We start from the raw sequence: 574,797 nt of genomic DNA, 5'->3' as shown, positions 1-574,797 counted from the left end.
GGCAATAGCGAAACCTTGTGTAATAAAATAGCTCTGAAAAACAGTTTTTGCTACTTTTGCAGATGTTTTATGATGTCGTACATTAAGTTTTATTTGCCAATTTTTATTTATTTTTTTCACACAGGCAGCGCCATCCATGTAATGCATTTGATAGAGAATAGAGATGCAGGGATTGTGAAAATCAGGGCCAATTGCTGCCGGCGTATATCTGCGATAAAGTTGGACAATACCGATAGTCACTGGATTGGCTAATATCGGCCGATATTATCGGCTGGACGATTTATCGGTCAGGCTCTTCCCATAATGTTTGACGATGTAAACAAGTCAGAGTTGATCCAACAGGTGACTTCTTCTGCCCAATAAAAACCCTCATCTCTGAGTCAGTAATTAGACGTCAAGATGTCAGCATTAAATTGATTTGGCACAACAAATAAACATCGTCTACTGTCACATTATTTTGCCAATGTGCCGATGTCTGTCAGCAGGGCTAATATCGGCCAAAATCGATTTTGAAACGATGTGTCGGTGCATCCCTAAATATAAAACACAATACTGGGGTGGTTTTCATCCCCTTGCTGCAACATTCATCACTTTTTCCTGGGAAGAAACCAGCAAGAAGTCATTTTACATACTTGAAGTTACAAACAAAATAGAAAAAACACAAACCAAGCAATGAGACTAATAGATGATGCTCTCTTGTCAATTTCCAGGTTGGAGAGAAAACTCCAGACCACAAAGCATTTAACCAAAGTGACACCTAAGAAAAAAATCAATGGCTAATTTAAGAGCCCACTTTCTCATGCAGGTGAATTGTTTCTGTCCTTTTGTTACGAGACTGGCAGTAATGAAAAAAAAAAAAAAACCCAAACAGGAACACTCCCTTAAAAGTTATTATTTCCTTCTGTAAAGTGTCACTACTGCTGAAAATCAATGACTAATTTAAAGCAGCATTGTTTAATTGGTTCCACTGATGGGAAAAATGAAAACGGATGTGTAAGTAATGAAAAAACACCACTTGCCTTAATTTGTCAGAGCAGGTTACAAGCCAACCCCATTACCGTCCCCACGCGTACGTTTTTTTTATTGATTGTCTGTAGAGGAGGGAATTGCCCTTAACTTTAAACACCTGATTGCTTCCCTGAGGAGATTCAACAACATCTAATCCGACATGTACAGACCAGAAAACAGCACTGAGGCTTTTAATATGACGAATGAGACTTTCTTACTTACATACCGTAAAACTTCAAATAAAAGCTTATTCATATTTAAGCTCTGGCCTGGTGTTTCTGCACGTTATGATGATAAAGGCGGCTCTTTATTAAGAGGACTCGATGCATTTAATGGTGAAATAGTTTGTGGAGAAAAAGCAGCACAGCACAAAAACAAACAAAGATGAACAACATCTGTCCAAGAGAGACAGATGTAAAAGTTAAAAATCTCCAGCCAGCAAACAGAATAAATATTTATTTTTACAGTAAATTAAAGCGTCCAACAGTGTATAATATAGACTGAATTAGCTTCAATAGACAAGGCTGTAGTGCAGAATTTATAGTTAAATGTTTGTAAAGTAAATGGTAAATGGACTTGAGCTTGTTTAATTCTTTTCTATTCTTCTGACCTCTCAAAGCTCTTTTTACACCGCAGGTCACACCTACACATTCACACGCTGATGGTAGAGGCTGCTGTGTCAAGAGTCCATCAGAAGTAACTAATCCATTCACACACATTCATACGCCAACAATGAAGCAGCGGGAGCAACTTTGGGTTAAATGTTGCTCTGGAAATTTGTGTTAATTACAACACAGAGCCAATAGTCATCTTTCTGAGAGTTTAATTCAGGCCTTTTTGAACAAATCTCCGTTCTCTCCAGCATGAAATGACGGAAAAGAAAGAGGGGCAGAATAGAGGATATGTCGGAATAAATACAGTGCGTTATCTTGACCTAGTTACACTTTGTCTCTCCTGAGACAGAAAGATCAGTGGTTTGATAACACATAGTGGTGATACGTCGTAGGCACAGTCAAATGTGAAATGAGAGACAGTGTGACTTATGATATGATTAAAGGGGGAGAAAAGATGTCGAGGGAGAATTCCCATCATAGGACACAGCAGACTTGTGGCAGCAGGAGCCGGGGATCAAACCCGCGAACTTCCAGTTGAAAGGCAACCAACTCTACCAACTGAGCCACAACCGCCCAGGACAGCACAGCAAAATCTTATAGTTCCACTTTTTATTGCCGCAGACGCTTTGGTCAATGCCCTTTTTCAGCGGCTTCAGACGAACACACTCAGACTGACGGGTCACTCGCAGGTGACACGTATTAGTCGGCTGATAAGAGTCTAGGCTGCTACAGCACATTAAGAATTCATAAATCAATACTTATTGTAGAATTTTAAAACGGTTGAAAGGCCTGGGGACATTTTTCCAGCACAGAGGATGCTTCTGCAGGTCTTAAAAAGGATTAAATTAAATTCTGTATGCAGAACTTTCAGTTAAAATTTGTATTTCAGCATTACTTTTAAAGCTCTTAATGTTAGTCCTAACTGTGCTCTCCTGTGGTTGGTCTGTTCTGTTTTTATTCCAAAGGGTTAATAGCTAATTGGGGGGGGGTTGAGTTCTCTGCCTCCAAAGTCCCGGTCACAAACCAGTTCAGTCCTCAGAGTCTGCCTGTGGTTGGACTTTTGCAGTTCAAATGATCTTCACGGTTACCAAGCAGACACAAATGACTCTGGTTTTATTCAAACTCCCATCATTGAAATCTCATGCAAACGCCTCACTGCTTTAAATATGTGGTGAGCTCTTCATGTCAGCGGTGAGCTGCTGCAGAGTTTTACACCTTGTTTGTGTCACAGAGTCTTAAGGTAGGATTGGATGTGGATTGCGCTGCGCTCACTGCGGGGTAGGCCACAGAGCGGGGGGGGGGAGTCGTTAGGTGACTGAAAAGATAGTCAGGAAAATAGCTTCTGCCCCAGCAGTGTCCACTTTTAAGAAGAGAGTCCCGAGACGAGACGAGACGAGACGAGCAGCAGAAGAAGAAGAGGGTGTGTGTTCATGAGATCCTCAGGGCCCTAACCCTAACCCTTAGCTTCGTCCAGGAGCTGCAGGTCTCTAATGACCGCTCCACATGCACGACACACATTTCTGCTTCTGTTTTAAACTCACCTGGTACTCAAACTGTGGGACATTTGTGGGTCTTTACAAACCAGATCTCTCTATGCGATGTCCCGATCGATCTGTAATCTAGAGTTCAGGAAAGTGGTAAACCATTTGTCTGGATCTGATCTGATTCTCCTATCTCCTATTGGACGCACGAGGTGACAGATATGCTCTTGTGCGGAGCAACACATAGACAATGAACAGGCTTGACAGCGGCGACTGCATACTATTTGAAAGGCCCTATAAGTCGTTTAAACAGAATTCACTCCGGAGAATTCCTAGAAACTTCCAGCACATTGTTCACACAAGCACGTCACAGCTGGAGGCAATCGCTGTCGACAGGTAGGGGGAGTTGATCTCATGAGGAAGGACATGACATCAGTAACAGCGTCCAACGCTGTTATGACAATTGTTGCCTTTATATCAGTGCTACTGATACAACAGCGTCTGTCGGTAGCATCATTTAAACATCTTCATCAGCCCCTCCCCCTCACCTGTTGTGAATTTTCCTGAATATTTCCAGCTTCATTCCTTCGTTCATGTAATATTTAGTAGGGGGTTGGCAGGAAAAAGTCGAAGTTAAAAATACGGCTGTTTCCGATCACAGAATGGGCTCTTAAAAACTTCAAGAAGATTTCAGGAATTTTGTGCGAAAGTGTGAAAGCACAACTAAGGTCAAGTTGACATTTTGTGACTCGTCAGAGGAGGAAAGTATACAAGTATCTTGTATACATGTATCTTCCCGAATCTCTGTACATTTTAACACAAACATCTGCACTTTTTCCAAACCGACTGCTCTCCGTGCATTGATTGGGATTATGGGGAATTGTGCGTGCTGCCTTCCATTCACAATGAGCAATCTCACCCCGAATGGATTGGAAAATAACCACTTAGGTAAATAATGTGTGTCCCTCTGCCACCTCTGTTTGTCTTGCACCTTTTTGAAGACGCTGTGTCACTGAGGCTGAAAAAGTCACTGTGTAAATCCTGTTATCTGACCGCCCGTTCAGAGGATCAGGGCCTCGGCTATCAGCATATTCACCACTTATGCACATATGCTTTACATCCTGTGCTGCCGGCCAAATCCTCCCCTCCTCCTCTGCAGCACTGCCGGCTAATAATCGGACTATCTGAACTGTGATTCTGCTCCTCCCCCACTGTAACAAACAGATGGCCGCTTGATTCTTGAGTCATCACAAACCCATTACGGGAGTGACTTGTCCTCAGCCCGGCCGCCTCGAGTCCATGTGCGATGGCTCTCGCCGCTGTTTGCTCAGGCTCTTAAGTCATCGTCGTGCTCGGTGGCACGCCGTGTTTGCTCAGGTTAAATGGCTCGTGTTGCTCGCGGAGTCCCCCCTGATTGGCTGTGACACGGAGGTGTTTGACGAGCGAAATGACACCCAGCAGCCCCCCCTCTCCCTCCTCCTCCCCCCAACACACACCTCCATGTTTGGCTGTTTGAAACAAGTTGGCCTCTAATACACCGTGTGTTTACACACCAAAAAGCACTAAGTGTGTTTCTATCTGTGTTGCCAGGGTCTATCAGGGGCCGGACCAGTGAGCATAAATCATTCAGGGGTAATTCAGAGGAACAACAGAGGCTCTAAGAGGAAGAAACCGGGAAATTATAAAGCTTCTATAATGGAGGAACCTATTACAGCTGCTTGTCCAGTTTAAGACCCCCGTATAAATGGTTTTATTATCCGGGAGGCGCTATTTTCACCGGCCAACCAGTGCTACATTTTCCCCCACAAAGCACAAAGTGAACTCTATTTTTCTTCACACCTCAACCCAATTCTGAGCTGTGATTGAAAACTTCCAAAAACATCCCAATTTTCCGTAGAAGTTATGGCTCCCAAATCACTTTTTTGTTTTTCACCTTTAATGTGCTGGGACACGCACACACACACACATACACACGTACCTTACTAAGAGGGGACTGTCAGTCTACACTACTAAAGTGTGGCCTTGTTTTTCTGGTCATTTTAAAAATACAAAAAAGTAGTGCCACATTTACTTGTGATGTCTGTAATCATAATATTACTTAAAAAGTGTTTCTTCTTCTGTTTTTTTAGAGAAGTACACACACACACACACACACACACACACACACACACACACACACACACACACACACACACACACACACACACACACACACACACACACACACACAGTCCAGGTTGCAGCAGATGTCACTCCTGCATGTTGATCAAAGGTCCTGCAGAAGCTGATGACTGCGTCCTCGTTGTATTCTCATTTAACGGGCCTGCTCCGGGTTTTAGCCAGTTTCGGGCAACGCCACTGGTTCCCCACCCGTTACACACTTCTTACTCTCTTGCTGATCATCTTCCTGCAGATGAAACACAAACGTCCCCCCCACCCCAACTCCCTCCAAAACAAACCCAAAGGCCCGATGACAGTAATAAATAGCCCTGTCTGATGGATGCAGGTTTAGAAAGCTGTGAAATTGGATATTGAGATGCTCTCCGGAGCTGCGGGTCGGGAGTAGTTTCAGACTAGACTGTGGGAATCGCTTAATCCGATCATCTGGAATGTAAGACAGGGTCAATCGCTAACGGGGCCCCGAGCTTTCGTGCCCATGGGGGATGGTAGTAATGACTCATCACATGTTTCTTTTCACAGACATTTTTGTGTTTGTCTTAGTGAAAATAATGACACATCAGATTTCTGTGTTTATTTTAGGACATCCGGTGTAAAGTTTAGGATGGCTTTGTGATTTAAAAAAAAAAAACTCTTCTGACGCAGTCAAGAGACAAAGGTTAATAAAAATTCCTTGATGTAAGGACAATTACGCTTAAGTTGTTTGTACTTCCATCTCTTGTAATTCTAACAATTATTAGAACAATGCTCGTGTTAGGCTGGAAACTCACAGGAAGATTAAAGGCCGACATTCAGGGGGCGTGGCCTGCTTTGAGGATTGGCGCAACCGATTATGTAATTAATACGATTATTTTACCATCCATATCATGTCAGGGCCTCCTTGATCTCGATGGCTGCCTCAATCTACTGTCAGGCTGCCTCTGATGGAATATCCACAATAGCCAATAAGAGCGAGCAGAACGGGATGCCTGTGACTGTCCTTACGTCTGCGGTCTCTCACGTTTTTTTTAAATGGTTAAAATTGAAAAACAATCCAGAGTGTAGTCTTAAACTCTACCACAGGATACAGACTGTAAGCTAACGCACCTCCCTGCAGACAAACTTACCTCAAGCAACTGAGTTTGACTTTGTATGCACAAATAAGGCGACGAAGAAAAAAACTCTCAGACATTTTAAGTGAAACAGCACGAGGTGTTCTCATTTCTGTGACTCTATGCTTCATTTTGTTTGTGCAAACAGCTGGGATTGGAGCGTGATGAAACCTGATGGAAGCCGTTTGCGTTAATGTCCAGTCTTAATAACAGTCTCAGAAATGAGAACACAGCGTGCGGACACTTCACTTTAATGACAAACTGAATATTGGCTACTCGCAGTGCTTGCTGACGTTCACTGCTGATGTGATTCAGGCTTCTTACTCTCCGTGCAAACAGCAGCATGAGCATGACCTGTTGCATCACCAGTCAGCTTGATTTATTTTATATTCTGACTTTAGTTCATCACACATTCACAGGTGATATCTTCCTGGGCAGCCTTTAAATGATTTTCAGAGGCCCTCAACATGCCATCAACAATGGGATAAGATGCAGGAAGGATTTCTTCTTTGTATTCCATGCGTTCCTGTTGTCCACAGGTGAGCTGGAGGTCGGAACAGGTGATGACACAGAAATGGCTTGACAGGTCAGAGAAGCTGCTGCTCTCTTACACAACATTTATTCAATGTAGAAGAAATATATATACATGTTTAGTTTTATCAGGTTTAATTGCGTTGTAGGTACAGCGTTAGTGGCTCATGACGCCCTCTGTGCTGTTTCTGAGGCGCTCAGGTCAAAAAACAAAAAGACAGCGTGTGATTTTTTTATTTCAGTTTTGGTCGGATATTCCAGATGTTTAACTCAACATCAGCCAGTTTGGTCTAATAATGTCCAAAATCGGCATCTTCCTCGCCTTCAGCCATCACCCTGTCTCTCCCGATCCGCCCCTGGCACGCCACCCGTCTCCTCACCTTCCACAATGTCGTTTGAGCTCTGCGTTCGCTGTCAACGCGGCGGATCAGCCTCACGACAGACCTTGTAGCCACAGCCACCCAGAGAGGTGGCCAACCATCTGTCACCGGGGCCCGGAGACCTTGGGCGGCAAAGGGCCCAACAAATCCTCCTCTCCCTCCCTCCCTCGCTTCTACCCCACCCTCGCCCCCCTCCCAGCGCCCATTAGCTCTCCCTAATGCAGCCACGGTGGCTCCGAGAGGCTCCCTAACAGGCACAAAATGGACTGCTATTTATCCTCCTTAATTCCCAAATGAGTTCTCTTTAGCGTATACATAATTCATTTTCTTTGAGTCACTTACGGCGCCTCTCACCCGTTTAGCAAATACAAATCTCAGGTTTTTTTTCTTTATTTGATCTCGTCACACTTTCAGGTGTGTAAATCTGATTGCTGTAAACTTACAGAGAGATTAATCTCGTGTGGGAAGGGAAAAAAAGCAGACGAGTGCGGAGTTCGGAGTCATGCAATGTGATTAAAAATAGCCTGGAAAGAGCCGGGAAAAGTACACTAATGTAGTCAGATGAAGATAGATACTACAGGGGGTAAAATTAGACCACCTCACATTCATAATACCTCACGCCCTTTAAATAGGGCTTAAGAGGACGACTCGAAATAGGCTCGGATAATTCATTATTTTCACTAGATTTCCTCTTCTTCTTCTTCTTCTTGCTTTCTTTTCCACGGGCGTGTTAATTCTTTCTCTGCAAATACGAGGCAGCGATGTCAAATCTACTGAATAATGCACCTGTTAACGATACAGCTTAATTTATTGGAATTCAAAAAGGACTGCACAGTTTTTTTTTAAAGTGATGCAGAAGAGGCAATGATTGAGTCATATTTTTTTAATTTGGAGTCACTCTGCGTTTCTTTCGATTGTCGATCTGAATATGTGCAGAAAGTCGAAATATTAAATGTGCACGCAGGCCGTTCACCTGACTTTGAAAACAAAAAGGTTCAAAGGAAAGATTAGACTTCCTTCTTTATAAAGTCGCTCTCTGCAAATATTTGATTTCATAGATCGGGCCTTTGACGTTAAATAAAGACCAATTACATTTTTTTAAAGGGAACATATGAAAAATCCACTTTCACAGTGTTTTTGAACATATATTTGGGTAACCTGAGTGTCTACCGACCCACAAAATGTGAAATAAACCCATCCAGTCCTTTGTTTGTGGTCTACATAAGTCTTACAACACAGAGAAAAATGCTCTGTTTCAAATGTGCTCTCCTTGTGATGTCACAGTGGGATTCTGGTAAAAAAGAAACTCACTTCCCCTCCCCTGGTATCTCCACCCATGGACTCCACCCCCGGCCTAGAGCAAAACTTTTGCGCAGGTCGTCCATTTTTATTCTCGCTACAGAGGAGTGATGTCTACTGGGAAAACTCAGGAAGGGGGCTCATTGTATTTAAAGAGAAACACACACCAAAACGGAGCGTTCTGAGAGAGCTGGTTTATACAGGCTCACAAACCTCCTCTGGTGCTTGATTCATGTTATATTTTGACCAAAGCACAGCACAGATGTTTCATTTAGATCACAGGGGACTGTTTGAAAAGGTGGAGAAGGGGGATAATAATAATAATTTCCTCTTTAAAACAAAGGTTGTGCAGTTTGGACCTAAGATGGGGCAAAACAAACAGGTTAATAAAGCCCTTTATAGGTTCTTTGACACAATTATTTTTTCCAGAGAAACACATTTGTGACCCACTGAAAACAGCTCTCCGACCAACTTTTGGGTTCCAACCCACCAGTTGAGAACCAATACTTTAAAATATAGTTAATCAGTCTCTTTTTAAACAGTCAACACACAGTAAAGAGTGGTGACCAGAGGATATCTGTGACTTTCATAAGAGATGATAGGCTTTGAGAAACTTGTAAAAAAAATAAAAATAAAGACATATTAACAGTTTCCCTGCTTATTATTGCAGGTGGTGAAGTGAAAACACAAACTTTAAGTATCACATGTCTGCTCTAAATTAGATTTCATGTCAGTAAATACATACAAACAAAAATAAGCAAACTATTGTCAACAAACAGAAGGATTTGAGCGATTAAAAAAAGCCAGAAAAAACAAACAAACTGTGGCTGTGGCAAACGTTCAAATTTAGAGTCTATCTCATAACAAGTGTCAGAAATAGGAGCGACAAAGATATCTCTGGCTATCACGAAAAACCTGCAAAACACCCAGAACAAGGGCGCCTTTCTGCTCGTACGTCTCCCGGGAGACAAAAGGCGTAGTGTGATAGCACAAATGGAACAGATCCAGCAAGTCTCTCCGCAAGCCGCACGATGAAGAGCAGAGTAAATACATTACACTACAGGACCCCACACACACACACACACACACACACACACACACACACACACACACACACACACACACACACACACACACACACACACACACACACACACACACACACACACACACACACACACACACACACACACAAAGAGTGCAGGCCGAGGTGGCGAGCTGACCGGTACCAAAGCGCTCATGTGAGGAGAGATTCGGCTCCGAACCCCCCCACCCCACCCCACCCCACCCCACCCGTCGTCTTGTTTTGGCAACAGAGGGGCCGGGGGAGCGAGCGCTGAGCCAGGACAATATGTTTTTTCAAATGCCCCTCGGCCAATATTTATTTAGCTACAAGCTGGCACGTCTGAGGAGCATGCTGCAGCCAAGACCGGCGCACAACCGTGATTTTCAAGATGTTACACACATCAGGCTTCAGTATGAGTCTGACCCTGCTAATGTCCATAAATTACAAATGACTTCTGCGTGGAAATAACTGCAGCAATGCCTGTTTTTTGATGACGCATTATGAGCTGGCCGTGGGGGCGAGGAACAAATTGGCAATTTAAAGATTCAAAGGGAAAATAAAATTGAATAAAACAAATAAGAAATTGGTTGGTTTCTTGTGTTTCATGGTGGCAGAGATTCAATAAAGTCACAGCAGTAATTGTGGTCGCCGGCTGGAGATTGCAATAAAGAGTATAAGGTGCAGGATAATAGCAGAGCTCTGCAGACTAACGTGGGGGAGAGAGGAAGCACGAGAGGGCTCTTTATTTATTTCTTTTTTCTCTTTTAAAACAGATGGTTCCTTATGTGCCGAGCGGAAGTGTCTGTTAACTCAGTTGGCTCACTATCGGTGGCTGCCGGCCAATGACAACAACGGGATCGGGGAGTGTGAGCAACAGTGCAGTTTGCTTTTCTTCAGATGCTCCGCGAACAGAAGGATGGCAGCCTGCAGATACTGTTGCACGGCCACCCGAGCCTGGCGGTGCCAGAGCCCGGCACCCATCGCACCTCGCTACAGTGGCACCCGCTCCTCCGCCGTCACTGCTGCAAGCGTGGGTAACAGGACACACAGAGGCCGAGAGCTCGCACAGTTCAAGTTGTGAATATTAAAATGTTTCTAACAGGGCGTGGATCTGAAAGGACGCCTTTTTCTTTTTTTTGGCACCAGTTTAGAATTTAATTTCCAGTTAATTTCATAAAGTCAAGCGCTGTTTTATTTTACTGCTTCATTTGGCCCCAACTTTTAAACCCCAAACCTGAGCATGTAGAGATCTTTGATTCTCTCTACATTTCCTGTCCTCATTAATGCTAACTTTTTCCATTTAGCAAGATGTGCTCGTAAAAGAAAAGTGTGTTTTTAATAACAATTTAAGACATACATCTGACATATCAGCTCTTATCTTATCTGCTGAAGTTTTCTGTCCACTTCCCAGCAGGAAACAGCTCCCTGAGTTTGACTCAACTTAGTGGAAAGATGTGATTTAGGTCCAGGAAGAACCCATTTTCATCTGACAAGAGTAGGGCTTTTTGTGGCTGGAGGAGAGAGAGAGTGAGAGAGTGGAGAACGATACGTTGGAAAGCAGCCACAGGCCGGACTCAAACCTGGGTCGCTCGCTTCGAGGACTATAGCCTCCGTATATGGCGGCATGCACCAACCACCAGGCCACCGGCACCCCTCTATAGAAAATCTTAGTTTAGTTAGTATTTGTACGAGATGACATTGCATTCTTTAGGTTTCAAAACAAGTCTGAACTGGGGAAAAGGCGTTTAGGTTTGCTGCTCCCTTTACTTGGAACACATCTGGCTGTAGATGTTCTCTCTGATGTATTCGTGGATGATATTGACATTTGCTGTTCAGATTTGTTATTTGTGTCTTTTAATGTCTAATGATGTATTTTGTATTTGCGTGTGTGGCTGCTTGTTGTTTATGTGAAACTCTGTTCATTTTGCTGCTGCCTGTCTTGGCCAGGACGCTCTTGAGATATTTTTAATGTCAATGAGTTTCTTTTACTGGTTAAATAAAATTAACATTTAAAAAAATGAATAGTTTTAATGAGTTGAAGAATGCTGATGATGTTGTTTCCCATTGGGACAGTTTGCCTGGGGGCGCCGGTAGCATAGTGGTTAGTGTGTGTGCCCCATGTACAGAGGCTGTGTTCCTTCAAGAGGAAGGCCCAGGTTTGAATCCGACCTGTGGCTCCTTTTCTGCATGTCATTCCCCACTCCCTCTCTCTCGCTGATGTCCGACTCTATCCACTGTCCTATCTCTAAAATAAAGGCACAAATGTTTATTTTAATTCTCTAAAGGAACTACAAGATGTTTCTGTAAACACTAGAAAAGATGAGATGGATATCTGACGAGAGAAAGTCTGGTGTCAGGTCGCTCCATAAACTCAAGCTCGCCGATGTCTCTCACTCGCCAAAGTGCCTTTGTGTTGGATAGTTACACAAAGAGAGATTCTTACATTTCCTCATCTGACTGTCAGAATAATTACATTACTGATGCACTCTATATGTCTTCACACCTGGAGGTCCGGGAGGCGTAATCAGCCTATAGGAAATGTGTTTAATTAAGCAGCTGATTAATCAGTATGCTAATTAAACAATATAGAAACAATTCTCGCAGGTTTGGGGCCTGGCGAGGGATGAGATCAAATCAGAGCAGTGGGACAGTTGCCGTGCTAAAAAGATGCATCGAATGTCTGGCAATATGCTCGTCCACACCACCAGCAGGGGTAAAAAAAAAAAAAAACACACAGAAACACGTCTCCGTCTATCCATATGGTCGTGTTTGTGGTGCATCTGGCTCAGCACGCCGTATACTGTAACCAACCTACATTTTCCAGTTGCGTTTGCACCTCGAGAAGAAGTGCACAAAGTGAAAATTAAGGGCAGAAGGCTCGTGTTACGGGAATAATTAAACAGAGGCCAAGTGAAGTCACACTCCTCGTGGCAAACACACTCCAACCCTCAATTACTCACAGTGAACAAAGCAATTAAAAGGTCTGTCCTATGGAGCTACCTGAGACTGGATTGTGAGCCGTCTGCGGTGAAACCCCCGAGGGGCCAAAGGAGCTCTGCTGGGCCGGTCCACAGGTAGATAATTACTATTGATCAGCCGGCATTAGAGCATGTCAAGAGACATTGTTATTTTAGCCCGAGCTATATTTAAGGTGTCCTCTTCCACGGCAAGCCTGTCTGGTGGCTGAGAGAGAGAGAGAGAGAGAGAGAGAGAGAGAGAGAGAGAGAGAGAGAGATAGATACATTAGAACGTGTAGTAATACAAATGCTATCCATTCATTTGAAATGGGAGTAATTTATGGCAAATACATAGACTGAATGAGCATTTCTAGTAGATATATTTAATTGCAATTCATCTATTTTTAAAGTAGTTAATTTAACAGCAGTTAGCATTTGTAGTTTTGATGGCTAGCATTAGCATTTGAGCTAATATTATTTTTGACTTTATTTAACCTTTTTTTAACCAGGAAAAATCTCATTGAGATTAAGAATCTCTTTTACAAGAGTGTCTTAGCCAAGACAGACAGCAGCACAGTTTTCAGGGTTTCAGACATAAAACACAATAAATGAACCATTCATCAAAAAGGACTATACGAGTCAGTCAAAACATCTACAGTCAGATGTTTCTGCCTCCATGACATTAAGAAGACCTTTGAAAACATCCAAGGAAACCAGCTCCCCAAGATTTAGGGCATCTCGCAACCAATTCCAAGAAGAGGGAGCAGCATACTTGAACGTCCTTTTTCCTAATTCGTAATATTTGGTAAATAGACGAGTAGTATCCGCATGTGTAATGTGAACGGCCAACAGGGAATCCCGTGCACAGCCTATACGATTTCAAGTACGTACGGTTGCAGGAACAAACCATGAAAAATGAATCAATACACTGAAAATAACTTTACTGGATTTTATTGTGATGGAATAACGTGTTTCCCCTGTAGCTTCCTCGGGTTCGCCCACGTGTATTAGGCAGGAATTTAGTTGATGTATAGCACTAGAAGGCATGACCATTCGTATCGTAGCATATTGTATAAATAGCAGCAGAATTTGTGGATTAGTGCCTTTAGTTGATCTTCTAGTTTTTTCACCTTTGCAACTCTGACCTCTGTAGAGTTTATGCAGCTAAAACACTTGATTAATGCAAAGAGAACATACAACCAAACATCCAGGGGCGTGTCCACAGGGGTGGTATGAACCCCCCTTCATATCTTAATGGCCACTCCAAAAACCTTCGACTATTATTGGCTATTTCCCTCGCCAGATGTGGGACTTATGTTAAAATCCACTCTTCAGGTTGTGTTGCAACAGGCAGCTCGTAGTTTCCAGCGTACAGATGTTTGTTAGCCATTTTTTAAATACTTTAAATTGTGACTTTGGACGTCCATATTGTTTTTTTGGTCCTTGAAGAATTAAGATTGTAGATCTGTATATGTTGCCATTATCTTGTATTACTTAAAAGTCGATGTGACTAGTGGAGACAGGCGGGGTAAATAAATGCTCTTCACACAGACTTCAGGCCACCACTTCACAAGTCAGCGCCCCAGTTGAGCCACCCCAGTCCAAAAAAGTCTGGACACGCCCCTGCACTTTGTTACATAAAGGATACACCACTTCCTGTATTCTCGCTGAATGCTGGAATTGGACATAAATCTTGAGGCGCAATATCATCCTATAGTGATGATGTCATTCCTCGGGATAAAGGACTAGATGCACGACTCAAACCCAGGAGTAAAGTGAAAGCTTCTTCTTCCTCTTCTGATAAGCAGCTGTCCATTGTTCTGCCATTAGAGTCCACCATCCCAACACCACCTCTCACAGCGTTATGTATGCTGCTGTTATTCAGTTCCCTCATTGACTGTTTCTGCATCCTCCTGCCACTAACAATGCCCTCTTATTAACCCTGCAGCACGCCATTTTCAATAATCTCATTCACTCTCAGACTTCGAACAGTGGGCTTTTGGGACACGGTACGTCCCGTCACCGCCATGTCGTCCACCCACGCCTGTCCACACACACACACACACACACTATATCCTCTCAGACATTTGATTGATTTAGATTGATTGCCCAGTGTCGTGTTTAGTCCAGAGTCGGACCGAGTCTCCGCCCGGATCGCTCAGATGATGTTTACTCCGTTTGACTCGCTGACAGAGCCATTGTCTCATTCACACTCCCTCCTGAGTTATTTATTTTTTTTACACTGTCGCCCACTTCCTCTCTTTTCTCCCCTCTCTCTCTCGCTCTCTCTCTCTCTCTCTCATGTTGCCTCTCTTCACTGCGCCCCCCCCCCCCCCCCCCCCCCTTCTCCTGCAGCTATTCTTAGCTGGGAGCTGTGTGCAGTCACTGTCTCTACCTCACAAACAAAAAACCCTGAGGGAAGAGTGATTAGAATACAGGTTCATACCTCAAAGCGCTGATATTTTTTTCAGGGTTTTTTTCAGAGACTCTAGAAGTCCGTCCACAAAGCGTCTGTTCTCCGGGTCCTTGGAGGCCTTTCAAAGTTTAATGTGCTGTAATTGAGACTCCAACAGAGGCTCCAAAGAGTCTTCCAAGAAACGATCCTGCAGCATCAAACGCACCGCCGTTTCAAGCCTGACTTAACAAGATATTTACCTCACATGTTGCCTTTTTTGTTATTCACCAAAAGCTCACTGTAAGGTTTCCTGTTTGTGTTTTTATCTCAAAATTATCAAAAGCTAAATTTCTTGTTTTTCAAAAGACTCCAATATGTCCAGGAAATACTTTAAAAATTTGGAAAAGTAAGCACATAAACATTTTCTTTTTGTCTGTTTCCAAGGTCAAGAATGGACTTCGAAACGCAACTTTTAAGCTCAACATACACAAACGGTTCTATAAGATACTTCGTGATGTTTTTTATTACTTATCTTTAGCTCTGTGAGGGTTATTGTTTTAAGGTGCAGGTGGTGGTCAAGAAGAACTACATGCTTAAGCCCTTTTTTTTCTGATTGCTCCGCCTATTTTTTTGTGCAGCCGCTCCGAGCACTTCTTGTTGAAAATCTCTCAACTTTTTCAAAAAGATGCCGTTGATGTCACCACCACTCTTCTCAAAATCTACACTATTACCCTTATTTTTGTCTCCTCCAGATCGTGTCCTGCACCCACACCCTCCTCGCTCAGTGTCCAGACAAAAGTAGGAGGCCGATCATCCTTCTTGTGATGCTCATAGTGAAGGATAAAAAAAAATCTCAAATATAAAACGCACAGCCAGCGCATTCTTTCCATTAAATTTAAAGAACGCCCTTAGGACACAGTGCCTTATTCAGCTCGGGTTCTAGACTCAAAACTAGCTTTAAAAAAAAGTTGTCGCACACAGAGTGGATACTGATAACAGTTTTTAGGCTTACTGGCTATCCAGCTTCTTTTTATTCAAGGTTGATTACTTACCTACAGAGATGCAGGGTAGTGAGGCCAAGTTCCCTTCATGCATTACATCGTGAAACATGAAGGCCCTGATGACATTACCCCTTACACTCAGTTTGGATGCTGAATGCTTTTCATCGTATACAATATTTGTATAGCACCAATTCGAGATGCTTTATAAAAAGAGCATATGCGATAATATGCAGGAAGGATTTCTACTGTGTATTCCTGGCGTTCCTGTTGTCCACACTTCCTTGCCACGGAGGTGGAGGTCGGAGCAGGCTGTGCAATGTTTGTGCTTATTAGAAACATGCAGAGGCTTTTTAGGTCGGGTACAATCACTTCTATCTGAACCAGTTCACTTGCCCGCTTCCATCGCTGCAACACCTGTTGGTTTGACCTGATAACTGCTCTCATATCTGGTAAACCGAGGGGCGTCCAAAACGGCCACGTGGGGGTGCCTTAAAACCGCCTACCTTCTCTGGTCCAAACAAATCCAGAGCATTCAGGACCAGAATCTAAAGTTAGAAGGAGGACATACTGGCTGCTGCTCTGCTGTTGTCAGAGAAGCCAGCACTTCAACATAGCATGTTTCCTTAATGTCTGATCGTATAGTAAGCTCACTTTATCATTTCATTCGCTACATATCGTACATGTTGATCCACTGAAATTAATTCCTTAGATATGAAACATATTGTACACCAGAATACCAGAGCTACAAAACATTTAGCTTGGCGTCTTTCCTGTTCAGCGTCAGCACATCAATCAGAGAACAGAAATTAATTTATTGGATATCAGATTGAGTCAGAAACAGCTCGGCATCTGTTCTGTTGCTTCTGTGTGTGTGTGTGTGTGTATGTGAGGACACGGCTAACGAAATCAAGTGTTCACAGGGAAGAAGGGGAAGAAAAAAAAAAAAACAGGCTCGACTTCAACAATCCTGGTCTCAATTCTCATTGAAGCCCCAAATTGACATGTCTCCCTTGTGATCTTGACGTATTATTAAGATTTAATGGTGAAATTATGATCATTAAAACAACATGACTGATACAGGGGCCAGATGATGAGCTATTCATTTAACCTACTCTTCCTGTAATAATATTGAAACAGACAGTCTGCCAGTTATTAGATCATAATTAGCCGGTGCAATCTGTACAGAATCTGAGGAAATGACGCCAAGTTAGCGGCACGGCGGAGCACAGCCGGAGAGAGACGTGCAGACATCGGCAGCCTTTTTCAGCCCGTCTCACCAAGCAAACTGTTCAGAGGGGGGGTGGGGGGGGGGGGTCGGTGTTATACGGAGGAATATAATGAAACAGATGGTTGCTAACGAAAATAACTGGCAGCGTCGCTGAAACATCAGGCGTTGTTTTCGTGTGTTTGTGTTTTCCACTCTGCCTTTTTGTCCTCTGTCCTTTTAAATGTCTTCCTTCAAAACAATAAACACGAGAAGCTCTGTGCCTTTTTATGCATGGCTGACTAACACACTCTGGCTCTCGGATTTCCATAAAACGTGTGTGTGTGTGTGAGAGTGTGTGTGTGCACCTACATCAACTGTGCCAGTTTAGCGGTGAAAAATCTGCACCCTCAGCTGTTTCTGTCCTGTGCACAGAAGAGAGAGAGAGAGAGAGAAAGTGTGGCACCCCGTAGGCGTCCCTCTGCCCTCACAGCGCCCCCCCTCCGGCATTTCTCCAGGTAGCGTTCACCAAAGTCGTCCCTATTAATAAGCAACATATTTGACTTTTCACTGTGAAACGCGTCGTCTCAGGCCCCTCCCCCCAAAAAAACACAGAGATGAGAGACGTATGGTCGGGGCAGAATTATTCAGAGGAGCTCGGTGAGCGTGGGAGACCAACATGCTTCGGGTGGGTGAGGACGTGGATCTGAGATGCTCGGACGCCCCAGGCAAGCGGAGAGAGAGAGAGAGAGAGAGAGCACTAGAATATGCTTTAAGATTATAATCTCTCTGTGACAACATGAAGTGTTTACATCATGCGACACACAGACGATCACACTCTAGCATCCGAAGAACGTGTCGGTCCAATCACGGTTTTCATAATACCAGATCTTTACATTTTAAAGGTGCAACAAGTAAGGTATCTACTGGATTCAATCATATACAGACCTTCATACATCATTGGCCGTTTTAGACGCCCCTCGGTTTGCCAGGCAAACAGTTGCAGTGATGGAAGCGGGCAAGAGAACTGGTTCAGATAGAAGTGATTGTGCCCGACCTTGTTAATTTTTATATTGTGTTACTAAAGATCAGGTAAAAGGTAAGTACAATACAAGCAAGGATCCAGAGAGGAGGAGACGACGTCAGGAAGTGCAAACAGCTTTAAGTCTGATCGGACACACAGATGCTGACAGGAAGTGTCCAGAGGTGCTGACAGGAAGTGACCAGAGGCAAAGCACAACATAGACAGCTGGTCCTGAGAGTTCTAATCAGCATCAAAAACATCCTTAAATATCTTCATCATGGGTATCATTAAGGTCATAGTCGTTCATAAAGAGCTGTGTCTTTAGCTTTTTCTTAAAGTTGCAAAGGGACTCTGCAGATCGAATTAAGTTTGGGAGTTCGTTCCACCACCGGGGGTCGACAGAAAAGACCTTAATCTGTGTTATATTATCTACAAAGACCCAACAATAATCAAACATGAGCTCTAAGCAACATTTAGCAAAGTTGCAGTGGAGAGGAAAAACATGTTTTTAAGAGGCAGACACCTCGAGCAGAACCAGACTCATATGTTGAGCAGATATCTTCTGAAACTGGTTTGGTCTTAGAAAAGTTGGATACAGGAAGAAGGAGAAGGGTGAGGACAAACAGAGCAACCAAACAACAATGAATTACATGTGGCCATCAGTTAAAAGAAGAAGCCTTATGAGGTGTGTGACCTTTTTAATTGATTTGTATGTGTTTTGTATATATGTATTTTCTTAATAATGACTCATAATAATCTCTTTCCTTCATATTTTTGGTTTTCTCTTGTTGCCAGGTGTTGCTGATGAGCCTGATTGTGATTACCTGTGTGATCTCCTTCACACCTGTCACTGCCCCTCCGGTATAAAGGTGTGTGACTTTCAACTGGCTCAGTTTGACACGAAAACCTGAGACGTGGACGTTAGTCGACTTTTGCACTTTTTGGGGTCATTACATCTTGAGCACTGCTTTTAGAGTCGGCAAAAGTACAATTTAACAGTATTTAATCTGTCTGTAGATGTACTAAGTGAACTGAACCTCACATATTTGCACTGTGCTGCTCATGGCTGCACTCATGTTCCAGAAAAGGACCCATCGGGGGGGAAGGGCGGGCACAGTCCGACGGAGCATAACTGTGGTGCTGACGGACCGCGGCGCACATGGAGTATGTGGTAAACGGGAATGAGTTGTCCTCTAGTCTGTAAAGGGTTAAGTCTCACTCCAACAAGACGGCTGTGGAACTCTCCAGTGGAAGCACAGAGGATGTGGAGACTCTAACGGGAGCACAACTCGCACATTTCAGAGACTATTTTCCGACAAAAACCTCGACAAGAGAGACGGCCGCCTGCTGCTCTGCCCGTTGCTGCCCTCTGTCAGGGAGTGGCGAGCGGCGTTGACTGCGTCCTGTGCTGATTACAGCGCTGATGGGCCTCCGTTTGTCACTGCTCTTGCTAGCTCCAGCGCCTGAGCAGCAGGGTTCCCTGATTACTTAATTGCTTGTAAGAGCTCATTAAAGCTTCCTATCCATCATAAGTCGTATGGCGAGTATCAATTTCAGAGTGAGAGAGAGAGAGAGAGAGAGAGAGAGACGGGAAGAACTCTGATGAGCAATTAGTGACGTGAAACGCCTTTTGAATTGTTGTGGTTTCGTTTCTTTGGAAAATATGTGAAATTCATCACATGGATGGATGCTGCTGTGTTACCAAGTGATAAACACATCGATAATTTGTCTCTTACACCTCCTGAAAGTTTTGGAGCGAGGAAAAGAAAACTGGGTCTTGTTTTCAGACATTAAAGGAACATGTTGAGGGAGGGGGAAACAAAGATATTTTCATCAGATTTGGACAGAAGCTCTTTTTATTTCCTGTCTGGCAGATTTATTCTTGAACTTGGATCGTATTTGTCGCATCAGGTTTTTTTTTTCCTCTGAAAAGCTCCTCGAGCTAAATGCTCCTTTCACGAGACCTCTCCAGTTAAACCATCATTTTTAGAATTTCCACTCATGTCGCTCTCGATGGGTTGTGGACTTTAGCCATCGTTTCTTTCTGTCATGATCCCAAGATGGAGTGTGGGGGGGGGGATGGAAATCCAGTAATTTGGATCCATAGCTTTAGAAGAGCTTTACAAGACACTCACAATCTTACCAGGTGCAAAATTAGAATTGGATGCTGTTCGTATTAATTGGTGATCATTTGCAAAGCGGGTGGAAAAAAACGTCTTTTGCCAAGAGCAAGTCTTACAAGCCCCCAGCTGGGGTTGTCAGGGGCAGGCTTGTTGGCATTGTGGCAGCATATGTTTGGTGCCAAGAACACCATTGATTTGCATTTCTTTTATATGAATTTTACAAAGCAGAAATGCTCTTTTGTGTAGAAGTGATCCCAAAAGTGAGTGTTGCAATTAATCACAAGTGAAATTTATCGGCTGATGAAAAGCCATAATTCTACTTGCAATCTTTCTTTTTTTTTTTTTCTTTTTTTTTTTTTAAAGAAAAAAGTGGCAGCATCTGCAGCGCGCTCGCACTCGCTTTTTGATGAATGTGCCTTTAAAGCTGTGCAGTTTGGCTCCATTTAAAAACTGGCTTGAAGGAAGAAAAACAGCAGTGCGATCTTTGAGATACTGCAAACGCCATAAGTCATGAAAATAGTTCTTCTGTCTGCAAAAACAAGCGGTGCATAATGTCATCGAGTGACGCAAACTTGAAAAAAAAGTGCTCGCATGATTGAAGTGAGATTGGGACACGAGCTAATGGATGTTAAGTAAGATCTCAAACTTGTCTTGAATTGTCTCGATTTTCATTTCACAGAGACGCAAATACTCCTCAGCATTCAGGAAACCTGCACACAACAACCGCACAGTGCTGTCAAATATTGATTCATAATTATTTGATGCACCTACCGCACGTCGTCAAAACCTATTGGGACATCTAATTGATCCAATTAAGCAATTAATTCTTTTGGTAGGATTAGAGACGATCAGCCTCGTATGTGCAGAGACAAGACTGGCCCTGCCAAGAGATGGACAAGCTCCAGGTTTTTCACTTCATCTCTAAGATGGCTCCAGATGGGTTGGGGGGCTCGAGACTCATCGGTGGCCAACTGGTCCAAACCTCACACTGAGACTCGCCTACAGTATCACAGAGCCTCGGTCCCCGAACAACGCTGTGCAACATATTCCTGCTTCTTGTTGTCAATATTGGCAAATCATGATTAAATGATGCATTCGCCCGCTGAAGTCTCTGCTCTGCATTTTAAAGGTACCCTATGGAGCTTTTTGATGTAAACAAGCCGTCAGTGATTCACATCAAAACACATCATATGTGTCCTCCAGGAATTAATACATGTCCCTCTTTATTAAACATTTGCAAAAACACATTATGAATGGTTTTTTTTTTAAATAGTCAAGGTTCAGTTAAAGCTCCTGTGAGGTGTTTTTAGCTGGTTATAAAAGAGACTCTAATTGATACCAATATCTCCTGATAAGCTACAAAAGCAAACAAGAACATCAGAATTCAGACTGACTTTTCAGGAGGCTTACAACCCGCCTCAGCTCCAGCTGTCAGCCTGTCGTTAGGTTGACTGAAAGTTAGGCTGAGACAGGCTTTCTGAAGGTGACCGCCACCAACGGGCTTCCAAAGCCCCCTGCAGGAACAGATGGGTGACATCACTCAGGCCTCATCCATTAGCCTATAGGTTACACTCTGCGTTTAAACTCATGCACGTTACAAAGTCACATCGCCTACGACTGACCTGGCACTTATATAACAGTGTTTTTGGTTTTTTTTGCAGGGCAGATGTTGAAATTACCATCGTCAGAAATAAAAAAAATTGGCTCTTTTGTTTTACTCTCCCTCACCGTCCCTTCTATATCTTTTTTTATTTTTTTATTTTATTTTCATTCACGTGCATACATACAGTCACACAAAAAAAGGGGATACAAACAAGAGGGGAACTGTGGTACGGTACAGTTTTGCAAGCAGACTTAAACAAACAAACAAAACAAAATAAAAGGGAAAAGGTAAGTAAATAAAATGAGTGAATTAGAAAGCGGGACAAAACAAATAAACGAGCAAATAGAATAAAGAGTACACAGTACAGCAACAAAATTATGTAAAATAAAACTGGTGGGTTAGGTTGTACACAAAAACAAATAACATCAAAAACCATGTTTGTGTTTTTCCCTTTTTATGGGTGCAAACATGATAACCAAAGACCTTCCATATCTTTAAAGACAGCTTGAGGTTAGATCACTTTAAGAGACACTTTATTGGATAAAAAATAAAATTATTGACGAAAAACATGACAGAACAATGTGAACCTGACGACGTACGACACACACACTGCAGGACGGATGAGCGACAGCCGATCTTCTTCAAATGGCACGACTGACTGAAAAAAGTCTTCCTGTTTGTAAAGTGTTGGTCCAACAAAGTTTCTCTGAGCTCGCTCCGTGTCCTCATAGAGATCCCCAGCGATCAATATTCAAGAGGGGAAGGACAGAGCTCCACCAAGGGCTCCGTAGAGTCGACTTCACCCCCCCCTCCCCCCCCCCCCCCCCCCCCCCCCCACTGGAGCATCTCTATGAAAGCCTTGAGTTATATTCCTGTAATTAGCTAAGTATCCACACCGGCTCCCTCTCACACACACACACACACACACAGAGTCTCTGTCAGCTCTGTACGCTCATCCCTGTAGATACAAGATGCAATCAGAAAAACAGCAACGAGGGAGGCGAAGGTAGGGGGGGGGAGGGGGGGGGGGGTGTCGGAGGAGGAGAAGAAACAACGCATCAAAAAACAAACTTTAAACAACGACCCGACTTCTCCTGGGTAACTTTTTTTCCCCTTACACCTTGTGTTTCTCTTCTTCTGTCACGAGTGTAAAGGGGCCAGAGCGATGCGTCCTCTTTTTTTTCCCCTCTTCTAAGGATAATGATTTACAAAATGCCTCTCATCAAAGAATTCATTAACAACCAACGTTAATTAAAAAATAAATGAGTAAACATCAATATCAAATCTCAGCACTGTGGAAGGGAATACATTATGCAGAGTAATGATGTTTGAAAGGGGCTTTAGCACCTCTGTGGGACTCTTTTAAACCCCTTACCTCTTAGGCAGTTGCTTATTTTGCAACCCTTTGTTGTTTAACAACAAAGAGAATGGGCTCTCATAATGTTATATTAATCAGCGGATTAATATTTCAATTTGATTTGCTTTATAGTTGAGGTGCTGTTGGCATTTCCATTTTCCCTCCATATGTGCAGCGATGTTAAGTGGTATCATTACCATTTTCTACCTGGGGGTTCGGGGAGATAACAGGCACCAGTGATAGCTCTATTCTGCGCAGGGGAGAGAGGGGAGGTTTTCAGGGGGGGGGCGGGCGCTCATGCATTTTTAACGGCCGTGTTTGGTGTGCCTTCACATCCATTATTCTCCAATGTTGCATGCAAACAGCTGAGTCACAGCCTTTCTGGACGCCACGGGACAGCATGAGACAAAAACAAGGGCCTGAATTCAGCATGAGAGCGTCCCGTGTGAAGGCGTCTGCTGAGGTGCGGCCACGGAGGGTTTATTTATTCTGAACGAGGTTTGACAACTTATTGCCCCCGCAGGCGACTCAGATAACGTGTTTGTGACTGAAAAGGAAGCAGAGAGGCGACCTGAGTGCATCACAAACTTCTGAGGCCTTCTGTAGATCAAGTGGCTTTTATTAACTCTGTGTGTTTCAGGTAAGAGGAAAGTGATTATTTATGATCATTAAAAACAACAAATGGTTCTGAAAAAATCAGAGTTCAAATCCTCTGCAGAGTAAACTGTACCTGCTACACACACACACAGAAAAACACAAGACTGGAGATTTAATTAAACCTTTAAAACAAAACTTCAACATTGGTTCATGTTTCATATAAAATATGTGTTTCTTAATTTTACACATGTTCCCATCCTTCAGTTTAACCAGCGTGCTTCACGGGAGTATTTTGTTTGTAATGTAAGATATTTGTTTTATTTTTTTTTTTCTTTCTACACTTTAAAGCAGTGGTTCTTATCTGGTGGGTCAAGCTGTTTTCAGTGGGTCACGACTAAGTGCTTAAAAAAAAAAAAATGCTGTCAAACAGTCCATAAAGTGCATTTTAAACATGTTTTCTTGTTCTGTATGTTTGTTCTGTCACGTGGTGCAAACTGGGTCGTGGCTTTCATGGAGGAGTTGGTGGTGGGTCCTGAGGCTACACCGGTTTAGAATGACTGCTTTAAAGTGTACATAGTGTATCTTTCTTCTTATATTTAATTACTGTAAATATGTTTGTTTTTAACTTTTTGCCATTTCTGTAGACTCTATTCCTGTTGGTGTTGTAACAACTAGATGTCCCCCAATGTGGGATCTATAAAGTATTATTTTCTGATCTTAATTTGAGAGTTTTTCTCTGTGCTGTCTTGTGGACTGTCTTTTTATTTATTTTGGGATGGCAGCAGCTGTTAAAAAAAAACAAAAAAAAACCCAATTCAGTTCAGCATTTTTAGGCATGGACGGATTATCTTGACCGAAGGCTCTGGACACAAACACCCACAGCGTGTGTGTCCTCTACGGTGGCTGGGAAGTGCAAAACAAAATTACAAAGTGTGAGACAAATTTACATCAGGAAAAACATTTTAAAAATGTAATAAAACAAAATATGTTGTTTTTTTATGTTTATTTTTGTTTTGGACAAAAGGCCATATTATTGTTATATGGTAATAACATGCTTATGCATAGCTAGTTGTAGGCCATTTATTTTTCTTATCTTGTGTATTTAATGTATTGTGTAATTTCAATTTGAATAAACATTGGATTAAAAAAGAATTACAAAAACAAAACACTTTTGTGAAACACTTTTACAAGCGCTGAAATTTTTAAATTTGCAAACAGCAGAATCTTGACAAAAAGGGAAGTGACCCTTCAATGTGAATGTAGCAGAGGCGTAATGGGGGGGGGGACAAAGTGATCCCCCCTCTGTACCTTTTTCAGAGGTAGTAACAGAGGCGTTCAGAGACATGGTGGTTTCAGCGGGGGCCGCAGCGCTGGGTAAAAGCGTCCACAGGTGACCTGTAAAAATCTAATTATTGACTTCTGAGTAATGGAAGTGAATGAAAAGTTAAAGCACAGGATATGTGGCAACACATAAATTGCTCCTGATACTTAAGACAATCAATAAAGGTGGCCCAGTGCTGCTGAACATAACTTGTATGATCAGACTTTTACTCTCAGTCTCCAGCTAATCACATCCTATCAGCAGCACACGACTTAAGAAAAACAGACAAGCAATTAGGACACGAGTTATTTGTCATACACACCATTCACTGCCATGCAAATGCAACATAATTGCCCAGCAGACCTTGAGTGACAAGTCATTAGATGATTGTTCACGACGGTTGATTACGATATGACAGGCGTGTCTCACTCCGTACTTAAGTGAAGTAAAGTGTTGACATCTTTTAAGGCCTCTGCTCGTCACTGACAAACCTTCAGTAAACAGTGAGGTTAGCGCCCGCACAAACATTTCCTGCTTTGTTTTATTAGTTTGGTGACGTTTATGTGAAGCGGTGTGTTGTTTTCAGTTTGATTTAAAGGGGACATATTCTGAGAAATTCACTTCAACAGTGTTTTTGAACATATATTTGGGTAATCTGAGTGTCTACCAACCCACAGAATGTGAAATAAATCCATCCAGTGCTTTGTTTGTGGTCTGCATAAGTCTAACAACACAGAGAGAAATGCTTTGTTTCAAATGTGCTCTCCTTGTGATGTCACAGTGGGATTCTGGTGAAAAAAAAAATCCCCTCCCCTCCCCTGGTATCTCCACCCATGGACTCCACCCCCAGCCTAGAACAAAACTTTTGTGCAGGTCTGCCATTTTTATTCTCGCTACAGTGGAGTGATGTCTACGGGGAAAACTCAGGGGGGGCTCATTGCATTTAAAGAGACACACACACCAAAACGGAGCATTCTGAGAGAGCTGGTTTATACAGGCTCACAAACCTCCTCTGGTGCTTGATTCATGTGATATTTTGACCAAAGCACAGCACAGATGTTTCATTTAGACCACAGGGCACTGTTTGAAAAGGTGGAGAAGGGGGATAATATGTCCTCTTTAAGAACCTGATCATAATGGTCAAAGTCTGTAACATGAACTTTATGCATCTGGACATACATTTGATTTGACTGTACACTTAAAGGCAGACACTCTTGACTATTAAGTGCTGATACGGCTGCAGAAGGAGAGCATGGCGGCGATGCACACATAGAGACAGATTTAACAGTTGATGAATGTTATGTTCTATGCTTTAATGCTCTGCTCTGTACTGTAAACAGGATAAGCATCTGTTCAGGGGTAGTGGTGGCCGAGTGGTTAGTATGAGCGCCCCGTATGTCGTCCTTGAAGCCGGCAGCCCAGGTTCAAATCCGACCTGTGGCTCCTTTCCTTCATTCCCCTTTGTCTTTCTCTTCCAGATTTCCAACTGTTTCCTCTGTCCTGTCTCAACAATAAACTCACAAACCCCAGACTAACACACCTAAATAAAGCGGGGTAATACGGGGTCCCGGGGCTGTTGCATTAACTTGGAAGTGGAACGGCATAAATGTGTAGATCACAAAAAAGCTGAGAAGACAAAGGTGTCATCATGGTGAGTGCTGGAGCGAGAACAACACATTTATTTCACATGCAGCTTTCTGCAGTTTTACTTTGTTGTGCATGTAAACAGTTTGCGTTTTCTTTCTTTATTCTGAAAGTCAAAGTTTGTCTGAACTGACACAAAGTGTCTGTAAATTGTCGCTCATCACTTGACATAGTTTTTCTTGTCGAGTTTTAAGTGTACTTTAAAAGGCCCCTCGGGGTCACCATACATCATTCTTCCTTAGTATCATGGTGACCTTTGTGTCTTCATCTTTGCACGTGTGTGTCTGCATGTTTACACGCCTGTTTACGTGTGTGTGTGTGTGTGTGTGTGTGTGTGTGTGTGTGTGTCCATGAGCACGTGCATTGCTGCCCTTCATAATCAGGGGTCTGAAAGAGCCTGCACTCTGCCAGTGAATTGCTCACAGCTGCGGGCCCCTTGTCGCGCTGGCAGCCTCGGCCCTGTCATCGCGCGTCCGCCTATCTGACCTGCTAATTTGGAGCATATGTAAGTGCTCTTAAAGTGGCGGGCCTTTTGACATGCCACAAACAGCAGCTGTGGCAGCTGCCCCGAAGGAAAGCTTTATTTAATTCAATTACATCTTTTGGAGATATGTAAACGAGGAGCTGAGGGGGCTGGGAGAGAAGAGGAGGAGGAGGGGGAGGGAAAGGTGGGTGACAGGAGGGTGGTCTGTCCTCCCCTCCTCTCGTCGACTACCTATCCTCTTTAAAGCCCTCCAGCTTTCCCTTCTCCTACCCCCAAAAGACCCTCCTCAGCAGCAGCGCCTCCTTTCCAACTCCAAACCCCCAAAGTGTCGAGGCCCAGGTGGCTCGATAGGCAAATGATTGGGTGAGTAACTGTTGCAAAAACCCTTCACCTCCCCTCCTCCCCTCCTCCCCTCCTTCTCAGACCCCCTTCGCCCCCCCCCTGCTGCTCCCTGTCTCTCCGGTGGGGGGAGTCTGAGGGGGGATAATCAGGGTCAGGTTCCTCTGCCACACTGATCAGTACGTCTCAACCCCCGGGCAGCCCTGCAATTAATGCGCCGTTGAAAGGGAGCGAAAATATTCACCATCTGGCAATTAGGGCTCATAGGCTCCCTCTTTCTGAGTCTCCTCCTCTCCTCTCCCTCTCTGGGCTTTAAATGCAATTGTGATCTTATTCTTGTTCCAGCTCCAGCGCCTCGCACTGGCCCAAGGCCCATTTTGCCGCTCCGAGAGCCTATGCAGGAATGAACGAGCGCAGGATCGCAATCCAGGGCAATTCAGAAACCCCTCTCAGTCCCAAAATGGAGACATAATAACGACTCTTCTTGTCATTTTTTCTCTCCCCTCCTGCCCCCCCCCCCCCCCCCCCTCCTCCTCCTCACTCTGCTGGAGGATTCATCCCATCCCATGCTCTTCCAGCTCCAGCTGCTTCTGGCCTGAAAAGGGGGCTCTAAAGAGACTGGTGTCATCATGATCAAATTAACTCTTTCTCTCTGGATGGGAGCAAAGGTTGTCAATGGTTCTGTCGGCTGTAGTCGAACACATCAATGATGTTATGATTAGTCATTTTGCTGCCGACAATGGCCGCCAAATGCGCGTGAATGCCCTTTCCCGTCAAAGAGGAGCGGAGGGGCTGGTGAAAGACATTGATTTTGAGAGAAGTCAGACATCTTTCCCTTTTTTTTTCCTCCCCCCCCCCCCCCCCTCCATCCTCCTCTTCTCCACACACTCATTGTGAAATTCAAATCTAGGGGATGACAAACAGAGTGATTACATCTACCATTGATGTGGCTAGTTTTTGAGTTGCAAATGTGCCACCTCCACATTTGGCTAGTGCGAGGCAAGGTCTCAGGGACAATGGAGAAAGCAAATTTGAGGAAGTAGTCGGTTTACCACACACACATGGAGAGAGAGAGAGTGAGCTGTGAATGCCAAAACAGGCCAAAAGGGTTTCCCTTTAATCCAGAAACACGTTTTTTTTGTAACATCAAATAGTTCGGATGTTGGAAATGTTCAAAAGAACTAAAAACCTTGTTGCTCTTTGTGCTTCATGTTTTTCCCAAAACGACACCTGTAAGGTCAGCGACTTTCCTCCGCACGCTGACCTCAATCACTTTTTTAATTGCTACACCACCATCCCTACAGCACGCCGCCGCCGTCGCCGCTGCAGCCATTGTGCTTTCCTGTAAAGCGATAATTACACATATTGAATTATTAAGAGTCATTATCAAAGCTTGTGCTTAACTTGTTTTGTTGTAGTGTGAGGTTCCTGTGATCTCGGGCAGTCATTACTTATTCACAGACTGGATACTTTTACCCCCAGTTGCTGCATGTCGACGCATGGCGTTAATGACGCACTCTTCCTGTTTGCCCCCGCGTTCCAGCTCCGAGTCAACGGCAGATATAATATTGGGGTTACTCAGATGGAAGGCGGGGGGGGGGAGAAGGTTGCAAAAATGACTATTTATTGTGCCCAGATGAAATCATTATCATAAAGGGAAATTAATTAAACTAGTATTTAGAATAAACTGTTTACATAGCAAAGGAGTGGTTTTTATACGGGCCTGGGTGAGATTTAATGGCGCCATTTCTTCGGGGAGAAGCTGGATTTAAGCGAGACGGAGTGACGCCGTACTGAACTGTCAGAACTGCTGGGATTAGACTGAGGCGTATTGGACAGATTCACAATCGGCATGAAGAAGAAACCTATAAAAAAAATAAAAAAATAAAAAAAATCACATTTTGAAAGAGCTGGACTTCCTGTTTAAAATTCTGAAGAAAGTCAGAGCAGAAAGATGACCACGAGCTCTTACTTTATTTACGTTTCACCGTCAAAAACAGACTTGTAAAAGTAGTAAAAATACACTTTAATGTGATTACACATAAAACCTCACATCCAAACCCGGAGACTGACGCTGCATGTCAAATTGAGAACATGTGAAATGGACGAAAACAGACAACCACAAAATAGGCCGTGAAGCTTTGCCTAAATGAAGCCTCTCAGGTGAACGTTTACCAACAGGTACGACTTAAATACCCAGACTGACCTTCAAAAACCAACCACCTGCGTCTAAATCCAGCTCCGCCCGAGTGGAGTCAGAGTATGGAAATAGAAAGACAAACACTGAGGGCAGAGACCGTGACAGAAAACTGTGACCCGCCTGACATTTTCTGACTCCTCCCCTGCGCCGAGATATCTCCTGGAAATAACCCGAAAGGAGCAGGTATTACATGTCAAAACAGCACCCGGGCTCCGAGAGGAGGGCCGAGGGCGAGGGCGAGGGGCTTTCATGAGCACTTAAACAAATCGCAGACTGCTCCGACCACACACGCTGGATGGAGGTGGGGAGGGGAACGCCGCAGCACTTCAACACATGCAGGGCTTTTTTGCACATGCAAATGTGGCGCTGGTGTGAGAGGCACGGCAAGCTGCAGCCAGACAGAGAGACAGACAGAGAGAGAGAGAGAGAGAGAGAGAGAGAGAGAGAAGGGGAGAGAGAGAGAGAGGCAGGACTAACCCTCACCTGCAGGATCTCCACCACACAACCAAACCACAAGCAACACACATCCACTTCTTTTATTCTCCTTTCCGCTCTTTTGTTGCTCAGTATTTGGTTAACAGCTTTTAAAGGGAGGGACGATGTAAACAAGCATTTCCCCTGAAGAACAGTTGAGATGTTTTATGTTAAAAGTATAAAAAGGCAAGGTAAGAAAATCTATAAATCCTATATTTAGATTTCTATTTGACGCCTGAATTATTGGTATCATCTCGCTACTATGGAAGGCAAAGATCCTCGGTTGCACAGTTCAGATCTGGTCTTCTTCCTCACACTGTAAAAAAAATTTTTTTTAGTTGCACAACCGCAACAAGACTAAAGAGAGACAGGCCTTGAGCTGAAACGCATCCGTTGTTGTCTGCATGCTGCTATTTTACCCAGAAAAAACAACCTTTAGAGGACATTTAGCGGGCTGACTTTTCTGTCTCTGTGTACATCCTGTTTAAATCTCAAGAAAAATATTTGACTAAAAAAACAAATTGTATTTAGTTGGTAAAGCTTGGATGGTTGTTTAGGTTTGAGGCGTTGAAGCCAATTTTGTCTTAAAAGCCTGGAGAGGCAGCACTGCACTCCATGAGCGTCCTGTTTGAATCTCACTAAAAAGATCGAACCCCTGACCTTACAGGACGACTGACTCTACCACTGAGCCACATCCGCCCTGAAAGAGCTGATGTTATAATCTCTCTCCAGGAAATGTGGATAATTATTTGTGTACTCTGATACTGATGAAGACTCTTGTTTATTTACTTTAACATAATGTTCACCTGTTGTTTATTTTAAAGCTTTAAATGCGTCTGATGTGTCCTGAAGTGAAAGAATAAAGAAGCATACAGGATTCAAATATACGGGATGTTTATCACAAGAATTTTAAACCATGTTTTCATCACAAACTTTTCTTTAAATTCTCTTTTGTTTCTTTTTTTGTCCAATCACCGCACTTTCATTATCATACTCAGATATCTTCCTCTCTTCTTCTTCTTCTCTCTCTCTGTTGTTTCATGTCCGATCTTTTCTCTTCTTTCTCTTCTTTTTTCCTCGTCTCCTCCGTACCTTCCTTCTCCATCACCGTGTTTACTGATCAGCCGTCTCTCTCTCTCTCTCTCTCTCCTCTCTCTGCTCTCGTTTGCCTGCGTCGAACAAATGGGTAATAAGAGCCACTTTGTACCTCTCTCCTCGTTCAGATCCAGAGTGAAGAGTTTGATTAAATAATCATTGGAGGAGCGTTGTGCGTGCGGCTTTCCCCCTGCTCCTCACCTTGGGGACATATTGTCCCCTGTCACTGAAACCTCGGGGACAGAAGGCTCCGCCGTGGGGAGGATCAGCGGGGGAGCGAGGGGCTGATGAAACGAAGATCGGGTAATGAAGGCATGGCCCATGGCTTCCACGGCTCCGCCATATGTTTCACCAAATGCAAATTGCCCCCAATTCAAACAACTTTTTCATCTTGATATATGCAAATGTGTTTATAAATACTGGCTTATAAATATAGCATTACAGTTTTTAAGGAGGGCGCTTTGAATCGCTCTGCCGCTGATGTTTGTTCCCTACGACACAGACGCCGCAGCGTGGCGGGCTTTAACAAACAGGCTCGGACCTGGCAGGGCCCTAATGGAGTCCTGGGGGACAGGAAGTGAGGGGGTCACAGGGAGGGGAGCCTCGAGTGGCCTGACAACCAATGAGAGCGGCCCCGATGAATGCCTCGTCCAATCACAATGAGGCCAGTTGTCACACGAGCCCAAAGAGGGCACGTTTAGAAAGGAGTGCAAGAGGTCAGGGCGGACACGTTTGAACTTTTGACTTCTTGACATTTAGATTAAATCAACCTCAAACCAGCGGAGAAAAAATCCTCTTTATTCTCTTAATAATCCAAAATCAGTTATCTGTAAATATCACATGAACAGTTTATTGTGTTGACATGGGAATGAATCCTGTGAGGCACACTTCAAGCTCAGATCGAGTTTGTGTGTGTGTGTGTGTGTGTGTGTGTGTGTGTGTGTGTGTGTGTGTGTGTGTGTGTGTGTGTGTGTGTGTGTATGTGTGTCATGCTCCAAGCGATGAACCCAAAACATCAACATCAAAGAGGCAAAATGTTAAATAATGATAAAGCCTTGATTGCAGTCTAATTAACTTGATTGAGCTACCCGAGAGCTAAACTGCGTCTTTACTTCTGTTCTGACCTGGAAAAACTTTGTGACACATCTTCATCATCATCATCATCATCTTCACGTGGTTGTTGGAAGAAAATAAAAAACATGAAGTCGTCATCATTTGGTCAGGGGCTCAAAGCTTCGAGGTCTGACTCTTGTGTTCCTCCAGCGTCACTGGTGGATGCTCGTCGTCTTGCAGGTTGTTTTGATGTGAAGGTGGTTATCAGGTGTCATCGGGAGAATAAAGGCGTTCTGGGGGCTCAGGCCCTAACCCCGTTAGGGTTGGATAAAACATGGTCATCCTAAACTTAAGCAATCAGCAAGAAAAACAACTTGACTCATAAATACTCACCATTACTTATCAACACAACAAAGAAATATCTTTTATTAGCTGTCCCCACTTTTTAAAACGGTAAGAACCCTTTTTTTTTAGAGACATGTAAGTTGTGGGCGAGCCGAATGATATTAACTGTTAGGCCAGAAATATAAAAGGAGGGGGGGGGGGGGGGGGGGTGCAGTCAGGTGTCAGTCGCCGCAGTGATGATCAGATTGTCACAGTCCCGCTGGTTCCCTTGGAGACGGCACCTGAGTCGATGCCCGTGCCAACATCTTCATCATCACCCGCGGCAACAGCAGCTGGCGGCTCTGGACCGAACCAGCCAGGCCGACGCGGGCCAAGTGGGTCAGACCTCACCGAGAGGAGGGGAGGGAGTCGACTGTGAGGCCTGACGCTGTTGTTGTTTATGTAGTGAGGCGTGTCGCATTATGGGTGAAATGTATTCTAAACTCTCTGGGCTGAGATTGGAGAAAATGTTTGCCTTGATTTTATACAGAAATCTGTTTTCTGTCACAGACATTTTAACACCTGCTTCAAATATGGCAATCATTGTTAACTTAATAACTGAACATATTGACAAGTACAAATTTAAAGCTCTTTTAGGAGTTTTATCTGCTTATGACACAGCCTGAAATAATCATATTTTATCTATGTGACCGACAGAAGCCATCAAGACCATCTGCGACATTATTTATCATTTCCATTTTTGGGATCTGCTGTTATGTTTTGGAAAGTATTCAAACATGACTCGATCACAGTGTCATCTAATACCTAAGACAGTGCACAAGTCATGACATTTGAAGCCTGTCATGTCCAGGTTCAAAACTCAAGGTCAGACTGAGAAACTAATCTCACCCCAAGTTTTGTTTAGTGCCCGCTGTGGAGCTTTAATCATGTTTCTAAAGCTGATGTTTTTCAAAACGACGACTAAACAGAGCCTGGCGTCAGACTGCTCCTCAGACAGAGAAATTAACTTTGAACCTCAAGGCAAAGATCATTTTCATTTCCTTTGACCAGGATGACTGACCGACAACGTATACCACATGTGAATTTGGGAAAACCTTCAACAAAGTTGTGAAATGGAAACAGCTTGTTCTGATTCAGCCTCCAAATCAACTTGTAAGGCCGAGTCGAACATTCAGAGAAACATGAGAGTTAGTAGAAATGGCTGGTATTTGAGTAGGGTCCATAAAAAAGGTACTTGGAAGGAAAAGCCAGACGGGACAGAAGCAAGGGGCATTGAAGATCAAATGCAGGAGTGAAACTCTTGTTCCTGGAACTTTCCTGGATCCTTGTGCGCCGCTGTCTGTCCACACCACGCGGCCTGGAGCTGATCACGGCCTCTGGTGTTTCCACTGCTCATCGCTCCATCTCCGTTAGTGCCAGAACATCACTCTGCTCTCTGGCTTATTTTTAACAGAGCTCACTTCAAGCTCAAGCTGAACAAAGCAGATCAACCCAGACAGGAAGTCAGACAAGGGAACGCACAGAGCAAATCCGGTCAATTTCAGAATAAAACACTACAGTTCATACAGACTCCACACATTGTATACCTCATCGCTTTATCAACATGTAGTGAAAACAGGAACTAAATGAACAGCGAGTCAGCGTCGGAAAGACAAAGCCGCCTGTTGTTTGCACGTTGTTCTCTTTGTTTCCCCGTGTGATCTTGTTGTTCTCTTGTGAACTGCTGAGTCCTGCTGGTCATGGCTCAAAACCAGGCGAGAAGTGGAACCCTGCGCTCGTGGATCCTGTGGAAATCACCGGGTGACGACGCTGGCTGCAAAACCCCTGGAAGTCCCGTTCTAAAAACACAGCAGCAGAAAAAAATATGTAGGTTTTCACATTCGTTGTCCGGCTGATCTGAGGCCCATGTGAGTCCAGCGGTCCTCAGGTCCTGACAGATGAGTTGTGCTGGTTAGAGTAACCTCCAGGTTCACAGTCAGCTCATTAGCCCGAGTGCTCTGCTGCTAATTCAGGGGGGCTACACACTGATGCTAATTAATCACAGACAGGGACGACCTGGCATGTGAGTGCAGACAAAGCGGCGGTGGTGAACGCCGCTGCTGCTGCTGTGTAGGAGTTTGACTCACAGGGTTTTGTTTGTGAACACGAAACAACAAGGGATAGAGAGTGCGTGCGGAGGAAAAGACTGATAAGAAAGTAAACAGAGACGAGAGAACAACGACTGTGTGATCACAGGGAGCTTATAGGCAAGCTGCTTAAAAAAGGGTGTGATTGAAGCCTTTTAATTAGCCGACATGTGAAAAGAAAAGTTGTGAAAAAAAGATCCACTGATGGAGGAAAAAAATCCACATTTTGTCACATTTGCTGGCAGATCTTTGTCTTGTTAATCTGATCCTTCAAACATGTACCCGTTACACTTAAAGAAAACCTCTTAATTGCAGCGACGCGAACGTGAACGCTAAAGCTGCAGAGGAGTGTAAACTATGTTGAACACTGATTTCCACATGTGTGAAAAACTTTAATGAATACTAAATTTACCCCCAGCTCGGCTTAGTGCACAAATCTAAACGTGTTTCATGACTCCTGATTAAACGGACTTAAATAACAGAACATTTTAATGTAATAAGGGAAGATGAATTCTTCCAAAAGCCTGCAGCATAAAGGTTTTCTAAATGCTTCAGGTTGCTGGATTTTATATTATTGTATTTGTAGGATAAGCTGCAGGAAGGATTTCTCCTTTGTATTCCTCTCGTTCCTGTTGTCCACACTTCCTCTCTGCTGAGGTGGAGGTCAGAGCAGGCCATGCATGAATGAGGACGGCGGTAGTAGTGGGGACGACACAGTCTGATGGTGGTTGCTGGTCATCAGGGACGTCGGGTGGTAGTACTGTCAGATCACCTCGCTGAAGGTTATGGGTGCTCTGTCTACTCGAGAGACCTGGCCTTCCACCAAAACAAACAAAATGACCGGGTCACTTCCTGCATTTGGTACGTTCCCTTTCCGCCAAGATTCTGTCGTTTCTAAATTTGTTTAGGGACTGGTCAAAGTGTTTTGGTTTTGTAATTTTATTCAATAAAATGTAAAAATGTTTTTCAAAATGTAAATTTGTCTGAAATTTTGTAAAAGTGTAATTTTTCCCAGCTAGCGTATGAAGGTCCTGTGTCCACTAACACCGTTTATTTTATTTTTTGCGCTGAAGATAACCCTTCATCTATACGAGCAGAATATGAGCAGTGATCTACGATGCTCCATGAAGAGCAAGTTCTCTCACATGATATCACAACGAGTCTTACTTAGGGATGCTCGATGTGAATTTTATCGAGCCGATAATTACCTCGGTGACATTCCTGATATATTGTTACATGATTGCATTTTAAAAAGGAGTTCATAAAATGTAGTTTCTGCACATCTGGGGGGAGAAAGGTTCTAAATGCAGTCAGGAAAGATGTTCATAGAGGCCTACACTAACCATCTACACTCACTGACATCACCAAGGTCAACTGCAGGAAACAAAACACAGTTATGGCTTTTTAATTGTTTTATTTTATTTTATTTTACTTTAACTATGTAGGAAAAAAACGTTTTTTGAGACACAACAGATAGGATAAGCATGACGTTGACTAACCTGCAACATGTTTGTGTTTCTGAGTCTACCTGAAGCTCAGATGAAAAATGAAACATCTCATTTAATTTTTACAAAAAACACAAGAACACAGATTCTGAGTTAGCCTACTTCTTACCCAGACGGAAAGTCTGAGGAGTTCAGCATGAATCCATTTTACTGTTCGACACCGCAGCTTTTGAAAGCATCATCCAATACAGGATAAGAGCCTGACGTGGTCACTCGTCTGTGCAGATGAAATCTCAGATACCTTCAGAGAATAGCGTCTGACCCGACCCACAGACTTCACTCTGGGTCTCTCAGACCGGGCTGAACCGCTGTAAACGCTCATATGGGATGATGTCCTTTAATCTTCTGAGTAAGAGGTTAATGTAAGATGATGTGTCAAAGCGTTGTGCAACATGTCACAACTGCAGGAAGGTGGAGTTGTTATATGTAGTATGATCTATGTACTTTTTAATTCCCTTGTATCTGCAGGACAGAGTCCAGGACTAATTTCACTTTGGGGACAATAAAGTACATCTTATCTTATCTTATCTTATAAGGAAAGAAAGTACACTTTGGTAAAAAGGTTGAAGAGAAGACGAGGAGGAGCTGACAGAGGGAGAGGAGCTGTTTGTGTTCATCAGAGAGACGATGGCTCCCTCTGCTGGCTTTGACGAGAGGAGACAAGAGATAACTAATCTCTGTAATTCTTACTGTTAAGCTTCAAGATGTGAGTTGGCCTTGCAGTTATAGTGTGCCCCATGTACAGAGGCTAAGGTCCTTGTGAGGGGTCATATCAGGGTTTGAATCCGACCTGTGGCTCCTTTCCTGCATGTCATTCCCCGCTCTCTCTCTCTCTCTCTCTCTCTCTCTCTCTCGCTCTGTCTCTGTCTCCCCAGTTTCTGACTATCCACTGATCTATCTGTAAATAAAGGCATAAAAATCCCTCATCTGGATAACTGAAACATTGCTTATAATACCTCATTTATGGCGACGTTCCATTATCGGGAAGGGGAAAAGTCCAATCTGATTAACCGGGCACTTGATTCTGACAGTAGTAAAGTAATTTACTCACCACAATAAAATGTCGGTAAACAACAGTTTATTTATTTTTCCATCATATGATCCTGCAACCGACCGTAACCGAGGAAAAAAGTACAGAAGGTGGGCATTGCACGGGGGAACCATCAGCTGTTATGTTTATTACATTAATACATTGATTGAGTTCTTATTTTTACCTGCGTCTGTAAGGCGACCTTGAGTGATGTGAAAGGTGCCCATAAAATAAAATGCATTATTATTATTATTATTAAGAAGGAAAGCATGTTTCTAATATTTTTAATGCACAAGATAAAGTTGTGTACAGTCACTACTGGGAGAATTGTGTGTTGAGATTTTTGTTTCACATCAAATCTATATCGACATTATTCTGTGCCGTCAGAAGGTGAAAGTCATGAACAGAGGAGATCCTCACTTTGACCACCAGATGGCAGCAACGTCACGCTAAGTCAGCGCTCTTACACTGAAAGCTTCTGCAGTTCATCACAGCTGGATACAAAATCATCACATCACCAATGAGCGCTGTCTTCTCCTTCTTTAATCTGCTCACTACTACAGCTAACACAAGATGAGACTACAGAGCAGATAGACACACATGCACCTCAAAAACTGAAATCTAAGCAAGTGGTTTTGTCTCATTTCTAGTCAAAATGATCTCATCACAGTTAATTTAGCTGCATTCACCTGACAAGTCCAGATAAACATCTTATTTCTAGATTTAAAAAGGAAACAAATCAGATTCAGATTCAGACGAGGTTAGGACGGAGGGAAGAAGGGATGAAGGTAAGGATCTAGGGATGAGGGATGAAGGATAAAGGTTAGGATGGAGGGAAGAAGGGATGATGGTAAGGATCTAGGGATGTAGGATGAAGGATAAAGAAAAATAGGGGTGATGACAAGGAGAGATGTTGGATAAAGGGATGAAGGTTAGGACAGAGGGAAGAAGGGATGTATGTAAGGATCTAGGGCTGTGGGATGAAGGTTAGGATGGAGGAAAGAAGGGATGATGGTAAGGATCTAGGGATTTGGGATGAAGGATGAAGGATAGGATGGAGGAAAGAAGGGATGATGGTAACGATCTATGTATTTGGGATGAAGGATGAAGGTTAGGGTCGAGGAAAGAAGGGATGATGGTAAGGATCTAGGGATGTATGATGAAGGGATGAAGGAAAGAAGGAGTGATGGTAGGGATCTAGGGATGTTGGATGAAGGATGAAGGTAAGGCTGGAGGAAAGAAGGGGTGATGGTAAATATCTAGGGATGTTGGATGAAGGATAAAGGAAAATGGGGTGATGGTAAGGAGAGATGTAGGATAAAGGGATGAAGGTTAGGATGGAGGGAAGAAGGGATGATGGTAAGGATCTAGGGGTGGAGGGATGGAGGTAGGTGAGGTAAGTAGCAGAGGAATAGGAGTGATTAAGTTGTCCTTAAATACGCATGAAACGGAAATGGGTTGTGTTTTAGGTGTGGTCTATATGCCTGAACCGAGTTTCAAAAACTTTATTTATTTCAAAAGCCAGAGCAAGCAAATCTAGAAAAATCCTGAATACAATGCAGAAATGTTTTAAATAAAAAGGTAGATAAATGAATGTCCCTTACAGGTTATTTTAGTGCATAGTAGAAGTCCAATGAGGTGGAGTGGAGGTAAAAAGTACCATCAAATTTCATGCTTTCCAGATAGTTTGCAGAGGGTTAATTGAAGCTCTTTTTGCAGAATCAGCCGTCTCCTGCTGGTTCATGAGAGCAGTGAGACTGAACTACATCGATATCATGCTGCAAAACAAAAACAATGAGCTAAAAGACACTCAAAGCTAAAGAGGAGCTGCAGAGAATACTCTAACCAGGTTTCATACTGCACAAAATAAATCAGCCGTTCTGTATTTAAAGCTTGCTTAGAGATGGATATATTTCTTGTATCGATAATCCCCACAGATGCCTCCACTCTCTCCCAGGGCCGATTCTGCATAAATTAGCAGTCAGCTATCCCACTGTGCTCAGAGGACAACAGCACTGAGACTCAGCGGAACATGTGAGGTTAGCAGCAGCTCTCTGCTCTGGCGTTCACCAAAACAAATGTCTTGACTATCAGCATCCCCCGAGTGATCGAACGCACACACGCACACACACATTCATGAAAACAAACTCAAGAGAGAGACGTGCAGCCTCTCATTGCTCACATTATGAGAATTCCCCGCAGACACTCGTGTATTAAACAGTCGGGGACTTGAATGTATGCGTGCACGGGCCGTAATTGGCGGATTATAAATTCCCACACACTGCAGCTCTGTTGACTTAGCCATCTCTGATTCCCCAGTGTGTTCATTTCAAAGGCCTCTATTTGTAGCCCTTTTGGTGAAAAAAAACCACAGTTTAATGCGAGTCCTGCAGCCCTCAGTGTGGTGAAAATACACACGCGGTATAATTGGGTCCTTTTAACGCGTCCATAAATTATGCATGAACGTAATGGTCGGGGTTTTGTGGCCCCTGCTGATATGGAAACTGCAAGGGATTGAAAAAGTCTGCAGGGAATCAGACGAGAAAATCCAACATAATCATCTGTATTAATACACTTAAGGTGTGTGTACTCATTTAAAAAACACTTGTGGTTACTTTTAAATGTCCTTTATGTGGAGGGGAAAAAAAGGAGAGTGACATTTTCTTTTTTGCACTTTCATGTGTCAGATTGTGCTTCAAAGTTGAGGCGTTCACATTTTCCGCACATGGCAACAGAAGTCCTGCTGGTTCAGATTAGAGCCGAGTATCTTTTTCTTTCTCATTCGTTAAGATAAGAAGAAAACCTGCAGCTTTCTCCAGCCAGCCAGACAGACAAGACGTAAAGAGTGAGCAGCTGTAAGACCATTAAAGCGATCTTAAGTCTCAAAGATCTGGAGGCAAACAAAGGTTTAAGGCATGCAGACACGTGCATGTTTGCCATCGCAGGCAGGTCGGGAGAATAAAACCACAACCTAAATACTTAAAAGTTAAACATCAGCTGGGACAAGGTTTTCTACTTTGGCAGCCAACTTGGCGGGAAACCAACGATAATTGGAAGTCCTGCTCGGCTGTAGAAATGCAAAAGCTGGCTGTTAAAAGTGGTGCCGCAGAATAACATAATGACTCGTGGAGGATGATGAGAGGAAAAGCTGCTCTCCTGCTCGCTCTTTAAAGGCGTTCATTGCATCGCTTTTAGAAACATTTGCAACCAGTGTTTGAAAGTTCACTGTGCGCTGACGTTTCAGGTGTGGTGGGAGGCACCCGGAGTGTTCTAGTTTTGGTAAGAGCAGAACAAACTGAGCCAGGTCCTGATATTATTAATGGTGAGGAGGAAGTCAGCAGTTATGGTGTCTTCATTTAGAAAAACCATCATCACAGGAGAACTGCAAGATCAGGCGGGAATAAAGAGAAAAAACGTGCAAACAACTTGTTTCTTTGTCTTTCTGAGGATGATTTGTTGTCTGTTTTGATGTAATGTTGAAAGTGATGGAAAAATTTGGTCATGAGTCTGAATATTGTGTTTTATTTTGAATTTGACCGGACGCAGTGGTGTTTCCTGGTCTGACTTCCTGACCAGGAAACACACCTGTTGTGTCCAGGAGATGGACTAGAGTGGCAGCGAACGGCAGCGTAGTTTGCGGCACGGACGGACCGCGACGCTTTGGTCATTGGAAATTACGAGTAGCCGGTCTAAAACTTCACCAGGAACGCCCCCCTGAAGTCGGAATTCCAACTTGGGAACTCAGAAATCCTTCAGTAGCTGTACAGCTGTTACTTTTGTGTTTATTAGCAGCGTACTCATCTTTGTTTTTCTTTTTTCTTACCACTGTAACTTTTGCTGCTTTGCTAAAGTGCTCATGATGGATAGGCCGGATCTTTGTAACATAGCAATAAGTAAGGTCTTTTACCTGCTTTTTGTAAAATAACAATGAGTAAGGTCTTTTTTACCTGCTCTTTTGTAATGTTAACAGACAAAGAGTAAGGTATTTTACCTGCTTTTTGTAAAGTGTCTTGAGATAACACTTGTTATGAGTTGACGCTATACAAATAAATTCAATTGAATTGAATTTAGTGTCACTACATCATCACACCGATAGTATCGTGCAAGTTGTCTTTGCGGACATGTTGTTGTGTTATTTTCTCACATAAATGATCACTTGGTGTGTTGTAATCGTCTGGTATTAGCCAACAAAACAAAGGTACTCCTGGAGGCGTCCATGTTGCTTGTCCGACTTTTTGCCAACTCTCAACTGGAACGCTGTTAAATTGGGTGTGACGTCATTCCAAGCACATAGATCCAGAGTAAAATGGAGCACACCAATATGCCCAGCCACTAAGGCTACTGGCGTCGCCTTCAAGTTGTTTTTTAAGCAACAACATATAATGCTAACATTGCTCCATGTCTGCTGTCCATGCCCATAAACCGTTAACCTCATAAGATTAAAAGTGATGAGAGGAGGTTAGCTAGCTGTCAGACGACGGAACAACCACACTCAGTTTTCTCACTTATGGTCCGGTCACACTGCTGTGTGGCTGTGGTTTATCTCTTTCTAACTATAACCTTCAAGTGTGTTTCATGGGCCCGAGGATAAACATGAAGATGTACTGTAGGCCTGAAGTTTGAGTTTGCCTGTCGTATTTTGGAAATGACATATTTGTGATTATTGTGGTCACAGAATGAACCTGAGATGATGTGTTGAGAGTTGATCAGGTCGTGGATCAGTTTCACTTTTCCCTCAGCGAAAGAGAAACTACATCTTTAAGGCTGTTCCAGCTTCAGCAGTGGATTCAAATAAAGGTCAGAGTTCTCTCAGTACTCCTTTAGCTTGTAGCTTCTTGTACTTTCGGTCCCACCTGTACTGTACCAGACACCGTGTGTTACCGTCCACACTCCCCCTCCTCTTTCTGTCTTTCCTTCTTCCCTCTCAGTGAGAGTGGGGGATGAACTCGCCTCACCGCTCCGCTCTGGGATTTATAGTTAAGCCAATTACTCAGGAGGTCATGAGAGGTCCTCACGTTCGACTGGTCACAAGCTAACCAGACTCTTCTCAGGCAAAGAGCGCCCGAGTCACACGGAGAGAACGAGGAAGTTACTTTGAAGTAAAGTCAGCTGATGAAAAAAAAAGATAAAATCCTGCAGCCATCCTTCGTTTGTTTAAGGTCATACGAGAGGCAAACGACAAAGCTGCTACACTGAAATATAAAAATATGTGCAGATGAAATCAGCTGCACTGGAGTCTTTTTAAAGTTAAAAACAGGTTTATTGTACAAACAGTATTCTTATATAAATGTTGCTCACAAAGCATGCAGAAATAAAGAAAAATACTGTAGCTCAACTCATAAGCTTCTACACTTTACTGGTTTGGAAAAATATGCTGCACTTCTCAGAAGAGTTCCGTCATCTGTATAATGTATTTATTGTTGTGGAAAGAGTCCCCATATCACAGCTTTCATTTCTCATCAGGAGCTATCGACTGCACCTGTGATGTTCTCCCTCAGCTGACGGCTGATGACAATCAGCTGTCTCCAGATAGTTGACACCATAAGGTCGGCTTTCTCTGTTTTCTTTTGAATGGAAATCTCAGTTCAGTCACACAACTCACATTTGCATGTTTAAAATATTTATTGCAGCAGTTGAACATAGATTGAGTTTGGCGTCTAGTCCCCGACCTCATCACTCCTCGTAGATGTATTTTAAAGGTCACATGTTAACCTCCTTTTTCAACCAGTTTAAGTCTCAGAGCTCCTCAAAACATGTCTGTGAAGTTTCTTGTTCTAAATCTACTCTGATCCTGTATTTGATCATGCCTATAAACCCCTCTATTTCAGCCCTGCTCAGAACAGGCTGTTTCTGTGTCTGTACCTTTAAATGTAAATGAGCTGTGTCTGACCACGCCCCCTCTCTGGAAGGGCTTGGGTGTCTCTGGCTTTCTCGCTCCATGTCCTAGTGTTTACGGTGAGAAGGCAGACTCAGAGGGCAGAACAAACACCTAGCTGTGGGAGTGTCACCCACCTGGGGGAGGGGTTACTGCCCTTTGTGATGTCATGAAGGGAAAATCTCCAAACGGCCTGTTTGAGCACACATTTTCTGAAAAGTGGAGCAGGCAAAAGACGGAGAAGATGGACTTTTCTCATCATTGGGGGGTTTGTATGCGGACACATATTAGAGTTAAAGAAACATGGTGAAGTGGATTTTTAATAATATGTGACCTTTAAATGCAGAAATTGAGGAGTGATGACAAATATAAATGAAAATCTGAACGTGTGTGTGTGTGTGTGTGTGTCTAATCTGAAGATTATTGATGCTTAGGGGGATGCAAACAGTTTCATGTGATCATAACATTCATTCTTTGAATCATCAGGGACTTTTTTTGGGGGCAAAAAATTTACTTTGATATTTAAAGTAAAAATTGGTTGAATCAACATCAAGTTTGAGCTTGAATCTGTGACTCAGAATCAGCATGAGCAGTTCAAGTTTATCATCCCAAAGAGTGGCTTATAATGGAGCCAAGAAAACCTTTAATGACCCGTGGTTAACCTGCTAAACACCTCTGATGTCTGTGTCACAGGATGTTGTTCTAGAGTCAGCAAACCTCACAGGTTGGAGGTCAAAGGGGAAGGCTGAATCAACTGACTTTGTGTCAGTGTTTACTGAACTGGAAACTATGCAGACATATTTACATGACCCCTAACCGCAAGCGCTTCCAGATCAATTTGGAGTCAACGTTGCGATCGTGTCTCACGTGATCATGAAGTTGCATGTGCATTGTTGTGGCATAAAAACAACAAAATAAAGTGGAAACTGGGCTAGATAAAATGCAGACAAACAGCATTTTGTACACCTGCGTTTTATGTCCTTGCTGCTGGTTGGGCATGTCGGTCCTTGATACACAAAAACCTTCAGAAAAGTATTCAATGTCCGAGACCGGTGGCCCGTGGACCACATCTGGCCCCCCAAAGCGTTACATCAAATATAACGTTAAGGAGCCCAGACCTGTTATTAAACAATAACCATAAAACTATCAGGTTGAAATAATCACATTTGTTTAATGGGAAAAGTTACATTACACCCTCTGACTCCATCTTCTTCACACCGGGCATGACAGCTGTCAGGATTATGTGCAAGCGTATTTTAAAGTCTGTCCACGACATTACTGCAAATTAAAATAACTGCGTGGTTCAAAAGGTTTGTATGCCTCGAGTATTTCTTTAGAATAGAAGCTGGGTTTCTCCCAAGTGGCAAACCTCCGGTCTTGAAAAATGAAGCCGATGTAGAAGTGTAAAAACCCCGCAGTTAGGGTCCACTAGAGGCTGGCTCCAGGAAAACAGGAAGTTACATACACACCCATTGAAAAAAGCAAGGTTTTTACAGCATAAAAAAACATTTTTACAGCCTGGTACATAAAACAAAATAGGTCTGATTAGTTATTGTCATCACTGGCACACACTGTACTGTGTGAATTTCTTTTTAACAGCTCCGTTTTGATTTTATGAATGATACGTGTTATCCATAGTGAGACCAGCAGCTGACATGATTGACAGGTGGGCGCGATGTGACAGTTTGTCAGGAGGCTTAAAACCCACCTCAGCTCCAGCTCTCAGTCTGTTGTTAGGTTAACTGAAAGTTAGGCTGAGACTGGATTTCCAGCATGGCGGCTGCTGCTGATGAGCCTCCAGAGCCCCCTGCAGGAACAGATGGCTGACGTCTCTCAGGCTCGGTGCATTAATAATTTCAGTTCTCCCTTCTTCACCCCATTGCTAACGGTTAGCTTGTTACTGTTTCATAAACACTCAGTTTCACCCTTGTATCTGCGGTGACCTTATTTTCACTTCTGCTCTGTCTCCTGTGGTAAAGTAAAACACAGTGAACATACATAATACATGTTGTCATCTCTTGACAGGCCAGCAGACAAACAGAGTGCTAATGCTTGTTGTTGCTTGACTTCACAGGCCATAATTTCAGGTTTAGAGTTACACTTTTTGTTCCCCGCAGATTGAGCTCACTGCACCTGCTTGGAGAGCATCAACAAACCGTGGAGCAGGAAGTTCTTTATTATTAGCCGGCTGGCTTTTGTTACTGTGTTTGTTCAGTGACATCATGGTATGTTATCCAGTGAGTAATGGAGGTTTGTTTGCTGAGAGGGTGGACCGAGCACGTCAGCACAAAGAGACGAGGTTAGGCTTTAACGCATTGTTGTTGTTTCTTTTTCCTGTTGTGTCCAGAATGAAATATCTCAAAGACTTATGGGTGCACGTTACGAAACTTACTGAGGAAATTCTTGATCCTCAGAAGATGAAGCAAAACAGCTTTTGATACCCCTGACTCTTTTTTTTTTTTTTGCACTGGTTTTTAATTATATTTCGGTTAAACATTTCAACTTTTTCTGGTTTCTCTAAAGGACAGCCTTGCTCGTAGTCTAGACCTTAATAGTAAGGAACAAAAACTTCAAGTTTCCACGGAAAAAAACAAAACATTTGAAGTCAGTGAAGGCCCTATTCTTTAAAAGATGTCTATTTTTAGTGTTTTACTTCTCCTAGATAGTTCCCCATTACTCTTTAGTGATATATTCAGTTGATCCTAAATGACTGTCAAACGGTCTGATTGACCAGGAAATGAACACAGTCCAACCTGCCGTACTGTGCTTGAATAATTCAGGCTTTCATTTGGAGAGACCACTCGCAATCAATCAGTAAAAAGGAGGGGCGGGACATCCCTATTATGAAATGCAAATTCCTGTGAACTTCATTTGATTTGGTGCGTGTGTGTGTGTGCGTGTGCGTGTGCATGTGTGTGTACGCTAGCAGGCTTACTGAAAGTAGTAAACCATAAACACAGATTCCCATCCTTATCACAACCAGGATCCCAGGAATAATTGTGCAACCCATTGTGTTTCCTGGTCAGCGAGCATGCTAACAGAGAGAGGAGGGAGAGAGGTTTTCCCTCCACTCTCGCCTCATTAGGATGCAAGTGGGGCTGAGCTCTCTGATGGATGTGAAGGCCTTTGTTTGTGTCTGCGTTGAAGTAGGACCCATTTGTCCCGCTGTCTCTACAGGGACACGGGACTTTCATAGCTGGAGGTTGACCTAGTTGCCTCGTCTAGCAGAGATAGTCTCTCAGAGCGACTGTGAGTGAAAGAGAAAATTGGGGGTAGAGTAGAGAGGGAGAAAAGAAAAAAGGGAGGAACTAGGGTATGGCTCCCCTCCCCTGCTGAGTGATGGGACAGCTGAGGGCATCTGTGTGGTAGTAAAACAAACCCGCATATTCTCACTGCGCCCGCTGCAGAAATAGAACAGCAGCATCCAGGAAGGCGCTTGCAGCAACTGGAGCTAACAGGCGAGATGCTGCTGCAATTCTTCTCACTTTACAGGCAATCACAATTTCAAAAAAAAAAGTCACACCAACAACTTGCAGGTAAAAAATAACTTGTTGAAATGCTGCATGAGCTTTAAAAGAGGTAATGGTGACTTCAGGGAGGGGACAATTTCTCAAAGATGGACTTATATGAACAGTGAGATTAGCCATAAACGAGCTAACACAATTAGCATCTCGATCAGTGTAATTCAAATTTAGGCTGGCTAGAGACTAGACGATTTCAAGCCCAATTTTGGGCCCAATTGACCGAGCGAATGTGGGTGGCCCGATTTGAGGCTTGACATAACTGATTATTTGTCCAAATGAGTGTGTGGTTTTAGCACAATTAGTTAATGCTCGCAGTCGATTTGTAGCCTCCCTCAAACATATTTCAGCGAAGAGTAATATTGAAAGACCAGCGTGTGGAATTATGGCACCAACATGAGTGCCTTTATAATGTCCCATGCAAGACAAAGGCGCAAGTGTCTGTGAGATCTCGTGTCTGTTGAATCGCAACTCTAAAATCTTTTATACAAGGAGTGTGATCTCGCGGTCTGACCGAATCATCTAGTGTGTGCATTCGGAGGATTAAGGTGTTTAAAATCAGTGTAAACTGTCCTTATATCTGTGGTCTTCTGCATTTTTTAAACTGGTTAAGAACTGAAAATCGTCTAGTGTGCCAGCCAGCCTTCAGAAACAAACTAATTGACTTAATGTGAAGAAGCATAGATTTTCTTTTCAAAGGTTGGAGATGCTAAGTTAGCATCTCTGCAGTCTCAAACGCTAAAGGTGCCTCACGGGTCAAAAACTTTAAACACAGAGACATTTACAGGACTTGATTTCTCATGTATTTATGTGGAACATGTCGCACATTCTTCCTGTAAGTGGCCAAAAAATCTATAAATGCAGCGTTAGGAATTACCTCTTTATTAAGTATCTGTAAACGTGCAAAGCTGTAGACAAAGATCTTATGAGCTGTACCTTGTTAGTTATTGAGTGTCTTTATTTCACTGTAACCACAAGGAAGTGATACATTCAAACCCTGAGGACATTTATGGACCTTATACTGCCGTGTAACTCGTATTCCTTCTTTCTGTTCTGCTAGTAGTGACTGAATTTCCTCCTGAGGCTCCATTTAGTTCCTCTTATCAGGTTATCATGTCACTCGGGGTCCTCAGGGTGTTTTTTTTTTTTTTTTTTGTTTTTTTTAGCAAAATGTGCCTGCTCTCAAACGTGGATGTAAAAATAAAAAAGCTTTACTCTGAATTTTAAAATAGCCTTATCAGCTCCACCATTCATAGAAACGCCAACGCGCTGCGAGACAAAGTGAATCAAAACAGAGGAGATATTCTGTCAGCATTCCCAGATTGGCTTTTAAAGTGCTTCAGGATTACCGAGAAAGCCCTGAAAATGTCACATTACGTGTCATGCTAAGACATGTTGTGTGAAATTCTCTCGGCAGCATTTAAGAGAAGAAAAAAAAAACAGAAACACTGAGATGCAGATGTTGACAATAGCTGATGAGGGATTGTTCCCTGCAAGGTTTTCCTTCCCAGAATCCTGCAGCCCACGTGTTTGTGTGTCGGAGAGCGTGAAGGGCCTGCAGCACACACTTCCTGCAGCTCGAGGATACACCTGCTCACGCTGAACAGGTCTTCAACAAGCAAAACGCGTCACTGCTGCTCCCTGTGGGCGGAGCCTATTGTGCTGAAAGCTGCAGAACTTGTAGAACACTGTTCAGTCGTCAAGAAAACACGGTCACATGCAGCTCTGTGTTGATGCAATGTTTTACCTTCTGTGTTTGTATGAAAGTTATGAGCAGGGCACGACCACAAGTGACGTTGGACTTTTTTTATATGTTGTTTCTCAATTGGATGAGACTCAGAAAGTCTCGATGGGAAACGTGTTCAGGGCAGACGACCATCTTTTTCCCTCTGTTTCTATTTATGTATCTGAAATCCTGATGAATCTGCATGTATTTCCTGCAATCAATTTCTCCTTCAATTCATATTTCATGTGAAAAAGGTTCAATATGTATTAACTTAACATGTTATTCTGACCTTTTGAGGAACCACCCATTGGTAAATGAATCCTCAATAATCTTGGATAAAATCCCAATTTCACTCAGAGCTGTTCATTTGTGTTCAGCTGACTTTGGCTGTATGTTAATGCCGGCTGAGTAACAACATCTGTCCTGTCAACGTCGGACATTTTCGCTGTCAGACTAGAGGGGTGATGAGGGTCTGAGGAGGAAGAACATTACTTTATAAGTACGCTGCGAGAGTCACAGAGTAATGTTAAAAACGTGCATGATGGAAGCCAAAGCAACACAGAGGTGGGTTAATTGTTGACAGTCTTGTTACTACCTCAAATATGCAGATCAGGGAGCGACTTCAACCACCATGCGCTACACTTGGCATGACAGGGGAGTAAGTATCCTGCCTTCAACCTGCAATAAAAGGCCAAATGTTTAAACACTGATCAGAGACATTCGCTGATTTAAGAATTGTTATTTCTACAAGTAGTCAAGCTCTTACAGCTGCATCCTTTCAACAGGGTCCTTGTTCTTAGTCCAAACTACAGCACCGTCATTTGGTTCACTGTTTAGTCTGGAGGAGGAGCAACAATACAAACACCAGAACTTTTGCAGCACTGAACAGCTGAGGTTTATCTCGAGCTGGTGATACTGTGAAAAACAACATAAACAGTATGTCTGTGTAGGTTCAGGTCAGGGTAAATTTGTAGCTTGATCCAAAGGAAACTTGAAGACTCAGCTAACGACTCGGAAGTGAGTCATCCTTAAATCATTAGCATGCTAATGTTCCACTGAGGCTTAAATTTCTAGCTCCGTCCACCAGATAGTTTAGAAGTGAAAAAGACTTTTGGAGGGGGAGAGGTGAAATGTCTTCCACATCTTCTACCAGGGGGGGCGCTGGTAGCGCAGTGGTTAGTGTGTGCGCCCCACGTATGGACGCTGTAGTCCTTCAAGCGGGCACTCTTTCAGCTCTATCCACTGTCCTATCTCTCCTAGAAAGGCACAAAAAGCCCCCCAAAAATAAAAATAATTTAAAAAAGCCCCAAAAAAGATCTTCAACCAGTCCAGTTCCCTTTGGATCAAGCTTCGAAACAGAAACTGTATTTCTGGGGTCCTTATAAAAATAACTAAATCTACAGTACTGTTCCTTTTTCACTTAACACTCTCCTCTCCTCTGTTTCCTCCTTTCTACCTCCTGTTTCTGTTTCATTCACTCTTCCTTCCATTCAAGTTTTTCCAAAGTCAACACAAATGACATTCGCTGACACCACAGCTGGAGGAAAGAAAAACTTCCCCTGAAATCCCCACGCTCAACTTCCTGCGACAAACTCGACTAGCTGATAAAAAGTTTGGGCTCAGGCCAGTTATTGCATCAAATTATTATTTTTTTTAAATGCAGTGGCTTCAGACGTCGGGGGTTAGCACTGATTTGGGGCGCCAATGACACTGATTGCTCCCCGTGCAGAACAAGGCCTCGTCTGTGTCTCTCGTGGTCTCAGATGCAGGTGGAGGTGGACACTGGCTACTTTTGAAGTCTCTGCTTTCAGTCCTCGCTGTGTCTCCGAGCTCAGGGGCCCCGCTGCAGCATATCAAACGCCGCCCAAAGACAAAGCTACTTTGTGTTTTCTTCTTTTCTTTTTTTTCATGGCCTCAAAGATAGATTGCTAATGAGGCTCCGGTCTCAGAGCTCAGATCTGACTTTGGGACTCTTGTCTCGTGTTTCAGCTCACACTGCAGAAAAAAAAGAGACTTTATCAGTCTGCTCTCGTTTGTGCAACTCGAGTGCAGCTCAAAGGGATTTTTAAACCTCTTTGTGGCTTCTCAGAATATATTTAAAGAGAAAAAAATACATCAGTGCTGAATTTAATCTCCCCAAAACAGCTGCCTTTGTTCTGAGCATTGCAATGAAAAAAACCTGTTAACTTAAAATCTCTGTAAAAAAAAATATACATATGTTTATATTTGTCATGATGTTTCTTTTTTGTGAGTCAGATTGGAGCGCTGAGGAGGCGTTGCAAAGGCAGGTCTTTGTCATTCATGTGTTAAAGATGGATGCATGTCTTAGTTCAGCTCTGTAATTGTGTATTTAAATGTGTTAGCAGGAAATATTTAAACACGGAAAGAAGAAAAGAAAGAGACCGGAGCAACCTGTTCTTAACAAAGGGCTAAAATTTCTATCTCCGTCCACCAGATAGTTTAGAAGTGAAAAAGACTTTCGGAGGTGGAGAGGTGAAATGTCTTCCATATCTTCTACCAGGGGGCGCTGGTAGCGCAGTGGTTAGTGCGCGCGCCCCATGTATGGAGGCTGTAGTCCTCCAAGCGGGCACTCTTTCAGCTCTATCCACTGTCCTATCTCTCTTATAAAGGCACAAAAAGCCCCCAAAAAATAAATGTTTGCAATTTCAGACACATTACCTCCCGGATTAAACCTTTTTGTTTGGTGTCTCTTACAAACAGAGACGACAAACAGGTTTCCATTGTTGTTTGAACGTGATCCTTTTCTCTTTAACAAATACTTTCTTTGACAACACGGCCCGTGTGCATTACAAGAGGTGAATCCGATCATGTGAATACCTGAGCATTAAAACACAAACACTGCAGAAATGTCCAACTCTGTCATGTAAAGTCAGAATGTGTGGAATAAACGCTGTGGTAATTTTATATCTGATGTTTTAAAGAAATGCATCATATATGGAGTAGGGGCGCTGTTGGCCGATTGGTTAGGGTGCACAACCCATGTACAGAGGCTGTAGTCCTCAAAGCGGGCGGGTTCAAATCTGACCTGTGGCTCCTTTCCCTCATGTCGATCCCCACTCTTTCTCTGTCCCTTATTCCCGTCTCTATTCACTGTCCTGTGTTTGTAATAAAGGTCCAAAAAGCCCCAAAATAAATCTTTAATAAAAATAGAAAAGAATGGACAGAGCAACACTTCGCTTCAAGTGAAGCCAAAATCTTTAGAGCTCCACCTACTGACTTGCTGCAGTGTAGTTCATAAGCCCCACCTCCTCCATGTCAACAAATGGGACACGGGTCAAACTAGGAAAATCAAAATACTCATCATGAGTTTTATTCCCAAACCCAAGTTCTGGCGAGTGATCTCATTCTTGTTGAATTTCTTTTTTTTGGTGATGCATGAGCAAAGTGGGCAAGTGTCCAGGGCCCAGCAAGTGCATGGGTAGTGTTGTTGTAGACCTATCTGTACTGGTCACTTTGGTTTCTTGGCACCGTTGATTGTGATAGGGTGCGTGTAGGTCTTCATTCAGTTTCTTTGCCTTCTTGCTTTTCGTACAGAGAGAGAGAGAGAGAGAGAGAGAGAGCTTGAGCAAGAGAGCTGCAAGCCACAAAAAGCTGGAACTACAAACTGTTAAACGTAAAGGAAGGGTTATCATTTTTTGCTTTGTAATTAGGGGTCCAAGGCGAGTTTGTGTCCAGGGCCCATGGTCATGATAATGCATCCGTGCCTACACCAGTTCATAGTCATAGCGCTGAAACTGGGGAGCTTGCTCAGAATGCCTTAGCCAGTTTGGGTCCGATCGAAGTTCATAGACACAAGAGTAAATCGAGCCCCAACTGCATCATCCAGATGTGTTAGTTCTTCTCTGAGAAGCTCAACTTTAGTATGTTTGCAGTATTATTTCCATAGAAACTAGTGATATTTATCAGCCAAACAAAAACTTCCTCTTTAAATGTGTCACCAGATGTTTATTTTCATCATAAGTGGGCTCATTAGAGCAATCACACACTTGAGCCTCGTTACAGTCGGTGGCCGTGTGGGTCCCTCAGTTGTGTGAAGGACAGAGCTAATTACATATGAAGGATAGAAGATTACGCTGGTTTAACTGGGCTGTCAGCTTTTTTCTAAGAAGATCACATGAATTTACAAGAAAAATCCTCCAGCTAAGCCACAGTAACTCACCGAGCGCTCCCAAGTTGACGCTGGAATGCACAAATATGAGTTTTTAGGTTCTTAATTTCAGCTAAAAAAAAACAAACTACAATAATCAGAGATTTTTTAAATATGGACTGGTGATGTGAGATTAAGATATTTGTAGACTGTACTCTCTAACTCTGATAAAGATAAATGTAGTATTCCCTTCAAACAGGGCAGTTTATCAGAACATCTTACATGGGAGCTTTAACTGAGAGAGAAAGAAACGGGAACAAAAGAGCACTGTGGGAGAGAAAGTGATAAGAGGCTTAACTTGGCTCGGTGAAAGCGGAGGCTGCGTACAGTGAATTTACTGCCATAAGGAACGGAGAAGAAAAAGAAAAGGGGGATGGAGGTAGTGGCCGGGCGGGGGGGGAGGGGGTTCTTCCTGTAATTTAAACCGATAACCTTCAGTTGTTGTAAAGTATGAAAATGTACTGTTACTGCAGGTAGTTGTTCTTCTACCCCATTTGTTCCCAACTTGGGGGTCTGGGCAAAGATCTCAAGGAGGGCAGGAGGCTTTGTCCGACAAATATAGACATATGAAATCAAATCATGGTAACACACTTACTGGGTAGCTTCATGTACATGTCAGGATCCGCTTTTGCTTGGTACAGGGTCTGAGTAAATGGCTTGGTCCTATTTTTGTCCCAGTACAACTTAATGGACTCCAAACACGAGGGAATGGAGGGCGTATGGAGTAGTTAAACCTTTAGATGATTTAACCTTAACTTACCTGGCATGCTTTATAATTAGAAGTGTCATTGCGTGCTACAGCTAATAGAGGCATATACTAAAATGTGCAACCACTAAGAATAAATGATGAACAAAATGACTTGATATATACCGTCAAATTGTCCAAATAGGGCTTTAGATACAAGAAGGGGCAACAGAGGAGAAGAGTCTAGTCAGAGTCTTAGGACCCTGTTGTGAAGGTTGGATCAGACGCCTTTCATTGGCAGAGCGTAGTAGGTGGGAGGGAGTGTAGACCTGGATGAGATAGTTAAAGTAAGGAGGAGCCGTTTTTGTCGCTGTTTTGTAAGCGAGCAGCAGAGTTTTAAATTTGATGCGAGCAGTAACTGGGAGCCAGTGTAAGGAGATGAACAGCAGAGTGACATGTGCTCTTTTAGGAAGGATACATACCAACGATGTTGTTAAAAAATACGGCCAAAAACTGAACTTTCACAATGCATGCTAACACAACCGAACAACACAGCTCCCACGCAGAGCTTTGACCTGGAAGCATAATTTTTGGGCAAACAAGGAGACATATGTATAACATTTTCATGGCTGTAATATTTTCCATAATTCACTGTTGGACATAAGACCAGTTAGCTGCTTGCTAACTTGTTTGATGTTTGGTTTGTGACGGTAAAGGTCAACTGGAAGAAGGTCCAGTTGCAATTAGCTGAAGAGGAAAATGTCCCCATTGTGACCTCCATAAAGGTTTATCTTATCTTCTCTTCTCTGACTAGTTAAATCATTCCTCAGGTTGTGATGGCATTTACTACATCACCAGTTTAAAAGTAGGATGAACTAGTGGGAGCTAATTCAAACACAAACCTAGTTGTTCTTTTATGAATAGCTGCTGCAACCCAGTCCTGGTTCATTGAAGTCTTGTTACTGAGGGCACCATATGTGCTGAGGGAGCCTGACTTTAATTTATTTTGATTTATGGCTCTGAGGGCCAGGGGACGTAACCCAGCCCAGTCCTGCACCCCTCCCCCTCCTGCTGGGGCTTCACACTGTGCAGGAGTTGGGACTCTGGTTCTTATTAAAAAAAACCCTGATTGTTCCAGCCACTGATACAGCAGCAGGGAGACAGCTGATAAGATTACTCCTGCACTCAAATGTTGACTTTTGTTTTCTAATCTCGGTCACGAGTTTTGACTTTTCGCTGACGAGACAAAGTGTAGCGCCTCCGTCTTCAGATTTGAGACCGGTACCTTGAAGCATCCCGGAGACGGAGATCCAGATAAGAAGACAGACGGACCAGAAACCCAAAATCAATCCTCTGTTATCTACAATTTCTGCTCAGCTGGGGGGCAGACGGGCCACAAACCCACCACCATTCAACATATCTCTAATCAGTGTAACCAGGCAGAAAACTTCAGCTGTAAAAATGTGAGGAACTCCTGCGGTGAAGGGCCAGATCTGATTGCCATGGAAATCGAGGCAGATTTAGAAGCTCTGGTCTGGCGAGTCGGGAGTGTTAATCATTGAGGAACATCAATATAACACCCCCCACCCCCCCGCCCCTTCCTCGCCCCTGCTAAAAAAGGCCTGAGTTCATTATTCAGCCTAGCCTTTCTTTGCAGTTAATGAACTCCTAGTTGGGACTCCTCTTGTTGTGGCTGTTTAAATACCTCGCCGACGTGCTTCATTACACAAGGAGAGAGCAGCAACAACACGCTAGTTGAGACGTCAACCACTCTCATTTAGAGGTGGAATGAAATGGTGTTTCCCTGCAGATTAGATTACAGTCCAATGTGATTCCAATAGCAACAATTAGATTAGGAGGTAAAGTGGTGTTAGTCGCTGTGAGCAGGCGAGCGAGCGAGCGGCTATATTTGGCGTCCTGAAGGGCTGCAGAAGAGAGGACTACAAATCGTATCAACATTAGACCAACTGAGTCTCACAAGTTTAAACTTAGTTTTAAAAAATCTCCTTATGGGAGATGTACACCTCACTAACTTAAAACCTCTGCTGGTTTAACTGCTGTTTGGGCGGCAGTAGCTCAGTCTGTAGGGACTTGGGTTGGGAACCGGAGGATCGCCGGTTTAAGTCTCGGTGCGGACCAAATATGGAAGTTGACTTTCAGAGTGTAAAAATTTAATTTCTGTTGCGGGGATCAATGAAAATAAATCTTAATTAATGGCATTAGCTACCGGCGTTAGCATAGACGGTTTATGAGATATTGGGCACTTGGACTCTACACTTGCACTGCACTTTGGACCCCTGCTATTGACATCAATTACTGAGCCCTTCGACTATGCAACATTTAAAAGTAAAAGTGATTTCACACAGGAGCTCTGGCTTTGGGGCCCGTGCGATAATCCACCCTTGGGCGTTAGCCAAACAACCGTTAGCCTAATTTAACAAACTTCCGTTAGCTTGATAGTTACCATGTTTACATGTGGAATTTGGCTGCAACTTAATCAAAAGAGTGTGTTTAAATAATGATGGGGAATCATTCAAATAGCACTGAACATAAAAACGCCGATAATTATAATCTTAATGCTGATAGCAATTTCGTTAGCATAAAAGGACATTTCCCGCTCATTCCCAACTGCATGAAGCTTTTAAATCTTACACACATATGCCACACAAAGTAATGTGTATATGATAATAGACTTTATTTGGCATGGACATCACATATACATTGGATGAACCAGATGCATTGTTTAAGTGTTTTAGCAAGCATGCTAGTTCTCAACACCTGTCCACAGGAGGCTTTTGAAAATGTGTATACAAACAATACTTTCATACTCACAGATGATCACCAGTATATTTAAATAATGGTCACTGTGTTGATACAGGGGCTTACAGTCATTGCTTTTTAGATATACTCTCACACACTCGTTTCAACTTTGGGCTTGTTGTTCTTAGCTCTGTGTTTACAGCATAGACTGTAAATATTAATGGATGAAGCCTGAGTGACATCACAAATATGTTCCTGCAGGGGGCTCTGGAGGCTCATCAGCAGCAGCCGCCATATTGGAAATTCTGTCTCAGCGTAACTTTCAGTTTACCTAACGACAGGTTGAGAGCTGGAGTTGAGGCGGGTTTTAAGCCTCTTGACAAACTGTTACACTGAGCCCACCTGTCAATCAGGTCAGCTACATGGAGGTTGCCGGCATTAAATAGTGCACTCAGAAGTAAATGTGGAAACTAGTACGTTGTTTGTACTTCACACAGAAACTGATTAAAAATAAGTTCAGCGTGTGCATCCCAATGACTCAGCAGGCTCTCGGGCTCATGTTAAATTTATATGTACGACCTCGGCTGCATTTCATCTCTCCCCCTCTTCCAGACCGCGCTCTATCTCATGAAGCAGAAATGCAATTAAAATATCTTTCCAGAGAGGAGACACATGTATGACCTCTGTGTGAACCTCTGAAGCGTCCTCATTCTTCCGCCTGGGAATTCATTTCAGGCCTGACATCACTAAGAGGCGTTTAGGTGAATCACAGACGGTCTGATTTGAATTTCAATTATCACACAGAGGGCAGAGTGTCTAGACTAAACAACTGTCCCTACGTCTTTATCCACTGAAAGGCTCCTGACAAGTGTACCAACCTGCAGCAGATGGATTCAATAATTTAGGAGACGTTTGGGACATTTAAACTTCAAATCTTGACCTGCACTTTATTTAAAAATGTGATTATAAACATGCATGAAGAGAATATGTTTACCGACGAGCTAACTTATTCAAGTATAATTTACATGGATGGGGCACTGGTGGCGCAGTGGTTAGTGCGTGCGCTCCATGTATGGAGGCTATGGTCCTCCAAGCAGGCGGCCCAGGTTTGAATCCCACCTGTGTCTCCTTTCCTGCATGTCATTCCCTACTCTCTCTCTCTTTCCATCTCTATCCACTGTTCTATCTCTCCATTAAAGGCCCAAAAAGCCCAAAAATATATCTTAAAAAAAAAAAATGACTTGGATGTTTTTATCACAGCAGCACATACAGCAACAGTACGGCAGCTTTCAATAGCAGCTCCCACTTCCTTATCTTTGACCTAGCATCTGGTGTTTCCATGGTAACGACAAACATCACCATGACAAGATACTTCTCATTACAACTATAAAGTTATGGATTTCTCTGGCTTTGATCATTTGGAAATATTTGAGTAAATGTTAGTACCCAACAACAAAAAATAGAACATGGGTTAAGTCCATTTTGTATTATTTTAGATATTTTTGTGTAAAACTTTTAATGTTTTTGATTATTTCTGGGTATGGTTTTCCTATTTAGATTAGGTTTGTAGTTGGAAATGTGTCTCTGATTTCTCTTCATTCTTTTTGGGAGAGTTTTTAATAAGATGCTGAACAAAAAGCCACATAACACATGCTGGGTCCTCTCATCTGTCGAATGATGAAACTCTTCCAAACCAGTCTGAGTCAACCCTCTCGCCGTGAATTTCCCCCACAGTCAGAGCTTTTTGGGGGGAGCGCCGCCTAAACCCAGCGTAATCCCTCATGCCCAAACAAGACCACAGACAGATTTCACAGGCTTGTGCCTCACAATGCCCAGACTGGAGGGGACGTGGCCCTTTGTGGACTCGATTTGTGTCCGCGTTATGGATGTCGAGTGGGTGGAACTGCGTCGCACAAAGTTCAAGGTCAAAATGGTCGAGAGAATGAAAAAGTCATTTTGACCATCTTCTTGTGCACGCTCCCACACACACACACACACACATTTCTCCAGTTCTCGTTCCAGCTGCTCACAGTCACGCTCTCTCAGATAGAGCGAGAGGTGAAAGAGCAATCATCACCTCCACAATGAGGCTTTCACACGGGCTGAGCAGAGGAATGTCACTGCATGAACACTCTGACCATCCACAGAGAAAACAAGAACACTGTTGCAGCTCGCAAATGTTGCCCAGTAGTGTCCTACTGTTCATTTATCTGTCCCAGTGACTGCATACTTTTGTAGATTTTGGTGCATGCTACATATTTAAATCCCCAAAAATCTACAGTGTTGCTCATTTTGTCCTTGATAGAATATTTCCTTTTGTCACATTGACAGTTTGTCAAAGAGGCCAAAACTATCTGAAAAGTTGAAAGTCTCAGTGCTGCCATTTGCTACTTTAATCCTTGAGATTTTGAACCAATCCTTGGCACCGTTGATAAAACACTAAGCACGATAGAGCTACTGTGAGCCCATTTAAGGCTGGCTACACCAAAGGGGATTTTCAAGTCTTAACGGATTTTGTGTGTGGGAGACCTCAGACAATAGGACAGTTTCTTCTGATTTCTAACATTATAATCCTCCGCACACTCACCCTACGACGATTCAGCCGGACCTCGAGTAACCATTTCACAGACGCGAGATCTCACAGAAACTCGCATGATCAAACATGACTTCAGACTTCAAAACAAATATGGAGGATGATCGGTGTCGTTAGCTGGCTGTGTGGTTTGTTTTTCACGAGACGTTATAAAGACACTCGTGTTGTTGCCATAACTCCTAAAGCTATACTCTTCTTCTTCAATATTCCTCTCGGCTCGGGTTCAGTTGTGTTTAAAATCGGCTATTACGAGTATTCTATAGATTCCAGATCGGGTACTGACTTTTGTGCACTATAAGGATATCATATTGCTAATGTGGAAGACACCTGGATCCCCATTTGAACATTTTTTTCATCATCCCACCCAGTGGCGATTCTAGAGTCAGTTGGGGGAGCTAAGCAGCATTTCATTTGGGGGCCCCTCCAACCAGCGTTCTTCTCTGCTAGTGTCCCGACTCGTCTTCCTCTTCCTCTTTTCACTCACACTCAGGTAATTCCTCTTCATTTTTCTCTGCCAACTTTGACAAACTTTTGGTTTTCACAGCAAAAATGCATGTGATGCTTAGCAGAGCATGGCGAGGGAGCGCTGTAAGAAAGGGCCACCTTGGGGAGGTTTCCCACTGTCATTGCAAAATGTGCACATTTTGAGCCACTGCTGCGGTTTAAAGTTTGTCAGCCCCTGGGGGGCCCCAAGCAGGCAGCGCCTCTGATCCCACCTTTGAGTGTAGCCATTGAGAGCCTTCAGATGTGGTTGTGGGAAGCTCTTTTGAAGTACACTTGCACCTTGATGGGGCACAGGTGCTTCACACAGGATGTCATTGTCAAGCGTCTTTGAGTTTTCAGAAGAGCGCTATATAAAACCAATGTATTATTATTGTGTTGTAGTCATTAAAACATTTTTGTTCTGAAAGTTACAAATACTGCTGGAGAAAGCATCTCAAAGCAGGTGAAGACAGGGGGATTCAGGTGTTTAACATTTGAACAAACACTTGATTTAAATCATACCATCAATTGAAATAAAGCAGAAATTACATTTGATGCTTTGATGTTTATGAGGGCATTTCAGTCGTATAAAAGTGCATTTTTGTGTGCGCTAAGGTTTTTCATTTTCATATGAACTTTGTTTGTCTGTGTTCCAAGAATCAACAATAAGAGAAACATTTCATAAAGAGGACATATTACACCACTAACAACAGTGTAAAAACACTGTACAAGTGGATTTTTCACAATATGTCCCCTTTAACAGAAATCACAGCTCTCCCATTGCAAATTGTTTTTCAGGTGATAAAAACAAAACATCTGCCTGTTGTGCTTGTTTTCATTTTGCCCCCCCCCCCCCCCCCCTGTCTCCATGGATCCTGAGGATTAATGAAACCAGCTTCTCTTCTCCGCACCAAAGAAAGCAGGAGTGCACTTCTCTAGCTCCTCAAACAGCGTCTCTTCCCCCCCCTCCTCCTCCTCCTCCTCCTCCTCCTCCCCTCTTCTCCCCTTGCAGGTGGCCCCGTTCGCTACTTTGAGCGAGGCTTCAGGGCTACGGGAGGAATTCACATGTAAATAGGCCACTCGCTCTCAATAGGCTGGGGGAAGAAAAATGAATCCCGTCATGATAACCTTGCATAATAAGCAGGCTGGGAGCATGCATACATTGCAATGTCGCCTTTTTAAAGTACACAATGGGGACGAATCTCAAAACTCAGCAGAATAAGAGAAGCCTCTGGGGGTTGATTTATGGGAAACTTAACATAAATGTGTCAAGGCCATGCAGGAAAAGGCTTTATGATATACATTTGTTGTATGTATCTCCTCTACCAGAGCTGTTTATCCTTATTTTATATTCAACATTAGATTAAAAAGAACCCTCTCTGTGTGTCCGGGTGTTAATGTGCAGTGCAGCCATGGGAGTCTTAATGGCGTCATAAAAGTTCAAGGTCAAAAAAGGCCACATACCCACCATCTCAAAGGCACACAAACCTGCATGTGTGCTCTTATTTACCGCTTACACACTTTGTTTCACCTTGTTTCAGAGCGAGGATTATTGCAATGTCTCTTAAATGAATCTCACAGGGAGCAGACGTCCTACCACTCTGCCAGAATAGCCTCAAAATCTTCTATTTTTTTTACCCCCATAAGAGGAGCAATGAAAATACTTTAAAGCGTTCAACAACCATCAGCCTAGCGTGTGTTACCTCTGTGGATAAGACTCAAAGGAGTTCTTGTTTTTCTTTATTTTTTTTAAGTTATTTTTTGGGCATTTTTGTCTTCATTGGACAGGACAGCCGAAGAGAGACAGGAAACGCCGGGAGGAGAGAACGGGGGGGCGACTCGCAGCAAAGGGCTGAGGCGGGATCCGAACCCACAGCCGCCGCGACTACGACCCCAGCCCCTGCACACGGGGCGTGCAACACAACCGCAAGGCCATCAGTAACAGCCAGTACAATGTAGATACTCATCTATCTTTAAATATGGAAATGCACAATCCACTTTTCTTTTGTTCAAATCTGATTCCGATACATACAGATACTGATTTAGATGTTTTTTTTCTCATAATATTGTTTTTAATGTTTTTGGTATTATGTGTAAGGCTACACACAGCTGTAGTAAACCCAACATTACATTTCTTACTGAAAGTAAAAGTGAAATAATAAAAATAAATTATTTCCAAAGAAATGTATCTGAATGTTGTGCTGGCTTCACAAACAAACAGGAAGCAGCAACAGCCGTCAGGTTTTCCAAATAAAATATTTGAAACTGAAGTGTAAGAGTTGAACTTTTGACCGTATAGAAGGAGCTGCGCCATCTCGTCTGAACGTCGTCATGGAGACGATCTGTGGACACGTCTTACCGTTCAGTCTGAATTTCTTACATGCCTAACGATCTCTCTTGATCTGTGATGGGGATCGGCGCTGTCAGTCTGATGTCTACGGTGGCCTGTGGGTGTCAAAGGCTCGGCAACCGCTGAAACCCGCTCTCAGCTGTCTCATCCCTGATTTGAAAATCCAGGGCCGGACTCGCTTTAACCTCTGTGTTTCGTTAATATTCATGTTATTATTGATAACCTTCAGTGCTGGTCTCTCTTAGGCCCCGTGTCCACCTAGTCTTTTTTTTTTAAGCGCCAGCACCTTTCTGTAAAAGTTTAAAGCTTTTCAACTTGAGTGCTCGGAGCAGCCGCACAAAAAAGGCCGAGCGCTCTGAAAAAAAGACGCTGGGCACTGTGATTTTTCTTCCAGGAGGCCACCTGCTGCTTCGAACGCTCTCTACTCATTGTAAACAACTGAAAAAAGACGCTGCTGCTCAGAAAAAAAAGGCTGGGTGTACACAGGGCTTTATATATTATGTTTTATTTATGAAATGACTTATACAGGGCAAAATAAAAGACAAAGTAACGTGCAGCGCCGAGGCTGAATTTACAACGACACAGGGTTCTGAATTTGATTCTGATACTGGCTTTTATGGAAACAGTGGCCGAGGCTCATTGGGATTGTTGTATGGAAACCATTTGCCAAAAAGTAGAAAATCTTCAGAAGGATAAACACAACATGAAATTAAATTATGCATGAGACTCCTTGATGACTTGCGTTCCCATGTCGGGTGTTTCACGGGCGTGTCTGTTGAGGAACTCTGAGGATATCATTAAAAGAAAACTCTGTCATGGGAATTTATAGTGCGCAGAAATCCTCTTCTGAAACTCCTCCCCACTTGGAGCTCTGTCATATGATGTAATAATAATAATCTCACATGTTCACACAGCGGGACACTTTGTACAGTATTCAGCTGCCAGCCACCCAACCTGGAAAATAACTGACAAACTGGATCCTGCCTCAGGCGAGAGCAGCTCCGGTACAGTAGGAAAGCATTAATGGCTGGGAACGATTGTATGGATGAGCTGCTCCAAACAAGACACGATGCACGAAGGAGGGTGCTCTTCATTTTGTGTGGGTTTGAGTGTTTTCTTGCCAAGCACACCATGTGAGGTTAATGGGTTAATGGACGGCCTTGAGAGATTTATTCACCGTAATCCAACTTTCACTGAAGACGTCACAGGAGCAGGAGAAAAGTGACCAAATAAAGCGATTATGGTTGGTTTTAAGTCCCTCCGTGTGGTTTTGAACATATTAATCCGAGTCATTCAAAGTGAAGCACAAGACAGGTAATACGATTTTTTTGAATTGAACTCCCTTGCAGGTGCTTTTGGCAGATCAAACGAAATGGTCTGAAGTGAGGAAGGGAAGCAGAACGGGACATTTGAATTGATTTACACACTGAAAGCTGACCTGGCTTGCAGAGAGAAGGGAATCAGGAAAAGTGTGAATATACCTTTGCCCTTTTTCAGTTTCCTTCCCTGTCAAACAAGTAAGGAAGAGGCACCTGGGGTTTCCCAAACACAAAAACATAATTCGTCAACATGTGACAAAACTAGGGCATTACTGAGAAGCTGCCAACCAACACTTGATGTTTAGATCAAACTTGGACTCTTGGGATTCATTCCTCCTCTCTCACTCGCCTCCCCTCTGCTTTTAAGTCTAAAAAAGCCTAAAAGAGGGGGTTTAAATTTAAAGTCGGCTGCATTTTGCTGAAGCCCTGACTCTTATAAATGTGTGAAAACCAGTGCAAAGGACACGTCGTTTCTATTTTTAAATGCAATCCCCCCCTGAGACACAGCACCAAAATCCCCTCAGCTAAGGTCGTAATTATCACATTTTAACTGGAACAGATATTTATGTGGCGGGGATGTTTGGCGATTCAGCCTGTGAGCAATGCAAACTAACCAATCTGCAGTTTATTTTGGACGGCCAGCTGCCACACATGGGGCCCGTCGGGCTCTCAGTCATTGATTGTTTCAAAGGAATGGGAGAGCAAATGGTGTTAAAGCACGAGGCTGACACACACACACATACACATACACACGCCCTGCACAGTCCTAAAATACTCTGCAACACCCCTGGCTGCAGAGCCTCCTGCCCAAGCCTGTTGTACTGGGTCCTGCCTCCAGACTGGACTGACAACATTTCGAGTCTTAAGGACGGCATGTGTGCTCTCGCATCAGTGCATCTGAAACCCCTCAACACAGCTCCAGCAGCTAATAGAGGGGAGACAGTTCATATTTTAGACTTTGATTGTTGTTCAGATGTTCATATAATCATAACATGCACTGATAGGTTTTGTTTTTTAATGTGAGATATTAGATAAGCAAAAATATTACCCGACTATGTAAACAGTCGTCTCTTTACACTTTATGCAAATTCTGCTAACCAGAAATGAAATTTGCTCCCGCCCCCTGCTTAACACATTTCTGCTGTGGCAGGTAACAATTCAGGTCACCTGTCAACATGACAGATTTAGAGTTTCTTACTTTATCAGTAAATCCTTTTTTTTTTTTTTTTTTTACAGATTCTTACATGAAGAATATTCAAGGTTAAAGATCCTGCGATGAACTTTTGACTGTGTCAATTTTGGCGCTCTCTGTGGACAAATCAGTACCTGTCATCTTCTTTGCTGATTTTATCCTTTACATGTGTAGTAAGAAGTTAACAAAACAAAAAAAAATGTTTCTTGCTTTTTTTGTTTTACATGCAGTCAAATGAATCACTCATTCCGCAGCGTGCTGTTCACCACTTTGACTGACACCTACCCTACAACGGCTGTTACAGGCATTAAAAATAACGTTATAGAAATAGTCAGTCCTCTCGCTGGTGGTCTTGTTTGCTTTTTTAGGTCATAAAAGGTCATCAATATTAATTTCAGTTTGTTTCATAAACAGCTAATCACTCCTCACAGGAGCTTTAAGGTTCTGTACCTGCAGTGAGTCTTTTCATTGGTTTCACATATATTCCTCCCCGGGGTTGTCACAAAAACATTTTAAACCCTAGTTAAAAGGAAACTGTATTAATACCATGGCAACAAAAATAGAATCCATATTCACTGCACATCTGTATGAGTACGTGACAAATCAAAGTCTTGAATATTAATATCGATAGTTTTTCATTAGGAAAATTTCACAAAACGTTATGTTGCCATTGTTTTTGAGTGGTTTGGACAGCGCTCTCTACGTTTCCCTGGCTGTAGGATCTGGTTAAAACGAATGATCTGTCGTTTTTTTAATAGCTTTGGTACTTTTCGAAAAACTTCAATTGTGGAATTGAAAAGTGTCAAAGTATCACAACCTCATTCCAGACTCTACACAATCAATGTACAAGTTTTTTAAAAAAAGGAAAAAATGCTTAGAGGCATCACGTACTTGGCCAATGTTTTGTTTATTCAGGAACATCACATTCTCGTGGTTGAAGAACAAGTACTGTAATGTCAGCTTTTCAGGAGCTACACGCCGAGAATTTATGGTTTAATGGCTCATTAAAGGGAACACTGACAGATCGTTTCACATCATGTTTGTTTTAATAACACTCCCTACTTACTCAAATGTGCTCGAGTACACTATCACCCCGAATGAGGGCTGCAATCCTGAACATGTTTAAAGCTCCTGTGAGTTTTCTGGCTGGTAATGAAACAATCTGAATATTAAAAACATTCAAAACCGCCTTTAAACACTTTACCACACCAAAGAGTCGTTGTGAGTTACATCCTAGACATTTAAAATAAAGAAGGGAGGCTTTTTTGTTACAGAGCACCACTTTACAATGCACAGGACAAAATCAAAGAGATATGTCCTCTCTTTTGTAGACAGGTGTCATCAAAATCGATAACACCTTCAACATACAACATGTAGAATTTTATGAGTGTTTACATTAAAATATCTAATTTGATTCAAAATTGACGAAACCTATATTCTATTTTTTTTGTTGAGTACTTAGATTACCTCAAATATTTCCAAAAGTTATCAAAGCTAAAGAAATCCGTAATTTTATAGTTGTGACATGTCTTGTCATGGCACCCGCCGTCACAGAGCCGCCATGATAGGCAGAATGTTTATCGTTGCCGTGGAAACACCGGATGTTAAAAACATCATGTAAACTGTACTTGGATACATCTTAAGTAAACATATTCTCATCCTCATGTCGGTTTTGCCCGTTTGTCGTCTTGACTCCGGTCAACGCAGTTTGGTTTCCCCTGGGGGATGGGGGTGGAGTAGCAGAGAGAACTCCCATGATTCCACGCCTCCCTCAACATCACCTTTTGTTATTGTAGTATTGATTGTGAGCTCCTTGACGGCAGAATCTACATACTGTATCTTTAAACTTCCACACAGCACCTTTACTACAACTACATGACTTTTAGATGAAATCTCTCTAGAAACATTGTGTTCATAATGATTCCCTCAAGCGTCAACATTGCTGTAAATATGTTTTATTAAGCAAAACATAAAGCGGTCACCACGGACCAACTACAGTAACATTTGTTGTTCCCCCCCCCCCATCATTTCAGTGAAAATCCAACACATATGCTCTATTTAAAACTTATAAACTTCATACGAAATAATAATCTAAAGTGCTCATAAAAAAAAACAGAGATGTAAGCCAGCAAACAAATTGATAATGATGATGCATGATAATACTTTTCTTAAACGTAGAAAGTCCAGTGTAAAAAAACCTAATTATAATAACATATTCAACAGTGAAATAAAACTGATATTTAATTGACTCCCTGGTGTAACAACCTTCAATCATTTACCAATTTACCCTTCAACTGGTGAGAAATTATCTTAAATATTTTTGGTAAAACGTGTTTGGAAAAGCCGTTCATGAAACATACAGCGTCCTTAACTTCTGTCACCCTTCCATTCCCCAAACCCTCAGTGCTTTGGATCGTCAGAAAAACTTCTTTATAAACCTATCCACACATGTCTGAACCTTTCTCATCTTCATACTGTATTCCTTTTCTATGTGTCACTTCCTGATCAACAGCATCGTCACTAGACCAAGGCCGGGAATCCTACATCTCAAATTACTGGACTGATAAAACTCAGCGTGATGAATCTGGACCTGCAACCCGCAGAGAATCCTTTGTTTCCTTCACATAAAAACAGCAGTCACAAAGTCTTTTTTCTAGTGACAACTTCATCTCTTTTTCTTCTGCTGCCGGAGCACCTTCCTCCTTTTCAGGATCATGTCGTGGAGTTTCTCCAGGCCCTCCCTGAGTCCGTCACCTATGATAGCGCAGGATGGCTGCAGGTGCCAGGGGGTCGCCGGGCTCAGTTCTTTCAGCGCCAACAATTTTTCAATTTCAGCGAGTCCTAAAGAGTGCCTCAAGTCCTGTTTGTTGGCTACCACCAGCAGAGGCACCCCCTGGTTCTCAGACGTCTTAGCGATTTTATGGAGCTCCGTCTTAGCCTCCTCCATGCGTTCTGCGTCCACAGAGTCCACCACGAATATAATACCGTCTGTGCATCGCGTGTACGACTTCCACAGGGGGCGAAGCTTCTCCTGACCGCCTACGTCCCAGAAGTGGAACGTGCCGCTCCTGTGGCCGCCCAGAGACAGTTTAACCTTCTCGGCGTTGAAACCTTTGGTGGGCACCGTGTTGACAAACTCATTGAACTGAAGTCTGTACAGCACGGTGGTCTTTCCTGCCGAGTCCAGCCCGAGGATGGCGATGTGGAACGACTGGAAGAAGGGGATGTTTGAGAGGAGGCTGGGTTGCTCTGACAATCCGTTCCCCATCTTTCCTCATGAGGAAGGATTGATGATGTAGGAGATTTGATCCAGTTGTCTGGCAGTAATCCTCAGAGCTGACAATATTCCAGAATGACAGCAGCAATGACCTATAAACATATTGCATGTTATTTTTGGGTGAAACACAGATTTACAGAAGCATCTGCACTTAGACGAGGCCTGCATGATAAGAGAAAAGATTTGCAATAACATTTTGATAAGCCATTTTGAATAACCATATAGAGTGCATATTAGCTGTATCTCAGTTTCTATGTCCATTTGCTGTTCTTCATGTTTTACAGAACACCAGTGTTTGCAACATGTCCCTTCTTAATCCAGAACCAATCCAATTTTTTTTTTCCCCCACTAGATTGGCGCCAACTAATCCAAGAGTAGCCGATTGTTTGCTTTAGCTTCATCTGACCGCTTCAAAATAGTTTGAAAGCATGAACATTAGACTCAGGTCTCTGTACAACTAAAATGTAAACATGCTGAGAGAGAAAGCAATGCTTAACTACTTTAAAAAATGTTTTTTTATTTATTGCGATGAATTCAGATTTTCCTGATGTCTCTATTGAAGAGCCCGACCAATATTAGCATATCCAGTGACTATTGTATCGGCTAACTTTAATCACAGATGTGCGTCAATATTGCTCGATTTAATCACCAGTCAAATAGCATTTAATTTGAGCATCATTGTATTACTATATCATTTCTCTTTCTGGCTGTCACCAGCGGAGGGCGCTATATGGATTACAACAGGCATTATCACTCTCCAGAGTGTCAAGCGGTGATTCATGTACATGCAGTTACTTTCCAGTTGAGTGACCATCTTGTCTTCATTATTTCTATTTTTCACAACTTTTTGGCTACTGCATTTGAGGGATCAATGAAATAAATGTGCATACCTATATCTATCCCTACAGAACATAGAACTAAGAAATTTATCGGCTGATATATCGGCATCTGATTTTTTCCCCCTCCTCATTATCGCTATCGGCCCCAAAAATCTCATATCGGTCGAGCCCTAGTTTATCGAGATTAATTGCCCAGCTTTAACTAAACAGCTACTAAAGCCACAACCGTCAACAACAGAATGATGTCACATCAAAATATCCAAAGATAATCCTCTCTGTTGCTTCAAGAAATCATCGTTAGTTAACCGGTTTGTCTTCAAATGTTACGTAAAAGCAACACAGGCAGAGAAAAGTCAACAAAATGAGCAACTATAACTTGCATAACAAAATCGATCAAATGTTTGACAACTTAAGCCACCTGAAGCTACTCGACATACCAGACCAACCCGACACAACACGCCACTGAGTGTACCGATTACAACAATGGGGCATTTTATGGCTTATAAATCTTCAACTTTTTATTTGTTAAGGGAAGATTATCAGAGTATCAAAGGGACACTTTAAGGCTGCATTTTTCCCCATTAAAAACTTTGGATGATATCACTATGTGTAATGTACTGTAGCGGATGTTTCAAATAAGTCTGACTGAAAATGTGGCGTTGTTTTATGGTTGTTTTTGCAGCTAACAAATGTCTTTGAAATGGGTATTATTGTGACTGATGTTTCAACAGAAGTGTCTATAGGGCTATTGAGTCAAAGTCCACAGCAGTACATCATTTACAACCAAACAACCTTCATGACCAGCAAAAGAGCAATAAACTATTTCCTGGTCTACATCAAAAAGAATGAGCTAATAACCCTGATGTGGAGCATTTAACCATTTTACAAACATTTGACAAAAAAATAACTTGATTATCTTTACATCATAAGTCAAGTCAATATAGAGTTTAGTGTGAGTCCAATATATCCTGCTTGTATCTAACATTATTCACTAAGTTGAATCCATTCATCTTATATGATGCAATTGTAACACTCTTATAGGGGCCTCCCAGCTTGTTGTGTTTCAATTCCTGTAAAATCTTCAATTGATCTGTGTTAGAAATACAGACAGTTTTCTAGTATTTTAACGGAATGAGATATAATTTATAGATGACTGACAAGCAGGTGAACAGATGCGTCTTTATGTCCTCTATGAAATAGGTTACCTACCAGGCAGTCTGAGAGAAAAAAGGGCAGAGAAAACATTCAATGTACTCCTCTGTGAACACAAACGCAGTCCTCTCCAGCGTCTAAACAGCATGCAATTCAACTCACTTTTGTATTTCCACCTCGTCTGAAAAGGCAAGGCGACGGAAAAATCCTTCCCCAGAAACAGAAACACTCCCTGCTCTGTCCTCTCTGCACCCGTGTGTGGCTCCACTGCTGATGGCACTGCTGTCAGTTTGGCTACACGCCCATTCGAACACTGCGGACGCGTGCGATTGGTGCGTTGTCGCCGTTCGCTGCCAGCTGATTGGCTAAAAGGGCTGTCAATCAAGTATCTGCCCGGGAACCAGGATCACCTGTTGCTCCGTCTGTCTGTCACACCATTTTTTTTTTTACTTTCTACATTAATAATTTATCACTTTCGAGCCGTAAACATATAATTGCGGCATGACTGAAGTAGATTCAAATTCTCCAAGGGAAAAAAAAACGGCAGGAGAGGCGAGAAAGGTACGCCTCATTTTAACTTAAATATGTTTTAAACTGTCCAGAAATGTCACTTTTCTTCGCGTTCAGATACGAGACACTCGGAAGGAATATAGCCAAATATGACTCTATAAAATCCATTAAAGTAAGTCCAGTCCACAACCTGGAGGCTTCATAGTCAGCGGTTGTGTTTAGTAGCTCATGTTAAACCGTTAACGGACTCTCATAGAGCGATAAACTCTCCGAAAATGTCACAGATAAGCAAATGTTAGCTTGCAGCAGCGCCAGAGTAAATGTTAGTAACCTTGGTAACCATTAAAAGTAACATTCGAACTTACATTGATTCAGCGCGTGAAGGTAGCGTGTTCCCCCATCTTCTCTCGTGTGTGTGTGTGTGTGTGTGTGTGTGTGTGTGTGTGTGTGTGTGTGTGTGTGTGGGGGGGGGGGGGGTCCTCTGCAGCAACAGCACCGCCCCTCGTGTTTTTGTTTGAAATGATTGGTCGAGGGGGGGCAGGGGGCAGTAAAAGCACCACGCTGACTACATCAGCCCCTCATGCGTGAAGGATAACAAACAGTAAAAAAAAAGCGTTTTCACATGGTGTCTCTGTTTCTCAATCACTGGTTTGACTTTTAATCATTTTACACAGAGACGGGAATATACCAGAAAAAACGTGTGTGTAGTGAGTACAATTAAAAGTAAGGCCTGCTATTACAATAGATACACAGTAGTAACCTGTTTCTTCATGGTTAAAAACACATTCAGAAAATGAGCTTAGACTGCAGTGAAGTAACACAAGAGGATAGTTTATACTGCTACTCTCATGTGTTGGCCTAATTGTAGGACTCGTTTGTTTTTTGTATTTACTCTTGATATTTAAGTATTGTTACCGTTAAAATGTCAATTATTACTAGTATTAATGAACTCAGAGATAAGATTAAAAAATGAAGTACCAATACATCGATAAAATGAACGCTAAAATGACAAACTTACAGTATATTTCAGACAGTGGTCCCGACCTTTTTTGGCTCATGACCGCACTTTGCCAAGTCTCTGGTACCCTTATTTTGGGGTTTGTGAGCTGAATAATTTGGGAACCCGTAGTTTAATACACACCCCAACAAATATTGCATCAATAATAATGTTATTATCCTTATTATGCAGCCCTTGAAAACATTACTATTCCTTCTTATTTCCTGGATTGCAAAAACAGATTTTCTAAAAACTGTAAAAGATCCAAACACACGTCTGGTGGTTTGCTGCTCGGCATCCTGGGGGGCTTGGTGATATAACGCAGTAACTATTTGTTTTTATATTTAGCACATGAGTTATGCACAGACTCACAGATGACTCATTAAACACATGTGCAGCTATTTCAGATATGCCTTTAATATGTGCAGGCTTCACATGTTTATCATAGTCGGGGTACTGAATGAACAGCTGTTAATGGACCAGAGGGTGAGCTCATAATGTTGTACGATGACCTTTATGATACCGGAGTCGCTGCAACTTAAAGCTCTAAGACTGCTTTATGTCTTTACTTCGGATAAGTAAGACATATTAAAGTACTCCATTAGAGGTGACATTCATACATTTACTATCTTACCCAATTTGAAAAAACGTTGGTCATGAGATGGATGTTGGAGTACAAGAGGAAAACAAACAATTTTCTTGTACATTTAATTAATGAGACTTTCCACTGATCTTTGCGCTCTTATGAAATATCAAAGGATTTCACCTCTCTTCCCAACCATTAGTGATAGAGGAAAAAGATTCCGTAGCACAGTCTGCTAACATCTCGTAATAATCATCTCCGACTTTAAGCATTGAAAATAAAACTACAGGTTTTGGACCTGCGTGGTTCTGGGTTGGAGCTTGGTTAGTTTAACAGAGTCTTGCACATTATTAACTTATAATATATATATTTTGATGCACGTTGTCCATATATACCCAATAATTCACATTTTTTGTCTACATCTGTAAATTTTGTAATTACTGTACATAGCACAGATTCTTGCACTTTCTGATTATTTGCACTTCTGGTGAGATGCCAAACCTCATTTCGTTACTCTATACTTGTATATGTGTAATGACAATAAAGTTGAATCTCATCTCATCTCATCTCATAAGTACGGTTTAACTAGCATGTTCCACAACTCAGCAATACTTAATAAAAAAAAATCAAAGGTAATTCTGAAGAGTGTCATGATTTATTTTTCCAGGATCTTGAAAGTTTGTCCTCCACGCGGTCCAAGAAAGCACTGTACGCTCCTCGTCTTCGTCGGTGTCTCTGTGAAGCAGACATGTAAACTGATGAATTATAAACATTTCCTGTAACATACTGAAGACAACTAAAGTTAAACGCACAGTATGGAAAATCCGCCCAATCAAAACAATAACAAAAGATGACGTTGAGGCTAACGGAATCCTGGGAGTTCTCTCTCCTGAAATTCTCCAGAAGTTTTCAGGAGTGCATGTGTGAACACGGCTATAGAAAAGGTTCATTATGTAAGAGTAAAACTGAGACACCACTGACAGTGTAGGAAGCCGATTTTGGAGGGTAGGGCGTCTGAGGCAGTACGAGCCTTGCATCCCATTTGGGCTCTGGAGGCTTAAAGGTGTCCATCTTTGTCTTGTTGCCTCTTATACAGCAGCCTGACTCAGATCTGATGGTCCGAACTGGAAAATAAAAAACATCAATCCATTCAATCAATAGGAACAACATTGTTTAAAATGTCAGGAAGCTTCTGACTGATTCAGACGTTTTCTTGTGACGCAGTTTAGATAATTCATTTTAAACATTCACATCATTTTGTAAGAAGAAGCTTAATCCTAAATGTACTCATTCAGTGATGTAAAGCTCCAGAGATAATGTAATTCCACTTACTAATGTCCAGGTGCCGTAACTTTAAGTTCAGGTTACCAGGGTCTCTCTGAAATGTTGTCACAATGTCAGGAAGGTCCTCATCCAGCTGAAGGCGGTGGTGAAAAGAAAAAGGTTGGACATTTTTTAGTGTTGTGTTGGTCGCCATCTTGGGGCAAAATAAAATATTACAACCAAAAGTGGTGGCCGTAGTTCTACTCGAGTGAGCATATGCAAACTTATGTACTGAACCAAACTGAACCAAACCGGACCGCTTGGTGGAAAAAGGAATTGAAACATCTGCTTCCTTCGTACCCTCTCACCTCCATGAGTCAGCAGAGAACAGGGACTTAAAATCCTCGCTCTCAGGACCTTTTCTTACTTCCTGTTCCAAAAGTCAGAACTGAGCTGGAGAAAAAGGTGTTTCAGTTTGCTGCTCCCTTTACTTTGAACTTATTACAAAAAGAGCTGAAACTTAACAAACTCCTCTCTGATTGAATGCTTTTAAGAGGATGTTGAAAGACCTGGAGGCGGACGCATCTAGCTGTAGATATTCTTCCTGATGTGTTTGTGGAAGATTTTAATGAACATTTGCTGTTTAAATTGGTTATTTGTGTCTTTTAATGTCTAACAATGTATTTTTTGTATTTGTATGTGTGGCTGCTTGTTGTTTGTGTGAAACTCTGTAAATTGTGCGGCTGCTGCCTGTCTTGGCCAGGACGCTCTTGAAAACAGAAGTTTTTAATATTAACCAGATCTTGAATGAAGGTTAAATAAAATAGAAATAAAATAAAATACTGCAGTACTGAAAGTAAAAGTCATTTATTTAATTCAAACTATATTTGTACTTTTAGTTACATTTCCTTCAAGTTTTAAAGTAGAAACACTCCTAGGGAAAAAAGGACTCATCTCATGTACAGTTTTCATGTTTATGTCTTTTTTTTGTTTTTAAGACAACCTACCATATTTTCATGTGTGCAGGTACACTCACCGGTCTGAAGTCATGTGGTTTGGGGTTCTTGTACGGCCCAGAAGGATACTTCCCCGTCCTGACAAACATCAGCTCAGATTCCAGAGCATCAGGAGGCCTGTGTGATGTGATGAACTCCAGAGGCTCGTCTTTCCTCTGGTAACTCTGATTTAATAATGTTGGTAAAAGTACCCCGATTCTCCTTTTTGTTACACCAAGCGGAGGTACAGCTGGACTTGAATCTTCTTTTCTTTCTTTCTTTTGAGGGACTGTCAGAGATCTGTACAGTTTCACAGAGAAATCCGGTGGCTTGGTGCTCCACACGTCGCCTTCGCTCTCAGTCTCTGGGGAAGCAAACCATTTGCTTCTTGAAAAAGAGAGATGCTGACTCGCAGAGAAATGGACCTTATCTTCAAAGCGGATTGAGGTCAGTGGAGGCAACAAACTATACGGAGCCATTTTGACAAGAAAATGTCCGCTTACCTTCCCGGAGCTCTCCCCTTGTCCTGACACTAAACTACGAGTTTGGATCTGTAGTTGGAGGTTGAGCTTGTCGTACTGTTTGTGAGGAACATGGGGGTGACTCCAGGGGAAAGTGGCAGACTGATGCACAAGAGCTGCTCACAGACACAACACATAAAAGGCACTGCTTGGTAACGGGCGCCTTTTGTCTTTTGAGCAAAACAGAATTAAGTTAAGTGGGCCGAGCTCAGTAAGGCATCCAACAAAAGCAGGTACTTAGCAACTGTGCAAACAAATTCCCCTGTAAATACGAGAATGCCCGAGATCCTCTTACTGTAGCAATCCATTTAAATACCCAACATGAAGAACGTAAACCTTAAGAGCAAATGTTTTTCCATGTGCACTGAGAAACAGGAAGCATCAAAAACTGTGTTACAATTATACATATTAATGCTTTAAAAGAGTATAGACAATATCCTGCTAAGATACATGGAAGGATATAAGATGTGAATAATACATTCAGAGGGTTCACTCCTTTAATCATTTGACATAAAACCTCTTCTTATAAACTGCTTCTGTGTAGGATGAATATGTCGGGACATGAGCTAATTAGGGGGGTGTAAAGACAAACAATGTTCTGATATTCATTTTTCTTTCTTCACACTTACCGCCCTTTAGAAAAATAAAGTTATACTGTCCTCTACTGTCCTTAAAGAGGGTTGTTAGTGAAATCATCTGGGTTTAGAGGTTCCTTCTCTCCCTTTGGGGTGAATGTATCAGATCTCATGAACATCTGAAACATTTCTAGAAAAAAAAGACTGAAACCACTTGTTTAAATGGCAAACCATTGTCTGAATCTGTGTATTTCAAAGTAGGGGTACTGACCTCCGGGGGGGGGGTCATTAAGGGGTGCTCTGCCTGCAGCCTGGAGACCTCTCGTTTCATGCCCTTTCAGATCATAATATTCTGTATTACCTGTTCCTCATATTTTTTAAGTGTTCTCTTGGTGATTATTCAAAAGTATGATTGCTATTACCCCGTAGTACAAAAACAACAAAGTAGGAACGAGACACAGCGGCTCGAACGCAAGCTGTTATTTTGATAATCAAAAGCTCAGAAAGCTCCAGGGGGCGTGGCTTCAGGACACTGGGCGAGAGGGCATCAGACAAATGGGCATGAGATGAGAGGCTCTAGGAAAAGTACAACACAATAACAATAAAAATATCTCAAGTGAAGTAAAAGTCCATATGTCAGGTACTGTAGAACAGAAAGCCTGGACAGTAATATCCCTTAAAGTGACAGAAACAAGTGTACACATGTTGTAATGTCATGATTCTTCCATCAGAGGGCAGCACATCATTCATGTGACAGCAATCAGAGAAAACACATCCCACTGATGATTTTAAGGGAAACTTTAACTCCTTCAACAGAAGCAGAAAGTTCACCTCCCCTCCGTAACTTTCTGTTTTTAATACACAAACCCACGAAGAGGAGACTGAGCCTCAAAGTTTGAAACTACCGTGTGAATTAAACTCAGCAGCATCCTGAATGATAACCATAACCTCCAGAGGCAGACCATCCAGAGATGATGCTTCTTCCAGATTTAATGCTGACGAGAGAGCTGTTTAATGTCTGCCAGTACTACAAAAGACGTTTAAACTAGTCGTGAAATGACCATGAGGCGTTCAGGGAAAAAGTCTCTACAGGGGCAAAAGAAAAAAGAAGCCAAGAAGCAAGTTCTTTATAAATCAGAATCTGACATCAAATATCAATATGCATTATTTTTTAACTCAATAATAGAATGTAGCGTTAGTTTAACTTCTTCTTCTTTAAGTCCACGATGGTAAAAACCTTTCTGTGTTTGATTAATGTTGTTAGGCATCGTCTAGACTCTGTGGATAAAGTTATTACACATCAAGATTTCTAACAGACAATCCCATCTCTCTTTATTTAAATGCTGTCTTTTATTTTCTTTTATGATCAGAGTCTTACCTTGTTGTGCATGATAACTACGACGCCTAGCTGTCACAAAACAGCAGAACAAATGATTCATGTTGGTGGTGAACATAATGCAGCATCGAGCAGAACGACACTTTCTCAAAGAGCCAATAGAAAGTGAATATCTGACGTATGTGGAGAGAGAAACAAACCTTAGTTATTGCTAGTTCTGTTCCTCCTGAATTTGAAAGTAAACCTTGAAAATCTACTCAACTTCAACTTCATTTGTTCCCGAAGGGCGATTAGTTTTACGTCAAGGCATAACAGGACAGAAGAAAGACAAAATGCATTTGTAAGCGAACATGGTAAAATGTAAGAGGTACTGAATTTAGCATCCTTGGAGAAACAATAAGAAAACACAAGCCAAAACATGACCTGCCGTCAGTCGCAGCACGAGCATGCGTCCAGTAAATGACTCTCATAAGAACTTTTTAGTATATCAGTGTGTAAGTGTTGTTTTTACAGCATGATCCACTACCGCTAAGTGTCCAAAATTGATAAATAGAGCTAAAAATCAGATGTCACAAAAATAAACAACCGGATAAAGAATTTACACTGTGGAGAAATAAAGCTGCAGAATAGGATTAGTTTGCTACGGAAACCTGAAGAGGACATAAATCAATACATTTTATCCCTCTCTGTTTCCCCGTCATGAGTCATGACATATACATTTTCATTTGCTTACTCGAGATACTAATTAGTTATCATCAGAAAATCAGCGAGGTTATCTCGAGATATAATAATATAAATGAGAAATTACTCTTCATCACTTTCCGGACTAATCGGGCCATGTCAAGCTTTGTTCCCACATCCATCAGGCTCATGAATGACCGATCTATTTCTTATTTATTTTTAACACCACTCTTTTAACTGCTCATAACAATTACTTATGACCTGTTTATCATGCTTTGAATACAGCCACTTGTAATTGTGTGTTTTGGTTGTTTTTGTGTCGAGCTGTGTCCGTACTGATGCTCCTTTACACAGGAGTAATCAGAGTAAAACAAAACATGTGGATGTATATTAGGTTTTTCATAGTTAGAAACATACGAGGAATAGCTGCAAAAAAACAGCAGCAAATGCACCAAGAATGAGGAAAATTATGAAGTTGTATTTATAATTTCCCTCCACATCTCGTTTTCCTTCTGAATAGATCAAAACAAGTGATCACAGTTAAAAGAATTCTTAAACTTTGTGAGCCTCAGTCACAGTTTTAGACCGTGTTATGAAAGGTATTCAGAGTAAAAAAAAAAACAGGCTCGTCACGGCCACACGGCCAGCAGAGGAGCTCCCCTTATGTAAACACAGATCTGTATGCAGCAGGGTTTTCAAGACAGTTGTTGTGGTGCTCACTTTGTTCTTACTGGCTCTAACAGCTGACACAAGGGGGCAAAGGCAACGGGAAACCTGAGCTGGGACCAAACAGCGCCCGTGGAGGAGCCGACCTCGCTGCCCCTGTTAAACCAGGAGCTGCCACTTTCAGAGGCTCCTGTCCACCTCCGGCCCCTCAGCTCGCTGTCTGAAAAGACTCAGACTATTGTGTCCGGCGCTTACATTTACAGCCGCGGTGCAATCAGGGGCTCTGCTGAAGCGATTACAGGAGCTTTTTGTAAGACGTGACAGCCCGAGATGCCGAAGTTGACCCTTTCCTTTTCCGAGTCTTGACATGAGGGAGCCTAATTACATTGTTGTCTGAACACTAAAAGATAAAGTACCACAGATAAATCAAGCTGGAACACACAGAAGCTTGTAAATCTAGGCTACATAACTGCTCAGGGAAACAGAAAACCAAATGAAACAGAGGATCCAAGACCAGGCTGAGGAAACTACTGGCCTCATTTTTTGGACTTTCTTATATTTCTGTCCAATTTCTGACTGCGTGTCAGGACCCTCCATCTGTTTTTACTGTTGTTTCAGTGAAAGCTCCGAGGACAGAGTGGATTTCAAGATGATCAGGCTCTTCCTTCCCTTTGCTTTCATTTTCGGGTCAGACTGAGGAGGGCATTGGTCGTAAATCAATAAAGTGACAAACCTTTGAGTTTCAAAGATATGGATAAATCACACCCGCTTACATTTCTTTTTACTTTTATTGTTTTGATTGAAAGACAAACTTTTACTTTCAAAACCACGTCCAACTCAGCCTCTGGAGGTCTTTCCATAATCCCAGGCAGTCCCCTAAACTGTGAAATAGCCCCCCACAAAACATACTCGCCGGCTCACCTTTAACCTTAAAACTGCTGTTACCGTCTTCACGTTTGTTTGACTGTCAGGATTCAGGGGGGATTCTGTTTGTTTCTGGGTCAGACACTGCACACACATCGTTTGCATTGTTTGTCGGTGAGAAGTGTTGACTGGTCAGTCTGGGTCAGGGTTTGTGATAGGAGGCTGGATGTCGGGGGTGGAGGCAGGAATAGCTTGAGTCATGACCCAGCTGCTCTGAGGTCACATGTCTACAGTAACTAAACACAAAGCTGTTTCCTTCTATAGCACAGACCGATTACAAAACAAACACACACCCAGTTTGGTGCAGCTTCTCTCCAGATTTGGTTAAAGATACTCAAGTCCATTTACAACGATTTCACTGAAATACCAGCTGTGATTATAAGTATTCATCTTCAGGGGTTTATGAAAGCTTTCCCTCTTTGTGCTACATTTCTGAGGGGAATAATCCCAAAATCTGAAATATCTTGCATGACCAGAAACAATAAAAAAAAAGATAGATCATTTCCCAGGGGATGAATCTGAACATCTCTGATGCCTCCTCGAGTTATCTTAGGCCTTTCTGTTAAAGATCAGCGCTTACATCAAACACTGCACAAGGCCGTGCTTCATTTTGAGGGAGAGAAAGCTAAAAAGTCTTATAGACGTAAATGCTATTTGGTAGTTGTTTGCACCACTGTGCTTACATGACTGCTAATACTGTCTTTGCATGTTTTTTATTTTGATCTTTTCTGATATTTGTCTTCAACTGTTCTGGAATGAGGACAAACTGGGGATGTTGTTGTTTAATATGCTGGCGCAGAACCACTCAACCCCGCTTCAGAAAATGTCCTGAATTGTTCGGCGTGTGCTGTACGTGTGAACACAAACGGCTGAATTTTTCCTACCAGCTTCTATTAACCTTTCTGTGTGAGTAGGAAGACGTTCGGGATAAATTCAGTGCGGCGGAGTGGGTGATGATGTTTATATCCTGTGACCAGCGTGTGACTAGTGCGATCTCTGTGCACTAAATTAAACTTCTTCATGATGTTTTCTGTTCACCAGGATGCTCTTCTCCGCTCTCTTATTGACACAAACAATATGTCGAACTACATGTAGCAGGGCGAACATTTCCATCATAGAGTCGGACTCTGTAACTTCATCGGCTGTTTCTGTTTCATCCTTTTTTCATCGTGTCCTGCCTCCCGAGCCCCCCTGCAAGTCCGACAAGGGTAGTCTCCCACTGCGAGGTGAAAGTGTGAACAGGCAAGTCAGGAAGTTTCAGGGGCAGTCTGCCTCATTTTTTCACACCTGAAAACTGAAAATATTTCACCTTTGTTTTACCCACAAGTTTGTTTTTGACTGATAATATTTGTGTTCTTACCTGAGTAAGAGCGGGCACACTTTATTTAAGTCAGAATGATTTTTGTTCAACCTTTTTTATTTGAACACCTCAGTAGTTGTGAAACATCTTTGATATTTTGAGCACCTCTTCAGTCACTATTGTCTTAAACATTACACATGTTAGCCAAGACGTAACCTGACAAATGAGTGCATGTTGCTGCTCAAATATTCTTCATAAAGTTTAAGAAAGTTTTTTAGGAAGGCGCCATCATTTGGATGTTTTTGATCCAGAAACTTGTACATTTGCTGAGTGATTAACTTGGAAGTTTTTTGTGATTTTTCCTGCAGGTCGTGGAGGGGGAAACGACAGCAACGACGACAACGAGAAAAACACTACTAAAAAAACAAATGTGTTAACACGCTGACATGGTCTGAAGGAGGTGAGGACTGGTTTATCTGTGTTTAAATAATCAGCCTTTTCTTCACAGACCTGCTGGCTGGTGTCCCCACACAGTCGGTCTTTTAAGTTGTTTAGTTTCCCTGTAAGTAGTGGAAACTCAGGTCATTATATAACGTTTGCTCACCCTGCATCATTTAGCAGATATCAAATCTCCTAAGGGAAATGTAAGCGCTGATATTTCTCCCACATCTTCAAAGATGATTTTAATGACAGAAAATTGCACAAAATGAGCTCATGTCTAGAGATTTAAGTATCCAATGAGGCAGTTCTCCTTATTTGTTTACCACTCCTTTGCTCCCTGGATGCTACTTGAAGGCTTTAAGTTAAACATGCTCTGTGCAGATATTTTCACTTGACATAGATTCATGTTTTTCCACCCAGGAGGCAGATTTAGATTTAATTGTTGGTTGTGTAAGAGAAGGCATGAGAACAGGAAGAAAGTGGGCTTTTACCTGATGGCTATTCCAGGCTCTTTGCAGGTTGATGGTCCAGGAGATTTACGAGGGAGGGGTTGTGTCCCTCCTCCTCCTCTGCCCGGGAGTCAAACAGACGAGCGTCTCAACAAGAAGGTCAGGCACCTCCCAGTTGCACGGGGAGAAGATGGGAGGAGCAAATCCACGACCTCCACAGCTGTCACGTTTCTATTGGCTCCATCAGACCGGGAAGAAACACATTTTTAATCATCGCTAATCACAAAACAAAGTCCTGCTGACTTTATAGAAACTTCACAGGCATCATCGGGGTGACTAATAACTCTCCACTCTCACTTCTCAGCAGCTCAAAATTTGCTCTTTGGTGGGAAAACGATTAAACTAATCTGCAACTTTTAAATAAATGATGCATCACTTGAATTTCTTTTAAAGCTGGACTGCACAGTTTGTCATTGCACTCTGACCCTGACGAGGGCCGTATCCGCACTGACATGGGAGACTTGATGACCTCAGTAAAAGGTTATTTTTTAAACTGTGGTGATCACGTTTGTAACAACAACAACAACAACAACAGAGAATCAGACTGACCCCTCAAGACCTGTAGACCTGAATAGTTATATCATACAATACATTTAAAAATAAAGCTGTACCTGTAGCTTTCCCATTAGCATCCAAAATCAGAGTCCCTTTGTACCTGTAAGGAAAAGCTAAAGACCCAGCTCTTTATGAACACCTACGACCTTCATGATAATGATTTTAGGATGTTTTTGATGCTGATCAGAACTCTTAAGAACAGCTGTTGATGTTGTCCTCTGCCTCTGGTCACTTTCTGTCAGCACCTGTGTGTCCAATCAGACTTTAAGCTGTATGTTTGCTTCTATTCCTGACATTGTTTCCTCCTCTCTAGATCCTCTCATGTCTCTGATGTTCATCGCTTTGGATAAAAAAAACGCCTGCTAAATGAATTGTAGAATTGAGGCATTAGTTTTCTCATCTTGTAACTGGACAGTAAGACACCTTTTATCTCCTGCTCCTTCTTCTTCTCTTAATCAAACAAAGTAGCTGTAGCCACTGCAAACCATATCTAATCTGAGATAGGCCTACTATAAAGGTGTCACTTCCTCTGTTTCTGCTTCAGGGCTTTACAGAACAATCGGCTGCAGCTCCTCTGCTCCCGACAGCGAAACTTGATATCCGTGTAGCACGGCTGCAGTTTAAAAAAAAAGTAAAAAAGAAAGTAAAAGGAGCGGTTTTGGAAAAGGCTGTGAATGTGAGATTAGCTTCTCCAGAATCCCACTCTTTGGCTGACACAGTTTCCCTGAAAAATGCAACATGTGGTCCGTCTGTTTTAGTGGTTTGGAGAGGTGACTAATGAAATATCAGAGGCTGGCCAGAAGTGAACCTCCATGATTAAACCATCAGTCCTAGCCCCCCGAAGTAACTAATCCATTCATACACATTCATATGCCGCAGCGGGAGCAACTTGGGGTTCAGTGTCTTACTCAAGGACACATCGTCATGTAACTGCAGGAGCTGGGGATCGAAGCCCCGACCTTCTGGTTGAGAGACGACTCACTCTACCAACTGAGCCACAGCTCTTATAAACATATTTCTAAGTGGAAATGAATCGTTCTCAGGTTAAAAGTAAACATTGTGTTGTAAATAGTACAATATTGAGTCCAGAAATAAGGTGAGTAAGTTGTAGAAAAATGGACTTAAATCTCCTGTGAGGAACTTTCAGGTTCTGTTGATTCTGGCGCCCCCTGTGGATGAAGTGGGACACTGTAAATCTTTGCTTGTTTTGTCCTTTACATTTTATTTATTTATTTAACTTTTATTTTACCAGGTAGTTAACCCATTTTTTTTCCCCAAGGGTGACCAAGCCAAGAAGGCAACAGCATCACACGTTATCATAAATATAAGAAACAGTTTACAAACTATGATTTAAGAGCAGACAACAATTGCAATGTGCTAATCGGTTTGCGGAGTCGTGATCACAGATTACAATTCAAAAACACATCAGGCACTGTCCAGTGGTCACACGTTCTTTGTCTTTTAAGATGCAGGAGAGAAATGAGATCTGTCAGTTTCAAGTAATTTTGAAGAAAGCTCTAATGAAACTAAATGTGTAAGTAGTGACTCATTCGTCTTTATTTTCAATGTCTAACATGCAACTCACTGCTGTGTGCAATGACCTCCTTGTCTGACCTCTGGCAGGGGACTCAGGCACACTAGGCTAATCTTACAGAAATAATCTCCTGTCTCTCTGATGCTCTTTTATTCTGATTTTGTAGACTGTAAAGAGGCATCTGTTATATTCTTACTGTTGTTAATGTTTTTCTGTGTTTAGTTTGCTTTGTTCTTGCTGTTTGTCAAAGCACTTTGTAAACCTGTGTTTTTAAAAGGTGCTATATAAATAAAGTTATTATTATTATTATTATTATTATTATCAGTATTCATTTCAGTCAGTTGCATATCCTCAAAGGAGCTTTAACTGCCACATTTTTTATGAATGCAATTAATGTCCCACTACTGCTTGTGTCCAAATGTGATGTAAGGATGGGAATGTCTTAAACTTGTATCTCATGTTCAGAGATCAAACAACTGAAGTCAGAAAATCAGTAACTAAATCAAACTATATGTAAATGTAAACTATTGTATTGATAGATGATAGAGCATAAGGATGTCAGAGTAAGAGCTGCGTCTTCACACTAACTCTCCTGGAGCACAGAAGGCAGATGTGTGCAGAGGTGCTGGAGGTGTACCGCCGATGCCCCTCCTAACACACTGTGATGCTGCAGCCTGCAGCAGTCTGTGGTCAGCCGACAGCCTCCGCGCGTCCTCACATCAGAGGCGACTCAAACTAACTCGGAGTAGCCTACTCTCTGCAACGATTGAAGCGCGCGTCACTTGTCTTGGTTCGGTAAACGGACTCGAGAACTGCGCTCCCGTGTTTTTGCCCTTCTCACTTCTTATCAGCAAAACGGTCCCTTGTGCTCGCGCTCAGTGCTCGCACTTTTGGGTTTGAAGTCGCGTGCCTGCCTGTGTAGGACGATGAAACTTGGAACAGTTTTAAAACTTCTTCAGTGCGTGCTGTTTTTTCTTCCAATCGCGATGCATGCGCAAACAGGTAAGAACCACTTTGTTATTTTGAAATGACTAACTTTGGCTGTTCATGCATAACAGGAGTGGTGATCACACTGTTGTCTAACTGTTCTCAGCTCATTGTGTTGGCTAGCGTTGTCTTCAGTAAGGAAAATCACAGTTTAAAGACCAAACATGGATGGATAAATCAAATGTAATCATGATAGGAGCTTTAAGTCCCTGGTAGATGTTTGGTGTTATGCCATCATGAAGCTAACATCTTGTCATCCATCATGTAGACTGACTGTCACTCATGGTTGACATGCCTCAAAGTCTCATGGTCAAAGGGAAGATGCATGCAGCACAGGGGACATTGGGAGCTCCTGTCCAGCTCATGAAGATTAAAGTGACCAGGTGCTGAGGAATAAAGGTGGATGTCTATATGCAGCTCTGACAGCTCCTGTCGTCACCGCTGTGGCAGTCTAAGTCAGGCTATCACCTTTCACTTGACCTATGAGGTCAGGGCCAGAAAACATGGACGCGGTGCACAGAAGCAGAAGTTGGGGCCTCATGGTTACAGCTGAGGTTCTTTTCTTTTGCCCTGATGTCACCTCTGTGGCCACACGCTGCTCCGCTTTTAACTTCTGAACTTCCTCAACTCCCTCGTGTCTTTTGGCCTCCTCACTCACCTGTCTTCACTTCTTAAAGTCAGTGATAGCTTTCTTCCCTTGTGGTCATTCGGTCTGTTGATAGCATGAGAACAGAATAAGTTATTTGAGTTGATGAGATGTGAGCAGGCAAAAAGCCTTATTTTCTCTGCCTTTGTTTATCTTATAACAATAATAGCTGTTGTGTAAACTTGTCTGTTTTGATTAAATGAATGATACGTGTCATACAGTACATAGTTAGCAATGTAACGGTTTATCAGGAGGCTTAAAACCCGCCTCAGCTCTCAGTCTGTCGACCCAAAGTTAGGTTGAGACAGCCTTTCCAGCATGGCAACCGCCGCCAATCTCCAAAGCCCCCTGCAGTAACAGATCGGTGATGTCACTCGTGCTTATTCCATTAATATTTACAATCTATGGTTGTGCATTGTGATTTAAGGTTCAGGGGCCTAATGCCGTGTGTGACGACACTGGCATCATGGCTTACGATTGCATCTCACTAGAACAATGTAATTTTTATATCTGGCCTTCAATCATGAGTCAAAATCACAAGTTGACAGTCTCAAGTTATAGTGGACTTTGACTTTTTGTGCTTAAAAATAAAATGTTTCAGATCCTGCATACGGATTCATCTCTTGTGGAGGTACTGGAAAAGGCCGCTCGGGGTCTTGTTCACCATTTAGGGTAAGATGGACCGTGAGGTTCGGGCAACATCGGAAGTTAACATTGGTGTTAAGCTGGATCATCTTGGTGAAGAGGGAGCTGAGACTAAAGGCAAAAGCTCTCGATTTACCAGCCACCCTCACCAATGGTCATGAGCTTCCGGTACTGACCGAGAGAATGAGATCATGGCAGCAAGCAGCTGAAACAAGTTTCCTCTGGAGGGTGTCTGGGCTCAGCCTTTAGAGATAGGGTGAGGAGCTGGAACATCCTGAGGGAGCTTGGAGTAGAGCCGCTGCTCCTTCACATTGACAAGAGCCAGTTGAGGTGGTTTGGGCATCTGATTAGGATCCTCCTGTTCACCTGCCTTTGGAAGTCTTCTGCTCACACCCAACTGGGAGGACACCCGGGGTACACCCAGAATACGCTGGAGAGATTATATAACCTTTCAGGCCTGGGGACTCCCCAGGAGGAGCTAACAAACATCACGGGGAAGAGGAATGTCTGGGGCAACTTGCTTAGACTGCGTCCACCCTGACCCAAGTGGAAAATAAAGAATGGATGGAATGAACTGTTGACTTAATTTATGATCCCCTCATCTTTCTTTCTTATGTTGTGTTTTGAGCAGGATCTATCTGAGCACATTGCATGGTATCGTATCCCATTGTGTCTTCTTGTATCGCATCAGACAAAGTTGAAGATTCATCAGTCTGGAGTCAGACTAGGGACCCGACAGGTTGATTCAGTCCCCTTTGAAACACTTTGTCTCATAGTCTCAAAATGCTAAATATGATGAAACATATTACACGTCTAGTTAATTTTGGTAGTTCATTCGGTGAGTGTTTTGTACATAGATATATGATAACCTTGTAATTTATTGGAGCTCTAATGATCCAGAAGCACTCACACTGGGTGTTTAAGAGTCCCCCTTTAACCTTTGACCTGTTGACCTTTCCTCTCTCTCTTTGTAGCAGTTTTAGGACTTCCTTCCACTCTGCAGTTGGTTCCAAGAGGATGTCTTGGACATTTTTCTTTGTTCAAAGATACTCAGGATTCCTTGAGAATGATCTAAATACACAGTATATTGATTGGGCCTGTGAGGTATTGTGTCTGATTCAATTAAATCACCTAAGTCAGTCAAACTCAAGATAAATTAATAATAGTAAAAACTGAAAGTGTGAAACCGCAATTAGCTGCTTTACTTCACACAGTGAAGGTGGCGTCTGTGGCTCAGTTGGTAGAGTCGTCGTTTCTCAACTGGAAGGTCAAGGGTTCAACTCCCAGCTCCTGCAGCAATGTGTGCGATGTGACACTTAACCCAGAATTGCTCCCACTACTTTGTTGGCGGCATATGAATGGGATTAGTGACTTCTAAGGTCTCAGTGGAAATAACAGCCTCTACCATCAGTGTGTGAATCTGCAGGTGTGACCATTGTTAAAGCGCTTTGAGTAGTCAGAAGACTGCATTAAGTCATGTTCTTCATTGCCCTCATGTACAAACGATTTGAAATTTGTTGCATATTTTTTTTATTTCTGGCTCAGTCTTGTCATCCAAACATTTGCTGATGACGTAGTTTACTTGAGTTATGCTTTGCTCTTCTCAATACATCATGTTTGTTTTTCTGCTATTTAAATTAATCTCATTGGCTCAGGTAATTGTGATGGAATTTCTGTCTCTCTGTTAATATACAGACATCATTTAGCTTATTCCCTGCGCCTGACTACAGTCAGAGCTCACAGGGTTAGCAGTGACTAGGCCAACCAAGGACACTCCCCTCAGATCTTTGGTTGACTTATTGTCTGCTCCCAATTGTCTTGTCTTGTCTTAACATCACATGCATCAAGTTTTAGGTAGAGTATGTACACTAATATTTCCCTGACTTTAGCATCATCTTGTGAATAAATACCGAACCTGTGGGACGGTCTGACAGAAAAGGCTTGGTAAGACACTTTATTACTGTGTGCTGTCCTCCAGAGTCATCTGAGTCTCCTGAATCGTTCTTGTGTGAAGTCAAGTTTTTACAAATTTTCCCAACAGTAACCTCCTCCTAAACCTGAATGATTAAATCAAGCTCTATTTTTTTACTAATGCCAGTGCATTTCATGGTCTGGGTGCAAACACCAGCACTGAGCAGCATGACATCTTTTAACTGAAAGTCTTAAAAGTCGATGCACAGTATTCAGTATTTCCCTGCAGTGATCTTTATAAATGTTTCATCATTGGTACTGACAGTTTTTTTTTCATCTCTTATAACTATGTCGTTACTTTTCTGTTGCTTGCAGTGCTCCCTCCAGAGTGCGCACCGGGCGGCCACTCCATCCTCCAGAACCCCTACCGCAGCACCACCTTCAGCTCCAGCTGGCTGCAGCAGTCGGCCCTGCAGGAATTCATCTGCGACCACTCCCTCGCTCCGGGATGGTACCAGTTTCAGATTTTTGACAAGCCGGCAAGCATGCCCACCCAGTGTGTGGAGGTAAACGATCTCTTCTTCTTCTCTTGAACATCTTACAAAGACTGGAGGAACAAACGGAGTAATCTGAATATGTGCGTTAATTATCTTTGACAGTACGTTTATGATTTTGGATAATGGTTGAAGGAAGTAGGAAGTTGGAGTGCCACGTTGCTCAAACAATATACGACATCAAGAAAGTTGCCTTGTTGTTTTTATTGCATGTAACTGCAGCTAGAGGGTAGGTCTCAGACAGGACAAATTACAGCATGCTGAACAAGTGACTTTTTTACATTTTCCAAACATGTTTGCAGTGAGAGATCTTCCACATGCACTGGATAAGATCCGCAAAAGAGAAAACCAAAGAGGGGGCAACTCACTTATGAAGCAACAAATGCTTGAGTTGAGGGAATTTTTATTTTACTGTTCAATTCTTCCAAGCGTTTCCTACACCGGCTGGCTGTGACCTTAGTTTAAGGTCGTTAAATTCTCATGACCCTGACCCACGTTTAGGGAGATTTATGTTATCACCTCAATAACTTTCAACTGTTGTCTCCTCTTTTTGGGAGCCTGGGGTGCGGTCCAAATTCCTGATATTAAAAATGTAGATTTGAATTGTTAGAAATGTAAATACATCTGTTTTGAAAACCTCCTGAGGCCACATGTGTGATCTCATGCGGAGTGACTCTGAGGTGGTCTCTCTCTCCTCACCTGAGGGAGAAGATATGTGCAAACATGAACACATTTTGGACACACACAGTTATCAGTGTGTGTGTTGTGCTCATGATGAAGAAGAGAGCAAGGAGAGCTGGAATGTGTCTCATATCCTGCGGCGGCCTGCTGTGAGGAGCCTGCAGGATCCATCTCAAAGTGTCAGCCTCGCTCTGCCTTCCCAGGGCTCTGCTGCTCTCCCTGGGTGATGGATCTCAACGGGAGTGGGCGGAGAAAGGAAGCGAGCATCGCTGTGAGCATGTGTTACATGATAAGGGGATGTCTTTATGATGATGGCGGATAAATGGTTAGATCTGTTAGGCCTGCAGGACTTTTTCAAAAGAAAACATTGCACTTTCTCACAAACAAATGTAAGCGAAAACTCACTGGAATCATTAAAACATGCAGCTAAAATCACCGGCAACACCCAAATCCAACTGTCAGGACTTCACACGCTGCAGAAAGGAAAGCAGTCTGCATCACAGAGGACTCTTCACATCCCTTTCACCTCTCGTTTCAGCTTCAAATAAAACTTACAGAAACTATTTTATTCCCACTGCCATACACATTTTAATCAAGGCTCAATAAACACTTTAACATGCTTTTACCGATTTATGGAACTTCTGCTTTGATTTGATGTGAGTCTAATGAGTGTTCATGTTTTATGTTACTCAAGCCTCTAACCAAAGGTGATTTTCTGTCACTGTGTGATAGAGATAGTTTTTTTGAATCTTGAAGATTATTCACATTTTTACTTCAATATTTTGATGACATCTTTGGTTCTTTTATTGTTTCTTCAACCCCTTTGTGACATTTGGGTTTCTGAGAGTGTTTATGTTCATTGTATTAAAGGCAGGGTTGGTCATTTTCGAAAACTAGCATGATTTTGAAGGGAGCAGGGAGACAGGGAGGCGTGTTATTGGTTCATCAGATTGGTACCTCGTTGCAGACATTGGTTGAAGTTTTTCAGGCTTACAACTGCTACAGGTGACAGATTTTCTTAGTTCCTTTTTTCAGAGCACATGAGTTATTCATTTCTGTCAGGACCTAAAGACAATTTCAATCAAAATCTTAAAAAAGTGGATCTGGAGGAAATTACCAACCCTGCCTTTACGCTGGTTTTAAGTTGTGATCAGTGCACTTACATTAACAGTATTTCTTTGTTCACTCCAGTCATCATGACAGTATTTTTCAATTTGTAGCTACTGTATATAACTTTCTGAACTCAGGGAGATTTGCTTTGGGGAAAGAAACAATAAAAGGAGAAGGGAATAGGAAGATGGAAAGAAAGTAAAGTCTTCACTTTCACCAATCTGTATGAATCGCTCCTTGTAAACATGCAGGTGAATCACTGTGGGACCCAGGCTCCTGTGTGGCTGTCCCTGGCTGAGGGGGAATCCCTGCCGGGTCCTCTGGAGTTGAGGCAGCTGACGGCCTGCGCTACCTGGCAGCTCTTTCCGGGCAACGGTAAAGACTGCTGCATGTTCCGCATCCCGGTCACAGTCCGCAGCTGTGGAGACTTCTATGTGTACCTGCTCCAGCCGACACAGGGATGCATGGGATACTGTGCACAGGGTATGTAGGAACAGAAGGATGTGTATTTGTAATTATCTGCATGAATTATATCACACGAAAGAGACGAGTAGTCGAGGATGGAGGTCAGTGCCATGGCAATGTTTGGAAGCACCTGTCCTAGCTTCTACCCAAATATTCATTTATCACCTCAAACTTCCTGTCACAACTTTATTCAATGTTTCCTCTGCTAAAACATTGTGCAAATAATCTGAGCAGCAACCTGTCTATTGCACCAGTTAAAGGATTACAGAGTGCATATACGTGATGTCAGTATTTTTTGTATTCTATTTTATTCTGCTCAGTAGTTTGCATTTTGTTTGCTATCACTTGAGTACTCCTGTCTTTGACTTGGTGCTGCTGTAAAAACTACATTTCCCCCAATATGGGACCAATGCGGTATATGTTATGAGTAAAATAAGAATATATTCAGTTATCATATATGTTCTAAGAGTTAGTTAAAGTCAGTGCAGGTAAAATGTCCATTTGTCATTTACCCTAATAACCAGTTCAAAGTGTTAAGATTGCTTGCCAACATCTTTGAGATGGTTTACATCTGCTTTATGTAAATATGAAGTAATATTACAATCATGCAACAGAGATATCAAAGTAGCCGGAGAGATGAAGGGATGCAAATACATCCTGATGCACTCAATATGACAAAAGAAAGATCCTCACTGTAACACTGCAATGAAGTAACAAGGTGTTTGGCATCAGACTGAAATGTTGTATAACCTGTTGTTTTAATCAATGTGGATTCATAACTAAGTTCTTTACTCTCCTTTCCACCTCACAGAGATGTCAGACACAACAGCCTCGACGTCACCGCCCTGTGGCCCCGACGAGCTTGACGTGGATGGAACATGTCAAAGTGAGGATCCTGCTGCCGTGTTTATGGCCTGCGCTTGTCTCCTCGTGTTAGGTCAAACACCAAAACAATCAGGAGGTCAGGGAGTTGCCATGCGGTCAGGAATGCACCGCCGGCCCCCTCACCGCTCCTCTTAATGAGCTGAGCATGTGTCCCCGGCGTCCGCTGGGCCACGTCTCCATGGCAATGGCCCTCAGCAAGGTTGTGAATTACGCCAAGGCAGGTTTCAGGAGGTGGGGAAGGAGTGGAAACAAAAAGATTGAGGAGGGAGGTTTAATTAGAGGTAGATGAAATATTATGGAACATGTTCATTAATGTGGTCCAAAAAAGAATCCAGGTTGGTGTGAGTCCAAGTCCACTTTTCATCTTTTGAATTCAGAGAGCAGACCTCGTTGAAATATCTTCTGGCTCATACAGTGTGTATGAATTATTTTCATTCCTTTGCATAACCATTTTATGCATTTTTCAGTTATGCCTACTTCTGATTAGAGGATTATATCTTCACATTAAATTAACCAGGCCACAGTACCTTGCCAACATGTTAATAGATCTTAATTATCATCGCTACAAACACAAAAAAAAGACGGTGAAGCAGCTCTTCATCAGTGGAGGTACAGATAAAACACAGAAACATAAGTTAAAGGCAGGGTTGGTAATTTCCTCCAGATCCACTTTTTAAGATCTTTGTTGAAGTTGTCTTTAGGTCCTGACAGAAATTAATAACTCATGTTCTCTGAAAAAGGAACAAAGAAAATCTGTCATCTGTATCAGTGGTAAGCCTGAAAAAACTTGTCTGCCATGAGGTACCAATCTGATGAACCAATCAGACGCCTCCCTGTCTCCCTGCTCGCTCTCTACCTCTTGCGTGCTCTAGCCGACACTCAAAGCGCGTCACCGATGACGGAGTTTATACTGTGAGTTTACTTACCGCTGAATGAGACATGAGACGACGTAGTTTCTACACAATGTGAGCGATGAGCTGAGGTCCACTTCTGGAGCAACAGTGCTCGTGCATGTAAGTGAGGGGGCGTGGCTTTAGAGGGAGCACAGAGCGCAGACGGAGCATTGAGGGAATGCTACTTTCAAAATCATGCTAGTTTTTGAAGATTACCAACCCTGCCTTTAAACAACATAAAAAACACACCCAGATAGTAATGTCATGAGAATGAATGTCGTCTAGAGGATGCTCCCTCTCTAACATAGTAATACAAACACAAAGGCTGGTGGTGTAGGGTGTGGGCTTACCTCCCGGTCAGCAGTCCGCTTACCTCCCGGTCAGCAGTCCCGTCTCTTTCTCAAGTTTTGTTAAGTTGGTCAAACTAAAAGGAACAAAAAACGGGACCCAGTGGATGTCCATCTTCACTGTTGCTTCAATGTCGGGTCACACGAGGATATTCACAATGGCTCAGAACGTCCTGTTATTTCACACACTTAACACCGCTGGCTGGGCCACTGTGTTCATTGATAAGCCCCGCCCACTACCAGCCTGCCAGACTCAGAAGAGGAGGTCATGCTTACTTAAGACCCTGTTGAAGCTAACAACATGAACACGACTTAGTAATTTCCTTCTTCTTCTCTCCTGTCAGCAAAGCAGCCTCCGACTCCCTCTGTTCCTGTGATCGTCTCCGAGGTGACGGGAAACACGGTCTACCTGAAGTGCAGCTTCGAGAGCAGCTCCAACAGCTCCCTGGGTCACGTGGTGGCCTGGTCCCGCCTCTCACCTGAGGGCAGGAAGGAGGAGCTCAAACAGGAGACCACCATCCAGACCTCCGCCTTTATCGAGCTGGACGGCTTCAACCTCCGTCTGGGTGACAAGGTCTGATGGAGGGGCGGCTTAAAGGAGTCTTAGTCCAATCTGGTTCACTTTGCAGATGTACAACGATATCGTTTAGAATCCTGGCATGTTGATTTATTATTCAAAACGTTGTTTTACTGTTTCCTGGTCATGTGTGTGACCTGACCTTTTATACATCCAGGATTCTTCTGCCTTTTATTTTATCTCTTTCTTGACAACACTTGAGATGTGTTTTAAGAAAGACTAAATGTCTCTCTCATCCTCCTGCAGATTTACTGCTCCTGCTCCAGCTTCCTTTTGGACTCGCCTGACATCCACGGCGCTGCGGTGGACAGTCATGAGTTCTTCGCTGGGATAACGGTACATCACTGTAAACTGAAGTTGTACATCAATGTTAAACTCTTAAAGGAGCAAAGCAAGTGTATCCATAGCTTTTAAGTCACATGACCAGCGTTGAGGCCTGGAGGGCAAATAGAGTTTAATAAAGTAGCGTCCACCATTGAACACTGGAGCTGCAGCACGGGCTGTTTAACTTTCCATCTCATCAAACCGAAGCATGTGTACATCACCTGACAACCACTAACAAACAGATATACTGTATGAAGATAAATTGCAAGTTTGGGGCACTTCTTGCGAACTTCATACAGCACACAGGACACTATTTCAATCCCTAAAAACGGCAAAATCTTTCAAGTCAGTGAGGTATAATCGTATTTAGCGGAGAACCCTTCCCCTTACAAAACCACAGGATGAAAGACTACAAAAGTACATTGGCGCTGTTTGTCAACAGGCATGGCAGGCAACTGCTTGGGGCCCCCGAGTGCTTACAAACTTAAACCAGAGCAGCGGCTCAAAATGTGCAAATTTTGCAATGACAGTAGAAAACCTCCCCGAAGGGGGCCCCACCTGACAGCAGTCACTGTCGTTGCCCTGCTAAGCATTGCATGCATTATTGCTGTGAAAACCAAAGTGTGGGAAAAAATGAAGAGGAATAATCTGTCTATAGGAGAGAAAATGAAACGGGGGAGGAGTAAGCATTTGGACACTGTCAGAAAAAATGAAGATGATTATCTGGTTAGAGGTTATTTTTAGCTTATGCCCAATTATCTTATGCCCAGGGCTCCAGCAGACTCTAGAATGGCCACTGCAAATGTACAAAGAGCGACGTGTCTTGGTCAACAATGAGGCCGTTTGGGAAGTGAAGGACAAGAAATTCATCATCAAAGCACAAGGGAAAGCTAATTAGCTAACATGAGCTAGTTAAAGTTTCCCTAATGAGAGTATCAGGATGACTGTCAGCTGTTACTTTCAGATTAAACAATTGAAAATTAAAAAAAACATCTGGGTGGACAAGGAGACGGATAACTTCTCCGCAGAGTACAGCAGTATGAAGGCTTCCTTGCCGGCCAGCTGGGCGACTCCATTTGTTGTGTTTTTTTCTTTGTGCAGCTGAGACCGGAGGTGATCAGTGTGTCTGAAGATGGGCGGCTGTATGAGTTGGTTGTTGAGAGCTCAGTTCCTGTCCCGTGTCTGGAGGATTCCCCCTCCTCGACGGAGCAGTGCAGCCTGTCTCTGAAGCTCAGTACCAGCAGTAAAGGTGAGGACAATGTTGTTACCAATAACTGGATGTTACAAAAATGTCAGTATTACTATAAATGTCCACATTTCTTTTTTGTTATTTCATTTTACAAACATGCAATCAAAACTAAAACATCCCTCACTTTTCTTTCAGATGAGGCGTTTCTGGGAGTAGATCTGTCCCTGTCCTCCTGCATGGTGGATCTGCCCCGGCGCCCCTGCAGGGACGGGATCTGCAGCCGAGCGGTGATCCACTTCAGCCCCGTCACAGACTTTGTCAAAGATGACAACAGGACGACTCGGATATCGGTTGAATCCATTATCACACAGAACTTTCTCTGGAACGGATACTCACCAGAACCAGTGGAGGTAAACAGATTCAACTGTCTCACATTTACTCAGTGATGCTTTGTTATCATATTTCAGATACTTCCAACCGTTATTTATCTCTCTCTGTAAACAAGCTGTTAGTTTGTTCTTTGATTTGTTCATTTTTATTAACATTTGCTTTTTTCAAACTATCTTTAGGATGTGTTTTTATAGATATGCAGTGAAGAGGAAACTCTAAATGTCTCTCTGTGTTCGTTTATTTTCCTTTTTATTTGTCGCCTTTATTATACAGGACAGCTAAAGAGAGACAGGAAATGTTATGAGGAGAGAATAGGGGATTTTAATTAATCCCTGAGGGAAATTCTGCTTTACACTCTGTTTAGGAGAAACATGCTTCTCACACACATAGACCAGACACCACATCACCCCCATCCTTCATAACCTCCACTGGCTCCCCATCCCCCAGCGTATCCACTTCCTCATCCTCACCTACAAAGCCCTTCACAACCTGGCTCCCCCCTACCTGTCTGAACACCTCCACTGGCACACTCCCACCCACACTCTCAGGTCTGCGGATGCCCCCCCCCCCCCCCCTGCAGGACAAACTATCGGTCCCAGGGCCTTCTCCATTGCCGCTCCCACCCTCTGGAACTCACTCCTAAAAGAAACACACTCACCTCCTTCATGAAATCCCAAAAAACGCACCTCTTCATCACTGCCTACCACCACTAACTCCCATCCTCCCCCCTTACATTTCTTCTTTGTTGCACTGTCCTCATTGTTTTTGTTTTGTTTTGTTTTTTGGGTTGATGTTTTTTTTCAAAGCGTCTTTGAGTATTTAGAAAAGCACTATATAAAACTAATGTATTATTATTATTATTATTATTATTATTATTATTATTATTGTTATAGGCTTGAATTAAACACAGAGCTGTTGGGAGTCTGATGCCTTGCTCAAGGGCACCCGCCAGCCACCAGACCGTTTATTCATAATGTAGTCGGCACTGTGACTTGAACTCGTGACCCTCTGGTTCATAAAAACAGACTCCAGAGCTCCTGCCACATACAGCAAAGGGCCAAGGCTGGACTGCTAGGCTATCCGGCGCCCCAGAAATGTTATTTTAAGAAGAAATGTAATTGATGTCTCTTTTCAGATAACAGTGAAAGACATCCCTCCGGCCTACTGCTACTCCTTTACTGATCCTCACATCATCACATTTGATGGCAGGTACTTCAGTCTTACTGAGTGAACTGTTTTAATCTCTTTCTTTGGTTGAATTTAGTTTGCCGCACTAATACTTCATGATTATAAACAAGCATTCTTTAAAAGTGTTTTTCCACATGTTTTTATAGGCACTATGAGAACTACCAGATCGGCACGTTTGTCCTCTATAAGAGCGGCTTCCGGCCGTTCGAGGTCCATGTTCGTCAGTGGGAGTGCGGCAGCGTCGTGCACGCCGCCTCCTGTGTGTGCGGCTTCGTGGTGAGGGATGGCGGCGATGTCGTCGCCTTTGACATGTGCAGCGGAGAAATGGGAGAAACCAAACCTCACCTGTCCGTGAAGAACAGAGACCTGAGCAAGAGCGGCGTCCGCATCACAGAGTCCTACCAGGGGCGCAAAGTCACGGTGAGTGAGGGACAAATCAGAGGCACAGAATACTTCAACAACGCGGCCGGTTTTAATCTATGTTTATCTTTTAATACGTCTTTTATATTTGTATAAATCATAACATTTAGCAGAGTCACTTCATCATATCATAAAATGCTTCATCACCCATTTCAAAATGTCGCCAGCTGCTTGTTGATGACGTCATCATGATCGCTGCCTTCACCTGATTGTCTTCCTCTGTAAATGTTCCACAGATGACCTTCTCCTCTGGAGCCTTTGTCCGAGCCGATGTGTCTAACTGGGGGATGAGTCTGACGCTGAGAGCGCCCGGTTCAGACCGCAGCCACACTGAGGGTCTGTGCGGGACATATGATGGACGGTCAGACAACGACTTCCAAACAGCAGGAGGCGCTATACTAGAGGACCTGCACGCTTTTATCTCTGCATGGAGGTCAGTGTTGTTTAAATGGAAATAAACATCATTTTTAGGGGCATATGCTCAAAGCAAAATGTAACACATATATAAAACATGGACGTAGTCTCAATGACGTCACCCATTGATTTCTGAAGGGGAGTCATATTTAAATCCTGTTTCAACCAAACCTTCGGTCGCCCTAGTAACAGGTACATAGGTGGAGCCGATGCGGGCCTCTAACAAGCCACTTATGCATGAAGTGTCAAAAACTGGACTCCTCCATTAGGGGCCAAAAATATTCAGTATGTGTCACATTTTTGCATATCTTTGCATTGCTAATCAACCTATCAAGAAACAGGAGGCAAGGATTCTGCTAGGTAGCTACTTCCCTTTAGAAATCCTCCTGTCAACCCCTGTTGCCTGCTCGCTGACGTCTTCTCCTCTTCTCTCTCAGACTCCCTCCAGGCAGCAGCCTGTTTGACACCCTGCCATCCTACCTGAGTCCCCCGAGCACCCGCAGGTTCTGTAACTGTCAGGCAGAGCCCCGTCCCCCATCCCCCAGAGCCCGAGCTCAACGAGTCACCTCCTCTGACTCCACCTGCTCTCATCGTGGCAACGTGCATCTCTCCGGCGTCATCCCCACTCTTGATGTCACCGCTGAGTACATCAGCTCGGTGGAGCTACTCAGAGGGGACGGCAATGACAGACAGCCGCTGCCTCAAGGTCACTCCAGCCAAAACTCCCAGGGTGGAGGTAGTGATGCTCGGCAGCTTGAGAGAAGCTTCCCGTCCAGGGAGAGAGCCTCTGGGTCCGCTCACCATCAGCCACAGAGAGGCAGGCGGCAGACCCACCGTTTTGTTTCTAACTCTCCGCATCAAAGCCTCAGCCAGTCTGATCTGGAAGGCTTCACCTACTTTTTCCCAGAGGATCACGAAGCTCCAGTTCAACCAGACTCTTCCCTCACCTGGCCCACACCATCTGGCCTGACCCAGCAGCAGGCCAGGTCCCAGTGCCGACAGGCTGTGGCAAACTCAAGCATAGCGTCCGGCTGCAGGCGCCTGTTAGAGGAGTCGATAATAAGCAGTGCCGTGGGCATGTGTGTCGCCGACCTGCAGCTGAAGAACGAGCTGTCATGGCTGAATGCAACACTACCTCTGCTGGAGAACGAGTGTGAGAGGAGGCTGACGGAGAAGAGGAGAAGAGAGGACGAGTACCAGGAGGTTCTGTTTGTCCTCAAGTGTCCAAACCTCTGCAACTGGAACGGCCAGTGCTCGGATTGGGGATGTGTTTGCTTCCCAGGGTTCGGCTCTTATGACTGCAGTGTGCTGGCTGGTAATATATGAAGCATACACTCACACAGACACACAAGACCCATTTCCAGACCCATTTTAACCTGCTGCGTTCACACAGCTCACCTTGACATTTTATTAGGGGGCGGGTATGATAAAGGCGAGATAAGGCTGGGTTATAAATAATGTTGTTTATGTTCACACATGCAGCTCCCATGCCAAGATTGGCAATTTTTAACATGAATGTTTGTTGTTTTGACTGATTTGCCAGCTGGCTGAGCTCTAGACAACTACACTAGCATCTAGCTGTTTCTTGAAGGTGATTGGCCAGACAGAAGATACAGCTGCTCATGGTACATTTACAAAGTAAAAACAAGTCAAACAATTTACATGTTATTATATGGCTCTATTCCCACACAATACATCCATGATACAGTTAGCAGTCATTTGCACACATCTGTTTTTTTCACATGTCTTTGTCTATGATGACAGATACATTCTGAAGTCTAACGCTTCATGCCCGTGTCCTCTTGTTCATTGTTGTTGATGTTGTGAAGACCAGATCCCAGAGATCACCGAGCTGGAGAAGGAGGGTCTGTGTGACGTCCGGCAGGGCGACTGCTCCACCACCCAGGTCTACGGTCAAGGCTTCAAGGACTCCTACGAGCTCAAGTGTGAGTTTGTTAGAGAAAAGGTACTTCATTTTTTTTTCTGCTTTCGCTTCTCTTACTTCTCCGTCTTGTTCAGCTTATCGCTTTTTCGGTGCATCCATCTCTTCTCGTACTGAAAAAGGAGTCATGTTATCATGTTCCTGCATGTCATTCCCTACTCTCTCTCTCTCTCTCTCTCTCTCTCTCTCTCTCTCTCTCTCTCTCTCTCTCTCTCTCTCTATCTCTCTCTCTCTCTCCCTGATATCTGACTCTATCCTCTGTCTTCTCTCTTAATGAAGGGAAAATAAGCCAAAAACTAAACCTCACAAAAAGAAACGTTCGCTTACTCAATGCACTTTCCTGGTCTGATAAAGCTGATCAGATTACGACTGAAACAGGCTGATGCATATTCCTTATGTTACATTCATCTCAGTCTTCCTTTGTTTTGCCTCTTTACCTCGCGGTGTCCCTTTTTCCTTCTCCCTCCCTTATCTCTGACATCTCTGTTGTACTCCTCCTTACTCTTTGGCCCTCCTCCTCCCTCTGTGTCTCTTGTCAAGTTTGCTGACGGGGATTGGGTTCTGGACGAGCCCCAGTTCGTCCGAGCCGTCTTTCTGGATGTGACTGCTCTGGAGTGCCAGCTCCCCCTGCAGGACAGCCGCGCTCCTGCAGACTTGGACCTGGAAGCTGTGAGAAACAGACCCCTGGCTCGCTGGCAGATCAAAGTTAGTCATTACTCAAACTCTTTCTGCATTTCAGGATAAAATAAAACCAATTAATGTATGTCCTTCCTTATTGTTACTACTCTCTTTCTCTCATGTTTCAGTCCATCTCTTCGCCTTTACTCTCTTTTTCTGCTTGTTCTCAAATCAAGGGAACAACTTCTCTTCTTTCTTTGTAAGATATTTAATTAATTTCAGTCTCACAGTACCAGACGAGGCAGTGAATTTACACTGAAGTGATGAAAATCAAACAGATGTGAAGGTTGTTTTCATTGGCTGGCTGCAGATGTGGAAAGAGTTCACAGCTGGTGTGAAACAGTGGAAACTAAATCCTTTGTGCCAAGAATCATTTTACAGCCGTTAGATCGGGTTATTCTCGACTTGTGCAATGCACTAATGATTGAATAGTTAAAACTGTAAACGACTATAGTTCAGTTGACTCGTTTGATGCCTTTTCCCAACACTCAACAGTAATCACGCTTCTGCTGATGGCAGGTTTCCAACGATGGCTACAGCTACAGCAACGCCAAGATTCTCACTCTGTATGATGGAGCCTGCCAGATCTGCACCCTCGACACGGAGGTGCTCTGTACCCTCAGGGTGAGACATCTTTCATGATACAGAAATGAACTTTGAAATATCTTGTTAGATACGTGTTCCTCTCAGCAGGCATCTTTCTTCCCATCTTGTATAAACTGTCACATCTTCATCCTCTCTGTCGGCCGCAGAGCTCCACGTCTCTCTGTGCTCAGTGAAATGATGTTTAAAACTAAAAAAAGTGGATCTGTTGCAAAGCTCATGACCACCTCCTGATGTAGTTTATGTGACACTTGAGAACAGACCTGACAATAAGAGACTGGAGATGAAACTTTTCTGGTCCACCTTTTTCCCCTTTTTTTTCTGGGCAGAAAAGCACTGGCTGTGCGCTCAGGAGCGTTTGCATGACGTGTTTGTGCTCTGAGAATAAAAGCGCTGCAAGTCCGTCCTGTCGCTATGACAACAGTCTGTTGACAACAGGCCGCTGTATGACTGACACTGCTCCGTTACTTCGGTACAAGAAATATCATACATTTGGAAAACAACGGCAGTGACGTCAACAGCGCCTTTCTGAAAAGCTGAAAGGGTTTGAACATGAGCGCTCAGCGCAGCCGCACAAGAAAGACGCTGGGCGCTGCGCTTCTTCTCCAGGCGGCCGCTTTCTGCTGCGAATTCTCCTTATTGAAAACAATTGAAAAAAGATGCATGGCTCTCAGAAAAAAAAATGTAGGTGGATTCGTGAATTCAGTTATTTATTCCTGAACAGCAGCTGACAGTATGTTTGAGGTAAGGATACTACAGACACGCACACACACACACACACACACACACACACACACACACACACATGGATTCATGTGAAAAGGCAGGGTAATCAAACCTCTTCTGAAAAAATAATGACGGAGGAAAGTTCCTGAGTCGGTGTGCAAACATGACTGACTCGACATGAAATCATATTTCTTTGCAAATGTACATCAAAAACAGACTCAGTGTGCAAAGACCTTTACTGTGATGTGTGTCTTTAAGCGCAGGACACAGAATGTTTGTTTTTAACTGTTTTACATAAATCTGCAGCTCAGCGTTCTGCTCATCAGTCTGGGTTGTATTTTCTGCAAAAGGCATGTTTCCAGTTATTAAAGGCAGCTTGTTTTAAAGAGCAAACACATATTTCCTCGTTGTTTATTGTCTTTGTCTTCTCAGGAGAAAACCTGCAACATCGACGGCCTGTGTTACAGTGAGGGGGAGTCCAATCCCAGCAGCCCTTGCCTCACATGCCGCTCAGACTCGTCCAAACACACGTGGTCCATCGCAGAGAGTATGTACACGGACACCTCATTGTGTTTCAACTGGTTCGTCTCACAGCGTCTTCATGATATCATAAACAGAAGAAGTCCAGACTGAACTTTTGCACAAAGTCAGAGTGAAAAAGTTTTCCATTTGTCATCCACATCCTCCTTACAGCTGAGGCAGGAAAGCCTTCACTGAGGCTCCTTTTTTCTCGCTCTGGGCTGTTGTGATAATTTGTCAGCAGCGGTTCTGTGCAGATTGAAGTCATTGAAGTTGTTCAATCCTCGGGCACTGATATGAGGACAGCTCACCTCATTGTCACACTTTCAGACCAACTTTGCTGCTTCAACTTAAAGTAGGTCAAACGGCTCACTTTGGAGGAAGTGACAGAAAATGTCTCGTTGGCTTTACTGCGGTTAAACCGCTGATCTCGATGATAACGACGGGATGAGAGGTGGATTATTGATTACTCACAGATCAAGAACCATGTTCATGCATGAAGTTCATGAATTATTCATCCATAAATGTAAGGCTGGAGACGGAGTGGTGCACATTTTGTGGTTTTTAAAAATCTGATTTCTTACATAAAAACAGCGTAATGAAAGTGTATGTGCATTCCTCAAGTCTATCCATCCATCCATTATCGATACTGCTTCCCCTGTTTGGGCGCCGATGCCAGCTGTCATTGGGCGAGAGGTGCCGTTACACTCTGGACTGAAAGCCAGTCAATCACAGGGCTGACATATAGAGACAGACAACCAGAAAAAGATTGTAAACTTTGTGTGAATGTAAACTCGCTCGATAACTCACCTGTTAATTTGTTCCCTCCCTTACTTCTTGAGCGTCTCCGTGTCTCCCATCAGAGAACGAGCCCCCGGCGCTCCAGTCTTTGCCATTCCGTCTCCACTCCTTCCAGGGGGAAAATTTCATCTACCAGCTCCAAGCTCGGGACCCTGAGGGCTCCGCGGTGCTCTTCACCCTGGACTCAGGTCCTGAAGGTGCATCTCTGTCCCCGGCCGGCCTGCTGATGTGGACGGCCACAGCTGAAGCTACAGACTCACACACTTTCCAGTTTACTGTGACGGACGACTGCAACGCTGAAACCAGGGCTTCAGTGCAGGTAACACTCGGTTTGTTGTTTTTGAATGTGCCCAACATTAAAGTTTCATACACACTCAGTACAAAGTAAATGGAGGAGGTTATTTTTGGGAAGAAGTAGATTCATAGGAAGCCAAAAACTTCCTCACAGAGACTATCGCAGCTTTGGCTCTCCTATGGAAATGTGTTCCTGTGTCCTCCCACTAGAGGGCGCTGATAGTATGTAGTTATGTGCTCATGGCCTGCTCGGTGTAGCAGAGTCCTCTGAAGAGGTTCAGTGTGTTGGCTGAAAAAGGAAACAAAAGACAGAATACTTGAGGATGAATAATGGATCTATTTGTTATTGTTTTTTGTTTTTTTTAGTGCAAGATGTGTTTTAGTCTATATTTTTTAATCCTGCTTCCTTTCCTTTCTTCACGTGTTTCAATGTACCTCTTCAATGGGTGACTTTAGAATAAAGAAAGTCCAAAGATTGAATTAAATGTCCAAGCATAGTTTTTTTAAATTACAAACTTGTGTTCCCGTAATTCAGGTGGTGACTCAGACTAAAGCTGAACGAATGAAGCAGCCTTTTCCCCCTCTTCCTGTCAGGTGTCAGTGCGCTCCTGTGACTGTCTGAACGGAGCTTCCTGTGTGACCAACGTCCACCTCCCTGCTGGCAGCGGGGAGTACCGGTGTGTGTGTCTGGAGGGGTTTAAAGGTGAAAGGTGCGAGGTGGACATCGATGACTGTAAACCAAACCCCTGCAGACTGGGCCTCTGTATCGACGGAGCCAACGCCTTCTCCTGTATCTGCCCGCCTGGAATGACAGGTAGGGATCAACCTGCAGATCAAAATGAGGTCCAATTCCCCCCTTCTGACCAAAGTCATGAAAGGCCCGATTATCTGATGGTTCCAAAGATTATCTTGCCACCTGTTGTATGAGGAGTGTTAAGAGAGAGATTTCTTTTTCTTTGTCTCGCCCTGAGTTGGTCTTGGTCTTGTCCCGTTCTCGGGGCACTCCGGGTCTCGATATGTCTTGGTCCCTGTTAGTGTGGTCTTGACTACAACACTACTAAAGGACTCTTCAGCTTTAGGGGTGGATCCTTTTCTTCGGGGCTACACTTTGAAGGAACAGTGAAGTGACCAGATAGCTACAAAAATCTGATTTCCTCTGCAGAACTTAACGACACATTAAAGTTGTTTTTAGAGGATTTCATTGAACTACTCAGGTTGTGACCATCACTCATGTTACTTTTATTTCAGTCAACATCAACGTTTTATTTTGTTTTTGTGCAGTTTGTAAATGTTCCTTCATTGGACCTCTCATGAAAAATAGAAGAACCTTCTACTTCTACTACGGCCGACATCCTGTATGTGCAAAGGTGAGCAGTGCTTCTAAAGTCTTTGACGGCTGATTCTTTTGCTCCCAGGCCGCACATGCAGAGAAGACGTAGACGAGTGCGTCTCTGAGCCGTGCTCTCCGGGAGTGATCTGTAACAACACGCTGGGCTCCTTCATCTGTGGACTCTGCCCGCAAGGATTCAGCGGGGACGGGAGAACCTGCACACGTGAGTCTCCTCAACATCAAGAGTTTATTCAAAATATTTCATTTTCATTCAGCTGTAATTCTTTAAGAATAATTTTATTTTGTGTCTCCAAGGTGACAAAGACTCTCCGGTCAGAGCGGCGACCACACCGGTAAGAGTTCCACAGAGACCCAGACCGTCAGCCCCGTCAGCGTGCTCCAAGCGGCCGTGTCACCCGGGGGTTCAGTGTTTTGAGAGCACCCATGTCTCGGCGGGGTTTGTCTGTGGACCCTGTCCTCCTGGTCTCCATGGAAACGGGCGGATATGCTCGTCAGCTGGTGAGAGTGAAGCGATTCTATTGGCTGCCTGCTTGTCTGCCTGTCTATATCTCTCTATCTAACTGATCGACATGAAATCAAATACACAATCATTTTAAACTACTGAAAGGAGTATCCGTTATGTGAAGGCAAGTGTTCATCGATGATTTTTATGATTCACCAAAAAAAAAGATGTTTCTGTTAGTTTTTAAGTCTCCTCTAACTTTCAGTATTTTACAGGTCAGGTCAACAATGGAGCAAATGGTCAAATTCACATCCTAAAATCCAATTCCAGCAGAGAAACCACTCCCACCTCCTCTTCATCATCTCCCATATCACCCAGACGACCCCCTGACAGGAGGACCAGACCTGAAACCACCAGCTCCAGTATCAGGAGGACGCCACACAATCAAACTACCAGCAGAGTGTTGACGCCCACCGTCCACAGAAGTCAGCCCAGCGTGGAGATAGACCCTGACCTCACCACAGGGGTCAGGTGGGGGTCTAAGTACGTGACCTGTGCTGACTCCCCCTGCTTCCCTGGTGTTCCCTGTGAGCCCATTGTCACGGGTTCCTTCAGGTGTGGACGCTGCCCGTACGGGTTCACTGGAGATGGAGTCATATGTAAAGGTACGTCGAGACCCTACTCAGATCACTGATAAATAGATCAACGGTATCAGAGGCTGTTTATTTACTCGGTTGCAGGATTGAAGTTGTTTTCTTTCTCACCCAGTGAAGGAGGACATTTTGAAAAGAGTTGTACTTCATTTCTGCATCTGCTCATCGGTCACATTACATTTAGGCTACGAGAGTAGATTGGTGTCACTAGCTGGAAAGAATATCAGTCAAACAACATTCTGCATCCCTTAAAGCGACGATATGTAACTTTTCCACCTTTAAATACTGGTTTCAAAGTCGATCTAATAGTTCACTAACTTGGAGGAAAACACGAGGAATGGCGTCGCTCTCGTGTTAACTGATCGCTCCAGTCGCCTGCTTGTAGTATGATGTAAGTTTGGCAGCCGGCTGCGGAAACTTGAGAAACTCGCCAACCTGTAAATCTCAATAGACCATCACTTCTCTTCCTGCTGCTTTCGTGAGCTTTGGACAAATATTACTGAATAACTGTAGTTATTTGGAAGCTTAGGTACTTTTCTTGATCAATGAAAAAATAGGGCTAGGAATCTTTGGGTGTCTCATCATTTGATTTGATTTCCATTCTTGGGGTCAGGATTCGATTGAGAATCTATTTTCGATTCAAAACGATTCTGGATTCATGATTCAAAGTCTATTTTACAAATTAGTAGATACTTCAGGTCCTCTTTGAGAATTTCCTGCTGCTCCATTTGGCATTCTACTGAGTTAAAGAATTAGCCTTAGCACTTTGTAGAGAGTGACTGATTAGCCACACATTTTTTTCATCTCTTTAATCTCAGAAGATAAGAATCTCGATTTATACAAAGATACCTTTTTTGTCCACCTTACTCTGCGTTTGTGTTGCTGCAGCCTTGACTTAGCCTGGTATGACCTCACACAGATTGTGGCTGACGTGAATATCAGCAAGTTTTAGATCAACATTGCTGAATAATTAGTACAAGATACTCATGGGCCTGTGCTACAGTTAGACTCTGTATCAACACTTTCTGATATTTGTTAGCTGTTGCCGCTGTTTAGCAAAAGTTACATGTAGCGCTGCTATGAAAGAATTAAAAGACAAGGATCCTTTAAGTTCCCCGGCCAAAAAGCTGTCCCTAAAAGCTGCATAATTTAATATGACCAACAGTTAAAATTACCTCAAAATACTAAATGTTTCTCATATTATTTTGATTGCATGGTTAATTGCTGAAAGAAGTTACAGATGGTTTCAGTTACAACTTCTTCCTCACATAAAGTTGTGATTCTTTGCGTGAACTCATGATTTGATTTCAGCTGTGTGCAGGTATCAGTGTGCGAGGAACATGGAGTGCTCTCTGCCCAACACCTGCACCTGCAAGGAAGGCTACACCGGATACAACTGTCACATTGGTGAGAAGGAGAGAAGTTTATTTAATGACATCCTATTCTTTGTTTTTGTCTGGATTTGTTTGGACCAGAGAAGGTAGGCTGTTTAATGCACACCCCCACACTGCCGTTTTGGACGCCCCTTGGTTTGCCAGATATGAGACCAGTTATCAGGTCAAACCAACAGGTGTTGCAGCGATGGAAGCAGGCAAGAGAACTGGTTCAGATAGAAGTGATTGTACCCGACCTAAAAAGCCTCTGCATGTTTCTAATAAGCTCCACGAGCAGAAACGTGCTCAAACTAGGATCAATATTGGAGATGCTTTTGAAAAATGGAGAGAGGTTAGAACGCAGAAAGGTTTACAGACCGATGCAGAGCTGGCTAAACACTGAAGCTTCAGTGTCCAACACATGGCAACCTGTGTGAGCATCAACTCTAGAGAGGAGGGGGCGGGGGGAGACAGCTCTCTCTGTTTTGAATGTGAACTGCAGTACCTAGTTTAAACACTAGGTGTCAGAGTTACATACTGCTCCTTTAACCACCTCTGAAGATATGTCACATTTCTGACTTTTCCTCCTTCCAGCTGTGTGTCGACCTGACTGTAAGAACCAGGGGAAGTGTGTGAAACCGAACGTGTGTGACTGCCCTGTGGGCTACAGCGGGCCCACCTGTGAGGAAGGTAACTAGGAGTCATAATCACATCATTCATCAACATGCCAACACTCAATCACACACATTGCACGGTTAATGCTGATTGAGGTTTTTTTTGTTTATTTCTAGCTAGCTGTGAGCCTCCCTGTCAACATGGAGGCACCTGTCTGAGCAGAAACCTGTGTACCTGCCCCTACGGCTACGTGGGACCCAGATGTGAAATCAGTAAGAACTTCAAATGTTTTAAAATATGCGTTTTCAATTCGTCATAAAGAAGCCTTCTGTCTGTAGGTAGAAATATGGAGTCATATTTTTGGTGTAAGAAGAATAGAGTTTTGGCCTGTGTCCACCTGGCTTTTTTTTCTCCTTTTTTTGTGGGACTGCTCTGAGTCTTTCTAGTTGAAAAACTTTCACCTTATCCGAAGAGTAATGTTGACGTCACCAGTTCTCTTTTTAACCAGCCAATCATATACCCCGTGTTTCTGTCTCCTATGGACCTCGTACCCTCATCCTCCTTGATCCATGTTCCATTGAGCCATGTTAGGGCGTTCCTCATTATTATTAAGCTCATCATCCACACAAAGTATATGCTCGTCGTGAAGGAATAAAGACGATCTCGAATATAAAACATAAATGAAAAGCAACAGAGCAGTGTCGGTCATACCGCAGACGTTACCAAGAGACTGTTGTCATAGAGACAGGATGCATGCTTTTTTTTTTTTTTTTTTTTCTAATTTTATTTATTTATTTGTATTTTATTGTGATAAGATGAACAAGTACAAGACAAAAATGTGCACATAGACATGACAATTAAAGCAATGGCAAATAAACAAAAACAAGATACAAGAGACAAAATCAAAATATGCAAAACATTTAGCAAAGACAAATACATTACAGTAGATATACAACATCACCATCAATGGAAAGAAGAAAATTTTACATATATTTATATATCAAAAAATATGGATGCAGCGCTTTTATTCTCAGCACACAGGTGCCTTATCCCGCTCTGCTGTGCCAGGTATACACTGGTTGTGATGCACTCCTGTATTTTTTTTTTAAATCTCCACCATGACTTATTCACATTGAGAGACAGAAATCTCAGAGTCCTGGCCGAGACCAAAAAGTTTCACACTAAGAACGAACAAACTCGCCCCTGTAACACCTCTGTTACTACCTCTAAAGACGGTACAGAGGGGGGATCGGTTGTCTCCCCACTTCACCTCCAAGATGGTCATATTGAAGTCAAACGGCAGTCTGAATATGGCTACATTCTGTTAAAGAAGTTTGAATCACATTTTTATGAGTGATATGTATCTGTCTGTCTCAGTGGTGTGTAACAGGCACTGTGAAAATGGAGGTGAATGTGTCTCTCCTGACGTCTGCAAATGCAAACCAGGCTGGTACGGACCGACGTGCAACTCAGGTACAACGACGCACCTTAAAACAAGAATTCACACTGCAGCTGCAACATGTCTCCGCTGAAATGTTCTCCTCACATGTAGCACGCATCTGATAAGTCATAGATGGCATTACCAGTTAGAGTTGCAATTAAGCCCTCATATTGTCCCAGTTTCCATGGAAACACATTCAATCTGACTTCTTAAAACGGCTTTTTCTCTGCATAGAGTCTAAAGGAAGCTTAAAATGAAACATGTTTTCGACCTTAATGCGTCTCCTCGTGTCTCCGCAGCTCTCTGTAACCCGTTCTGTGTGAACGGAGGAACCTGCATCAGGCCCAACATCTGCTCCTGCCCCACTGGTTTCTACGGCTCCCAGTGTCAGATTGGTAAAACTGTCATGAATACTTGTTATGTGCGGTGAAACAGAAGAGCTGTACAGGAACATGAAATGCTTTTTTTTCCATTGAAGCAGCTAGAAGATGCAAAAGAAGGCTGACTGAAGGGGTGTCGACAAAATTATACTCAGGTTTAAAGAGGGATTTTTTATCCTGATAGGACTTTAAAAAGCTCAGATTTTTGTGGCGCCGGTGGCCAAGTGGTTAGTGTGCTCACCCCATGTGTGGAGGCTGTAGTCCTCCAATTGGGCGGCCCAGGTTCAAATCCAACCTGTAGCTACTTTCCAGCATGTAATTCCCCACTCTCTCGCTCTCTCTCTCACTTCCAACAGTTTATAATATAGACGACATAAATGGGTCAGCGTTCATGAGTCTTATTTACATTTCTGTCCTCCATGTGCAAAATACCTCCAGATATCGTCACAGTTAAATGTCGATGTGTTCCTCAGCTGTATGCAATCCTCCCTGTAAGAACGGAGGTCAGTGTATGAGGAACAACGTGTGCTCCTGTCCCGAAGGCTACACAGGAAAACGCTGTCAGAAGAGTAAGTACAGACAGCCGCTGCTTACTCGAGCACAGTCTCATTTTGAGGTGTTTGGCGGAGTAAACGTGGTAATCCTTCTGTGTGAATGAATGTGTTTCAGGTGTATGTGAGCCAACGTGCATGAACAAAGGGAAGTGTGTGGGACCCAACACGTGCTCCTGTGCATCGGGATGGAGAGGGAGGAGGTGTAACATACGTGAGTGACTCCATGTTTTACTTCTTTACCCCGATGACACCACAACAGACGATGACACACATAATGCAGCGGTATGCTTTCACGTCATGGAGCTTTTTGTTAGTTTCTTACACATGACACTCGAACGCAGTCGAGCTGCAACAGAAAATGATTCTACTCATAACAAATGTCCCACTCTAAAACAGTGTGGATATTTGTTGCTGCCAGAAATCCACTACACATGAGAAATGCCACAGCACAATAATATGGAGACTGTTACCATAGTATACACATATTATGTATTAAGGATTCTCTTAATTCTCTTAAATAAAGAGAAATATTAGGCACATATGGCTGTTAAAACCAAGTTAACGGTCAAGTCCAAAAGAAGCAGAAGTTAACTGGGGCTCAGTCGGTAGAGTGGCTAGAGTCGGTCGTCTTCTAACCTGGGGCAAGACACTGAACCCCCAAGTTGCTTCATCGGCGGCGTATGAATGTACACAGCAGCCTCTGCCATCAGTGTGTGAATGTGTAGGTGTGACCTGCGGTGTAAAAGCACTTTGAGTAGTCAGAAGACGAGAAAAGAAATATCCAAGCTCAAGTCCATTTACCATTTAACCTTTGTAACCTAGCAACAATGAGCGCTGTTGAGAAGTGCTCTGGAACTTGGGTTGTAGGCGCTGCCAGTGCAAAAAGCACAGAGGCCACTTAAAGTCCAGTTTGTCCACAGAGATCTTCACAGAAGCTAAAACATGTAAACTTACTGAACCATCAATAAAGTACGGCACTGACAGGTAAAAGTCCTGGTGGTCATTTCAGTGCGTGTTACAGGAGACATCAGTCCAGCGCCCGCTCTGTGAAGGCAGTTACATTTCTTTAAAGATATCTCTTCCCTGACATCAGCAGGTGAGCTCTGCAGTGGTGATGTTTTTCTTGTTGTAGCCGCTAAAAAGAAACGTTCAAGTTCTGCTGCACATTTTTTGGTTCAAAGAATTGTATTTTTCTGTCTGTATTTGTGTTTCCAGGTCAAAAACGCAATCTGTGCTGAAATAAATTAATCCTCCAAGCTGTTCATGCCTCCCTCTCTGTTCTCCCCGTAGCCGTCTGCCTGCAGAAGTGTAAAAATGGCGGCGAGTGTTTGGGACCAAACACCTGCCACTGTCCCAGCGGCTGGGAAGGTCTCCAGTGTCAAACAGGTGAGTTCATTTTATTAGAAAACTACGCAGTTATGTTGTTTGAAAACTTTTTTTTTTTTTACCATCCTTCAGTTTGTTTTCCTGATGAACAGACGAGGACATGCATGCAAGATTTATTTATAACGTAGTCATGTTTTAAATAAAGTCCTGTAACGTGGATCCTCTCCTCAGCGGTGTGTAAACAGAGGTGTCTGAACGGGGGGAGGTGTGTCCTCCCTGATTACTGCCACTGCCGGAGAGGCTACAAGGGACTCACCTGTGCAGCGAAGGTCAGCCTCACCTCATATAACGTAAAGGCAGCAGTCTGAATAAGACTAGAGGTAATCGACCGATTGAGATGTGTTGAAGGACGTGTGCAATCTCATCATGGATTTATGTTTGCGTCTTTTCAGGCTTCACAGGTATGACAGAGGACTCTGAATGGGATGAAAGAAGAAGCTACAAAATGCACAAGACGAGAAGAGAGCACCATGCATTGTTGTGTGTGTGTGTGTGTGTGTGTGTGTGTGTGTGTGTGTGTGTGTGTGTGTGTGTGTGTGTGTGTGTGTGTGTGTGTGTGTGTGTGTGTGTGTGTGTGTGTGTGTGTGTTGAGTGGCTCCGTGCACATTTGAAGGCCAACAGAGGGACATGATGTATTGCACTTGTCTGTTCGTCCCTGTAAATCACTACCTCAATGCTGAGAGAGACACACACATCTGGGGAAAGCATCTGCAGCGCGCACAGAGTTACCGCACGGCGTCGTTCAGAGAGAAGTACAAGACAAACGAATCAGTGATGAGTTTCACACAATTACCAAAGTATTATAACCTAGTTTAACTTTTATGAAACGGATGCGCACTGCTAGTTTATTAGTTGAGATAAAATGTAAGTTTGATTAACTCACTGCGCTTTATTTAGATGGTACACATCAATTAGTTTGACTGAAAACATTAATATAAATATGTTGCAATTTGTTTGTACTTTTTAATTTGCTTTCCTTAATATATTGTTTGATTTGGCCCCTTTAAAGGCAGGGTTGACCATTGTAAAAAAAATTAGCATGATTTTGAAAGTAGTATTCCCTCAGTGCTCCGTCTACACCCACCCCCTCCCCTCTGTGCTCCCTCAAAAGCCACACCCCCTCACTTACATGCACGAGCGCCGTTGGTCCAGAAGTGGACTTCAGCTCATCTCTTGCATTGTGTAGAAACTACGTCGTCTCATGTCTCAATCAGCGATAAGTAAACTCAGTATGAACTCTGTCATCAGTGACGCTTTGAGTGTGAGCTAGTGAACACAAGAGGTAGAGAGCGAGCAGGGAGACAGGGAGCCGTCTGATTGGTTCATCAGATTGGTACCTCGTGGCAGACATTGGTTGAAGTTTTTTCAGGCTTACAAACTGCTACAGATGACGGATTTTCTTCGTTCCTTTTTCAGAGAACATGAGTTATTCATTTCTGTCAGGACCCAAAGACAACTTAAACCAGAATCTGAAAAAGTGGATCTGGAGGAAATTACCAACCCAAACTTTAAGTTATAGACTGTTGCACATTAACACAAATAACTTGTTTTAAAGGAAGAATGTGCGACATGTTTCACATAAATATATCATAAATCCAGTCTATCCTGTGTAAATGTCTCTCTGAGTCATGACTGTCTACAATGAGAGAGAAGCTCGAGTCCCGCTGGCTGTGTTGTTGTCAGAGCCGTGTTTACATGGACGGGACGGCCTGTTTTAGTCAAGGACTAGAGAGAAGAAGAAGAAGAACATACTCACTGATTATTTGGATGTTAGTAAGAGTTTTTAGATCACGGTCATTCTGTTTCAATTTACATGCAACGTGAAGCTACGAGCTAACTGAAGAGCGCTAACATTAGCATGCTAACACAACAAAGCAGGACACAGGTGACTGCAGTTTGAGTAAAGGACAATTTTTTCTGCCGCTTGTACTTAATGGTGTTTAATTACGGTGAATTTTCATTGATAACGGCTCTGTGCGAACCCTAGTAGAGAGGGGGTGGAGGTGTGTCGCTGGAGGAGAGCGGAGGCTTCAGTATGGAGGAGGCGTGGCCAAACAGCAGTTTGTTTTGGTTTCATGCTGGTGCTCAAGGGCGACATCTACTGGATCAAAAAGTCACAAATGTTCTTCCTTTAAAGCAGTGGTTCTCAACTGGTCTGGCCTCAGGACCCACCACCAACTTCTTCATGAAAAATGTGTGACCCACATTTCTGATATTTATCATCTAATCTGATTTATTTCATGAGAGATTGTGCAGTTTGGACTTCAGATGGTAAGAAACTTAAAAGAACAGAGAAGCAAACACGTTTAAAAATCGCTTAATAGACTTTTTGACACAAGTTTTTTCCAGGCGCACATTTGCGAGTCTCTTAAAACAGATCTGTGACCCCCTTTTGGGTCCTGGCCATAGACTGTAAATATTTATTGACGAGGCCTGAGTAACATCACCCGTCTGTTCCTGCAGGGGGCGCTGGAGTCCCATCGATGGCGGTCTCCATGTTGGAAATGCTGTCTCAGCCTAACTCTCAGTCAACCTAACGACAGGCCGAGAGCTGGAGCTGAGGCGGGTTTTAAGCCTCCTGACAAACCTTTACACCGCGCCCGCCTGTCAATCAAGTCAGATACACGCCTTATTGTGAATAACTCTTATCCTTCATCAAATCAAAACTGATGAGTCATCAAAACAATCACAGTGTACAGTGTGTGCCGATCAAGACATGAACTAATCAGACCTGTTTGGTTTTTTGAACCAGGCTGTAAACATGTTAATCTCTGCTGTAAAAACAGGCTTTTTAGAATGGGTGTGTATGTGACTTCCTGTGCTTCTGCAGCCAGCCTCTAGTGGACACTCGAGGAACTGCAGGATTTTTCCTTTTTGCATCAGCTTCATTTTTCAATACCTGATGTTGCGGCTCGGTCCTGACCCATCAGTTGAGAACCGCTGGTTTAAAGTAATGACATCCTTTTAATGTTATAGATTTCATTTTTTTGATCTATGTTTTATACAACATTAATATTGTGACATCGCCCCATCTGACAAAATAAAGAAACATGTACGATTTTTATGATTTTGTTTTTGTGAGATGAGCTTTGAAAATGCACGCAGTTCACTTTTTTATTCTCTCAATGTCAAAAATACAGTACACACTTTTACACAGTCAAATGAGAACATGAGACAGGTTCAATGTTTTGAATCATACAGTAAAAAATGTTTAATAAAAAACTACCATTGTAATTGTATCTCATTGACTTTTGACTCCAGCACTAGTGGGACTTTGTCCTCTCTTCACAGCGAGCGCCGGAGAAAGGGGGGCGACAGCGGCATTTGTCTGGAGAAATGCACTTCCCTCCATTGAGGCAGGGCTTCGAGCACACAGCTACAGCCGAGACAAAAACAGACAAAAGACACAACAGAAACAGAAAAGTTGTAAATCTTTTGTGAAACCTGAGAAACGAGTGATTGAGGGCGAGAGCTTGTAAATCCTAACACCCCAAATCCATCAACTGTTGTTTTGTGTTTCCATGTCTGGGTTTCTGTCACATCTGGATAAACTCTGAGGCGTGGAAAACTTTATTTAGCAGACAAAAATACACAACTTATTACTTTCTTGGCTGATTTGCAAACTGATATCTGCAATGTAATACTTTTTTAAGACATAGCGGTGCACACAAAAGCTAAACAGTAAAATGCTGAGCGACCAGGAGAGTAAGAAAGGAGACAAAAGAGTTGGTGCTTGTAAAGTGCGTTGATGCATGTGTGAAGTGTTCAGTCTGAACTCACCAGTATGGCAGGCGCCACCCAGCCATCCCTCCGGACAGCTGCAGATTCCTGGAGCCACACAGAGTCCCCCGTTCCTGCAGCCTTGAGGACAGATTGCTGCACACAGAAGGAATACAAAAAAATGTCATGCAAAGCAGCAGTTTAACAGCTATACCGTAGATAAATGTACTGAGCTGCTCTTAAAACAAAATTTGACTCAATTTGGATTAGTTGAAGGGATTGTCAACATTTTGGAAAAATTATTTAAAAATATTACACATCCTGATTTAATTCACATGAAACAGAAAAGCATTAAAATGTCAAAAGGTGCTTTTTTGAAAGGGGCTGTTATGTTTCACCACGCTTACTAGCTCAACATTTATTTAACAGACATGATGAATAAGACAAATTTATATTATTCATCTGCATGATTTTAAGGGTTTTAGAAGCTTAAATTAAATCCTGAGAGCTCAACAAAATTAATCTGTACAACATCTGTTTGAGGAACTACAAGAAGGTGGTGAAAACGTTGCCCCTTTAGCTTCTCCACTTAACTGAAGGTTTAACTCTGCAGTAACATTTCCAAGCTCAACCTGCAATTTAACAGCACGACTGTGTCGCCATCATCAATCACAGGCTGCCCTACAAAGGCAAAAGACCTTAACTCCAGAGTGTAGAACTGAGAAAAATGACTTTAAAGTCTTTTTGTTGTCCAGCCAAATGAGTTGCAGGCAGAATATTGGAAATGTGGCAATTCTTTGTCTTTTTAATGAGTTTATTAATGTACATAAAAATCTTTAGCTCAAACATGACCTTTGACCCTTATTTGGAAGTTAAGGTATTGCCTTTGCATTGCCTGTACAATAATAACGGGTCATGCCAAGGCAAAAAGGCATTAACTTCCATTTGATGCTGTATTTCACTTGGTTGCATGGTTAAAATAACACAACCAACACTATTTCTTCGCTACACTTTAGTCAAGCTACTGTGTGTGTCAGAAGTGCTTGATGACAGATATTAAAACAAAGGCATAACACTTTAACTCCACTGCAGTGAAACAGTAACTTCACTTTGATCCGCACAGAACAAAACAAAGACAGAAGACCTTAACTCAGTTTGAGGCGAAGACCCAAAGTGAAGTTACTGGACTCTGCCTTGGTTTCTCGAGGGCTTTTGGAAGTTAAGGCAAATACAACCTACTATTTACTCAAAAAAACAACACAATTGACTGAAGTTATCTGTCTGCATAATAAAGCACATCTGTAATGTTCCAAAAATGACCAAAACTCATTTTTGAAAAAATTGAAGATACTGCCTTTTGCCTTTGTAGGGCAGTGTTAACATAAACGTCATCCAAAACCCAAATGCTGCAGAGGAAGACCGAACATTACTTCCTGTCCTGGCAGCAACTTGAAACTGGAAAAGCATTTAAAACTGGTATTTGAAAGTGTTCTCTGCTGATGAATAGCTGCAGCTGAGAGAGAGGAGGTCGCTCTATTTGGTGACTTTGACCCGTGGTGTTAACGGCGTAATTAGATTCGGCTTAAAAAAAACCCCAAAAAAAACAGACCCTCTTGGCATTTGGAGCCGCTCCAGCTTGAGGGGCAGATGCACTTGGCCACTCCGTTCACAGCGGAGCATTCTCCTCCGTTCCAACATCCGCCGTCACACGTCACTGCCGACAGATTCACACAAATCAGGAGTGGTGTCAATGACTTTACCTGTCCTGTCTGTCATTGTAAATCACTGCAAAAACATCCAGACTCTTTCATCCAGAAAAAAGTGTTTGATCTAAGTTTAATCTTCTGTAAATGCAATCAACCTAAACTTCCGGACCCTCGCCTGAAAATATTCCTGCAATTATCTTTGGGCCCATCAGTCACATTTTCAGTGTATGAGCCTCTAATTTGTGTTGCATGATAATCTCAGTATTCCAATAGTATCACTACCGTATGTCTGTATTTCTTTAAGTCTTGTGCTTCTGTTTTAATCCCAAGAGACGAGCCAATGTCCAGATTTATAAAATAATTTTCCCCATGTTGGACTTCGCTTTTGGGGATCTGTCTCTCCTGCCTGAGGGTAGAAGCTCAAACTCACATTTGTGAAGGACTCTGTAAGATGTCTCGCTCCTCTTACTGAAGGTGAGAGACAGATCTGCTAATTTGATCCCGATGGTCTTACTTTGCAAACTTGAATGATTTGTTGCAAACTATTCACAGTATGTCTCATATCAAGAGAAGTGATAAAGCCAAAGGTAAGGATTGACTCCACTGTGGAGGTACGGAAAAGTGTCATTAGTTTAATGCACACACTAATTGTGACAATAAATAAAGTTATACAAGTATGTTTCCATACTATAGGAACATTTGGTGGATAAACATCAAATACTGTCATTTTATTTTGAAAAGCATTACATTTATTCTCTAGCCTATATAATTATCCAATAACGTTAAAATCATTTTCTAAAACCAATCATGTTAAATATAACTGTTGTTTTATAACATAAGACATGTCCCTCCTCTGATCCTTCACTGATTTTCTTACATTTACCTTAAAACACGTAAAGGTTGAACCGCTGGAGAAATGCAACATCTGGAAATGTCTTATTAAAGAGGACAGCTTTGTGTTGGAGTGTTTGGGTATATTTCCACCATATCAGATTGGAAAAAAAGTCTTACTAAGACAAGCCTGCTCACCTTTGTGACAGTATCTTCCTCCATATCCTGGAGGACATCTGCATTTTCCAGGACGAAGACAAACCCCACCGTTTTTGCATTTTGGATAACAGTTGGCTGCATACAGGGAAACACAAACATGTTGTATTACAATTAAAAAATAGTACGGTTTAAAGTTTGTTAGTATTTATTTATGTTGTATTAAGTAAGGCATGTAATTAAAGATTTTGTGTCTTGAAATTAATTCCCTCAAGTCAAAAAGACATTTGTGCGTCGGCAGAACTAAACTTCGCTTCCCTTTCCTTTTGCACTGACAAGTCGAAGCTTAACATCTCGTACTTTCCATTCAAAGACATATTCAACTAACTTCATAACTTAAGCAAAAATCAAATATAAACGTAGAAAAGGTCTGTGACATCACCATACTGGCAGGTCTCTCCTTCGTAGCCTTTGGAGCAGAAACAAGTGTTGTTTCGGATGCAGATTCCTGCGTGTTCGCACGGCGGTTCGCACGTCGCTTTGGGGTCAAAAACGAACCCGAGCGCGACTCCGCGAGGCGCGTCCGAACCCGCGGAGCAAACGCCGAGAAGAGTCGTCATGGAAACAAGAAGCACCGCTGAACCGAGACCCACAAAACCCATATTTTGATCCTCTGGTTTTATCTCTCAACTAGGGAGAGGAAGAGGGACAGACACACAGGCGGTGGGATGGACGGAGATGCAGCTGAAAGTCCCCCAACGGGCGCGGAGATCTCCCCACCCCCCGACCCCCCTCCCCCCCTGCCGGAGACGGGGACACTACACCCAGGTTAAAGAACCGGGAGGGAGGGAGCAGAGATTCCAGCCGCTGGGACTTACTAATTTAGGAGGTTTAACTGTGAAGTAAATTCTGAAAGCGGCCACAGGTGAATAAACATTAAGTTGGGAACAATTTATTACAAATATCAGTCAAATAATTGTTATCAAAAAAAGAGACTTTCTGCTGTAATATACCTTATTAAACAACTAAATATGTTTTTATCTCATTGTTGGTCAATACATAATAAATAAGGCTGATAAGAACTATCTGCTCAGCTACATAGAGTAAAGTAGGAACATGGACATTTGTTTTAAAAGGTTGAATTCATTGAGTGTATTAATCTGGACAACATGTCACTTTCTCTTTCCACTGTACAAAAGTGAAGCCAAAATGCCCCCTGCGACGGACGATCACACATTGCGCTGGAGACTTCATTCGGAGCTGAGGCAGAATGGCGCTCGCTGGGGGAAGGTCACAGATCTCTCAGGTGGGTGAAGTCCACAGAACGGGTTTGAAATGACATCATGACCAATGACCTTGTTTGGGACAGGCATCCATACGTGACGGGGCCTTTAATGAAGTTTAAACAAACATCAGATGTTGGGAAAGACTCTAAAATGATACATTTACAACAGAAGGAATATTTAACAGTGCATTTAGATATCGATAAACAAATGAAGTTACCGATCAAGAATCAGATTTTGCTTTTTAATACAGTATGCTAACCTGCTGCACGGCTGGAACACACAAGCGCGTCATTCTTTCTGTTGTTTCATTATGTGAACATCAACAGACTGAAATGTTCGACTTTGTTGTGAGAGGAAACGGCAGCCAGTCGATTCGGCACAGACATCAAAACAGTTTCAGTTTGGAGCCAACTGGTTTCATGTTTCCAGAAAAGCCAGACCTGCTTTAAGGCTGTGAGTTCATGTAGTACACATGAGGAAAAGTCATTTCCTTTTACCTGGTGAGGGGAAGTGCTGAGCCCTTTATGAACTATGGGGTGAGAGGAAGGTCTGCGCTAATAGCAAAAACACAACCCAGTCAGCTCTGGATGTTTCTGTCTCTTCTGCTGGGCCTCTGAACGCTGACATCTGACGACTAATAGGAAAAAAGGAAAACACCGTCCATGGGATGCTTAAACCCTTAGGCCACCTGTCCACAGAAGAAAAGCGCTGCACGTCCCCGTCCTGTCACTATGACAACAGTCAACAGTTGTATGACCGACGCTGCTCTGTTGGGCCTAACTCTATTGTGAGTTAGAGATGACAATGGGCAGTTAAAGATAACAAAAAGAAGCGTATTTGGAAATAATTCACTCCAACTATTGTTGCTTCATATTTGTCACACATACTGTACTTTCATTTTCTTCTGTAACTTTGCCAACATCCTCAATACTTTACAGAAAATGCGTTCTCTGCGTTGAGCCGACAGAGACTGACAGAAGGAAATCTGATCATGCTTACCCGTGTGTGTGTGTGTATGTGCGTGTATCCCTGTGTTGCTCTGGTCCAAAACCGCTGACCTGGAGCTCAGACAGGAAGTGAAGTGGTGTTTAAATGAGTGCAACAGATGTGAACATACCACGATACACTGGAGACAACTTGGGCCCCCGCTGTAAGGTCTATATGAGAGACTGGACTGCTTCACATGCTGAATGAATGTTGATCACGGGCAGAACACTAGACAGACTCTCACAGATAAAGCTTTATGTATTAGTCGATGGAATTGGTTGGTCTCTCCTGAACCCATATGAGTGGATCGTGAAAGGTGCCAGTCTGTCAAAACGTCTGTTTGTTATCTGTTCCCAAAGTGTGTCTTGAAATGAGGAAAAGGAGTTTCAGGTACGCTGCTCCTGCTGCCTTGGAGTCTCCTGCAGGACGATCTGTGTCTGGGGGAGTTTTCAATCTTTTAAAAAGTTTATTGAAGGCGTTGGATGAAGATGCTTTGAATAATGACGTTTCTACTCTGTGATTCAGGACATGTTGATCTGTGTTTGTGATTACTCTCTCGTCCAGGACACTTTTTTTTTTTAACTTGAGCTCATGTAAGGAACATTTGCATTGTGTAGGTTTTGGCGCCCCCTGTTGATAAAACTAAACAAATGATCTATTTGCAGATCCTGCCCTGTACATGTGGAGTACTGTTTCATTCTGACAAGTCTTGTCTTAAAATTTTAAATGTATAACATGGGTGTGCCGGTGGCCGAGTGGTCAGTGCACACGTACAGAGGCTGTAGTCCTTGAAACAGGCCGTCCTGATTCACATCCCACATCTGGCTCCTTCCTGGCCTGTCACTCCCCACTCCCTCTCGGTCTCTGATTTCTGACTCTATCCACCTTCCTATCTTTACAGTAAAGGCATACAACATAATCTTAAAAATAAATGTCTAACATACAACTCATGATGAATCTCTGCCAGGGAGAATTTAATTGAAGTCTGTTTTGGCAGCCTGCTGTTAATCCCCCCTCTGACACTTGCCCTGCAGCAGGGGTGAATAGAGAAATAATCGACCATCTCTCTGATTGGCTGGTGTGTTTATGCCGCTGATACAGAGGCATCAGTCTCAGTCTGTCTCATAACAAGTTAAAAACTCCTCACAGGACCTTTAAGTGAAGAACAAGTACTCAGGATTTGTTTCTAATAAAGGCAGCTTGGTTATGCAGGCCTCTCAGCACCCCCTAGTGTCTACAGAGCGTATTGCAGGCACACCCAAGAACAGGCAAACGCACTATTAAAATAAGTATTGACTTTATTTTTCATCTTCATGCATCAGAAACACAATGATCGCAGAGAGGTTGTTACAAAGAGACAAATCACACACTGTGCTGCCTGTAAGCAAATATCAAGAAAGGTTGGCTCCACAGTTCTCTGTAAGTACCGTAAAACTTCAAAGTGATAGCCCGGGCTTTTATTTACTTCAGGGTATAAAAGGAGCCTGCCTTCTTTTGGGACAGGCGTGAATTACTTTTAGACACAACTCGTGCACAGCAAAGATAGGAAGTCTTTAAACCTTATCAATGTACAGCAGAAAGAATATTTAACTGAGTACAAATACAAAATGAGTATATTGATTACTTTTTTTAAATTACAAGTCACTAATTTGATCAAGCTTTTGAAGAGAGTTGGTTGGTCCATTCTTGGACGTTGAAGTTCATCTTTGTGTGTCGTGCTGCTTTTCCTCCTTATCTTTGATCTGCAAACTTCTTCAACACTAAATGCATCGAGGCCTCTGACTGTCAAAACGTGCAGCAACACCAGGCCAGTAAAAGGGACTGGGCTTTAAATTAGGATGGGCCTTTATTTGAAGTTTTACAGTACATGAGAATGATTCACATTTCTTGCATGTTGTATTGCGGGTGTCAGGTTCTGTATTTTTCATGATTTTTTAAAAAACATTTCCAAGTATCTGAACATGTTTTATTTTCCACTTCTGTCAATTATCAGCCAATTTAAAATGATACCACACAAGAAAGTAAAACAGGAATCATGATCAGTAAAAAAAAAAAAAAAAGATGAAGTCAACTCGTGTTAAAGATGCAGGCGAAATGAATAAAATACAGCAATTACCCTGTTGTGAATGCATGACACCACAGCCCACAAAAATAGGACAATCTAATAAAAGAAAAAGACAGCTTCTCTCACAGCAGAAATATTTGAGATTAAACACGTTTAACGGCAAGCCGGAAGGACAAATTCAAATGTTACACGAACATGTACACATTTTACAGCCTCCTGAAGCCCTGAGTATACTTGCTTTTAACTACACGAACGCACGACATCGGCCTTGTGTATCCTGCAGTGGTTTGGAGCGCTGGTTGTGCACGACCTCAGAAATAAACGCCATTGCCTAACCCAATATGCACATAACCACTAGGAGCAGTGTAGAGATGTATGGTGATGAGAGCGGAAATGACAAGATCGGAGACACCAGAGAGCCGATACAACAATGTTGGAAAGTTTAAAGAAAAGTTATTAGATCAAGTCCACAACTACTCGCACTATGAGGTGTCATTGCCGTTGCATGGTAACAAACATGCATCTCTACTTCAGTGTTTTACGTCGTCTGATTTATGTGGCGCTCCCTGCTCCCTCTAGAGGAATCATCCAGTATCACACATCGTACATCAGTATGTAAACCTTTACATTCACAACTCAGCCGGTTGCCTAAGCATTCACGTGGTTCAAAAGCAAGTATATTTAACCCTTAAGGCTCCCACATTGCCCCTAGAATTAAAAATATGATCCCTTTTACAAAGTTATTCTGTATATTCATTGCACTATGTTAAAGTCTTCACAGTAGTCACGTTTGCTTATTTATCACTCAGGTAAATGTTGCAGGAAGAAGACTTAGACTACCTTTACTCAAGCAGGAAACAAAAACTAATCTGAGCCCAAAGAAGAGGACTTAAAATAACCCTTATCTATGTCAAATCACCTAACATTAATCCTAATCAAAAGAGAGGCTGCTGTTGGAAGAAATGAAATAATGGTAAAAATAAAGAAAATCACTCAGTGGTTTCACTTTCTAAAAAAGCTCCCCGCCCCTCAGGTTTGTGGTTTTCAAAGTGGTAGTGAACAAAAGAGGGTGTTTAAGCCGCAGTTTTCCTCTGGTACTTCCTCAGCGTGTATCTTTAGGTAAGGGGTTAAAGTGCATCATATCTGAGTCGACTGCTTCCAGCTGTTTATTTAGTTGTTGAGGAGTGACGGGTGTAAACGTGATGGGAATGTCGACCTGAATATTAAAACCATATCTGTTTATTATGTTGGCACCAGGGTGGAAACAGGATTTCAAACCTCGAGGCAAATCCTGCAAGCTGAGAAATCCCGGCTCTGTCAGGTAAGATTTGACTTCTCTACCAGCACATACCTTTTTCTAACATCACATCTGACGCGCCAAAGGAAGAGAGTGGTTGGGAAATAAAGAGGAGGTGAGCCGTGTGACTTATTTAAGAGAAGGTTACAACCCCTGTCCATGTTTCCATCGTTAATGAGCCGAGATTCCCGACGTGGAGGTCAGCCAAGTCATCTCTGCAAGAGTCACAGCACACCTGTCTGCGCTCTCCTTTCTCGCCTTATTTGTAGACCTGCACATGCCCATGCAAGGAGGTGGTGTTCCCCCCGCAGTCCACGTACTGGTACATCTCCTGGGAGACCTGCTCAGCGTGGCCGAAGTACGACGTTGTCACCGTGACCCTGGAAAAAAAAAAAAAAAAAAACACAAAGTCAACAGCTGCACGTCTGATGTGAAGGTGAGACACACGCTGTTCTTCGCTGTTCTGTGATATCTGGATGGAAATCGCTCTTCTTCTGAAATGTGATTGGATGTTAATGTGACTGAACTACAAGAGAAGGTTTTCTGTTAACGGCTGCTTCTTTCCTTTACTGGGATTCATTCTCCTGTTTCTCTGTTGGAAATCTTTATTAAGAACTTGACCTCAAGAGATTTAATAAACTAACAATGATTTCTGCTTCAGAGAAACGTTTGCTTTGCGCTGAGAGTCTGTTTAAATGTCAGCGTTGACGGGAAAGTGAGCACCCAAATCCCCAAATGTGTGTCCCCTGCTGGTCCGAGCGGGGCGCTTCACAACAGAGGGTGCGCGTTGTTTCTGGGCAGCCGTGCAGCACGTGTGTGGGTGGAAGTATGCGAGTGCGGAGGAGGCCGTTCACAGGATTCATGTTGGTGTATGAGAATATAATCACTCTGTCAAGAATGACATCGAGTAAAGAAAAACATCAGAGCAGTGTCTATAAATGAAAACTGTAAATGAAGCCGTACTTACTGCATCATGACCACTATGTTGTGAACTTTGATGGTCGGCAAGGTGCAGTAGTCGCTAAAGGAGAAGAAGAGATTTGTGGTTTTAAAAGGATTGGCGTGTAAACAAAAACACTTTGAAGACTTTTTGCAAAAATACTTACAACATGTAACTCATCTCATCGGCTATGGTGGTGGGAACGGTGTAGTCGATCTGAAATAAGCACATTTTTAAGACTTATTAAATATTACAACATAAGACACCGTTTCCACATGGTGCTGGCTGTGTGCTCAGGAGAGAAGCATGCTGTCTCTATGACAACAACAGTGTGTTGACAACGGCCGCTGTATGACCGACACTGCTCCGTTTTTATGGCTGCAGGATTTATATTTGAGATAGTTTATTTATTTTTTTTTATTTCTTGCTCTTTGTCCGGGCGGCTGCCTGCTGCTGCAAACACTTCCAACCTCAGAACAGAGCAGACTTTTGGTTAAGTTATGAATCATGTTGGATCATGTTGTCACAAGACCTTAAGACAATGAGGCTTAAATGGTGCTTAGACATTAGTTTCAAGTGTTGCAGAAACAAAACTGATATTAATACCATCACGAGAAGTCTGAGAGTAAAGATGAAAAGAGGGCCCTTGGTTTCTTTTGTTCTGTTTCTATGGCTGTAACAATGAGCTTTTGTTCAGGCTGTGTGAGTCGTAGTTATAACTACATGTATAGTCCCCCCAGAACTGCAGAACATCTTTGAACCTCTTCTAGTCTGTGTGATACTAAACACATTTTTATTCTACCAGCCATGACTTTATAACGTCGTAGTAACAACATCATACAACAGATGTAAAAGCCGTCCGCGTCCATTAACGCCGTTTTGTTCAATCAATCATTATTTGTAGAGTGCCAATTTATAACAAGTGTTATCTCGAGACGCTTTACAAAAGAGCAGGTAAAAGACCTTTCTCATCGTTCTGCTGGCAGCGAGCCTTTTCAACACAAAACCACTGCACACCACCTTCTTCAGCGCTCTGCACCCTAAGTGCAAAAACGCAGTGACAGCTGTTTGTTTTTAGCAGAGCAATCACAACGCTCTCAGTCTAAAACAGTTCATCTTTTGGCACACCGCCACACTAGTCCATGTCACGTCTCCCTACCCTGAATCAAGCAGGAGATGGACTTACAATACCCCCTTTGTCTACAAAAACTAATCTGACTCGTCTCTTAGAGGGAACAATTTCCAGGGTCTAGAGCTGCTGCTGCCTTGTTTTGAGAATAAAAAGCTGCTGACGACGATATTAAAGATGGTTTTGATGCTGATTAGAACTCTCAAGAACAGCTGTTGATGTCGTGCTCTGCCTCTGGTCACTTCCTGTCAGCACCTGTGAGTCCGATCAGACTCAAAGCTGTTTGTTTGCACTTCCTGATGTTGTCTCCTCCGCTCTATATCCTCGCTCGTGTTGTACTTCTTCTCTGATGTACAGCACGTCACTTTGCATAAAAGTGTCTGATAAATGAATAGTAGAAAAGCAAACATTAAGCATCTGGAGAAATCTAAAACAGACCTCGCGGTGACTGCAGAGGGAAGCAGAAGTGCCACTAGCCAACCTTTGTAACCTAGCAGCAATAAACACGGGTGAGAAGCGCTCTGAAACTGACGTTGTGGGTGCTGCTAGCGCAAAAAGGCCATCAATGGACACCAACTATTACTATCTGTATGTTTGAATTCATCATGAAGCGAGTTCCTTCATAATGTGTTCAGTATAACATTTTGTCACCTACCTGCCGCTCATCCAGCGGGATGATCACGGAGCTGTTGTTGAACTTGGTCTTTCCGATCACCGTCTTGGAGAACTGCACTTGTGCCGTGATGTTGGTCACCGACACGGCGTAGTAGTTGTTGTTGGTGATGTTCAGAGTGCTCTGCAGGGACCAACATTAAGATGTGAGAATCACTCTTTGACAAGGTAACGCATGCTAAACCTGAAGACGCTGATATTCTGGCCACTTGGGGGGCGATGAAAGTAGCTCTGCACACAATACACCGGCATGTTGTTTTCACAATCTGGAGCATATTTGAAAATATTTAGTCGCCTGTTAGCATCAGAACAAGATAACAAGTGACATACTGTAAAACCTGATGTACAAGATTCACTTTTAAGACCTATTTTTTCCTCAAAAATTTAGCTGCGTCTTATACACCGCTGTGACCAATATACATGTATAAAATGCTAGATTTTGAAATTGAGGATGCACCACCGTCTTTTAAATCGGAGGTGTGGAAGCATTTTGGCTTCCCCAAGACAGAAAAATGAAAGAGGAGCGGTGATAACAGACAAGACAAAAACTGTGTGCAAATATTGAAACACAGAGAACTACACAAATAACACAACCAACATGATGCAGCATTTAATCCACACCACAACGAGAAGCTCCGATCACCTCCCCTTGTTGAGAGAAAAAAAAACATTAAAAGGCCAAACCACACTGACAAGCGGGTAAGCAGCCCTAAAGGAATCTTTTTCAGTCATCATTTGTCTGCAGTCTCATTTTGTAAAATAAATCTGGAGAGAATCGTATCGTTAGTTCAGTGAATCGTTACATCCCTACCTAGCAGCTTTAAGTCTCTGGAGGGGAAACACTCACTCTCTAAATGCTTCACACTATTCACCAGCTAGTTGCAAACTTTGTCAGTCGGGAGGAGGAGCACATAGGGGAGGTTTTAAATAGCTCTCTGCTGCAGATTGAAACAGCACTGATGAAAGCCATGAGCGTTGTGAGCCAGAAAAACGAGCCGTGGGACAAAATGTGTTGAACTGAAGAGTCAAGTGACTGTGAACTTTTCCTCACTTCAAGCAAACCCCTTTTGCAGGTCATGCAGCCTAAATGTACGAGTGTTGATTATCATCATCAACCTTTATTTAAGTTCTCAGAGATCATTGAGGACGACCCTCATTTACAATGATGCAGAGAAAACATACATAAATGATAAACAACGAGAAATGAGATAAAGCTACCGCAGAAAATAAAATCAATAAAAGAGCAATAAGAACAATAAAATATATACACTAAAATAATTTAAAAGCTTGAAATTACTACAATGATAAGTCAGTAATTAAAATCAAATAAAACAGTTACAGTCAGGTGTTGGGCGGTTAAAAATAATATTTCTAGGGTGTCCATGAGGGATAAAAGTGCTGAAATTCAGGTCCTGTCCTGACATGAGGAACCTGGAGAACCAGCCTCTCTCTCTCTCGAGCGGGTTAAAAATTAAAGCTGCTTTAAGGGTTTGGCCCGGCAGATAAAGATGAACATGCATCATTTTGAAATCACTCTACAAGGTATTACAGTCTCATTTTAATTGAGTGGAATGCGGCTACACGCTCTTACAGTGATGTTGAGATAGACGATTCGTTTGTCCAGGTCATAGGAGACGTAGGCAGTCTTCACTCCCACGTAGGAGACATCGATAGAGCGAGGGAACAGAAAGAAAACGGCCAGGCAAGACAGCAGCAGGCACAGAGCCACTGATATCGTGACATACAGCTTTCTGCAGGAGAGAGAAAGGAGAAGTGAGACCCTGAAAACCTGCTGATAACAAAGTCTATCCTGCCTTTTGTCCGCCTGTGCATTGAATTTCATCACACGGAGAGCTCACACGGTTAATGTTTAAACCCTGCGCATACTCACGTCCTGCTCGGCCTCAGTCTTTGGTCGCTGTATGGAATCAGGGCCACCAGTTGATTCTCCTGTCCTGTTGAATAATTCAAAGAAAGTTACAGGACCGTTTCACTGCTAGACTGAGTGTGCTGCATTATTCAACACTGCTGTGCATATGTAAAAGAAATCTTCTGATCACTGGTATGATAACCAATCAAGACAAACGACAGAAAAAGTCTCTGCATTGATTATTCAGTGTCTTGTCTATGATTAGATCTGTTTAGGAAACCTGCTTGGTGACACTGATCGAGCAACACATTTGATTTAGGAAAAATAACGAACAGAAGAAAACCTGAAATATCATCTGACAAAATAATAAATGAATATGGAAAGGGATGTTTACTTGTGCTGCCTTTCAGTACGCTAACGTTGTCTCTCTCTCTTTACCTGAAGTGGCTCTGGAATAGATTGCAACAGGTCCTGTTTTGCATACATAGTTGACCTTATTGCCTCGTGGACATCCTCGCTGAAGGCATGCACGCATGCTCAACAACAACAACAACTTGCTTGAAATAGAAACTGTCCTGAGCTTTAGGGCGACACTCGTGGCGATGATCACCTAAATGTAGAATGTTTTACCTCGGGGGATTCTGCCGGTGCCCTGACAGGTGGGGCACGTGACGCTGTCTCGCCCCGTGAACTCAACGTAAGGAAACTGAGAAACGTCTCCGTTCTTTCCATCCTCCTCCGTTTGACTGTCGGCCGTCAGTGCGTCCTGACTCTCATCTTTGTGCTTGGCCAAGTGTGACTGGGACTTGCCCATAGCTGCAGCTGTCTGTACATAACGCAAAAAAAGAAAACAACAGGAAAAATAGCATGAGGAGGAGAGAGGAACTGCCATCAACCGCTGGTGCAGCAGGATGTGCTTACTAACCACACATGCCATGCGAGCGTTTGAATGTGAAATTGGTTCTGGACACATTCCAGAGAACATTTCCCAGCAGAGCAAGCTGCAACTGGTGCACCGACCCGTTGACAAATCCCTCGTGAAACTTCAGAAATGTTTGTTGTTGTGACTTTTGTTTTGTCTGCACTCATTTAGGACATGCAACAATAACCTTTTAGATTCAGATCTGACTATAAGGAGGCTTTATTTAGTGACATTCTCTTAATACAGCTTTTGTGAAACATTTTAAAGCTATGCATATTCAGAACAGCTGTTGACAACGTTTGTCTTGGTTGGCTGAAGACTGAACACAGGAATTCTTTAATGTCTGGTGGTGTAGCTTATAAAGTAGTGAAATCCTGAAACAGATCTCTGATGTCAGTGGTGTCGTCATCACAAGGTGCACAATACTTTTTCAACACAACACAAAAACAAAAGGGGAAACCAAGCACTCCAAGCATGAAAACAATGTAATAATGAGGAAAGACTTACTTAAGAAGAGAAAACTAGTGTGTGCACACTCAAGCAAAAATGCAAACAGGTGCAGGACCAAAAAAATGTATTAATTGCAGAAAACAATTTAAAGGTCTGCACACTGTTCAGCTCCTTTATTTTGAACAGGGCAACTTTCTGCCCATAAGTTGCCCATATGTGGAAAACATTTCATTGTTTGATGTTATGTTCTGGCCACAAGAGTTCATCACCACTAACTCAAAAACATACAGCAGTTCATTTAAATATGTACCAAATAAAATATAGCAAAAATAGATATTATGTTATAATATGTACACACAAGATATTTATTTTTTTACTTTTTGGGACTTCAGGGGCTCCGTACTTCTTGTGGGTACATAAACCATATTGACTTTGCCCAGCTGCTGTAGGGTGGCTCCATGCTAAATTGTCCCTGTTCATGTCAGTGTGAATAATTAGTTACCAACTATTCCTTTGAACACACGGACTGTTGTCAAAAATCGCTTACGTTACACCGTGTAAAGAAACCATGACTGAAAGACCAACACCATGAGTTTAATGTAGAGATATATAACCACCAAAACCCGCAGGATGCCCTCTTCTGTGTCCACATTAATAACAATCAGCTCATCGCGGCCGCCATGCTGCTGAGCTGAGCCTCAGCCTGGAACACAACGTACCGGCAAGGAAAACACCGTAATAACGCCGGGAAAAATCGATATTTAGCAGTCATTTAGTTATTCTAACACAGTAAGCTAAATATAATGTCATGTCTTCATGTTTTTCGGACATTTAATAAAGAAGTCCGAATGGAACGCACGCTCTGCAGAACGTTCAGCGCTGCTCGCGACACATACGTCACCAATTAAAACACTCAACATCCGGGGAAAAAAAAAAAAAAGTCTCGGTATTTCTGCCCCGTTAATTCATGTCTTACCTATATGTAATGTGTTTTATTCTGACTTCTCCGCCATTCGTTGTGTCGTCGCTGGTCGCTGTTGTGGTCACTGCAGCAGTGTGAAGAAAGAAGCCGACGGTCACGCCCCCTCCTCTCCTGATTGGACGGAGTCATGATGAAGGAGAGATCGGTTTCCACCATGCAGACCGAACCAAAACAACACATAACATAGTCTCATGAAGTCATGTTTTCAGATGTAATAAACACTGAACATTTTAAATAACATAAACAAGACCAATTTCTTTGAAAATGTAGAGAGAAAAACTTTAGGTAATTGGCAGTGTTGACATTTTTATTCACATTTCATCAAACTAGTTTGTAATACAATCCCGTTACATAACTGTCCCCAAAACACCAAAAACAAACAAAAAATAATTGTATTTCTGAAAATGAATACATATCATATTTAGCTTACATAAAACTCTTCAGATAATTTTTTTCACATGAATAATTTTATTTATTTGACCTTTTTCTCTCATTACTGCAACAAGACCTGCAACCTGTTTTTTTTAGGAATTACAGGAATTATTATAATTTATGCATTATCATTTCATCAGTTTAAATATTGTAGTTAGACTGTGTACTGTTATATTGTTTGGTAGTTAAATGCAAGTTACCTTTTGGACGTTTTATCCTTTGTTCTGTATGTTAAATCTCTGTCTGCTCACTAAAGAGTGTTTAGCAGCAGAGTAAAATCAGGATACTCACCTCTTGTATGCATTATGTATTAGTTAATCAGGAAGTGAAGTTTATTTGTTTAGCACCTTTCAAGAGCAGACGTCAGTAGGTGCTTCAGGATAAAATATTAGAAAAAGCAGAGACATGTTAGACAGACAGTTTTAAAATCAAACACAGACAGAGCAAACAAAGACAATTTTAAACAGATCAGGGTCTTTAACTGCTTTTTAAGAATGTCCACAGAGTTCACCGCTCTCAGATCTGGAGGAAGACAGTTACAAAGTTTAGGTGCCGCAGCTTCAAAGGCGAGTCTCCTTTTTGTTTTTAGTCTTGTGGGAAGAACAACCAGCAGACCGTGATCAGAGGACCTCAGGGTCCTGCTGGTGCTCTACGTCTTCAGGAGATCAGTGATGTAAGCCGGAGCTCGACCACGCATGGCTCTAAACACAATAACAATTTTCTGAAACTCATGCCAAACCAATGTAAAGACACGAGGATACATGTGACATGTGACCTTCTATGATTTCATCAACAGATTCGGCTCAATGGATTTTAAGGAATCAGTCTTGTCAGCATTATTGTGTCATCTCGACATCTTTTATAACTCAGGGAAACTTGTACATAATGTTCTAATAGCTGTTTATTGTTCTGTGTCTTTCTTCTCTCTTATGAAATGTGTGTGTGAGTGTGTGTGTGTGTGTGTGCATGACTGGTTGATCTGTATTTTACTGTTTCCATCATCTGCCCAGTGAGAGCAGATCAAAATAAGCTAGTTAGCTAAATCTGGTACAAAGCATATTTTATCTTCCGAGATTAATGTTTTTTTTTTGTGTACACTGTCCTTGATTCAAATCACCTAATAAACTAAACTAAACTTAAAGAAAAGAACTAAACAAGATCAAATCCATTTACCATTTAACCCTTCCTTCAGGCTATCTAAACACACGTGTCACGGTGGAAACTGTATCTCAGAAGATTGACAGATAGCGTGAGGTTTGACAATCATTAGCAACTTTCCAGACTTTATTCTATAATTAACCCAAGATATGCACCGCCTATTAAAGGGATAGGCACGTTAAATATCCTAAGATGATTATAAGAATTAACGTCAGGCAGTTGAACCACATAAAGTTGTTGATATGCAAACAATGAAATAAATGAAGTTGAAATTGTATTTTAACATTTTTATGCCACATATATAAGCTTTGAAATGTTAAAATCTCACTAAAGTAACTATCAATGAAGAGGTTCTTCAACGTCTCAAAATGTAAACCCTTTCTTTCTTCTAGTGAGGTAACAGTGAGTGTTGTTTTCTGATCGACCAGAGGATGGCAGTGTGCTGCCATGTGTGAATGTATGACTCAGCAGCAGCAAGGAGATGAATCCTCATGTTAGCAATAAAAACACTTTGATGTCTCTGACTTAACATCAAGTCATTGTCATTACACGTTTAATCTTTTTGACTTCAGAGGAACCTCTCTGAATAATACATATCCTGGCATGCTGGTGGAGAAGCACACATGGAAAATGGCTAACAAAAATAATAATAATTCAATTAATCATTAGTTATATAGCGCCAATTCATAACAAGTGTTATCTTGAGATGCTTTACAAAACAGCATATGGGATAAGATGGTTTCCTCTCGTTCCTGTTGTCCACACTTCCTTGCTGCTGAGGTGGAGGTCGGTGCAGGTCGTGCATGAATGAGGACGGTTGTGGTTTTGGGGACGACACCGTCCGATGGTGGTGGCTGGGCGTTAGGCGGTGGTTGAGAGACGACACAGTCTGATGGTGGTGGCTGGGCTTCGGGCGGTGGTTGAGAGACGACACAGTCCGATGGTGGTGGCTGGGCTTCAGGAGGTGGTTGAGGGACGACACAGTCCGATGGTGGTTGCTTGGCGTCGGGTGGTGGTTGAGGGACGACACAATCTGATGGTGGTTGCTGGGCTTCAGGAGGTGGTTGAGGGACGACACAGTCCGATGGTGGTGGCTGGGCGTCGGGCGGTGGTCGAGGGACGACACAGTCCAATGGTGGTGGCTGGGCGTCGGGTGGTGGTTGAGGGACGACACAATCTGATGGTGGAGGCTGGGCGTCGGGTGGTGGTTGAGGGACGACACAATCTGATGGTGGAGGCTGGGCGCCGGGTGGTGGTTGAGGGACGACACAATCTGATGGTGGTGGCTGGGCGTCGGGCGGTGGTCGAGGGACGACACAGTCCGATGGTGGAGGCTGGGCGTCTGGTGATGGTTGTGGGGATGACACAGTCTGATGGTGGTGGCTGGGCGTCGGGGCTGTGGTCGAGGGACGACACAGTCCGATGGTGGTGGCTGGGCGTCGGGCTGTGGTTGAGGGACGACACAGTCCGATGGTGGTGGCTGGGCGTCGGGCTGTGGTTGTGAGAACAACGAAGTCTGATGGTGGGTGCTCGGTGTCAGGGATGTCAGGTGTTAGTCGTTACCTTGCTGAAGTTTGGTAGAGTTCTGTCTACTTGAGAGCCTTGCTTTATAAACTTTAATGCTTTAACACTGGGCTGCACACTGACCTGGGTCAAGTTAATTAATGCAAACATCAAATAGTCCTGAATACCTGATGGATTAAAGGAATTAGGGCACTACAGCCTTTTATTTTCCCCCCCAAATTTCTAACTCTGTGACACGACACCCATTAGTCATTTTACAGTGCTGTATGCTGGAAGCATCTGGTATTAACTCTGAAAATGTGCTCAAAATAGAAATGCTGTTTGACACAGGTTGGCTTTGATAATGACCTACTTGGCATCGTCAACAGGTTTGTCGGAAAGCCGGCGCTAAATGACTGAAATCAGCATCAACTGCGGCCCTGAATATCCCCTTAAGTACGGATTTGCTTCTGTAGAGGAAATGTGTTTTTGCGTATTTCCAGTTTTTAAAAAAAGGTATTATGAAGTAACCACACTGAGAGTTAAACGGTGATCGACCAGCGAGAAACAACATCAGCTCGGAGTTGAAGTTGTAGAACAGAAACAGTATCCTGCAAAAGGATTTCTTACTCAGAGCTCCTGCTGCTGATACAAGCGTTCAGGATCAGAATACTTCCTCATTAACTGGGTTGAAATTACCACCTGCTATGTATCAGTAGGTGGTGCTGGGTTTGTCAACTCACAAGGCACTTTGGCAGGCAACCAGGCATTGTTCAGAGCTCCAGTTACATCTAAAGGAGGCCATCGCTTGCAGATTGTTTCCACTGATCTCAACCGTTGTGGGAAGCTTTCTGGTTTGTGATCCTTCATCCCAGCAGGTTACTGATTGTGAAATTTTGATTCGCATTCCCTGATGTCAAAGCCAAGATTGTCCTCCTACTTTCTCTGATGCTCATTCCAGTGAAGAGCTAGTTTAAAGCCTCTGTGCTTTTTCAATCATTTCATTTGCTGCTTTCCAAGCAAATAAAGCCTTTCGGTGAGGGCATCGTGGTTGTTTCTTGCAGTGAGTTTACATCACATAGTATACTGAGTTCATCATGGCTTATACAGTGCTTTAGTGTTCTTACAGGACACCACAATGACATTTTCTCTCTTCTTCTCCTTTCTCTTATTCCATTGTATCCTGGTTAAACATTTGACATTGGGGGTGTTGGTGGTGCTGTGGTCCTCCAAGCGGTCGGCCCAGGTTTGAATCCGACCTGTGGCTCCTTTCCCGCATGTCATTCCCTACTCTCTCTCTCCCTGATTTCTGACTCTGTCCACTGTCCTACAGTATCCACTGTCCTGCTCAGTGGCACAAAATGCTCAAAAATAAGTCTTTAAACATTTGACATTGGGCTACAATTGACTTTGATAACAAGGTGACCGCTTCCTCCCTTTTGACGTCATTCACAGGGTGTGGAGGTAAATCGCTGTCATACGGCTGAATTCCAGTTTTTAGCAAAAAAAATGAACTACAGCAAAACTCATATACAGCAACTGAAGAGACGATGAAAACAGGACATACTCATAACCAGTATGATATTGGTACACAGCTCCAAATGTTGGCGTTCAAACAATTCTTATCTGACATTACTGTTGGACAGGACTTCATCTCTTCATCATTACTAATGGTCTGCTGGGCTCGACATTATAACAGGCTCGTTGGCCTGGCTGCATGATCGACAGAGGCCGGATTTGCACGTTCCGTTTGCACGGAATCAGCAGATTGCACGTTCCACTGGTCCACTTGGGCCAGTTAAAATATTGCCTTTAAAGAAAATAACATATTTGGCAACAACAATTTGAATGTTATATCATGAGAGTCAGGCTGTATTGGTGTAGTTTGAATTTGTTTCACCCCTAGTTAAGAGTACACCTGCTGGGTACTCGTAGATTTGTCCTTATTTTAAAAAACAGACGTATAAACTCAGAATAGAGACTGCAAAAGTACAAAGAAATGCAAACTAATATAACATGTATAACTCCAAACAAAAAGATTTGTTTGTTGAGGTATCAAGGTCTAAAATCTAGCCTCCGTAGAAAATGTGCTGTCAACATGCTTGTTATAAGCATAATGCTTTCAAATTCTTCAGTGGCCTGAGAGTCCTTCCCTAATCTCAGAATCCTCTCCTGTCGCTGCCTATCACAGTGCCAGTACAGTCGTGTAGTACACAGAGGAGGCTAATTCGTTCTGAATCACCGTGAGGCATATGAAAAACGCCTCAGCAACAGCAGTCTGTGGAGGCTGGGTAAAAGCGTCAGCGCTGGTCCGGTCTGCTGTGTGAGGAAGCAGCCTGTGTGTCCCCGATAAGAGCGAGTGAGTGGTGAGGACACGTCAGCCTACTTCAGGTGTCAGCACTTCAAACCAGAAGCACGGCTTCAGAGTGAATGTGTTAAAAAACTCCACATTGCAGAGGTGAAGTGGAGGATATTTCCTGTTTGTAGTTTTTGATGTCTGCTGCTAACTTGTTCTTAACCTGAAAATATGTCCTCAAAGTGCCGATGCTTTGGATATCTGCACAGGAAAGCTGTCTGAACTGTTTTATTTTTATGAAACAAACATTTAATCGACAAACCTGTTGTGGTTTTATTCAAGTCATTTAGAGCAGTGGTTCTCAACTAGTCTAGTCTCAGGACACACCACTCATAAATGATAAATCGTGACTCAAATTTCTGATATTTTTCAACCAATTAGATTTATTTAATAAAGAAAAATGTTGAGATTTGGACCATGACGGACGGAATTAAAAAAGAATAAAAATAGCATGTTTCAAAAGCTCTCCATAAACATTTTGACTCAAATGTTTTACAGGCACACAATTGGCAACCCAGTGAAAACAGCTTCGCGACCCTCTTATGGGTCCCGACCCACCAATTGAGTACCACCGATTTAGAGCATCGCAGTGCAAGGCCACTTTTGTTGATGCAAACATATGAAGACATATATCCCACGCCTGTTTGATTTAGTGAACAAAAGGTTACAAAAGGATTAACCTTGTGCAAATGAAAACAAACAACAACGTCTAATTCAAAACACATGAAAAGAGTGAAATGAACCACTAAATTCAGTGCAGAGCATGTAGCGTCTGTGTGCACCTGTGCTGTTTCGGCGTATTTAAATGAGCGAGTCCGCGTTAGTTTTGAGCAGAACTGGCCACTTTCTCTGGGAATAAACCTCGTTGTAAAAACTGTCTCATTCACGGTGCAGTTAGAGGAAAAAACACTGTCTATCGAGAGTTAGTGTTAACTGCGCCACTGAATTTATAACGGATGTCATGCACAACCTTCAACTTTAACTTTAACTTGGGTATTCTTCCAGCCTAGGTCTACTTCATTTATACCTTCTGACCTTCATCACTCAGGGACTTATAATCTTCGATCCCAGGACCTTTTCTTACTGTCTGTTCCAAAAAAATCAGAACTGAACAAGTTGCAAAAAGAGTGAAAACTTTTCGAGCGGCTCTCATTGGATGCTTTTAAGAGGATGTTAAATGACTGGGAGGCGGACACATCTGGCTGTAGATGTTCTCCCCGCTCACAGACCAATTTCCAGATTTTGTACGCATCAGGACTTGAACCAGAAACCGTCCACTTCCCATCTCAAGTCACTACAGACTGAGCTACTGTCGCCCCATTTGAGTGAAGTAACACCTGATCTCATTAAAAAATAATAGATGAAATAAATGACTAATATTTGCTGTGCTCATGAAAGTATCAGCATTGTTATTGTTCATGGGGTTTTTCTTGGTAGCCAGAGTTGAATCACCCCCATAATGATCTTAAAGCTTTGCTGTTTTGGAGCGGATTCTCTGTGGGAAAGCGGTGCATCCAATAGAGACCAAACAAAAAAAATCTGCAGCATGGAAAAATAGCACATTGAAGGAAATGTAACAGAGATTCATCATGGTTTGACCTGGCAGCAGAAGGATTTATCCTGCACTGAAACTCAGCAGACGTTTTACACAGCAGGCGGAAGAAGTGAGCGTTGAGAAAAGGATAAAGAAAAATCAACCATGCAGACTGAACATCATGTTTGATTTCACTTAATCTGTTGAACAAATTGAATCCCCAAATTGCAGAATGAGTGATGTGTGCTGGATACACCAGATTCATGATGACATCCAGACACAAACATCGACTGTTTACTTGCTAAAGAAATTGTTGTGAGACTAATTTAAAAACTTGAAAGTACTTTTTTTCTCTGAGTCTACATTTAACAAGACATATGCTGCTATCAATTTGCTCCAGTACAGCACTGCTGAAGCTTCCACTTATGTTGTTTTTCAATTATGTGTCATCTAACGGAAGAACGCTTTTTCTTTGGACACACAAAAATCATTAACGCGCAGTTGTGTGGATAAGAAGAGCCTGAACAACAACATGCATTATTTTTATCCCACTGATTCTATTCTTGATCATGACAACTGGAAGGTGTGAAAACACATTGTGTGGCAGCAGCTTTAGTAAAAAAGAATCAGAGAGATGGGAGCCAGCAGGGCTACTGTATGCTTCCAGGCACTTAACCAACACCCGTAACTGGCAGTGCTGTGACACTTCTGGGACCGGAAAGACCCCAGCAGGGAGCCTGTGAAATAATTCCAAGCAGATCTTTCATGCTCGAGTAAATCAGAGTATCCTGTAGCTGTTGTCATCTCGTGTAGCTGACCTGTGATTCAACTCTGCTCCGCTCGGCCAGCGGCGTTCACATCTGTCTGACCCTGGCAAATATTGCATAAATTCAAAGGGAAAGACCCCGCTGGGTTTGGCAATGACTGCAGATTTCTTGACTACTAATGCAGTTACCCACTTTCCCTGTTTAAGATTTTTTTTTTTTTTTTGGGACTCCAAAATTGCTTGGAGTTATAGATGGGCTCCTGCCAGAGTTGCTGGTTGTAGCAGGGACGAGTTTCAGTCACATTTTGCCAGCGTTTTATCTGGAGCCTGACGGTTATTTTCCACCCTGCTTATGAAGCATGTCATCCTCAAATGCCCATGAAACATCTCTGATTACCTCCTGCTGGAATCCAATCTGATGCTCCATTTTTTAAAAGGAGAACACTTTTGGTTTGAAAGCAGCAAAAAATAATTATCAGAGGGATTTACAAGGAGGGTTAGATAAGAGATAAGGAAGGGGAAGAAGGATGAAGAATGGGAGTATCGTCTCATGTCTGCAAGATGATGCTCTAGTTAGGGTGTACTGTTCAAATCATAATGGATACAGAGGTGTTTATTTACTGGGTTGGTTTCTTAAAGTTTGTGGTGGGTTCACACAACAACATTTGATTGGACTTTTCTGCCTTTACTTTCTCAGTACATTTGGAAACTCACTCTCCAGTCTTCTGAGGCTCTCAGTCTGGTGGTGTGCAGACTGGTGGTCTAATTGGGTTCCCACGCGGGTCAAGGTCAATTACCTCTGCAATCATCCAGAGTACATCGCATTAATCCTGGTTCGGGGCATCGGAAACCACACTTAGCACAGGAAGACTGATGAGGGGAGGTCTCACTCTACACTCGAAAAACTTACCTCTTCTCCTCAAATGGTGGTCGAGGAGAAAATCCTAATGAGCACCCAGAGTTTGAGGCATGTTACGAAACTTCTCAGAGAACTAATACCTGTAGGAGTTGAGAGGTAATAGGGTGCCAAAGTTAGCCCAAACATTGGCGACATTACTGTAATAGATGTAGAAGATACCTTTGCAAACTTCATCCAAAACAAGAGATTAGAGTGGAAATCATTTTGAAAGATTTCTTGTACCAGTAATCAACTATAAACTTGGGTTGCTACAGTACTAGATTTTGAAACTTCATTATGATCCTATTGAAAATGAAATTATACCGATATCTGTTTCGTAACCATGGCAACAATGGCTTGTTTTTGGTAAATTACCAACCCTGCCTTTAAAAATAGTCCTGCAGGTTGTAGCTTTAAAACTTGCAGAAATACCACATTGCTTACAGAAGTTATAACATCATGGTGTGCAGTGTTCAGGAAGCAAAATAAAAATGAATAAATGGTGTGCAGTGTTTAGATGTGCAGAATAGAAGAGCCTTGGATCAAGCATTAGGACGTTCTGATCTTAAAATACAGTTGTTGACAGTCACTGCAGTCACTAGTAACACTCAATAAAAGGCCCTCTATTCTGTCTGCCAGGCTATTTTGGTGGCATCTCTGATGTGACAGTAAGCACTTTCTCTAATCTCCTTGATCACCTTTTAATTTACCAAATGGCAGCTTGATGAGGGAGCGAGAGAGGGCAGGACGTGGCATAGATGCAGAGGTGGCTCGGAGGTCAGAAGGGGATCAACTCTTCCGAATATGGTCGTCATAAGTCAGATTTTAAACCATGACCTAACATTTAAAATCTTTTTTTTAATAATCAGTCCAGAGGCCTTGAAGAGAGTGATGTAATGGCTGTTTCTGATCCCAAAAAAAGGATATTGGCTTTACTAAAAGGTCTATCTGCATAGGGGTCCTTCTCATAATGTTGTCAAACACTTGAACTAAAATCAAACACTGTCACTGGACCTACTCTGATTGGGTGCTTAGTTTGGCCAAAGGGATTACTTTGCATCCATTACAGCCCAATCTGTGGAAGCTGCCAGCTAAAGCAATTGAGTCGAGCAAATTGAGGCTTTATAGGTCAAATAGAACCCCAAATATGTACAAATACATAAATAAAAAAATCTGGAAATCCCCTTCGCTCTAGTTTGAGATACTTTTTTAGCAAGTTTTCAAACCGATATTTATTACTTTCTTGAACAATCCCTAAAGGCGAAGAAATTCCACCTGACCATCGCTCTGTAAAGGACTGTTCTTCACTTTTGGAAGTATAAAGCTTTTTTCTGTTGAACATCTTGTTTCAGATAAGATAAAGGGTTAAATGTAAAATTTTACATTCTGGTATTGAGAAATTCTACACACACATGCGGGCTGAAATAAACACACATGCACTAGCGGAGGGATGTCAGGGTGAATGGGCTGCCCATGTCCTCCTGGGCTGGTGGGAGGAGGGTTTGGTGCCTTGTTCAGGAGGTGAACTGGGACTGAGCTACTGCCGCCCCAATCTGATACTTATCCGTCGTACATGAAAATGTCCTAACCTGAAATGACAAGTTGTATTCCTCGAAAGCGGGGATGAACTTCCGTGTCACACATGCACAAACCGTACAGCCTTCTTGGTGAGTCCCGGGGACTAATGGCTGTTTCCACTCCCAATTTTGTTTGAGTCCCAGCTAAGAAGCATAGCTATGGCACATTGAGGAGTTAATGAGCTTTAAATACAAACACACACACACACACACACACACACACACACACACACACACACACACACACACACACACATACACACACACACACACACACTGCAGCTGTGAACATGCACACACACACACAAAAAAAGTATATACTCTCAATAAGAGAAACACACCCACCCACTCACACACATGCACATTCTTGCCTGTCAAATCATATTAACATCAGGTCAGGCTGCTTTTTTTTTTAGAGCTTGTTGCTATGGCAGCGGTGGGAGAAAAAATGGCTGTCTATGGGTCGTTCCTACAGGCGCCTCCAACACCAGGGCTGCAGCAGTGAGATTGTTGTAGCTGTCAGAAATTGCACCCTGCTGCCGTGTTTAATGTAATGTAAGAGTGTGAGTGTGATATGCATGAAGGGCTCTTAATATACCTGAAATGACTTCAATTTATCATCGTTTAAAGGGGTCGAAACCTCTGAGGGTCTGCACATCTTTTCATGAATGGAACCACTGAAAGCCTCAGAGTAGAGTTTATTTATCAGATGCAGGTTATCCAGCTGATCTCAATCGTTCATGTTAAGGCACCTTAAATGAAAAGTGAACAAACTGGTATCAATCAAATGATTTTTATTGATGTTTTTATGTTTTCTTGAGACAGTCAGAAATGGTAATAACACAAAAAAATCTGACTTTTATTACAGACCAAATGTACCTTTTCAAAACACATTTTTAAGCAGTATACATAAAGAATTGGTTCTTCTCTTCATCCCATTTCATTTTTCTATGTCCGATTGTTTTAATATGAATTATATATTTATTTAGGGCTCGGTTGGTGGAGTCGGTTGTCTCTCAATCTGAAGATTCGGGGTTTGATCCCCAGCTCCTGCAAGTTTGTAACTCGTCTTTCAAGGAAATATAATTTAATGCTCAAAATTAAACCTTTCGTTTAGTTAACGGTTAATTGGAGAGAAAAAAGGATTGACAACTGCACAAGGGGCCACATTCACAAACATTTTCTTAAGATAAAACTTAAAAAGATTCTTAATAAAAAAGTTATGAAGTACTTAGGAATGTTTGTAATTTACTGATAGTGTTAGCGTAATGCTGGGGTAAAAGCAAATTAGATGAAAATGAACTGTCATTTGCTAACATATTTTCAGGAGTATAGACAAAATGATACTTACACCAAAAACAATCGTGGCAAAAATTAACAACACATGTGAGACAAATTTACTAAAACTTCAAAATGAATTGTCTAAAATGTGTTTAAAAGAATGAATTAAGATGGCTTACCTTTTCACTCTTACAATTTTAGGACAAGTGTAGATGTGTGACCTTAAAGTTAAAGAAAATGAGGAAGAAATTGAAGAACTTTTCTTTAAAGAATCTCGTTTGTTCTTAAGTTTTTTCTTAGTAAGAAACACAAGGAGAAAGTTAAGAAAAGAAGTACGCACTTTATTCATAAATATCAAATCCTATTCACTTTTGTATTGAGATTGAAGTTTAGAAGCAAGCACTTAATTTATTTTATTTTTTTCTTTGGAAGGTTTTGTGAATCCCGCCCCACGTTACACAACTTTCCCTCCATCTCACTCAAACAAACCCCCCTCTAGGCTTGATTTCCTGTACTCAGGGTGGAACCTACAAATCTATTCAATGATCTATTAGGATAAAACATGAATTGTATTTTCTACATAATTAAAAAGCCTCTCTTTTAACTCTCTTTATCCCGATAGTTTCTCAATATAACTCATAAAAAAATAAAACAAGAGAAACTCTGAATGACCTCAAATTACTTTAATCAGGGACTTAATCTAACAGTCTCCCACCTGTCTGCCTGTCTGTCTCCCACCTGTCTGCCTGTTGTCTGCCTGTCTGTCTCCTACCTGTCTGCCTGTTGTCTGCCTGTCTGTCGGCCTGTTGTCTGCCTGTCTGTCTCCCACCTGTCTGCCTGTCTGTCTCCCACCTGTCTGCCTGTTGTCTGCCTGTCTGTCTCCCACCTGTCTGCCTGTCTGTCTCCTACCTGTCTGCCTGTTGTCTGCCTGTCTGTCTCCCACCTGTCTGCCTGTCTGTCTCCTACCTGTCTGCCTGTCTGTCTCCTACCTGTCTGCCTGTTGTCTGCCTGTCTGTCTCCCACCTGTCTGCCTGTCTGTCTCCCACCTGTCTGCCTCTCTGTCTCCTACCCGTCTGTCTCCCACCTGTCTGCCTCCCTGTCTCCTACCTGTCTGTCTCCCACCTGTCTGTCTCCTACCTGTCTGTCTCCCACCTGTCTGCCTGTCTGTCTCCTACCTGTCTGTCTCCCACCTGTCTGCCTCTTTGTCTCCTACCTGTCTGCCTCTTTGTCTCCCACCTGTCTGCCTGTCTGTCTCCCACCTGTCTGCCTCTCTGTCTCCTACCTGTCTGTCTCCCACCTGTCTGCCTCTCTGTCTCCTACCTGTCTGTCTCCCACCTGTCTGCCTCTTTGTCTCCTACCTGTCTGCCTCTCTGGGTCTCACTGCCTCAGTGAACGCAGCAAATACTTTTTTTATCTCGGTCCTATATGTATATATATATATTATGTCCTGCAAAGTGAGACGACTCATCGTAGGTCAAACTTTTTAATCACAGGCCGAGGCTTTATCGTTTATGTGACCAAAGAATATCATGTAGCATGCACCCACAGCCCCGAGAGAGAGAGAGAGAGAGAGAGAGAGAGAGAGAGAGAGAGAGAGAGAGAGAGAGAACTTGCAGCCTATGAGTGTTAATATGAGATACATTTTTCCCCATACCAGCTGAGCAAGCTGAAAATCATTCGCTTTCATTCTTTAGGCGGTACATTGATAAACATCTGATCAACCGTTTGCTCATAGTTTGGTTGATATTGGGCAGCTGTGGCTAAGTTGGTAGAGTCTGTTGTCTTTTAACCGGAAGGTCGGGGGTTAGATCCCCAGCTCCTGCAGCCACATGTCCGATGTGTCTTTGGGCAAGACACTTAACCTCATGCTCCCGCTGCTTTGTCACTTTACATAGCAGCCTCCAACATCTGTGTGTGAATGTGTAGGTGTGACATGCGGTGTAAAGGTGCTTTGAGTCGTCAGAAGACGAGAAAAGAATGATACAAGCTCAAGTCCATTCACCACGTGTGGCTGTTGCAGATTACTGTATTTGTGTACAATATGTTACGATATGCACTGTCAATAAAAATGTTTTACAGAACATAGATTAAAAAAAGAGATTTGAGAATGCATTATGACTTTAGTTTATACTACATACGTTCAACACTTGAAAACAATGCTAAATGTTATTTTTTAACCTCATTTATGAAGACCTCTGCACGGTTAAATCAGAGCGATATGTATAAACAACAAAATATTCAAATGATTATTTTCATTGTAGCTCAAAAGTAATCAGTATATTTATCCTTCCTTCCTTTCTCAAATCTATATTAGAACGGGACTCAAGCATCCTATGTTTGTAGGGCTCTTTCAGATGAAGTTGTCATCTTCTTTTAGTTTCGGCACAAATCAAACCTGAAGTAGTGCGGAGTGTTAACTTTCTGATGCCAAACAGATATTCTGATATCTTAATACCCCAAGGATGCCTGAAGTCTGAATGCATTAGTTTAATTCTGAAGATGTAAAAATGCCAACCACTTATCTAAGTCGGCGTTTGCCAACAACATTGTAAACAAAATCAAAATGCCAAGTTTTTTTTTTGTGTGTGTGTCTACATTGTGCCAAGATCTCTTTGTCATACCCTGGAAGCACAAGTTGTTTACAACAAAGTGAGCTTGAGGAGTCGAAAATATAAAGTCCTATAAATCGAGATCAATGAAACACAGGAACTGCGCACTTCCTGTGAGCAGGATCCTGTAAACAATGTGAGGGAGATGAGAGGTTTTAGTACTGACCTTTAGCCCACTGACATCCAACCCCTCCTCCAAGGTTGTCGCTCTGTTTTGCACATTCACAATGTGTGTAATCCTGACTCCACTGTGAGAGCTCTTCTATCAGTGCACTGGCATGATGTGGAGGCAGAGATTTGGCATGTGGGTCGAGTGTGTGCGTCCCCCTCCTCGTGTTTGCAGCGGCTTGGCAGAGTGGCCACTAAAAAAGCGTCCCTATCTGACCTGGTTCTGCTTCAGCCCCTTTATGGCAGCTTCTGATGATGACACTGACCCATATTTGCTGTGGCTATTCATGGATTGTTTGGTTTTTTGACGTAAACTGGTTTGTGTGACGTCGGAAAAACCTGCACACCTGTATTCTTAAATTTTCCCATCATCAAAAATCCCTTATTATTATTATTCTGATCAGCATTTCATGTTTTTTTAAATGATATGACATCCTTCTCATTCTGATTAATGATTTGAATCTAGTGTTAAAATCAATGATGCATTTAAGGTTTTAAAAGAGCAGTATGTAACTCTGACACCTAGTGTTTAAAATGGGTACTGCAGTGCAAATTCTAAACATCATAGAGAGCTGTCTCCCCCCGCCCCCTCTGCTTCAGTGTTTAGCCAGCTCTGCATCGGTCTGTAAACCTTTCTGTGTTCTAACCTCTCTCCATTTTTCAAAAACATCTCCAATATTGATCCTAGTTTGAGCACGTTTCTGCTCGTGGAGCTTATTAGAAACATGCAGAGGCTTTTTAGGTCGGGTACAATCACTTCTATCTGAGCCACTTCTCTTGTTCACTTCCATCGCTACAACACCTGTTGGTTTGACCTGATAACTGCTCTCATATCTGGCAAACCGAGGGGTGTCCAAAACGGCCGTGTGGGGGTGTCTTAAAACCGCCTACCTTCTCTGGTCCAAACAAATCCAGAGCATTCAGGACCAGAATCTAAAGTTAGAAGGAGGACATACTGGCTGCTGCATTGTTGTCAGAGAAGCCAGCACTTCAACATATCATGTTTCCTTAATGTCTGATCATATTCATTTAATTCAGTAGAGATCTGACATATTGGTCCTTTAACAATAAATACTTTTTGATGTGTGGCGAAATCAAATTTCACAAATGAATTCAAAGATCAGGGCTGATATTGGCTGATACCTTGTTAAAGCAAAAGTAGCAGATTGATCTTGTTAAAGCTTGTTAGGTTAGCAGAAATTAAAAACAAGCAAACTCAAGCCAAACTCGTGCAAATCAAGTGACTAAAAGAGAAGGGGCCAGAAGTAAACAGTGTCATTCTGAAAAGGCAGCTAGCTGTTTGAATAGCTTCGCTGTGCTTTGTGACTGTTTGAAACGTATCAGTGTGCTCACTGACCGTACACGTTGCTTTATTGTACACCTACATGAAGCAGTTTTTGGGTGCCTGAAAATCAAACGTACTGCATTAGCCGTCCATAATAAACCTGAAATAAACCATCGCTAAATGTCATCAGATTATTGCAGTATATATGGCTCACGTACATTTTTAATTCAGCCGGCCTCTGGAGAAAGAAGTCTGTATTTGGTTTACTGAGGAGAAGCTCAGGTTCATTGATTTTTGTAGGATAAACATCAACATCAGCTCACACAGCGCCTTTTCACGACTTCCTGCTAAACACCATGTTTTCTATTACTCACAGACATGCACAGAAATATAAACAAACATATATCTCATTAATCAATAACCTTGTTGTTGACTCTGTGCAGCACAGCCATGGTTCTCGCCTGATTGCTGCATGTGTTCGTCCTCCATTTACTTATTTCTCTTTCTTCATACTTGATCTTTTACAAGCTGCCTTTTGCATCACACACCACATTATTTAAAAAGTATAACAAGAGTCAACAGTTTCACATTTCACACAGATTGAAGGTTCCCGACCGATACGGGATTGTTACGGGTCGATATCGCTATCATGGAAAGAAAATACTCAGATAATGATATATGAGCCTATATGTTGTTGAGATCTGTCTTCCATAATTTAGATATATCGTAAATGAAGATGTACGCATACATTTATTGCATTGTTCCACTAAATGCAGTTTTCAAACACTTGTGAAAAATATATATTTAAAGAACAAAAGCCTTTATTTTCTAGATTAGAATAACAAAAGCGCACTGAAATCAAGAAATTAACAATTGTAAAAATAACAAAAAATATAAAACAATAAATCATATCAGCACATATAGAAGATCAAATTAGCCGATGCCAGTAGCCACGTGATATATCAGCCAATATTGTCTGTCGGGCTCGACAAAGTCCAACATTTTGTCAGTAGACTTTCTTCATATTGGATCATAACTTAGGCCCGTTTCCACCTGGTGTTTTTTTCCTGGCAGTAAAGCGCTGGCTGTCTGTTGAGAATAAAAAGCGTTGCAACAGTCTGTTGACAACGCTGTATGACCAACAGTTTTCTTGTTTTTGATTTGAGATCTTTTTGACCCAAGCAGACGCGGAGGAAAGAGGATCTGTAGGCGTGGGGAATGGGGAATAAAACATACATTTGGAAAAGAGCGCCGGTGACGTCAACAGCGCCTTTCTGAAAACTTGAATGATTTTTAAAACAAAAAAGGCCTTCATAACCGTCACCATGTGGGAAACAATGGATTTAAACTGCAACTTTGCCTGTTGGTGGATGGATGCTACAACATCATGCAGAAATATGATTACATATCAACAAGCTGCACAATCTAGTTTACCTTAAGAGGGTAGTTCTGTGTTTCAAATACAAATACCTGCCTTTAATAATGGACACAATGTATACAAATCCATGAGTCTCCCACAGAACAGCTCGGCCTTTGGGTTTCTGGAAAACAAAGGCATCATGGGGTCGGCCTTGAGTCAGGTGTGCACATACTCACCTGACTGACTGGCAGAGAAAGAAAATGCTTAATGGTGTATATAAGGAAGTGAGGGCCTCGTTCTTGGGGAATAACGTGTAATTAACAGATTAAACGGCTTCATCCTGACCTCCTCATGTGTTTTTAACACTCTGAATCCATACAGATTAATTTGTTTGTTTTACAAAAGAAGGGGTTTCTCAAAGTCGACACTTTGGATTAATGATCGTATTAATACCCAGAGAGGCTTTAATACATTTTTTAAACATTTTAATCAAGGAGTTCATCAATTGATTAAACTGCTGAATCCCATCATGGAGGATGAAAGTCACGTCTGAGTCGAGCACTACAATCAATCAGTGGTGAACTAAATAAGGCCAAGAAGAAACCCAGCGATGCTAATGGACAGTGTTCCTGTGTGTTATCAGACTAATTGGATTTGGCGACTGACCGCCTGATGAGGTCGAATCGGAGTGGTCAAGAAGAAGGAGAAAAAGCTTTATGGATTTTTTGCCTTTACTATGTCCCAATTTAACAGAAATCTATGAAATAAGACTTCGACTGCCAATTTGAAAATGTCACTAAAAGCTTGTGAAACCTTTTGCCAAGTATTCTCGTCTTCAAACCTTCTTTTTCTTTGTTGTTCCCATTTATGATTTATGATCCCGTTTTTACAGTCACACAGTCAACACCTGTTAGAAATGCTGTAATATGGACGCGGCTCTGAACTTCTGTGTGTGTTCATGAAACCCATTACAGCTCTTCAGATGTTTCCATGAAACATTTTAAAATGAAAAACATACATGCATGAAAGGTATTTGTCTGGTCTCAAATTCATCAAAGAAATCAGAACCAAATCAACTTTGGGCTGCATTTGAGAATGGAGCTCAGTGGTGCACACGGCTTCACTCAGTCAGAACTCTGAGGGGTGGGGGGTTGGCGCGGAGTCAGATTGGTGCTGAGACAGTGTTGCTGTGGTCTGAGAGACTGGTGCTAAAGTGTGATATCTACAGGATCGAAAAGTCCCATAACATACCTTTGATATTTTCCTGTAAAGAGAGAAAAAAACAAATGGCAAACATGGTTTCCCATATCTGCTGATTGACATATTTGGAACTAAACAGCTTCCCATTATTACTGTAAACCGATACAGATTGTTAAAAATGTATTAAGATACATAGAGAGTACGATTAATTTAATTTCATGTTGGGCAGGTCCTGATTCTATTCTCTCAAATGGAAGGATTGAATGTCGCAAATGTCTGAAAATGGACCTTAAACATTTTTAAGCCTGCCAGCCCGTAGAATCCCTCTGATGTACAAGGCGTTTCAGGTGTGAACACGGCACTCACACCAGTGGCCACTGACAGGTGAAGTGAATAACATTGATTATCTTGTTACAATGGCACCTGTCAGTGGGTTGGATATGTAAGGCAGCAAGTGAACATTTTGTCCTCACAGTTGACGTGTTGGAAGCAGGAAAAAACGGCAAGGGCTAAGAATGTGAGCAACTTTGACAAGGGCCGAATTATGATGGCAAGAGGACTCGGTCAGAGCATCTCAAATACTGTTCCTCGCTGCAGTGGGAAACTGATGAACCTGCAACATGGTCATTGGTGGATGAGCCTTATTGATGTGTGTGGGGAACGAAGGCTGGCCTGTGCAGGTGGATCCAATAGAAGAGCTACTGGAGCTCGAATTGCTCAAAGAGTCTTTGCTGGTATGGATAATTACTGACCCCGATCCCAACCTGTGTGCCACATGTAATACAGTGCAGGTCTAAAAAAAATACAAGGACGTGATTGTCCAGAAAATGTCTTGAGTTGATATGTGAAAACGCCTCAGACTGTTGTCTGTGATTTTGCTGAACTACAGATAAAAAGAGAAAGGTCAGACACACACAGACACTGGGCTGGGATTTTCAACTTAAGTAAGATCAGAGTGATGTGTGTGTGTGTGTGTGTGTGTGTGTGTGTGTGTGTGTGTGTGTGTGTGTGTGTGTGTGTGTGTGTGTGTGTGTGTGTGTGTGTGTGTGTGTGTGTGTGTGTGTGTGTGTGTGTGTGTGTGTGTGTGTGTGTGAGTGCGTGTGCGTGTGTGTGTGTGTGTGTGTGTGTGTGTGTGAGAGAATGTGTATGTGTGAGTGCGTGTGTGTGTGTGTGTGTGTGTGTGTGTGTGTGTGTGTGAGTGTGTGTGAGTGTGAGAGAGAATGTGTGTGTGTGTGTGTGTGTGTGTGTGTGTGTGTGTGTGTGAGTGTGAGAGAGAATGTGTGTGTGTGTGTGTGTGTGTGTGTGTGTGTGTGTGTGCGCGTGTGTGTGTGCGAGATGTAGGATGGATAGGAATGAGCTGCTCTAGCATGCAAACATTTTTCAGTCAGAGAGCGTGAGGGAATAGGTTTTCACATCATCTACTTTGCTGTTCATGCTTATTCTAACAGATTTTTCTGTACATCCGTTTGAACTTTTTGAGTAAATATTTATCTAACTGTATGGCTTTTAGTCAACACTTTAGATCAATGTCTGCAGTCTCTTCTCCCGGTTGGCATGCCGAGACCCCTCTGATCCGTGTTGCAGAAGACTTGTAAAGACTTATAAGTACTCTGACCTCACAGCTGATCTCATAAAGCCATTACCTGCCTCGCCCTTCACTGACGATTCTTCACAATGGATTACAGGCCCCATACCCAGAGATTGGATTACTTTGATGAAGCCCTGCAGAGAGACGGTTTGTCATCCAAATATTTGTTCATCACATTTCAGAATAAATGCCTCAAACGTTGATACATTTGTGGTTTAAGTAGTTTCTTTTTTTTTTTTGGCAGTTTGAAATAAACACAAGACGCAGGTCAAGTAGAGCAAGCAAGCATTGCAAACACGGCCAGACGGGGGGGCTTAAAGGCCCACTATGTAAACTTTCAATCAATACTACAATAACAAAAGATGATGTTGAGGGCTGGCGGGGAATCATGGGAGTTCTCCTCTGCAACTTCCCTCCACTTGATGACAATGAACTCTGCGTTGACTGTAGTGAAGAGGAACGGGCAAAACCGACCTGAGGAAGAGAATATGTTTACAGTCGAGCTAATGTATCAGAGTATCATTTACATGACGTTTTTAACACAGCATCACAAACAGCAACAGTACGGCAGCTTTCAGTTGCAGCTCACGCCTCCTTATGCGGCGGTCTTTGACGTAACACACGGTGTTTCCATGGCAACAAAAAACATGTTGTTTCTGTCATGGCGGCTCTGTCATGGCGGCCGCAACAACAAGACAACTCGATCCATTAGTCTTTAATTATGAAGGATTTCTCTGGCTTTGATAACTGTTGGAAATATCTAAGGTAATGTAAGTTCTATCTCTTGGTTTTGTAACCTTACTCATCTTATCTAATGTCCTTGTAGATTAAAAAAAATAGAGAAGCAACCATTTAATATTTCTCACAGAATATCCTCATACTCTTTCCTTTATCCTCAGCGGCAAATCCTCTATCTGTGTTCCCTGCAGCGCACGAAACGATGCTTTTATTGTGTGCAAATATCACTCAGCAGAGCTCTGCTGAATCATCCCAGTCTCATTGGATGACACAGCAGTTTCTGCTAATCTTAATGTGGGATACTGTACTGTTGAAATGTCCCCGGTGACTTTGCTGCGTCCTTTCACCGCAGGCAATCACTACAGCTGCTTTGTGTGAGGGGAGGCGTAAAGGGACCATTTCCTAGAATGCAGCATTTAATCAAATCCATAACTGTGTGGTCATTGAATGAATCCAGCAGCTTTACTCCATCGTCTGGCTGCAGGAGGAGCATCGCACCTCTCCATCCATTTGGTGTTTGAATCTCTCTGGGTCCAAGTTTATTTTCTGTCGCTGGAAGAGACTAAAACATATTCTCCTCCTTTTCAACAACATAAAATAAGTCTCAGAGCTCCCCAAAACATGTGTGTGAAGTTTCTTGTTCTAAATCCACTCTGATCCTGTATTTGCTCATGCCTATAAACCCCTCTATTTCAGCCCTGCTCAGAACAGACTGTTTCTGTGTCTGTACCTTTAAATGTAAATGAGCTGGTTCTGACCACGCCCCCTCTCTGGAAGGGCTCGGGTGGCTCGGGTTTTCTCGTTCCATGTCCTATTGTTTACGGTGAGAAGGCAGACTCAGAGGGCAGAACAAACACCTAGCTGTGGGAGTGTCACCCACCTGGGGGAGGGGTTACTGCCCTTTGTGATGTCATGAAGGGAAAATCTCCAAACGGCCTGTTTGAGCACACATTTTCTGGAGCTGGAAAAAGATGGAGAGGATGGACTTTTCTCCTCATTGGCGGGTTTATAGACAGACTAGGGAGACATGTTTGAGTTAGAGAAACATGGTGAAGAGGATTTTATGTGACCTTTAATACTGTATCTTTAAAATATATATAATGTTAACTCTGTAAAACACTCACGTTTGTTTAGACTTACACTGTTAAGTGCAAAAAACTGACCTCCAGGGTTCATTTTAATTTACTAACTCACTTTATAGATTTGTAAAACATGAGGCTGTATATATCCAGTGTAGCATTATTCATCCATCTATTCATATTCCTGCTGCTTATAGAGGTCAGGATCATGTTGGCAATACTTGCAGGCTGAATGATTTACAAGTGATTTTGTGAAGTACTCACTCGAAACAATCCTTCAATTTATTCTGTGTTGTTGTTTCTGAATTTAATTGTTGTCACTGTGCTCAGCTGATGTTTTACAGCCAGTGTGATTTGAATCTTAAATAAGAAACAAACTTTTGTCTAAATATCGTGGCTGGAGTTGAAGAGTCTTGTGGTGGGAGGATGCCTCTGAAGACAGCATTTAGTTATCGCTTCTCACTCGCAACCATGAAAACCTTCAGGAGGCATGTGTCCCTTTTACTGAGAGAGGTGAAGGAGAAGTCCAATGTTATGTCCAGAGTCTCTGTAATCAACAGTCCCACTTCTTTCCAAAAAGGTTTGAGACATGGACGAGAACATAAAAAGTGAACACAGACTGCAGAAACTGCTCCACACTCCCTCCAGCAGGAATCTTGCAAACACTTTCATTTAGACTTCCGATTTGGTTTCATTAAAAAATCAAACAAGATTTTTCCAGCAAAAATCTCGCCAGACGAGAATTTGTGGAAGTGGATTGAATTTTCCAAATATGAAGCCATGTTTCTTGTCTCCCAAAATGTGGATGCTTACCTCATGGATTGAGTCCAACCTTGCATCTGATCCTCTCTTTGATGAAGGACTTCTCTTCAGTCCTGAGCAATGAATGTGACTTCAGATGTGATTAGAAGACACGTAACTCTCCAGCTGCATGTCACAAATGGAAAGGGATATTTTCATCCAGTGGCGATTCTAAAGTCTTTGGGGGCCCTCAGTAAAAATCCACTGGGGGCCCTCTAACCATCGTTCATCATCATCATGTCTGCTAGTGTCCCAACACTGACTCCTCTGCCTCTTTTTTCCTGTTTCTTTTTCCTTTCCTGTAGATGGATAATTCAATTTATTTTCCTTTGTTGACTCATTGACAAACTTTGGATTTCACAGGAATAAATCATGCAACTTGTAGCAGAGCAGCACCTCCCACCTAGGGAGGTTTCCTGTCATCCCAAAATTTGCACATTTTGGGCCACTGTTTTGGTTTAAGTTTGTGAGCCTTCAGGGGCCCCGTACTGGTCTGGGGCCTTAAGCAGTTGCCCTTCACGGCTGTTGACAAGCAGCACATCTGTTTTAAATGCAACAGGCAGCGTGGTTACGTCTCTACCGGGGACAAGACTGTAAATCTGCACACTGACTTCTTCTCTTAAACCCCAGACAACCTCAGATTAGGAGAGAGATCATCAGTTATAAAAACAGTCCTTTGCATTCTTTGCTTTCTAAAGACAAAAAAATGAAATCGTATAAATATTGAATTTATGCACTAAAACTAAAACCAGCAGATGTATAAGTCCTTTAAATCTCATGTAAACAAAGCAAAGACGCTTTTTATTGCATCTGCCATAAAATGTATTAGTTTAAACTTTCCAAGAGACACAAGCACATTCAGCTTTTAATCATTTCGGAGAAAACAGTGATAGTGTAGGCTCTATCAGAGGTGGATTATTATATATCTATTGTTTTTCTTATTGTCTTCCAATATTATATTTGTATGGGTTCAAATCAGTGTTTCATCACGGTGCAGGGTACATCAGGTAAAAAACAAACAAAGTTAAAAATAGTCCTGGGGAATCTGAATCCTAAAGCTCTGCTCTCCGTTATACAAGGCTGAAGCGAGATGTTCTCATTGTGTCACAAAAGGTGCATTCGCGGTCACCAAAGTGGGTGAGGCGCGGTTATGACGGTGTGTTTTGACTTGAGGAACACAGGGATGCAGCATCGCTTGTCCCCTCGCAACATGAGTCGTCCTCTTGAGAGCTTTTTTTCAAGGGAGGTCTGGGATTCAGTTTGAGTAAGGCATCGATATCATTGTTGTTCTCCTTTTACTTTTAAGTCTCTGTTACTCCGAGGAAAGAAACCAAAACCCTGGAATACATGATAATAATATGATAACATTAAGATGCTATATTATCCCACGTTTCAACTTTCAAGCACCAGAGGAGGTTTTTGACCCTGTATAAACCAGCTCTCTCAGAACGCTCCGTTTTGGTGTGTGTGTCTCTTTAAATGCAATGAGCCCCCCCTGAGTCAGTGTTAATTTTGACAGCAAATTCTGATTTAGTCTTAGTCTTAGTCTTTTGAATAACACACCATTTAGTTTTAGTCATATTTTAGTCATCTGAAATCTTTTAGTCTTAGTCTAGTTTTAGTTGACTAAATATTAGCAGATTTTAGTTGACTAAATCTACAGTGGACTTAGTCGACTAAATGTTTCTTTCTTTATGGAATGGTGTCAAGGTTTGAATATGCAATACAGACAAAGATTTAACGGTTGTAATACAAAACGTATTTTATTTTATTCTTAATGTCAATAACATGACCGTGGCTTTTTCACAAAAGATAATCTCACATAAAATAAGCATAAGGCCTGAATATACATGCTCCCTGAAAAAGATATGCATTCTCCCTGAATGATATGCAATGCATATGACATTCTTTCAAGATGAAGTACAATATTATTGAAATAGATAACCACCTAACTCTGAACTTACTGTCTTCTACTGTCTGTGCAAAATCAAAAACATTAAGAAAAATAAAGTGCAATTCTCGAAAATAAAAATAAAATTATTGGTTGTAATACCATTGCACAAGGTATCTAAATATGTGTACAGGTTTACTTTGTTCAACACAAAAATAGCATGCGCTTATAGCAAGGAATGAGGCTGTCAGTCCTAGTTCTTTCATGTTCATACTGTGTTTCAGTCAAATTGCTCATTTTAGTTTTCTTTGGAACTGTTAGTCTCCTATCTACTATCTCCATCATTAGCACAAAGTCCTCGTCTTCAATTGTTGTGAGTGGTAAACCTGTGCGTCCAATCCATCTAGCTATGGCCTGCTCCTTGGTCTGTTGTTCCTTCGATTCAGTTTTGTACTTTGCTTTGAAGAACTTAGGAAAGCTGTAGAGATGGCCTCAGATCTCTCCCTCTGTCTCACTCACACAGGACATTGAATATTTATACTCATATTAATTCAGCAAGACAATCTTCTAATCAATACAGTTCAGAGGTGGTTTCAACTCATATCTGACCCGGTAGACATCACTCCTCCGCTCGCGAGAATAAAAATGGCGGACCTGCGCACAAGTTTGTTCTAGGCTGGGGGTGGAATCCATGGGTGGAGATACCAGGGGAGGGGAGGGGATTTTCTTCCAGAATCCCACTGTGACATCACAAGAAGAGCATATTTAAAACAGAGCATTTTTCTCTGTGTTGTAAGACTTATGCAGACCACAAACAAAGCACTGGATGGGTTTATTTAACATGTTGTGGGTCAGTAGACATTCAGGTTACCTGAATAAATGTTCAAAAACACTGTAGAAGTGGATTTTTCATAATATGTCCCCTTTAAATCTCCAGTCGTCCTCTTATGAGATCAATAGAACTTAATAAAGTAACATGTAGAGCACAAGAGATAGAAACTCCAATACAATGTCAACTACAGTGGACAAGAATGAATTGCTTGGTCTCAGGAGTATGTAAGTGTAGTCTAGTCTAGTAGATCATGTTAGATGGGTAGAGAGAACATTACTTCTCTTTAATGTGGAGTAGAAAACAAAAAGCATCAAATGAAAATACTACAGTACAAGTACTTGAAAACAGTAAATACACGTTGTTACAATCCAGCACTGGAGGTCTGCTATTTGTCATCTTGTCACATTTCAACCTTCACAGCACCTCGTGTTTGTTGTGTGAAGAACAACTTGTACAGTTTTCCTTCCAAACAAAATGATTATGGTCAGTTTACCTTGAAATGGTGTTTGGCCGTGTGTGAGATTAGTGTGATGACTTGGTTCTGCGGCTCTTAATCAGTAGAGCAGAGTATATGGCGGTCTCACCTGGCAGAGGGCCTGACAGCCGCTCGCTCTCATTTGGTCTCTCTGATACTGGGATACAGCAGCAGGGACTTCAAACATGTGGCTCTGATTCAGGCACTTCATTAACTCTGTGACAGAGCAATTAGGGCTCATATTGGCTCTGTGAAATGGCACACATGAGCATGACAGGTTTGTTATGTGTGCAAAACAGCCCCGGTGCATTGTGGGTTATACTTTGACTTTTACAGTCAGAATTAAGGGAATCACAATAACTTTATTTTTAATCATGTTACAGTAAAAATCAAATGATATCAATGTCTTTTTCAATAACATAGCAAAAATGTGTTGCCAATGTGTTTGTGCAATTTAGCCAGTGCTTTCTTTTTTGTTTGTGGCTTAGTGCACGCTACATGTACAGAGGCTGTCGTCCTCCAAGTTGGCGGACCGGGTTAGAAATCCGACCTGTGGCTCCTTTCCCTCATGTCATACCCCACTCTCGCTCTCTAATTTCTGACTCTATCCACAGTATCTGAATAAAAGCATAAAAGCCCAAAAATAATCAAATAAGTTGAACAGTTATTGAAAATAACCAAGTTGGCGTGTTAAAATGCCTAACTTTATTTCAACACCGGTCCACAACTAAAAGAAGTTGATAGGTTTGTCACGACATCAGAATCTTAACCTTTGATACAATACTGGTTAAAATCAAATGATAACAATATCATGTTCAATACGTCAGCAAACAAAACCAACTCCTGAGCAAAAAGTCTTTTTCAATGTTTTTGTGCAATGTAGATCTCTTTACTAATGATTATTAAAAATTGAGAGATTGTTTCACTTCAATTGAAACATGTGGTATCAATCTGTTCTTAACCTTCCCCTCCCTGTGCTCAACATGTTATTTATCAGCCTGCTCCTTCCCTGCTATGCTGTGATTGGCTAGTTTCACTGGTACCACTGTGGTACTATCTATTTCATTATTAGTAGAAATGAAACCTCAGCGAGTAACTTGCAATGTATCATCCTCATCCATAATTTAAGATGGAATTTTAAGATTTTATTTCAAGCTACAAAATGAAGCCAGCAAAGCAAGCGGTCTGAGTAGAAGGATGAAAACCACTGCAGCTTCTTCTTGTCACATTATTACAGACCTGCAGCTGTGGTTCAGTGATAGAGGGTTGGTCGTCTCTCAAACCAAAAGGTCAGTGGATAGTTCCTCCTCAAAAAGTGCCCAGAACTTTTTGTGTCCGTTAACACCTATTAATACATTTATGGAAACCTTTTATGGCAAAGAAAAACAGAAGAATAAAAGAAATAACTGAGAAACTGGTTTTTCTCAGTTATTGTCTGAGAGACTCTTTGCGTGAATCAAAAGCAGAAAGACACATTTGCATAACCCAAACAACAGTAGCCAGTGTGTGTGCGTGTAAACACACCTACATTCAGAATAATAATATCATGCTGTCAATCATTTGCACACCTGCAGAGTCAGTGTGATAAAAGCAGTAACCTTCAGTCACTCCAGCTGGAGTTTCTGCTTTAATCATCAGATCAAGGATGTTTTCTTATGATGGAAACTAATCACAAGCTGATATTAATAAATCTGCTATCAACGCTGAAATTTTGTCGTTCAGTGTCTCCAGGAAAACAAGGCCTCCATCTTTAGAAGTCTTACAGTCCTGACAGCAGAGTGTTTCCTTTCACCCTGCTGTTACTTTAAAAATACCAACGTTTGTTTGTCGTTTCTTTCCATCAATCATTATGAAGGTGTGACAGTGTCACATTTATCAAATGGATGATTTAAGACAAACACAATCAGAAGAGACTGTGATGGTTACAAATGTGTTCCTTGTAATGATAATCAACAACTGCTTTGATTTCAGAGTTATTCTGTCTTTTCTGTTGATTTTTTTCTTCTCTTCTTCAAAATAGATAATATAATAGATCATACCTTTCAGATTTGGTCTGATGTTGAAATATGTTTCACTGTTATAATTATAGAAAACCCCATCTTCAGCATTTTCAGTGTTTCATCAAACGGTAGCATTTTAATTTTAAAGGAGCAATATGTAACTGAGTGTAACCTAGTGTTTAAAATGGGTACTGCAGTCTAAATTCAAAACATTATAGAGCGCTGTCTCCCCCTGCCCCCTCCTCCCTAGAGTCCATTGTCACGCAGGTTGCAATGTGTTGGACACTGAAGCTTCAGTGTTTAGCCAGCTCTGCATCAGTCTGTAAACCTTTCTGTGTTCTAACCTCTCTCCATTTTTCAAAAACATCTCCAATATTGATCCTAGTTTGAGCACGTTTCTGCTCGTGGAGCTTATTAGAAACATGCAGAGGCTTTTTAGGGTACAATCACTTCTATCTGAACCAGTTCTCTTGCCCGCTTCCATCGCTGCAACACCTGTTGGTTTGACCTGATAACTGCTCTCATATCTGGCAAACCGAGGGGCATCCAAAACGGCCGTGTGGGGGTGCCTTAAAACCGCCTACCGTCTCTAGTCCAAACAAATCCAGAGCATTCAGGACCAGAATCTAAAGTTAGAAGGAGGACATACTGGCTGCTGCATTGTTGTCGGAGAAGCCAGCACTTCAACATAGCATGTTTCCTTAATGTCTGATCGTATAGTAAGGTCTTTGTAAGCAGTGAGGGTGATTTTAAAAGTTGAATGGTTCACTATTCTTGTTTGAAGTAGGATTTCCGTTGTTCAACACTTCAGGGTCTCCTTTGTCCTATTATCTTTAGTTGATGCACACGGCAGAAGAGCAGGTTTGGCAGCTTGGGAAGAGTTCAGCTTTTCAAATATTTAGAAAGTGAGTTGATAGAATTATTATCGTTGTCATAACAGCTGCAATCAAATTTAATTAATTTGAACATTTATCCAGTAACACCTATCATGAAACAATTTAACATGAAATAAGACTTGCATTAATGTTTTTAAAACAATAAAAGTATTTATTTATAGTATTAAAAGCACAAAGGCCTCTGTGAGTTGCCTCTGTGCTTCACGCCTGCTGGTAGATTATCCCGCTCTTTCTTAATCATGAGTCATCAAAACCTGAAGTCACTGATAAGGAACCGTCAGAAGAAAGAAAGCATCAGAGGGCAACAACTTAGAATAATTAAATATGACCTCTACCAAACGAAGGGTTAATGATGAACTTACAACACTTGAAATTAGGTGAATGAACGATACTTGAGGAGAAAGTAGTTTATTACAGCGAAAAGAAAGCCTCATCATTAACATGAACGCCATGTAACCAGGTGAACCACACTCTTGTGCAGAGTTTCAATTATTTACGTGTATGGATTTCAAGTAATTGTTCCACATAACCCTCTCTTCTCAGTCTCACAGGAGCGCACATGCTCAGGCTAAAACCTCATTAGAAAGAGGAGATAATCAAATTGACCAATGCACCAATTAAAAACACAAACATCAACCAAAACACGAGGCGCAGAAGAGCATGCAGGATACATGACATCAACGATTACTGTACCAATGGGGGCAGCCGATGTATGAATGTACACCAAATGACAAGATGTGAAAATGTGCATCTATATGTAAAGACCAACAGATGGTCATAGATATGCACAGAAGTCACTGTGGTGTGAGGGTGTGCATTATAAAAATATGCCTGACACTAATTCATGCACAGTGAATCTGCAGAATAATCAAAACTGCATGCATTGTATTAACAAAGACCAAAAGCTTTACTTTACCATCAGCAAAGACATTTTGTTTCAGAACTACTTAGGCACCACATAAGTGTTCTTCAAAAACTTTAAAAAACCCAAGCTATCCTCTTTAAGCCTACTTAGGCCCCGTGTCCACCTAGCGTTTTTTCCGGGCAGAAAAGCGCTGGCTGTGCACTCGGGTGAGCTTGCATGAAGAGTTCGTGCACTCAGAAGAAAATCGCTTATTTCCCGATCACGCGAGGAGGATGTGCGTACAAGACACGATCCATAGGCGGTAAAACTACAGGGAAAGCGCACCGGTAACGTTGACAGCGCCTTTCTGAAAAGTTGAAAGATTTTCAACTTGAGTGGCTCGGAGTGGCTGCACATAAAAGACAAAGAAGCTGAGCGCTGTGCTTTTTCTCCGGGTGTGAACGCTCTCTACTCATTGAAATAGGACGCTGGCGCTCAGAAAAAAACGCAAATCGGACGCGGGGACTTATCGTGTTGAACTCATAGAATTCACTTTTGTGCTGTATCAGTTAACTTTAAAATACATATTACAAAATGAGAGCTGTAACTTCATGACACTAAGTGGCTCATTCCGCCCGTCAACATTTTTCTTCCTCTTTGAATTAAATCTCTGGGGTAATATTCCTGCAGGAAACAAACACTAATTGACGTCTTATCGCCTGTAGTTACTCCTGATTGCAAAGCGGAGCATATCATGATGAACTGGGGAGACACACAAGGTGTTTTTTTTTTTTTTCAATGAAAGTCAATCATTTGAAAAAAAAAACTGACACACAGTGTGGCAGAAAGGGGAGCTTCCCCTGGCTTCACTTCAAGTTGACAGCCAGATAATGGACTAACATTTTATTCAAATTTCAGTCAACATCCGTTCTTGTCAGATCAGTGATGCCAAGTGTTGATTGTGTTTTGAAACAGATAAGAGCAAAGTGTTGTTGCAGTGTCAGGCTGCTGTCTTCACTCTGTGGGGGATTCCTCTCTGACGGAGTCCGTTCTAGATAGAAGCTGTGTCTTTCACTATTTTTAAATTAGATATTTGGATTGAAAGATTTTCAGTTTGTTATTATTAACTGCTACACTGACTCATTTGTCATCTTCTGGTAAAGATTAGCCTTGTCAGTATTCTGGTTGTTCCTGGTTTTGACTTTCCATCGTGCCATTTCCGCCCACATCTGCCCCATCTAATCTATTTTTCAGCTCCAGTCTGTCAGAGTGAATCCAGTGCTTGTCTCACAGTTGACATTTAATAGCAAAGGCAGTGACATCCAGACACTCAGTCATTAGCAGACACTTTAACACCATTGTTACGCTGTGAAGTTCATACCATCTGACAGAAACATGGAGAACTTTCCAGGTCTTTATGAATAAATTGGGTACATGAAGAGTCACTGCACTCTACGCTGCAAACACGATCACTTAGCATGCAGTTTAGAAATGGGTAGATGTTGACTTGGTCAGTCTGAGTTTCCTAACTTCCTTCCTCTGACTTTTTAACTGGTTGTGAAACATACTGATGTTTCTTTGTGAGCTACAACAGCAAACAAGACAATCAGTGTGTTCCCCTTCTTTAGGCATTTTAAAGACCAGGCTGAAGGTCACGTTTTCCACCAGGGGTTTCAGTGTCCTTAAGATCCCCTATCATTCCACACCTTAGTTTCCTGTGGTCCTAAAGGTCAAACGTGTATGTTTCTTTATCCGATTTTTGCTATTACCATAATGTGCTTATTTTGTCTCTGTATGTTATCTTCTTGTTCAGCACTTTGGTTGACTCTGGCAGTGTCAGCAGTAATGCAGGCGTTGTGCCGGACCGTTGTGGTGAAGAGAGAGCTGAGCCTGAAGGCAAAGCTCTCGATTTACCGGTTGAGCTTTGTTCTAACCCTCACCTGTGGTCATGAGCTATGGGTAGTAAATGAAAGAATAATATCGCGGGTACAAGTGGCCGACAAGCGGAGTAGAGCCGCTACTCCTTCACATCGTATGGAGCTAGTTGAGGTGGTTTTGGCATCTGATAAGGATGTCTCCTGGACACCTACCTTTGGAGGTTTTCTGGGCACGCCCAACTGGGAGGAGACCCAGGGGTAGATCCAGAATACGCTGGAGGGAATATATATCCCGTCTAGCCTGGGAACGCCTCGGAATCCCCCAGGAGGAGCTGGAAAACGTTGCTGTAGAGAGGGAAGTTTGGGTTGACTTATTATTTCTGTTTCTTGCTACATCTTTTGGCTTCACTCCCAGGCAGCTGTTGCTCTGTCCACCTTTATATACTGTCTATGCTTCCAACTATAAATATTCCTGAATAAGACCCATTAAACACTACGGTTAAAGAGTTCTCCCATTGGCTCCCAAGTGTGCAAACTATTCAAAATGAATTATTGGTTACAAAATATTGAACTGTCCTGCAGACTCATTTGTTCAAGTAACTTGAGGTTAAAGTTTGCTCCAGCGTTGGTCTGAACACATCCTTAGCCGTTTTGTGATACCAAATGTTTGCATATTTTGGGACAGCTTTGGATCTTCTGAGTCAACAGGTAAGAGAAAACTACTTTTAATTCTTGAAGAGCATCCAATGGATTCCAAGCTTCTTCTGGACGTCTGACAGTCTTTACATTTTTCATCTAATGACAGATTCTGCACCAATCAATCTGTAAATACTGTGATCCATCTTTGACTCACTTTTGACAAGAAGCTGGGATACTTGTAATCCTTCACCCGGAGCAGCGGCTCCCTCTCCATCAAACCAAGACAGCTGCTCACCATTTCCCAGCAACCTACCACATCCCCAGTTTCAGAGTCTGGCATTTATCTCAACCAACAGCCCGAGTGAGCTCCGGAGGTCATCATGAATCCCAACCCCCCCCCAAAAAATACTTTAAATGCAAGGGCATTGACACACTTTCCAACGTCCAGGAATGCACCTGATGCAGAGCTATGATGACAGTTCTTGTCTTCATATCGATGCTACATGCAGTTCGACATATTGACTGTATCAACAAAAGAGCGGAGAAGAACATACTGGCAAACAAAACATAATGAAGCAGTTTCAATACTAACACGGTTATCACGACTGTTGCATATTAAAAAAACATAATCTCTCTCTCAAGATCACTTGTGGGGAACTTTCTTGAATATTTCCTGCTGTGTTCTCTCATCAGTTTACCCCGGCAGAACATTTTCTTGAACACTGGTGGAATAAAATCTGGGTAAAGTCGGCTTACCCCAAAATTTTCAGGAGCTTTATGTTTGAAATCTCTTAATGTCACTATGCTAGAGTGCTTTTCCAGGACTATCCCCATCGTTCCTTATTGTGCAAATGTCAGGGGTTCATCCGTTTTGTTATATTTCGGCATAACTTTTTACCCAAAGACAACAAACAACATTTGCAAGTATTTTTTTAATCGCTTTTTAACCGTACTTTTTAACAGGAATAATCTACAATTACGTCAGCTCAGTTCCATTATCTTTTGTTTACACTTGTTTTTGTTTAATCTGCCGTACCATTTACTAACAACTAAGCAGAGAAATGATGCATACATTTTATTAACTGAGAATAATAACTTTAAGGGACATTGGCTCATAATTATGTCTTGCTCTAAGCCACTTGCTTAATGTTTTTTTGTTTGTTCCAATTCATTACTGCTTTTTTCTTTTTCCTTGGAAAAGAGACATTTCAGATAACTAACACAAGAGTTTGCTACCTTCAGTCTTTTGTAGGACTGGCACCAACCAGTCCTGTCCATCACTTCACATGCACTGTCCAAGTAAGGCTGTGCAAAGCCTCAGTATGACAGGCTGACTCCGCCAAACTCAAAGCCTGCCATTCAGATGTCCTGACACAACCTTAGCCTGGTGACACTGTCATGAGTGCAGGCAGGACCGTTGAGACAGCACAGGAGCATTAAACTCAGGGAAATGAATTCTACCTGCACCACCAACCCCCCAACCCCCCCCCCCCCACACCCACCCTGATCCAACTCTCTAATCTGGCTGTCTCTTTGATTGACAGTTGTGTGCTGGCTATGCACGAGATTTAAAGACAATCCCATTCTCATCCTGTGCCATTTGGCGTCACTCTCAGTTTGCTTCTGATATGTGGGCTCCTTACTGTCACCCACTAAATTGTTGTAATCTCCCTTATGTTGTGTTGCGTTACACCCAAAAGACTCACCTACGAGCTCAAACAAGGATTCAGTTCATTGAAAAATACTGCATGGGATTTTAAAAAAACAAACAAGTTAGATTTTAAGCTAGACAAATACTCCAGACTGTTAGCAAGGACACAAATAGATCTGTCAGTGTGAGGTAAAATAAATACACCTGTTATTACCACTTACTGCCATTAGTGCTGCTAAAGAGTACAAACCCTTTTAAGGATAAAGCTGTATTTTTCAGAATGCTCAGCAAGCCATGAGAAGACCAAACAAAGAGGCATGTCCTACTTTTATTCATCCGTGCCATATTTGAATCAATCCTACAATTTGCCAAATTTGTGTTTGCACACAGCAGAAAGTAGTCCACAAAAGATGCACTGAATAATACTGCAAAAAACAAACCCTGAACGAAATTAATCCATTTAAAAAAAATGTATATGTGATTTAGTTTTAACGGTTTGTACTTTCAGTAGGATAAAATGTGAAGAGGGTTGAGAGCAGTGAAAGCAGCGTAATGAAGTCCAGAAGTTATGATGGTGGTCTTATCTTTTCAATCAGCAATTCCCACTCAGCAGTTCAATGAAACCTCTGGCAGAGCGCCGATTGACTCAACATATTGAAGAGTCTCCGAGGGAAACACAAAGCTCCAAACTTTGATTGCAATTGTAAGACATTTGTGAGTGAAAATATTTATTGTCTTGAATGTCTTGGAGGCGCTAGTTTCTAGTAAAGGCACCACAGACTGTATAAAACATGGACATCGTCTCAGTGATGTCACCCTTTGGTTTCTTACAGGAGCCATGTGTAACTATGACACCTAGTGTTTAAAATGGGTACTGCAGTCTGAATTTAAAACATTGTAGAGCGCTGTCTCCTCCCTGCCCCTTCTTCTCTAGAGTCCATGCTCACGCAGGTTGTCATGTTGAGGACACTGAAGCTTCAGTGTTTAGCCAGCTCTGCATCGGTCCATTTTTCAAAAGCATCTCAAAGTTTATAAGAAAAATGCTGATGCTTTTAAGGTAAATATTCATGAGACTTCTGGGGCTTTTGGAGCCAGCCATCAAGTGGACACTTGATGAAATGCCGTTTTTTTTGTACTTTCACATTGGCTTTAATTTTCAACACCTGAGGTTTCCTCCTCGGTGGCACTTTTATGTTCAGTATTCAGCCATGGTAGTTACCTCTGTTCAATTTAAAATACCCTGACCTTTTATTTCTCTATTTTCTCTCTCTGTTTAAATATAAAATGCCTTACCATGTACACACCACAGATTGAAAAATAAATATTTCACTGTTTTTCAAGGATTTTTGATTTAATAATAGGCATATTAGCTGTTCACATGCCGTAACGCCAATTGGCACCCAACATCTTGATACAGTATCCTCTGTAATTTAAATCTACATAAACCCACTACATGATAATGCAGTTTCATGGGTTTCTATGTGTAAAAAATATATATGACTATAAGTCCTTATAGTAACTTCTTCTACTCCATCTTTGCACTTTCACACCCTTTTTCTCACAAGGATAAACACCCTGCTACCACATCTTCTTTTGTACTCTCTCCCTCTCTGCCTCTCTGTTTTGCTCCTCCTTGATTTCCTCTTAAACTCCCCTCCCTCCCTCCCTTCACTTTCCCTCGCTCTGCATTAAGCCCCCGCTTGTTTCTCTGCCTCTCTGATCCTGGGAGCAGTGCTTATGGGTGCTTCTGAGACCAGTGTGAGCACTGCTGGTCTCCAGTCGCCTTCCCAGCACTTCCAAGTGGAAGACGAGTGGAGCAGAGGGGGAGGAGGGGGGGCTGGGGGGCAGAGAGAGGAAAGCTGAAGAGGGAAAGGAGAAATAGAGATAAAGAAAGTGAGTAGGAGCATGCTGGAAAAGCAGAGAGAGTGGTAAAAAAAGGACAAAATTAGAGAAACAAGAGAAGATGAGGGCTGGAGAGAAAAATAGACAAAAGCCAGGAATGGAGGACGAGAGAGGGAGAGCTGGGTGGCACAGGGAGAAGAGCAAATGAGTGAGCGAATAGGAGACACACAGAGAGAGAGAGAGAGAGAGAGAGAGAGAGAGAGAGAGAGAGAGAGCAAACGAGAGGGAGGGAAGCGAACAACACTGCAGACACTCGCCCACTGTCACTGCTCCACCGCCAGAGGACAGAGGCAGCAACGGCAGCAGAGGGAGCAGATACGATGGAGGAGGAAGACCGTACCGTCCGTCTGCGGATCAGTCCCTGTCACTGACAGCCTCCCTCTGGGACCAGCCTGCCAAGTGTGGAGTATAAGGCAGAAAATAAATCTCTCTGTCCTTTACAAGACCAAGAACTGGACCTCAAACTCCTGCAGGACTGATAACACACACCACACACACATACTCTGTATTTTCCCTCCTTACACTCACTTACTCACACCCTCACTCTCTCAAACTGAACTTCTTCTTGTTGCCTTTTGGACTAGTTTTTTCTTTTTTTTTTTTTCTCTTTGCTGCCTACGCTGCTGACTTCCCAGGCTGAGTGGATTTACTTTTATCCTGTGGCGGACCATGGGGCTAGGGTGGAGGGGTGCTGCAGGGACCCTCCGAATAAGGACAGAGGGGAGCTGGCACCTTTTGGTGACATTGCTGCTGTTGTGCGGTTTCTGGAAGGCTAACTCGCAGACAGACGATGGGAAGTCTATGTACTTCTGGGAAACAGGTACTGCTTAACCACTAATTACAGCTTATTTTTGAGCCCTTGTTTTGCATATGGAGTGTTTATGATTATAGGAGGATGAATTAGTGTGGCTCTGTGTTATGTGACCTCCCACACTCAGGCAATTTGTGGAAAAAGCCGCCTGAATGATATCATAACTTTCATATTTGGGGGGGATTATCTAAAATCAGTGCATCCGACTGAGTTGCCTTTCCTTTGGGAGGATAAAAGATTCTTGGATCTCGCACAGATTCAGACGTTCTCTCATGCTTCATTAACTCTCACAGGTCTACAGTGCTTCCAGGTGACACAGTTTGCTCTTCTAATAAATGCGTTTTTTTGAGGTATCGACTCCACGCTGCAAAAACTTCAAAGATGCATACACTTGAAAGATGACCCAGAAATCTACAGTAGAGCTTTTCTCCTCCCACTGAATAGCATGTGGCAACGCAGAACGACGGTGATCCATTTTTGAATGGATTACTTTCATCTCCCCGAGTCTCAGGTGATGCACCATTATTGAAATGTTGCTGCTGCTGCTGCTGCTGTGTGTTACAGCGGGCAAATGATTGATAGGTATTGCTGCACAATAGTGTTTGGTGAGGGAAGTGGAGTGGAATGGTTTTTGATGGTATTGATAGAGCACATGTGTTAAAAGAGCGGGGGTTTAGTGTGTGTGTGTGTGTGTGTGTGTGTGTGTGTGTGTGTGTGTGTGTGTGTGTGTGTGTGTGTGTGTGTGTGTGTGTGTGTGTGTGTGTGTTGGATTGTCATGCATGTGGTAGAGCGATAGAGTATTTTTTATCCACACACATGCTCGGCCGTGTTAATCTGCATCAGGGGAAGTGTCGTATGAAGTCAATTGAGTGTCACAGCGGGAGCCAATCAATTATGTTATCACTGTTGAATGCATTGGAAGCCCACTACCGAACATGCAGTCTGAGCCCCTATTTAAGGTTCTAGAGCTGCAGATGTTGCAGTGATTATTACAGTGAGGATTTCCAGTGGTCACTGAGAAAATGACTCTGCAGCCCATTCAAATCATTTGGGAAGTCCTTAAATGCATAAATCAAATGACCAGCTCGTTTTAATCCTCAAACAGGAAAGCTGAGGAGATTAATGCACGCTCTTCCTTTACACAAAACATTCTTAACAACAAACTCTACCTTTTTTCATTCTATCTCTACCTCCAACACCCCAACCCCCCCCCCCCCCCCCCCCCCAAACCTCAACTCGTACCACCACCCCCGCCCAGGCACCAGTCCCCAGTTGACATATCCGACGTCCCTCCTGTGGCTCTGCATCTTTAAAGAGGATGTAGCTGAGTAAGGAGATTAAAGAAGCAGGGATTTAACAACCCAGGAAAGACGGCCCGGGGAAGAGACTTGAGAAAGAGAAAGGCAGAGCGAGCATTGCTGGGAGGGAGAGAGGGACTAACTTAACCTACATCTACCCTACTGTAGGTCATTGTGATTACGCCCCTCTCCCACGCTACAGCACCTTTCTCCCACACTATGCATGCTCCCGGACTGGAAAAGCTCTAGGCTCTTGGCTTTGAAATGTAATCCAGTGCTTGGAGTTACTTCAATTCTTCCCAAATAAAAAAAAAGGTAGAGCATTGATTTCAGCCCTGGAGTCTTCTTTTTGCTTCGCTTCTTTGGTTTTGACAGTTGCCTGCAGAGTATTAAAATCACACAGGGCAATTTAGGGCTTTGAATCCCAGTGCTTTTCATCAAAACGTGATCATGTTTGCACACGATTTGCATACTTTTTTCTTCCCAATCGAAGCTTGTTTGAAAGAAGAAAAAAAAAAACTTTAAAATGTGTGTGCACATTTGCAGAGTGTGCAGTGGAGGGAATATTCTTGTGGCAAGCAATGCTCTGATGTTTTGCATATTGATGAGTCGAGCTGAAATACAGCCCCTGTCTTCCAAACTGTGGGGAATTGGGCTTGCATTGCTTTTTATTGCCTCCTCTGAAAATATGATGTATCTGTTTTGGAAGGTGAGACAGTTCAGTGCTATTTTTTGGGGTTGAGAATTCTATTCAAATGAGGCCGATAGAGACAACAGCCCCTGCCAGGAAAGTGCAAGTGATATCTCTGAAGGTGGTGGTGAGGATAACTGGAGAAGAAAAACAAGAGTGATTATATAGCCACCATTAAAACGTGGTATGATGATAATGATGATGATGGTGGTGGTGATAATAGCTTGCCACAGCTTTTCTCAAGCCTTTGAGAGATTGTAGGGAGTTTGTGTGTGATGATATTTTCACACCATTTCTCTTCTTGTTGCTTCCTCTCAGTTGAGCACTCCCGATGCTCCTCTTCCTATGCTTCTCTGTTGTTTTTCCGTCTGGCACTTTATTATGCTGTTTTCTTTAAGAACAGCCTTTTTCAGTCAATGTAACCAGACTTAGATTTGAACCATGGCCCGATGGCCCACGACTAAAAGAAGTTTCTCTCTGGCCATGAAGTGCGAAATATAAGTGGCCCTCTCTTCAACAAACATTATATCCCCTATCCACCATCTCCTTTCTTTCCCTCAAAGGAATCTTTATTGTTCCAAAAATATCCAGAGTCCAGTGAAACGGCTCCTGCAGCTAAAGACTTAGTGTAGCCCACTGCAGAAACCAAATCTAAGCGTGTGTCTAAGTGTGTTTGTCATATTTCTAGGGTTACGATTACACATTTTTTAGGGCACATTCACCAAGGCCCAGATACAATTATTTCAACATTTAAAGGAACGGTTGGTAATTTTCCAAAACTAGCATGATTTTGAAAGTAGCATTCCCTCAGTGCTCCGTCTGCACCCACCCCCTCCCCTCTGTGCTCCCTCAAAAGCCACGCCCCTTAATTAAATGCACGAGCACCGTTGGTCCAGAAGCGGTCCTCAGCTCATGCTTTGAGTGTGGGCTCGTGCACGCAAGGGGTAGAGAGCGAGCAGGGAGACAGGGAGGCGCCTGATTGGTTCATCAGATTGGTACCTTGTGGCAGACATTGGTCGAAGTTTTTACAGGCTTACAAACTGCTACAGATGACGGATTTTCTTGGTTCCTTTTTCAGAGCACATGATTAATTTTTATTAATTCTTAAAAATAATTCTTATGTCGATTTAAACATCTAAAAAAGTGAATTTGGAGAAAATGACCAACCCTGCCTTTAAATCTTGAAATCATGCATTATAAAGAATTAGTAAGGCTTTGTAAAGCTTATGAAAAGTTCAAATCTTTGCCAATTGGGCAATTGAGTTGAGGGGATTGAAACAAGATGTCTTGATAAACATCTCATTTCAAGAAACTCAACCATTAAATTTAGCTTTTGGCATTGGCAGATATATTTACATATTACAAGCAGGAACAGCTAAATATGATACTAGAATGATGTCTAATAGTTAAAAAAACAAATTCAATGTCTCATGTTTCATGTAAAAGATGCCAGGCTTAAAGAGAGTTAGCTAACTAAACGAGGTGCCATGTGGTCACAGTTTTTATTTAAGTTAGGGTCAGCAACATGACTATTAGGCAAAGGTCATAAAACGTCATCAGGACGTGTTCCAATGTCGCATCAAGAGAGAGAACATTTAGGTTTTAGTGAGAGACTTGAGCTAATACTGCTGTTTGGAGGAGAGATGTGTTTGTTTCATAGCAATATAATCTAGACCTGGTATCCTCCCTCCGGCCATTGAAGTCGGTCGATTCAAAAATATTCTAGAAGAAAATAGACTTTGCGAGATATGTGAGTTGGACGAAGTGGAAAGTCTCATTTTATTTTGCATTGTACAAAATGTAAACAAATGTAACAGTCGCCATCCCTTCTCATAATTAGTTCAATGTTTAAAACAAATGTCATTTTGTATTTGTTTATGCATGTTGTACATTGTTTATGCATGTTGTACATGTTAATCTTTAGACACCCTATTTGGAGCCTTGAAGATTCGTATTTTCTCACCATCCCTGGTAATTGTAAAATAAACTTAAATCACCGGCAACTTCATGTGTTGCTCACAAACGCACTCGTGTAAACACACACAGCGGTGCTTATTCCCATTCTAGTACAGTGTGTGAGCTTCATTAGATTCTGCTGTTTAAGCGACAGGGTTGCCAGGTTTGAGCTGTCAAGACTCACATGCCTGCCTGAGGACAAAGCAATTACAGGTGGTGGAGCGGGTGAAGCTGTATTCAAACAAACACATACTGTAACATGCGGAGATCTTGGTGCTCTATATGTGCCTCACTCTAAGAGCTCCCTGTGCATTGTGCTGACTATACATGTGAAATATTTCAATGGATCTTCTGGACATATTATCCCCCTTTCCCACCTTTTCAAACAGTCCCCTGTGGTCTAAATGAAACATCTGTGCTGTGCTTTGATCAAAATATAACATGAATCAAGCACCAGAGGAGGTTGGTGAGCCTGTATAAACCAGCTCTATCAGAACGCTCCGTTTCGGTGTGTGTGTCTCTTTAAATGTAATGAGCTCACCCTCACCCCTCCCCTCTTTTCTGCGGGGTGAGCAAACCGGTGCCGTGTTGTGTTGTGTTGTAAGACTCATTCAGACCACAAACAAAGGACTGGATGGGTTTATTTCACTATTTGTGGGTCAGTAAACACTCAGGTTACTGCACAAGTGGATTTTTCATAATAAAATAATGTCCCCTTTAACAGAAATAAGACCATAGATAAAGAAATTCTCATCGTCTTTTTAATATGAGATGACTTGCTGCAACAGGTGCCAATGATCTATCAGCCTGGTTCTTTTCATTGCTAAATAATGGGACTGTAATCTGTACTGGGACACAGATTATCCATCATTCAGATTACGCAGGAGTCCCTAATGTCCACTGATAATGCCAATCCCATTTCACTTACTGTCACACCCTTACAGGGTTGAGTAACGTCCCAGCACGTGTTTCACTGCCGCAGGCCTCCTGAGTCACCTGAGCTACCCGAGTCGTGAACTGGCACGACCAATTACTTCAATTGATCAATTTGCTTGCCACGCATGTGGAGGTTATTCTACACATGTGTCTGTCGTCAATGGAAAACTAATCAAACATTCTTCAACAAGCACACATTTTTTGAGTGTGTGATGGCTGACCGTTGGGGATGTTTGGTCAGAATCAAAATGTCCAATCCTTGCTTGTATGTTTTAAACAGACCTTTAACCCTACAATGCCTTACAGCTTCAAACCTGTCGTCAGTTGCTTCTCTAAATGCAGACCTATGATAAGTATTTCCAGGAATTTTTTTCTTCAACCTTGGTGACAGCCTGCAGTTGTGCCTAGAGGCACCAAGAGAGAAGATCAAAACACCAGACCTGTCTTCATTTCCAGCTACTCCAGTCTGCTAAATTTGAAATTATGATTGGAAAGATAACCCCTTGAGATGCACCAACTCGTTTTTAAGGGGGTCCCCTTACACAAAGGAAAAGACAAAAAGGAACATTACATAGAAAAAATTACAAGACACTCACACATACACAGAGCTCTCCCTCACCCACCTAGAGATGCAAATAACCATGCAATAATTATAATGAGATACACAGGCCCACATTCATATAGATACATAATGTAAACAGTTTACATACATTTTATGAAGAGCTTATCAATCCACTTATCAGCAACACCAGAAACAGGAGCAAGATGTTTCAAGGTTAGAGAGGAGAGCTGTGTTGAAGAGGTGAAAAGAAGAAATGGAGTGAATCGGGCAGATTGTTCCAGTCTGAGGGAGCTTCAAACTGAAAAGCAGATCGTCCGGTTTCTTTATGAATTCTGTGTGTCGCAAATGATACTGTGATCTGTATGGAATTAAGTATTGTTTTAAATAAGGAGGGTAATTAAATAAAATACATTTGAAAATGAAAAGCAGCTAGTGGAAATGTCTTCTGAACTTATGTGTTAGCCAAATTAGAGAATCAAACATAAAACAGTGATGGGTTCTATGTGGACATCTTCAAATAAATCGACATTGATAAGATGGAGATTGGTGTTCTGATAAATAATGTCGGCATAATCCATTATTGGTAGAATTATCTGTGTAGCTGTGAGAAAATAACATCTCACTCCAGATTTTCTTTGGTTATTTTGGGGGGTTTTAGAAATATTGCTACTCGTAAACACAATAGGACACAGACTATCTTAAATAGCTTGAAAGCTTGAAACAACTTTTTGACTTGTTCAGTTTGTTCAACTTTTTGTGTAGTTGGTAAGCTGTGTGCAGAAAGACACAATGAAACATGCAAAGTCACCTGCCAACATTTGAAGGATTCCTGTTGTTGGGAAATGTTTGATTGGTGTGCCATGAGCTTAACACCACCGGGCCTGATTCCAGACCTTTGAACCGTTCACTGCATCGAGTTGACTGATCCGTCTGGCGTGATTAGCTCACTGATCCAATGAGCCGAGAAAGGGGTTAGCCAATCAGCAGGCACAGGCGGGGCTAACACTGTTGTCAAGCAGCTGTCAAGATGTGTGCCACAACCTTGGAGGAGAAATAACAACAGTGGCAGCTCCCATTGGAAAGAGCGCTCGATTTGCATGGACATACATTCCTGTCACTCACCACAGTTTGTTTTTTGGATGTCATAACTGTGCAGTTATGATATCAGACCATAACCTCCCGAGAGCAAGGAAAAGTCACTTGTAACTCATTGCAGATAATAAGAATATTTTTTGTTAAGTCATTTTTGATTTGAGCTAGTTCTAGGTTATAATTACATTCACATTAATTCAGAGTGTGCATTGGTCTATATAAGTTCTTTTGTCCGTCTGTGAGCCTGTGAGTCTCTAATGACCTGTCACTCTGCTCTTGGTAACAATAGAGTTTTAGTCCTTAACAGTGTCATACAATGAGTGCCACTGCAGCTTTCTATGCTCCAAACGCAATGCCGTGTGTCACCAAGTCACACTGATGTCACCTTTCAACTTGCGGGGGACGGGGACGGCTAGCGCTGACAGCCCATTGTAAGCCGAACACATTCCTCTCTTGCCGAGAAGCTCTTGTCAGTGAAAGATGTCACCCTCGCCGAGCATTGTTAGTGGCTCTCTTGCAATCACCTGCTATTACGGCGGACCCGCTGAAGAGGCCATCGAAGGAAATTGAGGAAGAGGAGATGTGATGGGTTCACAAGTTCAATACAGGAAGCCAAGGTCATTAATATGGTGAAATGTCTTTCAGCCAAACTGATCGTTGTAGAGACGAGAACCTTGAGGAAGACACAAACTAAAGTGCGGTATTGATTTCCTGCAGGTGCCTCAGACGTTTAAAGCATCAGGTTACTCTGTTGCCTTATTATCAGTTTAGGAACAACAGGAAGACTCTGAAGATTGTTTGTTTCGCCCCATGATCTAATTTTATGTGTAATTACCTTGGAGAAATATTCTCATTAACACTCACTCATGCTATTAAAAGATCTGCAAACTTGATTGATTCATGTCCTCGTCTAACCTCGTTGCCTCAGGTGAAAATTAGAATCTTCCGACCGACTGAACACTCTGAGAATCGTCGCCACTAAAAAGAGCCACGTCTTAATACCTGCGAAACCTGCATTATGTCCGACGGTCGTCTTAAACTGAGCAAGAGACAAACTCAGAAACACTAAGTGACTGTAGCTGGGATGCTGTCAGGATTGTGACTGGCGTCGTCCCAAATGAGAACATCCCTCGGAGATTCCTGCCTCACTTTAGTGACAATGTTACAATGTTGACCCACCGTGACCCTAATTAGCATAACACCTGAGGGCAAACAAGACTCCGGTAGGTAATTGGCCCGGCACTGCTCAAATTCCTTAGCAACAGGCAACAAATTTAGGCCATGCATATAAATGAAGAGAATTTCCTTGGGATTTTGTATTTTTCATTACACAGTAATGCCAGAAGGTTTTATTTTAATTCAGTATGCCTGTGTTTTTTTGTTTAGACTTTTTTTTAATTTGGTTGGAGTGGAAATGGGGGCTAATTGCCTCTGTTGTGTTTGTGTCTGTCTGGCCCTGCAACCATCTGAAAATGAACACTCAGCAGCTCGCGATGTCTTTTCTCTACCAGCAGGAACCATGTGGCCTTAGTGTCTCTCTGTCTACAAGAGGAAGGAAGCTATTTTTCAAAGTTTCTCTTTCTCTTGCTGGAAAGAGAAGGATTGTGATTCCAGAGGTCTGAGGTTCAGCGTTGCCCCGGCAGAATTGATTCAGAGCTGGCCGACAGCACACCATGACATCGCACTTGATTTTAAAAGCATTTGCGGCACAATGCGTCACAATTGACCCAGATTGATCTGTTTTGTGGCTTTAGAAATATTACCCCACCGCTCTCTGCTCATGGCTGCTGCGGTTGTTAAAAATAGCCAATCCATCCAGTGGAGAAAGATGCCAAAGAGATGCTGGAGTTTGTTTAATCTGAATGGCAGAGCTTACATTTAGATCTGGCTCCTACTGATACAGGAGAGGCGGAAGGATTACAGATCATATTGCATCCAAAAAAACTCTTATTTCACTATTTAGAGTGAGATAAGAGGATTTTCACTGCCTTATTTCACCATGTTTAGATGGTTTAGAGGCAATGGTAAATAAAATATAAGCCTGATGTGTTCAAATGTAACGTTAAGAAAAATAAAAATGTAGGTTTTGGCGGTGAACTTGAATAACTAAAGCTGTTCTGGATGGTAAATTTGTTTAAAACCTATTTTTGTTTCATCTTTCCGCCAACAAATTAAACATATTGATTAGTATGGATAAGGATTTGATTAGTTAAAGGCAGGGCTGGTAGTTTTCAAAAACTAGCATGATTTTGAAAGTAGCGTTCCCTCAGTGATCCGTCTACACCCACCCCCTCCTCTCTGCGCTCCCTCTAAAGCCACGCCCCCTCATTTACATACACGAGCAAGGTCTGTCCAGAAGTGGACCTCAGCTCATCTCTTGTATTGTGTAGAAACTACATCGTTTCATTCAGCGGTAAGTAAACTCACAGTATAAACTCCATCATCAGTGACGCGCTTTGAGTGTGGGCTAGTGCACACAAGGAGGTAGAGAACGAGCAGGGAGAGAGGGAGGCGTCTGATTGGTTCATCAGATTGATACCTCATGGCAGACATTGGTTGAAGTTTTTACAGGCTCACAATTGCTACAGGTGACGGATTTTCTTTGTTTCCTTTTTCAGAGCACATGAGTTATTAATTTCTGTCAGGACCCAAAGACAATTTCAACCTGATTCTTAAAAAGTGTATTTGGAGGAAATTACCAACCCTGCCTTTAAGTAGTGTCAATAATTATATCAAAATTCCCATCCCTTATTACGAGTCTTTTTTTACTAAGGATTTGAATCTTCAATTTTATGGGAAATACTGCTGCATCCAGTCTACTTCAACGAGCCACAAGTTAAACGTGAGATGCCTTACTCAAGGACACCTTGAGGGTAGTTGCAACTTTCCTTTTCCCTCGACTCCACCTTCAGAACATCTTCACCTCAAATTCCCTTGATTTGACTACTTTTTTTGTCTGGAGTCGCCTCCGAATTAAAAAGAGATGGCTTTTGTTTTTTAGTTTTTCACACCAGTCATGTCCCCACTTTCTCTCCGCACTCCTCTCTCCTCAATCTGCATTCAGCCTCGAGATGAAACACAAACAAATCATGCGCCAATATCGGGGGGGAAACCGAGCCCTTTCGTGGTCAGGGAGTGGCATTCAAAACAGACCCTTTACTCCCACGAGAGGAAACGAGGCGGCTGCAGCGGGCTGAGAGGAATTGAGGCGTCATCGAAGAAAGCAGTGACATTTAGTGGCAGCGCTGCCTCCTCCGATGCTTCTCTGATAAAGCCGTAGAGATGGAGGAGGCTGAGGAGTAAATATCCTCCCTTCCATCCAGCAGCCAGTCCTCATTAATCCTTCATCTTTTCCACCGCCATCAATCGCCTAGTTGTGGGGTTGTCAAAGTCATATTTCTTCCTGTCTTTATTTGAACAAAAAGCTTCTTGTTTCACAGTAGTTTGCCTGTTTGTCTGTCTTCAGGATGAGCAGATGAACAGTAGAACTGGAAAAGAGCTCATTGTTGTGGTGCAGAAAATGAATTTATCCTTATGTATCATCCGATAAAAAGTAAAAACAGACTTGTGCTATCTTCTGTGTTTAGGTTTCATAATTATTTTCTGAATATAGGATACGATATCTTTATTGTCACTGTACACAAGTACAACAAAATACTGTTGGAGCAAACCTGTAGAACCAATAGAAGTGTCTGATGGGAGATACTTTGCGGGCCGCCATCTTGAAATGTGTCTCATGATCATGACAGAATTCTGTCTGGATATTGAGCTGCTGACTTTCCCTTTATGTAGGCAACATGGTAGTTTTAACCCCATCATTGATAATGTCTGCTTGGTGCAGTTATTCCTAATACTGACATATAATCAACTGTGACTGGACAGTAGATTAAGGTAATCCTTCATGTCAGTGTTTTGACCAAATTGCAACCTCCTGTCTTGAAAAATTGAAGCAAATGCTGGAGTGCAAAATCCTGCAGTTCGACGAGTGTCCACTTGAGGCAGGCTCCAGGAACACAGGAAGTCACATTCACATGACACATGCAAACAAAGCCGTTGAGATGGACTCGTTATGTTGAACGGCTCTTTGAAAGGAATGGAGCAACAAGATCTGGCTCCCTTCAAAGAGCCGTAAACACTAGAAGGCAGTTAGGGGTTCTGGGCACTGACACTAGACACCATCGCTTTCAGGAGTAGTACCATTTACGACAGGATACGATACACTTTATTGTCCCCCTGGGAAAATTTGTCCTGGATTCAAAGTGCTGCCGAACATTCAGCTGCTTCCACTCGAATCAGTAAATAAAAACAATAGAATAACCACATCCACACAAAGATCAACATGTAAGCCTGGATCAGATGGTGGACATGCCATCAATAGATCTCGATGCTAGCAGTGCAGTACCATTAACATATAATATAATACTCTTTGGTGAATGCTTCTAACACAAAGTGCTTCCATAGTGAATACTTTCACAGGAGAAACCTTTCCTTACAGGCTCTGTTGTACCTCTTTAAAGAGCTGTATAAAGAGCTAATCTTCACACTTCCAGGAAATAATTATTACGGACAAAGTCGAACAGAAAGATTTCAAATTGATATCAAAAGTCAAGTTGGTAGTTAATGTAGTGATTGTAGCCCTGACTGACGATACCGACCTCCTTTGCATTGAAGCTTTTTCAGGTTCTGCTTTACTCTTGAAGCGGCTGCTGAGCTCCACCTAAGCTCAGCATGTCGACTGAAAGTGGAAAAGGTGGGCTAATTTGTGGGCTTAGCAAATGCAAAGAAAAGAAGAAAAGTGTGAGAAAGAACTCTTCAATTTAATCCCTATCATCAGCATAATACGGCTGAAATATATAATGAAGGAGGAAGAGAGAGATAACGAGGGGAAGTGTAGAGGATTTGTAGCCTCCAAAAATCCATACAAAGGAGTTTAGGCAGAAATAGTACACCGCACCGAGCTATAACACTAGTATCAACATCATAAAGCAGATATATAAAACTGTAGAGGGAGAGAGGGAGTGAAAGAATAGCCGGCTAATCAGCAGTGACAAGCCCCTGGATTAGAGGGAGGGCAGCAGATGGCCCCGGGCCGGGCCGGGCTGACCGTATATGAATATCCCAGTAGGGCTGAAGCGGCTCACTGACTCCTCATGCCTACAGCAGAAAAGCAGTGTGTGTGGAGAATATAAGTCAGTGTATTGGTGGTCAGTGCCCGCCCATATATTTATGGATCTGATCCTAGCTGTCATTGGGCGAGAGGCGGGGTAGCTCTTGGAGTGGTCGCCAGTCAATCACAGGGCTGACATATAGAGACAGACAACCAGCCACACTCACATTCACACTTACAGGCAATTTAGAGTCACCAGTTAACCTAACGAGCATGTCTTTGGACTGTGGGAGGAAGCCGGAGTACCCGGAGAGAACCCACATACACGGGGAGAACATGCAATCTCCACACAGAGAGGCTCCTGTCAGATGGGGATTCAAACCAGGAACCTTCTCGATGTGAGGCAACAGCGCTAACCACTGCACCACCTCTACCGTCAGTGTGTGAATGTGTAGATGTGACATGCTGTTAAAGCGCTTTGAGTAGTCAAAAGACTAGAAAAGCACTGTGTAAGCTCAAGTCCATTTCGCATTAACAAGTAACAGCAAGTTGTTCTTGAGCTTGATCTTGTCTCTTGTATCTTCTCATGTCTTTGGGACTTCTTGGGCCACTAAGAACACTTACACTTTACTGTAAATGTGAAAGTACAAACTCTGGGTTTCTTGACCTTCCAGCAAAACGAGGTCACAATCCCCTCTGTCTGCAAACCCAGAGGTCAGGGGGACATGTCCAATGGTGAAGACTGTTACAGCACGTAGGGTGAAAATAAATAGAATCCTTTCCAAATCTTTGGCTTTAACAACACTCTCCAGTTGTTTCCCCCTCAAAGGTACAATTAAAATCCTACTTTTAATCCCCAGTATTAAAGTTTTATTTACCTTACGTTTACACTAATGCTTAACCATTCATTTCATATCTACTGCTTTGCTTTTTAACGGTTGCACAGCTACAATCTTGAACGCCATCCAACTCTTCATCCATCCATTGACTCAAATGTCTTTATTCATCTGCTCGTCCATTAGCTTTTTACTCTCACTGCTCATTGTGCTGTGGGTGTATAGCGTGGGCCTGCACTCATGGGTCTCACTTAGCACACTCAGTCTCTGGCACACACACACACACACACACACACACACACACACACACACACACACACACACACACACACACACACACACACACACACACACACATGCACAGAGTAAATCCCAATAAAACCACACTTGTAGTCCATAGAGAGAAGTTGGCATTCTCCTCTAACACAACGCCAATACACAGGCAGCTTTTGACGCGTTTTAGCGGTTACAGTCAGTGGAGAGGATCTTTTAGCGGTCACACCTCCAGTGACATGTTCTCGCTGTTGCCATGTGACTGATTGTGAGGTTGTTTTTCATCCGCTCTTTTTTCATGCGAGCCTGTGGTTGGATATTGCCACCAGGTGGGGCGTGGTGTATTTCATAGTGCTTATTGCTGAATTTGTGATTTCTGATTTTGGACATCATCAAAAACAGTGTTATGGAATCACAATCATATGAATAAGCTTCACCTGCCTAACAGGGTGTCCTAACAGCATGTGGGGTGGGCAACATTAGCTTGATGCCATTGTGTCCTGCTGGAGTGTCTTAACAGCCCATAGGTGATGCATCCCGAAACAGCGCAATGCGACATGATGTTTCTACCCTAATGCTACATTTCGACTTTCCTTCTGTCGCTCCGTAGACATGGACAAGGAAGAAGGGAGCTCGACAAGGCGCTGGGAGTGTCCTACAGAAACATGTGCTTGATTTTGTTGTTGGCTTGTTGGCTTGTTTTACAAAGTCGAGATGGTGGTGCGTAAACATCTGTATACCGGTGTCTAAATTGTTGTGTTATGACTTTGGTTAACCAAGTGGCAAAACGTTATTCTGCTAACCACCACCAAAAGGCTTGTCAATACAAAGCACCCCACTTCTGTGTCTGCACCTTCAAAATAAAAGCGCTAGATGTTAAACTGTTTACAAAGGGAAACTGGAATTCACAGAGCAGAGTAGTAAATATTTATCAGATGGAGGGTGGACAGCGAGCGTTGATGCTGGGCGATATGTAATGCTCACTTGATGTGAGGACACTCTCTTAATGAGAACATTAAGTGTCGACAGTGAAGAGTTCCCTATCATAACTGTTAGAAAAGATGCATTTCTGGCCAATAATGCATTAGGTCTAATCAAAGGAACTGTTTACATCAGTGATAATTAGACCCATTCTGATCAAAGGTCAGTAATAGAGGGAGAACACAAGCATTGTGCAGCTTCAGTTGAAGTCAGTAGTAGTTTAATGAGAATATCTTCTAAGGAGTAGAGAAGGCAGAAACCAGTTCTACAAATCTCTTCTTATTAGTTTTAATGAGGAAAAGCAAAAGTTTGACTCTTGCACCAACAAACAGTCTGCAGCCAGCAGGGACACCCTAAAAGTAGTGTTTCTGGAGGGGCATGGATGAAGCAGAGCATACCCTGCAGGCTCCGTGGCTGTCAAAGAGAAACTGTTTCTCTCATCCAACAGCCTGTTTTTTTCACCCTTTAAAACCAAATCTAATGTTGATGTACTGTTTTAGCTCAATCCATGATCTTTCCCTAAAAGCCAAGCGAGAAGTGTTGTTGCCTAAACCTAACCAAACAGTGTGCGCTTCACATCTAAACCCCAAGGCTGAGATATTAAATAAATAAATATATATAATATAATAAATGGACTTGAGCTTGTATCGTTTTTTTCTAGTCTTCTAAATAGTAAAAGTGCTTATACACCGCAGGTCACACAAACACATTCACACCCTGTTGGCAGAGGTTGCCGACGTGTCTGCAGGAGCTAGGGATCGAACCCCTGACCTTCCGGTTGAGAGATGAGGTTAGGATTATGAAGGTTGAAGATGGGGCATCGTCTGCAGCACTGAAAGTCCTGTAGTATGAGTATAGTATGAGACACATTCCCTGAATGCTTGCACAGCACTTCATTCAGCTGAAGACATTTCTACATCTTGACACTCATTCAACCTCTTTACATCATGCAAAACAAATATTTATAAAGTGAGAATGGTATTTGATCTAGCATACCCAAAGTCGACACAGATGTTAGGATGTGTGCCAGAATGGTGCGTAAGCCAACCAGGTTGAGAAAGCAATCAGAGCAGTGAAAGGTTTCTGACTGGCTTGGCGTGTGAAAGCACAAACCCATCCTTGGATGTTATGTCCAGCTCTTGGCACGCCATCATGTCTTTTTACCTCCTCATTCTCCTCTTTTTCTTCCACTTAAAATAGCCAAGAGCCAAGCCTCTAGAAAGGTGGATCTTAATATGAGAATACATCATCATCATCATCATCTTTATTGCCAGACTCAGGAGTCCATTAGAAAACATAAAAAGCAAGCAAAATAAAAACACAGGGTAAAAAGACATACAGACAGACAAAACATCACCAATAGTATAAAAGACAACCGTACCAGTGTCGCCACAAGGCTGACTGGTATCGCACAGAACTATGACTGGGATTTATCAACAGCATAATGATGGAATTCTGAGAATCCTTCAATTGGCAGATACATTTGTACAGACTCCATTATCAGTAATGTGTTTGTGGTTGGATGCCATTCAGTTTGTTTAAATGTTGTGTTAAAGATGAAGGCCAAAATATTAAAGTTACTGTTTTGCAAGCTCAATGAAGAATAAGTGACAAGACGACCCGACAGACGCTAAGAGGAAGGTGCATCAAACACACAACATTTATTTTAATTGTATTTTTTTTAAGATTTATTTTTGGGCTTTTTGTGCCTTTAATTGAGAGATAGGACAATGGACAGAGTCAGAAATCAGGGAGAGAGAGAGAGAGGGGAATGACATGCGGGAAAGGAGCCACAGGCTGGATTTGAACCCGGGCCGCCCGCTTGGAAGACAAAAAAAAAAAAAAAAAAGCTTGAATCCAAACAGATGGTGAAAACGTGAGAGAAACCGCTCACCGCACATTAACAGATCCCATTCCCCAACAACTAGAGTCCCGACTCTCAAATCTGAAATGTGGAACACGTCACATGGAATGACGTCAGAGGAAACAAACATTAGAGACAACAGGAGGGTAGAATTGGCAGTAGTTTTTTTTTTACTAGTTTATGGATGACATTGAGACAAAGTGAACATGGGCCATACGTTTAGCCCTCTATGAAAGTTAATCTGCTGGGGTTGTTGTGCTTCCTTCTTCAGTTAGCTCACATCCTAATTGGCTTTCTTCTAGTTAACACGTCTGTCCTCTGGGTTCCCCACACACAACAATCAGATTAGTTGTATTTAACATGATTAATTTACGATTTGAAATTGGTGCGGTCACTCCCTTTTTCCAATCAGATCGGATCGCTTTTCACATACCTCACAACTCAGAACATTTTGGAAAGATTTTCTTTAGAACCATTAAAGAATCAAGACTTTGTTTACTTTTGTTGGAAGAAGAGTCCCTGTGATTTTAAAGATGTATTATTTGGGGAGCTTTTTGTGTCTTTATTGTGGCGATAGGACAGTGGATAGTGTCGGAAGTCAGTGAGGAATGATACAGATCAGATTCAAACCTGGGCTGCCCGCTTGGAGAACTATAGACTCTGTGCATTGGGCGCTGGCACTAACCACTACCGGTGCCTCAAGTCTTAAACTGTGTGAATTAACAAAAAGACAGAACCAGTTTTACATTATTTCACACGCTGATTCAAGACCAAAGATGCTGAACAAGCCATCAAGATTAGACGGAGAATGAATTTGGCCTGGTCAGATTCAGGTCACTGGTCGGATCCTGATTGGACCTCCACTTCCTGGTTGTATTTATGTTTACACACTGTGTGTAGCTGAGTGATCGACTGGTGCTCCACAAGTCAACACGTTATTTCAACAGTGTTTATTGTGGTCAAGTTGGTGGGTGGAGGATAAACGTGTGGGCAGAGTTATTTTGCACTAATGTATAAAACATTTATGCAAATGTTGCAGTGTGACAGCTTTATTGTACCTCTATGTTCAGCCAAGCCTTTTGAATTCAACAGATATGCAGCTTTACAGCATTTAACTGTAATGTTCATTGTTACTTACCAGTATTTATTAAGTGCAGTGTGGTAATTCACTCGTCTTGAGTTAGGTCCCTGAATCATAATCATCGAGTCTTGTGGTTAAAGTCAAGTCTTTGACAAACCGTTTAATATGTGTGCGTCAGTTACTTCCCACTCCTCGGCGCTTTGATCAAATTAGAGTGCGACCCTAAAGTATGTAAATTAGCTCCATCAGTTAAAGATTAGGCGAGAGCTGTAGTCAAATATGAGAGCACACTATTAGATCCCAAACAAGCAGCCACACGGCAGACACAGTGTAAAGAGCAGATGAGAATTGATGCAGCGTTGATGTGTCCTTTTGTGTTGTCGCAGCGCACTCCCCTAAGAGGACTCATTAATGAACGAGCAGCTGAGACACAAGCCCAGATACTGTAATTCATCATGGCACGTGTGACCTCTCCTCAGCGCCACTGGCTGTTCTCACTGTGTCCTTCTCCATTCTCTATAGACACAGGAATGAGACGCACAGGAATGTCACACCAGTCGTTTTGCGATAGGATATTTAAGGCTTTAAATGTCCGATTGCACCGTCATGATCATAAACAGTTCCTGTTATTTCCATATGTTAGCTGTATCGTCTCCCTGACTTAAAACTGTTCTTTTATTTGACAGTTTTTAACATCACATTAACTTCACATATATTCCCCTTTTTTTCCATACATCACCCCTGACCCAGTGCTGGAAGCAAACCAGTCTCGGTCATGATGACGTCATTGGATGTCAGGAGGTATATGGTGTAATCAAATGTGGCGTGTTTACATTGACCCCTGCCTTTACTGCGGACGCTGTATCTCTCAGGGGTTGTCCTGCAGTGTTTGCATGACTCCGTCTCGCATGTTCACTTTAACAGTTGACATTTGCTAAAATAACATAACCTTTGCAACGTTTACACCTTAACCCTTTACCGCAACTTTGGGACACGCTGCCCGCCAACTTTCTGGAAGACACTGACAAATTTGGGGGGGGGGCTCATTGCATTTAAAGAGACACACACACCAAAACGGAGCGTTCAGAGAGAGCTGGTTTATACAGGGTCACAAACCTCCTCTGGTGCTTGATTCATGTTATATTTTGAACAAAGCACAGCACAGATGTTTCATTTAGACCACAGGGGGACTGTTTGAAAAGGTGGATAATATTTCCTTTTTAATTTTCTACACCCCAATCATGTGACCTGTTTAGAGGAAGGAAACAAACGCCATGACTTGCAGTGTCTTTAATCTTTGCCAGCTGTCTTACATACGGTGGTGTTTATGCAGAACATGTAGGCTGTGAGGTGAGACATGTTGTCTTGAAATGTCAAAACCTCCTCCTAATTTGAACCTGAGTCCTGTTGTTTCTGTCTCATAAATGAAGCTTATTCTACATTTCCCTCTTATAATACAAACCTGTCATATGGGTTCAAAACAGCATCTTCATTTCAACATGGTTTTTTAACACTTTGATCTTTGTGAGCGTGTGAGCTGCATAAATCATTACCGGAGACTCTATATTTGTTTTTTTTCTTCTTTTTACCTGCTCATAGTTCAACTAAACTAATCCGGAAGCTCCGCAGCATGAAGTCTTTGTCATCAAAGAGAAACCCGTCTGAATGCCCCGGAGCTCTTGAACCACAACTAATTGCAAGACAATGCCTCTGTAAATGTCATCCATCATCCATCACCTCCATGTTTACATCCTCCCGCTTCATTTTCCTTTTTCTGAAGGGGGCTTTTATTGAAAACCTAGTGGTCACACGGAGGAGAGGAGAAGAAAAGGGTCGCCTCCTCCTGCACATGGTGAGAAATTGCCCGTTTTCTGCTCACATTCAGACATTCTCTGGCACGCTCTCTCTCGCACTCAGGATGAGAACTAAGTTTTGTGGAATTACAGCCAAGCCAGAAGTTTCTCGAAAGGGCATGTGGCTCCGCGCTCCAGATTGCCTTTCTTTTAAATGAGAAACTCAACCTTTGATGATCTCACTGCTCTTTGGTATCATCAATCTGTGGAGGTTTTGTCTTTGTTTGTGATTGAGCGCCGTAATTCACTTCTCTGGGTCTCTCCTTCTTTTTTTTTTGGTTTTCTGCTCCCTCAGTCTGTGAGCTCCAACGACCCCCAGAGGACGAGGTTATTTCCTGTGTATTTGAGTTGGAGTGAAATGATAACACAGAACAAGTTTTTAGAGTTGCTAAAAGTCTGACTGACACCCAAGATGCTGTGCGGCTGCATTTTTTCTGCGGTGTGCAGAGGCCTCCATCGGCGGATCAATCGGTATCATTGTGTCTTTGATCGGTAGGAAAATAAATCTGTGGAGAAAACAATTTGACTTACATTTCTAATATATTAGCAGACCTGCCCGTGTGCTTTCATTTGAGTCTATTCTCCAGTTATCTGTTATTAAAAATGACGAGGTAAAAACCCTGCCCTCTATTTATTGGATTCATTTCCTCTAACCTGCAGGAAGGAAAAAGATAACGCTAAGAGTGAGTGAGCAAACACACCCTGTGGGACTGTGAGAGCTTATATTTTATATCCCAGGGATATTATTTGCGTCCTCCGTCACTAATGGAGTTTGAATTTAGTGCGCTGTCACTTTCTGGCTGTCCATTGGACCGTGCATTAGACATTTATTGTGCTTTTGTCTTCTTCATCGGCACCAGTGAAGAAAAAAAAAAAAAAGGAAGAAATAACACGAGCAATGCCCCGCGGTGCGAGGACCCTCAGCTCTGTGGTAGAGTGTGTCATTTGGAGTTTTCATCAGCTGTCAGCCGCTGACCCCGCCCTCCTTTATAGCCGCACACACCTGCCTCAGCAAATACTGTGTGTGTGTGTGCGTGTGTGTGTATTTCTCTGAGAGCACAACCAACACGATTATATAGCTGTCACAGCCGTCAATCACAATACAAACGGCCACCTCCGCACCTTTTCTCCCCTCCGCCAACCCCCCCCCCCCCCAACCCCCCGTCATCTGTGAGCCCCTGACAGCTGTCGTCATAGCAACAGAGATAATTTGATGAACGTGTGTATGTGAAAGCCTCTGCCGTGCCACCTGTGACTGTACCTGTCACACACACTTGATATCTGCTTAATGAGAATATGTAAGACCAACATGCAGTTAAGAGTTGGGTTTGTTCCCAAAGTCGTTTGTGTTCAGTGAAACTGGTTTTCTGTAAAAACTAACCTGCTTGACGATTAATCAGCGGAGGGACTAAATATTGATACGGCAATTTATTGTGGTCCTTATTTGCCTGACATAATTATCAGATCGCTGGTGCCAAAGAAAGATATTTTAATACGAAACAAACACGGCGCTCTGACCAGATTTCTCGGCCAATTTGACTCACTGGGTCAAGACTCCATCAATAAAGAAGTTGGGATAAAAGATAATGTTCAGCAGGGCATTTCATATTCTGCCACCAATCAGATATCCTGATGTTACATTATAAGATTATTGTACAATATATCAATTATTGTAGAATCACTGTATTAGGAAATTAATGTTATCATGGGCCAGTTATCTTACCGCATCTCGAGTTACCCTGTGATTCAATGGTGCAAAAAGAAAAGAGTTTAAATGTTTATACCAGCAACATAGATGCAACCATATCCTCTGAAGTTAAAGCAGAAGTACCAGATTGGAGGGAAATACTAAACTCAGCTTCTATTATTGTAAATGAACCCTAGAATTACAACAATATCAAAAAATGAGTTGATCCCTCACGTTTGACTTCTATAGCCAAGCATTATCTGAAATATTACTCTGTGTCATTTTGTTCCTGTAGCATTGTGACAACCACAATACCAATCACTTTCCCACACAGATGGCTTTGCCTTCAGGAGCCACTCCGGGTTCAGTGTCTTCCCCGAGGACACTCAGACGTGTACAGGAGCTTAGCAACATACCGCCAACTTTGCAACTGAGTGTCTGCCCACTGAGCCACGGAGCGAAAGCTGCCCTAAGCAAAGCAATTAGGCATGCTGCCCGATGGTTAGCATGTATACTTATTACTATAAACACCTTGCAGAGGACCAGTAAATGGTTAATGGTGAATGGACTTCAGCTTGTATCGTTCTTTTCTAGTCTTCTGACTACTCAAAGTGCTTTTACACCACAGGTCACACTTACACATTCACACACTGCTGCTGTGAAAAGTGACTATTAAAATTAACTAATTCCATTCATACACATTCACACGCCGACAAAAAAGCAGCAGGAGCAACTTGGGGTTAAGTGTCTTGCCCAAGGACACACCGGACATGTGGCTGCAGAAGCTGGGGATCGAACCCCTGACCTTTTTGTGAGATTTATAATAATAACTTGGGGTTTTAAGATTCACAGAATAGGAAGGCATTATTGATTTGGTCAGTCCCAACCACAATGTACCAAAACACAGATAAATATGTAGATCCACCTTTTTGACGTCAGACAGTAACTTGAAACACAGTTCCACCCTGTCCACGAGTGCCAACAGGTCTTTGTGGTCATCCATTTTTAAAGATTTCCTCATGAAGGGATTCTCGTGTTTTCAGGTCAGATGAAGGCTAACATGTTCAGTCACATTTTCCACTCTACTTTCCCTCCAAAAGATATCTGAAATCCTTTATCCTGTAAAGTTGACCTCCTTCTTCTGCTACCTGATATTTTGTCCGGCTACAGCGAGCTGCTCTCGTGTTCGACATTTAATCGTTATCTGCATCAAAGCATCAAAATACCACAGCTGTCAAATAAATGATAACATACTACATTGTTTGCAATAAAGATGGAGTAAATAGTCCTTCAAATTCTAGTCTTTGGACTTTTACCTTCTCTGCAGAGGAAAATATTTCTTCTGAATGCGGTGCCTTAATCTGTCTTCATCGCACCATTAGTGCTGCATGTGTAAAAGTGTGTATCCCAGTATTCCCAGTTTAAGTCAAAGTGAACTTGGTCACTCTGCTGTGAGTTGAAATCCCTGAATCTCCTCTTACTCTGGTCGTCAGATTAGAGTCAAAGCATCCAGTGCCCATGCAGATGTTTTTTTTCTCACACATTTCCTCTCTGACAAGAATAAGACTCACTGTTGTGTGTGTGTGTGTGTCTCTGTGTTTTGGGTGTGTGTGTGTGTCCCTGTGTTTTGGGTGTGTGTGTGTCTCTGTTTTTTGGGTGTGTGTGTGTGTGTGTGTGTGTGTGTGTGTGTGTGTGTGTGTGTGTGTGTGTGTGTGTGTGTGTGTGTGTGTGTGTGTGTGTGTGTGTCTCTGTGTTTTGTGTGTGTGTGTGTGTGTGTGTGTCTCTGTGTTTTGGGTGTGTGTGTGTGTGTGTGTGTGTGTGTGTGTGTGTGTGTGCGTGTGTGCGTGTGTGTGTGTGTGTGTGTGTGTATGAAATGTAGGTCAGTCCTGCTGTTGTAGCCTGCTGGTGAACCCTGCAGTCAGACTGTGGACAATCTAAACTGGCATGCGTGCACCCGTACATGGGCACACAGTTTTTGGGTGGACCGATCCCTTCCGTTGATCCCCCCCAACATCTGTTTTGTTTTTACGTCTCACTGTACGTCAGGGAGAGACAAACTACTGCAACACACCAACAAGAAGACATCTAAATCACACGCGTCCCCAGCAGCTCTCCTCGTTTCTGATGCAATCCCTTCTCAGTCCACTGTTCATTTGCAAAGGATTAAAATCATTAAAGCTCACTTGTCCATGCTCACGGCCTTCCTCGCTGGCTGTCTGGTCCCCAGTGAGTTAAACTGCTGCCTGAAGACCCTGCAGCGCTTTGCTGTGTACGTGATTGCAGACTGCAGATGAGGAAGCGGTGGGAGGATGATTACTAATTAGTTTTTCTGATATCTTCCACACTTATCATATATGTACCATTACAGATGCAAATGTCTCGTTGCTGCTGCACTCTGACTCCATCAACAACTCTCCAGCTTTCTGCTCTCGTCTTGTTGCTAACGAGGGCGGCCTTATCTTCCCCAAGCATTGGTTCTTTATGTTTAATTTAAGCAACTTTCATTACTTGTTGCAGGAATTATTCAGATTTTTTAAGTTTTATTATTAAGGAGAAGGCTGGCATGTTTCTGATTTGAATTACTCTCAACCAATCCCATGAGTTAGCCCAACTCTCAGGAAGAAGAAGATGAAGAAATACCTTTTACAATCAGTTAGCTACACACGTATAGGCCAGGATTACACACACACATATGGGCCTACATATTCTGCACAAACAGGAACCTATGAACATACACTAGAGGAGAGATGTCAGAGTGAGAGTGCCTGAGAATTTCTGGGGTTTGGTGCCTTGCTCAAGGGCTTTGCTCTCCAGCATCCAAACCCAGTTCCATACTTTGGCCTGACAGGTCCCCCTTTGGTTTCCAGCCCGTGTCCCTATGGATTGAGCTACAGCCGTCCCTAATATGAGTTTCTGTTGTCTTCAGCTCAAAGCCCACTGGTTCCCTCCTTATTTTAAAAAAACAAGTTACCCTCTTTTTTATATGAAGCTGTTGATAAAATAGAAGTGTAATTATGAGCAAACTAAAACTAAAAAGGGAGTACATAAAGGGTCATTTTGGGACTACTTCCTGCTGTGCATTTATACCAATTTGATGCATTAATTAGTATAAACTGCAGGACTATTATCTGATACCATCAACTGGGATTGGTTGTGGTTAATGAGAGTGCCCATGTTTGTAGTTATTAAGGAACCAGCCAGTGAAACAGGTTCAGCTCTTTGTCTGAATTCTTGTTGTTAAAGAATTATTCAGTTAGTACTTTATTTGGGAAAGCATGGAGTTTGATTGCACTGGGTAACTCAATGTAGCTCAGACTTTGGGTTTTTCTGAGGTAAGAAATCCATAGAAAGTCATCACTCCAATGATCCCATGTATACGTTTCCATCAAACTCAGCCTGAAATCATCGCCTGCTAGAGCAGCTAGTCTGTGAGAGATGAGAACATCTTCTTTCTGTGTCAAAGCCACATCTTCAATGATGCTTCAGCAGTCTGAATCAAGCGGGGAATTTTCTAAAGTGAGAATCTTTACGGTTCAGAATTAGAACAAAATTCTATCGTGTTACTATCCCTCAGTGAACCTAAACAAGGAAATAGTCCTGGGACGTGCAACTTCAACTAACTTTGGCTGAACTTTTCACACCGTGGATTAGCCCTCCTTCTCTTTACAGCCAGTATGGAGAGGAGGAGTGATTACAGCAACGATATAACCACACAAGAGGATTTGTATAAAGAGCGACTTAAACAAATTTGAACCTGTTATTTCAGGCCACAGTCGCTGAAAATGTGACACAAGGAGAAGAACTGAGGCCCCCTTCATCTCGTCACACCCACCACCCTGACCTCCACATCTTTTATGTTTCACTGCACTCTGTTTATATGTCACACTGCTTCTTGCATTGACGCTGAAGGTTTGAGCGAGGTCACTTTGCAGGGTGTCTCCTGCCTGTGATTCTGTACCGCCGGGCTTTTATTGCTCAGAGTAATGTGGAGGACAGAATTGTAAGTGGCTCTAACACGGGGATGATATGGGCAGACATATTCAGCGGTGACTGTTATTATTTATGATGTAATGCACAATACTCTAGGTCAGGGGTGTCATGAAACCACACATTTAAACTTTGATACGATATTAGTAAAAATAAAATGAATATCTGAGTGGATACGGGACGGGATGCATTTATGCAATGTAGACAGTGTTCTCTGCATTGTCTGTTTGTAAGAGACTTAAAGACAGGACAGTGGATAGAAACTGGAGAGAGAGAGAGAGAGAGAGAGGGTGGGGAATGACATGCGGGAAAGGAGCCACAGGTCGGATTTGAACCCAGGCCGCCTCCTCTCGAGGGAGGACTTTAGCCTCTGTTGATGGGGGCCATGCACTAGCTATGAGGCTACTTTTTGTGTTTTAATGAGAACACAAAAGGAATTAAGAAATGTCAGTTTTTACCGACCTGTGAAAGAACGGACCACTGCTGCTTTCTCTCTCTCTCCCTCGCGACAGATTTTTGCGCAAAACTATGACCCAAGTTTTGTAGTTTTTTTTTTTTAAAGCTTCGATGCTTTTGGATACTTTCCATTATTAAAAAGACACAGATTGTGACAAATGGTACATGGAGTTGAGCTTGTGTAGCGCTCTTCTAGTCTTCTTCTACTCAAAGCTCTTTTACTCTGCAGGTCACACCTTCACATTCACACACTGATGGCACAGGACGCTATATAAAGTGACCATCAGTATTTACTAATCGATTCATTCACATTCAGAAACCGCTGATAAAGCAACGGGAGCAACTTCGGGTTAAGTGTCTCAACCGAAAGGCCCTGACCTTTCGGTTGAGTGACGAGTGACTCTACCTACTGAGGTAATGTTTCCAAACATGTGATATCAAAGAGAATGAAATTGGAATAACTTACTATACTGAACTAAAGTTTAACTTAAACATGTTTGTTTTATGAAAGCTAATCTTACTGATCTTTCCTAAAGTTTAGTTTATCAGTTATACAAACTTAAGGGTCAGTTAAAGCAACATTTCACCATAAATTAAGAAGTATTTCTTAGATTAGCTTGAGGCTGAAAGTAATTTGTGTTTATTTCTATGTTGGGTTCAACTTCAGTGAACTTTGAAATGCAATTTTTACACTGCTGACCATTCAAACTGACCTGATGGTCGGAGAGATGCAGAGATCTAAATGCAATATCCATATGTAGCTGAACAACACGTTATGGTCCATGAACTTTCATTTAACCTCCTCTGTCCGAGTGAAAACTGTTTTTCAAATGGTTTGGAACGAGTCAGGAGAGAGAAGAAAAAATCCACCTTTTAAATCAACTTTTGTTCTGTTAGCAACCGTGTACACAAGTCTGCCCAGCGAGCGGGATTCTTTTGAAGAGAAGTTTGAAACAGTCTCAGAGATGAGCTTTTTTTTCTGTCTCCAACTACAGACGATGATTCGAGGTCTCTGTGTGTTTAGACCTGATTTCACCAGAAAAATCCGCTTCTGACACAACATTAATCACACATCCACACTCAGCCATTTTCAACATCCATCTCAAATTTACAATTTTAGCAGCTCAAATAGAAATACAAGAACACATGACATAGAAGTCAGTAAACCACCTCAAAGAAAAAACATCTAAGAAATAAAAGGACACGGAAAGACCGAGAACACACGCTGAGTTAAAAGCCAAAGTATAAATATAAGTTTTCAGATGCAGTTTTAGGGGTGTAGGGTTGGGGACAGTCTTAATCCTGGAGGTAGTTCCTTCCAAGGTTTTGGGGCCGCTGCAGAAAAGGCTGGATCAACTCTTGGTGTCCAGTCCTCTGGTGTCCAGTCCCCTGGTGTTCAGTCCTCTGGTCTTCAGTCCTCTGGTGTTCAGTCCTCTGGTCTTCAGTCCCCTGGTGTTCAGTCCTCTGGTCTTCAGTCCTCTGGTGTCCAGTCCTCTGGTCTTCAGTCCTCTGGTGTTCAGTCCTCTGGTCTTCAAGCCCCTGGTGTCCAGTCCTCTGGTGTCCAGTCCTCTGGTCTTCAGGCCCCTGGTGTTCAGTCCTCTGGTGTTCAGTCCTCTGGTCTTCAGTCCTCTGGTGTTCAGTCCTCTGGTGTTCAGTCCTCTGGTCTTCAGTCCCCTGGTGTTCAATCCTCTGGTGTTCAGTCCTCTGGTGTTCAGTCCTCTGGTCTTCAGTCCCCTGGTGTTCAATCCTCTGGTGTTCAGTCCTCTGGTGTTCAGTCCTCTGGTCTTCAGTCCTCTGGTCTTCAGTCATCTGGTCTTCAGTCCCCTGGTCTTCAGTTCTCTGGTCTTCAGTCCTTTGGTCTTCAGTCCTCTGGTCTTCAGTCCACTGGTGTTCAGTCCTCTGGTCTTCAGTCCCCTGGTCTTCAGTCCTCTGGTGTTCAGTCCTCTGTTGTTCAGTCCTCTGGTCTTCAGTCCTCTGGTGTTCAGTCCTCTGTTGTTCAGTCCTCTGGTCTTCAGTCCTCTGGTCTTCAGTCCTCTGGTGTTCAGTCCTCTGGTGTTCAGTCCTCTGGTCTTCAGTCCTCTGGTCTTCAGTCCTCTGGTGTTCAGTCCTCTGGTCTTCAGTCCTCTGGTGTTCAGTCCTCTGGTCTTCAGTCCTCTGGTCTTCAGTCCTCTGGTGTTCAGTCCTCTGGTGTTCAGTCCTCTGGTCTTCAGTCCTCTGGTCTTTGGGACAAGAATAAGAAGCTGCTCCTTAATTCTCATCATGAGACTAAAATACGAGGGAGGAGTAAACTTTTTGTAAACAAACAGAAAGAGTTGACTATTGGAGCGGCTGTGGCTCAACTGGTAGAGTCAATGTGCTTGCTTGAGTATAAATGTTAGACGAATGATTGGACCTGATAAATAACCTTACTGGAAAATAACCTCACTACAACACAGCATCTGCTCTTTATTTCTCCACAAGCTGACACAAAAATAAACAGAAAAAATAAACAGAGGTTGCTCTTAATTAATTGGAACATTTAACTAAGGCAGAGTTGTCAGATTAAAAGTTTTTAAATTGACAGTTTTCATCCTTCAGGAAACTCTGTTTTTTTAGCCGGTGTACCATGACCTCGTTATCTTGAGGCGTTTTTTTTTTCTTTCTTTGTCAACATCCAGAGAAAAATGATTTTTCTCGGTTTGTCTTTCACGTCATTGCAGGATGAATCTTTATGTTTTGTTTTTTCACTCCTGTTCTCTCTGCTCTGTCTCTGTCCTTGCTTTGGCTTGACTGACATGAGTAAAAAAACAAAAATGAAGGTAGAAAAAAAGTCACGGCAGGTCGAGTCACTTTTTTTTTTATAGGGTCTGTTCCACAAATTTGTCTCAAGGGGCTCGACAAACTGAAGAGCATGAGACACACGCGCTCCTTTAACCTCCTGAAAAGAAACTTTGAAAGGATAAAACAAAGAAAGATAACAGACATGACGCATAGTGAAAAGATCAACATAATAATATCAACTATACAGCCATCTTTAGAGCCATACATCTTATTTACACATGATAACAAGTTATCCACAGTCGTTGACTTCTTGATCTTAGCGAGCTTTCGTTATCTCCAGATTAAAGGGTTAATGGTATTTGTATGCATCCTGAAGTGTCATGGTTCAGACGCATTCATACCGAAAAGGTCTAAGTGGAGAGAAAAGGCAGTCACATATGGAAGTACATGTACGGCTAGGCAATTAAATGCAATTTTAATCATTACTGCGATATGATAATTCCTAATAAACACATCGCAGAAGTCTGAATTTATCACAGCATTTACTTATTTTTTCTAAATCGCTAAGCTAAGCTTCACACTCAGCATGGATACATTTGAACTGGATGGAAACCTGGGCATAATGTTCATGCTTTCACACCATTTTGATGCAGTCAGACGAAGCTAAAGCTAGCTAACAGATGCAATCAGATCAATAAGTGCCAATTTAGCAGTGAGACAAACACAGAGGTGCTGTGTGTCAGCAGGCAAGGCAGGCGATTTCTTGGGGCCCCAGGCCAGTCAGGGGAAGTCTGAAAATAAAACGAGCGTAAACTTTGGAAAATATTTGTGAACGGAGTGCGCAACATAACCGCTAGGCTATCCGGCGCTACTAGGTGTCAGATTATTTAAAACATAATGGTGATGATGCAGTCTGGAGACGTCTCTTGTGATTTTTGCCTTGGGCCCTAACAAGCTGTAGATGGCCAACGCGTCCTTAAGTGGTGATTGAGCCCAAGTTGTTGGCTGAACCCAAGAACATGCGGGCCGCCAGTGAAGTTTAAAATTCTGATTTGGTGACATCTCTAAATAATATCCGGGCAGACTTTATAAAATCTGCAAATTTGAAGTTGTTGCTGCTGATTTACATCCTCAGTGAAATCTCAGTACGGCCAGCTAGCATGATAAAATAAATGAACTCCTCTCCTCCACAGAGACCAGAGAGAGAGAGAGAGTAGACTACATAAACACACAAGACGGGAGAATACAAAGTATGAAAAAAAAGAATAAGAAGGCGAGAGATTGCATTTTTTCAAAACTGGTTAAAAATGGCTCAAGGGACGTGCAGCACCACGGAGAACAGAACTTTATCATGCCTCCCAACGTGAGTCACACTGCCTCCACTTTTGTGTTATTTCAGCACCCTAATTAGTTATTTTCACGTTTTCTCACAGTGCTCTCTATCATGGCTCTTTGCCCCTTATAACTGCATGAAACCGCAGTTAATAACTCCCCGCCATGAAAAGAAAAAAAAGCAGAGAAAAAAAATGGAGGAAATGAAAAAAGCACAGGGATGACGAGGATGAAAACAGAGAGCATGATTCAGATTAGACATGCAACTCTTGTGGCATCCGTTCCTCCACACAACACGACCCAAACCATTTCTCTGAAAAGGCTGCAACATTTAGGCTGTATAGTCTTTAGCATGGGAATTGACAGTATTAACCTTTATTGGTGCTTTACAGTGCAAGAGCAGACTTGTTAATGCCTCTCACGTATGCACTGACCCCAATGGGACACTGTTATTTATAAAGGGAAAGTGGAAGAAGTACTATAGAAGAAGAGAGAGAGAGAGAGAGAGAGAGAGAGAAAGAGAGAGAGAGAGAGAGAGAGGGGGCCTAAGAGAATAGAGATGATTGAATGGGTGTGAAAGAGGAAGAGAGCGGCAGAGACAACAGAGACCCACTGTGAAAATGAATGCATCCTCTCAGGAAGGAGCAGCATTACTCGGGGGAGAGAAATAATAAGGCTTCCCTTCGGTGTACTCTGCAGCCAAACGCTATGATTGATCAAGTCAGAGCTCCTCTCTTTATTAACGCTGATCATACAGCGCCAGCAGCGGGGTCTTCCTACGCGGCTTTCAGGATGAGAGGGAAGAGCACTCTTCAATTTCATTGGAAATTTTATTTCCATCTGTCAGGTTCGATTTATCCGCTATATCGCCAGAATACGCTGATACGTCTGTCAGGGTGAGCTCGTCAAATGAAACGAGCTGACTTTTTAAGCTGCCACCATCAAACATCCTTCAAAGACACCATGTTGGCCTTTGAGCGATCCTGTTTCATACCAGTCGGGGTTTGATCGTCTCTCTGTCAATTCAGTCTGGGATATTTTAAAACTGGAATCTTTATTCCCGCTGTAGATATCAAGACGAGTAAATGCAGTGGCATCAGCTGGAGAAGAGGAAGAGCAGTAGTAGTTCAAAGTGATGTTTTTTTTTTTTTTACCCTTATCTTTACAGGAGAAATAGCTTTACTTTATGTTCTGTCCAAATCCTGTATCAAAGACCCTCACATCACCTAACCGTGCTTTCAGATTCCTGCACTCGATCTCATTGCTGAGTAAACAGGATGTATTGCGTTGCAGTTTTTGATTCCTCACAAACCAGTGTTTTATGAAGACGGTCCAGGGGCAGCTATCGAGGAGCTTTGATCCTGCGCCGACTGGGGAGCCTTTGAAAGCGACTCTTTAGAGAGGAGCTCATCCTGTCAAGGGTCTCGTCTACAAAAAAAAAAAATGCTCAAACGCTGAGGGCTCTTCTTGAAGCAATGCACACTGGACACCCAACAGAAACTCCGCTTTCATATTAAATTTAGTTTTTTTTTTTTTTTTTTTCACTTTCTCAGATACGGAGGATTTCAAGCGTCAGAAAAGCTTTCATACCCAAAAGCCAAGTTTCAGGTGAAAGATGCTTTAAGGCTCCGCAAACACTCTCGATCAAGATTTCTGTCTCTGATAGATTTTTATCAACAGCTGAAGAATGATAGTTTTATAGGGTCATGTTTCGGGTTAGCCTCATGGTGCAAAGTGCAACAACAGCAACGACAACAAAGAAACAAACAAAGTTGATGCAACTTCTAAGGAGAGGCCGATATCATGGAAGTAGAGAAGAAGATGATGAGGAAGATTTTAAAGGCATGGGAGCTCTTTAAAATAAAAGATTCATTTTAATCTCGACTCTTCCACTTCGTCCTCGACTTTTAAACATATGATTAACTTTTTTATTTTTTATTCACAGTTTAACTTTGTTCCTGACTTTTGAATTCCAAAAAAGCACCAATATCAAAAATGTGACTTTATTCCCGACCTCTTGACTCACAGTGATCTGACCTCCTAGATGTATTTTTTCCTTTAGCCTCGGCCCTAGAGCCTTTCATATATTTTGTTTTTAATCTGGCAAAGACGTTGAATGTGACTCGATGTTTGCAGCAATGATTAGCATCACCAACTAGCTATGCATTGGCTAACCCAGTATGTGCAGTAACGCAGTAACTCTTTTTCCAACCTGACGATAATGAAGGTCTTGATGGAAAAGGAAAGTGATTCTGAAACTGCTCTGCTATCTTTCAGGATTTTATTTTTATTTTCTGCAATGTTTGATGTACGACAAACCAAGATTATTTTGTGGGGGCTTTCTTTTTAATGTCTTTATTAGTTAAGGACAGCTTTAAAGAGACATTAAACATGGAGAGAGATAGTGGGGGATGAAATGCACCAAATAGCATCAGGATCCAAATGCTGACTCAAACACTAGTCCTGTGTTGTTGATAGAACTCACTCATTAAATAGTCAGTGTGAAAACATGCAGCCATGGTGTAGCCATTCCCTCTCCAGTAGCATCTGCATAGCGTCCAACATGTGAGTGCTTCACATCTGGTGTGCAGCATCATTAGCCCACATTTATTCCCAGATGTGTTGTCACAGCCAATGCCCTCCGTGGGCAACATGTACAGCCACAAACAAACAAATCCCCAACACCCTCTGCTTCCTGCTGCTATCAGCTCACAGATGCTGCATTCAGCCCCATTCCCCAGCTCCTTCACTCCCTGGGTTTCTCTTTAACAGATGGAGCCATAAGTTAGCATGTAGCCTTCTTAATGCTAACACTGAGCCTGCATGTTAAGGCCACTGCTGCCACACCCCCATCTTACTCCTTTCCTCTGTTTACCTCTTGTTGTGTGACCCAAGCTCACCCTTCTGGCTTCACTCCAGCACCACTTTGCCCTCCTGTCCCATTCTCCGGCGATTACCACGATAATCCATTTTTAATGGGTTCTGCACACTCTCTACCCCTGTTCTGATGCTTACCCCTGATTAAACCTACAGTGTGTTACAATCCAGATGTCGTGACTGGATCGAGGAAGAGGAGAAAGGTGTTTCGATGAGTCGAAGCGCAAGAGTTTTTCCGGTTCGAGTCGAGAGAATTGATTGGCTCCCCCGGGGCGGCTTGTTCAATCACAGCTACAGAGAAGCTATTATCTTGTGTGTGTTTAATCCGATTGTGTTGTCGTCCTTTATGAGGAGTCTGAAGACAAGTGTTTGATAGCTCCTCCGTTGCCGACTGAGGGTCGACGAGGGACAGGGAGGGAGATTTATGTGTTTATTGGTGATGACAGTTTGTCAATCTGTAAATACAGAACAGCTTTAGGTGTTCTGCTGCATTGTTTTCACAAGATTTGGATCCATGTAAGAAAATAAGAAAATATCAGAGGAGCTCAGCCGGGAGAAAAAAGTGTGAGCATACAAGTGCAAGTGGAAAAGCTCAAATCTTCCATCTCCCTTCTGTCCTCGTCTGTGTGTGTGTGTGTGTGTGTGTGTTTGTGTGTGTGTGTGTATGTGTTTGTGTGTGTGTGTGTGTGTGTGTGTGTGTGTGTGTGTGTAGGCGATCACATGCTCAGTGGCCCCATATCGTCTCTCTTTCCTCTCATGTTTACCTGGAGCGGCGCAGCAGTGAAATCAAAGGGCAGAAACAGAGAGTTGTGTGCTCATTTATCTCAGCGCCTTCACATGGAGGGTGGCATTTTTCACAGCGCTCACACCCCTCCCCCCCCCCCCCCCGCTGCGATCATAGCGCTCCGATTGTGTGTGGTGCGTGTGAATGCGTGCTCGCCTCACCTTGGACCTCCTGCTCTACCTGATCTGTCCGACGTTGCTATCCATCCCACCGCTCTCTCTGAGCAGTCCATTAGCTCCTCTCACATGGCAGTGTAGCAGAAGAGGATTTTACTATAGTGGTGCTGGGCCTTGACAGCTTTGTTCTTTTTCGCCTGCTAATTTATGGAGGAAACTGAGGCTGTGGGTGTCTCATTTATACATAATGATATTCCTTGTGATGTCACTTCTTGTTATCTTATTCCTCACAGAGAGGACAGGGTATGCATGAGGATCAGATGATGAAATGCGTGTACTGTACAGGTAGAGCAATTCCCAGAGCAATTCTAGGAATATGACAGAAGGCGCTTTTGAATCAGATCTGGTTGAACTACAACTTCCCCTTCAACATCTGGATTGTCATGCAATTATATTCAGGTGTCAGATTAGGGATGTTCCTTGTGATTTATTTCTTTGTTGAGAGCAGAGTGAATGCGCCAATCATGCATTCAGCCTGTTGCAGTTACTCCTGTTCTTTTTCTTATGTTTCTTTTTATTGATGTTTGGTGAACATCTTGACATATTGTATCTCATTCACTTATTAAACATACACCAAGTTTCCACCAAGCGGCCCGGTTTGGTTCAGCACAGTTTGGTATTCCTTGTGTTTCCACAGCCAACCGTACCATTACTTGGTAGGTGGGGTGTAAGCCATGTCAGTAATAGCTAGACATAACAGTGCAACACATTGTAGCCCGCTCATGAATTCAACGAAGAAGAATACCGCCCCCTCCTCTCTAGAGTCAACGCTCACGCAGGTTGCAGTGTGTTGGACACTGAAGCTTCAGTGTTTAGCCAGCTCTGCATGGGTCTGTAAACCTTTCTGCGTTCTAACCTCTCTCCATTTTTTCAAAAACATCTCCAATATTGATTCTAGTTTGAGCACGTTTCTGCTCGTGGAGCTTATTAGAAACATGCAGAGGCTTTTTAGGTCGGGTACAATCACTTCTATCTGAACCAGTTCTCTTGCCCGCTTCCATCGCTGCAACACCTGTTGGTTTGACCTGATAACTGCTCTCACATCTGGCAAATCGAGGGGCGTCCAAAACGGCCGTGTGGGCGTGCCTTAAAACCGCCTACCTTCTCTGGTCCAAACAAATCCAGAGCATTCAGGACCAGAATCTAAAGTTAGAAGGAGGACATACTGGCTGCTGCATTGTTGTCAGAGAAGCCAGCACTTCAACATAGCATGTTTCCTTAATGTCTGATCATATAGTAAGGTCACTTTATCGTTTCAGTAAGTAGACATCTGACAGATTGGACTTTTAAAAGTCATTAAAAAATGTTGTTTGGACATTTCCCATTTTCTATATCCATACACTGGTTGGTGTATGGGGTTTAAAAAGCTGGGATTGAATAAATGCAAATTAATATTGTCATGAATTTTGCTTTAGATGATGCTGTACACATGTGTTGGTGTGTGAAGCACTTTAGAAAAAGGCTTGGAGGTGTGCGTCACCAGCTGGTCGCCAGTATTTCTATTGGCACACCTGAGTCTTTTTGATTCCCCCTTACCTGATCAAAAGCCCATTTTGGCTCCAGACATTGTGCCTCTTGTTTGATAAAGATACAATTTGAAAGGAGCAGATGGAAGTGTGGCGAGTGCTTTCAGAGAAATCATAAACACAGACGAGTTAGATACACGTGTCTGCTCTGAAAACAGCTTGTTTGCTTTTCTGTGATGTGAAGATCCAAAGTGTTCAGAATTGAATAAATCAATGAACATGAAAAAATAGTCACATGTTGGGTCCAGAAACATCGCCATTGCATTTGTTCAATTTAGACTTCTGCTCTCTCTTTATCTGAAGTTCAAGTCAAAACAATGCTCTCTTTAGACACACCTCCTTCATCCCTCAGCTCCCCCCTCTCTCCTTCTGTCTCCACACTTTCCCTACTCCTCCGTCCTGCTTCACTAACAGGGTTCTGCAAGGCAGAGACACCAGCAGACGAGTGCGAACAAACATCTAAACTGCAAGATTCTGTGATCAATTTCAACTGATGATAGAGATCCAAAGTTGATTTCTGTTGTTATTTGTTTGTCTTTTTAGACCGCTGAAAGTCTTTTCGTCGGTTCTCTTCTTCAGTTGTACTCTTGACTCGACAGGCTTCCTTGAGTGGGTCTGGCCATCACTCTTCCCCCACATGATAGCAGAGCTAATGGTTGGAAATGGAGGGGTTCACTTAGGGGGGAAAAAAACCAAACATATGAAACACGTTTGAGCCTCTGAGCGAAACACAGAAAAGCTGAAGGAAGCGCCATCCTGTCCATGTGAACACAGAGCTAAGAACAACAAATTCAGAGGGAGTTTGACATTTTGAGTTTTGCTGTATTCATATTCAGAAAGTCCAGATTATGCTTTTAAAGCTTTTGGACTTTTTGATACCAGCAATCATTTAAAAAATAAGGACTGTATCGTATTAAAACACTTGGTAAAGTTAAAGCATTGCATTATGAAAAATGTAACAACCATACTAGCTAGTATGCACCTGTTAGCAAAAGCATCAGCCATGCTAAAGAAGCTAGCTACCTGCTGCTGTAAACAATGACACTGAAAGGAAAACATTTTCTCTCTTTCTTGAGGCTCATTCTAAAGACGTAGCTAGCTAACTCACTCAGTGGGGTTGTTAGCTCTGTTTGTTTCTCAGCATCAAAGTGATGAGACTGTTAGCAGCAGCAGCTAGCTTGTAAATTCAGAGTAACCTTGACAGTATTTGATTCTAAAAATGTTTTGTAAAAAAGAATCGAAAAAAGAACAATTTTCAGAGTAGTTGCTCGAGCAGCTTGCTAACAATGCTTTCCCAGCAGATCATTAATTGTCCTTTCATTAAAAAAATCAACACGGTTTATGGTTTAAGGAGTTGACTGGGGGCTTCCTGCTGTGAGGTCAGGTTGTTTTTAAAAAGGTATAAAAATCTAAGTATTCCCTTACCTTTTTTTAAAGATTGGATGTACAGTAATTACACCATAAAATATATCAACATCATCCGGTACAGATACACAGAAATTCATAAAACATAACCAGGCAAAATACAGCAAAGTAAAAATAACCTCCTCCATTCTCCTGAGAATGAAAAGTCTTGCTGGAAGCTTGTTCTTTGCACCGTCCTCCAGCATCGAACTGTTTGCTGCCTGAGCAGGAAAACAGCTTGAAACTCACATTTTTGATGAAAACTTGCCCTAAAACAGAGAATAGACTGAAGACTGAGTTTTCAAAAGTTGAAACTGTAGAAGAAGAGAATCCTGCTGCAACCCTTATATATACAGTATGTATAAATATTATATATCGCACTCCTGAGAATGTCTTGATGTTGTGTGGCTGTGCTGCATGTGTGTATGTAAACAGCTGAATCTGTCCACCCCATAGACTGTATAAAAAGGTGGGCAACGTACCTGAAAGTAATCCTTGTGTACAAAGATGAAGCCAAAATAAATAGTTGCAGTCAAGACCACACTAGCTAAAACCAAAAACCTACCAAAGGCCAGAGTGCTCAGGGACAGAGACAAGACCAAGACCATAAATATCAATGAATAATCATCATCTTGTGTTTGAGGGGTGTGTCGTGCAGATTTAGACTTGGAAATTGTTCCCTCAAGAAGACGAGTCAGACTGTGCGTCTCCTCCACCATTGTGGTTGACATAGCTGATGTTAGAAGTCCCACCCTTTCTTGATTTTGATTGGTTGGTATGGGAGAAGTGACATTGACAAGCAGTTCAGAAGTTTAACTATTTTCCACTCAGACCTTTGTGAGCACAGCGACAAAATACAGCTGTTTAGGCGCTCAGGACAGTAAATGCTGGAAACGCCGGACCTCAATGGTTTTGTATTTAAAACTGGCACTGACAACACAACACATATAGTTTTTATTCCTTGCCTTGGGTGTCATTAGATTGTTTTTCATTGTCGTATTTGTATTTGGAAATGTCAATATACATGCAGTTGTGATATATAAACACAAACACTGTTACTACATGACACATGACACAGCTGCCACTCCGTACCTGAACCAAACAGGATATGTTGTGTTGTGGGAGCTCGTCCAACACGGATGATCTCCCACTGTGAGCTGCATGTGTGAGAGGGCGAGTGTCACAAAGTACCAGTGCCCGAGTGTCCTGAAATTACCAAGAAATGTCAGTTCATGTGTGAAAGGGGGCTTATGCAAGTCTGTAGTAGAACTGATCAGATCCTAAATATCTCGTTAGTATCAACTGGAGATGTGTTTGTTTCAGTTTAATGTTTTTAAGGAGATTCAAGCTGCACAAAATACAACACATAAATTATGGAGGGAACAAATTAAGGCCTTAGGACAAGCTTTTATCCTTAAAGTTGCTGCATATTTGCATGAACTGTGTAAACTTTAAAGCATCCTCTATTTTTTGTTGATTAATGTATTTTAGATCCCCTCACTGTTTGTTTGACCTTCCACTCATTGGCACGGCTTCTTTATTCATGCTTACAGTAAACATTAGCAGAACAAATTCACAGCCAATCCACTCTGATCCAGCTTACAGTTAGCATATGTGTCCAAGCACATGGCTGCAGTGGCCATATGGGAGCGATGGCAGCCTCCCCACCGCTCATGCAGTTGAGTGGCTCAGGAGGCACACTAAAACCTGCCGCGGCTGTGTGACTCTGTGTTGGCACTTCATGTTGTTGGACAGAGATTTATGCCTGTGCGGAAGTGTACAAACAGTCACTGGCTGATATTGATTTGCCCTCCGGTCAATCTGTTAGCAGGAGTGAATTGCGTCTTCAGGGAGCTTTAGAGGGGGAAAAAATGATAATTCACGGTGCATAGGCAACATGTTGTTCAGAGTTTAACATTAATTATAGACGCTGGTTTATCACATTTCTGCAAATTCAGGTGTTGTGCCTGTAAAAAGAGGATTCCAGTGGTGACTGGAAGCTGTCCATTTTCAGCCTGTTTGGTTGTCATCATGCCACAGTGTGAACAGTGACACCGACACTAAAGGGACTGCCTCACACACACACACACACACACACACACACACACACACACACACACACACACGCACACACACATAGACCAACATGTCGGCGGTGCAGATGTGCCCATTATCACAAGGCACAAAAAACATTGACATACAGGAAGTTTCCCTGGCACTTTTTTGTTTCATCTCTGCGCTGTCTACACGTCTGTCCCTCTCTCTCTCTCTCCCTCTCTCTACTCTCTCTCTCTCTCTCTCTCTCTCTCTCTGTCGCTCCTCAGGGCTGGCAGGGCCCTGCACCTTTAAATACAATTATAATAACATCCACGTAACATCCCTTGGGTGCAGTGAGACACTTTGATGATAAAACCTTAGCCTGTGATTTTCAAGTTTGACCTGCTGTAAGGCTGTATCACCAGGGGCGCAGACAGCAACTTTGGCCCCAATGAAAAGATATCTGATTGGGCCCCGCCACCACAGCTCAAACAACACTGAGGCAGTCTGAATGTTACTTTTTTGCCAAAGAAAAAAACAAGTAAATACAATGAAAGTTATTGTTATGAGCACATTGGGAAGGAACGCTTCTCTTATGGCCATAAGTTTATAATTTCATATAAAATTAACTCATGCTGCTATATTTTTTAGGGCCCCAGTCAGTCACGGGCCCTTAGAATTGTCCTTACTTTTCTCCCCCTTATGGCGCCCCTTCGTATAACTGCAGGAAATGTATTGATGGTTGACAGATGTAAAACAAGATAAAAATCCTTTGTAGCTGCGAATACTGTTCGCTGATGCACACAGGTAAGAGACTGCACACAATAGCATCAACAATTGTAGTCATTTGTTGGGTAATTCATATTTCCTTCAGGAGTCTGGGAGAGTGCAGCCGAAGAGAGTGAAGCAGGTTTTACTAAGCATGGCAATGAGAGATTTTTAACAGTTAACCTAAATGCCAGTCAGGGTTTAGCTGTGAACCTGAAATTGAATTTACAATCTGTGAATCTCTACCGATTAAAGAGCAAATTAGTGTGAGTAATGGTTCAGCTTTTGAGTTCTCTGACATTTCAACGTGTTATTTAAAAACTTGTAGACAACTCGATAAATTCAAAGCTGTTGGCAGACAAAATAGGAAAAAAAATAATCTATGTCCTTCAGAAAATCGAATGAGAGACCTTTTCACCAAAGAGAGGCAAAAAAATGTCCAGAGCTGCGTCCGTCCTGAGCCTGCCATCGATATCCTAGCAACCGTCTCCCAGGGGCTCTATAATCTCCCCCATCTAGCCAATTAACAAGTGGGTTTGGTGTGAGAGGGGGGGTCAGAGGAGTGGTGACCTGGATCTAGGCTGCATACTGGAGATCACAGCGTCATCACTTACTGGGACAGTGAGACTATTTCTGTGGCGCCCAGGTGGCACCTTTCTCCTCGTGTTAATTTCTGCCTCTTGATTTGATTAGGTGAAACTCAGCACCAGTCAGTCTGGTGTCGTGTGGTAAGGATCGCCCCTGAGCTCTGACCACCTGTCTGCTTCATAATCTGTGTCAGTCTTAGCGGCAGAAAGAAACACCCTCTCCCCGCAAGGTTAACGACTTCACACGCCTGAAATGCAGAGAGCAAGGACACCGCTCGAGTTTCCTTAAATGGACCAAATTGAATTCCCCCAAGAGCGGGCTTCCTGCTAATGTTCACACAGTCGGGTGGTTGGATCCGCCTTCATCTGGCACAATCGCTCAGGTACTCCTCGGATCAAATTCAGCCCCATCTCGGAGAAGGCCTTCATCTGCCTCCACAGTTTGACAGTTGTTCCCCGCTTCTGTGGAAGGCAGACAATAATGTCAGTGCTCGATATCCTGTGCTTCTTTTATCTCACGGGAGACGCCAGGGTGGGAGTACCGCTCCTATTCCTCGGCACATATGGATGCTCGCAGTATCTCCCATGAATTATTCAACAGTTTTCATCTTAGTTGACATTGAGCTTGTTGTGTGTCAATTTCCTTATCTCTGGGATCCCCCATGGAGAGAGCACTACTGTATTCTTTAAGATAGAAGGTGAAGATGAACTTGTGTATGCAAAACTGAGCATCAGATCAAAGGCTTCTTCACTGTACCTCACATGTTGCAGAGATGCACACATTCTGCATAGTAAACAAGGGAGCGTTTGAGCAGCAGTTGCACCAGAAACCTATTCTTTTTCACTCAATTGAGGCAAGCCCACTGAATCTGACAAGTGTGTCCAAACCTCTCTGGTATTATACGCTCACACCTCCACATGCGTAGGCATTGGCACAAATTAGCGCAAGCGAGAGAGGCTGGTGTCCTTCGGGAGAGGCAGCTGTCAGTCTTCAGATCTATTCTTGGCTCTGGGAGGCTTCACATAACTGGGGGAGTGAGGTAACCTGACAGGTTCTGTAGTAATCAATCATTTGTCCCACGGCTGTTACACAATTTGATATGAGCGACGACACAGAGAAATGAAAGGAAGCTATTATTCCAAGGTATCAAAGGGAAGGCAGGTTATGTTCGCCTCTTCAAACGATTTAATAGAAATAACTGTCCATGCCATGAGGAAAAACATGTCACATGCATTCAAAATAGATACCAGAAATATTAGCAACCTAGCCACAAAATGCTAAAATGCATCCCTTCTGCCCTTCCTCTTAAAAGTCCCCACTGCCAACATGTTGTGCAATTATAGCAACAAGGCTAACAAGGCCTCCCAGTGGACCACCAGTCAGCGACGCTGTCAATTTCATATCTGAGATGGCTGGAAATGTCTCATTACTCTCCTGATAAGCAGCAGTAAAACTCACACAATGAAGCGAGGTTTGCTCTCTGTGAGCTGTCCTGTCTTAAAAAAAAAGTAATTAGAAAAGCCAAACCCCCCCGGGATTAGCAGCTACCTCTACCTCACCTTCGTCTCCCAGATGAATAAATCACACTTTCTGCAGAAAGAATAGGTGAGTAGGGTCGCATAAGGTTCACTCTTGTCGGTGCACATGCAAAGGCATCTGTCGTCTGGTGTGGTCTGTAAGCTGTGAAAAAGTGCAGGTGTGCAGGGTTTGTCAGATTACAGATTTGAGTAATCCTTGACTTCATCTGTCTGCTGGATCTGACCCATTTTGCTAGTCAGGAATTTAAGTCGAGAGCAGTTAAATGTATTCATGAAAAGGAACTTTTTTTTTTGCAAAGTGAATGGCAGACAAAGACAAAAGCAAAAAAAAAAAAAGATGAAACAGAACAGAATGTTTCTGATTGCAAATGGGGGGCATGGTTATTCGGCCTGATTTCACCCTCTCATTCTCTGTTTTCATCATACGCCGACATGAAATAAAGGCAGGCATGAAAAGAGCTAACAGAAGGCGGTGGGTCGATGTGGTGGGACGATCACAGTCTGTCTGCTTGGGCCTGCTGTGTGCATGTGTATGTGTGTGCATGCATGCATATGTGTGTGTGCTTTGAATCATGAATGCTTGGCTCTAAAACCCATGCGCCCTGTCCAACACCTCCCACCTCCATACTGCTGCTGAGTCAGAGTCCAAGAAGGATCCCCCTCAGGCCCTGAAAAGTGGGGCTGCACCTCCAAAAAGTTTAACAGCAACTGGCCAAGAAGAGCTTCCTTCTTCTTCCCTCCAGTATGCTGATTGGTAAAACACGTAAAAAGCCTGCTGTTTCTGAATTAACGACCTGACAGGCGGTAATTTTCCATCACTGTTGCATCACAAGGGCTTTAATTAACTGAAACAAAAGAATGCTGCAGACTCTGTTTCTTGAATTTTAATACATGAACTTTCAAAGACTTACTGTTGCAAACAGCTTTGTCCATTTATGTAAATGAAGTATAAATGCATCAAGAAACTCCTAAAATGTTACACCTTCCCACTCCTTCGCCTCCATAGTTTGGAAAAACAATAGACTACAAACAAATGTTGTGTAGGATTCTCACATAATGGCGCTTTCATGTATAAATGTGGCAGAGCTGTGACGCTTAAGAATGAAGGAAAAACAGCAGAATAATACAAGCAGCTAGTTGTGAACTTGGAAACTTTATCTGAAGCGTTTCTGTACTGATGTTTATGAAATAAACATCTATCGCTCATGGAGTGCATTCATTACTTTCTTTTGAGGGAAGAAATATCTACAGAATTTCATGGATGCAAATCAAGTGGCAACCTCCGGTCTTGAAAAATGAAGCCAATGAGGAAGTGCAAAATCCTGCAGTCCGTTGAGTGTCTGCTTGAGGCTGGCGGCAGGAACACAGGAAGTCACATAGATACAAGATGTGAAAAAGCTTATTTTACAGCATAAATAAACATGTTTACAGCCTGTTACTAAAAACAAAATAGGTCTGATTAGTTATTGTCATCACTGGCGACGTGAGGCCCCGTGCCCACCTTGCCTTTTTGTCTTGGCAGCAGCACCTTGTGTCCAGCATATTTTTTTTTTTTCCGGGCGCTCCGCCTTTTTTGTGCGGCTGCTCCATACACTTTGAGTTGAATTTTTTAATACTTTTCAGAAAGGCGCTGTTGACGTCACTGGCACTCTTCAAAATATAAGACATTCCACTGAGTTTAGCTTCCTACTGATCGTGTCTTGTACCCTCATCCTCCTCGCTCCGTGTCTGATCGGGGAAATAACCGATCTCAAATTGAAAACATGCAGTAAAAAGCAACGGAGCAGTGTCGGTCATACAGCGGCCGATGTCAACAGGCTGTTGTCATCGAGACAAGACGGACATGCCAAAATGCTTCATGCAAGCTCTCCTGAGTGCACATCCAACGCTTTTCTGCCAGGGAAAAAACTCTAGGTGGACACAGGCCTAAGGTTAGACTTTCCTCTCCGCCTCCTTCAAACAGCGGCTGTTGTCAACAGACCGTTGTCATGGAGACATATCCTGTTCTTTAGTTCAGGGATGGCACCGTGAGAAACATACATTCTTGCAGGAGCTATCTTTTTGTATTTTTTTCACTTTTGTCGTTTCCATTTCCTCCTTCAGTGGTACCATGAGTGATTGTTACCGGATTACGGGCCGATTGTAATTGTTTTGTCCTTTAATTCCAAGCTTTGTTGAAGCAGAAAAATGGAAGCCTTCCCGTTCGAACACACGGCTTGATATGAACCGTCTGTCTGGGGATTGTGGAACCTCGTCGTACTTTTAGCGTCACACTGAAATAATGAAAGTGCTCAAAGACTCTTAGTTTGAAAGCAGCTAAAATGAGCTTCTCTTCATAATAATTACCACTGATGTCATGTTCCACTGCAGATCCCATGTGGGCTTATTCCTACTGCCAACTTTCATTACTTTCTCATCTTGTTGCTTTATTCCACCACAGTGTTTTTTTTATGTTTTATTAACACAGAGCTGAGGCTGATACATTTTTAAATCAATCCAAATCAAAGCATGAAGGCAATAACAACTGTCTGCAACTTTAATTTAACGTGTATTCCTGTCATTTGAGGGCATGACACTTCATTTCAACTTGAGGCACATCATTGATTAAGGATTTTTTTATCAGCTGATCACTGTAAAGATTTGTTACAATGATCCTTAGTGTTGTTGTGATTTACCGCTCATCCCCTGAGCTCCTTTTTAAAACCTCTCCTCCCAGCCTGCAGAGCATCCGAATTCAAGTATTTATTTACTCTCCTTTTGGATCGTAATGTAAAGCGTGATGCATTGTGGGAGGTGGTAATCTAATCCCTGATGCTGGCACTCCGGAGGGTGGGAGATCTCGCCATTTGATTGGAAACTTTATCTCAATCAAGTGACAGCTACATCATCAACCCCGCCCCCCCCCCATCCCCCCAAACCCCTCAAAGCATCACCTGAGCTGAATACGTATGCAGATACACAATGACATACATGCACAGAAAATAAAACCTGAAACATGCGATTCATAACATCCAACGGGAGTAATTTAGTAATGTTAAAGCCTGCAGCCGTGTTTCCCTCTCCCCCCCTCGTGTAAATTCATTCACAGATTGTCGCTCTGTTTTCATCCCCCCATCAAGAAAATCCACGCAGCAGGAGCCTAATCCACCGAATACAAAAGATTATCCAACTACTGCATGCACGTATTGGATATTACTGTCAAAAGGGGATTTGTAAGAGCAGATGAGAACATGTAGATACACATTATATGGAGACTTAAATACTCTGCCTGGACACAATAACACCGACGCCTGGCAGAGTGATATACAGTAACCCTGCATCCGAATTAAAAAAACAAACGAGATTTATTTCCATTCATCCGGATACTTCAATGCTTTTATTTAACGAGATTCTTCCACATATCCGTCCGTGATTTCTTTCTTTCGTCACAGCAGCAGGAAGCAGAGGTGCGGTGCTTTTTTGACAGTACCGAGCAGTTTCATTTAAAAAATTCAACAATGCCTCTTTCCAGAGAGTGTGTGTCCCTGTTTCTCTGCCGGCAGTTTTTTTCACAGAGACTCAGAAAAGTACTTCCGCAGTGAAATCTGTTGACAGTAACGTTTGTGGATTATGTCTTGGAAGAACGCATTTGTGTTGAATTTTTAAAATGTAATTTTTTAAGCGTAAAAAAAAAAAGGAAACTTCTTCCAACTCCACAGTCTTGGGATGAAAGCAAAAAGTTGCAGATTCACTTTGAATATGTGTAGATACAGAGGAAGTGAGAGACACAATGAGTATGTTCAATTGTTGATGGATTGCCTCAGAAGTGTGATTGTTATTATTCCACCCCGCTGGTTGTCTGTTGCAGGTACACTAAAACACTTTAACACAGAACTTCATCTACATTCTGATCAAATTAAAAAGATACGATATATAATCAACTCTATAGTAACAGGAGGAGGAGGAGGTGGGGAGGAGAGGGAGGGGAAGAGAGGAGGGGGAGGAGGAAGAGGACGTGTTATTTAAAGAGCCAATCATTGGGGTGCTACGGCTCAGCAGTGTAGAGCTCAACAGTGACCGCCCGATGTTTCAGCCGCTCTATTTCAGAAAATATATCGCCATGCAAGTCCGCCGTTGACATTTCAGAAAATCCTTGTATCAATATTTTTAATCCAGGAACCAAGACGACCAGCTACCCCAATACTCATATCTAAAAAAAACATTTGATTTGTTGCAAACAAAGATTGAAAAATGGAGAGAAAGAGAAACGTACAAGACTGAGTACATTATTTTTTCTGGCATGTGAAGGAACGACGTATCCCATGATCCATTGTGATTCCAACGAGACAGAAGAAATGATAGTTAAGCACATTTCTTGGGAAACCGACACAGCCATTCTTTGTACGTAAATATTTACTATAATAATGTTGTCATATATTGTGCAGGTCTCATAATCATCTCACTGTGAATAATTATCTTCTACTATTTAATCTATTCATCCATATTATGTCCATATTAGTTTGCACGAGTCTTTAAAGTAACAACAGGAGTGCTAACACTGTTCTGCTAAATCAATCAATCAATTGATTGTCTTCTTCTTTCACCTTTAATAATCCAGAGGTTGTAGCAGCTACAGATGCATTAGGGGTAAATTGAAAGCTCAAACAGAGCTGCAGTAATAAGCTGAGTACAAGAGCGTAGGAGTCATGCTAAATTTAAAACTCTGATTTTCTGTTTGATGCTACAGAAGTTCTGACAGATTTCTGCTTTGACCTTTTTCTATTATTGATGTTGTGTTTTCATGCGTATCTTGTGCAATTGTTTTTGGTTTTTCATCTGTATGTGCTTCTCTGTTCTTATAATAATAACTTTATTGATATAGCACCTTTAAAAACAGATGTTAACATTTGCTTGTGAAACAAGTGCTTCGACAGACACAGCGACAGACTCATTTACATATTTAAAGCTACAGACACAGAAACAGCCTGTTCTGAGCAGGGCTGAAATAGAGGGGTTTATAGACATGATCAAATACAGGATCAGAGTGGATTTAGAACTAGAAACTTCACAGAAATGTTTTGAGGAGCTCTGAGATGTATCTACACTTTTTGAAAAGGAGGAGAATATGTGACCTTTGATTGAAGAGGTCACTTTTTGTCCGTCTTGCTACGACCCTTGGCAACAACAATGTGACTTGGCCTCAGGTTAGAGACAAATACACTCGAGGCTTGTGGCTCTGTTCAGTTGAATCTCTCTATACTGTGAAAACAGCTCCATATACACAACATCGTAACACCTTTAAGGTGAAAATTCAGCCCCACATCTCTAACAAAAGCCTGAAAAATGACCACATATTTGAACGGATGCCTCTTCCACTCAGCCTCACACAACCTCATACATCACAACTTCACAGAGGTAATATTATTTCCCGAGATATTTGTTTTGGCTTCCATTATACGGCACAGACTTTCATGATAGTGTGTCCTCCCCCTGCACACCAGGGGGGGTGGACAAGATATCATAAACTGCAGAAAAATAGACGTTAGATTGAAAGTCTAGGTTAAAAGAAGGCTGACTGGCTGCCATGGCGATGCCACAGCATGTCATCATGCCTTTTGTTGTCGTGTCTGTCCTCAAATAGCTGCAACCAGTCGCATTCATATTGTATGTTTGTGCGGCTAAGATGGAGATGAAACACCACACCGTGACTAGAAGAAAAACCATCCACTGGGACAACATATCATCCCCGCTGTGTGTTCCTCTCTTTCTTCTTCTGGTTTTTCTTTCTTACAGTGAAACGCCTTGAACAGGCTGTGTCACCGCTGCTCTTGTAAAAACCTGCCAATGCGACGCCTCACAGGCCGGAGGCTTTCATCCACAGGGGCAGAGTCACTGAGCCTCAGACTGCCTTTGTGTGGCACTGAGACTCCCTACACCCCTACACCTCTTCTCTCCCCCCCTCCCCCCTCTGCACCAATACCCTTTGCCTATCACACCCCTTTAGGGAACATGCACGGGCCTGTCAGCTCAGATCCGAGTCAACACATCAACAAAAGCAGACATGTGAGGCTAGTGTTTGAGGACTCAGGTTGTGTCCTAACATGTGCTGCAGAACAAAACATTAATTTCTTGAAAGAACAGTTCAATGTAGTCAATGCACACACATATTTATTTCTTCCTCGACAGTCTAAAGTTCAGCCACTTCTGTCTACGTTTCTTTGTACCTTGAACCCTTATGTTCAGCTTCTCTTATTTTAACCCACACTGAGATGACATGAAGGCAAACATCACGGTCTAATCAAGATCTCGTCTCGTATTCTAAAGCGATGTTTAAATATCATGAAAAAGATTTAAAAAAAAAAAAAAATGCACATATTTAATCCAAAACAGATCAAGATAACTGATGCCAGTGATGCTCTCTGTTTTGTCTTGTGTGAAGCACTTTGAATTGCCTTGTTGTTGAAATGTGCTATATAAATAAACTTGCCTTGCCTGTCATATCATAATCATGTTTTCTACATTTAAATCACCAAGAAGAACCTCCCTCATTAGTGTGACTGCTTTCTACTGTGCGTAGAAACAAACAGCAGGATAATTTTCTTAGCGTGGCATGGAGAGAACAGCAGCACAGCATGTGAAGCGCCTTTAATTTACAGAAGCCATGTTTATTTTCTCTTCCTGTTAGACTCTACATTGGAGGTGGGTCAGCTTCTTTGTCTCCTTTCAGTCAATAACCTTACAGAAGACAGAAACAGGCAAAGACACAAGCCATCTTAAAACATTGATTAAATGAATGAAAGAAACGACTAAAGGCTTCATATACAAATGCAACAAATCTTTTCTTTTTTTTTACGTACAGCACACCAAGCACAAGGTATGCAATAAATGGAAAACATTTAGCAACAGATGCAGTGAAATCAATTGATGCATGCAACAAGGTATAGTATCATCGTTTGAGGATTTTAGGTCTTTGCCGACTTGTGTCCAGCATGTGTTCTCTTAAAGCCAGGGTTGGTAATTTTCTAAAAACTAGCATGATTTTGAAAGTAGCATTCCCTCAGTGCTCCGTCTTCCCCCACCCCCTCCCCTCTGTGCTCCCTCAAAAGCCACGCCCCCTCACTTACATGAACTAGCGCCGTTGCTCCAGAAGTGGACCTCAGCTCACCTCTTGCATTGTGTAGAAACGACGTCGTCTCATGTCTCATTCAGCGGTAAGTAAACTCACAGTATAAACTCTGTCATCTGTGACGCGCTTTGAGTGTGGGCTAGTGCACACAAGAGGTAGAGAGCGAGCAGGGAGACAGGGAGGCGTGTGATTGGTTCATCAGAGTGGTGCCTCGTGGCAGACATTGGTCGAAGTTTTTAATTTCTGTCAGGACCTAAAGACAATTTCAACCAACATCTTAAAAGGTGTATCTGGAGGAAATGACCAACCCTGCCTTTAATACAGGCTGCTGCATTCAAACTAAGATTTGACACCTTCCTACAAGATATTTAAGAAGTGAGAGCTTTTTATTTGTGCTCAGGAAGAGAACATTTCTTGATTAATTCTCTCTAAATCTGCTCCCTCTCTTCGTTGACTCTCTGGATTCCTCTGCTCACAAACATTCTGAGAACATTCCCAGAGAAATCCCAACGCAGCTTATAAAACTCCGGACTCAACGAGACGTAGCTAAGGAGTGATTTAGGAACTTTCACAGCTAGCAGCTCTGAGCGAGGAAGGGACAAAAACGTTTATCTTAGTGAAGAGGCGTGGTTAAACCCTGTAAGAAGGTGTGACACATTCTCAGAGAAGCTGTGATTGGTTGAGTTTTGGGCGTATTTCAGTGGTAATCTAGTCTCTCGTTAATCAAAGTGAATTAGTGTTCAGAATCTAAACTTATTTTATCCCCGCCCCGGAGGAGGAGCTCGGCGCTCCCTGTGGAAACAGGAGTTTTGAATAGAGTGGCAACGAACGACTCAGTAGTGCGCGGCGCTGACTGACCATGGCGTGCAGGAAGTATGTGGAAATTGACAGTCAGGAATGTCAAGGTCATACAGTCGTATTTGGAAGTGTTCTTTACTGAAGTATATTCAGGATGTGCGTTCACTGCTGCTTTTGATCTTGGATTGCATTTAGAAATAACAGTTCTGTGTTAATCATTTACAAGGTTACATTCACGTCTAAATCAGTGGGACTTTATTGATTTGTTGCTGATATGTTCAGCGTCGACGGACCCTTACACACATCGCTGCTTTCAGCCTGTGTGAGTCCATGTTAGACATCGACAATTTAAACTGTGAAGGAAGAGAGGCTCACTTGAAATCAGACTCTCCTGCTGTATAAAAAAAGCCAAACCATGGTGTGCTGGTGTCACACAGAGGAGCGGTATTACAAGCAGCAGGTATTCCCCTCCCTGCCTGGTCGTGACCCTGTGACTCCAAGAATTTAAATGTCTTTCATGTTGCCAACAGCGATATTCTGACTACTGAGCATGTGGGTGTTGTTGGGATTGGATTGCATTCTCCTTAATTTATCTTGTCTCTCCTCCATCCTCTGGGGGTGTTTACGAGCTGACAGGAAGAAAAAAAAAACCACAGCCTATCAGTAAACAACAGAAGAAAAAAAAACACCTAGCTTGTCTTCCACTTTCTGTTGCTCACTCTTGGCTTCTTCCTCTGCTTGTCATGTCTTTCTGCTTCAACCTGAGCTCCAACAGCTTAGACACATAATGATGCTGCTTACCCTCACTTGAATATCAATGTTGCACTAAAATTAGTGTCACTGCTGAAGATTTCCACTTAATTTGATGGCAACGCTTCACATTTGTTTCGGTGAAACTTTGGAATGCATCCTGAGACAGAAATGTTTACGAGTGTTTACGAGGACTCGAGTGTCCCGGTCATGAGCCTTATCCTGGATTTGATCTGATCCGATTATGGCATTTACATACACACAGAGAAACCTGGTTATCCACACCCCTGTGTACATGATATATACTAGCCTCCTGGGTTCTGATTACTGCATCTTGTTTGCTCAGGATCTGGGGTCTGTGATGTTTACTTTCTACCACACAAACCGCAGAAATTCAAAATCTGAGAAAACTGAGACCACTGTGGAGAATTGCCGGCTTAGCACTTCTCAATGTCAACATCGCATTGCTCCTCCCCTTGTGTATAAAAGCTGTTTTAGTCAAGGACTAGAGAGAAGAAGAAGAACATACTCACTGATTATTGGATGTCACGTTAGAGTTTTTAGATCATTCTGTGTCAATTTACTGTGAAGCTACGAGCTAACTAAAGGGCGCTAACATTAGCATGCTAACACAGCAATGCAAGACACGGGCAATTTCAGTTCAAGCGCTTAATGGTGCTTAATTGCGGTGCGTTCTAATTGATAACTCCTTTGTCTGAATTTGAGTGGAGGGGGGTTGGAGGTGTGTCTCTGTTGGAGAGCTTCAGTATGGAGGAGGTGTGGCCAAACAGCAGTTTGTTTTGTTTTGTTTTTCATGCTGGTGCTCAAGGGCGACATCTACTGGATCAAAAAGTCCAAATTCAAGGGCTTTTTTGTGTTTGCATTTGTGGTTTTTCAGTCAATTTCATGACAAATCAGTTGGAAAGGGGACTTTCAGAAGATGTTGTGTAGGTTTCTAAAGATGGCTGCTGTGATTTTATCCAATTAAAAAAAAAAACAATTATGCAAATTGCAACAATCGAAATTCAATTAAAAGAATCCACACACCTTAAAAAAATCAAAACCACTTTATTCAGTTATAAAGTCATTGCCATTTGTGGCATTGAAAATACTGTTTTGCATGCAGAAAGGAGCAGAAGGATAAAATTGGGGAGGTCTATTTAACATCATGCAACTTGTTGAAACGTCTGCCCGGCTGTTGAGTGCCGGACGTGATGAATAAAGACTCATCAAAGGGGCTCCTTCAAGCCATGCGAGGACAATTGTGGTATTACAGCTAATGTAATTTAGATCAAGTGTGAGCGGGGAGCCTTAGTCAATGTGGCTTAGCGCTGTGCAGCCCAGGGCAATGATCACACTGAATGCAGGCCGAGGTTAACAATCAGCCATGAATGCTAAGCTGCTCAAAGTATTCCTTCAGATGTTAAGTATGAGCCTCTAGTCCTTTTCTTCTTTCCTCAACTTGTGCTCTTTTCTGCACTCCCCCTTGGTGCACACTGTGGCCCGTTAAGAGCAAAAAGGCTAATGTCCATATGGTGCTGTATTGTGAGCTTTTCCTCTTAAAGGAAAACATGATGTAAAAGGCGACTGTGTCCGTCTGGGGACGTATTTAACGCTGGCTTTGCTCCCTATCACACAAAAACAACTCACAGTTGGCTCTTTGGTCATTCACACAGGATTTGTTTTGCCGCTCTTGGCAAACCAATTCACCGCTGAGCTTAATGTGACTCAACATGGCAAGTTCAATGTGGTAATGCAGAGTTCTCCCAAAGGCTATGCAAACATACAATCATCTTGTTGGAGTACAAAACATTAATTCGGTCTAAACGTTGAAGCTACATGGATTGTTAAATTCTCAGAGACTCAATGTGAAGTTCCTCTTTTCATCGGCTCAAACAACAGGGACAGAGCAGAATAACAATTGGTTTTTAAAAGCGCTAAAATGTTACTCAGAGTCAAACTGCCACGCCCCATGTATGGAGGCTAAACTCCTCATTGCGGCGGCTGTGGGTTTGAATCTGACCTCGGCCCTTTGCTGCATGTCATCCCCCACCCTCACTCTTCTCAAGATTTCCTGTCTCTCTTTAGCTTTCCTATCCAATGAGGTCAAAAAGACCCAATAAACAATACTTGTGTTTTTTTATTTTGCTGTGACCTCCTGCTCAGGGTGGGAAGCTCAGAATGTGTTTTTTAGTTTTATTTTTGGACATTTTGTGCCTTTATTGTAGAGATAGGACTGTGGATAGAGTTGGAAATCAGGGAGAGAGAGAGTAGGGAATGACATGCGGGAAAGGAGCCACAGGTCGGATTCAAACCCGGGCCGCCAGCTTGGAGGACTACAGAATGTGTTTTTATATGTTCCAGGTTTAAGTCAAGCTAAGGTCACAATTCTCACCAACTACTTTTAATTTTCCTTACTGACCAAATACTACACAAAAAATGAATACTGAAGTAAAATATAACTTATGCAAATGTGATGCCGCTTAATCCTCCCTTCTGGTCCTGCATACATGTGTGGTGATGACTTTGTCTGCAGAGACCCTGTCCTCTGACTGGAGTCTTGATGTTTTGGGATGTTTTGGTTGACTTCTTGGGCAGGGAGCTGGTGTGTTTTCTCCAGCCAATGACAGCGCAGCAGGTGAGTTTAGGAGTGGATACAATTCAGGGATTGGACGAGATTCAAACCGGTGAATATGACGGACGCAGACGTAGTGGCAAAGAAGAGAAACTATAATCACAGTGAGGTGAAACACCAAGCGGATAAAGCTTGTTTTAAAACCAGGGTGAACCTTGTGTTGGGTTTTACCCGGGGACGTGGAGTTGGTCTGCTTCCTGTTGGACAGGCAGGTGACAAACACCGGCGGTTAGCTTGTGCTAGCGTGTCTTAGCTTGCATTGTAGGTAATAACAGTAAACGTACACACTACGTCCTGCAGTGAGCCCAGGAGGAGGGGCCATGTTTGAATGTTGTGTTTACAAGCTGCACAAACAATGCTGCAGACTCCGTCTTTAATATTTGGGCTTCCCACCCTGAGCTTGACGTCACGGCGTCCAGGTTGCCGCGGGAATTATGGTCTTTATCAGGCCCAATTAGCTTTGGATTTAAAACCCCATTCATGTTCTGTTGACCGTGAGAAAAGCTTCACAAAATCATTTTGATGACTATTTCAGGCTTTGACTACACCTTCAAATATGATCAAGACATTACAAGATGGTTTGTTTGTGAGTGCTCTGCATAAAATATATATAGCCATCCGTAAAATCAATCCTGTGTAAAATCATCTCTCGGAGCTTTGATTTAATCTGACAAGTCCACCGAACTCATTCTCTTTCGCTGGAACTGTGTGGGAGAACAAATCCACGGAGACCTGAGGCTTACACAATATATACATTAGCTCACGTTTGTCTGTCAGCCTGCTGCTTCTTATCACTCCAGAGCATTTATCAAGTACATGTACAGTCTGACAAAATGCTGCAGGAGTTTAGACTCTGTACAGTTGTGGCTACATTTCCTTTATGTTGGTATAAACTTTTCTGAACAGTTCACAGACCCTGCTGTGTTCTGCAAAACTTAAATGTTTACTGATTGAGCCAGCTTGTACTTCAGCCGACCTTTTCCACATAAATGGAAGCCAGACTCTCTGAATTTGGAGAGGCGGTATGATCGAATATACGAGCCGATTGCAAGCCAGACAGACGAGATGATCTCTGACCTAGACGAGAAAAAAAAAGTCCCATCATCGAGTGCGAGAGCGAGACGCGGCTGATTTGACAAATAACAAACGAGGGGAGAGAGTGCGACACAGTGACCCATTCATTAGTGAAGCTGACCCCGAAGGGACAAGGACGCTGTTCATTAAACAGACACTCGAGGCCCAGTCAGAGATCAGACTCTCACCCCGACAGTGAGGATATCGCACTCCACATTTATTGTTCAAAGCAAAGGGAGGGGGTGCTGAAGGGGCCCGAGGACCTCCCAGGAGACCTGTTAAAGGGGTCCCAGGATAAACCGATAATTGCTATTTTTAATGTTAGTAAGTTGGCCGAAGTTTTCTTCTCATTTAAGCAACCTTTATGTTCTTTAATCATCATTATTCCCTGCTTTTGCATTCATTTTGGGAATTTCCTTATGATGTCTAGACAAGAAATGACCCAATAATGGGTTCCTAGGAGGACTTCTGTTGTTGCTGCACGTAACAACCCTAAAGAGGACTGCAAAGAAGTCAAAGTATGAGTCAGAATATGATCCCTATATGAGCACTTTGCTGCTCCTCTCATTCTGCTCTGGTGACAGCAAATACAGCACCAACACAAGCTCGTTGACAGGATGCCGCTCCAGACATGCATGCATTTTTAATTTGCATTTTCAGAGAAAATATTCCGACTGGAGAATGGTTCCAGCTTGCAAAGATTTACAGTCTTCAGTGATCCAGATTCCCACTTTTAAGTGGATTATCTGATGATCCGTCAGAGGACTCAGACTATTCCTCTAATGATAAGGATTTGTCCCGTTACACCTACATATCAGAAATTGTGATTGCAGGAGTGGTAATTCCCACACAGGTGAGAAAATCATGTTGATAATGAGGACATACAGCGTGTCTTAAAGGGAGAAATAATTGGAGGTTTGCTGCTTTTCTCTGTCTGACATTTTAAGATGAATGTCTCTTGGTTTTGGAACGACAAATCAAGACTGTTATTGACTCCCACGTAGATTTTACAGAAACTGAGATGGACAATTTCCAGTATTAAAAATAAGTTTATACACATTTAGTTGGTCAATCTTGGAAATGATTAATTACATTATAATTAATTATTGGTGATTAAAATGATCTTTTTCAGTTAGTCATGCTCTGAGGTCTTTGATTCACACCTTTCAAAAGAGGTTACTCTTTAAGCAACATGATGTAGATATTCAACCTTTAAACAGTCGTGCAATCAGTTAAATAGTGCAATGACTTTCAACAGCAAGGAGAATGCCATCTCTCTCCACATGTCCACTGCGCGGCACAATCGCCTGTTTACTGCAGTATGTAACTTTGGCAGCAGGTCATCCAGCGAAAAGTGCATGAGGCTTCTCAGCACTAGTTCACACAGCAGCCTCCAGTTATAAAAAGCAGCCAGTTAGCCGTCTCTATACTGTTTGATACAACCGCTGAGGATAAGAGGAAGAGGACGGTGATGGAGGAAGAACGTTAGGCTGTATCGTTATCAGTGTCATTGTTGTCTCACTTGTGCGAAATCCGGTGATATTACTGTATCTTGTCAGTCGACATGTTTGTTTTGCTTCACATGTTTTTGCCAGCTTCGCACTCTCTGCTTATCAACTCATTTGATGGGCGCCAAAGTGCACCAGACTAAATTCCTACATATTGTTCCTTTAAATCATCCTGATCTATTTCCTGTCTTAACCTTCAGCTGTTTTTAATGAACATGTTCAAACCCGTCAGGTTGTCAGTGTGTAAAGGAATGCTGCATATCTCAAATATTACATTTTCATAAAAACACATATTTCACAGCATAATGCAAACTTTATGCCCAATTTGCATAACGTCTAACATGAATGCAAAGTTTCTGCTTATCAGTAAATAAACTACCCTTAATAATAATGAACAGATACAAGAAAAAAGATGATTTTATTTTTAGCTGAATGATGAAACTGAATTTACATTTAGATTGCAAAGGCCAGAGCTTTGTGCCTGCATTCTTCTTCTTCAATGCATCTGCAATGATTTTATGGAATAATCTGTGTTTGTTTATCTTATAGACCATGATGAGGTACCATAAAATAAGAGGTGAATGCAGCAATCAAAACAGAGACTTAATGGTGGGAAGAATGAAACAGAATTATCAACAAAGGCAGTGTGTCATCTCAGAATATGAAAATATCATTATGTAAGATTTTTCATAAACCTGGGGTCCTATTGCATAAAAATCCTGACTCGCAGATTTTGTCTTTACTGGTCGTGGTGATCTTCCGAGTGACTAATTTCCTTGTTGATGTTTACATTCAGATGAGTTGACTATTAAAGGTAAGAATTTAAAATGTCTGTTCTCATTGGTACACACTGTAAGGGGTTCAAACTTTTTAGCACTAATTTGTTTGTATTATATTAGAGGAAGAATGTGCAACATATTACACATAAAAGTTTGAGTCCCGCTGACTGTGTTGTTGTCAGGCCGTGTTTACGGGACGGCCGGCTCCTCCCCTTGTGTATAAAAGCTGTTTTAGTCAAGGACTAGAGTGAAGAATAAGAACATACTCACTAGGGGTGTAAAGGTATAAATACTCGGACCGGACAGTTTCGGTACAGGGCTTTTGGTCGCATGCGGACCAATCCGAGTACGAGTGGAACAGAAGTGCTTTAATCTGTGTTCCCACACGGACCGCAAAGTGGAAGCACACCTCAGGGTGGAGGAAGGCCGCTGGTATGGGACACAACTTTTAGTTAGTAACTTGTAAAAAAGTTCAAACATAAACTCTGCAGATTACTAGTTCCTCGAGCCCTGTGGGTTTGGACAGTTGCATATAACTGAGATGGAGTTCTTTTTACGGACTTACTCTTAAGTTTCGTTTTCATTTTCAGCGATGATCCCGCTCCAACAGCGCTGCGGCGCAAAAGGGGAGGGGGAGACACGTCTGTGTGGGAGCCTAACCTGCAGTATGATAGAACGAACACCCTCCCTCCCCAACAGACAGACTTTTGCTAGTTATTCTGAACGGGCCAAAGCCATAACAAATGCCATTGAAGTTCTTATATCGACAGTGGCAAATATTAATAGTTCTACGGTGAAACTATACTGTCCCAGATGTGATTTGGTTTATTATGTGCTATGTTCTGTTTTAACTTTTTGATAAAGCTTCAGTGACACATGATAAACCCATGCTCCCAACCTTGAGTCCCTTTTTATAAATGGGATGAATTTGCAGAACAGGGCTTACCATGTTCTACTAAGGGGTGACGTGAAGGGCAGTCACTATGCAAGTAGCTCTCAGAGCAGAGTCTGGAAGAACATCATGATGTAGTCATCAAGTGTGACAATATTGTTAAATATCTTCTATCATAAAATATGTAACATTATCAATATATTAACCTGATGTTTTGCTCCTGCTGATTGTCATTAAGTTTATTTTCCCTCTGGCCTTATAACATGTGTTGACCAGCTGTCACTTTAATGTTGCCTGAGCTAATAATGAACCAGAAATCTGTATGAAGTTACCTTCAAGCTAGCACACATTTCTCTCAACATCTTTACCTACGGCTACCAAACAGTAAATATGATCAGACAGGATGTTTAACAGAAAGGCTGGCTTGCTAGCCAGACTTCGAATCTTCCCACAGTGTTTTCACGGAAAGATAACGTTATGTAAATTAGCCATGTGCTGCACTTTGCGACTCATTCAATCAGGTTTCATGCTTCTTGCGGTCTGCGCGGCGATATTGCGCAATCATGGTCGGCGCAACAATGGGCGCGGAGGGTCTGAGCGCCCAGCCGCGCACCTCCGAGATTTTTGTAACAACGCGGACAGGTTCGTGCCGACGGCGTTGCAATGATTGGCTGCAGGGCCCGGAAGTACTTTCTTCAGGACGTGTTGAGCAATCAGAAACGACTTAACGTTCGCGGGACCTGCTCGCCGGCAGCAAGAAGCATGACAGGTCGCGTCACAGATTTTTTGTTCTAATGTTCACAAAACGTGTTCCCAACACCTCTTCCTCATCACCAGGTTAAAAGGGAAAAGTTTGATTGAGCGTTTTCAAACCTGAGATAAGATAGGATTCCCACAATAAGTAAGGATTCGCCTCAGTAATACCAAATTGGTGACGACTCCTATCTTAATGCAAGGTGTAAGATAAGCAGTTTCTGTAATAGGGTCCCCTGATGCACAGCAGCTTGACAGTCATTGATAACTCTGATTACTTTCTGCTAAACATGTGATACATGGAGGTGAAACACAGTTTGTTTACACAATATCAAATGATCCTGTCAGGCTTCATGCAATATTGAAAGGCTAGCTGTAGGCTACCAGGCCTGTGCATTGATTTACATTTGGAGAAGAAAGACATGTAAACAGCCCTGCTAAGATCTGACACAACAAAACTGTAACATAGGACATAGGACATCGGACGGAGAATAGGATGAATTGTAAATGTAGATACAGATCACAGCAGACTCTTCCTGTGCAAACCCAGACAGGTTATATACGGCCAGGCTTTGTGATCTTTATTTGTAGAGAGCGTTATGTTTTATTCCACATCCACATCCTGAGCTGGAGGAGTTTGATTGTGAGAGCTGAGCCGGAGAACTGTCTTTGAGAGCTTCTATCAGAAAGGATTAGATTAGGGAGGAAGGTGTTTTATTTCAGTAGCGGAGAATCTGATTCTACCTCGTTTTTAGGTCTTGGATGAAAAATCCTCCCTACTGCACTTCCTTTCTCCACCTGAATATTCTCTATCAGCTCTCCAGATAACATGCACTGACTCTATCAGTTTGTATTATGAAGGCAGAACTTCTGAGTCTTCTTTTTTCTTTCACTGGATTAAAAATAAACGGCACATAAATCTTAAGGACTCAGGAAAACTGAGAGGATTGAATATACCAGTGTCTAATGGACAGTTGCATTAACCATAGATAGCTCAGAAAACCCTGATATCATTTGATGATTTGGAAATTGACCAAGTGCATTGATAGGTTAAGGATTAAATCTAATAGAAAACTCTTTGAGGCTCCTAAACGCAGCATTCTGTCGTCCAAAAATAGATCCTGTCAGTTTTATCAACAGCCCAGATCAGAGACATGGCAACAAGTGGCCTCATCAGGAGCAATCATTCCCGTAAATCTGTTCCTAATTTCCTGCCTGGCATGATTTTGGACTCGGCAAGGACGTGGGTCAACATCAGCCACCCTCCTACCGACCGCCCGTTGCCCGCAAATGGTCCAATCAGTCTTTGGCCACACACTGTACAATCAATTACCTCGGAGGTTAATTTGAGGTGAGAAGTGAAGCTGCCCAATTATTTTGATTTCTCCTCCCATGTAGTATCAATAGCCTTTGGATAACTCAGTCTGAGCTCAGACACCCGGTGGTAATGAATGTTTTTTTGGTTAGCTTGCTGAGAGCACCGGCTGACTCGGTGAAGACAGTTTCATGGTGTCAAGTTGTCTTTGTTAAGGAATACAGAATTAGACTCCACACAAGCTTCAGCCTTAAACTGAAGAGTCATGGAGGAGAAACCCAGAAGGAATGTGACCATGAGCTTCATCCTGATAAAAAAGTGTTTGCAGATCCCAAAGTGTGGAAGCTGTCGTTGTATCTGTTTCTGTTTCTGAATGTTCTAGTGAGTAATATCCCAAAGGTCCACATAAAGCAAGTATAAATAAACATGAAACAAACACAATACAATACAATAAACCTGCTTAGCTTTGCTAGAGTTAGTGATAAATATAACAATAGAGGATGTTGGGACTCTGCTGTAAACATACCACCACCATCTCAAATGAATTCCCAGATTGAGAGGGACACACTTTGACTGAAAGTGCCTTTGAGGAACTTTCAGGTGTCTGCTTCGGCGCCCTCTGTGGAGACAATGGTACCTCTTTTCTCTTTGCTGAATTAGTCCTGTACAAGTGTAACTGCCATCAGCATGGTTCGCTGCCACTTTAGCCAGTGCTCCTGTTTCTACAGCATCTGGAGTGTGCCAGCAGCGCTACTCCGCTCAGCTCCGTTTCAAATATGTTGGAAAGTTTTGTTCGACTGAGCTTGCTGCTAGCACGTGTCAAGCTGGACAGAATGGATCGAGCCGGACAGGAAGTCAGATAACGAAACGCACGGACTGTCTGTTCAATTTCACAATAAAACACAATTTACAGACTCACGATCGGATTTTGTCTTGTCTAACTCTCTCTGACACATCAGGTACCCGTGTTCTTCACAACTAACCTATAAGGATCTCCTTTCACACTGCAGTCAATTAGTGTGAACCGTACTGCTTTAACTTTGTCAAGTGCAACTGAATAGCCGGACTTGCTACAGGAAAAATACGAGGAGTCTGGCAGGAGAAACTCTGGGTGAAGTCAGAGCTAAAAATTCAGCTGTTTACATTCACATATATACAGCTCGTCCTGGAAATATCCAGAGTTTTTACGGAGATTTCTGCAAGTGTGAAAGCCCTATATGTCATCTTTTCCCTCTTTGTATTCTTGCACCTGTTTTGTCTTTATGTCACTTGCTATGTTGCACCACCTTATAAATAAATGAATACATATTTGTACAGTTGTGCATGTTTACAGCTGCAATCGTGTGGGATTAATTTACAAGATACTACAATGCTCATATTCATCGCAGTGAAAGAAACATGCCACTCAGGTCAACACTGGGGTCCATTGTTGTGGTGTAAATAGTCTTAAGGAACAGAACGGAGCTCTATGGCCCATAGAAACTAGTTACGTCAAGCTTTTGGCAACAAAGACAATACAGTACTCAGATAGTGGGATGGATCCATTGTTGGCTCTGATGACGGACAGCACAGACAAAAAAATACATTGAATACCCCAAGCTATATCCTTTAAGTCTGCTCTAATAATCTGCGCTCCAGCCAAGTATTGATATTTTTCAGTTCTAATTAGAACAAATGTTTGGTTATGTATAATGATGGACAATTATATGAGTCTACTTAGTCGTGTTGGAGGACTGTTTGTTGGATCTCTACTGCAATTAGCTTGAGAGGATAAGAGCGAGCTTTGCCAGCGACTTGTGTCCTGACAAATGTGTTTTATTGATGTTTGTGGCGATTCCTGCAGCCTGCCAATAGAGTTTGATAAATGCCACAGATTACTGTAAATTGGCTTTCAGACACTATTTTGATCACTTTGTGTTTGTTTCGCCTCTTTATCCCTCCCTACCCCTGTGGCACTCAAGACATTTGTTTTTTTTTCCACCCTGCACTGAGAGTTGTGTCTGACTCCCAAGTGCAGCACCAAACAAGGCGACAGGTTATTTTTATTGAATATGACGCATTTTCTGCACTCACACATCATCTGCTATGGGTTGCCAACAGCTTTTCAACACATTTTACATCAAGGACAACATTAGAGGAGGCTGTGAATCGACTCTGTCATCCTTGAAGAAGCATTATATGCTTTTCCTCACTTTGCAACAACAGCTACAGTAAACTCTCCAGTTTTCTTTAGCATTAGTTGGTCTGAAGTGTTTGAATAATAGATGCTTGTGTAGTATGTGTTTCTCTTTCAGAGGCAAGGCAGTGTTCTTACATTGAAGCGTTCATCCAAGATGTTTGTCAATTCTGTACAGTAAATCAAAGCAGCTTGGCTTCAAAGGGGATATAATATGAAAAATCCACTTGTACAGTGTTTTTGAACATATATCTGGGTAACCTGAGTGTATACTGATCCACAAAATGTGAAAATAAACCCATCCAGTGCTTTGTTTTTGGTCTGCATAAGTCTTACAACACAGAGAAAAATGCTCTGTTTCAAATTTGCTCTCCTTGTGATGTCACAGTGGGATTCTGGTAAAAAGAAAATCCCCTCCCCTCCCCTGGTATCTCCACCCATGGACTCCACCCCAAGCCTAGAACAAAACTTTTGCTCAGGTCCGTCATTTTTATTCTCGCTACAGAGGAGTGATGTCTATCAGGAAAACTAAGGGGTGGCTCATTGTATTTAAAGAGACACACACACCAAAACGGAGCGTTCTGAGAGAGCTGGTTTATACAGGGTCACAAACCTCCTCTGGTGCTTGATTCATGTTATATTTTGACCAAAGCACAGCACAGATGTTTCATTTAGACCACAGGGGACTGTTTGAAAAGGTGGGAAATGGGGATAATACTTCGTCTTTAACTTACACCTTAATTTATTAAATCAGATTTATGATCAGATAAGAACACAAACATATTACACCACACTGTCTAGCATCTAAAGCTTAAAGGTACAGTATGTTTTGTCATATTGTAATTTTGTGCATGTTCATCCATTGCAGGTCCATGGGGACGGTGCATGGGCAGTGACTGTGGCCCAGGTGGCAGCCAAAGCCGGGCAGTCTGGTGTGCCCATGTGGACGGCTGGACGACACTTCACACCAACTGTGACCAGGGCCAGCGTCCCTCCAACCAGAGGAACTGTTTCCGTGTGTGCGACTGGCACAAGGACCTTTATGACTGGAAACTGGGTGCTTGGAACGAGTGTATGCCAGTTTCAGGAAGGACCTTTGGTGCCCTACGGCCTTTCACATGCAGCGGAGGCGAAGAGGGCATTCAGACCCGGGAGGTGGGCTGCGTGCTCAACTCAGATGGGTCTCCAGCAGAGGATGCCATCTGCGAGTACTTTGAGCCCAAGCCTCGCCTGGAGCAGGCATGTTTGATCCCGTGCCCTCAGGATTGTGTGGTGTCCGAGTATTCACCATGGACCTCCTGCTCAAAAACGTGCGGAACAGGCCTCAGGAACAGGGTCCGGAGCGTCCTTGTTCCTCCACTATTCGGAGGTTTAGTTTGTCCAAACCTCACTGAGTTCCAGTCTTGTAAACTGGGGCCTTGTACAGGTCCGGAGGGCATGTACAGTCTCAGGGTTGGACCGTGGGACCCTTGTGCTCTCCCACAGACTCGGACAGAACGCCAAGTTAAGCGCAGGAGAGGCAAAGGCCAGGGGCTCAGGGAGAGAACGGGAGTCAAAGACCCAGAAACCAGAGAGCTTATCCAGAAGAAACGGACCAGGAATCGCCTCAACCGGCAGGAGAGTCCCTTCTGGGACATCCAGGTGGGATACCAGACCAGGGAGGTGATCTGCATACACAGGAACGGGAGCGCTGTGGTTCGCAAGTGAGTAACAATATTTTTATGACAATGTGAAGTCCTTCCCTCTTCACTATTTCATATCCCTTTCATTTTCTTGCCAACTGTGAAAGATGCGTCAGGATCGTAGCTTAATTAAAATATGTTGCCTAATTTTAATTTTATTAAGTGAACCAATTTTATTAAGTGAACCATACTTCACATTACTGGTCCTTTTCAGAGAAACATTGATGTCTGTATTTGTGTGAATTGACAGCTCCCAATATGTCGTCCATGACGATAAGGGGTTCTGATTTGGGCTGTGCATTTTAAAAAGCTTAACACGCTGCCACATTTGTCCTCCTGGAAGTTTTTCCTCGCCCTGTCAGGAGGTGACACTCCGGGGAGGATGTTCATCTTGCTGTGTCTTTGTCACTGTCGAGCTGTCAGAGCGATGAGGCACAACCACCACAGTGTATTTGATGTCAACTTCCAGAGAAGCAGCAAAGCAGCCGAATTTATGACACACTAGTTCAGTCGCAGCCATAACCATTTTCCATCCCTCTCCTTGGATACACTGAAACTCACTTACTCAAAAGCTCTCAACAGAAACATACAAAAAATGGCCTGATTATTGAAAGAGTACAAACAAAGTGTCATGCAAAATGTCAGCAGTAAAATGATAAATTTGCCAAGCTCATAGTAATCGGAAGGTCTTTTGTGTGTTCTTAAAGAATGAAGCTAAGAAGATTTCTATGTTCCCATTCTGATGATACGTGGAGATAGAAAGGTTTTACAAGCCCTGCTTATCAACAGGCAAGGCAGGCAACTGTATTGGGCCCCAGACCAGAAGATGGCCCCTGAGGGCTGACGAACTTAAACCAAAGCAGCGGTCCAAAATGTGTTGGAGTAAAGTCCACACTAACCACGACCAAGACATACCCGAGACCGGAATGCTCCGAGACCGAGAAAAAACCAAGACATGTAGGGATCGAGACAGAGACAAGACCAAAACCAAGGCAGGGCAACCGAGACAAGACCAAGACCATAAATATCTCTGAAAAATCATCATCTTTTGTGCGATTGGTGTTTCACTCACTTAGACCATAACACCAGGAAGGTTGCTGCTTTAACCGGGGGATAAAAATCGAATTATTGACTGAATTGAAGTTATTCTTCTATAAAGAGGCGTTTTTCTTCTTGCAGAAATGGAGTGGTGTCATTGGTGGTCACAACCGGTCTTGATTTAAAATCCGGAGTTCACCGAGTCTGAGACCGAGATAAGACTGAGAGTAAAAATGCTTTCCGTCTCGAGACGAGGCAGAGACCTTCAAAAAGTGGTCTCAAGACCAAGACGGATCAAGTACTACAAGACTAGTGATCAGATTCAGGTTCCGTTTACTTTGTTTGCCACTGTAGGTAAATTTGGTTGCAGGGAAAGTCACATGTTCTTAATAAAACAAAGATAATACATTAAACATACAGTGGGAAATGCATGGTACATCGGTAAAAGGGCATGAAGTGCAAAGTTTCCAATTGTACAAATGACAGACGAGTTAGTCTGTAAACGTTACAGAACAGTAAAATAAAAATAAATAAACCAATAAGAAGCATGACATCAGCTATCTCTGTCCTTCCATACAAGACCTTCATGAAACTTCCAACAACCTCATCAAGCAGCAAAGAGGAAACAGAAGAAGAGAAAATTACACTTTGATACTGATCTCACATGACAGAAAGATAATCAGCGATTCGTCTAACGATCTGTCTCTTTGCATATTTCTCTAACTGACACTAACCCAAGATGAGAAAGTTTGGTCTCTGATCTCCAGGAAAGAATCTGAGACATGTGAGAGGAGCATGCCTCCAATCACAGCACACATATGTGTGCCACATGCCAGAGTATTCATGGATGGGATCCATTATGTACTAAATCTGTTCATTACTGCTTTGTTGGCGCTCAGCTCGCTGCAGTAACTGGGATCAAATATTTCAAAGGAACCGTGAAAACAACTCACACGCCCTTAGGAGCATAAATATTAATCCTTGACTTGTTTATTTCTTCTCCTGAAATATTTATAGTTGTTTTTGCCACTTTTGGAAAAGTGGAACAAACTTCCTATTGAAGAGATAACCCAGTCACATCCCAGCCAGACGCTCGCTGCTCGTAGTGCTCCCTTCATTTCTCATTTTGTTTGATGAACATCTGTCATTGAGCCTCCATACTCCTGCATGCTTCCCAAAGAGGCTGGATAATTCAGTCTCCTGCTCCTGTCCCACTGATGAGGCTGGAAACATGAGCTCTAAGAATTTTGGCTGTGTCACTCGCGCAATGCATCAGAATTACATCATTGAATTGCATAAGATTTTTTCAGTTGGCAAACATCCAACTGTACTGAAGTATGATGGATTAGATATCTGTGGGGAATATGGTTGTGTACCATTTTGATTTTATCATCTCAAATTTCCCTTATCGTATCTTTTATTAGGATATATAGTATTATTTATTGACGGAAGAAAAACAAATATTTCTAAAACCAAAATTAGCTTACCTTCAATGTTGTCACATTAATCCTCTTAACTGTCACAAGGCACAAGTTTGGTAAAAAAAAAAAAATGAAAGACCGGTCTGGTATAGAGGCCTCATCCCAAAAAAAGGAAGGGTCATTTCATAGACTGAAGTGAAAAGAAGCCCAGGCGTTTCATAGAAGTTTTACTGTACATTTCTATTTGTGTAAAATGATCAGATCAGGCAGTTTTTCCACTAAAGTTCAGAGTCTTCCTTCACAGTGACGAAATGTTTGAGTCCCCTTCCAGTGATAGTGTAACGTCTGTCCTGTCAATGAGGTCGTTTTGACCATTTTAAAAAGAGAAACGAGAAATGTCCCTTATCCTAGCCCCAGCTTCACTGTCTTTCAGTGGATGTAAAGTGAAACTCGACTGGTGGGCGGCAGCATGCCTGTTGTCATTAAAAGAAAAAAGTCTCCAGGGCTTGAAAGTTGGAATAAGGCTTTTTTTTAATCATTCGACCCACATAGAATTATTTTTTTATACCATTTCAGCTGCAAACTGTTGTGATGGATGCAGCCGGAGTAATGAGCTTACAACTGTTGAAATATGGAGACTTCCTGCCTGCTTGTATTTCGTCTAAAAACCCTTGGAGTCCATTGTTGCAAGTTTCTGTGTAAAGCCCACAGTCTTAAAAAATGAACACTTTCCAGACATCATCTTACTTATTTAAATACAGAATGATTGTGTCCTCATTCTGTCTGGATGACTGAGAAGAAGAAATAATGACTTCTTTTCACAACTTTGAAATCTCTGCAAAAAAAAAAAAAGGCTCGGGCATGCATACAACAAACGGTAGAAGATTCAAAGGATCCGGTTGAGTAGAAAATGGGTCATTGGCTGCATTAAGGGCTTTTTTTTTAAAAACACACCAACTTCCATTTGAGACGGTGAAATCAAGCCATCACCCCGTCACGCTCACTCTCTAAATTCCTCTTTGTTTTGCTCCCGTGCACAACGAGCCGGCACACCAAACATGTTAAAATGGAGATTTTTCACAGTGTCACTTCAGTATCACTTCAAAGACTGCAGAGGTGTTTTTATCTGAACAACACAGGAGTTAAAAGAAAGGAAGAGGGGGAAAAAAAAAACACTGCTCGCTCTCAGCTCGTACATTTCCTCACTTATACCAGAACTCTAAGTTGCTGGAGGTGAAGTGTGGTGGCAGCGTCTAAATGAGAGGTTTCTAAATGAAGCAGAGCTGTAATTAGCACTAATAGCTCGTCAGCTGCAACGCCCCAAGGGGAAAGACTTCCAGACTGAGGAGCAGAAAGCAGCCGGCTTTCGTTAGAACCGGCTCCTAATGATTCGGTAGGGACCAAACAAGGACTTGTTAGTCATTACATCTAAATGCCATTTAGACGATCAAAAGATGTGTGTTAGTGATTGATCAGCGGTTGTTTTGATAGTCTTAACACTTGAGACTCAAGGAAACACAAACCATGCCACAGAGCTCCTGTTCCACTCCCATCCCATTCACTGATTATGCTGAGTATGCTAATGAGACGAGCTAGTGGCACAACGTGGCAGCAGTCAAGGGCAAAAAAGGTTTAAAGTGAAACTCTCTGCACCAACTTGAGTGTCATGTATATGTTGATCTGATATGTTCAAAGAGCATAAACTGTGCCTTTAGGGCGCGCTGACATGTTGACTTTAAAATGGCAGTAAAAGACGTCTGTAAGCTGCACGCTGCATTACTCTGTTTACCATAAATACACACTGAGACCGTCTGATGCTAGAGCAAAGCAGACGCATTACTTACTTCAACTTGGAGATTGTTTCACTTTTTAAAGGAAGTCTATTATCCTCACTTTCACCTTTAATGATGTCACTCTGGGGCACTTATTGGGTAGCGCTGTGAGATGTGTACCTCATAAATCTCATTATTTATCTGATACTGGCGTCAGTAAAATCCCTCATGTCAGCCTCGGACTGAAACGCTTCATTTCAGCTGCTGTCTCTTTAAATCCCTCCCCTCCCTGATGTGCCCACTCTCCTCCGATTGGCCAGCTCTGTTTGCAGTCACAGGGACATTTCAGTGAGCTGCTGGGTGGGCCTGTCCTACATCTTTGCTCCATGCTTTGCTCTGATACGTCAGGTTCTGGCCAAGTCTTGCAGAGAATTCTCACAATGTCTCGTTCAGAGCGGCAGGAAACCACGTCCAGGGATTACGTCAACAAGTGTGTATCTTGTTTAACAAAGCCTGTTTTCACAGTAGCCTACCCAGGAGTCTCATTAACACTCATGCATACTAGGACAACGAGCAAGAAGAGAGAGGAATTAATAAATTTAAAAAGTTAATGAAGAAAAAACCATTAGAAAAAAATACATATACATACAAAAAAACTAAATATATAAATAAACAAAACAGACACAAAACAAAGTGAAGCATTCCCAGGGTAAGACAACATAAATTAGGTTTTTATTTTGGGGGTGGGGGACACATTTGTTTTTGAAATGCCCGAGCACCCAAAAAACCAAAACTTTCCCTGCTCCATAGTTTATTTTTTCAAGATCCACCAGGTTAAAGGTGCACTGTGGAGTTTTGGTAGGGAAATATGAAAATTGGAGAAGTGTACAGATCCTGTGGTATTTGTTCATAACTCTCTACACAAACTGTCCTCAGAGGAAAGTCTGGTGCCTGAAACACTGTTTGAAGATCAAATGATATGCGAGAACTTGTGGTGGTGGGCCCGCAATAAGTGAAACCATAACTCTCCTGGTAGCTTTTTAGCTCCAAACAGTGTCCAGTTTGTCAAACTTCAGACTAACGTGTTTTGAAAGTCCAGGACTGTCAGACCAAGTCAACACGTTTTAACACCATGTAAACGTACTGACTGACTGATCACTCGTCTAGAAAACTGCCACTCTTTTTCTAACCCTGGTTTTGACTCCTTGCTGTCAGTAGTTTCTGCTTCTCTTGTTTGAGATTTGACTTCCTAACTTTTACTTGCTGCAAACAAACATTATCTCCCAGGAGGACAGCGTTTGTTTGGGTTGGTAAATTGTCAAAACACTACAGGAAGGAGGATGAACTCCTTTTTAACTCTAACTCAAAATATATTGATATATTTGGAAATATTCTCTTTCTCCCCAAGAGTTAAAAGCAAGCAAAGTTCAATAAACCCACCTATATTTGTGTGTTGTAATGCTACAGCCAGTAGCTATTTAGCTAAGCTTGACATTAATGCTGGAATAAGCAGTTTCTTGTTTATTTCATCTGTGCAATAATTCTGTTTAAAAGCTTAAAATCTTCTGTGATTGGAGAGGTTAGGTCCAAGACTGTGGCTTGGCCCGTAGGAGTGACTCCCTGGAATCTATCACTGACTGTAAGGTTGTCAAAATGGTCTATACTTATTGATACCGCATGTTTTATAATGATGCAATATCTGTGTTTTTAATGATCGACAGTTTTGGAAAGTACCAGTGCTTGAAAGAAATCATATCCTCTGTCCTGCTTGAGCTGCCTGAACGAGAGAGAGCGAAAGAGAGAGAGAGAGAGAGAGAGAGAGAGAGAGCGCGCGCGAGAGAGAGAGAGAGAGCGGAGCAGAGGTGGTTTATTCAGATTCACAGGTCGGCAAATACAGAGGTTTCTCCAGTCCTGTTGGCATCTCATTAAGATGCAAAACTAACATGCAAACTGTCTGTTAACAACCAAACAGAGAGCAGAGGAGGTGACACAGTCTAAATTGCACCAACATATTGGAAACGTTTCAGTGACGAAACGTTGCCAATTTATTTGTGCCTGAGTTTTCTTGCCATTTTTGGTGCATAAAAACAAGAAATTTCTCCATATTGGGTGTCTGTGAATTTTATTTTTATATCCATGGCATGCCAACAGATATATCAAATCATCATCATCATAATGTCTCCAACAAGTATCACACATTCTCCATTTGTACTTTTTTGGGTGCTAGAGGTTTCCTCCGCTAATTAATACACTTCAACTGTTCTCCTGTCTGAGCCTCACCTTCTTCTTTGCCTCAGCCTGTGCACACCGAGGGACCTGCCGCTGACCATCCAGTCCTGCGTCCTCCCCAAAGACTGCCAGTTTACCGACTGGACCGATTGGGGCCCCTGCTCCAAAACATGTGCGGACCCCAGGTCTCCCAGAGGAAATCGCAGCAGGATCCGACAGGTGCTCCAGTTCCCCGTGGGCGAGGGGGCGGAGTGCCCGCCGCTGGAGGAGTCGGAGTGGTGCGAACCTCAGGGTGATGGAGTGCCGCCCTGCTCCAGGTGAGTACCTCCTGATGACGGGAGGGAGGGAAGCGGGGAGCACACAGCGGGGGGTGAAAGTGTAGATGTGTTTGTCAGCATGGCATAGCATTCAACACCTTCCCCTGTTATTCAATTACATGTTAGGTTGGCATGATACCCTCCTCATTGCTCATAGCCATGTACTGTTTGTGTGTGTGTGTGTGTGTGTGTGTGTGTGTGTGTGTGTGTGTGTGTGTGTGTGTGTGTGTGACAGGTACGAAGCTCACTCCAGGAATTCTGTCTGTATCCTGTTAAAACTCAGGCAAAAATACAGTGCAATCAAAGTGTTTGGTATTCACCCGGCTCAGGCTGCACAAGCTTCCTGTTGACTTCCCTTCACTCTTATCACTAAGCTAATTTGTTCTCCTGGGTGGCCCTAGGTGTGTGTGTGTGTGTGTGTGTGTGTGTGTGTGTGTGTGTGTGTGTGTGTGTGTGTGTGTGTTTGGAGGAGAGAGAGCATACGAAGACAGATCCGTAGAAGTGCTTGGGCTGGTGCCAGACACACAAGTACACACAAATGGAAGGAGACTGCACACACACAAACACACACACACACACACACACACACACACACACACACACACACACACACACACACACACACACACACACACAGATACAAAACTCTGGCTCACAGATGGCTTTAATCCCCCAGTTTCATCCTATATCACCTCCAAACAGATGTCTCCAAAATACTCATCACACTAGTAAATGGTAAATGGACTCGAGCTCGTATATTTCTTTTCTCGTCTTCTGACTACTCAAAGCGCTCGCAGGTCACACCTACACATTCACACACTGATGTCAGAGGCTGCTGTGTAAAGTGACCATCAGAATTAATAAATCCCATTCACACACCACTGACGGAGCAGCCGGAGCTGGGGTCAAGTGTCTTGCAGCACGAGGACACAGCGGACATGTGGCTGAGGGGATCGAATCCCCGAACATTCGAGGAAGAAGAATGACTCTACTCTCTTGAAAGGAAATCCCTGGTACTCATCACTCAGACTGATCAAGCAGTGAAGAGATGATTTCTTTTTGCATTTTACAACCCTACAACTGTTTTGTGAATTAGATGGTATCTGTTTGACTCATTTGGACAGGTTTCACAGATTCAAAAGCTTTTGCAATCCTTTAATGAATCAGACCCAGAATGTGATTACTTTCAATACATTGAAACCCCGTGTTTGATTAAGAAGCTAAAAGACAAAACATCAAAAGGTGAAACTGAGAAAAACTCCATCGTTTTTGGAGAAGCATACGCCAAAATTTGAGGCGTGTGATTGGTTCATCAGATTGGTACCTCGTGGCAGACATTGGTTAAAGTTTTTACACGCTTACAAACTGCTACAGATGACAGATTTTCTTCGTCCCTTTTTCAGAGAACATGAGTTATTAAGTTCTGTCAGGACCTAAAGACAATTTCAAACAAAATCTGGATCTGGAGGAAATGACCAACCCTGCCCTTAATTTAGGATTTCAGCTGTTCAATAGTTCGGAGTCATCTTTGTCACGTTTTATGTTTCATAATGCTCCAAACAACAGAGTGATGAATCTGACCCGGTCCCCCAACATCTTTCTGGCATCAAATTCAAAATGTTATCTTATTCACCAAAACAGCAGAAAAAGCACACTGACTCAACTGTAACAAAAAAAATGTTCAGATACACGACTGCAAAAAGGCATTAATGAGTCAGAAAAGTCAGCACACTAAATGTCCTTCATCGTCTGAATGCTGACGGAGGCCTCGGGATGGAACACATCCGTTGTTGCTCTGCTCTACCTGGAAAAATTAAGGCTTTGAAGGACATTTAGTGTGCTGACTTTTCTCTCTCATTATATAATTTAACAAAAACAATGACGTTTCTCAGTTTCTCCATTTGATATATTTTCTCTCTGCCCTTTGCAGTGACTTTTCAAATCATCACTTCCTGTTTTGATTTACGTTTTACTCCACTACATAGTTTGATGAAAAAGGGTTTGTATTATTTCACTTTTTTCACTTTTTTTTTTCTTTCTCAGATAATTATTCACTGAATTTAAAGAGTTAATCTCGATTAATCGCATTGGGTGAAATTCCATTATCGTGTATTTCCAAACAGCTTTTTAAAATGTTATTTCTTTCGTCTTTTCGGCGCACAGCAGAAGAGTGTCGTATGTTTTAAACAAAAATCAACAACGCAAATAAAAGCTTAAACTTGTGGTCAGATTTAAATTCAAGCTTGGCGCTACACCGGGGCTAGGGGGGCGCTATAGCCCCATCATAAATCTGTCTCGCTCACGTAATTTGGTTGTTTTGATTTATTTTTAAATAAACTGTAAAAATAGAACACCAACATTTTAGTCATCTCCCTCTCAGCACCGGGAGAAAAGAAATCCTGGCGCCGTCCCTCCTTAAACTGAACTCTTCACATCAATGTACACATAGCACACTGTTTCTAACGTTTGCAATAAAACAGAAAGCTAAAATGTGTGTTGCTATGCAACGCTTCTTTTTGTGTTGAAGGTCTTTAGTGTTGTAAATGTGCTTTGACACATTAGACCCACACAGACCTCTGCCTCCCTCGTCTCCATATGCTCTTTTTTTCTCTGTAGTTACACCTGGAGAACCACAGAGTGGAGCGACTGCCGGGTCGACCCTTTGTTAAGCCAACAGGACCGTCGTCGTGGCAACCTGACGGGGCTCTGTGGAGGAGGCCTGCAGACCAGGGAAGTGTACTGCGTCCAGGCCAACGCCGAGCTTCTCAAATACCTCAAAGACCTCAGAGAAAAAGATAAAAATGGTAAGAAAAAAGTAACTAAATATTACACCTGATGCTGTGTGATATTTAACCCTTCATATGTTCCTGGTTTATTTCCCCGTTTTCTCACATTGTGATGACGAACATAAAACTGCAAACCCTTTGGATGACATCTGTTTCATTTCTTAAAGATAAAAACCTGGATCTAACGAGTCTCCTCTAGTTTGAACCTATAAACCTGTGGTGATGTCAGACCTTTAAACGTTTCCTTATTAGAATAGAGCGGGCGATGCAACAAGCACCGATCATTAACTTTTCATGTAGAACCAGAATCGGCTGTTAAAACGCATTAAGGAAAATGTCATTATAAAATTAATTTATCCAGGCCGGGCCAGTTTTAGTGCGCTCCTGATACCTCAGATAGATGATCCTACGGCGTCTAATCAGTGAGGCGTGCTGTTATAAATAGGACGAGAAGGGAGCTCTGGTGATTTATGATAAGGAGAGAAAAAGTCAGATTGATCAATTCCTAAATCAAACATTTCCCTTATCATCTTCTTCTTCTAAAAAAAAAGTCCACTTTTGGGGTGCCGGTGGGGTAGTGGTTTGTTTCTGCACCTCATGTACGGAGGCTGTAGTCCTGGTTCATATCCCACCTGTCGTTCCCCACTCTCTCTCTCTCTCTCTCTCTCTCTCTCTCTCCCTGATTTCCAACTCTATCCACTCTCCTATCTCTACTATAGAGGCGCAAAAAGCCCCAAAATAAATCTTAAAAAAAGAAGGGTTGTCGATTTCTTAAAGGGTCAAAACACATGATAAAAGGTAAAGATTGGATTCAAACCCACAGCCGCTGTGAAGAGGACAAAATTAAGTTGAAGAAGTGAACCCCTTCCTCCTCTAGCTCATCATCTTTATGTGGACTTTATGTGCTCCGTCTGCATGAGAGCTCATCTCAGAGTAAAGATGACGACGGCTTTTCTCCACATTCAGACGCAAAACTAGAGCAAGCTGCACGGAACAGGACAACCTTTTTTTTTGGCCGTGTGTGCGTCTGATCATCATCAGCGCTGTATGCTTTCTGAATTAGACCTTGAGACAAAGCAAACAGAGGGAGCAAACGATGTGCAATTTTTGGAGCTATTAGCCGCGGCAGTCTTTTCTTAGTGATCCGCAGGCCCAGAGTGTCTCATCACAAAACGAGCCTCTGACGGTTTCTACGTTCGTCCTTATTATCACAATGTCTCAGATTAATCAACCAAAACAGCTCAATATTTGTCTTCATGTTCAACTTCAAATCGAGGTGAGGAAGAACACATCTACACCTCAATTCACTTCCTCCGGAGCAAATTAGCATCTGTTCCTCGCCCACTCGCTACTTTCCGTTGACTTAATAAGCAATCACACTGCATAAAAAAAAATATGCCTTGAACACACATTTACAGCGAGCATTAATCTGCACCATATGGACCCGGAGCACGGCACTAAAGCCCCTGAAAACTTGGCTTTGGATCTAAAGTATTTCTACATATCGCTCATGGTAAGAGGCAGATTTTCAGGGCCTTATTGAATATATTTTAACTCACATGTTTTATTTATGTTTGAGGAGGCAGCATCAGGCAGCAGCTGCTTGTTGCTGCAGGCTAAAGATTTTATACATAAGGTTGCGAATTGTTCTTAAGGAAAGTCGATCTTTAAATCAGAAAACATCATGTATAGAGGGACACAGGGTCAGATTCCTTGCTTGAAAATGCTGCTCCTCAGGTTGGCATAACTCTCAAAATATCTCATAGGCAGCTGTTTAAATTGAATTCCCTCTTTCCTCTGCTGCTCTCGCCTTATAACCCACCATCCTCTCTAATTGTTAGATTATTAGTTTGCCAACGAAATCCCCTTTTCTGTCGTTTACACATTTTAATTGTTTGGCTCTCAGGGGGCTTTCTCGACCGTCCTCAATCAACGCTGTAAACAAAGTCACAACAACACCCACAGCTGCGAACATCAAAATCCTACAACTGCACTCAGCGCAGCCTGAAACAAATCAGCTGAACTCTCAAGTGTAACTCCAATAAATTTGATCAAGCACGCTTACATGACAACTTACATCCTCCGCTCCCCCCCCCACATGCTGCATGAGAGGAGCAGTCCCCAGGTGGAGTGTCGCAGATAATTACATATCAAATGCTTGAAATATAAATAAACCCTCGTGTTGACTTAACTCATGTCCACTTTTAGCGACATTATTCAATATTAAATTTGCATTAGTAAACACTGTAGCAGCTTTTATTGTCTTTTCTTTACAAATACCCCACTGAGGCTACACTGTCAGCGTCTTTTCCAACATTTTCACAGCCTGTTGCCGTCTGCAGTGTTCTTCTTTAAGACGGACTCAGGAGTCATTTAAAACAGGGATTTGTCTGCTGGTGTGCCAAGCCGTGACTTGTGTTCACAAGTGCAAAGGTGACACTTGTCAGGCCAGCTCAGAGTCAAAGCTGCCCTCTTAAAGAGGGTGTTAAAGACTTTGGGGTGAAGGCTAAGCTCGTGGAGACCCACGCTCCTGATCGCGTGGGGGAGAAGGTTAAAAAGGCTACGAGGAGGTGAGGATGCTCCACTCACGCTAACTTAGAGCTCACAGTGCAGGATGAACATTCAGCTGGTGCTTACAGTGAGGTGGAGGATAATGGAAATATAAGCTGCTGGGAACAGGCTTAAAGTCAGACTTAATTACTAATTAAAGGCTATTTTGTTAAGTATGTATTAGTCATTTTCAGATGCCTAAACTCGGTGTGCTTTGCAGTAAAACAAGAAGTAGGGATGCACTGATGTTGAACATGGGCCTATAACGACTCTGTAGACAGACAGGTCCATCAGGCTTGTGGCTCTGCTCTCACTGTGCGAGTGTGTGCAGTCATACCAGAAAATCCTCCTCCCTGTTAGGATCATCAGATCGAGCCGTGATCAGCCATCTTGCCCCTACAGTACAGTATGTACACTGCACGGCAAACGACGTGCAAATGAGCTGAAATTCAGCCCCACATCAAAATCAAATGTGCGACTCAGAATCAGCCTTAGATCGTTCGGTGTTTCCCCAGGTTTGGATACTCCAGATGATTGAAATACCATTTAGCCACCTGTACAATAAACACAAACGTTAATGTAGTCTTATGAGCTCCTATCTCATAAGGCCCACACATCATCATCACCAACCAAAAAAATCTTTATTTCAAATCTAACTTCAAGGCTCTGATGATAATCTTAAACTTTCTGTGATGCTGAATGAATTCTGGATGAATCACTCAAAGAGGAAAAGCTGGCCGTGGGTTCGCTTTGCTTAAGAAATGTTTCTCAGAGTTGAATTGATCTTCCGTTGTCTCTGTTTCTGCACTAATTAAAGAATAATGAGCCGAGTAGCCAAGATGAAATACATCGACAGACACAGTTTAGACAAAACGCATTGTCTGATATAAGAAAGCATGTTTAATGCACACCTTCCTCCTCCCTTCCAGCACATCATATCTGGCTGCAATCAAACTGGAGCCATCATCACATGTTGGCGTCTAAAGCCTCTTTTAAAATGCAGTTAAAGATTCATGTGTGCAAACATGTTGTTGAGAGTGGTGTTGCCTGTGCATGACCTGTGTGTGTAAGTGTTGCACAAACACACAGACGCTTGCACATAGTTCTTATCTTCTAGGCGCAGGATTTCTTTCCCCTCCGCTGGGGGGTAATCTCCCAGCATACCACTGAGATGTAGAGGCAGAAAAGTGGTTCAGTGAAGTTTGCTGCAGCCAGCGCTCTCTCTCTCTCTCTCATGCATAAATATCACCATGCAAAAGGGCGGACGACACCCTCAGGCCAAGATCTGGAATCAGCTTACTACCTCCTAAATCTGAACCTTAATCTCTCCGGCGGAAGAAGCTCCGAACTGACCCCAGATCAGTATCATTGCCTAAGTAACATCATCCGGCACTTTCTCAGCTAAAGCCGGGTAGCTGTAGGTTCGGCTCCACTCAGAAGCTGCAGCATGCAGATCCCCTAAGCACCTCTCACAGCCTGGTGGGGGTTGACATTTTGGTCACCTCTCCTACAACTTGAGGAGACAATTGACTTAAAGGTACTAAAGAGGTGCATTGACACTGAGACTATCAGGAGAACCTTGAACTCTTTTAGCTCATGCTGCCTGTGTTAGTCTGAACGATGCCTTTTGACTGAATGTGTCACCCGTATTCATAGTCACTTGGAGAGATGCTGAAGAGACAGACGACGGTTCAGAAAAAAGTCTTAGTACTTAGTACTAAACAAAAAAGTTGTAAAGTAAACTCGTTTTGCTGTGAGAGCTCAGAAATCAATCGCAGTCTTGTGTCTGTAAAGAGCAAGAGTGAGAGCATTGTTAGCCTAGCTTAGCATAAGTAGAATGGTTCATGGTTGTTAAGAAACTGAACAACTGAAACATGTTTAAAAAGAGCTTCACAGACTATTTTACACAAGTTTTTTTTCTAGACAAACATTCACGGCCCACTGAAAATGGCTCCGCGACCCACCTCTGGGTCCCGACCCAACAGTTGAGAACCACTGATAAAGTCTGTATATTAAGACGGACGGAAAAACAGCCACCTGAGAGTGAAGAAAAAACTATTTAGAGTGCCCCCCTGCTGACTGGCTGCAGTATAGGCCATAAACCCTGCCTCCTCCATGTTACCAGATGGGACATGGATCAACCATAAAGTGAAAAATACTCATCAGATAAATCATTGTTAAACCCCAGATTCTGTCGTTATAGTTGTTTAGTATCATGCTGATTTTATGTGTTAATTTATCTTAATGTCTTTGTTTTAATAAGTTATTTAATGCAACAAAAAAATGAGCCGCTGAGAATAAAGAGTACTCTGTTTAGGAGTACTGCTTCACAGGTTCACAGCCAGGAGAAAGTGTGCATGATTGGATGTGAGCTTCACAGAGAAAGGAGAAACAAAGGAGTCCAATATTTCCTCTAGTCCGGCTTCTCGCTCGGTCACTCTCTCTTGTTCTCTTCTTAGCTTCATCTGTCACCGTCCTCTTCAGTCTTTCAGCCTCAGCCTTGGTATTAAACAGTAACGAGGCTGGCTAACTGGTGTCTTTTTAACTGAAGGCTGCTGTGCGACCGGGGCTCTCTGTGGAAATTGTATGGATGTAATTCTCTCTGTTGAAAGTCATTGTACCGTTAGATCGACTTTGAATCTACTATTTGAAGATTGACTATTTACATAAAGTTGCTTTAAATGTTGAACTACTCCTTTAAATGCCTGGAAAGCCTAAAAACGGCTGAGCACAATCTGGTCTGACACTTGCACTCAGCCGAGTTAATTAGCTGTTATTAACGGCAACAAGTTCAGTGATGCCAAAGGGCTCCGTTAAGTCTGCTGTTCGGATTTCAAAAAGGTCTGTAATCACATTTTCTTTTGATCCCTAACACTGAAATGTCCAACCACAAGATCACATGGTCACCAAAAGTCCAGTCTGATTGTTACCCACGGCTCTGATCCAGCCATTTCAAGATATTGAGCCAAAAAGGAGACTTATCTGCCACAGAGAATCCAAAACAGATGTTGATAAGGCGTGTAATTGTGGTTCTCTGTGGCCTCTTCCTGCTCTCAGTGCTGCATTAGCTTCAGAGTGTCTCTGGTGTGCTGTTTCCCATCACCCTGTGTTTGTTTGATAGTGCCTCTGTGTCCCCGCTGTGTGCGTAGCTAATAGCGCTATCTTCCCCCCCTGTAATTGCAGCGGGTCAGACCCAAAGACAGCAGAAGCCTAGTGTCCCCCCTCTCCTCTCCGTCACCTTCCAGATCACAGGTAGGTCATTTTAGTCTTGCTGATAACGAAGCCCCAGACGCCCCCTTTGCTTCGCCAACCGGGTCTCCTTTTTTACCCCCTATACCCTCACTCTACCTCTTCCCTCCTCTCCTCATCTCCTCTCCTCTCCTCTCCTCTCCTCTCCTCTCCTCTCCTCTCCTCTCCTCTCCTCTCCTCTCCTCTCCTCTACTCTCCTCTACTCTACTTTCCTCTCATTTATCAGCGACCATGTCCTCCTTTCTTCTTCTCCCATCCCCTCTACTCTGTTCCACCTCTAACTTTACCTCTTCCTTACTCCCTTTCCCCCTCTCCTCTCCTCTCCTCTCCTCTCCTCTCCTCTCCTCTACTCTACTCAGTCCTACCCTCCTTTTCACCAATCATATCATACATTCTTCTTCTCCCTTCCCCCTCCTCTAACTCTACCTCTTCCCTCCTCTCCTCATCTCCTCTCCTCTCCTCTCGTACCTCTCCTCTCCTTTCCTCTGCTCTATCAGCGACCATGTCCTCCTTTCTTCTTCTCTCATCCCCTCTACTCTGTTCCACCTCTAACTTTACCTCTTCCTTACTCCCTTTCCCCCTCTCCTCTCCTCTCCTCTCCTCTCCTCTCCTCTCCTCTCCCAACACAATCTAATACTACTAATAATTTCAATATTGATTTCAATAAAGTCAATAATGATGCCTCAGATAATAAAAGGTTGGTATACACACCATGCACACACTGTTCCTCTTTATCCACACTGTTGAGCCTTGCAGCCAAATCCAACAGAAGGACAAGTAGTATTACAACAAAGTTCTGTATTCTTCCTTAAAAATCCAGGCAGAGGACTTGAAGCTTTGAAGGGTCTGAAAGAAAACTTTATGTCTTTACAAAGAGAATAAGGATAGTGAGACATGAGAAGTTTCCCACCGCTGCAGACAGTAAGCCACACTCGTATGAGGGATTTCTCCCGCTCCGTTGTCAGTTCAGCACAATGAGAAAAAGGAGCTCATGGGAGAGCACACTTTAAAACGGACTAAGACAGCCTTCTTTTTTCCTGTATCGCACGGAGACCAAAACTCTCTGTTGGTCCTCAGTCTTGTATTCCCAAATGGATTGATGTTGAAAGATTGAAGTCTGTGTAGTTCCCCAATAAGATGAGGATTAACAGCGGCTCAGCAAACGGAGTATTTGACTCTCGGTGTATTTGTAAGAGGAATTAACCATTTTGCATTTCAAAAGCCCCACTTGCCTTCCCCTGTACAGTTGTAAGGGAATTATGATTCAGCTCTCCAGACTATTTGAGACTTTAAGCTCTCTGATGTCTTGTAGGAACTGTTGGAATACAGGAAGTAAAGTGCCTCGGGTCGAACATGTGAAGAGACTTCTGTTGTGAATCACTAAATACCTGCATTTGAAGTTCCTCATTCGATACTTGTGAAAGTTGAAATCAATCCGTCCTCGCGTTTTTGTAGAGAAGAATTCTGTTAGGTTTTGAACTTTCACACCACGGCTCATGTCTTAAAACCGAGCATCAGTTTGAACAAATCGTTGATTCCCTTGATTTGAGGGGGGGGGGGAAATGTTGTAATATCGGAAAACAGAAAACGACAACAGATGGTGCAGATTCAGTTTTCCACAAAGTCTGCTCACACTGACAGCTGCTGATGGAGCACCGAGTTGTCATGAGCTGATTGATGAAGACATAAACGACATGAGACGCCAACCCCCGAGAGATGGAGATGTTTCTGAAAATGTACCTGATATTACACAACACAACATGAACACAAACAGCTTCGTTCATTACAGTTTTTCCCTCACATAGACTACACCTGGGAAGCCCCATAAGTATATTTAATGACCATATTATCATTTTCCTTTTTTTTTTAAATCAATATACGAGCACCATGGGGACAGCCTAGACTGGCTTTATACCCAATGCCCGTATATGCTCTGTAGTTAGAGGGAAAGAGAGAATCTGCAGTTCCTCCTTAAATGCATTGATTGTGATGCAACGTCTCATTTTATGGGTCACATATTATTCAAAATATCCACTTCACCATGTTTCTGTGTCTCTAGTCTGTCTACAAACCCCCCAATGATGAGAAAAGTCCTTCCTCTCTGTCTTTTACCTGCTCCACTTTTCAGAAAATGTGTGCTCAAACAGGCCGTTTGGAGATTTTCCCTTCATGACATCACAAAGGGCAGTAACCCCTCCCCCAGGTGGGTGACACTCCCACAGCTAGGTGTTTGTTCTGCCCTCTGAGTCTGCCTTCTTACCGTAAACAATAGGACATGGCCAAAGCCCAATAGCCTTTCCAGAGAGGGGGCGTGGTCAGACACAGCTCATTTACATTTAAAGGTACAGACACAGAAACAGCCTGTTCTGAGCAGGGCTGAAATAGAGGGGTTTATAGGCATGATCAAATACAGGATCAGAGTGGATTCAGAACAAGAAACTTCACACATGTTTTGGGGAGCTCTGAGACTCTAACTAGACTCTTCTCCTCTGTTGCTCCTCGGTGGTGGAACAAACTTCCAAAAACTCCATTCAATCTGCAGAGTCCCTCTGCACTTTTAAGAAAAAGCTAAAGACCCAGCTCTTTCATGAATACCTACCCACTGATAGAGATGATTTTAGGACGATTTTGATGCTGATAAGAACTCTCAAGAACAGCCGTCCATGTCTTGCTCTGGCTCTGGTCACTTCCTGTCAGCACCTGTGAGTCCAATCAGACTTAAAGCTGTTCGTTTGCACTTCCTGATGTTGTCTCCTCCTCTCTAGATCCTTGCTAGTGTTGTTCTTACTCTCTGATGTTCGTCGCTTTGGAAAAAAAGCGTTTGATAAATGAATTGTAGAATTGTATATAAACTTGTTGAGAAGGAGGATAATATTTGACCTTTAAATATGAGCATTAATGTTTTCATGCAGCTTGTTGCTCCTTGCCTGAAAGATAGCAGTGAAACAACACTCACACCAACATGCATACCTTATCTACATACATAAATGCAGAACCCGTGTGGCCTCATGATTCTCTACAAATTAGAGTATTTTCCTTGATACGGTTATGCAGACATGTAGAGATGTGTTCTGCACAGAGCTGAGCGTTGCATGGCAATAACGTCTTCCTTTTTTATTTCCTCAAAGCTCCTCACTGGGAGTTCAGACAGGCAAACATTTACCTGTTGCATCATATTTCCTTAAATCCAACATGGCAGGACCAGGGGAAGAAATTACACCTCATGGAATAAACATGAGCCAAGATATTGTCTCTGTTCTCTTAAACCTTCACTGTTGTGTTGTTGCGTTGTCTCATCTCCTGAGCGCCGGTGGGCAGGACTCCACTATGTTTTATGTTGCTAGCAAGGCACTCCTTGAGATAATCATTGCTAATTCATCATCCTGACATGCTAACAGGGAGCCGATAAACAAAACAAAGGGATAATAGTGTCTGCTTCACAGGCTTGTTTTGTTTTTTTTAACACTGTTGTTCTCATCTGCTCTCTACTGGGACTCTAACACCAGGAATAAAAGTAAACAAGCATTTGTGTGTCCCTCGTTCCTGTTGATTGCAACAATGATACAACATTCCTCACATCAAGAAAAAACCAGAATAGCATCAAAGTGCAGCAGGTCCGTTTTATCTGCTGCTCATTTTGGATTCCTTTCTTCTCATCCCCGCAGCGTCCCGCCCAGTGGAGAACAAACTGTGCGAGGGTCCCATCCCCAACAGGTCTCAGCTGTGCCAAATACCCTGTCCCATCGACTGTGTGGTGTCACCGTGGGGGGCATGGGGACCCTGCACCTTCGAGAACTGTGATGACCAGGCCGCAAAGAAAGGTACGAGTACCAGATTTTGGTGATCTTCCAGAGGGAAAACATTTTCAATCACTTCAGGTCGATTGTGACACTGATATGTTTTGGACGCCCCTCGGTTTCCCAGATATGAGACCAGTTATCAGGTCAAACCAACAGGTGTTGCAGCGATGGAAGCGGGCAAGAGAAGTGGTTCAGATAGAAGTGATTGTACCCTTCTTTAGTTTCAGAAAGGAGGAGCCCTCTGCAGATAATGTAGCGTGTAAAACCTTTTCAATGACAAACACTGAAGGATCATTTTGAGATGGTTCTGCACTCCATGCACAGTGTAGCAGTTACAGCTATAAGATAAGAAAAAGGCAGACATTAGATTGACGTCATGTAAGCCAACTTTATGTGTCCTTTTAGTTGCAGCCACATAAATATGTTTGATGGTTGTCTGCATTAAACTGTTTATCTTCCCCCCCTTTGCATTAATTGTATCATAAAGATCTTTTTCATTTTACATTCAGTCATTCAGCCACCTGGTGCTGAGGTAAACACAGACAGGTTTATCCTGTGAGGAAACACTTATAACTTTTCCTTCATTCATGTTTCCACAGCCTGACTGATAATTAAAATATTAAAGTAAACGTGGAGATAAACTGAAACCCTGTCATTAACATAATCAAGAGGTTATTTAGTGCTTCAGTTTTTACAGTGCACTAAATGTTTCCTCTCCTCCAACACTCAATAAAATAACTCTTTAAAGATTACAGAACTACTGAACCGCATGAATATTTATGAACAATCTTAATTAAAGTTTAACATGATATTAGTATCATTTTTACACCAGCTGTAAATGCACAGCGAAGCTTCAGAGCAGTGCGCTCAATAGTTAATGATGACCTGCTCCAGTAGTAGCAGGACAGCGTTTTAAAAATACATCAGTTACTACGAGAGCTGGAGATGCTGCAGCTACGTTATTATTATTCCATCGTCAGGGGTCAAATGTACCAAAGGAAGCAGCGGGTGGAGCTCTGAAGTCAAAATATGCAGAATTCAACAGTTAATTCTTCTTTATAGAGCAATCAAGAGAGCCGCGCTGAGTTCACTGAAGCTCATTAAATATGACACAGGCTGATTTCTGCATGACTTCACGTGTACATTATTCTGTATTAAACAACAGACTTCATACGGCAGGAGGATGTGCAGTAAGAGTTAGATTTCTGCTCCATGTGGGGACAGTGTAAAGTGTTTCAGTCAGTATTAATGAGCTGTCTCTGCCGCTCGGCCTTCAGACAGTAATAAGCTGAACAAGGACGTCGAACATATGAGAGGGAATCTGTACTCAGGTCCTTCTTTCTGACTCTGTCTACTGTCCTGTCTCTTGATAGGGACATGAAAAGCCCAAAATCTTTAAAAAAAAAAAACGGAATATTAACATCCCTTCAATCTAATTGGTGCAGAGGCGTAATGGGTGGTCAAAGTGATCCCCCCCCCCCCATACCATCTTCGGACATGTTAACAGAGACGCTGCAGAAGCGAGGCAGGATCAGCTGTACCAGCGGGGGAGCGCAGTGCTGCGTGTGTGCATGTCTGATTGTGTGTGTATAGGAAGCTTCCACAGCACCTAAACCCAACGTGCATATACACCAATATTGTGCCGTCGCAGAATCAATAAGAACGTACAAAGACATGATGGCGGCTGAGCTTAGTTCCGTTTTGGTTTTTGAATACACTCTCTGTTCTGCAGGTTTCAAACTGAGAAGACGACGAATCACCAACGAGCCAACAGGAGGGCCCGAGAACTGCCCCCACCTGGTGGAGGCGGTGCCGTGCGATGAGCCCAGTTGTCACGATTGGCAGCTGGTCGGTTTGGATCAGTGTATCCCAGACGAGGAGAAGCCGTGCGGCCCCGGGTCTCAGCTCGCACAGGTCATGTGTGTCAACAGTAACGGTAAGAGAGGCGATGCATTGACCTTACATGTGGCGCTGCAGTCATGGATGCTATTGGTTATGATCTGGAGTAATCTCTACAAACAGGAGTATGAATGCAGATTAAGCATCCATACTGGCATCTCAAATTGCAGGTTTGTTTGGGTGCAGCAGTAGCTCAGTCCTTAGGGACTTAGATTGGGAACTGGGTTGCCAGTTCAAGTCCCGGTGCGGATCAAATCTGGAAGTTGGTCCCCCCCCACCGCCAGCTGTGGGCAGCTCCCTCACTCTGACATCTCTCCTTTGGTGCATGTCCATAGGATCCTGTTTTTACATTACAGACAACGGACATCTCTTTCCCGCTATCCAAATATCCACTTTTTTTTTTTTCACTGATTCACCTGCCAAGTGTGAAGTTGATCAACACTTCTCATGACATGCAGAGGACTCAGAGGCTGAACTCTTTCCTGCAGAGACAGCATTGATGATTGAACTTATGAAGCTTTTTTCCACAAAATTTATTGGTTTTGACGACGCTTCAGTTGCAGTGAAATCGAGCAGCTTTGACCTCGTTTGACAGAAATCCAACGTCCTTCAAAGTCACCTCTTCACTGACCCTCCAACTCTCCCTGTGGAGCTCGGTGTGTGTGTGTGTGTGTGTGTGTGTGTGTGTGTGTGTGTGCGTGCGTGCGTGCGTGCGTGCGTGCGTGCGTGCACCAACTTTGCGCTGAGTTCTCCCCAGACTCCCCTCCCTCCTGTGCTCCTTCCTCCCCTCCCCTCCTACTGTTCTACTTCTACTTTAACGCTTGCTTGATTCAGCGTGGCCACCTCTCTCTCCTCTCTCCCGCTGTCTCTCTCATTACAGTCTTCCTCTCTGCACGCACAATTAAACCTTCCTCGCACTAAATCAAATCAATCCTCCGCGGTCCTGGGTCCTGGACTATCTCGTGCCCTTTTGCTGCTCCTGATTTTTTACTGCTACATTTTATTACTGTAAATCTTTAATACTAGAGGAGGTGTTGCAGACGTTCTTCTGCCTTCAGGTTGTGGATGAAATGCACATACAACCCATTATTGATTTTTATTCAGTTATATTTTTAGACAAATTACATGCTGTGTTTCTTTAAACCGAGTGTAAAGTCAGAGGGAGGTGCAGCTCTAGAAAAGAAAACTCATTCCCTTCCAAATGTACTCAGTAGATCTTCAGTCTCTGCTCCTCTGCGGCAACTTTCTTCATGTTTCCCCCCAATTGAGAACTTATTAGACCTCCGAACGCCTCGCACAAATCACACTTCATACATCAACTGCAGGTATTCAGTGAAGTTTTTCCCATCGCGCACTCCGTTGCAAAGTCCCTGCACTGTTCTTTCTCACCTGACTTCGGCTGATTGATCCTCCCCCACCACCACCTTCCCTCCCTCATCTGATGAAAATTGATTTGTTCTGTTTGGATTTTCACTCCGCTTCTCGCCTCAGTGGTTTTTCACTGCGTCGTCAGCTGTATATTTTCTCTCGATGTGTGTCCGAGCCATAAAAGAGAAAAAGGCCACACAGCCGGAGCGCCCAGACATCAGAACGGAGGTCGATACAAATGTTATTGAAGCTGGCTATCGATGTTCCCCATGCTGACTGCCTGCTTACTTAGGCGGAGAGCGGCTCCTTTTCCTGCACACTGAGCAGCGGCGGTTTAGCTCTCATAGTGGGCGTTCTGTTCATTCATGTTTTCTCTCCGAGAAGCCTGAAAAGTGCTGGGGTCCCTTGTCACTTCTTATTTTCCTGCCGTGTCTGCTCAGTCATCACTGCTTCACTGCGTATCTGTCAAAGTGACATCTTAATGCAAAGTCAAGCCAGCTCCGGCAATTCTCCTCCTGCTTGAAATTCCCATTCAGCCCATTGACAGGTTTACATTTTCCCAGGCGTATGCATCACTAACAGGAGGGGGAGGGGAGGGGAGGGTATTCTCTGCTTTGGAGAGCAGCACATGAAGCAACACAGGCGAGTATGTGGGTTAATATAATCCACTTATGGCTGATGCAAGAAGCTCATTAATAAAACATCGAACCATAGTGTAAAAATGTGGGGACCCCATGTGAGTTTGCTCCTTTTATGTTCAGTGCCACTTCATTATGGAGATAGCAGGAGTCGAGAGTGCATCTGGATGAATATTCTGCCAATAATCCATGAAAGTGGTACTAATCAACTGTCAAGTCAATATGGGAAACACATGAGTGACGTGTTGACTTATTCCATAGGACAAAACCCATTTCACTGGGTCCAATTCCTGTTTTTACCGCCTGTTTGTTGGGCTTATTTTTTAAATGTTTTAAAGGTTTATTAAGGAAGTCTGGGCTCAAAATGATTGGCTATAAGGCCCCGTGTCCATCTGTCGCCGGCGTCAATTTTCTATTGTTTTCAATGAGAGAGCGTATGCAGCAGAGAAAAGGAGTCTTTTTTTTCCCCAAGTGCTCTGACTTTTTTGTGCGGCCGCTCCGAGCGCTCAAGTCGAAAGTCGTTTTCAGAATGGCGCTGTCGGCAGCGTCACCAGTGGGCGCTCTTTTTTTCCCCCGTAGATTTGCCGCATACAGATCGTGTCTTGTATCCACATCCTCCTCGCTCCGTGTCTGATCGGCTAGAAAACAATGTAAAATAAAAAACATGCAGTAAAAATTAACGGAGCAGCGTCGGTCATACAGAGGATGTTGTCATAGGGACAGGACGGATGTGCAGCGCTTTTCCTCTCAGCTCACAAACACGTCACGTAAGAACAGCGAGAACTTTTTCTGCCTGGAAATAACGGCAGGTGGACATGTGCCTATGGCTTTACTTATAATTTATTAAATTACACTGATGTCTCGCGCATGAATCTTTAAACGAGATGTCGGTTAGCTCCACCTCCATCCACAGGAAGTCCATCATGGTGTTTGCAAACGTGCCCTGATTCCAGATCTCTTCGTATCACAGGATGTCAAATGAACAGAAGAAGAAATAAAAGATAAAAACTTCTTCTCTTCTCTTGTTTGCGTTAAGTATCCATGAAATCCTCACTTGGTGTTAGTAGATTTCCTCCTTCTGGTTTCTGCAGCAGCCTCAGGATTCTGTCAAATGATGCCAGGTTGGTACTGACGCCAGTGTGGAGAAAATCTTTCCCAAAGTTGTCTCAGTGAAAAACAGACGTCTTAGGAAAAACAAGCACGTCCCGACAATCTGAGATGGTCTGTGGGCTTGACATCGAGCCACCAATTAAAACGCCCAGCTGTTCCTTTTCCCAGCTACTCCATTCGTCTCCATACTGAAGAAGTGCAGTTAAGAGGCAGTGAATCTATGAGGCTTTAAGTGTATTCTCATTACCCCGGTTAACACCCAGGCAATCCTCGATTGTAAACGGAAAGCAACGTGTTTCAATCAGCGCTTCATCAGGCTCATTTTCTTTTCCCCTTAAATTATTAAGCACTTTTTTTATGTTCTCTCTTTAAGTGTTGTTTTTCGGTGTGAGGAGGACGACAAAATGCACAAAAACACAGCATGAACTTTTAGTATAATAAACTTTTACATTTTAAGTAGAAAAACTAACAAAAAAGGATGTTTGTTTACGCTGCAGCTCTGGCTTTGTAACACAAACAGAGTGCTGAAGAGGAAACCGCTGTTGTTCATTTAAATAGGTTAAACAAATGAGGATGTCTTGGTTGCATTAAGCCGGGTGTTCACTGTGTGAATCAAGGCCGTTTGGTTCGTTTGAGCAGCACGACTGATGTTGAAGTCGGGCCGGTTTCGGCTCCATTGCACATTGTTTGCTCTGCAGTGTTCTGCAGGACATGAGGGACGCTCACGGCCCAATCAGCTGCTCCAGTCGGATGAATGTCGGCCATGTCCGAAATGTTGTTATGAGACAGCATACTTACACAGTGGACTCAGGGCCATGTCCAGAGGGTGCCCAAAATCCCTTAACTATGATTGGCTATTTGCCTTGCCAGAGGTGGGACTTAAGCTGAAATCCACTCTTCAGGCAGCTCATAGTTTTCTGTGTGCAAATGTTTGTTTGTAACTTTTTAAAATACTTTAAAGTGTTACTTTGGACACACATCATTTTTGATGCCATTGAAGAATGAAGTTAAGAAGATCTTTATGTTGCCCTTATCTCGTGTTACTTAAACTAGGATGTGATTAGTGCAGACAAAAGGGGTCAATACATTTTTGCGAGCATACAAACTTCAAGCCACCCCTGGGCAGGTCAGCGCCCCAGTTGATTGTACAAAGCGGCTCAGCGTCTGAAAGCACCATGGCAACACGTTATGTGATGAGGTCAGAAAATAGGGAAGCAGGATGCTCGAGCTGTGGCATGTCTGTTCAATGTTTTTAGAGTTGTAGCGACCGTCTTTCTGCTCGCGATCAAAACAGCAACCACTTCTTTGATTTTGAGTTCCTTCTAAGGGAGTTTTCAAACAAAACTTCATGCTTTATCCTGATTTGACTCATACAGTGAGAACATCATTTGCAGGTTTTGATATAGTGCTATAGTCTATATTTCACCACAACATTTACAATGGAACAGTTTGTCCCCAGCCTTTAAATATTTAAGATGTATTTTGGGGATTTTTATGCGTTGTTTTAGAGACAGGGCAGAGGACAGAGTCAGAGACCAGGGAAACTGAGAGGTCGGATTTGAACCCGGGGCTGACCGCTCTTGAGGATTTCAGCCTGCGTACATGGGATGCGCACACAAACCAATAGGCTACAGGCATCCCGCCTTAATGATATTTAAGGTTTATATGAGGTCCAGTTATAATTTCACTGATACAAATGCAAACATAGAAACCCAGAAAGTGACACTTTATTTTCCCTAGTTTCAAAAACATTCCTTTATTTTGCTTTTCTGTAAAAGCATCACAGTTGTTGATTAACTTCCCTCACAGATGGTACTTTCTGACAAACAACATTTACCTGGAAACACAGATGGAAAACTGGAAGTAATATATTGATAAATCCAATTCAGAAGAAAGCGGCTGCTTTGGCTTTCAGCATTCACTCTTGACATCTTGGGCTGTTTTATTTTAAATGTAACACCAGGGCCTGGAGTCGTTTCCAGGAAACTCGGATGTTAGTTTAAATGAAATTAAAGTAAATCAAGGTTGGAAAACATCAAATCTAAGGCCCCGATCCAAGGCCCAAAGTCACTTCCAGGAATCACAGACGATGGTTTCTATGTGATGAATGAATCTCTGAATATCTAACTCAACATTTGCTCCTTAATTCCTCCATTTCAGCGAGTTCTGAGGCCTGTCGAGCTCTCCCTCCACCTGAAGTCTGATCATGTTGTTTTCTCCTCTTCCCTCAGGAGAAGAAGTGGACAGAGGTCTCTGCTCGTCCACTCCGGTTCCAGAGCCCGTGCCGTGCAAGGTGCCTTGCTCCAGGGACTGTGTGCTCAGCGATTGGACGCCCTGGTCCACCTGCTCACAGACGTGCTCGAGTAAAACCATCGAGGGGAAGCAGCTGAGGACGCGCTCCATTCTCGCCTACAACGCCGGGGAAGGTGAGCCTCCACCTGCCAGACAGCCTTGTGCGCCATCGTGTATGCAAATGTATGCAGATGAGGCTTGGATATTGGCTTAGTCATGGCCTTTCAAGTTCGTCCTTTGCTGTCGCTCACTGAATGTGTGGATTTCACACTTGTCTGCATGTGCATTTGTCCTTATCTCAAACAGTCTGCTTATCTGTCCTGGTGATTATTTCAGTCGGTCTGTCTCCTCGCCTGACACTCACTTTTTATCTGCTTCTCACATCAGTTCTCTGCATATGCTCATTCTCTCTGGTTCCAATCCCTGTGTGTGTGTGTGTGTGTGTGTGTGTGTGTGTGTGTGTGTCTGTCTGTCTCTCCCTTTGTGTCATGTCTCTGTGTCTTATTGGAGTGTGTTTTCCTCACAGTCACTGCGATGGTTGTGGCCTGGATCACGGTGATGGAGGGTAACATTTGTAATTAAAGCTGGTATCTGTTTCAAACCTCTAGCTATGTGTCTACAAGTAGAAAAAAAAAGGAAGTGTACGCTTGTTTTGACTTTTAAAAAAAACAGCATTATCATAACAGCTTCAGGCTGACTTTTAATTGATTCTGAACATATTCAGCCTGTTGTAGTGGAGTCAGGCCTCGTTGGCCATGTGTGAAGTAGCGTGATTGTGCTAGCTGCTTGTAGCTGTTCGACGTTACAACTAGCTCATGCTCTGCTTATCTCACCTGTCACATTAACATATTCTATATCTTTATTTTTTGAAGGTCTTTCTCGGGTGCCAAAGTTTCCTGAACTTTTCGGTAAATCTTTGACTTTGGTCTAGAAATGTAGCAGCTGTACTTGTCGTAGCTTTAGGAAACAATATCAAACTTTTGTCTGCCGTCTGTTCAGACACGTTTGTTTTCTGAACACACACACACACACACACACACACACACATACACTAAAGAACACTGTCTGATAGCAGCTTTGTATCCTCGCCACAGGTTCCCCCAGCAGAGCAGATTATCTGATTAGATTTTGAGCTCCTTGGCAGGTTTTTCCGGCTCCTGTCTTGCATATTAATAAAGTGAAGAAAAAAAATCAATTGTTGAAACTGAAGCAACCTCTCAAAGCTTTGAGATAAAGGGATCAAAATAATAAGCAATCACCAATATGTCTGCAGAGAATAAAGTGCTAATGAACGCATTAATAAGCTCAATCAATAACCTTTATATCAAACTGCTCACATTTAGTTTGTAGGTGATTGTCGTGGGACTGAGTGTCGCTCACTAACAGCCATCAGTCAAGTAATATTTAAGATGCATAGTTTGAAGGTTGGATAGCAATCACTGAAAGTACCAACTTAAACTTAAAGAGTTTATACCAAGCGGCAACCTCCGGTTTTGAAATTAAGCCAATGCAGAAGTGCAAAATCCTGCAGTTCATCGAGTGTCCACTAGAGGCTGGCTACAGGAAGACGTTTTTACAGCATAAATAAACATGTTTACAGCCTGGTACAAAAAACTAAATAGGTCTGATTAGTTATTGTCATCATGGGCACACACTGTACGGGGTGTGATTTTTTCTTTTTTTAAAACGGCTCTGTTTTGATCTAAGAACGATTCCTGTTATCCCTAGTTAGGTGGATAAGCTGACATGATTGACAGGTGGGTGCGATGTAACGGAGACTTAAATCCCGCCTCAGCTCCAGCTCTCAGCCTGTCGTTAGGTTGACTGAAAGTTAGGCTTTTATGAAATACCTTATCTGTTATGTATCTATTTCAAGAGGAGAATTGTTAAAACTTACCAAGGACACACTTTGCTGTTTTCGATGATTTGCTTGCTGATAAATTGCATTTCTTCATATGAAAACTTGATTAATCAACAGGTCATGCAGTCAGCACGATGATGTGAACCCAGCCCTGGCACAGCCGACTATCAGATCTCTGCATTAACTGCATCCTGATTCTTATATCAGTTTATGAACTCTGCTCAGCTCTTTGTGAAGGATCCTGCAAATAATGCTGATATAGCACCCATATGCTGTCTTTGTTTATTGCCCCATCATGTGGTGTTGTGTGTCTCCTGAAAGGTTGTTTTCATTCTGTCCACATGGCCCGACATGTAGCGCTTGTAGGTGATTGTTCAGCAGCAGCTCGTTTGAGGCGCTGTGTTGTGCATGTGTTGGGACCGGCATGGGCACGTTGTTAGTCAGCTGTGCTGGCATGGCACCGTCACCAGAGGAAGCCGTTCTCAGTGATCATTAGGTGGAGATTTGTCTGAGTTGGCAGTGTGTGATTCAGGCCCAACAGTGTGTACAGGGCCGCTCATTATGGAGCTGGCTCTCTGTCAACTCCCGGTAGAGAAATACAGGTGTGGAGGACTCGCTGTCCCGCAACGCCTCTCCATCTCTGCTGAAAGCCCCTAAGTGTCGGCAGTTACTCTAAAGCGGAGAGGGCTCTCTCCGTCCATCGACCCGACCACTGACTGACTGACTGACTGACTGCCTGCCGCCTCGAAAGAGAAATCAGAGTGGGACAGAAAGGCGCAAACAGGCATGTTATTCTGGGCAAGGGAAAAACAATAAACAGAGGTTGTACACAGCAGAACAGGGCGCTGAGAGTCTGACCTGCCACCGACAGCTGGAGTCAACAACTCCTCTCTCTGAAGCATACATACCAACTGGAACACTGAAATATGTGCATGAAAACAGCTTGGTCGTACAGAATGTGAAAACACCTGAAATATAATCAAACCTTTTTATTTATACAGCACCTTACATACAGGAGGGGAGGGGGGGGGGCAGCTCTGAGTGCTACAGAATAAAATGAAGAAGGAAGAGATGAAAACAGACAAACTGAAAACAAAGTGCATTACCGAGCTTTAAAGCCAAGAAATCAAATAAATTGACAAACAAATCAGGCACCGCATAAAGCAAGAAGAAGGTTTTTACCGAGACAAATGGAATATGTATGAGATGTCCAAATAAAGTCGTCTGGAAACACAACAAATTTGAAAAACATAGAAGAATAAAAGAGGAACAACAGAGATGTGTTTTCACATTCTCAGCGCCGAGTGCAGACGGGTATTTTGGCTAGCAGGCTAGCTGAAGCAGCTAACACAAAAGGTTTTATTAACCTTGATATGAAGCAGTGAATGTAGTTTATACATTTAACAACACAAACTACAACATACTACATCGTGTGTATTAAGAGAATAAACACGACTAAAGTTCCTATAAAGGTATCATTCGCAATGGATTGTGGGATTTGTAGTTCCTTGACTCCGGACGAAAATGATGTACACAGTCTTGTACCTTTGCCTTTTTCGAAATTTTTCACAACTTTTTGTCACTGAATCAAATGTTCTGTAGTCACGAGTATAGGGGTAGCTGGTTGTCATGGTTACAGGCTTCATTATCTTGATATACCGTAAGTGGGATTGGAAGAGGGACATTTTACTTCTGGAACCAGAGCCGCCAAACAAGTGGGCGGTCACAGTTGAGCTCTGTACACAAAGGAGACCCATCCGGCTTTTTTCCTTCCTCTTCTCTTCTCTTCTGTATTCTCACCTCCACTGTGTCTGTTACTCTCAGGTGGCGCCGTGTGCCCGAACAGCAGCGTTCTCCAGGAGGTACGGAACTGTAACGAGCACGCCTGCACGGTCTATCACTGGCAGACGGGGCCTTGGGGACCGTGCTCCGACGACCCCTCCGCCTCCTCCCTCAACATCTCCACTGTCGTCCGCAACCGCCAGGGTCCCTGCTCCACGGGGATGCAGACCCGCAAGGTCATCTGCGTGCGCGTCAACGTGGGACAGGTGCCACCCAAGAAGTAAGCGCTTCTTTTTATCTGCTTCCTTTAAAACAACAACAATTTACAAATTTCCCCCCCGGGATTCATAAAGTATTTCTGATTGTGATTCTGAAAACGCTTGCTTATGTTTCCTATGAAACTGCAATGGTTATTTCCTGCCAGGCCGACTTGAAGGGCCTTCTTCTTTTTCTTTTTTTTTTTTTTACTGTGAAATCAGCTGCAGGAGAGATACGCTGAAATGAAAATTGCTCACCTTTAAAAAAAAAAACGTAACCACTGGCTTTGAGAAGTACTCTTCAATCATGCGCCATCAAGATCCAAGAGTGGGGACGTTTTTGTTTCAAAGACATCTCAACACAACCTGATTTTACTGATTCGGATGCCCAAATAGAGAGAGCTGCACTTTTTGAGGGAAAGAGAAGCGAGAGAGAGGGCTTCTGTTGTCTTTTGATGTGCAGAATGATTTGTTGATGAACGTCTTTTTGTTTTGGTGTGTCGCTTGATGAACACAGAAAAAAGGTTACGGCCATTCTTCCAGCAGGAATAGAAAAGAATCCTTTCATACCTGCGGGACAAACTGATCTGTGAGCAGCTGCTGCAGAATGGAGAGAGCCATCATAGAAATGTGTCTGTCTGTTTGTTTGAAAGGACATCAGTGTTAAAGTTTCCATAACAGGACTGAAACGCTAACACTCTGTTACTGTGTGTGACACTGAAAGCAAATTGGGATGAGGACACAAAAGAAGGAGTCAGGAGGAGTGAAGTGAGTCAGAGCTAGTTAAGGAAGCAGAGCACACTCCACGTGAAGTTAACACCCAATTCATATCTTCCCTTCACAGGCGACCACTGATAAATAAGTCATCTCCCTGCGTCCCTGAAAGCCTAATTAACCCTGCCGTTTTCAGGCGCTGGTAATTTCTCATTGATGATAATGACAGTAATTAAATGGGAGTGATACTTTAAGGCAATTTAATCACGAGGCAGATGAGCGACGGAGATGTTTGTGGCGAGCTCTGAAGACCACACTGCATGAGGTGGATACAAAAAGACGCTGTCGGGGTGACTTTAATGTCTGCAAGAAAGTTCAGCTGAAGCCTCGACTGGTTCACTCGACAGCAAGAGATAAAGAAAAACTAGATCTTCTTTTGTCCTACGGCAAGCCCTTTGAACATTTGATCAAAATGGCTGACAAAAACAGCTCTGTTTCAAAAGTGGAAATGTCTTTTAAACACATCTAAATGTCGGGTTGGACTGGTTACAATATAAATGTAACCTATTAATCTGTTGAACTTCAACTTCATTATAATTATGTTGAAGGAAACGAGACATCGAGAGACATCAAGTGTTATCTCCAGACGCTTTACAGAAGAGAATATGGGATAATATGCAGGAAGGATTTCTCCTTTGTATTCCTCTCGTTCCTGTTGTCCACACTTCCTTACCGCTGAGGTGGAGGTCGGAGCAAGCCGTGCATGAAGGAGGACGGTGGTCGTTGTGGGGACGACACAGTCCGATGGTGGTGGCTGGGCGTCGGGGACGTCAGGTGGTAGTAGTGACAGAGCACCTCGCTGAAGGTTAGGGGAGCTCCGTCTACTCGAGAGCCTAAATACAGACATACAGGAATTCCACAGCTGAAGTGAAAACCAAAAGTCCATGCACACTGAGCGACAGGTTCAAACAGCTCAGACAGCACATACAAGTGCATTAAAGGGATAGTTCTGTATTTTTGGGGGGCTGTATGGTGTACTTGTCAACAGTAAGTTTATGAGCCACCAGAGAACCCTCAAATGAGAATTTTTATAAACACCGAGCTAAAAAACAACATAAAAACAAAGTATACTACAGAGCCCCTGAAGTCCCAAAAAAAAAAAAAAAGTTAGTGTATATCTTGTGCACACAATATTCATTTGTAGTATTTTTTCTTTCCTTTTTGGGCCTTCAGGGGCTCCGTACTAAACTGAAAAAAATAACAGCGCTTTACTTCTCTGTTCGCGAACCCATTTGATTTAGCTCTACTTCCGCTCATAGCATACCTGTTCTTCAGCACTGATCAGCTGTTTGGTTCTGCGCACTTAGAAAAGCGACAACAAATACATCCAAACAAAACAAAAAAGCAGTTTTTACTGCTGCTATGACACGCCGTTTCCTGTGAATACATGAGGTCACTTTTCTCTCCTCAGTTCAATTTGCTCCTTAAGATTCTTCCTCATGACCAGTGCATTCTCTCTTCTCTGGTCTCACTCCTCCCACGAGTCGTTAACATTGAGGAGAGGATGCATTATTAAAAGGGTCACGGGTGTGTTGTGCACTACAAGGTAAATGTGATTCATAGAGAGCATCACATGATCAAATGAAGATGAACGACCTGTTTCAGTAGTGGCTGTTTGAGCTGCTGACCCGGAGTCTGCAGCACTCGTCGAGCTGCAGAGGACAGGTCGGAGTCCAGGATGTCTTTTATCACCGCTGTTCTTTTCTCTCCTAAATCCTCACTATAAAAATCAGGAGCTAGAGACAAACTCAAGCCCAGCAGGTGTGAAGACAGGAGGGATGTTGGTGTGAAGGGTAACGGCATTGAATACCTGACAAAAAGAGGCTTCAGTCCATTTGCCTCCATTATCTTTTGTTTATCGCCGGTCGATAACTTTGTATAATGAAGAATCCAACATAATAAAGGCGAAGAACGCTGCATAACAGTTTCACTGATGAGGCATAAAAATAAGAAATGAAACCGGAGTGGACTCCCATCACGCACTTGCTCACCCTCTCAGCAGCTGGTCATTGTTATCGACCTCAGCTGAGTCCGTCTGGAGGAGTTTTAGGGAATGAAGGTCGAACACTTGACTTGCTGAGAGTTTTTTTTGTCATTTTCAACCTGACTGACTGTTAAGTCAGAGAGGTTTTCTGCAATCAAGACATGATTCAGATCAAAGCCGGACCTTGAAAATGAAGAGTGTCAGTCTCACAGCTGCACACCGGACTTGAAAAGATCAAAACAAGTCGTTGAAATGATTGCAGGACTGAAGTATAAACTTTGAAGCTTCTCAGGGAGCTGTTAGTCTTCAGAGATTCGGGTTTAGAAAACATCTTTTTTTAAAGCAATGACTGTTGTTACATCTTAAATGTTGTGAACTTTCATGTTAGTAGTATCTCTTTTAATTGCTTCCTCTGTAAAAGCTGTTAATTGGTCTTTTCAATTCGTGTCACACTCTGACGTTTCCTTTCTGACCTTGTTGCAGATAGTGATTCAGATAAATCCTAAAAATAAAGGAGTCTGTTGGCAAAGAGAGTGACGGACAGTGGGATGAGTGTGTGTCGATATAAGTTTAGTGTCGACATGTATGGTGAGGGGTGGGCTTGAAAATATTTCATCTGCCAAGGGGGGACCCAGCAGAAAAAGTTTGGGGACCACCTATTTAGTGACTCATTAAATCCTGGTTCAGACTACAGGAGATTTAAAATTCATGATTTCAAATTCAGGTAGCATCAGACACAATAAATCATCTCCGTAATCTCAAACATACACACACTACAAGATATGAAAATAATAGCACATCATACTACAGGATTTTTTTCTCAGTTCTTTAATTGTCAAAGTCTCAACCCTCCTCCTAGAAAAAAAAAAAAGCTTTTGAAGATATAAATTTGAGCCCTTGAGATATTTTATTTACTGACTTTTACATTATTGAGGAATTTGAAGACATAGATCAAACCAAATAAAAAGCAAAATGTCCACTTTGGTTTGGACCATGAAACTACACAGTGTCCCTCTGCCTGAAGGTGAAACAATAAAATATGTGATACTCTCGATTGCTGTCAAACCGGAGTCCCTCCAAAGGCCGCCTTCAGGTTTCTTTTCACCTAGGCTCCTGGCGCTGTCCATGGTGCTGAAATGCTCCAGCTATGCCTCAGTGTTCATTATGATGTCCTTTTTTGTAAGTTCCCTGACTGCTGCAGCTCTTCAAACGTGTTGTTTAAAGGCGGTAGGTGGATTTTCCTCAGGCCAGTGTTTATGGCAGGTGTCCAGCATCAGGCTGAACGCCAGCGTGTACTCGTTCATCGACTACAACTCACAAAAAAGAAAGTTCTCAGGGTGCAGAACACTGCTCTTTGATTTTTCTCTGGGAACACATAAAAGTTTTAGTTGTTGCCAGAGCAGATCACTTTATCACCCTTGCTTTCTCTCTGTCTCATCCACCCACACACACACACACACACACACACACACACACACACACACACACACACACACACACACACACACACACACACACACACACACACACACACACACACACACACACACACACACACACACACACACACACACACACACACGCAGCGGACGTAAAGTAACCCCTCACTGGGAAATGACTTTGACTCTTTAGCTTGCGATGACAAACACTGCCACCAAGATGGGTCCTATTAGGTTGATTGCCAATTAGCCGCATTTGTCAGCTATAAAGAGGTCTGGCAATCAGCGATTTGATGTGCGAGCTTTCAAAGCGACATGACACAATTAACGGCGCCGGGCGAGGCCAAATAATCACTACTTAACATGCATGAGTATCGGTCCACAAGAAACAAATGAAACTTATTTAAAACGATGACGACGTGCCACCAAACACAAACTGCAATCAAGAACAGGGAAGCAAGAACATGGATGTAATGGATATTTGTGAAGCATAGGGGGATGAAACATAAATCTTATTGGTATGCAGTTAAATAAGAATGACCTCCAGGGAAGAACCACTGCAGCAGTCGTTATGTGAAGTTCCCCAAAGTTACTTAAAATGGGAAGAAGGTAGAGGCAGCAAATGTAATCAGTAAGGGCTTTCACACTTGCAGTAAACTTCTTAAAACTCCTGATATTTCAAGGAGGAGCTGTATATGTGAATGTAAACAGCAACATTTGTCACTATGATTCATCTGGAGTTTCTCCGGCCAGCCTCCTAGTAGTTTTTCTGCAGCATGTCTGAGTGAGCTGATGTGAGAACGCAGCAGGGTTTTATCAGGAGAATTCAGCTCGAGCCAATAGGAGGGGGAGATGACGTTTATATCCTGTGACTCCTGCGTGGTGCATAGAGTGTCTGCATGAGCTCGCTTTGATCTCTGGGCATGTAATGAACCTGCTGCATTATGTTTCCTGTTCTCCAGTATGTTGTTCTCCACTCTTGAGTTCATATTGTGATTCTGTTTAACTACAAGTAGCATTGGTATAAAGACAAATATTCTAATTATAGCATCGTGTAGAGGATTCTGTAGCCATTGTCTGCTACTTCTGCGTCTTCTTTTTTAAATCACATCTTACCTCAGGAGACTTCCCCCCCCTCCCCGCCCCTCCTCCCTCCCATCTGACAGGGATAGTCTACAGCTGTGAGGTTCAGATGTGAACAGCCAGGTCTGGAGAATCTCCGGAGCAGTCCTCCTGAAATGATCTAGATATTTTCCAGAGTGCATAATGTGAAAACAGCTTATAGTGTGAGGAAGTCTGGGTGCAAGAATGACTCTGTGCAAACAGCTGCTGTGTGCTCCCCCATTGTCAACCTTTAAAGAACTTTTGTATTTTTCTAAGAGAGGTCATGTCAGAAGGCTTGCCCTGAAAGTCTCAGACAAATCATTCAGTATTCAGCGGTCACTGACACAGCACCCTGGTGTTTGTCTCAAGCTGCAACATGTTGAATGTACAGAAGATCGTGTTTAATAATTGTGATCCCTATATTCAAAATAATCATGATTATGATGGTTTTTCCATAATCGAGCAGCCCTTATCCCTGATTGGTTTTGAGCCTTCTTTCATGAGATTTTTGTCACATGTCGATGTGAAAGACCACCTGTCGCTGTGGTCTGCTCGACTGTTCTTATTGGAGACCTTTGTTTGGTAATTTCTCGAACCAAACAAAGAGTGTAAAGATGCAGCAGCCTGAGTGTTGTGGCCATCTGTTGCTCCGAGGCAGCGTTCCCTCGCCTGCACGCCCAGGAGTGACTTGATATGGCTGTTTGTTTTTTTCTGCTCTGCACGTCTTCATCTGGCACAATCCACCTGGCAGGTATTCTTGATCGGTGCACCCATGGGATCCTGGCAGAACAAACAAACATGGCCGCCTGCGCCCCGCATATGCAGATGTGCCCCGTCTCCTTCATTGATGGATCTGAGCTGTCTTCCTCCTGGAGCCCGAGGCGGTGAACCTCACATGGTGCACGGCACGGAGACACACACACACACACACACACACACACACACACACACACACACAGATAAACGCTGACTGTCAAAGCCAGATAGAAAAGAGGGACGAAACAGAGACGAATATGTCATTGCCTCAGGCTTGGGCTGCCATCATCCTATGGAGAGAGAAAAAAGCTGTTGTGGTTTGAGGATAAAAACAACAACGTCTGCTTATTGATCCCGACAGTCTGTGTGCTGACTGCTACCAAATGTGTGTTTGTGTAATCACATTGATGCTGTGGAATTTGTGGGAAAGGGAACTGAATGATTCATGGCTTATGATGCTCGACAGTATTAAGCTCAGTCAATCATCTCCCTGCCGGCTCTTCTAATGGAGGCTGTGTTTACTCGCTGTTTTTTTTGCGACTGTGATAGATCGATAAAAGCCCTCGAGAAGGAGGCGTGAGGCACCTCTGAAACGGCTGCTGAGGAACTGCAGCTGTTTTATGCTAAATTAAACAAATGATGTTCTTGTTTTGTAGTCCGTAGTTTTGATAATGAAATTAATTAGGCCTTATCTTGTCTCTCCAGACCTTGTTGTTTTTTTTTTTTTGAGTGTGTTTGTACGCTCTTTTTAAAAACTACCGACGGTTCTTTCGCTTTGAGTCTCCGCTCTTCATCCTGCTCAACCATCTGCTCTGGTTTTTTTCTTTTCTCTCTCGAATAGAAAAAGCCTCTCGCCGAACAGATTAGTCAACGCGCTAATAGCAAAACAGGAGCATTAGCCCGGCTGCTCTTTTTTAATGTTGCGCTTTGGGACAAGCTCCCAGCGCTCGTGATGTGCGTGTCCCTGCCTCGTCTACAAATCATGACATTTAAAGATCATTACGAGACCGTGACACTGACTGTCAGTGAAAAACCACAGATGCTGATTACTGAAGGGCTTCATTGACTTCAGTCTTGTACGTTCACACAGTAATAAAAACACACTAGTAAACTGTGCTAGGCTAAGATAAGAGATAAGTCAAAGCACTCTTAAGCGTCCTCTTGATAGGAATTGTTCCCGCTCACAGAAAGCACAGTGAGTGAGCCAAGCAAAGACAATACAAGAGGCTGAATAAAGGAAGAAAACAAATTGTATAGGTACTAAAATATGAATAAATACCAACATTACAAGTCGCCTTCACACCCCCACGGACGCAGCCTTCCAGCCAAGCATTGTGTTGTCTCTATTCTGGCAACAAACGCGGCCTGTTCTCCCCGCAAACTGGAATATAATTGAATTTTAATCATCTAAATTTGGATAATACCCCATCATTAACAGGGCTACAATATAATTAGACTGTAAGAGGAACAAAAGGGATGCTTCTCTCCGTTGAAGGGAAAACCTGCAGCGAGTCGACTCGTTGCCCTAAATCTGAAGCACTTAAAAACTCACAGGATGGAAACAAAGGGCATTATGGGAAAGAAAATGAAGAGTGAGAGCTGGATGGCAAGATTTAGAAGTTAAAAGTGGGTACAAGTACCAATCACTAGAGTTGTAGTCAAGACCATACTAATCGAAACCAGAGGCCAACACTTATGAAGGCTGATGCTGAAATGTAATTGTTTTTCTGCTCTTACCCAGAAAAAGGAAACTTAAAGGACAGTGTGCTGACTCTTCCGTCTCTTTTCACTGTAAATCAGTAAATCGTGCCTCATCCTCAGATATTCATTTCTTTCAGTAGCAGAGACGGTCTAAGAAGGTCAAAGGTTTAATCCTGTCTTTGTCGAGGAGCTCCAGGAGTCAATCACATCGATGAACTCTGCATCAGTGTCATGATGGGGGGGGAGATGTTTGCTGTAAAACGTTCAATCATGAATAAATACCCAGAACCTAAAATGCAAGAATATGAAACATCTTCTCGTTGAAAACAACAACTCTGCAATATGATTTGTCGCTCATCGATTCATCATCATTTCAGTTTCTGATAGTGTAAAAAAGAGTCAGCAGCTTTTTATCTAATAAATAAAATGCAGACTTAAACAAAAAGGACGTGGCGGCACAGAACAGAGATTATAATCACAGTGAGGTGAAACACCAAGCACATAAAGCTCCTTCTGAACGTGGAGGAACCTTATGATGTCGTTCACCCGAGCATGCGATGTGGGTCTGCTTCCTGTTGGACAGGCAGGAGCCGAACAGCGGTGGTTAGCTTGTGCTAGCGTGTGGTGGCTCTCAGTGTAAGTACGAGAAGTAAATGTCCACTGCAGTGAGAGACCCCGGAACAGGAGGAGTGTTTGAATGTTGTGTCAACATGTACTGCCATTGTAGCTTTAAATCTATCGTACTCGTTGTTGTTGTTGTTGTTTGTCTCTCAAAAATAAACCCTCAAGGAGTTCCAGCACCTTCAGCTGTGTAGTGATACCTGCTCATCAGAAACACATTCACATCTAAACTTTTGCTGACAGACATTTCAAGTGCAAAATATTAAGGGAGTTAATCGTGTACTGGGCGCTCTGCTCTTCTGGTAACGCAGAGCAAAGTTCATTACCACCAACAACAACAACAACAACAGAGAGCTCTGAACTCATTTTGATTTGAGCTTCCTCTGGTCATGTGCTTTTTAGTGAATTGTCTCTGTAGCCGTCAGGACGTCGTTATGTTTTACATGTCTGTAAAGTTAACCGTCGTTCTAAATCTGTCATCCTCTCTGCCATCACATCACCGAATTCTTCTCAGGTTTTTAAAATGTTTTTACTGACTTCATCCTTTCAGCACCACAGATCTTTTATTCTTTTATTTGACTGAGGCTCAGTTTATCCAGTCTGGTTGATGACTAATCCATCTGCTTAACATTGGTTCTCTCCTTTGAGGTCATATTTTATATTTTAGCTCGGTTGTATTTTCAAGTCCTGACAAAAGCAAAGGAAACGTACGGTTTTAACTAAACGGTGTAAAGTTTGTTTACATACAGTAGGCGTGTCTGTCGTTGTGTGTGCGGCATGTTGCGTGTGTAAAACTAAACTAACTTGAGCAAACTACAATAAGGCATGGTGCATTGAGGCGCTGTGGTGATGGTGTGACGCTGGTACGAGATGAGAGGATGAGAAGATGACTCCCCGATCACCTGAGAGACTGACCACGTCTGCCCGGCTGTGGTGGAACACCGCCCACTAGTGACCTGCAGGGACACAAAACACACACACACACACACACACATACACACACGCACACAGACAGAAGGGCAAAAACACAAATGGGACTGCTGTGGCTCAGTCGTAGAGTCGGTCGTCTCTCAACCAGAAGGTCGGGGCTTCGATCCCCAGCTCCTGCAGAAACACGTCCGATGTGTCCTTGAGCAAGACACTTAACCCCAAGAAGCCACTGCGTCACCTGGGGCTTATATATGTGTATGAATGGGATCAGTTACTTCTGATGGACTCTTTACACAGCAGCCTCTACCATCAGTGTGTGAATGTGTAGGTGTGACCTGCGGTGTAAAAGCGCTTTGAGTCTTCAGAAGACGAGAAAAGAACTAAACAAGTCCATTTACAATAGCAGGCCCCGCTAGGACGGAGGGCCCTCACAGTGTAATCTGTAAAGTAGTTTGAAATGACTTGAATTGAAACGATAAGGTTTGTTTCTTTTGATTTGCTGAGACATGAGTTATGTGGTTTCTGTAGACGTTCAGGTTTGATATCCCCCCCCCCGCTCCTTTTTTCATTGGCCCACCTATTATCATGTGCTCCTCTGTCTGCTCTATATTTACTCTGATTGTATTTAGAGCTTGTTTATTTTTATCTTCACACTGTATCCTCTGCCAGGTTCGGCTTGATAAAGGGCCTCTTGATCTCTGCAGACTCTACATATTAAAAATGTCTCTCCACTGTACGCCGTATAAACGGATACATCCTGGAGACGCTCGGGTAGTCTGCTGAGATGATTGTGCAGTCTCAGGGTTAGTTGGATCTTTTGAAGAGTCCTCGAGCCGCACACCTGTTCATTCACTTCTTTACGACGGTGAAGCGTCAGCTGAAGGCTGAAAATGTAAATGAACCCCCCCCCCACCTCCCCCTCCCCCCTCCTCTTCTGCTTCATCAGGCAGCTGTTTTTTTCCCCGGGGACCCGTTCACTTGTATAAAGACACCAGAGGATTTGTTCTGCTCGAGAGGGATTTAGCTCTGTCTATTGGTATTAAAAATAAATCTCTCCTTGTGTCTCTGTTACATTATTACATTTTCCCTGCGAGGCTCACTATCACTTCCCCCGATAACGCCACGCTAACGAGTGGAACGCCCAGAGGACAACGCTCGTTCTCCGCAACATTAGAACCTGACCCAGATGATCACCGTGTCAGCCACGGGACGAGGAAACAGAGCGCCAACATCCTGCCGCGACGCTCCAGATCCAGCGTTGCACAAATCAGATTACAAGATGTCTTCCAGCAGGTCCACCTCGACCTATTTCCCTGTAGCATGCACGGGGGACTTTAGGTACTTAAATGACTGAAGATTAAACATGACCCTTGTTCAAAAAACCTCAGCTTGAACCTGAATTCAGCTCCATCAAAAGGATTATCACTCGCTGATAGCAGAATCCAGTTAAAAGAAGGGAGTGTGTGTCCTCAGGCCGGTCTCATTGTCTGCTGGCTTTTAGCCTTTTAAGAGCTCGATGTGACAGTTTCCTCGGCAGACAGAAATCCATTTAAAACCCCTCGCATGGAGACCAGGGTAAACATTTCCTCTGGTGCCTGTTGGGACATATGACCATTCCCTCTGTATTTCTTTAAAGTCCTGTCAGCCAGATGGCATACATCAGCCATAAACTGGATGTGATTACGAAGGTTTTCATCAGTTTTTATTGCCCTAGATTGTGCTGAGAATAATTACATTCTGTACTCAAGCAACACACAGATGGTTGGTGCGCCGAACCTCCACAGTGAGATTTATTAAAGCTTTAAATCACGCTTTATATTTCTAGAAGCCCGTGGTTTAAATGTCCGCTGAATTCTGATTGTTCATACATATAAATGAAAGTCATTAGGAGCCGGGCTGATGTTTTACCAGATGGGTAAACCTTTTTATAGAGCTGCAATTTGATTAAGCTCCCAAGAGTAAGAAGAGATCATGGACATCGCTCCTGAACAAATGTTTGTAATGAAACTCTAGAAAACTCCACCTTGTGTTTATGGATTTCTGTGGATTATATTTGATTACGTGCCAGCTAAACATCAAGTCCACTCCCCCGTACTGTGAGTATTGTTGTATTTTTCTGTGTTTGTTGCATATTTAATGCTGCTGCAATTAACGCAAGAAACAACACGATTGACAAATGATCAGAATCAGAAAAAGGCTGCATGGTGGTTTCGTGGTTGTCGCTATTGTGTCACAGTGAGGAGGGTCCTGGTTTGAATCCCCGTCTGACAGGAGCCTCTCTGTGAGGAGTCTGCATGTTTTCCCCGTGCATGTGTGGGTTCTCTCTCCGGGTACTCCGGCTTCCTCCTACAGTCCAAAGACATGCACGTTAGGTTAACTGGCGACTCTAAATTGCCCGTAAAGGCAAGTTTATTTATATAGGTGTGAATGTGAGTGTGGCTGGTTGTCTGTCTCTATATATCAGCCCTGTGATTGGCTGGTGGCCTCTCGCCCAATGACAGCTGGGTTCGACTCCAGCGGTAAAGGTAATAGACCGATGGACCAGCACGACAAATTGACCATTTCAGGTGCAAACAAAGACAACAACTTTACAAAAAAGCTCCACAGAAACATATATCAGTCTTCAGAAAATGAGTTGCAGCACCAGGAATCAAAAATCACTTAGCATGATTATAAATTGATGAAAATAAAGTCAGACCTTAAAATTGTCAAGGGATGTTTTCATTACCTTTGCCAGGGAGGTTATCAGAGGGTTTCTGTTCTGCATCGTTTGTTTGTCAGCTGGATGAAGGAAAAACGACGAGCTGATGGGGGGTAAGGGTTAGAGCAGGACTGACGCAAGCACTCGTGTCTCTCCAAGCAGAAAACAATTGTGCCAACCCTCCGCTGCAAATATAGATACAAGAAACGACACATCAGTGACAAAGAAAACAAAACAAGTCTTGTGCAATGAAAGTGTGTTTAAACTGTCGGTAGGGGTCAACATGCAGGCATTTTAGCTCCATATACAAATGCTTCAAATCAAAACAACAGGTTTGAATTAAAGATTCAGTAACCTGGTTCCAACTTATGTACAGCAGGACAACATGTTCACCTGTTTTCAAAACAATCACATTTCAGCTCCAGTGCAAATCTCTGCCACTGAAAACATCTTTTATGGGTCACACTCACAGAAACACATGAAATGTGCACACTCCAGAAATATCAGAAACCTCCATCATCCATCCATTATCCACCCGCTTATCAGAGGCAGCAGGCGAAGCAAGTTGCCCCAGACGTCCCTCTCCGCAGCAGTGTTTTCCAGCTTTTCCTGGGGGATCCCAAGGCGTTCCCAGGCCGAAGGCGATACAAAATCCCTCCAGTGACCTCTGGGTCTCCTCCCAGTTGGAGGTGCCCGGAAGAACTCCAGAGGGAGGCGAACGAAAGGCATCCTGATGAGATGCAACAAAAGGAAAATCAAACTTCAGCCCACCTTTCAGAGGTGAACATGGGGAGCTCGCTTATGAGGGCAAGCCTGCACTGGGTTAGACTTGGAGGAAGGTTCAAGCCTTTGACTATGGAAGAATTCAATTTACTAAAACTGAAATCAAACAACGAACAAATATGCAAGAAAAGCAGACCAAACTCATGAACAGGCAATAACAGCAGACTTCACATTCAAACAAGCACTGGTGGGATCCAATTTTATCCTCTAAATTCCAGCAGATGTGCGTTCGGTCAGTCTCTGCTCTGTTACAGTTTTTACTTAATGTGTGTGTGTTTCCTCTGGCTCCACTACCCTGCGTCTCAAGTCCATCCCCGCTCAGGCAGCTCCGGAGCCGTCTGCAGCAGATATGCAAGGAAGTTAGGGTGGCGCTGATGGCAACATTTGTAAAAGTGAGTCTAACCAAGAACTTCCACTAGACATGTGTGCATTGGGTGTGTTTGGACTCTGCTGAAGTTTAATCAAAGTACATTATTTAGGCTCAGGGTGGCGTCTTACACAAACCCTTTATGGGCACTGTGTTCTACAGCACCTGCTGGTTTCAATTGTTTCCTCCTGTTGGTGGTAAAGTGCCGATAGCCAACAGCATTATTAAATCTGGACATAAAGAGCAATAACACCACCATCTCCCTGCTGCACTAGATTATGGTTTCCTGATGATGACACCAGGAAAAAAATAAAGAATGCAGCTTTGAAATGAGCAGGAATCTAAACTGTGTATTAACGTTTCATGTGGCTCTTAGACAAATTGAACACTGAGGAGTTCTGGTGATCTAACCGGTGTTCTTTTCTTTTTTTTGTTCTGCACCTTGTGATTTACAAAAAAGCAATTTCCTTTTAGTCTGATACTTACCAAAATAGGATTTTTACCAGGAGTCACATTTTCGACTGAGACGTGAGTGTCCCCTAGAAATCCATTTAGAAACAATCTCCTGCTGCACATTCACATAATTCTGTGGTTTTTTTGTTGCTGTTGTTTTTTTTGCCTCTCAGTGATCGAGACCATTTGTGGATGTGTTACGCTGAATGTGTAAAGTGCTCCCAGCAGCCCGGCTCAATGTGTGTCTGTGTTTTCTTTTTCTATCTCAGGTGTCCAGACGGCCCTCGCCCCAGCACCGTGCGACCATGCCAGCTGCCCTGCAAGAAGGACTGTATCATGACCCCTTTTAGCGACTGGACGCCGTGTCCTGTCACCTGTGACGCAGGTACAGTGAAGGAAAAAGATTTGCCTGCAAGGAGACATAACTTCTCTCTTTGGAGACATACTTCCTCATAAATATCTCTGAAAGGGAATTACATTTGTACTAGGATGTAATTTTGTGCATTTTGTGCCTTTATTTTAAGTTTTAAGAACAAATTATTATTTACAAAGACGGCCTGGCAAAAGACAAAAGCCTTTTTTTTGGGGGGGGGGAGGTCAATGTTAAAAGGACAAACAGCACAGTTAAAAGATAGCAGCGTACAACATTTCCAAAAGCTATCTGCATTCCAAACATTTCACAGTCACCTGGGCCGCCCGCTTGGAGGACTTGAACCACTGCGCCACCAGCGCCCCTCATTTGTTGATTTTTAAACTATGATCTGGTCAAAGGCCACATCTGTGTGAAGCTTGTTTGTTGTTACTGCTCTGATTATGCCCTGTTAATAATCCAACACATTCAAATCACTGCATCATATAAATAACTTCTCTCAGCACTCCCAGCATGCCTCACTTCAAGCGTCCCTGCACAGAAAGAAGTTTGAGTTAACCGTGTGGAAAACTACAGAGGTGGGCCGCTCCACACAGAGGCCCACACACACACACACACACACACACACACACACACACACACACACACTACCACTTCAGATCTGCACTCACATCACATTTCACATAATTAATTTGACAGATTTGCGTGTAAGACAACCTTTTGGGCCGACCTGGCATGCCGAGTCACCCGTAACTACAAGTGTCAGCAAGTGCATGGCGCTGCTGCTGCTGTTGTTGTTGTTGTTGTTGTTGTTGTTTCCGTGCTGTGAAAGAAAAACATTGCTCAGATGAGGTCACCTCTGTCAGGCAGCCGTCGCACAAGCTGTCCAGAAGCTGCACACACACACACACATTAAACTGATTTACGGCTGCAAATCATTACCGTCCATATTTTGATGACCTCCTCATGTGAACCGGCGACATAAATCACCTCGTTCTGAGTGTGCCATGCCGCTGGCCGTGCATTTTAATTCATTGGTATCTTCACCTTGTGCAGAGAATTACAAACAGCGCCCACACACAGAGGTTTAAAAGCAGAACCATCCAGAGGCTCGTTTCATCTTAATGAACTACTAGAGGGCATCTCCGCACATGTAAATACCATCAATTTAATCGGAGTCATTTCCAAGGTCTAATGGGATTTTTCCAAATCATCGTTGTTGGCTTGATATCAGCCATCAGACGTGCATGTTGTCCTCCGATAGCTGTCCAATTAGATTTGGCGGTACTAGTCTCCAAGTTCATTCTTCAAGGACTATTAGCAGAACCAGCGCAGCTTATCTCGTCGACATGTTCCTCATCACTTTTATTGTCTGTGTCCGTTCAGCCGGCAACGCGATGAAGACGAAGCAGTCGAGGAAACGCCTCGTCATCCAGCAGCCGTCCAACGGAGGACAGGAGTGTCCAGAGGTGCTGGAGGAGGAGCAGGACTGTGAGCTCCCCAAAGTCTGTCCTGGATTCAGGTAAAACTTACTTCAGGTGATACAGTGAGACGGATACCAGAAAGAAGTTTTGTCAAAGTTTTTGCGAGGAGGATGTGGGTACAGGGCAGTGATCCATAGGAGACACAAATACTGGAAATATGGTATAGTTTGAAAAGAGCGTCAACAGCGCCTTTTCTAAAAAGTTAGAAGACTTTCAACTGGTGCACAGAAAAAGGCGGGCTCCAGGCGACCACATGCTGCTGCAGACGCTCTCTCCTCATTGATAACTATTGAACACACAGGGCCTTGGACAAACCTTCTGTTCAATGTTTTGGACATTTCTGCAACATAAATAAAATTAGTGGTTAAGGAAAATTAAAATCACATGGAGATATTTTCCATAAATGGCTAAAGCTCCTGTGAGGAACTCAGGCGTCGTGTTGGTTTTGGCGCCCCCTGTGGACAAAGCGGGACAGCTGTTGTGAACATGCGAGTGAAGACAAAGAATCTCTCCCTTCTTTATTGAAAATGTCTTCAGTGCAGCAATGAATCCGTGCAGTGGGAAATGTTATTAACGTCTGTTTGGGCAGTGTGCTGTTAATTATCTCATCTGATATCGACCCTGCGGCAGAGGGGACGTGTATATAAAATAACTAACATTAAAATAAAAAAAACTTGCAGCTGAAGCTCTGTGCTGTTTTCAGTGTTACCAGATCGGACTATCGTATTTGTACGATAATATTGTACAATGTACGATCAATAATCGCAGAAAAGGTCAAATGTTCAATAATTTAGCAATTTCAATGTCCCTGCAATCAAACATTGTTTGTGATTTGAGAGCAACAAATCACATCAGCACCTCACCAGCATGCCCATCGCTCTGCTGCCAAGCTTTACCTCAGAATCAGAATCAGATTTATTGGCCAGGTATGCTTACACACACAAGGAATTTAACTTTGGTGAACTGTGCTCTCATATGTACAGGTTCAACATTAAATATCAACAATAAACATAATAAGAAAAGACTAATATTTACATGACTAAATATGAAACAGTGCAGTGATGAATAGTGCAGAAAATGCTGAAGTAACATGATAATAATACCTGGCAATCAAATCATATCTGATGCCCTGTTAAAGCACAGCAGGAAAACGCACATCAAAACAACTTAAGATGCTACTAGCTCAACTACACAGCAGATGGAGACGGAGAAGTTCCCAAACAATCTACACTTTAATAGTTTATTCCTTTGTTCTTTATTTACATTAATGTGTGATGTGCAGGGGAGAGTTTTGCCTTTCAGTGTGGCATTTATGACCCGTCTCATTTAAAAAAAAAATATGTACGATAGTTTTAAGAGAAAAACGATCATTTTAAAGCTGCAGCACGATATTGCTTTTTTTCCATCTGGCTACACTGTCTGTTTTTGGTGCTGATGAGGAGGCATCAGTATAAATCCAGTCCCTTCATAAGCAGTGAAAAACTCCTCACAGGAGCTTCACATAAAGAACTTTATCTCCCGTCTTACATAGAGCAGTGACCAGTCAGTGTGACAGTGAACACGATGAAATGTCTTTGTGTTGTTCTTCTCATTTCCAGGTGGAAAACCCACAAGTGGAGGAAGTGCCAGCTGGTCCCGTGGTTTCTCCGACAGAACCACGTGGGTGCTCAGGAGACCTGTGGACCGGGACTTCAAACCAGAGGTACTGAAACCGATCTCTACATCTCTGCTCTCGCTCTGCATCTTAATGGAAGCGTTGCTAATCACCATGAACTGAATGTTTTTCTCGTTGCGCTGCGTCTGGAGCCCCGCCATGATCCATCAGATGTGCCAAGATTTAGAGAAAAGACCTATTTTACTCAGAGCACAAATCCAATCATCCCACTTTTTTTTTTTTTTTTAAAGAGACGTGACACAAACTGAAGCTGACACCCATAAAAAAAAAACATCAACAACACACTTTTTTCTTTATTTTTCCTGTTTTCTTATTTTTTTATTTTATTATCCTCCTGAGTTTGGGAAGGAAATGTGTTCACAACTCATCGTGTGCCTCTGGAGACTCGTTTGACAGTTTGGATTGTTTCGACGCTTTTTTTTTTTTTTTTTTTTCCCACCCCAGGCTCTTGTCATGCAATTTTAATCGAATGTCTCTTGTTGAAATGGAGATGGAAATGCTGCACCTCACCTATAACTTGTGACAGCCAAACTTCCTCTCGGTATGGGCTTCACGCACAGCTGAGAAGTATTTTACAGGAGTTGTGCCTCTCCTCCTTTAAAGCATATTTCCTCTTGCCTTTTTTATTTTTTTTTATAGAGGATGGATGTACCATGTAGTCCTGGGAGGCTTTCATAGAAATTCAATTTCAGGGGGTCACGCAGAATGATCAATTTCATTATGTTCCTGCGCCTATAGAAGGCCATTATTAGTGCTTATATTTCTGTTTCTTCTTCAATAGCTTACAGTAATGGACGGGGGGGAATCAATTTATTCATGAAAATGCTTTATAGGTCCACTTTGGACTTCACTGCACTATTCCTCAGTCTGTGCAGCTTTTCCCCCTGATTTAACACTTTGTGACACCTGATGTGCAGACCTACCTGCTCTCCTTTTCACCTTCTCTGACACCTCTAAACGGCAGAAATCTGTTTGTCATTGACGTTAAGTAAAGACGGCACGCTGTCCCGCCTGCTCTGTGTCCTCCTGTCAGAGTGGTGTGTTCTTTACCTGCACAGAGACCTTTTCTTAAAGGGGAGGGGCAGTCACTGTAGACGCTATAAAACACAGAAGAAGTGCTTGCTGTCTTGCACACACACACACACACACACACACACACACACACACACACACACATAGGGAAAGACCTGACCCCCCACACCACCAGGCCGAGGCTTTCCAAACCAATAGCAGTGCCCACGGGGGCTCAGCAGAAATGTGCTGAGAGATTGATTTCTCCGCAGGTACAGCCCTGCAGAACGTCTGCATCACATCACGGGGGGGGGGGGGGGGGAATTAAATATTGCAGCAACACAAGTAATAGGCTTTATTGAAAGAAACAAAGACGGGGATGATGTAAGACAACACAAATTGAGTTGTATGCTCCGAACCGTTTGAGGTGGAAACTCGCTTGTGTCTGCTCTGCTTGTAATTGTTTTTCAACCCCCCCCCCCCCCCCCCCCCCCTTCCTCCCTAAGGTCTAATCTCAATAATGCAGCTACAATATAGCTTTGATTAACTATTTAGACACTCTTAAAATCTATGTGATGTAACCAATGAGGGAAGAAATGTTTGGATCTCTTATTCAAAAGGCAAACCATGCAATTTTGATGTGAATGTTATTCAACGCGTGGCTTTGAAGGACTTTTCTTAATGTGAGAAAACTACTCATCTGTAACACCACATCACTAGTAGTAGCGCTAAAGTTTTTAGAAGGGGCTGGAAATGGTAAAAATAACCCATTAAAGAAAGGAATAGATAGACATGATGGGTCTGAACGCTCTCAACTAGAGTGATGTGAGGATTAGTTATTTTCAAATTTGACTGTTAAGGATACAAGCTGCTGCTGAATAGCTTAGCTTAGTTTAGCATTCAGACACAGCATGTCAGGTTTGGTTTGAAGGGGAAAAAGGAAGTGACAGGCCTGAGGGCAGGCTGTCATAATGTGGGGGTGTGGCTTGGTTGGGGATGAGACCAAGCAGTCTTGAAAAATAAAGCAGATAAGGTGCGTCCAACTGGCGGGTCGGGACCCAAAAGTGGGTGGCGGAGCCGTTTTCAGTGGGTCGCGAAGGTGTGCCTTGAAGAAAAATTGTGTCCAAAGGTCTATGAATCTCTTTTTTATACAAGATTGGTTCAGTTTCTTTTTTCATCTGAGGTCCAAACTGCACACTTTTATAAAATACAATCTGATTGATTGAAACATGTTAGTAATTTGGGTCGCGATTTTTCATGAAGGAGTCTGTGGTGGGTCCTGAGGCTCAACCAGTTGAGAACCACTGCACTAGAGGCTGACTCCAAAAGACCTGGAAGTCTACCAGCAGTTAGTTGAATGCATGTAACTTGACTGTGTATGTTGGATGTCTACTGATAGCTTGTTGACTGTCAACAGACTGACCATCAAAGTAAAGTGTCACCGTCTTTTTTTGATGGTTTCATTGGAAGACAACCATTACTCAATTAATGTTTCACTTTACTGACGTTCATCCATCAGCCTTCTACGTTTGAGTATTTCTCACTCTCTGCTGATAGCCATGAACTTTTCGAGTCCCACAATGGGGATTAATGAGTAGACTTATTTGCATCAGCCGTTAGACGGAGGTAATTATGAGCTGAATAAAAATCCATTGCGTGCAATAATATCCTGACTGTGACAGCCAATCAATCGGCTGAACCAATAAAAAACACATTCACAATGTAATGAGGCCCTTTTTGACCCCTCTTCCTCTCCCCCTCTTCCAGCTGTGTCCTGTCGCCAGCTGGATGGGACGCAGGCCGACATCGGCGAGTGCCTGAAATTCGCCAAGGCCATGCCCGCCATCACTCAGCGCTGTCAGCTCCCCTGCCAGGATGACTGCCAGCTGACCAACTGGTCCAAGTTCTCGTCCTGCACAGCTGACTGTGTGGGGGTCCGCACCAGAAAGAGAGCATTGATAGGTGAGAACAGAGAGCGGCACAGCACACGCACAACCAGCTGCTGTTTTTGAACCCCTTTTTTCTGCTGAGCTTTGGTACACTGTAGTTAAAGTGTTGGTGAAGTACAAGGCAATTTAGGGCCTAATGTTGATGGTAACGCTCCAAGACACAAGCAGTAAAAAGAAACAACAGGTCGTAAATCTATTCAGATAGTTCTTGCCAGCTAAATGCTCCAGTGGGATTGAAGCAACAAATCTGAAATAACTCCTTAGTCTTTGTTATCCATCAGGCTGTCCCCAGAGAGACGCCCTGTGCATCGCAGCCATAAAAGCAAAATGACAAACAAGAGAGTGCAATGCATTAAGACACCTGCACAAGAGGTTACCGAGGAGGGAGAAAGTCGACTTTTACCTCCCAGAAAGTGGATTGAAAATCCATTCCCCAAAGAGTGTAAGCACAGAGATCAGACAATATTTAATATCACTTTTAAAAACATAAAGCCTGGAAGCATAACAACGAGCATAGTCCGAATGTAACACACATAATAACAGTTTTATTTCAGATTAAAAACATGATCACAATAAGCTACAAGCTTCTGTGCTCTGGTGTCGATATGACCTAAAATAAATCTTTGGAGAAGTCTGGAAGTTTGACGTTTTTAAATCAGTGAAAGTTGAAGTGAGAAGTAAAGTGTATGATAATGTGGAGCAGAATGCATACTAGCATACTTTGTTGTAGCCTGTTAGTCACAGCATGTTGCTTTAATGCAATTAGCAGCAAGCAGCTGTGGTCTGATTATGAAACGTTTCCAGAACTTTACTGAAATTATTCAAATGCAAAGAACAAAATCATCGTCATGGAGACTCTAAAAACTGCAGGTTGAAATCCTGTAGGATATTATTTAGAGAGTTATCAAAGGTAAGTCTGCTTATTCTTCATGAGAAAGAGCCACTAATGAAAACGTTTTTTAATGCTCTGTGATCTTTGATTAATGACAGACATGTTGGAAGATAAAAATCGTCGAGCTGGTCTTGTGGACGAGCTCTCCGTTTGAAACCCTGACGCATGTATTAAACATGAACAGAGAGTCGGGGCAGCAACTGTTGAGTCAGCCAGAGTCTTTTTTTTAGGGAGTACACTATCCCAAACGAAGCCTTGACAGTAGCCTTGAGTATGATAAGATGGAAAGCTTCTCTGGCCTCACAGAGACAGAAATCCACCATCACCCTGTGGAGTCACCTCTCCCCCGGCTACTCTGCTCATCTCTGTCCCTCTGCTGATCCTCAGGGAGGAGCAAGAAGAAAGACAAGTGCAAGAACACCCAAATGTACCCTCTGAGTGAGACCCAGTACTGCCCCTGTGACAAGTACAACGCCCAGCCGGTGGGGAACTGGTCAGACTGCATCCTGCCCGAGGCGGACAGAGCGGAGAGCACCCTCGGGCTGAAGGTCCAGGGAGACATCAAGGAGTGTGGACAGGGCTACCGCTACCAGGCCATGGTGTGCTACGACCAGGACAACAGGCTGGTGGAGACGCTACGCTGCAACAGTCACGGTGAGTTCATGCGCGCTGGTGTCTGTCGGTCACTGGAGAGTTTATAGAACAGTTTGGATCAGTAAAAAAATATCTGAACAAATGCATAAACATGCGGGTGGTTAAGTTATTTCTCTCTCTTCAAGGTTTCTGTTTTAGCTCTTCTCAGCATTGAACAGAAACAGGGGCGATTCTAGTCTGTTGGGGCCCTAGGCAAAAATTAATTGGGGGCCCCTCCAACCACCATTAAGTCGGCCAGTGTCCTGACACTCTTCCTCTTTCTTTATCACTCCCAGAAGGATAATTCCTCTTTGTTTTCCTTCAGTGACTTTAATCAACGAGCTATGGTTCTCACAGGATTATTACATGAGAGTGAGTGCTGTCAGATGGGGCTCCATTAGGGAGGTTTCCTACTGTAAGTTTGTCAGCATTCGGGGGTTCCTTATGGGCCTGTGGCGCCAAGTAGTTGCCTGCTTTGCCTGTTGACAAGCATCACCTCTGAACAGAAATTTCAGAGGATATTAAAATTGGCGCTGTACAAATAAAGACTGATTTTGTGATGATCCTGTTATAAATATTGCAGTGAATGTTCTTGAAATTCCAACCTATCCTCTCCTTAATTATACATTATATTTAACTTAGTAAATATTGAGTCTCAAGCTATAAGAGGCGGAGCTTTCACACTGTAATTCTGTGACATCTTTATTTTTATTTATTCATTTGCAAAGTATACATTTAAAAAGGGAAAAACTAGTGTGCACACATCAGAGTAAAATGTAAACAGGTGCAGGACAACACATTGTATTAAGTGCAGAAAAAGGAGGAAGGTCCACACTGCACTCTGTTCACCTCCAAATGAGGAACTTTATTTCAAACAGGGCATTGTTTTGATCCAAGAGATCTTCCCCGGGCAGATGTGGGAAGAGACAAACCGTTTTTATCTAAAGTGAGGCTAGCAGCAAGAAATCATTATCACCTGTTGATCCAAAAAAAAAACTGGGACAGTAAATATAACAACAACAAGAGTGTGAGAGATACCGCAGGAAGCAGAAAAACTGTCAAAATACTGAATTCATTATTTTATTTTTTTTGAAAACTTACTATCTGATGAACGTCGCTTTTGATAAGAGTGTCAGCCTGAAGCGAACGCTCTTAAATTACCGCTTGGTCTTCATTCCAACCCTCAGCTGTGGTCATGACCTGTAGTAACCAATAGAATACGGTCGCGGATACAAGCAGCCGAAATGAGTTTCCTCCGGAGGGTGTCGGGGCTCAGCCTCAGAGAGAGGATGAGGAGCTCAGACATTCAGGGGGAGCTCGGAGAAGAGACGCTACTCCTTTGCATTGAAGAGAGCCAGTTGAGGGGGTCTGGGCATCTGATTAGGATCCTCCTGTACGCCTTCCTTTGGAGGTTTTTCGGGGCGACCCCAGGTAGTCCCAGAATTTGCTGGAGGGGATTATGTATCCTGTCTGATCTGGGAACGCCTCAGAATCCCCCAGGAGGAGCTGGAAAATGTTGCTGGGGAGAGGGAAGTCTGGGTTGACTTAATGCGCTTGCTGCCACCACGACCCGACCTCAGATAAGCAGAAAAAATGGATGGAAAGGTACAAATCAGTGGGATAGTCTCATAGCAGCACAAGGGTTTTTAAAAAAGTCAATCCTGGGGGGAAGACATCCCAAAACACACCACAATACCAAGGGAACATATATAGACACTAAAACCATCAGTCACAGCAAAAAGTAACTTACTTTTTTTTTAGTGAGTACATCTCATGATGTGGGATCATGGACCAATCACAGAAAAGAATCCATTCAGACATTTGTGTTTAAACTACATAAAGCAAAGATTGAATAAAGAACCTCTCTCATATCTCATCAACTCGACTCGCTTCTTGAGAAGCTGTAGCTGTCAAATGTATTTGAAATACACCCACAGATCGCTCACGTTACATACAGCAGCAAAACACTTGAGGTCAGAGGAAAACCTTTTTTTTTCTCCTTTAGTTTGAACAATATTCAGCTCTCTTTTCGAGTTCAGCCTGTGACCTGACGATGGAAGCAGCTCGAAGAGAAGTGTGCAGAGGTACTCGAGCTTGCAGGTGTTGTACATGTTGTACAAATTAGACGTTTTCTCTTCTCCAGCCTTGACCTCTTGATTCCTGGTGAGGAAACATACAGTGGCCAATCAGGACGCTGTAAATGCAAGAAAAAAAGAATAATGTGTTTGTCCTGTGAAACATTCATCTGAAGTGAAGGATTCTGTTTGTGCACGTATGAAAAGCTCCTCCCATGCAGGCCACAGACTCTCTCTGAATACTGACTCTCACATAAGGAGGCGTTTTTTTTTTTTCCCCAGCACATTCCTGTCAGAATCGTTTGTCTCCTCGTTGTAAGGTCTTATCTTAGATCTGAAATACTTCAAGCGAAGAAAGCCGGGCTCAGAAACTCGTTGTGAAATTGCTGTGAAATAGAATGCAGAGATGTTCAAATGAATACATCAGCGTTGTGCATATATAAACATGGTTTTAGCCTCCTTGTCTGAGTCAGAGAATCAGATACGCGTCACTTAATCTGAGTGTGGGTGTGACACGAGCACGTCGTACGGCTGGGGTTGTGTGTTAGCGTGTGTTTTTTTACACCTATGTGAATGTTTGAGCGTGTATGTGTGTCTTCGTCTTTGAGCGTCGTTGAGCTCAGAAAAAGAAATGTTCCTTAAGGTTCACACAAAACCTAAAAGAACGCTCACGAGGATCAGAGACTCGATCATCCTCTTCTTTCTGTCATACCTCTTTCATTGTCAGTGCCGTCCTCTCCACCTCAGCCAGCTTCACTTTGAATCTTGATAGAGGTGGAGACGAGGTCCTTCCCAGCAGCTCGGCAGCTGACACGATGCCCTCGGCTATGATGACGATCAAGGGAAAACTGTGCCACTGTCCTCTTTTATTCCACAGACGTCAACAGAAGAAAATAGGATTGTCTTCAAAAGTGCTTTAAAAGGGAAGATGTTGAAACTTGTTCTCGATAGAAACATTAATTTATTCAGATTTTGCACGGTTACAACATGGGACAATATAATGATCGCGAACTGTGTGGAGGACATATCAAAGGAGAAATCCTAAACAAGATTTGAGTTGGAGCTTGATTGCAGGAGAGACTTGAAAAACCATGAAGTGAGTAACATTCATTCTCCAATTCAATTCTACAATTCACTTAGCAGACGCTTTTATCCAAAGCCACGTACATCAGAGAGTAAGTACAACACAAGCAAGGATCTAGAAAAAAGGGAACAATGTCAGTAAGAGCAAACGATCAGCTTTGAGTCCGATTGCACAGAGGCAAAGCACAGCATTGACGGCAGTTCTTGAGAATTCTAATCAGTATAGAAACCATCTTATAAGTCGTCGTTATCAAACAAAACCATCGTCATTACCATCATCATCATCATCAATAATATTGAGACTACCATCATTAAGTTAGTAGGTATTCATGAAAGAGCTGGTTCTTTAGCTTTTTCTTAAAGATGCAAAGGGACTCTGCAGATCGAACATCCAACTGACAAAGTCTTGATTTTATTAGTTTAGAGACCAAGTATCTCATATTGTAGTAGATCGAATCATCCCGGTTTTTAACTGCTTTTCATTCAGACTGCAGGGAAAATAAAGGGAGGTATACATCACACATCCCTGCAGACTGCTTTGGAAAAAGGCTTCTCTAAGGCAAGCCAATAAGATTGTCAGTGACCCATCCCATGTTCTACATACAGAGTATGAACTGCTGCCCTCTGCTAAGAGGTTTAGAGTTCCCTGTTGTAGACTGAACAGGTTTAAAATTAATTCATCCCTTAGTCTGTTAAGCTTGTAAATGATGGCAAATAAGGCAGGTTAGGCACTGGGCTCTGATTTCTCTCTGCCTTTCTTCACTGGTATTTTAAGAAGCTGGGCCCGTATTCACTAACTTTCTGAGAATCCTCTCAGAGAGCTCCTAACTTAGCTGTGTGATAATGTCTAAGTCGTACTTTAAAAGTAAAAAGCCTACAAGATGTTTGAAATCACATGCCTAAATCCCTATTGTGCTGCAGCTTCTTCATATGCTGAGAGTTACCTCAGCAGGTAAAGGGTCTTCATCAGTGATTGGATGCTCCTGTGGAGGTAACCACCTTTAGAGAAACTCAACATGCATGTCTCACTTTGTACTGAACAAAGTCAGAGATGGATTAAAATGTCTGCACCAATCATTTTTGTCTGTTCGGCCCGACTATGATTCAGAAAGATTCTTCTTCATGTCCTGTTTGAAGAACATTTCTGTTTCCTCCTCAACTTGAAAAACTCTTCATCCTGTTAGAAGTCCTCCTCACTACTGCTCACAGTTTGACACCTGAGGAGCTCTCTTAAGGTCTAGTCCTAACTTTGAGGAGAAATTCTTAGAAAATGCCCTGATTCTAAGAATTTTCTCGGAATTTGTTTCCCTAGAAGCAACTCTTAGTACACTTTCTGACATTATAAATAATCAAGGTTTAATGTTTAATGTGAAGAATGCTGAATGTTGCCTTTTTGTGGCTGCAGCGTGGCCGAGGACCCCCAGATAACTTTCTCACGAAATGAATCATGAATCTGGGTGTCTTATCGTATCCTGTCATATCCTATTGTCCAATCGTATCATATCACACAGCATTATATCATATCTTGTGGCAGTGATCATCAACTGGTGGCCACATCTGTCCCACCATAGCTTACCATCCAGCCCCCCAGAATTTGAATCATCTCAGGTGATTAAACAATAAAAATAAAGATAAAACCACAAGGCTGAAATACTCTCATTAGGTTCATGGGAGAAATTATATTTCCCCTCTGACACCAACTTCACGTCTTATGTGCAAACCTATTTTAAAGTCCGGCCCCCACAGGGTCTGTCAGGAAGAAAGCTGGCCCTTACACAAATGTAGATGACGACTCCTGTCCCTTTGTATCCAATCGCATCGTATCGCATCATATCCTATCCTAAGATATACTATTGTTCTATCCTATCATATCATACTGTTTCCTATCGTATTGTATCCTGACTTACCCTGTGAACCCTTTCGTATAGTGTCCTAAAGTCTGGTCGTATCATATCGTGCCATATCCTAAACTATGGCATACTATTGTTGTATGCCATTGCATCGCATCCAATCATATCCTATCCTATTGTATCGCATTATATTGTATCATATCCTATCCTATTGTATCATATTGTGTCTTATCCTATCATATCATACTCTATCCTGACTTACCCTGTGATTCCACCCCTAGTGTTACTATTAATACCTTTAATCAGCCCAAAATATAAAAAAAGATAATTATTATGATATCACAAACATGTGCATTCTCATCTGCCATTGGCTTAAACTTAACGACTACAAGTCCACCAGGTAAATCTTGAGTCTAGGACATCCCTTATCAGAAAATACACTTCAGCTCCCTCTACCACCCACGCTGGGCCAAAGGTCAGGATGCAGCCAGGGGAAATCTTTCAATAAGTCCCCTGCTATGTCTTATATATATATATATATATGCCATTACTCATATAGTGCTTATATTTATGACTATATGGGACCTGTGATGCGTTGACCTTTAGCATGACTTAATATTACAGGATGGCTCTGGGGGCTTTGGCCTCGTCTTTGCAGGATGTGGTGAAGGAGGAGGGAAGACAGACACTCTGGGAAGCCATAAAGGGTACAGCTTAAGGGCAAGTATCTTGCTGAGGACCGGTGTGAATTTGAGCAGTACTACGGTGAACAGATTTGTTGGTGCATGACAACCTGTTATTGTAATAACAAGAGACTAACACTGAGAGGCTGCGCTGAGTTTAAACTGTTCAGAGTGAAACAACATGTAGGAAGATCGCTGTCAAGGTCAGCTTCTGATAAACATGGCTATGTTCATCAAAGGGCCCTTAGCTTCATCCCGGGGAAATATTTATTAAAGCGCCCAGCAATAAGTCTGTCCCCCTCGCCTTGAAGGCGGTGATGCAGGAGGTGTAACAGAACAGAAATCAGGCAGAGGATCCCTGGAGCAGAAAGTTTCACATAAAGCTTCAGGGCTCAACCACCCAGTGAGAGGAAGACATTTGGTCTCAGAAGCCAGCAGTATGGTGACTCAGCCGGACGTTTGCCCCGGCTGGATGGACAGAAATAAATGGTGTCTGGATCAACCACCAGGATGTCGGAAATGATTATGGGTCTGCAAGTGCACAAAAAGAGTGAAAAGTGTTCCTGTATGTCTACTTATTAGCTGCTATGGATGCACATGGTGCACCAACTTTTATTCTTATAAATGTAAAGACTCTTCTCATTACGTCATGCTAACTATAAACTTTGAAAGAATCAGAAATGCTCCAACCAGAAATATTCAGCAGTTTGGACTCCTTAATGTTAAATTTTTGAGTTTTAATATGTTCTGTTTTTACTTCATTAACAACACAACACAGAGCCCTCAATTCACCCCTGAGCTGTTAAGTTCCAACACGGACATTTGCTAATGATGTAAAAGACAACGTGTTGTTTCAAAAATAGAACAACAGACCTTCGGGTTCAGTTGATTTACTTCTCTGAAATAGAAGACATTTGCCTTTCTGCTCCACGTACAGTATCTCTGCTCTGACTGATTCCCCAATCTGAGAAATTCAATTAGACTTTAAGAAAAGCCATCGATCAAGAGGTGGTCAAGAAGAGGAGATACTCGACTTTATAAAGATGTTTTTTATTACTTAAAACAAAAAGTATGAATGCTCTTATTGGTATTAAAATGTTAACTGATACTCTGTTTTTTTTAAACATCTTATTATTAAGTAAACACAATTTACTTATTACTTACTTATTTTTTCTTTCCAAACAGACTTAACAGAACCAAATTATTTTGTAAAGCTTCTAAATTAGCAAATGGATCCTTAAGCAGCAGGTGATCAATCTGAGTCTCCGCTCTTCGTCGTTGCCATCGCTTGTGAGTGCTTTCCAGTTTGTTTCTGTCAGTTTTCCCCTCAAAGCTTTTTAGGTCTTCACGTTGTGCCAACATACAAAAAAAATACCAGCTGCTTCCTGTACGTGCAAAGAGAAAATAACAACAAATCATTACCATGCAGTGAGACGCAGTAAAGTACAGATTAAGCTCACATATCTATGCCCGCTTATGTTATAAGCATCCTCCTAATTGAACGTGACTGTTGCTAGGAAGCTTGTCTATTTCCAGAGGATATTCAAGTTATCATCTGGAGGAAAAGGAGCTGGTTGGGATATGTCCTGATTTGAGCAATCAGGAGAAAGGGAAGCTTTGTGCAGGGGTGACAACTGCTTCAGGATCTGGAGCAGGAGTTTGTGCCAGGTTACAAGTTGACTTTTAAAAGGCAGCAGCAGTGATCTCCCACCTGGACTTAATCCAAAAGCCTCTCGGGGAGAGCTTGGCACCTTTACGACTTGATATCAGTTGAACTGCGAGTGAACTGTTGGCTGAGGTGCTGCAGCTTCTGCACTCGGGGGATGGGCTTAAGGTGACAGCGAGAGGGATTTAAAGTGACTTGACTTGAACTTGGAGTCTACAGTGTGAGGTCAAAAGGTGCAGCTCTCAGAGGCCACGCCGAACTCAGCAAGGTGTGGATGTGGTGATGCTGATCTGGCCTCAGGGGCAGCAGAGTGTAAAGAGGTCGCGCTGCAGAGTACGCGTGTGCAGGCACGTGTACGGATGAGATCATTATGTCACTGTGCATTACTTGGTCCCATGCATGCCAGGACTCCGGTCCTGACGGGATTAAGTAGACCTTTTATTTTTTTTCAATCATATTAGCTCTAAAGACTCTGACTGCTCTGTTCGGGGCCATCCTTCATCCTTCAACCGTCCTCTTCGGCTGAGCCAAAGTCCACGTTTGAGCTCCAATCATCCATATTGCATAGTTGTGTTTTTGAGAAAGAGAGGCTGCAACCTCTGGCAGCAGAAGTCTGAAGCTCTGCTAAAAGATGGTCACAAAGAAGGAAAACAAAAGAACTCATAAGAGCAGGGGCGTGTTCTGACTGTTCTGACTGGGCTGAAAAAACTGGGGTACTGATGACCTCTGCAGGGGAGCTTTAAGTTTGTGTGAAAAAACGTGAATGAATTTAATTTATTTAGTCTTTTATCTCCACGAAATCACATCTACTTTGAGAGCGACAGAAGAAAATGACAATAGGTAAATCTTCCTTGCTTCATTCTTTGAGGACTCAGAAAGATGTAGTTCCTAAGTCAACATTTAGAGTTCTTAAAAATTGCATGAAAACTTGTGTATGCTCTCTCACTAGAAAATAAACATTTGTTGGCAATGTTTCGATACCGAAGTGTTCCTCGTTAGTTCAATGCAAGCTCCAGCGTCTTTTTCTCAAGCTCTCCGTCTTTTTGTGCGGCTGCTCCGAGTGCTCAAGTTGAAAATCTTTCAACAGTGGCAGGATGAAATGTTTTACCTCGCAGCTCGGCGTGTCCGTTTGAAAAATGATGTTGCTACATGAGATGAAATTGCCCCAGTAAGACTATCCTCTGATACACCTTTAAAAATTGACTTGCAGGGGCTGACCAGCCTCTGAAGCTTGTTATCCCAAATCAAGGGTAGTGGGCTCTTAGTGAAGCCGTAAGTCAATGTTGCACCACATCTCTCTCTTTAGAAGAAGCAGTCTGAAAGCGCTCCCAGCAGTAAGAGGAAGTGGTTAGGCACCCAGCAAGAAACTCCACTTTCCTGCCTCATTGACCATATCGATTTCCTTAATCAAAGGCTAAACACATTTCCACACTCATGCTGTTACATAAACCTGAAAACATATTAGTATCTCTCTGCTTAACAGGGGAAGTCTTTGAATGATATCGAGTTATTCAAATGCACAAGGCCAAAGGTGCAGATAATAACATCTTTCAACAAATTTGACTGAACCTTGGCCTCGGTGTAGAGCCCAACACGAGGAAATCACCACCCAGAGATGATAAAAAAAAACATGACTAACAAGCTGAGTAAGACGCTTAAACCAGCCCTGATAAATGTGTCATGACCCCATGAGCCGAGGAGAAAAAGATTGAAATAATGAAGCCGGCAGCCAGACATGCCCCAAACTGTCTCTGTAGATTCTCAGACTTTTATGTAACACACCATAAAAATGGGCCTTTGAATGTGGACCCTGTTTTCATTCCACTGCGCTGAAAAAAATCAATAGGTGGATTTAGATTATTTTGTGAAGCATCGGTTATTAGTTTGCAGCCCTCTTACTGCGGGGTATTTTTACCCAAGACGCTTTTAAAGGCTTCTTGAACTTTAAGGTTTGTTTGTTCGGTCGAAAGAAAACAAATAACCTTTGGGAATTTTAGACAAATGTAGGTTCATATGAGATAAAGAAAGCCCGTTTCTATTCAAGGTCTCCAGCCGAGGCGATTTCTCTCTGCAGCAGTCTCTAACGGGACGCTGAAAGGCAGAGACTCTGTGGATGGCACAGATTATTTCTCGGTTATACATTACGTGGTGAATGCCTTCTCCTTCAGCGATAATTAATGACAGAGTACAGTTGAACGTCAAGGAATTAATTTAAAAGAGACAGTCATTGTTCTGTCTTTCAGTTTTTCTTCTTTGCTCGTTGCTTTAACAGCGACATATTATCCCCCTTTTCCATCTTTTCAAACAGTCCTCTGTTGTCTAAATGAAACATCTGTGCTGTGCTTTGGTCAAAGTATAACATGAATCAAGCAGCAGAGGAGATTTGTGACCCTGTATAAACCAGCTCTCTCTGAACGCTCCGTTTTGGTGTGTGTGTCTCTTTAAATGCAAAGAACCCCCCCGAGTTTTCCTGGTAGACATCACTCCTTCGCTAGCGAGAATAAAAATGGCGGACCTGCGCAAAAGTTTAGCTCTAAAACGGAGCATTTTTCTCTGAGTTGTAAGACTTATGCAGACCACAAATAAAGGACTGGATGGGTTTATTTCACATTTTGTGGGTCGGTAGACACTCAGGTTACCCGAATATATGTTCAAAAACACAAAGTGGATTTTTCATAATATGTCCCCTTTAAGATAATCCTCTCTTTCACTCTGCAGGTCACGAGACAAACAGCAGAGCCACCACCATGAAAATATGTTTGAGACCTTCCTCATAATGTCCTCCTTTTTTGTCTTCCTGTCAGGTTATATCGAGGAGGCGTGCATCATCCCCTGTCCCTCAGACTGTAAACTCAGTGAATGGTCAAACTGGTCACGCTGCAGCAAGTCGTGCGGCAGCGGAGTCAAAGTTCGCTCCAAATGGCTCCGAGAGAAACCTTACAACGGGGGCCGGCCGTGTCCCAAACTGGACCACATCAACCAGGTACGGACTCTGAGGAGAGATCACATGTATAATGATGGTTCTTTGGTCTTTTTCTGAGAACATATGTATCTTCTAGATTCACTCAGAACCTTTGTAACATCTTTAATCTTTGAGTTTTTTTCCATATGTGTGTCAGTTGGAATTTGTACTTCCTGTAGATGAGACGTGTGTTGTGTGATGTTTGTGTATTTTAAAAAACAATGTGAATGTGTTAAATTGTCACAATGTAAACTGAGGACCCCCTGCGACCTGTTCAGAGAGAGTTCAACATACCCACACTGCCTTTTGGTTATCTGGCTTCATTAACTCTGACATAAGAGATCACACCAAGCTGGTTAAAGGAGCAGTATGTATCTCTGACACCTAGTGTTTAAAATGGGTACTGCAGTCCAAATTCTAAACATTGTAGAGAGCTGTCTCCCCCCACCCCCTCCTCTCTAGAGTCCATGCTCACACAGGTTGCCATGTGATGGACACTGAAGCTTCAGTGTTTAGCCAGCTCTGCATCAGTCTGTAAACCTTTCTGCGTTCTAACCTCTCTCCACTTTTCAAAAACATCTCCAATATTGATCCTAGTTTGAGTTTATTAGAAACATGCAGAGGCTTTTTAGGTTTCCTTGAGCGTGATGCCAGAGGAAAGTGGCCGCTGAGTGGATGTGGTGAAGTGGTGGCTGAGCAGTGGACGAACGTTCTCTCTACTCATCGTTAATTCTTGAATGTGTATGACTTGTGCTCCAGTATATTCAGACTCAGTATGAGGAATCCAACAGTGGAGGGGAAACGGAGAAAGAAAATTCATTATTAATGAATGATGAGCTTGAATCTGCAGAGTTTCCCTCCACCTTCCCCTCATTATTGCTGCACTCCTTTTTTTTTTTTTTTTTGCTGAGCAGCAACAGTGCAAAAAAAGTAATGTGTGCTATAAATGGATCCCATCCACCAGATTAATGCCCCCAATGTGTGCCAGTTGATTTCTTAAGGTTTCTATGATTTGCAAAAATGAAAAGCTTTCCAGTCCTGTGAGTATCAGCAGATATAGATTAGGGGTTGTGTGGATGTATGCCTGGCAGTGTGCGTGTGTGTATCTGCTATGTTCACTCAGGTATTTATGCCAGAGGCTTTTCTGATTATGTCCTCTGGAAAGTTGCATTAATCATAGGTTGTGCTCTATATGAACAGTTGGCATGTGCTCATTAATCCATCTGTCTCCTTTTAATCCACCTCGATGATCGCTGGATGTGACTCACCGCTACAGGCCCAGGTAAGAGCTGCTCCTCTTTCAGCCATTTCTAATCTAACCGCAGATGTTAAGTGTCACTGGTGTCAGTGGGTCAGTGGCAGATAGATGTACACACTCACTATCTCCTCACTGTAAATAAACAAACTGCTGTCGGATTGGAGTTTTATTTAGACAGACATGTCTCCCAGGCAGAGCTGCTCTGAGGGCAGAAATAATCTCGTTGGCTCGGTTAAACCTCAGAGAGCTGAGCCAAAACATCACAGAGCATTAGGCGAAAACTTTGCTGACAAAAACTTGGCAGAAACATTTATGAAAATAAGATTGTTAGAGTTCTTGAAGTTTTCGTTATGACAATGAGAATGAAATATTTATTTGGCTTCTCTTGGAGTAAGAGCATTAAGAAGTAAAACTGATCACAGTGCCGGCCTCTGATCTGCTGCTTCATCTACTTTAAATCACACAGGGAACATGTCACACATTTGAATAAGGTTGTTCTGTCCTCAGGTGTACGAGGTGGTGCCGTGTCAGAGCGACTGTAATCAGTATGTGTGGGTGGCCGAGCCGTGGAGCGTGTGGAAAGTCAGCAACGTCGACTTAAAGGAGAACTGTGGAGAAGGTGTCCAGACCAGGAAAGTCAGGTAATTATCAAACTGTCTGTTCTTTAAGTGTTTTCACAAAGTAAAGTTTATAGCTGGTTATCACACACATTGACGACTCTCTCTGACCTCAAAGGTCATCCAGTCATCAGGGGGGTCCTTGCCACCCCTGTCCATCCCTCTGGACACGCCCCTATACAGGACAGGATCACTCCTCTCCAAAGCTTTATTAGATACATGACTGTTCAACGTAGAGTATAAGGATAAGGATTAGTCGATTAAACAAATGGATAAACAAATATTTCGATGGCAATAAAAGCTGCCGTGTTTAAATCACCTTTATCACCTTTTATAGTTAATGAAAACACTTTGAAGTCATCACTTCAGGAAACTGTGATGAGCATTTCCACAGCTCTTAGACATGATATCGCCTTAACTACTAATGGAATGATCACAAAAGTAACTGTTACTTTTAGCCCCAATAATTATTAATTTATTGCTTCATATTTTGGCAGAAACGTCAAAAAGTGCCGGTTAACTATGAAGGTTAAATGATATCATTGTTCTTTCCATGTTTGCTTGATCAGTCATAAGAAGCAATTTGAAAACATGAGCTTAAACTGTTAAATATGTGACGGGCTTGTCAGTACTCTTCATCTTTTACTCTTGCAGGCCTCAAACAAAGCTGAAACATGCTCATTTAGATCATTACACATGGATTTGTCTATTTTGTGTGAAGTTGTGCATGTTTGTGGGAGAGACAACATGCAGAGGATCCTGTTTTGGCGGGGATAACGCGCCTCACACGGTTTAGCTGACAGTGAACAACCAACAAGCTGCCAAATCCTCTCTGGTGGAACTCAAACTTTTGGATTTATGTTTCTGCGCGTCAGACAGACGCTCTAATTGCATTACGTGCGACTCATAAGACCGTAATTAAATGAGATATACAGAAGCACTTATCCTGCTCCTTTAAAAACAGAGGATTAAAAAAACAGCCAGACTTTCATTCGGTTAACGCAGACATCAGCTGAGACCGATGATCCAGGTTCTCTGGTAACCACATCTGCAATCACAAACTCTACGTCTAGGTCCATTTCAAAAACTGGGACACCAAAAATAATGCAACATCATAGTATCATGATGTCAGCCGTGCAGTTTTTAAGGATTTTAGATTAGAAATATTTCAAGATGACAGTTTTGCCTGAAAATATGGGATTGTCTTATCTCATCTTATATTGAGGATCTAGACTTTTAAATGCCGAGATATGGTCATGACAGTAAACGTGTCACTTATGAGTGTAAAGCTCATGACTGAGGTCAGAGACGTCATACGCAGCTACAGAGCCAAGGGGAGACCCGGTGATCGGCTGATTGACCCATTTTAAGGTAACGGTCATCAAGGCGGCAGTTTTTCTGTATAAGATCGACAAACTAGTGGACGATCTGCACCAGCTCCCAATCAGGTAATCAGAGAGAGACATGTGAAGTCTGTCCTTTATGGCACAAACAGTAAAGAGAGAGAGAGTGGCAGGACACGCTAAGATGTGTAATAAAGAGAGAAGAGGTTGATATGAGAACTACAGAGAATATGAAATATGTCTGTATTGTCATTATTTTTCCTGTTTTTGTCATTTTTGTTTTTATAAAACGCGGTTTGTTCTTGAAAAGGGGGAGTCGTCTTATGAGGAGAAAATTCAAAAACTGTTACGACCACAGTTTAGTAAAGCCAGGGCTCAGTTTAAATAAGAATAGATGTTTGGATGTGTTGAATGTATTTACTTGGTTCTAAGATTAAATGAAAGTGTAAAGAAGGATGCAGGTTTCTCTCTGAATCAGGTGGTGTGTGTGTTTACACCAACCCTCCATCGCCTCTGCAGTTCAACACGGGCAGTAAAAGAGATGTTTTTGTTTTTAAACTGACCTTCCCTTCCTCCAGTTGCTGGAGAAAGACGTACTGCAGCTCCTTACCTGCCAGCCTCATGTCCAGTTACAACATGACATCTGACTGTTCTGTTCTCTGGAGCTGAAGCTGAAGCTGAAGCTAAAAAAAGGTCAAATTTGCTTTTTCCACCGCTCCCATAGGTGCATGCTAAACACGATAGATGGGCCGTCAGAGCCAGTGGAGGACTACCTCTGTGACCCCGAGGAGATGCCGCTCGGGGCCAGGGAGAGCCGGCTGCCCTGCCCTGAGGACTGCGTCCTGAACGACTGGGGCCCCTGGAGCCGCTGCAGCCTGGTGAGAGCTGGAGCCAGATCAGAGAGCAGCTCAGCTCGGCTGTCTGGCGCAGCGCTGATATGAGAACGTCAGATTTCTGTGAAGCCCGCTGAGATCTATCTTGATATCTTTTTCCTGTCAGAAAAATTCTCTCTGAGGCTCAAGGAAAAAGCTACACTGTATTATTGTGAGCAGAGTGTGAATCTTTGTCAACAGGTTATGTCTCGTCTACCACAGAGGAATTAAAAGAGATGTATGAACTCAGGAAGCAGGAGAAAAATGGCTTATATATCACCTATATTACACTGTACTGGCTGTGAATGCAGCAGGGAAAGAAGGTGATTTATGGTGAAGACAGCTGAGCAGTTTTTCTAGATTTACATCTTCTGACATAAAAAACACACACACAAATGATGTCCCTACATCAGAAGTGATGTACTGGCAAACATAAAGCTGGCTCCAAATATTGCCCCAAGCTTTGTTATCACTTGAGAGGCGACCGCAAACAGTGAGAAGAGTTATTAATTCAGGGCTACAACCTCAAAATCTAAATCATAACCTGAAATGAACCTTCACTGACTCTCGTTTCGAGCGTTGTCATTGATTGTGTGCAGAACAACGCAGGAGTCACAGCGAGGCCGGCTGTAAATTTAACAAATCAAGTCTCTAAATGACCCTTTGGTTCCGTTGTTTACAAGGTTTTAATATGGAGCCAAATTATCCACCGAGGTCTCCTTTCCATCAAACCATCCAACTCATTGATTTACACCGGGGGAAACAGTAAACAAATACTTGTTTCTCTCGCTATATGGCCGTCACAAAACTGCAGTTCCTCAAGTGTCCACTTGAGGCTGGCTGCAAAAACCAAGAAATCCCCATGAGGTCCCATTTTACAGCCGAAATAAAGCTCATTTCAATTTTATGAAGGTGAAGAGATGTGTCTTTTTGCATGAGTCTGGTCGTGGCTAAGGTGACCGACAGGTGGGCGGCTTGTAGCTGTTTGACAGGAGGCTGAAGGCCCGCTCCAGCTTCACCTGTTTCTAGATTGATTGGAAAGGTAGGTGGAGATAGCACTTTTAATTTGCTTACCTCCGTAATTGGGCTTCATAACGCCTCTTCAGAAACCAATGGGTAGCATCACTGAGACTACACCCATGATTTATACAGTCTTTGTTAAATACTGTAATCACAAAGAGGTGCAGCTTCACCACCAGGTTGTGCACACATGTTTTACATCCAGGCAATGATTTGAATGCTATTAGGGATTTGTATCCGCCTGTCCCTTGGTGTATCCGTAATGCTCTGATGAAGATGAAACAGAGCTCTGAGTGTGCAGAGATATCTTCTATCAGTTTCCTCTTATTGATGCCTGCAGCATTAGCACAGATGTAGCAGGGTGGAGGGGCGGTCATCCTGCATTAAGATCCGTAATGTTTCCTGGAATTTAGTTCATAACTCTTTATTCTAGCCAGGAGGTTGATGGTAAAATGAATGGATCATGGGAGTCCGTCTCTCTCTCTCTCTCTCTCTCTCTCTCTCTACCTCATGAGAGTCCATTTCCTAATAAAAAGTCTGCAAATTGAATTTAGTCAAGAGACACCAACTCCTGATTTAATCCTAGCGGCGAAACATTCACATAAATGTGGAGTCACGAGTTCAATCTTTGTTGTCTCTCTTTGCAAAAAAGCATGTAAGGTGCCAGGACATTCTGTTCAGCAGCTCCACCCCTGACATCTCTGTAAAAAGCCATTTGAGCAGCTCTCGCCTCACCTGCTGTTTTCGCAGCAGCACGCCGGCCATTGTTAATCACACCCCATTCTCTCCCAAAGTGCTCGACACATCGACTTCCCCACAATTCCAATCTCGATCTGGAGTCTGCTGTGGCACCAGCGGGGCCCCTGGCATGTTTTATTCATGGTACCAGCGATGGAGTTATTCAAGGGGCTGTCATTTTCTCCCCCAACTCTCTTCTTCCCAAGCAATGACTGTGTAGAATCTGGTGGTTTACCATTCAAGCAGAATATCAGTTTCCTGTCGTTTCCTGTCGGGAAAAAAAAATCCACATTGTGGGATTACAAGTATAGAGGGTAGAGAAAGGATCTTATTTATTTATTTTAAGTAAAATGATAACACATCCATCCAGGGAGAAGACTTGTCAAGTTAAAGAAGATTCAGAAGTGGCACATTCGCACAGTTTGAGCCTTTTAATGCTTGAAATATTCAGAAATCAGTGTTGCTGGAACGTTAAAGTTTAGTTCAATTTAAGGACATGTCTGTAGTTATCACCATTTGCAACATTGATGAACACTGCACAGTCATTAAACATTTTTGCAGCATCTCGGTCGACCTCTGTTTTATATGTGAGTCTGTTTTTTTCAGCCTTGTACGAGGATCAACAGTCGAGTACGAGAGGCCTACACCCTCCGGTCGCCCACTGTGGGGAGGCAGTGTCCGGACACGAGCGACAAGGAGCCCTGCAGCCTGAACCTCAACTGCTTCAACTACTTCTACAACATCACAGGTACATGTAAATGACTTTCATTATTCTTCTGTCCAGGAATATGTGAACTTTTTCTGTGACGGTTGTGGTCTAAAAAGACAGATTTAGTAGCAGCTTTTGGAAGAAGTTGCAGAAGTTTTAGTTTTTTTGTGGTTTGACATTTAATATAATTTTTGAGCTACTGGGAAGAACAGACAATACAAGCCATCTATTGGCTGAGTAAACTCATTCTCTTCTGACATCATTTCCAGGCAACTTCTGTGCCAGGATGCCAAATAATAAATGAAATAATTACATGACACTGAAGACAAAACAAAGAGTAGGGTACACACATCCAAAGATAAACATAAACAGATGCTGAGTCGAGAATCAAACTAAAGTTAAGAATGAAAAAAGGATCCGCGCACTCTGTATTAAAAGCTCCCAGCAACCTAAAAAAGCAACGTTTAGATTCAACAGATCTTCTTCAGGCATTTTCAAGTCAACACCACGAAGCAATATTAAACATAAACACATCCATGACACAGGGGATTGTGGTCTACATGATTGAGAGTTATTGTTGCTGGGAGCTTTGGATGGATTCAGAGATACTGACAATAATTCAATTCTCCCTCAGGGCTTGTACACTTTACTTACATGTAAACGCACAAACACTATTTGAGATTAGCACCGACTCCCTTTTCTAACGGAGCCCCTGGTTGGTGGAAAGTTAGAAACAGTAGCCTCTAATTGGTTGATAGACTCAACATGCAGTAAGGCAGCAGGAAGTGGCAACGTTTGTGGCTAACTGTCAATAGCAAGAACACACTGAGTGCTGGATTTATTGTTAAGGATTTACTGTATAGTGTCTCCAAATTTGATAGCTCATGGCGGAGAAACAGTCACACCAAGGCCTCGTCCAAAAAGCACAGCCGTCTGTTTCTCAGCAAAGACATGAGTCTCTAGCATGAAGCATTCAAAAGATATTAAAGACACAGTAAACTGAACACTCAAACATTTTTGCAGCATTGCAGACTTAAAGGAAACCATGTATTTGGCGGCTGTGGCTCAGTTGGTTGAGTCGATCATCTCTCTACGGAAGGTCCTGGGTCCCAGCTCCTGCAGCCCAATGGGCAAGACACTTAACCTCAAGTTGTTCCAACTGCTTCTTTGGCGGTGTATGAATGTTATTAGTGACTTTTGATGGTCACTTTACACAGCAGACTTCGATGTGAAGGTGTAGGTGTGACCTGCGGTGTATAAGCGCTTTGAGTAGTCAGAAGACTAGAAAACTTCTCTACAAGATCAAGTCCATTTCCATTTACCATATTTTGAATAACAAAGAAGTGAATTTAGTGACGTACACGTTGGCGCCTAAGAATAGAACCAGGTGATTGATCAAATTTGGGGACCAGTGTGGGCGATTGGCCTAAATTCCCAAGTCCCAAAAACATGCTGAGATTGGTTGAATATGTGTGAATCTGCTGAATCACTCCATCACAACTTCCTGGAGCTATACTAGTCATTGCACTGTGTTTATATAGTCCGATTCGACAGGAGCAACCAAACAGAGTTCTGGTTGATTCCCTTGTTTCCGTAACGACATGACAGTTTGTTGACAGTCCTGTACTCGCCTTGTTGTTTTGGATGGAGCAGACGGGGTTGTTGGGCTGCTGCCGTGTGTGTTCGTCATGATGAATGTTGCTCAACTTGAACCGAATCACCAACATGAAAAAAGTTCTTTAAATGCTGCGCTTCAGATCTTTCACTGAACACAACAGCACACACAGCCTGTTTCAGAATGAACTGTTTTAAAGCGAGAGAGGCAATCGATAAACTGACTCGTCTATGTTTTATTCTCAGCAGTTTTATCACTTCTATTGTCCTATAACTACAAGGCCTTTTAACAAATCTTTGGTGTTTTGTTAAAGATATAAAGGGAATCTTTTTAGTCTTGTTCAGCTGGACTCTGCACAGCTGACCTTTGATAACAGGCTCATTGTGTTCTGTTTGTTTCTTTATGTAGTTTAATTTAGCGTCACTATTCAATGGACAACTACACAGAACAGATGAAAGATGGATGGATGGACGGATGTATGGATGGATGAAGATGGATTTTTGGATAGATGGATGGATGGATGGAAAGATGAAGGGATGGACGGATGTATGGATGTATGGATGTATGGATGAAAATGGATAGATGGATGGATGAATGGATGAATAGATGAGTGGATAGAAGGATGGATGGATAGATGAGTGGATAGATGGATGGATGGATAGATGAGTGGATAGAAGGATGGATGGATAGATGGATGGATGGATAGATGAGTGGATAGATGGATGGATGGATAGATGAGTGGATAGATGGATGGATGGATAGATGAGTGGATAGATGGATGGATGGATAGATGAGTGGATAGATGGATGGATGGATAGATGGATGGATGGATAGATGAGTGGATAGATGGATGGATGGATAGATGGATGGATGGATGAATAGATGAGTGGATAGAAGGATGGATGGATAGATGGATGGATGGATGGATGAATAGATGAGTGGATAGATGGATGGATGGATAGATGAGTGGATAGATGGATGGATGGATAGATGAGTGGATAGAAGGATGGATGGATATATGAGTGGATAGATGGATGGATGGATAGATGAATAGATGAGTGGATAGATGGATGGATGATAGATGGATGGATGGATGGATGAATAGATGAGTGGATAGATGGATGGATGGATGAATAGATGAGTGGATAGATGGATGGATGGATGGATGAATAGATGAGTGGATAGATGGATGGATGGATGGATGAATAGATGAGTGGATAGATGGATGGATGGATAGATGAGTGGATAGAAGGATGGATGGATAGATGTATGAAAATGGATAGATGGATGGATAGATGGATGGATGATAGATAGATGGGTGGCAGGATGGATGGATGTATGGATGAATAGATGGATGGATGGATGGATGGATGGATAGATGGATGGATGGATGGATAGATGGATGGATGGATGGATGGATGAAGAGATGGATGATGGATGGATAAATGGAAGGATGGATGAATAGATGGATAGATAGATGGATGATGTATGGATGGATAGATTTTCACTTTGTTAATGAGATTTTCTGGGAATTATTCATAGATTTTTACTTTCATCCCCTCAGAACTCCTCTGTCTCATCTGCAGGATATCACACCTCTATATGACATCACAGAGGCTGCACCTTCACATTTCATCTGGAAAATGAAGCAGCATTTCACTCCAATTAAAGACAAAAAACAGAGATTGCCAGCGCTCTTATTTTTCAGTGGGGTTTGTTTTGTTGCCTGCATTGCTGCTGCCCCACATTACCACCCAGCCTAGCCTCCTTCTCTCTCTATGCTTTGCATTGTTACACCGGGAGGCGTGACACATAATCCCTACTGCTGGGTTCACAGTGGCAAACGAGCTTCCAAGGCTGCATGTGTACATAAAATACGAGGAGAGATGATTATTGGGTACAGCACTCTTTTTTTGTTGTTGATGCTGAAACCATCCAAGCTTCCTCTTCTCCATTCCTTTGCAGTTTAACTCTGTTTCTCTCTGTCTATGTCTCTTTCTCTCTCTCTTTTGCTGTTGCTCTTTCTCCCTATTTTCGGTCCCCAGAGTCCCACAAAGCTCTCCAGCAGACAGAGACACAATTCCCTGAGTTGAGCTTGCAAACGAGCTCAGTGCAGCTAAAAACAGACGCTCATCTTTGTCAGCGGATGGCACACATCATGAGTGATACCTCAGCCTCCCTGTTGTTACAGAAGGTTTTTTTTTTAACATCAGCGTGCACACTGGGGTTTTAAAAAGGCACTGGCAGCCTATGTCTGGAATAAAATGTTGTCTTTCCACTACACAGAAATCATTTTTAAGGGAGCCAAGGATCAGCCTGTTCCTACTTGATTCTTCTTGTGCGATTTATTTTAGAAAACTTGCCTTGATGTTGCTTTTAAATCCTGGTTACTCAATTGAAGTTGGGCCACACAGCTTGCTTATGATGCTGGCATGAAAGGGAACTGATGGCAGCCAGATTTATTGGATTTAAGTGAGCTGTTATAAACCTTCAGTGACCCCTTTGCCGACAAAATAATCATCTGATATCGAGAGAGATCTCTGACAAGCAGGGGCTATTACGAGTCTGACTCCAAACAAACAAACTTAAAAACACACACATCGCTTATTCGGAGGCTTTGGGCCGAGGGAGAGGGAGAGGAAGTGTGTCATGCAACACTGGTGAAGAAACTGATGCAAACTTACAGCGTGGCATGCAAAATGCACGCTCTCAATTCTGCTGAGTCATCTTGGAGCCCAAAGTGGTTTGTCTGTATGCTGAGCACGTCTGTCCTAAAATATCCATCAGATGCAGTGCAGAGGAGGAAGGAGATTTTTTGTTTATGTCAGCAACATGACGTGCAATTAGCTCGACTGAGTTTGGCTGTGTCAATACACCAAATCAGAAATCTGGATCTGAATTACATTTCAAGTGAAAGTCGTGGATTGCTTCTTATATCAGGAAAATAAAGGCTTAAGCTAAACAACTTTCAAAGCAACATGAGGCGACGTGATGTGACAGAGCATTTCTGTGTGTTCACCCTCAAAGTTCACACACACCACGCTTGTTTCCCACCGTCTGGGATTTATTTATTCTGAAGTGTAAAGAATTTTTTCGACAGCTGATGCATTTGAACGCTTTTGAGCGGCATCTTTTTGTGTTTTGTCTCGCCACGTCATCCTGCTTCAACTGAAAAATACATCCACAAAGTACAGAGCAGGAACAGCGGTGAAAAAGTTGGTTTCTTGTGACTCTTTCCTCCCCCTTTTCCCCTCTCACCAGCCTTGCTCCCAGGGAGGTAATATCAGAGGTAGCAAGATGCTACACTGGGTAAATGTTTGCTTTCCACTGTGAAGTGTTTTTTTTATTTATTTTTTTATGTAAGGGTGTGATTCTAGTTTTGTTTGGAGCAGGTGCGATGAATCCATCTTTCAACGACATGTCAGCAAGCAAAGGAACATGTTGTCCACCATCATTGCAACTCTTTTCATACTGATATGTCTCACTTATATTCCAGCACCTGCTTCTCTGTTAAGAGAGTGAATATAATAAACCCTGAGATGATTTATTCAACGTTACTTTTTTCTTTCTATTACAGGTGCATGTAAAGTTAGCTTACCTGAAACCTGCTGTAATCATTATTATTTTACTATTATTAATGGTTTAATGACTCTGTCTTCTGGAGATGAAAGGGGTTGCTCTTGTTGATGAACAATTTACTCTAATGCGTGTGTCAGTGTCTTTCAGCAGACTGTCATGGATCTCCAGCCTGCATGTTAACTCTTGTCTCTCTCACTGCTCTCGTCATTATCTCTAAACTAAGGGATGTTCCTTGCGAGTAATTTCCTCGTCGATTAATTGCAAATATACATATAGAGTAGCCGACTTGTCTAAAGGGAAGAAAACAGTCAAAACTCAGCCAAATTATTCAACTCGGCCAAACACTGGATCTCATCGGTTCACCGATGTGTGACGAACATTAGCACTGAGGGCGATTTGGGCTTAGGAAACTTGGCGCTAAAAACAGCAAACTGCATTTTAATCAAAATGGGCAGGCGCTACCAGTGCAAAAAAAAGGTTTTTCAGTTGACACAGGCCCTAATGGTTTATTTAAATACATGCAAACTGTACCAGCACACAGATACATTGTTTGCTCTGCAGCACAGTTAGGGGTGCATTTAAACCTTTGTGTGTGCGTTTGCGGAGTGGTAAATGGAGTTGGGCTTGTATTGCAAATTTCTAGTGATCTGACTACTCAAAACACTTTTACACCGCAGGTCACACCTTCACATTCAGACACTGATGGTAGAGGCCGCTATGTGAAGTGACCATCAGAAGTAACTAATCCATACGTGGCCAATGAAGCAATTGTGGCATTAAGTGTCTTGCCAAAGGTAACATCTGTAATGTAGCTTCAGGAGCTCAGGATCGAACCCCCGACCTTCCGGTTGAGAGACGGCCGACTCTACCAACTGAGCCACAGTCTGATAGCTGGTTCAGACCCTCAGTTTTTAAAGGTAATGATGTTGTTTGTCCGCAGACTGGAGCACATGTCAGCTGAGTCCTAATGCCGTGTGTGGGGGCGGCATCAAGACCCGGATGCTGGACTGTGTTCGCAGCGACGGCAAATCAGTGGACATCAAATTCTGCGAGGAGGTGAGATCTGCGCAAAACACCTAATTTCTCCTTTCTGATTCTCTTTTCTTTCCTTGACATCCTCATTTCTCTTAATGACGTAATCACATCAGTCATTATTATATATTATTCCACCCTTGCACTACTATTAGGCCCACAGGAACATGAAATATTCAGATCTGTTCCCACGCTGAGATTGTTGTCATGGCCTCAGGCTGAGGGTTTAATTCATTCCTAATGTGTCTCTGCTCCCTGTAATTGTAGCCGGCGGGCTGCGGCACAGCGTCCCCACAGCTATTTAACCCTTGGCCCACTTCATCATCTGGCTCGTTCACAAAAACACATTGTGTCAGAGAGGCTTTAACCGCCATATTCCAACTCTGCAAAGTCCTTCCACAAGAACAAAGGCTTCTGGGAATTGTAGTGCGAAGAGGTCAAGCAGACGTCAGGCCGGGACAGATTGAGTTGGCTGTGCTGTGACTGTGCAGTTTTGCCCAATGATGTGATGGATAGTCGTGTTTTATCCCTCTTCATTTTCTCCCTTTGCTGCAGTTGAAATTGGAGAAGAAGTGGCAGATGAACGTCTCCTGTGTGGTCGAGTGTCCCGTCAACTGTCAGCTGTCGGGTTGGTCGGTCTGGTCCGAGTGTTCGCAGACATGCGGATTAGAAGGTAAGATTCACAATAGACGGGACATTCTGCTCACAGCCACGATCAATATGAACCGTCCAAACTGTCCCTGACATGTAGTTGACATTCTTATCCGGGGAAATTGGCACTGTGGTCAAAAACTTAGACAGAACTAACTGACTGCAAGAAATGAAATAAAATCGTGTTCTCTTTCTCCAACTAGACACCGTCTCTGAAAGCAGGTTCAACAATATATATTAGTGCTACAAGTATTTGCCGCATTCACCAATTTCTTAAATTTGTCTTTTGAAAAGTTAATAAGAAAAACCTTTGTCAGATGCATGACGTGTTCTTAAAGGCAGGTTTGGTAATTCTGGGAAACCAACAAGATGTGAAAAGTAACACCTCTTCTCCAGCTCTGCCTCCCCCGTCCTGTGTCACATCTTTCTAAAGACTCTTTTTATGTTTTTTCTCTTTTGTATTCTGCTATTGGCACACACAAACATTGTCATTTTGTTTGTTAGCTTCTTTACGCTACATAAGGATTTGATAGCACAGAGAGGTTCTGCAGGTGGTGAGAGCTCGCAGGGAGTGGGCGGCTCTGGGATCCTGAAGGTAACTGTTGAGCCTGCATGAGGGGACGTGGTCCTGACTTGAGGAAACACTGGTGAAGGAAGGGGCCCACTTGATGGCCCCAGTGATGTGCTGGCTCTTGCTGTCCATCTAGTCTCATGGTTGAGTTGTGGGGGCCATTATGTGCCATAGGGTAGAAAGTATCAGTGTGGTCACTGGAGTCGGGTCTGTAGAAGATGGCAATGCTGTTTGGGTTGTGGTGGCCACTAAGAGCCATGTGGTGGAGTATGTAACTCATCAGTAAGGCAAAAGCATGCTGATGAATGCGTGTGTGTGTGATGCGTGGCGGGTTGGGGTCTTCACTGAGCGCCTTTCTCTATTTCTTTAGGGTACAAGAACCTTGTGTTTATTTTAAATCAAACTAAGAACGGTTGTTGTATGAGGCTCTTTGTTTATCGATTTTCAAGATAGTCTCTGTATCTATCTCAGTTATCAACACCAAAGATTCTTCAGTTGTTGATTTACTTGATGCGTCTGGGGAAAAGCTGTAAAACCTTTCAGCCTCAGGTGACATCATTTGGTGTAGTTGGTGGCCTCCAAGAAGCTCAGATTTCTCAGAAGTCTTCACCTTGCCTCGCTGTCTACATTTTCTCCTAAAGCAAAAACAGTATCAAAAATATGTGCGCTGGGGATTTTGTGGCCAAGGATACATTTTTCGTTTATTTTTGCTGACTTGGATATGTAGCTGAGTTTTTTTCCCCAGCCAGAGTAGATGTGTGAAGAAATGCAGCGGACCGACCTCATTAAAAACCTTTTTTTTAATGAAAAAAGATACTTTCATTAAATCCAGTTATAAACTATAGTCAATATGTTCTTGAAGACTTTAAATAAAAGAGGAGGATGAATCAATCAGACGGAGCTCAGCCGTCATGATGGCAAATGTCCAAACACATCGAGTCGATGAGCAGCAGACACAAGGGCCCACTGAGTCAGCTTAATAGGGTTAATCTGTGAAACCTCGCTGGTCTGCAGTGTGTTCAGTCAAATTCATGCCGTGCAGCCAAAACATTCCTCAATGATATCAAGAATATCTCAGTTTAGTAAAAAAGGTGTTATGTGAACTCTAGGTAACGAAATTAACAGCACTTAAGCATCCAGCATCCCTGGATACTGAAATATATTTCAGATTGCACATATACCCTTGGTATTTGCTTTTACTCAATGGAATTTCACCAAGAAAACATTAAAAACTATTTAAAAGAATTGCCTTCTGGCATTAGCAGCAGCTTCAGACCTGGAAATTGTTCCATCAAAAAGAAAACCCGGATCAGTTTCTCCTCTACTATTGTCGTTGACAAAGTTGATATCAAAGTCCCGCCCCTTCTTGGTTTCGATTGGTGGATGAGGGTGAAATGACATTGACGGGCACAGCGGTGGTCCAAGCTGTGTTTTATGCTCCAGGTATCAAATTACAACAACAAAAAAAGAAATCTTTCGGTTCCATATTCTGCTAAAAAAACAACATCGTCATGGTAACATTGTCATCGTTACGCCGTCATGGTAACGTTCTCATAGTAACATTTTCATGGTAACATCGTCAGGGTAACATTGTCAGGGTAACATCGTCATGGTAACATTCTCATGGTAACATAGTCATGGTAACATTGTCAGGGTAACATCGTCATGGTAACATTGTCACGTTGGTCTCATTGTCTTGTCCTGCTGTTTTGTAAAACTATTGTTTTTTTAATCCTTCGTGTCTTTAAAAGGTGTTGAAAGGTTTTTTTTTCCCACCGTCATCTTCTGGATGATAAATGAGACCGTCGTGATCTCAGCTTCATTTAACTCACAACAACAACACAGGAATGAATCAGTGATCATGTCAAATACCAGGGGTCATATCTACCTCTGCTGTGCGTGGAATAAACATAATAATCTCATCAAGTAGGTGGTAAAAACATTGTTAATGCACTGTGATAATGTGAGGGGGCAGACCTGAGGTCTATCATCATGATTCTCATTATAATCCATCTAATTGTTCTGTGGGTGATCTGAAAGAAACCTCTGAACACCTGGCTGATTCGTACAGTCTCGTTAAATACATAATCATGCTGAATATCTCGTTTCTCAAAAACAAAATGTTTCTGCAGAAGAATTAAACTGTGAAACAATTGAGACTACACTGGCTGTAGACTAAGGATGTATGCTTCAGTTGTCACCTAATGAAAAAGTTTTGTCATGTTTAACATGTAAGTACATGTTTGTGGATTGACGTCAGTTAACATAAGTTATTGTCATGGCGCACAGTTTCTGCTTCTCTTCATCGCTGTTTTCATCTCCTTTCTCTTTTTCTTACTGTAAACAGAGCGACGTCAAGTTAACTGTCCATCTCTCCGTGCATTAACAGATAATCCTCCATAGTCTATGATTAGAGCCGTAACCCTAGCAACTGCCTCCTTTTTACAGCGAGGTTTGTTTTGAAAACATCATGAAAATTACACTTTGATACATTAGCTCATCGGCAAACATATTCTCTTCCTCAGGTTGGTTAGTTGTCTTGACAACGGTCAACATGGACTTTGTTTTCAGGTGGGGGGAGTAGTCTACTTTATGATGTGAAGACTGAGATTAGACTTGTCAGCCTCAAGGTGTTCATGTGTACATATTTGAATTTGAAGCAGGAAGGTGCAAGTAAAAAAAAAAAACACACAAGTCTGGAGGAACCTGCATTCATAAAGCTTCAGAAAATATTTTTACTCTCCGTATAAAGCCATTTATTCCTGGTTTGCTTGAAAGGATCTTTTTTCCTCAACAGCTTCCTGTGCATCTACATGACTCCACACTGAAGTGCTTTAAAGCGTTGTGTGAGTAAAAAAAAAATGCATGCTCAGCAAAAAAAAAAGTCCTTTATCAGACACTTCCTGCTCCCACTGGAGGCATTTTGGCCGGAAAAAAAATATCACAGAAAAAAATAGAGGAAGTGTTTATTTTGGAGGCGTTACAGTCTTCCCAAATGAGCAGTGAAAATGTGTTCCTCCTGTTGCAGGGTTGTTGTTCCGGCGGTTCACAAAAATTGATTCTGTCCCATTACATCTTTCCTGCTCCTCAGGGCTGCAGGGAGCGCTTTGAAGAAGAGGCAGTACAGCGATAGTTTCTAAATCACAAGGAATAAGATAAAAGTTTAAGAAAGGCTAAGGGAGCAAGAGGGGACCTTATTTGATGTCTTTCTGTGTGTGTGTGTGTGTGTGTGTGTGTGTGTGCGGGTGGGATGTTCTCTTGGTGGAATTCAGAATGAGGTTGTACAGTGTGTGTGTGTGTGTGCGTGGGCAGGCCCGTTTGTGTTCTGTGTGTTGAAAGGTGTCGTTGTTTGGCAGAGGTTTCCTCCGAGGTGAGCAGATTGCTGGCTCGGCAGTGTGAAAATGAAAGAGGGATGTGCAGCAAATGAAGGGTTGTGAGGTTGACGAGTGGGTGGTTACAAACAGGTAGACAAGAAGGTTTGCGTTTTTCAAAACGTGTGGGGTTTCTGCGCTGAGGTTTTGGAAGCTAATTCATGGCAACAGCTCTGCACTCAAATCAAACAAGCCTCTGAGGTGTTAGCTGCTGTAATTCATCAGATTTATTTAAAGAGCTTGTGCTGATTGATGTGGAAAAAAAATATTTTAACTCAAGTGGACCAAGGTTCAATCAAGATGGCAGAGAAAAAGTGCAGCATTTCAGGCTGTTTGCTCGGTTAAGTGGAGTGCTCTCGCGCGCGGTTAACATTAACTTACACGTTCACACGCTCTCCAAAATGAGATGTTTACTGAGGAAATGGACGAGTGCTGTGTGCTAAAACACAATGGTCACTGCATGAGCCAAAGCTGTTTGCTTCAGCTGTTCACTGCCGAGTTTATGGGGCAGAAGAAACAGCCTCTTAACACTCTTTATGAGGGTATTATTTGGGAAAAAGAAATCACAGAGCGTTTGTTCTTTCACGCTGATGATGAAAAAACAAAAGACCCAAGTTGAAGTCACGGGAGAGAGTGAGACAGAGATGAGCCTTTTGTTGTTGTTGCTCACATAGCTGAACTTGTTCCTTCTTAATATCCAAACCAAATTGTTTTATTGAACAATTTCAGTCACAAACAGTATGGCGGAGCAATCATGGTGAGACAAATCCTTGAGAATGAGAGTAAAGGTAGAACCTGACTCAGAATGTTTTCTGTTAAATCAGATTTGGCTTTTCCGAATAAAGCTCTGACATTTGTTCTTTTTAAGTCAGTCAGCCCTACAAAGAACTTCTTGATGTGCCTTCATGTGTTTAATGTTCCAGTAAAGTTTAATGTTTCACGTGTGAGAGAAATGTTTATGAATTCTTCCATAAGCTGTGGGTTGAATAATAAAACATATCAACTATCTTTTAACAAGCAGAAAGCTCCGGTGTTTAAAAATGAAGCCAATGCCAAAGTGCAAAAACATGCAATTCATTGAGTGTCCACTTGAGGCCAGCTGCAGAATCCAAGAAATCTCCATTAGATCCTATATTAAAACGTAACTTTTTACAGCAGAATTAAACATGTTAACAGCCTGGTACAAAAACAAATTTGGTATCTATAGCTTAATTATATTTTGGTACACACTCTACCGTCGTGATTTAATGAAGGATAAGAGTTTTTTATAATAAGGTGTATGGCTGATCTGGCTGATGGGGGTGCATGTTATAGCTGTTTGTCTCAGCCCCAGCTCTTTGCCTGTTTTTAGGTTGTTCAAAAATTAGTCTGAGACATTTCAAAACTGAGCTTCAATTATATGGATGTATGTAAGTTTATGTCTATCTAATGTAGGTATGACGGAATAGGTGTGTGTATACATGTATGGATATGGATGTGTAGTTATTTGGCAAAATGGCATGTTAAGATTTCATGAGAAAATGGACAAGTGTAACAGAAAAGCATCTCCTGAAGTTGTATGTTTTATCTGTGTACTCAATAAAAAATAAGGTAAAAAAAACTGAGCTTCAGACACTAATGAGAAAAAAACTGAAAAAACTGAGCTTCAGATACTAATGGGATGACGTCACTGAGAATATGTCCATGTTTAATACAGGCACTGAATGTATTGCACAGATTGAAGAGTTATGTTAAAATGACAGCAGCTAGGAGATATAAAGCGAGTCTGTCCTGGACTTGGACACCGGGGACGAGAGAGCTGAGTGAGGGTTCTGTCAGAAACTCAGGATCTTCTAAAGTGATGATTTAAATGTTGACTTTTTTCAGTCCTAGAAAATACACAAATATCAATTTGGAAAATAAGTGTTTCTTCAAAGCTGATGATGTCACTTCCTTTGTGTTTCCACAGGTAAGATGTGGCGGCAGCGGGCGGTGGTTCAGGCCTCTCAGGGCGACGGTCGGCCCTGCCCCTCTCAGATGGAGCAGTGGAAGCCCTGCCCGGTGCGCCCCTGCTACCGCTGGCAGTACAGCCCCTGGTCCGAGTGTCGGGTGGAGGTACGTCAATGAATCATTACATTACACAATAATCCAGTGACATTAATTATTAACGATCACATCGACCACTGTCAGCCACAAGAAATGCAGCTTTGACAGGTCCCCGCCTCCGCCGAGATCAATACACACCAGAGTTTGAGCCAAAAGTGGATTTCAGAAGACAGAAATCTCAGCACCTTGCAAAAAAAAAATAATAATAATGGACTCTTTAGTATTGATGAACAGCCCTATCAAATCCCTGTGCGTGCAGTTATTCTGTGAGATGGACACTAAAAATCAATCTAATGCACTTGTAATGCTGATCCATTACAGTAAACCGAGACCCTTGCCAAGATATTTGGCAGCAGTTACCCTTCGTTTTGCATCGTGAGCCACCAGGTCAGAATATTAAAGTAGTCTGGTGCACCGTGTAATGACATAAAACAAAACTTCTCAGGCGTCTGTGTAGTTTTATGGGCACACAGAGAGCGGTGTGTCACGTCTAGTTATTCATTTAAGTCCTTTATTTCTCTAAAAGAAGTCCGTCGACCGTCCTATCATCTCAGTCCTTCTTCTAAAGGATGACGAGAGAAAGAGAGAGAGTAAGGTTACCGCCGATCCAGTCATCTCACCTCCGCTCTCCTCGTTGAGATATCCAGATCAGTTGTCTGCAGGTCTTTTCTGATAGTCCTGTTTGATTTGGAAACTTCAGGTTTCACCATGGTAACAGCAAGTACACAGAAATAGCCCGGGTACAACGCTCTCTGAGCAGATAGAAATAAAACAGAAGATGAAACCAGTGGGTGTGTGTGTGTGTGTGCGTGCGTGCGTGCGTGCGTGCGTGCGTGCGTGTGTGTGTGCGCGTGTGTTTACAGTGCAGCCAAAAAAACTTGAGTTGTTTTTCATAAAGAACGAAGTCGATACAAATTGAATTTGCTCCTAAAAATCTGCTTTCTCAAGTCGTCTGTGAGTTAACCTCCAGATGATCCTGAGGTGTTTCTCCTGCTCCTCCTTCTCCTTCTTCTGCTTTTCAATCTTCATCTCCTCCTCCAGCTCATTCTTCTCCTTCTTTCCTTCTTCTTCTTAGTCCTCCTCCTCCTCCTCATTCTTCTAATTTTCCTTCTACCCCTCTACCTCCTCCTCTTTCTTATTCCCCATCTTTCCCTTTTCCCGCCTCCTCCAACTCTGTCTTCTCCTCTTGTATTTCACCTTCTACCCCTCATCCTCCCCCAGTTTATCCCTCCTCTTCTGCTTCTTTTTTCCTCCTCCTCCCCATTCTCATCCTCCTCCTCATTGTTCCTCCTCTTCTTCTCCTTTTTCCCTCCTCCTCTGTCTCCTCTTCTTCCTCCTCATTCTTTTATTTCTTCTCCTTTTTTCCTCATATTACCCATCCTCCTCCTCCTCCTCCTCTTCCTCCTCCTATCTCTCCTATCCCTTCTCCCTCTCCTTCTCCTGTAAAAACATGGTGAAGTGTATTTTGCACATTATGTCACCTTAAACATCTGTGTTGTCTGTGTGTGTTCTAAAAAGAGAGACGAGAATCTCACAGCAACAAAACGTTCTTTATTTTACACAAACACAGATTTCACTTCTTCAGCAATCACATCAATTACGTCTTTTTTTCCTGAAACTAAACTTTAAGTATGCCAAGACGAGGAGAAACAACGAGCCTCTTGGTGCAGATCTTAATAATGTGTGAATCATCACGGCTCGAGCTGCAGTTTTAAACCTCTCTCTGTTCTGATGAAGCCTCAAACGTGTTGTTTACATCGCATCCACTCTGATCTGTGCTGATTCAATAATGGAAGTCATCAGGACGTATTGACCGTTATCTTTCACTGCAGCTTTAAAAAGCACGCATTAATAACATCATTATTGCAGTTCCGCACTATTTATCCTAGTTAGGAAAATAATCCTCATATAAGAGCTTGAACAGCTTCAGGTTTTTATTTTAACATCATTAACTCAGTTTTCAATTTAATCCAGCCACACTGTTACTATAATTTTCCCACTTTTTAACTACCTCCATGGCTGTAGTCTCACTGTGATAACTCATCCTCCTCCTCCTCCTCCTCCTCTTCCTGTTTCTTCTTCCTCTTCTGTGGTGTTCCCGTGCTGTCAGAGTGTGGTGTGCGGGCACGGCATGCGCTACAGGAACCTGTCCTGCTTCGTGTCCGACGGCTCCCGTGAAGGCGACGGTTTGGTGGACGAGGAGCTGTGCAGCAGCCTGGAGCTCGCCGTCGACGGAGACAAGCAGATCACACTGAAAGAGGCCTGCACGCTTCCCTGCCCAGGTAACACGGCTGCTCACATTCTGGTTATTTTGAGCTTCCGGCGCTGCAAGAGCAAAAACCTTCAAAGTCATGTCCAAACACAGGATGCAGTGCTTCTGGGGTTATGGGATATTATTACCTGAGTTCCTGAGTCGCTGTCATCGCTCTGAGGCGGTTTGTTTGTTTACCTCAGCTGCAGCGTTAGAGGCATCATGTCGGGGGTTAGATGATAATCGTAATGATATTCAGCACTTTACTAAACTAAGGGCTTCACACAAATACAACAAAGTGCATTTAGCTGTAAAGAAAGCCAACAAGACAATAAGTCGTAAAAACATGTCAAATAAAACAAGTGAAATCTATAAAACCATGGAGGACGAATCACAGAGGACGGTCAAAAAACCCAGGAGGTGAATTCAGGAAAAGATTTGGAAGAGGTTACTCAGTCTGCTGATCTGATTTCAGGGGGGCAGCTCGATCCAGACCCTTAACTGTAAAGATTTAGTCACCCCGAGTTTCCAGCTGCGCTTCAGGAAGTCTGTCCCCTGTACTTGATGTCCTTCTAATTCTTAACAAACAATAACTTGACGGTATATCCCTACATTTTGCAAAAGCATCAATTTGGGGCCATTGGGGCTATTGTCAAACACTTTTATCGTCTGCTTAGCTGTTAGCTTAGCTTTTTCTTTTGAAGTCACATTTGATCACATGGATTTCTGTGAGATCTCGCGTCTATGGAATCGTTTTTTTTACAATCGGTCGGTGTGTGGTCTCGTTGTCTGGTCAAGTCATCTAGTGTTTAGATTAGGAGCATTATACAGTAAAAAATCAGTTGAAACTGTCACTATGACTGGTCTCCCACATTGTCCATCCTTTGGCCAGCTTAAGCTAATTTCTCCATATCCATACATCATCTTTATTGACAGAATCAGGAGTCCATTGTAAACGGATAAAAACTAACGTGTTAACAACGTAAAGAAGGTAAAAAGACAAACATACATCACCAATACTATACAAGACAGCTGTACCAGTGTCTCCACTGGGACGACTGGTATCACACAGAACTATGACTGGGATTTGTCAGCAGCTACAAAGGAGTTCTGAGAATCCTTCGATGGGCAGATACATCTGTACATCAAGCTTCTCTCATGAGAGCCTTACATGTATATAATTTATATATATGTGAGTGTGTGTGTGTCTGTGTGTGTGTCTGCGTGTGTATTTGACCATATTTTCTTATTTCTAAAATAATGAGTGTCGGATGTCCCCCTTGAATCTGACTCGATTGTTTTCTTCTTCTTCTGAAGTGTGTGAAGAATCAACATTTGAGAATTTGTAGCCTCTCTGCAGCGACATCAATAATTAAAAAACTGTTTCCTGTCGTTTTCTCTCAGACCCAGCATCAACGGTCGAGCATGCCAACACTAGTGAGACATTTAACTTTGTTTCTCTGAACGATTCCCGAAGCTGCAAACTTCTTGACTCCTTAGCAGTAAATACTGAGCAGTGATTCAACTAATTCAAATAATCTGTATCGGCATTATTCGTTTTGTGTTGGTTCAGTTTATTTGCAGTCAAATTTCTGACTCTTGAAGCAGTTCTTCAAAATGCATTGGTTAATCTTTACTCTCCGAGTCTAAAGGTTAATGTAGAACCGAATGGAGAGATTCTCAGGTCAGTAAAGCCACGACCATCTGGGTGTCAGACAGATTTTAAAGTCTGATATTTATCGGAGCTGCAGTTTGTTTGGAGGTCTCAACAAAGAGCTGCTCTCAGGTTCAACCAGCAGAACACAGGAGTCACTCTGCACCGCACATATCAACACTTTCCTGCAGTTTGATTTGTATCACAAGGCAGCCACTAAAAGTACTTTTGTAACAGGGCAGATTTGATTATCTCTAAGCAGCAGCACTCAGTGTCTATCATGACCTCTAGATTCAGAGCCTACCTGAAGGCAGAATAAATGGACTACATTACGGCAGATTGTGTAAACTGTTTTATGCGAGGTACATTTGCTGGTAGGAGCTGTATTTCATTGCCTGTAGGCACTACAGAGAGCCTTCCGCTCTCCTCTGCAAAGGTCTCAATTTTACTCTACATGCACTTTTTAGTCTCCCAGGTTCCCACGGTTTTCCTCTTTTTTAACTTGATGTCCGTCCACTCGCTATAGCCGTGTTTCAGCTGGGCTGTAATTCCACATGCAGAGTGTTAAAAAACACACCAGAGCAGTGTTCCCTCACAGGAATGAAAGCTGCTCGTCGTGCTTGGGGAAGTGCTTGGCCGAGCCGGAGGCGCCGCTGTCAAGAACTATTTTTTGTTTTATGTGGTGGACACGAGCTATTCAGGACCACCTGCTCTCACCGCGGAAAATAACAGAGATGGCCGATCTGAAACGAAAGCTGTGACCTCTTAAATTAAATGTATTCCGCGTGTGCAGTGAAGACACATACAGCCGACGTGATTAAATCGGCACAGATGAAATAAAGATGAAGAGAAACAAGGACGCAATCAATAATCTGTGTGGGCGAGATAACGAAACCCTGAGGGCTAATGTTAAAAAAAAAGACAAAACACTGAGCTTACAAACCTCCCTGAATATCAGTCTGGTGTTCTGAACACGACAATAACATGTTTAATTTATGCATTTATTCACCTCACATGTGAATGGAGAGGTTGACTGAGAGGAGAAAAGTACTGAAGTGTTTTCTATACGCTGATTATCCGTGTGGTTCGTTTAAAATGAAACGCATTTGAATGAAAGCAAAGGCGGTTAATATGGATAATTTCAAACATGAAGGCAATGTAACCTGATTTACATTTTAAAGAAAAGACAAATCAAAGATCCAGCAGGTTACAATTAACCCACTTGTTCAATGTGACAAAACCAAAACTGGCTTCTTAGCGTTCAATAAAAAAAAAAAAAATTCTAATTTGAAAGCTATGAGAGAAAATGTTTTGAGGAGGTGATTTTTAAATGTTGAATTGTTTTGAGTCGAGTGTAAACGTCCTCAGATCCAATAAAACCCCAAACAGAGGACCTCCACATCAAGTAAACACTGCATCGTTACTCACTGCTGATTAGCTGGACATGCTAACATGCACAAACAGGACCATATAAATGGTAAATGGACTTGAGCTTATAAAGCGCTTTTCTAGCGTTCCGACTACTCAAAGCACTTTTACACCACATGTCACACCTACAGATTCACACCCTTTCACACACTGATGGTAGTGGTCGCTATGTAGCATCATCCATCAGAAGTATCTAATCCCATTCATACACCACCACTGAAGTAGTGGGAGCAATTCAGGGTAAAGTGTCTTGTCTAAGGACACATCACAGCTGGGGATTGAACCCTTGACCTTCCGATTGAGAGGCGACGACTCTAACAAATGAGCCACAGCCGCCCACTGTGGACTTCCTACGAGCCTATGGAGAGATGTCAGAGTGACGAGGCTGCACATGAAAAAGCTTGTGAACAGTTCTGGGTTCAGTGTCTTCCTCAAAGGTGACTCAGCAGTTTTAAGGAAGTGAGCTGGCAGCTCTTCAGCTACCAGACCAATTTCTGGACTTAGTCCTCACCGTGACTTGACCCGACGACCCTCAGGCGACCCTAATTTCCAACCCAAGTCCCTGAAGACTGAGCAACTGCTGCTTCTATCGACAGACCTTAAAATAAACTATCTAGTAAGCATGTTGTCATAATTGAATTTAATATGTACAGATGAGATCATTTTGACAACTTTAGATCTGACAGAGCATCAAGCCCCCCCCCCCCCCCCCCCCCAAAAAAATAAATCTTACTGAAAACGACTTTTGTGTCCTGACCTACCAGTTGAGAACCAATGATCTAAAAGATTAAGATGTCATGAATGACGTCATGCTCTAACATGTGAAGAAATCAAAAGATCTGACTTCCAGCTTTTTATTACACTGCATATAAAAAGTGATACTTCATTAAAATAACTTTTGGTGGGGCGCTGGTGATGCAGTGGTTATTGCGCGCGCCCCATGCATGGAGGCTGTGGTCCTCCAAGCGGGCGGCCCGGGTTCAAATCCAGCCTGTGGCCCCTACTCTCTCTCTCCTTGATTTCTCACTCTATCCACTGTTTTATCTCTCCATTCTAATCTCCCCCCAAAAAAATCTTAAATTGATTAATTGATTGATCTGCAGATTATTAATAAAATATATTTTATAAACTGTCACGTAATTATCAGAAAAGATTATCTCTTTAGCAGAGCTTAAAGTGACGCCTTCAACTCGTGTTAGTTCAACATTTGACAAACCAAAGACCGTAAAAGATTTTCCTGATCTGAAAAATATTCATCACTTATAATATGAATCAGTTTCCATGCGCGGCTGTTAGGAGAACCCTTGTAAACCTTCACCATGTGCCATGTGGTCGACGCCTCCTCCCAAATCACTCGTGCCATGTGTGCACACATTTTCAGCATGAGTAGCCTCTGCGGGTAACAAACCCTCAAAGCTGGCAGCGTCGGTGCATGATCGACCTGCACAGGAGGACTTTCTTAGTTTCGGTGACTGATTAGGTCTCGGCCACCGTCTTTATGCTGAGCTGGACATCTGCTGTGAGCTACAAGACGAACGACCCTCCAGAGCAAAACCTGTGAAATATTATCCCGCACACAGATGTAGAGTGTCATTTCATTAAGTGAGTAAGTGGTTTATCGCCGTCCGGTTAGCATAACACCAAACCCAGCTGGCAAGATAGAGTCTAATTGAACTTCTACTTTCTCCCTATAAAATAAATGCCTTGAAACCAGAAGCATGTCAGACTCTCCGTTCACCGCCTGCCAGGTGTCTCCTCTCTGCGTCCTTCATGCTCGTCTTCACACAGCGACTCAGAAACGTCCCTCTCTCCACACTCAGGAGAGCACTGAGCTCGTTGCGTTTGATGGACAGCTTCCAGCATATTCAAGTCTCAACCTGCAACGTGTCCCTACAAGTACACACGTGTGTCATTGAATAATTTATCATGATCGATTAATCTCATTGTTAAAGGAAGAATGTGTGACTTTTTGATGCAGTAGATGTCGCCCTTGAGCACCAGCATTAAACCAAAACAAACTTCTGCTTGGCCATGGACTAAGATATCAAAGCATTATGTAACTCATCACTCAGTGATTGTAGATATATTTTCATCTTGCAGGGCTTCTGCTCTCGTCTTTGAATCCAAGTTGAACTGCTTAAACGTACTGATGTCGTACTGTAAGGGCTGCAAAATGAAGCATGTGACATCACCTCCGCCGGTCTACCTGGTGCAGATGTCAATCACATTCTGATTTGAAATGCCTTGACAAAAACTTGAGCCTGAGATGAGCTGGGCGGAGGAGGGAGGGGGTTGGGGCCTTTTATTTGAAGGACAGTGGATAGAGTAGGAAATATGGGAGTGAGAGAGAGAGTGGGGAATGACAAGCAGGAAATGAGCTGCAGTCCAGAATCAAACCAGGCGGCCCACTTGGAAGACAGCGACCTCCGTACATGGGGCGAGATTTGATTGATTGATTGATTGATTCAATTTATTTCAGACATATCAAATAAAATCAAACATATCAAAAATACAAAACAAAATGAAAAGCACGAAAATACAATAAACAAAAAACAATGTTCAAATTATTTCACAAAAAAAGAAAAAGAAAATGACATATATTCAATTGATATGCAAGTTTAAAACTTATTTAATCCTAACCCTTTTCCACAGCTCAATAATTGATATTTATTAAATTAAATTGATCAAAACCACTAGGCCGACCAGTGCCTCAAAATGAGAGCTGTCACATCATATCATAAATGCATTTTATGCAAGCCAAATTTTCAGAGGCTGTAAAGATATAAAATCCTAAACATGTGGGCGGGATTTATATCACAGTCTTGCTAAAGAAAACTTTTTTTAAATGTTCTTTAAAAACATGTTTAGGGTGCAGAAGCTCTTAACAGTGATAAATCATCTTCAGCAGCAGTACTCCATTTTCTCCAGAATCAATAAAAGTAGTGTGCATTTAGCAGGAGCAGAGGTAACCATTGTGCTTTGAGAAGACTTCATCAAGACCAGATAGACCTCTATTGACCACTCTGTGATTAACAGGTGATGTCTCAGCGCTGCAGTGGAGGGAGAAGCACATTATCAGATTGGCAGCGAGGATGTCAACAGTGAAAAATCGTAGAGAGAGAGAATCTCACAGATGGGATTATCATTTCAAAGGTTCAGGGTGATGAGTCGTTGTCAGGTTCGGCGATGGAGGCTTGTCAGCTGCAGGATTTGATGGAGCTTTTGTGTTGTCGAGCAGAGCAGACAGTTTGAGCTCAAAACAAAAGCTGCTGGACTCTGTACATTCGGGGTCTGTAGCATGTAGCGAGTGCAAACATACCCAGAGTGTGTTTTGGATATCTGCTGTCACAAACCCTGACAAAGGAAGCTGGTTAAGTCAACCTTGAGTGTTCACATAAAAAAAGGGGCGGAGCTTTTTATAGCCAAGAACGAGTCTGCCATCAGCAGTTTTACAAACAATATGAATAATTTAAACACATACTGGATACTAAAATCACAAACACAATTCCCTTTCCTGGTGCAACTCTGCAGCAGCGGCGTACTAAAACTTCACCGCCATCACCCTCTCAGACGTTCATATTGATTCTGCAACGGCGTAATGTGAATTCACCGCGCTACGGAAGCAGAGAGAGAGCGAGGCACAGATCGAGCGTCTCGCCCCTGTAACGCCTCTGTTACTACCTAAGAAGGCGGCACAGAACGGGGAGCACTTTGTCCCCTCCCCTTTTACCTAGGGCTGTGCTCAAAAGAACTTAATATCTGGCAAATACATGTATGGATGCAGATGTCACAGAATCGATACAGTTGACAGTGTGAAAAGACAATTGAACGATGGTGCAGTTCACAATAACACCCAAATCATAGCGCTGGGATTACAATTTTTAAATGTATTCATAGGATCTGTGAGGATCTGAAGTGGAGTGTTTGAAGTTGTAGGATCCTTAATGTCCTCTGCTGTTTCTCTCAACACTAAAGAACAGCTGTGTGGTGAATTCTAGGTAGGACGCGGTCATTATCCAAAACCAATGTTGATCATGATATGTATCTTATCATGGGGTTGTGGGGAATACCCAGCCCTAGATTAAAGATGAAACGTCACAGTTGTATTAGTGTTTTGCTCCTTGAAACAGCCGTCTGAGTAATTCTACAGCTGAAGCCTGAAGGAGTGAACAGGTCTGTCTTCGGGTAAAAAGGTCAAATCTACAACATCTCCATAAAAAATGATGGAAACTGAACGCACAATCTCAAACTCTGCCTGATGAAAGCAGTGTACTGCATATTCACACAACGCAGCTTTAATCTAAGTCTGTGATTATCAGTGTCAGTGGTCCCTGAAGGGAGAATTATTACACTTACTTTCTGCTGCAGAGAGACCAAATACAAACGGAGAGTTCATTTCCAAACTACTGGGTCTATTTTGGCTCACAATCGAACGTTCATCACTCAGTCTCTCTAGAGCGGAAGAAAAGCGTTAGCCGTTATTTCAACCCGCAATTTGTTTTAAAGTACAATAGTTTGAATTCATTTTATTTTTCAGGAGGGCATTGAGTGTGTTTCCACTCGCAGATTTCTCATTTCATTTAGTAAGAAGGAAACTCATCAGATATTTGCTGGTAGACGGAGATGGAAACACAGAGAATCGCTCCTCCAGATAACAAAGTCAGTCCAACCTCTTTTTTTGCCAAACTGCAGGAGCACTGAAGTATCAAACGGCAATCAAAAGCACAGACCGCTTTCTGAGCAGAGAGAGGGGGCTGTAGTGCGATCTGGAAGGAAATTCAGGCGCAGTTTGTGCAGGACCGGGGACAGCTTGGGAATCCTGGCATCCTGACATACACACACAAACACACACATATTACCACACACACACTTTCATGCACCGCCACCCTTGACCCATGTTCGATTTCCCCTGCTGCTTGATGAGCTGCAGTTGTCAGCTGTGATCAAAACCAGCCTGCCCTGCATCCTGATCTTCCACCTTCCTCCTCCTGAAACTCTTCAAAGCGTCTGATCCATCTCGATAAGATGTGTTAAAACATATTCTGTTTCTCCGCGGCGTACCTTAACATCTCGACCTGATTAAACCGGTCTCATCTGTAGATTAAGAGGGAAAAAAAGATTGCTTTAGCTCTGCTTAAATTAAAGGTCTGATTTCCACAAGGATATCGACACTACAGCGGCAGTGGAGGTATTTAACAGAGCTAAAACAGACCGAACAAACCAAAGCAATGGAATAGAGAAAAATCACAAAAGTACAACAAGAGATTTACAATAGAAGTGAACTCCAAGTGAAAACTGGAAGAGAGAAAAGCATCTAATTGTGTGTGCCGGGCCCTGATGGATAAATCCTTTTCACCTTTAAGTCTCCTGTCTGCACACCATCTTACAGGAAATTAAAAGATTTGTGATACAGGTCCAGGCCGAGCAATCTTTTACAGGTCATATGGCAGATTTTTTTTTTTTTTAAATCCCCCACTGACCAGAAAACAGTGAAGACATGCCAGAGAGACCTGATTCAGTCTGTTGGGATTCAGTTAGCTTTATTTACATCAAGCTGGATGTATTAGTCAAAGTCAAAGTCAACTTTATTGTCAATTTCAAAATATACCAGACATACAGTGGAATCGAAATTGCGTTTGTCTCCGCCCCGTGGTGCAATACAACCAAAATAAGGTAAAAAAGAGATAAGGTAAAATAGATCAAATAAAATGAGGTAAAAATAAGATAAATAATATTTACAGTAATACATTCTAAATTGTGCAAAAGGTAGAAAATGGTAAATAAAATAAATAAAATAAAATAAAATAAAATTTAAAGAAAAAGTAAACTTGTGCAACATGTGCAATGTGCAGTAAACTGAGTGTACTTTTGAATAGTTAGCTTCAGAGTTATTCGGCCAGAGTTCTGTAAACTTGTGCAATGTGCAGTAAACTGAGAGGGGAGAGTTAAGCTTCCTGACAGCTTGGTGGAAGAAGCTGTTTCCAAGTCTGGTGGAGCCGGCCCGCAGGCTGCGGTACCGTCTCCCCCGATGGCAGGAGGCTGAGGAGGCTGTGTGAGGGGTGGGTGGGGTCACGCACAATGCTGGTTGCTTTGCGGGTGAGGCGGGTACCGTAGAGGTCCAGAAGAGAGGGGAGTGGGACATCGATAATCCGTTCAGCGGCCTTCACTGTGCACTGCAGGGTCTTGCGGTTGGCAGCACTGCAGCTCCCAAGCCACACAGTGATGCAGCTGGTCAGGATGCTCTCGATGGTGCCTCTGTAGAAGGAGCACATGATGGATGGGGGGGCTCGTGCTCTCTTCAGCTTGCGGAGGAAGTAGAGGTGCTGCTGGGACTTCTTGGCCAGTGATGTGGTGTTGGTTGTCCAGGAGAGATCCTCACTGATGTGAACCCCCAGGAACTTGGTGCTGCTCACTCTCTCCACAGCAGCACCGTCGATGGTCAGTGGGGGTTTAGGAGTGGGGACTCTCCGGAAGTCGACAACAACCTCCTTGGGCTTGTCGACATTCAGGAAGAGGTTGTTGTCTCTGCACCACGTGGCCAGTTGGCTGACCTCCATCCTGTGGTGCGTCTCATCGTTGTTGGAGATGAGACCAACCACTGTCGTCCGCAAACTTCACAATGTGGTTGCTGCTGAAGGATGGAGCGCAGTCGTGGGTCAGCAGCGTGAAGAGCAGGGGGCTGAGCACACAACCTTGGGGGGCCCCCGTGCTCATGACGGTTGTTTTTGATGTGCTGACGCCGACCCGCACTGTCTGAGGCCTCTTGCTGAGGAAGTCCAGCAGCCAGTTGCACAGGGAAGTGCTGAGCCCCAGCTGGTCCAGTTTGCCGATCAGCTGCTGAGGGATGATGGTGTTGAATGCTGAACTGAAGTCTATGAACAGCATTCTGACGTATGAGTTTTTGGTGTTCAGGTGGGTGAGGGCTGGTTGAAGAGCAGAACAGATGACATCCTCGGTGGATCTGTTACCTCGGTATGCAAACTGGTAGGGGTCCAGGGTGGCGGGGAGGGTGGATTTGATGTGGACCATGACTAACCTTTCAAAGCACTTCATGGCGATGGGGGTCAGTGCAACGGGTCGATAGTCATTGAAAGTGGATGGTGAGGGCTTCTTTGGAACGGGTAAGATGGTGGTGGCTTTGAAGCACGACGGAACAACAGCCTGACTCAGAGAAGCATTGAAAATGTCTGTGAAGACATCTTTGAGCTCCTCTGCACAGTCCTTCAGCACATGGCCAGGAATGTTGTCTGGACCTGTAGCCTTGCGGGTGTTGATCTTGGAGAAGGTTCTTCATGCTGGATGCAGTCAGGCACAGGGTCTAGTCGTGGGTAGTCGGGGGGGGTCTTCTGTGGGGGCGTGCTGTTGTGTGCTTCAAACCTGGCAAAGAAGCTGTTGAGGTCGTTCAGCAGAGAGGTGTTGCTGTCACAGGTCTGTGGCATTGGGTTTGTAGTCCGTGATGGTCTGGATAGCACGCCACAGGCTCTGCGCGTCTCTGCTGTCCTTGAAGTGTCCGGTTATTTTTAGTGTGTAGCTGCGTTTGGCTTCCCTGATGCTACGGGACAGGTTGGCCCTCGCTGTTCTCAGGCAGGCTGCGTCCCCAGCTCTGAAGGCAGTGCTCCTGGCCCTCAGTAGCCAGCGTACCTCTCCTGTCAGCCATGGCTTCTGGTTAGCCCGGGTGGTGATGGTTCTGGTGGTGGTGACATCAGCAATGCATTTGCTAATGCAGGAGGTAACAGTGTCAGAATACTCCTCAATGTCTGTGTGGTTGTTGTAGATGGCTGCCTGCTTAAACATCTCCCAGTCTGTGGTGTCAAAGCAGTCTTGTAGTGCAGCAGAGGCCCCCTCTGGCCACACACATACCTGCTTCAGAACTGGTTTGGTGACTTTAACCCTGGGTCTGTAAGCTGGCATTAGCATTACACTGATATGGTCAGAGTGGCCGATGTAGGGGAGGGGTGAAGCTTTGTAAGCTCCTTTAACTGATGTATAAATCATGTCCAAAATGTTACCTTCTCTTGTGGGAAAGGTCACGTGTTGGTGGAAGTGGGGTAAAACCGTCTTGAGATTTGCATGGTTAAAATCCCCAGCAATGATGAAAAATCCGTCTGGGTGGGCTGTCTGTTGCTCACTGATGGCGTTGTAAAGTTCCCAAAGTGCGTCGATTCTATCAGCGTTGTTGGTGGTGGGGGGACTATACACAGCGACCAGCAAGGTCGTTATCTCTCTCGGTTGATAGAAAGGACGGCACTTTACGATCATAAACTCCGCCAGCGGTGAACAGTGTTTACATACCACAGCAGCATCTCGACACCAAGCATCACTGATGTAAACACAGACTCCACCACCTTTCTTCTTTCCTCCTTTAATAAGGATTCTGTCCGAACGATAGCATGTGAATTGTTCAAGCTTAACGGCGGAGTCTGGGATGCGTTCGTTCAGCCATGTCTCTGTGAAAATGTACGCACAGCCGTCCCTCACGTCGCGGTGCGCAGCTCTCAGTAGCTCTATATGGTCCATTTTATTGTCCAGAGATCTTACATTTGCCAGTAGAAGAGTTGGAAGAGCGGACCTGTGTGGTATTTTAGCCAGTCTCGCTCTTATGCCTCCACGTTTACCTCGCTTTTGTTTCCGCTTGCACCGTTTACGTTTACGTCTCCTCACCGGGGGGTAAACCGGCTCGCGAAGCAGTCCCAAAGTTTGAAGCTGTTGTCTCAGTGATTCGGGTAATAACTCCACGGTTCCTGAAGGGGAAAAGCTGAATAGAGGATGGATGTATTAGTTTCACTGGGGTGTGAAGGTAAAACGTTTGTTCTGGGGACTGTTGAGTTAATCACAGGTTATATGCTTTGTCTATTGTTGCATCATTGCATTAATTAGTGGCCGTTTTCAAAGTGGATCTGTGTGGAATAATTAAGATGTTTTTGTGCAAAAATGAAGATTTCTTTTAATTAAGTAATCTGTCAAAGATATGCAAATCTATCTGCAAAATGAATGTGAATTCAGGAGACGTGAATTTATCTTTATATGTGCACACAAACTACTGCCAACTTCTTTTTTAATAATTGGTTATTTTTTAGTCCGCAATTAAAATGTTGTTAAAAATAAAGAATTATCTCCAGTCCAACGATTTCGCCTGACTAATAGAACACAGGAACATTGAGTTACCAATGATATAAGAAGAGAGAGAAAAGCTGAAACTCCTCACATTGGAGAGATTAATCAGAATCAGAAATACTTTATTATTCCCATTCAGTCGTGAGAGTATCTGAAGAATAATAAGCTAAGAACAAAGCTCAGGGAATTGAATATATAAGTAATCTTTACAAATATAAATATACAAAATGTGCTTTGTTGGAGAGTGTAGATATTGCTGCACAGTTAAACAGATCGCACAAAGAGCAGAGGATGTGTGTGAGAAAGTGTTTCCATTAAATGATGTATGAGGAGATCAATGGCCTTAATAACTATACATATCCCATAACCCATGAGCAGTGGCTCTCAACTGGTGGATCTGGACCCAAAAGTGGGTCGCAGAGCCGCTTTCAGTGGGTCGGGTAATGTGTGCCCGGAAAAGAAATAGTCTCATAAAGTCTGTGAATCAACATGTTTGTTTCATTCTGTTTCCATGTTCTGTCACATTTGCATCGTCTGAGGTCCAAACTGTTCAACTTTCTATTAAATGAATCTGATTGGTTGAAAAGTATCTTGAATGTGATTTTTCATGAAACAGTTAGTCCTGAGGCTCCACCGGTTCAGAACCACTATTTTAAAATGCTATTTTTTCCCCCTGTTCTTGCAGGTGAATGCTACCTGATGGAGTGGTCGGACTGGAGCTCGTGTGTGAGTATCTGTGTGAAGGGGGCCGGCGTGGACTTTGGTTCGGTTCAGGTTCGCTCTCGAGCCGTTTTGGCCCAGGAGCCTGAAAACCTGCAGCTCTGTCCAGACCAGTCCTGGGAGTCTCAGCCCTGCACAGGTGGGAATATGTCTCAAAACAGGTGTCTTTAACCTGCTTTTTTTTTATCCCCTCAGCAAATTTTCAAAATGGCCATTTGAATACAGAGAAAACTGTTGGAAAAAGAAGTAATTTTGGGTTGTTTTTTTTGCCTTTATAAGCACTAATAATAATAATAATAATAATAATAATGATAATATAAGCATAGGACAGCTGAAGCAGCATCAGCTCGTGGTGGGGGGCACAATGTAGAGCGTTAATTAACACAAACATCTACCATGACTTCATGTTTTCCTGTGACACTGGGTCAATTGGCGCTCTCCCAGATGGGATTTCTTGAGTTAGATCTCTCGTTTACTGTAGTAATATCTGCAGCTCCCCGGGCGCGTTAATCATCCATTAGGTGCAAGGCAGGCTGTGAATCACCACCACCAAAGCTCGTTGCATACAGTCGCCATCGGCTCAGTGTGTAAAGCCGGCACCAACAACCCCCCTACCCTCCTCAGTGGCCTCCTACCCTCCTTCCCCGCCCTCCTTGGCTACTCTACACAGCCCCATAGCAGTCTTCAGCAGCCTGACCTGGTTTCACAGCATCACTTGAGGAAGAGAGAGAGGGGAGGGGGAGGAGGAGGAGGAGGCCCAGCCAAGAGCAGAAAAGGCGGGGGAGGACGAGAGAGTAGAAGGAAGGGCGGTGACGAAGGAAGAGGAGGCTGGGGACAGAGCACGACAGATCAAATAGATACATCAAAAAATACTTTTGTGGGGGCGCTCTGCTGGTCCTAATGGTTAAGGCATATACCACAGGACTCCTTTGATTCACAGCCATCTCTCAACCCACGATCCCAGTTTGTCCTTGTTGGCCTTTATTTTGTTTTTTTCAGTTTGTGAATGTTCTTTATGCTTTATGCAGATGGTGACTTTCCTCACGGCTTTATTAAATCCATGTATTTCATTCAACTAGTAGCTTATCATTTGAAGGTCACATATTCTCCTCTTCAAGTGCAAATAAGTCTCAGAGCTCAACAAAACATGTGTGTGAAGTTTCTTGTTCTAAATCCACTCTGATCCTGTATTTGATCATGCCTATAAACCCCTCTATTTCAGCCCTGCTCAGAACAGGCTGTTTCTGTGTCTGTATGTTTAAATGTAAATGAGCTGTGTCTGACCACGCCCCCTCTCTGGAAGGTTATTGGGCTCGGGCTTTCTCGCGCCATGTCCTATTGTTTACGGTGAGAAGACAGACTCAGAGGGCAGAACAAACACCTAGCTGTGGGAGTGTCACCCACCTGGGGGAGGGGTTACTGCCCTTTGTGATGTCATGAAGGGAAAATCTCCAAACGGCCTGTTTGAGCACACATTTTCTGAAAAGTGGAGCAGGCAAAAGACAGAGAGGAAGGACTTTTCTCATCATTGGAGGGTTTAGACAGACTAGAGACACATATTAGTGTTAGAGGAACATGGAGAAGTGGATTTTGCAGAATATGTGACCTTAAAGACTAACATGTCAGTTTTTAAATAACAGCACTGTGATACTTTGACTTAACGGTATAAACAGTACCCTTAACATGCACCCTATTTCTTCAGCTCTCTGTGATTTGTGCTCCTAAAAACAGACATAGGAATCATTTCTGCAGACTGAGTGTTCTCAGTTAAAACTGTCATACCTGAATTCCTGCGACTTTTTCCATCGCTCCAAATGTTAATGTATCTCGGTTCTGCAATGGCATCGACAAATGAAGTTATAAGTGGCTCCTGACATCCTAAGAATTTTTGTACGAAGCCTGTTCCAGTGAAGTCTTTCACATCATACTCCCACCACTCCTGGCTCTGACTCTGTATCCACACACACCTCCTCACAGAGCTAGCAGCAATGAGAAGCAGCTGAGTCTCTTTCTCCTCGTCTTCGTTATCACCTGCTCACAACCTCTCTGCCTCCCTCTGCACATCAGTGTAAATATAAAACTGTAAACACTGACTGCTGTGACCTCCATGTTTTCCCTCCAATGTGACAGCTCGGGACAACTTCTCTATTCTTCTTTTGTGCCTGTGGGTCATTTCAGGACCATGACCGGCTCACTCTGAAATCTGATATAAGCCCTTAAGGCTCACAGTGTGAACCTAGTGTGAGCGCAGCCCGTTTATATCAATGAGGTTATAAAGAGGGTTTTTAAAGTTAATAGGCTTGATAATCAGCAATCTCCCCTCAAAGCCCCAGCAGAGACTTAGTTATATTTCAAAGAATCCTCTGATTTTAATACAACTGCTGAATAATATCAGCTTCTAGAGCAGCTCTTCCTCTGAGAAATGTTCTTCAGCTGTAAAAAAAAAAAAAAGTCCAATCTGCTCGTAAAAGATGGTGGGAAGCTTCCGGCTGAAGTGGGTGATTCAGTGATAATGTGTCTGGTTTGAGGAAGCCGTACCACAGCGAGAGACAAAACGAGTGGAAAAGAAATGAGAAAAGTGGAGAACACAAAGGGTGAAGTTGTCTGAGCCGCAGACAAATCGTCCAGTGAAAGCCGCGGCAGATAGAGCCGTGCCATCGACTTCAGCTGTGATACTGTACCAATCGCCTGAGGGGAATAGATCGGCCCTTTGTCCAAGGTTAAATTGTTCATTTACGTTCGCCAAATGGGCCGGGCCAATGATTGGTTACACAAGACTCCGTAGGGAAATATGGTCATTTACTGCACTGATGGAGATATTGATAAAGTCATAATGGCATTGATAGAAAGTCATTAAGCAAAAGCTCTTAGTGAAGATTAAAACATTGAACCGGACCTTTCTGTGAAGATAGTTATATTATATGACAGCGGCCTATTAGACAATCATCATTTAGCAGCTGCTTTATTAATCTGTCACTCATGTGATTAACCGTCTCCGCTGCTGACTCTCACTGCTCAGACTTTATACGTGTTTGTTTTTTATTTTGCTCTCAGGGGGCGAATGTTACGAGTACAAATGGTTCAGCAGTGGAAACGCCAGCCGGCCTTTAATCTGGTGTCAGCGCTCGGATGGACTCAATGTCACCGGTAAGAAACTCTAACATGCAGCAGAGACCTTTTGACTGTTTGTTTGTTCATGTATGATAACAATAAAAACAATAGTTGTCCCTGATAGGGAAGTGGGTTATTAAAGGAGCAGTATGTAAATCTGACACCTAGTGTTTAAAATGGGTACTGCAGTCCAAATTCTAAACATCATAGAGAGCTGTCTCCCCCCGCCCCCTCCTCTCTAGAGTCGATGCTCACGCAGGTTGCCATGTGGTGAACACTGAAGCTTCAGTGTTTAGCCAGCTCAGCATCGGTCTGTAAACCTTTCTGCCTTCTAACCTCTCTCCATTTTTCAAAAACATCTCCAACATTGATCCTAGTTTGAGCACGTTTCTGCTCGTGGAGCTTATTAGAAACATGCAGAGGCTTTTTAGGTCGGGTACAATCACTTCTATCTGAACCAGTTCTCTTGCCCGCTTCCATCGCTGCAACACCTGTTGGTTTGACCTGATAACTGCTCTCATATCTGGCAAACGCCCAAAACGGCCGTGTGGGGGGTCGCCTTAAAACCGCCTACCTTCTCTGGTCCGAACAAATCCAGAGCATTCAGGACCAGAATCTAAAGTTCGAAGCAGGACATACTGGCTGCTGCATTGTTGTCAGAGTAGCCAGCACTTCAACATAACATGTTTCCTTAATGTCTGATCATATAGTCATATAAGGTCACTTTATCATTTCTGTCAGTAGATATCTTACAGATTGCTCCTTTAAGACCCAGTTCAGCATTTTAAAAACCTGAAAATCAATATTATTTGACCTTATCGTTACTGCTATCAAGTCAGTTGTTCACCTTAATCAAATCACTGGTGCACAAATGTGCTGTACATCGATTGGCTCAAGTGTTTGAATAAAATCAGTCCGCTTGGATACTTTAAAGAGACTGAAAACATTTTTCAAGCTGTTGTAGGTAAGTTTTCTCGTGTTAACCTCAGTAATTAAGGGTCTTGTTGTTTCAGCTAAAATGTGAAGACAGCATGTGAGGTGTAGCTCTGAACTTTTTATTTTATGATTCATATTGAAGCTGAATTCATTCTAATTCAGAGGCTGCAGCCCTTCGTTCAGCAGCTTTATGTAGGAGGTAAAATGTATACAAGGAATGTCAGCTACACTGTGTTAAAAAAAAAAACAGGGACTTCAATCTATAAGGAGCAAGAGGTGGTGGGCGAAGGCAGCGTGAGCAGGTTTTCAGCACGTGAACATGTGGTCGCTGAACCTCCAGTAGTTTCAAATATAACCCCTGACTTTTTATTTCAGTTTAAGGAGTGAATGAACAAACTTGTAACGGTTTTCATTTTGTATTTCCACTCATTTCCATTTATCAAACTATGCGAATATTTTGGGGGGGGATCCTGAGGACAGCTGAGCCTGCACCTTTATGGGATGTCAGTTACCACGGTAACTGTGCCAGAGTTGGAGTTGAACGCTGTTTCTGGGCAGTGAAAGACAGCTGGAGTTTCAGTCGACTCATCTCAGAGTTCTTCTTCACCCCGGGTCTTTCGCTTGGTGCTACATTTGAGATTTTTTTTTCTGATACTTTATTAACCCCACAAAGGGAAATTCAATTTTACACTCTTTTGTTGAACATGCTACACACACACATAGGGTTGAAACAAACACACACATGCACAAACAGGATCTTTTGAACATGCACTAATGGAGAGATGTCAGAGTGAGGGGGCTGCACACAGCGAGCGCTCCTGAGCTGATGGAGGTTTAGTGCCTTGCTCAAGGGCAGTGCTCACGAAGTGAACTGGCCCCTCTCCAGCTATCAGACCAATTACCAGACTTGGTCCTCACCGGGACTTGAACTGATGACCCTCCAGTTTCCAACTCAAGTCCTTACAGACGAGTCCAAAAAGAACCAAAATGATAACTGATGCTTGTTGACTGAATCTGTTAGTGTGTGTGGTATCTTTGCTCTCCACACACTTTAGGAACAACTGTCATGATTTGTCATCATGTACTGTGTGGGCTTTCTCAGGTTCTCATCATCTGTTGTGGTTTCAAAACATTTCATCCTTTAGGTAGAAACACTAGTACTCAGAAACACAAAGCTGTAACTCTACGAGGACACTCAGGAGACGTTTTATGTCTGCTGTATTCCTTTAAAAACATCATGTTCCCTGTCTGATTTTATTGTCCTTGTGCGTGCAGGAGGTTGTCCTCCCATGAACCCTGCGGTAGACAACAGCTCCTGTGACCCTCCATGTCTCATGCCGAAGTCTTTCTGCAGCGAGGTGAGCAGATCTCTGTCATCATCCCAACCATTCCACTGTATGCACAAAGACTGAAAGAGAAAATCTCAGCAAGAAATATTTGGTTTACAGAAAAAGATGAACATTAAAGACGAGGTAAACACAATAAAAACTGAAAAACAAACGTTCTCCAGTACACACAGGTCCTCAGGTCTGAGTGTGAAATCAGCAAAGATTGAAATGATGCAAACAGGAAGTTGTTCAACCCACTTCCTGTGGAGTCACTCCACTGTGCTATGCTGAAATCTGTCCTCTAGACGCAGCTGGTTAATCTCAAAGCTTCGCATCTTGTTTGTTTATAAAACACTAAATTGAACATAAATATCTGGATCTCTGCTGTGCTGGTTTGTAGAGTCGACTGATTTAATAAACATAGAATAAGCAGGTCAGAGCGATCTGACGTGGAACAGGATTAGCACCTCCGAGGTCACAAGGTCAATCCCCGGGATAAGCACGATAATACTACACAGAGATGCCAGGTATTTAAAGGGTTAATCCGTCAAGTTTAACATTTTCTTCAAAATATGAATAAGTAGACACAGTTCTGGAGTTACGTCCACTAAACATGCTTGTTTTTGTCCACTGACAGGATCAGATTGTTGTTGTTCTTGGAGTCTGGCGGCTTTATGAAGAGGATAAATACAGAGTGGGAGCTTTTTTTTTTTTTAAAGAGTACATTCTTTTTTTAGTGATCTATAAACAGAAGTTTGGCTCCAGGAGAGTCTGAGGGAGGAGACAGACTTCCTTTTCATAATGTTGTCAACACTTAAGAGACATTTAAGCATCAGACACCCCATCATTTACACCTCAATAAGATCTGTAGCCATGACTGTCTTGACTTTGAATTCTCATTGGAATCAGGAGTCAAATCTGTCAGAGGTCAGAGGAGAACAACGATGTAGATTCAGAAGCCAACATAGTTTACAGACTGTTTATACCAACGTAAGAGCCAGACGACATCCAAATGTTCCAGTCATGTTTGGTCAAACTGCATTTACACCTTCCATTAAGTGTAGTCTCCCTGTTCAGATAGATTTTAAAAACAGGTGTGAATCAGGTCTCAGTGCCGTCAACAACCTGGCATGAGTGGAGAAAAAGAAACTAAAGTTTTTTTTATATTTAGTGTGAAGATGTTTTTTGACTAAACTAAACTTGGTAAGATTTGAGTATCTGCAGTGTATGTTCTGTGTGGAAGCTGCTTTTACCCAGACTGAACGAGTTTAAATGACACTCAGGGGTCTTGTGATCAAACTGTAACAGGTCAGAGACCCTGCCTCCAAACCCCGCCCCTCAAATTATTTTAATTTCATGCTGACTTTGCCGAACACTCTGTGTTTGTACTGTACATATCTCTGAGACCACTAATGATTCTTTACTGCCCCCTGCAGGCCAACATCTGCACATGCGAGGAGGGATTCACAGAGGTGCTGTCGCTCATTGGTCAGCTGGACCAGTGTGCCCCCATCCCCATCCTGGAGATCCCCACAGCGGGCGACAAAAGAGGGGACGTGAAAACCAGTCGTGCAATTAACCCCACCCTGCCCAGCACCATCCTGCCCGGACGCACCGGCCGGACCTGGTACCTGCAGCCCTACGGACCAGGTCAGACCACAAAACACTGAAGTTCTCCTGACACACAGATTAGAAAAATACAGAAAATACAAGAGAGACACACGGAGCCGGAAAGAAGTGCTAAAGAAGTGTTTATGTGCTGTCAAGTGAAAACCTTTAATCTCTAGACTGTCATGTCTCTGGGAACTTACCCTGCCTTAATGCACTCTTCAGAAGCTCCTATTTTCCACTTGTCAGGTCGTAATTATAAAAACCACCTCACGAAAATGCTTCTGAGTCACAAATGTGGAGGGAGGCGGGAGGATGCAGACGTGGTCGGTTTTATATTTTTAGGCAAACGTTACTTTGACAGTGTAATTAATCTTTCACAACAACAGGAAAAAAAAAAAAAAAAAAAACCTCCACACAGTGACAGCTTAAAATATGGCCTATATTTATTTACTGTCAATGTAGACGAATAGTTGTCATTCTGCTATAAAGGTCAGTAAATCTTCACACATCAGAGCCTTTAAGCCTTTTCCTTCTTTGGAAAGTTTAGAACCAGGAATGTCAAATGTTTTTTTTACGACTTCCCACTCTCACTCTTGAAGTTTATTTACAGAGAAACAGATTAAAAAGACCAGCTTTTCACTCATTTTCTTAAATGGAGAGCACAGAGTAATCCTTGAGGTACGATGTTTTCAAACAACAACACGAGAATATCATGTACTTTCAGGTGTAGCTTTGTCTAATTATCAGCACGTCTCTGTTCTTGCAGCCGAGCATGACGTTAAACTCAACTCATTAAAAACAGAGATATGTTCATCAGACATGTTCTCTGTCTGCTCCAGTCTGCTCTGATGCATGTATGAACCTCACTTCCTAACCTGGAACTGCTGCTGTACATTAACGTTGAAGAACTGCATCTGCACAGAGCGCCGCGCCCGACCCGATGGTGCGCGACAACAACACAAACATTTAGGGTGCGGAACAGATTGAGTTACCGTCTGTCAGGAGCAAACACTTCCACACTCACGTCATCACTTAAAGGAACTCCTGTGTCGTTTATCTCACTAATGTTTTTCTTTCCATCATATTCTCGAGCTTCTCACTCATCGTAGACAGTCGTGACTCAGAGACACATTTACACAGGATAGACTCGATGTCACATGTTGCACATTCTTCCTTAAAAAAAAACAGATCCAAACAGGGATACTTGATGTATGTAAACACTCTATGAATCCTCGTCTGTTTATTATTAAGTGCTACTGTTATAAGAGAAGAAGACGGGGGGGGGGGGACATTTTCTGCATCTGTCTAAAAAAGTGCTGCAGCTTTCATCGCTCAGTGTTCAGTGTTGATGTGAAAACAGACAAACTGACGAGCCTCCTCCTCCACAGATGGGAAGCTGAAGATGTGGGTGTACGGTGTAGCAGCTGGAGCCTTTGTGCTCCTCATATTCATAGTGTCTATGATATACCTAGCTTGGTGAGTTGAAGAGTTTAATTTCCCCCTTTTTTTATCATCATCATCATCATCCTCGTTCATTAAACCAATCCCTCATATTCCACCCCCTCCTCTGTCGTCTGGCCCCCCTCATTTTTTTTTTTCTTGTTCCTCTGTTTTGCTTCCTCGATGCTGATGGTCTGTTTGTGAGAGCAGCAGCCACTGTGCCAAACTGCATCGCTCTCTTAAAGCCCAAGAGTCTGACGCCAACGGGACGGCGGTCTGGTTGGGCCAAAATGCACATGAGATGACTTACACCTGTCCCGATTGCCAAGAGCAGGCTCACAGCAGCAGCAGCAGCAGCTAATGAGGATGTGGAGGGTTCACACACCCACCCCCCACCCCCCAAAAAAACCCCAAACACAGCCGCCAGCATAAACACCTGCAGTCCTCGATCTCTCCCCGTGACCTCTCTAAAGAGTCACATGTCCTGCCTGAGTAGCCGAGTGAACGTGCTGGTGAAGGTGAGGACAAACCATCCACAAATGATCGCCCGCCCCTCTAGACTAGAGCCTGTAGAGTGACTAGTTAGCTGTTGACTTGATCGCCTGTGAAGGTTCTGATTTCTTGTTTTTACTGTCTCATAAAAGTGACCGATATCTGATCAGTGTTCGCCTGAACCTTTTTGAAGTCACTCACGACTCGTCAACAAGAAGATGAGGTAAACATGAATATAACTGCAGGGCCTCGAACACTGAAGTCTCCTCCGTCCGTCCCTCCTGCATGATGTCACACCGCCCTCTTGTGGCTGAAAGAGGAAGTAGGGCATCCTTTTATTCCCCTCCCATTTCATTTCCTGCCAAATGAAGAGCTCATTATCCCTTTCACACATTAAACGTATTGATGTTATTACTCTGTATCCAGCTTTGAAGAACCCAAAGTGTTTAAACTCTGAGCTGAAATTATTTTTAAATCAACATTAATGAGCCTCTATCTTTTATTTGGGTCATTTTCTGAGCATAAAAATGTGAAACATCCGCTCATTCTAGCTTCAAAATCCGAGGTTTAGGTTCCTTTTTTTTATCCTGACATGAGTGTTTAGTGATTTTTTACAGGACCAAACAAGTTGTAGAGTATCTTGGAATAAGACTCATACCCTCTCTACCAAGAGCAGCGTCTTTCTTGTACAACTCGTTCCAAAAAGCGTTCCTCCTGCTCCTAGACGTTTCTCTATAAGCTGTAGAGTACGTCCCTTGAAGCCCTGGAACATTTTCACAATCATTTTGAGTATTTTCAGTAATTTTATGGATTTAAAAAGAAGCAGAATAATCAGTGCAAACAATCCACACTTGGAGCCTGAGTAGTATTCCTGTCAGTGTTTGTGAACATGACAAACTTTGCCGACAGGGAAAAGATCGGGGATGATTTCTGTGGCAGCAGGAGAAGTCTGCTGACGTGTGCTGACGTTTCATGTTTACTGTGAAGCGATTCTGTCAGCTCGTCATCACACAGAGTATTCAAAGAAACGTCCCCAGAGAGCTCGTCTGATTGTCTTTATCCAACTCCCCAGAAGATTCTCTCTGAAGCATCGCGGCGCTCAGGAGAACGTCACGTCACGTGGGTGTGTGCGCTGCTGCTTTGAGATTAAGTTCGGGAGAAAGTTTTCCACATTTTGAAGTATTAATTGGACTGTCCTGAGGTGCTAAGTGGCTAAAACAGACTATAGAAACAAGGTGGGAACGATTCCCAAACTTTAAACATTAGCTTTACTGATTATCACGGCCGTCCTCTGGAGGCTTCTGAGAGTTTCGTTCACTCTGCAGCGTATTTCTTTGAGCTGGTCTTGTTTTTAACACAGAACTGATGGTTTTAAAAGTTGCACCCCACTTGGATTAAAGACAAGCAATCATCTGGCATGTGCATGAAAATTAACTCTCTAATACTGTGAATGTTATAATATCGAAGTCTCGGCCTCAAACCTTTAATTGTAGAGAGTCGTCCCTTTCTCCCATTGTCTCACTGAATGTGTTGTTTCTTTAATAGTTCCTCATCCTAACTACTTTTTTATGAAGGCGAGGAGACATTATGAGCATCCAATAGCTAAAATGTTGCAGATTTTTCACATCTTGAAGGGTAAAGCTTTTTTCCCTTAAGAAGGCTGATGATGTCTAAAACCTAGAAGTGTTTTAATATTATAAGATTATAAGCTGATTTATCGTATTCCTCTGTGGTTCTGAGCGTAACTTTAGTTCTAAAGAAAGTGCACACGATGAGCAACCCATAGCCTATAAGAACCATGGACGTCACCCATTCGTGTCTGACGAGGCGTTATGAAGCAATAGGGGTCGTCAGCATCGTACAGGAAATGCTATCTCAGCCTCTATCAAAATCATGCGACGTGGTGGAGCTGAGGCGTTATTTTTGAAGTGGGGTTGTATGAGGTCCTTTTCTATAGAAAGTGATTTAACCACAGGATACGACGGTCAGCTCGCCCCCTTTATTGAGACACCGGCTGGAGTGCCGGCACATAAGCTACTGTAGGCTTTACGGCTATGCAGACTGTGCTAGTTGTACAACATAATCAAGAAAATATTCAGAAAGAAAAGAAAATAAATTAGCTACTGATGTCTAAACCAGGCAGTAAACCTGTTTGTTTCTTTTTTAGCATTAGCATTTTTTTTTCAACACCGGAGGTTGGTGCTTTATACAATCCCATTCCTTTCTGGAATGAGTGTTGTCGCCCCCTGCTGGCCTTTATTAAGAATGCAGGTTTAAAGCACTTCGCTATTGGCCGTACTTTTTAAAACAAGCTACATCCACTTCTTGTTTACTCTGTGTGTGCAACAGATGAGTTTTGTTGACAACAAGATACTGTATAGTAACAGCCTTATTATTTCAACATCAGCCTTTTTTTCTTATGATTAACATTTCCTGGGAATAATGGCCCAGCAGCCTGACTCAACTGAGATCGTCAGATATCTGATGCAAAAATTGAACCTGAAGTCGGGTACTGGTGTGTTAGAGTAACCTTCCAGGTGTAAAAATCCCTCCTACGTTTATATTTTAACCTGAAAAACACAGCATCAGGTGCTGTGACTTCATGGTAAGTACAGTATAAACTGCTGTTAGCTTTGAGGGAATTATTTCAAGTGTCTCCTCTGACTCTGTTTTAATCTTTCCTCACAGCAAAAAGCCAAAGAGACCTCAGAGACAGAGGCAGCAGAACAACCGACTAAAGCCTCTGACTCTTGCCTACGACGGGGACACGGACATGTAGTCCTCCGAGAGATGCCTCACCGAGCACTTCACCTGTCATAGAGACCCACTTCATCACAGCCATTGCAGTGAGGGACATGGATGTTTGCAGCGTGAATGGACACGTCACAGAGCGGAGAAATTACAGAAAATCCTCTTAGCAGAGACACTGCTGGGGTTTAACCACTTCAAGTCGAGCTCCATTCACTCCCCGGTTTGTTTTTTTAAGCGTTTTTTCTTTGCTAGAGCCGTCATGACCTCCACCGTGTTCAATGAAATGCCTTTTTTTGGCCCTCCGTCACATCTCTGTGAAGTAAAGACTCATTTCAGAAGCAGAAAAGGCTCTCCTGCTGTCTCGGAAAACATGGCAGCACAAGCTCCAACTCTTCCCCCGCGCTTTTCTGCTTGTCCCTAAAAATGCTGAGTAGCTGGAGGCTTAGGATGCTCTGACGGTTCGTACGTTGCCAAAAGTCACCGCAGGGAAGAGGAGGAGGAGGAGGGAGAGGAAAATCTCCATAAAAAGGTTTGGATTCCTTTTTTCTCAATCCTCAACTGGGGTTTTGACTCAAATCTCTTTTACAGTCTTGAACAAAAGGGACCCATTTCTTCTTCTTTCTTTTTTTTTTTTTTTTTGCTTGATTTTGAGGCGCACAGGCCTGTGTTTGTGGGATAAACTGATCTGTACGATGCTGATGGAGAAGTAGCCTGCAATCAGTTGTTCATGGAGACTACTGCCTGCCTGCCTGCCTCCACCTTTTTCTGCATTTCAGGCTCTACATTGCACTATATTAGTGCAGCATGATATGCACATGTGACTTCTACCTTCTATTGCCATAAAAAAACACTGCCTCTTCCACAGACAGACACTGACATAAAGCAGAGGATCGTCTGCGTAAAGGTCCACCCGAGAACATTCAAAAAGGGCAACAAGTGTGAATCTCCAGTAAATATATGTATAGATTTGATTTCTCACAGCTGATTTCTTTTGGGTTGTAGTAAAGTACATTTTGTGATTTGTAGATCTCGTCCGGTGTTTATCACTTTATTTTTGCCCCAATGTAGTTAAAGATGCAGCCGTGAAATCAGCAGATGACTTCTTGTGATGAATTCACTGCTTCAAAGTCATTTTAACCCCTTAACTCAAATATCCAAAATTAATAAGTAATTTAGTGTTGTAGTCAAGACCACACTACTCGAGACCAAGACACACCCAAGACCAGAGTGCTCGGAGACTGAGACAAAGACCAAGACATTTAGGGATGGAGACCAAGTCAAGACCTAGACCATGGCGGGGCAAGATCGAGTCAGGACCAAGACCAAGGTAGGGCAAGACCGGGTCAATACAAAGACCAAGGCAGGCGAGATGGAGTCGAGACCTAGACCAAGGCAGGGCGAGACCGAGAAAAGACCAAGACCAAGACATGGTGAGACTGAGACAAGACCAAGGCAGGGTGAGACCGAGACAAGACCAAGATCAAGACATGGTGAGACTGAGACAAGACCAAGGCAGGGTGAGACCGAGACAAGACCAAGACCAAGGCTGGGTGAGACTGAGTCAAGACTAAGACCAAGGCCGAGGCAGGGTGAGACTGAGTCAAGACCAAGACCAAGGCTGGGTGAGACTGAGTCAAGACTAAGACCAAGACCAAGGCTGGGTGAGACTGAGTCAAGACTAAGACCAAGGCCGAGGCAGGGTGAGACTGAGTCAAGAACGAGACCAAGGCAGGGTGAGACTGAGACAAGACCAAGACCATAAATATCACTGAAAAATCATCCTCTTGAGTGCAGTCAGCGTGTCACTCACTTAGACCTAAACACTGGGATAAAAATCCAAGTACAAATTAATTAAAGTTATTTGTTCATTTAAAAAGAGATGTTTTCCTTCTAATCACAGTAATGACGTGGAAAAATGAACGATCAGTGGTGGTCTTCATTTAAAATCCAGAGTCTGCCCAGACAAGACCAAGTAAAAATGCTTTAGATTCCCTGACGAGACTGAGACCTTCAAAAAGTGGTCTCGAGACCCAGACCGTTTTAGAGTACTACAACACTTATTTAATTCTTATTATTTACTTCTTCTTCTTTTTTACCTTTTATCGGAAACCTGAAGTTTTGCATTGAGTAAAAAATAAACAGGCCAATAAATGTAAACCTTTCATGTCATGCAAAAGTCATTTCTGCCTTACTGAAAAAAACAAAATACTAACAGTCCTGTAACACAGTTTTATATACTTGAATGGGGCGCACAGTGTTCATTATAACCAACACTACATGTCGACATGAAGAGGACTAACTCTTCTTTTCTTTTGAGGCCTGGGCGATAAAACGATAATTAAAGCGATAATGTCACTTTTTTCTGCATTTTCCAGCAGCGTGCACCTTCCTTATGATTGTGAAATGTTCCTCTGTTCAAGTAGAGTTTGTCGTGTTCTGACAATTAAGAATAATTAAACCCAGTGGCGATTCTAGAGTCTGTTGGGGCCCCAGGCAAACATTTATTTGGGGCCCCTCCAACCAGAATTCGTCACCAGTATTTACTCCTCTTCCTCTTTCTCTCCTTTTTTTTCACTCTATAATTCCTCTTCATTTTCCTTCGGTGACTTTCGTTGACGTTGGTTTTCAAAGCAAAAATGCATGCCACACCTAGCAGGGCAACGAGAGGGATTTCTGTCAGATGGGGCCCCCTTAGGGAGGTTTCTTACTGTCATTGCAAAAAGTGCACATTTTGAAACGCTGCTGTGGTTTAAAGTTCGTCAGCCTTGCCTTCTGATTAAACCACTATTCATTGCTGGTTTGTTGGACTTCCACAGAGGAGCAAAAAAAATTGCCTTTAAACATGAAGGAAATTATTTGACATTCCTCGTGATAATTATCGATATCGACTGATATGAACCCTTTTTATCGTGATAACATTTTGAGTCATATCGCCCAGCCAGACTAGAACCGTGTTCACGTATGCACTCCTGGAAACTTCTAGGAAGACCCTGAAATCTTCCTCAATGTACACCTCCAAGCCAGATGGGGGGGAGGGAGTATTCATCATAGACAACCCTACATGTAGACTTTAAGGGGACTAACTTTTCTTTCAAGGTCAGTAGAGCGGTTTTCACATTTGCACTCCTGAAAATTTCTAGAAAACAGACGGTCCCTGAACTCTTCCTGACTGTGCACCTCACAGCCTGTCTGGTGGGAGGAAGTGATGTCATGAGGCAGAGCGTAGCAACAGAGTCAGACGCTATTAGGACAATGTTTGCCTTTATGTCAATGCTGTGTGAAGTTTGAAACATTGAGAGTATAAACAAAAGAGCAAAGAAGAACAGATATCGTCGCGCCCCAGACGTAGGATATAAACGTCACCACCCCCTCCCTGATGCTTGTGGTGAATTTCCCAAATATTTCCTGGTTTCTTCTCGCATCACCTTATCAGTCTTCATACAGAAAATGTACCTGGATGCCAGTTATAGTCAAAGTTAAAAGTGCAGCTCATTTGGAAAACATCAGGACGTTTTCAGGAGTTTTGTGTGAGTGTGAAAACACCAAAGTATTCTTCTGCGTTTTTAAAACCTTCTCATGTAGGTATCGGTATCATAGGTGCTCTATCAGTTTTCATTCACTCGACGTACGAGGTGAGATGAATATAAAAAGAAAACAATCTGTACAAATGACATGTGAATAATAAGAAAACACATTTCTGCTGAGTTCAACGTAAAAAAAAAAAACTGGTGTGGAGAATGTTTACTTTTTCTGTTGTGGGATTTGTAAATAACAATGATTTTTTTATTTTTTGGAGAAAAAAAAAATCAAAGTATGTGTACATTTATTTTGTATCGCACAGAAAATGTTTAGTTTGAATATTGCATAAGTCGAGTGTGTGATATCGCTGATTATTGTTACCATGATGCAAGTTGTGTGTTGTGGGAAAAAAGAAGGGGGGAAGAAAAGAGAAGAAAAAGAGGAAGCTGTTTTTGTACAGGATGTTTCTATGTATGGGAAGAACAAGAGAAAATAAATAAGGACACGGTTAAAAACACAAAGAAAGTTTTGGGATCATTTTTGTAATTTAATTTAAATTCACAAGAGAACAAGATAACTAATAGCTCCCATATTATTCAAAATCCACTTCACCATGTTCCTCTAACACTAACATGTGTCTCTAGTCTGTCTACAAATCCCCCAATGATAAGAAAAGTCCATCCTCTCCGTCTTTTTCCTGCTCCACTTTTCATAAAATGTGTGCTCAAACAGGCCGTTTGGAGATTTTCCCTTCATGACATCACAAAGGGCAGTAACCCCTCCCCCAGGTGGGTGACACTCCCACAGCTAGGTGTTTGTTCTGCCCTCTGAGTCTGCCTTCTCATCATAAACACTAGGACATGGAGCGAGAAAGCCTGTGTACACCCAAGCCCTTCCAGAGAGGGGGCGTGGTCAGACACAGCTCATTTACATTTAAAGGTACAGACACAGAAACAGCCTGTTCTGAGCAGGGCTGAAATAAAGGGGTTTATAGGCATGATCAAATACAGGATCAGAGTGGATTTAGAGAAAGAAACTTCACACACATGTTTTGGGGTTGAAGAGGAGGAGGATATGTGACTTTTAATAAAATAGTTGTAAAACTTTAACTTAATTATTAAATAATTATTTAGGCAGCTTGATCACTTTACTGACAAATTAATATAAAGTTTAAAGATAGAATAACTACCATTTTTCTACAAATATAAAATGTAGATTTATACTAAAATAATGCCGCTCAATCCTCCCTTCTGGGCATCCATACATGTGTGGTGGTGACTGTGTCTGCAGAGACTGTCCTCTGACTGGATTTGTTCATGTTCTGGTTTGTTTTCACTGACTCAGGACGTTTCTAGGCGGGGAGCTAGTGTGTTTTCCTCAAGCCAATGACAGCGCTCAGGTGAGTTTGGGAGTGGACACCATTCAAACTCAAATATGACCGACGCTGCAAAGCCGAGAAAATAGAATAATACTCAGTCAAAAGGTTAGGGTGAACCTTGGGTTTGTTTTAACCCGTGGATGCAGAGTTGGCCTGCTCTCTGTTGGACAGGCAGGTGAGAAACACCGGTGGTTAGCTCGTGCTCACGGGTTAAATTATCGTCTTTCCCATTACAACAAATGTAACAGGCCTTTTATCAGTTAGCTTCAGGGGAAGGTACAGGCAGTAAACGTAAACGGCTTCCCATCTATGTTTACAGGCTGCAACCAACATTTCTACTGACTCCACCTTTAAACTTTTTGACTGTGAGTTAAGGTTTGTTAGTGCAGATTACAGGATGCTGAAGTCAGCTTTTTCTAAAGCCGCTCCATGTTGAAAGTCACAGTTCATTCAATAACAGAAAAACTCCCGTCAACGACCATGCAGGCCGAAGTTTCTCACACACGTTAGTTTGAGGACAGCCTGTCCTTCAGGAGCTGATGTGCAAACCACTCCGAATCTTTTGCCATGCAAATGTTGTATTTATCTCTCAGGCTGTGCAGAGTGCCATCACGTCCTCTGAGGATCTGGAGGAGCTTTTTCAAGTCAGAAGAATTTACTCAAATCACATAGACGAAAATGTTTTTGACCTGAAGCCTAAAAAAATGTTGTGATGTTGCATTATGGGAAGTGTAGGATCCAGTGAACATTTTAAAGTTTGTCTCTTAGGAGAAAATCCACTTTGACCTGGGTTCAGCGCTGATTTTGATTTAAAGCCGAACTGACCTTCAGAGATAAAGGGTGATAAAGGGGCGGAGCATACTTAATATATTTATGAATGTTAGTCGCAGCAGTTTCTGTCAGCTGTCTTCTTCACATGAGGAAATCGATATGGCAGCTTCATTCTTCTTACTGTTTCTGCTTGTGTAGGAGATAAAAACGGCCACTAGATGTCAGCCAACGACGAGGCTCAAAGAAAAAGTTGCTTCTCAAAAACTCCATAATGTGAACCTCCTTCTTCTGCTCCCCCTTTCTCCTCTCCTCTCCCTCCCCTCTTTTCACTCACTCTGTTTGTCTCTCCATCCCTCCCCCCTTTCTCGTTTTCTCTCTCTCTCTCTCTCTCTCTCTCTCTCTCTCTCTCTGAACCTCAGAGCGCGCTGTATAAAACGTCCCTCCACACGGACACTCAGATGTACAATCACCTCGGTTCTCCTCACAGCACCTCCAAACCTCACTTCAGAAACTAAACCAAAAAAATCCTGTCTAATTAAGCCACATTTCAACATCCATCCTGACTCTCCTGAATGAGCCTGAGAAGACTCCTCTGTGCTCTCCCGCCTCAGGACCTCCTCCCTCACTCTTTATTTCTCCTCAAGTTCGGCAGCTGATACCGGCTCAGTCAGGAGGAGGTAGCTCTTTTTTTTTTCTTTATTCCCCCGGCTGAGAAGATCAAGGACAGTTTGACATGAGGGGAGACGCTCCACAAAGAAGAGGCATGAAGACCACATGTCTGCGGGCTGCTGCTCTGCTGCTGTCACTCGTCTCTCTGGTGAGTTGAACGTCGTTCTGATTTGACCTTTATTTAATTTTCACATCATTTGACATCTCTGTGAACTGTGTGATTAATGTTTGTCTGGAAGCAGGAGTATTGAGGGATATTCACAAACAGAAATATTTGAAAATGTGAGCAGAGAAGGACCTGAGAGAGTAAAAAAGAAGATAAGCCTTTCAGTCAGAATTAATGATGCAAATTCATGTAAAGAGCAGGCTGATTATGTGAAACTTTCCAGTCCCTCCTCTTCAGATTCATTTTACAGGTGTTACAGAAGAGTAAAAGGCTGATTTCTAAAATCATTTGATGACAAATCTCGCCTAAGAAATAGATCTGTTTCTGCTCCGTGCAGCGACTCATTTCATATCAGCACATATTCAAAATGTAAGAGTGAACACACGCTTTCAAAATCCCAAATCTGCATCTTGACAAATCCACCCCGCAAACAGCCCCACTTAAATATCTCCCTCCTTTTCAATCCTGCCTTTTGCATCTTCCCCTCCTTCTCTCTCCCGCTTACAGACGCAGTTCAATGAGGATGTATTTGACAGAGCGGTCGCAGAACAGCCTGAGCCCATTATGACAAACACACCAGAATGCTCCTAACTCAATGCCTTGACAGTTTGTGACAACCCAATTCCTTTAATCCTCGGATAGACAGTCACCCCTCACCCGCTGATAAATCTGTCAACAAAGCAATCAAAGGCGAACAGGAGCCACTCCTCTCTGCAACCCGGGGAAAAAAAATAAAAAATTCCCATAAACTTAATCCCCGCAAACTTGACTGGCCTTAAAAAGCTCCCGTGGTGTTATCTGTGTTTAATTTGCATAGTGATGGAAAGAAGTCAATTACTATTAATTATTCTCTACAACTTAATACCCATTATCGAATTGAATTCACCGTCTTGAAAACCATAAACTCAATTTCACAGCTGACTAAGCGCACTAATCATTTCACCCCCCCCCCCCACCCCCCCACTACTTCTTCTTCTTCTTCTTTTTTTTTAACTTCACGGAGCCTCGAAAAGGAAAACAAGGATTCTTCAATTCCAGGAGCAATAATGTCGACTCTTTTATTGGCACAAACAAAGGAGAACATAAACCACAAAGTGTGGGACGTATATGTCCGCAGCGTTATGGTATAGTGCGAGCTGATCTCACTGCATCACTAGATGGTGTGTGTGTGTGTGTGTGTGTGTTTTTTTTTTTCCGTTTTTTTTTTTCCCAGACCGGGCTGCCAAATTGCTTCGCTATGCTTTAATGGGATGATCATAATTGTTTCGTACTCGGTGCATCCTAAGCTTTCGCCTGCAGCTCCTTCAACAGATTGACAGACCCATGGGAACCTCACAAACTTATTTTGGCCGCCTTTGAACCAAGTCGTGTGTGAAATAATATGATTATGCATTTTTCCTCTGGGTAAGTTGAAGAACTGGTGGCTACGTTTTTTTTTTTCTTCTTCTACCTCCCCCTACTCTCTACTACCACCACCACCCTCTCCCCCCCACCTCCTCCTCCTCCCCCTCCTTCTTCTTCTTCTTCTTCTTAAACTGCCCAGCTCTGATATCCCGCAGTCTGTCCGCGTACAGTATTTATCCTCCTCAGAAGTCATGGTGATAATTGTGCCCTGGCCTCTCAAAGCGCTGCAGCAGTGATAGCACTCGGCTCCATCCGCAGCTGCCTGTGATGTCTTGACACACTTTGTGATTTGTCATCATCTCTGACCCCCCTCAGGTAACACTTTGATATCACTGCCAGAATACAGACCTAAACCCTTAGCGGGCATCAAATGCCCTGAGTTGATCCATCAGCTCAGCGACGGGGGGACCTCATAAGGCGAGACAAGTTAAATTCACTGTAAACGACTTTGACGACGATCATTTCCCGAGAGCCCAGTAGGAAGAGTCTCCTAAAGACGGCATCAGCACGCTAAAGACACGTAAACTCGCTGCTTGTGTGGAGGAATATCTCTCTGTCACAGAGAAGAGGCTCTACATTAAAGATATTTCAGAAAATATCTGAACTTTTTTCTTCTTCTTTGGAGATTTGAGGCAGAAGAACTTGGCATCTGGAAGTCATAATTTAGATTAAAAATAAGATTTGTGCTGCAGGTGTTGGAGCGAGTCTTCAGATATCACCCCCCCAAAGGTCACAGGTTTGATGATCCCACAACATGTCCTCGAGCCAAACTCTAACCTCTAACAGCTCGTCACACTTTGAGCCTCTCCAGATAAGAGCATCACTTTTATTTATTGCATTTTTAAAAAGTAAACTTCTCTGCACAAACACTTTTAAAAGGACAGCTCATGTTTTAATATCTGAGTGCTGCAGGTGAACTGTGAACACACGCAGCATCCAATCAAGCTCAAATCTTCCATCAGCCGGCTCCCTCTCCATCTTAACTCTGTTAAACCAACACCGCCGCACTCACAAATCGTCAGCCAGAGCAGCCGCAGCATTCAGGTAAATGAAAACTGACACGCACTTTCATTCTTCCTGGCGAGCTGTTTTTGTGTACAGCCCACCGCTGAGTCGTCTGGCTCCTCCGGTGGTTCCATTAAAGGTGGAATTTGTAGGCTGTTTAGGGGTCCGGCCCATAGAATATCCCTCCGAAGCTCCCGAGGGAAGCCGGGGGGTTGTTTATCTTCCTGTTTTCAAAGAGCGGACGCCTGCGCCTTATCGCAGCCTCGCCAAGAGTAGATAGCATTTATGTTGGTCCAACAGCCTGCATGTACCGCTGCTGCATCTGGCAATCTGAGAGCCGCTTCCTAAAGGACCCGTGCACGCTGATGCTGTTTGTGTTATCTTAGTCGAGGGATTCTGCCTCATAAAGCCCAACATGGGAATAATATTAACAGACAGTTTAATGGGGTTTGCAGGACGGGAGAGAATCCTGCTGTACAGAAAACAGGTCAGCAAGTTGGAACATCTCAGAGAAACGACAGCCTCAGAGGCATGTTGGAACACGTCCTCATGAAAATATGAGATTCAGCTTATATCACAAATTACATTTTTATACTGCTGAGCTTTAACCGAGAGGATTTATAGTTTAGTTTTTGTACTTTTTTTTTATAGATATAAGAGTTTATTTCAGGCTTAAAAAAAACAATGCAACTTCATCCCTCTGAAAAATCAACTTAAAGAATATTCATCACAAAAATGAACTTCAGAAAACAAAACAGACATCACACACATCCGCACATTGGTGCAAACACACACACGCACACACGCATAGATAGAAATACAAATATTAAACTAATATTTTCCCATCGCTGCACTACGATCACGATAACGATGATGATAATGAGGATATTTAGGATGGTTTTCGGTGCTCTCTAGAACAGCTGTCTATGTCATGCTCTGCGTCTGGTCACTTCCTGTCGGCACCTCTGGTCACTTCCTGTCAGCACCTGTGTGTCTGATTGGTCTTAAAGTTGTTCACTTGCACTTCCTGTCGTTGTCTCCTCCTCTCTAGATCCTCGCTCGTGTTGTTCTTACTCTCTGATGTTCGTCGCTTTGTCTAATCTCATTCAGCTCTGTGGATTTATTTAGTTCCTGTTGCTTTAAATCGCCATGGCACCTTTATCACTTTATCATTTAATGGTTGCCTTCCTGCACACAGCTCTGTATATGTATATAAAATCAATCTTTATTTGCCTAGCGCTAATTCATAACAAATGTTACCTCGAGACGGCAGGTAAAGGACCTTATTCATCGTTAAGTTACAAAGACCCGACGTTAATCCATCATTACTCAAACTACAGAGACGCGTTGTATTTCTTAAAATCTGAAAAGGACTAAAATCTAATTTGGCAACACATTTATTAGCTCATTGCCTCGATGGATAAGGATTGTGACAGAATCAATGTGACACAGTTTGTTGCACATTTGCTTTCCTGAGGATCTGATCAAGTATCACAGGTGTTGATCCATTTTTAACCTGGTTTTCATCTACCCTAACCCTAACCCTAAGCTTAACCCTTACAGCAATAGTGAGACCATTTTAGAAGCACTGAGCAACATTTATTTGAGAAAGAAGAAATGTGTTCAGGTGGATTGGATTTGGGGCGGCAGTAGCTCAGTCTGTAGGGAATTAGATTGGGAACCGGAGGGTCAAGGGTTCAAGTACCAGTACAGGCCAAAATACTGAAATTGTTCTGGTAGCTGGAGAGGTGTGAGGGCACTTCCAGAATTTCTCTCACAGATTAATAAAGTATTCATTGGTCAACTCTTAAAGTTGACCGGAATGATTGGTTTCTCTTTCCTCTGTTGGGTGTGTGGTGGATTGTACTCACACATGGATCATGCAAATGTGAACGTATTTACTGTAAATTCGTATTTTTCTCTACAGTACATTACTGTATTTTAAAAAAAAGAAAAAAAAAATTCTCATTTATTTTGTCCTCGTACAAAGGGCTGGTTTTAAAAGTTTTTCTAATAGTTACTTAATAGATACTTTTTCTTTTTTTTATATTTGATATTTTTAGTTTAAATTTTTTAGCCCACCTTGTGCTGGTGTTAGGCTCCCCTCTGTGTGCTTTTGATCTGCCCGTCAGGGTCAAATAAAGTTTTTTTGATTTTGAATATATACCAACAAGGAGTTCATGAAACCCAGACATTAAAAGGAGCCACAGTTCAGACTCAAACCCGGGCCGCCCGCCTATGGGTCCAGTGGCTCCCAAATCTTAATAAGAAAATTTAAAGGCTTTTAATTGTCAATGACTTAATCATGTAAACACTGTTTTATCATCATCCACATCTTTTTTTTAAGATTGATTTTTGTGTCTTTATTAAAGAGAGAGAGAGGGAGAGAGAGAGAGAGAGAGGTTAGAGAGAGAGAGAGAGAGAGAGAGAGAGAGAGAGAGAGAGGATTGACATGCAGGAGAGGAGCCACAGGTCAGATTTGAATCCGGTCCGACTACTTGGAGGACGACAGCCTCCGTATGGGGTGCATGCACTAACCGCTATAGGCTACCGGCACCCCTTGCCCTTCTCATCTGATATCAATCCATGCACACTGCTTTATGTAAACACTTTAAAAACTCTAACTCGTGAAAATCAAACAAACTAAGAAAATCTTATGTTATGATGTCAAGTCTTCCAGTCGAACAGTCCTCGAGGTTTAGAGGGTAAAATAACTCTGATGAGCTCATGAGATGTTTCAAAGTCCAACCTGTGAGGAGTGATATTAAAGGACATGAATCATAAAAGAGGGGACACCCTGCTTTCAGAAATTAAAATGAAATAAATGGATTCAACTTCAATCAAGAAAGCCAATTAAGTGCAAGGTAAATGTCACTTTTAGGTCGTAGCTGGTCGAGTCGGCCCTTTATTTGGCGAGTAATAAAAACCTAATATTGACAATCCAATATCTGTTAAACCCAAAGTTATCAAAGTGTGACTGTTGACCTTTACGCTGCCATGTTTGTTTTCCTCCCGCCCTTTATCCAACAGCGCTCTCATTCTTTTTCTCTCTGCAGTGTCTCTTTCAGACACACTCCCTCTCTCTTTGTGCCTGCGTGCACGTTTCTGAAGCTGGCGAGAGGTAAATCTTGGCCCTCCGAGTGTTGGTGCAGTGAGTCGGGGTGTTCTGGATATAAACGTTGCTTCAGTCAGGACTGCCTCTGATCTGCCTAATCTCCCCAGGCTGGATTACAGGTTGGGCCTCTAATCCGTGAAGTGGGGGTCTCTGTGAATGTGCCTCTGAGTGCTTCTAATCCAGAGACTGTCAGGTGCTTTAGATGAAAGCTAATTGCATGTCACAGTTTGGTGGTGGGGGGGGGGGGGAACCATAAATAACGCCGGTGACAACAGAGCCAGTTCGCACAACAAGGACTTGGTTCTGATGACGACTGGGCACGCGCTCCACATGCGCTGTGTAATTTTGATAATCTCGGGAGGAAAATGGAGAAAGAAATCCCTTTAGAAGAAAAAAAAAATTTGATTCCAGCGACACCCTCGCCGACAAAAGTATTCATAGCGGAAAGTTACAGAAAATTAAGGTGCTTTTCAAAACAAACTTGCGGAGGGAATCTAATTTCCTGGCTGACAAAATGATAAAACTTGAACTCACCGCGTCCTGAACCTGCTTGGATCGGCATTGTTTGGGAAGTTTTTATTCCAGCCGACGCCGCCGAATGCTGAATCTGCACATAGTGTCACTAATTAGCCTGACAGTCACTTAAACCAGCCCAAAGCAGTTTTCCTAATATCCCCTGATCTGGTTTCAGGACTCCATCGAGACTGAAACCCAGTTACAGAGACACATCAGTAATTACTGCGCAAAGAAAATGATATTTCATGTGATCATGAGAGACTGTGGTCTTATCACGACTCAGAGAAGCAATATTCACAGTGAGTGCGGCTTATCGTGTGGATTAAAGGTCAAAGGGTCATTCATCTTTTTTCAGGGAAGTGTGTAAAGACTGAGTTCACGTTTCAAATGAGCAAACAGTGAGCGTTAGAAATCCTTTCAGACACATTCTGCTCATTTATTTGGAAAATAACTGATTTTTTCTTCGACCTTGCAACAAACAAAGCGTGTAAAAATCTAGTGTTTGGAAATAGTTGCCGTAGTTACACTTCAAAAACTCAAATCTTAGAGAGTTAATTTATCTCATTTCTGGTCTTCATAGAATAGATAGAAGAGAATCTGTTAACTGTGCAACGTGAATTTCTCTGTCTCTCTCTCACTGTTGCTTTGGGTTGTGTTACCACCGTGACCTTTACCTTCAGTATGGCGCCGCAGTGACGTCACCGAGTTACACATCATGTGTCTTACAAAGGCAAACCGATATCTGAAAATCTGCTTTCAGGACCCCCCCCCCCACCACCTCCTCTCCCATTCAGTGTGTGCTGAGCTTTTGATACCAAATTTGTTGTTTGTGCCAGTCTGTAAATAACGCTTATTTCTGCTGTAAAATGAGCATTTAGAATATGGCCGGTACAGTACAGGTTGGCCGGTACAGTACATGGGGTTTCCAAAATAAGCAAAGTTTGCTGCATTGATAGATTTTTGAAAGAGATTCACCGATTGGGATAATAAAGGCGGCACCTATATGAAATAAGAATTGAACCGATTTCGGCTTCAAAAATGATAAAAATTTCCATGAAAATACTTTGGCTGCAAAAATGCCACAATGCCGCCATTTTCTCTCATGTTTGACCACACAAACTGAGTTTATACAAAAAACATTAAACAGCACGCTCATCCGAATAGTTGAGACAAAAAACAAATCCAAAGACAGAGGGAGAGGAAGAGGAAGTCAGCACACCAGAAGCTGCTCCAATAAACCCGTCAGGTGTTTCCGACATGTCCGATGAAGGGTTAGGACCTGAACGTTACATGTGGTGATAGTTCCCATTAAATGTTTATCGGAGCAGCTTCTGGTGTGCGGACTTCCAGAACAGAGGTGACTTCATCTGCCCAACAATAAACCTCTCCTCTGAATCAGTAGTTAGGTAAACTGGACGCCAGCATTGAAAGGATATGGCACATCAGATAAATATCGGATACCGTCCTCGGTTCATGCCACATCATTTTCCAATGTGCTGATGTCTGTGAGCAGGGATAATAACGCCCGATACCGAACTGATGCAGCTCAACATCCCCAGTTTGATTTTTAACTTCTTGTTATTTTTTTGATAATTATATTCCTGTTTCCTGTTTCTTGAGCTGTTTTTTTTACTTATCTTTGGCAATTCAGGCCTTATATTTTGCTTACTGTACCTTTAAAAAAATAATAATTTAATTTCTGGACTTGTCATGCAAATAATGCAATATTTTGGAAAAACACACTCGTTAAGATTTGAGATTTTACAGTGTACATATAAAGCACATTTATTTGCACCTTTTTAAAAGGGGAAAAAAAAACTTAAACATCCGTTAACCAAAGAATAAAGACTGAACTGTAATGTCATAAGGTTCTTTACGGCCGCCTTGCCAACAGTCTATAAGAGATTGTTTCATGGCTCTCTTTTACATCCTAAGGAGCTTTATGTTGGACTATAATGGTGCCAATAAATCCTGCACAGGAAGCCTCCCTCACCCTCAGCCTCAGCCTCACTTTATCTTTTTACAATACATCAGCAGCGGGGCGACATGACAGACTTTTGTTTCCAGCGATAGGAGACAAAAGGAGCAGTTCATTAATACGTTTAACTGCCCCGCTGTGCAAGGAAAGTGCATAAATTCATATTCCTCTTCACCTCGTCACTGCAGACATTCTTCCTTCTTTTTTATCTTGCACCAAACAGACGCCGTGCAAAGATCTGGCTTCTTCCAAACGTTTCTTTTTTTTTTCCATGTTTGAAAAGCTTTGATTTCACTCTGCATTATCATATTGCACTTAAGAAAAAATAAATAAAAAAAGCACGCTTAGGCTATGTCCCTTTGTCTAGAGAGAGAAAAAGATGTAACAGCCACTCAGCCAAAGTCTCCACAATGCCACTAACGGTTCATCCGCATCGGGTCATTTATCATCGAGGCCTCTGCAAAACAACTGGAGGCCATCTTTTCAAAGTCCTTCACTCTGAAGTTCATAAAACGAACGCGTGCTCCAGAGAAGGATCACAACTCCTCAAAAGAGTTTAAAAAAGGGGGGAGAGCTCGGCACACTCTCTTTGTTTCAGCGCCACAATGTCATCCAGTGAACTTTCTGAATGAGAGAAGACCTTATTTTCAGAGTATCGATCGTGAGGTGAAGGTACAAAATGTAAACGCTTCGACCAGATAGATCTGCTGTCACGTTCCTCGGCCGGGGTTTGCACGTCACTGTCAGTGGCCTCTGCAGGGCGCGAGAGGGGGGAATCTTCGCTCTCTCATCTGTGTGATTGTTAGAGGAGAGACACGAAATGAATCATCAATCATCCATTCAGGCCGCATTCAGCAGGTAATAGTCTGCTGTTGCATCACGTCTGCAGCCGAGGAGCGCTTCATTCATCTCGATGTGTGGCAGGAATACTCTTAATCAAGATTAAGACGCTCTGCACACGACATTTCACACACTGTAAGCGTCGGGTACAGAGTTAACGCCGTTTGTTAAAGGGGGCTGACATCCAACCCTCTGTATGTTATGATCTATTCTTCCTGTTCGGTCATTTTTTAATTAGAAGAATACCTCCCTCATATTTCAACAGATATCTACAAAGAAGCTCATTCATGTGTCTTTTTAACACTAATGCAAGTCAGACGTTGACATAAGCCCACTCTACAACGGCAAGCAGGGCGCTACACTGACGCTAGGGGGCGCTACAGCCACAAATCTGATGATATTTTAAGCTCCCTCATGTATGTCTGAGAACTTAAAGGGGACATATTATGAAAAATCCACTTTTCCAGTATTATGAACATATATTTAGGTAACCTGAGTGTCTACCGACCCACAAAATGTGAAATAAACCCATCCAGTCCTTTGTTTGTGGTCTGCATAAGTCTTACAACACAGAGAAAAATGCTCTCATCAAGAAAAATGTGCTCTCCTTGTGATGTCACAGTGGGATTCTTGCAAAAAAATCCCCTCCCCTCCCCTGGTATCTCCGCCCATGGACTCCACCCCCAGCCTAGAGCAAAACTTTTGCGCTGGTCGGCCATTTTTATTCTCGCTACAGAGGAGTGATGTCTACGGGGAAAACTCAGGGGGGGGCTCATTGCATTTAAAGAGACACACACACCAAAACAGAGCGTTCTGAGAGAGCTGGTTAATACAGGGTCACAAACCTCCTCTGGTGCTTGATTCATGTTAAAAAAGGGGGATAATATGTCCTCTTTAAAAAGTAACTATGAATTCATGAAACACAACATATTAGTCAAGCTCCCCCTCAGCACCGGGAGACAGAAAAATCCTGGCGCAGTCCCTGTACAATGGTGTTCTGAAATATCGTTGCATGAATGAAAGACCGAGGTTGAAAAAGATGGTGGTTCCAACAAATTAACTGACTGCAACATACAGCTCACCTCAATAGTTGGCATGCTTTATGACACATTTTAGATCCATGGTTATTCAGTCAGACATCCACCTCCACCTAATGTGTGCTCACTTCCTAAATAAAAGGTAACATTGAATCCTGCGACTCAGCACCTTCAAAGGATGTCTAATTGAAGTAATTCCAAGAGGTAATGAGCTGTTCCACAACACTTAAGAAGGGAAACACTGATTTTGTAGAGAGATTTTTAATTAGTTTTCATTTCAGAAAATACTTTGAATATGGGCCAATTATTTCTGTATAAAAGATTTAACAATATTTCTAAAAATTTTGATATACTTTATTAATCCCTGAGGGACATTCGGTTTTACACTCTGTTATTTATAGGGACATGCTTCTCATACACATAGGCCCAAATCACACGCATGCACAAACTGCTAAGCAGAGAGCGCACCAGAGCAGTTGGGGGTTGGGGCCTTGCTCAAGGGCACCTCAGCAGTGCTCCAGCTACCAGACCAACTTCCAGATTTGGTCCGCACCAGGACTTGAACCGGTGACCCTCCGGTTCCCAACCCAAGTCCCTACTGAGCTACTGCCGCCCCTAACTAAATGTTGAAAGGTTATTCAAAATCCACTTCACCATGTTTCTCTAACTCTAACATGTGTCTCGAGTCTGTCTACAACTCCCCCATGATAAGAAAAGTCCATCCTCTTCGTCTGTTGCCTGCTCCACTTTTCAGAAAATGTGTGCTCAAACAGGCCATTTGGAGATTTTCCCTTCATGACATCACAAAGGGCAGTAACCCCTCCCTCAGGTGGGTGACACTCCCACAGCTGCCCTCTGAGTCTGCCTTCTCACCATAAACAATATGGCATGAAACAAGAAAGCCCGAGCCGACCCAAGCCTTTCCAGAGAGGGGGCGTGGTCAGACACAGCTTATTTACATTTAAAGGTACAGACACAGAAACAGTCTGTTCTGAGCAGGGCTGAAATAGAGGGATGGCATGATCAAATACAGTATCAGATTTAGAACAAGAAACTTCACACACATTTGAGGAGCTCTGAGACTTATTTAAACCTGTTGAGAAAGAGGAGAATATGTCACCTTTGACATAAGTTACAGCTAATTTCCAACAAACCAGATACACAAAAATGGAACAAGAAGACACCAAACATGCAAAAAGCTGATCCAACTATTCCACAAAATTTTACAATAAAGCTTTACTGTTGCATTCGAACACTTTCAGGTGTTATCCACAACATGTATTTTGATGCCATTTCGGAATCAGATGCAGAAAATATCTGTTGCTTTCTCATGACATTTTGTGCAGCCTTGTTGGTGTTATGAGCTTCATTGTTGATTTTCTGTTTGTCCTTTCAGGTTACCAGCGCTGACTCACCAAGTTCAGAAAATTCAGAGTTGAGAGAGAGCTCGAAATCCAAGGTGAAGACCTACTGGACCGAAAGCAGCAAGGCCTTCTCCATCAGCCGCCTGCTGTCTCAGACGCTCTTTGACAAAGAGAACTTCACCTCTCTGGATATGAACTACGACGACGCAGAGCTGTACTCTAAACGGGAGCAGTGGAACTGGCTTTACAACGCCTCAAACCCTCGCGACCCTCGCTCCAGGACGAAGCGGAGGCCCATCGTCAAGACGGGCAAGTTCAAGAAGATGTTCGGCTGGGGCGACTTCCACTCCAACATCAAGACGGTGAAGCTGAACCTCCTCATCACCGGTAAGATCGTGGATCACGGCAACGGGACATTCAGCGTCTACTTCCGCCACAACTCGACAGGTCAGGGTAACGTGTCCGTGGGCCTCGTGCCGCCAACGAAAGCCGTGGAGTTCCGAGTCCACCAGCCGCACCAGCAGTTCCACCACCATCACCACCAGCAGCAGCAGCAGCAGCAGCAGCAGCAGACGGCTCTGGAGACGAAGGACACCAAGCTGTTCAACTGCAGGGTGGAGTACGAGAAGGTGGAGAAGGGCACCAGGAACTCGCTGTGCGCCCACGACCCGTCGCAGAGCTGCCCGCAGGAGCAGACGCAGAGCCACGTGTCCTGGCTCTGCTCCAAGCCCTTCAAGGTCATCTGCATCTTCATCACCTTCTACAGCACCGACTACAAGCTGGTGCAGAAGGTTTGTCCAGACTACAACTACCACAGCGACACCCCGTACCTCCCCACCGGTTGATCAAAAAGACCAGAAAGAGAGAAGGAGGAGGATGATGATGAGGATGGGAGGAGGAGGGGAAAAAGACGCAGACACAAGCTTTCAGATCCTCAGTGGTGTCCGGATGAAAATGGAGTCAGGACACTAAAAAACTTGAGATGTTGACAGGCATTACTACAGCTAACATATCCTTGACGCAAGACTGATGTTGCTCCAATGAACAGACCAACCCTGAGGTCATTATGAGAGCGTTTAGGGCCTGCAATCCTCACATTATATGCATAGCTGCTTGCCTGCTTACATCGAAAGGAAATTCTCAAGCCAACCGTAAAAATATGCTGATTGTATTTATGTAAATATTATGGGTTCTACACAAAGACCAGAAAACAATTTTATTAATGTTTTTCTCCTCGCTAATTTAGTTGTTTACGTTGATAGTGTGTTTCCGTCTCAATCATGCTTTCTGTCTTTTCCAATCAGTCTCGGGTAATCACCGCAAACCACGTAAATGTCAACGCAAATAAGACGAATCTGTCAGTTTGCATTAGAGGGCATAATGGGAAAAGCGAACATATTTTGAGTGGTGTTGTTTTCTGCAGTGTGATTGTTAGAGTGAGTATACCTCGTATGTCGTTGTTTGGATTCCCGTCCATGTCCGTGCATGAACCGAGTGCGGTAAACAACTGAATAACGTCCATCTACATTTTTTTGTGTTATTGCAGCTGTCAGAAATAATCTCCATCAAGTCAGAGGAGAAAAAGAACAACAACAAAAAAAAGTACCTCTGTTTAAATTATGTTGCTGTGTGTATGCAGGTTTTAAGGTCGCGCGGGTGGTGCACGGTAATCAGTACCAAAAGAGAGCTCCTGTCACATCAAAAATAAGAAAGTAAATGTCCATAAAAATAAATAAAAAAAAGAAGAAAAGACGAAATGACAGAGGTACTGAACTGCTCCTTAAAAGAAATAATCAAACGTACCTGACTGTGCTTTAATTCTGCAGATTTCTCAGCCCTTGCATTTCCATTCTGGCTCATATTTTCACGACTTACAACAAGTTCAGTACTTAAACTTTCAACCCCCTGCATCACTTACATGACAAGCAGCCCGTATTAAGAAGTGTCAGAGCCACAGTGCCCCCGCAGTATCCAAAAATAACACCGGAATAATCATTTACACAGAAAAAGTGCTTGATAATGAGAAACAAAACAAGGTCGAGACAAGTTCAAAGTGTTTAAAAAATAGATATTTGAACAAGCTAACAAAAGAAGGAAGTGATAGAGGATAGAGGATCGTTTTCTTAAGTTCATGCATCAAAGACTGAACGAGAAGAAACACTTGGTTTAAAAAAGTGAGATGTTGTAATATGTGAAAGTGTTCCAGGAAAGAGAAGGACATACATTAAACTGCAGGTGCTAATCACACATTCCACCTATGAAGCGTTCGCACCTCTGGTTATCAGGAGAAATAAAAAATAAAAAATCCTGGATGAGACTAACTCTGGCTGTTAATGGTATTGGATGTTCCAATTGGCTATTAAACCTTCATTACACAAATTGGGAGCCAGTGGCTGCATGTGAAGCATTTAGAGGAAATGAACACAGTGTAAGTGGGAGCTCTGCAGAGTCAACACCACAGAAAGAGTGAATTAAAGTCCTGATAGAAAACCTGTGAAAAAAAAAAAAGCACAAATGTGCACCTAGGGGCGCAATCACTGCTGTCTATTTAAATTCAGTGCAGTTCAGGATGGTATACGCGGCACAGTAAACTGCTAATGGCAGCCTGGACGACATCCAATATGCCAAACGTGGGGCGTGTTCTGTGACAAGGCGGGCCACGGAATCGGGGGGTCCGCCTGTGGGATGAGTGAGCATAAAGAGGAATTTATGATGTGGAGGAACAAGGCTGGCAGAAATCACTGGAAGCACCTGACTCGTAAATTGAGAGCATGTATCTGTCAGCGAGAAAGAAGGAATGACTAATGTCTCAGATTGCTGTTTGGGCCAGTTCTTTCATCTCAATAAAGTGACTTTGATATCTCTCCACCCCTACCCAAATGTGCCAGGGACAGTTTGTTCAGCTTCAAAGAATTAAAGCAGCACTCTGCCGAGACAATGTGGGCCTCATTATTCACGTAATCTTACAAGTGTAAACAGTCTGGCACAGAAGTGTTTGGTGTGAGAGCTGCTGAGGGATGGAGCTGTTTCCTGACTGATGTCGTCTGAGGGGAAACACTGAGAATCATCCTGTGTACTGATTAAGGCTGAATCAACAATGACCTGATGAGATACACGTGTATTTACAAATCTGACTTAAAGCTGCACCAATCAAAACTTTAGCACAGATAATGGATGTTTTACGTTAACTGATGTTGTGTTATGTTTCGATTCTCCAAAACAAATAAGATTAAAAGAGACGCCATTCTAATGTTAACTTGGATTTGGGTAACATATTCAGGATATGGCGTTTTCATGCACACAGATTATTCATATTGTGGTTAACATGATAAATACTAGTAACCACGATTTCTGATAACTGCATCTTAATTAAGAAGGCGCCTGTGATGTTGTGTTTTTACAACTCAAACCGCGGCAAATTTGAAGATCTGAGAAAAATGAGACCGCTTTGGAGCACTTCTGTTCTTCTGATGTTTCTCCACTACTTTCCAACGTGACCTGACCTTCTCTACCGTACGTGTTGGGCGGCGTCCTGTAGCCTGCTCACCACAGGCTTTAACAGATCAGCATGTTGATGCTTTCTCCCACCTAAACATCCAATTACATTCAATTCTTTCTCCACAGAAGGAAAACACTCAGTTTCTTTGTCGTTCAGGATGCAAGAAGCTCTCGTTGCCACCGCCATGTTTGTTTTTGCTGCCGCGTCGCTTGGCTCAGGCCGCAGGAAGTCAGCAGCTGTCAGAAACCGGGGTGAGGCAATTACATGCCACTTGAGTTCTCCAGGTAGCAAAATCAAGTGTCTCAAAATCAGGATAGCAGCTTATCCCGGTTTCTGAAATTAGGATTATGATGTTCACATGCACAAACACAAAAACAGGATACTTTAAAAACCAGGATACAGCGGCGCCGGTAGCATAGTGGTGAATTTGCACGTCCTGTGTACGGAGTCTGTTGGGCAGCCCGGGTTCGAGTTGGACCTGTGGCTCTATCCCCACATGTCAGTCCCCACTCTCTCTCTCCTGATTTCTGACTCAACCCTCCTCAAAAAAAAATCAGAAAAACTTAAATCCATGTAAACGCACTCTTTGTCTTAAAGGAATAGTCTCCTACTTTCCTACTTTAAAAAAACAGATAATGATAATAAATAACAATAAAAGTGAATCAATAATATCAGAAATGAACACACTTTTTAAATCAAAATGTTAAAAAGTGTGACCCGTCTGTTTGGTAGAAGAAAGCAGAGTGAGACGTGATATCTGTGTTGGCAGATCGAACAAGAGCGTGCTGTTTGGAGCGAGGCAGAGCTGGAACAGAGAAAGTGTTTCCTGATGTGACGAAAATATGACATTTTACTGTCACAACACTTGGAGGAAGATATGTCGCTTGAGAGAAAAACAGAAAAGAATTTAGTCCTGTGATTAAGGGAAAAAATAATTGGTTATAAAATGTGTTTACAACTTCTCCCTCTGGAGTGAATACACTTAGGATGGGTAGCTCGTTTCCTACAGGACACAGGCGGGACATGAATCCTGTCTGTTTCATGTCAATCTGAATCAGTTTTTATCTTCTCTTGTAGCCGTCGTCTCTGCTATGAGGAACACTCCTCCCTCACCACTCCCTCAGTGGTTTGACCGAGAAATTTCTTTTGAGTATTTTAGACCAAACAAAGTTTTTGCTTTAGTTTGGAAAGTCCTCCTTTAGATGTACTCTTGCAAAGAGTAGCTTGAGAGGCAGATGTTTCCCTCCAGGAGTTTGGACCTTGGCTCATTGGACGCTAACGCTTCTCTAAGTGTAAATACATTTGTTATCTATCCGTTTATGAGCTGATCATTTGTCGCTCTTGTGTTTGCAGCTTGTTACCAAACAGATTAACTAAGGCAGGTTTACAAGTTTATGTATGTTTCAAAGCTTTTAATTAAAGAAAATTTGGGGTTTTAACATTTAACGTTTATTTAAGAACATAACAATTTAAAATCTTCCGCAAACTTCTCAAATCGGGGGCGCCGGTAGTCTAGTGGTTAGTCCACTCGCCCCTGTACAGCGCCTATAGTCCTCCAAGTAGACCGACCAGTGGCTCCTTTCTCGCATGTCATACCCCCACTCTCTCTCTCTCTCTGTGATATCAGAAACTATCTAAATGAAGGCATCAAAGCCAGAAAATAAACTTTAAAAGAAAAAAGAACTTCTCAGTTGGATCTGATGTTAGTCGCTCTTTTAAACAACTTTTCTGGGCATGGCAGCAGTTTCCAGTTTTATGTTTCCTCTTCTTCTAGCGCCAGGGCAAATCTCTTAACTTTCAGCTCACTGATTGTACCTTCAACAGAACTTAATGAAGTGATTACACAAAGGGGATATAAAAGTCGGGGGTTTATAATTAAAACGTCGGGGGAAAATGGCTTTTTTAGGAATTAAATCCAACCCAATCTCAAATATCTAATAACCAAAATTCAGCAGCAGATCTGTTTCCTGGAGACTCATTTGCACAAGCTGAGGACGGTGGGTTCTTTTAAGTCCTGTTTTAAAGCAAACACTTCTTAAATTATGCTAATTTCAAAGCAGCGAAAAAGAAGGGGAAAAAAAACACATCAGTTCTTCTGCGATGCCGTGCATTTAACGAGCTCAACGCCAATGAATGGAAGCGGCAGCATCACAACGCGGCAGTGTTTGGACGTCGGTGTTATCTTTGGGCCCAGATCTCCTCCCTCGGTTCAGCCGTCCTGGACCGGAGCCATCCATGCTTGCCGTCTTTCCCCTAGCTCGCCCACAATCCCTGATTAATGTGGCCTGGGCGGGAGCTGTCAGAAATGGCAGAGAGAATCATGGGATTTCTCCTTCAGAGTCCCAATGACACCCAGCAGCTGCAGGAGTAAACAGATGACTAACCACTGGCCTTTTGGCAGCCTGTGGAGATTCACACGGAGGGAGGGCTGCGAACGTAGCGCTGACATTTAGGTGGATTAGAAAGTTCTTGGGTTCTGCTCTCGTGGTGTCAGAGGTGGTTGGCATAGTAATTATTAGCGACTTGGTTTTTCTTCCTCTTGACCCCCAACCGCAGCGAAACGCAGAGCCTCATTGTATGGATGTTTGTAGAAGTGTAAAAAAAATCCCTGCAATCCTCATGTATAAACAAATCACATCTCGTTGACTAGAAGAGGAATAAAAGTGTCTATTTTAAGAAGACAAAACAACATTTGTCACTTCAGACTGCGGTGCTGCTGCAGAGTTACTCTCAGATGTGGGGCTGGAGCTGTCCTGGGGCACAGTGTTGTGTGAGGTATTGACGTATTAAAGGCTGTATCAGACAACGGCTGGTGTGAGGCTTTTTTCTTTTTTTTTTCAAATCACAAATAAATGACTCTCTTCAAAACACCATTACTCCTCGGGAAATGAAAACTCGCTCATTGTGAATGTCTCATATCAGGTAAAAAAGTGGAGAGAATTAATTAACCTTTGTCATTTTAATTGCTTTAGTGACAGCTGTCCTTTGGTGCCGGTGCTATCCTAATGCACATACTGTGGGGCTTGTCAATTACTTTCCCGGTGAATAGATTAAAACGCCACAGAGGATAGAGTCATTTCATTAGTCAGACTTAATGCCCCCCAGACATAACCAGGTACGAACACTTCACCCCTAAATATGCAGGAAAATGAACAATACAATTAAGCCCGTATGAATCGAATGAATTGTGCAAACATGAAATTAAGTTTACGCTCTATTTAACTCCATCCTGCTGCTTATATTACATTCGTCGTACACATTTTCTTTGGGAGGTCGTGGAAATTAGGAATATTTTGAGGCTTTTAATGAAAGGTCCAACGGTCTAAAGCGCGGGGGAAACCTGTGTGTGCAGCTAATTGCTCTAATGGATGTTAGCATCGCGGCGCTGACAATTCAACCACGGTGGATAATGGCTGACAGCAGAGACTGTCTAATTCCCCCCCCCCCCTTCCGTTTCTGCCGTTTGCACATCTCTGATCTAATGCTCCGCAGCTCATCATGAATCTGAAAGAAATTAGGCCGATCCCAAATATGTGTCAGCTGGATGTCTCGGCTGCTTTCAACACCAAATGCGCTCCTCGCCGCATTATGTGAAGACAAGAGCCATTTTCACATTTTATCAGGCTGCTAAACCCCCCCCCCCCCCCCCCCTCCCCCTTCTCTCTCCCCCCCCCCCCACAAGACTCAAAAGGATTGTGATGTAGAGAGTCATAGAACACTCTTATCGAAAACACAATGAATGTAACAGTAAAATGAGCTTAAACCGTCCGATTGTTGATGTTACAGAATCACAGAAAGGTGCATTAGAGAAAAGAAAGCAACAGTTTGAGACGCGGCGTCTTGTTAAATCTGTCAGACACGAGAAATCACCGCGTGGCTCTGTCACAACGGCACACACACAATATTGGATTAACTTTGCCGGAGGATATGAAACCATTTCAGCACCATTCACACGCAGTAGAAGAGGTTATTTTCTTTACTGACTGTTTGGCTATTTGCACACAAAAACTGAACTATGCAGAGTAGCACAATGTTGAGTCTTTACCAGCTTTGAGATCAAACTTGAGGTAAAAAAAACATTTATCAGTTTGTTTAAATAAAAATAACCTGTTATTGGACTGGTGAGCAGAGGCGCTGCAGGCAAGGCAGGCATCTGCTTGGGGCCCAATAGCCCCCCCGAGTGCTTACAAACTTTAAACCCCAGCATTGGCTCAAAATGTGCAAATTTTGCAATGACAGTAGGAAGCCTCCCTAAAGGCCCTGAGAGCCGGAGATCGTCGGCCGTCTGTCCTAGTTTTTTCCGGTGTGTCCCTCACCGTCGCTACTCGACGGCCTTTCTTTGCGTCGGTGAGAGGAATCTCTCTGATTGGCTGTTTGGAGGTTTCATTTCTCTCCAGCTCTCGTCACAGGTTCAGGAAAGCCCCTTGAGCATGCCGCTGTAGTCTCCATGCTTTCACCCATTAGTGCGGTTTCTCCTTATGTGTCTCCTCCACCTCTTCTTTTCTTTTTCCACTAATACACAAAGGGCTGAGAACGCCAGCGCCATTTTCAACTTTTTATCAATCAATCAATCAAACTTTATTTATATAGCACCTTTCAGACAAATTAAATTGCAGTTCAAAGTGCTTAACAAGAGTGCAGAAAAGTTATTGACAAAAAAGTAGTTGAAAATCATTGATAAAATCATTGAGAGACTATATTATCAGACATTATTCTCCATTAGTAGGCTACCTGTAATACGAGTGGTGACCGACAGCGGTGTGAAAATGATCTTCTGGTATCATAACAACGGACTACAGGCGCCACAGGCAGCCTTCGTCACCACTTTGCCGTCTGCTTGGTGTGTCAGGGCCTTTAGGGGGCCCCATCTGACAGCACTCACTCACAACACCCTGCTTAGCATCTCATGCAGTATTCCTGTGAACACCAAAGTGAAAGTCACTGAGGGAGCATGTCGAGGAGTTATCTGTTTGGGAGTAGAAAAAGAAAGAGGAAGAGCGCCGGGACACCGGTAGACATAATGGTGGTTGAAGGGGCCCCCAATTCATTTTCGCCCAGGGTCCCAACAGACTCTAGAATCGCCCCTGCTGGTGACCCGATTGTACCTCTGCTTTGTGTAAAGTAAACAGAATTATGTTAGCGTTATGTTGACTACGGCTGCAATTAAAGACATTTTAAGTCACCAGCAGCATTTTCCAATTATCTGACCTTTAATGGGTTAAATGATTAATCAAATAATCATTAAATGTTTAATTAGCAATTAAAATAACAGTTAATTTAATCCCTATAAAATGTGAGTTTAACAGTAAAGGAGAAGATAGGGGGCCATCACGCTCTTAAATGTGCTTTTTGACCTCCAGAGAGCATCATGAAGGTCGCAAACAGCCAAATTCTTCCCTCCGACTTTACCCAGAATTCATCCTGCAGGTCCCGAGGTAACTTCACATGAAGTCGCAGCAGGAAATGCTGTCTCAGCCTAACTTTCAGTCAACCTAATGACAGGCTGAGAGCTGGAGCTGAGGTGGGTTTTAAGCCTTCTGACAAACCGTTACATCGCACCCGCCTGTCAATCATGTCAGCTATGTGCCTAACTCTGGATAACACGTATCATTCATAAAATCAAAACGGAGCAGTTTTAAAAAATTCACCCCCCGTACAGTTTGTCCCAGTGATGACAATAACTAATCAGATCTATTTCGTTTTTTGTACCAGGCTGTAAACATGTTTATTTATGCTGTAAAAACTGCTTTTTTGCCTCTGGTGTGTATGTGACTTCCTGTGTTCCTGGAGCCAGTCTCTAGTGGACACTCGATGAACTGCAGGATTTTGCACTTCCTCGTTGGCTTCATTTTTCAAGACTGGAGGTTCGATTTGGTTCGATGTTGTGATTTATCTAGATACATTTTTCTCACTGTATGATTTGTTCGATTGCTTTAAAGTGCTATATAAATAAAGTTTTACTTACTTACATCATTACCATTATACATGTTGTTAAGTTTGCAGGTTCCCAGATCTTGGGAGAGGCGGTTTTATCATACCAGACACAAGTATTGATGTAAAAGATGTGTTTTCTTTTTTAAAAAAAATGACACGAGATATAAGAGGATTACACGGCTCATGAATACGGGCCCGTCTCTATCCTCTGATTTATCTCTTTTTTTATTTTGTTATCAGAAATCCTCATCTCCATCCAGAACAGGCTGCCACACAACACAAAGGCGGACGTCCTCGTGTCTGAACAGCTCAGATTTAATTTCAGTTAAGGAAGGGGAAAAAGAAGTTTAATGCTGTCTGTGAATATGTGTGTGTTGGTGTGTGTGTGTGTGTGTGTGTGTGTGTGTGTTGGTGTGTGTGTGTGTGTGTGTGTGTGTGTGTGTGTGTCAATGCTAACCCTTTGACAATTAGGCTCGTTCACAGAGAAAGAAGAGCAACTGGTTGAGAGTCTATTTTTGTGAAGCTGTCAGCGAACATTTAGTGAAACAGCAGCAGGGGGAGGTGATGATTACTGAATATCACCTTGTCAAAAACATCTGCGAAGTACAGAGCTAGGTGATGCTATTTATACGAGACAAATAACGCCAGGCTACTTTTCTCAATCTTTAAACATATTCAAAAGGAGTATAAAGGTTTTAAAACTCACAACAACACCTGGTTATGTGTCAACACTTCAGGTCGTTGTAGTCGGTGTTAACGTCTGTTCAAAAAGCTGTCTACATGACGAGTGGATCATTTTCCTGTGTCATGTTCTAAATATACAGTCCCGGTTTCCTTCAGCGTCCTGTCTCCAAAGCAGGCGGGCAGGTAAAACAATCAGGGGCCAGCCGGGGCGCTTCGTTTGCCATTGATTTATATCTTAAACAACCTCTCCTGGTGCTTCCACTGCTAAAGGTGAGACGCTGCTCCAGTGTTTGTGACAGAGATGGACTAGGCGCGGTGGCAAGAGAGAGAGAGGGATGATGCGGTTTTAAAAAATGCATCACCATTAAATCAAAGAGTAACCTTGAACGAGTTCAGGCCGGTGCCAGCTCGGTGACACGCTCTGCCCTCAGCGCTCGGTGCCACGGAGCATGCCAAGCAGCGGGAGGGGGGGGGGGGGGGACACGGAGCTGAAACGCGTTGGTACAAGTTAGGCCGGTGGTGCAGAAGAGAGGGGCCAGATACTCGCTGACCAAGGGCACAAACACTGACATTTTGTCCAAGTTAGAGCTCAACATGTTATAGACTGAAAACTGGAGTCTGAGGGAGAGGGGTGTCCTTGCAAACTGCATCAGAAAAGTTGGCAAAAAAACTGCAAAACAAAAGTTGACAAAACTATTTGTTTCCATTGCAATGGACATGTTGTAGACCCACAGCGGTCTAGGTGCTACTCGATAGCACAAACTATGGTTGACTACTTGCCTTGTAAGAGGCGGGATTTATATATGTCAACTTTTTTGGTCTGTGTTCACAGGCTGCTAGAATATTTTGTTACATTTCAATGTAAAGAAATATAAACTTGAATGGCAAAAAAAAAAAGACAGAAAAGCTTTCATCATGAGAATTATTATCAATGCTAGAAGACAAAATCCTCGAGCCATTAGATTCACAGGTTAGGTATGCCGGCACAAACACATTAAAGAGTCCATATTATGCCCTTTTTGGGGTTCGTATATTTAATCTATGTACCTACTTTCGTACGTTCACAATATCTAAAGTTCGAAAAAAGTGTTTGTTTTCATGTACTGCTCCTCCTTGCTCCCTCTACGCTATGAGTCCGTCAGCTGCACTCTGTTGAGCCCACACTGTTAGACCCCACGTGGGCCAAGTCTGCTCTGATTGGTCTGCCGATCCGCTCTGTCGTTATTGGTCAGTTGCTCAGCACGCTTCTCGGAAATTTCAACACGAGCTGCTGGGCTTGCCACAATGAGCCAATGGACTTAGATCAGTGATCTCACACTGACAATGACGTCGGGCTGACACATTTTTATCGAGGGGGACTAGAACCGAGCGTTACATGCAGCTAATGCTACAGCTAACAGGAGGACGTAGGAGAAGCCACGGTTCCGCGGACTTTTAATTTTTGCTCATAGATGTGCCCAAACATGCACAGGACACTTGGAAAACACACGAAAGGGCATATAAAACCAGAAAAAGCATAATATGGGACCTTCAATGTGTCTAAGTTAGAGCTCAACATGTTTGAAGAGATAAAAAATGTAGTTTGAGGGACGGGAATGCTATCTGCCTTTGTGTAACTAAAAAAGGTAGTTTCCACATATGCACTCCTCCATCTAGATAAATATCTAGAAAAAAATTCAGGAAGACTGCTCCGGAGATTCTCCCGATCTGGCTGTTCACATATGAACCTCACAGCGGGAGACTATTCCTGTCAGACAGGAGGGGGAGTCCGCTACACGACGCTAGAATGAGAATATTTGCCTTTACATCAATGCTATGTGTTCAATGGAATGACAACACCAACAAAAGAGCGGAGAACAACATACTGGAGAACAGAAACATAATGCAGCCGTTAAATAACGTGCATGGAGATCGTAGCGGTGGCAGCAGTCACAGTATATAAACCTCACTCGCCTCTCCCATTGGCTCGAGGTGAATTCTCCTGATTATATCCTGCTGTGTTCTCACATCAGCTCACTCGGAATTTCTGCGGAAAAAATACTCCGGGTCTGGCAGGAGAAACTCCAGGTGAAGTCCGAGCCAAAAAGTCAGCTGTTTGCGTTCACATATGCAGCTCCTCCTGGAAATAGCTGGAGTTTTTCAGGAGTTTTCTGCAAGTGTGAAAGCACTATGCAAAGATTAAAATCCTCACTCTGTGCACGGATGTCATCCTGGCTTTTCTACCTCTGTCCACAATAATAGACATGAACAGCCTAAATGTGGTCTGAAATGAATGTTTACTTGCAAGACAGTTGAAAAAAATTATCACATGATTTAAAATATAATAATTACAGCAATAAGCCGTGTGTGTTTGAAGAGTTTTGTGAAGTCAAAGTAGGACCACGAGCCAAAAAAGGTTGTGAACCATTGCATCAGAGTCTAGTCTTCTGCAGAAAGGATTTCACCCCAGTGTTTGTTCTGGTTCAGGTTAGGACTGTAATGAAAGAGACAGCGGGTCCAGGTCCTCAACGACAATTCACAAGGGCACTCACATTGTCCAAGTTAGAGCTGAAGATGTACAGACGATAAATAACTCTGTGAGACGAGGTCGCCTCGTGAACAGCATGAGAAAGGTTGATGAAAAATATATAGAAAAGAAAAATCTGTTTGAATCATTGTGACTAATCAAACAAAAATCACTGCTTCGAGACATGCTGCTGCTTGATGTTTGAATAAAATTCTGTTTTCACCTTTTGACTTTGTCTGATTATCCATTTTATGTATTCATCGAAAAGAAAAAGAAAAGGCAAAGGGTTAAGCGTAAAGAAAAGCTTCCATAATGAAAATTGTGAACACGAGATTACTTTTTATTATTCTCGTTTGCCGCAAGACAAACTCCCCGAGCTCTTACATGGGGGTTTAGCAGACTAAGAAAGCATTAGAGTGTAGCCTCAAGCAGGAAGAATTAAACCCCACCGGTGCTTTGGCTACAACAGCTGAACTTTACGTATCACTCGTTCATGTAGATTGCGTAATCACACGGCTGCACTTATTTACGCTTTTTAATAAGGCACTAAAGCCTCAGAGGAAATATCTTCACTGAAGGGACTGGTAGACCCCGTGAAGTCTGAATAAATAACGCCCAGTGGGCTGTTAGGGTATACATGAAATGGTTACCTGTGCATGTGGGCTGACTGAGCTAATGTGCACATATTAGAGGTGAAAATGCCGTGCGAGAAATATCCCTTCAGATGAGATTTTCAGAGCAGAAGCTATCCGCGGTATATAACTTATTTTTTTAAATCTAACTTCCTCCACTTCTCTCACATTCATTGAGACATGTCATCCATCTATCTGGGCCTCCGGCTGCAGTAGTTCCTCGACCATGAGTGGCTGCTGCAGCGGGGCTGTATTTCAGCATGTTGAAGTGCATGGAGAATTCCCATGAAGGGTAAGGGATTATGGATTTTGGCCTCTAAGCTGCCTGGATGCCCAGTGAGGATGTCTCTGAGCGTAGTAATCTTCAAACAGCACGCAGAGTGATGAGTGGGCACTGAGGAGTTCTACTCAGGATCTAAATGTGTTCCAGCAAGTTACTGGAGAGAGAGAGAGAGAGAGAGAAAGAGAGAGAGAGAAAACACCATTTGGTGCAGAAATGGAAAGGATCGACTCAGTGGCTCCTCCAGGCAAGAGACACTTTTGATCCTGTGACCTGTTTTGAGCTATAGTCTGTGTCGAAAACTCGCGCCGAGCAAGGGATCAAATCGGAGTGGTGCAAATGTAAATGTCATGGTTCCCCATCAGCACACATTACTGCTGATGGAAAAAGTCAATTGAGCAATATTTGGGGTCGGGTCGGGTGCTCTCTGGGGGGTGGGTGGGTGGGTGGGGGGGTTGGGGGGGCGCCTGCAAACGTTCATAATGAGGGCACGCTCAAGACGGGTTTAGACTGTGTCCCAGAAAACAGGATGACATGTGTCGGTCAGCTGGCGTGCACATGAAGACAGCAGAATACGACAGAAGTGAGTCTCAAATAAGACGAGAATCTCCAGAATGAGCACACGAGTCGGAATCAGGAAATGTCAGAGAAAATCACTAACGGGCTCCCCGATCAATATGGGACGGGGAATTTCTCAGACTGATTGAATTAAACCCCCGAACAGCCTGATCGTCCTCTTGTCTTACTCTGAAATTAAGTGCTTCTATACTATCTCCTACCTGAGATAAGGTGGGTAAGTGCAGGAGGAGGATCAGATGGGGTGAAGGACACTGGTCGTTATGGAGATCATATCCTCTCCTTAAGATGTAACAAAAGCCTCGAGTGATGTCAGAGGTCAGGGTTTTGGAAGGGCGCTGAGGCATGCAGAGAAGTCCCTTCGGGAAATCAGGCGTATTCATGACTATAAAGATGCAAAATAACCTCGTAAACACAACATGGGTTGTTCCCATACAGCAGACAGGATGAAAAGGTGCTGTTTATGTGCAGAGAGTGACCTCAGGGCGATCAAGGATCAAAAGGTGCTACGATCCTTTTGGTGCAAATTCAATCTGCATAGCAGTAGATGAAACACTTTATCCAAATATAAATCCATGATTTACTGGTTAAATGTTGGTCTGTGTGCTGATCTGTAACATTGTCTGAGCGGTATGCTGCTCACACACACACCCCGAGAGTGTGCAGCACAAATACTGTCCAAGGCTGCAAACGGGTACATCAATTTAGAGCATGACAAGAAATTCCCTTTAGGTGACAACGAAATGTACATGCTATTAGATCAGCTGCGCTATAGTGTGATGAAATAAATTGAAGCCAACAGATGAAAGCTCGGGGGCCCCAAAAGCAGGAGAAGGAGGACTACGAGACGGTGCAACGGCCTTCTTTTATGTTACACTGCCATCATTTGGACAAACGCAGAACTGAACAGTGGAGGAGGTGCAGAGAGAGACTGTAGAGAGGAAGCAAACCTTCAACACTTCATTTAATATCGTCAGTGATTAAGGGACTAATCAGATCTTTCTTTGTCATGTAAATAACCAATATGTGAAAAAATACTTTTTCCCAAGTGAACACACTGAACAGTAACTCTGAATCTGGCTTCACATGAGACGATTTCTCTTCTTCAGCTTAACTGATTTTAAAAAAACGTGTGAGAACACGGACATGAGGACCGTTTCAACCTAGAATGGAGCCACGCCCTTGATCGTATTGGGTGTTGTTGGGGGGCAAAATCAGTCCTTAAATCGTCTCAGTAACCTGACAAGGGATATTGTAGTTACATCAGTTGCGACGGCAGTTAGAGTTGAACTTATACGTCTGACCTCAGCGATCAAAGGCTCCTGATTTCTCTGCCCGGCGGCCCTCAAGCTGTGGGTTCTGTTTTCTAGCGACACAGCTACTCGTTGCACTTTTAAAATACTTTGACATATCACAAAGTTGTGGCACTTACAGCGAATAAGAGGTTATATAACTGCAGAGAAAAGGTGGGAATAAAATGTGTAAATAACAAAGTTTTAGGGTTATTAATAAACTGGTGCTAAGTTACTGTGCAGCCATCTTGATTGACACCCATGAGACTTCTCGACGAGGGATGTTGTTCAATGTGAAGACTGCTATTGGGTTAAAAGCAGCAAAGAAAGCATTCAACAGGAAATGTTTGCAAATAGGAGCCTCCTATTTTTAGACACAGGCTGGAAAATGTACACATAATGCAATATTATAAATGAATATCCTCAAGTTGGAAGCAGTGTCCTATTTGATGTTGCATAGAGAACATATTCTGTTCATTAAATTATCTTTAATCAGTGTATGGATTTTCCTAGAAATCATTTTATTGGTTTGTTGTGATGCAACTTTTTTTAAACGACATTTGCCACGTACCCCCATTTGAGAAACACTCCTTTAGATGATATTTCCAAAACTATGAACCCCAATGCCATTAACTGTATGTTTATTTGTTTAATTGTTTTTGCAAATTAAAAAATAATATAACAAAAAATGAATCTTATCTTGACTTTTCTGTCCATCCAGTTAATTGATTAATTAACTTTATCTCTTTCGCTGTTCTGACATGAACCGCTGGGTGGTTTGATTCACACTCAGAACAAATTAAAAGGTCCTTTTTGTTATTTCGCATACAAACATATTTGATTGAAAAGTGTTAAGTGATTACTACGGAGCCCCTGAAGTCCCAAAAAGTGCGCACAAGATTTTTTTTTCTTTTTACTTTTTGGCACTTCAGGGGCTCCGTAGATTTCAGATAAATAAATATAGATTTTTATTTATAAAGCGCTTTACATCAACGAGACAATAAGTGCTTGTTGACTCTACATAAATGTTTGCACGAGACAAACACTTGAGCGTGACGTGCTGGGGGAGCGCGCCCTGCATGACGTCATTGTTTCGTGCAGCAGACTGAATGAGCAGCTGTGTGTACACTTCAGTACAGCAGGGCCTGCGCAACGCACAGCGCTGACAAGGAATCTATGAGGAGGATTTTTCTACATGTTATCAACACGGAGAGGTACGTGTGGGACTTATTCTTTTATTCTCTCGATTATTTGCTGATATCTGTGCGAAGATGAAGATGAAGAAGGAGGAGGAGGAGGAGGAGGAGAGGCTGCTTCTGATGTGCATGAGTCAGGCGGTGTGTTTATTCTGGTGCGGTGCGGATGTATGGTTGTCATATTTATACACGGCTGCTGTTTATTCCCTGCAGAAAATGTACAAAATGATCCGTCTTTGTTAATAAATGTTTATCGCATCGCGTCATCACAGTGAGTCGAATCGTGACGCGCGAGCTGCACGTAAATTACTCATTATTTATTCATTTCCTCCCCGCCGCCGATGGACAGCATGAGATGGAACTAACGAGCAGGGGAAATAAAAGGATTTGCAGCTGAGGTTTCTGTGGTGATTTGCTGCTGCTGGGGGATGACTGAACAAAAAAGGGAAGAGGAGGAGTAGAAACAGTCACAAGACCTCAGTTACACCTTATGCACCTTATGCTTACATATGAATGTAAGGGTGCAGTGGCGATTCAAGAGTCTGCTGGGGCCCTCAGCAGAAATTAATTGGAGGGCCCTCCAGCCAGCGTTCATCACCATCACGCCTCCTGACGTTTAATCCTCTTTTTTTTTTACCTTTTATGTTTTTCTAGTGTTTTAACAGCATTCAACGCTTAGCAGGGCAACGACAGTGAGTGCTGTCAGATGGGGCCCCCTTAGGTAGGTTTTATGCTGTCGTTGTAAATGTGCACATTTTGAGCCGCTGCTGTACTGGAGTTTAAAGTTTGTCAGCCCTTATGGGACCCTTGTTGTTCTGGGGCCCCAAGCAGTTGCCGGTCATCACACTTTTATATGCACCAGATGTCGGCCTTGAGCTTGTTTGGCGTTTTCTCGTCTTCTGATTATTCAAAGCGCTTTTACTCCGCAGGTCACACCTACACATTCACACACTGATGACAGAGGCTGCTGTGTAAAGAGTCCATCAGCAATCCATCCTAACACATTTATGTCTTCATTTTAATCTGCAAACTTTTAATTATGTATGGAAATTTAATGCAACCGTAAGAAGGGAGATTTACAGTACGCCTTTAGTGCGTCAGATCATCATATGTGTACATCATTATGTAGTCTGTAGGGATGTGAATCGCAGGGTAACTCATGATTGGTGATACGATACATGGACCACCTTAACGAGAATATCACGATACAGCAATTTTCTGATAATTCTTACGCCGCAAAACAATCAGAAAAATACAAAGAGAGAAATATCTGATGAACTGTTTGAAACAAAACGACCCCTAAAAGTCAAAGTGCAGGACTCAGCAGTATTGGTGTCAGTTTCATGTCTTTACTTCTTTTCAGCGGTCTGTTGACTTACTGTACGTCCGTACATGTTTCCCTCGTTCGTGTCATTAAGGCCACCTTGAGGAGTCGTTAAGTAGTGGAGCGGTGAGTCAAAATGGAAGAGCAAATCTGTTCCAACAAACGGCACCAGCAATTTGATGAATCTATCGCACCAGCAGGACGACGATCTTTTTGCCACCCCTGTAATCCAGTCGTGCACATTTGTTAACACAGAGAAGGAAAATAGTAAAACTGCTGAATTTTATCTTTCTAAACATCTTTAAAAATGTCTCCAAATAAAGTTAAACAACCGTATCCGAGCCCTCAGATGTTTTCAAAGTTTCTATAAAGTCGCTCTGCTTTCTCCTCAGGTAATCGTGAAACATGGAGGGAGGACATTTGTGAGTACAGCTCTTTGTTTACGCTCAGTTTCACACCTGTCATGGAGTTCTTCTCAGAGTTTATAAACTATGTTTTTTTTCCGCTGAAAGAGCCACAACATTAATCCAACTCCTTGTGTCACTGCAGCGGCTACTCCCGGGATTATCTCGACCGCTTCATCCAGAGCCAGGACTCGTCCGTGGTGAACAAGTTCCAGCAGAAATACTGGAAAACCAAACAGACGCTCATCAAGGTGACCGGGAAGAAAGAGGACGAACATGTGGTGGCGTCAGATGCCGACCTGGACGGCAAGTTGGAGGTGAGGGAGGGAGAGTTTCAAAAGCAGGAGAGTCGGGTCAGGTTACTTTAGGATTCAGTCACAGTGCAGAGACGTTAACAAACACTGGGGATACTTTGGCCCCGGGTGGACTCTGCAGAGACTTAAATGGCTTTTTGATTCACACGGTGACAGTATTCGCTCCAGGCTTAAATCTTACATTAAGCTGCCTCTCCAGCTCGCATCCTCTACGCCCTCCATTTCAGGAGGGAAGTGAGAGTAACGGCTGAAATCGATACCTCATATGGGCTGAAATATCCAACCTTTATTTAAGTCACGTCTTTGTTAAGAAACCATTTCAGAACTGGATATCTACATGATAAATCAAAGCTCAATTTAAAGCTGTGATGTGACATTTTAAACGTCTACTTTTGGAATCAAACGGCTCCCATGTCGTAGTGTCCTGGTCTCAAGACCACTTTTTGGAGGTCTTGGTCTCATCTCTGCATGGAAAGCATTTTTACTCAGTCTTGTCAAGTCGGACTCCAAATTTTAAATCAAGACCACCTCTGATTAAGGATGTTTTTCCACATTATTAATTTTGATTAAAAGGAAAATGCCTCTTTCTTAAACACTGAATAACTTCAGTTCATTTGTAGTTTTTTATCCCCCGGTTAGGACCGTAACTTTCCGGTGTTACGGTCTAAGTGAGTGATACGCCCGCTGCACACAAGATGATGATTTTTCAAAGATATTTATGATCTTTGTCTTGACTTGGTCTCGATCCCTAAATGTCTTGGTCTTGTCTCGGTCTTGGAGCACTCTGGTCTCGGTTAGTGTGGTGACAACCTCCGGTCTTGAAAAATGAAGGCAGTGCAGAAGTTCAGAATCCTGCAGTTATTCAAATGTCCACTTGAGGCTGGCTCCAGGAACACAGGAAGTCACACACCACAGCCAAAAAAAGCACAGACAAACATGTTTACAGCCTGCTACAAAAAAACAAATAGTTCTGATAGTTATTGTCATCTATGGCTCACACTGATTATATTATATTGATTTTCTTGCTCTGCAGGTCTTCCACTCCATCCAGAGGACGTGCATGGAGCTGCTAAAGGTCATCGAGCAGTACCAGAGGAGGATCTGCTGTGAGTCCGATAAACAGCTTAGTATTGATAAAACCTTGAAATGAAGATTAAAATACGACCTGTTCAAAGAGTGGGTTCGCAGAGTTTGGTGTGATTCAGAGGGGAGAGTTAATATTTTGATAATTTAAAAGCGTACCTTTATTAATAAGAAATGGCTCATCCATCTCAGATCTTAAAGCGTAAAATTGTGTCTTCTTTCCCCGTCTGCAGTTCTGTCCCAAGAGGAGAACGAGTTGGGTCGTTTTCTGCGCTCACAGGGCTCGCAGGACAAAACCAGGGCGGGAAAGATCATGCAGGCAACTGGGAAAGCGCTCTGCTTCTCCTCTCAACAGAGGTGAGCATCAAACATGAACACATCAGTCAGTGTTTGAGAGATTTATGCTAAATCCTCATGAAACAGCCAAACAGGTAACATGAAAAGTAACAGCTGCATTGGGGCAGAGTAGCTTGGAGGGTTAAAGTCCCTATAACTAAAACGCATTTAAAGGTGATTCAAAACTGAAGACTGCACTGAATGCACTGGATCTTAAAACTGATTTTCATCAACCTCTTTTTAAAACTATTCTGGATGGATGTGTGTGTTTGTGTGTGCACAGAACATTTTGTGTGTAATGACATATCGAGCACTTAGATAAACTAATGCACGTCGGGCTGTATCTTAATCCTTGATCTGATTCCTCCTCCTGCAGAATGGCTCTGAGGAACCCTCTGTGCCGTTTGTACCAGGAGGTCGAAACGTTTCGCTATCGAGCGATCTCAGACACGTGGCTGACGGTGAACCGAATGGAGCAGTCCAGGACCGAGTATCGAGGAGCGCTGCTCTGGATGAAGGACGTGTCTCAGGAGCTCGATCCAGACACTCAAAAACAGATGGAAAAGTTCCGCAAGGTTTGTCTTTGCAGAGAGAGCTGCAGAAATATTTGACATGGCATTACGGATGGAAGTAAAAATATATGTCACTTAGTTTGGCATGTTCCAGAGCTCTGACATGCACACAAAAAGGTTAATTTCACCATTGTATTTACCTCAACACAAACTGCTCAGATCAGTCAAATCAAACAAGTAACAGTGTAAGGCCACTAGAGGGCGTAGTGCACCATCAGACGGCCTCTCCTCTGGTTCACTCTGAGCTGTGACTTGGACTCCAGTGTTTGTTTTCATTGTTGAAACCTGTGCGATAGGACACACTGGCTTGTTTGCTTTCAGTTGGAACATTTTCTTATCTGTTATCTCCCAGGTTCAAGCCCAGGTGCGCACAACCAAAACAAGCTTTGACAAACTGAAGAATGATGTGTGCCAGAAAGTCGACCTGCTGGGAGCGAGTCGCTGCAACCTCCTCTCTCACGTTTTAACCACATACCAGGTAGACCACGAGTCCAGGTTGTTTGCATTCACTCCAATGAGCTCAGTAAAAGGTGCATGGGGGGGGAGGTGTTTCAATGAATCGACCTTGTGAAGCAGGAAGACAAACATGGGGAGAATGCAAAAGGGGGTAGATATAAGCACATCACAAAGGTGCAAGGCAGTGGAAAAACAGCAGGCTGAGGAAGAACTTGCCACAAAAAAAGTTTTTATTCTATCACAATAGCAACATTTAGACGTCTTCTTCTGGTGGTATTTCTTGTTCTGTCCTTACATCCATACAATGCACGCTTTTTTAATGGTTATTAGTATCAAAAAAGGTCTGTAACTTTAGAAAAAAACTCCAGATTTTCCATCATATTTTTAACAAAAAAAAAGCAGCAGTGGTCCATTCAAATTCACAGGTCAGCAAATACGTACGTTTCTCAAGTCCTTTAGGTGTTAAAGCTGTGTTGATGTCTCTTGCAAACAGAGAGAGTGGAGAATACATGACTGAAACGTTGCCAGACAATGTGCAGGACGTAAACTGCAATTGTTGGTGATTAAAAACAAGAAATGACCCACTACCGGGGGCCCAGGAGTTCTATTTTTGTTTAGTAAGTTTGTTTAGTATAGTTCAGTAAAAAACAAGACACTGTGCAGACTGCAGAGATTTAAAAATATATTTTTTTAAATACACTTCACCATGTTTCTCTAACTTTAATATATGTCTCTAGTCTGTCTACAAACCCCCCAATGATGAGAAAAGTCCATCCTCTCCGTCTTTAGCCTGCTCCACTTTTCAGAAAATGTGTGCTCAAACAGGTCGTTTGGAGATTTTTCCTTCATGACATCACAAAGGGCAGTAGCCCCTCCCCCAGGTGGGTAACACTCCCACAGCTAGGTGTTTGTTCTGCCCTCTGAGTCTGCCTTCTCACTGTAAACAATAGGTCATGGAGCAAGAAAGCCAGAGTACACCCAAGCCCTTCCAGAGAGGGGGCGTGGTCAGAGACAGCTCATTTACATTTAAAGGTACAGACACAAAAACAGCCTGTTCTGAGCAGGGCTGAAATAGAGGGGTTTATAGACGTGATCAAATACAGGATCAGAGTGGATTCAGAACAAGAAACTTCACAGACATGTTTTGAGGAGCTCTGAGACTTATTTAAACTGGTTGAAAAGGAGAATATGTGACCTTTAAATGACAACACAAGAAGATACTAACTCAAGACATGGGAAATAAATGATGAGTGAAAACACAACAAGCTGAATGTGTCTCTTTGGCTTTTCCTGCTTTTTCAGACGACTCTTCTGCACTTCTGGGAGAAGACGTCTCACACCATGGCAGCCATTCATGAGAGCTTCAAGGGCTGTCAGCATTATGAGATCTCCTCACTAAAGGTCAGTGTATTTATCTGTACAGATTATTTAACGCTATAAACAGACAAATGTCTACATCAGGAGAATCATCTATTCATTGCAATCAGATACTTTATTCTTCTTTCAGACATTAAGAGACCCCGTGGAGAAGCTAGCTAAGAAGAAAGGGAAGAAGAAATTTAAAGTGGAGAAAGAAGACGCAGAGAAAGCTGAGACCACAGACAACCAGTGAGTTATCTCATCTTTTCTCATGCAGGTAGACAAAACACATGCATGCCAGCACTGACACTGAACTGGATTTGACTGAACATAAATTAAGTTTTTCTACACGCTCGCTGCTCCAAGCATGCAGGAGATGTTTTAAACTGATGTTCTCTATTTCTCCATATTTAAAGACTCATTTCACTGAACGAAAACACCAGCGATAAGACCCAAGAAGGTAAGAGATAAGGCTGCTATGTTTGTACAGCATTTAATATGTGACGTAGATGTAGTTTTTTTCACTGCAGCTGGGTTTATTTTTGTTCCGCTCATGGTAACATTCAAATGTTTCTATTGAAAAGAAAACAAAATTCACACTCTTAACACATTCAACATCTGGAAAGCAGCTGGAGAAGAAACCTCTAATTTTGCCGGCCCAATACGCAAAACACACAAGAGATCTGTAAGAATGGATACGACAAAACTCCTCACAGGAGCCTTAAAAAAAAGCCTCCATGTACTAAATCAAGGAAATGCTAAATAACCTCAAACAGCTTGTTAAAAAATGTAACACTTCTTGGTAAAATGTTGTCCCATATACGAATAAGGGACCAAATGAAATGTTAAATATGAGGTATTTTAGTGTATCGTTATATAAATATGCATTATTGATCATTCAGGGGATGCAGACTCCTTCTCTAACTATCCAGACCTGGAGGGAGAGGAGAAGGACAGCATGGCCTTACTGAATGAGATCCTGGGCAGCATGTCTGTGGACGAGGGCGACTTCTCTCGAGAGTGGACCGAAGTTTTCGGAGACAACGAGGAAGGAACGAGCGCAGCGTCGGGTGGACGAGTAGACGCCGAGCAAAGGGAAGAGTCCTTCTTTCTACCATCTCAGCTGTGGGACCAGAGCTTGAATAATCCGCAGTCTTCCATGTCAGGTATGAAAATGATTGCGTTGTCTGTGTTTGTGCGTTTGTGCTTGTGTAAACCAGAGAAGGGTTACGGCCTTTAGCTCTTCAGCCGTTTTTTGTTGGTTTATTGAAATAATTTGAGGTTTCTATCTGTAGGAAGAGCATCCTTTTTGGGAAAACCCTATTAATCATCTCAATTTAACCATTATTACACTAACTTAAAGATCCCATATTATCCTCATTTTCACCTGTTTTATTACCCTCCAAAAAGATCCCGACAGCAGCTTAAAAACTACAAAGTAAGTTCTATTCTTTTCCATGAATGATACGATTTTCTGCTTTCCTGCTTTTCTGCCATTTCCTCACAGGGAGAAAAAAGCTTTTAGATGAATTCTCAAACCCTCGTCTGTCAAAGTAATAGAAGGAGGCCATTATAACACGGCAATTAGATTTTCTGATCCGTAGGTAATTGCCAACAACTTTCCATTTCATCCGGCCTCCAGCACCGGCTGCTGACATCTCGTCTGATTTTTCTTGATTTGGTTTTGTCTGTTTCCAGCTTGGAGGGTTGTGAGGACGGTAACCCCATTTAAAAAAAGCTTTAAAGAAATAAAACCTGAAGTAGACGAGTAAAATAACGAGGCTAACTTTTTAGTTTAGTGTAACAACATGTCTGACACTATTCAGAACTGCATGGTGCAACAGTGATATTCCTGTAATCCCATTTTCATGATCAGTAAGGCCCTGTGTCCACCTAGCGTTTTTTTTTTCTGAGCGCCAGTGTCCTTTTTCAATGAGTAGAACGCGTTCACACAGAAATCGGACGCCTGGACAAAAAGTGCAGCAACCAGCGTTTTTGCCATTCTTGTGCATCCGCTCCAAGTTGAAAATCGTTCAACTTTTCAGAAAGCCGCTGTTGACGTCACCGGCGCTCTTTTCCAAATGTACGCTATTCCCCGAAGTTTTGCCGCCTACGAATCGTGTCTTGTACCCACATCCTCTTTGCTCCGCGTCTGCTCGGGTAAAAATTATCTTTAAAAAAGTTAAAAGTTAAAAGTTAAAAGTAACAGAGCAGTGTCGGTCATACAGCAACCGTTGTCAACAGACTGTTGTCATAGAGACAGGAGAGACATGCAGTGCTTTTCTTCTCAGCGCACAAACACTTCATGCAAGCGCTCCCGAGCGCACAGCCAGCACTTTTCTGAAAAACGCGAGGTGGACGCGGGGCCTTAAGGGTAGTGCTAGAATAGAAGAAGGTCTGGATAATTTTCCAGGTTGAGGAAAGCGTCATATGAACCACAGGATGGTGATTGTTTAGCAAGGTGGGCTGAAGGTCCAGCTGGTCAACAAAGCAAACAAAGCAAAGCAGAAACAGCCCCAGGATCAGTCAAGAACACAAACAAGTAAAGAAGCATTTAAAGCTTTAACTAATTCAGCTGTAATCATTTTACATGTGAAGACAGGAGAGCACACAGGCAGGGACTGACTTGTAGAGCAATAAAAAAAGAAATCTTTGACAGCATGTCACAATAAAGCAGCACGCAAGATACCAGGCACATGCTTCAAACTCATTTAACACTTGTTAATTTTCCTCTTTGCCCTAACGTGTCTCGCACTAAAGGATTTAGACTCAACTTCACATTGTTGTCAATAACTATCACATCATAAAAAAGAGGAAAATTTAGAGCCTTGCAAACTTCCAAGGGCTTTCCATGATATCTGGGTCATTGTGCAGGAAGAAGCTTGTTCCTGAGGTCAATCTAGATAACTGAAGAAGCAGAAGTTTGAGGGCTGTTTCAAACATATTGCAGGAAGAAGAGCGTAGGTGTGGCATTTCCAGGATTTGGGTGGAATGGCCAAGAGAGGAAAAGAAGCCATTCCTGCAAGAAGCAGCACATGGCAGCAGAAATGTTTGACCTCCATTTGACCTGAAGATTAAAGCCCCAAAAACAGACAAATCCTGCAAATAAAACTGGTTCATAGAGTTCGAATAACTAGACAGATCTCGACTGAACAGTCCTTGGCTTGAGACCAAGAATGTGAAACAAAGCTTTGACAAATCTTCAAGGAAGAAAATCCCCAAAAATCCCTGTGAGTCAGGCACATTCAGATGCATCCAATAAGCTGCAATCACACTGTAACATTACAGTACTTATAAATTTACACAATTCTTATCGTCATCGTGGTGAGAAGTGGCTCGGAAGAATGTTTTATTCAACGTTTCTCCGTCTTTCACGAGGACTATCGTGCATCTCAACAAGTCAAAAGGTAACGTAAGAGGAGGATGCGGGGGCTGAAATAGCAAAATGCACAAAAAGTCCAAAAGATTAAAAAAGGTTTGTTGGTGTTTGAAGCCTGCTGGACGGCTTGTGTTCGGAGCTTGTTTGGTGCTGAATATAACAACAACACATTCCAGTATCCTCCCCGGTGGCATAAAGTGTTGCAACATGGTAAAATGTGTTTTCTGAAAGCAAACTAAATGTGCCTGAACCAACAGCTCATGGTTGTACTTTCAGAAATCTGACTTGTATTTAAAAGCTTGTAATGATGTCCGATATGTGTTGTAAATGTTTTGATTGATGTTGTTTGTGCACTCATTGCACATAATCCGTCCACAACAGCAAAGCGATCAGCGAGGGAGTGTGATGATTTATTTGTTGAATCATCCTCTGGCACGTGAAAGCGTCCCCTGTTGATGAATCTAAATCTGCCTCTCTCTTGTTTTCAGATTGGGCTGGGATCAGTCCACAGCCCGTCGCCGAGGCAACCGAGCACTCATCTGGAGCCAATCAGAATCCTCCTAAGCAGACGGTGAAAGGTACGGGCCGGTCCAAGCGAGTAAAACATCAGAATAGGCTTGTGTCCAACCGAAACCTGTGTTTATGGGTACTTTGAAAAAAGAACTTGTGGGTTTGTTTCCATTCATATTTTGGATGTCAGCCAGATGCAAGGGGTGTTTCTATTTCCATTTCTTCAGTACATGTGCAGCCGTGTGTCTAAACCCCGAGTCCACCAAGCAGTCCGGTTTGGTTCAGTACAGTTTGGTACGGTAATCCCTGATCTTGCTTGCGTTTCCAAAGCCAACCGTACCCTTACACGTCCCTAAATCACAGCGGCGGGACATCGTGTAGACAACCAATAAATGTAACAAAGAACCCAACTTTTGAATGACGAAACCCCAATAAATGTGTTCCATACCGAACTCGACTGCTTGGTGCAAACGGGGCTGTAGTGACCTTTGTTAACTTTCATTTTACAGAGACGACAGCAGGGACATCCAAAGACCTCTCGGCGTGGTTCAACCTGTTTGCCGACCTGGATCCCCTCTCCAATCCTGACGCGGTGGGAAAAACTGACAGGGACCACGAGCTTCACAACGCGTAGTTCTTCCTCGGCGCCACAGTGATTACAAAATAGCGGCTACCGTTGTGAGCGGCAGCAGCAGAATAAAGCTGCTACCAGCGCAGGGAGAAAAATCACATGAGCAGCCAACACACAGTCGTCATGACTACAGAGTGAAATAATAAGACAAGTGATCAATCAGCCTCTCACTCATTTTAACTCCAGTGGTGGAAGAAGTACTCACATCTTTTACTTTAGTTCAGATTCGCAGCACCTCGATGTAAAAAAGCTTGGTTACAAGTCAAAGCCGTGCATTTGAAGTCACACTTCACGAACAGTATTTATAATGCAGAATGGGATCTCAAGATCACTTCAGTGTTTGATTACATTTACTAACGCTTTAATGAGCTCATCTCTTGAAAGCTGCAACTGTTAAAATCGGGGCTAATTGGAATTCATTTTATAATGCGAATTTGTTTAATTTCTTGAGTTTTTAGGGCTATAAAGTTTAATTTTATTGGAGTACGAGTTTGGAACAAAAAGCCCTTTGACATAAGCTGCCTTGGAAAATCAGTCCTCGTAGCATTCATGCTTTAAATTCTGACCTCCTTTACTTCTGATTTCAAACGGGTGAAACTTCTTTGTGAGATGCAAAGAGTGAAGAGAAAGCGATCAAGACAAAGATCACAGAGCAACGTGTTCAAGAAAGAAAGCAGAACATGTTGAACTCAGCTACAGAGAATTGTTAAATCAATTAAATGGCGCTTATTATTTCGCAATCCGTCAAACACTATACGGAGGCAAACCGAACAGAATTGTGAGGAAATATTAGTCATCAAATTTAAAAAGGTGAAGTGGATATTTTGTTGTTTTTGAGATTTGTTTGCTTCATGCTGTATTTCTATCCCTTTTTTGGAGTTAAAGGCAGGGTTGGTAACTTTCGAGCTGGCATGATTTTGAAAGTAGCATTCCCTCAGTGCTGTGTCTACACCCACCCCCTCCCCTCTGTGCTCCCTCTAAAGCCACACCCACTCACTTACATGCATGAGCGCAGACTTTGCTCCAGAAGTGGACCTCAGCTCATCTCTTGTATTGTGTAGAAACTACGTCGTCTCATGTCTCATTCTGCAGTAAGTAAACTCACAGTATAAACTCCGTCATCAGTGACGCCCTTTTGAGTCTGGGCTAGTGCACGCAAGAGGTAGAGAATGAGCAGGGAGACAGGGAGGCGTCTGATTGGTTCATCAGATTGGTACCTCATGGCAGACATTGGTTGAAGTTTTTACAGGCTTACAACTGCTACAGATGATGGATTTTCTATATTCCTTTCTCAGAGAACATGAGTTATTAATTTCTGTCAGGACCTAAAGACAACTTCAACCAGAATCTTAAAAAGTGACTCTGGAGAAAATTACCAACCCTGCCTGCTGTGTTGATGCATGATGCATGCCTTGTTTTATGTCATCAGAGTGTGCTTGAATGGACAACATGTTTTTTTTTTTTTATCAGTGTAATATTTTGCATCAAAGTTGTTGTTTTTTTATGCACATGTGTTTATTAAGCTCAGTTATTGGCTTCAATGGAAAACATTTAAATGACTGGTGTGTTATTCAGGTGTGATCTTCTCTATTAACCCTGTGAACACTCTGATATTGAGACATGCTGCACACACATGCACTAACAGGATCCTGTGGACATGCACTAATGGAGAGACATCAGAGTGAGGGGGCGGCCCTGAGTTGGTGGGGGATCGGTGCCTTGCTGAAGGCCCTGGCTGAGCTCAGGAAGTGAACTAGCACCTCTTCAGCCACCAGACCAACTTCCAGACTTGGTCCAAACCAGGCACTTGAACCGGTGACCCTCCGGTTCCCAACCCAAGACCCTACAGACTGACCTCCTGCCGCCCCTCGTAGCAAACTAACCGGACAGAGTTTAATGAAATCAGTCGTACTGATCTAAGTATGACTGCAACGCTGCAGAATCTGAAAGTATATTGAGTAAATGCCTTAATCAGATCTCACTTTAACAACATAGAACTTCATATTTGATTCCTTGTACAGTACATTACAACAGATTTCTTTTGTCATTCGGTTGCATCTCAAATGACTCATGTCTTACCTGTTAACGCCGTGTGACATCATCAGCAGTGATCATAACCAAACCCATGGACTGCCTTACTGTGACCTCCTGTTTGTGTGTAAATGCCATGCTTCATATCAATAACCGATGTTTCTGCCTTTGAAAAGATTACATACCAAAACAAACTGTTTTTTTTTTCTGTTTTCTTTATTGAAAAACACACACACAAGATCTACATAAAAATGCGTAATACACAGGAGAACTGAATCATCAATGCCGAACATGGCAACCGTTTACTTATCCGCACTGCAAAATTGAGCTTGTGAATGAAATCAGTTTTAGTTTGATTGAAACTCCTGAAGCTGTAAGCAGAAAAAGTGTGACTCATCTGAACTTTATTTGTGTGGAATGTGTTGCATATTGTTCATATTTATTTATTTTTTATTTTTTATTTTTTTTAAGTGTAAGTGGGTTTTAATGGAACAAAGTTTTTGGAATCAAACATTCACCAGATAACCGAATCAGTCGTTTGGTTCTGTTCTGGTCGTGTTTGGACATATCTGATATCGGATCTGTGTTACACAAACATCGTTAGTGTAGCTTTACTTCAAAACAAAATCGATTGCACTCTTTAAGTTCTGATTGTTTTAGAAATTGGTCAAAAAGGTGATTATCATCTCATTTCCACGTTAAGTGCTCCGTTGTTGGTTTTAGGATCATCCCCTCCCCCCCGTGTTAGAAACATTAGAAACCAGTGTTTACATGTTGCGTTGTTTAAAAACAAAACATCACATCAAGTGCACATCAACTTCCTGCTTCTGCCGCCAAAACAAGAGGCCTCCTTGGTCCCTGATATATGACAGTCGTTTCATCATCATCATGTACTTTGGTTCATATTTAACGAAAGCGGGATGTGGCGGGGAAGAAATTACACATTTGTCAACTTCTGAATTCAGGCGGGTGTAGCTTATGTAGCTAGTTGTATTTACTTGAGTTTTTTCGCATCTGACCGATGCAACAGTGATCTGTGGAATGTTTCAAAGCACCTGAAACTCTAACCTGAACAGGTTAATTCATAAAGTCGTCCGTGTCACGAGCTGTGACATCAATCAATCGATTCAGTTCGTTATAACGCCACTCTGCAGGGGGGCGGAGGGAGGGGGATACAACTGTTCTGCAAAAGACTGGAATGTCTTCCTGGAGAAAGGAAGTCAAACACTCTGAAAGGCAACATCGTCCGAGCAAGTACATTCCACTTCACCTGAGTTACTGTTCTGTGTAACGAGGGGCGTAAAACAAGGTTATTGGGGGGGGTGTTGGTTATTTGGTCACTGAGGAGAAAATAAAACAGCTGATATGTTGTGTCGAGCTAACCAAGTTTTTTAAAAAGTGACCAGACTAAGAATGCAGATCTCACATCTTGGCTTGTATGCCTATCAGGGGTGTAGCCTGCACTGAAGCAGCCGCTGGTTTCACCTAAGACAACTGTGCTACAAACACTATCAAATAAACAAACAGAAAATAGGCCATGGCTTGTATCATTCTAAGCCAGGTCTTAACAAGTGCAAACATTGTGGTTAATGTGGGGCGATGTACTGTGACTGTAAGACATCCTGATATGGTAAAAATATGAAACTAATCACTTTCCCATCCTGTCAAAAAAAGCTTATGTATACATACTAAAGTTGTTAGCTCGCTGAACACTGAACAGCTAAGAAGCTGGTTAGATTACATGAGTAGAATATGTTTCTCCGACAACCTCAGTGTTGTCTCTTTTGAAAATTTAGGTTTCCTTTTTCATTGTTTCTTGATTAAACTGCAGGCACTATGTAACACAATATTTGGAGCTGTATTCTCTTTTTTGCAAAAATAAGCAAAGCTATTTCTTGTTAAGGGTTCTTGTCGGGGTTCAGAGGAGAAGGCTAAGTTAGTTGTGGGTAAAGGGGAAGCTGTGCCCAAGGTCAGCTCACTCTCTTAAGTCTGGTTGACAGCTACAAAACCATCAAGCTTTCTTGAGTTCACGCAGAGTGGAAGAAAACACTGACCGAGCGAAAGTGCTGGTTTGTTTGTCTTTTTTTTTTTTTTTTTAAACCTTGGGCACTCCCTGCTGGCTGACGTTAGGATTAACGGAGTGCAAGGACTATTTTTTGCAGTTTTTCTTTTTTTTTTTTCTCTTTTCTCTTTGTTTTAAGACCAAACCACCTGAGGTTGTTTGAGCTGCAGGCGGTTTGCTCATGAATACCTGAGGACTAGCTGGTGAGGAGTACTTGTGCGGAGCCGTCTTTCCCCATGTCTGTGTCGGGACTCTGGCTGTCTGTGCTGTTGTTTGTGTTTACGCCTGTGCTTGTTTCGGTGCTCCAGTCAGCGGAGGCCGGAAAGGTAGCTAGTGGTGCAGTGGGTTGAGTTGGGGTCACCTGAGGCCCAGGGCTGTCATTGCCATAGAGACCAGAGTTGGCGGAGGAGCAGGACAATGGAGAGACGGGGGAGAAGAGGGAGGAGCAGAGGAGTTTGACGGGGCAGAAGGCAGAGCCCCTGGGAATGAAGTTCACCTTGTTTTTATCGGGGCACGAGAAGAGGGGGAAGCCTTTTGATTTGCCAGACCTGAAAACAAAAGAAGAGCTCAGTATTTTTTTTTTTAATTTGTGTGACGGATTGGATAAACAACATGTTTTTACTCCAAACAAAACCGTTGCGCACTCATCTCTGCCACCCACAATGCAAATAAGCTAAACAGCCATGATGCTTTATCATCTAGCAGGTCAGAAAACAGAAAGAAGAACCTATCGTTTTTATCTTTTAATTCTTTCTACACACAAAATAAAACAGGACTGACCGATGGGGATGGATTAGAAAAGAGGAATAGATCATCATGAAAACTGTTCTCTAATTTGATTAATATATTAATGAAAATCTAAAGTAAAACAAAGATAAAACTTACACCAGCTCCTCAAACACTTTGACCTTCTCGCAGCCCTCGGGAGGCTCCCGTTTGAACATGTAGCTGTTGTTAGGTTTTGGAGAAGTGGCGAACTTTGGGAGAGGAGAACTGCACACACCGTCTGGAAATACATTAAAGAAAGGAACATCAGAAGAAGATTACATTTTCACATTGCTTCTGAGAAAAAAAAAATACTCAAGTTGGTGTGGGTATGTATTTCCTGCGTGTCTTTACTGAAATAAGATCTAACTTATAATAAAGAACACTGCTTCTTAAAATAGTAAAAACTTGTGATCCAAATAACAAATTAGATGCCAGCTAGCATAACGAAACTGAAACATGTGCTGGCTGTAGTTGTTCATACTGGTGTCTGTCAATAGTTTGATGACCGTAGAACAATCACATCAACTTAAATCAAAGATCACTCCAGACCCGCGCAAGAAGCAATCGGCAAATTAAAGCGAAGGTTGTCTCAACACCCAAATTTTTGATACAATACTAGTGAAAATTAAATGATATTGATGCATGTTTTGATAACGTGACACAAGAGCAAACTCCTGCCCACTGCACAAATTTTTGATAGGAACTGTTGGGTACCCACATACTGACTGAGAGAGAGCGTGTTAATTTTTATGTATTGGACAGTTAAAGATCAAATTGATACAGCTGATCCAAATATATTTTCCTTTGACCCTTGTATTCTTCTTCCTTGTCAAACCCAGCCAACTACATCCCCCACAATGCAACTGGACAGCTGACAGTTCAGTCAGAGCTGGCTCTCCTGACACAGCTTGAAACAATTTTGCTTTAAAAAGGACATCACTGAAACTGTTTATCAAGGGCCCACCTTTGTCGATATCCTCAGCTGAACACGGGCTTCCATCGGGGGACTGGAGGTGGTCAGAGCTGAACGGGCGGAGCAACGGGCTGGAGTCACCACTCGAAGGTGCCTGTGTGTCTGTGTCACGTGTGTCCCCACTGCTGCTGTAGTGATGAGGAGGGAAGGGAGCACGGCGGCCATCTACCACATCCATGGTCTGTGGGGTCAGAGTGCGGAGGAGTTTGTGAGAGGTCATGTGTTCACTTCACAATGATCCTAAAACAGCAGATTGGTGGTCGTAGCGTTTAAAGAGAATCATAACTCAAGGGTCAAATTCAATCATGCATCTGTCATGCAGGCGTTGATGTGTCCTTGAAAGCCTAGATGACCTGTTGAAATGTTCCTGTGCAGTTGTTGTTGCTCCGAGATAAGAGCATCAGTTATAAGGTTCCTAGATCTATATGGCTGGAGGTAAAACGCCTCTGGTGTGTTTGTCTGTTAAAAGGGCAATTTGGAAAGCAAACATCACACCAGATGGTAATACTTCACAGAAGATGAGCAGTGCGATGTGCGGAGCAGTTGTGTTTTTGCACAGCCGATTCAAATGGGAGAGCAGGAAAAAGAAAACAACCTTGGTGCACAGCAGGCTGTAAATCTGTAGTGGTGCATGTGTTTGTATGTGCGTTTAAACTGAGAGAGAGTGTGTGTGTGTGTTACTTTCTAAGAGGGGAGCTTAACAGAATCTGCCAAGGTTTACTACCCACATCAGACAAGATTTACAGGTCTCCTCGCCTCTAGGCGGTTTAATTCAATGCGAGTGAGAATAAATGCTGTCCAACTGTACGACTCACAATACTGTTAAGTGACTTTACAAGACTGTGCTTGTGTGCATGTAATAAAGTATTTTTGATCAAAGGTATTTACATGTTTATGTTTGTCAAAGTTAACTGAGGCAGAGAGAAAAATAAATGAGTCCAGATGACAACATGTCCACCTGTTTGTCAAATTATCTCACTTTTGTGGGGCACTGGTGGCACAGTGGTTAGTGTGCCCCATGTATGGAGGCTTTGGGACTCCAAGCGGGCGGTCCAGGTTTGAATCCCACCTGTGGCTCCTTTCCCGCATGTCATTCCCTGCTCTCTTTCTCCCTGATTTCCGACTCTATCCACTGTCCCATCTCTCCATTAAAAGGCACAAAAAGCCCCCCAAAAAATGCTATCTAACTTTCAGAAAGAGAGCTTCAGCTAAAGCTTGTGTCCTCAACTGCCTCTGTTTGGTGAGTTTGAGCGTCTGCCCTCAGGAAGAAGAGATACAGATTGCCAAAAGCCAACTCCAACAGGTTTAAAACGGATTTTATTACTCAGGCCATCAAGTTTCTGAACTCCAATGATGGCCCTGATGACTGGTAATGGTTTTTTTATTCTGGTATTATGGACGTTTTTACACATTCTCAGTTTCCTGTTGTTACCTGATAAACTTTTGTATTCATTTATTAAATGTCATTCACTGTGTTTGTTGTTTCTATTGTCTGAGTCTATGTGCCTGTGTTTCTATACGTTTCTTTTTCATGTTTTCACCTGGCTGCAAAACAAATTTCCCCTCAGGGAAAATAAAGGTGACAGTTGAAAAGTTGGAAGTTGATTATCTACAGAAAATAATCACAAAATAAAAAATTTGGAACCAACATATTTAAATATGAAGTCCAGTTGTTGGCAGATGTATGAAAAATAAATGGTCAGAGTTTCAAGTCTTCAACACATTTGTAAAAGTGCAGCCTCTCAGGCGAGTTAACACTACAGAAGGTGTTTGGGTGTGGGTGTTTGATGTAAGTCACACACTGCACACGTGCGTGTTGCCAGTCAGCCTGCGTCTATTAAGTGAACAGCAGTGGCAACTCCCATTCTTGTTGTTTTGGTTGTGAACGTGAAGCACTTTTGCTTACACTGATTGTGGCTTTAACTGCACTCGTGTCAAGTCAGCAGAATGGAATAAAGGGGAAAGCTCCTGATGTTATGGCTTAGGAGCCTTATCACAACATCACAAGATGGTTACCCAGAACCAGCCTAAGACTCACAAGACATAAACAGAAAAAAATACCTAATTTAGTATTCTGTGTCTTGTGTTCTATGGCTTTAAAAAATAATTAAAAGGTTAACCAAATAATATACAGATGTTCGGGATTTATAGCTCTTTAAAAAAACTGAACTTCCTGATATTCAGAGACAGGACAGTGGACAGAGCCAGAAACTGGGGGGGAAAGAGTGGGGAACGATTTTCGTGAAAGGAGCAACAGGTCGGACTCAAACCCGGGCCGCCTTCCTGGAGGACTACAGCCTCCGCTCATGGGGCACGCGCATCAACCACTCGGCCACCGAGGCCTAGCATTGTTTCTTTTGCAGCAGTTTAGTATCATTAGGCCACGTGTCCACCTAGCGGGCAAAAAAGTGCTGGCTGTGCGCTCAGGAGCACTTGCATGAAGTGTTTGTGCTCTGTGAAGACAAGCCCTGCACCTCCATCCTGTCCCTATGACAACAGTCTGTTGACAACGGCCGCTGTATGTTCAACGTTACTTTTTACTGTAGGTTTTTTATTTTACAATGTTTATTTCCTAATAAGACACGGAGTAAATGGGGTATGTGGGTACAAGACACAATCTGTAGTCAGCAAAATAATAAGGGAAATATCATACATTTGGAAAAGAGCGCTAGTGACGTCAAAAACGCCTTTCTGGAAAGTTGAAAGATTTTCAAATTGACTGCTCAGAGCGGCCGCACACAAAAAAGGTGGAGGGCTCAGAAAAAAGATGCTGGGCGCTGTGCTTTTTCTCCAGGCGGCTGCAATCGCTCTCTACTCACTGAAAACAAATGAAAAAAGACGCTGGCGCTCAGAAAAAAAACGCCTGGTGAAACTTAAGCAGTCACTTCTCCCTTACACAAGGATACTTTGCCAATCAGAATGTTCCTAAAAAGGTCAGCCCCTGATAAAGTTGGCACAGTACACCACCAAACTGAGGATTAACCCAAGAGGGGAACTTGAACTATGCAACATTTTCAGCTCAAAAACCCTTTGAATCATTTTAAGAGCTGTTTAAAATGTTGATGGTGTTAGTGTACACATCCATACCTGTATCCCCTGCTGCCAGTCCTCTTTGATAAACACATTTTCTAGCTCGTGGTTGATGCCCTCCACACTGCTCGGCACTCGGCATATGAGGGACTTTGGCACCGGGACTGCCGACAAGGCTGACGAAGTTCCCTTGTACTGAAAAGACAATTGAAATGTTTTGTTTTTTTTGTTTTTTTTTAAATACATTAAGGAACATACAAAAAGAAAACAGGCCATAAAATACACAACACATGCATCTTTTTTTTTTACACTCTGTTGCACAAAGCTCTGCTCGCTGTATTGACTTGTCGCTGATCCAGTTTCATACATGTTATCCAGTTTTAAATACATGTTATAGAAGTGGGATTAAAAGTCCCAGGGAACAAAACACTGCTATGATTGTGATCTAACTGGAGCTAGAATAGAGCGTAGTTTATCACTGTTTATGTCATCGTTCCACAGCAGTAGATGTGTATCGTTGCCGGGCATTTGTTAATGAATGAGCTGCAAACAAAGAGGGAAGAGGGCATGTCCAGACACATTCCCAGTCTCTTCTGCTCTTTAAAGAACTGGTCAGAAAGGGGACTCAATAACTAGACCTTCTCTGTCAAATGCAGTTATAGTATATACAAGCCTGCTACACCTACCACTCGCATAATGTTGATAAATAACATCTGCATAATGTACTGAAAACCCTGATAGACAATTTGATCATGTTAATCTAGTAATACAAAACCCACCTTCCTTTACCGAGCTATATTCATGTTAAGTTCTCTTATCTCGAGCAGCTGTGATATGGCTGCCAACAGTCCGTTTCATTGGTAAGCGTTTTTCTCTGCTGCTAAGCTACCTTATCATATTATTGCTTACGGGTTAAAATCTTGCATCACCAATGTCAGGGTTGGTTAATGTTTTGTGTTTAAAGAGCATGCTGGTGACTCAGTTGGTAAGGCATGTATATTGATGTGAATAACAACTCACCTGTGGTTGGCATGCAATGCCATGCTGCGTCTGTTGGGACAGCTGCAGAGAGCTCTGCTCCCTGTCTTTGCTCTGCCGGCTGACCTGTTTACTGCGCTGCAGCTGCAGTCTCAGTTTAGCAATCTGCTGAAAGAAAAGTAACCTCATTTCAGAATATGACAGCTCACTCGTCAGAAGCTCAACAAGTCCTGATGGCAGTAACTTTGTCAATGCTCATTTTAACTTGAACCATCACTGAAAGCATATTGCTGTAAGAGCGGAAATAAATGACATTAGCACCTGACAGCAGCAAAATACAAAGAATTATTTTTTGGGCTTTTTTTGCCATTATCAGATAGGACAGCTGAAGAGAGAAACTGTGGGGAGGAGAGAGTGGGGGGCGACATGCAGCAAAGGACGGAGGTCGGGTTCGAACTCATGGCCGCTGCGATGAGGACTAGCCTCTGTACATGGGGCGGATTGCAGATCTTCTTATATATCACTTCCTCACAATGCTTCTCATACTATATTATACCAAATACCTGATATTAGTGGTGTCACGGGTCACAAATCCCACACTTCGGATCGGATAACGGATTTCTGTCACGGATATGTCACTACCTCATTTCAAACTGTATGTGATTCTGCTTTACATAAACTTCAAACCAACTCACTTTAAATCATCACTTGTCACTTTAACTTGCCATTCACTGCACAGAACATCTCAATGTCCTGTATAGCTCACTTTACTCCTTTGTATAAACCTCTTGTTTTATTTGTATTTATCTGATCTATTCTGTGCCAATTTTTATTTGTTCTTACCTGCTTGCTACTTGTCTTTGTGTTGCTGCAACGCCCAAAATTGCCCCTGAAACATTTGGTGATCTGTTCTGTGTTTTTATCAATGGGTGTATTGGACCAAATAGTTCTGGGGACTTTTTGAAGAGATCCACATAGGGAGTTCCTTGAGAACTACATACCATGGGAACCTTTTTTCTGTCTGCATTCACACCACCATGGTACCTACTCTGAAGCAGGAGCTAAAAAGGTTCCTGTTAGCAGGGTTCTAGGAAGTAAAATAGTTCTTAGTTCCAGCGGTGCAGAATCACTAAAAAAGGAGGAGGGTTCCAACACTTCTAAGAACTATGAAGAAGTTCCTGCGGCTTGAAAAACACCTACATGTAATGTAAAACCCAGAATATAAGACACAGTCTGTTTTCAGGGTTTTCCTGCGTGATGATTTTCAATGCTTAGCAAAGTCTACAACATTTTTTCAACTATTTTTAAGCATAGTCTGGATTGCTGACAGGCTTTGATTGAATTATTAGTATATGATCAGGCTTTATCAACTTATTTTTTGCACTTTTCAGTGAACCAATAGTGCCTAATTTGACTTGAATATCATTGGGGACAGCTTAGTGCATATAATAGTCAGCCATGCATGAAACAGAAACAAGCTAGGTCAGTGGGTGTTTCTGCATGTGTCCCAGAATCAGCCTTAAAAAACAGGATAGCCTTTGTGAGCCAAACAGACGCAGTTGTACTATGCAGACAAAGGTGTGGTCTTCGCTGCTGATCTTGTAATCCTGGCAACACAGTCAACAAAGAGACTTGCTCTTTTGGTGGATGTCCTCCCACACATGCAATTGCAGAGGTTAAGGGAGGTGAAAAGCAGTTCACTACATTCATCGAGTGACCGGCCACGGAAGCCTGTAATGACATGTCGAGGCAATGTCCCCGATGTAATCTCAGAGGATGTTAAAGACACAGATTCCTTGCTGTGTGTGTGTGTGTGTGTGTGTGTGTGTGTGTGTGTGTGTGTGTGTGTGTGTGTGTGTGTGTGTGTGTGTGTGTAGGTGTGCTATTGTACAGGCCAAGGCTCTGGAGTTTCTATGGAGAGTTGAGCACTACGAATTTCAATGGCCAAGAAATATCACATGGCTTTACACTTGAAGAATGGATTTTTGATCCCAGTGCTGCGAATCTGTAGCCTGAAAAAAGTTTAAGGTTGCTTTTAAGGCTACATCTACTTACATGCATTTGTTCAGTTGTAGCATTGCTGTTACACACATTAGGGGTTTCATCACTATTGTCCAAATTCAGGAGTTCATTACTTTTTCAAATTCTGAGGCCTTTTTGCCCTGTGAGCACATATATTTTTGTCCACTCATGTCATAGTTAAAGAAAATATGTCTGCATGTATCTCATCCTTTGGACTCTTTTGAGGCTTTTAAACCAAGTGGAATTGGTGTGCGGATATCTCCTCTGAAATTTTTCAATCTTGAGGTCGGTCACACTTTTTTTTTTTTTTGATTTACATATCATGCAGTATGGAAATAACGATACCAGAATCCTACATTTAGATATGATGCTAGTAAAATTAAAACTGTATTGATACTAGTTTCAATACCACAGCAACTAGAAATAAAAATCCTAGGCACCCAGTATTTGGTTATTTCTATTTAAATTACCAAAAAAATGCACACTATTTAAATTGGGCTGCCACCCTAATATAATGGTAGGGGAAACACTGCACATGGTCAAGAAAGCAGCTTTTTTCCTGTGCAAAACACACTACAAGACTGGCCTTCCTCCCCACCTGTGAAGTTATTTATGAAGTGTAGTTCTGTCTGCAAGTTTTTACATGTGGTTGAAAAAGTTCTTGAAAGTTTTCAGTCCTTGCGATTTTTCAAAAAGGCTAGTGGTTAGTGCGCTTGCCCCCATGTGCAGAGGCTGTAGTCCTCTAAGCGGGCGGCCCAGGTTCAAATCCGACCTGTTGCACCTTTCCCGCATGTCATTCCCCTCTCTCTCTCCCCCTTATTTCCGACCCTATCGACTTTCCCGTCTCTAAATAAAAGGCATAAAAAGCCAAAAAAACAAACTTAAAAAAACGCTCTGAATTTCAGGTCAATACAAACAAAATACAAGTCATCTGTGTGACATTATTATTTTGGAATTTAACAGCGATGGCATGCAGATCTTGTTGCCATAACAGAAAAATATACTCATCTATTGTTTTGTGAAGCTCTTTAGTAACATGAGCTAGAATGAATCAGTGAAAAATAAAGAGGGAACAATATGGCCATTTCACCCTATGAGAGACGCTCCTGCACGGCCTTTCAAAAACAGCAGGCCATAATGAGATGTAAGTGTGCAGTTGAGTGGGAAACAGAGGGGAGAACAAGGTTAAATTTAGACTGAGGTTTGGGGAGTTTGGAGACCTAATAGCTCCGTGTGGTTCGGCTGGTTGGCCACTAAGCCCAGCAGATAGACAGGAGTGGAAACCAACCCTAAGGAGCATGATATTTAGGCCAACCTCAGACCCTGACGGATAAAACACACTTTGAGTAAATGGAATAAAACTCAAAATGACAAAAACATAGTCTGTGCACTGGCTGTGTGATGAGCCAACCTTTCTAAAGCTGTTTTCACATATGCACTCCTGAAAATATCTAGATCATTTTAGGACGACTGCTCCGGATATTCTCCTGACCTGGCTGTTCACATATGCACCTAACAGCGGGAGACTGTCCCTGACAGACGGGAGGGGGGTTGGGGGCATCTCCTGAGGTAAGAAGTAACATTAAAAAAATGCAGCAAAAGTAGCAGATGAAGCAATATAGTCAGCTATATGATGGTATAATGAGAATATCTGCCTTGATATCAATTATATGTGTAGTTCAACAGAATCAAAATATGAACTAAAGAGTGAAGAAGAACATACTGCACACTGAAGGAAAATATTTTTCAGCTAAAAGTGTAACTCCTGTATTAATTTCATTTACAACTAAACAAAAGCTCAGAATGTAATTTTTAGCCAAATACAGTTTTCTACTTACGGCTAAGATTTTAAATTCCTTTTTTTCTTGTAAAGATTAAAACTGGCAGGCTCCATGTGTCAATAAACTCCCTTTGGTGTTTTTGTTTGTAAGTATACGTTTTGAAGAACAGGGGTTAAGTCAGGTGAATTTACCTCTTTCAGGTGGTCTGCACTTCCCCAGGAGGCTGACCGCTGGTGAGGACTTCCCTGATCTGCTCCCTCATCAATCCAGAGACCTGGAGTCTGAAACACAGAAACACATGTTACACATTTTAATTTAACTTAAAATACAATACTATATTTTAAAATACTTTTTTTAAATACAAAAAACAAGTTAGATACAGAAAAATATGAACAACATGATTTGAGTTGTTGTAGACTAAGATTAGACTAAACTCTGAAGGGGAAAACGGCTAAAGTGGGACCAAAATTAGACTGCAAATACCAGCACACAAAGAATATCAAATATTTTAACGTACACAAATGCAACGATACCTAAAGACATTACATCATCCTCAGAGCACAATATGAAGTAGTCTAAAGGTTCTGAGATTTGTTTGTGTCTTGGAGGTCTGATAGTTGCAGGATAGATTACTGAGGTAACAGATTATGTTGAAAACGCCCATCAATAGTTGGGTATAAAAACAGTTACTATACATGTATTGAAATTGGAGGTAAACAAAAGCTTAAGGAGAAGAAACAATCTAAAAGCCTACACAAAAGTCTCAACTCAGATCTCATGAGACCTCCCAGTGAAGCCCGTGAATATTAACAAAGCCAACTCATTGTTAAGAGACTCAGGATGTGAGCATAAACTAAGTATCTCAAATATAAAGAGGGAGAGGCGGTTATGAAAGATGGGGGGGAAAGCTGTAACGAGTGCCGTGTGCTCGAAAGTGAAGTTGAAAATCTGGAATCAATAAAAAAACAAAACAGGAAAACAGTCATGAGATGAGGAAATTATAACATCCAACATGAAAAACAAAAAGACAAAGCATATTTGATTGCTTCAACTGGTAAGCATGGTTAAAATAAATAAATATGACAGGACTTTTAAGGTTTTTTTGGTCTACTAAATGACTGACTGGTACACTCCAAAATCCACCACCTATTTCCCACGCCAAACACAGTCTGAGGAAATAATTACAGGGCTACCAAATAATATCTGGTTATCAACTAAGAAGACATCCTTGTCAGCCACAGGTGACATTTACAAGGACTTAACTAGCAGCTGTTTCCCCACAATGTAGTTTCCCTACTTTACCTATATACACTAATGTGGTTTAGTGCAATATGTTCAGCACAACATTGGCTTGCACCAGGTCAATGATTCTGTAGAGAGATTTTATGTTGTTAGTGCTCCAGTGAGAAAACATCTGAAATACAAAACACTCCCTGCCAGAGGACATAGAGGCAGTTCTGTCTCACTGAGCATGTCTTTTAGACCTCTGCTGCATCAACCAGGAAACGGTTAAGTTATGTAAATATATGCAAAAACAGAAACAGACTGAGGATGTTTCATAGGGTTGTCTGACTGAAACCACATACTTCCCCCTGATTATGCATATCAACAGTGCCTCTGGTGCTCAAACAAATCCTCAAACATCTGACGTTTTATGGTCAGCACAGTGGTGCGAAACATCTAAAATGTCAGTGTCCACACACTGCCTTGTGCCTGACCCCACATGAACAGAAAAACCTCTATGGCTCCCTGGTTAACGCACAAGCCTTGCCCTATGATATGGAATATCACACTGTGAATAATGAGGAACACCCGTGAAGCCGTTTGCACTGGATTGCTGGCGCTGGTTCCCCCACGAAAAGGACAGCGTATTAAATGGGTGCTTGTGCTCTTATAAAAGGGACTACTGTGCTTTGCCACACTGGACAGCAGATGTGTAGCTAGCTTTTAGCATTAACATTTTGAGCATGGCCTATGGAGTTGCTTGTGCTGTTTGATGCCTTTGCCAAACATTGAGGGACTGGATGCTGCAGCCTAATCTCTTCGGACAAAATGCAGTTTCCTCTAAAAGGCCAGAGAGGCTTTATGGAGTCGTGGACTTAGCTGCTGAGGAAAATCTAAGTTCTCACAGATGTTCTATGACGTCAAGTAGGGCATGCTGCTCATGACTTGTAACTCAGTGAAATGTGCAGTGCTTTCTTTTGGCAGTGAGTGGTATGTATAGGGTTTCTATGACCAGTGGTAAAACTGGTGAAAATTAAGAATTATGCCTTCTGCTTGAATCTACATTGTTTGCAAGCTATCAAAAACATATCAGCTTTTGAGCTTATGTATTGATTTTAACACACACACACACACACACACACACACACACACACACACACACACACACACACACACACACACACAGGACTTTCTGCAGAAAAGTCCCTTAAATTTAAAGTTTAGTAGCTAACTTTAGAGTGTCAGCAGGTCATAGGTGTCACGTATTGTAAGTAGTAACTCAGTTTGCAATTAAACACATTTCCCCCCAGGTATCCACGGGGCAGACAAGACAGTTAAAAATACTGCAGGCTATCTTCCTTGATTGACTCCCCCCCCCCCCCTCAAACAAATTGTCTGTAAACAAGAACACCCACCTTTATTTACCTCAGATGCCCTTTTATCATGCTAGCTCTTCAAATTCCGGGCCTGAGCTGTGTGCTTTTCAGACGTGTGTGCCAGGTGTTGTGCCTGATAATGTACTGCTGTGAAGATAAAACTAGCCTGCAGCTCGCTTCCCATTATGATTCCCACCCAAAAGGGTTACATGCAGACAACATCCTCAAGAATCCAGCTCCGTTCCAAAGCAGGAAATAATGACTGGGCTTCAATAGAATTGCAGTGGAATCTGTGCGGGTTTGTTTAGATTGCATGACGAGACATGCGAGCAGATTTCAACCGCGCTATCATTTGGTTTGGTTCAGAGATGAGAAGAAGATGCATTGTGATGTGGTGGTTGACTTTGTGTATCTGTTATCTTGTACAAGTCTCAAAACTCACTCAGCATTCAAGAAAAATGATAAATATCTCAGATATGGCATTTTTGTTCCTTCTTGCTATAAACTTTATTCACCTTTTGGGAATAACTTTATCCGGGTTTACCAATGAAGGGTGAACTTGACATGGTATGAACTACTCAAAAGTCAAATTTTGACCCTTTACTTGTTGATCAAAGCAGAATGAAAGGAATTTCAAATTGCTAAACGGTCCAAAAAACAGTACAGAGGCAGGTGACAACCCTGGCTCTGCGATCAAAGCTTATACTGATTACACTCAAGCCTCATGATCCCAAGCTGTGGCAAAAAAACTGGTTTAACTGCCTTACTAAAATTATATTTTTATAACTTTTATCAGCATCATCTTCAGCAGGGAGGAGACTACAACAATACTTCATCTGTAGAAAATGGAACATGTGAAATCAAGTGTTGTATATTGTTCCTTCTTGCTCACTGCACCTTAATCTGTATATTATAATCCTAAAAATACACTTATATTTATAGCATTTATTTATATTTATAGCATCCCATTAATCCAGCCATCCATATATACCTAATAATTCACTTTTTTTTAGTCTACATCTGTAAATTTTGTAATTACTGTACATAGCACAGACTCTTGCACTTTCTGCTTATTTGCACTTCTGGTGAGATGCCAAACCTCATTTCGTTACTCTATACTTGTATATGTGTAATGACAATAAAGTTGAATCTCATCTCATCTCATCTCATTGTGGTACAAGGTATGAAAGTTTGTGCACCTTTGGTTATAAGGTTATACAAAACCAAAAGTTTGATGTCTGGAAATGGCAAGCGGTCAATAAGGATTTCTGGGCAACTTGTGCTTGGCAACATGGGTTTAATTGGCAGCTGCTGGAAAAGCTAAGTAAAATACTACAGTGTTAATTCTAATGTTTATCAGATAAATTCTCAAATCATTGCTAGACTATAATAAGACAGTTTAAGTAGATAAAAAGTGCCGTAAAAATAAGATAGTCATCGATAGGTGCACGGAAATTTTGTTTTTAGTTTACAAAAACAGAATAGATCAATTATTTTCCTGTAGCGCAGATGCGGTACATTTAGCGAACATTGGCTTTAGTCCGCTTGTTGTGTTCAAGTACAACTTTTAGCAATAAATACGAGGCAATGCAGATTGTTTGATCAGCCGGTCTTTGTCAGTGCTCGCTCTTTGAGGTCGGCTTGGTGTGTCAGGACCCTAATCTTCATACAGACGTTCCCTGTGTTCTGTAACCACAGGGCCTAGGGCACACAGACCTATCCCGGAACAGTGATTAGCATATGTATGGGCCCTCTGCTCCTCAACTCCCACACAAAAGGCAGGCGGGCCGTGCAGCCACGAGGGCCAGGTGGTAAGCAGTGGGATTTCTCCCCGCCTCAGCCTTGGCCTGGGGGACAGGTGCAAACAACTTCACCTCCATGCGAGGCTACATTACAGCTCAAAGGAGAGGCTGTCTTGAACTTGTGCAAAGCACTACAAAAGAGGCCAGAGACCTTTTGTCTGCTGCTCTCTGCTGTTGTTGTCTTATAAAAAGAGCTGGGCCCAGGCATAGCTTGTTAACAGGAAGTGGTCTCAGACTATCCTTGGGAGAGTTTGTGCATTTCATCGCTCAAGGACTGTCAAGTGTGTCACTCTCTCCCACATCATTACAACACAGTCAAATGTTTTCCATCTCGTATTTCCACAGCACTGACAGGCATAAATCTCTTAATTGGATTTTCATTTTGGTCTGCGTTCAATGAGAACTTTACTTATGATGTTTGGTAAATATAGTTGAGGCCATGTCAATGTATAACAGATGCAAATATCACAACGTGGCCAGAACTACAGCAGGTCTAAAAGTCACTGTGTATACGGGCACAGACATTTTTTTAACAATAACATTTTTAAAGCCCCGATGATTATCAAAATTGATTTTTCCATTTACATCCAGACTTTCCAGGGCTGTACAGGAACCCTGCAATTAGAGGTGTTTACTCTGCATACAGCCACTTGAAGAATTCTTGCAAGGCCCTCCCACTACTTCCTCAGCCTACACACAAAGAAGTGTGAGGCAAATGAGGGGTTAAAGGGATGAAGCCCATGTAAATGAGGCTTGGCAGTTCTCATTCAGACACATGAAAGGCTTCTATAGGCAAAGAGGGAGCAGCCCTCGTCATTTCATAGTCAATATTTTTTGAAAATGCAAACCCAAATCCAATCCAAACCGCAAAAAGTAAACACTAAGGCCACGTTTACGAGAAAGAAACTGTTGGTGTGACGTATGGGGGCGCCGGTGGACGGGTGGCTGGGGAGCGCACCCCATGTGTGGGGGCTGCAGTCCCCAGGGCGGGCGGCCTGGGTTCAGGGTCAACCCGTGGCTCCTTTCCCTCGTAATTCCCCACTGTCTCTCTCTCCCTGATTTCCAACTCTGTCCTATCTCTACAATGGAGGCATTGGAGGCATAGAAAGCCCCCCCCCCCCCCCCAAAAAGAAGAAATAAACCCACACAGAACACGCCAATGCTCACATACTCATCACTCTACTGGGCTGTGAGGCTAATCGTCTTTTTGCTTGCCCGGCGCTCGGCATAAAGGGGGATTCAGTAATTTGTCCATAGAAGTCACTGCTGATGAAAGTGATGACGCAGTAGATGTACACTTTGCTGGGGTAGTGTTGTTAAATTCAGTGAGCTGCAGAAGAAGAACTTGGGAGTCCGCCAATTGTCTTACATAACTACATATCGTCAGCGAACATGCTGACGGAGACAATGCCATTTTCAAAAGTTTGCGTCTTTAGGCACCCGAATAAGCTGTTGTTGTTAAAACGAAAAGCCAAAACACTACAAAAGGTTCCCCGTTTCTGGCTGAAGTTGTTGTCTTAAACGGGGCCAAAGAAAAACTGCACATGGCTATCAGTCACATGGCAAGTGTAGTGAGATATGATGTGTGACTGCTATCTTGGCTAAATTTGAAATCCATACATAGGTGTAATGAAGTGTTATAATGAATAAAAGAAGGTAGCGTTGTGTGAGAAGATCTACACATTTACAGCAAAGTCTGTTAGGACTGTATTGGCAGCAGACTCCACCGACAGCCACCAGAAATCTTTAGCCACAGCTTGTAATTGGTCTCTTTTACCAGCCACTATTACAGAAACCCCAAATCAGTCCATGAGTAACTACCACAAGTTACAATAAAAAAGGTGGGTGTTCAATTTGGGCCACAATGGCTTAAGCCCGGTGTCCAGCAAGCGTTTTTTCTCCTGGCAGAGAAGCGTTGGGCGCAATTGCATGAAGCGTTTGAGGACTGAGAGGAAAGAACTACACGTCTGTCCTGTCTCTATGACAGTCTGTAGAAAAAGACCGACACTGCTCTGTTGCTTTTCACTGTGTGTTTTTTATTTGAGATCTTTTTACCCCAGCAGACACGTAGCAGAGAGGATGTGGGTACAAGACACGATCCAGAGGTGGCAAAAATACGAGGGATATCTTACATTTGTACAGAGCGACGGTGACATCAACAGCGCCTTTCTGAAAAGTTAAAAGAATTAAAGAGCCCATATTCTGCCCTTTTTGGGGTTTGTATATTTAATCTATGTACCTACTTTTGTACCTTCACAATAGCTAAAGTTCGAAAAAAGTGTCTGTTTTCATGTTCTGCTCCTCCTTGCTCTCTCTACGCTATGAGTCCGTCAGCTACGCTCTGCTGAGCCCACACTGTTAGACCCCACGTGGGCCAAGTCTGCTCTGATTGGTCTGCCGATCCGCTCTGTCGTTATTGGTCAGTTGCTCAGCACGCTTCTCGGAAATTTCAACACGAGCTGCAGGGCTTGCCACAACGAGCCAATGGGCTTAGATCAGTGATCTCACACTGATAAAGACGTCGCACCGAGCGTTACATGCAGCTAATGCTACAGCTAACAGGAGGACGTAGGAGAAGCCGCGTTTCCGCAGACTTTGAATTTTTGCACATAGATGTGCCTAAACATGCACAGGACACTTGGAAAACAGGGTATATAAAACCAGAAAAAGCATAATATGGGACCTTTAAGCGATTGGAGCAGCCGCACAAAAAAGGACACTTCATGCAAGTGCTACAGAGCGCACAGCCAGAGCTTTTCTGCCGGGAAAAAACGCTAGCAGAGAGCATAACTACCGTACAAGTAGCTAGCAGGATTACGAACTACACATGGTGAAAACACTGAAAGTGCTTAAGGAGCTCCACAGCTGCACAGAAAATGCAAGTTGTGGACGCAATTGTAATCATGCAGTAAGACATTTGAAACGCTTGTTGTCCCCTCTGGTAGACCCCAAACACTGACTGCATCTAACATACCGGTGCAACTGCTGTTTGGATTTTATGGTAATTGTATCCAAATTGTACAACTAACTGTGCTTCATCACTCTGATTTGCACTTTTTAAAGGCTTCATCTCCATGGAAACAGAGGCCAAGGCTCACAGGTGTTGTGTCTAGACCTGTCCATCATTACAAGAAGACAGAACATAGACAACATCTATCAGAAACATCATTGAAATAATGAAAAAATAGGAGGTCATAACATAAAACAACGGAGCTGTCACAATATCTGGGGGAGTCTGGTATTTCCTTGTTAGTTTCTATGGATGAATACTTTTGAAGATAAATAAATACAGAATTGGGTAAAACTAGGGCATCCTCCTACATGGCCATCCTACTATCATGAAAAACATGATGTTGCAAACCCCTGTTGAAGCCTATAGACAGGATACCGTGCTTCTTGAATGGTTGGTACCTGTGTGGCTTTGTCTTTCATACAGGAAGGGTAGGGTCCATGGGAGTCCCGGGGCCACTGGCCAGTGAGGTATGGACCCGTGATGGCGTCAAGGGAGGATGTCCGCCGGATGGCACTGGAACTTCGAACTTGTAACTTGGACCTTTCGGCTGTGAATTGCAAAATAATAGACATTAGACATTAGGCACATTAGGATTAGGCACATTAAAAACACAAACACACACACCCACCCATGAAGGCATCAGTAGCAAGTGAGCAATTCTCCCCAACCCCCTGAGGCATCTCTGACATTCGATGTGCCAACTTCCCTGATTGTGTCATTAATGCTTCAAGCTCAAATGCAGCACTACAATGTCAGGGTGTAATAAATCTACTAGTGGAAATGTGTATCCAAGGACTTAGGGCCATATTTTGAGTACAACAAAACTGTTAATGGTTTACATATTTCACCTGAAATGAAAAACAATTGCGTAATCAAAGTCTAAAAGTAACCAGTTAGTTTCCATGGTCTTCTTTTAATATGTTTGCAATGGGAGCATAGCAGGAATTGTACTTCCACATCAAAATATTTCAGTCAATTACAGAATGAACTTTGCACTTCCTTCTGTTAACTACCACCATTGTATGCACTTTAAATGACAAGACCTCGCCTTGCATCTTTCTAATCTAGGTATGAGTGCAGGGTAAAATGCAGGCTTGAGAGCAGAGGCCTAGAGCAAATGTAAATGACTGAGCAGGAGTATCTGATGTTATGAGAGCAGTCTGCTGTGAGCCAGAGGAGTTAAGCACACACCACCCACATAAGAACTCATAAACAACCACAACACAATGCACATCAATACTGCCTGCATCCACTCAACATTCCTGCAGAGACACACAGTAAAGTAAAAGAAAGAGAGAAAAACAAAATGCTAAAAGACATTAGCTCGAGAGTGGCATGACACTGAAAAAAAATCTGGGTTACATTTTTTAGCCTCAATGACACTTTGATTATTTACAGTGAATGAAAGCCTCTTATGACCCTATAAAAGAATAGCATGATAGTCAGGAAGCATGCTCATTTACACTTTTCCTTGTGTGAGTAGGCCAAGAGAGGCCTGTCTGTCATGAACACACAAACTAACACACACAGACTAAACTATCGACATGAGGCACCCCTCTCCTCGCAGAACTACACAGCCATTCATTGTTGTTCTTTGTCCGTAAAATACACAAGCCTACCCACCCAAAGGTATTGCCTAAGTAAGCTTACTGGGCTACAGTAAAATTCCCTGAAGCATTGTAGACAAAGGAAGCAGGCTAAATTTCCATCAATATTGATATAGGCCAAGCCAGTGCTCTTAGAACCAGGCTTGTGGTTATTTTCCATCGTCTCCCCCACTAAAATAATCTCCTGATGAGAAAAAAGGAAACAGTGCGAAAGAAGCCAAGACATCAAAGCAATCCCATGTGCTGAATTCAAGGACGAGTGAGAGGTATACATGTGATATTTAAAAGGGGAAGGTTGACTTTTAAGAAGAACTTTCCTCTTCAGCAAGCTGTGAAAACCCTCTTTCACCTTTCCAGGAACAAATGGGTGGTTTATCAAGTGTAGAGCAAAGGCAAATGTGAAAACAAACATGTGGTCCAAATCAGTAAACCATGGCAGAAGGGTTTCCTGTAGGTTTCCACAAGGCTAAGAGGAAAATCATAATCATTTAAGTTTTAACTCATGAGATGCCCAGAAGTAGAGTTTGACTTTATAATAACCCAAAAAGTAGTCTTTCTTGTGTTACTAAAAATACATATAATTTTAAAAAAGACTGCTGTACTGAGTGATAACACTGTACGTTATTTAGACACATCTAATTTAGTTCAGTCTAGTTCAACTTCATCATAACTGTGAGACTTTCTCACACAGTGATGAGGGAAACATGGAAATTCCTAGTCTCAAGCAGAGCCAGACCAACATACAGGTCAGCCAAATTTATTGACCAATATGACCTTTTACAGATTTTGCCATCAGCAGGCATTTTTTTAAATTCCTGCTCTTAGGACGACTCTTTTAAGGACGATGTGATACAACAACAAAATGTTAGAAATGTTGCATTATTTGTCCAGCACTGCTTGCTCAGGCTTTACAGTTTACATCATTCTCCGCACTGTCAGCAGCACATGTAACATCATCATTGCATCAATGACAATGTAAAGTAATGTTGCACATCTTTTAATCAAGTGAAATGTTTAAAAGAGCAACCGTGTGAGAACTTCTGCATAGTCATCATCTCTATGCAAGATCTGTTAACGATTCTCTTTAGCTGTTTTCACATATGCACTCTGGAAAATATCTTGATGATTTCAGGAGGACTGCTCCGGATATTCTCCTGACCCGGCTGTTCACATATGCACCTCACAGCGGGAGACTATCCCTGTCAGACGAGAGGAGGGGCGGGGGTTTCCTGAGGCAAGACGTGGTGTACAAAAAAAACCTGAAGCGGAAGTAGTGGACAAAGCTACAGAGTCAGCTATAAGATGCTATAATGAGAATATTTGCCTTTATATCAATGCTACATGTAGTTCAAAGGCAGAGAAAAAACATAGTGGCAAACAGAAAACAAATTGCAGCCATTTAATTACATGCGTGGAGATCGTAGTGGTCGCGTGCATACATTCTATGCACCGTGCAGCAGTTAAAGGATATAAACGTCACTCCCCATCCCATTGGCTCGAGGTGAATTCTCCAGATTATATCCTGCTGTGTTCTCACATCAGCTCACTTTGACTTGCTGTGGAAAAAATACTAGAGAGCTAGCAGCAGAAACTCCGGGTAAAGTCAGAGTGAGAAATTTTGATGTTTGTGTTCATACAGATCTTCCTGGAATATCAGGAGTTTTTCAGGAGTTGTCTAAAAGTGTGAAAGCCCGTATAGAAAAGGTCAGTCAGGTTGCTCACAAGGGGTTAAAAGGGGGAAAAGCTTCTGGGAACTCAAATGTTCACTTTAAAATATATTCTACTAATTGTTACTTAAGTGAAATTTCCATGACTGAGACTGAAACTGTAAGTTTATAACATATTACACCGTCTTCATCATGCAGAAAAAGGGGATATTTTTGAACCAGTACCCCACCCTGCAGTTATTTTTCCAATAATGCTCTACATAGCTCAACATTAGCTCAAGCTAATAACTGTGAGAATTACAAGCTGCCATGTCACCAGGGTCTGTTTTTAATATGTTATAGATGATGAGTGATGATATTAAATCCGGGTCATGCTCTTTTAATGTTATGAGTTACAGCATCTGTTCCTCAGCTGGTCAGGAAATAGGGTGTTAGCATCATTAGCATCACTCAAGGAGTCCAGTGGGTTCCTCCCACCACAAGCAAGCTCAGTCTGGGGATGAGTGTGTGTCAATGGATGAAGGAGGCACGCTTAAAGTGTTAGCTATTCCACCTATAATAACTGAGAAGTGAGGAATGAGTAAACGTGATGTCAAAGTTAAGGTTCAACCACACGCTACAGTCGATTACGTGCATGCAAGATGATAAAACTACGGAAACAAACAGTACAGATCCCTCAGAGTAGGTTTGGTCCTACTCTGCAGTTTGAATGGGTGATAATGAGGCAGGCCTGTTTCAGCACAGCTGGCACTTTGACAGAGAGTGGGACGTTCATTGTCCGGACAGTGTGCTAAGTGAATGATGTCATGCTGGTGAACCTAAAGGACGTGATGTTGAATTTAATACTCTCCTCTCTGTGATTCACGGCCAGGCTATGATATGAACCGTTTCAACACCACTGCAGTCCATTCTTGGTGTTGATTTGTCTGGCTCCAACACTGCTGGTACTGTAAGGCACTTTGGAAATAATTTCTCACCAAATGGCAAGCATTATGTCTGTGAGTGGGTTCAAAGTACTACAATGAATGTAAAATTACAAAGTGCAAAGCCTACTACTGCAGTTGAATCAAGCTGGGCTGCAGTGACGAAAGACGACTGATTCATGCTCACACTGTTGTTCTCTTTCCAAGAGATGTGTGACAATCAGCATTTTTTTAGCTGCTAGTAGCTGCCAGCCCCACGTTGATATGATCATAGTCGTCATGAGGCCTCTCATGCGTGTTTGGACTGTGAGGTCGCTGTAATGAGGGAGGTTCAAGTCTCCATCATCACCACTGACATGGGACACTGGTCTGGGTTAGAGGTTAGTCTCTTTCAGAGGACTGAGGTATGCATGGCATGCCACTGGGGTGGGAAATCAAAACCAAGGGCTAGCCAAACACGGTGTGCCTGGTGAGTCTGCCTGCTCACTTGTTGTGGAACAGACTTCGTTTCCTGCCTTGCATGGTACACTGGTCAAGGTTGGAGGTCACCTCATTCAAAGAACTGAGGAATGTGAAGCACGTCACAAACATAAAATTCCACACACAACTCTGCAATAACCACCACAAGAAAGCTGCCATTTGTGTTAAAGGTAAGAGGGAGAAGAAAATAAACATGAATGGTGACGGTAATATTAATGCAGGTGTGTTGCATATGTGTGACTAAATGTTATTAAGTACAGAACAGTGCCATGGTGAGAACACCTGGTGCTTTTCATGGGAACTGATGCAGAGGCAGAAATACTCAGGACTACATTCTCTTTATGTTTCAAGATACTGGAAAGACAGGCTGTATTCAGACACATCCATATAACAATGTGCCTTGAAGACTCGCAAGATAGTGTGGGGTTTGTGTCTTGTACAGAAAAGAAGGATACTGCTAGCGGTCTAAAAAAACAGCCATGGTGTCGATATTTGGCAGATGGAACTGTCACAAAAAGGAGGTTTACTGAAATACAGCAAAGTACGGATTCAGGGCTGCGTGGGCTCTCATGTCCTCCTTCAGATCACTTCCAGAGAGCAGCTGAGCTTGACACGAAACGACACACAGTTTGCCTATGGTAGCCACGTGCAAGGCAACGAGGTGAGGCTCAGCATATGGTCTGAATATGACGGTTAGTCCATGCTGTATGTATGGAGTGAGGTCAGAATGGGCTACACCTGATCGCATTAGCTCAGCACTGCTTCTACTGGGACTGACGTGGCTCCTTTTACAACTGAAAGCATGTCTTTCTGCCAATTCTCTCCTCCCCCTCTCTCCTGTCAAAAGTCCATAGGAAATAAGAGAGCCAACAGTGCACTCTATTCCCTTTATAAGTGTCTAATTGCGTGATTGGACAATGGGCAATAGTTAATGCATCAACCTGCTGCGAATAAAGAGCCAACCTTGTTCCAGACTTACAGAATACCCCTTTAAATATGATACTTGTTGCACTTTCTGTATTATACTATTATTCTGTATTCTGTACAAAATATTCAAAATTATTCTGATGACTGTACACCAGATATATTACTTAGACATGCCATGGCTTGTCCCAAAGACTGGCCAGATACTGTGTGGTAATGTGTGTGCTTTGTACATTAAATTCAGTGTGGGGGGGGGGGGCAAGAAATGCGGTTCTGGCCTAAAAGAGGATACCTCTATTAGGGCTTCAGGACATTTGAAAAGCTTACACTGCAATATCTTTTCTTTCTGCAATATATATATATATATATATATATATATATATATATATATTGAAATATAAGCATATCATACAAGCGTGAAATGTGCATATACTGAGTGAAAAACTATTTCTACTATTTTTTTGTGTGTGTGATAGATTGAGACTTTTGCCATGTGTCTATTGCAATAATGCTTCAATTGTGATTTATTGTGCACCCTAACTGCTCTGCTCTCTTTGCACAAAATAAGTGGCAAATTGTTTTACTGTAAAAAAGGGCAACACAGTTAATGCAACAACCTCCTGCAATCAGAAAGTCCTGGAATATGCTATATGGCATGTGAAATATTTAAATTTAATTTCATAACTGTATAACAGTGAATTGCAGACAGAAAGTTGCTATGACAAGATAACAGCACCTTGATATGGCATGTCTTGGTTTTATTTTAGGCAAAAGTGTTTAAAAAAAATTGGCGTTTTTACCTCTTGAAACAGGAGAGTCTGGGGGGCAGGAGGAGTCCTTACTTTCGGGGGACAGTCTTTGCTTAGCAATAGCACTTCCTGAGCTGAGGATCGGGCTGGAGGGGGGACTGGAGCCCCGGCTGTTCGTGGCTCCTCCATAGAGGGTCTGCGTCCGCGTAGGGCTGTTCTGACCCGCACGCAGGAGCTGGTAGGGCACGGTGGCACGGATGGGGTGCAGACGGCAGCTGCTGCCGGAGCCAGGGGAACCCGCATTGCTGCGTCTGACCCGCGGCTGCTGAAGCGAGTTGCTGGGGGCTGACATCCTCCGAAACTGGCTGCAAATCCTGTCGCAGTAAGAAAAGACGTACTGCCAAAGCTTCTGCTGCTTCTCTAAATGAGGAGGAGGTGGTGAGGGTGAAACGGTAAGATAAACATTAGCTTGTTAGCAACTACAAAAAAAAAAAAAAAAAAAAACGTTAGCTTCCTATTTTTTTTAAATTTCAATTCATGCGCTCGAGCGGACCAAAACCCTCAAACAAGCATTAATTGTCAATAACTTACCTTCAAAACACTAAAACATGCCGACGTAAGCAGAAACCAACACACAAGTAACTTTTAAAAGTTGTTTTAGATACTTTTTGAAACGTTAATTCGTGTTTTCCAGCCCTCGCTCTGGCTTCCCCATCATGTCCACTCACTCTAAATGACAGTTGTTTCAGCCAGACTGCTGGCTCGTGGGTGTGGGTGGGATTAACTCATCGCTTCTGAGTCAGTGATTGGATAACGGCATCTTACAGTAACGTTGCTGATTGGTCCAAATGGGTAGGGGTTTGTACTTTCGTCCAATCAGGACTGATAATAGTATGGGTAAACTTTTTGATGAAAATCAAGATGTAAAAAATAAAGTTTTGCCACCGTTTTTTATTATAAATCTCGCCTGGTATATTATATTCAATGTACACTGTAAGTTTACACTACCTCTTGTCAATAAAGTAGTTTTTATTATTATCATTATGACAGGATAGTTCATGCTCTTAATGTACATGTAAAGTTTCAATTTCCAGCCTTGTAGAGTGAGTGACTTACATTATTTAAATGTATTCCTGTACAGTACTGTGTACACATCTTACTGTAAAAACCTATACATATAGACAGTATCTGTTGATAAATATATTTTTATACCCAAGTGGCCATATCTCTGTTACGCAGTGTTCACGGTGTCGAGTACTCACTTCCTGTTTAGTCACTAATTTGGCTATTCTAAAAGGGCAGGAGCGAAATTTAGACAAAGTTTTTAGACAACATGGACCATCATTTTGGACATAAATAATTCCACATTAAGTGGGCAATTTATAATCTGCTGAAGGAGACTGAGTTGAAATAAAAAGCTCCAGAAAAACTACTCATTAACATTTTGGTACGAATACATTTTCACTTGAGAGCAAAATAAGAAGATTTATTGACTGTGTTAGTGATTCTGAAGCACAACATCTGTCATTTTTTCCTCTCTGCCTGCAATGATGTCCTGTAATTTCCAATTGGAGAATATTGTATGACTCAATGCTCTTAAGCAAAGATAAAGAATGCACATGACTGAAAACCCACGCCATCTGCGTCAATGAAACATGATAATGTAAAAAAAAAAAAAAAAACTATGTAAACTTATGGAAAAAAGCCCATTCAGCAGCGCTCCAATTTGCCAGCCGGAATTTATTTAAAAGGCAAACACAACAAGAAACAGTGAAAGGATGAAATTCCAGCCTCCCTGTTTTTTTGGGACGCTACACGGCTCGCCAATTTGTCAGCTCCACTTCAAAATAGTTCACAAAAGGGCAAGCAGGCCTGTAAAACCTCCCACACCGGGATCCTGGTGAAAGCGGCATACAGTAGCTCCTGTACCCCCCCCTCTTCTCCTCCTCCTCCTCACCTCCCCCTCCCTAGTCCATGACTAAGTGATTTAGCCAGCTCTGGTGCAAGCTGCCTCTCACTTACAATGCCTCCCTAGGTTGGTGACAGAGCAGGGAGGGTGGCAGAGAAAGAGAGAAAACCCATTAACAATGCGGCTTACACACGACCGTCCCCCCACAGACGGCGCCCATCCTTGGATTGATGTGTGGTATGCATAGTTTCGGGGTGCAATTTGGGCACCAGAGAGAAAGAGAAAGAAAGAGAGGGCACGTCTGTGTGTGTGTGTGTGTCAGTGGGTGTAGGAAAGGAGGGGAGGGAGGTGAGAGGGCTCAGGCTGTCTGTTCTCTCGCCCTCTCTTTGAGTCAATAGTGTTCCGGCAGCTGAGGTTCTTTATGAGGGGAACAATCTGGAGGGTCTTGTCAGAGTGCCGAGCAGCTGCTGTTTTCTGGCGAGCTTCTTTCATGGACCACAGGCCCGGAGTGGGCTGGTGAATACAGACAGACGCACGCACCCACCCACCCACCCTCCCTCCCTCCTTCTCTACCACCTCCTCACCCCACACCCCTACCTTCTTCAATCCCTCATCCTCCTCACCCCCTAAACCACCCTCACCCTGCACAATGCCAGATGTAGATAGGCACAGAGGAACATAAAGAGAGCAAGAGAGTGTTGTTATTGTGCGCTACACTCCGCTCTGTCACCCGGAGAGACCGTGCTTCCCCTCCCGAACATCCACGCTTTCATGAGGTATGTGAAGACTCTTTAGACAAACACAAGACGTTAAATGTTAAAACACAATCTATGAAAAACAGACATATTGGCACCTGTGATCACATCTTTACAACCTGATGTGTGACTGAACATTTGATTCTTCTTCTTGAATATATAACGATTAAACCATAAGCCTGATTCAGGTTAGATTGGAAGAGGCTGATTACAGCAGAGCCTCTTGTGTTTCTCCTGAGTAGGATTCTTATTAGCAGAGCAGTGAGTTTGCATTTGCTCCCTTTCTGTCATTGATTCAGTTAGTGAGATCAGTAACACACACTGCCTCCCTTCTTCATATAGGGCTCTGTTACAAACATTACATTCACTAGGCTATAACTTAACAGTATGTCATTCTATTCAAGCAGCCGCTCCAGAGGAAGACGCTGCTGGCACCCCTTCGTCCCTTGGCCAGTTGTCGGTGTAGCGGGTGCAGCAGTGAACCTGTGCTGATTGGCTTCATGCTGGTGTTTGGCTTCAGTTTCCGACAGGCGTCTTCTGTTTAGCTGCTGTCTGAAGGCACCAGGTTCCCCGTGGTGTCCAGCTGCATGCATTTACACGTACAGGCCGACACTGGGCACTCTGTGTGGTCTCTGTAACAAGACACACAGACAGTCAGTAAGTAAGAGGATACATACAAAGTGGATAAAACACTTAGAAATTCATATCAAACCAGAAACATGTCTCATCAGTGAACTCCAGTGCTTTCAAACATCCTTATTTTTAACATATTTCTCAATCCCAATGAAAAAAAGGTACACAAGTTTTGACAGAAAACAGTGAGTAATATGAGACTAAAATAAAAAGTTCGATCTTGACAAAGACCAAAACGCAAAGACTCAAATGTGACCAAAATCAACCTAACTTTTCACTTAAGTGAGTGAGACTACAGCTTAGTTAAAGAGGACATATGATCCCCCTTTTCCACCTTTTCAAACAGTCCCCCTGTGGTCTAAATGAAACATCTGTGCTGTGCTTTGGTCAAAATATAACATGAATCAAGCACCAGAGGAGGTTTGTGACCCTGTATAAACCAGCTCTCTCAGAACGCTCCGTTTTGGTGTGTGTGTCTTTTTAAATACAATGAGCCTCCCCCTGAGTTTTACCCGTAGACATCACTCCTCTGTAGCGAGAATAAAAACGGCAGACCTTGCGCAAAAGTTTTGATCTAGGCTGGGGGTGGAGTCCATGGGTGGAGATACCAGGGGAGGGGAGGGGATTTTTTTTTTTTACCAGAATCCCACTGTGACATCACAAGGAGAGCACATTTGAAACAGAGCATTTTTCTCTGTGTTGTAAGACTTATGCAGACCACAAATAAAGGACTGGATGGGTTTATTTCACATTTTGTGGGTCAGTAGACACTCAGGTTACCCAAATATATGTTCAAAAACACTGTACAAGTGGATTCTTCATAATATGTCCCATTTAGAATCTCTCAACACAAAAATATCGACACATTTGCAGCTTTTCTTGAGTGTCCCACCTGAACCAGCTGAGCATGTGACCCGCGTGGCCTCCGTGTCGACAGTTGTGACACCAGGTGAACCAGTTGTTGAACTGAGCGAGTTTGTTCTCCCTTGTCAGGTCCATCTTCTCATCCGACTTCCCTGTTCCTGTAAGAGGAGATTAACCAGATGAGTCAACATAAACTGTCAATATAATTAAAGTATGTGTCCAGGTTTTTATGAGGGACATCACAGATAAAAGGAACCTGAACGACTCAGTGCAACTGCCTTTAAATGATGATCAAAGTCCTGACGTTAGGGTTAAGTATTACAGATGCGTAAACTGCTTCCAGATTCCTGCCTGTTACGTTAAAGATCGGCTAAACGTCTGCCTACATACTTGACAGTTCACCTGGACAGTTGGAAACAGGTGTGCCCATGTTCATGAGGCAGAGGGCACAGCGAGGCAGGGGCTTCCTGCAGCCGGGGCAACTGGTGACTTTGGACTTGGTGGGCGAGCCGCTGACACCGTACTGGCTGAAGCCGCGGCCCTGGTGGGGCATCGCCGAGCAACTGTAGGAGATGGACTTCCCACAGAAGTTGCAGCTCACAAACACCTGTCACACAAGAGCAAACACAAAGGTCGGTAGATAAGGACGGTGAAGGTAGAAACGAACGAGCAGACGGTCAGCAGCTGTCTGATTTTCACTTTGTGAGGGGGAGATAAGAAATAGATAATACAGCAATAATCCAAACATGCTAAACTGGGAATACATTCATGAGTTTAGCTCACATTAAAAGTTTATTCATCACCAAAAACATTTTCAGTTTCAGGCCAATCAAACGTTCAATGTGTGCACGATGTGGGACAATTCTCACCAATGTAAGAGGTGAACAGATCACTAACTGCACAGGTTTTACAACAATAACTGTGAGTGTTATGAGCTTGGCTTACATTCATGTTGGTTTGCACAAAAACACCTTTGCTGTAAAAAAAAAAAAACAGTACAAGCAGCTTGTAGCAAGGAAAACTCAGTGACCTTTGCTTAAACTTGGAGGCAAGTTATGACACGATACCTACAGACTGAAAAAAATAACAACAAAATGGACCCAGTTCTGCCAAGAGCTGGAGAGAAGGTTGACCAAAAAATGTAAAAACAAACAACTGGAGCCCGATCGATTAATCGTCCAGCCGATAATATCTGCCGATATTAGAGTATACAATATTTCCAGTGACTATCGGTATCGGCTAATTTTATCGCAGTTATGCGCCGATAGCACTAGATTCTTTCTCTAGTCAAATAGATTTTTATTTGAGTTTCATACTATTAAACTAGCAGTTAAATGGATTACAACAAGCATCAGTGTCGAGCGGTGACGCTTGTACGTGCTCAGTTACTTTCCAGTCGAGTGACAATCTTGGCTTCCTTGTAAGGTATATATATTACACAAGTGTTTGATAACTGCATCTGAGGGATCAACACAATAAATGTGTATATGCATATCTACAGAACATAGATTTCTACGAAAGATATCGGCTGATACATCGATCTCAGATTTTCTTTGTCTCCATAATATCCATATCGGTATCAACCCAAAAAAAAGAAAAATCGGTCGTCCGTAAAAAAAACACTCGCAGAGTTTTAGTCACATCTAGAGTAGTCAGTGTTTCCTGAACATAGACGATACCTGGGCGGGCTGTGGAAGTATATTTCCGAGCTGTTTTTATTTAATTTTTCATTTATTCATAGAATTGCTGCATGCAGAAGAGAGTGCGCGAGAAAGTGCAGGCGCGCAGGCAGGATCCCCGTCATCTGTATCAGTTGTAAGCCTGTAAAAACTTCGACCAATGTCTGCCACGAGGTACCAATCTGATGAACCAATCAGACGCCTCCCTGTCTCCCTGCTCCCTCTCTACCTCTTGCGTGCACTAGCTCACACTCAAAGAGCGTCACTGATGATGGAGTTTATACTGTGAGTTTACTTACCGCTGAATGAGACATGAGACGACGTAGTTTCTACACAATGCAAGAGATGAGCTGAGGTCCACTTCTGGACCAACGGCGCTCATGCATGTAAGTGAGTGGGCGTGGCTTTTGAGGGAGCACAGAGGGGAGGGGGTGGGTGCAAGCGGAGCACTGAGGGAATGCTACTTTCAAAATCATGCTAGTTTTCGAAAATTGCCAACCCTGCCTTTAAATGTGCTGCAGACTGACTTGACCAGGACGCTCGCTTCCAAGAGATTCTTAATCTCAATGAGACTTTTCCTTGTTGATTAAAGGTTAAAAAAAAATATTTATCAGGACCATAATTATCAAAATGTCCTCCTTGGTCCCTTACCTGAGCCAGTGGTTTGGAGCTGGCGTCCAGCTTTCCTCTGTGGATGTCGAACTCGGCCCGTTTGTGCCAGAATCGCCACGCATCCAACAGGTTGCGGTAGTTCTCGATCCAGCATTGGACACGAGGGTCTTTCAACACATCACCTGGAGAGCCCTTTAAAAAAAAAAAAAAAAAAAGGAAGTTTTTCTTAGCCTCGTTTCGCGTGATTGCTTCACTTTAAGGTCACTTGTCAAATTGTCTCTGAACCCTGCCGGCCTTTTCCTGCAAACCTTACTCAGGTGCATTGTGTATCTATAAATGAGGAATATCACATTTCTGCACAGGTGCTGAAAGCTTTGTAAAGTGCAGATTCCTATTCAGGAGCAGGTTAGGACAGGAGAATAAATCATGCAAACCAAGAGAGTTGTTCAACAGCGTGTTAAAAAGTTACAGACCTGTTCAACAACTGGATTTGATTTAGAGTGTCTTTATAGAAACAAGAACATGAGATCAAACGACTCCGACGAGGCTTGCTTCGCATCGTTAGTGAAGGTGGTAATTATGTTAAGAACAACAGCTGTGACTTCTGAGAAATGAACAGGCAAGTTTTAGCACGAGCCTTCATCTTTCTGAGCGAGCAATCAGACTGACAGATCACTTCCTCTGTGTGGCAGTTTCATGATTCGCACATTTCAGTGAGTTAAAGAATACTTTCACCTGCAACAGCAGAACTGACATCTAAAACACTTTTTAAAACCAATTCTAAAGCCTAAATTCCCCCAGATGCGTTTTCAGGTCCGTCTCTCCGCTCCGGCAGCAGAGCTGATAGGTTTTCACTTTATTCAATGTGCGTGTACTTCCACTGGAAGCAGACATGCAGGGCTTCTATTTTCGCCGGATGCCCGAGCACGGTGCATCAATGTTAGCACAGAAAAGATCCAGCGGGACGGGAAGTCAGACACCAAAACAAAATCAAAACATCCGGTTTATTTTCAAAATAAAACACTCAGAAAATGACCGTATGTGTGTTTGTTTATGTGTTAATACGGTCTTTATAGAGTTTTATACCACATACATTACATTATATCGCGCTGTAAAATTACGGCGGGATTTCCTTTGTCTCTGCTCTCCGTGCTGCGCAGCCTGTTAGTGTTGATGGGTGAGGGTGCACAGAGCCATATCAGAATGAAGCGGACACGCAAAGCTCACATATCTAGTGGAAGTTCTCGGTTAGACCCTTATGAGACCCAAATAAAGAAATTCTATTCAATTTTTGCATATTGTATAGTTTGTGCTTTTCGGATTTCATAAGGGACTCTTTAGCTTTGATTACGTTTTTCAGTGTTATCCTTAGTCAGTCAAAATAATAAGTTATTCTGCTTTTCTTCACATGGGGCGATCATTATACGTACATGTGTTTTGTTAAATGTAAACGTTTGTCAGCAGTAGATTCTTAAACATTTAAATGTGCTGCAAACTACAAAAATGAAAACTTCAGTGTGAACACGAGCCGCTACCTTTCAGTCATCCTTCCTGTGATTGTTTCCGCAAAAAGTAAAAAGCCTAATGTGTGCACAGTTTGTCTCTGTTTGTGTACCTTCAGCATGCAGAAGCTGGCGGTCTGGACGTCCCCTGTGCGGTCCACATAGCTCTCCATAAGGTCTACGCCATCTTTAGTCAACCCCGTCAGCAGGATTCCCTCCAGGTTTCCAGCGTCCTTCATCTCATTGGTCAGTTTGTCGATGTAACGAGGCAGCTGCAGCCAAATAAAACCAGAGGCATGCGTAGCGTCAGAACGGGCTCATCATCAGCACATAATGCTGCTGCTGAAAGATCGGCTTCGTGTCGTTACCTGGGCGTCACTGAGAAACATACAAGCAAAGGCAACCCGGTCCCGCACGGCAACGCTGCTTTCATTCTGAAACAAGACAAAGAGCTTTATCTTCTCCTGTCATTTCAAAGATAAACACTTTTGCAATGAGATCCTTAAAGATTAAAGCCTGCCCTGTGACACAAATATGCAGAAAAAAAGGAATCAAATCTGAAAGCTGAGACAGCCAGGAAAGAGTGCCAATTTATATAGACTTTATTTTCTTTCTACTTTCTGGCCTTGTGTTTGCAACAGAGTCATAACATTTCACGCTAGTGAGAGATCCAGTACCAGCACGCCATCGTAGGCTCCAGGCTCACTGGTGAGAAAGGCAAACATGACACACAGGTAGGGGTTCTTCAGCTGCAGCCTGAGCGAGCTGCACATCTCCCTCCACAGAGACGACTTCTCGTCCGTGTAGCCGGACAGAGCCATGGCGACTACATTCAGGTTCAGGTCACCTGTGAGAGAGAGAGAAGTGAGACGAGCAGGTTTATTCACTATCTGCAGAGTCTTTACTGTAAATGCAACACACAGAGGGTTTTTTTTTTTTTAAGGATTTGAACCCCCTAGGACCTTTGCCTTCGACCTGAGTGTCACAGAGGCATAAAGGGGGGACGAAGTGACCCCCTTCTGTACCCTCTTTAGAGGTAGTAAGAGAGGCGTTACAGAGGCGAGACAGGATCAGAGGAGCCAGTGAGGAAGTGTGTGTGCATGTCTGAATGTGTGTTTATGTGAAGCTCCAGCTGTGTGTGAATTCACAGACTAGGACAACAATATTACACCACTGCAGAATCAATATGAATGTTTGAAAACATGATGACCACTGAGCTCAGTTGCGCAATTCTTTGCAGAAAAAGCAGTCTGAAAAGAGGCTATAGACTGGCTGCAGCTCTGGTTGTTGGGCCGTCTCTCCTCTCTCTACTGTCAGGATGTCAACAAGCACATTGAACAGATCAAGAAATCCCCAAATATTAGGTGCCTGTGACTTGTATTTTTTGCTGTGGTATCGAACAAGTTGTGAATACTATAGGTGGGGAAAAAAATATATATATATTAATGTAAAAAAACAAGATTCTTCTCTTCTAAGATTTAAAATCAATTCATAACTTTTTTTCAGGCTAATCTGTCACTCCCTTCTAAAAGCTAGCTCTTTAACTCAGTAGAATGCCAAATGGAGCGGCAAGAAATTCAGCCAGTCTCACAGATGAGTGGAGTAGATCCTGAAGTATGTACTTATAATTCATAAATAGACTTTGAATCCATGAATACAGAATCGTTTTGAATCGAAAATCCATTCTGAATGGAATCGTGAGACACCCAAAGAGTCCCATCCCTAGTGAATACGGTTTGAATCTTGCTCGTATTGTGTCGATGCTTTGTGACAGCCCTAGTGCATGACTTATTCACTGTTCAAAAATGTGTCTATAAAAAGGTTCTGTAAGGCCAGAGTGATGGTGACAGAGTTTGAGAGGAAACCCTCTAACTGTGGAGAATGCTCTGTTGACACACCTTATCTACTGACTCACCCCTTCAGTCATGCTCAGGAAACACTCATTAGAGCACACAGCAGAAAAGTGTTTGACCTACATTGGTGGAATTTTTCTTTGTCAAGACGTGTGTAAACAACAGTTTTCATTAAAGCTCAGTGTGAAAAAAGCTCTGCAGCTGAAACAAGACCAGTGTTTTGTGCAAAACAAGGCTCTCCTGCTGTTACATGTTTGGAATTCCTGGAGATGTTAAATACATTTGGTGAAAGGATCCGGGGCAAAAACAGGCTCCTAATGTTCATCAGGATGACACAGTGATATACTCTCAGTGAGATAGAAATAAGGCAGTTAAGAAGATTTTGATCGTTCAATAATTTGAAATTTGTTCTTTTTCAACTCAATGTTGAACCATTTAAAGCCAAAAAAGATCAAACACAGAAGAGCAGCAGTGTGTAGTCGCTTATCAATGTGTTGATAGGAAGACAATTTATAGACATCATCGATATAAGACTTGAAATATTAGCAAAAGTTTGCGCACTCAACATGTTAATTACACCTCTCAGATGTTTTTTTATTTATGAGTTGTACATGTATTTTTATTTTAGTCTGTTTTAAAACAGATTTTCAATGGTTCTTGTAGTCAGCTAACTTCTTGTCTGTCCTTTCATACTCTCACACCAGTTGAAGGGTATCCTTCCCAAAATGTGAAACAAGATGTCTGTGTAAGTTCTCAGTCATCCAGGTCGTGGTTAATTCACAACCAAGTCCAGTTGCCTTTGGATCAAGCCTCGAAAGGTGCCGAGAAGAACACACTGGAGAACAGAAAATAAAATGCAGCTCTTTAATTGCGTGCATTTCGTTTGCCGTCTCATGCAGACACTCTATGCACCGTGCAGCAGTCACAGTATATAAACGTCACTCCCCTCTCCCATTGGCTTGAGGTGAATTCTCCGTAGAATATCATGCTGCGTTCTCACATCAGCTCACTCAGACTTGCAGTGGAATAAATACCAGGGGTCTGGCAGGAGAAACTCCGGGTGAAGTCAGAGTGAAAAATGCGGCTGCTTGCGTTCACACTTTCAGCTCCTCCTTGAGTTTTTCAGGAGTTTACTGCAAGTTTGAAAGCTCTGTATTTTTCACGTCTTGTTTGTAGTTGCCTAAATGTTTTTTGTCCGTGTTTTATCACTGTAATATCCTGCAAAGGATTAATAAAGTATCCATCAGTCTATCATCTATCCAGGTTGTTTCTTGCGATAATTTAACATTTTATTGCAGCAAACTGAATATTTTTATATTCTCATAAGAGCTCCCTGAAGATTGATAGAACAGATGAAAATATATTTTGTGTTATTTATAGTGTTGAAATAAATAAAAAGAATGAAATCAATGAATGCCTCTCTCATCACCTTCATCAGAGCTGCAGCACTCACCCTTCTCAGCAGTGGCTCCCTTGTTGAGGATCTGGATGGCGCGGCGGATGTCCAGGTTGAACAGAGCCACAGCGGCCGCCCGCTCCCACTCTCGCTCCTGCTCCAGAGACCGCAGGAATATCTCGACGTCGATGTCGGGACCCCGGCCGATCCAGCCGCAGAGCCGCAGGGCGAGGAAGCGCTCCTCGCTGAGGAATCGCGGCACGTCCGTCTGACGGTCTGAGCCGCTCCAGCACTTACGGCTCTCCGTTGTGCCTGAAGGAACCAGGAAGACACACAACGGTCATTCAGCCAGGGTTTGTGGTCTTATGTGTACACAGATGATGTATCTAGCCGTCTGATATTTCTTGATGAAGTGCATTTTAACCTTTTCAGTTTCAGATGGCTCAGACTACGAGCGTGTCAGCGACCTACCTGAGCTGCTCTTTACAATGTTCTTGATACCGGAGTAAACCACCGACTGTTTGTTCCCCGGCAGTTTCAGCTCCAGATCCTCTGCACACTGCTTCATATGTGATACTCGTATAGGAAAGGGAACTGATGAAAGCAGTAGGCGGGGCAGATCGAGGTGCAAAGGAACGACAGTTACTACAGATATGATCACATTACTCAACTTCAAACATGACGGCAGTTTGAAAACAGTTATGCCGTTACTGAATCCAGGATTTCTGTTTCCCATTAAAGGCAGGGTTGTTACTTTCTTCCAGATACATTTTTTAAGATTCTGGTTGAAGTTGTCTTTAGGTCCTGACAGAAATTAATAACTCATGTTCTCTGAAAAAGGAACAAAGAAAATCTGTCACCTGTAGCAGTTGTAAGCCTGAAAAAACTTCAACCATGTGTCTACCGTGTGTCAATGTGTCAATGTCTACCATGAGGTACCAATCTGATGAACCAATCACACGCCTTCCTGTCTCCCTGCTCGCTCTCTACCTCCTTGCGTGCACGAGCCCACACTCAAAGCATGAGCTGAGGTCCACTTCTGGAGCAATGGTGCTCGTGCATGTAAGTGAGGGGGCGTGGCTTTTGAGGGAGCACAGAGGGGAGGGGGTAAGTGCAGACGGAGCACTGAGGGAATGCTACTTTCAAAATCATGCTAGTTTTTGAAAATGACCAATCCTGCCTTGAATCCTCAAAACCAGAGGCGATCAACACAGTAACGTCACAATGACTGTTGTGCCAACCTAAATATGAAGACAGTTTAACTTAATCATCAAAAGGATATAAAACAAGTCAAACCACAAAGACTTGAGCTGAGGGTCGTTTCCTCCCGCCAGCAGGTGGTTCCTCCACACCTGGACAGTATCATGTCCGTACCTGGACTGTGCCCTCTGCCTCATCCTGGTGGCGATGTCTTTCTCGATCGCGCTCTCCACTCCTTCAGCCCCGTCCTCCACGCAGTCATAGAGGTGTCTGCCGCACGCCCACATCAGCGAGGTGGTGGAGCTCCAGGCCAGCGAGATGCGTTCAAACACCGTGAAGTCAGTCATGACCCGGTTAGCCGCTGATACAACCACCATGCGGTTCTGAGACGATGGGTGCCAAGCGAAGCTGCCGATCTGGCTTTCACACGGCTGCACGCTTCGCTCGATGATAGTGGGCTCTGTCTCGTCGCCGATTGGCGTAGGAGTGTGCTGCATGTCATACAGGCGGATGATGTTGCTGTCTCGTGTCAGAGTGGCCAGTAAACCGGTACGGGTTGGACACCAAGCAACCTAAAGTGAGGAAGGAGAACATCAAGTTATTTACCGACAATCTTTTGGTTTGTTCACGTCTTAAATAAACACTGCAACATACCTTAGTGAGTGGCTTTGGCTGCTCCGTGAGTGTGAGCACAGGCTTCTCAAACTTCCTCAGGTCCCAGATGGCCACCTGGCCCTCAAAGAAAGAGGCCACCCTGTCATGGAAGTGCGGGTCAACCGTCACTCCCTGGATGGCCTTAGTGTTGACAAACGTTTTCTGGCTGGTGTTTCTGAGGTCAAATATTGCAAGGTTTCTGTGCATGCCAGCCAACAGAAGCTTTGGGTCCCGGAGCAGCCAGCAGAGGGATAGACAAGCATCATTCTGGCCTAATTCATACAGCGGTTTAGTCACTACTGAGCTAGAGTCCAAATCCACAGATGAGAGACGAATCTTCTCAGCGGTGACACTGGCCTCCGGGGAAAACTTACTGCTGATGTCCCATATTAGGACAGAGAAGTCTGCCCTGTGTTTGTCCAGCCCCGCTGCCAGCAAGTTACTATCCACCGGGTTCCAGGCGAGCGTGTTGCATTGACGGGCATGCTTGGGCACAAACTCTTTCCCCACCAGCTCTTTACACGCCGAGTTGTGGCTCTGACCCAGGCTGGTGAGCACCACTCTGCCGTTCGCCTGGCCCACAGCGAGCAAACACTCAGGCTCATGCTTTGGATACCAGGCCACACATTTCATATAAGGGGTGTCAGAGTTAATGGCGAGGAGAGTAGCAGCAGTTTCTTCAGAGAGAGGGAGAGTGCCCGCCTTGGTTTCGGCACTGCCCACAGGGCCAATACGGTAGAGGCCCAGTTCAGAGTCACAGATGACATATCGGTCCGGGTGGTGCGGAGACCACAGGATGTCTGGCTTGGAGCCACTCATGGTCGAGAAGCAGCTAAAAGGATCTCAGGGAATCTGACTTCTACAACCTGGAAATTAAGACACATTGGCAATTAATTTAGCACAACATGAAGTGAATAACTTTATTTATGTAGCACCTTTAAAAATACAGTCAGCCCAAACTAGAATAACATGCTCATATAGAAGTGAGATGCATATTACACAACTCACCTCCAGGTTTGTCATAAACATGAGAATGTAACATTCACGTGTTAATTACTAACTCATGATAACTAGCTTGTTAAATAAATTGTGTTTGGAGACAATGCGTCATTAAATGTAAAAATAAACAGGAAAATATCCCAAATGTTCAAATGTTAAGGTATTTAAATCGTAATTTGTAAGTTTGCTGTCATGCTAAGCTAATGCTAACGAGTGAAGGGCGAGCTGTAGGGAGAGCGTTTAACTCGCAGCCGTAAACATTTGTTAACTCTTGTCGATATAAAAGATGTTTGGGTTACTTACACACATACACGATGTTTGATCGAGCAGCTGAATCACGTTTCGGTAAACACATGTCGTCAACTGACACTTCGAGCCCTGACTGTGTGTTTTGTGTTACATCAAAATATGTCCGAGGTGCTGGAAGAACGTCGGCTACGGAAGGTTCCGGTGTCGCGTCGAGAAATACTCTCCTGTTTTTGGTCGAGAGTTACGTCGTAAATATGAGCTGCAGCGCAGTGTTTGACTCTGAAGTGTCTGCAGATTAACTTTAAAGGTGGATGCAAATCACGGCAGCAATAGAAATTGCTTCCGGTCACATTTCTGCATTGTGCTTACAATTCTCGGGATTCTCTGCATAACACCTGTTGTAAACGCTGTCATGCTTTTTTATTATTCATCAACCAACATGTGTGACAAAGTTAGACAGACTTGTGTTTGTTTTCTCTCATGTTTTTGTTGTTTGAAATATGTTTGGTAGATAAAATACAAAAAATGCCTATGGACAAACCTGCTTTTTTTGTAAATATTTGAATACCAAATGTCCTTTATATATTTCCATTTATTATTTTGATAATTCTTATTATTATTTTAGCTTTGTCACTGCTCAAAACAGTTCCCAGGAGCAGTTTTGAGTAGTGGCAGGGACTTTTTGGAGCAGTGGCATAGTTAGAATACAAAAAAATGTACAAGCCTACTGTTTTTGTAAAAAAATGAATCAATTCTTATTCTTATCCAAATTTTATTTTTATGTTTCAATTTTTATACATTTGAAGTTCATTTTTATCAATTCAAAACAGTTCGTCTAGCACTCTGTGTTTTTTAGAATAAAAAAGTAATCAATTTAAAAAAAAGAATTCTCTATTTTGTGTGTGTGTGTTTGAGTCCTGTGTGTTGATACAGTATCTCTAGGTGACTAATGCATGGTCAAAACAGCCTCAGACCTCAGAGGGTTAAGCGCTTTGGGTTATATTTGCTCCAAACGCAACAATGCAGGTATCCACCAGAGGGCGCCATAACCGCATAAAAGAGAAAGGAAAGCAAAGGACTGAATGCAAATACCATCACGCAGACAGACGCATCATCAGATAAAATATTGGTTATAAGGCAATTTGAGAATATAAAAGGTAATCAGTGTACATGGCTCGACATTTCTGCTGCTACAACTTTAGATATATAGTTCAAAGATGAATCACTATTTTTGTTGTAGCTACATGGGAATCCTTCAAATCATCTGTCTTTCGCATTAGTGGGCGAAAGTGGAAAATTAAAATAACCACACTCGGGACTTTTACGCACACAGTCTCCATGCGCAACAGTCCAAAACACAAAACAGGAGGACTTCACTGTATGCACTTCTGTAAAAGTGACACGGTTAGTCTGACCATGCGGAATCAACATCGTAATGCTCCTTTTGTGTTTGAGTCGTGCTGGTGTGTTTACTTTTGCTGCTCTGTTTTGGTAATCAATGGTGCAGGCAGCGTGCCATCACAACTATTAGCGAGCTGTGATATTGAAAACAGCATTCCGGATCTCCAGCGGTTAGGAGAATAAAAAGTCTCCTCGGTCAGTCATGATGAATCTCTGAAGTGGACCCGCGCCTGACATGTTGGAGCGGCCCCAGAGCCCCCCCTCCCCTGCTAGCCTACACACACACAGCACATCAGCCCATGATCTGATGCTCCACGGTTCATCTCCACACGGTTTATGGGCGCAGATTCCCGGCAGAAATGCCCCCAAAAGAGCCACAGATAACGGGACTACGAACACTGACAGCCCCTGAATGAGACTCGAGGTAAAGCATTGATTTATTTGTATTTTATTTGCATGCCTAACTCTTAGTTTTAATGACCTAAAGGGTCATGTAACCATCAGGTCTTACATTTACTACTTTTTAAAGATGTTTACTGTACAATAACTTAATCACATTGAACATTAAATGGAAGCTGCAGGATTTTAAGTTTGTCAAGAAGACTGAGGATTATTTTGGCCATGTAATACTGCAGGGATTTCATAAAGCACAGTATAAGGAACAGAATAATTTCAATAAATTGAAGGTTTTTTACCACTGTGAGAAAATGCAGCTCCCTGTTTGGGTGTGGTTATTTTCTGTGGGATGCATGTTAGAAATATACATGTGAATATTAAAGCACTGGCACTTCGCATGAGCTGTAAGTTAAAGGCCTTCTTTATGTCGTGTGACTTTTTTCTTAGGATGGAAATATTTCAGAGGGGAAACCTGAGGAGAGGAGTGGCGCTCTGCCTTCTGCTGCTGGCTCTCACACACGAGGCCACAGGCCAGAGAAGAAACACAGGACGCAGGAACAACTACAGGCTGCACGAGGACGGAGGAAATGGTAATTCTTTTATATGAGGTATCCACACGTTGGTGGTGACTGAAGGTCAGGCTCTGAAATCTGCCGTGGGTGTTAAACAGATTCCAGGTGGGAGGAATCGGACATTTACAGAGAAGCAGCCACAGATCAAAATATTTCATACTACAGTGAGGATAAAAATAGCTTCAATCAGCATTATGCAGCATTTATAGAAGCATTTCTTTAAGGTGGAACATGTGAAGAAACACGACCGTGTTTCAAAGCGACACAAACAGACCCATTTTTGAATTATATGTCTCATGTTGAACAGAAGTGAAGCAGTCTGATCCAGTCCTTTAAGTTCAGATCTGAACTCAAGCTTAAACCTTTAGCCCTGTTTAAACTTCTTTGTAAGCGATTGAACAGAAGAATCCAGAGCTCACAGAGTTACTTTCACGGGGCGTCTAGATCAGGGGGTTGTTCCCTGATCACAGAGTCTGAGTTGTTACAAACCCGAGCTCCTCCTGTGCTCCACCTGTCGACTTGTCCTTGGATAAGACACTGAACCAAAACTTGCTCATGATGGTCAGGTCAGCACCTCGCTGGTAACTTCCAGTGGTGGACAGAGTATACAACAGCATGACTTGAGTCAAAGTAGAGATACTAAAGTCCTGGAGAACTTGCTTTTTAAAGACACTTACATATTCAAACTATTTAAAGACATTTGACTTTGATGTATTTTCACAATGCATGAGTGCAGTCAAGAATTCATGGGTGGACATTCTGCTACGTTACTGTTTTTTAACTCACTTGCTACAAATCTCCTGATTTGCAGCTCCAAAATAAAAGGAATAACCTCAAATAACTGGTGAGCAAGGAAAATGTCAGCCAGGCTTTACACAGTGAGAAAACATTCACATTTCAAACATGGGCTTAAGATATGGCCTTGGCTGCTCCAGTGGAGAATCGTCATCCGTCTCTCACACTCAGATTCAGATTCTTTATTGTCACACAAGGGGAAATTTGTTTTTGCAGCAGGAGCACACAGAAGACAAGAAACACAAAGACAACATCACTGTATTCTCACTGCCAGAGGGCCAAATTGTAGGATACAAAAAAAATTACAGTCAATTATGTCTCAAATTTAACTCAACATATACCAGTGATCAAATATTATTATGGACATGTTTCTGGTTTTCATGATTTCATGGCAGATTTTGTCATGGTGTCTTCATGTTTCCAATTAATTGATGTGTAAAAAGTGACCTGAGGGCCACATTAAGGGTTGATGGGTTGCCCACCCCTGCCGTAAAACATAGACTGACAAAAAAAAAAATCAGACAACACAACAAAATACAAAACCAAATAAAACATTGCAATAAAATCAGTCAAGAGCTCATACCAAGAGTGGAATTCTTCTGCTCTTCATCATTACCAACACTCAATGATCAGTTTGCTCTGTGTTTGCTCTACGTTCAACCATGGAGACGTTTGCATCGTACAGGTACGGCAACACCACTTAGACAAGCCAAAGGCAGACCTACAGGAAAACAGTTTATTGGATCAGGTTTTTAGAAAAGAAAAGAAAACTCATCAGCTTCAACGTTCATAGAAATGTAGTGAAGTCAAAAGTAAAACGTTTACCCAAAAAATAAAACTCATGTAAAGTACACATACTCAAACGATGTAAGTTCAGCTTACCACAGAAGTCTCCTTCAGTTTTTCAGGCCTTGATCGCATCCTGATTAATGCATTAATGCGGACCGCCATTATTATATTTACAGTAGTTTTGTCTGAGGTTTTGTTGGATTTCTTCCCCCCACAGGTCTAACATGTTCTCTGGAGGTGGCTTTCATCCTGGACAGCTCGGAAAGTGCAAAAGTACTCCTGTTTGACAAGCAGAAAGATTTTGTGTTGAGTTTCAGCACCCGCCTCGCCATGCTGCAGGTGACCGGTTGGAAGCTGAACGTGCGAATGGCCGCACTTCAATACAGCAGCTCTGTATCCATAGAGCGCAGATTCTCAGACTGGAAAGGCCTCGATTCATTTCAAGGTCAAGTCGGCGCCATGAGCTACATAGGCCATGGCACCTACACCACCTACGCCATCACCAACGCCTCGCAGCTGCTGGTGCAGGAGACGCCGGCGGACAGCGTGAGGGTCGCGGTGCTGATGACGGACGGGGTTGATCATCCACGGAACCCTGATGTGATTTCAGCGGCAGCAGAGGCCAAAGGTCACGGCATAAAGTTTTTCGCCGTGGGCCTATCAGACATCGCCCAACAGAGTCAGAACAACGGCAAGCTGCGCGCCATCGCCAGCACACCGGCTCAGCAGTTTGTCCAAAGTCTTCTCAACCCTCAGCTGGAGGAGAAGCTGCTCAAAGAGATGGTGAGTGTGGCCTCAAGTGAGATGACCTCAGTTATCACACTTTTGTATTGAAGGCAATCTGGGAGATGGGTTAGGGTTGAAAACTGAAAACGTAAACATGAGTTGACAAACCTGGGGAGATCCATATTGAATCTCTAAAAATCTCCACAATAGATTAGTGAACATCTGCAGCCGCTGTCAGCTAGAACAGTGGTTCTCAACTGGTGGGTTGGGAATGTGTGCCTGGGTAGAAATGGTGTCAAATAGTCTACAAAGCGCTTTTTAAACTTCTAAATCTTTCCTCCATAACATGTTGTTTGCCTCCTACTGCACAATTTGTCATTAAAGAGGACATATTATCCCCCGTCTCCAGCTTTTTAAACAGTCCCCTGTGGTCTAAATAAAACATCTGTGCTGTGCTTTGGTCAAAATATAACATGAATCAAGCACCAGAGGAGGTTTGTGACCCTGACTAAACCAGCTCTCTCTGAACGCTCCGTTTTGGTGTGTGTGTCTCTTTAAATGCAATGAGCCCCCCCTGAGTTTTCCCCGTAGACATCACTCTTTTGCTAGCATGGATAAAAATGGCGGACCTGTGCAAAAGTTTTGTTCTAGGCTGGGGCTGGAGTCAATGGGTGGAGATACCAGTGGAGGGGATTTTTTTTTTTACCAGAATCCCACTGTGACATCACAAGGAGAGCACATTTGAAATGGAGCATTTTAGTCAAGACTAATGCAGACCACAAACAAAGGACTGGATGGGTTTAGTTCACATGTCAGTAGACACTCAGGTTAGCTAAATATATGTTTAAAATACTGGAAAAGTGGATTTTTCATAATATGTCCCCTTTAAATAAATCTGATAACATCAGAAAGTCGGTGGTGGGTCCTGAGGCTAGACGAGTTGAGAACCACTGAGCTAATAGATGCTTCAGTGATTCTGAACTATGTGACACTGATGCCCCAGAGTCTGCAGACTTAATCACAACCAAACACTGATGTAACACCATTGGATTTCATGTTTTCTCCTCCTCTAACTTTGTTAAAGTTTTTAAAAATATTCAACAGTAGCTGCTTTGAGAGCATGTATGATCCACTGCACGTCCAGCAGCCTAACATGGGGACAGAAAGATGCAATATCCTCTTCAGAGTGTTCATGTTCTGCATTATATTCTGCACCGTCTATCCTCACGTTGGGTTCACAACTCAGGGACCGAGTTGTGTCTGCATGAGGGGCTTTCCCGCTTGCTTTGCATTTTCCACACACACTTAAATGTCGGGGTCGGGGCCTTTCTGAGAGAGAGTGGCGACGCTTGTTCTGCTTCCCAGAAATGTGTGATATTATTCATTCGCATTTGTTCCCTCCAGAAAAAGAAATTGCGCATCAAAATAATCAGAACATGAATGTATGTTTCATGAGGCCCCGATAATGTATGATTTCTGAGAGAATGCTACGGTGGCCCTGAGGGTTAAATGCAAAATATTTCACAATGTGAAAAACATTTGATTTAAACCAAACATGTTCTAAAAACAACAAAGATAAGTCGGAAAAAACAACCACATAGATACTTAATAAAACCCAAAACTAAATTGTACATTTCATAACATGTTTTTTGCCTACTTTGAGATATATTTTTACAATTAGTTAAATGTTTTCTGCGTTACATAAAATGTTTTTAAAGTCGACCTTCAGGGCCACCGTAGAATACCATGGTATTGAACCTGTAACTAAACTGTCTCCTTTGATTTCTTATGTCTTTTCAGAGTGCAGTGGCAGCTGAGTGGGTAAGTCTTCCTACACAATTAAGCTTTGAAGAGTTTAATAAATCTGATGAAATCATACACTGTGGATAAGAAGTGGACGCAGCCTCGGAGGCTAAGGAAAAGGCTTAAACGCTGCAGTTCTTTTAAAGGCCAGCAAGGGAGACTGGAAGCGGTCAAGAGAAATGGTTCAGATTGTACCCGACCTAAAAAGCCTCTGCATGTTTCTAATAAGCTCCACGAGCAGAAACGTGCTCAAACTAGGATCAATATTGGCGAGGTTAGAGGTTAGTCATTGATATTTGGCATCACAATTAATATCACAGTAAACGTGTGTTACAGAAATCAAGAGCAAAAAAATGGACATACGCTCAGCGACATCACCCATTGGTTTCTGAAGAGGTTTAACGGTGGTGGTCACCATATTGGAATTTGCTATCCTTAAGTTTCAATCACTGTAGAAACAGGAAGAGTTTGAGCAGCCAGCCCCAAGTGGACACTTGAGGAACTGCAGTCTTTTGCACTTAAACAATGGCTTTATTTTTCATAATCCGAGGTTCAAGTTTGATTACAGTTTAGTTTAGTTTCTAGGTTTAGCCGATGACTTAGCGTTTTCTTAGCCCTTACTTCCATAGAAATCAAACCTTTTGTCCAAATATGGTCTCATCTTAAGACAAAAATGGTGAGGGTTAAAATTTGGGACATCAAGAGGGCGACATCCACTTTTTGTACACAGTATATTTTGTAAATGGCTGACTTTGTATTTTTCTCTTTGTTAGTGTCCGCAGGCTCAAGTGTGTTTGTGTGAGAGAGGAGACCGAGGCCCACCGGGAAGTCCAGTGAGTTTTATAGATACTAACAGATAAAAAAATATATTTTCAAAACAAACACATTCAGCATCATCTTGACTTTTATTATTGTCAATTTAGGGTAGAAAAGGGGACGCAGGTTTCAGAGGGTCGATCGGTCTAAAAGGAGGGAGGGTAAGTCACAAAGACTTTTTTAAATGTCTGAATTCATGCAGCTCATTGTAAGTTGGTTTGTTTCCATAAAGGGTGAGCCCGGCTTAAACGGTCGACCTGGAGGTGATGGACCAGAGGTAAAAGGAAAGAATTACCTTCATCAATAACTTCTTGTTTGATGACATGCTGACTTTATAAAACTGTTTCTCCTTTTACAGGGACAACCAGGTTACAAGGGCAACAAGGTTGGTGACGTTTAATGTCAGCGAAATGCAAAAAGTCTCAGTCGTTTAATTTAGCAACTTGAGTAAGAGATGCGTTTGTTTTTTAGGGGGAGAGAGGAGACTGTGGCACTCCGGGGGAAAAGGGTGAAACTGTATGATGAGCATTATCTAACACATTATTATTTGAATTAATACCACTCAGACTTTGGTCTTATAACGAATGAAGTGTAACTTCACAGGGACCCGAGGGACCTCCAGGACAGCGAGGATCAAAAGGAGCACAGGTACAGTGCTGTCCCATCATGGCTTGTTTTCTTTCACGTCAACGTTACAGATTGTAGGTCTAACTTCATCATTTAAATTATAACAAATATAAGGTTTGCAAGCTGAATATATATTTTTATGGCCAGCTGCTCAGAAAGGTTTCACTTTTGCTGTAGCGCCATCATCAGGTCAAAATGCAATTGGTAAACAAATTGCAAAAATGAACTAAACACTGTAATGTAATTATCAAATGTGAATGTTTGCATGCAACAACATTAAATATGCGATAGGACAGGATACGGTACGATGCAATGCCATGGGATGTGATGTGTGCGATGGAAGGTTGCTCATGGTTACGGGTTGGGGGAGTGATATTGCTTTAAGACAAGTGAGGCATCACGGTTGTTGGTGTAGAAGTTGTCCCCGTGCTTTTCTTACCCACACCTGAAGGTTCCTTCAAGTCAGTATTTGTAGTATTATAGTTAACAGCAAGATTAAACTAATTATCAACATTACCCAAGAAGCACCGTTAAAATATGATAGGATAAGGTACGATGCGGTACAATACGATGTCATGCGATACACTCAAAAAATATACAATATAATACGATATATACACATGCATTAATGGGAAGCCTTTATTTCTCACCAGGTGGGCGGTTTCATAAGTGAGTGACATCCTGTGAAAGCTTTGAATTGTACTTTGTAAAAATATGACCATGTCACTATTTGCTTGTAGCTTACAGAACATCAGTTATAAGCCTAGTCTTCTTTAAATAACTTTTTTACATTTACATTTCATCAACTCAGATTCAATTATCACTTTTTTTTTTTTTTTTTTTTTTTTTTTACTGTTTGTCACTTTTCTTCACACGTTCAACGATCCGATTTTGATTCATTAAACTGATCTTACACCGTCATTTTCTATTTTTCGTCCCTCCTTCACCGCCTGAATATAAACACACAGCCTGCAGTTCTCGTTGACGGACATCACAACAGCTCGTCCGCTCTCCAATATGAGAAATGGAAGTGGAATTTGTCTCGTATTCATCTCTGCACTAATGGAATGTGAATATTGGATTATGGGTAATCCTGATACTAATGTGGCTGTGCAAAGCAGGGAATCCAGGCTTGCAGGATATTATTCTTTTGCAGGAACAGACTTTGTGAGGTGGGATTAGTGCGGCCCTGCACAACTCTTCCTCCTCTGTGCTACTGGCACAGTGTCAGTATAACCTTGTTATTTCTTTTTTTTTGTGAGCTTGGCATGAGAATTGAAAGACATGAAAGCGACGAATGTTGATTTTAACCCCGCTGTATTTTTCATCCAGTGACCAAGGGTTTTGCTCTTGACCGGCAATTTCGGTCATACGACACAGGGGCTCATGGCTGGTCATTTCTGTCCGACTTTAGTGCAACTTGTAGTGCAAAATAAAGAGAATAACCTCAGTGATCTGGATGAAAATAATGCATGCTTCTCAGTGTGTTATGGATTTGATTAAAGGACATGTGTGTGTTGTATTTAGGATGTTTAAATTTGTGTTTCAGGGTGCATTAGGACCACCAGGAGACATGGGAGCTGAGGGTCCAACAGGACTTAAAGTAAGTTTACACAACACCTAAAATACGTCAGAACTTCGAGTGTGTGCATGTATAGATGACTGGTTAATCTTTGTTTTACTTTTGCCATCATCTGCCCAGGGACAACAGATTGAATGTAAACCGAGTGTTAGATTATTAAGATGTAAAGGGCTTGTTGTCCTGACCACAGGGCAGCAGTTCAGCACGTTCCCACAGATTTTGTTGAGGCAAAATAAAATGACCTTTCTAAATGTGTGCCATGGGCTTAAAAGATGCAGATTCCTCCATCACTACAGAGCTGTCCCGCAGCTTGTTTTTAACAAAGACGTCTTTATACAGGGGAAATATAATGAGATTTATTGCACATTGAGATATGAATAAAGAGAAAGTTTCACAGTGGGAATAAAGGGCTGATCTTTTTTTCCCAAATGCCATCGATCACCGAGATGGATTTCACAGCACTTAGTTTGCAGTTAAATTCACTTTAAGGTCCCATATGATGCATATGCGTACTTTTTGCAAATGGGGGTGCTGGTAGCCTAGTGGTTAGTGCATGCAACCCCATGTGTGGAGGTAATAGTCCTTCAAGCAGACGGCCAGGGTTCAAATCCAACCAATGTCTCCTTTTCTGCATGTCATTCCCAACTCTCGCTCTCTCTATCCTCTGTCCTAACTAAAATCAGAAAAAAATAATAGTTGCGAAGGGAATAAGATGGCTCCTTGTTTACATGTGGTGATATTTAACTTATAAAAGGGAACTTTTCTACCTCTCAGTGTTGAGCTACTGTTACACAACATGGAAAGTCTCTTAAATTCTTTTCCACTTTACCTGCTTAAGGGGGACAGAGGACCCAATGGGGCTCCTGGACCACAAGGGGACATCGGTATTGGATTCCCAGGAGCAAAGGTAAGTTATTTAAATCAACCTGGACAACATAGAAACATCCTCGTACGTCATTTATCTTCCTAAAATCAAACATGTGCCTAAATGTTTTCTGAAGACGGTATGAATGAGATGAAAGTTTATCAGCTGCATTTGCTGACTGATGCTGCGTGGCGCTCACAGGGTGAAAAAGGCATTCAGGGAAGACCGGGTCCCACAGGTCCAGTTGGTATAGGAGAACCAGGACTACCAGTGAGTATGAGCATTGAAAAGTTTGATAATGATGTAAGATTTAAGATAAAGAGTGTTAAAAGTACAATTTCAGACTTGTTCGTTTAGGAGGTTAAGAGTTGAAATCAGATTGCTGAGTCAGCGTCTAGTGAAGCTGACTCACATATGCTCTTACTGATTTCCTGTTGTCATGTAGAACAGACTGGTTAAATATTCAAATATGAGCATGCTCTGTGTGTCTCTACTCACTACCCACCTGCAGGATTCCATTTTCTAACCCCTGCTGCCACCTGGAGCCCCAATAGTGTTCCCTCTCTGAGGTGCCGCTCGGTTGCAGGAACACACAATGAAAACATCAATAAATAATCTGTGGCACACTGAACATTACCTTACTGTCACATGTTTCACCTGAGGAAGCTACAGGCCAAACGTGTGACAGTAACGTAATGTTCAGTGTGCCACAGATTCTTGATTGATTTTTTTCATGTTAAGATTTATTTTAACGTTCTTGGTTCAATGATTCAAGGGTCCCCCAGGACCACCTGGAGCACAGGGGAACCCCGGACCACCAGGAGAGGGCTTCCCAGGGCCGAAGGTGGGTCGAGTTTTAAAGCAGTAAAGGAATGGCCTTCAAAGATCAGAACTGTTTTTAGTTTGGTCCTCGTTCTCTCATCTCAAAGTTTTTTTTAATTCAGAATTTTGCGATGTGTTTATTGTAAAAGCTCATATTGAGATAACGATATGATGGAGTCTATAATATTTGCTTAAACATGAGTATGACTTGTGTGTTATTTCATGAGAACTGCATTACTGTCTAAACTTTATGATTTGGTTGAAGGGTGATCGAGGACACGAGGGTCCAAGAGGAAACCGGGGACTTTCTGGTGTCGGGGCCAAAGGCGACAAGGTAAATGTTTCAGAAATTAATACAAATTATAAACGTATCGTACGTACGGAGATCCGCAGTACAAACACTGTACTGTGAGAATATTCCACAACTAGAGCAAAATGTTTGCGCTACAGAGGAGGGATGTCTACCGGGAAAACTCAGGGGGGGGGGGGGGGCTCATTGCATTTAAAGAGACACACACACCAAAACGGAGCATTCAGAGAGAGCTGGTTTATACAGAGTCACAAACCTCCTCTGGTGCTTGATTCATGTTATATTTTGATCAAAGCACAGCACAGATGTTTCATTTAGACCACAGGGGGGCTGTTTGAAAAGCTGGAGACGGGGGATAATATGTCCTCTTTAATATAAAACATGATGAGATTTTATCTTACATATGAACCGGACAAGAGCAGCAATAAGATTAATCATCTCGCTTTGCCCACAAGGGGGCGCCAAAGTCCTCACAGGAGCTTTTAAATGGAGCTTGATTCATTCATGCACACCTTTTCAGACACGTGCAGATCTGTGATGACTGTTTTTAGTTTAATTATGAAACTGTTAAACTCTCTTTCCAGGGCAGTCTTGGGCCACCTGGGATTCCAGGTCCAGTTGGTTCTCCTGGTTTTGGATTTCAAGGCGAAAAGGTAAAAGCTGCATTAATGTCACTCGTTTTCTCCACACATGCACTCATGAACATTTCTTTGGAGAAATTCAGGAGAGCGTTGCCCCAGAAATCTTTATGACTCGTCTGTTCACACACGCATCTCACAGCCGGAGACTTTCACTCTCTGGACGCAGCGTCTCGGGAGGCAGGATGAGATGTAAAAAAGGACGATGAGGAAATGGCGAACGAAGCAACAGCGTCTGACATTATGATGACAGATTTAGCCTTTGTATACCTGTAATCAGACATATTCACAGTATCTACAGACGAGTAGATACTGTGCATATTTGCAAGCAGAAAAGAGCATGAAGCCGTTTCACTGCAACGCAACGATCACACCGCTCGTATGACAGAAACGTCGTCATTCACACGAGCAGCTCAGAACTCACCATGAGAAGACTTTTGTGTGAATGTGTGAGACTGTTAACTTGTTACTGTTGAAGAATCAGGTTAGAAAACAACGACTACAACGTGTGAGTACTGTACGGAGAGTTACTTTGCTTCTTCTTCTCACTGTCACTCTTTCCTCTGATCTGCAGGGTGATCTGGGACCAGCCGGACCTGCGGGCCCCAGAGGAGCTCCAGGTGTTGGAGTAACTGGACCAAAGGTAAGAAAAACTGCTGGGTACTAACCGGATGATTATTTCTTCTCACACAAAGAAATTAATCAAATGTGATAGACAGTCAGCTGCTTCTCTGCCTGAATGCATCTAAATTGTTTTGCATATTTTAACCGCACAAACACGCCTCGATCTGTCAATCAAACGTCTTTGTGAATCTGTCGACTTCTCCATCACGGAGACAACACCGACGCTAATGTTGGTCTCGGTTCATTTGAAGTTCATTTCAGAGATTTTTTTAGGAGCAGTTTTTGTGTTCCCCGACTTTCACTTGAAACAAAATCTTGACATTTCCATCTAAACCGCCCAATAAGCCTGAACATCATGACCACCTGTGCAATTTAATACAGCATGTTCAATCATTAATTCTACTTTTATGAAGATTCTGCATTTATCTTTTTGCAATGGACAGAAATTTACTTTTTTTTAATCCAAAGTTTCTTAATTGGTTTTTGAACAGAATTAACAATGTTTCAATATTCACCAAAGAGCAGCGACATTATCATCAGAGTTCTGTGGACAAAGTCACAGATCCAAACCCACCAAACCTCTACCCACCCACCACAAGCGTCACACACCTAAAACATAAACGTCTGTTTTCAGGGGAATCAAGGACTTCCAGGTGATCCTGGACTGCCAGGTGAGAGAGGAGTGGGACAACCAGGACCTAAAGTAAGTAAAAAGGACAGTACTCACTCAAAGCGGCCTGTCAGTTTCAAATATTGATAAATTATACATATAAAGGAAATAAGACTCTGCCATGTGGATTTCTAACTTAGTTTCCATGCTTTCAAACATTAGATGAAGATTCTTACCTTCACTCTTTAGTCTGCTTCATTCTTCATTAACCTGCATCCCGCTGATGCTCTCATGTTCTCTCTCTCTTTCAGGGCGACCCCGGGTCTGAGGGGTTAATAGGGATACCAGGTCAGCCAGGAGAGGACGGAGCCCCGGGACAAAAGGTAACTTCATGATCCCGATCAAGAATTTCTCTTTTTCGATTCATCCCCCGTATTTCTGAAGTGTTGTTAAAACCTGTTCAAAGATTCTTGGCTAAAAACAAAGACATTTCTTTTGAACATTGTTTTTATTGATTTTGATTTCTTTATCAATCCTGGGGCTGAGTCAACTACAGTAGACAAATAAGACCACATAAAGGATGAGACAGAGACTCTTCTAGTTTTGGCATTGGCTGTGGCTCACAGGATTCTGTGTTCAATGTATTTTTTATTGATCAGTAAATACAAATATCAGACGACCCCACGTGGGGTTGGAACTCCCAAGGTTGAGACAGCCTCAATTAATAAAACTGTTTGAATTGAATTCTTACCGGTCTGCTGCTTCATTGGATATTTGTATCTGACCGCAGGGTGACATCGGGTTACCGGGGCCCAGGGGACCTGACGGAGCTCCCGGTAAAGGTGTACCTGGAGGAAAGGTAACAAACTTTTGTTAAAGATAAGGATTTATTGTCATAAATGAGTTTCAAGATTCAGTGATAATTCTACTCAGAGGATCATTAAGAGGACTGTAAGATACAGTTAGTGTTATTTTGCAGGGGGACAGAGGGGACCGGGGGACGAGAGGACCATCGGGTGCAGTCGGTCCAGTGGGACCAATGGGTCCAAAGGTTTGTGCATCAACAGAAACATTTTATGTGACATAAAAGATTGTGAGATAGTAACTTGTTTGCACAAGAAAAATAATATATGAAATGGGACTTTTTGGGTTTTGTACTAATCTCAGATCTTCTTTCAAGTAAATCATCGACGATTCTCTTTCGCTTCAGCTTCATATTCAGCAACTCATTAAAGACATTCAAGTTGCAGTTTGGTTTTTATTTCAGAAATAAGTCGTGTTTTTCTTCAGCTGCAAAGTAAAACTTGTAGCTGCCTTTGTTTATCCTCTAAAGGACTACAGTAATGTTTTATATCCACATGTATCCTCTTAATGTGTTAAATCTCAAGATACCATACCCCAAGATGCTTTGAGGTTCACAACAAATGTCAAAGTCCCGACTCCTTGATGTACTCTGTATGACTGAGCTGGCTCGCCTGCATTGTCTGCTTGTAGACTCAATCACAGGCAAACTTGAACTGATTTGATGAATACATATGTTAAAGTCCTCCCTTGTTATATTCTGTTAACCTGAGGTGTGTTCTCTCTTCCAGGGGGGACCGGGAATAATTGGGCCTCCAGGAGTAGCTGGACTACCAGGGCGGGGGATAGCTGGTTCCAAGGTGAGATCATGCAAACAGTTTATTTAAACAAACAACAATTGATTGACTTCTGTGAGGGGGTTTGTGTTTTTAGGGAGAACCAGGTCCTCGAGGTGCAACTGGAGCTGTAGGAGAGCCAGGGATCGGTTTAACGGGACCCAAGGTGAGTTCAGCTCAGGTGTACTCTTTGCTCATCCTGGTTCTGATTAAAGAGGCCTGTGATTGGTTCACAGGGAGACAGAGGGTCACCAGGGCCTGCTGGAGCACCTGGACTGAAAGGTGAAGGATACTCCGGCCCTCCAGTGAGTATCAAACAAACATCTTCTTCATCACAATCCATGTCTTTGTCGACACATGTGGTTTGACTTCACACTCTGTCTCAGGGACTTCCTGGGCCTCCCGGTCTGCTTGGAGAGACTGGAGCTGATGGTGTTGGTTTACCTGGATCAAAGGTAAAAGTTCATCCAGGGAAAAAACCATAGACTGTATAAAACATTGGATGTAGTTGGTTTCTGAAGCTGAGGCTGTTTTAGTAGTTTTCCCCTCCTTTTCTGCTTGAGATGTGATTAGTCACATGATTATAAAACACATCAAGAACTCACAATCTGTTTTCCGATTCAGGGGGACAGAGGACTGCCTGGACCACCTGGACCTGCCGGGCCACCAGGAGTTGGCGTAATTGGTTCAAAGGTAATCTGTACTCCTCATAATGTTGCCCAGTCGTTTCTTCCTCTGATGCCTGCACCCTGGGGTATCTGGCTCATGTTGAAGTTTGACCAGTGTATGATGTGGGTCTGTTATTTGTAATGTAAGAAATAACGTCCACGTTGTGTTTATAAACTTTGACTACGTTAATGTTGGTATCCATTAAGTCCCTCGTTTTTTTGTTCCTGCAGGGCTCAGTTGGCAGAATGGGCCCGGCTGGTCCACAGGGGTTACCTGGAGAGGGCATCCAAGGACAAAAGGTACCACTATCAGCTGTCAGGATATGAGAGGAGGGGGTAAATGTTGACCTGACTGGATTCACAAACTCAAAAGAAATTAAACAAATGACACAGCAGAGATCAGTTTTTGGTTTTTAAGCACCAGAGATCCCTGAGTCACGTTAGTCGGGACGTGGCTGAAACGCAGCGATTGTATAAAATTTGTGGAGGAACGTCTTCTCACACTGTACGACAGAAGCTTTCATGACATACAGTCAGCCAAAGCCCACGATTTACGTTCTCACACTGTACGACCAGTTTGTCGGTCGCCTTTAAAAAACTCCCACAGACGGAGGTTAAAGCCAGATCTATGTCTATGTCAGTAGTCTCAATAAGAAGCACCAGCAAAAACACCCCCACACTCTCTCTGTCGCTCACACTCAGCATCACTAAAAAACAACAAGCTAACCAGCAGCTCCATCATGACAAACAAACAGACACATCAAACAGGCCTGCCTGCTGTTGCCATGGTGCTCTCAGAAGCTATCTGCCAGGCACAATCAGGAACAAAAAGTCCTGAAGTCGGGGAATCAGCTCATAGCTCTGCTCTCCCTGTGTCAGTGTGAGCAGTCGTGCAACCAAAATTAAAAAAAATGCCAGAAATTCATCTGACCAGCCAGGAGCAGCTGATCAGGCCATGATCTGCCGTTGGTACACTGCACTACTAATAATTCACTTTTGGGCTGAAATTCAGCCGGTTGGGTTGAAATTCGGCCGGACTTCAAAATCCCCAAAAAAATGGTTTAACTAGGACTGAAATCGTCACCCCTTGATTTAGAGATGTGTGATCTGTTGTTATTAAATAATGACTCCACTGTCCTATTCAGTTCTTTAAGATTGGTTCTGGGTCCAAACGGCAGTCAATGGATAACCAATTAGTTCAATCTTCTTCTGTAACTTCTACTTGATACTGTCCTCCGTTTGTTTCAGGGTGAGCCTGGGTTTCAGGGGATACCGGGCCCCAAAGGTCCTCCAGGACAAGGTCTACAGGGGGACAAGGTAACAACATGTCAGCAGTGACACTGAGCAATACCAAAAACTGCATCAAATTAAAACGATCAGTGGATCACGTCAGTGGAACTGCGTTATTCAGGCATCTTCAGGTGACCTTTTCTTTCCTCCTTCAGGGTGAACGAGGGTTCAGAGGTGACAAAGGCATAAAGGGAGACAGAGGAGAACCTGGAGAGGCAGGAGCCGTCGGGCCTTTGGTACAGGAGTCTGATTTAAGTATGATTCAAGTGTCTCAAAGCAATATCATAACATCCAGTATATGATGATTTCTTTTAAATCACAGGGTAGAGTGGGACACAAGGGAGAGCCTGGACTTACAGTAAGTAAAGAGCATCAGTCAATACACTGAACATCATTATTCAGGATGTGTAGTTGAGCAGATCTGAGCCGAACCAGAGGTGGGACAAAATTACTATACAGGATCCTTAATCGTGCCATTCAGTGGTGCCAGTAATCTTTCAATAAAAAGAAGTGCTCTAAAAATATTTCCCTGCCAATTTGGCTCAAAATGTCACTACTTCATGACTCCTCACGGTGACATTTATAAGGGTCATGTGATCAGAAGATAATTAGCCAAAGAAGAAGTTTACAGCTCCAGCTTCCCAGAGTCACTGATTTTTCACACTTAAATGTAGCAGAAATCAAGTATATCCTCTGAAAATAACTCTGTGAGCCATGACTGTCTACAATGAGTGTGACAACCGAGTCATACTGTCTGTGATGCGGCCGTAGCTACACTTTGTTTACATCGCCCGGACGGCCGGCTGGATCATCCCCTCGCATATAATAGTTGTTTAATTGAGGGACTACAGAAAAGAAGAATAACATACTGTACTCACTGCTTATTTGAATGTCACCTAAGCGATTTTAGATCACGGTCATTCCGTGTAAATTTACTTGCAGTGTGAAGATACGAGCATAACAAAGATCGCTAGCATTAGCATGCTAACACAACAATGCAGTTGTTTTTGGTTTCATACTGGTGCTCAAGGGCGACATCTGCTGGATCAAAAAATCAAATATTCTTCCTTTAATGGACTTTGGCATAGATGAATTTTCATAGCGGTTAAGCCCTTTTTCTCCTAGGTAAAAGTTGATGTAAGCTGCAGGTAGTGACAACGGCAATAGGCTACTACCTCTTTTACCGCATAAATACCTAAAATAATCTATCTTCCCATTCTTTGGCAAGAACTTTTAGAACGTGTTCCCTTTCTTTTCTTAGAGAACTGCGACTCAGAATCAAACCTGTTTTGCATTTTTCTTCTTTCATAGAGGGAAGAAATCATCAAAATAGTGAGATCGATCTGCAGTGAGTATCAGGAACTCAGAACTCACATTTTAAATTTCCGTTTATCCTTCATGACATTAACTTCTCTCTCTAGGTTGTGGAGTGACTTGCCGTCAAACCCCCTTGGAGCTGGTGTTTGTGATTGACAGCTCCGAGAGCGTCGGCCCAGACAACTTCAACGTGATCAAAGACTTTGTAAACGCTCTGATCGACCGCGCCTCGGTCAGCCGGGACACCACGCGGGTGGGCGTGGTCCTCTACAGCCACAACAACATGGTGGTGGTCAGCCTCAGACAGGAAGCCACTCGTGATGAGATCAAGTCCAAGGTGCGTTCAATGACCTACATGGGCGAGGGGACGTACACAGGGAGAGCCATCCAAACGGCCAACCAGGTGTTCAAGGAGGCCCGGGCAGGTGTGAAAAAGGTAGCAATCATCATCACAGACGGCCAGGCGGACAAAAGAGACGTGGTCAGCCTGGAGAGCGCCGTGTCAGAGGCTCAGAGGAGTAACGTGGAGATGTTTGTGATCGGGGTGGTGAACGAAAGCGAGCCTCTGTATGAAGACTTCAGGAAGGAGCTCGATCTGATGGCGTCTGACCCCGACAGCGACCATGTGTACCTGATAGATGAATTCAAAGCACTCCCAGGTGAGCCTGATGGAATCATTACATCATATTTACAGGGATAGTTACAAAAAAAAAACTTTTCCTACTCACAAAACGTTCATAAAATGGTCAATTTAAGGAGCAAACCTTGTACTCTTTACTTTTTTGGTAATTTAAAGCTGTACTTACTGAAAGTTAGGGTGAGACAGGATTTCCAGCACGCCGACCGCCATCAATTGGACTCCAAAGCCCCCTGCAGGAACAGACGGGTGACGTCACTCCTTCAGCCGTTAATATTAACAGTCATTCGTTTAACGATTTTTTTCAACACTGGTAATGCAACCTATACTACTAATAAGATTTAGCTAACGTGAAATATAATGGGAGACAAGAAAAGCTGATTTTAGATCTTCACTGGAAAATAACTGAATATGGACTCGGACTTAGACTTGAGCTTGTATCGTTCTTTTCTAGTCTTCTTACTACTCAAAGCACTTATTACACCGCAGGTCACACCAACACATTCACACACTGATGGTAGAGGCTGCTGTGTAAAGTGACCATCAGAAGTAACTAACCCAATTCATACACATTCATACACCGCAGATTAAGTGTTTTGCCCAAGGATATATTGGACATGTAGCTGCAGGAGCTACCAACTGAGCCACAGCCACTCCAATGAACCCAAAATTTTGCCAATCTGGCCGCAAATGTTCACAGTACTCCCCCACTTCTATGTACACATCTTCATTCTAACACTTAGTGGCTACAGAAAGCAGAGGTCAGGATAAATGTCTGAATGGCTTAATTTTGTATTTTCGGGAAAAAATAAAGATTTGGTAAATAAATCTACTAAGTCATCTATTACCTCTTGACCAACTCTGTAAAATGTACAGAGTATAACTATATGTCTGGCCTTCTGGTTGTGTAGCTCTGGAGAAGAAACTGTTGAGTCGTATCTGTGAGGACGGAGAGAGACAGTTGTTCAGTTCCGTCCCGAGCTCCGGACTGGCTCCAGGAATCCCTGAGGTCTCGAGTAATGTTCGAGAACCCCCATACAGGACGGACACACCCACCTTCACCGGAGACTTCAGGAGACTTCAAACAGGGGTGAGGAGAACAAATCTGTCATTTTCTATGTGTTTTGTGTTCACTTACCTAGATTTAAAAAAGGTACAGCAGTTTAGATGGTTCTGTGGTCTGTTACAGCCCGGACCTCCAGCTCCACAACCCAACAGAGAACCCATCGCTCCACAGAGACCGAAGACCGAAGACATATCTTTCTCTGAAACACAGTGGCTTCCATTACCCTTCAAACCTGTTAAAGAGTTCGGACAGGAGTTCAACATGAAGTACCCCAACCAACGTACGGTCATGGCAGAAGCCATGGGACCTGCGGGTCCAACTCTTAAGGTCCCACCTGCGAAGAAGACACCGCCACCATCAGCCCCGACTCCTCCACAGCAGCCTCCTGACCCCCAAAGATCAGGTAACTGCTGAGAGTCCGTAAATATATCAGGAATACTTGATTGCAATGTAAAGTCTTGATAAAGAAGTATGATTGATGAAGTAGTCAAATTTATTTTGGTTTATAACAAAATACCATCAAATTTATTTAAGTCTTAACAGCCTCTGCTGTATATTTATTCTTTGTTAATTAGCATGCTAACATTTGACAAAAGATGGAGAAAAACTGTGTAAAATAAAAACCCATAACTGCTCAATATCAGCATATTATCAGTGTGAGTTAGCATGCTGTATTAGCTTAAAGTTATTTGTAGTTCAACTCAGCTGCTAGCATGACTGTTAAGATCATGAATAAAGTTATAGTGAAACAGATTCAGCAAAACTGTTGTAAAAGTGGATGAAAGTGTATCTGAAGTTAGAAAAGTTGGCATCAACAAGCAAAATTGATTATTTGTGATGTTGCTTGCGAGCTAACTATGCTAAGTCATGCTATAAGTAGGGAAGTCCCCAGACGACCCCATTGTGGTTACGCATTCCTCCGATTAGTATTCAAGTTAAACCTGACACAGCCTATGTATATTTTAATCTTAATTTTGTCGATCAAACACTGTCCTTGTTTACATCCGGGTAGTAGAGCGTGGAGGTGGAGAACAGGCCCATTAACCGGCGCTACAGCCAATCTATGGCTAACGCCCCCGGCTGCGTTGCAATACGAGCAGAAGATTTAACAAGCATCGAGGACCAAGATAATCATTTGTTTAAGCAACAAGTATTTCCGTTAAGTCGACTTAACACACACACGCCAAGCTGAGAGCGGTTGAAATTTACTAGCTCATGGATGGTGATCCTACTTGAAAGAATATGATGTGTTGTTATCTATAAATGGCATCTTTCATATCATTTTTACATTGACACTTGTTCTTCCTTTTTCTCAAGCAGAGAGCTGCAGCCACGTCCTGGATCCGGGTCCTTGTCGGGACTACGTGGTGAAGTGGTACTACGACGCCACGGCTAACTCCTGCGCTCAGTTCTGGTTCGGAGGCTGCAAAGGTAACAGCAACCAGTTTGAGACGGAGAAGAGCTGCAGGGACACCTGCGTCAAAGCCTGAGATACACACAAACAACCAGATACATAGATAATAACAAAACACTTCAAGCTCACTCAAGCTGCGACTTGACTTTGAGGTCGACTTCAACTTCAACTTGTAGTATTAAAGGTTTAAAAATTCTCAGTAGCTAAGCAACATTCAACATGTTTTCTGCCTCCTGGCCTGAAGGATTTCTGTATTGATTTTGTCAAAGCAGCAGTGATCAACATCTGTGGTCTAACGTACACACTGTAATAAAATGTCTCCATAACCACTAACCTTTATTCAGAAAAAATAACCTTCTGTATTGTGCAAGATGCAATGATGTATTTTTTTACATTATGTCCAAAGTTTTTAATGTTTTTTAAAACTGTGAAATGTCATTTAATAAAAATGCCAAATAAATACGACCTCTTTCTTGGTGCATTAGTGGAGGTTAAATGGCTGTGTTGTGAATCAATTTGGAACAAAATGAGCAACATTTGAAGGCAGGGCTGGTCATTTTTAAAAACTAGCATGATTTTCAAAGTAGCATTCCCACAGTGCTCCATCTGCACCCACTGCCTCCATCTGTGCTCCCTCAAAAGCCACGCCCCTCACTTGCATGCACGAGCGCCGTTGGTCCAGAAGCTGACCTCAGCTTATGCTTTAAGTTTGGGCTAGTGAACACAAGGAGTAGAGAGCGAGTAGGCAGGAAGGCGTGTGATTGGTTCATCAGATTGGTATCTCGTGGCAGACATTGGTCTCAGTTTTTACAGGCTTACAACTGCTACAGGTGACAGATTTTCTTAATTCCTTTTTCAGAGCACATGAGTTTTTAATTTCTGTCAGGACCTAAAGACAATTTCAACCAAAATCTTAAATGTTTCTGGAGGAAATTAACAACCCTGCCTTCAAATGTAGGTTATGCATGATGTAGAGAAAAGAACATGCTTTCACACTGAAATTACATCTGGTTGTATTTGCGCCTTAAAAAACGTAATGGGCTAAAAGGCAGAGTCAGCAGCATTTTCCTACAAAAATAAAACAGATGTATACAAAAGTAAAGCTGCTCAATCATCACTTACGGGTGAAAAAACCCACTAAGAAGCAAATCTTCGTGTTTAGAAGTAAAAATGATTCAACTCTAAACAGGAAGATGACTCACTGAGATACTTTTTGTCCTAAACTTTCAAGTTGGACATGATTGTGTGCAATTATGGAGGAGAAGCCGCTCTCGGAACAATACATCTTCAGCTTATGGAGTACCTATTGAGCGCCAGTAAGGCTTCTTCATGTCGACTTCAGGGTGACGACTTGAGAAACATACACATGTCTGTTGTACTGGGAGAGCAAAGCAGGTGATATTGGGCACCAGCGCTGCCGACTGTGATGATTCCAGATCTAACTGTTACCTCCCACCTACGCAAATGAATCAAATAGGAGCAAGGCGAATGAAAACATGAGAGGAAAGCGTTACGAAAATAGACATTTAATCTTTGGCTTGATTGTACATTCAGTGTAGTATCCTCCAGTCCAACAGAAATGTTCAGATTTTTGAGTTTCACAGAGAGGCATCATTTGTAGAAGACGAGAAAAGACGACATAATAATGTATCCAGGGTCCTTGGATGGATTGGGATCCGTCCCGTTGAACAGGCCAAAGTAGAGGACGGTGTTTGATTCAGACCCGCTGATGTCCAGCTAAAGGAAGGTAGGAAATGTCAAATTTAGGAAGATAAAGAAGCAGCATTTTTATTCTTTAGATACTTCACAAGGGACAAACGATGAACCACGATCAGGAAATACCAACTATTTTGGATTGGATCTTTGTAATTTAGCAATAAGTAAGGTCTTTTACCTGCTTTTTGTAAAGTGTCTCAAGATAACACTTATGAGTTGACGGTATACAAATAAAAATTCATTGATTTAGCGGATGTGGGGATAAGCTGTTTTCTGCAGGCGCTCCTGATCATTTTACAACAGCATGGCCTGCCTCTATTATCTTTTTAAAGGTTTATTGACATGTCCCAAACGGGGGGTTGTTTCAATAGGCAGGAGGGCATTATATTCAGAAAATGGCACAGATGTAATGTTTACTAGATATCCAAAATGGCCCATGTGCTGAGGCTGCAGTACTTTTGCAGCAGTTGTGGGTTAAAATCTGACCTCCGCTCTTTGCTGAATCTCATCCCCTCGCTCTCTCCTTCCAACATTTCCGGTCTCTCTAAAGTTGTTCATCTTATAAAAGCAAAAAGCCCCAAAAAATATGAAAAACAAAACAACTTGACCGTCTCAGCAAAATAGACTAATCGACCACAGCCCTGTTCTCCTGAAGTTAAGCAGATAAATTACAGAAGTCATCAGATACACGGCTGCACACACTGATTATGTGATACACCTTCAGGAGTTTACACAATCGCATCGAGAGCCTTCGAGCTCTACAAATCACTTCAGGACAATTAAGCACTTCTTAAATCTAATTGGGCTTCCTTCACTCGAATGTTTTACTGCAGTGTGACCTTCAGAGGAAGATCTCTGTAAATCTGAAGGAGAACTAGAAGCTGATGGGGTGTTTCACATATCCTCAGTAACCATGAAAATGTGTGTGCAGAGAATAAAAGAGAGTTGAACACATTAGCAAGCATCTTTTACAAAATGAGCATGTTGAGTGTGTTAGCATGAACTAAAAGTCCCTTTTCCTTCACCATGATGAAAAGAAGACAAACCTTCACACATTTTTAGCTCTGTTTTAGTTTCCTCCAACTCTTCAAAATATATTCACCCTTTTAGCTTCTTAATGCTACATTTTGTTTGTCTGATGTTTGATGCAGCATGGTGAGTGAGATGTGGCTGGAAATTCAACCAATGAGGTCAAGGAATTCAAAACAAAGAGGTAAAAGAAGCCAATTGTTCCCATGGATACGAGGGAGCTGACGTCTTTATCTGAATGCCAGCTTCTTTTTGAATTTTTCCCCAATGAGGAGAGGGCGTTTGCAGCAGCACTTGGTGGCCCGGAGAGAAGGCGCAGCGTCCAGCTTGCTTGTTACGACCGCCGTCTTTTTTTGTGCAGTCAATAAGAACACTTTAAGTTGAATATCGTCCTTCCAGAAGGGTACTGTTGGCGTCACCAGGACTCTTTTAAACCAGCCAATCATATATTAGATGGGCCTAAGAAAGTGTGATGATATTCCCCGTCTTTTTGTCTCCTACCTATCGTGTCGTTTACCCACATCCTCCCTCGCTTAGTCCGATTGGAGCCGTTATAGTGAGAATCAGTCAAATGGAGATTTCAAACATTGATGTCATCCAGGATTTCACAAGCAGTGCATCTCTACTCTGAACAGGTATTGGAAATAAACCAAGAAGGGATCAGGAGTCTTTACCTGTGTGGTGATATCGAGCCTCCAGGGATCAACCTGCAGTCCGTCACACCAGCCTCCCCGTCCGTACAGCCATGTGCCGTGTTCGTTAGGCACCGCCCCCTCTTTGACCCGCATGGCACAGCCCAGAGGTGATCCTGAGGGTTCAACACAACAACCCCAAAACAAATGAAAATAATAAGTGAAACGAATGACCCTTTCCTTTACTGGACACTGAGCCAGGGATTAAAGCGAGCGATAATTAACTGATGAGAATGAAACAACGGAGACTTTTGGGAAAGGTAAAGCTCTCTCTTCCTCCAGATACATTTAAGAGAGTCCTCCACATGTTTAGACTTTTGTAGTTCTCCGTGTGTTGGTGTGGATCAGTCGTCCCTTGGTTGCTTGCAGCTGATCCAAACCGCAGCAGCATGTCTTCTGACCGGGAAGAGAGACGATGTGACCGCATCACTCCTGTACTGGTGTCTCTCCACTGGATTCCTGTCAGCTTCAGGGTCCAGTTTAAGATCCTATTGTTTTGTTTATTTACTTTACATTAGTTGGCACTGTCTTATTTATATGAGCTGTTTCATCAACATGCTGCAGTCAGAGCACTGCGGTCAACACACCAGATGCTCTTGGCTGCACTAAGAGGCGGCCAGTGGTGATTCTAGAGTCTGTTGGGGCTCAAGGCAAAAATGTATCGGGTGGCCCTCCGACATTATAGCCCCGTTTCCACCAGCAGTTAGGTTCAGTATGATACCCATTTATTGGCGTTTCCACCATCAAAAGTTGGGAGTGGTACCAAAATAAGGGATCCGTACCATCCTACTTCTTTGGTACCCTTCTGTTGGGGTGCCAAGGGTATGGGTCTGACCCTAAATGGTCCCTTGTTTACTGTGTCCCTCTCCTTGAACATTTTAATTAATTAATAGCGGACTACACTGTGTCGGGCTGCTATGATGTCACACTATTACATAGCTGACGCAGCTACCTCCATCTGGCTTACACTCCGCTCACAGAATAAGGGTAGAGGTGGCTGTGGAAACGCAAGCAAGTTCAGGGTTTACCGTACTGAACTGTACCAAACTCTACTGGACCGCTTGGTGGAAACGGGGCTCATGTCTGCCAGGGTCCTGACGCATACTCCTCCCATTGTTGACTTTCATTGACAAACTTTGGTTTTGGCAGCAATAATGCATGCAACACTTGCAGCATGGCAAGGAGAGTGAGTGCTGTCAGATGGGGTCTCCGTTAGGGAGGTTTTCCTTCCGTCACTGCAAAATGTGCACATTTTGAGCCCCTGCTGTGGTTTGGAGTTGGTCAGCCATCAGGGGCCCCCTACTGGTCTGGGGCCCCAAGCAGTTGCCTGCCCAGCCTGTTGACAAGCATCACCTCTGAATGCAGCCGAATAACTTGATGTGACAGAGCCTTTGTGGAACAGTCTACCTGTTGCTCAATCCACTTAACCGTATTTATTGTCGATATTCAGAACATCATGTGTTTGAATATGATTTAAAAGAAACAACTTTAAAATCGGAATGAGATTTGAGAGTAAAAGTTCATCAGACAGAGCCGACATTTCTCACCTGCAGAATCGAATAAGAGCGTGTTGTTATAGTAAGCGTTGAACAGGAAGTGATGGGAGGTGACACAAAACTCTCCGCAACTGTTGTCGTCGCTGCCGTGTGCCGTGATGATGGCGTACAGCTCCACCTGCAGACAGACGCTCGACAGGTGAGACGAGGCAGAAATGAAGCTCTTCAAATGCAACAGAGAGCAGATGTTGTTACCTTTTTTGTTGATGTGGGGACGGAGAATTTGATTGGCTTGAATCTCTTGTTGTAGTTTTTGTTGAAGGTTCCCCCGCTGTACAGAGGCATCACTCTGAACGGGCGCAGGTTCTCCTCGTCACCATCGTCTGTAAAGTTTCCTGAAGCTTTGGAGCAAAAAGGAAACGGTGAATAACTGAAAAACTATGACAAAATGTATATTCTCCTCCTCTTCAACCAGTTTAAATGAGTCTCAGAGCTCCTCAAAACGTGTGTGAAGTTTCTTGTTCGAAATCCACTCTGATCCTGTATTTGATCATGTCTATAAACCCCTCTATTTCAGCCCTGCTCAGACCAGACTGTTTCTGTACCTTTAAATATGTAAATGAGCTGTGTATGACCACACCCCCTCTCTGGAAGGGCTTGGGTGTCTTGGGCTTTCTCGCTCCATGCCCTATTGTTTATGGTAAGAAGGCAGACTCAGAGGGCAGAACAAACACCTAGCTGTGGGAGTGTCACCCACCTGGGGGAGGGGTTACTGCCCTTTGTGATGTCATGAAGGGAAAATCTCCAAACGGCCTGTTTGAGCACACATTTTCTGAAAAGTGGAGCAGGCAAAAGATGGTTAGGATTGACTTTTCTCACCATTGGGGGTTTGAAGACAGACTAGATACACATTAGTGTTAGAGAAACATGAAGAGGATTTTATGAATATTATATGCAATTAAGTACATTAAATTTAAAATACGTTTAAGTAGAAGAGTGAATGTACTTTATCCTGGTTTATTATGAACACTGCACAGCCAATTTTTAAGCTTGTATAAATGTGTCTCTGTCAACTCATGTACAATTTATGTTTGGTTTTTACTTGTTGTGGTTTTATGTACATTTGTATACATGTTAACCACCAACGGGACTGCAGATGGAAATGAGGCCATGGCTCCAATCGGGCATGTGCTCATCTGATGCCTGACAGGCTCATCATCCTTTGTGTCAAACTCTGAGTCAAAAAATATTTCCAGGAGCTAGAAGCTCCGTCTTTCCTGGGAGTCTCATTTTAATCCAAACATCTTTCGGTAACTATTTACTGACAGTGTGTTCCTTCCTGCGGGGGGGATTCCTGCTCTCTGCTGTTTAAAAAACCTCCAGTGAGAGAGAACTGACAAAAAGGTCCTGCGGGGAAGCCATGTTTGACACATCTCTCACTCTGACAGGGAACAAGAGCTCAGTTCTCAGCATCATTTACTTTTCTGAGATGGGAGGTTGGCTTGTAGCTGAAAACATGCCTCCTTGTTTCCTTGCAATGCAAATACACAGAGTAGTGGTGTTAGAAAGTGATTCTGTACTTGGAGCATTATTTGATACAAGATTATTGTCCACATTGATACGCTTCAGCTGACATCAAATAAAAAAAAAAAGGAGAACCAAAATTTTCTCCCCATACACATCTGTACAAACAACTATCACGAGCAGAATTTTTACTGAAGCCGGACAATTTCTTTGCAGTTTAATCGATGGTAAAAAGTCAAGTATTAAGGAGATTACATTAAAGGGGACATAGGTTAAAAACACTGTACAAGTGGATTTTTCATGAGTGTCTACTGACATACAAAATGTGAAATAAACCCATCCAGTCCTTCGTTTGTGGTCTGCGTAAGTCTTACAACACTAAAGAATTCTCAGTTTCTAATTTGGTCCCTTGTGATGTCAGTGGGTTTCTGGTAAAAAAAAAAATCCCCTCCCCTGGTATCTCCACCCCCAGTCTAGAGCAAAACTTTTGCGCATGTCTGCCATTTTTATTCTCGATAACGAAGGAGTGATGTCTACTGGGGAAACTCAGGGGGGGGCTCATTGCATTTAAAGAGACACACACACCAAAACGGAGCGTTCTGAGAGAGCTGGTTTATACAGGGTCACAAACCTCCTCTGGTGCTTGATTCATGTTATATTTTGACCACAGCACAGATGTTTCATTTAGACCACAGGGGGCTGTTTGAAAAGGTGGAAAAGGGGGATAATATGTCCTCTTTAAAACCTTTAATAGTCAGTAGTGAAGTAATGATGTATATAAAATACATTTATATTGTTTGTGTAATTCAAATGGAAAATACCTCCAGGGTCATCACAGTTTATACCTGTCTGATTGCTGACACTGAATCTCAGGTTGAGCGAGACGAACCACGGCATGGCCCAGGGCACTGTCTTCATTGTGAGGGTGCACTGGTGGCTGTCCAGCAGGGGGCGCAGAGGAGACACATCAGTCAGCCAACGACCAGTTCCTCTGCCAAATTAACAATTAAAATAACACGATCAGGTCATCAGATTATATTTACGTGCATGTGTCCTCCTCCAGAATGTTTAAGCACCCTCAGAGAGAGTATATGGATGTTTTCACATCCTAAAAATCTGTGACTCATTCATAAAAAAGCAGTTTTCACATCAGCATGTTGTACCTGCGGAAGGCGGTGATCCATCGGCCCAGCTCTGTGTTGCAGTACGGACCAGTGTGATCGCAGCACACAAACAGCTGCACTGTGTGATCCCAGTGAGCGCAGGTCGAGTCCCTCCTGCCGGGACACGACAGGGACGCGTCCAGCTCCAGCAGGTCGTAGTCCGACAACCCTGAAGAGACACTTGTTGGTATTAAAAAGCTGCTCACACAGATGCTCTAATGCATGATTTCTGTCTCTCTCTGCAGGCTCCTGATGTTTTCACTGAAGTGTTAATTGTTTTTATTTGGTCTCTAATGGATGTTTTATATCAAAGAGTCCAATAAAAAAATATTACATAATCAAGGTAGGGAAAGTTTTAGCATCAGAAGACAGTTTAAATCAACTCTTCCTCTTAATCCAAAAGACATTGCTCGTCGACATTTTTTTGCCTAGGAACAAAAAAAAAAAAAAAAAAAAAAAAAAAAAAAGTGTTCATGAAGTTACCTAACGGCAAGTAGACTGTGGCCACCGCTCCTTTCTCCCCCTGCATCAGCACTTTGTCAAATACAGGAATGACCTTTGCAGGTTTCTGGAGCTTCATCTGCAGCTCTGCATAGAAATCAAACCTGGATACAAAATATTGTTTAAGACAGACGCCTCTTTGTTCCTCTTTTAATTTATATTCCACTTTTATTGTTTTTTGAAAGTTGAAATAAAATACAGTGTTGTATCCTGTACAGATTGTGATATTGGCGTTCTTACCACTGAGCCTGCCAGTTGATAAAACTAAAAGAGGGGTAGAGGAACCAGCCCATCTCAGCCAGCGCCCCCTGCTGGTCAATACATAGGAAGAAGCTCGGTGACGGTGTGATCTGGAAGGTCACATACACCAGCTGTCCAGACCTGCAAAACAACACAAATTCAAAAGTTTCACTTTGACAAAAAACTACCAACACAAGAAAAGTAACCAGGTTTCATGTTGGACAAATTTCAGACAATTTACAGTTAACCCTGAATTAAAACCAGATTGTCTGGTTTGTACAGACCTTTGCATCGCCCCCTTCCATTAAAAATGACCGAAAGTGACAGTCATAATCCAAGAGGAAGCATCGAGCGACCGATTTTAACCTTCAAATTGTTCCCTTATCAAAGTGAAACGATGTCACGGCTCAAACAGAAGAAGTGTTTAATCCTTACTGAAGCGCCTGAGCCACTGACGGCTCCAGGTGCACCATGGAAGCGGGAATTTTCAGTGTCGTGTTGCAATCGTCCCCCTCGCAGTTCATATCCTGGAGCGGGTTACCAGGGAGAGCGTAGACGAGGACACCGGAGGCGTTGGATTTGGCCATGTTCTCCACCTGAAAGGAAACGAGGATCGGATGATGAGTCTAATCAGATAAAAGTCACGAGTGTTTGGACATGAAACAGGTGGAGGGGATCATTTATTATCATGTCTAATCACTCTGCTGGTTCTACTCTCCCAGAGAAGATTTTTACTTTGAGAAACTGACTCAAAAGTGAACGTTTTTAACTTTATGTTAAGACCAGATTTCACCAGAGAGTCTGCATCTGTCACACTCTGCGATATCCATGATGCATGATAAATAAAATATATATAATGTCTGAAAACGGCTGTATCATTCTATATTTATTTGTGCAGAAAAAAGGTTCGTCATAAAAACAAACAAATTTAAACATTCATATATCATCCAAAAACTATTTAGAATAGACTGTAACATACTGCTTTCAAAAACTGCTGCATGCTTTGAAATCTCATGTTTAAGGTCTAAATTCAGTTAAAACCCCAGAAGAGAAGAGTGAAAGTGAAGTGAGGCAGAGAAACGGTTAAGCGAGCAGTTCACAGTTACCAAAGCCGATAATGCTCACAGGAGTCGACAAAAACACGCAGGTCTTTGCAAAGACAAAAACCTGCATGTCAGTCACCGCCGCCCTGTCGCCAGCCACCAAAACATCTATGACGCCCCTCTTAGACAATCAGAGATGTATAGGTTAAGTCTGTCTCTCGTGCAGTCGTCTCTTTTCTTCTTCTGTTGAGGATGCTTCAAACTGAATCTTTTTTCACGATGAACCGTCTTGTTTAAAGGAGTTTCCCCCCTCTGCCGTTCATTTCTTTAAAGCAATGATCAGTCTGCTCTGAAGCAAACTTTTATCTTGAAGTTACAGTGTGAACAAGACGCAGCTCGATTCTGTATCGTCGACAGAGACGGACCTTAGTGAAGAAGGAGCAGTTTCCCTCAGACACCCAGGCCACAGCGCCCGCCACCGCAGGAGCAGGTTCACATCCGTCATCTGCATCCACCAGCTGATGCGACTTGGGACCCCATTTTGTCATGAGCCAATCGTACCTGCCGTCAAGTCTCTTGATAATAATCGGCAAGTTCCACCCTGTGAGTGGAAAAAATATATATATATATAAATAGAAAAAGGGAAACAAGAGATTGTGTGTTTCTAGTCTTTCTGATCTCGTGTGTTATCTTTAGTCAGAGGGCTAAGTATTGTGTCTTGCTGTAACTGTAGAGCTAACACAGTATGCGCTCTATGAACTCCATATGTAAATACAATAGCTCATTTGACTCGCCCCATTGGCAGATTTCTTTTCCTTTATTTAAGGTAAAATAGGACTTGATCTTATGTGATATTTTACATTTTCCTCCTAAAGACGAGCGGTGTAAATCTTTAAAAAAAATGCACTCTCCCTGCTTTCTGAAACATGATGAAAGGACTATTCAGCAATGTGATTGTAGGGTTGGCCTTTTAATCAAGTTTAAATTTCAGTAGAGTATTTATTTCGTTTAACTCAAGACGTCTAATCCTTGCGGGTCAGCGCCGTGCTGCAGCCATGCAGCCTGCATCAGTCCAGTCTGTCTGTTTGGCTTTCACACACAGTGGTCCGCTTTCTGTTGGACAGGTAGGTGCCAAACACCAGCGGTTAACTTGTACTAGTGTGTGGTAGCTTGAAGTGTAGGTGCAAGCAGTGAACATATTCTTGGGGCGATTGGGGGTGGGATTTAATTTGAACGTTAACACCAAAAGGACTCCCCAGTATGACCTCTGACCTGTAAACACTTGTTAGCAGGGTTTAAGTTCAGATGGATTTACGGGCTCACGCCAAGAGGATTATTCTGTTTAAGCTCCTGTATGCAAAATGCATCACTTAAAAATATCCAGTCTTACAGAAGGAGTCAGGTTGTCAAGAAATATTCAGAAAAATATACCTTTTCTGAACATAATGGATATTTAAGACTCTTCCTTACATGTCATTTATTCTGATAGACACCCACATGCTGCGTCTCAGCTGATCAGGTGAGGCAGACACAGATTTCGAGGCATTAAATTCACAAAAGAAGCGGCGGTCTTACCCTCCGAGGTGAAAACAGCCTGGGTGAGGACACGGGACGAGCCTCCCCAGTAGTAAAGCACACTGGGAATCCAGTTTCCCAGAGTGAAGACCGGCAGAGGAGAGAAGTGCAGCCGGGACAGGACCTCCTTCTTACCGCTGGAAGAGAACGTTACATTTGTCAAACATGTGAAATCAAGCATAGAGTTTCTTTTGCCTCGGCAGGACATCAAAAAAAAAAAAAGAAAAAAAAAAAGGGCCCTCGAGAGGGATTAAACCTTTGACGCGCTGTCGGAATAATTTACCTCCAGATGAACAGATGTCAGCTCCATGACAAACTGCTACATCGCACCCACCTGTCAAATCGGTCTTGGTTTTGAGACAACTCGTCGAAGGTCTCGGTCACGCCTCGGAATCGAAAGCATTTTCACTCTGTCTTGTCTCGGTCTCAGACTGGGTGGACTCCGGCTTTTAAATCACGACCATTCAAGACCACCACTGATCGGCCATTTCCACTTCATTACGGTGTTTAGAAGGACAACGCCTCTTTCTAAAAGAACAAATCACTTAAATTCATAAATAATTTGATTTTTATCCCCCGGTTACAGCCACATCCTTCCCAGTGTTACAGTCCAAGTGAGTGACACGCCCCCTGAACACAAGATGAAGATTTCTCATTGATATTTATGGTCTTGTTTCAGTTGCCCTGCCTGACTACAACACTACCAGGTTGTAAACAAAAACAGGCTTTTTTTGAATGGGTGTGTATGTGACTTCTTGTGTCCCTGGAGCCAGCCCTCTAGTGGACACTTGATGAACTGCAGGATTTTGCACTTCAAAATCGACTTAAGTCTTTCAAGACCGGAGGTTGCCTCTTGATGGTGACACAAAACCAAACGAAAATGTTTGATCTCAGGTATTTATCATGACTTAACTGGAAGACAAAATCACATGTGCACGCAAACAGACACACACACACGCGCATCAAGGTCTAGAAAAGTCTGCAAAATGTGAAAACTAGAGCGACAAAAAGAAATAAACGATCTTTTTTTTTTTTTTTATAAGTGGGTGGATATTTGGATTGTAAATACTGTTGGATTATTTATTTAATTTTAGGTGGTGAACAATCTGGGGATACTTTTGTATATGAGTTGTAAAGAAATGTGAGAATTGGTTGGAGTAATATATAAACTACATATACTCCCTTTGGGGCAAAACTGTTGTGTTGTTTGTTTTTTCAAATTTAAAGTCTCTCATTCATTTATTAAATCATAATATACAGTTCAAAGAGTCTAAACTGTGTGTGTCTGCAGAATTATGAAGTTTAGACATTTCTAACCTGCTGTTTTAAAGTTAAAATTCAAGAAAATCTACTCCTCCTTGTGACCAAAACTCCAACTAGTAATTTAACTTCTGATTTGTTTTCAGCTCAGTTTTTTATTAGTGCAGTGTGGAGATTATGGAGTTGTGCATATTATTATGCATGTCATTACAAGCACTGGGTTTCTATACACCTCAGTGTCTCCTCTGGGTCACCTGTGCAGGGCGACCCGCTGCAGCTGCTCCCTCATCCACAGAGCATCAGTGACCGCAGAGTCGTCCAGGGACAGGAAGAGGACCTGTGTGGTGTCCGGCAGGTCCTGCACCAAGCTGGTCAGGGACGACTCGGAGCTCCACAGGCACTCCAAGAACCCCGACTTGTTAGTGAAGGCGTGGATGATGACAGGTCCCTGCAGGGCACCGGGCTTGAAGGCGAACTCTCCATCCAGAGTTCGGACTGTAAACGCGGCAGCGGGGTCTCCCGGTTCCGGCCCAGGTGAGGAGGTGGAGGTTTTCGAGGACCTTACGCTGATCGGGTTTTCTCGGGAGTCACAGGCCTCTTCCTCTTCAGTTAGTTTCGCTTTCCGTTCGCCTTCAATCACATGAGCTGTCAAAGCAATAAGGCACCAAAACATAGAAAACTTTGTGCACAGCAAAGCCATTTTCCCCCTGACGGTGAGTGACCGTGAACTCACCACGGGTCAGTGGAGTCCGAGCATCTCTCTGAGTTTGTCTGGATTTAAAAAAAGGTCAGACGGCTGCTGTTAAACGCTGTTTGGACGGACTCTAATCTTCCTATCAGATATTTGAGTTGTAGGCGGGTCGAGCTGGTGGCTACGGCGGCTCTAGTAGGACAAAACTCTTTAAAAAACCGCAAACCACGACGCAGAATATACACAAACTGAGATTTTGATTGTCTACCATTAGACAGGCGCAGACAATCCTCAGTGACCCCTTCCTCACATATTCTGTTCCCTGACATTGTGAAGTTACCCTCAGGCATAATGTTTAACAGGCTTTAAGTGCAGAAGTTAGCAGTCATCCAACAAGCTACACCTGCCAGGGGCGAAACCAAGGGGTGACCAGGACCACCCTTAAAAATCTGATTGGTCAACCAAGTGGCTTCCACAAAATCCTGCAGTATGATCTGCGGTTTGCCTTGTCAGAGGCGGTACTGCTGTTAAAATCAACTAGTTTGGCTGTGAACCCTGAAGGCGACCTTCAGTGTTGAAAAATTACACCAGTGCTGAAGTGAGAAATCCTGCGGTTGTGGAGTGGAGGCTGTCTGCAGAAGCACAGGAAGTCACATACACACCCATTATATAAAGACAGTCTTTACAGCGGACATTAACATGTTTACAGCCTGGTTAAAAAAAATATATATATTAAATGAATACAGGCGACGCAATGTAACCGTTTATCAAAAAGCTTAAAACTATCCTCAGCTCCAGCTCTCAAGTCTGTCGTTACGTTGACTGAAAGTCAGGGTGAGACAGGATTTCCAACATGGAGACCGCCATTGATGGGACTCCAAAGCCCCCTGCAGGAACAGAGGAGTGACTTCACTCAGGCTTTGCCTTTGTCCATTAATAACAGGCTGCAGGTAGTCTTAAGAACGGTTCAAAGTTGAGGTACTATCACCGTGGGCCATCGGGTCAGGATGCAGGAATCCAACAAGACTTGATTTTAAGGTAACAGGTTTATTTCTTCAAATTAGGTGAATCATAAGGGTAACATAAGACACACATAGGATTGAACATCCATGCTGAAAGACAAAATAATATTAGTACAATAAACAAGTCAAATTACATTTCATTCTGAAAGGAAATAACTATAAATAAAGTGCTTAGGACAAATTAAAATGGACTAGATAGTAACTCAAATAGGAGTAAAAGCCACCTTACCATTGCTGAACTGCCACCACATGTGAGGATGAAAACATGAGTGCAAGGGAGTGCAGTCTTAAATAAGGAGTAGGCAGGTGAATTCAATCTAATTAATTAGTGACAGAGTGCAAACAACAACCAATCAAGGGGGAGTGTCAAAAGTCAAAAAGTATTTGAAGCGCCTTTTAAAATGTTGTTTTTGTCATTGATTGTTTGAATTTTATTATGTTAAATGGACTGTATTTGAATTCTTTAATGGATGACCGAAATAAAAAATATATACAGACTTCATAAAATACCTGAGAAGGAGATTGGAGATGCAGATTTGTCTGGTGAATTTATCAGCTGCTAATGATAAATATTTGGTCCAGTGTTATCTCCCCCAAAGGTCCAGCGCACAAGAGGAGAATATTTTTCATAATTGATGTCGAAATGAAGCCTCGTGACTCACAGATTATAATCACCGAAGAGGACCGACATCATCCACTCCATCGGTGCGTAAAAACCCCGCAAAGTGCGCAAAGGGACCATTGAAGCATCAATAGGGAACGACTGTTCTCTGCTCTGCATCAACTCAAATATTACAACAGCGAGCTGTTCACTACCTGCACACAAATAGTTATCATTATATTTAGTCCACGCAGAAAGGTTTCAGCTTTCATATTTTTACGCAGAGGATTTTGGATGAAATTACGCACGGGTTCTTTAGGCATTGATGGAGCTCGTTAAACTTGTTCTGATAGCTGCGCTGCTTCTTACAAATGTCTGCAGTCGAGACGTGGATGTTGACAACTGGAGAGAAGGCTTCGAGGAGGTAAGAGACCCCCGAGATTGGAGAAAAAGGAGTGAATGTGCCTGTTTGAAAAGACTTAGAAAATACATTTTGCGTACAGCGTTTGCCTCAACATCTAGCGATGGAGTAGTCATTTCTAAAACACAAAATAATACAAGATGATACGCTGAGGTAGAAGTTTTATATGGAACAAGTCTTGATGGGACAATTATAGTCTGGAGGATAAGGATAACCATTTTCTCTCTCTCTCTCTCTTTGGGCTCTAACAAGAACAAATGGCCAAACTCTGGAGGAGTTCAGGATGTCTTAGGGAGGATGGCCAGAAAACTGGGACCACGCCAACATCTGGGACTCTTGGGGAAGAAAGAATTCGGTATTTGATGTCATTTCACACCACTTACAAACCTGATTTATATTTAAGAAAGCTCCACACGTGTCTTATTTTATTTATTCCCCCCTTAACAGCAAAAACGCAGACAGCACGTAAACGTAAGTATTATTTCGCTTGCTTTCAATATCGTAAAAAATGCGGACTGACACTGAAATATTTCAACTTGTTTTTTTGTGCAAGGGCATAAATTTCAAACCTTCGTTGGTCTGATGGGTAAAAGGGGATTTGAGGATCAAGGTAGGACACTTCTGTTGTGATATGAAATCAACTGAAGGGTAATGCTGCTTGGTAACAGATGATTTCATCCCTGCAGGAACCTTTTGAGCTGCGAACAAGACTGAAGATCCATGTCTTATTTATTCATTTTACTTTGTTTAATTTCATTTTTTTGACGAGTCTGTTTGTGATTCTTTCATAACATGTCAAATGTAAAAAATTGAAACTGTCTCCAATGCTTAGATGAGAAACAGCGCCATCTAGCGTTTGAATAAAATGTTCAAAACTGTAATTTGTAAACGCATCTCTGAGGTGACTTGGTCATTTTTCCGTGATGAAACCTTTAGATGCATAAGGTGAGGTCGTTTTCTTGCGGTGTCTATGTAGTTATGAGCTGCTATCATTTCATCTTCCAGGTACTCCTGAAAAAGTTTATGATGTCAACGTAGTTACATGTTAACTTATCTTTTATACACTAGAAGAAATCACAGTGTTTATAATGCTACTCCGAGCTTCCCTAAGGGAGTCAAAAATGACCTGACATGCATTTCCTGCAGAATATCATCATGGGAACATTTGATTCTTTAAACTCAAGCTGTCAGGTTCATATTTACTGTCGACCAGGGGCGTGACCAGATGGGTGGCATGCGCCCCCCTAGAAATCTGATTGGCCACCCCAAAAATCCTTAAAAACAATCCTTGTTTTTACATCAATATCTAATTCAAAAGACAGGAGCATAGGAGAGCTCCAATTACCAAATAAAAAAGTTTAATGATTTAAAATGGCAAAATTACCCATTTGAGAAAAAACATAAAAATTCACAAAAGTAGTTGAATTTAAAAAAAACTTACTTAGCAAGATTGAAATCAACAAATTAGCTTGTACATATGACTTTCCCTTACTATCAGGAAGATCAGTGAACACTAAGGTCGGGGGGGTCACTAAGAGTGTGAGGTCCGATCACTTTCATCTAACGGTAAAGAAAATAGTATGTCAGTCTAAAAAATGTTCTCAGGCGTCTCCACAAGAAAGCGCTCTCACTCCTCGGTATCATCACAGGTTTATTAAGTGACTTTGTACAATACAAATGAAAAATAAAATTAAAAATACAGAGATGGAGTACATAGCCAAGCAGATTGCGGTGTTGACTCTTCATTTTCCACTGATCTGATCCTGCAGTGATTGAAACACTGGTTTTTTATTTATTATTATTTGAAGCGTTCGAGGTCACTGTCGGAAATGTGAACGTTTGTTTTTCTTCTTCTCAACAGTGGACGCTGCTCTTAAGTCTCTCAGGAAGTTTCTAAACATACAAAAAAAAAACCCTTCAGCTGGCTCGGTATATATAAAAATAAACTAAAATGAAATATAACACGTATGACGTTATAAATGGTGGTCCGAGGCTAGTGGGGGGGAAAGCTAAACACAGAGGAGGAAAGAAGAAAAAAAAAAGAAACTTTAGCCATTTGTTGAAATCTAGAAAAAAGGCCCAAGGTGCTTTTCTTATTGTGTTTCTTGAGTTCAGGTTTTTCTGTTGACACCTTTTTTCATTTTGAGGCTGTGTCAGGTTATAACCAGATACACTCTAAACAAACAGGATTAGTTAATGCCTTGTCCTCCTCTCACTTTAACACACCACAGAAGAAGAAGAGCAGGTTAAACATTATATGCCGTCACTTTCATAATTTGCTGTAAACAAATACAAATCACCAGAACTTGATTGTACAACAGTCACATGACTCATGAGTTAATTCCACTCTCCAGAAAACTGTACACATCCGTCCTTTAAAAGCGACCTTGGGAGAGAAAGAAGAGAGCAGCAAATAGGGGGGGGTGGGGGGGGGGGGGCAGTATTCAGTTATAACAACAATAATAATAATAATAACATCAATAATAATAATAATAATAATTAAAATAATAATGTGGGTTTGGCCTTTCTAAAAACGGGGTGTTTATGTCTGTCGGCACATTTAACACATTCTGTCGAGAACATGAGTCCCGAGGCAGCGAGGGGGGGGCTCTGTGGTGGCAGTTCTGATCAGGAGACCCCCTCCACCTCCTCGCTTACTCACGCCAGCGCTCCCTCTGGTGGCGGGGAGCAGAAGGGCAGCTGTGCTGGCAAACAGAGCGGAGACCGGGAGAGAGGAGAGGGGGTAGAGGGGAGGAGGAGGGAAAAGAGGAGGGGGGAGTGATGTCAGAGCCACACACTGGCGTCCTGACCGGCAACGTTGGCAAACAGAAAAAACTTGAGTTGGGGTGGTCCTGCCGACTGTCTCTTAAAAGATCTTTCCTTTCTTTTTGTTTTTCTCCAGAGTCCTGCAGAAGACGAGAGAGACAAACAATATTTAATCATCAGTAACTTTTATTTACAGCGCCTTCTTTACTTTTCAGACCTTTGGGTGGAAAATACACGCATGCTCTGAAAGATCTGTTGGTTATGAGGTAATATCACAAAAAAACAGCACGGAGTGATATAACCTCAGGAGAATGTTAAAGTAATGAGGACCAACATGAGACCTCATTGTTCGGCTACAGAGAGGTTAAAACAGCTGTGACGAAGAAAATGAAAACATGTAAAACATAAATCAAGTTTGACCAGAAGACATTTAGAGAAAATCTGAAGTTTTAGTGGGTCTTCTTATGTATAGTTTTGTCCGTCTGTAATGGAGGTTTTACACATTTTGGGGTTTGTGACCCCTAAAACAACAAAATGTGTACCTGGAGAGTAGTGTCAATCAAGACCACACTAACTGAGACCAAGACATACCTGAGACCAGAGTGCTCCAAGACCAAGACATTTAGGGATCGAGACCGAGACAAGACCAAGATTAAGGCAGGGTGAGACATGTTGTATATCTCTGAAAAATCATCATCTTGTGTGCAGGGGGCGTGTCACTCACTTAGACCGTAACACAGGGAAGGTTGCGGCTGTAACAAAGGGGCGATAAAATATAACTACAAATGCGTTATTCTTTGATTAAGAAAGGGGCGTTAAAATTGTTTTCGATTCCGAGACGAGACCAAGACCGATCTTAAGCACTACAACACCACTTGGGACCATTGTCTTCGGCTATATGTGTTCATCTGTTTTTCTCAGGTGAGGAGTTTAATGTGTCACAACTAAAGCTGCAGTGTTGAGCAGTTTTCACATTATGCACTCCTGAAAATGTCTAGATAATTTCAGGAGGACTGCTCTGGAGATTCTCCTGACCTGGCTGTTCACGTATGCACCTCACAGCGGGAGACTATCACTGTCAGACAGGAGGGGGGGAGGGAGGGGGATTTCCTGAGGTAAGATGTGAGGTAAAAAAAGATGCGGACCAAACAACAGAGTCAGCTCACTCGGTCTCGCTGCGGAAAAAATACTCCAGGTGAAGTCAGAACAAAAAATGTGGATGATTGCGATCACACATGCAGCTCGTCCGGGAAATATCATCAAGTGTGAAAGCTCTATAGACTTGTCTGGCCTCCCGGACAGCAGGGTTACCGGTGTAGTAGAAAACCTGATCCATCCTGAAGCAGGTTCATACAATACAACTAATGAATTACTGTTCTGCACAAACCTCCACTGAAACTAAAGCTGTAAGTCAGTCCCACCGTGCATGACATCTGATCCTGGTTTTGTGTAAGTGGACGGCTGCACCATGAGGAGTGTGACAGTGAGTGTGGGTCGTACCTAGAGGCCTCCATTTTCTGCTGCTCCAGGCGCTGATTGGTCTCCCAGTTGGCTCTCTCATCCTCAAACACACGCCTCTTCTCCTCCAGCTCCTTATGCTGGGCCTCCAGGTTCTTCTTCATCTGCTCGTGACGCCGCTGAAGCTGCACGCGGACACAAAGACGGAGCAGGACGTTAAACCACTGCTGCACATACAGACAGCAGAACATGTGAACTATGGAGTTTTTTTTTAACACATTACATCTTCTTATACTCAAAGCTGAGAGGCTTCCCTTTCTTAAGATGGACACAAAATATGTTTAATGTGTCAAATCTGGTAAATGGACTCTAGTGCTTTTTTTTAAGTCTTCTGACTACTCAAAGCGCTTTTACACCGCAGGTCACACCTAAACATGCCCACCCAATCTCACACACTGATGGAAGAGGCTGCTACTTAAAGGCACAGTATGTAGATTCTGCCTCCAGGGGGCTCTCAATCAATACAATTACAAAAGATGCCTTTGAGGCTAGTGGGGAATCATGGGAGTTCTCTTGGGCTAACATGAACAGACATGCCTGTTACAACTATAAAAGTGGTCAATTAATCAATATAGATGTTTTAATGTAAACATGTAGGTGTTGCCCAAGGACACATCGGACATGTGGCTGCAGGAGCTGGGGATCGAACCCCCTACCGTCCGGTTAAGAGGCGACCGACTCAACCAACTGAGCCTCAGCCGCCCCTTGTAGATCCCCTGTGCTGAAATGTTTGCCAGGGGGTCGTATTGATGGTGCAGTACATTGTGCTGCTCAGTTTTAATATGTTATACGCCTTTGGAGGACTACAGCTCAGAACCAGAGCGTCAGTATTTAACAAACCCAGAGTCTGTGTTTATGTGTGCGAGTGTGTGTTTTTTTTTACCTCTGCTTCAGAGTCTTTGAGTTTCTGCACTTTTTCCTTGACTTTCATTTCAAACACCTGCTCCATCTCGATCTCCATCTTCTTCATCTTAGTCACGTGCTCTCGCCTCTCCTCCTCCATCTGGGCCAGAGGACTCCTTCACGAGGAGCACGCGAGAGCGCAACACAAGAAGACACACACACACATACACAGATTTAGATCAGAACTATAGAGCACCACCATCAGTACTCTGCTACACACACACTCATCAAGAATTCCATCACTAGGAGATCGACGTCTGCATTTACTGAACTTGATCTGTTGTTTGTAATCAACTCAGCTCTAGGGACAAATTTGTTCTGTACACAGAAATCTAATTTTAGGGATTAAAAGGATGAAGACAAGGATACAAATATGGACCAAAAAAAACAACCTTTGACATCAATAGCCCTCAATCCAAATCGAGGCACAACATATTCAGGTTCAGGAAGGGAAGCTGTACATGAGAGGTAAAGTTTTTAGGAAAGAAGGAATTCCACAAGGCTGAGACAGGAACAGGAAACCAGGCAGGAAACTCACAGAGACCAAGAACAACCAAAGAGTTGAAAATGCAAAGCACCTGGCTGTGAGTGCAGGTGTGTGTGTGTGTGTGTGTGTGTGTGGGGGGGGGGGGGGGGGGGGGAGTAAAGCTCACCGGGATGTTTGTTGCATTAGAGACCTGACATGAGATAAACGGAGCGGTAACACAGATTCAAGTCGTTTGCCTGATTTAAACTTATTTTAGTGCTGTGACAAACTAGGTAAATATCCCGCATCAGCCCCATTAATCTCAAATCGGTCGAGCCCTACAACAAAGTGCTTCATAAAGCGATTATCTGATGATGATTTAGCTGTGACTGATGTCTTTACACAGATAGATGATGATGCATGTGCAGCTCAGGGTCAAATATAAAGATGTTGTTTCTCAGCAATCATTCCAGTCTCACTTTCTTTTTTTTTTTTAAAGTTGCTAGTCTGGCTGTAAACAAAGGAAACGAATTGAAGAGTCCTCTATAGCCTTACCTCTGGATACAACAGAAACTGATGCTCCCAGAGGCTATATATATTATGCTGGGGTCAAGTGATAGCCAATGACGTTTGGAGAAGTTTCATCTGGAAGTGCTCAGAGACGATGCACGTCCTCATGTGACGTGAGAAATATTCTGAAGTTGTAGCTTTGAGTGATTTAGTCGTAATAACATGTTAATAATTACTCCTAACCGCTCCACACACCTCACAAACAGGTCTTTAGTTTATTAGTAGAAGCAGAAGCAGCAGGTGGAACCAGTTGTCGAATGCACCAATGAAAAGTATTTTGTTTTCCAGAAAAAAAAGAGAGACCATCACATTCATAGCCGACAGGCTGTATTCAGAAATGTGTTAATTCACACTTTTCTCCTGCTGTTCCTGGAAAAATCTGCTGACAGAGGGAAGTTGGTTGGGGCTTGGAGGGAGAGGGGAGGGGCGAGGGGCTAAGTCAACACTGGAAAGGAAGTCACCCAAATGCAGCCAACGGGGAGAGAGAAAAAAGGAAGACTGGAGGGGAATGAATATCAAACACAAGGGTCTCAAAAAATAAGAAAAAAATGACCACTTACATTCCTTCAACTGTGTCAAGTCTAAAAAACAAAAAAAAACACACATACAACCACACACACACACATTCGCACACACAGAGACACACACACAGCATGCTACAATGAGCTCATGCACAAAACAAACTTTCACTGCAAATGGTCAAAATAAAACAAAAGCCTTGAACAATGAGACGCTCTGCCTTGGGAGCCGAGTGTTGGAGGTGATCTCATGTTTAAAAGTGTGTTAGCGTCAGCAGTGTGAGGCCGCTAGTCAGCTAGTAGTGTTACATGTTTACAGCTGAGTGAGTTAGCAGTTTGTGGTTTGCTTGTGTCCTCACAAACGAGGAAGCAGCGCTGCGCTCTCAATGAGAATGAGCGGCTTGATTTTATGCAGAGTAGTTCATTAATAGGACACAACAAAAGCATGATCACTGAATGATTGTTGAACTTTACCGACAGAGAACGGATGGATGAACGAACTCCCCCAAAGCGATGTTTATTAAGTATGAATCAATGTGATCAAAGAAGAAAAAATAATATGATTAACTAATTGGTAAAACAGTGCTTTGATTCAAATCTTTTTAAAGGTCACATATTCTGTAAAATCCTCTTCCCCATGTTCTTCTAACACTACTGTGTGTCTCTAGTCTGTCTATAAACCCCCCAATGATGAGAAAAGTCCATCCTCTCCGTCTTTTTCCTGCTCCACTTTTCAGAAAATGTGTGCTCAAACAGGCCGTTTGGAGATTTTCCCTTCATGACATCACAAAGGGCAGTAGCCCCTCCCCCAGGTGGGTGACACTCCCACAGCTAGGTGTTTGTTCTGCCCTCTGAGTCTGCCTTCTAAACGTAAACAATAGGACATGGAGAGAGAAAGCCCGAGTACACCCAAGCCCTTCCAGAGAGGGGGCGTGGTCAAACTCAGCTCATTTACATTTAAAGGTACAGACACAGAAACAGCCTGTTCTGAGCAGGGCTGAAATAGAGGGGTTTATAGGCATGATCAAATACAGGATCAGAGTGGATTTAGAACAAGAAACAGGAACAGGAGCTGTTTCGAGGAGCTCTGAGACTTATTTAAACTGGTTGAAGAAGAAGAGAATATGTGACCTTTAACCCTCCTGACAAACGGCTACAACCCTCTGCCAGGTATTTAACTCAGTCACGCCCTAATAATACATATTCATGAATAACCCTGAGGATTAGAAACATCAAATCGGATGTGCAAAGAAAACCTCTCTCAACCATTTTAAGTAAAAAGAAGATAAGGTATCCTGCCTAGCTCATCAACAGCTGTTGTCTCTTGTTGACCTTTGTCCGTTACTTACTTTGTGGACAGTTGACCTTTGGCTCTGTTGTTGTCCACTCCGTTGTAGGTTACGGCAGCCAGCTTCCTGCTGCGGTAATTTTCATAATGGACATTGTTCGTCACGTCCTTCAGGTCCTGCATGTGAGTCCTGCAGACGAAGAATTCAAAAATATTTAAAGATTTCTTAAGACACAATTCTTCAACTGAACCTTCACCTACAATACGACCTGATGGAGACATGAACTATCAGATAAACAATGAACTAGTGAGAAAGTTAAGCAGCTTCTCTTCTCTTAGCTCCCTGAAATGTTTTTAGAAACGACAGCTAAAAGAGGTTCTTTTTTTATTTTCAGTACCTGATGAGCATATCTCTGAGGATGGTGAAGTCGCAGTGGTCACTGTTTTCAACTAGAAGAGAAAACAAGAAGTCAGTTAACGGCTCTAATTATACAAACAACAAAAAAGTTATTTATACCAGTGCAGGGAAACACAGAGACAGAAGTAATATACACTTCCTGTTGTGTCATGATGCTTAGACGTTTTACAAATAAGCTTTTCATACAAGTTCTTCAGCCTCTCTCTGTTGTCATCAGTTTCTGAAATGTGTTTTAACCAAAGACTTTAAATATTAACGGACGAAGCCTGAGTGATGCCAACTGTCTATTCCTGCAGGGGGCGCTGGAGTCCCATCGATGGTGGTCTCTATGTTGGAAAAGCTGTCTCACCCTAACTTTCAGTCAACCTAACGACAGACTGAGAGCTGGAGCTGAGGCGAGTTTTAAGCCTCCTGACAAACCGTTACATCGCACCAACCTGTCAATCAGGTCAGCTACACGCCTTATTGTGACTAACTCTTATCCTTCATCAAATCAAAACTTGATTTCGAGACATGAGCTAATCAGCCATATTTGTTTTTTTGAAGCAGGCTGTAAACATGTTAATCTCTGCTGTAAAAACAGGCTTTTTTGAATGGGTGTGTATGTGTCTTCCTGCAGCCAGCCTCTATTGGACACTCAAGGAACTGCAGGATTTTTTCACTACGGCATCGGCTTCATTTTCCAACACGGTGGCTTGCTGTGGGGTTTTACTCCATCACTTCTTTACCTTATTATCAGTATTAATGAATGTTTTTATTGTGTTTAATTAAAGCTAAAGAGTCGTACCTTCTGCAACTCCCCAGGGATACTGTCTCCCTCGGACCCTCTTGCTGTTCACCTCGATGATGGTGTTGCTTCCTACTACAGCCAGCGGCAACTTGTCCTGTGTAAAAACAAAACAAACATTTTTCAATGAAGGTGGTTGACTCAGCTGAGGAAAAACAGGTTTTATTTACATAATAAGACGTTTGAGTTGACAGCATACCTTAATCTTCTTCACCAGCCTGTTCTCCTCTTCGTCATCCGTCTCAGGGAACTCGTAGATCTTTATCTTGTGCTCTTGGATTTCCCTCATGATCTTAAAGTGGAGAAGTAAAGATTTAGCTTAATAATCTTGGATCTGGAAAGGTGCCATCTGAGTTCATTCAAACAGACTCCATTCAACACAGATAAATCAAATTATCAGATTGACTATTTAGTTGTCAGACTTTCAAAGCTTCTGCTCAACAGGAAACACTAATCAATCTTTCTTTCTGTATAAACTGAATCAGTCTGAATATAAGATGACCCTTGGTGTAAGATCAGTGTGTGTCAAAGCACAGGTAATGTTCCACCTTGTTATTTTCCATCCACACAGACTGTGTCTCCTTCACACACTAAAACCTGCTGGTACATCCTCGCACATCATCTGCTCTAACTCCAAATCGGGTCTTTTTTTACTTGGCTTTCCTTCCCGGTACATATTTTTGTCTTCATACCGATGGCGACCACAGTTAAACAAACACTGAGCACTTTTTCTGCAGAAGTTTGCAGCGCTGGAGGAAAGAACTGACCTGCTTCTTGAAGAGCTGGCATTCTTCCGGAGTGAGGGTGTCTGCTTTTGCGATCAGCGGGATGACGTTGACTTTCTCATGCAACCGTTTCATGAACTCGATGTCCAAAGGCTTCAGCCTGCGCGGAGATAAAGACACAGATTTATTCATAGTCCAACTGCAAACTGTGAGCCATTTCAAATCGCTCAAAATCTCTTCATACCACCAAATTTTTACTGATAGCCACTTTGTATTTATTTTAAGCTTAAATATGCTAATGAGTTATGTTTTGTTTAAGAAACTGTGCATATTGGAGCTGTTTGCTTCTTCTTGGACAAGACATGACTACGTTAAGTAAAAACAAATATAGAAGAGTATCTGTGAATGATGTTGTTACGTCTAAGAATATGACCTTGTCGTCATGAGACAGCACAGTGTTTTCTGCTGAATAAATAGTATATGATATCAGAAAATACTTAAGTTGTAGCACAGCATTTTCTGCATGAGATCATTGAACATGTCTTTGGGTCTTCGAAGGAAAAACTGAAATTTCACTGTGAGTCAAAATCCCCCCACTGAAGAAAAACTCAATGCTGTTTTATTGAGAGAATTGAGAGTGGGATGCATGTTTGTCACGTCGCCAACAGCCACGCAGGTCAGTTCACAACTCAGTGCCTCACTGACACTCTGAAGGAAAACCTGCAAACAGCAGCTGACTACACAAACTGTTATCTGGCAGAGGAGCTATGGATAAAACTATTTCAGTTTCACTATTTGTGTGATTAAAACTCTGCAGAAGACAACCCTCATAAGATGTGAATATTTCAGAGACATCCAAGTGAACTGAACAAACTAAATCATGTCTTAATTACAGTAAAAACAGCCCTGGAGGTCTGCCTGGACCCTTCACAGAGAGGCCATGACAACGTGCTGCTGACGAGTTGTCATTTGGAAAACCAACAACATCGACTTCGGTGAGATTCAGAAACCTCTGGACCAAGTCTGTTGTTCAAATAATTTATCCATAAAGAAGAAAAAATCAATTCCATTCAAATTAACTTCCAAAAACAGAGAAACATCTTTGCGTTTCTAGAAGACTGCAAAAATCTAGCCAAATTGAGCTTATATGTAAGACCTCAGGAAATGTGCATACATTCACAACAATGATTAGGAAAGTTGAAGCACAAGAAAAAAATCCTTAAAAAAAGGTCTAATCAGTAAGATGTGTAGTGAGTGAAATGATAAAGTGAGCTTACTATATGATCAGACATTAAGGAAACATGCTATGTTGAAGTGCTGGCTTCTCTGACAACAATGCAGCAGCCAGTATGTCCTCCTTCTAACTTTACATTCTGGTCCTGAATGCTCTGGATTTGTTTGGACTAGAGAAGGTAGGCGGTTTTAAGTCACCCCCACACGGCCGTTTTGGACGCCCCTCAGTTTGCCAGATATGAGAGCAGTTATCAGGTCAAACCAACAGGTGTTGCAGCGATGGAAGGCGGGAAAGAGAACTGGTTCAGATAGAAGTGATTGTACCCGACCTAAAAAGTATCTTACAAAGAAAAATCTCAAATCTTCACATTTAAGTAACAGGATTTTTGCTTTAAAATGATTGATGCATTATAACTCAGATAGAAACACATTGTTCAAATGTTTTCCTGTTGACTGACTGATCATACAACTAATTGTTTCAGCTTCACTGATGTCCATAAAACACTTCTCATAACGTTTGGGGAAGTCCGTGTCAAATGATCGAACCGAGGTTGATGTGCGTGATCTTTTCGTCAATGAGTCACCGACCTCAAACCTTTAAGAAAAAGCAACCAGCCGAGTTCAGCTGGCAGCTCAATGTCCAGATTGTCTCTCAATGTTGGAGGTCATTGTGCTTGTGTGTGAGATCACCCAGCTGCTGTTGTGAGGGGACGCTCTGTCTGTCTGTCTATAGTCGAGTGTGTGTGTGTGTGTGTGTGTGTGTGTGTGTGTGTGTGTGTGTGTGTGTGTGTGTGTGTGTGTGAGAACATACGCTGCCCATCCTCAAGGCTGAAGTACAGCTTGTGTGGTACAGAGGACAGGCTTGTACAAACACAACGTCTCACAGAGAGGACAGACGGACTGACAGACAGACCGAGGAAGAGGAGGAAGAGGAGGACAGAGGCTCGTTCATTGTTTACAGTCGGTCACGGTCAACAGCTTTAAGGGCATGTGAGCACACGGGAAACGACTGCATCAACACAAACACTCTCCTCCCCTGAAGTGTTAACCAGCACAAGCTCCTTTTGTCTTTTTCTTTTAAGCTTCAGATCCATGATGAAGGACTGTCATAGTATCATTTTAAAACCAATTCAGGGCAGGAAGGAACCTGTGAAGTTTCTCACTTTTGCTACTTTCACACTTTCTGCAGTTTGAAAGAGCAGTGCACGTACACAAACGTTTTATTAAAAGGGGAAAGCACAACTTGGCTGTCAATGCACTACGGAGGATCTGGTGGCTTGGAAATAATACACATTAATATTAAAATTCCCCAAAGTCACTTCTTTTTTTAAACATTCGGCGATCACTGTATCAACAGCTGGGCCGCCTGCCAGCGTCTTCAAGCGTATCGCTGGTGTCCTCCCACCATTTTTCCCCTTCTGCGAGCTTCATGTTTTAACCCCCTGACAAGTCGACTCAGTCTCATGAGATCGTTTGGAGTAATAGCCCGGGGGAGATAAAGTAAGACAACACAAATATGTTTACAGCACACACTCGGGAGCTGCAAAGCATTGACCTCTAATTCATGCTGACGAACAAAGAGCTGCCTCTGAGGCAGGAAGGAGTTAGTTGACTTGAAGAAAACGCTGAAGGAAGACGAGCTGTATGAGCCGTCTTAATATTCTTTTTCCAGGCTGCAATGCTACATTGGATTTTTGAGACTTATAGCTATAATGATTATAGCGTTGAATAATCCATTGAAAGCTACTTTGGTGGCAGATTTACTAAATACTCGAGTACTGGCTTTACCTATGAACAAATACGAGTACTCGCTAATTATATATATTAGGGGCTTTATTCAGTTTGGCCTCGTGTCCAGCTAGCGTTTTTTCAATTGTTTTGAGTAGAGAGCGTATGCAGCAGAATGCGCTCCACTGTTCATGCTTTTCTGTCATCTCTTGTTTTGTAGTGAACGGGGAGGTAACACTGCTCACACTATCACCAAGTGGCTCTGAATAAAAGTGACTCACCCGTGTCCCGAGGGGGCGATGAAGTACAGACAGCAGTGGATCCGGCTGTCCGGCATCTGTCGTCTGTTGACCCGGGACTCTGAGTTCAGGTAGTCTTCAAACTTGCTGTCTATGTGGTCGATGATCGGCTGCCAGCTGGGTAGTGAAAAATACAGTTTTTGTTAAGAAAAAAAAAAATCTTCACAAAGATCCGGTATGATTAATTAAATTGACTGTCCTTACCAGTTGCTGTTATCGACAGCATCTCCGAACCCGGGGGTGTCGACTATCGTGAGAAGCAGCTGGACTCCTCCTTCTTTTACTAAAACTTTACATTGTTCAACCTGACACAGGGAAGAGATCGAAAGGGAAACAGTCACTCTTTCCATTTATGCCACAGAATGTGAAAATATATCCCCGGAGGTGGGGTGCTCCTATTAGTGGAAGCTGAAATAACATATATTCCTCAGAGAAAACACTTAAAGCTAGCAGCATGTAGCAACACGCCGCCCCACACTGTGCTATTAGCTAGCTATGCTGGGAAACCAGAGGAGCACACAGGGCATCTGGAGATAGCAAAGCTGTCAGTCAGCAGCCAGACAGATAAAGTGAAGCACTCGAGGCACTTAAGTTTGGGAACAACGTTGTGTAATTGAGGGAGATGGCATTTATGGCCGCAGCTGTCTGACAGTCTGACTTGTTTAAACCAGGAAGAGAAAAGAAAGAGATCATACTGCACGCCTTGAAGCCTAAATCAGAACTTCATGTTTTTACAAATAAAGTCAGCTCCTAAAAGCGCCGTTTAAAACAAAAACGAAAATCACAAATAAATTCTACGCTAATCAGTGAGGCTTTCATCTCTAAAAACTCAGATCCTTTATGCTAATATTGAATCTTATCATTGTGCGTATCATACGGGGGGGAAACGGATCATTCTTATGGTTTTTAAAACGTCAAGGCTCTCTGGTATGTGGGATATATTTGGTTATAACTAGGGCCCGACTGATATGGGATTTTTGGGTCTGATATCGATATTAGGGAGTTGTAATCCATCTAGCACACTCTGCTGGTGAAAGAGAGCTTCTAGTGTAATACAATGATACATAAACTGGTGTTAAAATCTAGTAATATGAGCGCTTATCTGGGATAAAAGTAGCCGATAACGATAGTCACTGGATATGCTCTAGCCAAAACTAAATCTAAACTCCAAATATGTAAATAAAGAGGTCAAATTAAAAGGATGACTGTTTGACAATAATAAAGATCATTATAAAACATCAGAGAAAAACGTATAGTAATGTAAAGCTATCATTTGAAACGTCAAGTGAGTGAAGAAAAGAAATCTAAATAAAAAAACTCTGAAATGCTGGAGTCCTCTCTGTCACTTTAAGAGTTTTGTTTAAAACGCTTTTTCACCGTTAATGCTCGTGCTGCCGTAACTGTAATCGCGCAAACAAAGAAGTTGGATGTTTCTAGAATGATCTCAGAGGAGTTTAGGGCAGTTCATCTTTGTGGGAACAAAACTGTTAAAAACATTAAGTAGGTTTTTCTGTCGTTAAGACGGGTGTGATACGAGCTGCTTCTGATGCAGCTTTGGTGAGTTTGTGGCTCTACTTTCAAAATAAAAGCCTCTGAGAGATGGTTTGGAGCGCTGCCATAGCCGCTGCTGCTGCTGGCTGAGAGAGATTTACAAGCCAACGTGAAAAGACATTTTTAAACTTTGATGTTTGGTCGACTTCTCGCTGTAGAGAGCGTGTTTCAAATTCCACACTATTTCTGTTTTCTTTTGCTGCAGAGCACGGCAACGCTTCCTGCAGCTGTGTTTGTTGAAACAGTGTACTTAGGTTGTCCAAATGTCCAAAACTGAAGTACATTTTTGATTCCAAGTGATACACTGTCCCATTTTTTTAATGTGCGTTTACATTGACTTGAGTATCCCGGTTTTGATCAGGTTTTTTTTAATTATCCCGTTTTTGTGTTTGTGCATGTTAATATAATAATAATGATAATCATATCCCAATTTGAGAAACTGGGATAAGCCCTTATCCCGACTCTTAAAAACCTGATTTTGCTACCTTAAGAACTTAGAAAGAAGCAGGATTCTGTGGCATGTATACGCTTTACCCCGGCTTCTGACAGCTGACGACTACCTGCGCAGCCAAGTGATGCACCAGCAAAACAAACATTTTCTGTGACAAATTTTAAACGAGATGAATGAGACCCCTGTGGGTTATTGCAGGCTCAGCACTTTTCAATGCCAACACTGCGAAAGACAAAACAGTTGATTTGTCGCCCCAAAGTAAGACGCTCTTGTTGCAACTGCTATAAAATGCAGTCATCAGAAACCCGGATAGTAGTGTTTATCATGTACACAGGGATATGAATATCCAGGTTATCTGTGAGCATGTGAACACCATATCCTTAATATGATCAAAACCCGGATATGGCTCAAAACTGGGATACTCAAGTTCACTTTAACACGCTCACTGATCAACAGTATCCAAAGGTACTGAAGCTTTAAATAAAACTACAAATCTTTAGTTATATTTAATCCAAAGCTGCCAAAAGCAGGAGAGGGAGAGAGCAGTGTTGGTCCACTCAAATACAACGCTGGGAAAATACTTAATCACCAACACTTCTCAAGTCCTTTTAATGTTTTAAAAAAAATGTGAAAGTTGCGTTGATGTCTCTCACAACAGACAGAGAGCAGAGGAGGTGATTAAAACAAGAAATAACCGAACTCTGGGTGTCTAGGACGTCTACTTTGTTCTTGTGAAATCAAACCAGGTCGATTCATTACAATCCTGCCGTGTACGACATCTAAACTCAGAGTTACCAAAACGTACCTGTACGGTCTTTTTAATACGATGTGAGGGTCCAGGATACTCTGCAGAATATAAGTCCGTCAGGAACAGAGAGTTGATCAACGTGGATTTGCCCAACCCTGACTCACCTGGGAAAAGTAAAAGAAGAATTAGTTAAACCTGGAGGTAGTCATGTTAGGGTTATAAGGTTTCCAAACAGTAAATCACTGCACAATGTTGAATAACATATTGAGAATGTATACCCCAGTGTCCTGCATCTCATCCACATAAAGTTCACTGTTGACCTTCTTAAGACAATCAAAAGCCAAGTGTCTATCCGAGGATGAGACTGACATTTGTCCAACACATTAATCTATTTGGTTTAACAGTTGAGAGGCTAAGGAAACAACACAGACAAAGGCCCTTGTTATTTGCAGCTGACTGGCTGTGTGGTCCGGGAGGCTTCTCAAGCTTGGTCGGCCATTGTGCGCCCAGTTTCCAAGCTCCCGGTGAAAAGAATCATTAGTGGAAATGACCACTGACACCGCCTGCCTTGGCCGACGGCCACGAGTCAATATTTAACAAGCCAACATTTACACCAGAGCGACAGTCAGAGCCCAGCTCGCATCGTATCTTCAGTCTGTGGCGTGTCACTGTGTGGTGAGGGTATGTGCATGTTCATTTCACTGCAGTTTGAGGCGTTGACAGGCCTGTGAAATGAGCTGCTCTGCAATGTGTGAGGCGAACAGGTTGTTGGGTCATGTGTGTCACATGGGCAGAGCAGACGTGCCAGTCACTGCTGGTAATGCCATTCCCATCTCTCTTTCCCTTCCTCTATCTTTCATCGTCCTTTCCTCTTTTCACAGCACACTGGTGACGCATTGCCTTTCGCAGCGGGGACATGTGGGCTCACAGCTTGTTGGAGCCAAAAAAAAAAGCTGAATATTGTGTGTGATGAGACCAGAAAAACAATGGCAGGCATTGAACTACCACCAAGCCCAGAGGACCCCCCCCCCCCCCAATATTCTTCGTTACTAGATGCAATGCCATTTGTATCTCCTTTGAAATGACTCTCAAAACGCAGCTTTTTGTCACAACACATTGTAGCACTAACAAACCCCACAGGACTACTTAGTCACCAACCGGCAGCTTTAACAAAGGACACCGCAAAGAAGAGGAACAAACCAAACCAAAGGACTTCATCATGAGGATGATCTAATGCAAGTACCAAAATAACAGCAAAAAGGCTGAAAAACACCATCACTATTATTTTTTTCTGTATTTCCCAAAGCTCAAGAAAGCCTATTGTAGATTTTTGTTCTGTCCACAACCCGACGATTTGCAGTTGGGTGAGTAAAGAACCCTTTAAGTACTCACATGTTAGGATTGAGTATAACTACCTTTTCTCTCGATAGTAATGAAAGAATGCACAGTTGCAGAAATGTAAACACTGTAAACATGGGGTCTTTAGAAATGAAGTGCGGAGAACGCAGCAGGACATAGGCTATTCTTAGAGGCATGCTGGGTAAAAAAAACTCTTGTTGGTCCCACCACAGGAAATGGTTTTGACCCGAGGACTTTTTCCCTCCAAACAGGGACTGATCAGCTGAGGAGGACTTTGGCCTGGTGTCAAACACCACATCCAGGCATTTTTAAAGAATGTCTGCATGTTTGACTAGCTGAGAGCAGCTTTTGATAAATCCATCTGGAGTCACAGTTTTAACGATCTGACATAAAGATGTATTTAAAATTCTAAAAAGCAATGCAACAGTCTTCTCCTCACTACAGAGCTGGGGGCGCGCGCACACACACACACACACACACACACACACACACACACACACACACACACACACACACACACACACACACACACACACACACACACACACACACACACACACACACACACACACACACACACACACACACACACACACACACACACACACACACACACACACACACACACACACACACACACACACACACACACACACACACACACACACACACACACACACACACACACACACACACACACACACACACACACACACACACACACACACACACACACACACTCTGCCTCTCGCTTAAAAACAAACCGCAGTGACGGACTTTAAAACGCCAACCGCGACAACTACAATGAAATGATTCATCTAAAACCAGGGCAAGCAGAGGGCAAGCAGAGGGCTGAGCAGCGTGTGTTCTTACCGACGACCATCAGGGTGAACTCGAAGCCCCTCTTCACAGACTTCCTGTACACTTGGTTTGGGAGGCTTGCAAAGCCAACATATCCTTCCAGGTTCTTTTGCTGCTGTGAGATAGAAACACAAACGTTAAAATCATGAAGAAATGTAACCTCGATCCTTATCGTAAAGCTTACAGAAAGGTTTAAAAACCACACTGTTCTCACATGTTGACATTTCTAAGCAACTGAAGCCTGATGAAAACACTCAAACCCCAATACAGATATTGGTCTGACAAAATCTGACGACTTCTCAAATTATTTCTGGAATTCTTGACTTTTGGCGCGTTCCATTTCAACTCAGAAGTCGGAAATTCAGAGTTGGAAACTTGGAGAACCTTCAGTAGTCCCGAGTTAAAACCCAACATGGCTGCTACGTGCATCAACAGTAACATTTAAGCTGTACATAATTGTGTTTATTAGCAACTTAGTCCTAGTTTTGTGTAATTAAATCAAACAGATAGTATCGTGCAAGTTCTATCTGTGAACATGTCGTCGTATTATTTTCACGCACAAACTATCACATAGTGTTTTCTTATTGCCACCAGGTATTCGCTAACAAAACAAAGGTACTCCTGGAGGCGTCCATGTTGCTTGTCCGACTTGTTGCAAACCCACAACTGGAACGCAATTCATTGGAATGTGACGGAATTCACAGATTCTAGATTTGAGATAAATGGAACGTTCCATCTGCCCAGTATCCCTTGCACCATGTAATCATTTCTGAGGACAACTAGGTATATGTTTCTAATCTATTTTCTCACATCAGTGCTTGTCCATGTGCAGGACACGGCTCAAAAATTAACACATTATATGATATGGTACACCACGTCTAACATGACAGTTAGATTATTTTTTTGTTTTAGTTATAATTGTGCAACCATGAGTCATACTATTTTAAAAGTACCAGTTCTTTCATTAAAACATTAAGTTTAAAAAGTGTCTGTTACTTTAATTATTTTTGCAGGTCATACAGATCGTTGGTATACTCACAGCTGTTTTGTGTAGATCAATATGGTGCAGTCCCATCCCAAAGTGCAGGAAGAGCCAGTGTTTCCAGGGTCAGCCAGCGATGGGAGAGAGAGCACAAAAACAAAAAAAGCAACAGGGAATCAATCTCAGGCCATCTGACAAACAACCCATTCTGTCTCCAGAATCAGTTTCCAAAGCTGAGAGGCCTGGGGGCAAAATGATTCATGATCCGGGCTACGATAACAGCACAGACAGTTGGCCAGTGTGGTACATATTCCACTCCACTTGCTCCTTTAATGTCAGTACCACCATAAAGCAGAGGCCCATTCTCAGATGCAGCTTTTTTCTTATTCGCCTGTGGCAAGGAGAGGATTTCTGGAACTTACACTGGAGCATCTCCTGCCTACTTACAACAGCCCACATGTCTCCTGCGTGACGCCGTGACTTAATGTTCTGGATTTGCCTGCAGGATATTCAGTTTAATCTCTGCAGAATCACACTGCAGATATATACGAACTACAACAACACCACCAATCACGTTTTATCTCAGGTGAATTAATACATATGATAAGCTGAGAAAAGGTGTGAGATGTGTCATTTTAGAATGACAGCCGTCTGCTTCCTTTCAGACAATGTCTGACAGGTCTGCTGAAGGAAGTGGTTGCAGATGGATGACATAGTAACAGTTTCCTGACGCAGATCTTTTTAAAAAGTTCTCGTTAACAGAACAGAGCTTCCTGTTCCAGTTAAAGTAAACAGCAGGTTAAATATTCAGAGTCTGTCTCTTTAAAATGTCACATGTTACCAGAAGGGACAGCTTGACTTTTGTTTAAAAGTTATTGCACTTTAATTAATGGATCTTACGTCAGACTCCAGACGTCTCCTGGGTAATTAAGTCCATCACTATTTTTTTTTTGTCACTCAACATAACCTATTAGCAGCAGTGAATTTACAATCTCATTAAGTCTGTGGTTGCTTTTGGGTCAATCATAGGCGCTCCATGACATCTCAGTGTCAAAATACCTGCTGAATAAATGCTAACAGCGTCTGCTGTGTCCATGGCAACCAAGACTCAACCATGCTGCAAACTTGGATTGATTACAAACGCAGCGCAGCTTTGCAGTGTATTTTCCTATGTGCTATTATAAAGGAGTGTTTGCTGATTCAAGACTAAAATCCAGCATCTATATCTTAGACTAAGGAAAGTCAATAAAGCAAAATGTGTTCGGTTGTAGACAAAAACTGTCTAGTTGACGACGCTGGAGCAATGGTAGGAGACGTTTTAGAGGATATCTTTTAAGTCACCTAGCTACGCTTCCACAGGCAAAAGTAGCGAACCCTCTTAATCAGAATAAGCTTTTCAGTTGGATTTTTAAAAAAAATCTCTGTATTAAGCAAAGCCAACGTGTAATTTTGTGCCAGAAATATCTCGAGTTCAACCATCCCTGTTTGTGTGGGAACAAACAGGGATGCAATCCTTTTGAAAAGAAACAGACAAGGAGAAAAACCACACCAGAGGAATTCAGAGCCAAGTCATCTCCTGTTCACAGATAGTTATCAGTCTGTTAAAACAATGATAACTTAAGTCCAAAAAAACAAAAAAACACCTAATAAGCATTTTGTTCTAGTTAAAGTAAACAGCATGTGTCCATGTTTTGACTTTTTTTTTTTTTTGAAGATCCCTGGCCTCAGACTCTTCAGACCTGTGAGGTACTAGATCCACTTTAATCCAGATTAAACTGAAGCCCAGTAACCTCCTTACACCTACCTAACTGTGTGACACATCTGACTACTTGTTTGTCTCTTGACTGCCTAACCTAGATGCACCCAAAACATGCCAGTTTAATCAAAATCATTGATCAGGCACGGATGCAGCCCCCCCGCCCCCCCGTGTCTGAGGCACACAAAGGACAGAAAGTGGTCGCTCTCCATGTTTGGTGCATCATTTTCATCAGGATTACATGGGGGGGGGGGGAAACACCACGTTAGCATCAGAGACTATACCCTGCACACTCTGCAGGAGTCAAACAATCAGTCGTTAACCCGGCACAGCGGAAACACAAACAGCAAACACACGTTTCGCTCTAATTTCAAAACCAGTGAACTGTTTAATCCAACGCACGATATTGTAAGCTAGTTAAATCACACTGCACGTACTCATAGAGAAGATGTGAATAACCTAACAGGAGGGGGGGTGTTAACATGCTTTAATTTGTTAGAATACAGTTCACACGGGAACCTTACTGAAATACTTTGATTAAGACTTCAGAGCTAAGGCAGGAAATGACACTCCCGTTAGGTTATGCTGCCAATGCTAACAACTAGCCAGCTAGCTAGCTCCCATCCAACTGTAGGCGGACGACTGGGCGTTGGTTGCTCCGACAACTGCAGAAGCTCAAACAAGCAAACTGCTCGAAAAGCGACTCCGATCCTGTTTCTATCACCGCGGAAACATTTTTCACAAACACCCGGTTTCTTGAAAAAGTCTCGACAGTGTCTGGCTGCAGCAGTCTCACCCATAACGTTGACGCTCCCAGCCGCCTCAGAAAGCGATCATTCACAAGCCGACATTCCCCTTCTCGCTACTTTCTGCTTGGAGCTACGCAGCGTGAGGCACGTAACGTCACACGGGCTTAACGGGCTCTACGCAGAGGGAATGACGTAAACGCTACGTGAATCGCAGAGGGAGGAAACACGCTCATCTCGCGAGAATATGTAAATCTTTTCAGTATCAACGAGTTCTCGCGATAATCAACCCTACAAGAAGTTTGTTTTTATTTATTTATTTTGACAAGGGAGTAAAATGTGAACACAGTACAGAATTATAAGTAATACCCTTTTTATTTTATTGTTTATGTTTTTTTGTCTTTGCATTGAAAGGTAATTAGCAATCAACTACACAAAACCCATTAACGTAATAAGATTTTTTCCAAACAAAACATTAAACTGTAATTTAATTTGTACATTGTCTGGTTGCCAGTAAACCATTTAAGTACACTGCACTAAAAAAAAGGTATTTAATAAATAAACAAGGGAATAAGTTAGAATAATCAAATCATATAAATGTATTCGAAAAAATAAGACAACATAGTTTTATACAATTACATGATGTGAACGTAGATTTTTCAGATAAGACCTCGTTTGTTGGCAAGCAGCAGTTTATTTATTTTAATATAAAGTTTATTTTAAGTCTGTGGTCCTTTTTTTTCTACTCAACGTCATTTCAGCGTCAACGTCAACGTACCTGTTGATGGAATGCGAACAGCGTCTGTTGTCTCCATGGCAACCAAGACTCCGTAATGCTGCTAACTTGGACTTGTTGAAAATGCAGCGGAGCTTTGCATTATCTTGGCTTATTTGTTATAGTAAGGAGGGTTTGCTGTTTGCCGGAATAAAAACCAGCATCTATTTCTAAGACTAAGGATATTCAATTAAGCAAAATGTGTATTTTTGTAGGCAAAATATTCTAATTTACGACGCAGGTGCAGGCGATTGACTCGATAGCTAAACTTCCTCCAGCAAAACTGTCTAACCTTCTTCTTTTCAGTTGGATTTTTAAATATCTGTGTTAAGCAAGCCAAAATATTCTAATGTTGTGCCACAAATGTTTTAAGTTGAGCCCAGTACTCCTGGAAACAAATGGGGGATGCTGAAAATGTCCACAAAAAATAGACAAGGGGAAAATCTGCCCCTGAAATCCAGAGGAATCCAGACTAGGTAAGATAAGTTATCTCCTATTCACAGATCTGTTAAACAATAATAAATTAAGTCCAATGATAAACTTGTTTTGTTTTTTTCAGAGAATCTCATGATCTCAGAAGGCTTCAGTCCCTGCTTGCCAAAATCAGCCCCAGGCAAGAGGTGAACAACAACAATAACAAATGATGCCACGCTGAAGGACTGTGTCTAGACATTTTGATAAGGATACAGAGCAGCTCATATTTCTGCAGGCCTGTGTATATATGTATACTGTGGTATGAGACTCTGGTTGTTGCAGGTGGCAGCGCTGAGTCACAGTAAAGCACGCAGCGGTGGAGCCAGCAGATCTCAAGGCCTGTATCCTCCCAAAGACACCAACAGACTGAGGAGGGAGAATGACGTCAACAGTGAAACTGCTGAACTGGAAAAATTCAGGTTTTCATACAAAATTCTGCCTTTTTTTTAACCATGTCATGAAAATTCTTCAGACCACATATCAGAAAGTGAATAATCAGCTATAGTTCTTGTTACAGATGCATCACTACCTTGCAATACATTTCTTTAAATCGATACTTAATGGTGTTAGGACCAGCCTATAGGGGAAACCAGCCGTAGCACAAAAGTGACCCTCTCCTTCCTCACTCCCAATGATGAACCTCAATTTAAACACATTTTCAGCCCACAAGAACATTTATTAACAATAAAAAAAAATTGAGTTACTTTTGCGCCTTTATTGTAGAGACAGGACAGTGGATAGAGTCGGAAATCATAACATGCGGGTTAGAAGCCACAGGTCAAATTTGAACCTGGGCCGCCCGCATTGAGGACTATGGTCCTTGCATGGGGTGCGCACTAACCACAACACCCACCATCGCCTCTGCTTTGGTTCTTTTCAATGCTATTGATCATTTAAAAATATGAGATTGCATAGTTTTCAAACAAATGGTATCGACAGCGTTGTTGTTCAATTTGAATTGTGGAATGGGTTTGTTTCCCAGCATCACGTACAAAGACCAGCGATGTTTCAGAAGCCACCCTCTGCGTACACTGTTCTCTGACATCCTCACATCTTTGGTCAAGAACCGACTCTGCAGGTTAACACTTTAAATTACTGTCCAACTTCTTCTAATTTCTTATGATTGCTTTTTTTTATAACTGACTATTTTAACTTGTCCTATAGTGAGTGGATTGACCACGCACTGCCTGAGTCTGTCCTCAGAGTTCTGATGTGCCTGAGATTATTGATCAGAGATCCTCAGCATCAGGTACTATGTGATAAAAACTTTACCTTTTATTGCTTATTGTGTATTTTATAAAGAACACTCCTCTTTCGTCTGCTTTCTTTAGAAAATCCTCCATCAGCTGCAAGGCATCAACTTACTCGCAAGGGTAAAAAGATTATTTCTAACATGCCCTGACCTGCTGTGTTTTATGATTTATCCACTTTAATATCCTCTTTTACTCACTGCTGTCATATTTCTCATTTAGTATATGGAGTCTGTTACTTCCATGTACATATCATGTGGTGAGCAGGCGTTTGCGGAGCAGAAACTGGTCACAATGACATGTGAGTAATCTGAAGGTTATTTGAAGACACTCTGATAGCTTGAGGGTTTCTTTTTATGTGCGTCCTCATCAGTGCTGCCTTTTGCTGATTTATCTGCAGACATGTTTCAGAAGCTGTCTGCTGCTGAAAATCAAAGAGTCTGCATCATCCAGAGCGGCGCTCACAGGGTGAGTGATACGTTCTGATAATGTTATCTGTGTTTATGAGTGAGATGGTTGTTTTCATATCAAACTACACTCAGAGCCAAAACATGAAGCCAGTCCTCTTTGTGCTCAGGAATAATGCACTGCTGGTGGTGACTCAACTCATGTTGTAAAGATAATAAGGCACTTCTGTAGGGTGCAACAGGTTCATAACTACAATTTATTCATATTTAAATGCAAATATTTACTCTCAGGTGTCAAATGAAGAAATTACATTTTGTCTTGTGAGAAAAGCCTCTCACAATTCCTGTTGTTAGATGTTTGGCTTTCTTCTGTAAAGGAATGTCTCAGCTTCTTCTAAATTCACTGTACTCTGTCTAAAACAGTTTTGTGTTTATAACAAAATGAACCATTTCTAGACTCTAGTGAAGCTCCTCTCCACAACAGACAGCCGTGTGCTGCTGGGGGCCCTGCTGGCTCTCACCACATTGTCTGAGAGGTTCGAAAATACTTAATTTAATTTAATGCATTTAATTCATTCATTCATGATGTTGCAAGATGTGTTTTTCTCCCACAGCCCTGAATGCAAGGAGGAGATTGGCCAGCTACCAATAGTGGAGAACTTGCTCGTGATACTGCAGGAATATGACCTGCTGTCCAAGAGGTCAGTTGTTGATAAAGTTGTCCCATGTGGTGTTGCAGTTGTGAGAACATTTTCTTATTTATGAGTGCTAATAATACCCCCAAAAATATACAAATAAATCAAGTCCTGTCTAATTTTAGCTCATCTTTTTTTATGTTGTTTTATGACCCTCTGGATACTTTATAAAGATTAAGAAGACTAACATAGAAGCAAACACAAACCATCTTAATGTGATGTTTCCTTCAGAATGAGTGCAGAGCTGCTGAGGCTCCTGTCCCCTGTGAGGCAGGTGAGGGACCAGGTGAGGGAGCTGGAGGGTCTGCCTGTTCTGCTGAGTCTGCTGTATAGTCAGCACCTGAAGCTGCTGTGGAGCATCAGCTGGGTCCTGGTCCAGCTCTGCGAGGAGCCAGACACCAGAGCAGAGATACGGAGCTGGGGCGGGGTACAGCATCTTCTGAGACTGCTCAAAAGGTTTGGGATACCAATGCATATTTGATATTTATATGACTTTATATGAATTCAATTTGAATTTTTAACAATTGCTGTTGAATTTAAAACGTTGTCTTAATTCAATGAAGTACAATTTTGTCCAACCAAAATCTACATAAATTGTGTAAAAACACCCATAAAAGAAAAGACTGGCCAAAATTACAGTGAGCACTTTTAGTCCATATTAAAGGTATTCGTTCTAAAGAGCTACTCCTAAACTTTATTTTTTTCAGCCACATTTTTAATCTCAACTGCAGGTCAAGCTTCAGTTCACATATGTCCTACATTTCCCATAATGCATCCTGACGTATGTTTACAAGTTCAGAGCAGAAAGTTTGCAATATGAAACTAATGCATGGAAAAGGAAAGATGTCTAACAGGGTGGTGAGTCATAACAGAACTCTTCAACAGCGACAGGCAGTTCGTCTCTGACCGCTCGTCCATCGAGACGCTCTCCAGTGCCAACGCAGCCGGCCGCATCCTGAGAGAGCACATCGGAGAGGAGCTGAGCCTGCAGGAGGAGGCCGACAACTCTGTGGCCCTGCAGTCAGGTCAGGGTCATTACAATGTACCTCAACATGAGGATGAAATCTTAAGATCTTTTCTGTTAGTTTTACTGGAAGTTAGAAATCCCAAAGTGTAGTTTTGTTCTGTTGAAATGAGAAAATGGTGAAAGATAGTCGGTAAATCTTTCCTGTAAATCCTCACCCCAGAGGAGTCTTATCAGTGGTCGAGAATGTAAATAGTTTTTTCCTGTAGTGAGAATCCAGATCTTTTTGTAGTTCTGATTTTGATCGAAAGGCTCCTACATTTCCTGTGCCTACATTTCTCAATCCACTGGATTAAATAAAACTATCTTGGGTCAAAGAAAAAAAATATCATAAAGCTTTGGTCACGCTGGCTAAATTAGTATCCTCAGATAATTTTCAGCAGAATAAAGGGGGCAGTGTTTCAGTGTTTCCTGTCTTTTTTCTTCTCGTTGTTTAGGGGGGTGTTTTGTTCATGTTCACTGATGTGTCTTGATCTCCGTCTCAGACTATAGAAGAAGAAGATATACTTTATTAATCCCAAGATGGGAAATTCAATTTTACACTGTTGTTGAACATGCTACACACACATAGGCTGAAATACACACATACACACAAACAGGAGCCAATGGACATGCACTAATGGAGAGATGTCAGAGTGAGGGGGCTGCCCACCGAGAGCTCGTGAGCTGGTTGGGGGTTCGGTGCAAGTGCAGCACCTTGGCAGTGCTCAGGAAGTTAACTGGTTACCAGACCAATTTCCTGACTTGGTCCGCACCAGGACTTAAACCAACCCAAGAAAGTCCCTACATACTGAGCTTCTGCCGCCCAAGTTTATACGATTTCATGCCAGGGTTCTTAAATTAATTTATACCCTCTTTAATTTCTTTTCCAGCCTGCTGTACTGTTCTGACTGAGCTCTGCCTGGATGACACATCTGCTCACCACATTGTGCTGGTAAGAGAGAGTCCTTCCTCAAAGACAAAGACAGTTGATGGAATAGGAATGAATAAGTGCAGAGTCCACCTTTGCCTAAAACAACAACATAATAATCATTTTAAAACTTTGCATTAATTAACCTGATGTTCTTTTCTTAGGAAAATGGAGTCTACATAATTGCAAAGTTGATTTTACCAAACGATGCAGGATCCAAGTTCTCATCTTTACAGGTAAATTCATTGATTGCTTGATTGATTCATTTGAATTATGTTATTTGCAGCTTGTCTAGACCATAACATGTAAGGGAGGTCCATACAGTAAATTTGCTTTTTTAGGTATCTTTTATTCAATAACAAACCAAGAAATGGTAGAAGGTTATCTGTCTTGGCTGCCCAGAGGGAGAGAGAGAGAAAGATAGCTGTAGAAGCCTGGCTTATATGCCCCTCCACTCAGGTGAAGCCCAGATGCAATCTCAGGCTTAGAGCATTGTCTCTGACCCTAACCTTACTCTTTTTATCATTTTACACTAAGAGCAATGAATGAACATTAAAAAAGTAACATACTTGTCCATCTGTTTGCTTATTTACAGTGCTATGCATTCCGGACCCTCCGGTTTCTCTTCAGCGTAGAAAGAAACAGACATTTATTTAAGAGGTGATGTTTAAAAAAAACACATTTATTACTTTTGTGTCATTTTTAAAATGATTCTGCTACTGTTTGACGTCTGCTTTAGAAAGAAATCTCCTCAAACTCTGGCTGGTGCTGTTATGTAACCGTTCATCCTCTCAGACTCTTTCCCACAGACCTCTTTGAGATGTTTATTGATGTTGGACATTATGTTCGGGACCTCACGGCCTACGAGGGACTGCGAACCAAAGTCTTTCTCTGCACTGTAAGAAAATAGGTTCATAAAGCTTTCATCCAGCTGGCTTTGAGGTGTAAAATAAAAATACTTTAATTTATTTTGGGATTATGTAGATGACACGGGGGTTTCTTAAACTTGAAAATGGATGATTAACTGTGAGTTTTATAAAGCAGGAAGAGGAACTGGACAGCCTGAGAGAGAGCATCGAGGCTGTGGACCAGAACCGTCCTCCCCTTAAAGTCATCAATGGTTACTTCATACTGGACCATCTGGGCACCGGGGCCTTCGGGAGCGTCTTTAAGGTATGACACTCAGAAATGATGGAATCTGGTTGGTTTATGTTTATTTTAAGATCTTTTAAACTGGTGCAAAGTGCTTCAGGTGGTTCCAAATAGCAACCTGTGGTGTTGAAAGTGAAGCCAATGTTGAATTGCAAAAAAACACCACTGAGTGTCCACTTGAGGCCGGCTGCAAAAAGCCCTCAAAGTCCCATTAAAATGCCTTATATGACTGCAGTAAACATATTCACAACCTTGCACCTTGGTCTTTATGGCCCATTTCTTTATTGGCACACACTTTAAAGGTTGTGATATTTTTTCTGTTTATCTGTTTTGATCAAATGAAGTCTCAGCGTTTTGCATATATTTGCAAAATGATGAGCGTGGCTGAGTTGACTGAAAGGTGGGCATGTCTGTCAGTTGGTTAAAGTTTCTGCCATCCTTGGGTTTCAAAAACTACGCTTCAGTTATCAGAGTTTTCGTCAATGTTTTCTAAAGTCTATGGCTGGTTCAAATAAAGTGTCAAAGCTCTAACAAATATATTCAATCCCAGGTCCGAAAACAGGGCGGGCAGAACCTGCTGGCTCTGAAAGAAGTGAACCTCCACAACCCGGTGTTCGGCAAAGACAAGAAGTCCAGAGACAGTAACGTGGACAAAATTATCTCCGAGCTCACGATCATCAAAGAACAGGTTTCTGTTTTGTAAATGAAAGTCCATGTCAGAACTTTTATGACCAAATATAGCGTGTCATGTGTTTGCTGGCTCTTCTTTTCCAGATGACACACCCAAATGTTGTCAAATATTACAAGACATTTCTGGAAGGTGAGAGAATTATTTTAACCAACTGTTTAAGTTATCATGAGAAAGGAGCACTACAACAATAAAAATCTAAATTTTAGGTGAGAAGCTGTACATCGTGATGGAGCTGATCGAGGGAGTGCCGCTGGCTGAACATTTTAACTCTCTGAAGGAGAAGCAGCAGCAGTTCACAGAAGACAGAATCTGGAATATTTTCATACAGGTAACAACTCTTCTTCATGTCACTCTTATCAGGTAAATAAATCTCTTCTTTTAACAGTTTATTTGCCCTGGAAATCCCCAGTCAGGGTTAATATACAACTGTTAAATTGCAAATTGTGTATGCTCCATTCAGTGTCACTTGCCAACTGGAAGTCTATAATCTTGTTAATTTGGACTTTGACTTTAAACTCAGACTCTTTTTGTGGACTGGAGACCTACTTGCTAGTTAAGTGCCCATAGAACAAGTCATCACTTTTAATTCTATTCATGTCATTTCTCAAAGAAGACAAACCTTTTGGCTGTGTGGAAACATCCTAGTCTTCCATCCAGATAACCTTTTGGGGGATTTTTGTGCCTTTATTAGAGAGACAGAGCAGTGGAAAGAGTCAGAAATTGAAGCGAGAGAGTGGGGAACGACACGCGGGAAAGGAGCCAAAGGTTACATTAGAACTTGGCCCACCCACTTTCATGGCCTCTGTACATGGGGTGCGCACTAATCCCTAGGCTACTGGCACCCCCTATAACTTCCCTAACTGATTTTCTCCATTTTGGCTCAGATGTGTCTTGCGTTAAGGTATCTGCACAAAGAAAAGAGGATAGTCCACCGCGACCTCACACCAAACAACATCATGCTGGGGGAAAAGGACAAAATCACCATCAGTGAGTTGATTCACAGCTTTCTTCTCACGCTGCCGTATCTCATTATAAAAGTAAAACCTGTGCCTTTTTTTGTGCCTGTAGCTGACTTCGGCCTGGCTAAGCAGAAAGAGGAGAACAGCAAGCTGACGTCGGTGGTCGGCACAATCCTTTACTCCTGGTGAGGAAATCATTCTGAACATCCAGACGCTGGAAAATTAAATATTTGATTTATTGAGTTATCACAAGGACTGTTTCTTTGAAGGGTGACCAGGTGCCAACAGCCGAAAAGTGGGACTCTTGGTAAAGGTTGCCATCAATGAATACATTTTTATGTGAGTTCCTCATACATTTGCGTCATGTGTTAGTCCAGAGGTGGTGAAAAATGAGCCGTATGGAGAGAAGGCTGACGTCTGGGCTTTGGGCTGCATCCTGTACCAGATGGCCGCTTTACAGCCTCCGTTCTACAGCAGCAACATGCTGTCACTGGCCAACAAGGTGTTGTGTAAAAAAACATAAAACGTACACTCATGAACACACTCTGGACTTTAAAACGTGTGTCTCTGTGTTGACTTGTTCTTGTCATCTTTTCTTAGATTGTTGAGGCCCAATATGAGCCTGTTGAGGAGGGAGCGTACTCAGAGAGAGTCACAGACATGATCAGATGGTGAGCGGTACGACCCCTCAAACATGGTTACTTTTCATTTTAATGAAGGACACAAAGGGAATAGGCTGATGGTCTGGTTAACAGAACAAACATAGAAGGATCAAATCTTCTTACTGAAAGTTGTTTTTATTGAATTTTGCATTATTACACACATTAACACGGACAGATTCCCACCCCCATACAATCCCCCCACCCCTTGCTGTCACTCATGTTTAAAGACTCTTTCACTACCTTGCCATATTCAGTTGACGGGTAAGATGAAAGACGAAGAGTCAAATCTTCTTAAATATTTCTGTAATAAGAAAGACATTAATTATTGTAGTAAATTCATCCATTACTGTCTCGTAACATCTGTTAGGTGTTTGAGTCCAGATGCAGAGCAGCGTCCCGACATCCGGGCCGTCAGTTCCAGGATCTCTGACCTCATGATGAGGCTCATGGACGGACTCTACACTTCCCAGAATGCACTGGAAAGGAGAGCGGAGAGAGACAGGAAACGAGCGCAGAAGTACTTTCTGGAAAAGCAAAGAAGCAGGACGAGCTGCTGTCAGTCGTACATGTGTCAGGTGAAACGAGACGTAATCAGCCAATCAGGAGTCCTTGAGGACTTGTATTTGTTGTTTATTGAAGATGTTGTGATTTAATACAGAAGTTATATTTTAGTATTTGTCCCATTAATTTTAAAATCAGCTTTCTACATTTTTCAGGAACAGTCCCTCATAAATAATGACACTCCGACTCCTCGCTCTTCAGCAGCCTGCAGCTCAAATCACAGCGAGCAAAATATCGGTCAGGGTCAGAATTCAACTCTCTGTTTGTTCACTGATTGTTTTATTCTCTGTGTTGTGGATTTATCTCATATAATGAAGATTTTTTGGCTTGTTCTGTTTTTTGACAAAGGAGTGAAGTCGAGGGACAGTGTGACACCTGACCAAACTGAGCCCATGTAAGTGAAAGATGTCACGTTACTTATTCTGTCTGTTAGGTGGAGAATGTGTTCAGTGTGCAATGGAGGGAGGGGCTTCACTGAACATGCTCTACAAGAGATGAATGTGTCCAATCAGATTCCTTTGTCGGGATTAACTTTATCGTTTTCTCGATCTGCCTTTCTCCTCAGTGGGGATTATGTAATGACAAATGATAAACCAAGACCAGGTATGCCTGCTTTAATCATTTTTTACTTCTTTTAATTTGAAAAGACTAAAATAAATTATTTTGCTGTTCATTTGATATCATGTTTCTCTTTTGCGTTTAGCTCATCATCGTCTGTTAAAACTCAAATCGGAAAAAAAACAATTTGAACAGAGTATACATAAACGACCCAACACCCTAAGAGCAGATGTTTAATATAAAAGAAGTCGAGGCTGTTTAAATGTAGATGTCTGTGTGTTTGTGTCCCTCAGTGTCTGCAGGGATCTGTGTGTCTCAGAAAAAGCTCCGTCAGATCGATGATCCCATTCAGAGACTGCTCGTGCAGCTGCACAAAATCATCTTCATCACTCAGGTACAGCTGTTTCAGAATTTATACGACGGTTTATCAAAGTTAAATTTCATGCAGAAGATATGACGCATCAGTCAAGGTCAATTCTGTGACTGTACTTGTGTTTTGTGATTTCATTGATTGATTATTTCACTTGTCATTTTTTTCATCTTTAGCTTCCACCATCCCCGCAGCATGACATCAAGCGGCGGGTCGTTGAAAGATTTAAAAAGTCGCTCTTTCAATGTGGGAGCGATCCATACAACCTGAAGGCGGAGCTAAGCCAGGTCCGTTACTGTCGACTTACAGTATGTTGCCGCAAAACACATAAATGAGAATAATCTTCTATATCTTATTTTGTGCTGCAGCTCCTGCAGGCTTCTCCAGAGCTGATGGAGTTAACCTCCACCGGTTCAGACTGGTGGCCTCTGGTCCAACACTTCACAGGAGACCCACATTATACTGACAACACAAGTAGCAGTTTCCCCACCTTCTCACCTATATGTCCAATAATGAACAGTGCTATACTGCAGGCTCCGGCGGACACAAGCTGTTCATTTGATTTTCTTTTTCCTTCTGACAGGAGACGTGAATCTCAAAGATGGAGTCACCTATCAGCAGATGCAGGTCAGATTCTCAGCAAGAGTGGTATCGTGTGGATTCCTTTTTTGTGGCTTTTTTGTTGAGAGTTACATGAGAAGATCGACTCTACTCTTATGTCTGACGTTAACTTAGCTTAGCACAAAGACTTGAAGGAGGGATAACCAGCCAGTAATAGCCCAATAGTTTAGTACAAAACCCTTTAAATATAAAAGCTGCAGAGTCCCTTTGCACCTTTAAGAAAAAGCTAAAGACCCAGCACTTTATGAACACCTACAACCTTAATGATGACGATGATGATGAGGATGATGATGATGGTCTTGTTTGATAATGTTGATGATAGTTCTTTAGGATAGTTTTGATGCGGATTTGAACTCTAAAGACCAGCTGTCGAGTTCATGCTTTGCCTCTGTGCGTCGCCTGTCAACACCTTACGTGTCTGAAGGTAAACACGTGTCCGTTAGCAGTGAAGTGATTTCCTGTGAAAATGTTTCTTTTCAGGCGATCATTGAGGAGCTGCTGGAGGAGAGCAGATACTTCGAGAAAATACACAGCAGGTGACTCTTCCAAAGCCTAAATGGGATTTTCCTTTTTATGGTGCCTGATAGATTGGGGTGCCTGTAGCCTAGAGGTGGTTAATGCACACACCATGTACAGAAGCTAAAGTCCTTGAAGCGGGCGGCTCGGGTTAGAATCCGACCTGGGGCTCCTTTACCACATGTTGTCCCCACTCTCTTGCCCTAACATGCTGAATTAATTTTCTACTCACCTGGCTGCTTTATTGTTAAAGTTTGGCTGCTTGCTACAGCTAATAGATGTATGCACTAAAAATCAATATTAGCTGCTACGAAAAAAATATATAATTTTTTTATTGTCTAGTGTCGACTCTCTTTCTGAGCTTTTCACCATCTTTGCTTCCCTGACACTTCACGCAAACGTCACAACTCGGTAACCCGATGTCCTTGAACTTTGAATTTTGAGGGGCGTTCATGCCCTCTTTAATATGGTTAATTTGAAATTTCCGAGGAGCACATGATGTTATAGAATTCCACATATTTAAAAATATATTGAATTTTCTAAATTGGTAATAACCTCTTATGATTATAATAATAATTTTTCATGTGTTTTTTGTTCACCTTAGGCTCCCAGAGAGAAGAAATGACCAAGGAAACAAATGACTCTGATCATCATCCATCCTCAGACGTTAGTTTAACCTGCAGCTGGAAACAAACACAAACATGTTCCAGCGTGTTGACATTTTCATCAATCTGTGTTAAAGGAAGAATATTTATTTGGGGGCAATTTTTTTATTAGATAGGACAGCTGAAGAGAGGCAGAAAATGTTAGGAGGAGAGAGTGTAAGGGGTGACATGCAGCAAAGGGCGAAGGTTAAATTCAAACCCAAGGTAACTGGCTACTGGCCCCATCAAGCTGTGTTAATGAGAATTTTGCACGTTGACTTGAATTGTTAATAACCTCAATTCAAAACCTCTTCCTCTGTAATTTATAACAAACATAAGTGTGAAAATTCATCAGTCCATCCATCCATTATCTTAACCGCTTTTCCCGTGCGGGTCGCGGGGGGCTGGAGCCGATCCCAGCTGTCATTGGGCGAGAGGCGGGGTTACACCCTGGACTGTTAGCCAGTCAATCACAGGGCTGACATACAGAGTCAACCAGCCACACTCACATTCACACCTACGGGCAATTTAGAGTCACCAGTTAACCTAACGAGCATGTCTTTGGACTGTGGGAGGAAGCCGGAGTACCCGGAGAGAACACACACATGCAAACTCCACACAGAGAGGTCCTGTCAGACGGGGATTCAAACCAGGAACCTCCTCGCTGTGAGGCAGCAGCGCTTACTGTGAAAATTAAAGACTTATGTTTAGTTATTTCATGAATTAACTGACGGCCTATAAAATGCTGAAAATGTTTCCAACTCCTTTGATGTTAAGACCTCTAATGAAGCAGCAGATACAGAAAAGAGTGTGTTTGGAAGAAGGAAGTGTTTGGCATTTTAAGAACAACTTAATCTACGGTCACAGTAGTTGCATTTTAATTAGTTGATTAATAAGCTCACCTCACACCTTTTTGTTCCTCAGGGATTTAAATCTTGTATACGTTTGTTGTGATGAAGAATCTTCAGAGACTTTTAAAACTGCACTGTGCATGTGCGTGTTTGAAAGTCATGTTGAGGCTGATGTGTGTGTGTTTTTGTTTGTTTAGTCCTCGATAAGCTAATCATAACAAAGTGAACCGGCCTGTGACCTGCACGTAGACACTGACACGACGAGTAACTCCACCGCCATCATCATCACCCCGAGCTTTTTTTATCTGTCGGGTTCGGCTCCTCCGTCTGTAAAGCTCTCACTTTTGTTTTGCCAGGTTTGTCTGACTGTCGTGTTTTTAATACTCAGGAGGACTCAGACTCTTTGATTGTTTTAAGTCCGCCCTGCAGGACTGCTCGTCACTGTGTGTGTGTTTTAAATGGACGTGAGCCAAAATGTAGTCGTTTACTTCACCTTCAAAGAGCTGCAGCTTTTGCAGACAGTGAGAAAAAAAGGTCAGATGTTTGGATTTGTTTCCACATTTTGCTGAACTTTAACTTAATCAACATGCACTTTGAATTTCTGTTCTCATTTTCAATTTATTTACCATTTCAAAACATGCTTCAGTGTGTATTTTGACTGTCATGTTGAGCTGTAGAGGGCAGCAGAGGACACTTTCCCATGCACTTTGATCCAAAAGGGATTCTTTACTGTCATCTGTATTTTTTAAAAAGCTGTTTTTAAATGATCTGCTAAATAAAAACTATTTAATTCACACACTTAGGTGATTTATCTCTTCTTTAAGGAGAAAATGCTTCGATTAAAACAAACTCCTTAATGCAGAGAATGTGGACTTAATTGACCACTGAGCAGAAAACCTTTTTGATGTGCTGTAGTGTAATTACTCAGAGGAGCCACAGGGGGCAGTATAACCTTTGAATTGAAGAGAGGACGAGCTGGTCTTTAACAACCTTACAGCTTGAAAACTATCACCAGGTGCTGCTTTGTCACCTTAGAAATAATTTCAAAAACCTGCTCTTTAAGAAGAAGCATGAAACAGAGCAAGAAAATCCAGAACAGAAGAATTGAATCCTCCAACAAAAACATACAAAATGTGATCTGTCCCAGGTTGATTCTTTGCAAATATGAAAAATTATCCAGATATGAGAGACGCTGGGACAAAAGTTCATGTTTAAATCCTTAAAAATCATCCGTCTGTTTAATGCATCGTTCATTTCTTTTTGCATGAATGTCATTTAACTCTCAGATTTTATTTATTTATTCTCAGTTTTATGTGTCAGCGCTGAGACGAAGCTTCTGTTTGTGGAGCTTTGTCAAACATTCGATCTCTTTCCCAGAATCCTTTTCTTCTTATTCGGAGCACAAAGAGATTTTTAAACATGTTGTTTGGTTTGAATTCTGCAGCTTTTTATTTATTAATAACATTATTGACGCAGTACAAAGTATCTTACACTGGTGCCGTTACAAAAACTGACTGGATTTGTTCAATAAAAAACAAACTTCTGTAAAAAACAACAAAAAACCCCAAACAAAGAATTTGACAAAATTATGTATAAAATGGAAAAACATAAACAGATCAGCGATTAAACTCAAACATTTTAAAGGAGACCTATGATGCTGATCCATCTTTAAATACAGACATGTAATGTTACGATGTTGGATGTCCGCACTAAACCTCGGCAAAGTTTTTTTAAACACAAGATACGTGGCGTTTTCGCTGGACGTGGTTTCCTGCTGCCCTGAACGAGACGTTTCAAAAACTCAAAGCATGGAGCTAAGATGTAGGCCACGCCGACCCCAACAGCTTTGTCAAGGACAGGCCTACCTGGAATCTCACTCAAACTTCCCTGCAAGTGCAAACAGAGCTGGCCAATCGGAGGAAAGCGGGCACGCATGAAGGGGAGGGACTTAAAGAAACAGCAGCTGAAATGAAGCGTTTCAGGCCGAGGCTGAAATTAGGGATTTTACTGACTGGGATTTTACCAGTGGTAATTTTCTAAAACTAGCATGTTTTTGAAAGTAGCATTCCCCCTCAGTGCTTCGTCTGCACCCCCCCCCCCCCCCCCGTGCTCCCTCAAAAGCCACGGCCCTCACTTACATGCACGAGCGCCATTGCTCCAGAAGTGGACCTCAGCTCATCTCTTGCATTGTGTAGAAACTACGTCATCTCATGTCTCATTCAGCGGTAAGTAAACTCACAGTATAAACTCCGTCATCGGTGACGCGCTTTGAGTGTGTGCTAGTTAACACAAGGAGGTAGAGAGCGAGCAGGGAGACAGGGAGGCGTCTGATTGGTTCATCAGATTGGTACCTCATGGCAGACATTGGTCGAAGTTTTCACAGGCTTACAACTGATACAGATGACGGATTTTCTTCGTTCCTTTTTCAGAGCACGAGTTATTGATTGCTGTCAGGACCTAAAGACAACTTAAACCAAAATCTTAAAAAGTGGATCTGGAGGAAATTACCAACCCTGACTTTAATGGTGAACGAATGATAATAGATGTCCTTAAAAGGACATTTTAGACCTCTGACATATGAGAATAAATCAAGTGGGGTCATTATTGTCTGAACCAACTTGAAGAAAACGATAGGAGTAATGTTGTTTATTAGCTTACTGACAATGTTCAAACTCTTACGAAATATCTGATACTGCAAAACATTCGATTACATTTTTTAGTCTGCTTTAAATGATCCTGCAATCATTTAAAGTTTATCTTGTTCTCTTCACCTTCATCGCTATGAGCTGACATATATATTTATATTTATATAATCAAACAAGTTATGAACATTCACTGTTACGAGTAAAGCTCTAATAACTTTAAGTTGTTACATTTCCCTTTTTGTAACTATAAATCTGTCCGTTTTCTTTTCTTACATGTCTGGAAATCAAACGTAGAAAAAGAGTGAAAAAAATCTAACGTTTCTAAACTAACGCTAAAGTCGCGAGGTATCACAAACCGTACTCAGGTAAAGTCGTCTGAAGAGGCGGTCTCAGGAACGATTCATGTGTACTCGAGGACGGGGACTGCGGGTAATGTGAACGCAACGCGCTCAAACGGGAAACTGAACCGATATATGACGTAATACTAAACAGCTCCCGTCGCTGCCGTACAGCACGGGCCTGTTTCATCCTCTGAGCTAGACGTGGAAGGTAGATGTGGAAGTAGGAAGAGGGTCATTGTTGGCGGCTCAGAAAAATAACAAAAACATCCACAGTTAGCAGGACGGACTCAGTTGGTGAGTGGTTGCCATGGTTTCTTCTTCTTCATTTAGCTTCTTGCCGGATTTGCAAACCAGCTACGTGCATACTGCCACCTGCTGTATCTGGATGCGAACATAGCCAAGTGTACTCGGGCACAGATCGATAATGTGAACGCAGACCAGCGGGGGAGGGGGAGCAATCGTGCCTGATGTGAAAACACCCTAAAAGTCAGGAGGGAATAAAAAAATGATATATCGAGTCAAGTGTCTTTCTGTTCGTCCCCTCCGACTCAGTTATTAGCTCTTCTTCCATCAGCTTAGTCGTTAGTGTAAAATCTGAATCTCTTCTTTTTATACATAGTGGTTCCTTTTCTATAACAGTCTGTTAATCTTCACTCACATGTCTCTGACTCATAAGACGAGGTCAGACACTTCTGAAGTAGTTTGTGTTTTCTCTCCATGACGGGAAAACGAGGCCGAGTGCTCTTTTCGAGCAGCAAGACCTCGGAGGGTTTCATGTGCTGTGAGGAGTTTCCGAGTGTGCGTTCTGCTGTTTCTCCAGGTTCTGCAGATCCTCTAACATCTCCTCGATCAGAGGAGGCATCGAGCCCGGGATCTCCATCTTCAGAGTCACCACCCTCTCAGCTCCTGTGGAAACACACACACATGGTTTAATGACGCGTTATGGCAAGTTTTCTTTTCCCACCTGCTCCCCGCAGGAGCTTTTACATGAATTTGCTTGGCACGGTTAAATTTTGTGTGCTTTTTTGCCTTTTTCTTCTTTAGAGATAAGCCATAGAGTCAGATATCAGAGAGAGAGGAAAGAAGCCTCAGGTGGGGATTCAAACCCGGGCTGCCCGTTTTAAAGGTAACATATGATGCAAAATCCACTTCACCATGTGTCTCTAACACTAACATGTGTCTACAAACCCCCCAGTGATGAGTAAAGCCATTCCTCTCCGTCTTTTGTCTGTTCCACTTTTCAGAAAATGTGTGCTCAAACAGGCTGTTTGGAGATTTTCCCTTCATGACATCACAAAGCGCAGTAACTAAGTAAGGGCAGTTCTGGATTTAAAACAAGAACAACAATCCACAGACATGTTTTGAGGAGTTCTGAGACTTATTTCATCTGGTTGAAGATGAGGAGGATATGTGACCTTTAAAGACTTTAGTCTTGTACATGGGGTGCACAAACTAACCACGAGGCTACAGGCGTCCTGCACTGACATTAGAATAGAATAGAATTACTTTATTGATCCCAAATTGGGAAATTGTGGAAAATTCTGATTAAAAAATGTGACCTTTTTGATGGCATTGCTTTAATATACGCACCTGTTTTTTTCTAATTTGAAGACACAAAATTAAACATGTTGTGAAGCATTCAGTTTTGGAATAATTGTGTTTTTTGTCTCATGTCATGAAGCAGTCGGTGCGACAATATTTTAAGACATTTTCAAACAGTGAATTGAAAATCAAACTGTTCACTGAAGTGAACAGAAACGCAAAAGGGAAACAGGTTTTAATGTGTCTGGTGAGCGTTGATAACAAGCTGTGATCTGATTTAAAAAAAGATGCATGCCTGAAATAAACGTCTCTCTCAAGATGGTGTGTGATTTATTATATCCTCCACCTGCTGGAATAACGAGCGGCCCTTTTTCTAAGAGACATGTACAGAAGAAAAAAACGGTTGTACATGCAATCCGTTTAACACAAGTTCATCATTTTGTTATCTCTGGAACACAAAATAATTGACCCGTTATCTTGACAGAGTGAGCTCTGTTACCTTGAAATAAGCAGATAATAACTCCTCTTAGTGACTGATAATGTTTAACAGAGGTCAGGAGTGTAACGTCGTGGATCCTTGATAACAGTCACTTCTCACTCAAACTGGAAATGGCAGCAAAGCAGATTTAACGCAGCCTTTTCCCCCCAGAGACCTGGGGTACTCCATAAGTGTTCTTTAGGACGGTCAGCTATAACATGCACGGTCACTTAGCAGACGCTTTTATCCAAAGCGACGTTCATCAGAGAGTAAGAACAACACGAGCGAGGATGTAGAGAGGAGGAAACAACGTCAGGAAGTGCAAACAAACAGCTTTAAGTCTGATCTGATCGGACACACAGGTGCTGACAGGAAGTGACCAGAGGTGCTGACAGGAAGTGACCAGAGGTGCTGACAGGAAGTGACCAGAGGCAGAGCATAACATCGACAGCTGTTCTAGAGAGTTCTAATCAGCATCAAAACCATCCTAAATATCAGCATCGTCGTTATCAAACAAAAACCATCATCGTCATTTCCCCGGCTCTTTGTTTTTTTGGAGACTTATTTAAACTGGTTGAAGAGGAGGAGAATATGTGACCTTTAATAGTTTAGTAACCATAACAACCTCCACAAACCATAGAGAAAGTCGTTATCAAACTACTGAAAAACAAAACAAACTGAAGAGCGTTCTACTTGTAGGTTGTTTGTTTCCTGACCTTTAGCGCTGATGCTGCGCAGGTCGGTGATCTTCATGAGGGCTTTGGGGAACACGAGCGGCATGCTGGGTCGCCGTTTGCGGGAGTAGATCTTCAGCGCCTCCAGCAGCGGCTCCTGCAGCACCTCCACCTTAGACGGCTCCTCCAGGTCCTGTCGGTCTGTGCAGACGGATGAGAAAACTTTGTGTTTCAATATTTCAGACAATAATGATTTAAATGACAAAAGCGTAAGCCTTACAAGCTAAATGTTGGATAGTTAATCAGATTTTTCCTCGAGTAGTTTCTTAAGTACCTCCAGAGACGAGACAGATGGCGCTGAGGAGTCCGCTCTCCGTGTCGTCCATCTGCAGCGGAAGCAGCTGCCCGGCAAACGTGAAAACCTGATCAGTCAGCGGTCCGAATCCGGCGTTGTGGATCTGAGTGCGGGTCAGAGTCAACCCATCGGAGAAGGTCATGGTGTCCTGGTCCGGAGTGTAACGAGTGCAAATCCTCAAGATCTAAAAAGGAAGACAGGCAGACCCAGGAGAAGTGAATAACACTGTCCCTGGGTTTTATTTTTTTAAAGAGGACATATTATCCCCCTTCTCCACCTTTTCAAACAGTCCCCCTGTGGTCTAAATGAAACATCTGTGCTGTGCTTTGATCAAAATAAAACATGAATCAAGCAACAGAGGAGGTTTGTGACCCTGTATAAACCAGCTTTCTCAGAACGCTCCGTTTTGGTGTGTGTGTCTCTTTAAATGTAATGAGCCCCTCCTGAGTTTTCCCAGTAGACATCACTCTTCTGTAGTGAGAATAAAAATGACAGACCTGCCCAAAAGTTTTGCTCTAGGCTGGGGGTGGAGTCTATGGGTGAAGATACCAGGGGAGGGGAGTTTATGTTTTTTTTTTTTTTTTTTTACCAGAATCCCACTGTGACATCACAAGGAGAGCAAATTTGAAACAGAGCATTTTTCTCTGCGTTGTAAGACTTATGCAGACCACAAACAAAGCACTCGATGGGTTTATTCCACATTTTGTGGGTCAGTGGACACTCAGGTTACCCAAATATATGTTCAAAAACACTGTACAAGTGGAATTTTCAGAATATGTCCCCTTTAATAAAGTGTTACATAATCCATGTTTTTGTTTGGTGCCAGGGAGGGAGTCAAACAGGAAGACCAGTAATTATAATTCCTAGAATGTCAGCGGAAAATATGTGAAAGCTACAACACAACTGAGCTGTCGATCATCGCAGCACTTTTCTGGCTCCAGAGAAAATGATCACACCCTGCTGTCGATGACGCCAGATTAGAGGAGGAAGGAGAATAAAACCGCGACACACTGCCAGAGGGCGGCTGTCTGTCAGCTCGTCTTTAAATGTCAGCTGTTGGTGTGAGTTTCGACTGAAGGTTAAAACGAGAAGCGGGAGGAGCCGTGTGTAATTTTAAATGTGTACTCAGGAGTTATTTATGTGATTCAGGGTATTAATTTGATGGGTGGGAGCAGGAAAAATCTAATCTATGCACAGCTCACTCGGGTTTTATGACGACTTCTTTCCATTTTTAAAGGCCACGCTGTAAATCCTAAAGCATGAAGTTGTTTTAGTAAATACACACACAAACACACACACACACATACACACACAAACACACACACACACACACACACACACACACACACAAACACACACACAGACACAAACACACACACAGACGTACCAGGATGTCCAGGCAGGCAGTTTTGAGCAGAGTGATCTGGTCGGCGATGGTGAGGCCGGTGAAACCAGGAACTCTCTTTGCAAACTCCACCACCTTGATGATGCACTTGGCGGCGAGCTCGCTGAACTTGTCCCACAGCCCGAGGTCCAGCTGGATCCTGTGGTCCGAGCTCGAGTTCTGGACGGAGGAGGAATAAAGATGAAGAGAGGTGTCAGAGATGTGCAGGATTAAGACAAGTCTTATTAGAGGAATGAAAATCCATTATTAGAGAAAAAGAACCACAACCCTCAAGATCTTCACAGAAGTTTTCTGATAATTCTCTAACCAGGAAGTGTATTTATCTATGTATTAAAGAGATCTGCATGTGTGTGTGTGTCAGGCGGTTTGTTTTTCCTCATGTCAGTCATTCTTCCAGGCATCGCTCACTTCTGCTGACTTGACAAACCACAAACACGCGACGAGTATTTTTGGAAAGGGCACTCCCAGGTACACCCTGTATGATGTCACACTGGGAAGTTATTCCAGTCCGTCATTAAGGGATTTGCAGTAATTTCGGTTTGTGACGTAAAGTGCTCTGCAGTATGCTTTAACAAAACTAATTCTGAGTTGGACTCACCGTGGTGTATTTGCCCAGCTGGCAGAGAGAGGGGAAGGTCTCCCTGTGGGCTCTGCAGATTTTCTCCACGATCAGTCCCAGCTCCGCCGTCAGCTCGTACGTCTCCATGATCGTCATCTTCACCGCTTCCTTCTTTGCCTTCCGCCCGTTTCTGTCGTTTCTTACCGCTGAGTGAAAGGACAGAACAACATGATGTTAGTGACAACAAATAAATACGACTCTTTAGATGATGGACCTTGATTTAAATCCATGCATACTTATATACTTATACATACTTTGGAGTTTGGAGAGAAACAGCAGGGCAGAACATGCTCATACTTTGAAGGATGAGTGGTTTTCAGAAGTGCATTAAAAGTATTAATTAGGTGATATTTATACTTAGATAGGCTATACGCCATTAATTAATTGGAAAAAACAGATAGATCTATGTAAAATTTGATTTTGAGCACTCCCATATAGCCAGAATGGAATGATCCTTGAGCTCCGCTGTGAGACTGGAAGTTGACTGAGGCTCTCACAAATGAATATATTGGAGTCAGCCCTATTTTTTTTTTTTTAGGTCGGCCTCTTAATGCCGGTCAAATATTGTGCTCAAACTGCAATGCAGCCAACGGCCACTAGACGGGGCTGTAGTCATAGACTGGCTGGAGCTCCGGGGGAATGTGCCTTGCTCTCCTCGCTCTACAACCCGGATGTAAACAAGCACAGTGAACAGATAACATCTCAGCGCCGTTTGGCAGGATTTTGATCTCAGAGAATGAGAGCAGAATTGATGTGAACTGTGTCAAGTTAAACGGGTGTATTAACCGGGAGAATGAGTGACCACATGAAGCACGGGCGTGTGGATGTTTATCTGCAGGGCGGACTGAAGGCTGGTGGTGCTAACATTAGCCACACTTGGCAAAACACATTACAATACTACAATACATACTATTTTAAATAAATTGTGCTAAATTTTGTACTTGATTTCTGAGCATTTTCTTACCTTTAGTCATTTAGTCTGAATTTTTATTTCCTTTTGACGTTCTAGGAAATGAGTCGGCTAGGAACATCCCTATTTTAATCCACAGTGTAGACGTGATGAGCTGCCGAGGGGAGCGTCAACGTGTTTGTATTTAACGACCAGCTCAAAACACGTTACATGTGCTGCTAAACATGTTCCCCAAATAACCCGAAGACGAAATAAACAAATGTGCCTAAGAGTTATTTAAGTGGGTTTTTCCTGGAGAGTGCCAAAGAGGCCGGGAACAAATGTAAACAATGGAAAAGGTGGGTGAGAAGGATTCAGTGCAGTTTAAATTCAGAGAAATCTTCCCCCTAATACAAAGGATTACAGTAGAGGTGCATTTGTGGCTCTTCAAAGAGCCAAAAAACGGCTTTTGAAAAACTCTCCGTCAGCATTTTTAGGTGAAACTGTTTCCGGGGTAGAAATTAGTCTCTCTCTGTGAGCTGGGTGGATTATGTGTTACACCTGCGGAGAGCATGTGAGGCCGGCAAACGCAGCCTAACCAGGTTAACCTTTCGTAATCACTTGGGTAACCGTGTCAACACGTTTCTGTGCGTCCCACTGACTTGGCCGCGGCGGCTACACATGTCAGCCCGGTTCAGGATTGTGCAACAGCTCCGTCTCTGATGTCCTCACTACAACTCTCCTCCCTCTCTCCCTCCTCCAACTCCTCCTCCTCTCTCTGGGTGCCCTACATCCAGTCGTCATTGTGTAAACACTCCTAGTGAGATCATATTACACACCAGCTGAAGCGTCCAGTGAGCGGTTATGTAGCACTCATCTGTCTGCTACATGTGATGTATTTATGTAATGTGTGTGTGTGTGTGTATCTGAGAGCGGAGGAGCAACATTGGAGACATGAGGGTGGGTGGATCCTTGGCTGCAACCCTATCGCTGCCCTACAGATCACTCCACATAACACACACTCCTATTATTTAGGTCACTTCTGGGTAACACAGAGTTTGACTTAGTTTCTGGCGTACAGTCGAGGCGCTAGAGTGCTGCTGGATTCACCCAGGAGGACTTCGTCTGAACATGCACTTTGATTCTCTCCGGGGTAGTTAAGAGTTCAGATCGCCCTCTCTTATGTCTTAAAACGTAAAAAAAAAAAAAAAAAAGTTAACATTTAAACACAGCAAAAGGAGCATGCCTTCTCCAGGCACGGGGATGCGCAGACTAACGAAATGCTTTGAATCAAAACATGTGAAAAACACTTGAGAATTGCCTGAGTAAATGGGATGATTTTGAAGGTTTCAAAGTCGTGTTAGACCAGGCATCAGCTGTACGATTTCTTATAAATGTCTCGGTAGAATGACAGCATGACCTAAGCTCTGGATTTATGAGCTCAAACTGTACGATCTGAACCGGGACACAGCGTTGACTGTTAAGTTTGCTCTATGTATTTCAGTCTCATTTGCAGCGACTCGAGCACAAACACAGCAAAAAAAAACAAAAGAAAAGGCTCAGCACCAGCATCACCAACAAACAACCTGACTAACACGCTTAATTACAACAAATACTCCCTGTCGACTGGAGGCCTGCAGCATCTTCCTGCAGAGCTTTCTCTTGTTCTGACGAGTGACGAGAGGAAGAAACATCAGAGAGGCATACCTGCTGTTGCCATGGAGCTTTCAGACGCTCTCTGATAGTTGGCACAGTTGCAATCAAATGCTTACACACTATGCGATTCCAGCCCGATTTAGCCCCGAGTTTTGACCCCTAAGACTAATTATTAAGTCGAGCCAGATTTCACCCCGATCATGCGTTGTTAGTAGTACAGTGTACACCGAGGCACGACGGGCAATCACAGCCTGATGCTCCCGGCTGGTCGGATGATTCTCTGGTTTAAGGTTTATTTTTCTTCTTCATTTGAGAGACAGGACAGTGGATTGAGTCAGAAATCGGAGAGAGAGAAAGACTGTGGAATGACATGCTAAAGGAGCCACAGGTTGGATTCGAACCTTGACCGCCCGCTTGGAGGACTACATCCTCCCTACATGCAAAAATAAAAAAAACATTAGATTTTTACAAGAATGGTATCAAATATTACAATTCTGGTATCCTGACAACCCTACCCTCTACTTTCTGACATGTCCTTGAAGGCATCACAACTTCCTCTCTTCACTCACAAGGAAAGAAAACTATTTTTGAAGATAGTAGAAGTCTAATTTGAGGATCTTATAACATGCTGCTCCGGACGACACAAACTGAATTTCTAACTCATAAGGGGGAGTCACAGAGGACGGAGGAGCAGACACTTACACTCCTTGGACATTCCCGCAGCGAAACACCTCTGCAAGCGGCAGTACTGACAGCGGTTCCTCGTGATCTTGTTGATGATGCAATTTCTGTCCCGGTGGCAGGTGTACACCATGTTTTTCTGCACGCTGCGACGGAAGAAGCCCTGCAGGGAAAAAAATATGAATGATTTAAGTTATCAGAGTGTTACAGCCGCAGCCAAACACCCCTCTTCTTTCGAAGTGTCGGTGCATTTGATCTTTCTCAAACCCACCGCCTCTACCTCCACACATTGAGCTGCGTCCAACACCTCTGAGCCTGGAGTGAGACACCGATGCAGGCTTACTAACCTGGTGTTCAAAAAATTCATTAAGCCCTTTCTGGGTCCTCAACAAAAAATAGAAAGGCAAAAGAAAGACTGAGACCAGAAGCTGCTCCAAAAGGCATTTGTGATAAATTTCATGAAATGCAATTCAGAGCAGCTCAGCTTTAATCATCACACCACTGACACACATGAACGCGGCAAGCAAAGACTTCAGTCCTTACGAAAAACTCAGAGCCGTTTTCACATTATGCACTCCTGAAAATATCTAGATCATTTCAGGAGGACTGCTCTGGAGATTTTCCTGACCTGGCTGTATACATATGCTCCTCACAGCGGGAGACTATCCCTGTCAGACAGGCGGTAAAATGTGAGGTTAAGTAGCGGACAAAGCAACAGAGTCCGCTACACGATGCGATAATGACAATATTTTCCTTTATATCAATGCAACGTGTAGTCCAACAAAATGACAACATCCACAAAAGAGTGGAGAACAACATACTGAAGAACAGAAAACATAATGCAGGTTAATTATGTGCACAGAGATCATAGCAGTCGCATGCTTACACTCTATGCACCGTGCGGCAGTAACAGTATATAGAAACGTCACTCCCCCTCCTATTGGCTCAAGCTGAATTATCCAGAGATTATCCTGTTTTCTGCGGAAAAAACACTAAGGGTCTGGCCGGAGAAACTCCGGTTGAAGTCCGAGCGAAAAATTCAGTTGTTTGGGTTCACACATGCAGCTCCTCCGGGTAATCTCCAGTTTAGTTTAGTTGAGTTTTTCAGGAGATTTCCATGTGTGAAAATGGTTTAAGTAAAGTTTAATTAAATAGCATTTTTTACAGACAAAGGTCACAAACTACTTAACATCAACAATAAACAACAACAGCATACATACAATAAAAACACGAATGAGTTTCTGTTGCTGAGTTGTCTCTCTTAATGGGATATTGACTAGAATTCCAGTTTTTTTACACATTCAGGACAAAGTTCAAGTCCTGTATCAATGTTGATGTTTTCCGTGAGCAAATGCAGAAATAAATAACTGATATAAAAATCCTTCTAAACCTTAAGAAATAAATCTATTCATCCTTTCAATAAGAAAATATCACTGTCTACCTCTTGTACAGCTTGTACTCCTTAAAATAAAAATAAAAATGCTGCTTGGTTAAAGGCGAGACCTCCGAGTGTGTACTGTCCTTTCTCCCCACTTTATTGGAGCATGACAGATGTGTTATTGTGTGTGTTTTGTGTGTGTGTGTGTTGTTGTGAAGTGGACCACGGGTCTGACATGTTACCTTGCAGCCCTCACAGGCGCTGACGCCGTAGTGGTAGCCCGAGGATTTATCTTGACACACAAAGCAGGGCTTGTAAGTGCGAGGTGGGGGCGGTGGGGAGGGGGGGCTGGCGAACAGGTCGTCTGAGCTGGACGTGGAGCTCTGACTTCCCACTGCTGTGAAAAACACAAAGACAACACAGGACACAGAGCGTTATTATGTAGTGACACCTCGAGGTCCAAACTCTGTTCATTTTAACCAGATAAAACTAAGAGTCACAAATCTCAGGGTTCGGATCTGACGTCAGGTTCAGGCAAAGTCTCGCCAAGTTCTCGTAACGTCTCGTTCAGAGGAGCAGGAAATCACGGGAACTACGCTAACAACTGGGAAAGCCGAGGTTAAGTATGGACATCCAACATCGTAACATTATATGTCTGTATTTAAACATGGATCAGCAGAATAGATTTTCTTATAAACTGATGGATTCAGTTGGTTTGTACCTCCCTAAAACGAAAAAACAAGTCTAATGACCCTAAAAAACATTTTTCTTAACTTTGGTCATTCCCTCCGATGGTCAAATATCTTTCGTTACTGCCGCCTAAATGTCAAAACTTTAACGCAGACACAAGCGAACGTTGTTTTTGTCTTTCTTTGAAATCTCCTCAATGTAGAATTGGCCTCTCTCTAATACAAATACAGCAGCTGCATCTATTGTAGCACAGCTTCAACCTCCATTTTTCCACTTCAGTGTATCAATTCACTTCTTTGATAACAACGGGGACCCCTCCCACTTTTAAACCACTTCTCAGAGGAGGAACTCAGCAGTTAGTGGGGCTCGCCCGGGCCTCCTCTGTTCACCTCCACCGCTGACAGCAAACGAAGAAAGACATTTTAGAAATAAAGAGACAAAACGAGAAAAATTGCTCATCTACATCCCCTTGAACCCGTGGCCTCCGGTTGAACCTGGAATTAGCGGGTCACACAAGGACACCACCCCCTCCCTGCCCCATCAGTCGACGAGCCCGAGCTCTCTCTCTCTCTCTCCCCCCCCCCCCCCCCAACAGAAAACAATACAGGAGCATGCCACAAGCCCAGCTGACTGATGAGAGGGAGAGAGAAGAAACAGAAAGTGTGTGTGGTGGGGCGGTGTAAGTGATTTGGACGGGGGTGAGAGGGGACGAGGTGGCCCCCCACACCAATTTAGGTGGTGCTATTTGATGTATGGACAAAGCATTGTGTGTGACTGCTTAAGGTTATTTTTGGTTGTCCTGATCAAAGGAAGAAACGGGGCTTCAAGCTAACGCAACATCCATAAATTAAAAGTTAAGAGAGGTGTTTTCTGTAGGGGAACTTAAAAACTAAAAATTACTTTAACTGATTATTTACGTGTTTCATTTATAATCCCTTCACTTCCCATGCCGGATACATGTTCAGCATTTAATTTTATTAACAGTAGCCCTACGCTGACGAGAACACTTGTTCAGAGCGCAAAATATTTGCGAGCCAGCTTGTGGAGTTGCGGATATCTCGCCCGCCGTGTATCTCTCCAACAAAGCAGCCAAAGCGACAGGTTCCTGTTTGAAGAGAGAGGAGTCTAGTTTTCATCTTCTGAATCAGGCCCCTGATGCTTTTTTTTACTCTACATTTACTGAGGTCAAAAGTGCATGCAATGGTCCAGTCACGCTGAGAAACCGGCTCATGAACTCACAGTCTGTCAGAGTGTAGATTTTAAAATACTGCTGTCGGTCTTTAGAGCACTGAATGGTTTAAGGCCAAAATACATCAGCTCAGTTCGTTATTAAATTATCTCAATACTAGGGCTGTCAATCGTGTTTATTTAAAAATAAAAATTGTATGGCTTTTATTTTGAATTTTTGTACAGGCTTAAGCTGAGAATACTTAACTGGCTGTTTGAATTAAACCCAGCTTTTATTTTGAAACCAAAAGTTAGGAGTTTTAGTAGGTCAAAGGTTATGATCCTGTTAAGCACAGAAACAGGAAATGGTTAGGGATCACAATCTGACATCAAACAGCTCAAGGGAACGGTAACAAAGGTCAATGTGTGATGTCATAAGGTGGATATTACTTTGGACTCGTCAGCTGAGCTGTCTGAGAGTCGGAGGTTGTAGTCCTTCAAGCGGGGGTCCAGGTTGGAAACGTACCTGTGTCTCCTCTCCTGCATGTCATTCCCCACTCTCTCTGTCCCTGATTTCTAAATCTATCCACTGTCCTATCCCCCTCCCCCAAAAAAGTGAAATGAGACATTCAAAGATGCAGCAGTGTCATTCCTTTACATCACTGTGACTACAGGGACACACTGGGGACGACAATTTACGGTGAGCATAAAGGAACAAAATAGGCGATTTAAAAAAAACAAACACGTAAAGCATTAATTTCAGACCTTCATTAATTGCTGCAGCTCTCCTTAATGCCCATTTGACTGTAACTTTACCTCTTTAATGGCCTGTTACTATTTTAAAAAGTGGTTTTCTAATATTTCTGCTTTTTAATCATAAACTCAGGAATCTGATTTGCAATGGGAGTGTTTTTAACTTTTTTACTGAAGCATCTCTTCCTCCACCGTCTGGCTCTTCTCTAACCTCCTAAACTGGTGACCGTCCGGTGAACCCGTGGTGACCCCAAACTGACTGGCCCTGCACGCCCTCGTCCCAAACACAGACCATCACCAACGCTGTCAGGAAGATTTCGGCACTCGGATACAGAGACTAGTTTTCTGCTCCTCTCTCGGCCTACACGGACAAAACAACTTCAGAAGTTTTCATTGATGTACAGCATTCAAAAACAGCTATTAAATCCTCCTGAGACGACGCACTTTATGTCGTCACAGCCGTGTTTTTACTCCATTATCTTTCATGATGAGGAAATCTCAGGATCAATAAAACCTGAATTATTTTTACATTTATTTATCAAATGTTTGCCCTTTTATATTCAACATAAAATCATATTCCTTGTCTTTGAAGGAAGTCACAATACTTTAGTCATGATACAATATTATCAAAATAATTGCGTCACAATATGATATTATCAGGATACTTGAGTCACAGTGCAAAGTTATCACGATACCTGGGTCCCAACACTGTGATAAAAGTAAAACCCAGTAAAAGGCTGCATGCTCCTCACAATCTGAACTGTTGTTGTTTCAGTCTAACCGAATGAGACTGAACACAAACATGTACGGACGACTGAACAGCTGCTGCAATTTTTAAAATAAATTCAAAATAAATGTTGCAACCCCTTCAGCGCTTAAAAATTAAAAAAGCACATTTTCCATTAATCTAAGAATAATGTGGATACTTGGCGGCCATGAATTGATATAACATCACCACGCAAAATATCGCGATACTATGCTGTATTGATTTCTTCCCCCACCTCTGATGTATTTTCATGTCTGCATGTACACATCTTAATTTTTACGCTTGTGTGTACACATATTTGCACATTTGATCATGTACACGTGTCTAGTTTGTGTAAATTTGGGTGTATGCATTCTGTAGAGATTGTGTATTTGGTATATGCACACATATATTATTATTTTATGAACTGCTTGTTGTGCCTGTGTGGAGCACTTTGCATTGCATGGTGTCTAAAATGTGTTTTATAAATAAACCTACCTTGCCTTGCCTATCAGTGCACCCTAATGTTTACAAAGCTTTTCCAACAATGATGCACAGATGCAGACATGAAGGTTGTTTTTCAAGTATAAATGAGTAAAATCAGAGTATTATCAGAGTAATATCTTATTTGTTATTGTTAAATTGGGCTTGCTGCCTGTCTTGGCCAGGACAATCTCAACGAGCTTCCGTCCTGGTTAAGCAAGAAATGCAAAGACAACCATTCATTTTCATCACTGCTTCCGAGTTAAATCTTGCGGAAACTGACTTCTGTTTGCATAATGAACTGATATTTTCCTAATGGAGGCCACAGATTGACCACATCATCACTTATTCAATTTTTTTTTTTTTTACCAAACATCGTGTTTCCACCTACACTGCGAGCAGCGGTGTTGCTGCCAATCCGCCTCCACCAGCTCGGGGAAGAAGTCTGCTAAATCGTCGTCCTGTCTCTCTATCAAATGTTTGCCCTTTTATATTCAACATAAAATCATATTCCTTGTCTTTGAAGGAAGTCACAATACTTTAGTCATGATACAATATTATCAAAATAATTGCGTCACAATATGATATTATCAGGATACTTGAGTCACAGTGCAAAGTTATCACGATACCTGGGTCCCGATACGATATTATTGCGATTTTTACAACATTTTGGGATATGCTGAGAATTGTGATACAATATATTGCATTAACTTTTTTAACTGCATGTTTTGTCCACAAACTTACACTAAATCAAGAACTGTTTTGTTAAAGAAGAAAACTTTTTCAGTCTATTCATCTCACTTCTAATTGACCAACACTGTGATAAAAGTAAAACCCAGTAAAAGGCTGCATGCTCCTCACAATCTGAACTGTTGTTGTTTCAGTCTAACCGAATGAGACTGAACACAAACATGTACGACGACTGAACAGCTGCTGCAATTTTTAAAATAAATTCAAAATAAATGTTGCAACCCCTTCAGCGCTTAAAAATTAAAAAAGCACATTTTCCATTAATCTAAGAAAAATGTGGATACTTGGCGGCCATGAATTGATATAACATCACCACGCAAAATATCGCGATACTATGCTGTATTGATTTCTTCCCCCACCTCTGATGTATTTTCATGTCTGCATGTACACATTTTAATTTTTACGCTTGTGTGTACACATATTTGCACATTTGATCATGTACACGTGTCTAGTTTGTGTAAATTTGGGTGTATGCATTCTGTAGAGATTGTGTATTTGGTATATGCACACATATATTATTATTTTATGAACTGCTTGTTGTGCCTGTGTGGAGCACTTTGCATTGCATGGTGTCTAAAATGTGTTTTATAAATAAACCTACCTTGCCTTGCCTATCAGTGCACCCTAATGTTTACAAAGCTTTTCCAACAATGATGCACAGATGTAGACATGAAGGTTGTTTTTCAAGTATAAATGAGTAAAATCAGAGTATTATCAGAGTAATATCTTATTTGTTATTATTAAATTGGGCTTGCTGCCTGTCTGGGCCAGGACAATCTCAACGAGCTTCCGTCCTGGTTAAGTAAGAAATGCAAAGACAACCATTCATTTTCATCACTGCTTCCGAGTTAAATCTTGCGGAAACTGACTTCTGTTTGCATAATGAACTGATATTTTCCTAATGGAGGCCACAGATTGACCACATCATCACTTATTCATTTTTTTACCAAACATCGTGTTTCCACCTACACTGCGAGCAGCGGTGTTGCTGCCAATCCGCCTCCACCAGCTCGGGGAAGAAGTCTGCTAAATCGTCGTCCTGTCTCTGCAGCATGCATGTAGGGCTGGATGTGGTGAAGAAGTCCGTGATCTCTCCCGGACCGAAAGCTTGAAAATCCACATAGTCAAACATGATTCAGCTGGATACAGCACACTTCTCTCTCTTATGGTTTAAAAAATAAATAAAAAATCAGAAGGAAAACGTGCCACGAGAGAGGCGAGTGCGATTAAAATCAGACATTGTGAGCATGTTGTTGACACGCAGCTGCAGACTGGAGTCTGCCAGCGGAGAGGCAGCGGGTAAAAAACAAGTCCAGATCTGGAGGCTGTTTTGCATAACAAAGTTAGTCGCGGGAGTTCTTCTTCTTCTCCTTGTTATCTCTTCTTTATTGACAAATGTCTCGACTCAACCTGCTTCGTACTAGTTATGTCAGAGCGAGCGATGGTGTTACCTAATGTATGCGAGTGAACTCTACGCGAACCTCCTCCTCTGCTGCTGACCTCCACATGAACCAGCCGCCGTCTGACATCACCAGCAGCAAGCGGTGGAAACACCACCTGAAGTCCTTCACTCGAGGAAACGTAAAATATGTAAGGAGACGCGAGTAAAGAGCATTAACGAACAAAAAGAATGAGCATAAATGTATACGCTCGACAAGAGAACATCATAAGTCCCTTGATATGAGTGCCTACATTACCCAAAATGCAACGTAGAACGGACTTTCTCTCAAAACCGTGGCGGGTGGGGAGGTGTTTCGGTATTTCGAGTGACCCAGTTAAGTGGTGACATCCAGCCGAAATGCGTCTGCCGTTGACGTCGTTTCAACAAACGGAAAACTGTCCTCATACATTCCTCTTCACACTTTAGTTTTCTTCCCCTATTTAAGACATATCTAATGACTATATATTGACATTGAAATGAAAAAATATTCGTCCTATTTTTAATGTCAATAACTTTTTTTTTACAGGAGGCTGGCTCCGGGATCACTGGCAGTCACATAGGTTTGACAGGCAAAAACAAAAAGGCCGTTATTACAGCATTAATAAACATGTTTACAGCCTGATACAAAAAATTAAATAGGTCTGATTGGTTATTGTCATCACTGGCTCACACTTTTTTTAAACCGGCCCCGTTTTAACTTGGGACGAACAACTGCATGGTTTCGTTTGTTTGTTTTACTTGTTGTTTGTGTTGTACTAAACACGGTGCATTTTGGATATCTCACAGAAGCAAACGATCTAATGCTGTGGGTGGGTTGCGCTCTGTTTGTTCAGATGTTAATTAAGTGTAATCGTCGTCTGTGCTTCAAGTTATGTGTTAAATTTATCAGCATTTACTGTTTATATTTTATATCAAACTTAACGCCTGTAGTATTTGTAGTTCGGCCACTTTGTGAGGACTTGTAAATTTAATTTTTGTGAGCGAGTAGCATTTAGCTAACTTATGAATGAACGTGACCGGAACATTTCCTAATATGGAGTTGTCCTCTGAAGTTTGAGCGGGAACAGACGTCTTGGTTCCACTTAGGGCTGTAGCTAACCGAAAAAATGAATAACCGCGGTAAAATCAAGGGCTGCGTCCGAAATCACTGTCGTAAATAACAACATGAATTTCAGTGATAACTTCTATTATACTGAGTATATTTTCACGAAAAATTTGCAATTAATAAATACATATAACATTTTTTAAATATAAGATATAATTAAATGTGTAATTTTATGCCCCTGTTTTAAGATTCTCCCACAGGAAAGGAGTTTGAGCAGGTTATATAGTTTTCATGGTGCCCTTTTTTTTTGTTTCTGCCCAAGAATTAGGAAAGAAAAGATCATACTGGCTCCACAATGTTGTTCATCCTTATCAACACAAGGCAGAAACCCACTGAAGAATGGTAAGGTTTAATTTTTGTATGAACTTGTACACCTGCTTACAGACTGCAATTCCACATTAGCGCCGTAATGCAGTTCTGACGCCATCATGCTTTTTAGCCATTGCATCCGGCATAATATTGTATCCGGGTGTGTGGTTTCACATTGCCATACGGCGGTGTCAAAGCTGTCGATGACGTGTAATCAAACAGCGGGGGCTTCACATACACATCGCTGTTCCAGGATGCTGGCTCCGACATTACACATCGCAACCATCTTCCCCCCTTAAGCTTGGTTTGTATTTCTGCGTCAAATGTACGCTGTAGCAATGGCATATTGGCCTAAGCCATTGTGAGCACTGCGTACTTGTGCATTGGTGTGTCTGTGTAGCTCTTTAATACTCCACCCGCAAATGCTCGTTAGCAGTCATGCTAGTTATATCACCGGTTATTGGTTCCGCCACATTCTCGCTCGTTTGTTTATAGAAAACCATGGCGACTTAAAAAGTGTTATGTTGGAGTTTGCGCTGAATTTTCTTTTAGCAGCAGTTGATCATGCTGGCTTTTAGTGTTCTTCCTAATGTAACATTTTAAAAACAGTTGCGATGCGGTCAAATCACAGGGCTTGCAATCGAGTCATTTCCATGCTTAGTAACTCTTTTGAGGAGATTCATATAGAGCAGGGCAATTAATTGAAACCGTCATTCAGAACCTCTAATCGACGTAATCTTGCCCATGTCGGTGATGTCGTTTTTTTAAATGTTTGTATTATGTTAACGCTTCCTCCACTGTGTGTAAGACCTGTTCATTCATTTACTGTCCCCTTAAAAACACATGCCACGTGTGTAGCCGCTTAACTCTGGGCCGTTTAATTTGCCGCATGGAAGCAACATTGGGAGCAAAGTTTTGGAAACAGGTTGCACCTGGCCAGCGGTAAGTACACATCATCTTAACAAACACAATGCTATGTGATCATCTGTATATTATTTATTTCTGTTCGTTTTTGTGATTAATGGTAGTGAAACGGATCAGGCTTGATCTGTGGTGTGTTCGGATCGCCCCAACGGCTCGGGATCGATGGAAAATGTATAAACATGATGTAGCCTTTATTAAACACTACCGCTTAATCCCTGTGCAGAGTGTCAGTAAAAAGAAGGCAGCGTGTAAGTGTTGCGATGTAGACTCACAAAGGGGAAGACATTATAGTCTTTTAAAATATATTTTTTATAATTCCCGCCAACTTTCGGTGTCACACAGAAACGTTGTCTCTCACTCCTGTCTGCATCTTGCAGGTAACAGCTTGGAGGGCTTAGTGTCAACAATCTGCAGCTTCATGTTAGTAATGTTACATCCTGCTGTAGTCTGTTATGCTGTAAAGTTAGACAAACTCTGTTACAGAGCGAAGGAATACGTAGCTTTTAACTGTGCGCCCGTCAGGCACACACACGCATGCGCTAACTGAACGGTGTGTGAGTTTGTGTGTTATGTGTTCAGCATCTTCCATGCTTGTACAAGAAAAAAGACCAGATAAAAAAACTTCTGATAATGGTGAAACATTTTTTCTTATGTTGTGTTGCGTGCCTTGTTTGTTTAGTCTCCTTTTCTTTATGTGCTGATATGGTTGTGAAGCACTGAAACCATCAATAATATAATTTCTTTGTGTGTGTGTTTATTTCAGAAAATGAAAGATCAACATGTGGAGCGGGCAATGACGTGCAAGAAGATAGTCAATGCTTCTTATAGTTGAAAGAAAAAGAAGCATTAGTGAAGATGCATCACATGTCGCAGTCACATGTTTAAAATTGATTTTGCTTTCAAGAAGGAGATAAGCACAGGGCTACGCGAACCAACGCAGTTTGCTATGTTGTAGAAACGACGCAGAACTCCTCCACCTTAATTGGAGATCAGATGAAGAATGACTTTGCCATTAGTTAACCATTTAAGTTATGTATGTATATCTTCAGCTTTTACAATCAACCACCCCTATTTATGTAGTTATCTTAGACGTTTATTTTTAAATAAATAATCATTATTTAACAGGAAAAGCTGGTTTAGTGTGCATTTAGAACTACATTTTTTGAAACTGAGGGACATTCTTGTTGTTTCAGGCTCCGAGTTCATGTTTTTTTTTAGAACATAACTTAAATGGTTTTCAGATGGAAAATAAGAAGAAAAGGAATTTTGTCAACAGCTGATTTAGCACGGTCTGTAAACCTTTGGATCTGAAGGTTTTTATCTCCGGATTTACGGTCTGCCATAAAAGGACTCTCATCTGTTGAAGTAAAGGGCATCAAAGCAAAGCAGATAACACTGATGTTCCAGTATTGGCATTTCATGATTGAAAACACATGGCCTTTCACAAAATCAATGCTTTTTAGACCCTGTTTCTCTTTATTCACGTCCTTTTCAATTCTTAATGCTTGACTTTAAGTGAGAATTATCTGCCATTTGGAGGATCCATAATTAAATCCGCTTGGAGATAAAGTAGGTCAGCTACAAGACTGGTGGATGGATGGATGGGGGGAAGGAAATCTGCCCTACTTCAATGTAATAGTTGTAATTTAGAGCATTTTTCAACAGGAAATTACTGAAAACAACTGCCCTGAAATGCACATTTAAATTAAAAAGAATACCTTTTAATAAAGAATGTTAAAGCATGACAAAATCAAAACACATAGAGATAAAGGCAAGTGGTGCAGAAGAAGAAAGCTGTTTTATTTGGAAATATAAATACACTTGATCTCCTTCAATGCCACTGCTAACCCCAGTGAGGCTCTGAGGCAGCACAGATCCAATGTTAAAGGAGGCTAATTACTCCCAGTATCTCCCACACTCCAGGGAGGCGAGTTCATCCAGAGGACAGGCATGTGAAACATTCCTGCAGCCTGCTGCTTCTGCCGGACCTCCCTCTCCGCTCTGTCTCCCCCTGTCCTCCTTTCTCCTCCTTCATCGGTCCTCCCACGACTTCTCGTCTTCCTCTGTCCTGTTACACATCATTCACAACTCTTGCTTTGCCCTCCATCTTAATATTTATTCAGTCGTTTGTTTCTTTGATAGGAGGCTAACTGTTCAGCCATTTGTCAGTAATATCTGACAGCAGGGGGGTTATATGATTAACTGACTTGCTCTCACAAAACAAGGCATAGCATCTATTGCCATAACTGCTCTAAGGCTGTTCTTACCTAATCTGTGTGCATCTGTGCTATGTAGTAATACTGTCACACCCAACCGTCTGATCCAACCTTCAGAACAGGGTCCTAAGACGCTGACTAGACTCTTCTCCTCTGTTGCCCCTCGGTGGTGGAATGAACTTCCAAACTCCATTCGATCTGCAGAGTCCCTCTGCACCTTTAAGAAAAAGCTAAAGACCCAGCTCTTTATGAATACCTACTAACTTAATGATGATGGTCTCGATATTATTGATGATGATGATGGTAATGACGATGGTTTTTGTTTGATAATGATAACTTATAAGATGGTTTCTATATTGATTAGAGCTCTCAAGAACTGCCGTCAATGTTGTGCTTTGACTCTGTGCAATGCCTGTCAGCACCTGTGTGTCCAATCAGACTCAAAGCTGACATTGTTCCCTTTTTTAAAAAAGCGATAAAAGCGTTTGCTAAGTGAATTGTAGAATTGTAGTTGTAGAATGATTATAATGCTAACATGCTGATGTTAAGCCGAGGCTATTTTCACCATCTGTGTTTAGATAGTTTTTACGCAAACGTTTGTCTGTATAGTTCAGCTAAGGCTCATGGGAATGTGAGAAGTTGAGAATTAAGGCCTTTGCACACTGACTCTATTTTTTTTTTTAGTCTGGGCGTTGCGTTGTAGTACTTGAAATCGGTGTTGGTCTCAAGATTGGTCTCGAGACCACTTTTTGAAGGTCTTGTCTAGATTAGATTAGATTAAAAAACTTTATTGATCCCCAGGGGAGAAACTCATTTGTCACCTGGTCAGTTCATACACACAACAAACAATATCTACAGTACACAACAAGTAAATAGATAACAAACACCACTGAAACCAAAGGAAGTCTAGGAATCAAAAGCATTTTTACTCAGTCTTGTCTCGGACTCAGACTCGGCGGACTCCTGATTTTAAATCAAGACCACCACTCAATTTTTTATTACTGTGATTAGAAGGAATGACACGCCCCCTGCAAACAAGATGATGAATATTCAGTGATGTCTATGGTCTTGTCACTAGCTGGGCGATTATTAAGATTAAAATAAGTAATCAGTTGATATCAATAATTATCACGGTAAGCGTAAAATCATTTTTTTTTTTTTCAAATGTAAAGGTTTATTTTTGCTCCTGAGTGAAAGATGGTTAATTGTGGTTTAACCTTCTTTATTGTCAGAACATGATAAACTACACTTGAACAGAGGAACATTTCTCAAACATAAGCACAGTGCTGGAAAACGCTTATATGACAGTTTGCTGCTGGGCAGTAACACTCACTGGCCCGCTGCTTGCTGAGGGTCCACTAACTGTTTGGGACGTTTGGTCATTTCTTTCCTTCGATGTGTTCTAACGGGTGATACCGTTTGAAATGGTGGAAAAGGTTTGTGGTGTTGCCCCTTTTAGCCTCACGTGTCTTCTGATGTAATTATAGATCTATCAAACATTTGTTATATTTATATTGAAAGAAATTATATCAGGATTTATCTTTGTTGTTTTATAGGCCAAAACTAGCACAGACACCTTGCTCACTCATCATGCACAGTGATAAAGGGGATTTAGGTGTCCGTTCACTCCTTGAAAACAAGTCAAGAGCGAGGACAGTTTCACCTGTCGATAAAGGAGCTGGTCCGTGTTCAGTGGTCCAGTTTCATAAGCTGCTCTACTGGAGCCACACATTAAAAAAGAAGAATACCAATTTCTGAAAAGCAATTGATCCTGAACAACAGCTGGTGGGAAGGATCCAAATGAGTGACTACCTTTTGGATCCTCAGCCTTCCTTTCTAGTTTTTACAACAGGCTGTAAAACATAACTGTGAGCCTGGCACCATCGAGGGTGCTCGTTTATTAGTGTAATATATCTCTTTATTTTCACTGTCACACAAGCAGCCATGGCATGAAAGACACTGTGAAGGTTTTTAAGGACTCTCTTTAAGTCAAACAGCACGTCAAGTAGCGGAAATACTTTTTACACAGTTGCAATGATTCTTCAATTTAGAACATCTAGGAACATTACAGCTGTGTTATCCGGCCTGCAACCAAACTTTAGCCCTGACTTGTGGGATGAAGTGGAGATTAACATTCCTGACTGAACAGTTTTTAGAACAATGGCACACTGCAAGGACACAATTTAAACTGATATTGTTTATTATATCGAACCTACATAAAAGTTACACCACAACAAAGAGATTAATGTGGCAGATTTCAGCTCACAGTCTACGGTTATTTACACTGAAGAAGATTCATTTTTGCAGCACATTTCACACAGATAGCAACACACTGTGCTTCACTGTAGCAAAAACATGTATCAAAACACAAGATATGAGCAGTAAATATGAGCATGAAAAGCAGATAGGTGTTAGCACGCGCTAATAATGTGCACAGTGGTTCTGTTACAAACAAAGTAGCCCTTATGAAATACAGCAGATAAAATGAAATGTTTTTTTTTGTCTGCCTTTAAAATAAATTAAAAGCTTGTGGATTCTTGTTCTAAATCCACTCTGATCATGCCTCTAAACCCCTCTATTTCCGCCCTGCTCAGAACAGGCTGTTTCTGTCTCTGTAGCTTTAAATGTAAATGAGCTGTGTCTGACCACGCCCCCTCTCTGGAAGGGATTGGGTGGCTCTGGCTTTCTCGCTCCATGCCCTATTGTTTACAGTGAGAAGGCAGACTCAGAGGGCAGAACAAACACCTAGCTGTGGGAGTGTCACTCACTTCGGGGAGGGGTTACTGCCCTTTGTGATGTCATGAAGGGAAATTCTCTAAACGGCCTGTTTGAGCACACATTTTCTGAAAAGTGGAGCAGCTCACAGCCCAAATTAGCCTGGGAACATGTCCACATTAGCCTTTCAGGCCTGTGTGCCTTTAATGCACAGTGAGCAGGATGTTACAGCAGGATCTCAACACAGTGATGCAGCAAGGACTTGTCTCAACCTGAAGGTTTTTTTTTTCCACATGAACAAACTACCCACTGTTCATTATCCCACTTATTACACAGCGATACACTGATATAGTTGTTTAGCTAGTTTGCAATCTAGGCAAAAGCAATGACCAAGACTCATGAAATAGAGACAGAGTACAATAAGTGAAAATGTTTTTGTACAATTTATCTCACTAGGATACACAGAGATATGGTTGAAACTATGCAAAATTTCCTTCAGCAAACCCCGTAAGTGTTGTCTTTAGTGAAAGTTAGGAAAGAAAGAGCCAGTAGCTTTTTCCTGAAAAATAAAATATAGCCTTATACAAAAAGTCATGTCACTCAGTCATCACTTCTGGGTCTCCATACATGTGAGTACAGGTAGTGACTGTGTCTGCAGAGACCCGACTCTGCCCGGATTTTCATTTGTTGGTTTGTTTTGGTTGACTCGGGACGCTTCTAGGTGGGGAGCTGGTGTGTTTCTTTCAGCCAATGATAGCGGCCAGGTGAGTTTAGGAGTGGATACATTCAAAAGTAAATACTACGTCCTGCAGTGAGTGTGGCGATGAGCCCAGGAGGAGGGGCCCAGATTAAATGTTTTGTTTACAAGCTGCAATGAAATAAGTTGATGACGCTACCCTTCAACCGAACCCAAAGAGGCTTAAAACTTTAGCCTGCCTTCACTTCAGTGTGCACTGATCCTTGGCTTTCTCCTTCTCTTCCTCTTGTTTTCTGGGTTGAATCTTCCACTTCAGTTTTACGTGAGCCAGTCCCGTCCTTTCACGAAGCAAAGTCTCTAGCTGAGAGATAATAGATATTTAATTAGAAAGGCATTGTTAAACACAATGTTAGTGTTTTGAGAATCTACTTTCATAAAGCAGGAAGTCATTGAAGAATTAGGGGAATTCAGCATTTAGGCCATTGGCATCATGATTTGTAAGGCATCGAAGGGTCAGACAAATCAGTACATTTCAGTACACAGACTTTGATTGGAAAACAACTGGATGGAGTTTTACCTGTTGCAGGAGCTTTGCGTTTATAGCTGGATCTGAAATGTCCGCATCAGTCTGAAACTTCAACTTCATCAAGCTGTGCTGTTTGGGGACTACACAGAAACATGTGACAACCAAGGGAGGAGAGAATTATTTTTGACTCAAAAACTAAAAAGTAGCAACATGAACTAGAATGGTTTTCACCTTCCTGGCACCAGAACGGAAGTTCAGCTTTACAATTTAGGTCCTCCCATTGGTATTGCTCATTACTCATCACACAGTTCTTCTCATTGTAGTTATATGGCTGTTCCTCTTTCCAGTTTCTGAAGGAGATGTCACTGTTGTCGGACCACCTCCATGCTTCTGGATACAAGCCAATCCACACCGTACCCGCATGTAGTGACATCACATTTGAGTTTTCCTCAGCATTCTCGATCATAGCCAGGTCAGTGTGGTGTCTTCTGCAGTATGTCTGGGCATTCTTCCAATTCTCCGCTCTTCTGATCATGACATATGTTTTCTGGCTTCCAGGACTTGTAGCTATAATACAAAAAAAGTCAAAAATCAAGAGAAGATGGTCAAATCTACCTTCAGGTACAAATAAAGTATCTTGAACCTGGTAGTGCTTCTAAGCATTATATACGGTTATGTGTTGATTAGTAGATGAAAAGCGCCGGACGTCCCTCCTGTCTCTATGACAACAGTCTGTTGATGATGGCCGCTGTAAGACCGACACTGCTCCATTACTTTTTACTGCATGTTTTATATTTGAGATTGTTTTTTACCCGATCAGACACAGAGCAAAGAGGATGTGGGTACAAGACTCAATCTATAGGCAGCAAAACTACAGGGAATATCAAACAATTGGAAAAGAGTGCAGGTGACGTCAACTGCGCCTTTTTGAAAAGTTGAAAGATTTTCAACTTGAGAGCTCGGAGCGGTCGCACAAAAAAGGCGGAACACTCTGAGTATGCGAGGTGCTGCGCTTTTTCTCCAGGCGGCAGTTTTCTGCTGCAAAAGCTCTCTACTCATTGAAAATGATGGAAAAAAGACGCTGGAGCTCAGAGTAACTCTTAAAATCATGTAAAATCGATCTTACCTGTGTAACATACAAAATACCATCGTCGGTAACAGTTCACAGCATCCCATTTACCATCAGCTGTTGCTTGCACACAAGACTCTGCTCTGGGACCGTTATCTGGCTGATTTATTTGCCAGCTGTAATAACCAGTTTTGCTGGTTACACCAGTAGTTGACCATCTCCAGGAGATTGTTTCATTGCCCATAGTCATCTTCCAGGCCTCCGGATCGTCATGTAGTCCAATCCATGCTTTTGAGATGCCAGGTCTGTTGAGCCTGCTAATGTCAGACACGCTTTCAATGGTAGCCAGGTCGGTGTACTTATCTCTGCAGTAATGTTGAGCGTCGGCCCAGGTCATTTTCAAGTTGATGTAGTGAAACTGTCGATGCATGTAAAGAGAAGGGCTGCAAAATCCTGTGGAGTATGATTAAGAGCAAACTATGATGCAAAAATAATGTCTGCATCTGCTAGTCTGAATCATTTCTGAAGGCTTTTCAATCTGTTTTCTTTAGAAACATGATGTGAACATATTGTATATAAGAGGGAGAGAAAAAAAATAACCAAGTACTTACCAATTACCTGAGCCATGTACAAAATGTACACACATTTTTGCCATTTAGTAAGAAAGCCATTTAAACTGCTGTAACTTTTCAATACTATTTAAAGTATTAGATCGTTTATTCATAACATCGATCCTCCTCTGGAACTTTTGTCTGCGTATCTGAATGAACACTATGGTTCAAAAGTCTGACAAAATCTGAGAGCTTTTGCACATTTTCAGCCCTGCGTGTCACACGTGAATCTTCTTAGTGTTGGTGACCCTATGATACACATCATTGTAACTTGTACAACACGGTTGGGTTCTCAAAGCAGTTACTGTTGAATGATCCTCAAGTCAGATCAGAACTGCAGAAAATCTTACTTTGCAATAAAGAAAATCACATTACACATCTGTAATATTGACTCTCTCCGTTTTTAAATCTCATCTCAAAACACATCTTTTTAAACTTTTATCGATGTATTGTTACTTTGTTGTTTTTATCTCTGCTTTGTAAGGTGACCTTGAGTGCTTTGAAAGGTGCCTTTAAATAAAATGTATATTAATATCACATCTCCTTGAGGGAAATTAACTTATACCTTTTGGGAAAATCAGCTTTTTCTTATTCTGCACCGGACTCTTGGAATAAGATCCTATATCTCCCTGAGGAAAATGAACTTTTACCTTTGTGGGATTTTAGAAACCTATTTTTAAAACCTCCAAACCTCTTTTTGTAACATAAGTTTGTTTCATTTATTTATATTTATTTTGTTATTTTATTTTATTATTCTTGAGCTCACTTTATTTTTTTTCTAACATTATAGCATTTACTTATTTTTTTTAAATGTCTTAGCTATTGATTTAGCAGTCTTGTATTTATCTTTCTTCTGGTTCGTTTAATGATTTATTTTAAAATCTTTTAATTGTTCCTGTAATGACTCGATGTCATTGTAGTTGAGGGTTCCCTCTCAATGAGCTCTCGAGTATGAATAAAGGTTAAATGGATATTTAAAGGTTATCTACAGTTTAGTGGCTTAAAAACTGGAAACTGAATTTAAAAAATCAACAATACAATGATTAAAAAGATTAAAGCTCTTACCAAAGACGGATAAAAGTAAAGCCAATCTCAAATCCATCTCTGACTTCACTGAAAAGTAAAAGAAACAACATGAAAATAAGAAACAGAACAAAACATTAATAAATGTGAAGACAGCATTACATATACTAAATCAAAGTGCATATCTGATACAATAAAATTACGAAAATACGTTTTTAGTTTTATATACTTGTTTTGAGACTTGTATACATTTGCAATCATATAGTTGAATGTTTTTTTAAAGGTAAACATGCGTAGATGATGTCTGTTTTTCAAAATAAAAGGCTTAAAATCCTACGGCTTAAAATAAAAATAGTTATTATACAAACAGTAAGGAGCATATTCTTTTAGTTGGCAGGGCACAAAAAGGTCTTTAAATTAAACTGTACTCACTTGTATTCCCAGCATTCAGATCAAGGATTTACGGTCAGAAAATCCACCAAGCTTGGACTGGCTTGTTTCTCCAAGGAATGATCCAGCACTTGTCTCAGAGTGTCTGGTGCTGTGCACAAATAGGGCTTTAACATATTTCATTATCCAAATTAGTACCAAGACGAATGTCACTTTGGCTTGGACGAAGGCTTGGTCTGCACTGAGGTGTTATTAAATCACAGGATGAAGTCTTAGTGGGCCTTAAGCCTCATGACAACAGCTACAGCAATCCTGCCTGTCAGTCAGAATGCATCGTATGCCAATAAAGACATCAACTATTCAGACCAAAATCTTTTTTATTTCAAACCAGGCTGTGAACATGTTTGTTTCTTATGTCTAAATGGACATTATAACATGGGGTGTGTATGGGACTTTTGGAGCAAGCCACAAGTGAACACCCAAGGAACTGCAGTTTTTTTCACTTCCGCATTGGCTTCATTATATAACTCTGGAGGTTGCTGCTTGCTTAAAATGCAAACATAAATACATTCAGCCTTTGGCATATTCTTTGTCATACCATTGACCTTGTATAAATTCATTCTTTCTCTAAAATTTGGATCATGCTCCTTGAACTCAAAGCCAATGTCTACAACCGTGCGACCAGCTTTGTAAACAATAGTTTGACAAAGGTTAAAAAAAAAGGACTCTGGAGAAGATAATGACTCTGATATAGACACTGTCTAACAATATCTTTTTTTACTATTATTATCCTGCAGGTTCTGGGGTGGGGGGTTGGGGATGGTTGATTGAACTATAAGCCCAAAAGGTATGTTGTTGTTGTTTTTTTTATGTTCTGGACAAAAGGCTGTCTTATTGTTATATGGTAATATATAACATGCTTCTATAACTAGTTGTAGCCAATTTTTATTTTTTGCATGTTGTGTCATTTGCTCTATCTTGTGTATTTCATGTTTTGTGTAATTTAATTTCAGTAAACATTTGATGACAAACAATAATAATAATAATTGTAATAGGCTAACATAGCAACAATGGGAACGCTAATACCTTGGTGTGTACTAAACAGGGGTGTGTACACAGGGGTGGCAATCTGATTTGCCACCCCAAAAATCTTAAACTCTTACTAGCTATTTGCCCTGTCAGGCTTATGCTTTAACAGACTTTTAAGGCTTTTTTTTTTGCAAAAGCCTGCTAGTAATTTTCTTTATGCATGGACTTGGTAAATGGACTTGAGCTTGTATAGCGCTTTTCTAGTCTTCTGACTACTCAACACGCTTTTACACCACATCACACCTACACATTCATACATATTCACACGCTGATGGCAGAGGTTGTTATGTGGCCATCAGAAGTAACTAATCCCATTCATACACATTCATACGTTGCCGACAAACCAGTGGGAGCTACTTGGGGTTAAGTGTCCTTCCAAGGACACATCGGATGATATTCACCCTCTTCACAAGTCGAAGTTTAGACTCAGTGTGAGATAGCAGCATAAAATCGTGTAATGTGGACTTAAGTGTTGTGTTGATTGGAAGGGAAAGACACTGTCACAAGTGATTGTCTTCACCAATAACCATTGTTTATTTTCTTTGACACACATCAAAACAACAACATACTTTATTTTTACACAAGTTCAACTGTGGCAAAACATTAACTGAATATATATACAGAAAGGTAACACGATAAATATATATAGCAAACAAAACCATTATCTTATTTTACTGATTGCTCCAAATCCTTCCTACAAGGGAAATCAAACAACAGCACAAACTGCAGCAAAACATCAATAACGGAATTTAGTCTTTATAGTAAAAGTAACTAAGGAGGGCGGGGTTTGACAAATTAAACTATACATTCAGCTATGCAAATCTAATAATAAAATAAAAACATGAAATCCATGTTAATTATATTGCCACCACCAGATCCTACACCAAAAGTAATTATACATTGCAAAGTACACTAGCTTGAGTGCCAATAGCCTGGCGGTTATGAAGCCGGCCCCACGTGCAGAGGGTGTAGTCCTCATTGCAGAGGCCATGGGTTTGAATCTGGCATCAGCCCGTTACTGCATATCATACCGTACTCTCTCGTCAACACATTTTCTGTTTCTCTTCATCTGTCCTGTTCAAGAAAGGCCCAGAAACCCTAAATATATATAAATACACGAGCGTGCAGTTACTTTAGGCTAATAGTAGATATCACTCTCAAAACAACTATTTTTCAATGGTAGTTCATTGACATCTTGACAAGTATAGGAAGGAATTAAAACATTGATGGGGATTAAAACAATTACAGAAAGGGGAAGTACAGTATAAGGATTATATCTGATCATATAAAGGAAACCTACCCAACAGGGAAATAGGTAAGGGGACAAAAATATATTGAAAGTACCACAAAAGAAGAAACAAGGGAGTTTGTGCTACTATTATTAATAAGAGTCCATTCTTAACTCTACCAGATTGATTTTATTGTTAATCAAAACAACAAAACTGCATATTTCTCTGTTATTAATGGTTATCACCAGCCATTGCCCAATGCTGGAAACAAATCACATCTGCAGGTTCACTTTTGGAAAGCTTCTAATTTGATTTGATTATTGTGTCATTCATAAACAATGTGTCCAGCCCCAAACAGGCTTACAAGACACCATCGTTACTACACAGAGACCAAAGCCCAAATGTAGACACCCAACAACAATAACAACCAACTAAGCACAACATCTAGATGTTTCTTTAAGGCTTCTATTTCCATATGAAAATGTGGTATCGAGAAGAGGTAACCTTTTGATGTTGGAAACGTCTTGAATTCAAATGTAAGCACTCTTTATGAGTCATTATGGTTTTGGAAGTTTGACTTGATTTAGAAACTCTTTTGCTATTCACTTTTTTAAATCCTGCTGCCTTTACTTAGTATGCAGTCTGTAACTGGGCCCCAGAAAACTTTCCCCTCTTTCCCTCCTTATGGGCGGCCTTGGTCTGACTTTGTGTTTGGCTGGGAAAAGAAATTAAGAACCCCCAGTGCACTGAAGTTCTTTTTTGTTGTTGTTTTTCTGTTTTTTGGGCCGAATCTTCCATCTCAGTTTGGTCTGAGGCAGTCCATACCTTTTCAATTCCACATCCAGCTGAGGAAGAACAAACAAAATTCAGAAACATGCTTGTCCCAAGTATGTTTTCAGCATAAGCCAGTTTGAGCACAACAAACGCGCCTGCTAGCATTTCCCCTCCGTGCACCCTCTCCACGTTCCTTGGTACACTGATGCAGCAGGAGGTGTTTCGGTCCTGGCTAGACAGTTGAGCTGTTGACATTAACTAGTTCTCAGCGTCTGTAATGTATGGCTTTGTTTGTCATACTAACATAGTGCCTCTACTTAGTATGGAGCAGCAGGGCATTCGGTCCATCCTGTTTTCATTGAAAGCAAGCTTCGAGTAGCACCATCAACAATATCACTATGTCACTGGCAAGCTTAAGATATTTAATTAGCTGTGTAAAGCCCACAGATTGTGTTCATATTCTGCAAGTGACAAATACATTTTTTTTATCTTTGTTTTAGGCTCTCCTCTGTGTGTTCAGCCGATAAAAACGTAACAGATATAATAGCTGAAATATCTTGAGCACATTTTATTGAGCTTCTTATGTTGAAATAATAATGTGACTCTCAAATAATAAAGTGCACAGCAGACTGAAGTCGACCCTAAAATAAGAACCCCTTTGTAACAGATTGGGACTGTATTGTGAATCTGGAATCAGTTTGAAGTGAAAGTCAATTTTGAACTGAATCGTGAACCCAGGAATTGAATTGAAGCGTGACAATTTGGAAGTTTCATAACCCTGGTGATGAACCCACTGTAGAGAAACTGGAGAAACTAAAAGGGAGGTTCACCTGAGCCAGAAGCTTTGCGTTGATAGCTGGATCTGTCAAGTCAGCGGCTGTCCGAAATTCCATCCTTATCACAGACTTAAATTCTGGATCTAGACAATCAACAAACATATAATGACAAATCAAAGAGAAGCACATTTAGATAAAAACCATTAAAATGAGCTATACAACATCTATTAAAGGATGGGTTGGCAATTTTCGAAAAACTAGCATGATTTTGAAAGTAGCATTCCCTCAGTGCCCCGTCTACACACACCCTCTCCCCTCTGTGCTCCCTCAAAAGCCACGCCCCTCACTTACATGCATGAGCGCTGACCTTGCTCCAGAAGTGGGCCTCAGCTCATCTCTTGCATTGTGCAGAAACTAAATCATCTCATGTATCATTCTGCGGTAAGTTAACTCACAGTATAAACGCCGTCATCGGTGACACCTTTTGAGTGTGGGATAGTGCACGCAATGGGTAGAGAACGAGCAGGGAGACAGGGAGGCGTCTGATTGGTTCATCAGATTGGTACCTCTTGTCAGACAATGGTCGAAATTTTTAGAGACTTACAATTGCTACAGATGACAGATTTTCTTTGTTTTTTTCAGGGCAGCTTAATTATTCATTTCTGTCAGAACCAAAAGACAATTTCAACCAAAATCTTAAAAAGTGTATCTGGAGGAAATTACCAACCCTCACATAATCAACATATTTTAGTTTTTTTACTCTACTCTTAGGGTATATTTTAATTTTAGGTTTGTATTTATATCAGAGTTCGCCTCGCGTTTTGAAAAGTTCCACTCGATATTCCGTAATTTACAAGCATCAGCAGCAAGTAGCAGTACATGAACATTTTTAAAAGAAAGCCATAAGATGCAACAGTTTCATCAGAGCAAGGCAATCGCTGCATTTACAAGAAGGGTGTACGGACAGTCGGCCTTCTCTCTCTCTTTCTTTGAAGGTGATGGGATTCTGCTCTTGTGATTTTGCTTTTTAACAGGAGTTTTGTTGCTCGGAGCCGTGAGGCAAATTGCAAGCTCCTGCACTCTCTTGCACGCTCTATTTCTCCCCCGTTCTCGTGCTATCATTCATGCAGCAATTTTATGAATAAATGAAAAATGAAATAAAAAAAGGTCGCCAATATACTTGGGTGGCCAGAAATATACTTTGGCGGCCTGCCCAGGTATCGTCTATTGTGTTGGAAACACTGATATCAAATGCAACACACAAGCACAAGCTGCTGGAACAAAATTTCATGTTTGTGTTAGCAGGCTTGTGCTCGCACATTTTTGTTAGCTCGTAGCTTCACATTGCTTGTACATTTACACAGAATGACTGTGATCTAAAAACTCTTATGTGACAAATCAGCAGTGAGTAGGCTTTGTTATCCTCTCTTTTCTCCTTAGTCCTTGACTAAAACAGCTTTAATACCCCAGGGGAGGAGCCGGCTGTCCCGTCCATGTTTATACAGCTCGGACAACACAGCCAGCGAGACTCATGCTTCTGAAAGCAATGTCCTACTCCAGTTGTAATGTTGCCCTGAATTTAAGCTTGCTCTGATTATATTTGGCTCTCAACCTGTGGTCTTGCATACAACTAAGTCAAAGCTGATATCAAGTTCTGCATCTCTCTCTGTCGAGGTATATTGCCTAATTTGTGATATATTGAACTATTACCTTCTTGGCAGATGAAAGAGCGCTCAGAAGCACAGGTAACATCTACCCACAGATGTCCAGGAATCTCAACCACACAGTATTCATTTAGACCATTTGGTTCTCCACTTAGCCAATTTGTGAATGAGCTGCTGCTGTTATCAGACCAAGCCCATGGCACTCTGTACAGACCAATCCAAGCAGTAGATGAGGAGTTTTTTGCTTGGTAAGCATTTGTGTTTTCATCTTCGCTCTCAATCAGAGCCAGGTCCTTGTAGTTTTCTCTGCAGTAGTCACGAGCATCGGGCCATGATAGCGGGGTTGAGATGTGCACGTAGGTTTTCAATCCTCCCGTCTCTGCAATAAAGTGAAGCAAGTGTTAAATAAAAATAATTAAATTGAATGCAATCCACTTCTTGACAGGTATGTTTAATGAAAAGCTCCACTCTGATACTATTAAGGACACAAAGCATTTAAGTGCTCCCAGTTCAAAATATCTGAAATTTCAAAAAGGCCATTGGGCCATCAAGGTGACGGGCTTACAGAGCAAAAGTTGTCACCCTGGTAACCAAGATATGCCTGCACTGGCTTAGCCTATTATAAGGTTCAATAATTCATTAATTTGGACAGAAAGTTGCATTAATTGAGGCGGATCAACTTTAATCAGTACTGCACGGTCATTGTGTCTTTTCTGTGTGGAGGTTGCATGGGAGGGGCGTCTTAAAGAGACATCGGCTGAAACAAACTGTTTATGGCAAAGGCTAAAATGAGGGTTTTTACTGGCACCAGTATTAGATAAATAAATCCTTTATTTTGAGCTGCAAATCATGCAAAGCTTCTCTATAGGTTTCACAGACTGACGACATGAAGGGTGAAATTGAAATTAGATATGGGATCTTTTACGTTAAATATAACAATTGAGTATTTCTACAGATATTATTTGGATGAAGCTTTTTAAGAGTGCATCACTATTTAATATCCTTGTAAATGGACTACCTGATTAATTGATTGGTAAGGTCAGAGGGTCAGAGTAACTAAAAAACAAAACACATTTTCTTACCAGTATAACATACGAAACTCAGCAACGCGTCACAGTTCATATCATTCCATGTTGCGGCACCATTTATGTCAACGCAGTACTCGAAATACATATTATTTGGTTCTTTGTAATGCCAGTTTTGGTAACCATTTTGGCTCGTTTCACCGGTTACCGACCATCTCCAGGAATTGGCGTCAATGCCCATGACTTTGAACCAAGAATTTGGGTCATCTCTAAGTCCGATCCATGCGTTTCCCGAAACTCGAACTTGGTTTTTCAGCTGGATTATGTCCTCCATGCTTTGGATGGTAGCCAGGTCGTCGTATTTCTCTCTGCAATAATGCTGAGCATCCAACCAGTTCAACTTTAGATCGATGTAATGGAACTGATGTAGGACTTTGCTTGAGGAAATGCAAAGTCCTGGGAAATAATGACAGAGAGCATATATATGATCATTAGATATTTTGTCTGTTTTAAATAAAGGTTATAATAATTTGTAGAACAATTGGCTTAGAAAGAAGTCTGCAGACAATCTTGGTGTTACAGACACCACGCTGCAGTGTTTCAGAAGTTAAACTCTGTATTTTAGATGCTGGGTTTCTCCTCAAGCTTTACGAAGGTGTCCTGCAATAGATCCTTGACCCACTGACCAGACAGTGAGTAGAGATCAGGAAACATTGCTCAGAGGTCACAACTTATATTCACAATCAGCTTTATTCGCACGTATGCTCACACACACAAGCAATTTGACTTGTGTGAACTGTGCTCTGTACAACATTTTTTACAAAAAGACACATTAAATATCAACAATAAACACAAAATAAGTAAAGACTAAGGGCGCGGTCATACTGTCCATCTGTACCTTTCCACACTGGCCGGCACGGCCTGCGGTTTCACTACACAGGACTATCCGTGCTTAAGCACGATTACCTCTTGTACATAATGTTGTTATACAACGCATGCATGCTTCATGTTATTATGAAGTGTGCTCAGTTAACAAACAGGCAGATGAGAGAGCAGACGAGAGGGAAAGAGAGAGAGAGAGGAAGCACGCACATCGGAGAACAACTCAGAGAACATGACAGCTACTTTGTAGCTTATGTTAAGTCATTTTAGTCAGATACAGCCATGAAACTCCGGATTTCTCCATAATGAAGGCTATCAGCGTTGTGTACCCGCGTGCTTGTGCTCGTGCATGAAGTGTACCGTGCCGAAGCGCACCTCTCTGAAGTGTGCCAAAGCCAAGGAAATGTACACGGAGCGGTCACATTGACCAAACGAACTGGACTTTAGGGTTGAAGTGTGCTTTGGCACGGTACGGATGGCCCGTAATATGTTCAAGACTAAATATAGATTTTTTAAATTTGGTTCAGCAACAAAGACCACGCCTCCAACACAACCCATTTCTGTTTCAAACGTATTTGAGCACGCCTTAATTACTTCCATTCCTATGTCGCTGATTTCACATCCCTCCCCCCAAACCCCTCTGTGATTTTTCACTTCTCTCTTCATCTAAATAAAGGAACCACAGTGTCCATACAGACAGCAATGAAGAGAAGGCTTCACCACCTAGAGTCTCGACCCCTCTGGCTTCCTCACGTCGTACCTACAAGTCCATTATCTTTCAACTTACTTCCCGCCTCTTACATTTATCCATTCATCCCTCTACCTTTACCCTAATCCCTCATCCCACATATCTTCACCCTGACCTCCATCTCTTTGTCCCTCAACTCTTAACCCACCTACCTCCATCCCTTCGACCATTACATTCATCCCTTCTTCCCTCCACCCTAACCTTCATCCCCTTCATTCATCCACCCTCAATCTTCTGATCATCCAACCTCGCTCATCGTTTCGATCATGCATATTGTAAGAAAATCTTCTAAATCAATATTTTCTTGGTGTGGTCTTTGTTAGTGAAATGAGACAATAGTACAGTGGTGGATAGTGCAAAGATGCTGAGGGATAAACATGATGATAAAATATGTCATTATGTAACAGATGGGTTAACTTACATGAGGTGGAGAGTTTTTACAGTATCTACAATAATCCTTTACTATTATTGTCTATTTGCCATTCCTGAGGTGTTGAGATCCTCTCTTCAGGCTGTGTTGCAACAGGCGGCTCATATTCATAGCTCATTTCTGTATGCAGATGTTTGTTAACAATTTACAATACTTTAAATTGTGACTTGGAGATACATATTGTTTTGAGTCCTTGAAGAATTAAGGTAAGAAGATGTATATGTTGATATTATCTTGTGTTACTTAAAAGTTGATGCATTTAGTGCAGACAGGAGGGGTAAAGGAATGCTCTTCATTCAGCTGTGTGCACAAACTTCAGGCCCAAGTCAGTACACCAATTGGCCCAGCCCAGTCCAAAAAGTCTGGACACGCCCCTGATGTAAAGAATCTCAAATTTACTTGGAGTCTACTTTAAATTATTAATTTATTCAACCTTTATTAATGATTTTAAAGATTAACCTCTTTAAAAAGTATTTTTCTTTTCTGCAATTGGGTTCCAGTTACTTGTTTCCCAATATACGTGACATCCTCTTAAAAGCATCAAATGAAAGCAGGCTGTTGTTGGTCTTTTTAGATAATATAAGAGTAGAGTAGCATCTTTTACCTGCTCTTTTATGTCTTGAGTGTCTTGAGATAACATTTGTTATGGATTGGAGCTATATTAAAATTGATTGATAAATTTGATCGTAATATTGAACAAAAGTCTGATGTACTTGTTGGCTGAGAAGTAACAGGACATCATGGTGCTGATATGTGGACAATCTAAAATCAATAAACCAATCAGTTACTCTGAACAATTAGATTAGGTAAATAAAGCCCCTGAACTTACCGAAGAAGAGGAAGATCAATGACATGAAACGATTCATCTTTACTTCTGAAAAAGGAGATAACTGGTATGGTCAATGTGTACAGTATATCAAAAAATGGTTTTAGTTATTTTAAGTTGCCAGGTATGACAAAGCATTTATGGCTGCTCAACGTGAGTAAATAACACCTAAACAAATAACAAAAGCCCTGCTCATGTAAATGGTTTATTGTTGCCCTAAACTGCTCTGCATAGCAAATTATGTCTAAGGGATCTTGTGCAGTTTGCATGAATTTAAATCGAGAACAATTTACATTTAATATTAGCATTTTTCCATGCTAATGAGCCCAGTGCAACATATACCCAATTTCAATAACAGCTGATGATCACTGGCAGCAGAAAGCGGTAGATGCTGCGAAAATTGTTATTTAAGTATTGCTGCCGAAAAGCTGTACCTTTGACTTTTAGTTAGTTTTTTCCCAAGCTGTGGGTACATCATGAATCATGAACAATTGAAGCTGCGTGTGCTGAATAGAAATGGCAACAGAAACCATATCAAACTAAAAACAAGCAGTGTCTAAAGACTTAAGATGGTTTGCTTTTGTTCTCTGGGAACTATCAATGGTTCAGAGTTATCATGGGCTTGTTTTTTTGCAAGTAAAAAAAATGTATTTATCTAATTAAACTACATCAGTCACCATTGGTAAAATCATTGTCATTACCTGTGGGTTACCCCTAGACGCAGTTCTTGAACCCCTCGTCCAATGCTTCCACTTGGTAGTTTAATCCGTCCAGGGTGTGTCTCTTTTCTTCGCTATGCGGAAAACACAGTTATAACCTCCACTAACACACAATACTCCTGAACGCCTTGATTCTCTCAGAGACTGCCTCAAGTTTATAAAATTGGTAGATACAACCAAAACACACTTCTGATAAAGGGAAGCAAGACTGTTTTTGTCATCTTTGGGCAGTAAAAAAAAACAAGAATAGATCAGCAAATGTCTTGCCAACAGACAGAAATTTAGGATTCGACAGTGACCTTTCCCTTTGACGGGCAGAAAGTTGTGAGGTCCTGTTTTCTTCAGCACAAGAATCTTTCTGAAAATTGCAAAATACTTCTGTGCCTTGCTGATTAGGAGGTGATTCATGACTTTCTTTCATTTCCTCTGGTCAACTGCAACTCTCAATGTACCTCTTAATTCAAGGAACTGCCCCATGTCTAATTCTTGTCCAAAATGCAGCTCTAACATTTGTAATTTGCACTCAACATGCAGACCATTTGTCAGTTACTTTTACAGTTTAGTATCGATTGTTAAGATTGTACTGATTTCTGTTAAAGCAGCAGTGATTGATACACGGCATTCTTCAGACAGATAAATAAAACATGTGTCACCCTTGTATAGAAGTTTTTAAATGTAAGACATAAAATACTGAAAAACATATATAAATGGTCTTTTTTGTTTTTAGTAATGTAAAATGATTCCATGAATGAATCCAAACTGGGAGTATTTTTTTTATAATAGAAAATACATTTTGATGTCAACACTTAAGTCAATCTAGGACAAAAAACATTTGACTGGATTTTTAAAAGTTTGCATTTAAAGCTTGCCCTCTTTCCCTGGTCTTGACAAAAAATAAAAAATCATGAATCATGAATCATTAAACTGCATTTCATGTCTTCCCTGGCCGTCATAAAGTCAAGATACTTACAGCTTTAAAACCAGGCTGTTGATTATCACGTCTAAACTCTTGGCTGTAAATCCTCTAAATAGATTAGAGTGTGGGTGTGTTAGCGGGAGAATGGCAAAAGGCTTTTTCCATATGCAAATCATATTACCAAATTACCCATTTTATCAAAGCAGCTAAGCTGAGAAGCAGCCTCCGGTGTTGAAGAAAGAAGCCAATGTGGAAGTGCAAAACTCTGCAGTTCTTTGGCCAAACATGTTAACATGTTTACACTCTGGTTCAAAAAGCACTTTGTTCGGAACAGCTACATTCTTTATCAGCTCACACTACAAGTTGTTGATTTCCGTTTTGCATAGCCTTTTTCTGGAGAAATTCCAGAAAAGGGTTATGTAATTCCCTTCTGCCCAAAGAGTTTAAATACTTCAACATCCAGAATGCACTGGGCGTGTTGCCTTCCACTCCCAGGTTGTTCCCCATTGGACAGACCAGATCTTCCCCCCTCTCATCACCAGCTGGTGTTGCTTCAACCTCTGCTGGAGCGGACCTTTTGATCCTCTGCACTCTGTGATTCTTACGCACTGTTTTCTGACTCATTTAAGTCTTACTTTAAAATCAAAAACTTGCATTTATGGGGTTAACTTTCAGAAACACAATGAATATTTGCTATGCATGATGAGGACTGCAGTTAATAATAGTATCCATAAAAATTGGAATTATGCATCACTAGATAATATTGCTATGGCAGTCTTTATTCAAGCATTTCTCTGGGATGTTAGGTTGAAAGGTGTGACACAAATCCTAGGGTTGTAGGAGGGTTAAAGAAACATGCTATGTTGAAGTGCTGGTTTCTCTGACAACAATGCAGCAGCCAGTATGTCCTCCTTCTGAGTTTAGATTCTGGTCCTGAATGATCTGTGTGCCATATATGAGACCAGTTATCAAGTCAAACCAACAGGTGTTGCAGCGATGGAAGCGGGCAAGAGAACTAGTTCTGTCACGGGTGTGGAAAATCAGGAAATGGACCCAAGTGCAGAATGAATAAATAAAAATATTTATTTAAACAAAAATTTACTTTCTTGAAAAGACGAAATGCAATAAAAGGTAGCCACGAGGAATCACTGGGAGCACAAGGAAAACTAACATCTGACATAACTCCAAACAACACCGACAAACGACAGAGGGCAACGATGAGCTGACAGAGGGCAAGAAACACAGAGACTAAATAGACATGGGGTAATCAGACACAGGTGAGACTAACGACACAGGTGAAGACAATGAGGGCAATCAACACTGGAGGGAAACACAGAGGCAGGACAAGAAACACTGAGGACAACTGTGACAAATACATGAAACGCTGAAGACACTGTTAAACATCAAGACACACTAGAACAGAGAGGGTCACAAGGATTTGAAATTACAAAATAACACAGGAAACACTGAAGACTAAACTAGGAAACACACAAGGGAAAACCGGACCATCTGCCTCCGGACCGTCAGGCGGGAGGCAGGGCACATAGCCCGGAAAGTTCAGGTGGACGGCCAGGAGGCCGACCAAACTCAGAACAGCTCTGGTGGACGGCCGGGAGGCCGACCGAACGGGCAGACTAGTTCAGGGGGGAGGCCGGAGGTTTCATTCTGGACTCCGACAGGCCACAGGGACCTCGGATGAGGACACAGGTGTGGGCAGAGTTAGTAGGATCTCTGACGAGGGCGCAGGAGTCAGCAGAACCTCTGACGTGGGCGCAGGAGTCAGCTGGACCTCAGACGACGGCGACGAGGGCGCAGGAGTCACCAGGGCCTCAGATGAGAGCGCAGGAGTCGCCAGGGCCTCAGACGAGGGCGCAGGAGTCGGCAGGGCCTCTGACGAGGTTGCAGGAGTGGCCAGGGCCTCTGACGAGGATGCAGAAGTGGCCAGGGCCTCTGACGAAGACACAGAAGTGGGCAGGACCTCCAACGAGGAAGCAGGAGTTGGCAGGGCCTCCAACAAGGAAACAGGAGTTGGCAGGGCCTCCCACAGAGACACAGGAGTGGGCGGGGCCGGCAGGACCTCAAACCAGGAAACAGGAGTGGGCAGGGCCTCCCACAGAGACAGGGGAGTGGGCAGAACCTCCCACACAGACACAGGAGTCAGACGGTGCTCTGCCGCAACAGGGGGCAGACGGCGCTGGGCCAGAACGGGGGGCAGACAGCGCTCTGCTGGAACGGGGGGCAGACAGCGCTCTGCTGGAACAGGAACGGGGGGCAGACAGCACTCTGCTGGAACAGGAATAGGGAGCAGACGGCGCCCTGCCGGAACTGGTGGCAGACAGCGCTCTGCGGGAACAGGAATAGGGAGCAGACAGCTCTCTAACAGTCCTCTGTACTCCTTCTCGTCGTCATGAGTGATGCACCCAACAATGGAGGAGTCGTCGGAAAAAGTCAAACCAACAGGTGTTGCAGCGATGGAAGTGAACAAGAGAACTGGTTCAGATAGAAGTGATTGTACCCGACCTAAAAAGCCTCTGCATGTTTCTAATAAGCTCCACGAGCAGAAACGTGCTCAAACTAGGATCAATGTTGGAGATGTTTTTGAAAAATGGAGAGAGGTTAGAAGGCAGAAAGGTTTACAGACCAATGCAGAGCTGGCTAAACACTGAAGCTTACAAGTCCATGACATGGCAACCTGTGTGAACATCGACTCTAGAGAGGAGGGGCCGGGGGGTCTCCAATGTTTTGAATTTTGACTGCAGTACCCATTTTAAATACTAGGTGTCTGAGTTACACATTGCTCCTTTAACACAGATCAAAAACGTAATAAAAAACAACAAATCAATTGATCTAATTTTATTTGTATACAGGGATTAAAGTTCTCCGTCACTACGACGGATTTCCGTCAATTTCAAAATTGTAATATTTTCAGTCAGTGTCAGTCAAACAAAAAAAGTCGAGCAGAATGTGGGTTAGTGACAAACATGCAAACTGCTGTTTTAAATGTCAGGCATTTATCTGAACCCTGTAACACAAGTGTAGTTTTGTGTCTGTGTGGCATTTCAATGTAGTCAGAACTTTTATCTGCTACGTGAAGTCCGCTCTGTGTAGGAGGCTTTTATTCTGGTAGCGAGCATCAGCGTGCACTGCCCGTCACTTTTTTTTAGGCTCCGGTGCGCAATTTATTTACCCGACCAAAGAAAAAAATACCAGGGAAATAACAATCCGTAACATGACGGAGTATACCGTTAAAGTTTTATTACGTGCTGGCAGAGCAGACAGCCACTGAGTGCTCCGCTACCGGACAACCTCCTTTAGGAACGCGCGTAAACAACAGGTGATACAGCACATTACCAACACAGAGCACCGTGCGACATGAATCACCTGTAAACTGGACCGTTTGATGACACAATTCTTACATGTTATATTAGCTTAACAATCTGGCACTAGTTTACTTTTAACGACTGAGTGGGTGAAAGTTATAAAATACATACTTGCATAAGTTCTGTCCAAATGTAAAAAAAATAAAAAAGCCTTCTTGTCCTTAAAAATATACTTCTTAATCCACTGAATTTATAGAAATTCTTAAATTTGTTTGCTAGTTACTTCTCAGATTCAGATTTATAATGCAAAATAGGATGAATACACTATTTGTCAAAATATCTTTATTATATGCCCTGGGAATTCACCAGGTATCCACTTATATGTGTCTAAATAACTCAAGTAGGATTAACTCCAACTCTAGCAATGACAACAAAATGAGGAACACATTAATTCATTAAAAATAATAATAATAATATTCTGTAAAAGGTACATTTTTGCAAAGTAACTGTTTTTCATTTGTTACTCCAGACTAAAGTCTGATGTGTTTGTACTCTAACTTCTGTAACTTGTTTGAGGGTAATTCTGTGTTATTTATACTTTAGGCTGCTAAAAGTTAACAACAGAGTAGGCTTCTTATTTAGTATCAAAACAAGGTCCTCATTTATCATTATCTAATCTCAAATTGCTCCAAAAAGCCTTATTTGAATGTTAGAATAGCTAGATTTTCCCCCCAAGACCCCTCTCAAAGAAGCAAGCTCATATCTGTCAGAATAGATCTTGAGCTTCATAAAAAAAATGTGTCAGTTTTATTCCTGAGATAGAAAACTCCTATTCAAATTAGGTTTTTTTTAACTTGTTTTGTACGTTGAGAATTTTCAGTCAAAATGTTTTTTTCTGTTTTAATCACCAATTCAAAACATGTTATCTCGTGACACTTGACAAAAAGAGCAGATCTAGACCGTAGTCTTTGTTATATCATATTAAACATTATGATATTATTATCATCTAAGACCCAACATTAATCCATGATGAACACTAAGCTACATTTGGGAAAGTTACAGTGGCAAAAAAAACAAAAAAAAAACAGCCTTTAAGAGGCAGCATGACTTGAGCTTCTCCCTCATTAGAGACAGTCATGGAAGAGAAAGACGCTGAAACAAGTGATTGGTGGCTCTTCCCTCCCCTACCCTCTTGAACAGGTCGGGTCCTGCCAGTGACAAGTCCCCTCCTGAGGGTCTGGGTGCTGCTGCTGCAGGACCCGACCAAAGAAAAGAAAAATAATAACTTTGTCTCTCCCTCCAACCTCCCCTCAAATCAAATCAAACCCAAAACTCTGGCTGCCGTCAATTACCCCTAAAACACAATCATTACACAAACTCTCACCTCTCACACCACAACATTGATCAAACATCAACATATTCAACACATACCATACACTCTACTCAACTCTGTTCTCCCTCTCAAGCCCCCCTTACAAAGCACCATCTCTCCTTCCCCGTCTCCCTTTCTCTCTATTGTTTCTTTCACTTCTTGTATCCTTTTTTTTTTTTTTTTTAGGTATTTCGTATAGTTTTGTAATGTCTCTGCTGGTTGTTGTCAGATGTGTGCCCGTTGATGTCTTAGTATTTTTTAAATTGTTTTTTATTTTGATTCATTTGTCATCTATATGTCACCAGTTTGTCACACTATTGCACCTAATGAAAAAAAGAAACAAGTGATTGTCTTCTTGTATGACCATTATTTATTTTGTTTAACACACATCAAAACAACTTAATGCTTTATTTCTACACAAATTCAACTTTGGCAAAACATTAACTAAATACAGCAAGGTAACACGATAAATATATAGCAAACAGAACTATTATCTTATTGTACTGATTGCTCCAGATCCTTCCTACAAAGGAAATCAAACAAAAGCACAAATTGCGGCAAAACATCAATCACAGAATTTACCCTTTGTCGGCTCTCTGATTGGTCCGCTGACCACCAATCAGAGAGCTCCCTCTCATAGCAACTGTTGCTGGGCTACTTCTGGTTTGACAAACTTTTGACTGGGCCGAGTCTTTTCTTTTTCGATGCAGTGAAATTGTGACCTTAATTCAGTTAATAAACATTTTTAAAAGGTGCTCTGTGTGTCTACAAGAGTATTTTTCCCCCTAGACCTGAAGGATTTTTGTTTTTGTCATTGGTTATATGACAGATGTTTAAAAAAATAAAGTACGTCCAGCTACAATCTGTAATAATGAACAATTTTGTTTGCTTTATTCAGTTATCTACCCTGCAGTACATGAGCAGTTCTGCCTGGTGACAGCTCCATTGGCAGACACTTCCAGAGACACAAAATGAGGCTTTTGTCTTTTTCTGCATGGATCTGTAGCATTTAACACCAAGTGATGCTGCTGTATATAGAGGATATTTCAGACCCCTTGCTCCAGAAATGGTCCCTGATGGAGTCCAGAGGTAAGTCAGTAGAGGTGAGATATAGCTAGCAGCCATGGGCAGCAAACGTTAGCTGGCATCACTAGCATCAGACATTGATCACATTTTAAATAATTTTTTAAGTGTTTAGAGAATTTGAGTTATCCTTATACACCCTAATGTATCTCTGTCCTTATTCTTTCACTGAGGACAAGTTTATAATGATTAAAATAATCAAATCAATTTCAAACAATTAAGAGTCGGTCAAATCTTGAGGTATTTTCAATCGCTTTAAAGGGGAAGGAGCCCGGTGACAAGAGATTTTGTCTAACCTAGTAACAGTAACTAAGGAGGGCGGTCTTGACAAATCAAACTATACATTCAGCTATGCAAATCTAATATAATAATAACATTAAAACTTAAAATCCCTGTTAATCATTTTGCCACCACCAGATCCTACACCAAAATAATTATACATTACAAAGTCCCCAATCTGAATCACCGATAGCCTAGCAGCTTTTGACGCCGGCCGCTTATGAGGCTGTAGTCCTTATCGCAGACGCCATGGGTTTGAATCTGGCCTCAGCCTGTTGCTGCATATCATCCCGTACCCTCTCGTCCCAACATTTCCTGTCTCTATTCAGCTGTCCTATTCAATACAGGCAAAAAGGCCCAAAAAAAACTAAATATATATGAATACCTAAGCTTGTACTTACTTTAGGCTAATAGTAGATATCACTCTCAAAAACAACTATTTGTAAGTGATAGGTCATTGACATCTTGACAAGTTTAGGAAGGAATTAAAACATTGATTGGAATAAAAACAATTACATCAAGGAATATGTACAGAAAAAAATGGGATGTATTAGGATCTAACTGATCATCCAAAGGAAACCTACCCAACAGGGGAATGGGTAAGGGGACAAAAACGTATCTAAAGTACCACAAAAGAAGAAATTTCTGAGTTGGGGCTCCTAACTTTAATAAGAGTAAATGTGAACTCTACCAGATTGATTTTATTGTTAATCAAAACAACAAAACTGCATATTTCTCTGTTATTAATGGTTATCACCAGCCATTGCCCAATGCTGGAAACAAATCACATCTGCAGGTTCACTTCTGGAAAGCTTCTAATTTGATTTGATTATTGTGTCATTCATAAACAATGTGTCCAGCCCCAAACAGGCTTACAAGACACCATCGTTACTACACAGAGACCAAAGCCCAAATGTAGACACCCAACAACAATAACAACCAACTAAGCACAACATCTAGATGTTTCTTTAAGGCTTCTATTTCCATATGAAAATGTGGTATCGAGAAGAGGTAACCTTTTGATGTTGGAAACGTCTTGAATTCAAATGTAAGCACTCTTCATGAGTTATTATGGTTTTGGAAGTTTGACTTCACTTAGAAACTCTTTTGCTATTCACTTTTTTAAATCCTGCTGCCTTTACTTAGTATGCAGTTCTGTAACTGGGCCCCAGAAAACTTTCCCCTCTTTCCCTCCTTATGGGCGGCCTTGGTCTGACTTTGTGTTTGGCTGGGAAAAGAAATTAAGAACCCCCAATGCACTGAAGTTCTTTTTTGTTGTTGTTGTTTTTCTGTTTTTTGGGCTGAATCTTCCATCTCAGTTTGGTCTGAGGCAGTCCATACTTTTTCAATTCCACATCCAGCTGAGGAAGAACAAACAAAATTCAGAAACATGCTTGTCCCAAGTATGTTTTCAGCATAAGCCAGTTTGAGCACAACAAACGCGCCTGCTAGCATTTCCCTCCGTGCACCCTCTCCACGTTCCTTGGTACACTGATGCAGCAGGAGGTGTTTCGGTCCTGGCTAGACAGTTGAGCTGTTGACATTAACTAGTTCTCAGCATCTGTAATGTATGGCTTTGTTTGTCATACTAACATAGTGCCTCTACTTAGTATGGAGCAGCAGGGCATTCGGTCCATCCTGTTTTCATTGAAAGCAAGCTTCGAGTAGCACCATCAACAATATCACTATGTCACTGGCAAGCTTAAGATATTTAATTAGCTGTGTAAAGCCCACAGATTGTATTCATATTCTGCAAGTGACAAATACATTTTTTTTATCTTTGTTTTAGGCTCTCATCTGTGTGTTCAGCCGATAAAAACGTAACAGATATAATAGCTGAAATATCTTGAGCACATTTTATTGAGCTTCTTATGTTGAAATAATAATGTGACTCTCAAATAATAAAGTGCACAGCAGACTGAAGTCGACCCTAAAATAAGAACCCCTTTGTCACAAATAGGGACTGTATTGTGAATCTGGAATCAGTTTGAAGTGAAAGTCAATTCTGAACTGAATCGGGAACCCAGGAATTGAATTGAAGCGTGACAATTTGGAAGTTTCATAACCCTGGTGATGAACCCACTGTAGAGAAACTGGAGAAACTAAAAGGGAGGTTCACCTGAGCCAGAAGCTGTGCGTTGATAGCTGGATCCGTCATGTCAGCGCCAGTCCTTAATTCCATCCCTATCACAGACTTAAATTCTAGATCTGGACAATCAACAAACATATAATGACAAATCAAAGAGAAGCACATTTAGATAAAAACCATTAAAATGAGCTATACAACATCTATTAAAGGATGGGTTGCCAATTTTCGAAAAACTAGCATGATTTTGAAAGTAGCATTCCCTCAGTGCTCCGTCTACACACCCCCCCTCCCCTCTGTGCTCCCTCAAAAGCCACGCCCCTCACTTACACGCATGTGACAAATAAGCAGTGAGTAGGCTTTGTTATCCTCTCTTTTCTCCTTAGTCCTTGACTAAAACAGCTTTAATACCCCAGGGGAGGAGCCGGCTGTCCCGTCCATGTTTATACAGCTCGGACAACACAGCCAGCGAGACTCATGCTTCTGAAAGCAATGTCCTACTCCAGTTGTAATGTTGCCCTGAATTTAAGCTTGCTCTGATTATATTTGGCACTCAACCTGTGGTCTTGCATACAACTAAGTCAAAGCTGATATCAAGTTCTGCATCTCTCTCTGTCGAGGTATATTGCCTAATTTGTGATGTATTGAACTATTACCTTCTTGGCAGATGAAAGAGAGGTTAGCTGCACAGGTATAATCTGCCCACAGATGTCCAGGAATCTCAGCCACACAGTATTCATTTCTACCATTTGGTTCTCCACTTTTCCAATTTGTGAATGAGCTGCTGCTGTTATCAGACCAAGTCCATGGCACTCTGTACAGACCAATCCAAGCAGCAGGTGAGGATTTTGTTGCTCGGTTAACATTTGTGTTTTCATCTTCGCTCTCAATCAGAGCCAGGTCCTTGTAGTTTTCTCTGCAGTAGTCACGAGCATCGGGCCATGATAGCGGGGTTGAGATGTACACGTAGGTTTTCAATCCTCCCGTCTCTGCAATAAAGTGAAGCAAGTGTTAAATAAAAATAATTTAATTGAATGCAATCCACTTCTTGACAGGTATGTTTAATGAAAAGCTCCACACTGATACTATTAAGGACACAAAGCATTTAAGTGCTCCCAGTTCAAAATATCTGAAATTTCAAAAAGGCCATTGGGCCATCAAGGTGACGGGCATACAGAGCAAAAGTTGTCACCCTGGTAACCAAGATATGCCTGCACTGGCTTAGCCTATTATAAGGTTCAATAATTCATTAATTTGGACAGAAAGTTGCATTAATTGAGGCGGATCAACTTTAATCAGTACTGCACGGTTGTCGTGTCTTTTCTGTGTGGAGGTTGCATGGGAGGGGCGTCTTAAAGAGACATCGGCTGAAACAAACTGTTTATGGCAAAGGCTAAAATGAGGGTTTTTACTGGCACCAGTATTAGATAAATAAAGCCTTTATTTTGAGCTGCAAATCATGCAAAGCTTCTCTATAGGTTTCACAGACTGATGACATGAAGGGTGAAATTGAAATTAGATATGGGATCTTTAACGTTAAATATAACAAGTGAGTATTTCTACAGATATTATTTGGATGAAGCTTTTTTAAGAGTGCATCACTATTTAATATCCTTGTAAATGGACTACCTGATTAATTGATTGGTAAGGTCAGAGGGTCAGAGTAACTAAAAAACAAAACACATTTTCTTACCAGTATAACATACGAAACTCAGCAACGTGTCACAGTTCACATCATTCCATGTTGCGGCAATATCTTTCGCAATGCAGTACTCGAAATACACATTATTTGGTTCATTGGAAAACCAGTTTTGGTAACCATTTTGGCTCGTTTCACCGGTTACCGACCATCTCCAGGAATTGGCGTCAATGCCCATGACTTTGAACCAAGAATTTTGGTCATCTCTAAGTCCGATCCATGCGTTTCCAGAAACTCGAACTTGGTTTTTCAGCTGGATTATGTCCTCCATGCTTTGGATGGTAGCCAGGTCGTCGTATTTCTCTCTGCAATAATGCTGAGCATCCAACCAGTTCAACTTTAGATCGATGTAATGGAACTGACGAAGGCCTTTGTTTGAGGAAATGCAAAGTCCTGGGAAATAATGACAGAGAGCATATATATGATCATTAGATATTTTGTCCGTTTTAAAGAAAGGTTATAATAATTTGTCGAACAACTGCCTTAAAAACAAGTCTGCAGACAATCTTGGTGTTACAGACACCACGCTGCAGTGTTTCAGAAGTTAAACTCTGTATTTTAGATGCTGGGTTTCTCCTCAAGCTTTACGAAGGTGTCCTGCAACAGATCCTTGACCCAGACCAGACAGTGAGTAGAGATCAGGAAACATTGCTCAGGGTTAGCAATGAGGTCACAACTTATATTCAGAATCAGCTTTATTGGCAGGTATGCTCACACACACAAGTAATTTGACTTAAATATCAACAATAAACACAACATAAGCAAAGACTAATATGATCAAGACTAAATATAGATCTTTTAAATTTGGTTCAGTCACAAAGACCACGCCTCCAACACAACCCATTTCTGTTTCAAACGTATTTGAGCACGCCTTAATTACTTCCATTCCTATGTCGCTGATTTCACATCCCTCCCCCCAAACCCCTCTGTGATTTTTCACTTCTCTCTTCATCTAAATAAAGGAACCACAGTGTCCATAGAGACAGCAACGAAGAGAAGGCTTCACCACCTAGAGTCTCGACCCCTCTGGCTTCCTCACGTTGTACCTACAAGTCCATTATCCTTCAACTTACTTCCCGCCTCTTACATTTATCCATTCATCCCTCTACCTTTACCCTAATCCCACATATCTTCACCCTGACCTCCATCTCTTTGTCCCTCAACTCTTACCCCCCCTACCTCCATCCCTCGACCCTTACCTTCATCCCACATCCCACATCCCTTGACCCTTACCCACATCTCTTCATCCCTCAACTCTTACCCCACATACCTTCATCCCTCCTTCCCTCCACCCTAACCTTCATCCCCTTCATTCATCCACCCTCAATCTTCTGATCATCCAACCTTGCTCATCGTTTCGATCATGCATATTATAAGAAAATCTTCTAAATCAATATTTTCTTGGTGTTGTCTTTGTTAGTGAAATGAGACAATAGTACAGTGGTGGATAGTGCAAAGATGCTGAGGGATAAACATGATGATAAAATATGTCATTATGTAACAGATGGGTTAACTTACATGAGGTGGAGAGTTTTTACAGTATCTACAATAATCCTTTACTATTATTGTCTATTTGCCATTCCTGAGGTGTTGAGATCCTCTCTTCAGGCTGTGTTGCAACAGGCGGCTCATATTCATAGCTCATTTCTGTATGCAGATGTTTGTTAACAATTTACAATACTTTAAATTGTGGCTTTGGAGATACATATTGTTTTGAGTCCTTGAAGAATTAAGGTAAGAAGATGTATATGTTGATATTATCTTGTGTTACTTAAAAGTTGATGCATTTAGTGCAGACAGGAGGGGTAAAGGAATGCTCTTCATTCAGCTGTGTGCACAAACTTCAGGCCCAAGTCAGTGCACCAATTGGCCCAGCCCAGTCCAAAAAGTCTGGACACGCCCCTGATGTAAAGAATCTCAAATTTACTTAGATTCTACTTTAAATTACTAATTTATTCAACCTTTATTAATGATTTTAAAGATTAACCTCTTTAAAAAGTATTTTTCTTTTCTGCAATTGGGTTCCAGTTACTTGTTTCCCAATATACGTGACATCCTCTTAAAAAGCATCCAACGAAAGCAGGCTGTTGTTGGTCTTTTTAGATAATATAAGAGTAGAGTAGCATCTTTTACCTGCTCTTTTATGTCTTGAGTGTCTTGAGATAACATTTGTTATGGATTGGAGCTATATTAAAATTGATTGATAAATTTGATCGTAATATTGAACAAAAGTCTGATGTACTTGTTGGCTGAGAAGTAACAGGACATCATGGTGCTGATATGTGGACAATCTAAAATCAATAAACCAATCAGTTACTCTGAACAATTAGATTAGGTAAATAAAGCCCCTGAACTTACCGAAGAAGAGGAAGATCAATGACATGAAACGATCCATCTTTACTACTGAAAAAGGAGATAACTGGTATGGTCAATGTGTACAGTATATCAAAAAATGGTTTTAGTTATTCTAAGTTGCCAGGTATGACAAAGCATTTATGGCTGCTCAACATGAGTAAATAACAACTAAACAAATAGCAAAAGCCCTGCTCATGTAAATGGTTTATTGTTGCCCTAAACTGCTCTGCATAGCAAATTATGTCTAAGGGATCTTGTGCAGTTTGCATGAATTTAAATCGAGAACAATTTACATTTAATATTAGCATTTTCCATGCTAATGAGCCCAGTGCAACATATACCCAATTTCAAAAACAGCTGATGATCGCTGGCAGCAGAAAGCGGTAGATGCTGCGAAAATTGTTATTTAAGTATTGCTGCCGAAAAGCTGTACCTTTGACTTTTAGTTAGTTTTTTCCCAAGCTGTGGGTACATCATGAATCATGAACAATTGAAGCTGCGTGTGCTGAATAGAAATGGCAACAGAAACCATATCAAACTAAAAACAAGCAGTGTCTAAAGACTTAAGATGGTTTGCTTTTGTTCTCTGGGAACTATCAATGGTTCAGAGTTATCATGGGCTTGTTCTTTTGCAAGTAAAAAAAAAATGTATTTATCTAATTAAACTACATCAGTCACCATTGGTAAAATCATTGTCATTACCTGTGGGTTACCCCTAGACGCAGTTCTTGAACCCCTCGTCAAATGCTTCCACTTGGTAGTTTAATCCGTCCAGGGTGTGTCTCTTTTCTTCGCTATGCGGAAAACACAGTTTTAACCTCCACTAACACACAATACTCCTGAACGCCTTGATTCTCTCAGAGACTGCCTCAAGTTTATAAAATTGGTAGATACAACCAAAAGACACTTCTGATAAAGGGAAGCAAGACTGTTTTTGTCATCTTTGGGCAGTAAAAAAAAACAAGAATAGATCAGCAAATGTCTTGCCAACAGACAGAAATTTAGGATTCGACAGTGACCTTTCCCTTTGACGGGCAGAAAGTTGTGAGGTCCTGTTTTCTTCAGCACAAGAATCTTTCTGAAAATTGCAAAATACTTCTGTGCCTTGCTGATTAGGAGGTGATTCATGACTTTCTTTCATTTCCTCTGGTCAACTGCAACTCTCAATATACCTCTTAATTCAAGGAACTGCCCCATGTCTCATTCTTGTCCAAAATGCAGCTCTAACATTTGTAATTTGCACTCAACATGCAGACCATTTGTCAGTTACCTTTACAGTTTAGTATTGATTGTTAAGATTGCACTGATTTCTGTTAAAGAAACAGTGAATGATCCTCAGTATTCTTCAGGTAGAGACATAAAACATGTCACCCTTGTATAGAAGTTTGTAAATGTAAGACATAAAATACTGAAAAACATATATAAATGGTCTTTTTTGTTTTTAGAAATGTAAAATGATTCCATGAATGAATCCAAACTGGGAGTATTTTTGTTATAATAGAAAATACATTTTGATGTCAACACTTAAGTCAATCTAGGACAAAAAACATTTGACTGGATTTTTAAAAGTTTGCATTTAAAGCTTGCCCTCTTTCCCTGGTCTTGACAAAAAATAAAAAATCATGAATCATGAATCATTAAACTGCATTTCATGTCTTCCCTGGCCGTCATAAAGTCAAGATACTTACAGCTTTAAAACCAGGCTGTTGATTATCACGTCTAAACTCTTGGCTGTAAATCCTCTAAATAGATGAGAGCTAATGTGTTCAGATTCACACTGCTGATATTGAGTGTGGGTGTGTTAGCGGGAGAATGGCAAAAGGCTTTTTCCATATGCAAATCATATTACCAAATTACCCATTTTATCAAAGCAGCTAAGCTGAGAAGCAGCCTCCGGTGTTGAAGAAAGAAGCCAATGTGGAAGTGCAAAACTCTGCAGTTCTTTGGCCAAACATGTTAACATGTTTACAGTCTGGTTCAAAAAGCACTTTGTTTGGAACAGCTACATTCTTTATCAGCTCACACTATAAGTTGTTGATTTCCGTTTTGCATAGCCTTTTTCTGGAGAAATTCCAGAAAAGGGTTATGTAATTCCCTTCTGCCCAAAGAGTTTAAATACTTCAACATCCAGAATGCACTGGGCGTGTTGCCTTCCACTCCCAGGTTGTTCCCCATTGGACAGACCAGATCTTCCCCCCTCTCATCACCAGCTGGTGTTGCTTCAACCTCTGCTGGAGCGGACCTTTTGATCCTCTGCACTCTGTGATTCTTACGCACTGTTTTCTGACTCATTTAAGTCTTACTTTAAAATCAAAAACTTGCATTTATGGGGTTAACTTTCAGAAACACAATGAATATTTGCTATGCATGATGAGGACTGCAGTTAATAATAGTATCCATAAAAATTGGAATTATGCATCACTAGATAATATTGCTATGGCAGTCTTTATTCAAGCATTTCTCTGGGATGTTAGGTTGAAAGGTGTGACACAAATCCTAGGGTTGTAGGAGGGTTAAAGAAACATGCTATGTTGAAGTGCTGGCTTCTCTGACAACAATGCAGCAGCCAGTATGTCCTCCTTCTGAGTTTAGATTCTGGTCCTGAATGATCTGTGTGCCATATATGAGACCAGTTATCAAGTCAAACCAACAGGTGTTGCAGCGATGGAAGCGGGCAAGAGAACTAGTTCTGTCACGGGTGTGGAAAAATCAGGAAATGGACCCAAGTGCAGAATGAATAAATAAAAATATTTATTTAAACAAAAACTTACTTTCTTGGAAAGACGAAATGCAATAAAAGGTAGCCACGAGGAATCACTGGGCGCACAAGGAAAACTAACATCTGACATAACTACAAACAACACCGACAAATGACAATGAGCTGACAGAGGGCAAGAAACACAGAGACTAAATAGACATGGGGTAATCAGACACAGGTGAGACTAACGACACAGGTGAAGACAATGAGGGCAATCAACACTGGAGGGAAACACAGAGGCAGGACAAGAAACACTGAGGACAACTGTGACAAATACATGAAACGCTGAAGACACTGTTAAACATCAAGACACACTAGAACAGAGAGGGTCACAAGGATTTGAAATTACAAAATAACACAGGAAACACTGAAGACTAAACTAGGAAACACACAAGGGAAAACCGGACCATCTGCCTCCGGACCGTCAGGCGGGAGGCAGGGCACATAGCCTGGAAAGTTCAGGTGGACGGCCAGGAGGCCGACCAAACTCAGAACAGCTCTGGTGGACGGCCGGGAGGCCGACCGAACGGGCAGACTAGTTCAGGGGGGAGGCCGGAGGTTTCATTCTGGACTCCGACAGGCCACAGGGACCTCGGATGAGGACACAGGTGTGGGCAGAGTTAATAGGATCTCTGACGAGGGCGCAGGAGTCAGCAGAACCTCTGACGTGGGCGCAGGAGTCAGCTGGACCTCAGACGACGGCGACGAGGGCGCAGGAGTCACCAGGGCCTCAGATGAGAGCGCAGGAGTCGTCAGGGCCTCAGACGAGGGGGCAGGAGTCGGCAGGGCCTCTGACGAGGTTGCAGGAGTGGCCAGGGCCTCTGACGAGGGTGCAGGAGTGGCCAGGGCCTCTGACGAAGACACAGAAGTGGGCAGGACCTCCAACGAGGGTGCAGGAGTTGGCAGGGCCTCCAACAAGGAAGCAGGAGTTGGCAGGGCCTCCCACAGAGACACAGGAGTGGGCGGGGCTGGCAGGACCTCCAACCAGGAAACAGGAGTGGGCAGGGCCTCCCACAGAGACAAGGGAGTGGGCAGAACCTCCCACACAGACACAGGAGTCAGACGGTGCTCTGCCGCAACAGGGGGCAGACGGCGCTGGGCCAGAACGGGGGGCAGACAGCGCTCTGCTGGAACGGGGGGCAGACAGCGCTCTGCTGGAACAGGAACGGGGGGCAGACAGCACTCTGCTGGAACAGGAATAGGGAGCAGACGGCGCCCTGCCGGAACTGGTGGCAGACAGCGCTCTGCGGGAACAGGAATAGGGAGCAGACAGCTCTCTGCCGGAACTGGTGGCAGACAGCGCTCTGCGGGAACAGGAATAGGGAGCAGCCAGCTCTCTGCCGGAACTGGTGGCAGACAGCGCTCTGCTGGAACAGGAATAGGGAGCAGACAGTGCCCTGCCGGAACTGGTGGCAGACGGCACTCTGCGGGAACACAGGGAGGCTGTGGCTCTGAGGCACAGGGAGGCTGATGCTTGAGCTGAGGCTTGAGCTGGGCCCGGGTTGAGTCCTGAGCTGAGACTTTGGCTGAGGCTGAGGCAGAGACTCTGGGGTGCCGAGCAGTGGAGGAAGGAGAGGATGACGGGTTCCGTGGTTTCTAGTCCTTCTTCTTTGGCCTCCACGGGTTCCATTAAAAATAGCAGCCGAGTCCCAGTCCAAGGAGACTGCTCGGCCTGAGCGGTGTTTCTGGACAAAATGAAAAAAGTTCTGAAAATAATTTATTTTCGAAAAACAATCCATTTCCACTGAAATCACTACTATAAATTAACAACAGAAAATAAAACAAATGCATTATTATAAAACCTTTCCCCATCTATTTAAATAATGATGAAAGCTAAATAAAAAAAATGGGTGAATGCGGCCGGTTCGGGTAACGTAAATGACGTCACTTCCTTACTGAATGAATCAGACGAAGTAGAAACAAATATCTGCCTACTGTGCGTGCCTACTGAATAGTAGATCCTAAACAGTATACAGCACGGATAGTAGGTACTGCCTACTGCCTACTGCCAGATTGAGTAGGTACTTGGCAATTCAGATACAGCCACTGTTAAACATCAAGACACACTAGAACAGAGATCTAGAAACACAGATCAAAAACATAATAAAAAACAACAAATCAATTGATCTAATTTTATTTGTATACAGGGATTAAAGTTCTCTGTCGCTACGATGGAGAACCGTCAATTTCAAAATTGTAATATTTTCAGTCAGTGTCAATCAAACAAAAAAAGTCAGAATGTGGGTTAGTGACAAACGTGCAAACTGCTGTTTTAAATGTCAGGCATTTATCTGAACCCTGTAACACAAGTGTAGTTTTGCGTCTGTGTGGCATTTCAATGTAGTCAGAACTTTTATCTGCTACGTGAAGTCCGCTCTGTGTAGGAGGCTTTTATTCTGGTAGTGAGCAACAGCGTGCACAGATATAATAGCTGAAATATCTTGAGCACATTTTATTGAGCTTCTTATGTTGAAATAATAATGTGACTCTAAAATAATAAAGTGCACAGCAGACTGAAGTCGACCCTAAAATAAGAACCTCTTTGTAACAAATAGGGACTGTATTGTGAATCTGGAATCAGTTTGAAGCGAAAGTCAATTCTGAACTGAATCGTGAACCCAGGAATTGAATTGAAGCGTGACAATTTGGAAGTTTCATAACCCTGGTGATGAACCCACTGTAGAGAAACTGGAGAAACTAAAAGGGAAGTTCACCTGAGCCAGAAGCTTTGCGTTGATAGCTGGATCCGTCATGTCAGCGCCAGTCCTTAATTCCATCCTTATCACAGACTTAACTTCTGGATCTGGACAATCAACAAACATATAATGACAATTCAAAGAGAAGCACATTTAGATAAAAACCATTAAAATGAGCTATACAAAATAGCACATTTAGATAAAAACCATTAAAATGAGCTATACAAAATCTATTAAAGGAAGGGTTGGTAATTTTCTCTCAGTGCTCCGTCTACACACACCCCCTCCCCTCTGTGCTCCCTCAAAAGCCACGCCCCTCACTTACACGCATGAGCGCCGACCTTGCTCCAGAAGTGGACCTCAGCTTATTGCTTGCATTGTGCAGAAACTAAATCATTTCATGTATCATTGTGCGGTAAGTTAACTCACAGGGAGGAGGGAGACAGGGAGGCGTGTGATTGGTTCATCAGATTGGTACCTCTTGCCAGACAATGGTCGAAATTTTTAGAGACTTACAATTGCTACAGATGACAGATTTTCTTTGTTCCTTTTTCAGGGCACATTAATTATTAATTTCTGTCAGAACCAAAAGACAATTTCAGCCAAAATCTTAAAAAGTGTATCTGGAGGAAATTACCAACCCTCACATAATCAACATATTTTAGTTTTAGTTTAGGTTTGTATTTATATCAGAGTTCGCCTCGCGTTTTGAAAAGTTCCACTCGATATTCTGTAATTTACAAGCATCAGCAGCAAGTAGCAGTACATTAACATTTTTAAAACAAAGCCATGAGATGCAACAGTTTCATCAGAGCAAGGCAATCGCTGCATTTACAAGAAGGGTGTACGGACAGTGGGCCTTCTCTCTCTCTCTCTCTCTCTTTCTTTGAAGGTGATGGGATTCTGCTCTTGTGATTTTGCTTTTTAACAGGAGTTTTGTTGCTCGGAGCCGTGAGGCAAATTGCAAGCTCCTGCACTCTCTTGCATGCTCTATTTCTCCCCCGTTCTCGCGCTATCATTCATGCAGCAATTTTATGAATAAATGAAAAATGAAATAAAAAAAGGTCGGCAATATACTTGGGTGGCCAGAAATATACTTTGGCGGCCCGCCCAGGTATCGTCTATTGTGTTGGAAACACTGATATCAAATGCAACACACAAGCGCAAGCTGCTGGAACAAAATTTCATGTTTGTGTTAGCAGGCTTGTGCTCGCACATTTTTGTTAGCTCGTAGCTTCACATTGCTTGTACATTTACACAGAATGACTGTGATCTAAAAACTCTTACGTGACAAATAAGCAGTGAGTAGGCTTTGTTATCCTCTCTTTTCTCCTTAGTCCTTGACTAAAACAGCTTTAATACCCCAGGGGAGGAGCCGGCTGTCCCGTCCATGTTTATACAGCTCGGACAACACAGCCACCGAGACTCATGCTTCTGAAAGCAATGTCCTACTCCAGTTGTAATGTTGCCCTAAGCTTGCTCTGATTATATTTGGCACTCAACCTGTGGTCTTACATACAACTAAGTCAAAGCTGATATCAAGTTCTGCATCTCTCCCTGTCGAGGTATATTGCCTAATTTGTGATGTATTGAACTATTACCTTCTTGGCAGATGAAAGAGAGCTCAGTAGCACAGGTAATATCTGCCCACAGATGTCCAGGAATCTCAACCACACAGTATTCATTTCTACCATTTGGTTCTCCATTTTTCCAATTTGTGAATGAGCTGCTGCTGTTATCAGACCAAGTCCATGGCACTCTGTACAGACCAATCCAAGCAGTAGATGAGGATTTTTTTGCTTGGTAAACATTTGTGTTTTCATCTTCGCTCTCAATCAGAGCCAGGTCCTTGTAGTTTTCTCTGCAGTAGTCACGAGCATCGGGCCATGATAGCGGGGTTGAGATGTGCACGTAGGTTTTCAATCCTCCCGTCTCTGCAATAAAGTGAAGCAAGTGTTAAATAAAAATAATTTAATTGAATGCAATCCACTTCTTGACAGGCATGTTTAATGAAAAGCTCCACTCTGATACTATTAAGGACACAAAGCATTTAAGTGCTCCCAGTTCAAAATATCTGAAATTTCAAAAAGGCCATTGGGCCATCAAGGTGACGGGCATACAGAGCAAAAGTTGTCACCCTGGTAACAAAGATACGCCTGCACTGGCTTAGCCTATTATAAGGTTCAATAATTCATTAATTTGGACAGAAAGTTGCATTAATTGAGGCGGATCAACTTTAATCAGTACTGCACGGTCATTGTGTCTTTTCTGTGTGGAGGTTGCATGGGAGGGGCGTCTTAAAGAGTTTCTCATGGTTAAATGTAGACCTTTCTATCAGCCAAGGGAGCTCAGCTCCACTATTGTAACTGCAGCCTACATCCCCCCTGATGCCGATGCTAAAGCTGCTATGAAGGAACTTTACACCGCTATCAGTAAACAACAGACTGCTCACCCGGAGGCTGCATTTATAGTTGCAGGTGATTTTAATCACTCAAACTTAAAGACAGTGCTCCCTAAATTTCACCAGCATGTTTCCTGCAATACAAGAGGAAACAAAACTCTGGACCATGTTTACACAAACATCGCAGGAGCCTACACCACGACCCCCCTCCCCCACCTGGGACAGTCAGACCACCTTTCTTTGTTCCTCATCCCCAAGTATTCCCCACTCATCCAACGTGTGAAGCCATCAGTGACAACGATTAAAGTGTGGCCAGCGGGGACAGACTCTGTACTTCAGGACAAGTTCCATCACACAGACTGGAGTATGTTTGCTTCTCAGGCTACCTTGGGCTCTCACACAGACATTGACACCTACACTTCTTCTGTGCTGGATTATATCAACACCACCATCGACAGTGTTACAACATGGAAGCAAATCACCACATACCCAAATCAGAAGCCATGGATGAACAAGGAGGTACGTCTCCTGCTGAAGGCCCGCAACACCGCCTTCAGATCAGATGATGCAATGGCCTACAGCGTATCCAGGGCAAACCTGAGGAGGGGCATCATCAAGGCCAAGCACTGCTACAAGCTGAAAGTTGAGGAACACTTCTCCAACTCCGACCCCAGACGCATGTGGCAGGGCATCCAGGCCATCAGTGACTATAAACCCAGAAACTCCACCCCGATAACCACAGATGTCTCCTTCCTGAACGAGCTAAATCACTTTTATGCTCGTTACGATAGAGACAACAGAGAGACGCAGACCACGAACAGACCTCCTGCAGACAACCAGCCCCTCTCACTCACCTCCACAGACGTCCACGCTGCACTGAGCCGGATCAACGCTCGAAAGGCTGCTGGTCCAGACGGCACCCCCGGGCGCGTGCTTAGGGCATGTGCGGAGCAGCTCACTGGGGTTTTTACGGACATCTTCAACCTGTCCCTCGCCCAAGCAGCTGTGCCAGCATGCTTCAAAGCCACCTCCATTGTCCCAGTGCCGAAAAACTCCAGCCCGACAGGCCTGAACGACTACCGCCCTGTGGCACTCACACCCATCATAATGAAGTGCTTTGAGCGACTGGTCCTAGCACACCTGAAAAACTGCCTCCCACCCACACTGGACCCATTCCAGTTTGCCTACCGCAGCAATAGGAGTACAGAGGATGCAGTCTCCACTGCGCTGCACTCTGTGCTCACTCATCTGGACAATAACAACACATACGCACGAATGCTGTTTGTTGATTTTAGCTCAGCATTCAACTCTGTCATCCCCTCCAAGTTAAACACTAAACTCGGAGACCTGGGCTTCAACACCTCCCTCCGTCACTGGATAATGGACTTTCTGACCAACAGACCCCAGTATGTTAGGTCAGGACACACCTGCTCCACCACCATCACACTCAACACAGGCGTACCACAGGGCTGTGTGCTGAGCCCATTCCTCTACTCCCTCTTCACCCACGACTGCAGACCTGTAAATGGATCCAACACCATCATCAAGTTTGCGGACGATACAGCGGTGATTGGCCTCATCAGCAACAACGATGACACAGCCTACAGGGAGGAGGTACAGCATCTGGCCGCCTGGTGTGCTGACAACAACCTGCTCCTCAACACCAGCAAGACGAAGGAGATCATTGTGGACTTCAGGAGAGAAAGAGGAAGCACGCACAACCCCATTCACATCAACGGGATGGCTGTTGAACGTGTCTCCAGCTTCAAGTTCCTGGGGACCCACATCACAGAGGACCTCTCCTTGTCCACAAACACCTCCAGTCTGGTTAAGAAGGCTCATCAACGCCTCTTTTTCCTGGGGACACTGAAGAGACACCACCTGTCTTCAGCTGTACTGATGAACTTCTACCGCTGTGTGATCGAGAGCATCCTGACCAGCAGTGTCTCAGTCTGGTACGGAAACTGCTCTGTCGCAGACCGTAAGGCGCTACAGCGGGTGGTAAAAACTGCCCAGCGCATCACAAGGTGTCCACTTCCTGCCATTGAGGATGTCCAAAGAACACGCTGTCTGCGGCGAGCTCATGGCATCCTTAAAGACTCCTCCCACCCTGCCCACAGACTGTTTACCCTCCTGCCCTCCGGCAGGCGCTTCAGAAGCCTCCGGACCAGAACCAGCAGACTGAGGAACAGCTTTTTCCCCAGAGCTGTTTCTCTACTGAACTCTACCCCCCGAACTCTGAACTCTGTCTCTCTCTCTCTCTCCCTCTCTCTCTCCGCACCCTGCTGACCCCCCTTTCCCCTGCATATCACCTCACACCCATCATCCCCCCACCACTCCTCCTGGTCACACACACACATCTCTCATCCATCTGTATTATTGTATTATAGTATGTTCATATTATGTCCATATTCTTTATATTATCTGTAAACTAGTATAGCATGCTCACTGCATCTTAATCTGTATATTATTAGTATAGCATGCTCACTGCACCTTAATCTGTATATTATAATCCTAAGAACACACTTATTTTGTAGCATTACTTATTTATAGCATTTATTTATATTTATTGCATCCCATTAATCCAGCCATCCAGATTTACCTAATAATTCACTTTTTTTGTCTACATCTGTAAATTTTGCAATTACTGTACATAGCACAGACTCTTGCACTTTCTGCTTATTTGCACTTCTGGTGAGATGCCAAACCTCATTTCGTTACTCTATACTTGTATATGTGTAATGACAATAAAGTTGAATCTCATCTCATCTCATCTCATCTCATCTCAAAGAGACATCGGCTGAAACAAACTGTTTATGGCAGAGGCTAACATGAGGGTTTTTACTGGCACCAGTATTAGATAAATAAAGCCTTTATTTTGAGCTGCAAATCATGCAAAGCTTCTCTATAGGTTTCACAGACTGACAACATGAAGGGTGAAATTGAAATTAGATATGGGATCTTTAACGTTAAACATAACAAGTGAGTATTTCTACAGATATTATTTGGATGAAGCTTTTTAAGAGTGCATCACTATTTAATATCCTTGTAAATGGACTACCTGATTAATTGATTGGTAAGGTCAGAGGGTCAGAGTAACTAAAAAACAAAACACATTTTCTTACCAGTATAACATACGAAACTCAGCAACGCGTCACAGTTCATATCATTCCATGTTGCGGTACCATCTATCTCAACATAGTACTGGAAATACACATTATCTGGTGCTGTGGAAAACCAGTTTTGGTAACCATTTTGGCTCATTTCACTGGTTTCCGACCATCTCCAGGAATTGGCGTCAATGCCCTTGACTTTGAACCAAGAATTTGGGTTATCTCTACGTCCGATCCATGCCTTTCCCGAAACTCGAACTTGGTTTTTCAGCTGGATTATGTCCTCCATGCTTTGGATGGTAGCCAGGTCGTCGTATTTCTCTCTGCAATAATGCTGAGCATCCAACCAGTTCAACTTTAGATCGATGTAATGGAACTGACGAAGGACTTTGCTTGAGGAAATGCAAAGTCCTGGGAAATAATGACAGAGAGCATATATATGATCATTAGATATTTTGTCCATTTTAAAGAAAGGTTATAATAATTTGTAGATCAATTGCCTTAAAAATAAGTCTGCAGACAGTCTTGGTGTTACAGACACCACGCTGCAGTGTTTCAGAAGTTAAACTCTGTATTTTAGATGCTGGGTTTCTCCTCAAGCTTTACGAAGGTGTCCTGCAACAGATCCTTGACCCACTGACCAGACAGTGAGTACGGATCAGGAAACATTGCTCAGGGTTAGCAATGAGGTCACAACTTATATTCAGAATCAGCTTTATTGGCAGGTATGCTCACACACACAAGTAATTTGACTTAAATATCAACAATAAACACAACATAAGCAAAGACTAATATGATCAAGACTAAATATAGATTTTTTAAATTTGGTTCAGTAACAAAGACCACGCCTCCAACACAACCCATTTCTGTTTCAAACGTATTTGAGCACGCCTTAATTACTTCCATTCCTATGTCGCTGATTTCACATCCCTCCCCCCAAACCCCTCTGTAATTTTTCACTTCTCTCTTCATCTAAATAAAGGAACCACAGTGTCCATACAGACAGCAACGAAGAGAAGGCTTCACCACCTAGAGTCTCAACCCCTCTGGCTTCCTCACATCGTACCTACAAGTCCATTATCCTTCAACTTACTTCCCGTCTCTTACATTTATCCATTCATCCCTCTACCTTTACCCTAATCCCTCATCCCACATATCTTCACCCTGACCTCCATCTCTTTGTCCCTCAACTCTTACCCCCCCTACCTCCATCCCTCGACCCTTACCTTCATCCCACATCCCTTGACCCTTACCCACATCTCTTCATCCCTCAACTCTTACCCCACCTACCTTCATCCCTTCCCTTCCCTGACTTTGGAGATACATATTGTTTTGAGTCCTTGAAGAATTAAGGTAAGAAGATGTATATGTTGATATTATCTTGTGTTACTTAAAAGTTGATGCATTTAGTGCAGACAGGAGGGGTAAAGGAATGCTCTTCATTCAGCTGTGTGCACAAACTTCAGGCCCAAGTCAGTGCACCAATTGGCCCAGCCCAGTCCAAAAAGTCTGGACACGCCCCTGATGTAAAGAATCTCAAATTTACTTAGAGTCTACTTTAAATTATTAATTTATTCAACCTTTATTCATGATTTTAAAGATTAAACTCTTTAAAAAGTATTTTTCTTTCCTGCAATTGGGTTCCAGTTACTTGTTTCCCAATATACGTGACATCCTCTTAAAAGCATCCAACGAAAGCAGGCTGTTGTTGGTCTTTTTAGATAATATAAGAGTAGAGTAGCATCTTTTACCTGCTCTTTTATGTCTTGAGTGTCTTGAGATAACATTTGTTATGGATTGGAGCTATATTAAAATTGATTGATAAATTTGATCTGATGTACTTGTTGGCTGAGAAGTAACAGGACATCATGGTGCTGATATGTGGACAATCTAAAATCAATAAACCAATCAGTTACTCTGAACAATTAGATTAGGTAAATAAAGTCCCTGAACTTACCGAAGAAGAGGAAGATCAATGACATGAAACGATCCATCTTTACTTCTGAAAAAGGAGATAACTGGTATGGTCAATGTGTACAGTATATCAAAAAATGGTTTTAGTTATTTTAAGTTGCCAGGTATGACAAAGCATTTATGGCTGCTCAACGTGAGTAAATAACAACTAAACAAATAACAAAAGCCCTGCTCATCGTCAGAGAACATGTAAATGGTTTATTGCTCCCCTAAACTGCTCTGCATAGCAAATTATGTCTAAGGGATCTTGTGCAGTTTGCATGAATTTAAATCGAGAACAACAGCTGTGGGTACATGTGGAATCATGAACAATTGAAGCTGCGTGTGCTGAATAGAAATGGCAACAGAAACCACATCAAACTTACTTTGGTTCTCTGGGAACTATCAATGGTTCAGAGTTATCATGGGCAAGTAAATAAAATGGTATTTATCTAATTAAACTATATCAGTCACTATTGGTAAAATCATTGTCATTACCTGTGGGATACCCCTAGGCACAGTTCTTGAACCCCTCTTCTTCTCCCTACAAATGCTTCCTGGTAGTTTAATCCGTCCAGGGTGTGTCTCCTTTCTTTGATATGCGGAAAACACAGTTAGAACCTACACTAACACACAATACCCCTGAACGTCTTGATTTTCTCAGCGAATCAAGGCGTTCAAGTTTATAAAATTGGTAGATACAACCAAAACACACTTCTGGTAAAGGGAAGCAAAACTGTTTTTGTCATCTTTGGGCAGTAAAAAAAACTCGACAATTGATCAGCAAATGTCTTGCCATCAGACAGAAATTTAGGATTCGACATTGACCTTTCCCTTTGACAGGCAGAAAGTTGTGAGGTCCTGTCTTCTTCAGCACAAGAATCTTCTGAAAATTGTAAAACACTCTTGGGCTTTGCTGATTAGGAGGTGATTCATGATTTTCTTTCATTTCCTCTTGTCAACTGCAACGCTCAATATACCTCTTAATTCAAGGAACTGTCCCATGGCTCATTCTTGTCCAAAATGCAGCTCTAACATTTGTAATTTGCACTCAATGTGCAGACCATTTGTCAGTTACCTTTACAGTTTAGTATTGATTGTTAAGATTGCACTGATTTCAGAAGCAGTGAATGATCCTCAGTATTCTTCAGGTAGAGACATAAAACATGTCACCCTTGTATAGAAGTTTGTAAATGTAAGACATAAAATATTGATCATACATAAATGTTGTTTTCTTTTCAGAAACAAAATGATTCCATAAATGAATCCAAACAGGGATTCTTTTTTCGTAATAAAAAATATATAGTGTCAGCTATCGTTCAATGTCAACACTTAAGTCAATTAAGGACAAAAAGCATTTGACTTAATTTTTTTTAAAGTTTGCAGTTATAGCTTGCCCCCTTCCCTGGTCTTATCAAAAAAATCTCATAAATCACGGAACTGCATCTCATATCTTCTCTGGTTGTTATAAAGTCAAGATACTTACAGGTGTAAAACCAGGCTGTTGATTTTCACGTTTAAACTTCGCTTTAAATCCTCTAACCAGATGAGAGCTAATGTGGTCAGATACGCACTACTGATATTGAGTTTGGGTGTGTAAGCGGGTGAATGGCAAAAGGCTTTTTCCATATGCAAATCATGACCAAATTACCCTTTTTATCAAAGCTGAGCTGCAGCCTCCGGTGTTGAAGAAAGAAGCCAATGTGGAAGTGCAAAACTCTGCAGTTCTTTCACCAAACACCCTGGAAGTGACATACACACCCAATGTCGTTTGTTTACAGCCTGGTTAAAAAAACATCAGTTTTCATTACAAATCAGTTTTGCATAGGTTTTTTCTGGAGAAATTCCAGAAAAGGGTCGTGTCATTCCATTCTGCCCAAAGAATTCAAATACTTCAACATCCAGAATGCACTGGGCGTGTTGCCTTTCTCGACTACTCCCAGGTTGTCCTCTATTGGACAGACCAGCGCTTGAGGCAGAGCTTCCCCCCTCTCATCACCAACTGGTGTTGCATCAACCTCTGCTGGAGCGGCCCTCTTGCTCCTCTGCACACTGTGATTCTGTATTATTACGCACTGTATTATTGTGTTTTACTGTACGTATTTTGACTCAATTTCAAAGTTCTAATCAAAACTTTCATTTACAGGTTTATATTTCAGAAACACAATGAATATTTGCTATGTATGGTGAGGACTGAAGTTAATAATCTTATCCATTTAAATTGGAATTATGCATTACTAGATAATATTGCTATGGCAGTCTTTATTCGAGCATTTCTCTGGGTCATTAGGGTGAAAGGTGTGACACAAATCCTACGGCTTTAGGAGGGTTAAGGAAACATGCTATGCTGAAGAGCTGGTTTCTCTGACAACAATGCCTTCTGACTTTAGATTCTGGTCCTGAATGATCTGTGTTTGTTTGGACCAGAGAAGGTAGGCGGATTTAAGGCGACCCCCACACGGCCGTTTTGGACGCCCCTCGGTTTGCCAGATATGAGACCAGTTATAGGATAGGATAATAGGATAGGATAATACTTTATTGATTCCCAGAGGGGAAATTCAGGTGTTACAGCAGCACAGACAAGAAAGCTCAAATACACATGAAACAGAATAGATAAGATAAATAAAAATAAAAATAAAAACAGGGGGTATATACAGTACAAAATGAATGATGAAGTTAACTGGGGGGAATTGAGAATTGAAACAGTATTTGAAGAGAATGACAAGATAAAATGACAAGTGATTAAAGTGACTTGGTATGATAAATAAATAGCAGCAAGTAATGTAAACAGCAGAGAAGAGAGGCAGTGTTGTACCACAGTAATGCAGAGTGCAGTTATATAATATAATGTAGTATAATATAATGTAGTATAATACAATATAATATAATGTAGTATAATATAATATAATATAATATAATGTAGTATAATATAATATAATGTAGTATAATATAATATAATATAATGTAGTATAATATAATGTAGTATAATACAATATAATATAATATAATGTAGTATAATATGATATAATGTAGTGCAATATGAACAATATAGTGTAATATAATGAAATGTTATATAATATAGACTAGTATAATAATAAATATATAGAATGTACAGTATATATGTATATATATATATATATATATATATATATATATATTGACCTAAGTAATAATACAAATACAACAATACAATGCTAATAATGAAGCAGGTCATGTGGGTAGTGTTTTATGGGGGTGAAGTTTAGTGTCAAGGATGGACTGTTATTGTTGTCATAGGCTGCTGCTGTTGTACAGTCTTATGGCAGTGGGCACAAAGGAGCGCCTGAAGCGCTCTGTTTTGCACCTGGGGGGGATGAGGCGTTGGCTGAAGGAGCTGCCCATCTGCCACAGCTCACCATGTAGAGGGTGAGAGGAGTTATCCAGGATGGATTAGATGTTGTCCTTCATCCTCCTCTCACCCACTGTCTCCAAACTGTCCAGATCCAGAGCCACTACAGAGCGGGCCTTCCTCACCAGCTTGTTCAGCCTGTTTGCCTCACCAGTCTTGATGCCACCCCACCAGCACGCCACAGCAAAGAAGAGGGCACTGGCCACCACAGACTGGTAGAAGGTCTTCAGGAGTCTGTTGCAGACACTGAACGATCTGAGTCTCCTCAGGAAGAACATCCTGCTCTGTCCCTTCCTGAAGAGGGCGCCAGAGTTGTGAGACCAGTCCAGTTTATTGTTGAAGTGGACCCCAAGGTACTTGTATGAGTCCACCCTCTCCACTTCCTCCCCCTGGATGATGACTGGGGCGGGGGGCCTCTTCTTCTTCCGGTAGTCCACTACCACTTCCTTTGTTTTGCTGATGTTGAGCTTCAGGTGGTTGCTTTCACACCATGTGACGAAGCTCTCTAACAGTCCTCTGTAATGTCATGTAAATGTCAGGCATTTATCTGAACCCTGTAACACAAGTGTAGTTTTGTGTCTGTGTGGCATTTCAATGTAGTCAGAACTTTTATCTGCTACGTGAAGTCCGCTCTGTGTAGGAGGCTTTTATTCTGGTAGCGAGCATCAGCGTGCACTGCCCGTCACTTTTTTTTAGGCTCCGGTGTGCAATTTATTTACCCGACCAAAGAAAAAAATACCAGGGAAATAACAATCCGTAACATGACGGAGTATACCGTTAAAGTTTTATTACGTGCTGGCAGAGCAGACAGCCGCCGAGTGCTCCGCTACCGGACAACCTCCTTTAGGAACGCGCGTAAACAACAGGTGATACAGCACATTACCAACACAGAGCACCGCGCGACATGAATCACCTGTAAACTGGACCGTTTGATGACACAATTCTTACATGTTATATTAGCTTAACAATCTGGCACTAGTTTACTTTTAACGACTGAGTGGGTGAAAGTTATAAAATACATACTTGCATAAGTTCTGTCCAAATGTAAAAAAAATAAAAAAGCCTTCTTGTCCTTAAAAATATACTTCTTAATCCACTGAATTTATAGAAATTCTTAAATTTATTTGCTAGTTACTTCTCAGATTCAGATTTATAATGCAAAATAGGATGAATACACTATTTGTCAAAATAGCTTTATTATATGCCCTGGGAATTCACCAGGTATCCACTTATATGTGTCTAAATAACTCAAGTAGGATTAACTCCAACTCTAGCAATGACAACAAAATGAGGAACACATTAATTCATTAAAAATAATAATAATAATATTCTGTAAAAGGTAAATTTTTGCAAAGTAACTGTTTTTCATTTGTTACTCCAGACTAAAGTCTGATATGTTTGTACTCTAACTTCTGTAACTTGTTTGAGGGTAATTCTGTGTTATTTATACTTTAGGCTGCTAAAAGTTAACAACAGAGTAGGCTTCTTATTTAGTATCAAAACAAGGTCCTCATTTATCATTATCTAATCTCAAATTGCTCCAAAAAGCCTTATTTGAATGTTAGAATAGCTAGATTTTCCCCCCAAGACCCCTCTCAAAGAAGCAAGCTCATATCTGTCAGAATAGATCTTGAGCTTCATAAATAAAATGTGTCAGTTTTATTCCTGAGATAGAAAACTCCTATTCAAATTGGGTTTTTTTTAACTTGTTTTGTACGTTGAGAATTTTCAGTCAAAATGTTTTTTTCTGTTTTAATCACCAATTCAAAACATGTTGTCTCGTGACACTTGACAAAAAGAGCAGATCTAGACCGTAGTCTTTGTTATATCATATTAAACATTATGATATTATTATCATCTAAGACCCAACATTAATCCATGATGAACACTAAGCTACATTTGGGAAAGTTACAGTGGCAAAAAACAAAACAAAAAAAAAACAGCCTTTAAGAGGCAGCATGACTTGAGCTTCTCCCTCATTAGAGACAGTCATGGAAGAGAAAGACGCTGAAACAAGTGATTGGTGGCTCTTCCCTCCCCTACCCTCTTGAACAGGTCGGGTCCTGCCAGTGACAAGTCCCCTCCTGAGGGTCTGGGTGCTGCTGCTGCAGGACCCGACCAAAGAAAAGAAAAATAATAACTTTGTCTCTCCCTCCAACCTCCCCTCAAATCAAATCAAACCCAAAACTCTGGCTGCCGTCAATTACCCCTAAAACACAATCATTACACAAACTCTCACCTCTCACACCACAACATTGATCAAACATCAACATATTCAACACATACCATACACTCTACTCAACTCTGTTCTCCCTCTCAAGCCCCCCTTACAAAGCACCATCTCTCCTTCCCCGTCTCCCTTTCTCTCTATTGTTTCTTTCACTTCTTGTATCCTTTTTTTAGGTATTTTGTATAGTTTTGTAATGTCTCTGCTGGTTGTTGTCAGATGTGTGCCCGTTGATGTCTTAGTATTTTTTAAATTGTTTTTTATTTTGATTCATTTGTCATCTATATGTCACCAGTTTGTCACACTATTGCACCTAATGAAAAAAAGAAACAAGTGATTGTCTTCTTGTATGACCATTATTTATTTTGTTTAACACACATCAAAACAACTTAATGCTTTATTTCTACACAAATTCAACTTTGGCAAAACATTAACTAAATACAGCAAGGTAACACAATAAATATATAGCAAACAGAACTATTATCTTATTGTACTGATTGCTCCAGATCCTTCCTACAAAGGAAATCAAACAAAAGCACAAATTGCGGCAAAACATCAATCACAGAATTTACCCTTTGTCGGCTCTCTGATTGGTCCGCTGACCACCAATCAGAGAGCTCCCTCTCATAGCAACTGTTGCTGGGCTACCTCTGGTTTGACAAACTTTTGACTGGGCCGAGTCTTTTCTTTTTCGATGCAGTGAAATTGTGACCTTAATTCAGTTAATAAACATTTTTAAAAGGTGCTCTGTGTGTCTGCAAGAGTATTTTTCCCCCTAGACCTGAAGGATTTTTGTTTTTGTCATTGGTTATATGACAGATATTTAAAAAAATAAAGTACGTCCAGCTACAGTCTGTAATAATGAACAATTTTGTTTGCTTTATTCAGTTATCTACCCTGCAGTACATGAGCAGTTCTGCCCGGTGACAGCTCCATTGGCAGACACTTCCAGAGACACAAAATGAGGCTTTTGTCTTTTTCTGCATGGATCTGTAGCATTTAACACCAAGTGATGCTGCTGTATATAGAGGATATTTCAGACCCCTTGCTCCAGAAATGGTCCCTGATGGAGTCCAGAGGTAAGTCAGTAGAGGTGAGATATAGCTAGCAGCCATGGGCAGCAAACGTTAGCTGGCATCACTAGCATCAGACATTGATCACATTTTAAATAATTTTTTAAGTGTTTAGAGAATTTGAGTTATCCTTATACACCCTAATGTATCTCTGTCCTTATTCTTTCGCTGAGGACAAGTTTATAATGATTAAAATAATCAAATCAATTTCAAACAATTAAGAGTCGGTCAAATCTTGAGGTATTTTCAATCGCTTTAAAGGGGAAGGAGCCCGGTGACAAGAGAGTTTGTCTAACCTAGTAACAGTAACTAAGGAGGGCGGTCTTGACAAATCAAACTATACATTCAGCTATGCAAATCTGATATAATAATAACATTAAAACTTAAAATCCCTGTTAATTATTTTGCCACCACCAGATCCTACACCAAAATAATTATACATTACAAAGTCCCCAATCTGAATCACCGATAGCCTAGCAGCTTTTGACGCCGGCCGCTTATGAGGCTGTAGTCCTTATCGCAGACGCCATGGGTTTGAATCTGGCCTCAGCCTGTTGCTGCATATCATCCCGTACACTCGCGTCCCAACATTTCCTGTCTCTATTCAGCTGTCCTATTCAATACAGGCAAAAAGGCCCAAAAAAAACTAAATATATATGAATACCTAAGCTTGTGCTTACTTTAGGCTAATAGTAGATATCACTCTCAAAAACAACTATTTGTAAGTGATAGGTCATTGACATCTTGACAAGTTTAGGAAGGAATTAAAACATTGAATAAAAACAATTACATCAAGGAATATGTACAGAAAAAAATGGGATGTATTAGGATCTAACTGATCATCCAAAGGAAACCTACCCAACAGGGGAATGGGTAAGGGGACAAAAACGTATCTAAAGTACCACAAAAGAAGAAATTTCTGAGTTGGGGCTCCTAACTTTAATAAGAGTAAATGTGAACTCTACCAGATTGATTTTATTGTTAATCAAAACAACAAAACTGCATATTTCTCTGTTATTAATGGTTATCACCAGCCATTGCCCAATGCTGGAAACAAATCACATCTGCAGGTTCACTTTTGGAAAGCTTCTAATTTGATTTGATTATTGTGTCATTCATAAACAATGTGTCCAGCCCCAAACAGGCTTACAAGACACCATCGTTACTACACAGAGACCAAAGCCCAAATGTAGACACCCAACAACAATAACAACCAACTAAGCACAACATCTAGATGTTTCTTTAAGGCTTCTATTTCCATATGAAAATGTGGTATCGAGAAGAGGTAACCTTTTGATGTTGGAAACGTCTTGAATTCAAATGTAAGCACTCTTTATGAGTCATTATGGTTTTGGAAGTTTGACTTGATTTAGAAACTCTTTTGCTATTCACTTTTTTAAATCCTGCTGCCTTTACTTAGTATGCAGTCTGTAACTGGGCCCCAGAAAACTTTCCCCTCTTTCCCTCCTTATGGGCGGCCTTGGTCTGACTTTGTGTTTGGCTGGGAAAAGAAATTAAGAACCCCCAATGCTCTGAAGTTCTTTTTTGTTGTTGTTGTTTTTCTGTTTTTGGGCTGAATCTTCCATCTCAGTTTGGTCTGAGGCAGTCCATACCTTTTCAATTCCACATCCAGCTGAGGAAGAACAAACAAAATTCAGAAACATGCTTGTCCCAAGTATGTTTTCAGCATAAGCCAGTTTGAGCACAACAAACGCGCCTGCTAGCATTTCCCTCCGTGCACCCTCTCCACGTTCCTTGGTACACTGATGCAGCAGGAGGTATTTCGGTCCTGGCTAGACAGTTGAGCTGTTGACATTAACTAGTTCTCAGCGTCTGCAATGTATGGCTTTGTTTGTCATACTAACATAGTGCCTCTACTTAGTATGGAGCAGCAGGGCATTCGGTCCATCCTGTTTTCATTGAAAGCAAGCTTCGAGTCATATCAACAATATCACTATGTCACTGGCAAGCTTAAGATATTTAATTAGCTGTGTAAAGCCCACAGATTGTATTCATATTCTGCAAGTGACAAATACATTTTTTTATCTTTCTTTTAGGCTCTCATCTGTGTGTTCAGCCGATAAAAACGTAACAGATATAATAGCTGAAATATCTTGAGCACATTTTATTGAGCTTCTTATGTTGAAATAATAATGTGACTCTCAAATAATAAAGTGCACAGCAGACTGAAGTCGACCCTAAAATAAGAACCCCTTTGTAACAAATAGGGACTGTATTGTGAATCTGGAATCAGTTTGAAGTGAAAGTCAATTTTGAACTGAATCGTAAACCCAGGAATTGAATTGAAGCGTGACAATTTGGAAGTTTCATAACCCTGGTGATGAACCCACTGTAGAGAAACTGGAGAAACTAAAAGGGAGGTTCACCTGAGCCAGAAGCTGTGCGTTGATAGCTGGATCCGTCATGTCAGCGCCAGTCCTTAATTCCATCCCTATCACAGACTTAAATTCTAGATCTGGACAATCAACAAACATATAATGACAAATCAAAGAGAAGCACATTTAGATAAAAACCATTAAAATGAGCTATACAACATCTATTAAAGGATGGGTTGGCAATTTTCAAAAAACTAGCATGATTTTGAAAGTAGCATTCCCTCAGTGCTCCGTCTACACACCCCCCCCTCCCCTCTGTGCTCCCTCAAAAGCCACGCCCCTCACTTACACGCATGTGACAAATAAGCAGTGAGTAGGCTTTGTTATCCTCTCTTTTCTCCTTAGTCCTTGACTAAAACAGCTTTAATACCCCAGGGGAGGAGCCGGCTGTCCCGTCCATGTTTATACAGCTCGGACAACACAGCCAGCGAGACTCATGCTTCTGAAAGCAATATCCTACTCCAGTTGTAATGTTGCCCTGAATTTAAGCTTGCTCTGATTATATTTGGCTCTCAACCTGTGGTCTTGCATACAACTAAGTCAAAGCTGATATCAAGTTCTGCATCTCTCTCTGTCGAGGTATATTGCCTAATTTGTGATGTATTGAACTATTACCTTCTTGGCAGATGAAAGAGAAGTTAGCTGCACAGGTATAATCTGCCCACAGATGTTCAGGAGTCTCAACCACGCAGTATTCATATCTACCATTTGGTTCTCCATTTTTCCAATTTGTGAATGAGCTGCTGCTGTTATCAGACCAAGCCCATGGCACTCTGTACAGACCAATCCAAGCAGTAGGTGAGGATTTTTTTGCTTGGTAAGCATTTGTGTTTTCATCTTCGCTCTCAATCAGAGCCAGGTCCTTGTAGTTTTCTCTGCAGTAGTCACGAGCATCGGGCCATGATAGCGGGGTTGAGATGTACACGTAGGTTTTCAATCCTCCCGTCTCTGCAATAAAGTGAAGCAAGTGTTAAATAAAAATAATTTAATTGAATGCAATCCACTTCTTGACAGGCATGTTTAATGAAAAGCTCCACTCTGATACTATTAAGGACACAAAGCATTTAAGTGCTCCCAGTTCAAAATATCTGAAATTTCAAAAAGGCCATTGGGCCATCAAGGTGACGGGCATACAGAGCAAAAGTTGTCACCCTGGTAACCAAGATATGCCTGCACTGGCTTAGCCTATTATAAGGTTCAATAATTCATTAATTTGGACAGAAAGTTGCATTAATTGAGGCGGATCAACTTTAATCAGTACTGCACGGTCGTCGTGTCTTTTCTGTGTGGAGGTTGCATGGGAGGGGCGTCTTAAAGAGACATCGGCTGAAACAAACTGTTTATGGCAAAGGCTAAAATGAGGGTTTTTGCTGGCACCAGTATTAGATAAATAAAGCCTTTATTTTGAGCTGCAAATCATGCAAAGCTTCTCTATAGGTTTCACAGACTGATGACATGAAGGGTGAAATTGAAATTAGATATGGGATCTTTAACGTTGAAAATAACAAGTGAGTATTTCTACAGATATTATTTGGATGATGCTTTTTAAGAGTGCATCTTTATTTAATATCCTTGTAAATGGACTACCTGATTAATTGATTGGTAAGGTCAGAGGGTCAGAGTAACTAAAAAACAAAACACATTTTCTTACCAGTATAACATACAAAACTCAGCAACGTGTCACAGTTCACATCATTCCATGTTGCGGCACCATCTATCACAATGCAGTACTCCAAATACATATTATCTGGTGCTGTGGAAAACCAGTTTTGGTAACCATTTTGGCTCGTTTCACCGGTTACCGACCATCTCCAGGAATTGGCGTCAATGCCCATGACTTTGAACCAAGAATTTGGGTGATCTCTAAGTCCGATCCATGCGTTTCCAGAAACTCGAACTTGGTTTTTCAGCTGGATTATGTCCTCCATGCTTTGGATGGTAGCCAGGTCGTCGTATTTCTCTCTGCAATAATGCTGAGCATCCAACCAGTTCAACTTTAGATCGATGTAATGGAACTGACGAAGGCCTTTGTTTGAGGAAATGCAAAGTCCTGGGAAATAATGACAGAGAGCATATATATGATCATTAGATATTTTGTCCGTTTTAAAGAAAGGTTATAATAATTTGTAGAACAACTGCCTTAAAAACAAGTCTGCAGACAATCTTGGTGTTACAGACACCACGCTGCAGTGTTTCAGAAGTTAAACTCTGTATTTTAGATGCTGGGTTTCTCCTCAAGCTTTACGAAGGTGTCCTGCAACAGATCCTTGACCCACTGACCAGACAATGAGTACGGATCAGGAAACATTGCTCAGGGTTAGCAATGAGGTCACAACTTATATTCAGAATCAGCTTTATTGGCAGGTATGCTCACACACACAAGTAATTTGACTTAAATATCAACAATAAACACAACATAAGCAAAGACTAATATGATCAAGACTAAATATAGATTTTTTAAATTTGGTTCAGTAACAAAGACCACGCCTCCAACACAACCCATTTCTGTTTCAAACGTATTTGAGCACGCCTTAATTACTTCCATTCCTATGTCGCTGATTTCACATCCCTCCCCCCAAACCCCTCTGTGATTTTTCACTTCTCTCTTCATCTAAATAAAGGAACCACAGTGTCCATACAGACAGCAACGAAGAGAAGGCTTCACCACCTAGAGTCTCGACCCCTCTGGCTTCCTCACGTTGTACCTACAAGTCCATTATCCTTCAACTTACTTCCCGCCTCTTACATTTATCCATTCATCCCTCTACCTTTACCCTAATCCCTCATCCCACATATCTTCACCCTGACCTCCATCTCTTTGTCCCTCAACTCTTACCCCCCCTACCTCCATCCCTCGACCCTTACCTTCATCCCACATCCCACATCCCTTGACCCTTACCCACATCTCTTCATCCCTCAACTCTTACCCCACATACCTTCATCCCTCCTTCCCTCCACCCTAACCTTCATCCCTTCATCCCCTTCATTCATCCACCCTCAATCTTCTGATCATCCAACCTCGCTCATCGTTTCGATCTCCGACATGCATATTATAAGAAAATCTTCTAAATCAATATTTTCTTGGTGTTGTCTTTGTTAGTGAAATGAGACAATAGTACAGTGGTGGATAGTGCAAAGATGCTGAGGGATAAACATGATGATAAAATATGTCATTATGTAACAGATGGGTTAACTTACCTAATGAGGTGGAGAGTTTTTACAGTATCTACAATAATCCTTTACTATTATTGTCTATTTGCCATTCCTGAGGTGTTGAGATCCTCTCTTCAGGCTGTGTTGCAACAGGCGGCTCATATTCATAGCTCATTTCTGTATGCAGATGTTTGTTAACAATTTACAATACTTTAAATTGTGACTTTGGAGATACATATTGTTTTGAGTCCTTGAAGAATTAAGGTAAGAAGATGTATATGTTGATATTATCTTGTGTTACTTAAAAGTTGATGCATTTAGTGCAGACAGGAGGGGTAAAGGAATGCTCTTCATTCAGCTGTGTGCACAAACTTCAGGCCCAAGTCAGTGCACCAATTGGCCCAGCCCAGTCCAAAAAGTCTGGACACGCCCCTGATGTAAAGAATCTCAAATTTACTTGGAGTCTACTTTAAATTATTAATTTATTCAACCTTTATTAATGATTTTAAAGATTAACCTCTTTAAAAAGTATTTTTCTTTTCTGCAATTGGGTTCCAGTTACTTGTTTCCCAATATACGTGACATCCTCTTAAAAGCATCCAACGAAAGCAGGCTGTTGTTGGTCTTTTTAGGTAATATAAGAGTAGAGTAGCATCTTTTACCTACTCTTTTATGTCTTGAGTGTCTTAAGATAACATTTGTTATGGATTGGAGCTATATTAAAATTGATTGATAAATTTGATCGTAATATTGAACAAAAGTCTGATGTACTTGTTGGCTGAGAAGTAACAGGACATCATGGTGCTGATATGTGGACAATCTAAAATCAATAAACCAATCAGTTACTCTGAACAATTAGATTAGGTAAATAAAGCCCCTGAACTTACCGAAGAAGAGGAAGATCAATGACATGAAACGATCCATCTTTACTTCTGAAAAAGGAGATAACTAGTATGGTCAATGTGTACAGTATATCAAAAAATGGTTTTAGTTATTCTAAGTTGCCAGGTATGACAAAGCATTTATGGCTGCTCAACGTGAGTAAATAACACCTAAACAAATAACAAAAGCCCTGCTCATGTAAATGGTTTATTGTTGCCCTAAACTGCTCTGCATAGCAAATTATGTCTAAGGGATCTTGTGCAGTTTGCATGAATTTAAATCGAGAACAATTTACATTTAATATTAGCATTTTCCATGCTAATGAGCCCAGTGCAACATATACCCAATTTCAAAAACAGCTGATGATCGCTGGCAGCAGAAAGCGGTAGATGCTGCGAAAATTGTTATTTAAGTATTGCTGCCGAAAAGCTGTACCTTTGACTTTTAGTTAGTTTTTTCCCAAGCTGTGGGTACATCATGAATCATGAACAATTGAAGCTGCGTGTGCTGAATAGAAATGGCAACAGAAACCATATCAAACTAAAAACAAGCAGTGTCTAAAGACTTAAGATGGTTTGCTTTTGTTCTCTGGGAACTATCAATGGTTCAGAGTTATCATGGGCTTGTTCTTTTGCAAGTAAAAAAAATGTATTTATCTAATTAAACTACATCAGTCACCATTGGTAAAATCATTGTCATTACCTGTGGGTTACCCCTAGACGCAGTTCTTGAACCCCTCGTCCAATGGTTCCACTTGGTAGTTTAATCCGTCCAGGGTGTGTCTCTTTTCTTCGCTATGCGGAAAACACAGTTATAACCTCCACTAACACACAATACTCCTGAACGCCTTGATTCTCTCAGAGACTGCCTCAAGTTTATAAAATTGGTAGATACAACCAAAACACACTTCTGATAAAGGGAAGCAAGACTGTTTTTGTCATCTTTGGGCAGTAAAAAAAACTCGACAATTGATCAGCAAATGTCTTGCCAACAGACAGAAATTTAGGATTCGACAGTGACCTTTCCCTTTGACAGGCAGAAAGTTGTGAGGTCCTGTTTTCTTCAGCACAAGAATCTTTCTGAAAATTGCAAAATACTTCTGTGCCTTGCTGATTAGGAGGTGATTCATGATTTTCTTTCATTTCCTCTTGTCAACTGCAACTCTCAATGTACCTCTTAATTCAAGGAACTGCCCCATGTCTAATTATTGTCCAAAATGCAGCTCTAACATTTGTAATTTGCACTCAACATGCAGACCATTTGTCAGTTACCTTTACAGTTTAGTATCGATTGTTAAGATTGCACTGATTTCTGTTAAAGGAGCAATGAATGATCCTCAGTATTCTTCAGGTAGAGACATAAAACATGTCACCCTTGTACAGAAGTTTGTAAATGTAAGACATAAAATACTGAAAAACATATATAAATGGTCTTTTTTGTTTTTAGAAATGTAAAATGATTCCATGAATGAATCCAAACTGGGAGTATTTTTTTTATAATAGAAAATACATTTCGATGTCAACACTTAAGTCAATCTAGGACAAAAAACATTTGACTGGATTTTTAAAAGTTTGCATTTAAAGCTTGCCCTCTTTCCCTGGTCTTGACAAAAAATAAAAAATCATGAATCATGAATCATTAAACTGCATCTCATGTCTTC

The 574,797-nt window shown here is 42.4% G+C and overlaps 17 protein-coding genes across 25 annotated transcripts; 7 read left to right on the top strand and 10 right to left on the bottom strand.

Moving 5' to 3' along the window:
• Positions 1-65,085: 65,085 nt before the first annotated feature.
• On the bottom strand, positions 65,086-70,439 carry arl4aa (ADP-ribosylation factor-like 4aa). Of its 3 annotated transcripts, none has more exons than XM_020653611.3 (2): positions 70,341-70,439; positions 65,086-67,566 (listed from the first exon to the last, which is right to left on the bottom strand). In XM_020653611.3, exon 2 carries the CDS (start codon positions 67,463-67,465, stop codon positions 66,863-66,865), a length of 603 nt encoding a protein of 200 aa, XP_020509267.2. In that variant the 5' UTR covers positions 67,466-67,566; positions 70,341-70,439; the 3' UTR covers positions 65,086-66,862. The 3 variants fall into 3 exon arrangements, with proteins under 3 accessions (XP_020509267.2, XP_065814183.1, XP_065814182.1); XM_065958111.1 differs by lacking the exon at positions 70,341-70,439 and adding an exon at positions 69,628-69,778; XM_065958110.1 differs by lacking the exon at positions 70,341-70,439 and adding an exon at positions 69,523-69,739.
• A 248-nt stretch (positions 70,440-70,687) lies between these two features.
• si:dkey-30e9.6 (uncharacterized protein LOC564083 homolog) lies at positions 70,688-74,690 on the bottom strand. The gene is made up of 4 exons (XM_065958342.1): positions 73,855-74,690; positions 72,888-72,972; positions 72,537-72,679; positions 70,688-72,290 (listed from the first exon to the last, which is right to left on the bottom strand). The coding sequence occupies exons 1-4, from the start codon at positions 74,290-74,292 to the stop codon at positions 72,204-72,206; spliced, it is 753 nt and encodes a 250-aa protein (XP_065814414.1). The 5' UTR covers positions 74,293-74,690; the 3' UTR covers positions 70,688-72,203.
• Positions 74,691-83,574: 8,884 nt separating this feature from the next.
• Positions 83,575-113,473, top strand: vwde (von Willebrand factor D and EGF domains). Its single transcript, XM_065958181.1, has 31 exons — positions 83,575-83,857; positions 87,420-87,610; positions 89,641-89,872; positions 90,666-90,740; positions 92,324-92,553; positions 92,803-92,892; positions 93,982-94,129; positions 94,265-94,479; positions 95,595-95,668; positions 95,794-96,067; positions 96,304-96,500; positions 96,919-97,796; positions 98,311-98,447; positions 98,964-99,128; positions 99,621-99,725; positions 100,863-100,977; positions 101,813-102,069; positions 102,639-102,858; positions 103,460-103,597; positions 103,690-103,893; positions 104,113-104,502; positions 105,802-105,897; positions 106,458-106,553; positions 106,655-106,750; positions 107,856-107,951; positions 108,219-108,314; positions 108,773-108,868; positions 108,969-109,064; positions 110,144-110,239; positions 110,411-110,559; positions 110,632-113,473. Exons 1-30 carry the CDS (start codon positions 83,782-83,784, stop codon positions 110,545-110,547), a joined length of 5,316 nt encoding a protein of 1,771 aa, XP_065814253.1. The 5' UTR covers positions 83,575-83,781; the 3' UTR covers positions 110,548-110,559; positions 110,632-113,473.
• Positions 113,340-117,411, bottom strand: seraf (Schwann cell-specific EGF-like repeat autocrine factor). Its single transcript, XM_020653613.3, has 5 exons — positions 117,095-117,411; positions 116,695-116,790; positions 115,569-115,673; positions 114,020-114,115; positions 113,340-113,615 (listed from the first exon to the last, which is right to left on the bottom strand). Exons 1-5 carry the CDS (start codon positions 117,312-117,314, stop codon positions 113,503-113,505), a joined length of 630 nt encoding a protein of 209 aa, XP_020509269.1. The 5' UTR covers positions 117,315-117,411; the 3' UTR covers positions 113,340-113,502.
• A 2,794-nt stretch (positions 117,412-120,205) lies between these two features.
• Positions 120,206-129,366, bottom strand: tmem106ba (transmembrane protein 106Ba). The gene is made up of 8 exons (XM_020653609.3): positions 129,247-129,366; positions 127,529-127,724; positions 126,920-126,983; positions 126,620-126,779; positions 125,012-125,152; positions 123,394-123,443; positions 123,255-123,308; positions 120,206-122,667 (listed from the first exon to the last, which is right to left on the bottom strand). The coding sequence occupies exons 2-8, from the start codon at positions 127,710-127,712 to the stop codon at positions 122,547-122,549; spliced, it is 774 nt and encodes a 257-aa protein (XP_020509265.1). The 5' UTR covers positions 127,713-127,724; positions 129,247-129,366; the 3' UTR covers positions 120,206-122,546.
• Positions 129,367-164,549: 35,183 nt separating this feature from the next.
• Positions 164,550-339,976, top strand: thsd7ab (thrombospondin, type I, domain containing 7Ab). The gene is made up of 29 exons (XM_065958063.1): positions 164,550-165,412; positions 226,507-227,341; positions 233,849-234,097; positions 236,714-236,901; positions 242,617-242,685; positions 246,348-246,503; positions 248,215-248,418; positions 253,729-253,923; positions 257,475-257,712; positions 271,572-271,687; positions 273,059-273,194; positions 274,755-274,858; positions 277,610-277,804; positions 279,071-279,337; positions 289,478-289,656; positions 290,912-290,917; positions 291,401-291,534; positions 293,578-293,731; positions 296,090-296,231; positions 302,327-302,442; positions 302,974-303,091; positions 308,960-309,105; positions 311,207-311,378; positions 324,229-324,402; positions 327,318-327,410; positions 329,586-329,668; positions 331,075-331,288; positions 332,638-332,725; positions 335,870-339,976. Exons 1-29 carry the CDS (start codon positions 165,262-165,264, stop codon positions 335,958-335,960), a joined length of 5,013 nt encoding a protein of 1,670 aa, XP_065814135.1. The 5' UTR covers positions 164,550-165,261; the 3' UTR covers positions 335,961-339,976.
• A 2,062-nt stretch (positions 339,977-342,038) lies between these two features.
• On the top strand, positions 342,039-356,015 carry LOC109998704 (neurexophilin-1). The gene is made up of 2 exons (XM_020653576.2): positions 342,039-342,417; positions 353,727-356,015. Exons 1-2 carry the CDS (start codon positions 342,334-342,336, stop codon positions 354,537-354,539), a joined length of 897 nt encoding a protein of 298 aa, XP_020509232.1. The 5' UTR covers positions 342,039-342,333; the 3' UTR covers positions 354,540-356,015.
• Positions 356,016-370,137: 14,122 nt separating this feature from the next.
• Positions 370,138-382,895, top strand: ica1 (islet cell autoantigen 1). The gene is made up of 13 exons (XM_020653560.3): positions 370,138-370,311; positions 372,010-372,039; positions 372,167-372,338; positions 373,369-373,441; positions 373,652-373,775; positions 374,131-374,329; positions 374,679-374,804; positions 376,085-376,183; positions 376,290-376,390; positions 376,558-376,601; positions 377,044-377,307; positions 380,009-380,098; positions 380,540-382,895. The coding sequence occupies exons 2-13, from the start codon at positions 372,023-372,025 to the stop codon at positions 380,662-380,664; spliced, it is 1,434 nt and encodes a 477-aa protein (XP_020509216.1). The 5' UTR covers positions 370,138-370,311; positions 372,010-372,022; the 3' UTR covers positions 380,665-382,895.
• On the bottom strand, positions 382,890-408,824 carry LOC109998702 (glucocorticoid-induced transcript 1 protein). Of its 2 annotated transcripts, none has more exons than XM_020653573.3 (9): positions 408,663-408,824; positions 408,123-408,491; positions 402,120-402,268; positions 394,498-394,587; positions 390,546-390,671; positions 389,583-389,720; positions 386,487-386,676; positions 385,640-385,760; positions 382,890-385,302 (listed from the first exon to the last, which is right to left on the bottom strand). In XM_020653573.3, exons 2-9 carry the CDS (start codon positions 408,421-408,423, stop codon positions 384,951-384,953), a joined length of 1,467 nt encoding a protein of 488 aa, XP_020509229.2. In that variant the 5' UTR covers positions 408,424-408,491; positions 408,663-408,824; the 3' UTR covers positions 382,890-384,950. The 2 variants fall into 2 exon arrangements, with proteins under 2 accessions (XP_020509229.2, XP_020509230.2); XM_020653574.3 differs by having other exon boundaries at positions 390,546-390,668; positions 408,663-408,823.
• A 967-nt stretch (positions 408,825-409,791) lies between these two features.
• Positions 409,792-422,629, bottom strand: mios (missing oocyte, meiosis regulator, homolog (Drosophila)). 2 transcript variants are annotated; one of them, XM_020653571.3, is made up of 12 exons: positions 422,431-422,629; positions 421,129-421,994; positions 420,557-421,046; positions 419,746-419,844; positions 419,332-419,586; positions 416,703-416,872; positions 416,394-416,459; positions 416,139-416,297; positions 414,563-414,715; positions 412,623-412,839; positions 412,261-412,390; positions 409,792-411,367 (listed from the first exon to the last, which is right to left on the bottom strand). In XM_020653571.3, exons 2-12 carry the CDS (start codon positions 421,945-421,947, stop codon positions 411,277-411,279), a joined length of 2,649 nt encoding a protein of 882 aa, XP_020509227.1. In that variant the 5' UTR covers positions 421,948-421,994; positions 422,431-422,629; the 3' UTR covers positions 409,792-411,276. The 2 variants fall into 2 exon arrangements, with proteins under 2 accessions (XP_020509227.1, XP_020509228.1); XM_020653572.3 differs by having other exon boundaries at positions 412,635-412,839; positions 422,431-422,624.
• A 1,139-nt stretch (positions 422,630-423,768) lies between these two features.
• col28a1b (collagen, type XXVIII, alpha 1b) lies at positions 423,769-444,237 on the top strand. Of its 2 annotated transcripts, none has more exons than XM_065958197.1 (35): positions 423,769-424,201; positions 424,621-424,763; positions 426,547-427,112; positions 428,856-428,876; positions 429,632-429,691; positions 429,782-429,835; positions 429,907-429,951; positions 430,033-430,059; positions 430,146-430,190; positions 430,278-430,322; positions 431,851-431,904; positions 432,722-432,790; positions 432,950-433,018; positions 433,524-433,592; positions 433,836-433,904; positions 434,465-434,533; positions 435,093-435,161; positions 435,777-435,845; positions 436,064-436,135; positions 436,543-436,611; positions 436,732-436,803; positions 437,345-437,413; positions 437,487-437,555; positions 437,626-437,694; positions 437,776-437,844; positions 438,014-438,082; positions 438,289-438,357; positions 439,306-439,374; positions 439,503-439,583; positions 439,670-439,705; positions 440,659-440,695; positions 440,769-441,323; positions 442,213-442,391; positions 442,491-442,770; positions 443,685-444,237. In XM_065958197.1, the coding sequence occupies exons 2-35, from the start codon at positions 424,622-424,624 to the stop codon at positions 443,855-443,857; spliced, it is 3,579 nt and encodes a 1,192-aa protein (XP_065814269.1). In that variant the 5' UTR covers positions 423,769-424,201; position 424,621; the 3' UTR covers positions 443,858-444,237. The 2 variants fall into 2 exon arrangements, with proteins under 2 accessions (XP_065814269.1, XP_020509219.2); XM_020653563.3 differs by having other exon boundaries at positions 423,772-424,201; positions 443,688-444,237.
• A 1,054-nt stretch (positions 444,238-445,291) lies between these two features.
• Positions 445,292-456,897, bottom strand: si:dkey-256h2.1 (uncharacterized protein LOC337520 homolog). 2 transcript variants are annotated; one of them, XM_065958198.1, is made up of 13 exons: positions 456,275-456,897; positions 454,761-454,897; positions 453,611-453,786; positions 452,578-452,738; positions 452,143-452,283; positions 451,885-452,006; positions 451,402-451,570; positions 451,084-451,229; positions 449,472-449,546; positions 448,970-449,115; positions 448,766-448,892; positions 447,201-447,334; positions 445,292-445,518 (listed from the first exon to the last, which is right to left on the bottom strand). In XM_065958198.1, the coding sequence occupies exons 1-13, from the start codon at positions 456,718-456,720 to the stop codon at positions 445,393-445,395; spliced, it is 2,106 nt and encodes a 701-aa protein (XP_065814270.1). In that variant the 5' UTR covers positions 456,721-456,897; the 3' UTR covers positions 445,292-445,392. The 2 variants fall into 2 exon arrangements, with proteins under 2 accessions (XP_065814270.1, XP_020509224.3); XM_020653568.3 differs by lacking the exon at positions 449,472-449,546 and having other exon boundaries at positions 456,275-456,894.
• Positions 456,898-458,038: 1,141 nt separating this feature from the next.
• LOC109998703 (protachykinin) lies at positions 458,039-459,648 on the top strand. The gene is made up of 5 exons (XM_020653575.3): positions 458,039-458,758; positions 459,008-459,110; positions 459,203-459,226; positions 459,309-459,365; positions 459,442-459,648. Exons 1-5 carry the CDS (start codon positions 458,660-458,662, stop codon positions 459,450-459,452), a joined length of 294 nt encoding a protein of 97 aa, XP_020509231.2. The 5' UTR covers positions 458,039-458,659; the 3' UTR covers positions 459,453-459,648.
• A 745-nt stretch (positions 459,649-460,393) lies between these two features.
• Positions 460,394-477,080, bottom strand: septin7b (septin 7b). 2 transcript variants are annotated; one of them, XM_029281117.2, is made up of 13 exons: positions 476,957-477,080; positions 474,782-474,888; positions 472,179-472,279; positions 471,957-472,091; positions 468,757-468,874; positions 468,189-468,281; positions 467,990-468,086; positions 467,183-467,234; positions 466,846-466,974; positions 465,539-465,559; positions 463,923-464,058; positions 463,022-463,164; positions 460,394-461,661 (listed from the first exon to the last, which is right to left on the bottom strand). In XM_029281117.2, the coding sequence occupies exons 1-13, from the start codon at positions 476,964-476,966 to the stop codon at positions 461,622-461,624; spliced, it is 1,182 nt and encodes a 393-aa protein (XP_029136950.2). In that variant the 5' UTR covers positions 476,967-477,080; the 3' UTR covers positions 460,394-461,621. The 2 variants fall into 2 exon arrangements, with proteins under 2 accessions (XP_029136950.2, XP_065814272.1); XM_065958200.1 differs by lacking the exon at positions 465,539-465,559.
• A 3,248-nt stretch (positions 477,081-480,328) lies between these two features.
• nek10 (NIMA-related kinase 10) lies at positions 480,329-494,344 on the top strand. The gene is made up of 34 exons (XM_020653569.3): positions 480,329-481,679; positions 481,763-481,823; positions 481,960-482,096; positions 482,660-482,755; positions 482,842-482,926; positions 483,009-483,050; positions 483,150-483,228; positions 483,328-483,395; positions 483,791-483,870; positions 483,949-484,035; positions 484,261-484,485; positions 484,915-485,054; positions 485,926-485,987; positions 486,128-486,199; positions 486,559-486,623; positions 486,759-486,861; positions 487,008-487,136; positions 487,666-487,803; positions 487,890-487,935; positions 488,013-488,134; positions 488,691-488,793; positions 488,875-488,950; positions 489,138-489,267; positions 489,366-489,436; positions 489,795-490,002; positions 490,144-490,225; positions 490,337-490,382; positions 490,554-490,591; positions 490,840-490,940; positions 491,093-491,203; positions 491,285-491,390; positions 491,500-491,543; positions 492,018-492,073; positions 492,658-494,344. The coding sequence occupies exons 1-34, from the start codon at positions 481,609-481,611 to the stop codon at positions 492,692-492,694; spliced, it is 3,117 nt and encodes a 1,038-aa protein (XP_020509225.2). The 5' UTR covers positions 480,329-481,608; the 3' UTR covers positions 492,695-494,344.
• Positions 494,345-494,970: 626 nt separating this feature from the next.
• Positions 494,971-512,484, bottom strand: LOC109998695 (retinoic acid receptor beta). Of its 2 annotated transcripts, none has more exons than XM_020653564.3 (8): positions 511,769-512,484; positions 506,454-506,608; positions 504,855-504,996; positions 501,587-501,753; positions 500,971-501,147; positions 499,563-499,767; positions 499,271-499,429; positions 494,971-497,440 (listed from the first exon to the last, which is right to left on the bottom strand). In XM_020653564.3, exons 1-8 carry the CDS (start codon positions 511,929-511,931, stop codon positions 497,307-497,309), a joined length of 1,302 nt encoding a protein of 433 aa, XP_020509220.2. In that variant the 5' UTR covers positions 511,932-512,484; the 3' UTR covers positions 494,971-497,306. The 2 variants fall into 2 exon arrangements, with proteins under 2 accessions (XP_020509220.2, XP_020509222.1); XM_020653566.2 differs by lacking the exon at positions 511,769-512,484 and adding an exon at positions 510,441-510,512.
• An 8,483-nt stretch (positions 512,485-520,967) lies between these two features.
• On the bottom strand, positions 520,968-522,246 carry LOC136179815 (putative C-type lectin domain family 20 member A; the record flags this gene model as incomplete). The annotated part of the gene is made up of 2 exons (XM_065957933.1): positions 521,859-522,246; positions 520,968-521,299 (listed from the first exon to the last, which is right to left on the bottom strand). Coding segments are annotated over exons 1-2 (705 nt in total), but the record flags the coding sequence as incomplete, so codon positions are not given.
• Between the last annotated feature and the right edge of the window lie 52,551 nt (positions 522,247-574,797).

Source organism: Labrus bergylta, chromosome 8, assembly GCF_963930695.1.
Source record: "Labrus bergylta chromosome 8, fLabBer1.1, whole genome shotgun sequence".
Classification (NCBI taxonomy): domain Eukaryota; kingdom Metazoa; phylum Chordata; class Actinopteri; order Labriformes; family Labridae; genus Labrus; species Labrus bergylta.
Note: the sequence above shows the minus strand (reverse complement) of the source record. Positions and strands in the feature narration are given on the sequence as shown.

Excerpts from the sequence above, each read along its gene's own strand:
- thsd7ab (XM_065958063.1), top strand. The coding sequence starts at position 165,262 with ATGGGGCTAGGGTGGAGGGGTGCTGCAGGGACCCTCCGAATAAGGACA. Across the intron at positions 165,413-226,506 it reads TATGTACTTCTGGGAAACAG|GTCCATGGGGACGGTGCATG; the intron begins GTACTGCTTAAC and ends CATCCATTGCAG. Across the intron at positions 279,338-289,477 it reads GCTACGCTGCAACAGTCACG|GTTATATCGAGGAGGCGTGC; the intron begins GTGAGTTCATGC and ends TCTTCCTGTCAG.
- ica1 (XM_020653560.3), top strand. Across the intron at positions 374,330-374,678 it reads AGATGGAAAAGTTCCGCAAG|GTTCAAGCCCAGGTGCGCAC; the intron begins GTTTGTCTTTGC and ends GTTATCTCCCAG. Across the intron at positions 377,308-380,008 it reads TCCGCAGTCTTCCATGTCAG|ATTGGGCTGGGATCAGTCCA; the intron begins GTATGAAAATGA and ends TCTTGTTTTCAG.
- arl4aa (XM_020653611.3), bottom strand. The coding sequence starts at position 67,465 with ATGGGGAACGGATTGTCAGAGCAACCCAGCCTCCTCTCAAACATCCCC.
- LOC109998704 (XM_020653576.2), top strand. The coding sequence starts at position 342,334 with ATGAGGGGAGACGCTCCACAAAGAAGAGGCATGAAGACCACATGTCTG. Across the intron at positions 342,418-353,726 it reads TGCTGTCACTCGTCTCTCTG|GTTACCAGCGCTGACTCACC; the intron begins GTGAGTTGAACG and ends TTGTCCTTTCAG.
- si:dkey-30e9.6 (XM_065958342.1), bottom strand. The coding sequence starts at position 74,292 with ATGGCTCCGTATAGTTTGTTGCCTCCACTGACCTCAATCCGCTTTGAA. Across the intron at positions 72,680-72,887 it reads GTTACGGCACCTGGACATTA|TTCGGACCATCAGATCTGAG; the intron begins GTAAGTGGAATT and ends TTTATTTTCCAG. Across the intron at positions 72,291-72,536 it reads CAAAATCGGCTTCCTACACT|AGACACCGACGAAGACGAGG; the intron begins GTCAGTGGTGTC and ends TCTGCTTCACAG.
- tmem106ba (XM_020653609.3), bottom strand. The coding sequence starts at position 127,712 with ATGGGCAAGTCCCAGTCACACTTGGCCAAGCACAAAGATGAGAGTCAG. Across the intron at positions 125,153-126,619 it reads TCGTCTATCTCAACATCACT|AGCACTCTGAACATCACCAA; the intron begins GTAAGAGCGTGT and ends TGGTCCCTGCAG. Across the intron at positions 123,444-125,011 it reads TCCCGCTGGATGAGCGGCAG|ATCGACTACACCGTTCCCAC; the intron begins GTAGGTGACAAA and ends TGCTTATTTCAG.
- nek10 (XM_020653569.3), top strand. The coding sequence starts at position 481,609 with ATGCTGAAAATGTCCACAAAAAATAGACAAGGGGAAAATCTGCCCCTG. Across the intron at positions 489,437-489,794 it reads GTCACAGACATGATCAGATG|GTGTTTGAGTCCAGATGCAG; the intron begins GTGAGCGGTACG and ends AACATCTGTTAG. Across the intron at positions 491,544-492,017 it reads TCACCTATCAGCAGATGCAG|GCGATCATTGAGGAGCTGCT; the intron begins GTCAGATTCTCA and ends GTTTCTTTTCAG.
- vwde (XM_065958181.1), top strand. The coding sequence starts at position 83,782 with ATGAAACTTGGAACAGTTTTAAAACTTCTTCAGTGCGTGCTGTTTTTT. Across the intron at positions 90,741-92,323 it reads CGTGGATGGAACATGTCAAA|CAAAGCAGCCTCCGACTCCC; the intron begins GTGAGGATCCTG and ends CTCTCCTGTCAG. Across the intron at positions 106,554-106,654 it reads CGGGCCCACCTGTGAGGAAG|CTAGCTGTGAGCCTCCCTGT; the intron begins GTAACTAGGAGT and ends GTTTATTTCTAG.
- seraf (XM_020653613.3), bottom strand. The coding sequence starts at position 117,314 with ATGGGTTTTGTGGGTCTCGGTTCAGCGGTGCTTCTTGTTTCCATGACG. Across the intron at positions 116,791-117,094 it reads AGGAGAGACCTGCCAGTATG|CCAACTGTTATCCAAAATGC; the intron begins GTGATGTCACAG and ends CCCTGTATGCAG. Across the intron at positions 114,116-115,568 it reads CGGCTCCAAATGCCAAGAGG|CAATCTGTCCTCAAGGCTGC; the intron begins GTCTGTTTTTTT and ends TTCTGTGTGCAG.
- LOC109998703 (XM_020653575.3), top strand. The coding sequence starts at position 458,660 with ATGGAGCTCGTTAAACTTGTTCTGATAGCTGCGCTGCTTCTTACAAAT. Across the intron at positions 458,759-459,007 it reads GGAGAGAAGGCTTCGAGGAG|AACAAATGGCCAAACTCTGG; the intron begins GTAAGAGACCCC and ends GGCTCTAACAAG. Across the intron at positions 459,227-459,308 it reads AACGCAGACAGCACGTAAAC|GGCATAAATTTCAAACCTTC; the intron begins GTAAGTATTATT and ends TTTTTGTGCAAG.
- col28a1b (XM_065958197.1), top strand. The coding sequence starts at position 424,622 with ATGGAAATATTTCAGAGGGGAAACCTGAGGAGAGGAGTGGCGCTCTGC. Across the intron at positions 430,060-430,145 it reads CAGGTTACAAGGGCAACAAG|GGGGAGAGAGGAGACTGTGG; the intron begins GTTGGTGACGTT and ends TTTGTTTTTTAG. Across the intron at positions 441,324-442,212 it reads TGAATTCAAAGCACTCCCAG|CTCTGGAGAAGAAACTGTTG; the intron begins GTGAGCCTGATG and ends CTGGTTGTGTAG.
- septin7b (XM_029281117.2), bottom strand. Across the intron at positions 466,975-467,182 it reads CTCAGAGATATGCTCATCAG|GACTCACATGCAGGACCTGA; the intron begins GTACTGAAAATA and ends CTTCGTCTGCAG. Across the intron at positions 461,662-463,021 it reads CAGAAAATGGAGGCCTCTAG|GACTCTGGAGAAAAACAAAA; the intron begins GTACGACCCACA and ends CGTCTTCTGCAG.
- LOC109998695 (XM_020653564.3), bottom strand. The coding sequence starts at position 511,931 with ATGTTTGACTATGTGGATTTTCAAGCTTTCGGTCCGGGAGAGATCACG. Across the intron at positions 504,997-506,453 it reads GCGCCTGTGAGGGCTGCAAG|GGCTTCTTCCGTCGCAGCGT; the intron begins GTAACATGTCAG and ends TTTTCCCTGCAG. Across the intron at positions 499,768-500,970 it reads CTGCCTGCCTGGACATCCTG|ATCTTGAGGATTTGCACTCG; the intron begins GTACGTCTGTGT and ends CTTCCTTTTTAG.
- mios (XM_020653571.3), bottom strand. The coding sequence starts at position 421,947 with ATGAGTGGCTCCAAGCCAGACATCCTGTGGTCTCCGCACCACCCGGAC. Across the intron at positions 419,845-420,556 it reads TTTGTGGTTTGACTTGTTTT|ATATGAAGCAGTGTGCAGAG; the intron begins ATATCCTTTTGA and ends TACGAGTATCAC. Across the intron at positions 412,840-414,562 it reads GCTCCAAACCACTGGCTCAG|GTGTTTGTGAGCTGCAACTT; the intron begins GTAAGGGACCAA and ends CTTGTGTGACAG.
- si:dkey-256h2.1 (XM_065958198.1), bottom strand. The coding sequence starts at position 456,720 with ATGGCTTTGCTGTGCACAAAGTTTTCTATGTTTTGGTGCCTTATTGCT. Across the intron at positions 451,571-451,884 it reads CACAGTCTACTTGCCGTTAG|GGTTGTCGGACTACGACCTG; the intron begins GTAACTTCATGA and ends GTGTCTCTTCAG. Across the intron at positions 449,116-449,471 it reads GGCAGTAACCCCTCCCCCAG|CTTCAGGAAACTTTACAGAC; the intron begins GTGGGTGACACT and ends TTTGCTCCAAAG.
- LOC109998702 (XM_020653573.3), bottom strand. The coding sequence starts at position 408,423 with ATGTCAGCCCCCAGCAACTCGCTTCAGCAGCCGCGGGTCAGACGCAGC. Across the intron at positions 402,269-408,122 it reads AGACTCTCCTGTTTCAAGAG|CCGAAAGGTCCAAGTTACAA; the intron begins GTAAAAACGCCA and ends TGCAATTCACAG. Across the intron at positions 394,588-402,119 it reads TGAAAGACAAAGCCACACAG|ACTCCAGGTCTCTGGATTGA; the intron begins GTACCAACCATT and ends TCTGTGTTTCAG.